The following is a 529,230-nucleotide window of genomic DNA, read 5'->3' as shown; positions in this document are numbered from 1 at the left end:
CCCGAGAAGTACTTCTTAAAGCACCTAACACACTCACTTTTATTTACATACGGCATCACTGGATATTTTTAGTCGCAAGCCATAATTATATAAATTTGGGGTTGCTGTTTGTTGGGGTTTTTTTTCAAATTTTTGCTATTGGTTTAGATTTGTGATCTCTCTGACATATTCACCAGCTGTATTGCCTTTTAATCATCGCTTATTTACAGATACACCCAAGACTTAAATAGAGGGGTCATCAGTAAGGGTCTAGTCACAGAGAACAGAATCTGTTCTGGCTAGTTGAAGCAAGAAGATATTTGTAACAGAGTATTGTACAACTTCCAGAATCACCAAAGTGGGGGCGGGGAGGGGAAGGTTGGGCAAGAAACCGACCCTAGGCTGAACTTCCAGGAGTAATCCCACAGCCACACCAGAGGACGGGCTAGAGGACATGAAGGCACACACCGCACCTGGCGCTGTGGCTGCACTGTGACACTGCCATCTCCGCCGTGACCAGGAAGCTGCCAGCTGCATCGAGATGCTGCTGCTGCATGTCACCTGTGCCACCACCCACAAGCCAGAGTGACTGGCTCGTTCTGAACGCAAGTGTTATGCAGGCAGATCCGAAAGTGCATCTGCGATGCTCCCTGGAAGAGTCTAGAAAGCGTCATTTTTAGCTTTCCAGCTTCTTCAGTTCAAGAAGACAGATAAGAGGGAAGTTAGGACAGACAATGAGCAAGCTAGTCCATTCCATCTGCTCCATTCTCCCAAGAATACTTATCGATTTTGTGTTATATTTAGTTGCTCCCCTCCTTTTTTTTTTTTTTTAACCAATTCAATCAGATGACCTTTTTCAGCAGCTAACGCTAGCACTGATCAAAACTGTTTCAGGAGCAAGTTCTCCCCGTACAGTACTTTAGTTGTCCAAACTTCAGTAATCAAGAAAATGGCTTGAAGGGAGAGATCTTGGAAGCCCTTGAATATAAGGAAACTCTGCCTTATATTATATATATCTTACCCATCTCCATCTTATATACCCATGAGGGTAATTTGGAACCAGAAAACCTTGCCTCATATGTGGGCATACACCATAGTTATTCTTTTTTGTTTTCTTTGTTTTTTAATGCTTATTCGTTTTTTGAGAGAGAGAGAGAGAGCGCGCGCACACACACATACGCGCCCGCGCACACACATGCCCAAGTGGGGGAGGGGCAGAGAGACAGGACAGAGGATCCAAAGCCAGCTCTGCACTGTCAGCACAGAGCCCAAAGCGGGGCTAAAACTCATGAACCAGGAGATCATGACCTGAGCTGAAATCAGACCACTTAACCGACTAAGCCATAGAGGCACCCCAAAAAGCTTTATTAGAAAAGAGTTTATGGGCAAATGAATTTGTTTCCTAGGGCTGCCATAGCAAATTCCCCCACACTGGGTGGATTAAAACAATAGAAATGTATTCCCTCAGTTCTGGAAGCCAGAAGTCTGAAATCCAAGTGTCAGCAAGGCTATTTTTCCACTAGAGGTTCTAGTGGAAAATGCTTCCTAGCCTTCCAGTTCCTGGTAGTGGCCAGCAATCCTTAGCTTCCTCAGCTTGTGGCCACATCACTCCAATCTCTGCTTTTTCTTCTCATCATCTCCGTTCTGCGTCTGTCTTCTCTTCTCTTTATCTCAAATTTCCCTCTACTTTTCTCTTATATAGACACTTGTCATTGGATTTGGGGCCCACTTGGAGAATTCAGGGTGATCACACCTCAAGATCCTTAGTTTAATTACACCTGCAAAGACTCTTTTTCCACATAAGGTAACATCCATAATTTCCAGGGATTTGATGTCGATGTATCTTTGTGGGAGTGGGGGAGGGGGGTGCCATGTAACCCACTACAGCAGGTAAATTTAGGAAATGCTGGACTAGGGGCGCCTGGGTGGCCCAGTCGGTTAAGCGTCTGACCTCAGCTCAGGTCATGCTCTCGCAGTTTGTGAGTTTGAGCTCCATGTCAGGCTCTGTGCTGACAGCTCAAAGCCCGGAGCCTGCTTCAAAATCTGTGTCTCCCTCTCTCTCTGCCCCTCCCCTGCTCATGCTCTCTCTCTTTCTCTCTCTCTCTCTCAAAAATAAATACACATTAAAAACAATTTTTTAAAGGAAATGCTGGACTAAACAAACTAAACCAGTTTCCTTGCTTCAGTATTTTGTAACAAGATGCACTATGCAATGATTCTCAAATTTACTTGGCCATGGAATCCTACTCGCAGAAGTGATGTTCCACAGAACACATGCTGGTACAGACTTATAATTTACCTGCTGGTTGGGTCCTCAGAAGGAATTTCAGTAAGTATCACAGAAGCCGAAAATAAATGACTAAACCTTGAAGGGTCCTTGAGGATTTGGCACGGGTAACCATTCTATTTTAAAAAAAAATTTTTTTTAACGTTTATTTATTTTTGAGACAGAGAGAGACAGAGCATGAACGGGGGAGGGTCAGAGAGAGAGGGAGACACAGAATCTGAAACAGGCTCCAGGTTCTGAGCAGTCAGCACAGAGCCCGACGCAGGGCTCGAACTCCCAGACCGCGAGATCGTGACCTGAGCCGAAGTTGGACTCTTAACCGACTGAGCCACCCAGGCGCCCCACGGGTAACCATTCTAAACCTTGACCATGCACCACCACTAAAGTTCGGCACAGCCATACAGCCATAAAATGAAACAAAATAAAGATTTATGCCCAATTATTAGACTGCCTCCCACCAGAATCTATCTTGGCTCGGGATAAAGTACAAATTCCCAATCCTTTGAAACGAAACCTCTGCCAGCCTTCTTGAACCTTCCTGTCCTATGATAATCATTGCTTCCACCAAACTGATCTACTCACTGAATTCCTCCTGCTACACCTTTGCTATGAAAAATGCCTTCCCCCCTACGCCTCACCTATCAATATGAGTTCAACCTAGGTTCATTTCAAGTAATACACTCTAATGAAAGTGTCCCTGGTCACCCCTCGCCAGGTCTCTCTCCCTCTGTACTTGGCCCATTACACTTGTCAAATGGCTTGGTTTAGAGTTCGTTGCATGTGGATATTATCTTTATCACTGGCCAGCACAACACTGATGAACAGGATCATGATTTAGATCTCTTCCTATTCTCTCAGTATTCTAGCACAGTACCTTCACAGAAAAGATGCTCAAAAGAAATTTCTTCATTGACTAAACAATCAAATTAATCTTCTCAGAAACTACGTTATGTAGAAGTAAAGTGCTGTCCAGACTCCCGCAGCCCATTCCATCTCCCAGACGAGAGCAAATAGGACCCAGAAGCTTGCCCAGATAAAAGGGTTAGAGATTTACCCAATTAGCAGTGATAGATGGTGGACCCAAATGCCGATGGCATTGAGGACCTGGGCTAGGCAGAGTTCTATGCTCTCTTCAAACAAAGCAACAGACCCAAAAGAACTGAAAGCAGGTACCCAAATACATGTACATATGTAAAGGCATGTCCATAGCAGCATGGGTCACAACAGTCAAAAAGTGGAAACAATTCAAATGCCCTCACTATCAATGAGTGAATGGATAAATGAATTGTGGTGTTACATATAATAGAACACTAAGCAGCCATAAAAAGGAATGAAATACTGATATATGCTACAAAGTAGATGAACTTCAAAAACATTACGCTAAGTGAAAGAAGCCAGACACAAAAGGTCACGTATTGTACGATTTCATTTATATGAAATGTCCAGATTAGGTAAATCCATAGAGACAGAATGCAGATTGGTGGTTGCTGGGGCAAGGGGCATATGGGAGTATGGGGTTTTCTTTTGGGGTAATGACAATGATTTGGAACTAGGCAGAGTTGATGGTTGCACAACATTTTGAAAGTACTCAATGCTACTGGATTGTTCACTTTGAAATGAGTAATTTTGCTATGTGAACTTAAAAATTTTTTTAACTTGTATAGCATATAAGCAAGCCTAGCATTGATGTATAAGTGATGCCAAGGAAAATTTTTGCTATAGAATAATATATATAATTATAATTATATATAATATATATTATACATATATAATTATATATATTATATATGATACATATAATATATATATATATGTTATACATATATGAATTATACATATATAATATAACTCACCACCACCATAACTCTTCTTATGATAAATGGTCATAAAAGCAAAGGACTGTGTGTGGGGTTAGTCTGTAGTTATTATTTTAAGCATTAACTATTAGAAACTTTCACCTAAAAAAATAAAGAAGTAAATGAAACCGAAAAAGCAGAGCAACGACACAGGTGAATGAGCCTTTGTGGTAAACTGTGCCCTTGTGCCCTCGATGTGGCAGTGCAAGCCTCAGCTCAGCCCAGGAGAGCATGGCCCTTGTCTGTCTTGTTCCCCATTGGTCTCCAGTGTCCCTCACAGTGTCAGGCTCATGTATTTGTTCACTGAGCTTCTTGAAGAAGTCTCTAAAATAAACCAGGAGGTAAGCAGACATCAAGATCACAGTCATACCCCTGGGTTCAGGACCTGGGTTCTGCTGAAAGAGACTTGGGGGAGGCCTGTGTCCTGCACATGCTGAGGCTTTTATGCCAGCACATCCCAGAGGCGCCACTCCACCAGCCTCCCTCAGGCCGATGCTAACGAGCCTGGCAGACGGGAAGTCCCACAGGAAGATACACAGGGTTAAACCTTCCCTTTATGTGCCCTGGACACACACCTTCCTTGGTGACAGTGCACCCCTGCGCACTCTCTTGTCATGCTCTAATGTACTGGCTACTTACCCATTCCTGGCTCCCAGCTCTGGTCCCCACAACCACCAGCAAATTTGGTGATCGGCCTTTGGACTGGCTCCTCAGGTCACATCCATGTCTAGTTAAGGCTGACCCTTTGGATTTGGTGACCTGAACACTGGCCTCACCCAGGCTCAAAGCTGGCCCCCCAAATTCCATCACTGGTGTTGCTCGTGGACTGCCACCTCTGTTAAGATGCACGTCAGCCCTGGGGTAGTCATGACAAAGATACACAATTCATATAGTCCCTACCTTGCCAAAGAGTAAAACGGGTTAACATCTGGCCTTGTCAATAAAGAAGCATAAGTCAAAAACGTGGTTGCAAGCAAAGAATCAAAATGGACTGTGTGGTCACACAATTCAAGTCCCATTAAATGAGCAGAAAACAATGATCTTTCTCTTCTGCAGTTGAGCATCACCCCCTGCCTTCTTCCTGTAAATCCCCCCATGTATCCCCTCTTTGGTGGTCCCTCAATCTCTTATATCCTGATGTCCAAAGAGCATTCTCTCTCTCCTTCTTTCAGCATGTTTCTCATTGTCTCCATCTCTCTTTCTTCCCTCTGTTTCTCTTTTATCCTTACCTAACCAATACATAAAACTGAGTAAAATAAATACTGTAGGTTTGTCTTATATATTAAATTTTTTCATTCAATTTGGAGTCCTAAGGAGAACACTTGTCAGAATTTACAAGGGTGATTTCCTATAAAATTTTCCTATAAAATTGATGTTTCCATACTCTAGCTAAACACCACCTTTATGTTTACCTCCTGGATTATGGTGTTTATTGCAGATTGGATTGGACACCCAAAAAAAGATATGTTGATGTCCTAACCCTTGATGCCCGTGAAAGTGACCTTACCTGGAAATAGGGTCTTTGCATGTGTAATCAAGCTTTAAGGTGAGGTCATTTGGAGTAGAGTGGATCCCCTAATCCAATATGACTGATGCCCTCATAAGAGAGAAGAGACACAAAGAGACACAAAGGAAGAAGACAGCCATGTGACAATGGAGGCAAAGATTGGAGTAGTGTGTTTAGAAGCCAAGGAGCATCAAGGATTGTCGGTAAACACCAGAAGCTAGAAGAGGCAAGGAAGGTTTCTCCACTACAAATTTCAGAGAGAGTGTGGCCCTGTAAACACCTTGATTGACACTTCTATCATCCAGACAACATGAGACAATAAATTTCTTTGAAGTCACTGAGTTTGTGGTACCTTGTTATAGCATCCACAGGAAACTAACACAGTGTCCCTCAAAGGCACTCAGTTGTTTTCTTTTATTTATTTTTGTCTTTTTAAAGTTTATCTATTTATTATGAGAGAGAGAGAGAGAGCAGGGGGAGGGGCAGAGAGAAGAAGAAAGAGGATCTCAAGTAGGCTCCACACTGTCAGCACGGTTGCAGGGTTCAAACTCACAAACCGTGAGATCATGACCTGAGCTAAATTCAGATGCTGAACCCACTGAGCCACCCAGGTGCCCCAGTTGTTTGGGTTTTTTTTAAATGCTTGGGGCTTCTTCAAGAATTCTTATTACTGACCCTGGTTATTCACTCCTGATTTGTGTAATTTTAGTATCAAGGAAGTGGATTATTTGCATATCTCAGAAAGAAATGTAACTAAAATTTGTTGTAAGTTGATTTAATTTTTATGTGAATGTGCCCCAGAAGCAAGGAGCATATCTAGTGTTTGGGTTGTGGCTTATAAATATTATTCCCCATAAAAATCCCAATTCCAAGTCTAGGATAGGGAAAATACAAGTGAGCCTGCAACATTTTGTTGCCCCAAGAAAGCAAGGAATTGCTCAAAGATGAACCAAGACATGTCTAAGGCTGTAGGGGGCACTCTGAAAGGGCTCCTGCCACCTAAATTTGGTACAACTTGAGCAGCAAATAGAATAATGGAGTAATGATGATCATGGATTATAACATAATGAAATGTTTTTGAAAAAGAATTCGTAGTCCACGATGAGTATCATTTTCCTTACAGAGCAATGTCGACTAATAAACATAGAAGGAGGGATACAGGATTGAACAATGACTGTTTTTGCAACCTGTGATGCAATCATCAGCCCAAGCAATGACTAAAACTACAGGGGGCAGTATATTCACAGGGACTCCCAAGTGTCACTGCACAGAGAACTCACTCATTCTAAAGGGGGAAAGAGAGGGATATGGAGAACATCTCACAAACTGGCAGATGACTGAGTGACCACGCATTATGTATCTCCCAGTATGATGATACAAAAAGAGACACACAATCTCACCCATGTAGTATTTTTGCCAAATCTGTTTCCCTAAAGATGATCGAGAGACACCAATCAGACCAATAGAGTATGATACATTCTACATGACAACTGGACCTGGTCTCTTCAAAAAATCCAGGGAAACATGGGTGGCTCAGTCAGTTAAGCATCTGACTTTGGCTTAGGTCATGATCTTACAGCTCATGAGTTTGAGCCCTGCTTCAGTGAGCTCCAGCTGCTTCGGGCTCCACACTAATGGTGCGGGGCCTGCGTGGGATTCTCTCTCTGCCTCCCTCTCTGTCTGCCTCTCACTCACTTGTGCCCTCTCAAAAAAAAAAAAAAAAAAATCCAGTGTCATGAAAAAGGGAGGTGGGCAATTATTCTATAAAGACCAAATATACATGGTAACTAAATATAATTCATGAATCTTGATTGATCCCAGACTAAAAAAAAAAAACAGTTATATAAAAAGACACTTAGAGGAGGAATTGAATACAAACTACACACCACAGTTATTGCTAATTGTCTTAGGTATGGTCATGGTATTGTGGTTACATAGGGGAAATGTCACTATTCTCAAGAGAGGCAAGCTAAAGTAAAGTGTTCACAGTATCTACAACTTTCAACTGTTAACAACTGATAAATCTAGGTGAAGGATGTGTAGCAGTTAATTGCATTATCCTTTCAACTTTCCTGTAGATTTGAAATGCTTCGACTAAAATGTAGGTGGTGGAGACTCAAATACGGGCTGAATGGTTTTTTTCATTCCCTTCATGATCCTGGAAGGTAAAGCATTCCCCATGTCTTTCCAAATTATCTTTGGTTTCAAATGCCTTCTACTCTGACCCTCCTGAAGCACTTGAAGTTGAACACACACCTGTTCCAAGCAAAGCATTGTTTCCACTGCCCAAAAGTGTGCAGGGTTTTTCCTCTTCACAGCTGCACCCCTGGGAGCACTTTTCTGCATCAGCACCTCACCTGTTTGTCATTTTCTCATGGATGTGTGCAGCCTTAGGAATCTGTCACTGTCTTTTTGTGACTTAAAGATGAATCATTCTCCCAGTCTCTAGAGAAAAAGATACCATCTGACTTCCTCATTGCTGTAGAGCAAGAGGGGGCCACTCCCAGAGCCCTCTGCTCAGATCGCTGGTAGATTCCAGGAGTGGCTTCTGAAGTTTCTAGCAGATGCCGAGGGTGTTGGGAACACCACTGACCTGAATACTGAGACTCCCCTTGGAAAGTCCTTCCACCTCTCAGGGCTTTAGTCTCGAGTTAAAGGGAATGATTGGTAAGAATGTTTTTAAAGCTCCCTTCACACGTTTATCATTCAAGTCTCTGCTTCCTGGAATGTGTCTATTGCACAGCCCAGGAGGCAAAGCCAAGGGTGAGTCCTCCTCCTTGAGAACAGTCCTCAAGTTCTTGGATGCTCCCACAGTAAAGTAGCGCACTCAGCTCTTCTCCCAGCAAACCGGAAACATTTTTTAAGACCTAGCCCACCACCACACCTGGCCTATGCTTACCTTCCTTCTGAAAACAAATGTGTCAGTTGGCAACTTGTGAAGCCTCAGAAGAATTAATTCCATATGTCCTTAGCATGCTATATAAAGAGAGCATCAAAGGAGGACACCCTGTGTGGAATATGGTTATCCACTTCCTTTATTCTCCAAAGCTGAACGTTGTCTGTTAGCTATAGGCCCCCTCGGAAAATTCTGACAGGGCCCAAGGAAAGAAGATGATGGAAGAGAGGGCAGGAATTGTAGAGGAAGTCCGAAAACTTTCATCCAGGGTGTGACCAGGGGGGATAAAGAAGATGAAAAGTTTAAGAGATGGGTAATAAACGGAGGAAAAAAACATGTTAGAAAACGATGTGCTGGAGACTGATTCATCCCCACATTCAGTTCAACACCCTTATGCTTCAATGGTATTTTCCATCCTGTTCACTTTTAAATAAACGATGATGCAAAAATACTTAAACTACAAGCCTCCTAGGTTGACCATTCAAGCCAAGCAGTGGTCCACAAAACTGTGACAGTTCAGAGTCAAGAAGAACCCGTTGTAGTCTTATGCCGAACGACAGAGTTTTTAGACTCGGCTAGCATGAAGCCCAGAAGTGGACCTGCCCCCCGCTCTAACGGACACAAGCCAAATCAAACCCTCCTGTCTTTTGCAGGACTTTTGCAAGAACGCATTTAAGCAAAGTAAAAAGACAAGAAAAACATTGCCTTTTAAAGAAAAGAATGTAATCTGTAGGGAATTCTGATTTCCATAACTGAAAGCCCAGGCGATTTACTGGTACCCTGTTTACATATTTTCTTAGTTAAACTAGATTGATCATTCATTGCTTATTTAACAGATTTGTTACAGTCAGTAAAGACATATGCAGTAAAGACTGAACAGGAGTCTGTCAGGGAGCTCGGCCACAGAAGTCAAAGGGAAAGGCCACTTCTCTTGAATATTTATTGTGAGCTGTATTTATACAAATAATTTGTCTTGTTTATTCTTTTTTCATCTATCTCTTCCACTCAAATGTAAATTGCATAAAGGTGGGGACCATGTCTGTGTTTTTCACCATTGAAATCCCAGCCCATAATGCAAATGTAATAAGTAGTTAATGAAGGAAGATATATATAACATTTGTAATTAGAAAAAAAAAAAAGCCCTGGGGCGCCTGGGTGGCGCAGTCGGTTAAGCGTCCGACTTCAGCCAGGTCACGATCTCACGGTCCGTGAGTTCGAGCCCCGCGTCAGGCTCTGGGCTGATGGCTCGGACCCTGGAGCCTGTTTCCGATTCTGTGTCTCCCTCTCTCTCTGCCCCTCCTCCGTTCATGCTCTGTCTCTCTCTGTCCCAAAAATAAATAAAAAATGTTGAAAAAAAAAAAAATTAAAAAAAAAAAGAAAAAAAAAAAGCCCAGTATGATTTCCCATTAATTCTTACCTTTTTCTTTTTATAAAATCTCTGCAGATTTTTTTTTTACATAGGAACTTCTCTTACATGGGACCCCTACGTAGATCCCACAGCACATTTCTCATTAAGGTCATTTCTGAGTATTTGCGAGTTTTGCTTCTAAAAGTGGAGTCTGTTTCTCCTCTTTCTCTCTCCCCCTCCTCCCTCCCTCATTATATCTTAGAGCCCATCACTGCTGGCATGTGGGAAAGCTTTTGATTTGAGTATATCTATCCTGCTAGTAGGATAACCCTCTTGCGAAATCCACTAAGCTTTCTTGTGAAATCCAAGAGTCGGGGTTCATTTTGTTTGATTCTCTTAGTAGGCTAGGTATAAAATCATATCATCTGCAAGTAATAAAATTTTGCCTTTTCCCTTCCAGTGATCTAAATCTTGTTTCTGTTTCATCTTTAATTGCACTAGCTACAAACTGGGAAAGACATCAAATGATAATGGTAGTGGTGGGTGTTCTATAATCCATTCATGGTTCTAATGAGAAGCCTCTGGTGTTTCCTCATTGCGATTTTCACAACTGGAGCCCAGCAACCTCTCATGTGCTCACTGCCTTTCACTTTACTCTTCTTACAGACCACTTAAAATAATCCTAATATGATAATGTAAGTCTAATAACACCAGGGTGGCTAACTCTCAAAGAAGTTTCCTTTCTGTCCCTAAGCCACAACGTCAGGACATTCTTGTGCCTCTGTTACACACAAACACATGCGCACACACAGCAAACGTAGCATGTCCGGTCATGCCCCCTCTGGGATTCCGGACTGTGGAGGATGGCGGGGTAATGCTGAGGCCTCAAGGGCTCCAGTACACCGGCAGCACTTGCAGCTAGGGCAGTTCCTGAAGCTCTGAGGACATCAGGTGCTAGCAGCCTTGGCAACCATGTCCCTTCTCGGGGTGAGTCCTGGCAGCGCTATGCAAATAAATGGATAGTAACTATGTGTTTGTCCTAATCAGCAGAAGAAGCAAACAGTGTATTGAAATGATACAAAAGGAATTACTTCTGCTCCAGACAATGACGCTGGTGAATTCTGGGTCTTTCCTTGGTCCACCCACCCATCAGTGATTGAGCAAATTCCTTTTCTGTGCCTTCTACTTGATTCAAAGCAGACTGAGACCGGAAGCCATGGTAGAGCTTGTGGAGAGACACTGCCCTTCTACGGTCTCAGACCTTCTCCACCTCCTGCAGACCTCTCCTCCTTTTCAGAGCCAAGCTATATTCCACTAGCTGCTTCCAGGTGATGAGGACTGTGGACACAAATACAGAGGAATACATCATCAGTGACCTCCAGTGTATGGACCTGATATGCCACTGGGGCAAGGAGGTCTTCCCTAGGGAAACACATCCCGTACAGGACTTCATCCAAACTTTGGTGCTATCAGAGCAGCCATAGGAAAAGATAGGTGTCATCTCCATTGCCCTGGGGATCCAAACTACCCCGAAGAGAGCCATTACGGGGAGGAGATCTGCCAGGCAGTTGACAACAGCAGTTATATTTCCCCTTCTACCAACCTTTGGCACCAGCTCTACTGCCAAACCACCCCCGATCCGTGTTTGAATAACTCAGACCCTTCCTTCCCCCTTCCTAGCTCCCTCCATGGCTGTAGGCACCCTGTTTAGCAAGGGAAGGCAAGAGTACACATGTGTCTGTATCAGTGCTCACAGATTGAGGACAGGAAGGAGGCTGCCTTTGTTCCCCCCACCCCACCTCTGCCATGCTCCTCTCACCCACCCCCCAGTGAAAATCTGCACCAAATGGCTGGATCAAGCTATATTCCAGAGCCAACCCTAACCCCAGCTATTGTAAAGTTTGTCCTCAATTCCAAGTTTCATTCCCTGTTTTAGCTCACTCCAGTCCCCAGCCCTGACCACTGCATACTCCTAATGCCCAGCTCAGCAATCCAAGCCTTGGCCTTATACTAATATTAGTAATCGTATCTAACACTTACAAGCTAACACACACACATACACATATATTTAACCTTGACAGCAATCCTCTGAAGTAGGTACTATTATTATCCCCTTTTACAGATGAGAAAACCGAGACTCCAGGAGATGAGATGACTTGCCCGAGACCACATAGTCTGTCAAAAGTAGAGCTGAGATTTGAGCCCAGGATCTGCATTTCTGACTTCTGAGCTTGTACCAACACTGAAAGCTCTAGCCCACCGTCCCCAATGCAGCCTCATCTCCACCCCCGGACTCTCCAGTTCTGATGGCAATCTGAGCTCCTTGATAGTGCAGCTGCGCCCCATGGCCTGCCACCCCAAGTTAGAAAGCAGGGTATGCCCGCCTCCTGCCCCATCATGGGCCCTCCTGATACACCCTTGCCCCTGCTATGGACAACAGAGCCCAAGTCAATGAGAGGTCAGTACCAAGTCAGGCCAAGGTGGTCAGCTCATGGAAGCCCAAGGGAGCCCAGGCATCAAAGCATCCCAGCTGCTAATTTAAATGAGCTCCAGACACCCAGGATGTGACCATGGCACCCCAGGCCCACCTTCCAGAACTGCAGAGGATGCTGTCCCATCAAAAGCATTCCTGTCTGGAATTGCCTGTGAAATCCAAGGAGTGGGCAGCGGAAGAAGGCAGCTGTGGGAGCACAGAAGGCCTGAGGGGGAGAAGGTCCACAGGAAAGAGGCCTGAGCAGAGGCCTTCCCTTCCTTGCAAGAGGCAGCAGTGGAAACCACACACCTCCATCATGGCGGAACCCTGGACATTGACTTCTCTGAGCTGTGTGCCAGCAACTCCGGCCACTGTTCTGCAGCCTTCTGGACCAGTTCTGCTGTCCTACTTCATATGGCTTTCCCAGAAAACAGGTCTAATTGTATGCTCACACTGACTTGACATCTCTCAGCCCCATCCTGTCCCTATCCCCTCCATCCCCATGCTTCTAGCTGCCTCCCTAAGCACTTCCTAAGGCATTCATCATTGTCAGTTATTATTAATCACCAGATGTATAATTTGTTCAGAATTTACAGCAACCAAGCTAGCTCATTTAGTTCTTATATTCATAAGCTCCTTTAGTTCTTTGAGGTAGCTATTATACCCATTTTACAGATGGGGAAACTAAATCCTAAATTCAGTTGTCTTGGGGCAAGCAACTGACATACCACTTTCAGAGGGTCAGTATAACCAAGATTAAGTGAACATCTATTATCGAGATCAATATTACTTTACTTTTGGAATTGCTGGGAAGACAAAACAAAACTCACCCACTGGTTCCTCTGGCCTTTGAGTCACCAGTTAAAGATCCTTGAGTTCAAAACTCAGATCAGCCTGCCTCTGGGGGTCCATGCCCTTAACACCTAGTTATTCTGCTTCTCCATTATTCCCTTTCTTCCTATCCAGCCCATCGGATCTAAATTGAGTTGTGTGGGGAAGGAGGCAAAGGATCAGTATAAAAGAATCCCCAGGATAACTTAGAGGAGAATCCCTACTAGCCTACTCCCCAGTATGAATAACTCAGGTACAAGACAGAATCTTGTACAGTAGTTTCCCCTTATTTGTAGGGGATGTGTTCCGAGACCCCCAGTGGACGTCTGAAACTGCAGATAATAAGAAACCCTATGTATATACACTATGTTTTTTCCTATACTACATGCCTATGATGAAGTTTAACTTATAAATTAGGCACCGTAAGAGATTAACAACAATCATAAAATAGAGCAATTATGACACTATACCATAATAAAAGTTACATGAATGTGGTCTCTCTCTCTCTCTCTCTCTCTCTCTCTCTCCTAATATCTTACTGTACTGTACTCACTCTTCTTGTGATGAGGGGAGATGACAAAATGCCTGTGTGGTGAGATGAAGTGAGGCTAAAGTGAGGCAGCCTTAGACGACTACTGACCTTCTAACAGTACATCAGGAAGATCATCTGCTTCCAGACCACAGTTGACTGCAGGTAACAAACCAGAGACAGTGAAACCACAGATAAGGGGACACTACTATAGTCCTGAACTTACGGATGGTGTGGGCTCCGAGCTGTCAGCACAGAGGATGATGCAGGGGTACGGGGCTCGAACTCGACGAACTGTGAGATCGTGACCTGAACTGAAGCTGGACGCTTAATGGACTGAGCCACACAGGCACCCTGAACCTAGCTAATTCTTTAAGTCCCAATATGGAACATTACCAAAGAGAGACAAAACTTACTTTAAAAATTAAAAAAGAAAAGCACAAAATGCCATCAGAGTCATTTTGTGTCTATTGCATTATCTCATTAAGATAATGCTTTCCAGCCACATTCAGTGGACAGTGCTGAGCTTCAGGGGGCCCGTGCACATCTTAGAAGCTCATTCAAAAGTTTGTGTATATGCACATTTTTCTGGAAACAAGGTTGAAAGAGCTATCATCAAGAGGCCCACTGCTCAGGAAACAACAACAACAACAACAACAACAACACTAAAAACACTAACTTATTGTAAGAATAAATATCTTCTGTAATCCATCAGTATTTTTTCAAACCCAAAACTGCCCCGCCCTCCTGAAAATCGTGACCTCTTCCCCACTGGTACCATGGAGGAGCTGGGGGCTCCAGGAACTCAGCAACACCAGACTTGGCGGCCCAGCTGGCAGTTCCTATCATTCCTGTGCCCGCCTAGTGATGCCAGGCCCCTCTGCAGTGGTAGGCCAGGTATGTTCCCACAGCACCCTAATTAAGCCAAACTGGGAACATTCAAAAGAGCTGAAAGGAATAGAGGACAGAAAATGAACATCCAGTCCCCAAGAGAACACTGCTCAAGTAACCTGCAGAAGTGCTCCAGGAATGCTGGAAAGGCTGAAAGGCTGGAATCACTCAGGGAAGCAGATGAGGCTTCTGGAGGTTAGGAAGGAAGAGCATATTACATGGGCTGGGCTTGCAGGTGTAACAAGCACAGATCAGAGGCAGGAACAGATAAAAGCTGCAGAGATGCAGGGAAGGAACAGATGGACTGGTCCAGGGCCAGGGAGGAAATGAAAGGCAAGATGAAGGCCATATCATCAAGCACCGCTAAGAGAGGAGGCTTGAACTTTTGTATGGAAGATGTCACAGATTGGGCAGATTTCCATGGGGAAAAAGACCATGTGACTAGGCTCTAAAGGAGGGTAAGACTGAGAAGTGGGGTTTAAATGATAGAAAATAGAAGAGATATGATTACTGAGAAGATAAATTGGCCAGCACATGGAGTGTCAGGTATTAATTTTGAAGGCACATGGTGGACGAATGGACTAGTCAGCAAGGGGCGTACAAGACCAGATGCAGATGTGGATAAATGGGGTGACTTGGGTCAAAGGAAATTGAGGTGCCCTCCCCATGCTTGGAGTCCACCTCTGCAGAGGTCTTCCCTCAGTTCTAGCAATTAATTTTTAATGTAGATTGATTGTGAGTACATGTGATGGTCCCAGCATCCATCTCTGCCAACACCTCATCTCATACTTCTTAAGAAAAGGTTAACTGAGTAGCCAGGATTAAAGAAAAATATAAATTACAGCACAAGAAAGTCAGAAAATGACTAATAGCCTCCTAGTCTATTCTGGAATAAGTTCTACACCCTGAACCTGGTGTGAATTCTATTCCTTGATTTGTTCGGTTGTAGGAAATTGTGAAATCTCCACGTCTTCATGACCATCAGTAAATGACTGGTTAAATAAATTTATGTTTTATCTCTACCCTGGAATATTATGCTGCTACTTAAAAGAATGAGCTTTATCCAGATGTGCTAACATGGGAAAATGTTCAAAATTCCATCTGGATAAAGAAAAACAATCTGGAGATCGCACATCTAATACAATCCCATGTGTTAAAAAGAATTATACAAATAAATGTGGTCTGTGTAGTTGTGCTTGATGTTCACCCATCCATCCATTCATTCATTCAAGAAATATTGATGAAGCATGTTCTGTGTATCAGGTACTACACAAAAATCCTTACCTACATGGAATTTATACTCCAGTGCAGGAGACAGATAATAAACAAGAGAAATAAACAAAAGTTATGTGTACCATGTAAAAAGTGCAAAGGATAGGATTGCCCAGATGGCTCAGTCGGTTAAGCCTCCGACTCTTGATTTCAGCTCATTTTATAATCTCACGGTTCCCTGGGTTTAGGCCCCGTGTCAGGCTCTGTGCTGACAGTGCAGAGCCTGCTTGGGATTCCCTCTCTCTCCCTCTCTCTCTGCGCCACCTCTCTTTCTGCCCCCCTCCCCCCGCTCCGCTCATGTGCTCTCTCTCTCTCTCTCTCTCAAAATAAATAAACTTAAATTGTTAAGTGCAAAGGATAAAAAGAAATCAGGGGAGGAGATAGAAGTGTAGGATAGGTATGATTGTCAGGTCCAGGTGACCTCTTGGAGGTATATTTAAGTAAAGAATGGAACGAAGTGAGGAGGGAAGTCAGGCTGCTCTCTGGAGGAAGAACCTGGGAAATACTAGAAGTCAAGGCTCTAAGACTGGATCTTGCCTAGAGGGCTCCAGCTGGGGAGCTCTTCATGGGAGGAGAGAGGGAGGGAACGGGCCAGGGTCAAAGTCCAGGGGTAATAGGACCTTACAGACCTTGTAAGAATACTGCTTTCACTCTAAGTGAGATGGATACACATGCAAAGAAAAGCTTCTAGAAAGACATTAATAGTGGTTAACTGAGAAATGGGATTAGAAATAGGAGTGAAAAATCTTTTTAATTTTCATGTTATAAAGGTTTTATAACATTTATACAGGTTTCAAATTTGTATCATGAGTATCTATGCCTTTTATCATTAATTTCTAAACCAGTTCAAAATGCAAGATTTCTTTTTTAATATTAAAAATAATCATTCCTGGGATGCTGGGTGGCTCAGTCAGTTGAGTATCCCACTTCAGCTCAGGTCATGATTTCACAGTTCGTGGGTTCGGGCCCCTCAGAGCCTGGAACCTGCTTCAGATTCTGTGTCTCCCTCTCTGTCTGCCCCTCCTCTGCTCATGCTCTCTCTCTCTCTCTCTCTCTCTCTCTCAAAAATTAAAAAGATAATAATAATAAAAAATAATCATTCCTTGGGGCACCTAGGTATCTCAGTTGAGCATCGGACTCTTGATGGTGGCTCAGAACATGATCCCAGGGCCATGGGATGGAGCCCCACATTGGGCTCCATGCTGAGCATGGAGTCTGCTTAAGATTCTCCTCTTTCCCCTCTGCCCCTTCCCTCCATGCTCATGCATGCATGCTCTTTCTCTCTAAAAAAAAATAAAACATAAAAATTATCATTCCAAAAGATACATACATTCAATTAATTTGCCACTTTGTAGTGTTATATGTTATCTTACATTCTGTATTTGCCTATTTAGCATCCATTTTCATCACAGGACTAGTTATATTTTATTTTCTGTATTCTTGATACTCTGGTATTTGAGAGCCTCACAGACTCAGAGAGACTGCCCCTTCCAGGGTTTACTAAGTCCTGAATAATAAGTTTGCCAAAGAGCATGCCTTTCATAAGCAAATCAACCAATCCCTGAGTCTATATCCCCAACTAGCTGCTAATCTAACTCTCACACAACCAGGCCAATGTTTCCACTGCTCTAAATCAAACACAGGACCAGATATTGGGCAATTTGGAATATCCCATATGCGTCAAGGCCCAGTAGAATTAGTCAAACTATCCAATCCTATCCAATCCAATCCTATCCAATCCTGTTTTCTCCACCCTAACTTGCCTTTCTCCAGAAACCCCAGTAAAGACTGTGGCCTAAAGATTTCCCCCTCCTGTCTTCTGCCTCCAGATCATTCTGGTTTGGGGGCAGCAGGGGAGAGGAATAGCCGTGCACTGTGGTGTAAAATCTTCCTTCAGTGGCAGAGACCTTTCAGTGTTATCACTCAATCACCCCTATATAAAGTAAATCCCGGGTATCATAACTTTAGAATGGCAGCTATGTATCTTTAAAAATTCCAGGGATTTCCATTGGGGCGCCTGGGTGGCGCAGTCGGTTAAGCGTCCGACTTCAGCCAGGTCACGATCTCGCGGTCCGTGGGTTCGAGCCCCGTGTCAGGCCTGGAGCCTGTTTCCGATTCTGTGTCTCCCTCTCTCTCTGCCCCTCCCCCGTTCATGCTCTGTCTCTCTCTGTCCCAAAAATAAATTTAAAAAAAAAAAAAAAAAAAAACGTTGAAAAAAAAAATTCCAGGGATTTCCAGAGAAATAGGGAGAAAGCCACCATTTTGTTTTGTTTTGTTTTTCACTTTAACTGTTGGATTAACTTATTCCCCAGCTAATTCAGACTTCAGCCTATGTCCTTGAAAAGTGGGAAGTGAAGACCACTGAAAACCAGAGAGTGACAAAACTGCAAATGTGAAGTTACTCTAGTGACTTTGCTGAGCAGACTATTCCCTGGCTTAAAAAACAATCACATCTTCTTCCTACCACTCTCAACAATTCCAATAGGTAGGAAGGCCTTGGAAATACAAAGCCGAAGGGTGCATGTGATTTTGAATTTGAGGAAGACTGCGGGAAAAGCCAGGATGGGGGTTTCAGATCTGAAGAGGGGTGGATCACAGAAAAGCACCTGCCAGAGCCCTCAAGATTTTACAGAAGAGGGATTGAAATGCCTAATTTAAGGTGTCAGAGAGGAGACCGAGTTTTTATATAAAGGAAAGATTTGGAGCAGAAATCATTAAAGACCTAAGAGAACCTGAAAGTTGAACCAAATGTAAATCAGAGAAGGTGTATGAATGGGTGATTTTTTTTTTTAAAGTGAATGCACTTTTCTTTTTTTATTTTTAAAAAAATTTTTTTTAACATTTATTTATTTTTGAGACAGAGAGAGACAGAGCATGAACGGGGGAGGGTCAGAGAGAGGGAGACACAGAATCTGAAACAGGCTCCAGGCTCTGAGCTATCAGCACAGAGCCCCACGTGGGGCTCGAACTCATGGACCGCGAGATCATGACCTGAGCCGAAGTCAGCCGCTTAACCGACTGAGCCACCCAGGCACCCCATGAATGGGTGATTTAAAAGTGTTTGTTGAGGGGCGCCTGGGTGGCTGAGTTGGTGAGTGTCTGACTTCAGCTCAGGTCATGATCTAGCAGTTTGTAGTTTGAGCCCCGCATGGGACTCTCTTCTATCAGTGCCGTGCTGGCTTCAGATCCTCTGTCTCCCTCTCTCCCTGTTCCTCCCCCACTCATACACTCGCTCTCTCTCTCTGTCTCTCTCAAAAATAAATAAAACGTTAAAAAAAAAAAAAAAAAAGAAGTGTTTGTTGACTGGAGTCAATCTTTGAAAAAAAACAGCCATGAAATTATATGCTTGTATTAGGGAGGGGTCTGCAAATTTCTGTAAAGGGCCAGATAGTAAATACTAGCAAGCAATACTGTGTCACATCAACCAACTCTGCCACGATTACACAAAAGTAGCCGCAGACATTACATAAATGAATGAGCCTGTCTGCGTTACAATAAGACTGTTCTCACGGGCACTGAAATTTGAATTTCACATAATTGTCATGTGTCACAAAATATTATTCGCGTTTCGACTTTTTTTCAACCATTTGAAAATGTGAAAACCATCCTTAGATCCTGAGCTGTAGTTTGCCAATCCCTGACTTAGGGAATGGAGTTTAGAAGGTTTATAAAGGTCTTAGAAGGAAAAACACATTGGGCTTTGGTTCTTGTTCTGAACCTGGTCAGTGTGGGAAATCTTGCAAACCCCCTTGATGAGGAGCTCCTCTATCTCAATACTTTTTAATGCTGAGTCTGCCACAGTGTATCCAGTCCTTGCTATCCCTCCGACTCATCAAAAAGCGTCCTAACCCTCTTTTCTCAGGTTACTATGGGTTTCTACCACGTGTTAGGCCATTATCACATCCTTGAGCTAAAGGAAACATCAAGGTAGAGCTTATTTATGAGCCATAAGAGCCTATTTTAGATCTGGGATGCAGAAAAGGCCTTAAAATAACCTAATCCAGTTCCTATATTTTAGGAACTAAATAGAGAGTCAGAACAGAGGGTAAACGGCTTGCCCACGCCATCTCATTGGAAGCAGACCTAAGACTAGAAGCCATGTTTCCAACGTTCCATCTTCCCTTGTTTCCCCTCACTACCTTCATCTGTATTCTTAGAAAAAAAAAAGTATGAAGCATGCTATGGAATCTGGGTGGTGGGGGGAAGGGGTGGGAGTGGAGATATCGTAAACGAATACTTTTTAAAAAGAACATAAAACAGAATGCCATTACCACAGCCACAGAGTATTGTTTTACTGCTGCTCCCAAATTTGGAAGGAGAGGGAAATCATAAAGCTCAGGAAGAGGGTGGGAGCTGAGAAGTATTTGCAGGGGGTCCTCCAATACACTCCTTCACTAACCCCTGTCTACACACTAATAATAATCGCACAGTAATAACAATAATAATAATATCTTCCGTACACAGATATTCTATAGTAGTGGTTCTCAAAGTGTGGTCCAGGAACCCATAAGTGTCCCAAAACCCTATGAGAGCCTCCACGAGATCAAAACTATTTTCATAATAAAACTGAGACACTGTTTGCCTTTTTCACTCCCAATCTCTCAAAAGTGGACAGCAAAGTTTTCCAGAGCCCACATGGCACGCAATATCGTAACAGAATGAATGCCAAAGTAGACATGAGAATCCAGCTGTCTTCCATCAAGTGAGACATGAAAGAGATTTGCAAAGATGTAAAACAATATCACTCTTCTCATTGTCTTTGTCTTCTCATTAATTGTTTTTTTGGAAAATATTGTTCTTTTTCTGACAAATACATTATTTGTATTAACATCTATTGGGTTTATTATTTTTTAATGAATTAACAAATATTTTTAAACTTTTTAGTTTCATTTTCTAGTACAATAAATATCAGTAAATAAACAAGTGGCTTTTATTTTATTGTGGCTCCTCAATTTTTTTTTAATATTATCTATTTTGAGAGAGACAGAGAGACTGTAAGTGGGGGAGGGACAGAGAAAGAGGGAAAATCTGAAGCAGGTTCCAGGCTGTCAACACAGAGCCGATACGGGGCTCACAGAGCTGTGAGATCATGACCTGAGCTGAAATGAAGAGTCAGACACTTAACCAATGAGCCACCCCGGTGCCCCAGCTCCTGACCAAGAAAGTTAGAGAACACACTGATCTATAATTTTTTAGCTGTTTGTTCACACATGCATACACACACACACACACACACACACACACACACACACAAATTAATTTGAAAGTGTTCCTGAATCTATAGTAGTTTTTTGGCTATCGTGTTTTATCTTCATTTTCTTTTCTTTTTCAAGTTTTTATTAAATTCCAGTTAGTTACTATACAGTGTAATATTAGTTTCAGGTGTAGAATTTAGTGATTCATCAACTTATATACAATACCTTATATTGTTTTTTTTAATCAAGGATGCTGAAAGTATTGTCACATGGCTTACAATTGCCTTTATCACCACAGAAATAAAATTTGTGTCACCACAGGAAAAAAACAAAACATCTAAGGTAGGACAAATGATCCAGTTGATTCAACAAATCAATGGCAAGGAAAGAAAGAAGGTGAGGAAAATAGAGAATAAGAGACTCGAAGATACAGAAAGCAAATGCAATGTGTCTCCCTCGTGAGACCTGATTCTAACAAGCCAACCATAACAAAGCACCTATGAAACAAGTGGGGACATGGAGAAGATATTTGATGGTATTAAAGAATTCCTAATTTTACTTAAGTATGACAGGGTATTGTGGTTGTGTTTTAAAAAAATAGTTACCTTTTAGGAATACATGCTGAAATGTTTATGGACGAGATCATTTGATGTCTGGGATTTCCTTCAAAATATTCCAATGGGAAGGGAAGTGAGAGCAGTGTAAACAAGATTGGCCATAAATTGATAGCTGTTAAAGCTCAGACATGGATCCATGGGATACCATTTTTTCTACTTTTGCCTATGTTTAGAAAAGCCCATAATAAAAAAAAAAAAAAATTTAGGGGTGTCTGAGTGACTCAGTTAAGTGGCCAACTCTTGATTTCAGCTTATGTCACGATCTCACAGTTCGTGAGATTGAGCCCTGTGTCAGGCTCCACAAAGGGATTCTCTCTCTCTCTCCTCAAAATAAATAAATAAGCTTAAAAAAAATTTTAATGGTTTGTCATGCTAAATAAGTGGGAAACCACTCCCCTGACTCATTCTTGATTTTGCCATTTACAAAACAACCAGCCATATAATTTGAGGGCAGGGAATTTAAATGAGGCCCTCGCTCATAACCAGAACGTCAGATGAGAAGAGTGAAACACTCAGAGCAAAATTCATACCCCAGGAGTGAGTATAGCTCCAAGGAAAGTCACCCTCAAAGGGGCCTCCTGCTTTGGGCAGAACATGGGAACTATGAAAAGAACACTTAGCTCCTGCCCTACCTTCTCCAAGACACCTACCAGGTATCTACCAGTGTCTTACCAGTTGACAAGTACACTTGTCTCCCTTGAAAAGCCACCAGAAGCACTTGAAGGGAGCAATACTAAAGGTGGACCACTTCATTTGAGCCTGAGGCCATCTACAACTATCTCTTAGAGTAGACCGTTCCTAAAGACGGAAATCAACAGATGCATGCTGAAGAATGATATATTTTACATATTTCTCTATATTGAACATTTTTTTTAATCTGTTGTACACGGGCACCTGGGTGGCTTAGTCAATTAAGCGACTGACTTCGTCTCAGATCATTATCTCACAGTTCATGGGTTCAAGCCCCTCCTCAGGCTCCGTGCTGACAATTCAGAGCCTGGAGCCTGTTTCAGATTCTGTGTCTCCCTCTTTCTCTGCTCCTCTGCTTACACTCTGTCTCTCTGTCTCTCTCTTTCAAAATAAATAAACATTTTAAAAAATTTTAATAAATAAATCTGTTACACAAATGCACACCACAACAACTTTGGAACACAGTTTAGAATTATTTACTAAAGTATAAGATACACATATCCTATAATCTAGCAATTCCATTTCTCAGTACATATCCAACAAAAAAAAAAAAAATAAAAATATATATATATATATATATATATATATGTGTGTGTGTGTGTGTGTGTGTGTGTGTGTGTGTGTGTGTGTGTGTGTATACCAGGACATATGCAGAAGAATATTCTTAACAGAAATGAAGATGAAAAGAAAAGAAGACAATCCAATGTCCCTCAATAATAGAATGGATACATTATAATATATTTACATATTGTAATATTATACAGCAGTGAACATGAGCAAATTACAGCTATATATACAACATGGATGAATCTTATAAAGTTGAGAAAAAAACATAAAATTCTGTACTGTTAAAATAATTTTTAAAAGACATATATTCTGTATTGTTAAAATAACAATTTAATATCTTAGTATTTTAAGACAAAAGATTGAGGGGCGCCTGGATGACTCAGTCAGTTAAGCCTCCCACTTCAGCTCAGGTCATGATTTCATGGTTTGTGGGTTCAAGCCCCTCATCGGGCTCTGTGCTAACAGCTTAGAACCTGGAGCCTTCTTTAGATTCTGTGTCTCCCTCTCTCTCTGCCCCTCCCCTGCTTCACTCTGTCTCTGTCTCTCAAAAAATAAATAAATGTAGAAAAAAAAAAAGAAGACAAAAGATTGAGTGCAGAATGAGAAAAAAAATTACTACCAAGCTGAGGAACCTAATCTAGCACAGAATCTAGGGTCCGGAGGATGACACTAGGGGGATAAGAAATGGAGTGAGTCACTTTAAAACCAAAAGACCAAGATCTGTTTCAGACTGATATTAGGAAAGCAAAACCTCCTACCATTGCTGATTGGCGGTGGACATGCAGGACCGTGAGCTAAGTAAAAGGCCTGGGCTGACTGGGAGAGGTCCCTGTATACGTGGGCTCACACCCCAACTTCAAGATTATGGTTTGGATGCCTCTGTTACATACATGATGTTCCCCAGTGGGGACTGTACTAGACTGGCCAGGTTTGCACTGGCATCAGCAAGCTAAGTAGCCAAGTCAGTGTTTGTTAGTATTTTTCTATTTGTGTATAGAGTTCAAAAACAGGCAAAACTTTAAAAAGCAAGGAAGTGATAATCATAAAAATCAGGATAATTGTTACCTAGGTGGAAGGGGGAGGGTGAAAAGGAGGTGATCGGGATGGGACACATGGAAGGGGTTCTGGGGGTAACAGCAAAGTCCTATTTACTGGGTAGCGTTTTCATGGCTTTTTTAATTGTATTTACTTTATAATTATTCATCATACTTTACTTTGTGTTTTATGCACTTTTCTCTGTGTTATCTTTCACAATTAATAAAGGGTAAAATAAATCAGCTTCATTTTATATAACTATAGGAGTTCCTTTTAAATTGTTAGACTTGTAATAAGTGTATTAATACAGCTTAATTTTTGCAAGAAGGTATCAATAGAAAATGGAAGCCATCTATTTCTGACTTGGCAAATTATCAGATGCTATTTTAAGATCGCATGCCTATTGATTTAAATACAAATGAGCTGTAGAATAAGTATGTTTAACATACTGTTTCAAAATGGTGACATTTGGGTTTGAAGGTATCCCAAGAACATTCTAAGAACAACTTCTAAAGGTACTGTATCATAACTAATGTTTAATCTGGATCCTCTCCATTTTGCTAAGCTTTACACCAATTGAGCTAAGGTTTCCAGGCCATAAAAAGCAATTAGAAAGAACTGCCACATTCTCAAAACAGTAGAAAACTAGTTCTCTAAAAGTTGGCTCAAGCAAATTCCAATATGCAAATATATGCTTTAAAATTAAGCTTCATTAAAATGCACTTACCAATTTAAGTGGAGGCTGATTCTGTAACCACATTTGGAATTTAGATTCTTACTACTTTAGAACAAATGCTATGTAAACATGAAAATTAAGTAATCAAATGATTCTTTGCCCTCCTCTACAACAATTTCACTTGAAACGATTGATATACTTCAAAAATATAAACTCTCAGAACATCCCAGTGAGGAATTGGAAGCCCTCGGCTTTGGTAATGCACTTTAACCAGGTCCAAAGCAGACTGCCTTGGTCTCATGAAGATTACTGGCACAGGAAAACCTCACAAAGGCCCTCTGCAGCTCATCCCAGCAGCCCTTCCCAGGCCCAAACAGGCCCTCTGCATTCTCCTGTCCTTGCCTGAAAACCGCAGGAGTTGGCCTGCATTCTCAGAGCTCACGCCTCCTAGCCCTTAAGGTCCTCTCATCCCAAGTTTGACTGCAAAAAGGCCTATCATCTCCCCAGAACCTCCTTCATTACAGCCCCAATTTGAGAAAAGGACAGAGCATGATAAAAGGACAGAACACAGATAGCAACAGCACTTGCCCGGCATGTAATGCAGTCCACACCCCTCAAAAACCTGACAGGGAAGGGCCATTAGACCCCCATTTTATAGAGAGGAAAATCAAAGTCCAGACAACTTGTAAAATCTGCCTGGGGTCACTCAGCTAACAGAGTGGAACCCAGCCAAGCCAGTGCTTGGTAATAAACTTCTCCCTCTCTGCAGACTCAGTGTCTTACACTGTTCCACTCAGTGGTTCAGAGCGAGGGCTTAGGGTCAGACAGCCCTCTCCAAGTCTCAGGCCCATCACTTCCAAGCTGTGTGACCTCAAATGGATCATTTGACCTCTCTGGTTTCAGTTCTCTAAGACAAAACTCAGTGAATCACAGCCACAATCATTTCTTTCTCAGATACTAATCTCTAGTGTAGGCTTCTGTTTCCCAAACTATCTTTGGCCTAAGGATCGCCAGATCCTTAAGAGATTTTTCCTCTGCCCTGGAGACTGCTGAGCCAGGTTCAAGAAGCACCATTTCAATTTTTTAATGAGAGTCCTAGAGATTCTGCGGCAGAAAGCCAACCTTTGGCAAATAACAGGCAAGCGCTTCTTCCTCCATACAGATCTGTACATACATTTGTTTCTCTCAGGCAAACTCTGGCTCTAAGAACTCGAGGTCTTTCTTCTGAAACAGATCCCACTCCACATCTGTCTTCCAGCTGATGTCTTTCAAAAATGTAGACCATAATCACAACAAGAAATATATGTTACATAGTCACTAAACACACACACACATACACACACACAAATTTTCCACAGAATAAGATCCCCACTATGCACATTGCATTTTCACTTTTTTTAAAATCTGTGAATGCAGAACTTCAATTTCATTTCACAACTCAGAAGCACCTAGGTGGCTCAGTCACTTAAGCGTCTGACTTCGGCTCAGGTCATGATCTCATGGTTTGTGGGTTTGAGCCCCACATCAGGCTCTGTGCTGATAGCTCTGAGCCCGGAGCCTGCTTCAGATTCTGTGTCTCCCTCTCTCTCTGCCCCTCCCCCACTCACGCTCTGTCTCTCTCTCAAAAATAAATAAACATTAAAATTTTTTTTTCATTTCACAACCCAATAATAAGTTGCAACAAATAAATGAGCTGCAATCAGTAAAGACATAAGACATAAGATCAACAAATAGAAAATCTAAGCAAAAAAACAAAACTATAAAAAGGTGGCATATAGAAATTGTAGCACTGAAAGAAATACATATATGAAATAAACACTGCACTTAATGGACACATTGAAAAGTCAGAATAGTCAGTAAACTAGAAATTATTCAGTTTGAAAAGCATAGATAAAAAATTGAAGAGTCTCAGAGACCTGTAAAACAATATCAAGCAATCTTACATACATATAACTAGAATCCCAGAGTGACCAAAAAGAGAGAAAGAAGCCAAAACGGTGTCAGAAATAATGGCTCCAAAGTTCCCTAATTTGGTGAAAGACATAAATTCAAGAAGATTCAGCAAAACCGAGGCAGAAGAAATAAAAAACTCCTAGGCGTATCAGTCAAATTGCTAAAAATCAAAGATAAAGAGAAGAATCTTTAAAGCAGCCAGAGAGGGGTGCCTGGCTGGCTCAGTCAGTGGAATGTGCTACTCTTGATTTTGGGGTTGTGGATTCAAGCCCCACATTGGGTGTATGGATTACTTAAAAATAAAATCTTAAAAATAAATAAATAAAAGCAGCCAGAGAAAAATGACTCATTACTACAATGATATCTTTAATAGTCAACTTCTCATCTGAAACAATGGAGGCCAGAAGATTGTAATGCAACATCCTTAAAATGTCTAAAGAACAAAAAGCTTCCAGCTTGGGGCACCTGTGTGGCTCAGTCAGTTGGACATCCAACTTCGGCTCAGGTCATGATCTCTCAGTTTGTGAGTTCCAGCCCCACACTGGGCTCTGTGCTGACAGCTCAGAGCCTGGAACCTGCTTCAGATTCTTTGTCTCCCTCTCTCTCTGCCCCTCGCTGGCTCCTGCCCTGTCTCTCTGTCTCTCTCTCTCTCTCAAAAATAAATATACATTAGAAACAATCCAACTTAAAATTCTATATCCAGTGAAAATATCTTTCAAGAGTGAAAGAAAGTAGAAATGTTTTCATGTAAATTACAATTAAAAGAATTCACCAACAAAACTATACCACAAGAAATGCTAAACGAAGAAAATTCAAGATGAAGGAAAACAATACCAGGTGGAAATTCAGATATTTGGGGAAAAATAAAATCCACCAGAAAGAATAAATATTTGGATAAATATAAAAGCCTTATTTTTGTTCTCTTGATTTATTTAAATACATCTGGCTATTTAAAGAAAAATTGTAACAAAGTATTGTGGTATTTATAGCATACTAATATTAATACAAATGACAACTATAGCATAAAGCAGGATTAACAAACTTTCTCTCTAAGGGGCCCAGATGGAAAATATTTTAATCTATAAACCATATGGTCTCTGTTGCAACTACTCAACTCTGCCATCATAACATGAAAGCAGCCATAGACAACACATAAATGAATGAGTGTAGTTATATTACAATTAAACAAAAGCAGGTACAGGACTAGATTTAGCCAAAAAGTCACAGTTTGTAAACCTCCAGCATAAAAGATTGAGGTCAATGAAACTGTATGGTTGCAAAATTTTTACATTTTATGTGAAGTGGTTCCATAACTCTAAGCAGACTTTAAAAACTTGACAATGTAAGGGTGCCTGTGTGGCTCAGTTGGTTAAGTGTCTGACTTCACCTCAGGTCATGATCTTGCGGTCTGTGAGTTCGAACCCCACGTCAGGCTCTGTGCTGATAGCTCAGAGCCTGGAGCCCATTTCGGATTCTGTCTCTCCCTCTTTTTCTCTCCTCCCCTGATCATGCTCTGTCTCTTTTCTCAAAAATAAAGAAACGTCAAAAAAAAATTTTTTTAACTTGAGGATGTATATTGTAATCCCTACAGCAACCATTTGAAACAAAAATGCAAAGAAAAATAACTAAAAAGGCAATATAAAAAATAAAATGGAATTTTAAAAAATATCTGGTTGACTTAAAAGAAAACAGTGAGGGGCACCTGGCTGGCTCAGTCAGTATAGCATGTAAATCTTGATCTCAGGATCATGAGTTCCAGCTCCACATTGGGCATAGAGCTTACTGAAAACAAAAACAAAAAGAGACAAACAAAACAGAGAAACAACAAAATTTTTAAAATTTTAAAAACTAATAGACCAATAGAATACAAATTGTAAAATGATAGACCTAAATCCAAATCTATCAATAATTTATATTAAATATAAATGAACCAAATACTCCAATTAAAAGGCAGAGATTATCAGACTCAAACAAAAAAGTAAGACCCAACTATATGCTTCCTACAAGAGACACACTTGTACCAATTATCAATATATTGCCTCTCAGCCCCAAATTCATATTTCATTGTAGGCTCTGTAAAAATGGATCTAGGCCCTTTAAATATTTTCTTTTTGCCATCTGGCCCAATAGTAACCTTTCTCAATGGTGAGCACTTCAGAAACAGTGGAGGAAAAGAGGATTTTCTTTCCTGGTTACAGAGTGCTCTCTTAGCAGATATCTAGCACTATCAACATCTCTAGTGCCCTGTTTTTGCAGTGCATTGTGGTCAGCAGCACGCAGTAACCAGCGGCTTTTCCAGCACCTCCTGGGCAGTTTCCTGGCAGAAAACTGGTGGTGAGAAAACCTCTGCATGAATAACTTTCCTCAACGCTCCAGAGAGCAAATCCCTGGCAATTTCCACAGAATGGATTTCCAGCAAGTTCTGTCAGTGCAGCACCACACTGATTTCTTTGCCATCTGCAAGACATGTCCCACCCTCTCCAACAAAGTCTAGCTCTCAGCTTTGGCAAGAGGGTGAGAAATATTAGGAGGAAGGAGAAGCCCTTCCTTGGTCATCCTATCTTAGCCTTAGGGATAGTGGCTGACACATAAATCTGACATTCTTACATTCTTTAGAATTTTGTTCACTTCTGGGGGGCCTGGGTGGCTCAGTTGGCTGAGTGTCCAACTTTGGCTCAGGTCATGATCTCACAGTTCATGGGTTTGAGCCCCACATCGGGTTCTCTGCTGATAGCTCAGAACCTGGAGCCTGCTTCATATTCTGTGTGTCCCTCTCTCTCTACCCCTCCCCCAGTTGTGCTACGTTTTTGTCTCTCAAAAATAAACATTTTTTTAAAAAAAAGAATTTTGTTCACTTCCTACTAGCTGATCCCTCATTATTCCAATTCTCAATTTTACTTAATAATTCTTTATATTAAACTTTTCTAGTTAATTACTATGTAGTTTGTCTCCTGGATAGATCCTCACTGATATGGCACTTTAAATATAAAGGCATGGGGCGCCTGGATGGCTCAGTCAGTTGGACGTCCAACTCTTGATTTCAGGTCAGGTCATAATCCCAGGGTCATGGGATTGAGCTCTACATTGGGCTTCATGCTGAGCATGGAGCCTGCTTGGGATTCTCTCTGTCTCTCCCTCTGCCCCTTTCCCCTGCTTGGGCACTCTCTCTCTCTCGCTAAAATAATATATATATATATATATATATAAATATAGGTTTTCAAAATGTAAAAAACAATACCCTACAAACAATAATCACAAAAAGAGTTAAACTGGCTATAGTATTATCATATAAGGTAGTCTTTAAGATAGAGTATTACCAAAGATACAGTGGGACATTTCATAATGATAAAAGATTTAATTAGGAAAACATAAGTCATAAATGTACATGTACCTAACAAAACTTCAAAATACATAGAAATATTGATAGAATTAAAAGGAAAAAACAATACAATCCGTATTGAGTATTTTCACACCTTTCTCTCAATAATTGGTATAATGAGACCCAAAAAAAGTAAAAACATAAAATTCTCAATAATACTATCAGCCATCATGACTTAATTGACATTTTAGAACATTGTACACAATATGCATGTTCTTTTCAAGCGCATATATTACACTCACAGAATAGACCATGTATGGGCCATAAAGCAAGTCTCAACAAACTTCAAAAGATTAGAATCCTACAGAGTATGTTCTGTGACCACAGTGGAATTGAACTAGAAATGCATGCTGAAAACATTTCAACTTTTTCTGAGTTACCAAGACCATTATTCTGAATAGTAACAATTTACCAGATCCATCAGGACCTAATCAAAGTGTGTCAAAACATCCCCCCTATGTTAATTAGCTGTGTTTGGGGGTATCTATCAGCTTTTGGTAGTTTTTCTACCCCATCCTTGACCATCAGTTTCCTGCTACTTTGCTTCCTTTTATCTTGAGAAACTTTGAACTCCTAAAAATATGTATATTTTCTAGTAATTTATGAGGATTAAGATTAAGTAATTTATTGCATTAGTATCTGCCATTCAATTGTTCAATAAATATTAGATCACAACACACACACACACACACACACACACACACACACACACACACAATTATATGCCAATTTATCTCCAGACCAGACCTCTCTTCTTCCGATCAAGGGGTGGACTCTACTTAGGATGACCAGCCATTCCGGTTTGCCGTGGACTGAGGAGTTTCCTGGGACACAGGACTTAAAGTGTTAAAACCAGAAAAGTCAAGAGCAAACCGGGATAAATTGGTCACGCTAATTCTACTTCCCCTTTTAAATCTGGGCTGGCCTTGTGACTTCTTTGGCCAATAGAATGTAATGGAAATAACAGTGTGCAAATTCCAAGCATAGATCTCAAGAGGCATAGTGCATTTTTCCTCTTTCTCAGAACCCTGCCACTGCTACGTGAACAAGCACAGGTCAGCCTGCTGGATGATGAGAGATGTGTGGCCCAGTCACCCCACTTGTCCCAGCTGCCAACCAGCCAACTGACAGCCATGAGAATGAGGCTATTCCAGACCAGCCAGCTTCCAACTGACCACTCAGCCCTCTACAGACACACGAGCAAGCTTATGCAGGATCAGCTGAACCTGGCCCCAGTCAGCTGACTCCTAGACTTAGGAACAGTAATAAATGCTTATTGTTTGAAGCTAACAACTTTCAGGGCAGTTTGTGACACAACAATAGCTAATTGATAGAGACACCTCATACTTAGCATGTTTAAAACTAAACTCAGAGTTGATAATTATGTAACATGATAGAGGTACTAACTATTGCTACAATGATAATCATATTACAATAAATAATGCATCAAACCAACATGTTATACACCTTAAATTTACACATTATGTCACATATACTTCAATAAAAGAGAATATGACTGTATTCCAATAATTTTTTATTACTGGAATATTTTTCTTTATTTAAAAGATTTATTTTATTTAAACAATTAAATTCATAGTGTTCTCCCCAACTTGTGCTTCCTCCAATATCCTCTGTCTTGATAAAAAGCACCACCATCCATCCAGTCCTTTATGCCAAAGACTTAGGAGTCAGTCTTGAAGCCTCCTTCTTCTTCATCCTCACCAAATTCTATTTTAATTCTACTGCCTAAATATTTCTGGATTTCACTCACTTCTCAACATTTTCCCTCTCCCCACCGAGATTAAGCCACCATCACATAGCACCTGTACGATAGGGAAAAAATGAGTTAACTGGTCTCCTCACATCTATTCTTGTCCCTTCTACAGTCTATTCCCCAGACAACAAAGTGTCCTTTATAATAAAACAGAAGAGAAACTCTGTGAAAGATCCTGTTAAGAGGATGAAAAGGCAAGCCACAGGGTGGGAGAAAAAATTTGCAAATAACGTATCCAACAAAGATTCTCAAAATTTAATAGCAAAAATGAAAACAATGCAGTTAGAATATGGGCAAAAGACATGAAGAGATATTTCACCCAAAAAGATGTCTTTGCAGCAAATAAGCACATGAAAAGATGTCCAACATCATTAGCTGTTAGGAAAATGTGAATAAAAACCACAAAGACATACAACTATACACCTATCAGAGTGGCTAAAATAAATAACAGTGGTAGGGGCACTTGGGTGACTCAGTCGGTTGAGCATCCAATTCTTGATTTCAGCTCAGGTCATGATCCCAGGGTTGTGGGATTGAGCTCCACATGGGGCTCCATGCTTAGCCCCATGCTTGGGATTCATTCTCTCTCTCTCTCTCTCTCTCTCTCTCTCTCTCTCCCACCCTCCCTCCCTCTGCCCCTCCTCCCCCATTCACTCCCTCTCTCTCTCTAAAATAATAATAATAATAGTGGCAACATGAAATGCTGGTGAGGATGCCAAGAAAGTGGATTCATACCTTGCTGATGAGAATATGAAATGGTACAGCCACTCTGGGAAATGGTTCAGCAGTGTGTTAGTTTGCTAGGACTGCCATCACAAAGCACCACAGACTGGATGTCTGAAACAATGGAAATTTATTTTCTTACAATTCCAGAGGCTAGGAGTCTGAGATCAAGGTGTCCATAAAGTTGGTTTCTTTTTTTTTTCCTCACAGCTTTATTGAGATATAATTGACATATAACACTGTGCAGATTTAAGGTGTACAATGTGTTGATTTGATGCACTTACTTATTACAAAATGACTACCCCCATAGGGTTAGCCAGCATCTGCATCACAGAGTGGTTTCTTCCAAGGCCTCTCTACTTGGTTTACAAATGGCCTTTTCCCTGTGTCTTCACATGGTCTTCCCTCTGTGTGTATGCCTGTGTCCTAACCTCCTCTTTTTATAAGGAGGATTTATATTGGATTAGGGCCCACCATGATGACCTCATTTTAACTTAATTACCACCTTAAATGCCTGATCTCCTAGTACATTCACATTTTGAGGTACCAGGGGGTTAGGACTTCACCATATGAATTTGGGTATTAAACACATAACAAACCTAAGACCCATCAGTTGCACTCCTGAGTATACATCCCAGAGAAACAAAGACTTGTGTTAACACAGAAGGATATACACAGATGCTCATAGCAGCTTCATTCATATAACCCAAATCTGACAACAACCTAGGTGTCCTTCAGCAGGTGAATAGTTAAACACATAGTGATACATACATGCCATAGAATACTCTTCAGCAGTAATTTTTTTTTTAAAAAAGGATAAACTATTGATACATACAACAATCTGGGTGAATCTCCAGAGAATTATGCTTAGTGAAAAAAGCCAATCCAAAAACATTTCTTATCATGGAATTCCATTTATGTAACATTATTAAAATGACAAAATTATAGGAACGGAGAACAGAGTAGTGGTTATTGTGTCAAGGAGAAGGTAGGGTGAGAGATAAGTGTATGTGGCTTTTAAAGGGCAACCATGAAGAATCTTTGTGGGGATAGAAATATTCAGAATCTTGACTATATCAATGTCAATCTTCTGGTTGTGATTTATACTATGACTTTGTAAGATATTTCCATTGGGGAAAACTGAGTAAAGAATATAAAAGATGTCTTTCATTATTTCTTACAACTGCATGTCAACCTATAATTATCTCAAAATAAGAAGTTTAAATTTTGTAATGTTTTAAACCTTTAGATTTTACCATTGTTCTTAGGCCAAAAACCTATTAGGTCCTATATGATCTAGTGCCTGCCTACCTTACAGCCCTATCTCGCAGGCTCTTCTCACTCACTTTGGGCCAATCCAACTGGCTTTCTTCCAGATCTTCAAATGTTCCTTTCAGATTCCAAACTTTGCACATGCTATTCCTTCTTCCCATGATGCTCTTCTCTATACTCTTTACCCGCCTAACTCTAATTGATCCTTCAAGTATCTTTTATGTCACTATTTTCATTCAGTCACTCACTACATGATGGGAATCCAGCATTCGGGATACATACAGTCCATACTGATAGAGACTTTATGGCATTTGGCTTTCTGGAATCAGGTTCCTTTTGATGTTTATTTTCCTTTTTGCTATCCCAATACTTTAGTAAAACCTTGTTTAAACATCTCAGAATTCCCCTAGTTCTTCTTTAGGTTATGATCCTGAGGTTATGAGTCAGAGTATCAAAAGTGTAATGAAAAAGAGCCTACTGAAATCCTCCACTGAGCTCCCCTGGGGCAAGAAAGAACATAGGGAGAAATGCTCAAGGTAACACTATTAAGACACAACAGTAGAGGGGCACCTGGGTGGCTCAGTTCATTGAGCGTCCAACTCTTGGTTTTGGCTCAGATCATATCCCAGTGTCATGGGATTGAGCCTGCTTGGGATTCTCTCTCTCTGTCTCTCTCTCTCTCTCTGTCTCTCTCTCACACTTTGCCCCTCCTGCCAGTTCGCTCTCTCTCTCTCTCTGTCTCTGCAAAAAAATTTTTTTAAATTTTTTTAATTAAAAATTTTTAAAAATACAATAGTAGAGGCTATGAAAGCTGTCACTTCCTTCACAGGATGTCTCCCTCTGTGGAGAATGTCAGGGTTTGGTTATTTGTGTTATAATGAAGTTCTGCTTTGTTTAATAAGCAAACAGCACTTTCCTTATAGTAATTTGTACAATGTGTTGGCTCTCTTCTGAATTGCGATGATGTAGATGAAGACTGGAAATGACCACTGGGTGTCATCGAAGTCTTATACAAGGCAACAGCCTTGCCATGGCTCCTTAGTGGTCTACCTTTTCTGGAAGGTGGAGATAAATTGTGCTCAGCTCTAAATGGGACCAAAGCACATTATCAATCTAGAACTTAGCTATGGGGCAACATGGGCCAGGGGAACACGGCTAAGGACTGGAAAATAAGCAAAACTAGCATCTTGAAGTCATCCAAAATGACATCTCCAAGACCTTTTATTTGTATTTGTACACTTTCTTCAAAGTCTTAGGACAGTTATTTGGGCCCAGTTAGTGGGAAGTCTCTTGTTTTGTTTTGTGTTTCTATTTTAAGTTATTTCATCATTAGTACTTCTAGCTTTTGTACTGACTTTACGTTGGCTCATCCATTAGTTTAGGTACTGTGGATCCAAAACAGATTATAGTAGAAAGTGGGCTTATCACCTAATAACAACCCCTAAGCATAATAAACATATGCCCCAAGGCAAGACTGACACTGACAAGGAGGGAGGGCCCCACGTGGCAGGATGACAGACTTCTGCAACTTGTCACCTTTGAAAAGGAAACACATATGATTTGAGCTTAGACCTACCTGCCAGAACCTCACTAATGACCATTTCAAGACTTACGTTCCTAATGATAACAATCAGCTGCACGAAACTACTTCTGTCCATGGACTGAATGCACCTAGGAATCAAATGGTTTGAGTTCTATGCTTGGCTCCCAATGCAATGTCTGGTTTTCACAGCCAAAAGATGTTCTGGACTTTTTTCTATACTTTGCTGACAAAGTCATCACCCCTGACTCCAAGGTCATATTAGTTATAGTAGCTAAGTTTATATACCTTCAGTGTGATGATGCAAAGCCATGAATTTGCTCGAGCCCAAAAGTTACGCAGGCTATTAGGCGACTCCAAAGAAAATGTTGTTTTTTTTAAATAGATCCCAAAATTCAGGAGCTTAAAACATCAGAAGTTTATTTCTTGGTCAGGTAACCTTCCAAGATAAGTGTTGGAGATGATTCCCCTAGGGCCAAGTCATCTGCATAGTTGAAGCTGGTTCCAGCCAGTGGATGGGGTGGGGGAGGAAGAGCAGGGAGGAGTCTCAAGGCGAGGGTGAAAGTTTCCATCCTAGAAGTGGCACACATGACCTCCACTCAAGTTCCCTTCATTATCTAGAACTGAGTCATGTATCATTACACCTGACTGCAAGGGAAGCTGGCAAATGGTGGTCTAGCTGAATTCTCCCAAAAGTCAAATTTGGGGAGATGGCACTTGGTCCACAATTATCCATTACTAGTCCAAACGATGAAGTTTTACTCTGATTAAACATTAAATTGCTGCACAGAGGAGTTTATTCTCCCAAGGTCATACAGCTAGCAAATGGCCAAGTTAGGATTTAAGCCTAGAGTTTCTACTTTTAACCACTCTGCTATATTTCTGACACTGTTTGATTCTCCAACAACCACTATGTATTACTTTGCAATTTTTAACAATAATAGTTTTTTTAACTTTTTAATGTTTATTTCTACTTGAGAGAGAGAGCAGGGGAGGGGCAGAGAGAGATGAAGACAGGATCTGAAGCAGGCTCCAGGCTTTGAGCTGTCAGCACAGAGCCCAATGTTGGGCTGGAACCTAGCAACTGTGAGATCATGACCTGAACCAAATCAGAGGCTTAATGGACTGAGCTACCCAGTGCCCCAATAATGTTGTTTTTGTTTGTTTGTTTGTTTGTTTGTTTAATTAAAAAAGGATGCAAAGAACCTGGGATAGCTACCTAGAGGGACAGTTTCCTATGAATATTTTACGGAGCTCTTCCCCACACCCACCCTCACCCCCTCTGCATTTTCAGAAAGGTGAGCAGAAGCAGCCTGGGTATGCCACACATAGAAACTACCTAAGGCTTGGTGTAGTGGTAGTCGGCCCAGCCCACTGCAATGCGCATGGGTTAGGAGCTAGCTTTAAGAACATTTCCTAAATTCAGCTCTGCAGGCAGCCACGGTCGGGTGCCTCACCCAGAGGGTGCTCTGCCTGACCTCTTCCAGAGCACCCGGACCATGCAATCCTGCCCCAGTCATGCACGCCCAGATCCCCCTGCCCGCTCTGGTCCACGGAAACCTGGAGACCACGTTTGCTCTCAGCACCTGGAGAAGACTTCCTCGCGCACTAAAAAAGAAAGTGGGCAAACACCCTTGCCTTGGCCTCTTAAAAACCTTCGGAAGTCAGGTCAGAGAATGCACCCGGCAGCAGTCAAGAAAACATGTAATGGTATGTTCCCAGGCAATAATCCCATGAGGAGGGTACTGTCATTATTAGCAGCATTCTACAGATGCAACAATGAGGCACAGAGAAATTAAGTCCTTTTGCAAAGGCCACACAGTGACCCAGCGGAGTGTGACTCTTACTCCACGCGTCAGCACACCCTCTTTGCAACCGTATGAGGTGGCACACGTCTTTAGTAAGTGAAGAAGATGTAGGGGCGGGGAAGGGAGCGGGGAGAAAGGAATCCTCCTACTCAGAAGGATACTTGGAGTTTCAAACAGTTCATTCCTCGTTCTGCCCGTTTGGTGGTGTGTGTGTGCACGCGCGCGCTTTTTAACTACTGAATAGACAAAGTAAAAGGGACCGGACTAGGATCTAAGACCTGGAAGGCAGAAGGCAAAATTGTGAAAGTTCCAGAAGCATGCCGTAACTGACAAGCCAGCGCTGTGAGCCCCAGGTGATGAGCAGGGTTTCATCTGCTGCTGTTCTGGGAGGAGGTGAGGTTTCAACCTGACAGCCCGGAGCCACCCGCGGAGGACAGGAGGTTCCGGAACGAAAGGCGGCGCTCCCCTCCCGGCCCTCTCGGAGGGCCCGGAGCGCCCTGCACCTCGGCCGGCAGGCGCCCGAATGTTCCCTGCGGCGTTGGCCAGAGGCCGAGGCCAAGGCCGGGAGCAGGGGCGGGGAATGTCGGGGGTTGTTTTCTTTCAGGTTTGAGCAAGGACCTCCCGTGAGCCATTTGCATACCTCTCCTTCGTTAAGCAATGTGAGACCTGCTCCTAGTGCAAGTGTGCGTCCCAGCGGTCTGAGTTTTTGTCCTGGGGTGGGGTAGAGGCTATAACATGTTCCATCGGCGTTCGTGGAGCTGAGGACCTGGACACCGAGACCTGGCAGCTTTTAGCAATCGAAGGAGTATGTGTTTCTCTCGCCCATTGCGGCTTGCCTGCCTGAGCTCTTAGTAACCCGTCCTGTGAACTGGGACTCAACGAAGAGGCCATCGGATTAGCGCCTCAGAGCCTCGAGCCAGGCTGGGTGCCAGGAACCATAGCTTGTGTCTCTTTTTAACCATTGGGCAGTCTATAACGCAAAATGGGCCTGAGTGAGGGGGTGGGAATGTCTGGAAGACCTAGAAGGCAGAAGGCGAAACTGGGTTTGAAAATTCTAGAAGCATGCTGAACTAACAATTCAGCGCTACGACTTCCCTCGGAAAGGTCTTGGCTGTGTATCCGCTTATTCCCATTCAAGTCCTTTTGGTTTGCTCACTAGCAGATAGCAAAAGGTAATCCCAAAGGCGGACACTGCAGGGTCTCCGGTTCGCGTGTGGGGCCAGGGGCCGCCTGCCTCCAGCCCTCGCTGTTGACCCCCGAATGTGTTCCGGGATCTTCCTAGGGTGGGTCTGGGGATGCCTCCCACTCAGTGCCCGCGCGCCTGCTAGTCTCCGGGAGAAATCTCTCCTTCCAGTCTGCTCTTGGGGCCGGAGGGGTGAGCTTGTGTTCAGAACTCGCGAAAGGTGGGGGTAGTTCGGACTTCTCCCATGCTCCCCAGGCCAAAACCAGCTCAAAGGAGCATTGGCCTTGCCTCTGTGGCTCAGACCTGAGTTCGAGTGATGATTCTGCTGTGTGTTTCCTAAGGGTTTTCTAGAGGTCCCCACACCAGCAATGGGTATGTTTCCATTATGCCCTCTTGCCAAGTTTACGCAAGAAAAAAAAAAAAAGTGGGGTCTAAGTTCGCAGATCCCAGATTCAGAGATCCATCTGCTTGAGGACCAAAGGGGCTGGGAGGAACTGACCGCACCGGGAATCCCTCGAAGCTCCGTTAGTGATGGGGGGGGGGGGGGTTGAGGGGGAAGCAAGTTGAGGACATTAGCAATGCGAAAGGATTGGGCAAGGCTTGTCCCCAAGAAGACTTAATGACCAATGGAGGCCGTAGGAGGAGAGCAGGAAGGTATGGTCCTGGAAAGGTGGGAATGGGAGGCTCCCATAGACTCCCAACTTCTCCAAACGTCTTTGAGTTCTAGAAGGAGCCTAAAAGATTCAAAAGCTCAGATTCCCAGAACTACTTCGGGGATGAAAAAGGAAAGAATGCCTCTAGGACCAATGAAGGAAGCCGTGTCCCCAGGAAAAGGGGCAGTCCAGCAACAGCGCGGGTGTGACCCTCCAGGAGAATAGGCGAGTGAGAATGAGCCCATCCCTCTGCACTCAAAAAAGCACCCAGACCCCCACCCCACGCTCCCTGCCGGCAGGGGACATCCTTCCGCCCCCACCCCGACCCGACCCCCTCCCGACCCCCGACCCCTCCCACTGCTTGGTGTAATTGAGGACACCCAGTGGTGGAGCAGAGGAGTACACAAGGTCAGGGGAAGCCCAGGCCAGGTAGATGCCCCAGACCTGTTCTCCAGCTGTTCAGCCAAGGCTTAGAGTACTACCCTGTGATTTGCACTATGGCAACAGAGAAAGGAGGGGTACCTGACTCAAAGTATGTCGCTTCTGCCCTCAAGCCTCAGTTTCCTCTGTACAGTGGGAATGATGATTCCATCCACCTCTGGCAAAGGTTTCTGGGAGAACACGGTGGGATTCTGTGATCAGACCAAGTGCTGCATCAAACAACCTGTTGGGTGTGGGATTCAAAGTGGAAATGTCTTAGTGGTGGGATTAGGACATACAAGGCCACCTCCCTACATCCCCCCCACCCCCATTCTTTTCCAGGTCCTTGCAGAGTGAAAGAATGCCTCTGTGGATCAAGAAAGGATCAAGAAAACTGGAAGCAGAAAAGTGTGATGGAGAGTGCCCTGAGGCAGAGGAGGAAGTTTGGCCACTCAGAGGTGTTCCCCTAAACTCAATCTGTGGAGAGGGGTATCACTCTGCTCTGAACTGTGGATGAGTGCGTCAGTTCTCTAGGTACTGTCTCCCGGACTTCAGACCAAAGTGAGGAAATCATTTGGATATTGCGCTACGGTGATCAGAGCATTTGGGCAAACCCAGTATCAGGAGTATCCGGAGTATCAGAATTAGTATTTCAAATGTTTACTTGATTCTCCAAATGCAGTGGTAAGTTCTTCCTCTCTGGCTCCCGCACTCTTGCTGACTCCTCTCCTTGCTCATTGCATCTGGTCTTTTCTCCTTCAGGCACGCGCGTGCACACACACACACACACACACACACACACACACACACACACACCAGTCCTTTGTTTTCCAGTTAAAAGGAAACTGGGGTCATATTTCCTTCCAGGAAGATGCCATTTTCCAGATCTCAGCTGACCTAGCCTTTAGGCTATTAATGGAGGTCCTCATAGGTAACAAAATACAACAAACTTGCCACCATGAAAAAGCCTGGAGGACATGCTTGGAGTGGGAACAAAGGAGCAGAGAGAAGGCAGAGCTACAGCAATTGGCTCTTTTATATTTCATTGGGGGGGGGGGGTGGATTTCTATATTAGGCCAAAGCAGCTACCACTACTTTGGTGGTGACAGGAAGACTTGGAATTTGGAGTCAAGACACCAAAAGGTAATACTGATTAAATGTCTAGAGGTTAGTTTTGTAACTGAGGCCCACAAAGCAGAAGGCTGAGCACAGCAGTGAAGCAATGCAGTCCCTTGGTGGTGAGCCCCACCTCCCAAAGCATTTCTAACTAGTTCACTAGCCTCCATCAAGGAGCCTTCCTTAACCAAAAGGAAGGCTAGGAACTAAATCCAGGCAGATTTGAGGGCAGATTACCTTCCTCGTTATTCTGCAGCCAGTGAGCTGTGTGGATGCTGGAGTTTTAATTACACACTTGCTTTTTCTGGGGAAGAAGACCAAGATCATATTTTTCAAAGTATCAACTTGTTTTCCATTAGGCAGTTGTTGAAACAAGTTCTTTCGGCGACATGTTAGGTCTTTAGGAAAGGGTGCTTCAGATGGCTCGCACTTGTACAATTTTGTGGCTTTTAATTACTATTTTGTTCTTTTGGGGGGTTTCAGAGGCTGGCGCCTCAGCATGATTAGACCGTCTACTGGGCCCGCTGCAACTACGCACACCTCCAGCAGGTGGCGCCACAAGGCAAGCACTGCCGCCGAAACTGCGACCTTGGGGAGTCCAGTAAAGGCGAGTGTCCCTCAACTCCGGGCCACTGTCCCCAACCACTAGGAAATACTGATATGGAGAGAGTCGCCAGTGCTGATTTAAACCAAGAAATTGCAATGACAGGGCGCAAAAACTAAAATAGGGTTAAGTGCATGAAATAAAACTTTTTCTACTTGTTTCTGTAAGTTTACCAAGACTTGTAGTATCGAGACGACTCTCTCACCTATTATCCCACTTCTGTTTTCGTAAAAATATAGTATTTAGAATTAGAACGAACTTTGAAAGCCATCTGGTCATTATGGTCTAGCATTCCAAACAAGAGAGGAAATCCCCGGGATCGCTTTTCGCCTGTCAGTTAGCCATCTAATGTACATAATTACTCAAAGTCTCGGCCTGTCAGGAAAGCACAAGGAAAAAAAAAAATGGTTTCAGATATATCATTAGAAATAATACTTTTGAATTTCTTCAGAAAAGTTATTCAAAAGTGCTTTTCTCTCGAGCAACAAGGAAAAATCGTTTAAACATTATCTAATTAATTGCCTAATATCGTTGTGGGCTGGTTAAGCAGGTACGTAGAAGTAGGTATTATAATACGTGGTTTATGGATCATTTAAATCAATTGACTTTATCAAGTGCCGAGTGACTGACAAGAGTAACTGCCAGACGCTTCGAGGAAAAGCGGAGCTAGACCTGGCCGGGCTCGCGGTACCGCTTTACTTTGATTCATGTTTGAAAGCTGACCTCGGACAGGAAGAGCCGAATCGCTGCAACTGGCTGGCACTTGTACACAGAATGGGATGGGAGACCCCATGTCTTCTTCCTTTGAGAAGTAATGCCAGCCTCCGCCTTCACGCCTTCTGTCCTCCTGCTGCTGGCCACCCTGACTCCCCACCGCGCCCCTTCCCCAGTCCCTCGCTTCGCTGCTCGCATTCAGCAGCCGCCTGTCTGCACCCGCAACCACAGCAGCCGCAGCGCCCGCCCTGTGACACCAGCCTCCCCCCTCGCCCCCCTCCGGGCATTCCAGAGCGCCAGGAACCCCGCGGCCCGGCGCTTCCGATTGGCTGTTGCTAGGTGACGTCGCCTGCGCTCACGTGACGAGTGTTAAATGCCCACGCTGCCGGAACCCGCCCCGCAGACAATCGTAAAGCCGCTCTGGGCTGCTCACCTGCTCCCGCCTCCCGGAGCCCCGGCCTGGCCCCGCCACCCCTGCCCCCTCCGCCGCCCGCCCCCCGCCCGAGCGGGCGCTGGGCAAGAAGCCGAGCGGGCAGAGAGGCGGAGAGAGGATGCGGCCGGCGGCAGCTGTCCCGAGCAGTGCACGGTGATCGCCTCCCGTAGAGGAGGAGTTGCCTAGACCGTTGCCACATTTCTTGTTTTCCTCCCCACCCTCCCTCACCCCCCCGTAATTACATTGGCTGCTGGAGGGGACAGGGAGAGACAGAGGAGGCGCCTCGCTTCCCCCCTCGCGCCCGCCACCCCTGCTCTTTCCCATCCCGGGCCAGGATGACTGGAGTCTTTGACAGTCTGGTGGCTGATATGCACTCGACCCAGATCACGGCCTCCAGCACGTACCACCAGCACCAGCAGCCCCCAAGCGGCGGCGGCGCTGGCCCCGGCGGCAGCAACGGCAGCAGCCTCCACAAGCCCCAGGAGTCGCCCACACTCCCGGTGTCCACAGCTACCGACAGCAGCTACTACACCAACCAGCAGCACCCGGCGGGCGGCGGCGGAAGTGGGGGCTCGCCCTACGCGCACATGGGTTCCTACCAGTACCACGCCGGCGGCCTCAACAACGTCCCTTATTCTGCTAAGAGCGGCTACGACCTGGGCTACACCACCGCCTACACCTCCTACGCACCCTACGGGACCAGTTCTTCCCCGGCCAACAACGAACCTGGTAAGCACAACGCTGGCGTCAAAGGTGCCAAGTCAGCCTAGTTACTGGGATGGGTGGGATAAAAATGTTTGGGACGGGGATCCATCCGGAACCCGGACGCTTACACTGCCTGCTCCCTGCCCTCCTTGAGCGTTTTTACCCTCCTCAACCACCAGTCTGCCGAGGGTCACCGCGTACGTCCCTCGGTGCTCAGCTGGTGAGACTCGGGGGCCGAAAGGGCGCCGGGTGCATGCCTCGCGGTAACCTCATTTCCTTACCACCTGCTCCTTCTTTCTCTCCGGTTTGCTCCTTCTTCCCCTTCCGGGAGGGTCCAGCTCCCGGGTGTCCGGCGGCCGGAGTCCGCACTTAGCGAAGTTGCGCCTGGGCGCCCCGCAGCGTCTCCAACAACTCGCCTCCGGGCGCAGGCCAAGTGCCACGGCCGGCCCTTAAGCCCAGCGGGAACTGTTTGGGTCCCCCCGCTGCACTGTTCTCACGATGGCGTTGCGTTGCAGAGAAAGAGGACCTCGAGCCTGAAATCCGGATCGTGAATGGGAAGCCAAAGAAAGTCCGGAAACCCCGTACCATCTACTCCAGTTTCCAGCTGGCGGCTCTTCAGAGACGTTTCCAAAAGACTCAATACCTCGCCCTCCCCGAGCGAGCGGAGCTGGCGGCGTCCCTGGGCCTCACCCAGACTCAGGTGAGGGCTCCCGGCCTGGCGGGGAACGAGGAGGGCGCTGGCCTGGGGTGGCTGGGAAGCAGGAGGGGTCCGGACAATGTTTTAAAAAGTACGTTTAAAGTAACTTTAAGGATTTCGAGGCCCGCGCCTTGGGCGGCCTAAACTTCTACGCCTGGAGCTGAAATCCCCCAAGGGGCCGCCGCGCTTGAGAAAAGGAAAGGCCTGGGGTGGGCAGAAATCCGCTTCCACATCTTCTTTCCGCGCGATACTGATTAAACGGGTAAAATAATTGGCCCTCCTGACCCCTTCCCGCTGTCACCATCCCCGCGGTACGCACGATCCAGCTGCCTCGGACTTTCGGAGATTACCTCCTAATGGAGCAGGAACCATCCCGAGTCTCCGAGGCCGCGGCACGTGACCCGGTTACCTGCCCGGCTGTGATTTCTACGCCTCCTCCCCCTCCCCTGCCCCAGACCCAGGTTCTTCCACTAACGCTCGGGTCCGTTTTCCACAAAGGTCAAAATCTGGTTCCAGAACCGCCGGTCCAAGTTCAAGAAGATGTGGAAAAGCGGTGAGATCCCCTCGGAGCAGCACCCTGGGGCCAGCAGCTCGCCACCTTGTGCGTCGCCGCCCGTGTCGGCGCCGGCCTCCTGGGACTTCAGCGCGCCACAGCGGATGGGGAGCGGCGGCGGCCCGAACAGCGGCGGCAGCGGCGCGGGCAGCTCGGGCTCCAGCCCGAGCAGCGCGGCCTCGGCTTTCCTGGGCAACTACCCGTGGTACCACCAGGCCTCGGGCCCCACCTCACACCTGCAGGCCGCCGCGCCGCTGCTGCACCCAACGCAGACCCCGCAGCCGCACCACCACCACCATCACCACCACCACCACCACGGCGGCGGGGGGGGCGCCCCGGTGAGCGCCGGGACGATTTTCTAACCCGAGGGAGACCGCGCCAGAGACTGAGAGAGCAGAGACCGGTGATCCTCCGTGCTCGCTCCAAGAGCCAGAGGGTCCCTCCGACTGGCCCGCGGATGCCTCCCACCCCTCCGGGAGGAGCGACCGAGATGGCCTGCCACGGGCCCTGCTCCCTCGCGCGGCCACAGAGCGGCCGGGACCTGGAAGGCTCTTCTCCGAGGCCCCCGGGCAGGGCAGCCCGCCGCGGCCTCCTTTCCGACCTGAGCCCCGCCTCAGACTTGCCTCCCCACCCTCCCCGCCCAGCCAGGCGGTCGGGCGCCTTCCTCGCCGCGGGCCACGAGCTGAGTCCGAGAGGGACGCCTCCCCCGCCCGCGAGGTTTCCAGGGTGCTCTGAGGCTCCTTTCTCCCTGCCCGCCCCCAGGCCCAGCCCCAGTCGGCCGGGCTGACTGACCTCCCGGGCCGGCGCGCCCTCCCCCACCCGCCCCCGTGACCCGGGCGGCCCGCCGCTTTTTTTCTGCCCTGCCGTCTCCAGCCCTCCGAGCCCCCCTCCGCCCCGCCATAGCTCTCCCCCAGGAACGCTTCCTTAGCCCTCTCCTCATCCATCACCAGTGGAGTTTTTTTATTTTTATTTTTTTAAAAGTTTAGGTGCCTTTGCGGATGACCTCATTTTGATGTTGGGGAAAAAAATGATTTTTTAATATGTGGACACTGCAAAAAAATGTGTTTAAATTATCTTTTTTAAAACCTATTCAGGATTATTAGGGTGGACTTCGACATAGAGTTTGTAAATAAAGGTGTCTGTGCAGATTTTCCCACTGATTTATTTGTATAAAAATACTCGTCTTTTCGGACTTTTTGTAAACGCCCACTTGTGAAAACTGCGGTTTAGCAGTAACCTCAGCAACCCCTCCATTTTATTTTTCCCTTTGAAAATTTTCTCAGTTGAACTAAGCTACTGATTTGGTTTTGTTTTATCTTATCCTAAAGTCTTTGTTCTTGAAATGAAAGGTATTTTGGGGTTATTTATTATGAAAACAACATGCTCTTAATGTTGATTTTACAATATGAAGAGATTATTTAAATAAATTATTGTTTTCATTGGATGTGTGCGCTTGTTCCTTGGCGTAGTGACCTGGAACCTCGAGCCGCTTCCCCGCGCGGGGAACCTGGCCAGCCACGAGTGACATTCACATCTCTCAGAGGCCGACAGAGCCGTGGGGCGCGGCGAGGCGGGAACAGGCGCGCTCCACGCCGGCCTCCCTGAAACGTTCACGCTCTGCCGGCACCCGAGTCTCGGCGCTGGGTTCGCCAGCTCTCGGCGCGGTGACTCACCCCGAGCCGGGGCGGCTGCAGCCTACGCCCGCCGGGCCCCTCCAGTGCCGGCGCCGCCGCCCCGAGCCTGGGCGGTCTCTGCCGCCCCCGCGCCAGTGGTGCTGGCCAGGCAGTGCATCGGAGCCGCCACGGGGGACCTGCAGTCGCCGCCGGAGCGCTGCCGAAACCGGGGTCAGACCCCTACCTTGGACCCTCCCCTCTGTCTGCCCTGAGGCCCTTCTGGGGCTGGCTGAGCCGAGAGCTCAGTGAGTCACCCCGGCCCTCGGGAAACTCGGTTGGCTGCTCTGGAATGCAGGGCGACCCCGGCACACAGGGCTGCGCTAGCACACATACAATCACGCACTGTGACTCTCACAGTCACATCTCTACTGACATACTCTCACTCTCGTACACACACTCCTACTTAGTCTCACACACACACATACACACTGACAAAAATTCATGCACGCACATTCACACACACTGATACAGAAACCTACATACCCACGCGTGCACACATGCACATTCACGCAGACACTGATGCAGGCGGCATCCTTCCACTTCACCTTCTCTGAGGGGAAACACCATTCAGCACTGCCTTCCACCTTGGATCCCACCCCAACTGGCTTCCAGTTTTGGAAGTGACCCTACTTTCTGACATTCTCTGCCAAGGCCAGGGGTTAGGGGGCTAATGCAGGCCTGAACTAAAAGCCCCTTTCCTTCAAAGCACTGGGGCCTACAATGGAAGCTTCTTAGTTTCCATCACTGACTTTGCCACTTTGGGCTACTCAGTGTAACCTCTCTGTGCCTCAGTGTGCAGATCTATATGATAGGAGAAATAATAACTATCTCAGAGTTTCTGTGAGTGTATAATGAGACGATGATGTAACACAGTGCCTGGCACATGGTAAGTACCCATTTTTGCTGTTGGTAGTATATTGTTTTATTCCAATGTCTCCCAAAACAGGGAGGCTTCACTTGTACCTGTGTTTTTGAGGCCCAGAGATACCCAGAGGCCTTTCCAACTTCACCCTGTGTGTTAGAGCAGCACTCTAGAGCTGGGGAAGCTCTGGCCCCTTCTTACATGAGAGCCTGAACCTCAGCCATCCCCTCTGAAGAGACCTGCCTCTACTGGAGAGGAGATTACAGACGGACCAGAGAGCTCTGCTTGCCAGATCCAGGCCTCCTCTTCTCTGGGATGGCTATTCAGGCCATCCTTGTGTGTCTTCAACTCCACTCTGCCAAAAAACACAGACATAAGACGGGGGTTACTTTCTAGACTCAGTGGCATCATCCTGAAAGGAATCTTGTCTTTTCTGGCCAGATTGTTTTGGGGCCTGCATGGAGTCTAGCTTACAACCGAATATGGACAGGGAGTGGGGGGCTCTGGGAAACACAGAGAGGCTACACAATCCAGTGTCCGTTTTCATTCCTGCATTGTTTTCTCAGGCTAGGAAGACCTGAGCTGAAAGCTCACTGACCCTGTGATTCTAGCTTCCCTAAGCAGCCGCTGCCTAGAAGACCCCCATGCCTGCTCTCTCTCCCCCCAGTTCCAAATTCCGTGGTTTTCTTTGAGTGCCAGTAGCCGGTGCCAGCCTTCCTCCTGCGGTTGTATGTGCCCTCCCCCCCTTTGCGCGCACTCCCCTCCCCCTCCTGAAACCAGCGAGGAGAGACGGGGCAGTAAATTGGCTGGTGTCGAGGATCTGCAGCAGACAAGATGATTAAGAGGCCTACGCCGGAGCGCCCGGGGCAGGGAATGTCAGCCCAAGTTGGAATCACGCAACAGGCCTTGGCATGAGCGAGCCTGGGAGCCAGGAGGGCGGGCGGCCCCAGCTCCGGGGTGGGCCGAGGCCCCACAGACTCGCTGGAGTCACCGAACCTGGCACCCGGCAGCGGCGGGGTCGCGCCAGGCCACGGCGCGTCTTTCCCCGGGAAGCCCGCTAAGCAGAGAGCAGGAGGGTGCAGGGGCCAGAGGAAGGGGGCGTTTCCGCAGACGAGGAGAAGGGCAAAGAGAAGGGAAAGCTAGGATGCGCCCAGGTCCCAGAAGTGAGGGGGGCGGGGAGGGGGAGGGGTAAGCGAGGGGACAAACAAAGCCCGGCTGGGGGAGGCAGGGGCCGGCTCCAGCCCCGCCGGGGGCAACGAGCTGGCAAGTCTTTCTCACAGTCTCACGGCCCGCCGGGAGACGCGGAGCCCTGTGATCAGCCCGCCGCCGCGCAGACACGCTCCCCCCGCGCGGGACTGCGCTACCCAAAGCGCGAATGAAAAATGGAAATGGGAAGCAGCGATCTCGGCTCCCTACACTGGGAAACCAGTCGCGCTCGGAACACACATAAATCTTCATTGTAATCCCCTTCCATTTGCTCGCGTGAAATATCAGGCCAGAGACAGGATATGACAAGCGCTGGGAAGCAGGGGGAGGGAAGCCGAAGAGTGAGGGGTGCCCGGCCCTCTCCGCCCCACCTCCTGGCAGGGTTGCTTGGAACTCTCTGGCAGAGCGCTGGTATTGAGTTCCAGTCCCCGAGGCAGGCAGCCCGGGCGCGCCAGCATCCCCTTCTCCTCTCATTCCTGGCTCCCCTCCCCCAGCGCGCGCGGGGCTGCGGGCCACCAGACCCGGGTGCTCCGCTAGGAGTAGACACACCCCCCTCCTGCGGCCCCGAATTCCCGCCGCCCGCCCTGTGGCTCCCGGGCTGGGGAGAGCAGAGAAGAAAGAGAACGGATGCCGGGCCTAATCAGTGCGGCTGCAATGTGGGACCGTTTAGGAGGCTTCCCCTCGGCCTTCTTTCAGGATTACTTGTGAAAATTGTGAATATCCGTCCTGTGTAAGAATTTCCGAGACTGGTGGGGCGAGTTTGGGGGAAGTATCAGGTTTGCTGGGGGCGGAGAGTGCGCTGGAAACCTGGAGCTTTGTTTACAAACAGTTCAGCGGTAGAAGGTGGGGGATGAGAGAAAGAGGGGGTGAAAGGAGAAGAGAAGTGGTGGAATGGTCCCCTCCAGTGTTACAAGCCCCCGGGAAGAAAGACGTCAGGGGTCAGAGAGCCTCCTTGCCTTTCAAAAAAGAAAAAAAGTTGTCCTCACTGGCGGTAAAACCCAGAAGCAACTCCGCACACCCACACAGCCCACCCCGCTGTCCCCGTCCCAAGCACTCGCTCAAAAGTCAAAAGCCGGCTCCTTTCCCGAAAGGGACCAGCGACCACCAGTGCCATAAACCTGTTTAGAGTCAGAGATCTCCTTGAGAATGAAGCTACAGATCCTCTCTTCCTCCTAAAATACAGGTCCCCTTGCATTTGATTTCTGGGGTCCCCAGAAGCCGGTGAGTGGGGCGCGATCATGCAGTCCCGGTTACGCGGGCCCCTGGCCCTGTCCCACCAGGCTTTCCCGAGACTAGAGGTCTCTGGCAGGGTCGTGACGCCCAAAACAGCCCCAGAGAAGCCTCTCCCGGCCGGGACCTCCCTCCCCACCTGGGATCTGCCCCTCACGCCTTTCCTGCTGCCCCGCCCCTTCCCCCCTTAAACCCAGGCCGGGGCGGATGCGGAGGCCCCACGTCGCTCCGAGGCCCCCCCGGCGGGAGTTCCCCTCGCAGGGACGGGTTTGGCAGTGATTGCCACATTACAAGATGTTACATTCCGCCCTGGGGCCTGGGGCCGGGCCCGGCGGGGCGGGGGAGACAATATGTTTCAGGAAAGAAAAGAGCAGGCAGGTCTTGGAAGAGCAACCACTCGGAGCCTCCACGTGAGAATACAGGCACAGTCTCTAGAGACCTTTCTTCCAGGGGCCGCCTCCGGCTCCGACTGCTCACTCGTCCTCAGGGTCGTGCCAGACCACAATCACTACTGAGTCTTAGCAGTTTGCGGGCTGTGTGGCAGCGCTCCCGCAAATGTCCGGAGGCCGTCTGGGGAGATCCTCAGGAGCCCTGGTGCCACCCGCCGCGTCCCGGGTCGCGTCCATCCAGCGCAAGGGGGCGTGGGGGCGGGTAACCGGGGAGGGCGAGGATCAGGTGTGGAGCCCGGGAAAGTGAAGAATGGCTGCGTGCGGCCAGCAGGGGCTGCGGGGCCGAGGATTAGAACTTCGGGGACGGAGAAGAGGCGAGAGGGAGGGAAGGACTGGACTTGGAGCGCGCTAGGGTAATCCCAGAGGGCAGACCTGGGCCCGCCGGGAGCAAACGCGGCCGGCTTCCCACACTCCCTTTCCTGCCCTCCTTTTCGTGGTGCAGGAGTCTCAGACACCCTAGAAATGTAATCGTCGCTCACAGAACAATGGGCACTTCTGGCCCTGGAACTCGACAGAGTCTGGGCTGCTCCGAACGGTGGCCGCACACCGGGAGGATTCTCCCGCCCGCGGCAGCAGCGGCGTCGACCCCTCCTCTGGGGCAACCCCCGCCCCGCCCCATCCCTCCACGGCCCTGGCCTCGGCTTCTTAAAGTCGCAGGGTGTCTCAGAGCTCCAGAGAAGCGCCGCCCAAGTGGGGAGTGAGTGTTTCTGGGGGGCGCTATCTCCCGACGGTGGGGACCAAACAAGGGCCTCGGTGGTCTCAGGGTGGGCCACAACGACCCTCAGCTTCTTCCCTCCTCGTCCCAAAGCCTCCAAACAGCAGACTCGTTTTCACACCAACTCCTCAGTCCGACAGCTATTCCCGCACTCCACTCCCCGCCTCCCCACCCCCCCACCCCCCACCCCCACCCCCCGGCCCGGCCTTCAAATTCCGGGGCCCCGACCGGCGGCAAGGTGGAGGCGACTCCGGGAAAGGGGCCGAAGGAAGGAGGGTAGAAGTGGACACAAGAAAGGAAGGAGTGTCGGGGTGGGGGTGCGGGAGGTCCGGCTCAGTCACTTGCTTGCCAGTTGCGACATTTAGGATGGGGGCACGGGGCTTCCGTGGCATCCAAGCCGGGAAAAGCAGGCACGCAGGGAAAGGGATTCTCTTCTCGACATGTTCACGGGGAGAACAGTGAAAATTTGCCTTAGGTGGCCAATTTTCTCATTTGCCCCTATTAAAAGAAAAAGCCCAAGAAATTCAATTAAAGCCACCCTGGCCAAGGCGCTATTTGAGGCATGAATGTCTCCCCTAAAGCTGCAGCAATCATGTGGCATTAGACACTTCCGGAATCCTATAGCCAACCTGAAAAATCCCAGACCCCCTTTTTCCCTAATTTTTGCTCTGATCTGTAATTTTATCCACATTTGCACTAGTTTGAGCATTCTGGCTCTCCCATCTGAAAGCCTGCAATTACTATATAATTCTTCGCAATTTCAGATGTCCTAATATGGACTGTAATTTTTGCGCAAGACAATTTCCTGCTATTTCAAGCATCAACATTGTCAAAGTTGTATGTACATAATAAATGGGAATATCAATGCATAGTTTTTAGCATAACATCTTGACTCCTCGATAATTATATCCGTTCGGAGCCTACGCAGAATTAGCCTGAATTGCATGGTAACTGCTGCTGCTTTAAAATTTTTAAAAATTACTCATAATTTTCCCAAAGATTACCAAGATCTCGAGTGCACAATGTCATCAGCGTAATGAAGAGTAAACATTTATGCTAATAATCTGCAATTTTTTTCATCAGCTATAAAGACAGAGGCTATATAGCCGAAAATTTCAGTCCTATTCTGCAAGCGCAGCGCTGCAAAAAGCCTGCGGCGCTCGGAGGCGCCTGGTCCTGGAGACCTCTTTCCACTCTTTACTCTCAGGATAGGAGGATGGGGCTGGGGGCTTCTTTTTGGTTTTCTGGTTTTGTTTTGATCTGGTTTGGTCGGTTTTGTATTTCCTATTTTTCCTTTTTATTTCCTTTTTTTTTTCTTTTTTGCCTTTTCTTTCCTGTCATTCTCCCAGACAAATGCCGCCTTCGACCCTTTTGATTTGATCTAGCAAAGATTGTGTCCAGATTATCTGAAATTGACACTGAAGAAGGTAAGGGTGGAAACTGGTTTCATTTTTCAGAGGGTTGGAAGGCTGCAATGCGCCCGCCGCGGTGGCTCCCGCTCCGGGAGTAGGAGGGTGGGGGAGTGATTATGTATGCACCAGCTAATTCTTCCATCAAAACTTCTTGTCAGCGATGTCAGGATTATTTTTTTTTCTTTTTATAAAAACACTTGATGTTTCAGGAAGTGTTAATCCCTGAAGGTTGGGGGATGAGGGCGGGGGTAGCAAAGGAGTGGGTGTGGGTGACATGTTTCTTGAGCCTGGGGAAGGCACCCTTTAGAGCCGTTTGCCTGTCTACACTGGAGTTGGGGGTCTGCTGTGGAGCTGGGGACTGAAGAAGGAGGGTTTCTTTGAGTCAGGGAGGGAGAGACCCTTACCCTCCGTACTGCATTTGATGGAGGTGCCTATGGCTTGTGCAGGATGAGGAGCAGAAAAGTTCGCTTTAACCTGTGATTTCAGGATGTTTAGCCCAGGCGGTGGCTTGACAAAACCCAGATAATTCTGAAATCGGTTGTTAAAAGATACAGAAAGAGATAACAGGATGAAAATGCACAGCTTAGGACCCGAGTTGCTTCTTTCCTCTCAATTTTTCTTGGGATCAACTATCTCAGGTTCTATATCCAGCGCCCAGACCTACCTTTCCATAGGTGACAGAAATGGGCAATTTCTTCAAGGGGACAGATTTAGTTAATTTTTTCACTAAATGATTCTAAGAATAAGTTCATATTTCTGTGCTCATAGATGGGAGAATTTTTAAACTTTTTTGTGGCTCTTAAAATTAGCGCAGAATAGGGAAGGCTGAAGAGCCATCTGACCCAGCCCAGGTTCAGATCCCAAGAAGAAAGAAAGAAAAATACAATGTAAAAATCAATGAAGGAAAGCTATGAACGATAAGTACGTTTCCCAATCTTATATTTTAAAAAATGTTGCCTAGAATGAGAAGCTGGGTCCTTCCACAATGAGACTACTACTTGAAGGATCACTCAGTCCCAGGCTTATGAAAGCCAAGGCCAGTGAGAAGGGGAATGGGGATTGTTGCTTGTGCCCCTCCGCCCCCCTCCACCCCTGCCCCTTTTAGAGCAAGTGTGTGTGAGAGAAGATATTAAAGAGGTATCTGTTGTTTGGCAATTTTGCTAAGTCTGTCTTCACTACTTCGACGCTGTGCATTTGCTAATTTGGAGGCCTGGCCATTGACAAGCTTGCTCCATACACCTGCAAGCAATTTGCCGGCTCCGGTACCAGAGAATTGCAGAGATGGCAGCTCGCACCTATTTGATTTTTTTTTTCCCTTTTCTCAATGCACAGCAAATTTGGCTTTCAGTGCGTTATCTCTTTTGTTAATGCAAAAAGATTCCCTGGGCGAAAAAATTGCTCATAATTACCAGAGAGATGGGGAAACTGCATTAGAATAAATAAACCTGAAATTACTGTAATTATGTTGTGTTTGATGGGCCCGGCTTGTAATCAAGAAGAGAATACAGTGAAATGATGCTGACCCTCTTGGGTTTGCAGCTGTACGCGCACTTTGGGGTCTTTTTTTGCAGAAAAGAGTCATTTTGATAATCATTAAGCTGTGTGTAACCTATTTCAGAAGTGTTTTAAAATGAGGTTCACATTTTTTGAACAAGGGGGAAAAAAATCCCAAAATTGCATTTTGCCATTACAGACTCATACATAAGGAAAGGTTGTGTTTTCTAAGTGACAATTGTTAAGACATAATATTCGAAATCAGTATTTAATCATTATAATGAGGTATTGTTTAAATATAACCACCTTTAGATTATTCATAGTTTAATTAATATACTCATTATGAAAATCTTTGAATCAGATATTTGATGAACTACTTGTCAGTAACAAGGCAGCATTAATTAGGCCTATATTGAGATTAACATTTTTTAAAAGTGCAACTGCTTATAATTATAATAGAGCCTAACTAAAGACCGCCTTCGTTGAGCTAAAACTAATAATTTCTCTATTTGAACTGTTAGCAAGAGATTATTAAATTAGTATAAGCTAATATCTCGAAATATTAAAATCCGCTTGACCAAACAGATTTTTGCCTGTGGCTTCAGGCGCTGGGCCCTGGCTGCCGCACCGGAGTCGGATGCGCGAGAGCAATCAGCCAAAACTCCCCTCTAGCAAAGTCACATCTCCAGGCAAAACCGAATCCGGGAAGGTCCCTACCCCGCGTTGGAACCCGGTCTGGGAAATCAGTTCTCTCCCAGCTTTGAGGCCCGTCTGCTCCCGGTCTCGGAGATCTTATCTCCCGCATTTGCGCTCCGGGTTATGGGGGCCCGCAGGGCAGGACAAGCTCCAATCCCAAGCCCTGAGGGGGCCTCGAGGTCCCCGGGCTCCATCCCCCACTCCTTCCCCAGCTCCCTCCATCACCGCCCCTCCACCACTTCCCCTCCCCTTCCCAAAGGGCGTCAGAAGAGCCTGGAGCATCTGCTCTTTCACCAGCACCAATTGAAAAATGGGTGCTTGTCACAACACAGATCACTGCCTTCCCTGCTTTGCTCCCCACCGCGCGCTGCAAAGGGCCCCCCAAAGCGGAGGGCCAGCCCGCAGGAAGCAGTGTGGGAAGGCGAGTGCGAGGGAAGCGGGAACCGCTCCAAGCAGCCCGTCCGGGCCCGCAGCTTCACCGAGCTTCCTGAGCTCAGCTGCAGGGTCTGGGATTGGGGTTGGGGCGAGACGCCGGGCCACCGGGTGGAGGGAGCCAGGCGGGTTCTAGTTGCTCGAGAGTCCACATTCTCCTGGAAAGAACTCATCAGAGAGTTCCACTGAAGGTGACCCCTTACTGGCCTGGCCTCGGGACTTTCGGGCTAGAGTGGGGGGGTGGGGGTGGGTGTCTTCGGCCAGCTCCTGGGTTCCAAGGAGTCAGCGGAGCCTTTCCGCCCCTCCCTTGGAATTTCCATCTGAGGCGCAGAGAGAAGCTGGGGATCATTAGGCGGGAAGAGGCCTCTTGTAGAGGATGGGCCCGATGGGTGGGAGTGGCTGTGGAGGGGCCCAGGTGGCGCCTTGGGACTGTCCCCCGGAGCTCAGTGATTGACTGGGTGTAGCCTGACAGACGTGTCCTTCCGGCCCCTTTCCGGTGTCTGGCCGCGTCTTTTCCGCGTCGGGATCGGGAGCCCTGCGGGCAAGCAAAAGCCGGAAGGCCAGATCGCCGCGAAGGCGAGGGGCCAAGCCCCCAGTGTCTCTGCTTTCAGTCGTCTAGGCTTCCGGTGAGGTGACTGGGTGTGGGGAGCACTCAAGTCTCCCTGGCCGGCTGCCTTTGAGCTCTGCTTTCATCTCCTCTCAACCAGCCTTCACAGTCCTTTTGGTTCCAGAACCCCCACCTCCCCCCCCTTCACACAGCACCTGTTCCTGATCCCCCCCTTCCAAGGCCCTGGCCAAGAGTCACTGCCCACCCTCTAACCCAGGTAGGGATCAGACCCCTTGGGGGTCAGAAGCAGGGCAAAATAAACGGTCCCAGCGGCTAGGGAGGGCCTTGCCGGTGATTCTGGTAGTCTGGAGCAGGAATCTACCCCTGCCGCTATGTGTCCCGAGAGGTGGAGGCCCTCTCTCCACCCAGCCCACAGAACCCCCTCACACAGCACACCAGACAGCAGTTCTTTCTCGAAACCATAATTTTACTGTCTCAGAGAAACTTTATAACTTATTTACAAAGTTCTTTTTTTTCAAGATACAAATCAATAAGTTAACATTCTCAATATAAAACTAAACTTTGACATAGAGAACACAAAACACGGTTGATTTCAACTGATCACATTTTCCAAATTTCACAAGTAAAATGTCAAGATTCTCATTTCACAAAGCATCGGGGTTTACAGCCACACACAACAGAACGGAAAAAAGCTAAGCTTGTGCAACATGTTTACGGAACAATAATAATAACAATAATAATTAACAACAATAATAATATGTACAGCGATTAGATCCTGCACTGGAGACTAGGCGTCCAGGGTGCTGCCTGGCATTATTCTGTGGTTGAGCCTCTGGGGATTAGTGCTGCTTTTGTCTTACTTTAAAGCTCACTGGCTCTAGGGCACTCCTTTCTGCCTGCCTGTTTTTTCCTCACTGCCCATCGGTCCTCTCCCTTGCTTCCCAAGGAGGGAATTAGGATTTTCCTTCTTGTCCAGGCAAAGCGACCAAAGTGTTTTTCCCGAGATGAGAAAACTGTGTTGCTTCATTTCTCTTTTTTTTTTCTTTTAAAAATAATACGGAACATGTAAAAATGCAAAGCATTAGGTTCCAACCTCTCCATACCAGCGAAGTACAAAAGTTACTGTAGAAGTTAAAAATCACCAGGTCCTCCTTATTCGTTTTTCCGGGTGCGTTTAAAGTAATCGGTGCTTTCGGACCGTGCGCTCCTTGCACCCCACAGAACTGCGAATTGGCCAACATTCACCCTCAAGCGAAGTCCATTTCTCAATAAATAAGAACCCCTCCCTCCAGTTTCCCCCCAGTTCCCGAACGAACTACACAGATGGTGAGGCAGGCCCAGGAGAAGGTCCGAAAGGGCAAAACGTCCCAGCATGCGGAGCTGGGGCCCGGCGGCCCGAGCCTCTTCCGACCTGGTGACTTTTTTCAGAGGCCGCAGATTGAGGACAGTGGACGGACGAGGACCTCGACTTCGTCAGCGCACAGATACACAGCGAAAGGAGACAAGAGACGGACAGAACAGAAAAGAGCTTTTGCTTTTTCTACATTGTTTTTGTTTTTCCTGATAGCCCCACACAGCTGAGGGTCGGCAGGTCGGGTCCAGCTGGCTCGTCTTGCTGCTCTGGCTGTCTCGGGCAGTTGTGCCCGCGCTCCGAGGCCGCTGTCTGCTGTCGCCGCGCGGCCCAGGCCGGGGCGAGGGCGAGCGCGCGGGCGCCGGGAAGTCGCCGGTCCAGACCTCGCGGGACTCCAAGGAGTTGCCGGGCGTCCTGCCTTCGCTGTTCCTTCTTCTTTCCCCCCGGGTCCTTCTCCGGGTCCAGGGCTTGCGGACAGGGTGGATGGACCGGGAGGCGGGAGGGGCCCGGGCCGGGGGAGACGGGAAGGAGGCGGGAGGGTGCGGGCGGGCAACCTCACATGAGTTGGGGTTGCTGCATAGCTTCTTGGTGCGCCGAGGGGTACCACGACGTGTAGCTGGGGATGTAGGAGCCCGCGCTGCCGCCCGAGCCCTTCCCGGATGAGGTGTTGGGGTTCCAGCCGGGCGGCACTGGCGGGGAGGCGGCAGACAGCGCCCGGCCGTTGGCCAGTGCGCTACCCTCCAGAGCCGCCCCGCCCTGCTTCATCAGTTTCTTGAACTTGGAACGCTTGTTCTGGAACCAGATCTTGACCTGCAAGAGCGGACAATAATGTGACTCGGCTAGGTCCATTGTGTCTACCGTGGTCGTCGGGGAGATAAGGGGGCTGTGCGTGGGACAGTCGAGTTAGGATCCCCCTCTCTGCCCTGTGCCACTGGGCAGCTCTCCGCTGGAGGAGCAGAGCCCCACCATCACCTATAAGAATCAAAGCCTGGCAGGCACGGCTGCCGGCCGCCGGTGGCCCGCAGGGGCAGCTCTCAGAGAGCCAAGGGGGCGTGGTGGTGAGGAGTGAAGGGGGGGGGGGGGTCCAGACCTTCGCTTGTCAGGAACTCAGCCCGACCCTGGCAATAGTCTGGGGAAGAAGCAGCGCCTGCACAACATGGAGTCTTCAAGTCCAATATGAACATCAATAAAAGAATCGTGTGGAGGAAAGGAGTGGAGGAAATTTATTTGCAATGCCACCTGCTTTCTCCTTGCTCCATTCTTTCTGCCCTTGAGTGAGTTGGGGGCTGACTGAGGAGGCCAAAGATTTCGTTAAACTTTTCATTTGGACTTAAATCAACCTTTAAGTGTCTTAGTGTCTGTTTCCGCTCCCCAGCTCTGCTCCAAATCCCGGCCCAGACGTTGGAAACCTGCGCCAGTCGTGATCAGAAAGCCCACGGGCTCCCCAAAGTCTTAAGCGCAATCCGGGAAGGAAGGTCCCGTTTCTCCTCCAGGGTCTGGGACTTGGGAGGTGAGAAGGCAGAGGAAACGATTTCCTCCTACCCCAACCGGGTGAGAAAGAGGAGGAGGAGGGAGACAGAGGCTCCGGCCCGGGCCCTGAGTCATTAGCCACACACTTTAAAGGCAAAGAAGGGATTAAGCCCAGCGTCTATTGTTCCAGTTGTTCGGGCACGTGTGACCCGAGAGTCCCCAAACAAACGTCTAGGGAAATCCTTCCTCGCCCTAATCAGATTGTCCAGGGGCCGAGGGCCGGGCGGCCGGTAGCGTGGAGTACAGAGTGCAGCGACAGAGCCAGAGCCAGGGCAGAGAGAACGAGGAAGGAAGGAGAGACGCAGGGAGAGCCAGGGGTGGGACACACACACACACACACACACACACACACACACACACACACACACACACACACACACACACACACCTCCGACCCTGAGACGCAAAGAGCAAGACGCGAAGCTCCGGGCGCAGGCCGGCCGCGGGAAGCCCGCTTGGCAGAAGGGGCAGCGGCAAGGTACCTGCGTCTGCGTGAGTCCCAAGGAGGCCGCGAGCTCCGCCCTCTCGGGCAGAGCTAGGTACTGAGTTTGCTGGAACCTCCGGTTCAAAGCCTGCAACTGCAAACTGGAATAAATCGTCCTGGGTTTGCGGATCTTTTTCCCCTTGCCATTGAAGCGCACTTCACCGCCTTCCACCACCGTGCTCTTCTCGGAGTCAGCCCCTGGAGGGACAGCAGAAGCGGAGGGCCGCTGTTAATGCAGGGACAGCCTTTAGTGTGGGGAGCCCAGGGCCAGTGGCAACCGAGGGGTGGCGGTGGCTGGGCTGAGAGAAAGAACGCTCAAGAAACTCCGAAAGCCAGGGAAGTGTCCCGTAAAGTCCGAGGGCCAGACCCGGGCCGCTGCAGGCGGACTGGGGCAGTTCCCAAGCGTGCAGTTCCTGCCTTTGCAGGGAAAGTTTGCTATTTTTGCAGGCGGCAGTTGAGGTTTAATTACCCTTAATTGCATACATTGTTTATAGCGCTACGCAATAAATAATTACTGAGACTAATACGTGCACATGTGGGTTTCTGTTTTCCAAAGGGGCATTGTGTGCTCGGCGCACAGAGCCACCCAGAGGCCCAGACAGTGCCAGGGGATTTATCTCAGATTTATCCTTTACTGGATAGTCGCGAGTTGGGTGGAATTTTGAAATATTTTTTTTTCTTTGCTATGACAAGGATCCATAGATTGATACCCGAAACCTCCATTGCTCCGGCGCCCTCCCCACCCCCACCTCTCTCTCCCCCTCTCCCTCCTCTCTCTCTCTCTCTCTTCCTCCCCCTTCTTCCTCCCTCCTTTCCTCCCTCCTTCTGTCCCTCTCTCCCTTCGTACCCTTTCCTCTCCCTCTCCTTCTCCCTGGCAGGCGCACGTACCTGGGTCCTCCAGGCGGCTCTGGGCGAGGCTGGCGCTGCCCGGGTAGGACTGCACCGAACTGATGTAGGGGCTGGACGCGTGGCTGCTGACCGAGTTGACGTAGGGGTAGCCCAGCGGTCGGGAGAAAGACGAGGCCGAGCTGTAAGCGCCGTCGGGCTGCGAATGGCCCGCCGAATGTAAACAGTGCATGGAGTAGTGCCCGTGGGACATGGGAGAAGGAGACATTTGCTGGTTGGGTGGCCCAAACTCCATAAACACCGCCTTGCCCGACACGGGGCTGTTGAGACTTTCTGGCATGGTGGTCATGGTCATCTCTTCTCGCGGGGTCTGGGTGTGGGTCTCTCTCTCTCCTCTGCTTCCCTTTTGGGGGTCTCTGTGTTTCTCAGGACAGGAAGGAACCCAATTTAAGCGGAACAGGGGTTTTCACTTTCCATTCATAAGAAAATGGAGTTTGTCTCTTTGAAAAGTCTAAGCATGATGCTGCCGAGCTCCCCAAACTCGCTTCAAAGCTTTGACTCAGCCAAGGTCATAAATATTCATGAGCTGACGGAGCTGATTGGTCCGCTGTCTTGCATAATCACCGGGGATTGGTCCGAGGCGCTCCGGCTCCGCTGGACTAGAGCGGGCGAGGCGGCCGGGCCTCGGGAGAAACGCGTCCACACTTCCCGGCCGGGGCTCCTCTGCAACAGAGCGCGCCGCGTGGGGCGCACAATGGGCTGCAGCACCCGCGCCGGGACCTCCGCGGCCCGCGGCTCTTCAGCCTCCCGCCTCCCCCGGCGCGCCGTACTTCCCAGAAACCAGCGGCTCGGCGCAGCCGCCCTCCCCCCACTACTGTCCCCACCCTCCGCCCGCCCCCAACGCCCAGAAAGGGGCATCGCTTCTCCCAGCCGCCGTCACCCGGTCCAGCGGTCAGCTAGGGCTCCGGAGCCCGGCCGCGGCCTCGGAGCGCGAAGTCGCGCACGGGGGTGGGGGTGGGGGTGGCGGTACCGGAGGCGGCCAACCGAGCGCTGTCCTCCCGAGAGCCGTGTGCCTAGCGCAGCGCTCCCCTCGGCGGCGCCTCCCTGGCTCGGGTCCGCTCTGCCACATCCCTGGGGGCAGGTTTGGGGCCCTCTGGGCGAACTCACTCACTCGGCCGCCGCGCCGCCGCCGCCGTTCCCTGGGGCCCGCTCGCATTGCTCCAGGCCCAGCTGGCCACTCCAGCTCGAGGCTGCACCGGTCTGATTAAAGCAGTGCGCGCGGAGAGCCAGGAACCCGCGCTTCTCCTCCCAGGAAAGGCGGCCGCACCGCCCCCTCCCCCCAACACACACCCCCTCTTTCCCTCCCAACCTTCCTCCGCCTCCCCTTCCTCTTCACTCCCTCTGCGCCGAAAGCCCCGGACGCACTCGCCCCAAGGGCGCGGCGCAGAGTGGAGCCCAGGAGCCGGCGGGCTCAGTTTGGCTTGAGCAACCAGTACCAGGTGGTCAGTTTCCGGCCTTCCGGGGTCTGGCGAGAGTACCCCGGGTTTAGGAGTCCTGGGGAACACCGAAACCCGTGGCAAAAACAGGCCAGTGGCAGGCTCGCATATCTTTGTACAATCATGTCTCTCATTGTCGCCCAGGATCCTCCTCATCTCCAGTGGTCAAAGCGGGCGCCACTGGGCCTGGGGGCAGGGCTAGCAAAAGCTGCCACGGCGCCTTCTATCTTCTGGGGCGCTAGGTACAGAAAAGCGCACAAAAGCCCCCCGCCGCCGCCACCACACAGCCACCCCCACGAGGCGTGGCGCACACCACGCTGCCTGCTAGGGACTGTTGGTTCCCCATCCCGCCAGCCCCACGGTGAATCCCAAATTACTTTGTTAGGTAATTAGAAAGTGTTGATAATTATTTCTTTCATAATTTAGCGGTGTGACGGGAACGGGGAAATGATCTTGTGAAAGTTCACACGTGCAGATGTATTAGTTACTGATTCATTTGATTAAATGGTAGTCTCAAGTGCTCCGATCCGCAGCTGAAGGCGCCCCATTAGCATAACACTGATGTTTAATTTTCATACGCATAATTAGCCATATATTTAACACTAATAGCAACATGCAGCCTTTCAGCGTTAAACAGCCCGGGATTTGATCTGGCCTGAGCTGAACCTTCGGCGATGCACCTTCCCCTGTCTGGAGTGCTCAATGATCACAGGACAAACCTCTGTAATCAAGCACATTTTGGCAGAGGGAACACCAATAAAAATGAACATTCAAAACAAATTACATCGTGCTGTCGTTACAGATATGAGTGGAAGGGGCTTCTCTCTTTTTTAACTTCTGTAGCCGCAGCTGCTGCCCGCGGAATCCCTCTCCTTTGGTTTAAGGGCATGATGTTGGGGATAGCAATATTTCAGGCAGCGTGGTTGGAGCAAAAAGAAAAACAAAAGCAAAAAAAAAAAAATCCTTCAAACCAATAACGGGTTTGCCAACGTTTAAAAAGATTTTTTTTCCCCCTTAATCACCGAACCACACGGTGATGCTTTGTAGCAACAACCAGCTAATGACTCCGCCACCAGACTGCTCTTGGAGCCGCTCGACTCCTCTTGATTTCCTTGTTGCACTTGTGGTTTTAATAGCTCCTTCCTAGCGCCTGTTTCGGGGTGTGGAGTGAGGTGCGGTACGCACGCACGACAGCACGGATGCCGCCCGGGCCCCCGGTCTTTCGCGCGCACCTATAGCGGGCCCTGCCCACGTAAGTGATTGCCTCGGCTGGCGCGGGGTCGGGGTTGGGACCGTGGGAAGTGGCTGTTGACTTCGGGCGATCAGGGCTTACGCGTGAGGAAACCCGACGGCTGGGTTTATTCCAGAGAACTGCAAGATGAGGGAAGGGGGGAGAGACGGCCACAGGTCGCGACTGTCTACAGGGCTCTCGGTCCACATCTGGAGGGGGAGAATCCAAGCCTTTCCAGCGCAGGGGACAGGGCTGGCTGCGTGGAACAAAGGACCCGCACGCGCCCCCTCAGGAAAAGGTTTCAGAGCCTTGTTTGTGTTAGAAATGAATTATATGTAGGCGAGGAAGTCTCTACATTCGGGAATTATTTCCTAGCCCCAGAGAAGCAGGTCTGGGGAGGGAAGGCTGAGCCGGGGCCCTCGGGAGCGGAGACGCCAGGCCTTGAGTAGCTTCTGAGTGAGCGATCTTATCTGCCCCCACTCTCGGAGCCCAGAGTGGATCCCTCCCCCGCAAGCCCCCCAAACCCCCGCTGTTAAGACACCTGTTCTGAAACGTTGGTTTGCTAAGATCTTTGCCTGCCCCAACTCTGTGAGGGAGCAAAACTCTCACATTTATTCTGAGAGTCCCGGATTCCGAGTAGAACCTGTTGGAGACACCGCAGGACCCGCGCCGGGTGGTGGTAGCCGTGGCCACGCGTGGGCGGAAATCCCCGCGGCCCCGCGGGAGGTTTGGGGCCAGTTCATCTGGGAGGTGGTAGCTGTGGTGCACGGGGTATTTTTAAATCTGCTTTCTAACTTCAACTTCAAAGCAGGTTAAATGGAGTTCGTTCTAATTCAAGTTTGTTTCCTACGGAGCGAGTATTGGCTGGTGCTGGTATATATACATATACGTGTGTATAATATTTAAATTAGGCTTAAACTAGTTACTTTAATATATAGGATTATAAACCTGTCCCCCAAATACTTCCACCTCAGAATAACTGCTGCCCAAGCAGCACGTTATCCCAGTGGATGGTAAAATCCTGTGGTCCTAATAAAATTATTCTTGAGGAACTTGGAGTAAACTGATCCGTAGATAAGATAAGTGGCTAACCATTGCAATCTGATTGTTCTAGGAGAGAAGTGCAATCATTATCTGGCAAACCTCCCCCAAGGCCATCTGGGCCTGGTTCCTTACTAGAGAATCGGATGGGTCCAGAGCAGCAGTCTCATCTTGAGGCTTTTGCTTGGCCAACTCTCAAGCATCCCCCAAGTTTTTCTATGGTCCTTTAAATCTTCAACCTTTTCCTCGTCTTTTCCAGCTCTCAGATCCACTTGAATTGGAACTACTTCGGTCCAAATTCTACATCTCTAGACACAGAGAAAGAGAGTTGGAGGGGTTGGAGGACACCTGAGAGAATCCAAGTTTAGGGAAAAGCTTGAACTAGCCACTTTTCCGAGTGCACTTATTGGCTTCAGTTTCCCATCTCTTCTCCACTCTGAGTGTCACAAAGTGAGCTGCCTCTTGGGTCCTGATCACAGAGGCCACCTGTCATGATAACTACAGGTGCTCACATTTCCTTGATGCTCTGCAGCTCAAGCTGTATTTAGAGGGTGGCAACTTTGCAAAACCCGTTTCAGTAGAAGCAAAAGTTAGCACAACCCCTGACTGCCCAGACACCTTCACTGAACTTGCTCTTTAAACCATGACCAGAGCAGGGATCGTTTCTATGTGGTCTGCTAGAGGCCCCAAACCTCTTCACCTGAGCCCAGGTGTGAACAGGTGCTGGGGGGGGGGGGCGGTGGGGAAGGGTGCCGAGGAAGGAAGGGTATTCTGATCAGAAATCGGCCTTTGGGAAATGCAGAACGTGGCCCTTGGATTTCCTGCTTCGGAAGCAGGTGGAGCTGTGGGCTTGCCAGCTCCAATCCCAGCTAACTTGGCTCTAGCCCTCAAAAGTTTCCGTATCTCCCCGTGCTGGGATCCTCTGGGTCTCCATCAGAAGAGCACAGTCCAAAAGGGGCCAAAATGGTCTGCTTAGGAGGTAGACCAGCTGGACACTGCTCACATCTGGACAGGTGGGGCCGATGTTCTAATTCCTAGTGCAACATACAGTCGTGTGTGTCTGTGTGTGTGTGTGTGTGTGTGTGATGGCAGTTCGGAGAGGGGCTCTCAAAAGTAACCTCAGGGATGGCCACTTAGGGTAGGATGAGGGACAAGTAGGAGGAGCCACAGGGGACTGGGAAAGTCATGTTTCTGGACTGATAAAGCCCTGTAGGGACCAGGCCCAGGGTTCCCAGGCAAAGAAATGTTTGTGACCAACCCTTCCATTTGCGGGCTAATCTTTTCATCTGCAAAAGCAGCTATGAAAGGCTGGGGGGTGGTTGGCCCCTGAGAGTGCCAACGTGGGATCCACAAGGCGGAAAAAAGAGACTTTAAAAAAATTCCCAGCTAACATCTAGGCTCATTTTTCCCTCCTTACATGCACATGTGAAAAGTTTAGAGATTCAAAAATTAACCACCCACTCTCTCCCCCTAGTAACTATCAGAGATGCAAGGAGCACAGACACAATGGTTAAGAAGGAAAAGCTTTTTACTTGGCCAGAGTCAAGACAAGGCAAAGAGAAAACCATGCATCTCTAGAAATCCTTCCTCTTCCAACTGAGGGCGTCCCCATTCCCCTCCAGAATCTTTTCCCTGCGTTGGGAAGTGGGGAGCGTTGGGAAGCCGAGCCGGCTCCAGGATCCATCCCTCTGAAGCTGCTCAGGCCAAGGCAAGGCTTGAGATCTGAGTTCCCAGTGCCCCCAAACCCCACCGGGTTTTTCCAAGAGTAAGTGCTAGGTTGGTTACTGCGTGAACTGCCGTTCGCCTGTGTCTTTTAAAAGTTCTCCAGCTAGATTTCAACAATTTAGGATAAAAACCTCCTGGCCTCTGTGACCTTCAGGCGGCTCCTCAGGCCTCGTGGGGCAGTTTGGTCAGGATCTCCACGCCCCCCGACGTGATGAGAACGGTGTGCTCGAACTGGGCGGACCTGAAACACACACAGCAGCCATGGGAAAGAGCAACACCCCTAGCTGTGGGTTCGGGGTACGGGGGAGAGGAGCAGCAGCCCATCAGGGCCAGGGCCGTTGATCGAAGCTTCCCTTCCCATAGAATTCAAAACCAATGGCACAGAAAGCAAACACCTTTGATTGTCCAGGGAGACCACAGTCCATGCATCCTCTAGGACTTTAAATTCGGGGGATCCCTCGGTGATGATTGGCTCTGTAAGAGGGAAAATATTTACTGCAGTGATCTAATCAGATTCTTGTCAAATATTGTTTCTGTTTCGGCTGATTATGAAAAAAGAGAATAAGATGGTTCTCCTCCCCTCCCCGCAAGCGCTTCCCCCACGGGTTCATGTTGTCATCTCGCAAGGGCTGATAATTGATGTTGCTTACATAGTATACTACAAACTAAACAGTAGGAAGAGGAAACACCACCGCATTAAAAAATGTATGAAGTTGCCTAGTTCGTAATTTTTTTTTTAGAAAAAAGGGCATTTTAATCAAGCCTTAATTAGGACCCTGTGGATAATAACCACCCAAACACCAGTCCCTCTTATAAATACCAGTCAGTTTTTAAAAATATTTGAATTTTTAAAACATGCTCAAAATGTTCATTAATCAGCAAATAACAATTTTCTTATTTCACTCTAATTGCTTCTCCATTAAGTACCACAGTCAGAAATATGATGCCTCTGAGGTCTGAGGTGATTGGAATTTGGTGGTGACACCAACCACATGATCAGCCAGGAATGGGCAGCCAGAAAGGACATGCCACTTGCTGACAGAGAGCAAGGGACATAATCACTTCTAGTCACTGGGTGTTAATGAAAACAAAACAAAACAAAACCCCAAAACCAAAACCAAAACCAAAAAAAAAAAAAAAAAAAAAAAACCCCAAACCAAAACCAAAACAAAACAAAAAACCAAACACCACATTATGCTGGTAACAAAATTAGAGGTTGGACGGCTGCCGTCTCCTAAATGTGTCGGTAAGTATCTGATTTAGGAAGATGGGACTCGAGGATATTATTTAATCAGATTTGCTATGCATCTGAATTATTTCATTACACTGATTGGCTTTATTATTCCTTCACGGGACTGCCTGGCCTAGGCCAGCGCTGCTGCCTCCACCCAGGAGCCACCGCTCTCTAAAGGGGAACTTGGGCACTGACCTATAGTGAACGCCATTCCCTCCTCCATGAGTAGATCGCTGTCATTCGCTGCAAAACAAAATATATGCAGTAGGGGGAGTGGGAAATGGAGAGAAAGAGAATAGAATTAGAAGGACAGGACTGCTCAAAAACCTTGGTCATTTTACTTATTTTGTTTTAGGGTAGAAGGAAGGATGGAGAGATCTAGAATCCTGGTAGTGGCTACTGCCAAGGGGTTAAACACAGGGGTTCTGGGCCTTAGCCTCTGCATTTTCTTTGCTGGGGGTCAAGACCCCTGGGAAGGGTGCACCAAGGCCTAGCAGAGGCAGCCTGGGTGTTCCAGACACCTGTTGCGTTCCCCCCTCCACTGTCCCCTGGCCACTTGCTTCAAGGTCTCCTGGTTTCACTGGGTCCTAGGCCCTGCCCTCCTATCCCAAAGAGGAAGATATCTTGGGGAACTGATACGAAGGGAAGGCAGCCACTTAGTGTGCAGATTGGAGCAGGAGGCTAGGACAGGGCGGGTAACCCTGCAATAACTCCAAGTGTTGGGGCAGGGTGGGGTACACGCCTGAGATGCTCTGTCTGCACTCCTGCCCGGACCTCCTCTGAGCTGCCTGGGGCGGGGGGAGGGGGGACTCTCTGGTGCAAAAGGAATTCTGACCTGCTGGGTCTACGGAGATCTTCCGGGTAATGGGTTCCAGGCGGTATTCCCTCCAGGGACTGCTCCCACCCCAAGCACACAGGTCAAGGCCCAACTTTCCTTTGGTCCTTGTCCAGGGGTGCAGCTCCCCTGGGGGCCACTCTATAGAACCGCCTCCTACCCACACCCAAATCCTCCCACTGCTCTGGCCCACCCTTGCGTTCTCACTGTAGGGTGCACACCCAGGCAGTGAAAAGAGGAGGCTCTGGGGAAGGAACACAAGGGTGGGTATAATCTAGAAATCACTAAAGAGTACATGCTGCTAAATAGATCAGCTGTCAACGCTGTGTAGGATGTAATGAAGTTTAACCACAACAGTCAGCGGTTAGAGAAGGGGTAGGAAAAGAAAAACAGAAAACAGTCGTATGTGCATGCTGCTGGGACATTGATGCAGTGGCATTTTGTTTTCAGTAACTTTCTAGGCAAATATCCCTTGTGCCTTCTAGCCATCACCTTTTGTGGGAAGACAAAAAGCAAAATAAACCTTTCTTTGAGACTGAAACTGCTGGGCTCTAATCCAATAACATTGTAATGTGCTGGTTACAATTAAGTAACCCCCCCCCCCCCACTACACATACACATGCATACACACCAAAGGATGATAATAGGCATTCAAAGTTAGAGGAGCCTCAGGAACAAAACTGCCTTTTCCAGATTCCATTCAATCACTTTCTTACCATGATGCCAAATTTCTGGATGTCCATGAAAGTAAGATCCTATCCCATGACCCACAAAATGTGGACAGACTTGCAAACCATTCTGATGAGTTATGTGGCTTTAAAAGTGACCAAACAAAATATTTAATTAAATTAGGTAAGTTTTTAATGCATACTTAAAGTCACTTTAAAATAGCCCCTGAAAGAGAAAAAATCAGTTATATTTAGAGTCAGATGATAATATTACTGTTTTCATTATTCCGGAATAATTAAAATTGTTGCCATTGCATGTAATGACTCCCTTTGGATAAATTAAGAAAAAAGGTATGTATCTAACATAGTAGTTTGTTTCATTTACCTTAGTACAGCATTCAAACAAGGCCACTTTTAGATAACAAATGAGTGTTACCTCATATACAGATCGATATACATAACCAAAATACATGTGTATAGAATGCAGGGAATAAAAACTTGCCTTGTTTGTATGAGGTTTCGCCAAAGACTGTGCAAGTTAATACTAATTTGAGAACCAAACAGAGAAACAAAAATGCAATCTAGAAATGTGACTTCCTACTTTTATAGTTCCCTTATTTTGGACTATTTCAAAACATTATACATCTTAGAAACAGAAACACTCATACAAAAGGTCAAATCTGCTTTGTCAATATTCTTAAAATACTCCAAAACTTTGTGATCATTGGGATTTCCATGCGAGACCTGTATCATTAACAAAATTCACACAGAATGTTTTTTAATCACTGTGATGCTTAAGAGAAGCTAGTATTGTGATTCCTAACTCTTAATGCTTTATTAGTTATTTCTACATGCAAATGTACTGAGTTCCATCTATTCCACATAAATGAAATGTGGCAAATAGAATCCAACCCTAAAATCTTCACCTATAAAGTTAAGAAGTTGTTTTTGAAATCAGGTGAACATATTCATTTCTAGGAGTACCACAAAGATAAGAACACATATACCATTAACAATTTATATTTCCACATGGATAAGGGGCACAGTGCCCTAACCCTAACCGTAACAATAAATCAGGATTTATAGGACTCCTATTTAAATTTTTACCAAAATCAAAGTTTTCAGATCTCAAACTAGAGTTTCCAACAGACCCTAGGTTCAATTTAACATGAACTCAAAGGCAGCATCTCTATGAGCATTCATGTCAATAGTTATCACTGAATACGTTTAAGTTGCATCTCCAGACCTGTAAGATATCTTCCCTTGGACCAGGATGTCACTACAAATAGCAGGTGGACAGCCTCTCATTCAGAATTAATTTCCATGTAACCAATAGTGCAGAAATAGGTAAGCTAAGCATGTGTTGATGACAGGAATAATAAGTCAACATTTTTATCTCTTAAAGTTGTACCTTATGGTTATAGTTATTTCTATGTGCTTTTGCTCTTTGGGCAGGAGATACAAAAACTTTTCCAAGGTGTTTCCATTTGTACCACACAATTTCTGAATAAAAACTGAGGAGTGGATAGAGGGTGGAAGAGAGACTGAGACAAAACAATAATGATCAAGACTTTTTTTTTTTTTTTACAAGAATGGGTTCTACTTAAACCTGTAAATTATGTGACTTCAATCCCAACAGACCTCAATGGTTCTAAGAACACTCAATGTAAACTGTTCTATTTTATTTTCTAAACAAAACAAAACAAAACCCTAAAAAAAAAACCCTGGGATCTAACTGATTGGTAGGCATCACGGCTACATCTTAAATGTGTGTTACAATGGCAATCTTCGTTTTAATTTCTGATGAAAGGAGAGGAAGAAAACCCACTCTGAAAAAACACTTGGGTTCCCTCTGCCATCATCCCTCTCATTCCTCTTCATAAAAAAAGCTGGGCAATTACAAGGTGGCTAAAGGTATTTGAGTGCATTCTCCTACAACAATTTGCTGCCTGGATCCTGCTGGAACTTATGGTCATAGGAGTATCATAGAATGTATGTGTCATGAATGCAAAGGTCAGGATTTCACAGCCGGATGGAAAGAAGAAAAGAACCGGACAAATTTCACTCAGCTCCTTGGCTAAGCACCCATCTCAATGCTTGATTCCCAGAAGCTAAGTATATACTTCTATCTGCTTTTTCAGGGTATTTTCCTTTTGGATTTGTAGTGAGCTTTTCAACACATACTTACTGGGACTAAATGCCATTAAATCTCCTTAATGTCCCTAATTACTACTTAAAATAATGCTCCTTCTACTACTTTGGAATATATGGGAAACACAAGATTATCTACCTGATTCTAGGGTCCAAATCTAATTTCATGGAGATAATCCAAGGGACCTGTAATAGCAGGTCCCGCTCTAACAGGAAAGCAAGTAGTGGTAACCCTGACTGCGGCATGGGAAGGTGGAGCATGTGTGCTTTTCTTAACTGGTGTGTTGAGGAAAATGGAAACAGCTGGACGGGCAGGGGTGCCCAAGAAATGCCTCCGTTGCGCCCCAACACCAGCCATTACAGGGCCTTGACCATTTCTGAGCACAAGGGTCTTCTTGTCCTGGACATTCCACTCATGAGATCTGCCTTCTTTCTGCTGAAATCTACTGAAAAGAATTCTCCTGGCATTAGCTGTTTTGTTCTGATTTTCCCTAACTAAAAATCCTCTCAGGCAGTACGTTTACCTATGAGCCTGAGCACGTTTATGACTTGAAGTCCTTCATAGGGACTATTTGGGGTGAGAGAAGAGGGGAAAGGAAGAAGGAAGTGTATAAACATAGTCTATGAACTTACTTTCAAATTATACTATTATCATAGTTCATGTTTCAGTTACAGTTTATAGTTGAAAGAGAAATCTCTCTTAAGGAATTTCATCTTGTGACTGTTTTCTTCAGTTTAATTCCCTTTCATGAGGTAGTTTTCCTCAATTGAAGTATTGTCTGGAGAAATTAAAACTCTTAATACATTTCAGCTACATTTTATGACTAAGGATACATTCGCCAAGAGGGCAGAGGAGTACTATATTTAAGTGCATTCTCTTCTAAAGAAGTAAAATGCACACGGAGATAGTTTTATCACCATTTCTACGTGAATCCTACAAACAGCACCAATTTCCAAACAGTCGTATCTCTGATTAAATGGCACCTGATCGTCCAAGTTACAGAATTTTACTTCAGTCTTTCCAGATTTTTATTTTAAGCAGTAAGCTTTGAATGGAGGAATGCACAAGTCCAAGGATTCCCTCTAATGACAAGTAATGTTTAAGTACAATTAGTAATATTTTTGAAAGCCAACAACCGTTTTCCAAAAGAGCGGTACACGTTTATGTCTCAAGCTGGATCACAAATTACTGTATTTTTCTTACAATAGTGCCGAACTTTTATTTGAGGTTTTCTGTTTCCGAAAAGCAGACATGATGGATTGAAATAAAAGATAATTTATTGCAGTGCTTACTTTCGTGTGCAGAGGGAAGCAGTGTAATTGTAATTTACAGTAGCTGTCAAGAAAAATCCATCACGGATGACATTAAAATGACTTATTTTGCCTGAGCCACTTATTGTTTAAATGTGCATAATCTAATAGAAAGAGATTATTTTTAAAAATCTGCTTTATATTCTTCTAAATTAATATCAAAACATATACTTATGAATTAAACATTAAAAACCATTTATTGATACTTTCATCATGACATTTACAACTGTAAGTTTAAATTATTTTTGATTGAACTGTCACATATTTGGGATGCGTGAATCTACACATTCACAGTATTCTCATACGCATGGATCATATCATCTAGAGATAATTACAAATACACGGATTTAGAAAAAATTTAAAGCAAATGGAGGTGCAGGGAGTATGGTAACACTGTAGCCCAAACATCACTAGCCATCCCTCATGAAGCACAAGGGCACAGAGAGAACTCTTTTCATTAAACTATTTTAGCCAGTGCTTCTCCAGAGATATCATCCCATCCTTACAGGCTTCAGAGAATTTCAAAATTTCCCATAAAGACCACTCGGTTTTTGGTGACGTACTACTCATAAAAGATGCTTGCATGTTCTTTTCATGGTGTATCAGGAGAAGGAATTTGTGCAAAAGATGGTAAATATCTTAAAATAAGTAAGGCTGGTTGAAAGATGCTTGTAAACCTTCGGTCTGTAATGATTCCAAGTACTTTTGGCTTAAAGGTGGAGATTGTTTATTTACTCCCTTGAGATCTTGCCTGAATAAGAAAAGGCGAAATAATAGAGGTCCAGAAACACTGCCTTAACACGCCAGAACAAACATTTGTTAGTCCCCAGTGGCAGACACAAACCATCTAAACAACGAAATGTATCAGGGTAAAAGTAAAAAGTTCATTGTCTATTATTTTTCACGTAGTTTTTGTAAGTGTAGTTGTTGAGACTGATCTGGTTTTCAAAGGAGCTTGTACATGCAAATTCATCCTCTGCGAAAACTGACCTTTGCGTCCAGATAGCTAAAATCCAATGTCACTTTCAATTCTACTCTTCCTCTTCTTCTTCTTCTTTTTATGTAGCTAGAATTAATGTAGTGAATATGTAATGAAATGCATTATCCTGCATGGAGATTTATCAGATTTTCCGACTGAATGCTACGCTTTGCGAGTACTAGCTGGAGTTCACCTGCATGTTGGTGTGGCGTGTGGCTCTTTTTTGTAAAGAGTTAAGTCGTACACAAAAAAAGGGAACAAAGGTCAGCACCCAGCCGCCACTTGAATGTGAGATTTTTCTTTTTATTCCCCTTGATGTATACTAGGCTCTGTGTTATTAGTCTTAATGATGGAAAATTGTAGTGTTGATACAAATCTTTTTTTCAAAGTAGTAGGCGGGAGCTCCATTTGTTAGTAAGTTTTTTTGTGACTAAAAGCCACGGACAGTACATTTATGTAGCAGTAAAAGGCCTAGATGCTCTTTCCATAGCAGAGCTAATTATTCCTACTGTGACCTTACTGATCTAGCCTGTTCCTAGCACATCTCATCTGCACGCCTGTTCCTCTGTGTAGATGGTGTCAGAGAATATGAAAAACCCTATAATGAAACCATTTTCATGATGGAGAAAGGCTACTGGAGTTGCACTTGCTACAAAGAGGCTCAATTATATGAGTAATTGTGATAATTTTCTACATTCATAGCCTTCAATGGGGAAAAAAGAATGAGAGCCACAAAGGAAAATTACTTTAACAAGAAAGTACAGAGAGTAAAAATGGAAGAAGAGACAAAAAGGGGAAAAAATAACCAGAAAAAAAGTTTAAAAAATAGATCTGGAGGGAGGAATAGCGAGACAGGGAGAACAACAGAAATGCTCAAAAGCCCATGTGCAGCTGTGTTGCACAATTAAATTGAATTTTTTTTCTGCAGTTGATGAATGTGACTACTGCAAATGTGCCTCTGTAGTTAGCTATCATTTGTTGTTCCGTGACAGGAAAAGGATAATTACCTCTCAGAGAGAATCAAAGGCTGACATGCCCTTTAGACACAGCCATGAATGCAGAGCTCGATAGAATGCTTGAATAAGAATCTAGTGTTCTCTGCCCCCTTCTACTGAAGAATAAATTTTGTTAAAATGCAAGAGCACCACCAGTAAATTTGTTGAACCCTAGGTGTTCAAAAATATGAGATACATCTATCGACTCATCCCATTTGCAAAAATAAAACTGCATTTTGAATTCATTTCTATTATATTCATGGACAGTAAGATAGTGAGATATGCATTAAATTTCTTTTCCCAGTAGGGGTCTGATTCAACATTTCCTATGAAAGAACAGAGAGACACTATCCTTTTTTCCCAGGCTAGTTAGCCTATAATTTAAAACTGTCAAAAACACAATTTTGCTCAAAGTCTTCAATAAAGGCTTCTCAGATATAACCCAAAGAGATTTTACTAAAGTTTGATTCAGACATTGTTACAATATTTTTAAAGCCATAAATACATTTAACTGATATTTTATTGCCTTTTTTCTTAAAGTATTTGAGGGCTTACGAAGAAAAAAGGCAGCATCTTTTCAAGGTGACTACGCCTTCCATCCTTTAGACAAACGGGAAGTGTTCAATGGTTCATATTAATGAGAACAGTGCTTTAAAAGGTACTGATGTGATCATCTTTAACAAAATGTATTACTTTTAGATGAAAACACATATTCCGTATGTCTACTTCAAAACAGTTATGGGGGAAAAAAGATCTAAACGTAGGTAACAGATTATAGGGAAAAGTCTTGAATTCAGAAAATACACATATACTCACAAAGCATGCATAGAATACCGTTTGGAAAATAAACAATGGTGTACAGGAAAACTGAACCGGACGAGAAAAGGACATTAGCTTACCCTTTTAGCCTGTTTGCTAATCCACTGATCTGAAAGGTAAGGCTTGCTCGAGCTAATGCTTTTTACCTTTGTATCACAAGAATATGTTTCACCTCATTCCTTTATAAAATTTACCTTTTCTCCTGTTTCGTTACCCAAGAGTTGGGATGTTTACCCCCTTAGGTACTTTTTTCCATATTTGGTATGATTTTGAGTAAAGGAACACTACAGACTAATATGTCGAGCTAAAACTAAAGCAGTCGTATAAATATTGCTTGCTGCTCTTATAAGTTTCCCGCTGACCTGAGTATAATTCACTGTTTTAAAATCTTTCTTTTTTTTTTTTTTTTAAACCCAGGGAACAACACTGCAGCTTGGCAGTCCACATACTGATATCAGACTGAAATGATGGTTCTGAATCATAAAACATGTCATCAACTTTATACCAAGCCACCAATAACCTTTGTACCATTTGCCAACCCTCCCTTTACTTGTCAGTGTAAGGCTTACCTGATTGTGTTTCCAATTACAGAGAAGGGAGCCCCCGCTCTGCAAGCTGCAATTGCTTCGTCTCTACACCTCCTGGCAACCTCCACTAACTTTTTACCACATTCGTCCACATTGCCCACCAAAAATGTTTCAGAGGTATCTCCATGGTAGCCATTGTAATAGACCTAAACACAGGCAAACATTTTAAAATATGTTCTCGTTTGTAAATGTACTCATTAAAGTATATATTGTGCTCATCTATGCATTTAGTAGATTCATATATTTCACCCTTCCAGAATTACTCTCAAGTTTCCCTACCAAAAAAAAAAAAAAAAAAAAGGGACATGCTAAAGCCTCACAGAAATTAAAAAAAAAGAAGCCATACAACAATATTACAAAATTTAAAAATAAATATGTAATGGTAGGGCTATTTCAATAGCATTATGATTAGCAATGCTATTAAAATGTTTTGATACCTCATTTTGTTTCTGAGAAGACAAAACTACATATGCATAATTTACTGACCAAAGACACTGACCCATAATTACTATAATAGGTCTAAAGAACCCAGAAGTATTTAACCTAGTGAGAAGTTTCTTCAGTGTCATGGAGATATATGATCTTTTATTTACCATTTCTATACTTGGAAGTGATAGATAAGAAGAAATAAAATAGACTTGTCAGTATTAGACATAGGAGAATTTAGTTCTAAGAATTGAAGTGGCTTGATATGAGAATGAAATATGCTATGGAAAAGTCCTATCTGGAAGTGAAACCTTAATCAAATGTTCCAGATAGCAGAATGTTAACAGAAAACACTATACATGGGTTTTAAAGGATTAAACCATAACAAAATAGACTTAAGGATAAAATTACAGAAAAACAATTTTATCAGTTGTCAATGATTCAGAAGGCCCCATAGGATCTTGAAAAATACCAGATTTGTTATAAAAATCAATAATAACAAACACTATAATAAACAGAGAAGGTAGAGGAGACTGGTTGAAAGCTGATCCTTAGACATAGCATGGCATTTGCTATTTTGCATAAATTTGACCTATGTAATTATTTTTCACATTTCTCTTTCTCATGAAGTAGAATGCAGAAACTTATAAAAAAGATGTTTATCTGAGCTTCCTGACTGTTTTAATACTGATTTAATGTCTTAAATCTGTATACTATTCTGCATTAAAAAATACTATCCTCTATAAGGGAAGCAGGAAAAGTCTTTACTATGTCTTCGGTTTCTAAGTTAGAAAACTGAGGCATACACAAGTAACTTGTCTCAGGTTAGTGGTGGAATAGAGAGGTAGATCCAGATTAATATGATGGGTTATTGGCTTCTAATCAAATGTTTTCTCTACTATGTCAAATGACCTTAACTCCTTGCAATAGAATTTTATACATTTATTCCCATTTGCAATCCAAGAAAGTACAAGTTTGATTTTATACACAAATATATAACAGTTGCCAATACAAGAGTAATAATCACTTCACAAAATGCATAGGGGCACCTGGGTGGCTCAGTCCGTCAAGCCTCTGACTTTGGCTCAGGTCATGATCTCGCGGTTTGTGAGTTCGAGCCCTGCATCAGCCTTCATCGGACTCTGTGCTGACAGCTCAGAGGCTGGAGCCTACCTCAGATTCTGTGCTCCCTCTCTCTCTGCCCCTCCCCTGCTTTCACTCTGTGTTTCTCTCTCTCAAAACTAAACATTAAAAAAAATTTTTAATGTATAACTCAGTGTTTTATAACTGTTATTTAAGTAAAAATATTTTTAAAAATCTTTATTTGCCTTTGTATAATTCTTTTGGCTAGCTTTCAAAATGACTACTTAGAAAACTCAATATATATGGAAATAACGATACTTTTGAAAGTCTGTGGCAGTTATCTATAATTAGGATTTGTGTTCACAAAGTATTCTTGTTTTGTACTTCATTTATTAAACACATATTTATTGAGCAACTACTCTGGATATCTCATTGTCTATTTTTTAACATTCAACTTTCAAGGGGGAAAGACGCCTGTTTTCCTGTGATGTATATACTACATGTAAACAATTATAAAACACATAATGAGTATTTTCTAATAAAGTATAAGGATCTAATAATGGAGTCTTTCACTTAATAAAAGATCTCATAAGAAATATAATTTGTGGGGAAGGGTAAAGAAAAAGAAATATAATTTGTTAAGATACCTACCTGTATGCTTCCTGACTCCTCCATATTTCTAGACACCTGAAATATTTCACTTTGCTTTATTAGTTTTGCAACTGTGAAATATTTGAATGTTAAAATTGGAATTGTTTATTAAAAGTCTTCAGGAAAACAGAAAAGGCATGGAATATTCTCTTTGGATGAACTGGAAGCAGCAGGAAAGAGTGTGCTGGTTTCATTCAAAGCAGCAATATTTTATTAGGGGGTGATTAGGTGAGATGATAAATGTAAAACCCCTAAATCAGTTACAATTCAAAAGAAAAGCATATCATGAAAAATACTTTATTTCAGGTATACTTCATAAAATATCTCCCTCTACATGATTCTGAGTTGGAAAGATAAACCAACTGAATCTATGTGGAGCAAATGTTCAAGTATTCTAAGTAGGACAAAATGATATATGAAAAAGTATCAGCAATAAAAGAATCCCTGACTATATTATCATACAAACTGATAGGAAGACAAGAGGGTGAGTTAATTTAAACAACTAAAAATTTGACCAAACCCAAGGGTTGGATGCCAATTTCTACCTCATTCCCACGCTTACCTGTCTTCATGGTCTGGATAGACAAATAACTATTATTAAAAATATTTCCTCATTAATAGAAGCTATACTCCTTGAATGTTGTCTGTCTCAACAAGTTCTCATCAGATGATTAAATTTTATTTATTCATTTAAAAATAATTTATTAATCATCAGATGTATAGAATTTATCTCCAATCTACATAATCCAAAGGAACCACTACAAAATTTTTTAGTAAAATGAACTGCCAAGGCACAAATCATCCAAGTCTGAGAATAGTGAGAGGCTGAGGGAATTAGTAAAGGTTAGAGCTTGTACAATTCTAAGTTTCCATGTGAAATCACTTTGGGTTGTTATTTAAAAGAAAGGCTGTTAACCATTTGGTAAAAACTTAGGTTCAGTGAGAAAACCACTCTGTTTGTATGTTCCAAGTTCAAGGCTCTCTACACCCTCTATACCAGAAATGGAACACGACGTTACCTTCAGGGATTTTAATAAATCTAAGGAACACTGCTAGCAAAAGAGTTGCTGTCCAAATAGACTGACACACACAGGCCAATGTAGCCCCTAATGACAGAGTAAGATAATGACAGGCCCCACTCAAAATCAGCAGGAAGAGGAAGATCAATCTTGGCAGAGTGAAGGAAAAATGCTGGCTTTCTTCGCGTTAGCTCATCTCATACATATCTAGCTTCAGCAGCTGCCCAGTGCTGTGGTGCTCTGCATTAACTACACAGTGGATCAATAACAATTACACCTTCTCAAAAACATGACACATAGCAGGATTGGGTTGACATTTCACTTAGGCCAACATTGATCTCAGTGCATCTGATTCCAGCCCTAAATTCAAGTCAGGCCTGGGTTTACTTGGAATAAACACAGAGTTAAAGACAAAAAAGGAAACCAGCTGCTTGCGTCTGGGTCTGGAAGTAAACAGCACTTCCCTTGGTGCAGTTCACATTTTCAATCCACAATTCTTCCTGTTGCTACCAGCAATTCTGAAGTTGATCAAAGACTATTTTTTTATATTATTTACTCACCGTGACATCAATGTTGATAATATCTCCATCCTGAAGAGGTCGACTGAAACATAAACAGAATAAAAATGGTGATAGACAGATCTCAATAAAAGGAATGTAAAAATAAATACCTAAGACTATCACACGCCCAGTGAGTCACAATGATAATTTGGAGTGGAAGAGGAATAAATGGAATAACTATATCTAATCTTTAAGTTACATTAGTCACATCAAATTTTACAAGACATACAAAATAGGAACATACTGCCATTGTTTAAAAATCTTTAAAACGGTCTTTAAAAAAATGTATTTATTAGTTTCCTTAATTTTGCAAAGACCCAAAACAACAGTTGATAATTTATATTTGCCTACATTTGGATTTTTACCATTTATATGGTTAAAACTTAAGAAGGTAAAAGAAATATTTCATGAACCATGACTTGTGTGGATTACACACTGCTTTAACAAACAGTTAAATTATGTCCCGTTGAGGCAAAATACTTCAAAATTTTTGTTTTACCATAATCAGCTTCAAAAGTTTACAGGTGGGTTTCAATTAAACTAGTATCTTTCAACATATGTTATAGATCTTAGTTTCATGTTTTAGTTTCTGAAGGAACAATATGTTATTAAGCAATGAATACCTGTCAGGAATACCATGACATAGCACGTTGTTTACAGAGGTACAAACAGATTTTGGAAAACCTCCGTAGCCTAGAGGTGAGGGATAAGCATCATGACTGATGATTTCCTGATGGACAAGAGCATCTATCTCTTCAGTTGTCATGTCAACCTAAAATATTAAATAAAGAAATTGTGCAGCAACCGTTGAAGTCATTTCCTGCACTCATTGACTATGTCTACAGCTACAGTACTTTCTGATGAGATTATATAAATTTACTGTGATAAACTTGTGATACAACAGTTTAATTAATGGTGATTAACATTAAATTTTTAATTGTGCCTTTTGGACAACTGTTTGGGCATAGGATGGTGTTATGGGCTATTAGGAAATGGAGACTTTAAACTCTAAGATCCTTTAAATTATCCGTGAGTCATTCAATGACATGACTCCTTTGGGCCTGAACACTTCACAAAGCTTCCTGGGCAATTCCTTCCTCTTCTTCAATGGTTAGTGCCTCAGGCTAGCTGAAGCATATAAATACATTCTCAAAAGTATCTTCAGTTTAGATGACAAAGCTTGAAAAGTAGGTCATCCCACACCTTCTTATCTAAGAGAAATCTTACATGGGCTTTGCAGCAATGGTGGGGAGATTATGGATGATTATTTTAAAAATTCAGTCTGATACCTATCGTAGAAATTTGGTTTTCACAAATCTTGATTTCTTTCATACCTGAATAAATCCATTGTTTTAAAAAAATACTTTGGAGAGTATTTTTTCTCAAACTCGAACTAAAAAAATCCTCTCTCAAACTAAAAAAGAACAAAAATAAAATTGAGTTTTATGAGTACATGAAGATATCTCCATAAACTCATAAGTCATAAAATTCTAAAACAAAATCTTTTATTAAAAATTAACTATTTCTGTAATATTTCTTTGTGTTATTTGATATTCACATTAAGCTTAGTTATGTTGCTGTAACAACTTTATTACACAAATGATACCCTAAGTGATTTCATTCCTGAGGACTCACTTCTTAAATTCTGCCCACCTTTTGGAAACTACAGGCCTATATATATATATATATATATATATATATATATATATATATATATATATATATTTAAGGATTCCTATAAAGCAGGGTGTTTCAGATTATTCTGGAAGAACTAAATCTTGTAGTAAGATAGTTGTCCATAGTTACATTTTTATATTACCTATAGCTTTGTGTTATCTGCTCTAATCTTTCTTTGCAGAGCTAATGCAAGAAAACAGGAAACAAAGGATGAGGCAGAACAACTCTCTTCAGGCACACAGAAATAATGTGGGGAATAAAAGCAGAAACTACAGGCAGGAATAAGGAGGCAGAAGTCAGAACTGTCTGCCCTGGATCAAGTTGGACAGGCTGGCTGGGCCCAAAGTATCTCTGGAATCCTGATACTTAAAACTGAATTTGGATTTTAAGTTACCTCTTAAAAAAACACATAAAATAATAAAATCCCTTTCCCCCATCCCAGGCTTTACTTGGTTTTTAACAAATTAGATGTATACAAAAGAAGAGTTAAATGGAAAGAAGGCAAAGAGGAAGGTTTGTTGCCCCTTCTGTAAGCCCTTCTGAGGCTTGGTGAGACGCCACCTTTAAACTCTTCCCAGCCAGGAGGAGGACATGACGGGCCAGCTGACAAGCCTGACGAAGCCCTTGAATCTGATCTTCATTCTTAACTTCTATGCTGTCTCCCCAGTCGGGTACAATGCCTGTCGTCACATAGTCTGGCTTCTTTATGTGCTTGAGGAAAAAGGATTGAAAATGAAGATCAGAACCCAGCACACGACAATGGGATCATTTTTTCGGACACAGCCTCCTGCTTCATGGAGCTCTGCCCTTCCTGCCGGAGCACCGACCTCCGAAGCCAGCACAACAGACCCTCCAGGCTGCCCCCAGTTCCTTCCCCTGCCCTTTTGAACTTAACGTTGCCTGTTAGTGCTGCTTCTGGATGGTCTGTTAACCTTACTGTGCTTTGAGTCAAACTGGTCTGAAGTAGACTTCTGGTCAAAACAAACAGTGGTTTTCTTTTCTTCCTCCTCCCAAGCCCGTAAGAAGCATTATTGCCATTGATGAAAAAAATAGCACCAAGCTTCCAAATTGCCCAATGGCTAATTAAGAGCACTTTCATCTTCGTAACACAAAGATAAAATTTATGCAAAGGATAGCTCACAACACCCTCTCCGAATGAACATATGTAAAAGGCTGACTGTCAAGTCTTCTGAAGCCTATTACGTAGACACTTTTCTTACACTTCGCAACTGTACCCAAACTAAGAAGGGACTAGAGAACAAAACCAAACAGCTTTCTTTTCTTTTTCTTTCTTTCTTTTTTTTTAAGTGCATAAAGAATACCTAGAACATTTCCATCACTTGTCAAAAACAAACAAAGAAACCCCCCCCAAAACTCAAAACATTCAACTCTGATCACCCTTGCAGAACATTCTCCACTGCTTACTTAAACCTGTGGGCAGCATTCAGAAAATAAATACAATTTTACACACAGAGCTTCTTTCAGTCCCAAGGTTTTGCTCAGCTCTTTACAATCTATTTATGGAAAGTGCCACATAAGCATTGTTGAACAGTACCCAGGAAGGGTACACGGCAGTTGGGAACAGGAAGCTGAGGGAGATAACGCTATTTCAATTGACATCACAGCAACTGTGGAAGGGCTGAGGTTAGGGGTCTGCTCTTCGTGAAGCGTATCACACAGGGCTTAGGACTGTCACTGATTCCTGTGTTCAGAGGGGCCTTCCTGACACAGGTAATGCCACTGCTCGAAGCACCACAGCTGAGCTCTGGATGAGCACCTGCTCCTACAGCTTTGCCACCAGGGCCCAAAGCTCGCCCGGTCTCCCCCGCAGACTGTGCTCTCGTCTCCACTCTGCTTTGTGATGTGGCCAGGTTACAATTACAGGCAGAAGGGCTACTGGGTTGTCACTGACACTTCTAAAACAATACATTCATCTCTCTGGACATTTCCTTTTCTTTCCCACTAAGGAAATACCAGGAATATACTTCTGGGCTCTGGTAGCCTGTCTCACTGGCCCCTTTCCACAAAAAAGGGCCACTCACTTTCAGGGAGTATAATATACTTAATGTGGGTTTACTGCTAAAAAAAAAATGCATAAAAGGGGGAAGGCAGGTGATTTTTGTGAGAAATCTATACTTCTTTCAGCTGTTCTCATTCTTCCTACATGACCCACACACCTCCTTTATACTGCATTTTGAAAATAGATTCTTTCCACAGAATTGTAATCTCTGAAAAAAAAATCAAGAATGCTCTGAGGCAAGAGGTTTTATTTAATTATTCTAAAAGAGGATTCAAAAACAGCAGCACTAATCCTATGGAAAGTATAAGAGCAGGCTTTAGGAAAAAACACCTAGTGTATGGGTTTCAAGTAATCTCTCTTGAATGATCCCAATTTGACAGCCAATTTTTTATTTCTCTAAAAAAGTTAAGAAACTATAGACACGTAATTTTACCTTCATGTTAGAAATTTAATATAGAAAATTTCATGGTAGAAACTAATTCTGAATAATCTAAGCAGCTGTAAGATGAGAGGTTTAGTTAAAAAAAATTAACGTGATAGAACTGCAGATGTTACAACTTCTCAAATCACAATTTTAAATCATAAACCAACTTTAAAAATTAGGATTCAAAAGGCTCAGAAATGAAAGGCGCAAACACATTTGATCGCTTCTGCAGTTAACCTTTATCTTGGCTGGAAAAAGCAGCAGATCATAGGCAATACAGTACCTCAGGCACTGGGTGGGCTGGAGAAGCTGCGGCCGGCAAAACTATACTGTGTGAAATATCTCTTTGTCTCCGGAAAAAGAAATTTCTTCTTTGTTGACTGCTTGACTGCTTGTGTAAGTAGATATGATTGAGTGGTGAAGACAGAATTCTATGATAACCTATGAGCAGAAATAGGCATATTTTAAGTTAAAAAACCTAACACAGTGCTACATGTTAAGATGCTGCTTTGTTGTCTATTAAATCATTATCCTAATCCTTCACTGGCTCAAAAAAGGAAAAGCCCCAAATAGAAAGGAAAGCAGTGGTATTCTGAGTTCTAGTACAATAATAGCACAGCATATTTATTAGCTAATACTATGTTTACATAAATGTTTGACAATGGAAAACTCCACTCTAACGGGAAACAAACATATAGAAGCATCTGCTAAGTACCAGGTCTGCAAAAAGAGCAATTTCTGTTGTGGTACCTTATGCAGCAAATGTGCGGATGACCCTAGATTCAGGGCACTGTTTGGGTGGCTTTATATTCTTTAAAGCTGTTTTTCTTTCAAGAATCATGGACAAATTGCCAGCTGCACTTTTTGCCCTTGATAGGATTACTACTCTGTGTTAAGTTCACGTGCAGGGAGGCATTATACCAAAATTCACTATGATGAATGCTCAAGTCAGATAAAGACTAAATAGCAGAAATGTAGGGTGTAACCCTGAAACAAAATGAACACAGGATCCGAAAGTACCCACAACAGGAATTTAGAAACATCTATCAAAATTTTAAATGCACATATCCTTTGACTCAGCAGTTCATCTCCTAGGACCTTACCTTGCAGGTATTATGCAATAATGGATATACGAAGATGGACCCTCACTTTGTAGTAGAAAAAAAGGGAAATAACACAAATTCCCCTCAATGGGGGACTGGGGAAATCTTTATGGTATATCTACGCAACAGAAAACTATGAAGCTATTGGAGAAGAAGCTAAATCATTTTTATGTGTTGATATGTAAAGAAGCCACCATCTATTGTCAGGAAAAAAACACATGCTGAACAATATGTATAAAAAGCCCATTGATGTAAAAATAATTTATACATTTATATAAGTTTGTATATGCCTATAAAATTTCTGAAAATTGATACTCATCAACAGTGGTTATTTGCGGGGCATGTGATCGGGGCTGGGGGTGGGGAGGAAGACTTCCTGATTCATTTTATCTTCTTCTATACTTCTCACCATCCACTTTTTAAACCATCCACTTGCATTACTTTTATAATTAAAACAATAGTTTGAAAATTCCCCAACATATCACAATTGCACATCAGGGATCAGCAAACGATAGCCCGAAGGCCAAATCTGGCCTGCTGCCTGTTTTTGTACAGCCCATAACCTAAAAATGATTTTTTTATGTTTCTAAATGGTTAAAAAGAGATAAGAAAAATAATATTTTTTAATATGTGAAATCATATGAAATTCAGATTTCAATGCCCATAAATAAAGGTTTATTGGAACACAGCTTATAATTATCTATGGCTGCTTTGAGCCACAGTGGCAGAGTTGAGTACTTGTGACAGAGACTGTATGACCCACAAAGCCCAAAATAATTACTATCTGGTCATTTACAGAAGTTCATCAACTTCTGGTCCAGAGCACTGCTTCTCAAAATGTGGTACCTAGACCAGCATATCAACGCCACATGGGAAAAAATGCAAAATATTGGACCCCTTCTCAATTTACTGACTCAAACTTTGGCATGAGGCCAGCAATCTGTGCCTTCATGAGCCCTCAGGGTGATTCTCCTGCCCATTAAAGTATGAGAATTACTGGCCTAGAGTAACATTTCAGCTGTGAAACATAATAGAAACGTGAACTGCTGGTGAGTACTGGCCTCCAAAGTCAAGATCTCCAAGTGAACTGGAAAAAGGCACGGACACAAACAAACCCCAGTGGTCAGTGATTCAGTGTCCTAAGTTTCACTCAATTACATTCTTCCATAAAGTTGAATGTAATTGTGTTGAATCAAACTTCTAGAATCGTTTTGGTGTTATTTTAAACAATTCCAAATACTAGACAAAATGCAGCAATACCACTTCTTTTAAATATCAAAAGTTCTTTTAGATAGAGGCAGGTACATATTCCCTGAAGCTTGTACATTTCCCAGAAGACACCACCACCAGCTCTAGGACTGTCAACTGGTATATGGGGGCAGGGCATTTTCCTAGGAAAAGCAGATGGTTGGAAAGCAGAAGCTGGACTTTCATTTAGGCTCTATCACTCGGTAGCTGTATGGCCCTGATCAAGTTTCTTCTTTTGAGTCTCAGGTGGGAATTAATTAGAATATGTGAAAAAGTATGTGAAAACACTTTGCATTCTAATAAATGGTATTTCCTCAAGAACGCTTAAAAAGTAAAATGAGAAAGAAAATATGTGTTCCATTATAGCTTCTAATACTGAGCACTTACTATGTGTCAATTACTGTGCTAGGCACTTTACATATGTTAGCTCCTGAATCTTAATGAGAACGCTATGCGTTGTGAACTGTTATTGCTCCATTTCACAGTTGAAGATACTGAGGCACCCAAAGGTAAGTAACTTCCCCACGGACATGTAGTAAGTCCCAAAGCTGTGAGAAAGCAGATCAAGTTGCCTCCCCAAAATATATTATTTTTCTCATACACATGAAAAACATCCAGAAAACGTAAAGGCATTACAAAACTATTAAAAGGTACTACCATTAGGTTATTTTTCCAAAAGTGGTTTTGGGTTGACCTAATCCATCCACTCTCTCAAGCCCTGCTCCCTTCGTTGACCAAACACAGGCTTCGGTGAGGTGGCTGACAGAAGTTGGCTGGCAGTCTAAGGATATGGAACAGAAAATCTGGATCCCAGCTAAAGCAAAGACTTAGGTGGAATCAACCGATGACTCCAGGCTCCCTAACTGCATCCCTAGATAGGATCACAGACAAGACACAAGGTTGTAAGTATTTCCCTTTGGAGGAAAGTATGCGTTATGATTGCTGTTCTGGTAACACTAACGGAATTAGTAACAATAATAATGTGGTTAACATTTAATGGCCACTTTCTTTAATGAAGTTCAGTGCTAGGTGTTCTACATACACGATCTTTTCCTTACCCATTCTGTCTGGTAGGCAGGCGGCTGTTGATGGCACCATTTTACAGATGAGGAACTAAGACTCACACCTCTAGTGGTCAATGGGGGGCCTAAGGCTCCACATCCCCTGCTACCAAACCAAGGACTGTGTCTGCCATTCCTAGATGCCTTTCTATAGTGTGCAGGGGCTCTAGTAGATAGCATGCTTTTCTTTTTTTCCTCAGGGATTAGATTTAAAGGAAAGTTTTTTTGAAAAATTATGAAAAAATAAACATGGGACCATCCAACATTTAGAATGAAGGTACTTTTCACGAAAATTCTTAGATCTGACCTAATTGGGAGGCATTGTAGTAGTGAAAATAGCATGAGCTTTGAAGTCAGACAGATCTGAGTTACCAGAACTTCTGCGCCCCACATTCTTCACCATTACATGGGAAGAACAGTGCTTTCCTCTACACTAGGCTGTTGTGAGCATGAGCTAACATATGTATGTAAATCATCTTAAAAAGCAGGTGTTCCATAAGCGTTAGTTTTTTTTTCCTTTCCCTTCTCAAATCTGCAACATGTTTACCTGCAGGCCTCTAAATTTATTTATTATTTTATTCAACAACTACTTACTGAGCTCCTCCTATATGCCATGCTCTGGATGCAGACTGAACCAGGTGACAAAGTCCCCACTCTCATGGAGCTTATATTCTGTGGCGGAACACAGACAACAAGTAAACCAACAAATACATTAGATTACATAAGATGGTGATATGCATGATGAAAAATGGGCCAGGGTGAGCAGCGGATGGCACCTTGGAACTATGGTTCTGCTCCTGGTCCCGCCAAAACCTAACTATGTGACCTCAAGTAGTAACAATAATAGTGAACATTGGTTGAGAACTTCCTGGTGCCAAGCTCTATGCGGAGCACTTCAGACGTTGCCCACTGATACAGAAAGGCTTAAGAAAATGAGGGAGTTGTACTTTATGATCTTTGAGGTCTCCTTTAGCTCTGACATTTGTGCCTTCATTCAGCAGCATCTGATTGTCACGCTACAACCCAGGCAATGGGATGATGTAGACACCGATCAATTTTAGGACGTATGAAGATTTTTTTCAATGCAGCTGATTACATGATAGAGAGATCATCTTTATCAGCATTATCAAGTTCAAGTACACAGTCATTACAGGGGGAATCTTTTTTATGTACTTAAACTTGAGGCACGAAGTCACCAGGCCTCTACTTGGATATCTGGCTGAGGCTTTTGAGACATTAACTTTTAGAATGAACAGTGTTGCCAATGTACCTGTCCTGCCAAATGATAGGCTCACTGCCGAAAAGATGCAGGCACACCCACACATGACTTAAACACTGGGAACACAGCCTGAACATATCCAATCTGTTGACAATTACGGTTCTGCACTCTACTCAGAAATTCCACTTTCATATGATACTTTTTTATTTGAAGCAAAATCTTTTCTTTCAATCTGATAAAAGACACCCTATAAATGCTGTCACAAGGTAACAGGATAATAAGGTACCATACCGTGTTTATTTCACTAACTATTCATTACAAACTAGAAAAAAAAATCTACTGTTTTCACAGGTGAAATGAAGAAATGGGCTTAAGAAATACATGCCTTTAGAAGATAATGGTCCTCCAATTAATGTGGCAAAAAAAGAGGTGGGGCAAAATCCTCTATTTTGTTTATCATATTATAACTAATAAATAGTAGTTAACAAATTTTCTAAATGCAGAGTGAGTAAAATTAAAATCTCCAGTACCAATTATATTCAGGGTCGAAGGATAACCAAACTATAGTTACTGCTACATACTATTCTAGAAAAGGTTTGCTGAGTTTCCTTTGTATTTCCCTTCTTTATAAAAGCACTGCTTTGGGGGCGCCTGGGTGGCTCAGTCGGTTGAGCGGCCGACTTCGGCTCAGGTCATGATCTCACGGTCCGCGAGTTCGAGCCCCGCGTCGGGCAACGTTTTATTTATTTTTGAGACAGAGAGAGACACAGCATGAACGGGGGAGGGGCAGAGAGACAGGGAGACACAGAATCGGAAGCAGGCTCCAGGCTCTGAGCCATCAGCCCAGAGCCCGACGCGGGGCTCGAACTCGCGGACCGCGAGATCGTGACCTGAGCCGAAGTCGGACGCTCAACCGACTGAGCCACCCAGGCGCCCCTAAAAAAATTTTTTTAAAAATAAAAGCACTGCTTTGTACACTGGAAATTAGTACAATACAAACATTATGTTAATTATATCTCAAGTAAACAAAGAAACAAATAAGAGCACTGCTGATACCTTATCACAACTGCATCTAACTTTCCAACTTGCTACCGTCAATGTTAGGGCTAATTTGATGCACAACATCCATCATCAGAGGCAGGGACACCAGCCAGGTTTCCATCAGTCACAGGACTGGCCTCTCTGCCTCTGGGGCACCACCATTTACCTAGGACGCATAGCACACCCCCTTTCGTTAAAGCTATTTTCAGGAAACAAGGTTCAGGTGTGTACTAATTATTGCAAGGGACAAGCTGACCAATCTGGGTTAAGGAGACACAAATTGAAAATCATCAGAAACCTCAGGAGAGGAGAGCCCCAGATCAGCAAGGAGCCGCTTTGGACTAATTTGATCTTAAAAGAATGATCATAGTGAGTGTTGTTACTGTTGATTATGTAACAGAAACTCTATATAGGGTTCCCTTAGGCAGTACATCTATACGTTATTTGTTATAAATACCAGAATATTTACTGTTATCAAAGGTAATAGTAAGAATTATTTTCAGTGTCACAAAAATTCTATCAGCGTCTAGTTTCAGCTGAATGTCGAAAATTACAGGCAACTGCTTCTGTCACTCCATGGAGGAGCACACTGTGCGGCCGGAGTGTCTTTTGAAATTGGTATATGTCCTCTGGGTAGTGCAGCACATTCTTCCTGTTTTAAATTTGTACTTGCAATGGAAATCTAAGTTATGGTTTTAAATATTTTCATATTTGGTAATAGCATCAATTTCTAAAAACTCCATTTTATTTCCCTTTACAGATGAAGTCTGAAAGGTGGGATTACAGAATTCGAGTATGATGGAGGCAGGAATTCATTTTAAATAACTAATGTTGCTGCATGCAACATGCCCTATATTTACTGGCCTCTTACTCAGGGTCCATTTTAATTGTTATCTGCTCATGCATTCTATACCACATAATGAAATGCTTCCATTTCACCCACTGAGCCCTGGGTTTTTCTGTGCACCTCTACTAATGACCCTTAATTAAGCCGATTTTATCCTTGAAAATGTGAGTTTTCTTCTGGCCAACAAGTATTTTTAGGGAAGAGGCCTGAATGAACTTTCAAAAAGACATTTAACATGCTTATTATTTTAAGCAGCTGTAAAACTGAACAAAGTATATTTATTTGTACTCAAGTGGGGGCTACCAACACCTATATTTTTCATTGTATGCTTCCAGGGAAGCACTTTCACCCTGCAGCCAGCCATCAATCCTCGGTCATGTTACATTTCAGAGGTATTAAGTATCTGGCTAGAAAACAACACAATAAAGTAGCCTGTACTACTTTACATTAGTTAACAATGTCAACCAGAGATAATATGTAATTTAAAAGACACTCTGTAAAATGTCTTACTGAATATATTTTTTCATAATGATCAAATGCCAAAGTCTAGTAACAAAACTATTATTTATAGCATATCAACATCTAATTGATTTTACAAATGGAGGCAATTATTTTGGATGAAGGGGGGAATGCCTGCCAGATTTAAATGATTTATGATTACTAAGAGAGAAAACAATGTTTTGCTAATTCATTTTCAAATATGGCTCTTACAATCATTGATAATTTTAATTTTTAACCAAATGATTTGCTGAAATAATACAATGACTTACAAAAAAAAAAAGTAACTTACATTGTGACAGCAAACTGAGATATTTTTAACTGTTTAGAAATATTGCTTCCTACAGTAGGCTCGAAAGGGACTGTACCACAGAAATACATTTTCGAGGTGCTGATTTAGAGTCACAGAAAGATCACACTTCATGAACTCCAACCAATTACCTAGAGTAGGAGCACAGGCTTTTATAGCACTGTGTGCTTTAAGTCCAAAAGGGAACACTGCAAATGCATCCATGCCTTATATTTCTTGACCTAAAGCACTGACTGTCTGCTTGATAGGTTTGATAACTTGCACAGATGTTGTGAAAGGAAAATTAAATAGTCTGCATCACTTGATATAACTCGCATTGATTTTCATAATCTAGTACTAAGATGTACATGTTTCAAAAGTAAATGAGAAAGATTGAAGGTTCCTTCCCATTTCAAGGAGACTATAAAGCAGACAAGAAGCTCACATTTCACAAGAAATAACCTGTGCATTTGTTGAAGAAAAAAAAAAATCAGCTAGGGGAATGCCCCAGGCTGAAGCAGATACTGATTGGGCAAAGCTAAAGGACAAGGGCCCTTGAAACTAAACAAAAGCAAATTCATTCTGTTGACAGATGTTGATTACATCAAAGCGACAGGAACTCCCCCAACTCCCAATTTTTTTTAAACAATTAATACCTCTCTACAGTTTACACAATAAGGACAAAGTAAGTTTCTAAACCAATCATAATAAACACTATTAAACTTGTTTTTTAAAAGTTTCAATTCAGTTGAAGACTGTTCTGCTGTGTTTTTTGCTATGGGCTTCCCCAAACAGTGGTTTATTCATTCCCATGGACACGTCTGGGGAGCCAAGCTGGCCATGCCATCAGCCCCTTCCTTCCAGGGGTTAACTGTTCTGGCTGCCAAATAAAATACAGAGTGAGCCATGTAATTATGGAGACAGTCAAAGGGCAGGCTCTATTTTGAAATCTATTTGCACAGACAAGGTCTTCCAATTGAGCTTACAGGAAACAAGCTGGTAAAGAGCCTCCTTTTCCCCAGATGCTTTCCACACTTTTTCTCCAATTCAGGAAATCATGGATATGGACACCATACACCACTGCTTCCTGGATTTCAAGCTAAGATGCCACTATAAGAAGTGTGGATCTGTTTTACAAAACTGTAAAAAAAAACAACAAAACCTTGTTTTTTCCTTTTCTTTTGCCTAATTAACGGCATTTGGCAATAGCCTCTGGATGATAAAGCAACAGTGTTTATTAAACAACATTTCTAAAGAGGATGCAGGCCCAATTATGCAGGTGTTGGAAAACAGATTATTTACTTTAATGTTCAAAATAAAGCACAAAGTCAAGTCTAAAATATACTGGCATAGATACTTGTCTGAAATAAAGATTCTACTTAACATCCAATAGTGTGTCCTTGAAGTATGTTATAGCTAAGACTACTAACGCAGTAACAGATTTCACATGAATTAAAAAGAAATGTGTAAACTATTTTAAGTGAAAAAAAAAATCACAAATCACTTTATGCTGACACATAAACATTTGTCCTGGTTGCTTTAAAGCTCTAAATTTGCGATTGTTAGGAGGCTGCATCATGTCAGATGAAAACAGAACTGGGCCACTACTACCAATAAAAGTAAGCAAAGGAAGGAGAAATAGTAGCCTTCACAGGTACTAGCCTATGGATGTCAGAACTCACCCTCAAGCCATAAGCCAAAGCCCAGGAGTCCTGATTCTAGAGAAGATGAGCTAGAAAGTCAGCCACAGTGAGAGAGCACTTCTGGGGAAAGGAAGGGCGGTGGCCTGAGGGCACCCTCCTCCAATAATAACAACATTCAAGAATGATGCCCAGGTCACGGCAAAACATGACCTTCCCCAAGGCTCCATCAGGAAGTTGGCTCCATGCTACCTCCCTCCTCCTTTTAAAAAATTCAGCAATAGCAAATGATAGAGTATAACGACAATGACAAGCTCAGAAATGGGTTTGGGAAAACACTGCATTTTCTTCTTTACAAAAGCCAACTGGATGATATGTGATTATTCATTAAGGTATATACCACCAACACCCAGGAATATGTGACTGAAACGAAAAGCATTCCCCTCTTCTTGGGAGACAAACACACCCCCAACCTAGTCTGTAAACACATTATCAATAAACAAAACCTAGTTAATAGAGTAGACTTATGTTTGTGGGCCTAGAAAATAATTCCTTTGGGCTGGCCCAACCACAGGTGGGGGAGGGGAGTCAAAGATTAGAGTAAGAACTCAAAATCTAAAACTGAAAGATCATTTGGTGGATAAGTGCAAGTTACGTGGAAATGACTAATGTATAGAAGGAAATAGGGCTGTTGTGTGAATTTTCTCCATTTACGGTAAAAAATGTTTACTTCAAAATTTAAATCTAAATTCATTTTTAGAATCATACAATATTGAGTCACACTGCAATAGTATATGCTTAGAAAATCCCATTGTCTCTCAGCTAAAGTTTAGAGAAAAGCAGCTTTTTAGCACTTCAACAATACATATACTCAGGCAACTTCTTGGACAAAGAAATATTGTGTCTTTCCAGGGGAAATAAAGGAGCTGTTTATTAGGGCTGTGGTTAAAATGTAATAATTCATTCTAGTTGAGCCCTGTGGAAAATGTCATCAAAATATCATTTTCTTTGCCAGATTTTCTGGATGCCGTGATATCGTTTAAATACAGAATAAAAGGCAAACTCTGATGAGAGTAGAAGTACAACACCAAAACGAACCAAAAGCAAATGTTCATTTCATCAAAGGAAGAGGAAAGAAATTCACACACTCCTGATACCCAGAGAATGTAACTCTTCTAGGTAGGTTAGTGCAGAACATCTGGCAAACTTCAACCTTCCAAAATTTCTCAAAAGAAGCATTCCTGTTACCACACAATTTGGTTACAGAAGAGGAACATAGAAAAAATCTATATTAAAGCACATAAATAAGAATCAGAAAGAGCAATTTCACAGAAATCACACATGGAATTCAACTTTAGAGAAAGTTCATATAAAAATATCATGAGTTTTAAAAAAATGATATAGTAAGAAAGTCCTTCTTTAATTAAAAAAATACTTTATAAATACTACTGTCATATAAAACACTACTCAAAATATTACTTATTTGGATAACAATACCCTTTAATAGAAGACGCTGGGACTTACAGTTTGTGATCAAAGGCACAACTTTACCATGAAAATTTTTCAATTGTATTAAAGCATTTGAAAAGAGTATAATTTTAGTCCTCATCTTACAATAGTGTCAACTGAATTCTATATGCAACATGCTCTAGTTATATTTTTGGGTGTATTTTTCTATCTTTTTATGAACCATTTAAAGTTATTTATGCAAACAACTGGTATAAAATAGCTCAGAGCTTTGACCAAAACTGCAGTATCAACACCAAAAAAAAAAAAAAAATTTTTTTTTTACATCATAATATTTTTCTGAGAATGTTTCACTGTACAATTCCAAGTGAAAGGCATGAAATAAAAAGAAAACATTTAAATATAAATTCTACCATGGTATTTTGACAATTTGGGGAGTTTTGTTTCTGCTCTGTAACCAGGCAACAGGAGTGATAGGTATGTAGGTAGGTCAATAATCACAACCCAAAATGAGGAAGCTAAAGGTCCAGGAAAACAATATATTTCTAACCTTCTGCAGTTGAGATTATATAGATTTAAGACAATAGAAGCCAAGATTACTCACCAAGGGGTTATTTTCACAAGAAAAATGAAGAGAAAATAAACAGTAACACCTTTACTAAAAGAAAAAGTTTGGACTGATGTAGTTATGCTGCCACAAATAGTTCTATATTCAATTAAACCGTACAGACTTAGTTAACCATGTGAATAATCACTCCACAGCTTTAGGCATGAATGCAAAAAGTGCAATGCATTAAAATGGTACAGGCTTAAAAGGAGTCCCACAGAAGCCTACTTACAAACTCTTCCTTGTCTTTTTTTTTTTTTTTTAACGAATGCTCAACTATAAGACCATTATTTTTGTACTGAAGATTAAGATTAAAAATTAAAACTATCACATCACCCCTAACAAAACATGTATTCTATCTGTATTAAGCAGGCTGCTTTTCAATCTGAAAACAGTATTACTTGAAAACCTTAGCTGACCAAGATTATTCACATTTGGTGGAATGACAAATTCATGATCTCATTTTTACTTATTTATTTCATCTCATTTTTATTTTTTTTTTAAGTTTATTTATTTTGAGAGAGAGAGAGGGCATGAGGGGGGAGGGTCAGAAAGAGAGAGGGAGAGAGGGAGAATCCTAAGAGGGCTCTGTTCTGACAGTGAGGAGCCTGACGCAGGGCTCAAACCCACAAATTCATGAGATCATGACCTGAGCCAAAATCAAGAGTTGGACATTCAACCGACTGAGCCACCCAGGTACCCCCATCATCTCAGTTTTAGACTAACGTCTTCAATATAACCACAATACCAAAACATCTGATGTATAAAATATTTGAAACATGTTTATTGTCTAATGTGAGGTGTATTGAACATTTAGTGGAATGTTACAAAAAGAAAAACAACCCTAACATGCCTAAATAAAACACAGCCAATTTGGAGGTAAAAAGAAGTAAATACTATGGAACTTAAACATTTGAGGGACACCTGGGTAGCTTAGTTGTTAAGCATCCAACTCGATTTTGGCTTAAATCATGATCTCACATTTTGTGAGTTCAAGCCCTGTGTTGGGCTCTGCCCTGACAGTGCGGAGCCTGTTTGGGATTCTCTCTTTCTGTCCTTCTCCTGCTCTCACTCTGTCTCTCTCTCCCAAAATAAATAAACTTAAAAAAATTTTTAGGGGTGTATGGTTGGCTCAGCTGGTTAAGCATCTGACTCTTGGTTTCGGCTCAAGTCATGATCTCACGGTTTCGTGAGTTCAAGCCCCATGTCAGGCTCCATGCTGACAGTGTGGAGCCTGCTTGGGATTCTAGCTCCCTCTTTCTCTGCCCCTCCCCCACTCATGCTGTCTTTGTCTCTCTCAAAATAAGTAAATAAACTTAAAAAAATTTTATATTTTGTTTGTGAATGCATGTGGCATTATATTTACTTGAGTTCTTGCTTAAATTGGTTTTCCTTCTTTGAGCAATAGTTGGTTCAGTTGGACAAGTTAGTGAAACACTCTGAGCCTTAGTTTCCTCATCCGGTAACAGGAACAGTAATACCTTCTTCACAGGGCTGCTTTGATAATTGTACGACATGAGGTATGGAAAGGGACACAAGGTAAGCACTTGATAAATTGCAATTGTGATCATAGGTTGTATGATGGAAGGAGGGCACTGTAAAATGGACTAATCAGTAGGTAGAAACCAGCCTGAATTTCAAAATGTGCTTTGGCCATTCACAAAGTATTCATAAGATCCTAGATTGGGTCTCAGAGCTGCTACTTAAAAAGCACGCTATCCAGAGCACAGGGCCTCTCCTGCCTTCATTATAGGACCATCCTGACCATCAATGGGGGCTGCAGATGTATTAATACTTTACAAACCGGATAGCATCTCATGACTGTAGTGTATTGAGAGAAGAGTCAGACTCGCTAGGATGAATTATGCACAGCCTAATTTTGACATTTTTCTGAGAATTCTTGGTGAGGCCTTCCTTTCTAGAATCCTGATGGCTAATGGTGAAGTCTAAGGAAAATCTCTTTTTCCATTCAGAGGCATAAAAGACCCCAGCTTTTCTCAAGAATCATATCATTCCAAACACATTAGTCAGAATAGTTTTGATATCTGTGCAAAAGGTGAGATAGGAGAAATCATGTTTTAGAAAGATTCTACTTGGCACTGAAGACATTCCCTATAAAGCTCACTATTACAAACAATTTTAAGAGTGACAGCAGATGCTATTTTTTATTCTGTTACTAAACAGTGTTCAGTCCATTCTGCGTTTATCCATAAATTGTTACATTGTCCTTGGTAAACTCAATCACTTAAAGTTTGTAAGATTTTCAATATATTTGTTTCAGTGTGCAACTATTTAATAGAAATATTCTAGAGCTCACCAAACCTTATTGTTTATTGTACCAAGAAGTCTTCTTTGCATAAAAATTCCTGTTTATTAAACAGTGATACAGGAAGAACTTATTTACATTTCAAGCACCACCAACATACATCATTTATGACAAAAAAGGCAAGCACTCCATAAGAAATGCTCAATCACTGTCAATCACAAACACCAAAATATACATAAACCAAAGCAAGCCATGTGAACTGTATTAAATTCAGCTACACACAGATACAAACAAAAAAACAAATAATTATCAGTGACTCACAGACCTATTTACACAGTACACAAAATAACTTGGAAAGGTGTAACCATGGAAACCTAATAGCCTAAATTCAGTGCCTTTAAAATTTGCATTTATTTAAACACTGTGCAAATGATGTCCTTACAAAGTTTAAATATTGTAAAAGCAGTCAAAGCTTATCTTTGTTATCTGATCATTGATCAAAATAGTTTCAACTATAAATTAGCTGCTTTTAAAATTATTCAGGGACCAATTTAATGAAACCATGATAAAAATGTCAAACAATTTTTTAATTTTTCAATAAACTGTTATTTTCACAACCACTGATTAACAATTGAAAAAACTCAACTATACACAACAAATCTCATAAGAGTCAAATAATATTAAAACGTGCTTTGACATAAAGACTTTTCTTAAACTCACACTGTTGCATGCAACCACCCTCACTTCCTCTAATTAACTATAAAAGCAGAAATGCTATTAGCTGTTTCAGTTTACAGGTGATTTTCGCTGACAGTTACCATTTGAATAGTTTAATATTTAATGCTATAGTTAGTCATAATGTCTTATATTTTATTTTATAAGCTACATGAGTAAAACATTATTTTGTAGTTCACTGGCTCCCACACTCAAGATGTAATGTTCAGTGTGTATTTCATTATGTAGATGAGCACTGGATGTTGTTTGACATGATTTAAATGGGTCAACAGTATTTTCCTAGTCACATTAATCATTCGGACAGCTAGAATAAGAAAAAGGGCCTTGAAAACTAAAACTAGAGAATCTATTCACACAAATGACACTTACCATTGGCGGGTTATCTAGGATGTGGTTAAGCAGAAGGAAGAGTTACAGACTTTGAACACATGTTTCATTATTTATTCAGAAACCACTTCAAGACCTAGCTCCATTTTCAGAATCCAAGTGAACACCCACAGGGACAGATTTCTGAGATATCAAACTGTAATTTTTTTTAAAAAAAAGCATTAGATAGAAATCTATGAAAACTTTTTCATTTGGGAAGAATAAAATTTGGGGAGCCCAGCCACAAATGAGACTGGGCTTAAGGATAGTGTCAGGTGTATGGTGTCTATAAAAATATACCACAACACAAATGAGGACACTGCCCCCACTATGGACAATAATCCTGTCTTTACCCGCTGATGGCGCCTAGGAAGTGGAGAGGAGAAAAAGAAAAAGCAGAACCAGTTTTTAGAAATAGCTGCAAATCATTTTGTTCCAGCCCTGAGTCAAAAGGACCTGGTAAGGAACATGGAAATAATAGGTGTGAGCTCACCAACAATAACTCCACAGCCCCTTTGCCTTTCATTGTCATGACTGACCTTTACACTGGGTCTGACAGAGGGATGATTTGGTCTATGTGGCTATTCAGTGTGCCAGAATACTATTCCGGACAATCATCCTACTTTGTTCCATATGACCAAGTGCTTTCTAATAACAAGTATGGACGTGACATACAATCTTCCCAATGGAAGCTCCTTAGTGGGTCTTTAGCAGCTGTGAAGAAGACAGGGTCCAGCATTAATTTTTTCATTCCGAACCCACTTCTCAAAGGTCATCCTCTTGAGTGGATGTGCTCTGTCCTCTCCTGAAACCACACAGAATGAGCCATAGTCCATGGAAAGCCCATGTTTTGTTTTTCTTGTTATTTTTTGTTTTGTTTTTCTTACTATGAAAATGGTACGTGTGTGGTATTAATTATTTTTATAATATTAAAACAGCATAAACAGTAAAAGTTACAAACAGTAAAAAGCTTCCTGAGATGACCGCTGCAAACACACTTTAGAACATTTCTCGAAGTATTCATTAATATATTGCTATTACATTTCATATTAATGTATCATATTTTATAAATATTCAGTTTGTACATGTAGTTTTGTTAAGCTGCTTTTTGAAAGCAATTAACGTCTCTCTACAATATATGGAAGATATCCATCTTTAACAACAAATACAGAGCTACACAATTCTTTTTAGGCCTCTTGGGTTGTTTTATTTGTTTCATAGTATTCCTTTATATCGATGGGTAACATGGCACTTTTTTAAACCAGTGATGAGCATTTAGGTAATTTCTTTTTGTTTGTTTTTTGTTTTTGTTTTTGTCTTGCATAATATGCTTTTTACAAATACAGTTGCACATGTGACCAATTATTCTTTTTAGCTTAAGTTCCTAGAAGCAGAATTCATAGGTTAAGAAATATGCAAAATTCTGCCATTTGCAAAACTGCTTTCCACATAATAGCAAGTTACATTCTCAGTGGTGCTTATCTCCCTACATCATCACCAATATTATTGTTAAAATCTTTGTCAATCTGATAAACAAAAAATGATATCTTGCTTTTACTTGTTTTTCCTCAGATACTATTAAGATCTCTTTATGTATCTATGTTCCTTTGTGAAATCTTATTTAGGCCTCTTGAGTTGTTTTTTACTTGACTGATTTTTAAGAGTGCTCTGTGAATAAGAAATATGAAACATTTGTGCACTCTATTGTTTCAAATTATTGTTTTCCATTTGCATTTCAACCTTGTTTAAAGTGTTTTTGGCCACATAATTGGACTTACATTGAATTTATGGATTAATCTAGGGAGAATCTGACTCTTTAAAATACTTAGTTGTCTTATTTAAGAGATGTCTGGGGGTGCCTGGGTGTCTCAGTTGGTTGAGCATCCAACTTCAGCTCAGGTCAGGATGTCCCGGTTCGTGGGTTCAAGCCCCGCATCGGGCTCTGTGCTGACAGCTCACAGCCTGGAGCCTGTTTCAGATTCTGTGTCTCCCTTTCTCTCCACCCCTCCTCCACTCACGGTGTCTCTGTCTCTTTTTCAAAAATAAACGTTAAAATGTTAAAAAAAAAAAAAAAAAAAAAGAGAGATGTCTTCATAGGTACTATAGGCTTTTTTCTTTAATGTTTATTATTTTTTGGAGAGAGAGACAGAGAGAGAGAGAGCAAGCAGGAAGGGGCAGAGAGAGGGAGACACAGAATCGGAAGCAAGTTCCAGCCGTAGTCGGCCACCCACCGACTGAGCCACCCAGGCGCCCCAAGTACCACAGACTTTTTAAACATCCCTCAGTAGATGTCTAATGGTTTTTTTTTCATACAAGTCCTGTATATTTGTTATTATTTGTTTATTCCTAGGCTATTATAAATGGATTATAAATGCTATTATAAATGGATTTTTTTCAAACTTTCTGCATAAATACAAGACAGCAATTTCTTTTTGTATAATAATTAAACTTATTTTTCTTTAAAAAGTTAAATTTAGGGAAACCTGGGTGGTTCAGTTGGTTAAGCAACCAACTTCAGCTTAGGTCATGATCTCGCAGTTCGTGAGTTCGAGCCCCATGTCAGGCTCTGTGCTGTCAGCTCAGAGTCTGGAGCCTGCTTCAGATTCTCTGTCTCCCTCTCTCTCTGCCCCTCTCCTGCTCACACTCTATCTCTGTCTCTGTCTCTGTCTCTGTCTCTCTCTCTCTCTCTCTCTCTCTCAGGAATAAATAAACATTTAAAAAAAGTTTAAAGAGTTAAGTTAAAACAACTGACATACTCCAGTGTCATATTTTTATGTTCTTTAACATTTAAAAAAGTCATACATACAGACTCATACACTCATTTCATTGGAAAGAAGTGAGTTAGGCTGATGGGTTAACTAGACTTTTATTTCCATTATTGCCCATTCACATTTCTTACTCTGTCTCTCCCCCCACAAATACCCTCCCTCTTCCCAAATATGAAGTGCTGGACTGGTAGGCTAACAAGTGATAAAAGTGCCAGTAAACTAAAAACATCAAAAAAAAAAAAAAAAAGGATAGACTTTTTTGGAAGGGTTTGATATTTAAAATATTTCCCCCGGGGCGCCTGGGTGGCTCAGTCGGTTAGGTGGCCGACTTCGGCTCAGGTCATGATCTTGCGGTCCATGAGTTCGAGCCCCGCGTTGGGCTCTGTGCTGACAGCTCAGAGCCTGGAGCCTGTTTCGGATTCTGTGTCTCCCTCTCTCTGACCCTCCCCGTTCATGCTCTGTCTCTCTCTGTCTCAAAAGTAAATAAACGTTAAAAAAAAAAATAAAAAAAAAAAATAAAATAAAATATTTCCCCCAAAAAGCAATGACCTAATCATGGCAGGGAGGGAAGGGGGGGGGAAGAGTTTTTTAAGATTTAAATAAATCTACATATCTATATTATTTATATATATATTGTCCATATTACTTATCTCATTTTATAGCTTAGTCTTGCTTTATTTTGAATTACATGTCTGGGTTATGCTGGAGTGACCATAAATCTTTTTAGTGCTGGGTTCTTATCTCGATTCAGCCCTTCCATAACTATAACTGTGCCCACAAGCATGCAAATACCTGAATGCATCAAGCAAGCAGCACAATTACAAACCTTCCCCTGGTCTTACAACAGTGAAAGAGGCCAGGAACTTTAAATAAAAATAAATTTAAAACTAATCTGCCAGGCACACCTGGGTGGCTCAGCTGGATAAGTGATTTCTTCTCTTGATTTCTTCTCAGGTCATGATCTCACAGTTCATGAATTCGAGGCCTGCGTTGGGCTCTGTGCTGACAGCACGGAGCCTGCTTGGGATTCTCTCTCTCCCTCCCCCGCTCATACTCTCTCTCTAAAAAAAATAAACATTAAAAAAAAAAGGCTAATCTGCCAGCCTTCTGAACAAGGATTCTGTTTAGCTCTAGTTACTAGGATCCTCTTGTATTTAGTTTGATGTCCCCCTGAGAAGAGCAATATGTCTTAGGGTTGTAGGAGAGGGACAAGAAGCGGGGAATCGTCTATTGCTTCCTTAAAGCAAATGTTCTCCTGATGCATTTTCCTTCATGAGTTTCAGAATACTACTTCCTACTCCACCTACAAGTTTGGAAAATCATTATGCTATACAGATGACAGAAAAAAATATGACTAGTTTTTTCCCATTAAAAATATCTGATCTACAGGTAAGAGCATGAAGTTTATTGTGTGCTTTTCCCTATATTTAAAATTTTCAATAAAAAGTTTAAAAAGTATCTCATCCAGCACTAAAAAAAATGTATCTTTCCTAAAGAACTCTAAGAAGTATGGGAAATGGAAGGGTTATTTTAAATCTAGATGCTGTGTATATGTGAAAAAACAAGCATTTACAATGAGCACTGACCTGCACTTGCTCCTGGGCTGTAAGCCAGGAACAGCTCTGGGACTAGTGCTTCTTGATGGTGGAACCGTCCAGTTATCCACACGTGTCTCATTTGCACTTCACAAACCACATGTGCTGCTGGGGAGTGATTCAAGGGTCCAGACCTTCAGCTGCTCACATACTATGCAAGTCAGACTCCTAAGAGTACACTTGAGCACAGAAGGAGAGCACAGGGCTGGACACTTCATTGTTTCTGAGCACAGTGTGATGTAACATGCTGGCTGGGATCAGAAAAGTGTTTGGGGCGTGGCCATCGTGATGATGTACAGAGAGGCAAGAAGTCCTCATGGAAGTTCAACATGGGAAATTTTAGAGAAATACTGCAGAGTGAGGGAAGTTTTGTTCCCACCTTTGCCTTATAAAACCTTAGGCAGCAAGTAGATTTTTGCCCAATGGTGTGGGGTCCCTCAGGTAGTTATTTTGGACATAATATACAAAATAAGAAAGCTATATATCCTGTAAAGGGGGGTAGCAGTGGACTGACATGGACAGAATTTATACTTATAACTAATGTTTCATCATTACCAAATCTACTCTCAACTCCACTGTCACGACTAGATGATGCTGACTTCACTGAGTAATCTGAAAGATTAACAATATTTGGTTTTGGTGACTGCTAACTTCAGACCTCATAAATATTATGTAACTCTAGTCTTTTTGCCTCTAGCCAACCAGCCTGACTGCAATTTTCAGCCACAAGTGGCAAACTGACACTGAGAATTTATGGGCTCTGCTGTATTAGTAATGCACATTTCCTTTTGAATTATTCTAGCCTGTAGCCTGAAGCAGATTATTAATAATCATTCCTTTTGCCACACAAGTCTGAAGATCTCCAAGTCATTCAGGAAGCTACATGAATACGTCTCAATGTTTTAAGTAGGCTGGTAAATAAAAGTCCATGTATGACAAATGAAAAGCAGATGAATTTTTTGCATCGCTATACTTTTTATTAAAGTTTATTTATTTTGAGAGAGAGAAAGCATGTGCGAGCACGGATGGGGGAGGGGCAGAAAGAGAGGAGGAGAGAGAGAGAGAGAGAGAGAGAGAGAGAGAGAGAATCCCAAGTAGGCTCTGCGCTACCAGCACGGAGCTTGACTCGGGGGTTGAACCCATGAACCGTGAGATCATGACCTGAATTGAAATCAAGAGTTGGATGCTCAACCAACTGAAACACCCAGGTGCCCCTGTATTGATAGAATTTTTTTAACTATCTTAGCTAATCAAAATTTGGTCCCAGTGACAGTGTGTCCATAGAAAATGATTCCCTATCTTATTAGACATGGTTTTCACTTTATTATAAAAAGTGCTTATTATACAGTTTTCTTGAAGCAGTTTTTCTATACCCAGATAAATATGTGGTCTTAGCTGTTTGGAAAGCTGTTTATTTTCCTACATAAATAATGTAGCTAAATTCTCAGGCTAGCCCATTTGCCTATAACTGAAGTCCTACACATTTGCAATGAAAACAAAAAACTAGAAACAATTCAGCTGCAAACACCTACTATTTTAGCTACATTATAGGTTTTCTGAGCCAGTCTGGGAAGGTTTCTGATGTTTACAATGTAGCTTTTCTAGAGAAGAATGTGTTGCACATTATTGGACAATTAGGGAAACTGAAAAAATTTCCTCTATGGCCTCCTACCTCCCATTCTCAACATCTTCCTCTCAAGCCCCAAGGGGAATGAAGGCTGAGTGCCCCCTGAAAACACTAGAGGAGAGAGGAGGAGGCCAAGTCTCATTCACTCCGATAAAACCGGTACCTGCCCCAGAACTCATATGGCTTCAGCTTCTTCCAACTTCTGGAGCAAGTGAAAGGAAATAAGTCTGTTCTGAAGTTCAAGCAACCCCTCTTACCTAACCCTTAGTACCAGAGTAAACATCTCAAGTCCCAATTCAGCCACCTGAGAGGAAATACGGTGGCTCCGGAGGATTACTGTCACTCTACCCAAAGTTCACCACTATGGGCAGGAGGTCTAATTAGTAACTGTTCACAAATTAGAGCCAGCGAAACTGGACTAACTGCAGTTCTGGCTCTAAGATTAACCAATTGTCAACTTTCAGCAAGTTACTTGACCACTCTGTGCCTCAGTTTCTTCATTTGTTAAAAAATGGGAAAAATTGTTATAAGGATTAAGTAAGTTCACATGTATTAAGTACTTATTAGCATGGTGCCTGGCACATAGCAATCAAGACGTTATCATTCAATATAGATTTGATATCACCACGAATGAAAAGTTACAAAAATGTTCTCTCCATTTTTTTGTTTTAAATAAGCTCTCAAGCCCAATGTGGGGCTTGAACTCATGACCCTTAGATCAAGATTCACATGCTCTACTGACTAAGCCAGCCAGGCATCTCTCTCTCCTTTTTTAAAGCGGTAGTATTTTTTTTCCTGGTCTTCAGAGTAGTAGTTAGGTTAGTAGGAAGACATAATTTAGCAAGTGGACATCAATAACCAGAAAGAGTTTATGCACCTCTGAAATACTTCTATTCACCCCTGCTTCACATATGCACACCTCAAATAAAATCCAGATGTTTAAATTACAAGACATATGGGTAATAAACAATAAATTTACTTTACCTATGTTGTTTTAATATTTAATAATATTTTATATTATTTATACATTTATAATAATGTTTAATAATACTTAAAAGAAAGCATTTTATTTATTTTTATATTTTTTAAACATTTTTATTCATTTTTGAGAGACAGAGAATGCTAGCAGAGGAGGGGCAGAGACAGAGAGAGAGACACAGAATCTGAAGCGGGCTCCAGACTCTGAGCTGTCAGCACAGAGCCTACTGTGGAGCTTGAACCCATGAACTGTGAGATCATGACCTGAGATGAAGTCAGATGTTTAGTCAACTGAGCCACGCTGGTACCTCTAAAAGAAAGCATTTTAAAAGTCAATGCAACTACCAATGAGGATGTAGAACAACAAAAACATTCATATTCTACTGCAGAGAGTGTTGATTGATATAACCGCTTTGGAAAATAGTCAATATGAAGTCACTGGCTCATGCCTAGGTATATACACAACAGAAATGCATACAGAGATACACCAAAAGACATACACAAGAATGTTTGCAACAGGAAAAAGTGGAAATAATTCAAATGTCCATCAACAATAGAATGGATAAATTATGATGAATTCATAAAATGAAAGATCATATAGCAACCAAAATTAATGAACTACAGTTATAGTAAGACAGTAGTATGGATGGAACTTTAAAATATAAAGTAAGCTGGGGTGCCTGGGTGGCTCAGTCAGTTAAGCATCCATCTCTGGATTTTGGCTCAGGTTATGATCTCACAGTAGTGAGTTGGGCTCCATGCTGAGTGTGGAGCCTGCTTGGGATTCTCTCTCTCTCCCTCTCTGCTCCTCCCCTCCTAGTGCACATGCTCTCTCTTTCTCCCTCTCTCTCAAAAAAAGTTAACACTATATATATATATATATATATATACACACATATATGTATATACATAATGTATATACATATATGTGTGTATATATATATATATATATATATATACACACATATATATATAATAAGTCAAAGAAGTCAGACACACAAAACAAGAATACCTACTTGTATGATTCTACTTATATAAAGTTCAAAAATAGGCAAAATTCAATCATACTGTTAAGGAATTACTCATGGGGGTAAAACTATAAACAACAGCAAGGAAGTGAATACTATTAAAGTCAAGGTTGTGATTACCTAAGAGCTGGAAGAGATTTGAGCTGGGAAAGGTATGCAGAGCTCTTCTGGGGTGCAGGCAATGTTCAAAAAAAAATTTTTTTTTAACTGGCACGGTGGTTATATAGGTGTTTGCTTTGTAACCATTTATTAAATTGTACATTTGTTTTACACATGTTTCTCCCTATGCATTATAATTCACAATATAATGCACAATAATTCATAATAAAGTGTTAGAAGGACAGGAGGGGAGAAGGCGGGAAAAGAAGGAGGGAAGGAAGGAAAGAAAGAAGGAAAAAGGAAGGAAGGAAGGAAGGAAGGAAGGAAAAAAGAACTAGAAAACAAACAAAACAAATAAAAGGAGAGAAAGCATTGTAACAATTAGGTTTCTATATATTATAACACAAGTAATTTGTAATATTTATTAATACATGAAATTCAAGCAATTTTTTCATCAAGGAAAATAAAGGGGCACCTGGGTGACTCAGTCGGTTAAGCGCTGGACTTCAGCTCAGGTCATGACCTCATGGTTCATGAGTTTGAGCCCTGTGTCTGACTCTGTGCTGACAGCTTGGAGCCTGGAGCCTGCCTCGGTTTTTGTGTCTCCCCCTCTCTGTACCCCTCCCCCCCTTTCTGTCTCTCTCTCTCTCTCTCTCTCTCTCAAAAATAAACATTAAAAAAATTTTTTTTAATCAAGGAAAATAAAAAATTAGAAACATTCTTACTACATAGTGAAAAAATTAATAGCATTGTTGTCTATATTGCATTTAATTGACTAGGCTTTGAGAAATTTATATTTGAAAATTTTTCAAATGAATTCTTGTAATTACTCTATTATTACAAACTGGTTAATAAACACCCTGATGACCACATAACTGCATTCCTATTCCAGAGTTTTCTAATTGATATAATGCACATGGGACAGCTATACTGCTTGCTGAAGCAGAAAAAGCTACCAAATTTTCTTAGTAGGAAAACTATCTTTTCACAAGCTGTATATAACAACAATAATAACACAGCTGACATGTTGTAGCAATTTATAAGTAACTTTATACATATTTAATTTGGTCCAACAACATATGTAAGGTAAACTGGGAAGATATTCTTATACTTATTTTATAGGCAAAAGACCCTGAGACTCAAGTTGCTTAAAGGATTTGCCCAAGATCGCAAATTTCAAACATACACAAAAGTAGACATTACTGTAACAAACTCCCATATACTCATTATCCAGCTTTAACAATTACCCACTCATGCTGACCTCACTTCATCTATAACCATCCTCCCTTCCTACTAAGTTATTTGGAAGCCAATCCCAGACATGGTATCATTTCATGTGTAAATATTTCAGTATGTGTATCTAAAGATGAAAACTCTCTTTAATGATTTAACAATATAATCTTATCACACCTAAAAAATTAACAGTAATTTCTTATCATCAAATATTTGCACAGTCTTCAGATAGTCTCCTTCTGGCCTATATATGACAATTTTACATATATATGTGTGCATAATTTTTATTTATTTATTTTTTTAATCTTTATTTATGTTTGAGAGAGAGAGAGAGAGACAGAGTGCGAGTGGGGGAGGAACAGAGAGAGGGAGACACAGAATCCGAAGCCAGCTCCAGGCTCTGCGCTGTCAGCACAGAGCCCGATGCGGGGCTCGAACTCACAAACTGTGAGATCATGACCTGAGCTGGAGTCGGACGCTCAACTGACTGAGCCCCCCAGGCACCCCATATTAGAGGTTCTTGTAAGGAATTTTGGGAAGAAATCTAGGGAGGCAAAATAAGATAACATTGTTCTGTGTAGGTTGGTGTTATTTGATTAAAAAAATTTTTTTTAATGTTTTTTATTGATTTTTGAGAGAGAGAGAGAGAGAGTGAGCGGGGGAAAGGCAGAGAGAGAGGGAGACACAGAATCTGGGCAGTCTCCAGGCTCCGAGCTGACAGCACAGAGCCTGACGCGGGGCTTGAACTCACAAACCGTGAGATCATGACCTGAGCTGAAGTCGGACGCTCAACCGACTGAGCCACCCAGGCGCCCTGTGTGTACAATTTTTAAAGATCTAACAAATGGCTTGTTAAAATAGGATCCAAATAAGGTCTACACTTTGCATTTGACTGACATGTCTTTTTTGTGTTTAATCAATTTTTCTCCTTTTTTTTCCTTCCATGTGATTTATTAAAGAAATGGATTTATTTGTCCGTAGCATCTCCCACATTCTGGAATTCACTAGTTATATCTCAGTGGTGTCATTTAACATGTTTCCCTGTCCCTTATATTTCCTATAGACTGATATGAAGCCTAGATACCCATTTTGATTCAAGCTCAGTTTTTTTGGCAAGAATATTTAACAGGCGGTGCTGTGCTCTGACCACTTCTCTCTCTTGTGATGTTAGCAGTCATTGACAGTCAGTGCCTTGATCCATTAATTCATCAGGGGTTGGCCAACTGGGGATATTTTATCAGTCCTTCTTCATTCCTTGGCTGGCATACCTCTCTATAAACCTTTCTTTCATTTGATCAACCTGAGGTTCAATTTATATATGAAATCAAGCTAAAGGCTGGATTCTTTCCCTCTACTTATCCAGTTTTCAGAATTAGCTAGTTAAAAACCTAGAGCTTTGAACAACCGATATCTTAATCAGAGATTAGATAAAATTTCCACCTAAAACATCCTGATCTAAAATATTCCCTATTTCAGTGTAAATGATTTGTATATGAGAAAGACTGAGTTAATGAAACTTCACTTTGAAGTCAGAGTCCAGTAAAACAAAAACATTTTACTTATTTTTTATCATGAAGTAAAAACATTAATCACCCAGACTTAATATCACATATCTTCTCCATCCTTCTCACACTTTCATTTTGGGGGTGGGTGGGGCTGGAAGATTAGTGTTAATAAGACAAGACTGCAATTTAAAGGGAGGTAAAACCCAACTCCAAATGGATTTTTCTTTAGGAAAGAAACCCAAAACCAAAAGAAAACAGGTAAAATTAGCTATTGGAAATTATGGCCATGTGAATCAACCCTTGCTCCCCACATCTGGCAGCACTTAGCTCCCTGAGGGCATGCTTGGTGCCCTAGGGCCCCGGTACACATGTGTGACCAGCCGGGCAACAACAAAGGACACAAAGGCTAGAAAAAGAGGCAGCAGGTAACCATCAGGCCGGCCAAATGGCTGAGGCACTTTGACAAAACACACAATGAAGCAACTGGTTATTCCCATGGCTGAAAAGTCAACGAGGGAGGGCTTTTACTTTAGGATTCAAATTCCACAACTCGCCTCTTTAAGTCACTGGGTTACTTCCTTGTTTTAATCGAGTCCACAAATCCTCTCTTTTCTTTCAGACACTCAGTGAAAAACATCGGAGACAAACTGTATAAAGCCACCTTGTGTTCTTGCCAAAAACCCATCTGAGAATTCAACTAGACTGTTTTCTGGACTCTACTTCCAGACTGTGGAGGCAGTGAAGGTGCCAAGTTATTCTGCACACACACTGGCATTATCCTCAACAAGAGACAGAAGTGTTCGTGAATGATGTAGTTTATCTTATCATATCCATTCTACAACCCAGACAATGAGTACAGTACTATCAGTTTTACATATGGCTTCTGCCTAAGCAGACATATCCTAATTATGAAGCAGGGGCTTTGCCTCTCCCACAGCCTAAAGTCCTCTTGGTAGGTAATGTCTCCCCTGCCTCCCACCAAGAATCCCCCCTCTCCCCTCTGCCTCCTCACCAAAACTATTAGAAACATTCCAACTTATTCCTTATAATCAAATCTTAGCAAAGCTCAGGAATGAGAACTCCTATTAAACTAAGGCTTTATGGGGAAAATTCCTTAACCCAGATTCTAATAGTTTGAAATTTTAGGTTCCAAACAGTGTGGAGGGGCCAGTGTGGAGGGAGATATTTTGGGGCCAGTGGACTCTTCCACTGATTTTAGTGACGCCTTTGTTAATAATCTTTCATATATATGAAGCTCTGGGGAAGGAGGAGATGACTATAAATATCTTAGTCTCCTCTTCCAGTGAACTATTTCTAGATTACAAACTTTTGAAAATGATAAGCCCTTAAGATAAAATTTTTTTTAATGTTTATTTATTTTTGAGAGACAGAAAAAGACAGAGTGTGAGTGGGGGAGGGGGAGAGAGAGAGGGAGACACAGAACCCGATGCAGGCTTCAGGCTCTGAGCTGTCAGCACAGAGCCTGATGCAGGGGCTCGAACTCATGAGCTGTAAGATCATGACCTGAGCTGAAGTCGGATGCTTAACCAACTGAGTCACCCAGAAGCCCCAAAATAAGGTATTTCTAAATTGTCATTCAGTATTTACTTCTCAAAAGAATTTCTTGAGGGGCGCCTGAGTGGCTCAGTCGGCTAAGCACCTAATTCTTGATTTCAGCTCAGGTCATGATCTCAAGGTTCAGTTCGTGAGATAGAGCCCGACATTGGGCTGTGTGCTGATGGCACTGAGCCTGCTTGGGATTCTCTCTCCTCTCTCTCTGCCCCTCCCTGGGTCATGCATGTGCTCTCGCTCTCTCGCTCTCTCTCAATCCCTCAAAATAATTAGAAAAAAAATAATTAGAAAAAAAAACTGACTTAAAACTAAGCAACAGGGAGATTTTTTGGTGTATATATACATACATATACTCATATAGGTGGGTATACAATTAATCATGGAATTAAGACATCTTTTAACAAATGGATCACATACAATTAAATATTTGTGGAAGCTAAATATATTTTTATTTCTATTTTTTTATTTTTATTTTTTCTAAGATTTTACTTTTTATTTATTTATTTTTTAAATGTTTTTTTTGAGATAGAGAGAGACAAAGCATGAGCAAGGGAGGGGCAGAGAGAGAGAGGGAGACACAGAATCCGAAGCAGGCTCCAGGCTCTGAGCTGTCAGCACAGAGCCCGATGTGGGGCTCAAACCCACAAACTGTGAGATCATGACCTGAGCTGAAGTCAGATGCCCAACTGACTGCACCACCCAGGCGCCCCTAAAGATTTTTTTTTTTTTTTTTAATTTTTTAACGTTTATTTATTTTTGAGACAGAGAGAGACAGAGCATGAATGGGGGAGGGTCAGAGAGAGGGAGACACAGAATTGAAACAGGCTCCGGGCTCTGAGCTGTCAGCACAGGGGCCCGATGCGGGGCTCGAACTCACAGACCGCGAGATCGTGACCTGAGCCGAAGTCGGCGCTCAACCGACTGAGCCACCCAGGCGCCCCATAAAGATTTTACTTTTTAAAAGTAATCTCTACACCCAGCATGGGGCTCGAACTCCCTACTCCGGGATCAAGAGTCGCATGCTCTGCTGAGCCAGCCAGGCGCCCCTATGTTTTCATTACCAAATACAGGAGAAAATTCAATGAAAGATTTTATTAAGAAACAGAATATTTCTTGCTAACTGATATTACTCCAGTGTCTCCAATTTAAGATAAAAGGCAGACAGGTTAATGAGTGCATTACTATTGCTCACAACTTTATTACAAAACCAGAAGCATATCAAGGATTTGAACTGGGAAAGATACTTCTCAATGCTGAAGGCTGGGGTCAGAGTTCACGGGTTAAGAATGCAGACAGGGTTTTTTTTCCGGGATATACTTCCTATAATGAGATAGCAATGTTTTGTTACACATCTCTGGATCCCCTCACTTCTTGCCTCCTTTAGCTCGTTTCCACCTCTGCGATATGTTGTTGTTGTTGTTGTTTTTTTAATGTGGACTTAAAAATAAACAAAGTTGGGGTTCATGAATTTGAGGAGGTTATTTTTGAGGGCTATAGTTTTCTCATTCACCTACTATTTTGGAAAATGTTTGCCATAAATGTCCATACTATGGCAGACTCTAAAACCAGAAAATATAATCCCCATCTTTGCTTTACTGTAATATAGACAGTTTCTCCTATTGAGGCTTGTCCTTAGATTTTACAAATGCGCAAGAACTAAACGATGTTGGAGTTTTTATAGTTCAAGTTACTAATTTCCCTGCTTAAAATCCTCAATGTGGGGCTGTTGGGGGGCTCAGTTGAGTGTCCGACTTCGGCTCAGGTCATGATCTCATGGTTCATGTGTTCGAGCCCCGCATCAGGGTCTGTGCTGACAGCTCAGAGCCTGGAGCCTGCTTCAATTCTGTGTCTCCCTCTCTCTCTGCCCCTCCCCTGCTTGCACACTGTCTCTTTCTCTCCCTCAAAAATAAATAAACATTAAAAAAATTATTTTAAAAAGTATAATGATGAATGGTATCTAATCTTTTACTTTTCTATTTCAATGTGATCAAAGTGAGAAAGCAGAGTACAAGAAGTAAACAGGGGTGCCTGGGTGGCTCAGTCGGTTGGGCACTCAACTTTGGCTTAGGTCGTGATCTCGAGGTTCATAAGTTTGAGCCCCGCATCAGGCTCTATGCTGACAGCTCAGAGCCTGCAGCCTGCTTCAGATTCTGTGTCTCCCTTTCTCTCTGCCCCTCCCCTGCTCGTGCTCGGTCTCTCTCTCTCTCTCTCTCTCTCTCTCTCTCTCTCTCTCTCTCTCTCAAAAATAAATAAACATAAAAAAAATCCTCAATGTTCATCAACTACTTTTAGAACATAATTCCAAGGACACCTGGCTGGCTCAGTCAGTGGAGCATAGGACTCTTGATCTCAGGGTTGTGAATTCAAGACCCACGTTGGGTGTAGAGATTACTTAAAAATGAAATCTTAAAAAAAAGAAAAAAAGAAAATAATTCCACCTTCTCAGAGTCTATGAGGCCCCACATGGTCTGGCCCCTACTTCTCTGGCCTCCTCACACTCCCTGTCACTCGCTGTGGGGACCCCCTTTCTGCTTCTCAGATGCACAAAGTCTCTTCTCATTTTTGCATTTGTTCTTTCACATCCTTCAGGCCTCAGCTCAAATGTCACTTCAGCAAAGAGGCCTTCTAGACCACTGTCTTTAAAGTGGTCTCCTCGGTTCCTCATTCCTTCTTAACTTTATTTCCCTCAAAGCACTTTCCCCATTTTGGAGTCACAGGGTTTGCCTAATTGTATCTGGTTGTCTCCCCTACCAGAACACCAACTCCATGAGGTCTATACTCCACCTCCTGCTGCAGCAGCTGTTGGGGTCTGTCCTTCTCTTTCTTTAGGTCTCCTCAGCCTGGTAAAATCTTTAGTACTTTGCGCTTGGAGTTTCTTCTTCTGAGTCTCATTTTTAGAAAATATTTATTTATTTATGAGAGTACAAGTGGGGGAGGGGCAGAGAGCGGGGGACAAAGGATCTGAAGTGGGCTCTGTGCTGACAGCAGGGAGCCTGAAGTGGGGCTCCAACTCACGAACCATGAGATCATGACCTGAGCTGAAGTCAGATGCTTAACTGACTGAGCCATCCAGGTGCCCCTCAGAGTCTCACTTTTATAATTTGGATTTCACTTTCTTGTCAAAGAAACTTGTCAAAAGAACTATCCACATAAGCAAACACCACAGTAGATATAAAACACAGCTAATTCATCTGCTACCCAAAAAGCTGGGGATGAGAAAACTTCATGCAAACTTCCCAGCAAATGACATTTGTAGATAAATTAAAAATGAAGAAACTGATTTTTTCAAAAGTACAGTGTAAGAAGGGAAAAATCAAATAACACACAAATATATATGTATCTGTATACAAAATTACATATATATAAAATCAAGTACACATATATTATATACACACACACACATACATTATCTGTAAGTACAAGATGACATCTGATGACTAACTCTAGACTTACAGATATGTGGTTTTATGTTTCAGGCTGGGAGTTCTCTAGTATTTATCATCTAGCCCAGTGCTGGCTGGGAGTTCTCTAGTATTTATCATCTAGCCTAGTGCTGGCTCAGTGCCAGGCATAGAGTCGGCAATCAGTATGCAATTGTTGAATGAAGGAATGAACCCTGGAATGATCTTGGCATATCTAACTTCATTCTTCTAGACATCTTCACACTGCTCTGAAGGAAAACTGGGCTGTAAGGAACTAATGTGGTTCTGCTATGAGTAAAACTGCCCCAATCCAGAAACCTCATGCTTGCTTTCAGGACAAAATAAATGCAAGTATTAAAAACTCATCTCCTCTGCCTCAGAATGGGATGGAGGTACAGAATCAGTGTCTCTGACTCACTTGTACTTATACCAGGTCACCCTGCCAGCAACTATGGTTTCACCAAAGGGCCCCAAGCCTTCTTCTGTTCAATTGTATGGCCATCCCTTCATTAAGATAATGAAATATCTTAATGAAATAAATGTTGGAGGCACCAGGACAAATTTTAAAGATTACTATATTGTGAAAATAAGACTAAGATGTGAATGCAAGAAAGCCTTTCTGCTTTGGGTGCCAACAGTGTTAGTAGGTAGCTATGGATTCACTGTGAATGCTTTAAAAGCCTAACTTAGAAAATGAAAACTCCGGGGCACCTGGGTGTCTCAGTCAGTTAGGCATCCAACTTCAGCTCAGGTCACGATCTTGTGGTTCATGGGCTCAAGTCCTGCATTGGGCTCTGTGCTCAGAGCTCAAAGCCTGGAGCCTACTTTGGATTCTGTGTCTCCTTCTCTCTCTGCCCCTCCCCTGCTCGCACTCTGTCTCTCTCTCACACAAAAATAAATAAACATTTTAAAAAAAGAAAAAAAAAAAAAAAAGAAAACTCCACGATGAGAGGGAGAAGGTTCTTCTATGAACTACTTACTAAGTTAAAATATGGGGCTATCCCTAGGAAATAAAGGATCTCAACAACAGTCACTAACATGACAAAAAAAGAAAAACCCAGGAGCACCTGGCTGGCTTAGTCGGAAGAGCATACAATTCTTGATCTTGGGGACATGAGTTCGAGCCCCATATTGGGTGTAGAGATACTTACATAAATAAATTTTAGAAGAGAGAGAGAGAGAGAGAACCAGACATGTGTCTCATGATGGAAGCATATGACACTACCTATGATGTATTCTTGCCCCCAAATTGAACTTTAATCTGGTCAAGCTTCAGGATGAAGTGATGGAGTTTACAGGAAATACAGGGGAAAGAAAAATGGTAAATGACATCATGGGGAGCCAATCAGAAAATCTAGACTGAGAAAATCTAAAGAACAAATGACCTGGTTTCTTCAACAAATAAATCACATGGGGGAAAAAAGAGGGAAGGGGAACCTATAGATTAAAAGATTAAAGAGACACATCAATCAAATGCAGTGTGTGGATTGTGTTTGCTTCTTGATTTCAACAAATCAATTGTGTAAAAAAAAAAAGAGAGAGAGACAGAGAGACAGAGACAATCAAGGAAACGTAGCCACTGACATATTTGATACTAAAGAATTACTCTCAAATTTTATAAGATTTAATAATGATATCTTTCTAGAGTACTTATATTTTAATATTTTAGAGTTGCCTACTAGAATATTTATTAATGTAATCATATATCTAAGATTTACTTCCGAAAATAATCTGTGGAGTAGGAGTAGATGAACATAGAAATGAAACAGAATTGTTGAAGTTGGGTGATGGGTCCATGGAAGTTCATTACACTGTTCTCTCTACTTTAGCGTATGTTTAAAATTTTCCCCAAGAGGGGTGCCTGGGTGGCTCAGCTGGTTAAGCATCTGACTTCAGCTCAGGTCATGATCTCATGGTTTGTGGGCTCAAGACCCACATCAGGCTCTGTGTAGACAACTTAGAGCCTGGAGCCTGCTTCAGATTTTGTGTCTCCCTCACTCTCTGCCCCTCCCTTGCTTGCACTCTGTCTCTGTCTCAAAAATAAATAAACATTAAAAAAATTCCCTAAGAAAAAGCTTAAAAAAAGTACACACACACACACACACACACATACACACACACACACACACACACACACGATTCTATCAGTTAACATAAGACCCATCAAAATGCATCTACACCAATTCTCATGTGGTCCAATAACCACGTTGATATCACACTGTGTGTTTACTAAAATGCAGATTTCTGAGCTCTGTCCCAGACATACTGATTGAGAAAACCCAGGTATGGAAGCTGGAATCTCATTTTTAAAAACTAAATGATTTTTACACACACTGAAACTTCCTACATAAATGATTCTTATAACCACTAGAATTTGAGAATCATTGACTGGGCATTTTGTGTCAGACTTCATTTTTCACTTTCCAAGTGAGAAAATCAAAGAATAGAGATAAATTAATTGGCCAGAATTCACTTTGAGACTCTGAAAGAATTGAGATCCTTGAGCCTTTCCTATCTTGACTTTCCAGTCTACCATTCAAACACCAACTGAGCAGCACGGCCTCATTTAAAAACATATTATCATTAGCTTTTAAAAGTTGAGTTCCAGTCCCACCAGAACCAACTTACCCTTTTGACCATTCAAGAATAAAGCACATACATACACAACATAAGTATTGCAGGAGGCCCATATAAGATCTTTTTAAAAAGAGGCTCTATCAGGATGTAAGAGATAGTCTGGCATTCTGATAAAAGTTGAGGTGTTCTTGGCCAAATACCTGGGATTTGGCTGAAACTGAAAGTCCATTTTCATCTGATAGGGCCTTAGTATAAGGTATATAGCACGGGAGTCACCTGCTTGCCATTGGTGAAGATTATGTGTCAGGAGGCCATGTCCTTTCCCGTGGTTATGGTTCTGGAGGCCAATTCTTATCTGCCCAGAGAGGTCAATGGTTGTGCTGCATGGTTTGGATTTCTAAGAGCTCTTCTTGTTTGTAAGGACACCCTTGGCTTCCATGCTTGGTAATGGCCTTTCAAAACGTAACTGGAGAAAGTATGAGGTGGGCACATTTTTCTATTAAATGGCTACATTCACACCCCTCCCTCCTTCTGGTATTAATCCAAGTGGTTTGATTGTGAATGGGGGTGGGGATTAGAATTAAAAATGGAGGTGCACAGGGGCACCTGGGTAGCTCAACCGGTTAAGCGTCTGACTCTTGATTTTGGTTCAGGTCATGATCTCATGGTTTATGAGTTCAAGCCCCCCAGTCAGACTCTGCACTGACAGTGAGGAGCCTGCTTGGGATTCTCTCTCTCTCCCTCTCTCTCTGGCCCTCCTCCTCTCTCTCTCTTTCTCTCTCTCTCTCAAAATAAATAAATAAACATTTTTTTTAATGGAGGTACACAGACCCTCCAATGAACAAAACCCAGGGCCTTCATTCCCCGTCCCCAACATTTTATGAAAATTTTCAAACATACAAAAATGTTCAAAGAATTTTATGGTAAACAATCGTACGACGTACATTCTACAATTAACATTTCACTATATTTGCTCTTTATCACACTTCTAAACATCCCATCATTCATTTTTTCTTTGGCAGGGAGAAGTGTATTTCCAAGTAAGTTTCAAAGATCAGTAACCCCTTCCCCCATACTTCAACATGCATGTTATTAACCAACCCTCAATATGTATTTAAAAGTCCTTTTGTTTTTGTATTCTGAGGTAAAATTTACATACTATGACATACACAAATCTTAAGCATATCATTTGATGAGTTCTGCATCAAATGCATACACCTGTGTAACCAAATATCTATCAAGATATAGACTACTAATAACACCCTAAGAAGTTCCTTCCCCTTCCTTCCCAGCAACCCCCGCCCCACCCCACCCCCCAATCTAGTACCTGTGGAAACATGTGATCTGATGCTTCTACATCATCTGGTTAGGCTAGGGACTAAAACTATTATAACACTTCCCAGATAGGATAACTTAGGCCAGAGAGAGATTAATTATTTTTCTTAGATCACATGAACATGACATGAGAACCAAAACCTCAGACCCTGAATGGTTTCATGCTTTTCCTACTTGACTGTATTCCAAAATTTCACTTCAAAACTTCTAAATTAAATGAAAATCAAATTTGTGACTTCTGACTGTTTCCAAGCAAACAGACAATTTTTCCGTAGCCTTTTATCAAGGCAAATCTACAGGAATAGTTAGTATAGCAAAAAGGATCATAAATGCATTTGAAAAAGAGACTAAAAATAATTCACATAGGAAATGCAATTAAGTTTAATTACATTGAATGCTAATACTACCCCTGCAATCATAAAAACAAATGTTTGAAATATGGTCTAATGAAAGGAAAAGCCCCTGGTATATGGCACAGCTAAAAATAATACATTTGCTTAATATTTGAATTTTTATTATTATTCTAAATCTAATACAACCCAGATTTCAAAAATTAATGATTCTGTTCATTCTACAATTTTCTACTTATGCAAGCAAAGGCAGTAATGTTGTAAGAATATTCTTAGGATATCTTAAATCTACCAGTAAACAGCATCTTTTTTCTTATTTGTTTAATAACTGCTGTCACTCTTTTTTGTAAGCAGCAATCATAAGATGTCAAACAAATTCTGCCTTGACTGTGGGTACTGATAGATGTCTCTGCTTGTTTTTATTAAAAACAAAAATCTTCCCTGCATTAATTACCAACACTGGAGAAGTGGGGCACTGCTGGGATGTTCACCAGCCTCTGGGCAGGGAGAGACGCAGCACAGAAAACCACAGAGCGAACTCAAATACCGGAATACCGGAACACATTTTTCTTTAGCTCCCTTGGGGACCCAGGGACTCAACGGCTTAGATTCCCTTAAAGGGAAAAGCAGGAGCGCTCATGGGGGAGGGCGGGATCATGTTTATCAGTCACAACAGTTCATCTGGGCCTGGATCCAGGTAGTCTGCGCGTCTAAATTTGATGAAATATAGGCGCCACCAGGTAACAGTAGTGGTCAGGGAGCTTGCCAGGAACCTGTAACTCAAAACTGAAAAATGAAATTAAAAGACTACTTTGGCCAGGCAATTTCTTTCTTCAGGAGGCAACAACTGCAAACTACAAAGCTGAAGAGAACAGACAATTCTTTGTATGTTTTAAAATTTCTCCTCCCCAATGTGACACAACATCTGGGCCAGAAAAATATACACAAATATTTCCACACTTGCATTTTAATACCAAACTGTAATGTTTCAGCAGAACTTCCCCTCCTCTTCCTCCTTTCTTCTTTCCCTTCTCTACATTCTGCACAAGGGGTTCGGCCTATGGCAGGGAGCCAAGGCCGGCCGAGGTCTTGGCTGTATCCGGAGGGCAGGTATGAGGGGCAATGGTGGCGGAGCAGAGGCCTGACCCTGCCCTGTCAATAAACCTTAACCCCGACCTGCCAGGCCCCTGCGCCAGCTATTCTGTCTAGCCTCTTTTCTAATTGCTCTAAAAATGACTCTTCATTTAAAAGTACCTTTGTGTAAACACCCCACAGGAACTGACAGTCATCAGAATTACCACACAGTTCTAGTATTTGGGGAGTGCAAGAAAAGTCTTCCATTGTGGTAGGACTCTGCAAATAGTTTGAACTGCTGTGCAAAACAATGCTCATCACTCTTTTAGCTAACTCTGCAGGTGACATTAATTTGACTTTTAAGACCGTTTGCAGTGAAACATTAGATCTTTTGATTAAGTTATTTGAAAGTAAAGATGGATAAGAGATTTTCCCCACAGAACCATCCTGTTTCTCTTACTTCTGAGCACTCCAGAGAGGTAAGTAAGTAAAGCTAAAGTCCTATGCTTCCTCATGTATGTGTTGAGGCTTTCCTATAATCCTGCAAGGACCAATACTATTTATCTAAATATGAAAACCCAGGGGCACCTGGGTGGCTCAGTCGGTTAAGCGTCCGACTTCAGCTCAGGTCATGATCTCACGGTCCGTGAGTTCGAGCCCCGCGTCGGGCTCTGGGCTGATGGCTCAGAGCCTGGAGCCTGCTTCTGATTCTGTGTCTCCCTCTCTCTCTGCCCCTCCCCCGTTCATGCTCTGTCTCTCTCTGTCTCAAAAATAAATAAATGTTAAAAAAAAATTTTTTTTAAATAAAGTATAGCTTAGTTAGGTCATGATCTCATGGTTTGTGAGTTCGAGCCCCACATGGGGCTCTGTGCTGACAGCACAGAGCCTGCTTAGGATTCTCTCTCCCTCTCTCTCTGTCCCTCCTCTGCTCATGCTCTCTCTCTCAAAATAAATAAACTTAAAAAAAAAAAAAGATAAAAAAAAAGAAATATCTGGAGAATGGACTAATTGGGGTGGGTTGGGGTTAGGGGCAGATTAGAGGCAAGGAAATAAATGAAAAGGCTCTTGCGGTACAGAAGGGGATAAGGGATGTGGCTCTGATTGGTAAGTCACTGTGAAATGAGTAAGATGGAGAAGTCTAGAAACTGCTTACCCCCTTTTCTCCTCCCCAATGCTGGTTTCTGGCCTAGAACCCTGGGTGAGTGCTGGAGTTATTAACCCAGAGAGGGAAAAGAGGAAGAGAAGCAGACTTTTGGGGCTAAGATGATGAGTCCACTTTTGACATGTTGACATTGCAGTGGTTCTCAAAGTGTGCTTCCTCAGACTAGCATTAGCATCACCTGGGAACTCATCAGAAGTACAAATTTGGGGAGTTGGGTAGAATTCAGCTACCTTTCAACAAGCCCTCCAGGGATTCTAATACACACTGAAGTTCAGAACCACTGGCATTGCCTGATCTCTAGCTCCAGAGGATAGTTAGCTTTGGGGAATGAATATATCATAGATGATAGATAGATAGATAGATAGATAGATAGATAGATAGATAAGCAGATTAGAAAGGAGTGGTAGCTAAAGCCACAGGCTGCCAACTAGGAGACAACTAAGGTCACATGATAAGTTACAACCAGAGCTAAAGTTACCACTCCTCATACAGTCTCCTGTTTGCTACCTCTGCACCACATGCAAGTGTCTCTCTCTTTTCTTTTTTTTTTTAATGTTTATTTTTGAGAAAGAGAGAGAGAAACAGAGTGTGAGCAGGGGAAGAGCAAAGGGAGAGGGAGACACAGAATCCGAAGCAGGCTCCAGGCTCTGAGCTGTCAGCACACAGCCCGATGCGGGGCTCAAACTCACAGAATGTGAGATCATGACCTGAGCTGAAGTCAGACGCTTAACCGACTGAGCCACCCAGACGCCCCACATACAAGTGTCTCTTAAGTAAGCTTTTTAGATAAAGGAAAAACTTTTAGTACAGTTTGTCTTATTTGTTGTATCTTAATATAGTAAGTTACCCTTCAAATTCTGACTGCAATTCATTGTTGGAATCCCTACTTTCTCATAAATGTGTCAATAGCCATGAAGTCAAGTTGATCACCTTGCCATCTATGGCATGAAAGGTCCTCTACTTCCCAGATGCATGTATTTTATAATAACATTTTTGCTTTTCTACTTTTGTATCTTAATCATCATAGTAGGTCATCTGCCTCTGTTCTTAATAAGCAGACACAAATTTACAGGTCTCAATTCTACCCACTATCCTGAATCTTCTCATTCCAAACACTGTGTTCAATGGCAACTGCATCTCCCCCAAAGGACACTTCCTCATATTCAATGACACGAGGACCATTTACAGGCTCTCTACAATGTTGGGAAGAAGGAGTTATTTATAGTGAGATTCTCTTTTATTTCCTTAAGTTTTTATTTAAATTCCATTTAACACAGTGTAATATTAGTTTCAGGTGTATAGTGTAGTGATTCAACATTTCATACATCATCTGGTGCTCATCACAACAAGAGTAGTGAAATTCTCAATTAAATTTCTATTTTTTACATAAAAAACCCAAATTTTCCCCTGGAGTTTTTTTATACTCCCTTCTAATTACTAACCTTATCTTCTCTTAGGTTAGTAGTAAAAAGTTCTTCCTTATATCCAAGTATTAATGCTACTCTTGGCAAGATAACCAAATTTCACTCATTTAGCAAATAGTTATTTAGTTTTTACCTTCTTATATATTTACTGGGGAGGGAGAGAGGCAGTTAGGAATTACTCATACACATTTCCTGCCCTAGCAGTCTTGATAATCCAGTAGCACGCCAAGGTTAGTGTGAAAACCATTACAAATATAACAGCTCATGCTTCACAGTAAGTGACTATAGAAGAAAAGATGGACTCAGCATCCATCCCAAACTTTTCCTAAGCTGTCTCCGGTACTGCAGAAACTAGATCGCTAAAAACGACATTTCCCAAACTCTTCTAGACAGAGGTTCTACATCTGGATATTGCTCTACCAATTAGATGCACTCATGGGATATCTGAAGGGGGGAGTGTGGTGAAGGCCTCATTCCTATTGCTTCTGCTATTCTTTTTTACACTTGATCTTAGCCAAAAGGCCGAGAAGCGATGTGCTATTCTTTTTTCAGCTGGTGAGCACAGCTGTGGAAGCATTAGGTTTTTCTGAGCAGCATTCTGGTGTCCCATACTTGGTTTGTGAGTATTGAGAAGCAGCTGGAAGTGGTGGCAGCTTAGCCACCCTGGTAGGCTAGTCCCACCTACTCCCTTTGTAGGCCAGTTCAGAGGAGCTGTTCCCTATGTTGTTCCTGCAGGCTCAACCTATAGGTTGTTTCTTTAACCCGCCAACAATTAGGAATACCCAGTTCCTACGCTAAAGGCATTTCTAGTTGAAATAGCTAGAATGACCTCAGTTTTCTGCAACTTAACTCCAACTGGTGGGGTTCCAATATTGGTAGGAAAAAAGGAGGGGAGGGAGGAAGGGAGGCAGACAGACAAGATCACAACTATCAGGGAAGATCAAGAGAGGCTCTATAAAGAAGGTGGTGCCTGACATCGTCCTTGATATATAGAGATTATTTTGACAAAAACAAAAAGGAAGGAACTAGCACCACTAGGCTGAAGGCAGAGTGTGAACAAAAGTACAGAGTTATGAAAGCTCAGGGTACATTAAGGGTTGAGTGGCCAGGTTTTTGCTGAAGTATTGAATACACTTATTTTGAAAAGTAAATAAGACCAGGGGTGTCTGGGTGGCTCAGTTGGTTGAGCGCCTCTTGATTTCTGCTCAGGTCATGATCCCAGTGTCATGGGATCAAGCCCTACATTGGGTCTGAGCTGAGCATGACACCTGCTTGGGATTCTCTCTTTCTTTCCCTCTGCTGCTCTCCTCCACTTGCTCTTTCTCTAAAAACAAACATACGCTTAAAAAAAAAAAAAAAAAGGCCATACTCTGAAAGGTTTAAAGTGCTTAGGGTAAAGGGTTTAGATTTAATTCAGCAACTTATTAAGGTTTTTGAGTAGGGGAACACCAATATGACTCCTTAGGGAAATTAAAAGGGTAACAAGGATTGGAATGGGGAATCAGGATATGGTACAATTAGTAGGCTCTTACAAGAGGATGGGTAAGAAGTAGTGAGGGATTAAACCTCTGTGGTAATTTAGGGAATGTAAGAAACGGGATGGATGTAAGAGACTGCAGAGGTATACTTCACATAACTTGACAACTAATTAATTATATATAGATCAGGAGAAAGGAGTCAAAAATGACTCTGAGGACAGTGGTTCCAAAAACAGAAAGAGGGAGCACAAGAGGATGAGTTGGTTCGGCTCTGGGGAAGACTGAGTTTGGCTTTGGATTTACTGAATGTGAAGAAGCAACAAGACCTTATGTGAGGGTGTCCAGAGAGCATCTGAAAAGGCAGGATTTTTTCTGAGAAGTCAACCATATTGAATCTGGAAACTCACCTCAATATCTGGTGATACTTTATCTAAAGTATTCACTAAAAAGAAATTAACTCTAAAGACTTCCTATTTCTCTAGCTACGCCTCATCCTCTTTTGCAGGCTTCCCTTCCCTGATCACACCTTACAGATCAGTTTTCCTCAGGGTTCCATTCTCATTTCTCTTCTTGCCAAACCAACACCTTCTCCTAGGGAGCTTATACTGTCACCACATGTTCATGACTTCCAAAGCTGTATGTCTAACCAAGATCCCTCCCTAGAACTCTCCTTATCTGTTCATCTCCTCTGCTTACTAGAATCTCTACTTGGCTGTCTCCAGGCACTTCACACTCAACATTACCCAAGTTGGACTGATCATATTCTCTTCCAAACCTAGTCCCTACTCCATTGTTCCAAATGAATGGCACCATAATCCACTCAACTGCCCAAACCTGAAGCTGGAAATCAGGGGGTCACCCAAAACTAATCCTTTCCCATCACCACCATCCCCCAATCCAATCGATAACCAATTTGTGAAGTCTACCACACAAATATCTACTAAAACTATTCACTTCTCTCCACCCCCACTACCCTGGTCCAGGCCACTGTCATCTTTTACCCAAAATAGTTGCAACTGCTTCCCTACTGTTCTCTCAGTTTTCAGAGTCATCATCCTGCAAATCATTCTCCTCCCTGAAGCCAGTGGGATCTTTATACCATACAAATTTGAACATGTCACTCCCTTATGATTTCTCACTTGACTTCCCAACTGCCCTTATTGATAAAATCTTAACATCTTATTTGAATTGGTTAGCTTTTGCTTTGTCAAAGTCACCCCAAAATTCAGTGAGTGTCTCAACACAACAAACTTTTTTTAAATTTCTCATGACTCTGGGTTGGCTGGGCAGTTCTTCTGGCCTGAGCAAGCTCAGCTGGTCTCTGTGGTAATCAGCTAGAGGCTATGCTGAGATGGAGATGGACTCATTCCCATGTCTGAAGGTTGGCTCAACATTAGCTGGGAAATGATGAGGACTCAACCTTGTGTCTCTCATCATCCAACAGGCCAGCTTGGGGTCATTCATATGTGGTGGCCAGATGGTTCCCAGGAGCAGCAGAAAGTAAGCTCCAATATACAAGTGCTTTTCGAGCCTCTGCTTACATCATCCTATTGGCCAAAGAAGTTACATGGCCAAGCCCAGATTCAAAGGATAGAGAAACAAGAGATGACCTCTTGATGAGAAGGTCTTCAAAGTCATGCTACAAACAATATACATACAGTAAGGGTCAGAATTTGTAGTCTTTTGCAGTCTATCACATTAATGTACTTTACAAACTTCTTATGATCTGGATCTGATTACCTCTTATGTCTCATCACTTAAAACCTGACCCTTGGGGCTCCTGGGTGGCTCGGTTGGTTAAGTGTCCAACTTCAGCTCAGGTCATGATCTTGTAGTTTGTGGGTTCGAGCCTTGCGTCAGGCTCTGTGCTGACAGCTCAGAGCCTGGAGCCTGCTTCAAATTCTGTGTCTCCCTCTCTCTCCCTGCCCCTTCTCCCACTCACGCTCTGTCTGTCTCTCTCCCAAAAATAAATAAACACTAAAAAAATTTTTTTAAATAAAAACCTGACCCTTGTACCAAGACTCTCATCTACTTCTTTCTTTTTTAATTTTTAAAAATGTTTATTGTATTTTTAAGAGAGAGAGAGAGAGACAGAGCATGAGAGGGGGAGCGGAGCAGAGAAAGAGAGAAAGGGAGACACAGAATCTGAAATAGGCTCCAGGCTCCAAGCTGTCAGCACAGAGCCTGATGCGGGGCTCAAACTCAAGAATCAGAAGTTCATAACCTGAGCCGAAGTCAGCGCTCAACTGACTGAGCCACCCAGGCACCCTGAATTTCATCTACTTCTAACATAATAGGCTGTTTCCCTTTTAGGACTTTGTACATACTGTTCCTCTACCTTGAATACTCTTTCACTTCACCATCATTTATCTTTCAGGTCTTCTCTTAAATATCATCTTCTCTAACAAGTCTGCTTTGATCCCCTAAGACTGGGATAGGAGCCTTGCCACTCTGCTTCACAGACACTGTGCTTACTCCTTCACAGCTCTTAACACATGTAATACCAATACTCTCATACCTGTCTATACCCTCCACTACATTGTAAGCTCCCTGAAAGCGAGGACTAGGTCTTCTTCATCAATGAAGCCCCATGCACAGTAAGTTCTTGATAGATTCCTGATCAATGAAATGACCAGATATGAAGTATTAGGGCAAAAGAAAGTAAAGAAAAAGAGAATTATGAATATGGATAAAATGTGATTCATGGGTAAATCAGTTTTACAGAAAAATAAAAAGATTTGAAGAAAAACTTGAGACCCCTTAGCTTTCATCATTCCAGAGGTTAGGTAAGACCCTGAGAACCATTCAACAAGTCTGAAACTTGTCACTGGGTAAAAGAAAAGGATGGAAAGCTAGATAAAGGTTAACGCTACAAAAGAGATTATGAACCTGAAGTAAAATTAAACAAAATGTGACAAATATTGGGGCAATATTTCTGGCCAACATGCACCAAAATTCATTAAAGAAGTCAATAAAGATGGTGAATTGAACACGCATCACCTACTTTTACTGCTTCTCTTGTAGATTAAGCATGAACCTATAAGACCAGAGAGAACAGGAGAGCAAACAATGGTGGGGGAAGAAGAATGGAAACTGAAACGCAGATGATAGGAGGTAGATGATGAAATGGAAGCAAGAAAACTGAATCCTGTTCAGGAGGTGGAGAGCCCTAAGAATTCCTAGGAGTCAACTGGTGGTAATAGGTTTCTCTAGATATAAGGGTGGAGCAGAGCTAAAATCAGGAAGGAAATATGGAAGCTGAAAAGCTTTTTAAATTTAGACACAGCTTAGTCCCCAGATCTCATATTCTACTCTACAAAGTGGAATGACCATCCCCTCCCCCCCCCCCCATTTTGGCATACGAATTATTCTCAGGAGAGAGTAAAATAGAAGCTCTCTGGCTGGAGAGCACCAGGAACAGTTGGGGGAGGGGGGTGCTATAATGAATATAGGGGATTAAATCAACAATGACATACTTGGGTGCTGACACCCACTCCTCACCATCCAGCCCTCCCACTTAGCTTCCAGAATGTTGGCAGCCAGGCCTTCACCTTTCAGGCAGGAGATGAGCAGAACTTGCTCTGGGGATTCTGAATACCCTAGGAAAAATTACCTAAGGATACTGACTCTTGATATTGATTCCCCAGGATAATGGCCAACCAGATCACTCCATAGCTCAAAGCTGACCCATAGCAACCTACCTCCCCAACCAATGCTCAGAGCTTCCACTCAGTTTGCCTTGTTTTTACTTTTTATTTTGAAGTAATTTTAGACTTACAGATAATAGTATAAAGGGAAACAAAAGTACAGAGAGTTCCTATACATCCTTCATCCAACTTACTTTAATATTCAGATTTTGAGTAACCATAGTTTTATCATCAAAACCAGGAAATTAACATTAGTACTTAAAATATGGATAGTTAGTAAATAGTTATTATATATATATAATATAATAAAAATAAATATAATATAATATAATATAATAAAAATCTATACTAAAGTATAGATCTTATTTGAATTTTACCAGTTTTTACACTAATGCCCTTTTTTCTCTTCCAGGATCCAATCCAGTATTCCACAGTATGATTAGTTATTAAGCCTTCTTAGTCTTCCACAGTCTTGTGACAGTTTCTCAGTCTTGTCTTTCATGAGCCCACTCAGTTCTTTAAATCCACCACTCATACAGAAGAAAACAACTACGGATTTCCAGATATATGAGAAGCCCTCTTATGTAGAAAATAAATACCACACAAACAAAACAAAAAAAAAAAAAAAAGAAAAAAGAAAACTCAGAGGAAACAGAATACACCTAGAAGAAAATTTCTAGGAAACTATTAATAATATGCTCAAGAAAAATACAACAACAAAACTATTAAAAAAATTTTTCAGGGAACAAGGCAGACTCTCTTAGAGATTAAAAATATTACAACAGAAATTGTAAAACCTCAATTGAAGGGAAAGAGAATAAACTTGAGGAACTCTCCCAAATGACAAAGTCCAGAAGGGAACTGGGCATTAAAAGAACAGCCACACACGGCACAAAAACAGACACATAGACCAATGGAATAGAACAGAAACCCCAGAACTAGACCCACAAAAGTATGGCCAACTAATCTTTGACAAAGCAGGAAAGAATATCCAATGGAAAAAAGACAGTCTCTTTAACAAATGGTGCCGGGAGAACTGGACAGCAACATGCAGAAGGTTGAAACTAGACCACTTTCTCACACCATTCACAAAAACAAACTCAAAATGGATAAAGGACCTGAACGTGAGACAGGAAACCATCAAAACCCTAGAGGACAAAGCAGGAAAAAACCTCTCTGACCTCAGCCGCAGCAATTTCTTACGTGACACATCCCCAAGGGCAAGGGAATTAAAAGCAAAAATGAACTATTGGGACCTCATGAAGATAAAAAGCTTCTGCACAGCAAAGGAAACAATCAACAAAACTAAAAGGCAACCAATGGAATGGGAAAAGATATTTGCAAATGACATATAGGACAAAGGGCTAGTATCCAAAATCTATAAAGAACTCACCAAACTCCACACCCGAAAAACAAATAATCCAGTGAAGAAATGGGCAGAAAACATGAATAGACACTTCTCTAAAGAAGACATCCGGATGGCCAACAGGCACATGAAAAGATGCTCAACGTCGCTCCTTATCAGGGAAATACAAATCAAAACCACACTCAGATATCACCTCACGCCAGTCAGGGTGGCCAAAATGAACAAATCAGGAGACTATAGATGCTGGAGAGGATGTGGAGAAATGGGAAGCCTTTTGCACTGTTGGTGGGAATGCAAACTGGTGCAGCCACTCTGGAAAACAGTGTGGAGGTTCCTCAAAAAATTAAAAATAGACCTACCCTATGACCCAGCAACAGCACTGCTAGGAATTTACCCAAGGGATACAGGAGTGCTGATGCATAGGGGCACTTGTACCCTAATGTTTATAGCAGCACTCCCAACAATAGCCAAATTATGGAAAGAGCCTAAATGCTCGTCAACTGACGAATGGATAAAGAAATTGTGGTTTATATACACAATGGAATACTACTTGACAATGAGAAAGAATGAAATCTGGCCTTTCGTAGCAACGTGGATGGAACTGGAGAGTGTGATGCTAAGTGAAGTAAGTCATACAGAGAAAGACAGATACGATATGTTTTCACTCTTATGTGGATCCTGAGAAACTTGACAGAAACCCATGGGGGAAGGGAAGGAAAAAAAAATGAGGTTAGAGTGGGAGAGAGCCAAAGCATAAGAGACTCTTAAAAACTGAGAACAGGGGCACCTGGGTGGCTCAGTCGGTTGGGCGTCCGACTTCGGCTCAGTCACGATCTCACGGTTCGTGGGTTCAGGCCCCGTGTCCGGCTCTGTGCTGACTGCTCAGAGCCTGGAGCCTGTTTCAGATTCTGTGTCTCCCTCTCTCTCTGAACCTCCCCCGTTCATGCTCTGTCTCTCTCTGTCTTAAAAATAAATAAACATTAAAAAAAAAATTAAAAAAAAAAACTGAGAACAAACTGAGGGTTGATGGGGGGTGGGAGGGAGGGGCGGGTGGGTGATGGGTACTGAGGAGGGCACCTTTTGGGATGAGCACTGGGTGTTGTATGGAAACCAATCTGACAATAAATTTCACATTAAAAAAAAAAAGAACAGCCACACAAAGGAATATATGCTTTTAAAATGTGATATGTGTTATGAAGAAGTGCAGACCACCACATAGACAGAATATACTAGAAGGTGGAGTGTGGGGGTAGCAGAGGAGGCCAAGCTAAGACTTCAAGGATGAGCAGGCATTAGCAGACAGAGTGAGGGAACAGTTCAGCATGGGGAACAGCATATGCAAAGATCCTAAGGAGGAAACAGTTTAGGGAATCAGAACACCTGAAAAGCAGGCCAGTGGACAGAGGAGGGGAAGGACTGGGGAGCCGGGATAGTAAGACCAGGCCAGTGGGCAATAGAGGTTAGGGTTTTCATGGTGAAATGGGAAGCCAAGAAGTTATGAGGGGGAATGAAATGATCCAGTATGCTTTTTATTTGTTTTGTTTTTTAAAAGGTTTTATTTTATTTTATTTTATTTTTTTTATTTATTTTATTTTATTTTATTTTATTTTATTTTATTTTATTTTATTTTATTTTATTTTATTTTATTTTATTTTATTTTATTTTATTTTATTTTATTTTATTTTATTTTATTTTATTTTATTTTATTTTATTTTATTTTATTTTATTTTATTTTATTTTATTTTATTTTATTTTATTTTATTTTATTTTATTTTATTTTATTTTATTTTATTTTATTTTATTTTATTTTATTTTATTTTATTTTATTTTATTTTATTTTATTTTATTTTATTTTATTTTATTTTATTTTATTTTATTTTATTTTATTTTATTTTATTTTATTTTATTTTATTTTATTTTATTTTATTTTATTTTATTTTATTTTATTTTATTTTATTTTATTTTATTTTATTTTATTTTATTTTATTTTATTTTATTTTATTTTATTTTATTTTATTTTATTTTATTTTATTTTATTTTATTTTATTTTATTTTATGTTAAGTAATCTCTACACCCACGTGGGGCTCGAATTTACAATCCCGGGATATAAATTGCACATTGCACCAAGTGAGCCACCCAGCCACCTCCCAGGGTGCTCTTATTTTTAAATTTGTTTTTTAATAGGGCATTTGTTCTTTTTTGTTTGTTTGTTTTGTGTGTGTGTGTGTGTGAGAGAGAGAGACAGAGACAGAGACAGAGACAGAGACAGAGAGAGAGAGAGAAAATGTGCTGGTAGGGGAGGGGAAGGGGCAGAGAGAAAATCCAAAGCAGGTTCTGCAACGTTAGTGCAGAGCCTGATGCAGGGCTCCAATTCACAAATCATGAGATCATGACTTGAGCTGAAACCAAGAGTCTGGACACTTAACCTACTGAGCCATCCAGGCACCTCCTCCAGTGTGTTTTTTAAAAGGCCACTTGACTGCAGTGTGGAAGTAGTTTAATGACTGTATCACAGTTCCTCTCATCTTATGGATCTATCATAATTTGCTTAATCATGCCTCTATTTTATTGCACATTTAGGGTGTTTTCAGTTCTTTGCTAATATAAGCAATACTATAATTGACATCCTTGAAACTAAATCTTTGCCAGCATCCCTGGTTATTTTCTGAATATAGATTTCTAGAAGTAGAGTTAAATACTTGAGTTAAAAGGTATGAAATTTTCTGGCTATTTTTTAAAGTTGTTTTTTGAAGATAAAGATTTTGATCATTAAATATGAAAAATAGGGGTGCCTGGGTGGCTCAGTCAGTTAAGCATTTGACTCTTGATTTCAGCTTAAGTCATGATCTCACAGATCGAGCCTGTATCGGGTTCTGTGCTGATGGCGGCATGGAGCCTTCTTGGGATTCTCAGTCTTTCCCTCTTTTTCTGCCCCTCCCCGACTCACACTTTTTTTTTTCCTCAAAAACAAAAAAAACCCATAAATAAATAAATAAGAAAAATATACTTTACAAACTGAGTATCTCCCCACCTATTCAGTTAAATGCAGAAGATAAAAAGATGAAAAACTTGTATTCTATGTAAAAAAATACCCTACTTATTTGTTTTTTTAAAAAAATGGTAAGCACCTACGTCATAAAAATCCATACTGTCCAACTTCTTGGTTAGAATGAGCCACATTTAAAAAAAAAAAACCAGTATGACGGCAAGCAGGCTATGTTTCTGAATCAAACGACTACACATTTGTGACATCCTAAAATAGTTTCAATGTATTGTAATCTTCCAAGGGGTATATCTAATTGTGGTTTAACTTTTTTTATAATGCTACATTTTTTCATTGTTGTTAAAAATAGACTCACAAATCTGAAGGAAATGCTTTGTCAGACCACATTTCCCAGTGATGTGCACGGTCCGCTGTTTTGCTCTCCCCATTTTCTCTTCTTATTCTCTCACATGTGGCCCCTTTCACACACAAATTTACCTCTTTTATCTCATCTCAGAGAGTGGCATCACCAAATACAAGCTCGTTTTACCTTTTTACCTCTTTCCCACTCATATTCTGTCTCTTTGTATACAAACCTCCTCACCTTCCAGTTCTCACTTCCCAGATGTGAGTGAGCCTTTCCCTCTTTTTCTCCCACATCCCTTCATCCTCACTTTCATCGTCCCTCAGATTTCTTGGCCCTCTCACCTCTCCTCTCACACTGGGAACAACTCCCGCCCAGAGTCCTAGTTCAAGGAAGGACTGTTGGTCAGGAAATGTGCCAAAGTGGCTGAGGAGATAACTGGGGCAACGGTGGGGGTGCAGATGCGTGGACGCTGGGCATGAGGGGACCAGGTGGCTAGCCAGGGTTTCCCAGGCCTCCATGGCAGGAGGGGGTAGGCCTGAACTAAAGGATGGGGCCACCAAAGCAGGAGACAGAGGCCGAGTCCTGCTGCTCGACAGCCGGAGTGCACACACAGAAGCCCCCTAGAAACGCTCTGTGGCCTGGATGGGGTCTGAGAGTTGCCAGTTGGCCATACTGACCTAGACAACCAATTAAGGCACGTTCAAGGTCTGCTGAACAGAATAGTCTTTAAAAACTAGGCTAAATCCCCTGTTAAAGGTTGCCGATTTTTCTCCCCACAAAATTTCCAGATTTATAGTCATAGTAAGAACCGGAGACAAATTTAGCTAGGGTACTGAAAAATGTGACACACAACGAACATTAGAGATAATCTGCTTGTGGAAACAAACCAGTTATTTGGTGAGCACTGAGGGCTCTAGTAGGTATGCCTGATGAGAATTTGTACTGGGAAGAAATTTAAGATCAAGGTCAGGAATGATTAATATGCATGCAGGAAGTCATCAACATTTAAGCATAAGCAATATGAATCTCATTAAATCTTCAATCACTTCCTATTGCCTGAAGGAATTGGTGGTAGTCTAATGATTAAAGCAATAACATTAAAGTAGAAGACAGTAACAGAAAATTAATCTGACCCTTATAAAAGAAGCTAGCACAAAGTACAGATCCACCTAAGCTGACTCTGTAAGACTCTCCTTGGCAGCTGTGATTTTTCTTTAATGTGCAGTCTCCTTGTCCCCTGAGCTAGCTTTGCTGAAAAGTGATTGCTGAGAGTCATTCCAGGGCTTTCTGCTTTCCTTTTTTTTTAATCTAGGTAATTGATAATCTTTCACACGCTTCCCAATGGGCCATCACAGTGCTGTTTGCCGTATCTCCCCCTTACTCATGGTATCAGCAGAGAACAGCATCTCTCTAAGCCCCAGCCCTCTCCTGCTGTGTCGCTCACTCACTTTTCTGATTGCTCAGCAATGCCCTGAACAGCTGCTATTCACAGAGCACAAAGTAGGGGAGAAATGACAGAAGACGACAGAGAGAAGCTGTCTTTTGAAATCTCAATTCCTAGAGGACTAGTTTTCAGCAGCATCAGCCAGTTGGCAGGGAGGTCGTAAGGGTGTTCTTTTCACCCCTGACCTAATTTTATTTGATCTTATAGGAAAATCATAGTCTTACTGATGGCAGAGATAGGGTATGATGCCTCAAATTCAGAATTATCACAATGCCTAACAGAAGGATAAACAAGAGTGAGCCACAAAGACTCCATATGTAAGAGGTAAAAGGATATCAAGGTTAATTTTCTTAAGTTAATATTTCAGTAATTAATAAACATTTTCTTTTATTTATTTAAAAAATTTTTTTAATGTTTGTTTATTTTTGAGAGACAGAGAGAGACAGATCATGAGCAGGGGAGGAGCAGAGAGAGAGGGAGACACAGAATCCAAAGCAGGCTCCAGGCTCTGAGCTGTCAGCACAGAGCCTGATGCAGGGCTCGAACCCACAAACTGTGAGATCATGACCTGAGCCGAAGTCAGATGCTTAAACGACTGAGCCACCCAGGTGCCCCATTAATAAGCTTTTTCTTGTGAATGTGGTGGAAATTTTTTTTTTTTTTTTTACATTATGGTTGTATTATTAGCAGCCCTTCTTAGAGGAAAAAAAAAATCACTTTAGAAATGCCTGCTTTTTGGGGGCGCCTGGCTGGCTCACTCAGTGGAGCATGTGGCTCTTGATCTTGGGTTGTGGGTTTGAGCCTCATGTTGGGTGTAGAGATTACTAAAAATAAATACACTTTCTAAAAATGTTAAAAAAAAAGAAAAAGAAAAAGAAATGCTTATTCTTTTTATGAAAATGACCAGACCATAAGTGACTATTACTTTCTTCTTTATGTATCTTCATAAATTTTTTTTAATGTTTATTTATTTTGAGGGAGAGTGTATGCACAAGGTGGAGGGGCAGAAAGAGAATCCCAAGCAGGCTCCATGCTGTCAGTGTAGAGCCCCACACAGGGCTCGATCTCATGAACTGTGAAATCATGACCTTGAGCCAGAATCAGGAGGCAACGCTCAACCGACTGAGCCACCTGAGTGCCCTCTTCATAACACCTTAATACTACCAATATGAATAGCAAGGGGTTATTATGTGTCATGCACTGTGTTAAGAGCCATTTGTAGATGGTCCCCAAAGACCCAGCCTCCTGGCATTCACACCCTGGTCTGCCACCCGGTGCTGTTTTATGTGACCAAGAGCATATGGCAGGAGTGATGGAAGTCACTTCTGAGATTAGGTTATAAAAGACTGTGGATTCTGTCATGGGCACTCTGATTCTCTCTCTCACAGATCACCAGTTCTAGAAGAAGCAGACAGCCATGTTGTAAACAGTCCTATGTGTAGAGACATAGGTGGCAAAAAAAGTGAAGTTTCCACAAATAACTGAAGCCAGTTATGAGCCGCGTGAATGAGCTTGGAAACAGGTTGTCCAGCCCTGCAACCTCATGAGAGGGCCTGCTAAGCCAGCTAAGCCACACCCAGATTCCTGGTCCTCAGAACCTGTGACATTATACACGCTTATTGTTTGGGGTAATTTGTTAACACAGCAATAGGTGACTAACACAGCTGCACGGGCATTATTCTTAAATCCTCATAACAGCCCAGTAAGATAGGCACTTGTCTCATCCTGATTTTAAAAATGAAGAAACTGAAGCTTAGATAGGCTCACTAACATGTCCAAAGTTCCACAAATAGCATGCAGCAGCATCAGGATTCAAAGTAAGCAGCCTGACTTGAGAACCATGGTCTTAGCCATTATTATACAGCTTTCCTCACATTACTTTTATAATCAGAAAATATATTTTAGGGGCTCCTAGGTGGCTCACTCAGTTAAGCGTCTGCCTTCAGTTCAGGTCAAGACCTCATGGTTTATCAGTTCAAACCTTTGGGCTTGCTGCATTGGGCTTGCTGCTGTCACTGAGGAGCCCCCTTCAGGTCCTCTGTTCTCCTCTTTCTCTGCCCCTCCCCTGTTTGTACTCTCTTTAAAAAAATAAACATAGGGACACCTGGGTGGCTCAGTCGGTAAAGCATCCAACTTCAGCTCAGGTTGTGATCTCACAGCTCGTGAGTTCAAGCCCCGCATCGGGCTCTGTGCTGACAGCTCAGAGCCTGGAGCCCACTTCAGATTCTGTGTCTCCCTCTCTCTCTGCCCCTGCCCTGCTCATGCTCTTTCCCTCTCTGTCTCTCAAAAATAAATAAACGCTAAAAAATTTTTAAATGAATAATGAATAAACATAAAAAAAGAAAATATATTTTTAAAGTATTTTCATTCCTATATAAAGAAATGCCCATTCTTCCTTCATTTCTGTCTCAGAGGTAGACACTTTCCTTACTTCTAAGGGGAATTTTCCCCTTCTCCTCTTTCTGTTCCTTTTCACCTCTTTCAGCCCGGCTCTCCGTCCAGGATGCCCCCTGAGTTCTCAGATTTCCAGCAGTCCTTACTCCTTCCCAGCAGCTTCCTTCCCTCCCTCTGCTTCTAAATCTAGCCAGGGCCTCTATTTCAAGAACAAAACATAATATGTGTTCACACACAATTTATACACAAATGTCCACAGCAGCATTATTCACAAGAGCCAGAAAGTGGAAACAACCCAAATATCCAACAATTGCTGAATAGAGAAACAAAACGTGACTTGTCCATACAGTGGAATAGTGTTTGGTAATAAAAAGGGATGAAGCACTGATACACGGTACGATACGGACAAAGCTTGGAAATATCACGCTGAATGAAAGAAGCCAGTCACAAAGGATCACATATTGTGTGATTCAATTTATCTGCAAGGTCCAGAATGGGAAAACTATAGGGACAGAAGGCAGATTAGTGGATGCCTGGGACTGGTAGGGGATGGAAGACATTGGGGAGTAGACTGCAAATGGGTAAGAGGTTTGGTTTTGGGGTGATGAAAATGTAAAATTGACTGTGGTGATGGCTGCATAACTCTGTGCACTTTAAACAGGTGAACTATACGGTCTGTGAGTTATATTTTGATAAAAGTTGTTATTTAAATAAAGAACTAAAAACCTCCATACGTCTCCACAGCCACCACCATTACTTTTCATCCGTTCCTTCCACTGCTAAAATTTTGGTCTAAATCACCATGACTTCCCTGTGGCCAAATTCACTGACCTTTACTGGGCCATCCAGAAGCTTCCCCCTGAGCCTCTTTTCCTCTTGGTTTGTGCCAACTCCTTCCTATTCTGCTTTGGCAGTTCCTCTCCTTCCTTAAGTCCCCTTCCAACCTCCAGAACCTGTGGATTTCTCCCCTGAATCATCCCTCCTGCATCCATCTCTCCCTTTCCTTCCTGTAGTCACTGCACTGGCTCAGGCCCCCATCACTCTGTTTCTGCTATAACCTCCCAACTGACTGCAATGGCTTTTCCTCTCCAACACCTCCAGAACAGCACCAGCAGTAGATGTGAAGAGACACCACTTCCTTTATTTGTCAAAAAACTCTGCTGCCTGTAAGGTAGACCCTAACCTTGCCCTCAGGGTTCTCCACGACCTGACCCTCACCTGTATTATTAATCTTCATCTCCTATAACTTCCCTACACAAATGCTCAGCTCTAGCCAAAGTCTCCATTCCAGAGCCCTCTAGCCATGTCTTAACTTTTCCTGTATCCACAAGGTTTTCCCATCACTGCCCTGCATCATCCCCTTAGTATTGCCCCCACTCTCAGGCTCCCTGCTGACCGCTGTACTCACCTGTCAAGGCCCAATTCAATGGTCATTTCTTCTGTGAAGTGAGCACCTCCCCTCCAAATTAGCATTCTTGCCTCTTATTCCCAGAGCCCCCTTATACTGTCTGCATTGTCATATGTATTAGGCTGCTTCCTCCAATTAAACTAAAAACTGTATGAGCGCATTCAGAAGTCACCTCCATCATGAAACTACTACCCCCAAACCTTCCAGTTCTCTCACCCTTCATTACCACTATACCTGTTCTCTGACCTTGCTTCTAATTCTCATCTTAGAACAACTCTTCCCCCTCCCCCCACAAACTATCAGCCTCTTCTCTTTTTACTTCTACATCCTAGATTATTCAGATAATAATGGACCCAGAAACAAACAAAATAGACAGGGTCCACGTCCTTAGGAAACTAGGTTAGACTCTAGAATTCATTAAATCAAGCCCCATCTTGCCAACCACTCACTTCTCTTACTCCCTGGTCTTTCCAGGGCATCCATCTGGAAAACCCCAGTCAATTCCACTATCTACCTTCAATCTTTTACACACACAAGATGATGCCCATTTGGAGAAAATCACACAGTGGCAATGAATGGGGCTAGTACAAATACACTGTCTCTAATTTCACTTGGATCTCAACACTGCTGAGCAATTCTTCTATTATCCCTTATCAGTCTCCTCTCCTATTTCCCAATCCCCTAATTCATTTCATCTCCAATCTCTGCAAAAATGTACGGAAAGAAATAGTCATTGGGGGAGGGGTACCTGGGTGGCTCAGTCAGTTAAGTGTTGGACTTCAGCTCAGGTCATGATCTCATAGTTCATGAGTTCAAGCCTCACATCAGGCTCTGCAGTGGCAGTACAGAGCCTGCTTGAGACTCTCTCTTGTCCTCTCTCTCTGCCCACCCCCTACTCATGCTCTCTGTCTCAAAATAAATAAATAAACTAAAAAAAAAAAAAAAAAAAAGAGATCATTGGGGGGAACGAGGAGCTTCTTCAATTCTCTGTTCCCTCTCCCATGTGAAGAATCATCTACATGCATACCTATCATTTCCCCCAGTCCTCAGGGAGAAGTCTGGTATCTTGACCCCTTCTCACACATGTGTCTCAGTTGTCCCATGTCTCAGGTGGACCCCAAATCCTGTATAGTGTATACTCTACTGCCAAAAGTAGCTTCCCTGTAGCTCCCCTCACCTCCCCTCACCTCCTCCCTCCTTGTCCATTTGCAGCCAGTCTCCTCTGGCTACCCCTGGTTCTCCGTCTTTGCCTGCTGTATTAAAGCAGCAAAGCTTCCAGAGGCTGCAGAGGCTCTCACCTCTCTCTCTGCCATTGGACAAGAGGCCTTCTCTGTCTCTAGGCTCCTTCATCCGATCGGGCTCTCCTTGCACAGCACAACTGAGCCCAGTCTTCTCTGTGAAGGTGAAGACTCCTCAGCCTCTACTGGATGACCCCAATGCACCATTTGTTTACCTCTATCTGTGCATCTATCTTACTCTGTGGCAGTAACTGACTTATATGTCTGATTCCTCTAAAGGACTATGAACTCACAGAGGACAAGAAATGTAGATTCCAAGTCCTTTACAGTGTTAGCATCACATTCCTCATTATCTAGGTTCCTTTTGTGTTTCCACAACATGTGGATCAAATTTCTTCTCTCTCCCCATTAACTTGTACATTACTGCTTTGTGATCAGAGAATGTGGTTCATACAATTTTTCTTTCTAGAAAGAAAAGGTTATTGAGGTTTTACATCAACTTTTATCCTGTATATCTGTAAAAACAATCTTTAATTCAAAGTATCAAATTTAATATTAAATCAAATTTACTAATTATAACATTCTGAACTTTAGTAACCTTATTATTATGTCTACTGAAATTGCCAAATTAGAGGCATGCTAAAGTTTCCCACTATGATTGTGGTTTTATCCTTTTGCTTTTAACAGCTCTTGCTTTACGTATTTTATCATGTTTTTTGATTCATAAAGATTCATTATTAATAACTTTATTGTATCAACATTAACTACCACTTTTCATTCACTCATTCAAAATATCTTTATGGAATGCTTATTATGTGTCAGGCATTGTTCTAGGTATTTGGGATACATTGGGAACAAAACAAAACTCCTTCTCCTTATGGAACTTGCATTCTGGTGGGTGAGATAGTTAACAGCCACAAAAATGACAAATAAGTAAATTGTACAGTGTGTTAGAGTGTTATTATATAGTATAATATAGAACATTATAAGGACTTTGGCTCTTACTCCAAGTAAAACAAGTTTTAAACAAAAGAGTGACACGATCTGGCTTTTTTAAAAGATCAGTCTGGCTGTTGCATTGAGAATCAAGTTGAGGAGGGCAAGGGTAGAAACAGGAAGAAGGCAGTGGATTATTACAGTAATCCAGGTAAGATATGGTAGTGTTTCAGCTCAAGATGGTGACAGTAGGGGGAAGACAAAAATGTTTGCATTCTGGGTAAATCTTAAAGGTAGATAAAACTGGATTTCTTTTTTTTTTTTTTTATTAAAAAAAATTTTTTTTAATGTTTATCTATTTCTGAGACAGAGAGAGACAGAGCATGAGTAGGGGAGGGGCAGAGAGAGAGAGGGAGACACAGAATCTGAAGCAGGCTCCAGGCTCCGAGCTGTCAGCACAGACCCCGACGCGGGGCTCAAACTCACAAGCCATGAGATCATGACCTGAACCGAAGTTGGTCGCTCAACCAACTGGGCCACCCAGGTGCCCTGTAAACTGGATTTCTTAAACAGATTAGATAGAGAGGGAGAGAAAGAAAGGTACTGGGGGGTCATCCAAAGGTTTATGGTCTGAGAAACTGATAGGACAAAATTACCATCAGCTAAGGTAGGGAAGTTTTTGGAATGGAACAAATTTTAGGGAAGAGATTATAAATCCAATTTTGGAATTCTGGACATGCTAATTTTGAGATGTCTATTAGACATCCAAGTGGAAATGTTCAGTAGGCAGTTGGATGTATGAGCTTAGAATTCAGGAGAAAGGTCTTGGCTGGAGGCATAACTATGGGAGTTGACAGCTTAATGGATCATGGGATTGATGAGATCATTAAGAGAATGGTGAATGTACAGAGAGAAAAGGTGCATGAACCTCTTTGTTCTGTTCGATGTTTTTTGCCCTAAATTCTATTCTGCCCAATAGTAATACTGCTACTTTGCTTTTTCTCAATGAATATTTCTCTATTGACAAATCTGACTTTGGTTAATTTTCTAGCTCAGGTCTCCTGGAAACCTGGTAAAGGTGGAATGTCACCCATCATACTAAGTATTATCACTTATGATAAAAATTTCTCCAGATTGATAAATTTCATTGAGGCTATGAATAAGTTATAAATACCTGGTGAGAACCTATACTCCAAGATTTGTGGAGATTTGTATGTACATATGCCTGCATGTACTCCCAAGTGGTTCTTTATTGGCTTTCTACTGAAAATTGAGTTACTGCTAGCTATTAAATATTATAACATGTTCCAGTTACTACTGCTGTGTAACGAGGTAATCAAAACTTAACAGTGTAAAAAAAATCTAATAATTTTATTGTGCTCATGGATTATTTGGGTCAGAAATTTAAAAAATGAATGTCTGAGGCTGCTTGATGTCAAGAAGACTTGAAGGCTGAGGATGACTCAATGGCTGAAGGCTGGAACCATCTGAAGGCACATTCAGTCACATGTGTGGTGCCTGTGATGGGATGACTCAACAACTAGGACTCCTGACAAGACCACCTTCAAGTAGCCTCCCCAAGTGGCTTGGCTTTCTCACAGCACGATTGCCCCAGGGTATTTGGGTTTCTTACAAGACAACTTAGGCTCTAAGCATGACTGTTCTAGTGAACAAGGTAGAGTCTGCATCCCTTTTTATCCCCTTTTATGACAGCCTTGAAAGTCACATAGCATCACCTCCCCCATTCTCTTTTGGTTGAAGCAGTCACAAGACAGTCTAGATTCAAGGGGAGGGGACATAGACCCCACTTTTCCATGGGATGAGTATCAAAGAATTTTGATAATCTAAGGGAAATGCTTCTTTTTTTCAAATCACATCATATTTTAAAAAATTAATGAAAGTCATGCATATTTTCTTTCAGAAAACTGCTCATATAGATAAAATTTTGTATATATTTGGGAAGTTCATTTTCTCCCTCCCCACTGCATTCCAGAAACAGCCCTAGATTGTCATTGACACTTACCCCATTAGGCAGGACTCCTGTGTCCACTCCCCTGATTCTGAGCTGCCTTGTGATTGCTTCATTGGAAAACAATTGCCAAAAAGGAAAGGGGCATTTCTTGTGCTAGGTGTCTTCACAAGTCCTCTCACTTAATTTTCATTTGATTTCAATAACTTTATACTCCCTCCTTTTTTTTAACAGATGAAAACAGTGAAATTCAGAAAGGTTAAGTTATTAAAAAAAAACCCTTTTTAATGTTTATTCATTTTTGAGAGACACAGAGAGAGACAGATCATGAGCAGGGGAGGGGCAGAGAGAGAGAGAGGGAGACACAAAATCTGAAGCAGGCTCCAGGCTCTGAGTTGTCAGCACAGAGCCCGACGTGGGGCTCGAACCCATAAACTGTGAGATCGTGACCTGAGCCGAAGTCGTACACTTAACCGACTGAGCCACCCAGGCGCCCGAGGTTCAGTTATTTTTTAAATAGACTTAATTTCTTGAGCAGTTTTAGGTTCACGGCAAAGCCGAGTGGAAAATTGTTACTTTTTTTATTCATGTGATAATAAGTTGTAGAGATAAAATTCAAAATCAGATCTTTACCCACTTGCCTTTTCATCCTCTATACAATCACCGTTTCAATATTAAGAAGCATATTTATTGTAAGCACAAGATCTGACATTTTGCTAGATACAAAACTGACCCTCTTGCTAGAACATGAAGGACTAATACTATGAGACTCGGCTTGCAACAAGCTCTGGGGGACATTCAGAGGTAAGCTTTCTTACCTTATAAGCTTCCATTTTAACATGAAATTATAGTAAGAATTCCCTGAATTCATTTTTTAAAATTCTACTTCTATCAATAGCTTTTGGTCTTCTACCTTCAATCTTGCAATCTTGCTTCAGGATTAGATTTCTTTTTTTCTTCTAATTTTTTTTTTAACGTTTATTTATTTTTGAGACAGAGAGAGACAGAGCATGAACAGGGGAGGGTCAGAGAGAGAGGGAGACACAGAATCCGAAACAGGCTCCAGGCTCTGAGCTGTCAGCACAGAGCCCGACACGGGGCTCGAACTCACGGACCATGAGATCATGACCTGAGCCGAAGTTGGACGCTTAACTGACTGAGCCACCCAGGCGCCCCCAGGATTATATTTCAACACTGCATGATCCTTTCATATACTTTCATAAAACTAAAGAAGTAGATACACAATTAAAAATAAACCCACATTACTCTGAACAACAATTCATTGGTCGCTTTTGGAGGAAAAATTTGCTATTTAAAAACTGGTAAATAAAGAGAACAAATCAAGCATTTAACTTTCCTTTCCAGGATGAGGTCTATCAGGGTAATTAATTACTTGATGAGAAAGTTTCTCTCTGTAGACATTTTCTATAATAAATCAGGCAAGAATGACTGAATTAAAATATTGCCATTTTACAAATACCAAATGAGTTAATGGAGCCAAGTAATGATCATCAGGGGCCACTAACATCACAAAAAGCAACACCCTATGGAGTATTTTTGCCCCTGTCTCCAAAAAAGTCTAACCTAAATGAGGTCAGGCCTGAGATCTTAACTCCCAGTTTATAGAGGAACATTTTCAATGACCCCAATGGATATACAATCAGCAAAATCCAGAATGTGGAAAGCTCCATATGGCAGACGTACTAACCAGTTGCTTAAACAAATAAATTTCAATATAAAAAAAAGACCAAAGAGTGGGAAAGTAAACCTACAGATTAAAAAAAAAAATCTGACTTTCTCTTCTGGCCATGTTGACATATATCTGGTACTACAATTCCCTCCTCTCTTAACAACTAAATTAACTAGACAAAATGTGAAGGAGCTATTTTTTTTTTTGGCACTTGATACTAAACTATGCAAGATGGTAAACCTTGAGGATAAACAAATACACAAAGTGAACCCACACTGTCCCCAGTGTTCTGCCTGAGGAAACCATTCCAACTGTGGCATTTGGAAGGGGAACCTGAGCCAACCACAGGACCTCACTGCTTAGTTAGGGAGGTAGGCAGCAGAGGTCTGGTGGCTGACACAGCTGGAATCTGTGTGTCACAGTACTGGAAAAGTGGTACACGGTCAAGCAGACAGTGGCTGCTGTAGGCTGAGAGTGAACAGGGATTCCAGAGGCTGCAGGGCTGAGAAAGTTGGAGTCCCAGGCCAAACAGAGTAGAAAGACCTCACCGAGCTAAAAAGGCTCAGACCTTTTCACTGAGACCTCAGAAAGACCATGCCTTAGGAATAAGAACCATGCATTAGCAGAGCAAGGGTGGACAGATTAAGACCTGGCTCGCTGTCTGTTTTTGTGAATAAAATTTTATTGGAATATAGTTATGCTCATTTGTTTCATACTGTCTGTGCTGCTTTTGCACTATATTGGCAGAATTGAATAGTTGCGATCGAGACCATAGAGGCCACAAAAGCGTAAGATATTTACTACTACCTGGCCCTCTACAGAAAAAGTTTGCTCATCTCTGCGCTAGAGTAAGGGCTGCGCTCTAGCTCTTAGGGCAAAACAAACAGATTCACTCTAACAAGGAATTAAACCAAGTCTGGCAGAATCAAAGAGACTTGCCAGTAATTTAACTCCTGTCAGAACAAAACTCAACATATTTTAAGAAAACAACATAATCTGCACAAGGTAATATTCATTATGTCACATATACAATTACATATTAGATAACATATAAAGAAGCAGACAAATGTAACCCACCATCAAGGAAGAAAAAGTAGACCTCACCTGTGCCCACCCCGAGCCAGCCGTTCTCCACTCACCCAGCATCCAGTGAGATGTGCCACGACCAATGACAATGCAGTGGACAAGGGCAAAGTGATGGCGGCCAAGCTCAGACTGGAGCGAATGCTCTAGCACTGCTCCTACCCAGACAGATTTATTCGAATCAAATAATTGTTGTATCACTTTCAAGTAATTCCTCCCAGAATATCTCAGTTGCTCCTAATCCAGCTAATGTCACCATCAAGGCAACCGTGGTGGTGCTCTGCAGTCAAAAGCTAGTCTCCTTATAATCTCATTCTCCTTTCTACGTCTATTCTGTTTAGAGACTCAAGTCAAGAGGCACCCATACTACCCCTCTTCTAAACGCAATTCAAATGGCATCTGGACATCCAGTGTGATGAGGAAAAAAACAGATTTTCATTGAATCTGCTAATTCCACACCTTATTTTATTGACACAGAAAGTGTTGAGGATCCCAAATTTTATTGGTGTGAAGAGCATGTAAAGGGTTTGAATAGATGATGACTATCAATATTATGTCCAGTGGGGTTTCACTACAAGATGAAGGGACAACATCCAAGATTAGTTAAGAAAGAGATGATTACTTCCATGTGGCTTAAAACATCTGGACACGACAAACTCTACTTTGAAAATGAGAATCAATTTTATCTTACCTAGAGATAAAGGATGGAATGTGGAACAGAGATTCATTTTTCTTTCTTTTTTTAAAAAAAATTTTTAATGTTTATTTATTTTAAGAGAGAGAGAGGGAGGGAGGGAGGGAGGGAGGGAGAAACAGCACGGGTGGGGGAGGGGTAGAGAGAGAGGGAGACACAGAATCCAAAGCAGGCTCCAGGCTTTCAGCTGTCAGCACAGAGCCCGACACAGGGCTCGAAGTCACCAACTGTGAGATCATGACCTGAGCCGAAGTCAGATGCTTAACCAACTGAGCCACCCAGGTGCCCCAGAGATTCATTTTTCATTTGGTTCATTAAATCTTTTAAGGCTATAAAACAGGCAATACAAAAAGCTCTCCAAGATCCTGTTTATTTGTACATTAGAAGAAACTTCTGGGTGTTACTGAAAATCCTCAATGCATTGTTTCAGCAGTACTAACTTAATGCTTATGTACTCTGGATAAAGTTTTCCACTGTTAAGCTATCACTGTTCTCTTTGAGAACTGAACTCTTCTCTCTGAGGCTTTGGGTTTGACATTGCATTTGACTTTTTATATAGAAATTAACATGTGCCAGGCCAGTGACGGATTGGAATCTACGCCAAATCAAAGCATAATGCATAAATTTTGCTTATGCTTGTCACCCATTCCTATTCAACAAGAGCATCAGACTTATTCAGCTAAACTGATTCCAAAGAATCAGTACATTGACCTCAACTAATTTCAAAATGCTTTTTATTTCTGCATATGCTGAATACTTTTTACAAGGTAAAAACTTACCTATTTTGAAGGTACAATTGCCAAACCTTGAAATAAAAAAGGCAAATATACGCAGGAGCCAAAACTGTAACTCTAGTTATTTGGGAAGTGAAAACTGTAAACCTCTTTAAATTCAGACAGACTTCTATACTCTTTCTGTAAATTTTTTAAAAACTCAATCAGAATACCCATATTTGGAACACTTTTCTGTTCTCAGTCAGTATATTTAGAAAGTTAGAACCTGATCCTAAACCTAAAGTGGGCTTGACTCTGGCAAGACAATCTTTTCACAACTGCCTCAAAGCACAGAAAACTTTTTAAAAGTAGACCTTCCCTAAGGTCTTTTGTGTGCATGGTCCCACACTGATGCTTCGATGTTCCAATATCTAATCTGGCCACAGTACTCTTGATAACCAAAGTAATTTCTTCTCCTCTTCAGGAAGCTACAATTCTATCCAACAGATCTCAAGCTACTATGTTCCCCTTTTGTTTCCTATCTCAATGCTCTACATCTTTCAGACTGTATATTGTGTTTGTGTATTTATGCTTTGATTCATAGTAACTTCTCGTGTTAGATTATTGATCTGCATTGAACACAAACTGCAAATAAAAAGAAATAGCTGAGAGTACAAAAAACCAAGCTGTCAGTAAAACGGAAACAGACCCTGAGATCACCTAGGTGACAAAATTAACAGATAAGGACTTTAAAATGGCTAGTAAAAATGTATTTTCAAATACTGACTGGAAAAGATGGGCATAATGAGTGAACCGCTGGGAAATCTCAACAGAGAAGTGGAAACTATAAGAAAAGAACCAATCAAAAATTCTAGACCTGGTAAGTACAATATATGAAGAAAATAAAAAGGGCTCCCTGTCTTTTAGAGATACATGATGAAAAATCTATGGATGAAATTATATATCTGGGATGTGTTTCAAAAAAATCCAGTTTTGGGGAGACAGTGGCCAGGGGTAAAGATAAAACAAGAGTGGCCATAAGTGGTGGTTATTATAACTAGGTGATGAATAGGTGGGAGTTTATTTTACAGCTTTCTCTACTTTTGTGTATGTTTGAAGTTCTCCATATTCAAGAGCTAAAAAAGAGACTCTCCACAAGAAAAAGCTGTTTTACCTGTAAAATAAGATGTTCAAGTGACGCTCTGCATACATATTATTCCCCTCCCTTGTTTGCCAAATTCCCTAAGGTATGTGGCATTCACTCTGCATTTTCAAAGATTTCCAACACTTGGGGAAAGTGGGCATTTTATAAAAACTGAATATTTAGAACATTTAGCTGTTCTCTCTCTGTATGTTATATAGTTAGACACACATGAAGATATTGGTGTTTTATTTTACAAAATGGGATTATATTACACTGTTCTATAACTTGCTTTTTCCAGACAACAGATGTTGGGGACATCATTCCATGTCAACAAATACAGGTCAACATCACTTTTCTTTTTTTTTAATCACTGCAAGTATTCTTCATTGAGGGTCTACGTGTCCTACACCGTGCATGAGATTTTAAAATTTCATTGGGAGTCAGGAACTATCTGTGTCATAGAAAGCTGTTTCAAGCGGAGGATAAACAGATGGGTCTATATGGCTTTAGGGATATGTCTGACTTTAGAGAATTTAGGGCCATGATTTGATTATTAAGTAGGCCTTAATCTATGAGTATATCACAAGCCATATTATAATAGGGTTGAAAGGTATTTATTAAAAAATATCATATAGCAAAAATCCATTTCATTCTCTGGTTATCAACCTGAATAGAGTTTAAGTCACAGGAAACTCCTTATTACATTAGCATTTTCCAAATTGCACAGACTGCATCCCAAAACTTAATTCTGACTTGGTTTGGCAAAATTGAAGATACATTTTCCTACAGAAGATATACAAGATAGTAAGAATCCCAGGTCAGTTGACAGAAGTTTAAAGTACTATACTTAATACATGGAGTGCCTGGGTGGCTCAGTCCATTAAGCATCTGATTTCTACTTAGGTCGTGATCTCATGGTTCATGAGTTTGGGCCCTGCATCAGGCTATGCACTGACAGTGCGGAGCCTGTCTGGGATTCTCTCTCCTTCTTTCGCTGCCCCTCCCCCACTTGCACTTGCTCTCTTTCTCAAAATAAATAAATAAACTTAAAAAAAAAAAAATCTTTGGGGCTCCTGGGTGGCTCAGTCGGTTAAGCATTCGACTTCAGCTAAGGTCATGATCTTGCAGTTCGTGAGTTTGATCCCCACGTCGGGCTTTGTGCTGACAGCTCAGAGCCTGGAGCCTGCTTCGGATTCTGTGTCTCCATCTCTCTCTGCCCCTACCACATTCATGCTCTGTCTCTCTTCCTCTCTGTCTCTGTCTCTCTCTCTCAAAAATAAATAAACAATAAAAAATTTTACTAAAAAAATCTTAAAAAAATACTTAATTTATGATGTACAACAGCCCCTCCCCTTCCTGGAGGTTAAATTTGTGAAAAACCACTATGGTAAGAGAATTCTCAGTGGAAAAATCGATGGCCTTCGAGTCACAAATGAACAGAGGCACTTGTAAATATTTTTCACATTTGTTAAGCTAAAACAAAACAATAATAAAATATTAGTAGCATTACATCTTAAATTATAGTAATGAATAATGATATAAATATTCTATTTGGATATACAGTATTTGGATAATAAAAATGCTCAACATATAAAATTCAAACACGAAAATCAGTCTAATCTCACCATCTAGAAATAACAATTATGAACATTTGGGTGAATGTTATTCTAGATATCACTTTGTGCATATCTACATGTAAGAAAGCAACGATACATGCTTTTACATAAGTGGGATACACTGTTCTACACCCTGCCTTCTTTTCCTCAACGTGTGTCAATGACGGGGCACCTGTGTGGCTCTGTCGGTTGAGTGTCCAACTTTGGCTCAGGTTGTGATCTCGTGGTTTGTGAGTTCGAGCCCCATATCCAGGTTGCTGTTGTCAGCCTATCAGTGCAGAGCCTGCTTCAGATCCTGTTCCCCCAACTCTCTGCCCCTCCCCTGCTCACGCTCTCGCTCTCAAAAAATAAAACATTTAAAAAAATGTGTCAATGACTATTTTATGTCTATAGTACATTGACATCATCTTTTTTAACGGCTGCTATACAGCCATTAAATGCAGCAGCATGCATGGATAAACCACAATTTATGTAGCCCTTCTCCTACCAAAGGACATTTCAGATCCTGTCCAATATTACCAACACACAATCTTGTTCAGACACCTTTTCATACTCAACCTATTGTTCTCTTAGGATAAATTCTTAAAAGCAGAATTGTTAGGTAAAAGGCGTGTATATCTTACATTTGACAGCCATCGCCACACAGCCCTCTGGAAAGGCCAAACTATTTCACACACCCTTCAGCTATGCCTTACTTAGAGTCTATGCCAGACTCGCCAACAGTCTGCCCGCTCTCCTCTCATAGCTTCAGCAACTTCCACGTGGCTTGTGGAAGGACAGCAGGATAGTGCTTAGCTGCAACGGTTTACCTCCATCACCATCCTTCACCTCTCCCATGGCTATACTGCTTAAGCTTCAAGCATTTGTCTTTTAGATTTCTTCCCTTCCCCCATTTCAGCTTCTTTTTTTTTCCTAATCATAAGTGTGATTCACAATTCAAATTACCTGGAATGGAAATTCTCAGAGTTGCCAAAAAAGATACGCAGAAGTAAAACTGCCTTAAATTATTCTTGGAGACAGATGAAATATAAAAAAGAATGCGAGGAAGGAAGGAAGGAAGGAAGGTAGGAAAAAGAAAAGAAGGAAGAAGGAAGGAAGAAAATAAATCACCACCTAGGCCTGTTAAGAAAACTGACATTTTGAGATAATTATTCTTCAGGCCTACTAGACAACTCCTGTGCACAAATATTTCTATAGGAGGTTGCATTCTGAAGGGTTTTCATTCAGTTAGGAAAGAGAGTACTTACTATGTGCAGACACTGTGCTCCAAACTTTGGGGAGATAGATGAAGAAGGTAAGATAGGCCTATAAGAAGCTCCCATTCTAGCAGGGAGATAGAGGTGTAAACTAATGTTTTTTAGAGATGAGGGCATACTTTGATGCTAGGTGACAAGTGTTATGGTAAAGTTATGCCCCAAGTGCTATATAAGCAGAGTGGGTTGGTCTAGCTGGGTAGAAGCAAACAAAGCTCAAAGGAGAGATGGCACTTAGGTGTGGCCTTGAAGGATGAATGGGTTCGTCAGGTGAAAAAGGACACTTCAGGAGCACAATTAAAAAGGCACACAGTGGTAAACCTTAGCAGAGATATGAGGATAGGGAACTGACAGGAAATGAGGCTGAAAAGATACAGTGAGGCCAGACTGTGATAAAGCTGGCTTTCCACGCTAAGGGATTCAGACTTTATCTCAGCAATGAAGAGTTCCCAAAAGTTTTTCAGCAGGGAAGCATCATAATCAGATCAGAATTTTAGAGCAATAACTGTGGCTGTGGGGAAGAGGATGGACTGAGGTAGAGATCAATTATAAAGGCCCTGCCTAGCCAAAGAATGGTAAAGACTTGTACTGAGACCATACAGAAAACTGGAGGGATCCTAGAAAAGGACTTACTGAGATTAAGAGTACACTTATAGTGATGAGCACTAAGTAATGCACAGAATTGTAGAATCATTATACTGTACACCTGAAACTAACATAACATTGTATGTTAATTATACTTGAATTAAAAATAAATAAGTAAAGAGGCACCTGGATGGCTCAGTCGGTTAAGGGTCTGACTCGATCTTGGCTCAGGTCATGATTTCACAGTTTGTGCGTTTGAGTCCCATGTCAGGCTCTGAACTCATGGCATGGAGCCTGCTTGAGATTCTCTTTCTGACCCTTCCCTGCTAGTGTTCAATCAATCAATCAATCAATCAAATGGGATTTACTAACTCACTGGACAGAGAAATGAAAAGAAACGGTGGGAACTAAGAGAACTCAAATGCTTTCACTTAGATACTGACTGGATGGTAATACCATTAATGGAGATAGAGGCTATAGGCACAGGAAGAAGATGTGGAGACAAATATTCATTTCCATATTGGACATGTTGAGTTTAAGAGGCCTATGAGACATCTAGGAAAAGATGCCCAACAGAGAGCTGGCATTGAGGCCTGGTGTCCAGTTCCAGCAGATACTCTGTTCATTTTTTAAAAAATCATCTAGATTTGGGGTGCCTGAGTGGCTCAGTTGGTTAAGTGTCCGACTTCGGCTCAGGTCATGATCTCGCGGTTCATGAGTTCAAGCCCTGCGTCGGGCTGTGTGCTAACAGCTCAGAGCCTGGAACCTGCTTCGGATTCTGTGTCTCCCTCTCTATCTGCCCCTCCTCTGCTCACACTCTGTCTCTCTCTCTCTCAAAAATAAATACACATTTTAAAAAATTTTTTTTAAATGTTTAAAAAAAATCATCTAGATTTGACACTCATTGAGGTAGATAAATTTGTTTGGTGACAATAGAGAGAGGAAACAGGGATAAGGGGTTAGGACAGAACCCTGGGGAACAATAATATTTAGAAACTTAACAATAGATAGAGACTAGTGAAAGTCTGGGAAAATCAGACTGATAGAAGACAAGCCAGGAGAGACTGGCTCATAAAAGTAATCAAAGTGTAAAGGAGAAAGTATGCCCCCACTTACTTGCCTTCCCCATTCCTTCCCACACAAAGGATCTTGTGGAGTACCTTCAGGAACTGAAACAAGAATTCTAGTAAGTGGGGACTGGGAGTGAAAGACTAAGCAAGGAAGAGTTCCTGGGGCCTGAGAGTAGGGATTATGTACTGTGATCTGGGACTTCCTGCCAGTGCTAATACCAGGGAATACTTTCATCTCTCAAAGACTCTTGTTACCTTACCTCTTGGTTCCAAGAGACTGATCTGTCCTTTCTCCTTTCCAATGTCACTACTCATAGTTTCTACCCATCCCTTAACCCATCATGGGAGAGAACAAGTCTTAATAGCCTCTCAATTCAGCAAGTTTAATGAGTATAACTCTGACCCAGTTACTTGTTTGTTAAAATAGACAGATATGACAATAGTTCCTGCTGAACAAGAATTAACAATCTAGTTAGGAGTGGGAATGCTGAGAGGAGGTTTACAGTGAGCTGGAGAGTCATCAGAAAAACCTCATGTCCTTCTTAAGAGGTTAAAAAATGTCTTCTTTCTATTTTCCAGGAGGGAGAGATGCTAATGATAAACCTGACACAGAAAGACTTGTAGTGAATTGATGTCCATCAATTTAAGTGTGTGAAAAGGAGGATGAGAGAGGAGAGGAGCCTTCATGAATTTACCTTTCGTTTTCCACCCTGGGGGGTGGGGAGCAAGTGGTTTGTCTTGTGACAACCTGCCTGTAATTTTAAACTAATTATGGATAGTCCATAAAGGGGACCTTTCCCAGTCACTAAATCTCTTCCTGATGATACATTTTCTCTCCCTCTTCTAATCAGAAGATCCCTCTTACAGTTGTTGCAGCACTATGGGATAGAATGGGATGGGTTATAGGAACCAATAACCTGACCCGGTTTCCCTATAGCAGCCTTTTCCAAGATTGAACCACCATCTGTCAAAATCATAAGTGACAAAAAAAGAGATTAATATGTTATTTCTGTAATCTGCATGGATTACATACATACACACCCACATATGTGTGTATATATATAATATATATGCGTGTGTGTGTTTTGGTTTCTCCTCCACCTTGACTATCTCCCCAGATCCTCTTCACCATTACCTGCAGCAAACAAAAAAGTCTAAACACCATTATTTCTTGTCAAAAGAGGAAACAGAAAAATAACTTGATTAGTAAACAGAGCTTGGCCTGGAGCCCAGATCTTAAGAGATGTAAATTGGGCCCCTTTTCACAAGGCTGCACTCTTACATTGATTTGCACTCTTCCATCCACCTAGTCCAAAATACTGCTTACATCACCTTCTGCTTACACCTCTCACTTCAAATCTTCCTGTGGCTCCTTGCTCATCTCCACTAACGCTGAAATACTGAGGTCTATCTGCCAACCAAGCTCCTTCCTCTCTAAAAACATCTTCCTCTTACTTTTCACACACTCATCATACTTTTCCTGTCTCATCTGAGTGTTGTATATTGATTTGTATGGAGAGACGATGCCATGCAGTGCAGAGAAATGAACTTAAAAAAAAAAAAATCGGTCATGTTCAAACACCATTTTGCCCCTCACAATCTGTGTGACCTTAGTCACTGCCTTACTTTTCTCATCTGCAAACAGGGAATAATGCCTAACCCACTGGGTTTGTTTTATTTTATTTTTTTTCCACAGTACAGTTTTCCTTTATTTATTTAAAACAAAATTATGTTAGGGGCACCTGGGTGGCTCAGTCAGTTAAGCCTCCGACTTCAGCTCTGGTCATGATCTCAGGTTTGTGAGTTGGGAGCCCCGTGTGGGGCTCTACGCTGACAGCTCAGAGCCTGGAGGCTTCGGATTCTGTGTCTCCCTCCCTCTCTGCTCCTCCCCTGCTCACACTCTGTTTCTCTCAATAAATAAATAAATATTAATTTTTTTATTTTAATTCCAAAAAATATGGAACATTTTAAGAATTTGCATATCATCCTTGTGCAGTGGCTATGCTAATCTTCCTGTATCATTCCACTTTTTTTTTTTTAATTTTTTTAACGTTTATTTATTTTTGAGACAGAAAGAGACAGAACGTGAACAGGGGAGGGGCAGAGAGAGAGGGAGACACAGAATCTGAAACAGGCTCCAGGCTCTGAGCAGTCAGCACAGAGCCCGACGCGGGGCTCGAACGCACGGACCACCGTGAGATCATGACCTGAGCAAAGTCGGACGCTTAACCGACCGAGCCACACAGGCGCCCCTCCACTTTTAGTATATGTGCTACCAAAGCGAGCACTAGCTCACTAGTTCATTAGGTTTTAAAAGGTATCTAGCAGTGGCGCCCTGGTGGCTCAGTCGGTTATGCGTGGGACTTCAGCTCAGGTCAAGAGCTCCCCTTCGTGGGAGGAGCCCGCTTCGGATCCTCTGTCTCCCTCTCTGCTCCTCCCCCTGCTTCTCTCTTAAAAATAAACATTGAAGAAAAAAATAAAAGTATCTAGCATGTGTAAGGTGCCGACACAGTATCATGTACTTAAAAAGCACTTAATATACGGTAGCTATTTACTGTGAAAATAACGTTCACTTCACAGGACCTGACACTTATGCAGTCCCTCCAAATATGTCGGCTCCCCTCTTTCCCAATCCTTGAAACAACTTCCTAGTTCTTTCTAACCAAGATTCAGAAACTAGTTCAAATCCAACAAGGATTTCCCTAATTTACCTGCAAAAGTATTTGCACGTTTACTAAAATCTCACCACGCACGCAAGGATAACACCTACTAACAGGTACCCAGACATAATTTCTCCTCTTCTTAACTTTAAGTCACTGTACGAGAATAATCACAATTTTCAAGTGTCCCAAAAGACGTGTTGCAGCATGCCAACAGATACAACAAACACCAACTGTTTTCTCTCTGGCAACTGGGTATCCAGGCACATTTAGAGTTCCCATAGGTTTATCGCGAATCAGACAACTGAGGTGGGGAAAGAAAACTTCAGACAATGTCTCATAAATCTCAAGGAGTGACGGCGAATAGATGCCAGGCAGTGACGGAGTCCAGGCAAGCGACGAGTGAACAAATATGTCTATCTGTTCCTGCGGCGTGTCAATGTGTCAGCCTGTGTGCCTGCGCGTATCGGTAGAACTGAAAGTACATTCATGTGCGCCGAGATGTCTGAGCGCGGGTGTGTAACCCTTTGAACTCGAGGGCTTAGCGAGTGAGCTACAGTGCAACCTCCCGCGGGTCTGTCCTCCAGGTGCTTACCTCTGCGGACGAGCAGGTGGACGCCGCTGGGCGCCGCCATGTTAGTGCCGGTCACGTGGTCGCGGAGCAACTCCTTAGCCGCCCCGCCCCGCCCGCCGGAGCTGTCCAGTCGCAGCCCAGCCGAAGACTGGAGGCGCCCGGGCCGCCCCAGGGGGAGCGCGCGTGCGCGCGGGGGGCTGACTGCGGGAGCGCCGGCAGCAAAGCGGCCCCCGCACTGGGGCCGGCAGGGGAACCCGCGGCCCGCCGAACCTGCTCCGGCCGCGAGAGGCGGGCTCCAGCCACGGTTCGCGCTCTCGCTCAGAGCCCCCGCGCCCAGGTGGGATGGAAGAAGCCTGTCAGGTAAGCGTGGCATCCAATATTTGTAGCATCAACATTTTGGTGCATGGAAACGTGAAGTTGGGAGGAAAAAAATACAACACAGTCTAGCGTTCAACATAGCACTTTGCATCGTCGGCCACTCTGTTGGCAATTTCCCTGGATTGAGTTGAAAGGTAAAATTCGGTTCAAAGTCACCAGCTGCCCCTTTGCTGTCCCAGAGTGTCCGTTACTCAGCAGAGACTTCAGACAAGACAGGAATCTGTGTGCAGCTGCAAAATCAATTCTGGATACCCCAGTGGGTATGTTCGGGGGACTTCTCTTTCCCCAAGGACGATTCCCGCTCAGCGGTATTAACTGGAGTCTTAATCCTAAATTTGACTTTTAAGAATGAGAGGATGACGTCTGCCCGTGGCTCTGCCAAAAGACGAAGCCTACAGAAGGCCAATTGTGAGACGAGTGAGGGTGCTGATGTATCCCTACTGTGACGGTGCCCATTTTTTTGACCAAATTCTCTTTTTCTCTTATCTGCATTTTGGGGCAGATTTCCATCCTGTCGTGGACCAGGCATTATTGATCTTGGTAGCCTGGTGCCCAGCAAAGAACCTGAAGCAATTGAACTCTTTATGGAACCAGTTAAACCAAGACTTTAACAGTTTCCCGGACTTTTAATGCAGCAAAGATTGGTGAATGTGTGTGATGATTCTTAATTAATTTTTTAAGAATTGAAGTACACACCTGGTGAACCATCCAGACAGTTCAGAAATATATAAAGGAAAAAGCCCAAGTCCGCTTCCTAACCCTCTCTGCACACCACAGTCCCACTCTCCAGCCAACCACTGAGTGCATCATTCCATGCCTTTTACGGGCAAATATGTGTAAAATATTTTAAATGGACTCACATACCTACTGTTAGGACTTGCTTTTTGCACTCATTGCAAACATCAAATCTCAAACACTTAGTTCAAACTGATTCTTTTTAATGACTACATAGTTTTGATATTTTTACTTTCAAAGAGAATGGATTTGGGCAGTTCATTGGAGGACACATGCTATACTTCTTGGAGACCCAGTTTCTGATGCTTTTGGGTCACCTTAAAAGATAAAGAGAAATAATGTTTTCCACTGAGGTACAAGTTAAGATGTACAAGGATGAGAATGAAAAGTACTCCCACAGGTTACTTCAAGCTCCACCTTTTTCAAAGTCAGATCAGTTCCAGGGAGAGGGTTTTTGAATATGGTAAATCTGTTCTGTTCCCCTGCAACTAGATGGAAAAGGAAAAGGAAAGGACTCAGGTGACACCACCATAGTGAAATCCAGTGAGGATATACTCAATAAGTTCAGCATAGAAGGTATGTATCTAGGATGCACTAGAAATGAGGCAGATATGAATTTGCACAGGTTATACAGCTCATCCACTGACCTCCTGCCAGTGGATTTGGCTTCTCCCATACCATATTGCACTGACATTAGAAGGATTAAAAATTGCCAGTATGTGTCCTCGAAAATCATCAATTTATGACATAAATGCATACTGACCAACAAGATAAAAGGCTAGACCACTGACATCCGAAATCCCTTGCAATTCCAACATTCTGTGATCCTGGCCATTCAGGGCATTAGAATGCTTTCATTTAGATGAGTAACCACTACTGACTCACTTCTCTATTCCAGTTCTGTCCATCTTCCCACCTGTGAAATGAAAGTTAATTACACTGTGGCATTTACTGATTTGAACTCCCACCAATATTCATATTTGTACTTGGGATTCTTGAATAAAAAGTTGAGTACTTAGTTTCTCAAAACCAGGGCTCAAGAAATAAAGGATAACTTCTGGGACACCTGGGTGGCTCAGTCAGTTGAGTGTCTGACTTTAGCTCAGGTCGTGATCTTGTGGTATGTGGGTTTGTGGCCCGGGTCGGACTCTGTGCTGACAGCTCAGAGCCTAGAGCCTTCTGATTCTGTGTCTCCCTCTCTCTGTGCCCCTCCCCCACTCATTTTCTGTCTCTCTCTCAAAAACAATAAACATGAAAAAAATAATAAAGGATAAGTTCTTAATACCTTCAGCTTCTGTGTCCAAAAATTCATTCTTCAACATTAAAATATTTTATTAATTGTGATTAATTACTGTTTTATAGGTCTTTTATCTTGGTTTTTACTGTTTCCTAAGTCCACGTCTTATTAGCATCTTTTAAAATCTTTTTATCTTCGGGGCGCCTGGGTGGCTCAGTCAGTTAAGTGTCTGACTTTGGCTCAGGCCATGATCTCACAGTCTGTGAGTTCAAGCCCCGCATCAGGCTCTGTGCTGACAGCTCAGAGCCTGGAGCCTGTTTCAGATTCTGTGTCTCCCTCTCTCTCTGACCCTCCCCCATACTCTGTCTCTCTCTGTCTCAAAAATAAATAAACGTTAAAAATTTTTTGAAAAAAAAATTAAAAAAAAATCTTTTTATCTTCTTTTATAAAAGAAATAATTCAGAAATAAATTGTCATATTCCTATTTTTGAAGTCAGTTTTTCCTTCTTTTACTTAATGATATTTTATTATAGACATACTATATCCCTTTTTCAAAAGTTGTATATAGTTTGTGATAAAAATTTAAATTATATTGGCTTCTGTAATGTATGTTTTGAATTTGTAATTCAAATTCACATTTTAAAAATGTTCTAGGAGATTACGCAACACGGATTAAATCTCTTTAAAAATAAATTTTGCTTGGGCACCTGGGTGGCTCAGTCCATTAAGCATCAACTTTGGCTTAGGTCATGATCTCATGGTTTGTAAGTTTGATTCTCGCTTCGGGCAAGCAGAAGCCCCGCTTGGGGTGAGCTTTGCTTCTCTCTCTCTGTCTCTCTTTCTGCCCCTCACTCACTGGTGCCCCCCAAATGAAAATAAAATGAAATAAAATAAATTCTGCTTTGTAAAACATCTTCCTGCAACTTGTTTTGCAAGTTTAGATTTTTTAAATGCTTGTTAGGATTACCTATAATGCAAGATACTTAAAAACATAGACTATAAAGTAAAGACTAAGATGTTTACATATCTATAGAAGAATATAGGAACATATTGTAAAACTAACTGAAATAATGCAGTATTTCCTACTGGGCACAAAGCAGATTCTATGGCCTGCTGAGGGAACCTGGTGCCCTGTGACCTGCACAGCTTCGGCAGGTCTGTCATTGAGCCTGAGATGCCTTCATTTGCCCTTCCTGACCTTGTTCTCAATTTGCCATCTGAATTAGAAACACTTGTCTTTTGATTTCAGGATCATTTCTTATTTAGCATTTTACTCCATGGCTTGAGAAGAATAATTCCAGTCTTGCCCTCTGATTTAGCTGATGTTAGTATGAGGAAATACTTCTGTTTATTTACATTTTTTAAGTCAAATGAACATTCTTTCCAGGAACTAGGAGTCCTGCATAAACATGTCTGCCCATACAACAGGGACCTGTCTCAGCAGTTCATTGGACCCCTGTAAAGTTAGGGTCCAGCTTCAAATGATCACATGTGCAGGCAGAACGTTTCTAAGACATTCTCTTAACCAACTTTCTGGTAGAATGTCATTTCCTATGGCAATCATTTGAGACAACAATGGATATGTTACTGAGTATTCTAGAGGTATCCTCAGAGAAAATGTGTAGATGCTCCATGTTTTTTTGAGGAAAACTAATGCTATATCTAAGGCAGTTGTGAAAAATCAAGGGATTTCTCCTTGCCGCTTGTGCCCTGTTTTGATCTATAGCAGTGCTAAGAAGGAGCCAGGGGGCAAGGGAGTGGGGCTTTACTTGTACGTGACTCTTCTGTCCCTCTCATTTTTGATTTGTCCAATGACATTTTCTCAGTCATATAAATCCTATGTAAGCGAAACTTGAAGTCCCACCCCCTTCTAACAACATTGTCCTACCTGAGCCCCTCCTACACTGAAATTCAGAAAATTTCAGGAATTTATACCCACATATAGGCCTGATCCAAGTGGACTCAGCAAATAGCTTGCTGCACCTTCCTGAACAGTCTGTCAAGGTAAGCAGAGTAAAATGGGATCAGACAGGGCTAACTTAGCTGTAGGGTAAGACCAAAACATTGTCCCAAGGGAGTTAGGGAGTTGTTGCTTTCAGGCCCAGTCTGGCCAGTATTAATTTTAACTTGGTTCAACCTCTTGGCTTGAAAGATAATATGGGAGATTGTAAGCAGAAATGATGCTTCAGCCTAATAGCCTATTCATTGCTGGAGCATGAAATGGTGGCAAGAGCCAAGGGAAGGAGGGCATAGGAAGACTATAGGGAAGAGGATGAGGGTGGTCTGAGACCTCACACACGCATCCAAGTTTTCTGATAATACTTGTTTTGGTTAGATTTGCCTTTGGAACTGTGCAGGTTTAAGAAAAAAGGCTTCCCTGATCTCATCTCTTGGAATTGGCTCTGAGGGAAGTTGGGTTAAAACAGAAGTGTGCATTTGCCCCTATGAAATCTAAATAAAGATGTGTACCATTAGCAACTACCATCTATATTAGTAATCTTTGAAAAAGCAGCAGCTGCTTAGACACTTCTGGAGAACGAAGAGTTCCAGTCAGAGTAAGGAAGAAAGGCAAAAGGTTGGCAAGAGAATTTAGCAATCAAACAGCCAATGAAGAACACTTAAATGCCTACTCTAGGCTCCAAAGAGATACGATACTATTTTTGTTCTTAAGAAACTAATTGGAGGGATGCCTGGCTGGGTCAGTTGGTGGAACATGCAATTCTTGATCTTGGAGTTGTGAGCTTCAGCCCCACATTGGGTGTAGAGATTAACTAAAAATAAACTCTTGAAAAAAAAAAAAAAAGAATTGGAAACCTGAGACTAACATGCTCACAAGATGGTCCGTAAAGAAAGACCAAATACCCTTGAGACTATAAGCCCCATAGGGACGACGACCGGGGTGAGCGGTCACAGATTCTGTAACGCTGGCTGTCAAGAACTGAGAAAAATTATCTAATTATGTAATATTGGAATCTGTTTAATATCCTTCACTTCCTACAAAGATGAAGGTGAGAGAAAGGGATATAACTCTTCCTTTATCACCTCTAATCCATGTTTATAAAAGTGAAAGGAAAATGTTCTAGATCTTGTTGGAATTTAAGAGTTTTTTTTAATTTTTTTTTTAACGTTTATTCATTTTTGAGAGACAGAGAGAGACTGAACATGAGCGGGGAAGGGGCAGAGAGAGGGAGACACAGAATGTGAAACAGGCTCCAGGCTCTGAGCTGTCAGCACAGAGCCCGACGTGGGGCTCAAACTCACAGACTGTGAGATCATGACCTGAGCTGAAGTCGGACGCTCAACCGACTGAGCCACCCAGGTGCCCCCCCCCCTTTTTTTTAGAGAGAGAAAGAGCACAATAGTGAGGGAGAGGGACAGACAGAGAGAGAATCTTAGGTAGGCCCCATACTCAGCATGGAGCCTGACACAGAGCTTGACCCCAGGTTCTGGGATCAACACCTGAGCCAAAATCAAGAGTCAGGCACTCAACCAACTGAGCCACCCAGCAGCCCTATACTTGTTGAAACTTTTTTAAAAAAGTCTATTTTGGGGGTGCCTGGGTGGCTCACTCAGTTAAACAGCTGACTCTTGATTGTCAGCTCAAGTCATGATCTCATGGTTCATGCGATCAAGCCCCAAGTAGGGGCTCTGCTCTGCCAGCACAGAGCCTGCTTGAGATTCTCTCTCTCCCTCTCTCCCTCTGCCCCTCCCCTGCACGTGTTCATGCACACGCACACACACACACTCCCTCTCTCTCTCTTCATCTCCCCTGCTCTTGCTTGTGTGGGTCTCTCTCTCTCTCTCTCAAAATAAATAAACTTAAAAAAAATTAAAAAGTATGTTTTGTTTTTTTCTGTTTACACAAGTATGTAATATGTGCTCTTTAAAAACATTTAAAAGTACCCAGATATATAATATAGAAAGTAGAAGTCCCCCAGAAAAGCTCTTTCCAGGTAGTCAGTGTTAAGTTGATGTATATTCATCCATTTTTTTTTTTTTTTTCTAAGCATGTACCATTGACTGGGCTTTCTAAGGGAAGGAACCTATTTTTACCACGACCAGTCACACATCTATATAGAGTAAAAGACAGCAGGCTCGGCAATCCATATGTAGAAGCCCAGGAATGCACACTATTACCTATGGCTTTACTGTGCTTTCTCTCTTCCTTTTGCACTCACCCTGCACTTGTTTCCCTTTCATTGTTTCCATTTTCTGTAAGATTACTTAGTGGTTTTTTCCTTTCCCTCCTGAAGTGATGGTACACTCCTGGTTCCCTTCCTGTATCTTTCCATCTTTGCATCTTCTTTTGCTGGATTTATGGTTCTGTTTGCTGTTTCATGTTTAGTGTGTTTGAGCAAAAATATATGGTCCTGTAGCATTGTGTGAAACCAGGTCTGACCATTAATATCACAAGGTTGAAAATATTTGGAATTTTGATATTTCCTACCAAAAGCAGGGAACAGTACTCCTTGGTCCGTTAACAGTTACGCAAAATACACCGCAGTAAGAATCTCTGAGGTGGAGATTATGAAATTACAAGGGATTTAATCATAGAAAAAGAAAACTAGCTGTATGTCCCTTTCTCCCCTCCCACTCTCCGCCTCCACTCCCCAAACTGGCTGACAAACCAAGCAGTATTGCATTTCTTAACTTCTGCTTGCCTCTCACTCAACCAATTCTACATTCAAGACCAAAACTGTCGAAACAAACAGGAGGGCAGATGCTGCCTCGACCTCTCTTCCCATTGAACTAGCTGCTCTGCACTCACCCCGTCCACTTTAGCCCAGAGAATAACCTGTGTGGAGAGCATTCTCCTCCTCTGAAGCACACACAAACATCGCCGCATTTTCTTTTGCTCGATAAAGGATAAAGGAAGAAAAGCAGCAGCTGCTCTAGGAACACACAGCAAACAAACCTCACTGTGGTGGCCCCACAGCCTTCACAAAGGGGGATTCAGAGAGCTAGGCAAACACGCTGTGCAGCCCAAGACTTCCGCACAGATTCACCTGCCAGAATTATTAATAAAATATCTGAAGAACTGTCCAGGTGAACTGGGAGTCTAACCAAAGCACATTTTCCAACTGGTCTTTTATTAAGTTCAAAGAGAATACAGTTGAAGAACTGGAAAGAGCTTCAAAGACCACCTAATCCAACTCTAACTCTTCCCCTTCCAACTCTACAGTGAGGCCCAGGAAGATCACAGGAGAGAAGGTGCAATCCTTTTCCATCCCGTGTACATTATAACACTGGAGCTATTAAAAAAAATTTTTTACAAGCTATTTATAAGGTACTTCTTGTATCATCTTACACTCTTCAGATATTCACAAGAGATAGCATTACACTTTTATTGCATTATATTTCTCCACAGGGTTCATGGAAAGCCCCAAAAATTATGACACGAAAAATTTCAAAGCTTTGGTTTTATACGTAGCATCTGCTTGTTGATTCACAGAGCCAGGGTGTCAAAGATAGGGGCAGTTTGCTTTTGGTGGCCAAACAAAGAACATGCTAAAGTATGATCCCTTTGAGAATCAGTTTCCAAAGAAAAGGATTGAGTATTGTGGTTTTTAGGGGCTTTTTGCTTCTTTGTTTGTTTTTTATTAAAGAAAGCTCTTCATTATTTTTTCTTTTGGCGAGTTCTGCTTTGTGGAAGTCAGGCTGAGCACAATTCCACTGTTTAAAGGTGACACTTGTCTGCTTCAAGTAAACTTACTTTTAAAATCTATACATTTTAGGGGCGCCTGGGTGGCTCAGTCGGTTAAGCATCCAACTTCGGCTCAGGTCATGATCTCATGGTCCGTGAGTTCAAGCCCTGCGTCAGGCTCTGTGCTGACAGCTCGGAGCCTGCTTCAGATTCTGTGTCTCCCTCTCTCTCTGCCCCTCCCCCTTCATGCTCTGTCTCTCTCTGTCTCAAAAATAAATAAACATTAAAAATTTTTTTTATTTAATAAAATAAAATAAAATCTATGCATATTATAGTTTTATTTGATAACTATATGGAGCTTCAGTTGATGAACAATATAGTTGTATTATTTCAATAAATATTTTTATCAAAGTAACACATAGTTGGTTTTTTTTTATTTTTTTTAACGTTTATTTAGTTTTTTGAGACAGAGAGAGACAGAGCATGAACGGGGGAGGGTCAGAGAGAGGGAGACACAGAATCTGAAACAGGCTTCAGGCTCCGAGCTGTCAGCACAGAGCCCGACGTGGGGCTCGAACTCATGGACCACGAGATCATGACCTGAGCCGAAGTCGGACGCTTAACTGACTGAGCCACCCAGGCGCCCCGAAGTAACACATAGTTTTTAAAAACATGCTGTTATAACAAGGGTTACAATGAAAAGGGATAGTCTGTCCTAAACTTTCCCAGTCTGACTGGACTCAACAAATTTGTTTCTAGTTGCTGCTCAGAGTCATGCCAACTGCAGTTTATTATGTTTGGACTCTGACTTTCTTATATATTTTTTTCCTTGAGTTCATAATTTCCTATTATAAAATGGACAGTTGCTTTCCTTGATATGTTATTCGGTTGCCATCCTTGGATTTCTTTTTATTGAAATCAGATTAGTTTTACTTTTTTTTTTTTTTGAGAGAGCATATGCACTTGCACTCATGCATGAGAGAGCAGAGGGAGAGAGAGGGGGAGGGGGAGAGAGAGAGGGAGAGAATCTTAAGCAGGCTCCATGCTCAGCACAGAGCCCAAAGTGGGGCTCAATCTCACAACCATGACATGATGACCTGAGCCAAGATCAAGAGTCAGACACTTAACTGACTGAGCCACCCAGGCAGCCCTAGTTTTACTCTTTCTTATACTCCACACCTAACATGCTCTTTGATTTCACCTTCATGCTGCTAAAATAGACCTATATAACTTCATCAGAAAGTGTGTGAAGTAAGTCTTCTAGTTTCATAGATTTCCAAAACCACCTTTATTTTACCTTCACATTTGGGTATAGGACTCTAAACTTTGAAGACATTATTCCATTGTCTTTTTGCATGAAGCATGCTTGATGAGAAGTCTAAAGGCTATTTAAAGGCCCCCTCCTCCCCCAGGTGACCTGTGTTTTGCCCTCTGAAAGTATTTAGGATCTTTCTTTTATGCTCGGAGTTTTGAAATTTAATAATTTAGCCTATATGCAGATCTCTTTAGGTAAGTGGTGTTGTGGTTAAGAACCCAGGCGAATTAGACGGCGCTCAAATCCTAGCTCTCCTACTTCCAGTGTGACCTTGGACCAAGTCACCTTCCCAGGCCTCACCTGAGGAGGATACCATGTGCCTCTGAAGGTCGTTGTGAGAATTGACAGGACTGATTCAAGTGCTTAGCAGATAGTAAGTGCTCAGTAAATGTTCGTGCTGATGGCTTAACCTTGTTGAACCTTCACTGAGCTTCTAACTTGAAGATTCATTTCTTCAACTTGGCAGACTTATTCTGCCTTTCTTTGATAATATTCTTCTGTTCTCTTTTCCTCTCTGAAATGAAAATAACCTATCAGATGTCCCACATGGATTTCTTTTCGCTCATACTTTCTCCTTTCGATGTTCTAGGAACCGTCTTCAACTTTATGCCCCACATTTCTACTGCTTGAATTACAATGTTTATTTTAAATTTCCAAGAGCTCTTTTTTATTCACCAATTGTTCCCTTCTCACAATATTGTTTTTGTTTCATGTATGCAATAACTTTTCTTTCCCAATTTTTATTTTGGAAACTTTTTAAGCTTATTTATTTATTTTCAGAGTGAGTGAGCACAAGCAGGGGAAGGGCAGAGAGGGAGAGAGAGAATCCCAAACTCAATCTAACGTGGGGCTCAATCCTACCACCAGGAGATTACAACCTGAGCCAATATCAAGAGTTGGACTCTTAACTGACTGAGCCACGCAGGCACACCTATCTTTAAAACTTAATACACAAAGGTTGAAGAATCATATAGTGAACACTTGTATGTATCTTCTCCCTAGATTGAATAATTTAAAATTATTTGGCACATTTACTTTCTTTTTCTGTTTATATAATTGTCTATATATGCCTATATATATGTAAGTATATATATCACACCTACACATACTTTTTTTCTGGACCATTTGCATGGAAGCTGTAGACACCATGACTCTGCTGCTAAATACTTCACTATGTGACTCCTAGGAATAAAGACCTTTTCCTACACAATCATAATATCATTATCACAACCACACAAAATCCCATATCATCTAATATAGAGTCCATATTCAAACTTCTTTATTGTCTCAAGTGTGTATAAAACCTACCAAAATGTAAAATGTCCATACACCTTTACTCAGTGATTCTATCACCATTGTGCACACAGACTCCCACATGTACAAAATGGGGTATACACAAGAATATTTAGTACAGCACTGCTTGTTAAGAGCAGTAGATGGGATCTTTGTATTGAATCTAAGTATACTTGTAGTGGTTTGGGAAAGCATTTCAGTATGCTTATTAATATGAACATGTGTGATTAAGCAACCAATTTTGCATATTTCTATAATTTTAAGGAGTGAGCCAGGGGTAGGGCGAAATGGCATTATTTAAATTCAGGGCTTTATCTGGAGAGAGGTGTTTCAAGAAGTTTAGCAGACGTAATAAAAAGGGGTTGGTCTAAAAAGATAAATTGCTGAAAAGAATGAACTGGCCTACTTACATCAAAAATAGTTAAGCAGGGCGCCTGGGTGGCTCAGTCGGTTAAGCGCCAACTTTGGCTCAGGTCATGATCTCACGGTTTGTGGGTTCAGGCCCCGCGTCGGGCTCTGTGCTGACAGCTTGGAGCCTGGAGCCTGCTTTGGATTCTGTGTCTCCCTCTCTCTCTCTGCCCCTCCCCCATTTGTGCTCTGTCTTTCAAAAATAAGTAAACATTAAAAAAATTTTTCTTAAAATAGTTAAGAAGCAAAAATAAAAGGTACAGTTAACAAGAGTTGGATAACCTAGAAGATAAAAGCAGAACTTACAATTTCCTAAAGTCAGTACAATACTGTTTATGAGAAGCTGGAAAGTAATGTACCTTGATTGTTTTAGTATGTGTTGCAATTTTAATTTATTTAAATTTATTTAAAACATGTCTTTAGCACTTCTGAAAATGGAAACTAGAAATGTTTATTGTAGGGTCTTTTGCAGAATTTCCATTTTATGAGATACTCGATAGTTTCATATCAGCCCAAAATTGTAAATTCTCTGTAGATTTTCACCCTATTCAAAGCAGTTGCCATTATTTTTTTTTACATAAACATTTGATGTTAGCTGTGATGTTAAATAAGAATTCGATTTTTTTTTAAATTTACATCCAAATTGGTTGGCATATAGTGCAACAATGATTTCAGGAGTAGATTCCATAATGCCCCTTTACCCATTTAGCCCATCCCCCTCCCACACCCCCTCCAGTAATCAGGTAACCCTCTGTTTGTTCTCCATATTTATGAGTCTCTTATGCTTTGTCCCCCTCCCTGTTTTTATATTATTTTTGTTTCCCTTCCCTTATGTTCATCTGTTTTGTCTCTTAAAGTTCTCATATGAGTGAAGTCATATGATTTTTGTCTTTCTCTAATTTCACTTAGCATAATACCCTCCAGTTCCATCCACATAGTTGCAAATGGCAAGATTTCATTCTTTTTGATTGCCGAGTAATACTGCATTGTATATATATGCCACATCTTCTTTATCCATTCATCCATCGATGGACATTTGGGCTCTTTCCATACTTTGGCTATTGTTGATAGTGCTGCTATAAACATGGGGGTGCATGTGTCCCTTTGAAACAGCACACCTATTTCCCTTGGATAAATACCTAGTAGTGCAATTGCTGGGTCGTAGGGTAGTTCTACGTTTAGTTTTTTGAGGACCCTCCATACTGTTTTCCAGAGTTGCTGCACCAGCTTGCATTCCCAGTAACAATGCAAAAGAGATCCTCTTTCTCCACATCCTCACCAACATCTGTTGTTGTCTGAGTTGTTAGTCATTCTGACAGTTATAAGGTTGTATCTCCTGGTGGTTTTGATTTGTATTTCCCTGATGATGAGTGATGTTGAACATGTCGGTTGGCCATCTGGATGTCTTCTTTGGAGAAGTGTCTATTCATGTCTTTTGCCCATTTCTGCACTGGATTATTTGGTTTTTGGGTGTTGAATTTGATAAGTTCTTAGATTTTGGATACTAACCCTTTATCTGATATGTCATTTGCAAATAAATATCTTCTCCCATTCTGCCAGTTGCCTTTTATTTTATTTTATTTTATTATTTTTTTATAATGTTTTTATTTTTGAAGGAGAGAGAGAGACAGAGCATGAGTGGGGGAGGAGCAGAGAGAGAGGGAGACATAGAATTTGAAGCAGGCACCAGGCTCTAAGCTGTCAGCACAGAGCCTGGTGTGGGGCTCGAACTCAAGAACCCTGAGATCATGACCTGAGCCGAAGTCAGACACTTAACCGACTGAGCCACCCAGGTGCCCCTGTCGGTTGCCTTTTAGTTTTGCTGATTGTTTCCTTCGCTGTGCAGAAGCTTTTTATTTTAATGAGGTCCCAGTAGTTCATTTTTGCTTTTGTTTCCCTTGCCTCTGGAGACGTGTTGAGTAAGAAGTTGCTGTGGCCATGATCAAAGAGGTTTTTGCCTGCTTTCTCCTCGAGGATTTTGATGGCTTCCTGTCTTACATTTAGGTTTTTCATCCATTTTGAGTTCATTTTTGTGTATGGTGTAAGAAAGTGGTCCAGGTTCATTCATCCGCATGTTGCTGTCCAGTTTTCCCAGCACCACTTGCTGAAGAGACTGTCTTTATTCCATTGGATATTCTTTCCTGCTTTGTCGAAGATTAGTTGGCCATACGTTTGTGGGTCCATTTCTGGGTTCTCTATTCTGTTCCATTGATCTGAGTGTCTGTTCTTGTGCCAGTAACCATACTGTCTTGATGATTACAGCTATGTAGTATAGCTTGAAGTCCGGGATTGTGATGCCTCCTGCTTTGGTTTTCTTTTTCAAGATTGCTTTGACTTTTTGGGGTCTTTTCTGGTTCCATACAAATTTTAGGATTATTTGTTCTAGCTCTGTGAAGAATGCTGGTGTTATTTTGATAGGGATTGCATTGAATATGTAGATTGCTTTGGGTAGTATTGGCATCTTAACAGTATTTGTTCTTCCTATCCAGGAGCGTGGACTCTTTTTCCATTTTTTTGTGTCTTCTTCAATTTCTTTCATAAGCTTTCTATAGTTTTAAGTGTATAGATTTTTCACCTCTTTGGTTAGATTTATTCCTAGATATTTTATGGGTTTTGATGCAACTGTAAATGGGATCGATTCCTTGGTTTCTCTTTCTGTCACTTCATTGTTGGTGTATAGGAATGCGACCGATTTCTTTGGGTTGATTTTATATCCTACAACTTTGCTGAATTCATCAATCAGTTCTAGCAGTTTTTTGGTGGAATCTTCAGGGTTTTCCATATAGAGTATCATGTCATCTGTGAAGAGTGAAAGTTTGATCTCCTGGCCGATTTGGATGCCTTTTATTTCTTTGTCTGATTGCAGAGGTTAAGACTTCCAATGCTATGTTGAATAACAGTGGTGAGAGTGGACATCCCTGTCTTGTTGCTGACCTTAGAGGGAAAGCTCTCAGTTTTTCCCCATTGAGGATGATATTAGCATTGGGTCGTTCATATATGGCTTTTATGATCTCGAGGTATGATCCTTCTATCCCTTTCTTGAGGGTTTTTATCAAGAAAGGATGCTGTATTTTGTCAAATGCTTTCTCTGCATCTATTGAGAGGATCATATGGTTCTTGTCCTTTCTTTTATTAATGTGATGAATCACGTTAATTGTTTTGCAGATATTGAACCAGCCCTGCATCCCAGGTATAAATCCCAGTTGGTCATGGTGAATAATTTTTTTAATGTATTGTTGGAACCAGTTGGCTAATATCTTGTTGAGGATTTTTGCATCCGTGTTCATCAGGGAAATTGGTCTATAGTTCTCCTTTTTAGTAGGGTCTCTGGTTTTGGAATCAAGGTAATGCTGGCTTTATAGAATGAGTTTGGAAGTTTTCCTTCCATTTCTATTTTTTGGAACAGCTTCAAGGGAATAGGTGTTAACTCTTCCTTAAATGTTTGGTGGAATTCCCCTGGAAAGCCATCTGGCCCTGGACTCTTGTTTTTTGAGAGATTTTGATTACTAATTTGATTTCCTTACTGGTTATGGTAAGAATTAGATTTCTTAAATTAAAGAAAAAAAGCAGAAGATGGGAAACAAACTAAATATCTGTTAATATAGGATTGGTTTAAACACACTGAAATCAGGGCACCTCGGTGGCTCAGTTGGTTATGTGTCTGACTTCAGCTCAGGTCATGATTTCACGCTTGGTGCATGGGTTCAAGCCCCACATCAGGCTCTGTGCTGACAGCTCACAGCCTGGAACCTGCTTCAGGTTCTGTGTCTCTCTTTCTCTCTCTGCCCCTCTCCCACTTGTACTCTGTCTCTGTCTTTCAAAAATAAACATTAAAAAATGTTTACACACACTGAAATCAAACTATGTAATATCAAACAGCTGTTCGGAATCAAGGTTTTAGAATTAAATTGTTCTAATATGTACTAATAAAAAATATGAGCTAAATTTAGTTGGAAAAGGCTGAGTACTGCATATGGTGTATCAGCATTTGTGTTAAAACAAAAAATTATGGATATTTGCAGACTGATAATTAACTCTGAGAGACACAAGAGGAACTGGAAATTGTAACTGCCTCTGAGAAGTGAATTGGGTGCTGAGGTAGAAAGGAGGGCAGCTTCTCATCAAATACTCTTATTTTGAATTTTGTACAATGTCTATGTTACATAATAAATAATAGTGCTTAACGTAGATGAATATTCATCCAGTGTAGCAGTGGTTCTTAACCAAGGGTGATTTTGTTCCCCAGAGGACATGTGGTAATGTCTAGACACATTTGGTTGTTAATGGGGGTAGTGCTAATGGCATCTAGTGGATGGAAGCCAGGGATGCTGTTAACTGGCTCACTGTGCATAGGTCAGCCCCACACAACCAAGAATGGTCTGGCCCCAACTGTCAGTAGTGCTGAGATTGAGAAACCCTGCTGTAGAGCAATTCTTCTGGATAAGGTTGGAGAAGAGCTAAGCAAGACTAGAGGAATAACAAGTCAGCTGTATATGCTTAATCATTCAAATCACTGTGACTTTAAAATAATTCCTATTTCTAGCCATGAATGAGGATAGTTGGAGAAGTCCAGTATGCTCCTGTCTGCATAGTTTATTCCATATTGGTACAATGTCAAGTTTCTGTAACCTTGTGTTATTTTGTGTTTATTTGTAAGTGTAGTATAGTCACTAGAAGAATGAGGTCACACTAAAGGACATGATTTCCAGGGCTTCAAGGTACAGGTATGCTTGCACATGTACACACACAGCACATATACAGGACTATGCATTACAGCACTGTTTGTAATGGAAAATATTGGAAACAACCTAAATAACGGGATTGGTAGAATAACTTATAGTATACCCATACAATGGAATACTATGCAGCCATTAAACAAGATAGCTTTAATGATCTCCAAGATATATCAAGTTTAAAAAACAAGTTAGAGGGAACACCTGAGTGGCTCAGTCGATTAAGCATCCAGCTTCGGCTCGGGGCATGATCTCACGGCTTGTGAATTCAAGCCCCGTGTCAGGCTCTGTGCTGACAGCTCAGACCGTGGAACTTACTTTGGGTTCTGTATCTCCCTCCCTCTCTGCCTCTCCCCTGCTTGCACTCTGTGTCTGTCTGAAAAATTTTTAAAAAGTTAAAAAAAAAGAATATGTAGGTTACCATATATATATATATATGATATATACATGTGCTCATCTATGCATATGCATACATCTGATTATATATATGCATATATATATGTATATGTGTGTGTATGTATATATATATATATGTATACATATTCTGGTATATATTCAGGAATTGTTTCTGGATGGATTTTTCACTGTATGCCCCTTTGCATTTTTGTGCTATGTGCATACTACTTGTTATATACATAATGACAGCTCAGCCCAAGTCAATGAGTAAATACACTGTATAACCCTACTATAACACATAATCCAAGGAGAATGAAGTATGTGTTATAAAAAGATATAAAAGAATATGGAAATACAGAAAAGGTGTAGATGTTGAAAATGTTAAGAAATGAGGAACTTCAAGCTATACCTCAAATGAAGCACCATTTAGTCATTATAATCAAACATCCTTTTCCTAATACATGCTTCTCTACGGTTATAAAAACAAGGGGGCAGTTGTGGTATTTGGTGCCTAGGGTGAATGTCACACAAGTGATGGTGTCACAAGATGGTGATGAAAAAAAGCCCCTCTTATAAAGAACTTAGTGAGCTGGCATGCTTAAGACTTGGTGGCCTACTTAATGGAAGATGAAATGAAGTCAGAAGCCTAGAGTATAGTCCTGGCTTTCCAACAAATTTGTAACGTGACCTTACACAAGTGAACCTCTGGATCTATTATCCATCTATAAAGTGAGAGTGTAGATCCCAAAAGACATAAACAAACAAACAGATAATTCTTATCAGGGAAAAAATTTCATAAAATAATGGAAGAATACTTAGCCTTGCCATTCACCAAAAGGAATATAAATTTGAGCTTTTATATCTATTGAAACAACAAAATCAACATCCCATGCCATTGAAATTCTGTTAAAACTAGTGCACACATTCATATGTTAGTAATTTACAAGCCATTATGGAAAACATGGCATGTTTATGTAGCTAAGCCATAGAGATATTCCTGCCCTTTGATTCAGTAACTGCATTTCCCGGGAATTTATATTAAGGAAATGATTTAACAGATACAAAAATATAAATACACAGACATTAGTTCATTTGAATGTTGTAATAAAAAAACCTAAATACCTTATTATGGGTACAGCAATATGAAATATTGTTCATCTGTTAGAAGACCCATTTTAAACACTGGAAATGTTAAAAATACTGCCATGTTCAATGTATACACAAAAATAACATACAAATGTAAATAATTTCATTTAGAAGGAAGAATTATGGGTACTTTATTATTTAATCAACTATTTAATACTGTTAAACTGACTTTTAAATTCTAATAAAAAGAGCTTAAGAATGAATTTAAAGAATTAAATCATTTGGCTTCTATGGTCTATGATTCTAATCATTCTCTGATACCTCTTATCTTATCTCTTATCACCACTCTGATAAGTGGGTGCTTTGCTGTCCACTTTCTTCTAGTAGGCAAGGATGACAGTGGATGAGATAAATTTTCAGAATAGATAAGGTTCTGCTGAGGTCCCAGCAATTTGGAGACAATCAGAGACATAGTTTCTCCTCTCACACATAAACTCACATACAAACGGTGAGTTTTGCGTGACTTACAAAAATGTTGTATTTTTTATAAACTACATCTACACTCACAATTGAGTATAAAAGCAGTAAGGGTGAGAAGAAAAGATATGAAAAGGATAAACATATATCTTAGAACAGGGCAGGAACCTAGAGATAATTCTAGTATAACCTCATTTTACAGATGAAAAAACTGATGGGTCAGAAAGGAAACATGTTCTTACATATACAGAAAATGCAATTTGGAGGACAGGGAAAAAATTAAGGGTGATGGAGATGGGGGGGTGTGGGGAAGATCAGTGAAAGAGATAAAGGCAACAAGTAAATACAGTAGATGTATGTATGGATGATAAAAGGGGTGAAGGCTACTATTGGAGGGTGGAAAGTGATCACTAGGGCCTATAGGGTAGCTGTGTTGGGTTCATACATAGTCCTACACACCCAGCCTGGTATTTAATTACACAAGGTACAGATCTATCAGATTTTCACTCTTCTAAATCCAAATGAAGGTACATCCTTTCAAGTCCCAAAGATTAATGCTAAACCAGATTTTTTATCCATAAATGGATCACAGAACATTGCTTAAAAAAAAAAAAAAAATTGGTATCCCACTGGATTTTTCTGGTTTCTACATAAAAAGTATGTTGAAGGGCACCGGGGTGGCTCAATCGGTTAAGCATCCGACTCTTGGTTTCAGTTCAGGTCATGATCTCACAGTTTTCATGAGTTCAAGCCCCACATTGGGCTCTGCACTGACATCATGGAGCCTGCTTGGGATTCTCTCTCTCTCTTTCTGCCCCTCCCCTGCTCACACTGTCTCGTTTCTCTCAAAAATAAACTAAAAAAAAAAAAAAAAAAAAGTATGTTGAAAGATAATTTGTTTAGATTTTACTGTCCCCCCCACCAACCACCCCTCAGAGCTCATCTTTAGGTATCAATTGTGAATTTTTTTCATTTTTTAAATTTATTTTTGAGAGAGAGAGAGAAAATGTGCACAAGTGAGGGAGGGACACAGAAAAGGAGAGAATCCCAAGCAGGCTCCATACTGCCAGCGTGGAGCCCGGCACAGCTCCATCCCAGGAACTGTGAGATCATGACCTGAGCCAAAGTCGAGAGTAGGACACTTAACCTACTGAGCCACCCAGGTGCCCCTTGATTGTGAATTTCTTTTAATTAAAAGAAATGTTTTTTAATATTTATTCATTTTTTTGAGAGAAAGAGAGCGCGCATGCGAGTGGGGGAGGGGCAGAGAGAAAGGGAGACAAAATCTGAAGCAGGCTCCAGGCTCTGAGCTGTCAGCACAGAGCCCGACGTGGGGCTCAAACTGAAGAACTGCGAGATCATGACCTGAACCAAAGTCAGGCGCTTAATTGACTGAGTCACCCTGGTGCCCCTCGATTCTGAATTTTTAATTAAAAAATTTTAAATTTGCAAATTTAGATGAAAAGCAAATTGCTTTCATATATTTTCAGGAAGGATTTTAACTGAACTAGTTCGTTCTATCTATAGCAAATTGTGTATATACTCTCAGAAATCAATCAGTTGTATCTATATACAGGCTTCTGAGATGAGACGAAAATTTTTGCAACACCCCGATTCTAAGGGGATGGGCTTAGTGCTGTTGGTATGCTGCTGGCCACAGCTATTTTGTGCCCAGAGGGTACTGGTTACTTTGCTTCTCTTACGTTTGACAGGCTTTCCTAATGGAAAGCTGATCTAAGGACAAGATAGTACTTGTCCAAGTTGGGATTTTGTCTTAAGCACTGAACAAATCAGATTTTAAAGGTAAAGTGCAATTTACATCCCATTTGTTATGTTATACAATATTTCACTTACTAGCACATGTTATAAACACCAAGCTTTTACTTTTAATGATTCTATATCAAGCAATTTACTTGTACTCTAATAAAAAAAATAAAGACTATAGTAATTTACTTTGGTTTTTTTTCCCCGTTGGACTTCAACATCTTCATAACCTTAAACAAATCACAACAGATACACACCTCATTTTCACAGAAGATATATTTCAATATATGGTGTGTAAACTGATTTCTATAAACTGATTTCTTATTATTTTACATTTTTATAAAGCATTTATGCTTTTAAAAAATTTTATTTATGTTTATGCTAACTTCTAAATTATCTTCAATTAGTATGTGATGCCAAGGTTTTAGGCTGTATCTAGTTTCTTTTCTGTCTTTTACCCAACCTACCCCCAGGAAGCAGTTAACAGAGGAGGAACAAAACAAATCTTACTAGGAATGTTTCCTATTTGGAGAAATCACCCAGGAAAAACAAGATTACTAGGCCTTCAATGTGTTTTAAAGGTGCCAGATGTAAAATCTTAGAAGCAAAATATGGGAGGAATGATAATAAAAGCCAAAAAGCGATCTGTGACAACATGAATAGACCTAGAGGATATCATATGATGTGAAAACCTCAAGTTTTTTAACAAGACTGAAAAAATTTACCCTAAGTAAGAATCATATCATCACACATTAGCATATTACAACTATGCATTTATTATACTGTTAAGAAGGGAAGCAATTGCAGTGGTATTTCAGAAGCTATATATTTTTTAAAATGTAATATTCGCTCATAGACTCTAAACAGTATTTTAAAATATACAATCTCTCCGAAAGAAAATATTCAACTAAAGATAAGATAGATAACTTTTAATGTAAGTAAATGTTACAAGATTTTCAGATTAAAGTCATCATCAGATTTTCCACAACACAATGTACAGAAATTTGCAAACTTCCTGTACACAGCAGAATAACCTTTACTCTTGAGCCAGGCGTTCAATTACACGTCGGTAATCTTCCACAAGTTCCTGAAAGCTTTCTTCCAGCTGTTCATGTTGCATGCTTATTTCTATTTGGTTCATCTGGTTTGTCAGTTCTTCTGGTCGGAGACATTTTCTCATTTTAGCAAGATCTCTCTGCTTTTTCTAAGCAACAAATACAATTATTGGTTAGACTAAGAAAGAAGATATAGTTCTTTATATTCTTAGAATTTTAAGTCTCTACTGTTAGAAATAATAGTACGAATATGCCAATTTGTCCCATATAGTTTTTGTTAAGAAAATCATAATGTTATAGTAAATATTAATCCTCTTTTACTATATTTAAAAATATATATAATGTTAGCCCTGAATTATGAACCTTCTAAATGGAGTTAACTAGAAGACTTGGAATTTGTGTCAACTGATGGTAAATATACATGTCACTAACAGCCCCCTCTCCAAAGCATAATAAAGAACTGGCCAGTATAGATGCTCAAATATTTCTTTAATAAATAAATACATTAACTGAAAAAAGACAACTGAGATTAAGTGCTATTATTCTTCATTTCACTATTCAATCATTAATTCATTACATTAATTTAAATTCCAAAGTGCCTTTTTCCTGTCACTAAATTAATTTCTAAGTTTCCTTACAATGTATTTATGGCCCAATATTATTTTAACCAAAACTGTTTGAGTTTCAGAAAGATAAACCAAAAACTGTCACATTTTAAGAAGACACTATTAACTACCACTTATTGAATCTCTACTATCCAGACATACATTATCTTATTAAACCCTCCCCATTTTACTGAGAAGAAACCCATCATGATGAGCCAGTCGGGAGCCAGTAACAACTTTTAAGCCAGATGCTGTGTCTGAACAGTACTGTGTTAATAATGTTGAGGATGGGACTGGAGGACTAAGTTAACAGCTACTGCAAAAATTTAAGTGAGATGATGAAATCCTCTCACTTGAGAGGCCAAGTCAATAGGAACAGAGATGGAGGGGAAAGGGCATATTTGGGAAGAAAATATTGGGTGATGTGGGGAATTAAGAATGACTCCAAGGGGCCCCTAGGTCACTCAGTCGGTTAAGTGTCCTACTCTTGATCTTGGCTCAGGTCATGATCTCAGGGCTCGCAAGATCAAGTGCTGCATTGGGCTCTGCGATGACAGCGCAGAGCCTGCTTGGGATTCTCTCCCTTCCTCTCTCTCTCTGCCTTGCCTGTCTGCTGCTTGCTCTCATGCTTTATCAAAATAAATAAATAAAAACTAAAAAAAATATGACTCCAAGACTCCTGGATAGGTGGCAACACTGCAATACATGAAACTTTCATACATTTTGGGTAAACTATTCTAGATTAATACATTAATCCCCTTTTACTAGAGTACATAATAAAGAGCTAACTTTATGTACATAAAGATCAGGGGTGCCTGGGTGGCTCAGTCAAACTTGATTTCGGCTCAGGTCATGATCTACAGTTGGTGGGTTTGAGCCCTGTGTTGGGCTCCATGCTGACAGTGTGGAGTCCGCTTGGGATTCTCTCTCCCTCTCTCTCTCTTTCTCTGCTCTTTCCTCACTCATGCTTTCTCTCTCTTGAAATAAACTTTTTTAAAAAATCAGAAATCAAATGTATTAACTCAAGTAATTCTAACAACTCTGTAAGATAATTTTCTACAATTCACAGATGAAGAAAAACAAGATACAGGAGTTGAATAACTTGACACAGAGGTAGTAGGAGAAACCAGAATGCAAACCCTAACAATCTGGTTGGACAATTAAAAAAAATAAAAATACAAACAGCCCTGGGGCTCCTGGGTGGCTCAGCTGGTTAAGCATTGGACTCTATTTTTTTTTAAACATTTATTTTGAGAGAGAGAGTGTGCACACATGCACATGTGCAAGCACGGGAGGAACAGAGAGAGAATCCCAAGCAGGCTCCCAGCTGCCAGTGCAGAGCCAGAGAATACTGGAGTCTTGATGCCAGCTCAGATCATGATCCCAGGATTGTGGGATCAAGCCCTGCAAAGGGCTCTGTGCTGAGCGTGGAGCCTGCTTAAGAGTCTCTCTCTCTGTCTCTCTCTCTCTCTCTCTCTCTCCTACCCTCCCTCTGCCCCTCTCCCCTGCTCAAGAGAACTCTCTAAAAAAATAATAAAAATTAAAAAATTTAAAAAACCTGAATACTAATAAATGTCCTTTAAAGAGAACCCTAATATTTTTGGAATACTAGGCAAATGTGTCATGATTACTACTTAAAAAGCTCAAACTACAGCTAAATTTATAACCACACATTTTATTTATTTATTTGTTTGTTTGTTTAAAGTAAGCTCTACACCCAGCATGGGGCTTCAACTTTCATGACCCTGAGATCAAAAGTCACATGCTCTACCAACTGAGCCAGCCAGGTGCCCCTATAAACACGTTTTTAATTAAAAAAAATTTTTTTAACATTTATTTTTGAGAGAGTGAGACAGGGCATGAGTGGGGTAGGGGCGGGGTGGGGGGGGGTGGGATACAGACTCAGAAGCAGGCTCCAGGCTCTGAGCTATCGGCACAGAGCCCGACATAGGGCTCCAACTCACATACCACAAGATCATGACCTGAGCCTAAGTCAGCTGCCCAACCGACTGAGCCACCCAGGCGCCCCTAAACACGTTTTTATTTTTATTTATTTTTTAATTTTTTTTTAACATTTATTCATTTTTGAAAGAGAGAGACAGAGTGTGAATGGGGAAAGGGCAGAGAGAGAGGGAGACACAGAATTCGAAGCAGGCTCTAGGCTCCAAGCTGTCAGCACAGAGCCTGATGCAGGGTTTTGAACTCACGGACCGCAAGATCATGACCCGAGTTGAAGTCGGCCGCTCGACCGACTGAGCCACCCAGGTGCCCCTAAACACATGTTTTTAAAGCAAGGTAACAACAATAAAGTTTGTAGATAAGCCTTTCTGACACTACAAAAACAGGTTGATACTGGGTCTAAATTGGTGGGGCTTTAGTAAATAAGGTTGTTGCTACTATAATCTGAAATAAAAAAAGTTAACTTCATTAGCGTAAGATGCCCCCTCTAAAGTAGTGCTTCTCAAACTTTAATGTGCACACAAACCACCTGGGGACCTTAACAAAAATGCAGGTTCTGACTCAGCAGATGTGGGATGGGGCAAGATTCTGCATTTCTAACAAGCTCCTAAGTGATGTCAATGTTACTGATCTACTGACCACACTCTGAATATTCTAGAGAACTGATGAAAATTCAAATTTATTGTTCCTAAGACCCATGAGGACAGTGTATTTTTTACTCCCTCAATCATGTTGGATGAGAAATGCTTTGTTTCTGCTGTAAAAGTTATTCACTATACTATATAAGAGTATTTAACTTAAGAAAGCAGTTCAGGAACTAAAGGGTAATTCACCAGCAAGTTAGTATGGTGTGTGATAGGAATAGAAGCTATTTTTTTTAAATTGCTAACCAATTATAATGTTTATTTATTTCATAATTGATGCCCACTGCTTGAAGATACCTCTAATCATATTAGATTCTTATATATAATAGAACCATCATATTAAATTCTTAAATATTTCTAGACTATCAAATTTTGTTCTAAGTAACCTATAAAATGAATCATGTGCCAGTAATTTAATTAATTAATTAATTTATCCATGCCCAGCAGAGCCTGACAGGGGCTAAATCCCAGGACCCTGAGATCATGACCTGCACCAAAATCAAGAGTTGGACACTCAAAGGACTGAGCCACCCAGGCACCCTAACATACTGTTTTAAATTATTATGCTGTTTTAAAATCTGAGAGCTTATATCTCCAATTTATCTCCCCCCTCCTCACCACATTCAATTTCTTGTCTATTTCTTTTAAATGGATGTCAGAATTAATCTCTATTGTAATTTTTATTGGCATGATGGAAATCTATGAATTTAAGAGCTCTAAAATACGTAGGAATAAAAAAAATGCCTATAAATAGCTTCATGGAAAAAAACTATATATGAACATGTAAGGTATGGCTCAATTTAAAAAATAACTACATTGAGGTATTTATTATCCTTTAATATTCCTTAAACTATATATTCCACTCTATGTGTATTATAAGTTAATCTTTCAAAGAATGGGTAAAAAAGGGGGGGCCTGGGTAGTTCGGTCAGTTAAGCGTCCGACTTTGGCTCAGGTCATGATCTTACGGTTTGTGAATTCTGAGCCCTGCATCGGGCTCTCTGCTGTAGTGTGGAGCCCGCTTTGGATCCTCTGTCCTCCCACCTCTCTGCTCCTCCCCCACTTGCATTCTCTCTCTCTCTCTCTCTCTCTCTCAAAAATAAATAAACATTCAAAGAATGGGTAAAGAAATAAAAATCCCAAATTAATTTACAGAACATGTCTATCCAGCAAAGTGACACACATTGGGAGAACAAATGAAACAATGAAAGGTAGAACTTAAGATTGGAATAGATGTTCTATAAGCTTCAGAATAATTTTTTCCCTCTAAAAACAAAAACTTAATTCCTTCATAGATTAGGGCAGTTCATAATTTATTATTTTTTTATTTAGTCATTTACTTTTTAAAAATTTTTTAAACATTTATTTTTTGAGAGACAGAGAGTGAGCAGGGGAGGGGCAGAGAGAGAGGGAGTCACAGATTCCAAAGCAGGCTCCAGACTCTGAGCTATCAGCACAGAGTCTGACACGGGGCTTGAATTTACAAACCGAAAGATCATGACCTGAGCTGAAGTCAGATGCTTAACCAACTGAGCCACCCAGCTGTTCCCCATTTATTTTTGAGGGAGAGTGTGTGAGTGAGCGAGGGGCAGAGGGAGTAGGAGAGAGAGAGAAGGAGAGAGAGTGTGGAGGCCAAGTGGGGCTCAAGCTCACCTGATGTTGGGCGCAAACTCATGAACAATGAGATCATGACCTGAGACGAAATCGGATACTTAACCAACTGAGCCACCCAGGTGCCCTGGCAGTTCATAACTTTTAATTAATCAAGATAAATTGAAGATGGCATTATTTTAAATTTATTTATGTTAACATTTGGCTTGAATATGAATTTATTTCCAGAAAATAATCCTTTCTTCTTGTCTAGTTTTCACAGGTTCCAAGAGGGGTTACAAGTATAATCTCAAAAATGCCACCACATCTAAGGGCTCCTTAATTTCCACTGGTTGAACTAGTCAGGCACTTATGTGAAGTACAGAGAGAAGGTTCTTTTGTAAGAATTTTATAATAATAATTGTGTAGAGGCACATTAATTCCAAAGACTTGCCAAAAGACATCTTTTAAAACATGCACCACTGTACTGCATTTCTTTCTGTTCAGTTCCTAACTATGGAGGTATTTCCATTTTATGGAAGGGAAGCCTAACATCCAAGTGTTAATAAGTTGTCAACAATCACACAATTTCTAAAAGATAGAACAAAACTTCAAAATTGAGTTTCTAGATTCTAAATGCAATGACATAACAATGATTCGAAATTTTATATTTGCAAACCAACTAAGAATTAAAATACTCCTATGAAACCATATAAAAAAGCTTTAATGCTAAAACCAAGCAGGTACACCAGTTTTTCTTTTGTTAGCCAAATTGTTCAAATGTATCTTTTCTTCAACACCTGAAAATTATTTCTGTACTAGAGATGGGAGTTTCTTTTTATGCTTAAAAAAAAAAAATGACTCTAGTTAATATAGGTTATTTCCCCTCTTTTGGCATTGATGTGAATGAATTATCAGTGTTTAAAACTTTTAAAGTAAGGCACAAATACTTCTAATAGCTATCCAAATAATTTCTTAGGGGGAGAGTGTGTTTAGACTGATAGGTAAACTTGAGGGGTGCCTGGGTGACTCAGTTGGTTAAGTATCTGACCAGCTCAGGTCATGATCTCACAGTTCGTGGGTTTGAGCCCTGGGTGGGACTCTATGCTAACAGCTCAGAGCCTGGAGCCTGCCAAAGATTCTGTGTCTCCCTCTCTCTGCCCCTCCCCCACTCATGCTCTGTCTCAAAAATAAATAAAACATTAAAAAAAAATTAGACTGATAGGTAAACTTGATTCCTCAAATAAAGGCAGCACAGAATTGGTGTACTTTGCTAACAATCAATAAATTACTTCATATCTCAGTAATAATTTAGTGACAATCAAAATTATAATCTTTTCATAAAACTTGAAAGTAAACATATAAATTTTACACTCCAAACTTTCCCCATTGGGCATATATTTAAAGATAAAAAAAAAAAAAAAAGAAAAACTCTAAACCATATTATTAAGCAACTTTACTTTATTCTTAAATATAATTTGACATTTAAGAATGCCGTAATAACAGCAAAGTACATAATATCACACTGCAATCACAAGCTGAAGAAAATCATCTACACACAATCAACAAAAAAATAACAGCACTTCTTCTATGCCTATAGGACATTTACTCATTTCTAGGCTTTCTTAAAGTTTGTGGTAGGTTTCTTATCCCAAACATTGGGACTATCAACCTAAAGGAGGGGAGGGGGACCCTCAAGCTTTCTTGGTTTTCTCAGTGGGACAGAATACTGGATAACTGAACTGATTAAAGTGTACATTACTATAAATATGGTTTAAGCAAGTATCTGAAGAATTTGTAATCTGTGTGAGCTTTAGTGCAAGGATGGTGGTACTCTCATCTCAGTGGTGTTGAGAACCTAAAGAGTTTTAATAACGCTTTCGGTTGTCTTTCAGATAGATGACTTGTTTGACAGATGAGGATACTTAATATAAAAAATCATTACCATTCTTTAAGGGTGAAAAACACTTGCTTTTATAAAGTACAGAAATTCCTATTTGGCATGAGTTGGTGACTATTTTTTTTTAATGTTTTTTTTTTAACATTTATTTATTTTTGAGACAGAGAGAGACAGAGCATGAATGGGGGAGGGTCAGAGAGAGAGGGAGACACAGAATCTGAAACAGGCTCCAGGCTCTGAGCAGTCAGCACAGAGCCCGACGTGGGGCTCGAACTCACATACTGCGAGATCGTGACCTGAGCCAAAGTCGGACGCTTAACCGACTGAGCCACCCAGGCGCCCCGAGTTGGTGACTATTTACACTTAGAATCCATCATCTCTCATGTGCTACATCTGCCTATGTAAAACATCAAATAATTATGAGACACATAATTCAATAAATTATTTTACTTTACTAAAATAGTTTTAATACAGACATACCTCATTTTGTGCTTCGCAGATAATTCTTTTTATAAAGTGAAGGTTTGTGGCAACCCTGCATCAAGCAAGTCTACTGGCACCATTTCTTTAACAGTATTTGTTCATTTCATGTCTCTGTGTCTTATTTTGGTAATTCTTATAATAGGTCAAACTTTTACATTATTATTGTATTTGTGGTGGTGATCTATATTCAGTGATCTTTGATGTTAGTATTGTTTTGGGGCTCCACAAACTGAGCCATATAAGATGGTAAACTTAACGTTGTATTTTTTTTTTTTTAATGTTTATTTATTTTGAGAGAGAGTGTGTGAAAGGGGGAAGGGCAGAGGAGAAGGGGAGACAGAGGATCCAAAGCGGGCTCTGTGCTAACAGCAAAGAGCCCGATGCAGGGTCTGAACCCATGTAACGTGAGATCATGACCTGAGCCAAAGTCAGATACCCAACTGACCAAGTCATCCAGGAGGCCCATGTTGTGTATGTTCTGAGTGTACCACTGACCAGGTATATCCCCTTGGGCCTTCCTATTCCTTGAGACACAACAATATTGAAATTAGGCCAATAGTGAAATGAACCCTACAGTGGTCTCCAAGTGTTCAAGTGAAAGGAAGAACTGCACATCTCTCACTTTAAACCAAAGCTAGAAATGATTAAGCTTAGTAAGAAGGCATACTGAAAGCTGAGATAAGCCAAAAAGTAAGTTTCTTGTGCCAAAGAGACAAAGTTGTGAACACAAAGTTCTCGAAGGAAACTGCAAGTGCCACTCCAGTGAACACACATATGATAAGAAACCAAAACAGCATTATTGCTAATATGGAGAAAGATATAGTGGTCTCAGTAGAAGATTAAACCAGCCACAACATTCCCTTAAGCCAAAACCTAATCCAAAACAAGGCCCTAATTTTCCTCAATTCTCTGAAGCCAGAGAGGTGAGGAAGCTGCTGAAGAAAAACTGGAGGGGCACCTGCGTGGCTCAGTCGGTTAAACATCCGGCTTCGGCTTAGGTCATGATCTCATGATTTGTGAGTTTGAGCCCCGTGTCGGGCTCTGTGCTGACAGCTCAGAGTCTGGAGCCTGCTTCAGATTCTGTGTCTCCCTCTCTCTCTGCCCCTCCCCAGCTCACGCTCTGTCTCTCTCTCAAAAATAAATAAACATTAAAACCAAAAAACCAAAAAACCAGAAGCTAGCCAAGGTTGGTTCATGAGGTTTAAGGAAAGAAGTCATCTCAATAATATAAAAGTGCAAGGTTGAAGCAGCAAGTGCTGATGTAGAGGCTATGCAAGTCACCCAGACGATCTAGCCAAGATAATTAATGAAAGTGGCTATACTAAACAACAGATTTTCAATGTAGACAAAATAGCCTTCTTTTTTTTTTTAAGTCTATATATTTATTTATTTACTTATTTAATCTCTACACCCAATATGAAGCTCGAACCCACAACCTAGAGGTCAAGTGTCACATTCCCTTCTGACCTAGCCAGCCAGGAGTCCCAAAACAGCCTTCTATTGGAAGAGGAGGAGATGCTTGGCTTCAAAGCTCCAAAGGATAGGTTATGTCCCCTGTTAGGGGCTAATGCAGCTGGTGACTAAGTTGAAATCAATGCTCAAGGATCATTCCAAATATCCTAGGGCCCTTAAGAATCATGCTAATTTTACTCTGCCTATGCTAGATCTACGGGAACAACAAAGCCTAGATGACAGCACACCAGTTTGCAACACAATTTACAGAGTATTTTAAGCCCACTGTTGAGACCTACTGCTCAGAAAAAAGGATTCCTTTTAAAATATCACTGCTCACTGACAATGCACCTGGTTACCCAAGAGCTCTGTGGAGATGTACAGCAAGATTAATGTTGTTTTCATGTCTGCTAACACAATATCCATTCTATAGCCCATGAACTCAGGAGTAATTTTGATCTTCAAGTCTTATTATTTAAGAAACACCTTTCATAGGCTATCGCTGCCATAGATAATGACTTCTCTGATAGATCTAGGCAAAGTAAACTGAAAACCTTTGGAAAGGATTCACCATTCTACGTGCTGTTAAGAACACTTGTGATTCATGGGAAAAGGCAAAATATCAACCTTAACAGGACTGTGGAAGAAGCTGATTCCACCCCACATGGATTAACTTTGAGGGATTTAAGACTTCAGTGAAGAAATAGCAAGAGAACCAGAATTAGAAATGAGTCTGAAAATGTGACTGAATTGCTGCAATTCTCATGATAAAACTAGAACAGACGAGGAGTTGCTTCTTATGGATGAGCAAAACAAGTAGTTTCTTGAGATGGAAACTACTCCTGATAAAGACGCTGTGAAGATTATTGAAATGACAACAAAGAATTTAGAATATTAGTTGATAAAGCAGTAGCAAAGTTTGAGAGTACTGACTCCCAATTTTGAAAAAATTTCTACTGTAGGTAATAAAATGGTATCAAATAGCATCACACGCTGTAGAGAAAGAATCAACTGATGTGACAAACTTCAGTTGTCTTACTTTAAGAAACTGCTACAGTCACCCCCAGCCTTCAGCAACCAGCACCCTGATCACAGACAGCAGCCATTAACATCAAGGTAAGACACTCTACCAGCAAAAAGATAATGACTCACTGAAAGCTCAGATAATGGTTAGCATTTTTAGCAATAAAAGGTTTTTAAATTAAGGTATATACAGTTAAAAAAAAACATAATGCTATTGTACACTTAGCAAAATACAGTATAATGTAAACATAACTTTTTTATGCACTGGAAAACCATAAAATTCACTTGAATTGCTTTATTGCAATATTCACTGTATTGCAGCTGTTTGGAACTGAACCTGCAGTATCTCTGAGGTGTCCCTATACTCTGATGTTGCTATGATCACATCTATTTATACTGTTCTATATGCCCAAATTTCCCATAAATTTTCTAGTGGCGCCTCAATTGGTTAAGCGTCCAACTTTGGCTCAGGTCATAATCTCACAGTTCTCAGGTTTGAGCCCTACATTGGGCTCTCTGCTGTCAGTGAGAAGCCTGCTTCAGATCCTCTGCCCACCTCCCCGCCCCTCTCCCACTTGCATGCCTACTCTCTTTCTCTCTCAAAATAAACACTTAAATTTTTTTTTTCTAGTTGACAAACTAATGTTACTTTAAAACTCAAAACCTTTGGAAAGCACCATCTTTACCAATTGTCTGATGTTTCTGAATTGATAAACATCAAAGAATAAAATGCAACTTTGAACAATTTTGGGGAAGAGAGAACAGTGCAATGTATTACAACCTATTTATAGGCAGACAGTAGTCCATAAGACAGAAAACTTTTGGATTTATCATTTATTACGTTCTCAGCTTCTGTATTGTACAGGCCTACAGGTATAATGTATACAACTGTAGCAACCACATGTCAGATATTATTTATAGAACAAATTAAGAAATATTCTCCCCAATCAGCTTACTGCACAGCTGCAGCTATCATAGCAAATCCCCATTCACAGAGGCTGGCATGGACAATATCTACCGTAATAATGGCCACATGATGATCAGGACAAACCTGATCTAGGAGGGGAAATTTCTGAGTTAGAGGAAAATATGGGATATGAAAAATATGGGGTGGGGGTAGGAAACAAGAAGAAAGAATATTAAAAAAAAAAGAAGTAAACAGTATTATGTTGCAGTTTCAGCTATGGTAAAGTATAGATGTTAAAAATGACAACCAAGGGCATATTTAGGAAGAAGGCAGCAAAGGCAAACATAATATATATGACAACTAGGAAACTAGAGACTCAGAAAAAACTAACAAAATAATTTATTAAGGAAAAGTTTGGGCATTCACATTTTTAAAAGAGGGCAAACAAATGAAATAAAAAGTAACCATGAATAAACTATTCTTAGAATTAGTTTTTAAGTGAATGAAAAGAGATTTATAGCTTACACTGGAAAATTATGACAGCAAGACTTCTTATAACCAATTGGAAGAATGTATTCACTTTTGTAAAAGTATAATTTAGGAAAATGATTTGAACTCTCCCATACAATGGCAATTGCTACACTTTCTTCTTTTATTTTATTACTTACTTATTTATTTTTAAGTAAACTCTACCTGCAACGTGGGGCTCAAACTCACAACCCTAAGATCAAGTTGCATGCTCTACCAAATGAGCCAGCCAGGTGCCTCTCTTCTCCACTTTTAAACAATGACAAGAATACAATCTTTAAGACTCTACAAAGTCCTACCTTATATGGGCTAATTAGTCTTCTTTTAATGTCCAGTCTATAGCTTCTGTACTGTTCAGCATCACTCATGTCAGTTACCAGTAGTCGAAGAATTTCATAAACTCGTCTAGCATGTTGCTTAATGAAACAAAAGAAAAACACGAACACTTTCAAATCACAAAATAGTGACACTTTTCCAAAAGAACACAGGATATACTGAATATCTCCTATGGGCCAGAAATTGTGCTAGGTACCAGACAAAAAACAATAAAAGATAGTTTCTGTCTTCAAGGAGGTAGCAGCCTAATGAATAACACAAATGATTGAAGAGTGGTTAATTTAATGATGGAAATATGCATAGGGTATTATGGTAGTGTAGCCTGGGAATGGGATAAACGCTAGAAACAAAACCTGGGGAAACAAAACCTGAGCTGAATCTTTTTTTTCTTTTTTTTAATGTTTATTTATTTTTGAGAGAGAGAGAGAGAGAGAGAGAGAGAGAGAGGGAATGAGTGGGGGAGGGGCAGAAAGGGGGGAGACACAAAATCTGAAGCAGGCTCTAGGCTCTGAGCTGTCAGCACAGCCAAAGTTGAATGCTTATCTGACTGAGCCACCCAGGAGCCCCAAAACCTGAGCTAAATCTTCAAGGGAAGGGACCATGCCATTCTAGAAAGAAGGGAGGGCACTGTGCGTATACAAGTGCAACATGCAACACACATGCAGGACTGAAGCAGCCTGACGTTGCTGGAGCACAAAATGAAAAGCAGTGAGTAGATGTAAAGTGAGGATACAGCAGAAGTGTGTTTACATAGAGGCTTACACACTGTGTTTTTATCACTAGGCTTTTACACACTGGCTTTTATCTAGCAGGTGACAGATTTTAAGTGGCATGAACAAAGTGCACAAATACGAGTTTTAAGAAAAGTATTCTCTCAGCTACATAGAAATGGTAGCAAAAAGGGTAGGAAGACCAATTAGGAAGCTGAGCTATTAAATCAGGCAAAAATGATGAAGGCATGAACTAAGACAGCACAAGTAAGAATACTACAGGAACAAAGATTCTAGAAGAAGAGGAAAGACTGGGTGTGGAGAAGCATGTGGGATGATAGAGTTTTCACAGCCTAGGAGAGAGTCAGGAGGCAGGAGAACATATAAACCTTAAGAAAATTCTAGTTTAAAAGAGTGAGGATTTAAGCAGTATCAGTACACAGGCAAGAGTTAAAACCGTGATTGGTTAGGAAAGCATAAACAGTGAAGAGGGAGATGTCAGAACCCTGTAGTACAGTGACAATTAAAGGGCAGGGAGAAGACAAAAACAAAGAAATATTAGGAAAATCAAGCTTTTGATACCAAAAGTAGTTTTGGTATCACTGAAGCCAAAAGAGTAGCCCATAGTTTTTCTGTTTGTGTTGTTTCACATATATTTATTGAAGACAGGGGAGGGGTGAAGTATAGGTAGATTGGGAAGATGATGTCTGAACATTCCGGAAGGGACACCTGAGCTGAGCCTGAAAAATGAGTAATACCTGGCAAGGCAAAGATGGAGGAACAAGAAAAGGGGGTATCAAGGGCAAAGGGAATAGTTAAACAGACTTCAAAAGAAGAAAGATGTAGCACAGTTGGGAAATAGCAAGAGGTTTAATAATGCCACAGCTTGCAGGAAAGTGGTAGGAAAATGAGTCTACCAAGGTTGGCAGGGTCCACATTATGACTGGCTCTATGTGCCATACTAAGTTTTAAATTCTTTTTCTTAAAGGAAAAAAGGTGTTTGTATTCCCTTTCTTTTAAAAGCTGAGCTATTGAATAAATTCTCTAAAGGTTTAATACAGTCTGGGCATACCAAATATTTCTAAAATATTTATTTATCTTAAAACTAGGAAGCCACTAAAGTGTTTTAAGGTAGGAGAAAATGGAAAGTTTCAGTTCAAATTAAGCTGTTGAAGATCAGTGATCAGGAACCTTTTTATATACAGTGTTGGAGTTCAGAAGGAAAATCTACATTGGAGAGTTAGATGAGATCTCCCAAGTCAACAATATCACATACTAGTCCTTATTGGAATACCCTTCATCTCACATACCTTCATAATCCAAATCCTACCCATTCTTCAAAGCTTAGATCAGATGCATCTCCCTCCCATGAAAAACTCTGACTCCCCTGCATATATAAATATAAGAAACTAAACTCCCTCCTCTGAACTCCCAGATTATTTCTTCTGTACCTATTTTAGGATATTTACTACTTTAAAATTCAAATATACAGATGTATATAAAGTAAAAGTTAAATGTTTTACTCCAGCCCTTCCCCCCACCAATACCATCTCCAGAAGTATTAACTATTTTATCATTTGAAACATTTTCTTAAAAAGCAAAAGTAAGATCATACTATCCATTCTTTTCTGCTTGTTACACTTAATAAGCCATAAAATCAACTATCTTCCCATTCTATTAATGAGGAAATTAAATTGCCCTAAGTCACAGAACAAGTGCTATACCCAGATCTGAACCAGGCAATCTGGCTTCAGAGCCTATACTCTCAACCACTGCTACTTCCCACACATGTATTCTTAATGCATTTGCAACGTTTACGTTGTACTTAAAAAAGAAAACTTCCAAACTGAAATGTTTTCCTTCCACAGAATAAAAATACCTTATTTATTTTGAACTTCTGTTGTGCCTCTATTGCCATCTCTTCATTGAATCCTTGCATCAACTTTTCCCGGGAAAAACAGGGCAAATCTTGACAGAGCTTCACAAGCACAAAGTCTCTTAATTTCACGTAACTTTTGGATGGATCTTCCGCTAAAGAAAAGGCAGAATAATATTTCTCTTATCCAACATAATTCCTTCATCATTTGAGATCTCAATATACATGTTAGGCTAGAAAAAGCAAATATTATTAAAAGAATTTTACAAGACAAAAGTTATAATGAGAAAGGATTATTCCTTATTAATCAAACAATGGCACTATTATCTTTGCCAAATAAAATTACATAGTATTTGTGAAATTAGAGCTACTCCTTTCAGATGTAGACTTTTTCATGGGTGCTATCCTATGCATCTTAGTTTTTTTATTAAAAAAAAATTTTTTTTAATGTTTATTAATTTTTGAGAGAGAGAGAGACAGACAGAGTGCGAACAGGTGAGGCGCAGAGAGAGAGGGAGACACAGAATCCCAAGCAGGCTCCAGGCTCTGAGCTGACAGCACAGAGCCCAATGCAGGGCTCGAACCCACGAACCAAGCGTTGAGATAATGATCTGAGTTGAAGTCAGACACTTAACTGACTGAGCCACCCAGGCGCCCCAATTTTATTTTCAATTAAAGTAGCTGTATAAACAAGAGATTCAAGTTTGGATAATCAATTCCAAAAGCAAGTATTCAGTGATGTCTAAAGCTTCTAAAGCTCAATTTATAACTCCCCTACCCTAAACCAATAACCTTTACAGTCTGCCATACTTCTTTCCCCTAATTTAAAAAAATTCTTGGTTCTACAAAAGCAAATATATATTTTAAGAATAAAATGACAATATGATTTTGATCCTTTCTTCACTGCATCTGAATAGCATAGATCTTCCTTTGTTTGTCTCTTATCTACATTAGACTAAGTAGTTGACAAGGAAAACAGCAAAACATGATGGGTAGAAAGAAGACTACACAGAGAAAATCAGTTTGAGTCCCAGTTCTGTCATTCATAGATACAGGACCATGGGCAAGTCACCTCACTTCTCTGAGCTCTTGCTTTCTGATCAGTAAATGGCTTGAAACAAAGAATACTAAATTCTGAGCTAGTTCATGGATCATAAGACTTAATACTGTTACAGTAACAATACTCTACAAATCATTCAAAGCAATCCCTATCAAAATCCCAGCTAGCCTTTTTAGTTGCAGAAATTAAGTTTATCCTAAAATTCATACAGTTATGGAAGGAACCCAGACTAGCCCAAACTATCATGAAAAAGAACAAATGTTAGAAGACTCACACTTCCTGATTTCAAAAATTACTACAAAGCTACAGTGATCAAGACAGTACGGTACTGGCATAAGAACAGATCAATGGAACTGGATTGAGAGTCAAAAATAAACCTCTACATTTATGATCAATTTTTTTTTTCTTTTTTTGGTCAACTGATTTTTGAGAAGTGTTCCCAAACCAATCAGTGAGGGAAAGAATGGTCTTTTAACAAATGGTACTTGGACAACGGGATCTCCACAAGCCAAAGAATGAAGATGGACCCCTTTCCTCACACCATACACAAAAATCAAAATCAACCATATACCTAAATGTAAGGGGCAAAACTAGGGGTGCCTGGGTGGCTCAGTTGGTTAAGCATCCGACTCTTGATACTGGCTCAGGTCTTGATCTCATAGTCATGAGATAGAGCCCCAAGACCCATGTCGGGCTCTGCACTAAGCATGGAGCCTGCTTGGGATTCTTTCTTCTCCTCTCTCTCTCTCTCTCTCACTCAAAATAAATAAACTTAAAAAAAAAAGAAGGGTTAAAGCTATAAAATTCTTAGAATAAAACATAGGAATAAATCTTCATGACTTTTGCTTAGGCAATGGTTTCTCAGAACCAAAAGCACAAATAACAACAAAACAGATAAATTGGGCTATATCAAAATTTAAAACTTTTGTGCTCATATGATACCATTAAGAAAATGAAAAGACAACCTACAGAATGGGAGCATATATTTCCAAGTTATATATATGGTAAGAGACTTGTACCCAGATTTTATATATAAAAATGTTTTACAATTCAATAAGAAAAAGAGAACTCAATTAAAAATCAGGCAAAAGTGCTTCAGATTCTGTGTCTCCCTCTCTCTCTACCCCTCCTCTGGCTCAAGCTCTGTCTCAAAAATAAACAAACATTAAAAAATTTCTTTAAAAATCAGGCAAAGGATCTAAACACACATTTCTCAAGAAGATCTATAAAGGGACAATAACCACATGAAAAGATGCTCAATCAAAATCATTAGCCACAAGAAAATGCACATCAAAACCACAATGAAATACCATTCCACGTCCACTAGAATGACTAGAATAAAAAAGACAATAAGAAATATTGATGAAGGTGTGGAGAAATTGAAACCTTCATTCTACTGGTGGAAATGTAAAATGGTACAGCCACTTTGGAAAATAATCTGGTGGTTCCTCAAGAGGTAAAACATAGTTACCAGATTTTTGACCATTTCTACACCTAGGTATGTACCCAAGAGATATGAAACATAGGTCCATCGAAAAACTTGTAAACAAATATTCACAGTAGCACTATTCATAAGAGGCAAAAAGTAGAAACAACCCAAATGTACATCAATTGATAAATGGATAAATAAAATTTGGTATATCCACACAATGGAATATTCTTTGGCAATAAAAAGAAATGAAGTACTAACCTATGCTATAATAAGGATGAACCTTGAAAACACATCAAGTGAAAGAAGCATCGTATTATTATATGACTTCAATGTCAAGAATAGGCAAATCTATAGACTAAAATAGATTAGTGGTTGCCTAGAGCTGGAGGGGTATAGGTGGTAGGGGGTGAATGAGGAAAGGAGTGACTGCTAATGAGTACTGGGCTTCTATTTTGGGAGAATGGAACACTCCAAAATTAGATTATGGTAATGGCTGCACTATAAATATCACTTAAAAATTGTACACTTTAAGTGAATTGCAGAATATGTTAACTATATCTCAATAAAGCTGTTTATAAAAAAAAAGTCTGAGCAAGGGGTAATGTTTTATGATTCTGAGTCATTATCCAATCCTCCATTCATTCAATCCATATGAACTAAACACCTTCTTAATGTTTCCATGTGACATTAACATCGTATCCATGTAATCATTAATTAAATATTATATGACAATGGCTTAAAAATGGTAAGTGAAATTCTGTCACTGTATCAGTTTGGTATGAAATTATGGTCTATTAGGAATGTACACAGATGATGAAATTAACAGTGAACAAAACAACTGAAGTACAGACTGTCAAAAGCCAGAGACAAAAAGAAAATCCTGAAAGCAGTAAGAGGAAAACAACTCAACAGAAACCATAGATGGCCAGAAGTCAGTGGGGTGATACATGCAAAGTACTGAAAGAAAAATAACTGTTAAAGAATTCTATATCCAGAAATATCCTTCAAAATGAAGGTGAAATAAAGATATTCTCAGAAAAGGAAAGAGAAAGTGTTGCTAACAGACCGTTCAAGAAATACTAAAAAAAAGTTCTTTAGATTAAAAGAACATGATACGTCAAATCTATATGAAGAAAAGAACCCTGATAATTATGAAATATAAAAGTTGGTATAATTTTTTTCTCTTTTCTCCTCTCAACTGGTTTAAAAAAAAATTACACGAAAAAATAATTATAAAACCAACGTCTGGTTTCTAATATACAAGGATGTAATATATATGTCAATGGGGTGCCTGGGTGGCTCAGTTGGTTAAGCATCTGACTCTTAAAATCTTGACTCAGGTCGTGATCTCACAGGTCTTGAGTTTGAGCCCCACACTGGGCTCTGTGCTGATGGTCAGGAACCTGCTTGGGATTCTCTCTCCTTCTCTCTGCCCCTCCCCCGCTTGTGGGCAGGCACTCTCACCTCTCTCTCAAAATAAACTTAAACAAAAAGGTAGCAAAAAAGAAACAAAAGAACAACAACAAAAAGCAACATTTAGAAAACAAGTAGCAAATGGAAGGCATAATTCTAACCACAGCAATAATTACATTAAATCTAGATACATTAAACATTCCAATAACGAAGCAGAGATTGTCAGACTGGATAAAAAAAGATCAACGATATGCTATCTACAACAGAAACATTTTGGAGAAAGCTGAAAGTCAAAGGATGAGTTTAAGCATTACTAAAATAAAAAACAATTGGGAAAAAACAGTTTAAGACAAAAAAAAAAACGAGAAAAAAGGGCACATTTTATAATGACAAATTAATTCATGAAGATGTTAACAATTATAAACACATAGACAACAACAGAGGCCCAAAATACATAAAATAAAAGCTGACAGAATTAAGGAAGAAATAGATAATTCAATAAAAATAGTTGGAAATTTCAATGCTACCCAATAACGGACAGAACAACTAGACAGAAAATCAGCAAATATAGAGAAGGCGTGAAGAACTCTATCAACTAACTTGACCTATCTGGTAGTTAGGTATCATTTCACCCAACAACAGCAGAATACGCATTCCTTTCAAGCACACATGGAACATTCTCCAGCAAGACCACATGTTGGGCAAAAAATTAGTAAACAATGGCCCATGGACCAAATCTCACCATGGTTACAGAGAACATACATGGCTTGCAAAACATAAGGTATTTATTGCTTCACATTTTAAAGAAAGAGTTTAGGGACCCTAAGGTAAAGTATAAATTAAAATTCAATAAATGAAAAAGAACTGAAGTTACAAAGTATGTTCTCTAACAACAATAGAATTAGATATCAACAACAGAAGTAAATTTGGGAAATCTAGGATATTTAGAAATTAAACAACATACTTCTGAATAACCCATGGACCAAAATGCTATTGGAAGAGATTTTGAACTGGGCGCCTGGCTGGCTCAGTAGGTAAACCATGCGACTCTTGATCTCACGGTTATGAGTTCAAGCCCCACACTGGGTATAGAGTTTACTTAAAAAAAAAAAAGAAAAAGATGGGGCGCCTGGGGGGCTCAGTTTGGCTGAGGTCATGATCTTGTGGTTCACAGTTTGAGCCCCACGTTGGGTTCTGTGCTGACAGCTCAGAGCCTGGAGCCTGCTTCAAGATTCTGGGTCTCCCTCTCTCTCTGCCCCTCCCGTCCTCATGCTGCCTCTCTCTCTCACAAATTAAAAAAAAAAAAAAAAAAAAATTAAAAAACAGGTATTTTGAACTGAATAAAAGCATAACTTATGAAAATACATGTTGTATATAAATATGAAAGTATTTATATATTTAAACTTCTGCATTAGAAAAGACATCAAACCAAATAAAAAACCTAAGTTTCAGTCTTCATTAGAATAAGAGCAAATTGAACCCAAATAAGAAGAAAATAATAAAAGTTAAAGTGGAAATCAAGTAAGTAGAAAACAGAAATAGAAATTTCTATGAACACACAAGGGATCCTATATAACCGAAACAATTTTGAAAAAGAACATGACTAGAGAAATTTCACTTTCTGATTTCAAAACTCAATATAAAGGCTGAGGTACTGCTGTTGCTGGAGCCATGATACTTAAGAGAGAAAGGGAGGCCACAAAGGCCTAGCCAGCAGTACATGAGCCCCAAGGAGAATGATGCACAGCTTTAGGCTGGAAAGCAAAAGGCCAGGGAAGAGGAGAAGCAAGATAAGAAGGTGATGAGGCTACAGGTGACTCCAAAAAGAAGAAGAAATCTCTAGCCTCAGAAGAGAGTAAGGATGATGAAGATGACCACCAGCAAAGGTGTGGAAGGGCTCATCAACATCAAGAACCACAACTGGGTGGCACAGATAATTAGTAAGGTCACACAAGTGTATCTGGACAAGCCCAAGGAGCTTTCAAGGAAAGAAAAAGAAGACAGGGAGAAAGCAAAAAAGCATCACATTAAAATGCATTTATTGGGAAGACAGACTAGGCCAAGGCTGACCTCACCTGGCCGGAGATCAATCAGAAAGAGCAGAAAGGAGTGCAGCAGGTCACCAGGAAGAAAGAAGAGGCAAGAAGAGCAAAAGAGGATGCAACTTTATCAGGAAAACAAATGCAATCCCTTACCTTAATAAGTAAGCAAGACCTGTTGGAGGAAATACCAGGCAACTGGGCCCTTTTGCCAGGATATCTGCTATGTCTTGCCCACTCTATGCCCTGGCACCACTGAAGCAGCCCCTCAGAACTAGGAGTCTCCCTGTGGCCTGGGTCCTCCTCTTCATCATCTTAACACATAAATAATTGGGGGAAAAGGCGAGCTGGGGGGCTGGCTGGAGAGGGAACAGCTGCTATCCTTGAGACAAAAAGATGATGACTGTGTTTCCTATGTAACCATTAGAGTGGTTCTGTTTTAAGAATTTAAACCTCTGTTGGGGGGTAGAAGGAGTGTATTGGAAACGGGTTAAGAAGTTTTCATTTGTCAGGTAGATTGCACCTTATGGGGCGGTTGTGCTGGGGTCAGCTACTAATAAACTTGCAACACCAGCCCCAGACTGTGTTGTCTGGGGGCTCACTCACAGAGGCTATACTCCAGGTCCTTAAAGGTCATGGTTGTCCCCAGCCAATCCCCTCTAATTGAGGCTTCCTCTCTCTGCCCTTCCCTACCCCATTCCTAGCTACCTGGGCAGGGCCAGTATCCATTTTTAACCCTACTCCTTGATCATTTCAAGAAACTTCTGCAGCATCCAGGAAAACCACACTCCACAAACTCAATGTACATATTTGGTGGATTAAATTTCACATAATAAAAAAAAAAAACAAAAACTCAACATAAAGCTATAGTAAACTAATCAAGATAGTATGATACTGGCATAAGGACAGATATACATTGAGCCTCAGAATCTAGAAATAACTTCCCATTTATGATCAACTGATTTTCAACATAGGTACCAAGGCAATTCAATGGAGGAAAAAAAAGTCTTTTTAACAAATGGCACTGCATCAACTGGATAGCCATATGTAAAAGGATGAATTTAGAAACTTATATAATATACAAAAATTAACTCAAAATGGATCACAGACCTCATTTAAGAGACTGGGAACAGGGACTGACTGCAAATGGACATGTGGGGTCTTTTAACTGTGATAGAAATATTCTAAAACAGGACTGTGGTGATGGCTGTAAAACTAGGCAGATACACTAAAACTCACTGAACTGTATGCCTAAAATGGGTGAATTTTATGGTATGCAAATCATACCTCAATAAAATTGCTTTAATTAAACCTCTACTAAATAACATACTCTCAAGCAAGCATCTCTTTAAAAAATTTCAGTACTAACAGATGAGGTTCAAACTTATTTAATGTCAATTTTTTCAAGTCTACCTCTTCTAATCTGTTTAGAAAAAAACTGTTTTTGCTAATATTAATTCAAAATAAAATTTAGGGGGCGCCTGGGTGGCTCAGTCGGTTGAGCGCCGACTTCGGCTCAGGTCACGATCTTGCGGTCCGTGAGTTTGAGCCCCGCATCGGGCCCCAGTGCTGACAGCTCAGAGCCCGGAGCCTGTTTCAGATTCTGTGTCTCCCTCTCTCTGACCCTCCCCCATTCATGCTCTGTCTCTCTCTGTCTCAAAAATAAATAAACGTTAAAAAAAAAAAATAAATAAATAAAATAAAATAAAATAAAATAAAATAAAATTTAGTATGAGTGAGATCTTAAGTAACCTCTATAACCTCAGAATATTAGGAAAAACATAGAAAATAGAATTACAGTTGAGAAAAATCTAAAAACTCATACTATATTCCTATCAGAAATTTTCTTGTAATTCAGAAAAACAGACAAAAAATTTCCATTTAGTTTTACATAAGCTGTGATAGACTGACAATATAAGGAGCCAAGTCACCATTTCAATCTGTAAGAACTTTAACCAAAAATGTCAGACTGAAAATGAACTTAAAATGGTGACACTCAGTAATCTGTGACATCTTTCAATTCCTTTGTTTCTCTGCTACAAAGAAAAGCAACACATTTAAAAGATGAAATTTGCTTGAGTTTAAATCTACAGTCACATTCAAAATCAAAAATTGAGTTTTTTCCAAATTAAATACATTATCTAACAACATAAGTGCTCTTCTATCATTTTTTAAAAATCTCTCCAGGGGTGCCTGGGTGGCTCAGTCGGTTAAGCTTCTGACTTGGGCTCAGGTCATGATTTCACTGTTCGTGAGTTTGAGCCGTGAGTTTGAGCCCTGCGTCAGGCTTTGTCCTGACAGCTCAGAGCCTGGAGCTTGCTTTGGATTCTGTGTCTCCCTCTCTCTCTCTCTGCCCCTCCTCCGCTCATGCTCTGTCTCTCCTTCCAAAATAAACATTAAAAAAAAAATTAAAAAGAAAAATTTTCCAGGGGCGCCTGGATGGCTCAGTCAGTTGAACATCCAAGGTCATGATCTCACAGTTTGTGGGTTTGGGCCCTGTGTTGGCAGCCCAGAGCTCTAAGCCTGCTTCGGATTCTCTGTCTCCCTCTTTCTGCCCCGTGTGTGTGTACTCGCTCTCAAAAATAAGCATTAAAAAAAAAATAATAAAAACCTCTCCATATTAATGTTATATTAGAGATAAAAAACCATATGAAATCAGATAACACAAATCACCTAAGTATAAAAATTTTACAGATAATATTCTAAAATATTCTATTCCAGTACTATAAAGGGACATTTAAAGGACAGTTATAATTAGCTCTTAATACACTACTGACAGATTAGTAATACTGATATATATTCCAGCCCAAGATCAATTTCTTTTTTTTTTTTTAATTTTTTTTTTAACGTTTACTTATTTTTGAGACAGAGAGAGAGCATGAACGGGGGAGGGGCAGAGAGAGAGGGAGACACAGAATCGGAAGCAGGCTCCAGGCTCCGAGCCATCAGCCCAGAGCCCGACGCGGGGCTCGAACTCACGGAACGCGAGATCGTGACCTGAGCTGAAGTTGGACGCTTAACCGACTGAGCCACCCAGGCGCCCCTGCAAGATCAATTTCTATTGCTAAATTCAATTCTCTTCAGAACTTTAGAAGAAATAAATCACTGATTATATTTATAAGGTCATACAACTGAGGTGTATTCAAATGCTTTATATCTTAAGATAATGACATCCTGAATAGGAAGGTACAGATGATATAAAGAACTATCTTCCAATATTTTGCTTTAAAATTAAGTGCTAAAAAAAAAAGAAAATGAGTGGCAATTACACCACAACCACCTGTCTATCCTGCAACATAGGCCCATCAATGTTAACTTAATTATTACCATATCAGGCTGTAAATCAAGTAAGCAAAAGGCCATCTCAATATAAAGAATATTCAGGGTTGCAAAGGAAGATCAAGAATCTACTAAAGATCAACAAAGGTAAAAATATATATACAAAATAATGGAGAAACAGGCAACGAAAATGACTAAAAAGTGGAAAATTATGTTTTCTTTTTTAAAAAAGACTGGGTATGGAAATCTAAAAGAAATGTCTTAACGAGAACAGCTGATAAGGCATTTTTAGTAATTTATAATGCTGAGAACTGTTAACGCTGAAAATAAAAGCTGATACCTAGTTTTCAAATTCAGAAGTCCTTTAGCACGTTTAGCCTTTTCTCTCTGGAGACTTCAGTTTGCAATGAATAAAGGCTACACTATTGATGACTCTTCACTGAGATTTAAGAAATAAAATTCTTTATCTGCTAATTGGTGCTAAGTATCAAGGACTTTATTGGTTGGAGTAGACAGAAGAAAATGGTTAAGAGGCTTCATAGAAACAACCCCTGCTGGCACATTACCCACTAGAGAAGACAAAGACTACTTATGTGAACTCTAAGTCTCCAGATTAAAATCACCAAAAAAGTCCCTTCGTTTAGCACCAAGTCTAAGCTCTATAGAGTAAACAGAAGCCAAATAATATTCAGCTTATTTAACAAGTGTCATCATTTTTATTGTCCCTGCAATTTTTCACTTAGCCAGTGAAGGTATCACTTAAACAATTTATAACTTTTGATACAAACTAACTTAAGCAGTTACTTCTTTATCTTCCAAATTTCCAAACCATTTCACAGTAGCACAAAAGTCAGATGAAAAGATTATTTAAATATGGAACTCCCTTTTAAAAGCAAATGCTTTCCCTCTAGTTTTTTATTAATCTACAGGATCAATTCAGAATCTGTTTTGCAGTAACTTTAATTTTGTTTACTCTGGACAAGTAAAACCCCTACATTACATGAAAAACTACTAATCTGCCTATTAGCCTCTGTGTGTGTGTGTGTGTGTGTGTGTGTGTGTGTGTGTGTATGTATGCGTGTGTGTGTGTATATATATATATATATATATTTTTTTTTTTTTTTTTCCAAAAGCCTACTTATATTTTTGTTGGTCCCACATCCAGTGCTTTTTTTTTTTTTTTTGGTATCTTTAAACAAATTGATAAAATTCCAAAACAGGGTTTTTTTACAAAAAACTAACATTTTAGTATGTGTTAGGTACTACAGCTTCAAAAACAAAAATGTACTCCAACTAGTATAGAATTAATAAAATGTAAGACCTAATTTGGATGTGAATATCTACTATAGTATTTTTCATGAAAAAAAAGGGGGGGGGGGTGACTTTCAGTTTAATCAGCAACTGTATGAGTAACAAATCTGAAACAGTGTTACTCAGGGAGAAGAAAATAACAATAACATAAATGTTCCAGCCACTCAGTTCTTTGGTAGTTCACATGTTACACACTATCATCTGTAACCCCATCTAATGATGACTCTGGCTAATTCATAATGAAAGATGTATCCAAAACAAATAAGCCTGCATTTCACCTTATAAACTACTGTTGTGAAGGTGTGCATTTTAGGAATATAAAACACATGTTTTAAGAAATGTGTATTCTCTGGGCTCCTGGGTGGCTCAGTCGGTTGGGCATCCAACTTCAGCTCAGGTCATGATCTTGTGGTTCATGGCTTCAAGCCCTGTGTTGGGCTCTGTGCTAACAGCTCGGAGCCTGGAGCTTGCTTCATGGATTCTGTGTCTCCCTCTCTCTCTCTGCCTCTCCCCCACTCTTACTCAGTCTCTAAAATAAATAAAACATTAAAAAACATTTTTTTTAAATGTGTATTCTAGGGGCACCTGGATGGCTCAGTTGGTTAACTATCTGACTTCGTTTGGCTCAGGCCATGATCTCATGGTTCATGAGTTTGAGCCCTGCATAGGGCTCGCTTCTGTTAATGCAGAGCCAGCTTCAGATCTTCTGTCCTCCCCCCAGCCCCTTCACTCTCATGCTCTCTCTCAAAAATAAATAAACATTTAAAAAAAAAGTGTATTCTATTCAGGAACGATTTGCCTAGGTTTTTCTTTCTTCGTGAGGCTCAGAATATTCTTCCTCTACATGAAAATTAGAGCAGGGCCTGTGAGCAATGCAATGGTTGGGCAAATGAAATGAACAACTAAAATCATACCACACTTACAAAGTACTTATGCCTGATCACAATTTCCCAATATATATCCAGTTCATTATCTTCAAGTTGTTCAATTCATAAAGCACTTTACTTAGATATATAATCCAATCCCACCAAAGGTGTATAATTTAAAATGTAACCATAAGCCATCTTCACACAGTTCCAGAAAGACCCCAAGAGAATGCTGCTATTTAAAACAGAATAGGTGGGGCGCCTGGGTGGCTCAGTCGGTTGGGTGTCCGACTTCGGCTCAGGTCACAATCTTGCGTTCCGTGAGTTCGAGCCCCGCATCGGGCTCTGTGCTGACAGCTCAGAGCCTGGAGCCTGTTTCGGATTCTGTGTCTCCCTTTCTCTCTGACCTTCCCCCATTCATGCTCTGTCTCAAAAATGAATAAACGTAAATAAATAAATAAATACGTAAATACATAAATAAATATATAAATAAAACAGAATAGTTATTTTTGTGATGCCTGGGTGGCTCAGCTGGTTGAGCATCAGACTTCAACTCAGGTCACGATCTTACGGTTTGTGGGCTCGAGCCCTATGTCAGGCTTTGCACTGACAGAATGGATCCTGCTTTGGATTCTCTGTCTCCCTCGACCCCCTCAAAAATAAATAAGCATTAAAAACAATTTTAAAAAACCAGAATAGTTATTTTTTGACAAAAATAAAATTAATCAGTAAAGAACAGATTCTTTAGAAAGGCTCTTTCAGTAACAAATCAAATTTCACATACCTGTAATATCAAGAACAGAAGGAGATGCAATGTAGTATCTATGAACTGTTTCAAGAAGTTGAGCACCATGGCCTTGACCTTGAAATGGAGTCAGTATCAGCATCTGACTACAGTAAAGAAATGATTTTAAAATTAAAATATCATAACATGATCCATTTAAGAATTGCAAATCACTATAGCATTAAGAACATTTTAAAGTTAGCGTGGTTTTTTTCAATCAACCTTCCAGAAATCCAAAAATTATCAAGATACGCAAAATTGGTTTAATCTTCCACACCGTTTCAATGGGAACAATGAAATAAATCAGTACATAGCCAATGAATAATGGTGATTTTTTTAAACAAATCAACACTATTATAACAAGTATTGGAAACTTCAGCAGTTCCTTCTTCTGAAATAAAAGACAAGGCACGTGTTATACCGCCAATTACCTTACACGTGGCCGGGTTTTGTCTGGGTACACATAGTAATTATAGACTGTCATGTAGCCTACGGTCGCAAAGAGCGTAGCTCCATCCTTATTATACTTCTCAAATCTGCAGATAAAACAGAAAGCCAAGCAGGTCAATTACAGTCGCGCTCCCATGCAGTGTCCATTTTCTTTTCCATTCTCCGACTGAATTTTCAGTGTCAGCAAGCTACTCTGTGAGGGCCCAATGGGTACACCTGCTATGTTCTGAATGTACAATTCGCTTAATTGGTGTGCAGCAACTTGGATAAATCAGACCTCTTTACATCACTTCAGTGCACTTGCCTATTATAAAGATGAATAGGTGGCAAGTAAAAGAAAACACAGGCAAAGCTCATTTTACTGTTTAAGCCTACATTCAGGGCCCTAACGGACAACAGCATTTAATTCAGCTCTATTCTCAAGGTCTCCGAAAGCATAATGAAGGAAAACTCAAGCCTCATAAACAATAGTTTTTCTTTCCTGGGAAAAATATCATTATACTGTCCCAATAATTGGGCCGCCACAATTAAAATGCTGGCTTTGTGGAGGTAATAAGGTCTACTGTTGCTTTAGAACTGTACTTACACTAGAAAGTAGTGCCATCTTTCATCATCCACGTCAATAAAGCTAGCAGTTTCAATAAACCACATCAAAAAGGTCTGAAGCCTTTCATGATATTCTCGAAAGCCTCTACATGTCATGTCAGCCTAGGGAAAAAGCCAGGAAAAGTCAGGTGAAACTCATCACAGAGGTAAGTGAAAGTCTGCAGAACACAAAACTATCCTGTGGGAAAATGTTTAGAAGTCTCAGATTAAGATGTGTACACAGACACACACACAAAATAGATCTTTGTTTTTAATGCTGACTGAAACTTGTTTCCTGAACTTAGAATGAGTCACTGAAAATAACACAACAAAACAGCACACCGGTTTCAGGCAAATGAAGTACTTTCACCCAAGAAATATTTAGATTTATCTTTACCTTGTATATCTGAAAGGTGAAGTTTTCCCCTCCTGTTGGACTGAGAACAGAGTATGTATGAAGTAAGGTTCCAAATGGCTTGAAATCGACTTCTTTTTCCAGCAAAGAGAGAAAGTCATTCGTGTTTGTACAAAATCCAGGTGGGATGATTTGTCTAATTTTGCCCTCAACATCGTCTGCCTAAGGAACAGAGGTTAAAGGACATAAGAAAACATTAATAACAAATTTGACTTTTAGTTGATTATACTTAATTTCTTTGAAATGGACAAAACCCACAAAAATCACAAAAATGAAGTTCCCAGTTAAACTAAAGAAGAAAACACATGGAGAAATGAGAAAGGATGAGTTTCATGTGCACAAGAGACTACTACCACACAAATCGGAGATGAACATAAGTATAATAAAGAAGTAAAAAAGAAGAGGCAGGTAGCCTGAAATCAGGTGCAAGAATGAGGGCAATGCTACTGAAATTCCTAACATTATATAGAAAATGCTGACCATATCCCTTCAGGACAATTGGAACTGGCCCAAACAAAAAACCGCTTATTATTTTATGTGTGTCAAGGAGACCATATTATCCAAGATCACAAGCAGTAGTAAGGGGAGGCTACAGTCTGACCAAACGAACAGCAAACTTACATTAACAAGTAGGTCGTAACTCCTTCATACACTAAACTCAATATTAAGACGACAATTTAAAAAATATGCCCACTTAGGACATACATAATTTATATGAATGGATAGATTATCCACTCATCCCTATAATGTGACACAAATTTTATAGACTTGGATTTGTGACAGTAGAAAGAGACAAGCCTGGACAACAAAATTAAACTCAGAGACTAAAATTACCCTTGTTAAACAACCTCAATGAATGTTAAAACTATCAGCTGAGCAGACTTCATAATCCCTTTCAAAACCCCAAAAGACCACTTGATTGAATACATTTACTACTTCTCTTTAACCATGAATATTTGATGAAGTCTTACAATAAAGTATTACTGCTTCTCACCAGGCAATAAAACTTAATGAATTGGTCTCAACTTAACAAAACCTTATCCCTCAATACAGTCCCTAAAAGCCTGACATTACATTCAACAAAATGAGCTTGCATTCTATTCAAACTTTTTCTTGAACAATGAGGCCAGGTTTTTACTTAATGGAGTTTGCCGTGAGTTCAGCTGTAATGTTTGTATTGTATCTATTTCCACAAGGACTGACACAAGAACACTTTGTGTTAACTTACTAAGCAGCTCTTTCATACCGTTTACATGCATGATGGGTATTAGTTCTAAACCAAGACCCTTGCTACTTAGCATTCAAAACAGGGAAATTAAGATGCTTAGGACAAAATACACTACAAAAGGCTAATACAACATGCTACTAATTCCTGTCCTTTCAACCATCTTTTAACTAAGTAGAAGCAATGCACCTGCAGATGAATAGCACTTTATTATCATTCAGTTACAATTTAGGATAGAGAACCAAGGATGGAGTTTATCACAAACAAGTTTTATTATTTTAATGCTCTGCTACCACCAACATTTATACATAACTTGTTTATAGCTATAAAAAAAGAAGAGCTATTATTTAAAACATAGCTCTTCAATACTATGCCCAACAGCTTATTTGTAATGCGTACATCAGTCCTTGCAGTTCATTCACCTTCAAGATCAAATAAACTGCATTTGATATTTTTTGTTTAAAGTGCCATCTAATGTGAAGAAACCATCTTAAACATATTTTATAGAATATGTACAACCTCAATAAGTACAAGAGGAAACTGTAATAATAAGGAATAGTTTTAAGCAGTCTGATGTATGGCAATTAAAATCCAAAGTAGTGACAGGTAAAGTAGTATAATTTTAGTCCAAGTTAAAAAAAGTCAAGAAATATTACTTTTAAATAAAAAGGTTTATAACCTATCAGTTTAAAAGAAAACACTTCAAAGCATTTATAGTATAATTATAAATTTTAAAAACATTCCCTATATCCTGTCTTCTTAACAAGGCATTGCAAAGTATGATCGAATAACTTCACATATCTTGCATCAAACGTAGAAACTAAGTTTCAAGTAGCAGTTCTGGTGGAAGACAGAGAAACCCAAAGGTTTGAGCTCAATAAAGCTGAAAGAGAGTTAATGTTTAACGTTCAGCCTTCAAGGGATACCTATTTACCATAATAAGTATCTTCAAATAAATACTTGGCTCTGGGCAAGTTCATAACATTTAAGAACTTTTACAGAAGAATAAAAGAGTAAGTTTAAAAACAAGGAATCTATTACATATAATAGGTTAGAAAAAACACGTATCGGATATATTACAAAAAATACATCGCATAAAACCAAATGGCTCTTATCTACTAAATATACTGTTTTAAGGAAAATGTCCCATAACCACCCTGTCTTAGAAATCTGTACTCTTTACTAATTTAGTTGAGTTAAATATTCATTTTTCATATTGGATTACTGGCCAGATAATAAAAATCGTCATTAAAGAAAAACCCATCCCATCATTTAAAATTTTTTTAAATATTTTTATTTGTTTGTTTATTTTAGTAGGCTCTACACCCAACATGAGGCTTGAAATCACAACCCCTGGATCAAGAGTTGCACGCTACAGTGACTGAGCTAGCCAGGCACCCCATCTCATCTTTTTTAAATTCCATGTAGAATCAAAGCTTAACTGAAACCTTTTAGTTCCAATGCTTGCCGCTAAAAGCTTAGATTCTATTTCTGAAGATCACTAAAAAATTCCCTACTTTCAAGAATATTATTTTAAACTGCAATTAAAATTAAAGAAAAAATGTACTTATAGATAAGAAATTAAGCATTCATGAATAGATCAAGAATCCAGAATACAACCTGATATATTAATTAATAAAGACATCCCTTACAAATGTTTTCCAAACATTTAGCAATATCTTTTTAAAAAGGAAAGTATAGGGGCGCCTGGGTGGCGCAGTCGGTTAAGCGTCCGACTTCAGCCAGGTCACGATCTCGCGGTCTGTGAGTTCGAGCCCCGCGTCAGGCTCTGGGCTGATGGCTCGGAGCCTGGAGCCTGTTTCCGATTCTGTGTCTCCCTCTCTCTCTGCCCCTCCCCCGTTCATGCTCTGTCTCTCTCTGTCCCAAAAATAAATAAAAAACGTTGAAAAAAAAATTAAAAAAAAAATAAAATAAAATAAAAAGGAAAGTATAGGGGGGTGCCTAGGTGGCTCAGTCAGTTGAGCGTCTGACTGTGGCTCAGGTCATGATCTCACAGTTCGTGGGTTTGAGCCCCATGTCAGGCTCTGTGCTGACACCTCAGAGCCTGGAGCCTGCTTTGGATTCTGTGTCTCCTTCTCTCTCTGCCCCTCCCCTGCTCATGCTCTGTCTCTCAAAAATAAATAAATATTTAAAAAAATTTTTTTAAATAAATAAGTATAAAGGAAGTATAAAGGTAACTATTATACTATTTAGTTTTTAGGTAAGTCATGATGAAATGTTTTAGATTGCATTATCTCACATTATGATTTCAACTTCCAATGTTCTATACCTTGATATATATGCGATTTTCCCAGAAAGCAATTTTTGCTTTTCCTCATCACTGCATAAAGCAATGTGCCTGAGAATAACTGGTAGTCTGCTATGATGTAAATATATTTACACCTTATTTGTATTTATACACATTTGAAAACCAAATGACGTTGTTAGTATCTTATCCTAAACAGCATTATTTGTGTAAATTTGTCTATGGTGAGTTATTTTTGAAATAATGATTTTAAAAAGGCCTGTTAAGTAGGTGCTCCTTTACTTGGCTAAAGTGGCAGACTTAATAACATTGACTAGAATTCTAAGATTACCTAAGATCTACTACAAACTACAAGCCAAAAAATTTCCGTATCTGCTTAATTTGCTCAATCTTACACTACCCGACAACATGTCTGGAAATCTGAGCGTTGTTAGAGAAGTTAACAGTGTGAACTTTTTCACTACTGGAAAAACAAAAGTGGTATCCTGTTGATTTATACTGCATTAGTATTTTGCTACCTAAGCTCATATATAAAATTCTAAGATAGAAATCTCAATATATAATTTGAAAGCTTTTTATATTTTATAAAAAGCATTACACACTAAGAACACTGTCAAAATTATCAAAAAGAGTATAGTGAAGTATTAGTCTACCAAAGATTATTTTTTCATTTCCTCAAGATTAAATTTTTAGAAGTGCACAAGGATTTTCTTTAAGATGCTAAAGAATCCAGAAAATTTTAAATATTTGCTCTCATCTACTCTCAAATTCAATCCATATTAGTGGAAGACAAGGATAAAATAGATGATTGAAATTCACAGATAATACAAACTGTACCCAAATATTTCAACTTCCTCTACTAAACCTTTTCCCAGAAATGCTAACAATTAGCAAGACTGAGCAATCTTAGTTACACTCCCTTGCACTAAAAAGCAATGAAATTACCTCAGAAAAAGCGGGAGACTCTGAAAAGTGTAAGACCTTGATGAAAGAAACTGAAGACAACACAAATAAATGGAAAGATATATTGTGTTCATGTTTGTACTACTCAAAGCAATCTATAATTAATGCACCCTCCATCAAAATACCAACCACATTTTTCACAGAACTAGAACAAAGAATCCTAAAATTTGTATGGACCCACAAAAGACCCTGCACAGCCAAAGCAATCCTGAGAAAGAACAACAAAGCTGGAGGTATCATGCTCCCTGATTTCACACTAGACTACAAAGCTATAGTAATTAAAACAGTATGGTATTGGCACAAAAACAGACAGATCAATGGAATAGAATAGAAAGCCTAACAATAAACCCATGCATATATGGTCAATTAATCAATGAGACAAGAATAAACAATGGGAAAAGACAGTCTCTCCAATAAATGGCATTGGGAAAACTGGACAGCTGCATGCAGAAAAATGAAACTGGACCCACTATCTTACACCATATACAAAAATAAATTCAAAATGGATTAAAGACTTGAATGTAAGACTTGATGCCATAAAACTCCTTTAAGAAAACATAGGCAATAAACTCTTTAACATTGTTCTTAGCAAGTTTTTCAGACTAGTCTCCTCAGGCAAGGGCAACAAAAGCTAAAGTAAACAAGTGGGATCACATCATACTAAAAAGTGGAGAAAAGGGAACCCTCATAACTGTTGGTGGAAATGTAACTGGTGCAGCCACGATGGAAAACGGTATGAAGGTTCCTCAAAAAATTAAAAACAGAACTACTATACAATCCAGAATTCCACTTCTGGATATTTATCGGAAGAAGATGAAAACACAAATTCAAAGAGACACATGCACCCCTGTATTCACTGCAGCGTTATTTACAATAGCCAAAATGTGAAGCACTGTAAGTATCCATTGATAGATGAGTAGATAAAGATAGGATATATACAAATACACATACAATGGAATATTACTCAGTCATAAAGAAATGAAATCTTGCCATTTGCAACGACATGGATGGACCTACAGAGTATTATGTTAAGGGAAATCTAAAAAACAAAGCATACGAACAAAACTCTTTGTTTACCGACTGTTCCTCCTAGCTACAATACAAGCTCCATGAGAGGAATGATTTTGTTTTGTTGCCACTATAGCATCAAGAATATAGAGGCATAGTGATATCTCAATACAAACTAAGAAGAGGAAAGCCCATCCCCCCAACATTCACTATCCATTCTTTTTTTATAAGGGGAAAAAAGTCTTTGCTTGAACATGTAATTTATACAAATCATCTTCGATCATGAAGCAAATAATCCTACAAAAAGACACCATAAAAGATTGATTCCTTACTCCTAACACAGCACTTCTAAATGGAAAAACCTGGTTTTCAAGAATGGAACAAGTAGAAGTCAATGCAAATACACAGCTATTTCACTGCAAATAGTATTTGAAAGATTTACCAATAACTAAGTCAATAGTTCCTTTGGAAGAAATCAATCCAGTATTATCAGCTGGAACTTTAAAAAAAAAAAAACACCACCACCAAAATCTTCAAATGACAGTATATTTTGTACTACAAAAGGAAACTACTACCTGCATTTTTAATAAGAGTATCTAGCTGGGCCTGAGAATTTAACAATCTAATAAGAAACATATGATCAGGGAAAAACTTCACTTTAATAAATAAGTCTATATTACACGCTAGTTTATACAGCATTGCGTGAATTTGGGCAAGTCCTTTACAATGAAACAAAATTTTAAAAATTAAACAATAAAAAGAACCAAATCAACCAGTCCCAAGTCATGGAGAGGTTTTAGCCAACAAAAGATGGGGCATGAGATTGGCAAAAGATTTAAGTCAGAAGTTTAAAGTCCATTTAAAACCTTGAAAAAGTTAGTTTTGGGGCCCCTGGGTGGCGCAGTCGGCTAAGCGTCCGACTTCAGTCAGGTCACGATCTCGCGGTCCATGAGTTCGAGCCCTGCGTCAGGCTCTGGGCTGATGGCTCGGAGCCTGGAGCCTGTTTCCGATTCTGTGTCTCCCTCTCTCTCTGCCCCTCCCCCGTTCATGCTCTGTCTCTCTCTGTCCCAAAAATAAATAAAAAACGTTGAAAAAAAAAATTTTTTTTTAAAAGAAAGAAAGAAAGAAAGAAAGAAAGAAAAAGTTGGTTTAATTGCTAATCTGCCCCTCGCCCAGTGGCACTCTGTCTCTCTCAAAAATAAATAAACATTAAAAAAACCTTTTTTTAAAAAATAAGAATGCAACTTGCAATTTTGTAAATGTGATTCAGCGACAAAAATGGCATTTCATTTAAAAAACTCAACTCTGTGAAATAATTCTTTAATTTTTTTTAATGTTTATTTTTGAGAGAGAGAGAGAGAGAGAGAGAGAGAGAGAGAGAGAGAGAGTGCAAGCAGGGGAGGAGCAGAGAGAGAGGGAGACACAGAATCCAAAGCAGGCTCCAGGCTCCGAGCTGTCAGCACAGAGCCCAACGAGGGGCTCAAACTCACGAACCGCAAGATCATGACCTGAGCGGAGGAAGTCGGACGCTTAACCCACTGAGCCACCCAGGCACAGGCACCCTTCTGTGAAGTAATTCTTAATGAAAAGTTTCAATGCCTTGAAGGAAGATAGTTGGGGGGGATGGGTTAAACAGGTGATGGGGATCAAGGAGTACACATGTAATGAGCCCTGGGTGACAACGTATGGAAGTGCTGAGTCACTATACTGTACACCTAAAACTAGTATTACACTGTATGGTAACTGGAATTTAAACAAAACTTTAAAGAAAAAAAAAAAAATTGCAGTGTGTTTAAATAGGAATGCGCAGAAACAGAACAACTCTAAAACACATAATTTTCTTTTTAAAGTTTATTTATTTATTTAAAGAGAGAGAGCCTGCACACAAGCCAGGAAGGGGCAGAGAAGAGAGACAGAATCCTAAGTAGGCTCCACCTCACCTGAGCAGAGATCAGGAATTTGACACTTAACTGACTGAGCCACCAAGATGTCTGAAAACATACAGCTTTCTTAAGGTCCCTCAGGGATTCATGTCCATCCTAAACATGCAAAATACACTCATCCCATCCCAACACTGCCAAAAGTTTCAACCATTCCATCATCAACTCAAGTCCAAAATGTCATATCTAATCAGGTATGAGTGAGACTCTGGATAGGATACTTCATGAGGCAAAATTCCTTTCCACCTGTGATACTGTGAAACTAGAAAGCAAGTTATTGCTTCTAAAATACAGTAGTGGGACAGGCACAGGATAAGTTAAGGAGTTTCCCATTCCAAAAGGAAGAAAATGGTAGAAAGAAAGGTGTCACTGGTACCAGGCAATTTCAAAATCCAGAAGGTCAAATTCCATTAGGTTTCAAGACTTGGGGATACTGTGGCCTGCAGTTCTACCCTCTGGGTCTTACTCCTTTTTCTCAAAGGGAAGTACACGTTTGCAGCTGAGTAGTGTTATCAGCTTGTTTCCTACCTATAGAATTTAGAAAATTCATTTGCCTTTCCTCATCCTGTTAGTCCACACTGGCAGTGTTTCTGCTGATATAACACTCTCAAAACCCTTCTAGGTCACCTGTGTATGCCATAAGGGTTCATGCCATTAGACAAGATGGTCCTACAAAGGACTTGATCTCTACTCAATCTCTATTCCTGGCTTTTGCTGAGATTACTGAGGAGATACAAGAGTCACATGCCTAATCTCTTCAGCAAGAGTAAAAAGTTATCTAGCCACGCTTTTAGCTTTCTCTCCACAGCACGCTTTCCTAACAATGAATCTCCTAATTTCCGTGTCTTCTGCAACCTGGATAGGCTAAGAGTCTCCCAAATCATCAAGTCGTGGATCTTTTATGCTTTACGGTTCTTCTCACAATCTCTCCCTTTCCTCCCACATTTATAATAAGCCGCAAGAAACCGGCCACAACTTGAACCCTTTGCTTGGAAATCTCCTCAGCTAAATATCCAAGTTCACTGCTTATAAATTCTTTCTATATAAATGTAGGACACAATTCAGCTAGGCTTTCTGGCACTATATAACAAATATCTATCTCCTTTCCTTCGTTTTCTAATAACATGTTCCTCCTTCCCTTCTGACTCCTCGACAGAGGCACCTTCAACATTCCTATTTCTACCAATATACTGTTTGTGATGGTACATTATTCTCTATGATGATATTGGCTTTCTCTCTCATGCTTCTAACTTTGTTCTGAGCCCTCACCAGCAATGCCTTTAATGTCCATATTTCTACCAACAGTCTTTTCAAGGGAGTCCATGCTTTTTCTATCACGTACCTCAAAATTCTTCCAGTTTCTACCCATTACCTATTTCCAAAGACATTTCTAGAGTTTTAGTTATTTGTTGCAGTAGCACCCCACTTCCTGGTATGAAAATCTGTATTAGTTTCCTGCGGCTGCCATAACAAACGACCACAAACTTGGAGGCTTAAAACAACAGAAACTTATTCTTTCACAGCCTTGAGGCAAAGTCTAAAAACCGTATCACTGAGCTAAACTCAGGTGTCAACAGGGCCACACTCCCTCCAGAGGCTCCAGCGGAGAATCTGTTCCTTGCTTCTTCCAATTCTAGTGGCCAGAATTGTATTTGGTAAACAAAATACAACTATGATCATAAGAGTGAACATTTTTATAGAGAAGGACCACTCAGGAAATAGATCAGGCTAAGGATCATCAAACGTTAACTGCCATGATAGGCAGGCAATCACATCCATAACTAAAGATTGAATATGTGGTTTCAAAGCTACTATATAACAGATTCTCTCCTCCCTGAAACCTTTAAATTTTAAAACCTGCTTTATACTCAAATGGAAAGCAGAGTTAAAGATAAATTCATTTTTGTTCTTACCTCTACACAGTCAAAGTTCTCATCAACTTTAGACGCATATTCAACACGGAACATTGTTGACAGGCTACCAGCAATATAGTATAACAGGATCTTCAGACCCTTGTAACCAAAAGCAGTTTCACTGAAAAGGAAAAAAATATCAGTAATCTGAGACCCCAGAAAGAATCTTGCAAAGTCATTACCAAGTATTAACCATCCATATAAACAAGTTTAACTTTATGGGTAGTTTCAAGATTTTAAACGACACCCGTTTTAAAAAGAAACAAGTATTTGTAATGAAACTGTGTCTCAGCTTTCCTCATTTATAAAATGAGAGGGGCACCTGGGTGGCTTAGTAGGCGAAGCATACAACTCTTGATCTCAGGGTTATAAGTTCGAGCCCACACTGGGTGCAGAGATTACATAAAAATAAAATCTTTAAAAAAAAAATAAGAGAAAATAACAGCACCTACCTTCGGGAAGTTGTTTGGGCTGAATGAGGAAGTTAATACCTGTAAACTGCTTATAATGTTGACTAACACATTATACAAGTAGTAATAAGTGTCAGATGTTACTGCTACTGTTGCAGCTGCTGCTATTATTACTAGTACCAGAGAGCATTTCAAATCAGACACAAGTGGTATTAAACTGGTACCTGGCTAGGCAAGCAGCTAACTTGTAGCTTTGGCCCAGTCTTGCCTCCAATTTACCACCTGCTTCTATCATCAAGCTACCAGAGCTGCTGAGAGTAGTGAAAGCACCTAATTACACCCCTGTATGAACTCAGAAAGCAGATCTGGGGCTGCTATTTTTCCAATCCTGCTCCCTGAAATCCATCTACGCCTTGATATTCTCTAAAAAGAGTCTTCCAAAATGTGAATCTAAAATATTCAGAATAGGTAAAGCTACAGAGACAGAAAGTAGATTAATGATTGCCTAGGGCTGAGGAGAGTAATGGGGAAAAAGCATGACTGCTAAGTGGTTATGGGAATTTGGGTAGGAATGACAAAAATATTCTAAAACTGATTGTGAAGATGACTACACAACACTCATTATGCTAAAAATCATTGAGCTGTATACTTTAAATACAGGGGCGCCTGGGTGGCTCAAGTTCAGTTAAGCGTCCGACTTCAGCTCAGGTTACGATCTGTTTGTGAGTTCGGGCCCCACGTCAGGCTCTAAGCTGACTGTTCGGAGCCTGGAGCCTGGAGCCTACTTCGGATTCTGTGTCTCCCTCTCTTTCTGTCCCTCCCTGGTTGTGCTTTCTCAAAATGAATAAACATTAAAAAATTTTTTAAAAAGTAGATCAACTATATAGTAAATTGTATCTCAATAAAGCTTTTCTTTTTTTAAGTGAATTCTGAAGAAGAGTACCTGGAAGAAGCAGTGCCATTTCCAGATTTCTGTCTAGACTACCAAAATAAAATATTAGCAGTGTCCATTCCAGGACTCTGAAAGTTATGTTTATAAAAAGGAATGGCAATGATAGTAGTATCAAGGTCATACCTGAACCATAAGACATGGTCATCATAATTATCTGTCATCTGTCTAACTTAGGAGTATGCAAGCATTTTTAATGACATGCAAAACAGAATGAATGTACAGAATACCATTAAGAAGCATCATCTGTAGACTAGATCCTATGCACCAAAGGAAGAGATTTTAAATAGCAGTAACAGGAAGAGAATAAATAGCTCCTTAAAAATAGAAATCCAAAAAGAAAACATTCCTCTTTTTATAATAAAATAAAACCTATTTGAAATACAAAAGACTCAAATTTTGGCATGAATCAATACATAATAAAATACAATTATTACTACTTAATAGCACATAAAATGCCTAATCTGATACATTAATAATTAAAACTTCTGAGAAAATTTGTCAATGAAGAGAAATCTGTCAATTTCAAAACACATGCGGGGCACCTGGGTGGCTCAGTTGGTTAAGCATCTGACTCAATTTCAGCACAGGTCATGATCTCACCATTCGTGAGTTTGAGCCCTGCATCAGGCTCTGCACTGGCAGTGCAGAACCTGTTTGGGATTCTCTCTCCCTCTCTCTCTGCTCCTCTTTTACTAGTGTGCTCTCTCTCTCTTAAGATAAGTATACTTTCAAAACAAAAACCACATTAAATAAATATGTGAACAATGCTGAAATAACACATAGGTAAAACAGCCATGAAGGGAAATATTTTAAATGTCAACTATATCAAAACACGCTTTCTTCCTACAACAAACCAGGGTTCCTTAGGAAAATGGCTGACTCCAGAAACACTGGAAAAAGTATACGATGAATCTGAAACATCTTACCATATCAGAAAGTAAAGTGTCCCCAAAATGATGATGATATATCAAAAGGATTCAAAAGCCCATTTGAAATGGGGTAATTTGAGTGTCACAATAACAGTAATGGATTATAACTCATTGGATTAAAAAAGAAGAATCCTTGAGTCTCTTCTGATATACACAAAGAAATACTTAAGGGGAAAAAAAGAGCTCTTCCTTACAGAATGCCAACTAATAAATGTAGAAGTTATGACAAAGTTAGAGAATCACTATTCTATAATCACAGTAAAATACCAATTCAGGCAAGAATCATCAATGGATTTAAAACTACTGGGTGAAAAAGACTGATAGGGAACAGTATATTTTCAGTCTCAGAGTATCTCCCCACAGATTACATAATAAAGGAAAAAACCTTACAGTGGAGAAAGCTGACAGGCACCTCTAAACTAAGTTAACAAGTTATGGAACATACTGACATCATGAGCTTTCTGATTGTGACAGACTAAGGACACACACAACTTCTGCTAAGGTACTACAAAAATGCACAATATCTGAATTTAATCATGAAGAAAAATCAAACTAATCCAAAATTAAAGTTTATAAAACTAGCCTAGGGGCGCCTGGGTGGCTCAGATGGTTAAGCGGCCGACCTCAGCTCAGGTCATGATCTCGCAGTCCGTGAGTTTGAGCCCCGCGTCGGGCTCTGTGCTGACAGCTCAGAGCCTGGAGCCTGTTTCAGATTCTGCGTCTCCCTCTCTCTAACCCTCCCCCGTTCATGCTCTGTCTCTCTGTCTCAAAAATAAATAAACGTTAAAAAAAATTAAGAAAAAAAAAAAAAAAAACTAGCCTATAACCCACAAAAATGTGATATCATGAAAAACAAAAAGACTGAGGAACTGTTTCAGACTAAAGGAGCCTAAACTAAATGCAATATATGACTCTGGATTGGATCCAGAATGAAGAAAATTGTTAAAAAGAATTACTGGAAACCAATTGGCAAAATTTGGAATGTGGATGATATATTAGAAAATAGTATTACAGCAATGTTAAATTTCCCGAGTTTTGATAATTCTATGGTTACCATCCTTGCTTTTAGGAAATACATTGTAAAGAATTTAGGAGTAAGGGATCAAGATACATCTGCAACCAACCCTCAAATGGTTCAACAACATACCAATAGATCTATATAGCAGTGAACGATTAAAGCAAATATAACTAAATGGTAACTGGGGAATCTAGATTTTAAAGGATATAAGAGTACTATTCTTATAATTTTCTGCAAATGTGAAGTTTTTTTCAAAATCAAAAGTTAAAAAAAAAATGGTAACTGGCTATTCTAATAATGTAATGAAGCTATAAGAAATTAAGGAATTGTGCTGAATATCCTAGGATATATCTTTAACATTGCTTTCAAAAATAAATTTCTCTGTAAATAAATAAACTGCTTACTCATCATCGAAGAACAACTTGAGCTTTCCAGCTTTAGGAGAGTATATTTTGTACTAAAAGCAATATAGCACAGCAAGAGGAAGAAAAAAGTAGTAGTTACAAATATGGGCTTCACAGTCAGACTGCCTGAATCTAAACTTTGGCCAGTCAGATGTCCTTAAGCAACTACCCAATTCCACCAATGTACAGTGTAATGACTAGTAATACCATCGCTAAAACAGCTGTGAGAATTAAATGAGAGAATGCCTCTAAAGTACTCTGTGATAAGTATTATATAGTAAACTGGTGTCTCAATGTCAAAAATGCCATTCTAATGTATATTTTAAATAAATTACATAAAAAACAACAAAGAAAATAAAGTCTGATTTCTAGATCTTAAACAAAAAAAGTGTTGGGTTTTTTTTGGCCATACTAATTTGGCAAACATCTTACTATGTTACTTACTCATCCCCAAAGAGTTGGTGGGTATATTCAGGAAAGAAAGTTCTAATGTCATTCTCAAGATCTTCAGGAAAACGAACTGTTTAAAAGAATAAAAAATATAGAGATATTAAAGATACTAAATTAAAGATATTAAAGGTGACAGGTATTTCCATTTCAAGAATTTCACTATAACTAGGGTACAGCCAACATTTTTCTTATGTAAAATGTAACTTCTCCATTATATGATTTACATCAGATTCTCATGAGACAAATGAACAATGAATAATATTGCTTTGAGTGCTTTAGCATCAAAACCCTACTGATTCTAAGAATTAGAAAACTAGGTATGAGAGGCATCTGATTTAGTTTTTATTTTTCTATATGTTTATATACAATGAAAAGAGTAAAAGAAAATAAAACCAAAAAGATACTTGCAGCTAAGAAAAGCTACAGCATCAATGAAAGAAAAACAAAAACAACAACAAAACCTATGGAAAACATTCTGAGGACAAGAATAATCTGAGTTTTGAAGAGGCCTTTATCATCACATCATTCTTTATCAGTGCAAGATGATATTTATGTTGTTACTAGGTTTTAGAGGGGTTTTTTGCTATTAAAAGTAATACTGCAATGACATCCTCATACACACACCTTGCTGTACAAGTACACACAGGATAAATTCCTGGCAGTAGAAGTGCTGAGTAAAAGTACTGAATTATTTTTGTAAATACTGCTTAACTGTTCTCTAAAAATACTTTAACAGCATGTATATGTATATATGTATATGTACATACATATGTATATATGTATACGTGTATGTATATGGATATATACATATATACACACATGCACACACACCCACCTACCAGCAGCTACTTAGATTCCTTTGCTTCCCACATTCTTGACAATATTCTGGACCCTCAACTTTAATTTCTACCGATTTAAGATGGAAAAGGGTACTCTGTTATTTTATTTGCATTTATTGTGACTTCTGATATTACTGGACATTTTCCCAATATAATTTATCTTATGTATAATTTATCTTACCCCACCATCTTTAAATTGAAGAATGAAAAGTTGTAGATGAAAAATTTCTAACATTGTCCTCCTACAACAGATCATTCACAGGATGCCAAAGTATCATCCAGCAGATTAATGATTTACAAAAGAAAAGATAGCTTTTCACATAGACATCTGGCAGTCACCACCTTTTCAAGACCAACATTGTATGTCTGCTGATTAAATGCAATATAAAATATACATTTTCCTACCAAAAGTGTTTATGCCAGATCTAATCCAGCTTTAAACCTTCCAGTTTACAAGAAATATGGAGGACAGAGTAACAGGTGAACTACTACTAAAAGAAAACAGACAAATCAAGAATGTAGATTTGTCTAATAATTCTATACAATGACTTTACTCTCCCAAATAAATCAATGGCAGAGGGGCAAAAAGTTCCATGTTGAGGGGAGGGATTGTTCTGGATTAAAAGAAATTAAAGAAACTTTACAGCCAACCATAATGCACGATCCTTGACTGAATTCTGGTTTAAATAATTAAAAAAAAAAAACAAAGCTATTGAAGACTTTCAAGGACAACCAAGGAAACCAGAAAATTACATATCAAAAAATTACCATTAATTTTTATAGGTGTAATAATGGAATTATGGTTATATATGTAAATATTCATATATTAGAACATGTGCTATGAGGGAACTGTCATGATATTTAGAAATCTATTTTCAAAGAAATCAGCAAATGTACATACTACAGCAAATACAACGGGGTGCCTGGGTTGCTCAGTAGGTTGAGTGTCCGACTCTTGATTTCAGCTCAGGTCATGACCCCAGAGATGTGGGATCAAGCCTTATGCTGGGCTCTGTGCTGTGTGGAGCCTGCTTAAAATTCTCTCTCTGCCCCCCCCCCCCCCAAATAAAATGAAATATAAAAAAATATTCTAAACCAAATATGACAAAATTTTAATTGCTGAATTCAGGTATTAGATATATAAGTAAGTTATGTTCTATTCTCTCAAGTTTTCTATGTGTTTACCAATTTTCATGATGAAAATTGAAATTAAAAAAAGCCTGGGCAAATACAGCAAAATGTTAAGATGTGGAAAAGCTGAGTGATGGGATCATGATATTCATTAGTTTGCTATGTATTTTTTGCATGTCTGTAATATTTCACAATAAAAAAATAAATAAATCCGGTATGTTTAGACTCATTAACCCCCCAAATTTCCCACCACTGCATCTCTAATATTTAAAAATGTTTAGAAGCCTCTAGAAATTATTAAAAATTAACTGCAAACTACTGCTTCTAATATATAGCACTTTGGTAGTGATGAAGAGACACAGACAAAAAGAAACATTATAAGTGTCAAAAACCTAGCTATGATAACTATTTCTATAGTTTGGATTGGCTTTCTTCAATGTTCCTGTCATCTAAACTACTAAGGTTTTACTATTTCGGCATGAAATGTAGTCCACAGGTAATAGGAACTAAAAGAAAGAGAAAGCAAAGTGATGAGTCTTTTAATTGAAGTAAAACTCAAATACTTTAAGGCAAATATATAATTAAATATTTATTGCTTGGATCTGATTAGATTTGGGTGAAATAATCCAAGAGAGATTCTTTAAAACTAATGCTATATATAAAGTATTCTTTTAATATCTAATAGATGAAGTTTTTTAAATAATTTTTTTAATCTTTAAATTTATTTGAGAGAGAGAGAAAGCATGAGTTGGGGGAGGGGGGAATCCCAAGCAATTTTACCACTACCTCTTTCTAGCTCACTCCTTGTGATACCTCAACTCTAACAATTCTTTAACCTCCAACCTCCACCAGTACTTACAATGTATTGATTAGAACACAATTTTCACTGTTCCTCCCCTTCTTTGTACCCTCACTTTCCAGTGTAGGATTCCATGGCCAATCAATATTATCACTCCCTCATAAACATCCTTAACTCCTTTGCTCCAATCTTTGTCATGCCAGTCTGCTAAATCCCCACTCTAGTTAAGTCTGACGGTATGCCCACTTTTTGCTACACCCTTGCATCTTCATGTAGTTGACCTTGACTTTACATTCATGAGTACAAAACTTGGAAGTGGACCCTTAGTGCTACCTGACAATCATACTATAGTTGTCAAGGCTACTCACTCTTGTTTGACAAGATGACTACTTCCTCAAAACTCCAACATCTTCTAGAAACACATTCTCATCTGATAACCTTGCTTCTTGTTTCACTTAGGAAACAGAAGCATTCACAAAAGAACATGCACAACTGCCACTTCTACACCTAATTTATTGTAGCCATTCCCACGTCTTCCTTTTGTTAAACTGGCAGAGAAATTCTCCATGCTCCCATCTAAGACTAACCTCTACAATGATATTCTCAAGAATATTCTCTCGTATTTTCAAGATCACTCCACAAATACTCCTCATTCTTTTCCTGTACCATTCTCCCCTTCTCTGACAGATCATAGGCATCAGCATATAAACATGCTGTTATTTCTCCCATGCTTAAGTAACTCTTGTTGCAATACTCATATCTGAAAAACCCGTCTTCAATATAAGACAAAATGAAGAGTTAAAGTGGGGACAGAGATAGAGACCCCTTTATTACCAGAGATAAAAAAGGAACTTTTTTTTTTTTTTTTTCTTTTTTTGAGACAGAGAGAGAATGTGTGTGAGCAGGGGAGGGGCAGTGGGAGAGGGAGAGAGAATCCCAAGCAGGCTCCATGCCCAGCACGGAGCCAGAAGCAGGACTCAATCCCACCACCATAAGATCATGACCTGAGCCAAAATCAAGAGCTGGATGCCTAAATGATGGAGCCACCCAAACACCCCAGGAAGGAACATTTTATAAATGCTTAAAGGGTTAATACATCAAGAAGGGTTAATGCATCATCTGTATGCACCTAATACCAAATCTTCAAAATATATGAAGCATTAACTATGCTTCAATTAAAAAAAAGAAGAAGAAAAATACATGAAGCAAAACTAGACAACTGAAGAAACAGACAAATCCACAATTATAGCTGGAATTTTCAATAGTCCTCTCTCAACTGTTCTGACAGAATAAGTAGATAAAAATCAGCAAAAATATACAAGACTTGAATAACACCATTACACCAAGTGACATTTATAGAACCTTGTATAAAACTGCAGAATATAAATTATTTACATTCTCTGGGACCCTCCCCAAACACCTGGAACATTCACCAAAACAGACAATATGTGCTAGACTATAAAACAAATCTCAAATTTAAAAGGACTGAAATAATCTGACCTTCCTGGAATTAACAGAAATCAGTATAATAAGGTAGCTAGAAAAGCCCCAAGTATTTGCAAATTAAGCAACATTTTTTCTGTGTAGCCCACAGATCAAAGAAGAAATAATAACAGAACAATAATAAAAAACACAACATAACAGAATTGGTGGGATGCAAGTAAATCAGTATTCAGAGGTAAATTTATAATTTTAATGCTAGTATTACAGATAGAAAGTTTAAAACCAGTTATTTAAGCATTTACCTCGAGAAGGGAGTTTGTTTGTTTGTTTGTTTGTTTGTTTAATTTATTTATTTTGAGAGAGAATGAGCAAGGGAGGGGCAGAGAGAGATAGAATCCCAAGTAGGCTCCGCACTGTAGGCCAAAGCCTGTTGTGGGGCTCAAAATAAAAAATGGTGAGATCATGATCTGAGCTGAAATCAAGAGTCAGATGCTTAATACACTGAGCCACCCAGGCACCCCAAGAAGAGAGATTTCTTAGGAGCAAATGAAAGAATAATTAAGATTATAAAGATTAAGAGAAATAAGAAATAAACAGAAAAGCAATTTTTGAAAAGATCAGTAAGACTGATAAACTGATAGGCAGACTCATTAAGAAAAAAGAGAGAAAACACCTATTACCAGTATCCCAGAAAAGGGATTACAGATTCTACAATCCTTAAAAGGGTAACGGGGATATTATGAACAACAATCTGACAGGAAATTTAGGTAAAATGGACAATTTCCTTAAAAGACAAAAATTACCAAAACTGACACAAGAAGAAACACCAAATCAGAATAGTACTAAATCTACTAATTAGATTTCTAGTGACAAACCTTCTGACAAAGAAAACTCAAGGCCCACAAAGCTTCACCGGCAAATTTTATTGAACATTTAAAGAAGAAATATCAGTCTTTTGCAAATTCTTTTTAGAAGATGGAGAACACTTGCCAACGCATTTTATAAGGCTGGCAAAACCCTCATACCAGAATCAAACTAAGACCTAGAAAAAAAGATTACATCTATAAATGAATGTGGGGAGAACTGCTGTCTTAATAATACTGAGGCCTTCAGGGTGCCTGGGTGGCTCAGTTGGTGAAGCATCTGACTCGGTTTTGGCTCAGGTCATGATCTCACAGTCTGTGAGGTCGAACCCCGCACTGGACTCTGAGAGGACAGCATGGAGCCTTCTTGGGATTCTCTCTTGCTCTCTCTCTCTCTCTTTCTCTCCTGCTCTTTCCCTGCTCATGTGTGCATGCTCTCTTTTTCTCAAAATAAACTTTAAAAAATAATAATACTGAGCCCTTCAATCTATGAATTTTAAAAACTTACACCACCAAACATTCATGAGGATATGGAATAACCAGAATTCTAATATATTATCAGAGAATGTGAAAGTACTTGGGAAGTCAGTCTGGCAAGTATCTCATAAAGCTAAACATACAACCATCCTATGACCGAGTAAATCTACTGCTAGGAGTTTACCCTAAATAAAATCATGGGTCCACAAAAAGACTTATTACAAGAACATTCTTAGCAGAGTTATTTATAACAACCAAAAACTAGAAAAACCGAAATGTCCATTAACTGATGAATAGCGATATATCCAACAACAGAATAGTATTCAGCCATAAATAGGAATGAACCTTTGTTATAGGCAACAATAAGATGTATCTCAAACACATGCTGATTGAACTAAGCCAGTCACAGAGTACACATGCATAACTACATTTATATAAAGTTCTAAAACAGGCAAAACTCTTTTTTTTTTTTTTAAACGAAAGGAATCAGAACAGTAATACTTTGCAGGAAGCAGGGACTGAAAGGGAAGGAACAAAGTTCTGTCCACTGAGAAGGCCACTCTCATTAATGTTAGACCAACACTAACAGCAATGAGTTTACCAGCTCACCTATTAGATCTTGGCTTCAAAATACCATTTTCCTCTTAAAAACAAAACAAAACAAAACAAAACAAAAAACCAGGGCTCCCTGGAGAAATGCCTGATTCCAGAGCTATGACAGACCTAACAGATGAGCCTGGAATATCTTGTTCTAAAAAATAATCAGAATGAAGTAATCAAATGAAGAGGACATGTAAAAAAGACATAGAAGCCAGCAGGAACTGGGCTCCCACTGGCCAAATCAGGGACAATATAGGCACCAAAATAAATGATAGTAACAGATTATAATCCACTAAATAAAAGAGGAACTAAATAAATGAAAGAACTGGAAGTTTAATGAAAAACTAACAAGTGCAATGAAATCTGCACATCACTTCTGTGATATTCCTACCAGAAAAATATAACCTTAAATAAACCTTGAGCAAATATCAGATAAACCCAAAGTGAGAGACATTCTACAACATAACTTATCTATAATCCTCAACTGGTCAAGGTCATGAAAGTCAAGAAAAGACTTACAACTGTTTCAGTCTGAAGGGGACAAAAGAAAACAAGGCAACCAAATGTAAGCCCTGGCCCTAATTAAACTGGATCCCTTTGCTATAAAGGGCATTTTAAGATAAGTGGAAAATTTAAGCAGAGTCTGAGAATTAGATGGTGATAATGTACTGATATTAATTTTCTAATTTTAATGACTATATTCTGGCCATGTATAATAATGTTCTTGTTTACAGTAAATATACATTAAAGAATATGTGGTGATGATGCATCAAGTCAGCAATTTATTCTCAAATAGTTCAGGGAGAAAAAGTCTTTGTACTTATACTTCCAACTTTTCTGTAAGTTTGCAATCGGTTCAAAACAAAATCAGTTCAATGGCTCAGCCGGTTGAACATCCAACTCGATTTTGGCTTAGGTCATGATCTCGCGGTTCATGAGAGCAGTCCCCCATCTGGCTCTGCACTGTTGGAGAGCCTGTTTGGGATTTTCTCTCTCTCTGTCCCTCCCCAGGTTATGCTCTCTCTCCGTCTCTTTTAAAATAAACTTTAAACAAAACAAAACAAAGGAATGTAGCCCACCAGACCTGCTGCATGTATCAACCCCCAAAACTGGGTTTTAAATTAAAACCCCCCAAAAGCAGCTATTTTGGGGGGAAACCTCAAACCTCACTGAATCATAACTTATCATGCATTTCATCGTGTATAAATTGTACAACACTTTTTAAAAAGCAAAAATAGGGGTGCCTGGGTGGCTCAGTCGGTCAAGTGTTTGACTTTGGCTCAGATCATGATCTCACCATTCATGAATTCCAGCCCCATGTTGGGCTCTGGACTGACAGCTTGAAGCCTGGAGCCCGCTTTGGATTGTGTGTCTCCCTCTCTCTCTGTCCCTCCCCTGCTTGCTCTCTGTCTCTGTCTCTCTCTTAAAAATAAACATTAAAAAAATTTTTTAATAAATAAAAAGCAAAAATAAAGTTCTCTAACTTTATCCTAGGTCTTTCTCTAGCTACCCATTTCTCAACTCTGCTGCTGAGAAAATCTCTTCGAATATGGAGTCTATACTCCACTTCTAATTTCTCTCCTTTTAATTTCTCTAAATTACTATAAAGTAGTAGATCCTATGACTTCTCTCATTAAAAAAAAAGTTATCAAATCACTAAATCCCAATAGTTCTTATGTTATGAGACTACCAGCAACATTTGACATAGTTGATTACCTCTTCCTCCTTCAAATACTTCAATCTTTTCGCTTCCAGATACTTCATTCTCCCAAGCTAGCCTTCTCAGTCACAATGGCTTCCTTAATATTCCTTGAACACATACAGCACATTCTGCACTTGCGATTCTGCTGTATGTTAACAATCTTCCTTGAGATATCTACATTGCTCACAAATTCATTCCTTTTATTATATACTCAAATGTCACCTTAGTAGTTGGACCTGATCACCCTGTATTTTCTCCATAACACAAATCACAATTTTCCATGTATTTATGTCTGTTTCTCATAACCAGAATGTAAGCTCCATGAAAAGAGAAACTATTTGTATACTGCTCTATCTCCAGTGCAGTTTTTTATCCCCAGATAAATTTCTGCCACATAAGTATAGCTAAATGAGTATTTCGCAAATGGAAGGCAGCTATGCTCACCACTATACGACCAACGCAGTATTTGACAAATGGTAAATGAACTTAAAATATAAACAATCTCAGGGGCGCCTGGGTGGCTCAGTCGGTTAAGCAGCCGACTTCAGCTCGGGTCATGATCTCACGGTTTGTGAGTTCGAGCCCCGCGTCGGGCTCTGTGCTGACAGCTCAGAGCCTGGAGCCTGTTTCAGATTCTGTGTCTCCCTCTCTCTCTGCCCCTCCCCCGTTCATGCTCTGTCTCTCTCTGTCTCAAAAATAAATAAATGTTAAAAAAAAATTTTTTAAAATATATAAACAATCTCAGTAGAACAATATATTGTATTTTAATAATAGGTTATATGGCTTTTTTGTAGAATTTAAAACAGAGCATACTGGAGAATGACGAGGTCAGGGAAAACAATATATATATTACATGAAAAAGTGCAAGGAAATAAGAGAAAAATAAGATAACAAAAGCACCAAACAATAAATATAAAGGAGATAAAATTATCAGGCAAAAAAAACTATGCAATCAAATTCAAGTATATACTCTATAAAAGACATACCTAAAAGGAATGACAAGTTAAAAATAAATGGAAGGGTCAGAAATGTATCATGCAAACTACAAAACCTGAAAATGCAATCTAACTTGTAAAAAAAAAAAAAATTGCATTCAATGGCATAAGAAGATCTCTTCATGATTAAGGTGAATTCTTTCAAGCCTTTACCTTTAGGTAAATCTAATGTTTTTAAAACTGGTGAGGGTGGGAGTGGTAAAATAGGAAGGCCAAGAAAAGTAGTCACAAAAAATACAAAAGCTGATCTTCACCTCCTCTAAAAAGAAAGCACAATGGACAAAAACAGAGACCAATCTCATCTGTAAGTGGTGGTAAGATAAAAATATTTAAATATAAAATAGTCTTCATCAATTCATTAAAAAAACCTCAAGATATTCATTTCAGAAATGCAAGGGTGGTTCAAAATACAAAGATATGATAATAAAATCTATTATATTAAATATTATGTAGTATTAACATTTGCATGTAACATAATATAATCAAATATTTCCATGGAAACCAAATGGCACTTGATAAATTCTAATATGGATGTTTAAATAAAAACTCTTTGCAAAACAAGACAAATTACTCTTCAAAGTAATAAGCAAGGATATTTAGTGAAGACACACTAGAACCATTCTCATTAAATTAAGGAACAGATGACTGTAATCATTTTTAAACACTGTTCTGAAAGTGCTTGCCAATGCAATCTGAAAAGAGAACAAAGAGGCATGTATATCAAAAACAAAGTGAATTTATGAAAATGACCAGATATGGTTATAAGCCTGAAAAACAATCAGCTGAAGCCACTCCCTAGAAAGTAAGAGAAGCCAGTAAAATTATCAGGTTTTAAAATATACTGAAAGGGGCACCTGGGTGTCTCAGTAGGTTAACTGTCCGACTTTGGTTCAGGTTATGATCTCACAGTCCGTGGGTTTAAGCCCCGCCTCAAACTCGGTGCCAAAAGCTCAGAACCTGGAGCCTGCTTTGGATTCTGTGTCTCCCTCTCTCTCTGCCCCTCTCCCCACTCACACTCTGTCTCTCTCAAAAATAAAACATAAAAAAAAAAATGTTTTAAATATATTGGGAAAAAACCGTAACAGGGGCACCTGGGTGGCTCAGTTGGTTAAGTGTCCAACTCCTGATTTCAGCTCAGGTCACGATCTCACGGTTTGTGAGTTCAAGCCCTGCGCCTGGCTCTGCAGTAACAGTATGGAGCCTGCTTGGGATTCTCTCTCTTCCCCTCTCTCTGCCCCTCCCTCATTCATGCTTTCCCTCTCAAAATAAATAAAACAGAATAGAAGAGAATAAAATAAAATAAAATAAAATAAAATAAAATAAAATAAAATAAAATAAAGAAAATATATCCAAAAAATCCAAAAAGACAACCCAATTAAAAAATAGGCAAAGGATTTGAATAGACACTTCTACAAAGAAGATATACAAATGGCAAATAAGCACATGAAAAGATACTCAACATCCTTAGTCATTAGAACAGTGCAAATCAAAATCACAGTAAGATATCATTTTACATCTATTAGGATGGCTATAATAATATAAGGAAAAAAAAGAAAATAACAAGCACTGACGATGTGGTGAAATTGGAACCCTTGTACATTGCTGGTAGGACTGTAAAATGGTTCAGCTACTATGTAAAATAACTAAGCAGTTCCTCAAAAAGTTCAACATAGAATTAACATATCTCAGTAATTCTATTCGTAGCTATAAACTCAAAAGAATTGAAAACAGGGAGTCAAACAGACACCCATAGGCTGACGTCCATAGTACCATTATTCACAATAGCCAAAAGGTAGAAAAGATCAAGATGGGGCAGCCTTCACGGCTCAGTCAGGTACATATCCGACTCTTGATTTTGACTCAGGTCACGATCTCATGCTTTATGAGTTCAACCCTCACATCGGGCTCCGCACCAACGAACGCTGCAGAGCCTGCTCAGAATTCTCCTATCTCTTGCTCTCAAAATAAATAAACAAACTTTGAAAAAAAAAAAAGACCCAAATGTCCATGAACAAATGAATAAACAAAATGTGGCATATATACACAATAGAATATTATTCAGCCATGAACAGGACTGGAGTCCTGATATATGCTACAACATGAAATATCTGCTAAGTGAAATAAATTGAAAACATTATGCTAAGTGAAATAAGCCACACACAAAAGGACAAATACTGCTGTGACACCACTTAAACAAAATATCTAGAAAAGATAAATTCATAGAAACAGAAAATAGATTAGAGGTTACCAAGGGCTGGAGGGGAAAAGTGAATGGGGATTTACTGTTTTTTTTTTTTAATTTTTTTTTAATGTTTATTTACTTTTGAGAGAGAGAGAGAGAGACAGACAGAGAGGAAGGGCCAGAGAGAGAGGGAGACACAGAATCTGAAACAGGCTCCAGGCTCTGGGCTGTCAGCACAGAGCCCGATGCGGGGCTTGAACTCACGAACCGCGAGATCATGACCTGAGCCGAAGTCAGACGCTTAACCGACTGAGCCTCCCAGACACCCTGCAGATTTACTGTTTAACAGCCACAAAGTTTCTGTTTGGGGTGATGAAAAAATTTTGGAAAAAGCACTAATGGTCACATAATATTATGAATACAATTAATGCTACTTAACTGTACACATAAAAATGGTTAAAAAGAAACATAGAAAAAAAAGATTCACTCTTTCTACAATAACCTATCCCAAAGCTCTAAACCTCTGTGGAAAAAAAAGTGTGCCTGTCAATCCCTCACACACCAAGTGAACAAGAGCTTCTTCTATGAGAGGAAGAATCTCAGGATAAACCTTAGTGGAATTATGGGTATGCAGTCAAGAGTTAAAGTTATCCCATGTGTCTAGCAGAATGCCTGTCACATAGATTTCAATAACCATTTGTCCAGACAAGGTGGAATGGGAGGGAACTGGGACAGGAGAGCTGAAAAAAAAGAGGGAGAAAGGAAGGTTGGCTTGAGGTTACAAGTTATTACTATAACTGTAAGGAATTAGAATGACCAAATAACCCAGTTTTAATTCTGTCATGTATGTGTAGAACTTGAGTTACCTAACTTGGATTTTGAAGTGGGGAAATAAATATATTATTAAAAATTGTTTTCCACAGTTTTCTCACACACTACTAATAAAGACAGAACATATAGTGGAAGAGAAAATCTCATTTGTAATAGCAATATGAATGAAATACCTAGGAATAAACCTAATAAGAGATGTTTACCATCTAAAATTTAAAACTCTTTAAAAAGATGGACATTTAAAAAAGACCCAAATAAGTAGAAAAATATTCCTTTTTTTTTTTTTTTTACATTTTTTTAATGTTTTTTTTTTTTTTTTAAAGTTTATTTTTGAGAGACAGAGAGAGACAGAACACAAGCAGGGGAGGGACAGAGAGAGAGGGAGACATAGGATCTGAAGTAGGCTCCAGGCTCTGAGCTTTCCGCATAGAACCCAACGTGGGGCTCAAACTCTCCGACCTCAAGATCATAACCTGAGCCGAAGTTGGACACTTAATTGACTGAGCCTCCCAGGTACCCTAGTGTTTATTTCTGGGGGAGAGACAAAGAGAAAGAGAGAGGGTGCATATGGGGGAGCGGCAAAGAAAGGGGGACTAAGGATCCCAAGCAGGCTCTGAAAGCAATGAGGCTTGAACTCACAAACTGTGAGATCATGACCTGAGCTGAAGTCAGATGCTTAACCAATTGAGTAACCCAGGCATCCAGAAAAATATTCTTGCTTACTATTAAAAAGAAAAGACTCAACAATGTAAGGATGTTGACTCTCCCTAAGTTAAACTTAATTTAACAGGATCTCAAGTAAAAAAAAACAACAAAAAACAATCAACAAAAATCTTTTTGGAACTTGATAAAATGTTCATCTAGAAGAACAAACAGAATTAGAGAAAACTTAGGAAAACTCTTAAAGAATAACAAGTGGGGGGCCTAGTCACATCATATATTAATCATAAAATTTTTAACAGCATTACACTAATGGAGCAAGGACAAAAGATACATGATTTTTATGATACTTTAATATGCTAAAAGCAATTTTAAATCATTAATGAAAAGACAGCTTAAACTGGCAGGTGGAAAATTGGCTACGTCATCTGAGAAAGCAAAGCTGGATTCCTATCTCATGCCTTATAGCAGGAAAGAGTCAAAAGTTTGCACTTAAGGGGCGCCTGGGTGGCTCAGTCGGTTAAGTGGCCGACTTTGGCTTGAGTCATGATCTTGCGGTCCGTGAGTTCGAGCCCCGCGTCGGGCTCTGTGCTGACAGCTCAGAGCCTGGAGCCTGTTTCAGATTCTGTGTCTCCCTCTCTCTGACCCTCCCCCGTTCATGCTCTGTCTCTCTCTGTCTCAAAAATAAATAAACGCTAAAAAAAATTAAAAAAAAAAAAAGTTTGCACTTAAAAAAGAAAAAATCCCAAAAATATTAAAAGAAACAATGGATAAACTTTAAAATCTTAGAGTAGGGAGGGCCTTTTTGTAAGATATGACAAAAACACATACTTGCAATATTTAAGGGCTGATTCACTTAGATACAAAGGATATACTTTTCTTAGAATCAAAAATGTGTTAATTATCAAATTAAAAAAATAGTTTAAAAATACAGTAAAAAATCCACAGAAAATAACAAGTGTTGGCAAGGATGTAGGGAAATTGGAACCTATGTGCACTGTTGGTAGGAATACAAAATGGAGTAACCAATATGGAAAACGAATACTTATATCTTTACAACAGGATCCTGATTTTAGAAAAATAAATCTATGTATGCAGAAGAAAAAAAAACCTAGGTAAGTATTATCTCTGTAGTGAAGAGTACCTTCTTTGTCACTTTCTTTATATTTTTGTTATGTTTGTACTGTTTTAAATAATGGAAGCTAATATTTATTATATTTATTGAGAATTTTTAAAAGTCAAGTTGTTAATGCACTTTACTTGTACTTAACCTCCTCATTTAATCTTTACAACCACTGTAAAAGTAAGTACTATTAACTTCACTATAAGACTATTCAGGGATGGAATGTGATGGAACCAGAATTCATGACCATAAAACTATTTTTTTAAATAGCTTTATTGAGGTATAATTTACATAACAATAACACTTGTTTTAAGCATATAATTCTATAATTTTTAGTAAATTTAGAATTGTGTGACCATTGTCACAATCTAATTTTAAAACATTGCCACTGTCCCCAAAAGAAATCTCATGCCTATTTGCAGTCATTCTCTCTCACACTCAGTCTGACAACTACCATTCTATCTTCTGTCTACAGATTTGCCTTTTCCAAACATACATATAAATACAATCATATTGTATGTGAGGTTTTTCTCTGTCTGATTTTTTTTTTTACTTGGAATGTTTTTGAGTTCTCTCATGTTTGTAGTATCTTTTACTCCTTTTTATTGTCAAGTGGTTATTCCATCATATAGATATACTACACTTTGTTTATTCACTTATCAGTTGACAGAGATCTCAGTTGTTTCCATTTTGGGGCTACTGTGAATAATGCTGCTATAAATATTTACATACTAGTTTTTGTATGGACATATGTTTTTAAATTTTTTTTAATGTTTATTTATTTTTGAGAGACAGAGCGTGAGCAGGGGAGGGGCAGAGAGAGAGAGAGAGAGAGAGAGAGAGAGAGAATCTGAAGCAGGCTCCAGGCTCCCAGCTGTCAGCACAGAGACCGATGAGAGGCTCGAACTCACAAACCATGAGATCATGAGCTGAGCCGAAGTCGGACACTTAACCGACTGAACCATCCAGGTGCCCCTGGACATATGTTTTCATTTCTCTTGAGTAGATAGATACCTAGGAGTAGAATTGCTGGGTCATATAGTACATCTAACTTTTTAAGAACTTGCCAAACTGTTTTCCAAAGTAGTTGCATCATTTTACATTCCCATCAGCAATACGAGTGTTTTTCCACATCCTCACCAACACGTACGGTCTACTATTTTTATAAGAAAAATGTAAAGGTAAATGTTTTTAAGAGTCTGAGAACACTGACACCTATCATTTTTTGCCACACTGTACTTCCTATATGTACACTCTGCCACTTCTTAAACATCTACCCACTCTATGACATAAATCGAGACTGAATAAAATCGGAATGTGTTCAATACATGCAGAAAACTAACCATGTACATGAACAACTCTTCTTATGTAAACTTCTACTTCGAATTAAAAAAAAAGATTATATATGAACACATAGTGCATATATAATACCACTTCAAAATAGCATACGTACCCAATTTTAGTTCAATTGCTGTGTTGGTGTTACATTTGTACTCTGCCAGCTTCTTCTCCACTGCACTCTTGTACTCAACCAAAAATTTCTCCATAGCACCAAATCCTAAGGGAAAGTTTTTAAAAGGCCTTGTTGGAACTGGTTTAAATAGTCAAATCTACAAATAGCGTTCTTATTAGCAGTAGAATAAAAGGTAAGATTTAAAACATGCTAACAGATCATAAAAGTAAAGGCCTCTAGACTCCTAAATAAATGTACTGCATATGACTTCCTCATTAGAAAACAAGAGAAATATCACTTGTGAGATAGAAGCTTATGAACTAGGCTTGCTTTACATGAATAAGTAAATCTGAAAATTAATGACTACTGACCTTTCCTTATATTTAATACTAATATTCCCTACCTGCTAGGATTTACACCTGAGCGGCTTTTTAAAATATAAAAAGGATGCCACTGCTCCACCAAGAAACAAAATGAGAATATCCTTTGATAATTACAATACCATTTCATCTCTAATACTGGAAAAATTCTACCCAGAGTACTTCATATCAACTATTAAAAAACCATCAACTGATAATGTATACATTATCTCAGGAAGGATACACAAGAAACTGGTAACCATGGTTATCTCTAGGATAAGAGAGAAGGAATGGGGATTAGGTTGGGAAAGAAAATTTTAACTGCATTGAAGTTTTTTTTAACCATATATGTATAAAGTCATAAACTATGGGCTACTGACAGCTAAATGCTTTTACTACAACATGGGCACCCATCAATACACGTAATAATTAAAAATGGAAGCAATCATTATCAAAGTAAACTGTCAACCAAAGATGACAATAAATCTCCTGACATAATGAACATAAAAATTAGTAAAAATTCAGGAAAAAAGAAGTCATTAGCAGAAACAAAAGAAAGGTACAATGACACGCCATAAACTTTAACAAGTGGTTGAGACATCATACACAGAAAATGGGGGGAACATTTGAGGCACTACAGATTAATAGTCTGGAGTCAGAATTCCTAGAATCAAATCCAGTCTTCACCACTTACTGGATCTGTGAACTAGAACTAGAGCACTTGACTCCTCAGACCCTAACCTATGAAACTGAGACAACAGAACCCACTTCAAGGGAATTATATACAACGCAAGCAACAAAATCTAACTTGTGAAATCATACTTTGGCTTAATCCCCACAATCTCTTAGACAAGTAAATACTCTATCAGTCCCATTTCATATTCAAAAGCTCAGGATTAGAAAGAAAGAGGTTTCATTGCTTAAAGGCGCCCAACTATTAAGTGGTGAAGCAGAGATTCAAATTTAGGTGTAATTCTTACTATATGCACACCATACATAATACATATGGTCCCCCTCTTTTATAGCACCAGTGTACCCCCAAAATCCCACAGTCACTATCTGGTAGAACAGTCCTTCCTTAAATATCTGTAGCGTTCACGTGATAGCCTGTCTATCCAGCACATCCATAAAAGTGTAGTAAGACAACTATGAAGACAGCGGGAAAAGATAAAAGTAGAAACTGTCCCTTCACTTCAAAAAATATGTAATTGGAAAACCACACCAAAATAGGCTCACTACATGTAAAAAATAGCAATTATTAGTCATTAAATGTTGTAAACTAAAGAGACTCAATAAAGAAAGCAGAATAGAATGAACACGAGAATTATAGTGTAGAAAGAATACTAAGAGAAGTTTAGATGAAGGAAGAAAGCGAGAAACTCTTTCTCAAAGGAAATCTAAATCGAGCCTAGGAATATTAAACGCGAGAGATTAAGAAAAACGATTACGAAGTCAAGATTCAAGTGAGAGCCCTAACGCAGGGCAAGGCAGAACTGCGCTAGCTCAGAAGTTGACTGTAGTGGAAGGAAGGTGGAGGGAGACCTGGAAGAGGAAGATCTGAGCATTAAAATCAGCTGGCGGGAACAGAACCAGACTACTGTGGCTGAGGCAGCAGTGGGGAAGAAGCAACGAGGAGATTAACAGGCCTCAAGACATCTAGCACCTTACAAGCCCAAATCGCGACGCCTTCCCCCGGCTTCCTCAGCCCTCCGCCGGGGCCGAGTTCTTCGCAGAAGCCGCAGAACCCCGAGTAGTTGGGGGTGGGGGCACGAACCTCGGCCGACAAGGAGCTGGGGTGAGAGTTCCGTGCTTCCAGGCTGAAGGAAGCCTTCTGGAACCCAGGCTGGTGCCCGAAAGTTCCAGGCGGGCACTGTCACCACGGTCTCGGCGTTCTTTCCCAAACCTGCCCGCCCCCTCCCCTTGGTAAACTTTTCCCGGGAACTTACCCGCCATTTCCGAGCTGCGAGCACCCGCGGCTGAGGAAGGACGAATCAACCCGCGCGCTCCCTGGCCGGAAGTGAGCTCGTTGTCTGACGCATTTCCCCCACCCACCTCTGGCATGTCGCTAGCCAATGAGAGGAGGAGATTCGAGGCGCAGGGAGGTGGATGCACCCCAAGAGGAGGGGCTGACACCGCGGGGAATGCTCCGACCGTTGCCTAGCCACCGCAAGCGCGGTCAGCAGCTTTGCAGGCCTGAGCCGGAGGTGGAGGCCGCATAAGGGACCTAACGTGTTAAGATGCTCGCTGGCCGGCGCGAGGACAGTTTCTTTTAGGTTGGATTGAATGATATAAATACCCCCCCCCCCCAGCGATGTTTCAGAGATGGGTAGAGAAACTTCCCCTTTGGCCTGCACCAACACCTAAGGCCTTAGGTTTATGTAGGTAAAATGTAGGGTTTGAGTTGCATTTGCGGGAGAAATATACAATTATTTGCTTCTATTTGAAAAAAATTTTTTTTCTAATGTTTATGTTTGAGAGACAGAGCGCGAGTTGGGGAGGGACAGAGAGAGAGAGAATCTGAAGCAGGCTCCAGGCTCTGAGATGTCAGCACAGATCCCGTTGGGGTCAGAACCCACAAGCTGTGAAATCATGACCCTGGCCAAAGTTGGAGGCCTAACCGACTGAGCCACCCAGGTGCCCCTATTTGTTTCTATTTTTGCCCTAAATTCTTGTTTAACTTCGTTTTTCTTTTCTCATGTGTTTAAACAGTATATATTGTAACGTTGAGGTACTCTGCCGCTGAAATTGTTACCTAATAATACCTCAAACTCTACTGGCCCGAACCCTCGCACAGGATGCTTCCTAATTTGGGCCATAGTACTTGCTAGTATTTCATAATTGCTGAAACCTTTCGTCCCAGAAGATAAGTCATTATTTAGGTATCCACAAATAGTCCCACAATGTTGTCTAAAACACTAGAATGTCTTGTCTGAACAAATGTTGTTTAATAGGTTTTACAATGATACTGCTAAAGCTAAAATGGACCCTTGGGATGATAGTCTAGAACTAATACATCCTCTCATTTTAGTGATAAAGACATTAAAGCCCAGAAAAGAGAAATTGCCCCAAGTTCACACTCAGTATACAGCCTACCTTAGAGTCAGGTTCTCCAGATACTCAGCCCAGTATTTGTTCAACTGCATGGAGATGGCCTTCTTGAAGATAAAGATCACAAAAGGTACCAAGAATGCTTGGATCCTTCTTTACATCTAAATGAAACACAAGAAATTTTGATCATGATGTTGAGAAGGAAACTGAAATCTGCCATTAATGACATTATGGATCAAAAAAGGAAAACAATCTTTTTTTATAATCATTTTTTCAAAATGACAAGGCTCATTCCTTTACAAAACCACCTTATTTGTAGATCAGCCAATAGCTGACCAGCAATTATCCTTATAATAAGAAAATAAAATCTGAAATGGATTAGTCCTGTGACTTTATGGTTGTAGAGAAAAAATACAGTGAAACCTATATATGATAAAAGTGAATAAGAAATAAGATGAATGTGAATTAGAAATACAATGAAACATATATTGTTTGACTAGCATTTAGTATGATCTACTTGCAAAATTGAGGTTACATTTTTAAATTGTCCTTGTCTTAGAATTGTTCACACATATTTATTACACTGCCACAGAACACAGTTTACCTAAAAGTAAAAAGAATGACTTCCTTCAGAAAGGTAGTAGTAACATTACCAAAAAGGAGAAAGGTATTTTCTTTTTTTGCAGGGTTTTTCCCCCCTCTTTTTTAAATTTATCTTTTACCTTGTTATAAAGGGAATTTATTGAGTGAATGTTACCACCATGGAGTAAAATTTCTGCAAAAGGAATATGCTGTCCTTATACATATATAAGAGGCAACAGAGGGGTGTGGACAGTTCAGTGCTCTACTAGTCTCAGTTCTACTGCTTCATGATTGTGGGACCTGTTTCATTTATTAAGTGGAGATAATACCTTCCCAGTTACCACACCTTGGTTGTGAAAATGAAATGGAACAATATTTATGAAAGAGGTTTGTAAACTCTAAAATTATATGTTAATATGAGATGATATTGGTATGTTAATATTTATTCTAGAATAGGAGGTTCGGAAAAGGCATTTTTCTCCAAAGAAAAAGGCCATGTTGCACTATTAGGAATGAACTAGCAACTGTATGTTTGATATAGATTCAAGTGCATATGGACTAGTAAATTTTGGCATCCTGTCTTGAAACCTCCAGAAGAGGGGTGCCTGGGTGGCTCAGTCAGTTAAGCGTCCAACTTCGTCTCAGGTCATGATCTCACGGTTCGTGGGTTCAAGCCCCGTCGGGCTCTGTGCTGACAGCTGAGAGCCTGGAGCCTGTTTCAAATTCTGTGTCTCCCTCTCTCTCTGCCGCTCCCCTGTTCACGTTCTGTCTCTGTCTGAAGAATAAATAAACATTAAAAAAATAATTAAAAAAAAAGAAAGAAAGAAACCTCCAGAAGAGATTTTTTTTTTTTAAAACATGGTATTAAAGTGATGGACATCAGAAAGTGGGTATAAGAAATATGAAATCTAAAAGAAAATGCAGATATTTAATATGTCTTTATTTCAAAATGTATACTTCTCTACAGGTAGTAACAACAGCTAGTCAACTCATTTGTTTGGTTCATAGTGCTTATTGGGAGGGGAGGGGGGCAATGAGTTTCAATTCCCAGAACAATTATTTAGAATGCCCTACCCGCCTACTTGACTTTCTTATGAGTTAAAATAAAAATAGACAAGCTCATATCGAAAAATACTATTAGAATAGTAACTTAAAGGCATACATTACCAACAATTTGCACACTCCGTTTTGTAACTCTCATACACTAGCCATAGATGTATGAACTAGTACTTTTTAAGAAGCAATTTTGCAATTTTAACAAATTTAACAAAAATTTTAATTTGTACATTTTTGTTAAATTTGTATATATTTTGAGGTAGAAGTTCCACTTACAAGCATTTGTCTACAAAATTGTTTGCATAAGAATGCAAAGATGTATGAACAAAGATGTTCAATACAGCATTAATTTTATTGAGAAATTGGAAATAGCCTAAACATTCATCAAAAGGGGCTGGTTAATATGTACTGACATGGGAGAATATCTAGTATATAATAGGCTAAAAACTAAGTTACATAACATTATAATGTTATGTTATTTATATAAAGAAGTGTATTTTGATATAAACATACCTAACAAGGTTAACTGTGACTGCCTGTAGAAGGGAAAGTTTGAAGAGAATTAATGAGGAATTTTTAAAAAATACTGTTTGCTTCTTTTAATGAGGTTATATTAGTTTCTTTCATAATTAGAAACTTACTAGCCTTTTTGGAGGTTTTTAGACATATGTGCTAACTCTTACCCTCTTCTTTACATTCTATGAATTGTGATACACAGAATCAAAGAGAAGCAGCTTAACTGAAACAAGGAACAGTTGAAAGTCACTATTTCTACTTTTGCATTCTGTCATTATTTACAAGCAAATATTGATCAGAATGAGGAAAGAGCACTATAATTTATTATACTTGTTTATGAAATGACCAACCAGCAACGCATGCTTCACTTTTTGAAACTATAATTTCTAAAAATGGCATTAATTATGTGTGTCTACTTAGGGTAATACAATAAGGCCTAAGATATTTCACATTCCATAGTTAGAATGCTGTTTCATACATTTTTTTTCAATTTTAGCTAACAAAAAAATGACCATTATTCCCCTGTCTTAAATTTTTTTGATCTTGTTTTGGGTTGTTTCTTAATGTGGAAAGCTTCAGGGTAGGGGGAAGGTGAAGGAAACACTATCAAAGCTACTTAGATATTAAACAAATAAAATGAAAACTTATGACTAGAATATTCATTTTAAAATAATATATTATTTCAGTCCTTGTCTTTTTTTTTTTTTTTTTTGACTGGTATAAAACACATAAAATTGAACATTTTAATGATTTTTAAACATGCATTTTAGTAGTGTTAAGTATATTTACTTAATTGTGAAAGCTGTCATTTTTTTTAATGTTTATTTGGTTTGAGAGAGCAAGAGGGAGAGATAGAGCACGTGCACAGGGTAGAGGGGGCAGTGAAAGAGGGAGAAAGAGAATCCCAAGCAGGGTCCATGCTGCCAGCACAGAGTCCTACACGGGGCTCAATCCCACAAACCCGAGATCATGACCCAAGCCGAAATCATGAGTTGTATGCTTAACCCACTGAGCCACTCAGGAGCCCCAAAGCTGACATTTTAATGGACTGGTTTTCACCTTTTGATCTATTTATCCATATTACTATGCACAGTAAGACTCTTAACTTGCTATCATCTGGGCACACAAAGTGAGTAGCTTTTATACCAGTTATATAATACTGTGAATTAAATGTTTAGTTCATAAATCTATCCGTTAAAAGAATTATAAAATAAAACATAATTATAAACTAAAATATATATATTGTTATCAACAATATATATTATTGATTCTTAATATTTTTAACTTGTTAATTAAAAGAATTATAAAATAAAATATAAATATAAACTAAAAAAAAAATATATATATATATATATATACAGTTATCAACAAACGAAACAAACTAGTGGCTGTGCAAATTAGTAAAATTAAAAGAATTCTGAAAATTTTCCTAGAGAGAATCCAGACTTTAAGTTTGTCATTAATCTCATCAACACAGGGCTCTCAGAGAATCCCTTTGCCAGTCTCTTGAATGAGCTAAGAGGACGAAAGGGTCATGCCAACTGGCATCATATAATACAGAGAGAACCTGCTTCATCAGGTAAGAAGGGTGTGTTGGTAGGGCTAGGATGCATTTAAATAATAAAATGTTTACTTTTTCATATCTTTGTAAGATTTAATTTTGTATATTGTATATGGGGAAGTTTATGTTATTATAGATATGGTGTGATTTTTAGATATGGTTTAAGAGAAACTAAAGTACTTTGAATAATGTAGAATCAGAGCTTTAGAGCAAAGTGATTTTAGAAATCAGATAATCTAGTCATTGCCATCTTTTTAATTTGGTATATATATGCATAAAAATTTGTGTATGTATCTCCATATAAATGTATATCTAATACATTTTTGTCACTCTTCATTCCTAGATTAAATATTACTATTGTTAACTTACTGTTTTTTAGACAAAAAAGAATATGAATACTAATTTTTAATATATTGCACCTAGGTAAGCCACCTGTGCACCCCTGAAAATCCCTGACTTCATCCCACACTCTTCTTTAAGTTTTCTCAGTGAGTTACTGATAGAGGTGATACTGTGGCCCAACTCTCAGTTTGATCCTATGTTTTTCTGGGTTTTCTTCTTCCCATTCTTGCTGTTGAAAGGGTTAATTTCTTTCATGAAATACTTTACTTTGGAAAGAAAGTCACCGTGTCTGGCTCATGATTGATACCCGTTAAGTGTTTATTTTAAATGATTTTGTGTAATACTATCAAGAACATCATTTCTCCACAAAACAACTATGCTTCCCCTTTTGTTCCAGCAATTCATGGTTCTTGACATTGGAAACTGCTAAGTTTCTTTGCTTTAAAACATCCTTCAGCATGTGATTAGAATCAAAGACTACAAACCACCTTATTCATGTTCAACTCATCCTGCCAACATGTGTATACTACAGGCCTTTCCTTATTAAATTGTTCTTTGGATGTCACCAGGGAGTAGCTCTGGCCTAAGGCGGGTAATCGACACAATTGCCAGGAGATGATCTTTTGCCAGAGTACGTTTATCCCTGGTACAGTGGCTCCAAAGACAAGATTCTCTGGGGCACATGTATTCTTGTAGACAAGCCCAGATCATCAGTAGCCCTGGTTTTCCCCAGAGAATTTTAACCCAGATTTGAGCTTTCTCACAGAGCTCTAAGAAGGCCTAGCTATTCCTCATGAGCAGCTTACCCTGCTCCTCTCTACTTCCATCTCTATCCTTCAATCAGTTGAGCACCCAGACATTCAGACACTAGATGTAGGCTGCCATCTCCCCAAACCCAGGTCCTATTAGGAATACACTTACAGAGTCAAAGAGAGGTATTGGGTAAGTGGACCAGTGGATATAACATCCTTCCTCCTTTTCCTCCCTGGGTTTCCCACAACAAACAGGAGTGAGCGCATGCTGTTCCCCGCAGCAGCCCCACATTTCACCCCAAGTGAGGCTTTTATACTCTTCTCTCACTTCTCTCCAGCTGGCTCCATTGAGGCCTGCTATATCTGGGGCCTGCTGTGTTCACTCACCAAGGTAGGCCTACTTATCACAGAAAGATTGCCTCACTTTCTGATCTGTCCTCCTAGGGGATAATTATGAATCATCACCTTCTCCTCTCTTAAGCTTATTTACCTCTTATTGATAACTCCTCCAGGGCTGGAAGAATATTATCTTCATCTCTGAGTTCTTACTTGAAGTGAGAACAAATTCTTTTACCATTTATGAAAGATTTTTATTCAGAGAAAGTCTTATATTGAATACATTAATATTTAAGCTTGCCCATATCCCCTCTTCTTTAGGCCCATGCTCAGGTTTATCTCCCTCCCCTCTCTGCCTGGCCTTTAAGGACAATTCCTATGTAAATAGAATTATCTATTTATTGTAATACTGGAATTATCTATATATTATAATTTATTGCATTTTCATTTTATGAATTCTTATCTAAAAATCCGAATATTGACTTTAAAAAATTATATGTAATATCCTTATTTAAGGACAAATACTTGGAGAAATGAAAAATTCTATTTAAAAAAAAAGTTGTAAGAACAATTGCAAGGGGTTCCTTCCTAAAATATTTTAAGATATTAACAAGTAGTTACAACATTTTGTTTTATGTAAGTTTTATTATGCAAGAATCACAAGACAGGCCGGGAAGACATTTTCTTTTCAAAAAATTGTGGCTGCACATCTACGTTGTCCTTGGATATGTAGAAGCCTTGCTGAGCTAAATTGTATGTTTCTTTCATTTAGTAAAGATTTTTGCTATTTTTCCTTTTCAAGTAGACTTTCAAGTTCTTTTATTCTCAGATTTTGAACTTTATATTGTTCTTTTCATCAAAATGCACAGAAGGACTGCAGCAGGGAGATGACAAATGTCCAATTCTTTCAAATAGCATCAATATAATTTAATTATCTTAGGTTTTGCTTTGCTTTGTGTTAAGCAAAAGAAATTAGACAATGTGTTTAAATGCCAAATGACATTTTATATACTATTAGGAGATTTTTTGGTATATGAGCCCATATCTAAGCACAAATTAAAATTGCATAGTTATGTATTTAGTGTATTACAACACCTTATCCATTTATTAAAGGTAGCTGAGTACTTATCTAAATCATAATTATGACAGATAAGAACATAAGCTGTAATTTGAAAGGTGATTCTTTGGTGAGCCTTACTTTACTTTTATGCTATCTAGTTCATATATATTTTCCATTGGGATCATATGGGGTTGATATTTTAAAAAGATAGCCATAAACTTTTTATCTCTTACCAGGATTGGGTTAAAAAGGGGTAAAGACATTCCTAGTATAGATCAATATGCTGTAAATAATTCCAGGATATTCTCACCCTGCTCCAGTGTCCTAAAATATTCCAATGTGAGAGGAAGACTTCATAAATTAGAGTCCTCATACAAATATTACCAATGATGCTGTAGAAATTGGAGTCAGAGATAGAATAGGTTAGGGTGGATGATTTCACATCAGGTGGGCCTAAAGGAATCTTCACTAGAAGACTCAAAGACATGTTCTCTGAAATACCTGTGCTATTAACAATTATATGTATGGACTCCCTGCAAACTAGAATGATTGCAGATAATGGAAAAACTCAAGCATAATACTCAAATTTTAATGGAAAAGGGAAGAACTGAGAGACCACACTTTGTTTAGTCTTCTTCTTTGAAATACTATGGTGTTAATCTTTGAAAAACAATAACAACCAAAAAACCAAAAAACAAAAACCAGAAAATCATAATTTACAAGTCCACAGAGGGTGGCCAAGTATCTATCATCCAACATGGATTTATGAAAAGCAATCTTACAAAATAAACTTATTTTACTTCTTAAAACAAATAGGTGGCAAAAAAAAAATGTAATAGTAGGTTTGGTTAGATATATGATCATTGCTGACCCTATGAAAAATTGTGATTTAGGGAAAACTCAATTATCTGCTCCAGGCATTGTTTAATATATTCAGATTACTCGTACAATTGTAGTTGCCACATACATACAATTTTAAGTTCTGATTCATCCACTTAACATTATATCATAAACTACATACTACTATTTCTTTTATGTGACCAAGTTACTAAGGAATCTGAAGTTGTTTGGGGTATGTACTAAAATGCTTTATTTTTCTCTAGTCATCGCTCTACTGTATTATGTTTTCCTAGAGTACATTTTCTGCTCTTTTAAGTTATTCAAAGTCTAGGGGCACCTGGGTGGCTCAGTTGGTTAAGCACCTGACTGTCGTTTGGCTTAGGTCATGAACTCAACGGTTCGGTTCGTGAGTCAGGCTCCACTGGCGTTGGGCTCTGCTGGCAGTGTGGAACCTGCTTGGGATTCTTTCTCTCCCTTTCTCTGCCCCTCCCCTGCTCGTTCTCTCCCTCTCTCTCTCAAAATAAATAATAACTAAACATTTACAAAATTTTTGAGTTATTCAAAGTCTAGCCTATCCTAGTTAAAACTTTGGTGTTTTATTTTTCTAATTATTTTTTTAATGTTTATTTATTTTTGAGAAAGAGACAGAGTGCGGGGGCGGGGGGGGGGGGGAAGGGGCAGAGAGAAATGGAGACACAGAATCTGAAACAGGCTCCAGACTCTGAGCTGTCAGCACAGAACCCGACATGGGGCTCAAACTTGTGAACTGTGAGATCATGACCTGAGCCGAAGTTGGACACTCAACTGAGCCACTCAGGTGCCCCAAAACTTCGATGTTTTGAAACCTCCTCCATTGCTATCTAGACTTATAGCCATGGGGACTTGAAATGAGGAAAGGAGTATAGTCAATTTTTCAGTCATTCTCCTTCTTTAAACCCCTAAAAATTAGGTTGGGGGATGCCTGGTTGGTTCTAGTATATTTTTTCCTCTTTCCTTCTCAACACGAACTCTTCTGGTGTTGGCTAGAAGTAGGAAGAGAGGAGAAATGAATCTTGCTACTTAACTACTCTGTTTTGGTCATCCCTGCTTCTTTAGTTGACAATGACTGCCATCAGTGCCCTGTCTCTCATATAGCATGCATTCTTAATTTATTCAGTGGGCTTCTGAAAGGGGCTTCTGTTTTATTTATTTATTTATTTTTTATTTTTATTTTTATTTTTTTAACATTTATTTATTTTTGAGACAGAGAGAGAGCATGAACAGGGGAGGGTCAGAGAAAGAGGGAGACACAGAATCTGAAACAGGCTCCAGGCTCTGAGCTGTCAGCACAGAGCCCAACGCGGGGCTCAAACCCACGGACCACGAGATCATCACCTGAGCCAAAGTCGGACGCTTAACCCACTGAGCCACCCAGGCGCCCCAAGGGGCCTCTGTTTTATACCAATTCCCTGAAAAGGAAACTCTGGCTCCTCGCTGCTTTTGTCTCCTTTGTTAGTAGGTCTCTCCTTTAGGTGGAATACTGCAAAAGCAATTCAAGCCCCAATATCTTCCTGTGTAATTTGTACTGTAAGAAATTCATGTATCATCCCTTGTATGACAATCATTGTTCCCAACACAATGGGCACACATAGACCTATCAGTCATCATATAATCACAGGATGATGGGGTTTAAAATGCTAGCCAATGCCAATGCTCTTCATATAATGTGGGGTAGAATGGGACGTAAGAATAATATAGTGTAGCTGCTATTGAACCCTCCTTCTGTAGGTGCCCATGAGGCCTAAACTACTAATAACTTCTTTCTCAGTCCTTCATTACATGCTCCCTTATCCCTCTGAGCACCTTAACTGGATCTAATTCTATATCTAGTGCAGTGCCTAACCCTTAATTCCCAAATGATCTGAGTCCAGTATAGACTTATCTTTGTTGGGTTGGCTATAGAGTTGCCTCAGCTGGGTTTTGGACATAGTCATCCTTGTCTCATCATTTAGTTTCCCTTTGATGATTGGAATTAATCACCACATGGCTATGGTGACCCCTTCCTGTCTTTAATTCTGCAGTTTGAGAAGCCCCAAATGGCCAGGGGGCAGTATTAATTTCTAATTCATCTGAACCTTGGTGGTATTTCCTGATGGAAGCATTCCTCCCTTGGATACAGGACCTCAAAATCCATGAGCCCAAAGCTGTGGGGAAGGGAGGCAGAAATTTCTCCTGTGGATTATTTGGTGTGATAGTGACAGGGGCCATTTTCACCTCTTCCTCTTGGCTCATGGAGCTGTATGTTCTGGCTACCCTTTTTACCTCTAATGTTCTGATATTTCAAAATGTGCCTTGGTATTGAAACTTTTTCATTCATCCTGGATACACAGAGGACAGTTTGAGACTCAAAACTCCATCTTTTAGATATGGAAAATTCTCTTTGTTTATCTGATTTTTCTCCTATCCTTTTAAAACTCAATTTTTTTGTGGAACACCTGATAATCAATTATTGGGCTCCTTGGATTAGTTCTCCATATTTAAATATCTTTCCTCCTTTTCTTTGTGTATTGCTCTGCTTTTTGAGAGATTTTTTGCAAGATTTTTATCACAATCTTTTTACTAACCTTTTTATTACACTTATTACCTGTTTAACTTTGGAGAAGTAACTACATGTCTCAGTCTCAGTTTCCTCATCTTTGAAACAGAGATAATAATATGAGATAATCCTACTTCACAGGGTTGTTTTGAGGATAGATTCGTATTTTGAGCTTAGGATATTGTCTGATACAAAGTAAGTACTCAGTAATAAATATTAGTTAAAATGAGCTATGCATCAGTATCTTTTTTTATGTTCATGTATTTTTGAGAGAGACAGAGACAGAGCATGACCAGGAGAGGGGCAGAGGGAGAGAAGGAGACACAAAATATGAAGCAGGTTCCAGGCTCTGAGATGCCAGTAGAGAGCCTGACACCCAGATGTGGGGCTCGAACTCACGGATCGTGAGATCATGACCCAAGCCCAAGTCAGACACTTAATTGACTGAGCCACCCAGGCACCCCTATGCATCAGTATCTTGTGAATTTGGTTAGATTAAGTGATCTTTGGGTCATTTACAAGATGATTTCTGACCTCTGGAACTGATGACCAGATATCCTGGACCTCAGTAACTTCACCATATTGGGCCTTTTTTGAAATATCTAACAGTTGGCCTTCAGCAATCATGCCTCTCTCAGTATACCCTTTAAACTCAACAATTGAAAACTTTTTTTGTTTATTTATTTATTTTGAGAGTGAGGGAGAGAGTAAGTGGGACAGGGGCGGGGCACCTGGGTGGCTCAGTCGGTTGAGTGTCCAACTTCCACTCAGGTCTTGATCCCACAGTTCATGGGTTCGTGGGTTCAAGCCCTACATCGGGCTCTGTGCTGACAGTTCAGAGCCTAGAGCCTTGTTTGGATTCTGTGTCTCCCTCTGTCTCTGTCCTCCCCTACTTGTGCTTGCTCTCTCTCTCTCTCTCTCAAAAATAAATAAACTTTTTTCTTTCTTTTTTTTTTTAAAGCGGGACAGGGGCAGAGAGAAATGGAGGGAGAGAATGCCAAGCAGGCTCCATGCTGTCAGCACAGAGCCAGATATGGAGCTCAGTCTCACGAACCGTGAGAGCATGAGTCAAAATGAAAAGTTGGACACTTAACCAACTAAGCCACCCAGGTGCCCCCAAACTCAACAGTTTTTAAATCCCTTCTCCAGTTTTTCCTGTCTCTGTATCTGTGCTTACAGGTCTATATTTTAATTTAATGTCTTGTAAGAAATTCTTATTCTTAAAAAAGGGAAGTGATTGGGGCACCTGGATGGCTCAGTTTGTTGAGCGTCCGACTTCATCTCAGATCATGATCTCACAGTTTGTGAGTTTGAGCCCCGTGTCGGGCTCTCTGCTGACAGCTCGGAACCTGGAGCCTGCTTCACATTCTGTGTCTCCCTGTCTCTCAGCTCCTCCCCTGGTCATGCTCTGTCTCTCTCTGTCTCTGAATAATAAATAAATGTTAATTTTTTTTAAATAAAAAAAAAGGGAAATGATGGGGCAAAAGATGATTTATGAAGATGGTCTGCCCCAGAAGTGTGTATTCATTCTTTTATTAAACATTTTTATAGACTAATGCTATATGCCGACCCCTGTGCTAATTGCTAGAGATACAGAGATTTTTGTTTTCTTTTTTTCTTAATTACTTATAATGAGCATCTATCATGCTCACGAATCTATGTGAGTTGACAGTCTGTTGCAGTATTTTTAAATTGGGCCATGAAACCAATTCAGTATGTTGAAACCAGAATTAGGAAAAAAAGGAAGGAGACTAACACAGAATAATAAATACCAGAGTATGTTGCATATAGTAAAGTTAGATATTGTTTCATGAAATTTTTATTTCAGTGTGTACTGGGTGGGGTTAGGATTAAAAATATGTATTTTTTACTATATATGTCTGGGTCAATGAAGTTTGAAAGCCACCAGTGGAAAAGACAATAAGCAAAGAAGTGATTATAACACACTGATAAATACTGTGCACAGAGGGAAGCCTACCCTAGTCAGGGAAAGGGGATGAAAGATTGTTTTCTGAAGAAGATTCTTGAGCTGTACCTTAAAGAATATGCAGTGTGGAGTAAATGTGGAGTAAAATATTCTCAAAGGATTAGCACAAAGGAAATAGCCCTAAAATCCTTGTGACTAAAGGAACAAGTATGGTAGCAGTAAGACAGAAGATTTAACTAAAAGGGAACAGTTTGGGAAGCTTCCATTCTTCACCATACTGAGGAGTTTGGATTTTGTGCTGAAGTCAGTAGAAAGCCACTGAAGGATGGGGAAGTGACAAAATTTAATTTCTGTTTTAGATTGAATACTTGACAGCACTGTGGAGAATGGATTTGAGGATAGTGATAGGAGTCAGAAAGTGGAGAACTAGAGGCTTGGAAGAACAATCAAGAGGCCTAATGAAGCCTATTATAATGATGATAAGAGATTTTAAAAAGCGCTGAAGGGGGTGGAAAACAAGGGACTGGGTACCTATTCAGATGTGAGGGGTAAGGAAGAGTCTGATACCCAGTTTTCTGGCCTGAGTAACTAAAGCAATATAGGAAATATGAAAGGACTAATGGCTTGTGGTGGAGAGATCAGCTAGGAATAATCAACAAACATTTAATTAGTACCTGGATAGCTAATGTCAGGCATTGAGATAAGTGTTAGGACTGAGGGTGTGGATGAAGAAGGAAGGATAAGGGGAATAAGACATATTCCACAAGGAACACAGAGAAATGGTAAAGTCAGGAACAAGTAGTAAATTACAGTTTCTATGAAACCTTCTGTATATTATCCAGCTTGAACCAATTTTTTCATTTTCTAAACCTATATTGCAGAAATTTACTACATAGCCAAGCATATGCATTATAACTTAATGGTTTTACCTATGTTTTGTTTTCCCAATACATTGTAAGATCTTTATGGAGAGGGATAATTATGTTCCCTTCCTATTTCCTACTCATAGGTATCAATAGTAGCAGACATGCTGCATCTAAAAGATGGATTAGAGGGGCACCTGGGTGGCTCAGTCAGTTAAGCATCTGACTCCAGCTCAGGTCATGATCTCGTGGTTCATGAGTTCAAACCCCACATCGGGCTTTGCAGACAGCTCAGAACCTGGAGCCTGCTTCAGATTCTGTGTCTCCCTCTCTCTCTGCCCCTCCCCCACCCACACTCTGTCTCTCTCTCTCTCTCTCTTTCAAAAATAAGTAAATATTTAAAAAATTTAAAAAATAAGAGATGGATTAGAACTTCATAGCCATATCGAATTCTGTATGACAAGATGCCCTACCACCCCTTTAAGGTTCCCGAGTATGTTTAAGGAAAGGGAGATTTGTTTCATCTGCTACTAAGCCTTTGCTTCTCATGTTTAAGGAAAGGGAGATTTGTCTCATCTGCTACTAAGCCTTTGCTTCTCATGCTCTGGTTTCTCTTCAAATCGCATAAATCTTTCGCCTTTTACTAAGCCTTTGCTTCTCTGTGATCCATGCCCCCGTTACCATTTGTCGTAACTTGAATTGCACTCACTTGGCTTCTGTTTTGCACCTAGAACTCTGAGCCTACTGTATTTGATGAAATGATATTGTTGCTTTTGCCACATGGATCTCTGTGAAGGGGTGATATGAGGAAGGCACTCTTCCCACTACTGCGCCTTAATATTATTCCCTACCATCAACACAAAACTTGTTTTATGTAAGGCTTTGTTGAAGGGTTGGGGATGCTAAAATTATATAATTGCTGACTACCTATTTTATTACCTATCTCTATCCTGAACCTTCCAGGTAAGCTATCCATCCGGGATGATAGAAGAACAGGGTGAGCAAACAATGACTGTTTCTGTGCTTCTTTCCAAGTAGTGATAGTTGATAATATAGGATAATATAGGAAAGACCATATAGAGATGTGTTACTCTGATTTCTTCCAATGCCGACTTGACCAGAATCAGGGAAGAAGCAGCAGGTCAGTATTACCTATAATCAGTATTACCCACAAACTTCTTCAGAAGTACAAGCTGTCATTAACTATTTTTATGTGTAAGTTTATTCTTTACTCTTTCTGACATTTTTCGCAGTACAGAGAGGTTATGGTCCTCTTATGGACTCAACTCTTAATTCCTGTTTATTTCATTTTCATGTAGTTTTTCCTTATAATATTGTCAGTACCTTAAAGTGGTATTCTATTGTCAGGGCTACTGGGAAAGGAATATGCAGAGTACAACTTTGAGACCTTCAACAATTCTTGGTCAATTTCCTTCTGTGTTCTCAGCTTCATCCTCTTCTGATTAAAAGAATGCCAACCATTCCACAATTCTGCCCAATTTTCCTCCTTGATCTGTCTCTTTCCAGAAAGGCTTCCTCTCCAAAGTCTAGCTGTTTCATACTGTTTCTCCAGACTTTCTAACTTAAACTTCCTGATTATTTGTCTGATCAGTACAATTTGATACTGGTCAATATTACACCATTTCTTTATAGTAATTCTTCAGAAGTTTTTCCTGTGCATACCCCAGTTCCTGGATTCCTTGTCTTGAGGGTTGTGGCCCTTTCTTCCTCAGTGAGTCCTTTCTGTAGGTCTGCTGCTACAAATCTTCTTTCCCCTTTTTGGAAACTCTCTAGGATTTCATCCTTCTCCCGACAGGGCAATCCAAGGACACAGTGACCCATTACTGAGTATTTCCTACCAAAGTCTTGAGTTTCTCAGTCTAGATTTACACTGTAGGTACACTTAAGCAGGACAGTTTCAGTATAGGCTGGTAATTTCCAAGATTTCTGTCAGTATGTTATACAAATAAACTTCCATATACTTCCTCCAGTTTTCCCGTGGGTAAGCATTAGACCAAAGAAACACATACACACAAACACAACTTCCATGTAATTACTGTCTGAATCCACATTAAGGAGAACATTTTTTTTCTCTCAATTCAACGTAGTTTTCAGATTCCCCTGTCCATAATAGAGATACATTATTTGTCAAGAAGTTTCAGTTTCTATTCCCTACTCTCCAACAAGGCACAGAGGCCTAACAATGTTTAAAAAACAAGTCCCATTACAATTTCTAGCCAAACGATAGAATCATGTACCTGAGTAGCCATCTTTAGTAACACAAAGACCCAGTACAGTTTCCCAGAAAGTTTTATTTTGAGAAATTTCAAATATATGGGAAAATTGAAAGTTTTACAATGAATTCCCATATGCCCCTCAGTGAGGTGTCACATCTCTCTTTCTCTCTCTCTCTCCTCTTCCTTCGCCATCCATTCATCCATCCATCTGTCCATCTGTTCACCTGTCTCTCTCTATCCAGTCTTCAATCTTATTTCTTTTATGCATTTCAAAGTAAATTTAAGATACTATTACTTTTCCCCCTAAATACTTCATTAGCTAGAATTCAATATTCACAGATAGTTTGCCTTTTGAGGAAATTTACACACAATGAAACCTTAAGTGTACATTCCCTAAGTTTTGGAAAATACATATACCTGTAATCTAAACTCTTAGCAAGACATAGACTATTACCATCATCCAGATAGTGCCTTCGATTCCTCTCCTCCAGAAAACATGGTTCTGTTTTCTTTTCCCCCATAGATTAGTTTTATTTGTTCTAGAACTTCACATAAATGTAATCATACAGTGTACACCTTTTAAAAATCTTTTTTTGAAAAGTTTATTTATTTTGAGAGAGAGAGAGAGAGAGAGAGAACATAAGTGGGCAAGGGGCAGAGAGAGAGAAAGAGGGAAAGGGAGAATCCCAAGCAGGCTCCATGCTGTTAGCACAGAGCCTGACATAGGGCTCAAACTCACGAACTGTGAGATCATGACCTGAGCCAAAATCAAGAGTCAGATGCTTAACCAATTGAGCCACCCAGTCATCCCCAGCATATGTTTTTTTGCACTAATTCTTTCACTTAGCATGATACTTTTAAGACTCATCCATGTTGTGTGTATCAATAATTTGCTCTTTTATTCCTGAATAGTATTACATTCTGTAGATCTACCATAGTTTATCCATTCTCCTATTGATAGATACCTGGACTATTTCCAGATTTTGGATTTTATGAATAAAGTAGCCATGAACAGTCTTGTACAAGTCTTTTTGTCCACATATATTTTCACTTCTCTTGGGTAAATACCAAAAGGTAGAATTGCTGGGTCATAGTGTAGGTGTATGTTTAGTTTTATAGAATCTGCTAGATCTTTTCCCAAAGTGATTATACCATTTTATACTCCCACTACAGTGCATGAGAGCTCTGGTTGCTCCACATCCTTGCCAGCATCTGTTTTCAGTCTTTTTAATTTTAGCCATTCTAGTGGGTGTGTAGTGCTATCTTTTTACTGTGATTTAATTTGCATTTCCCTGATGGCTAATCATGTGCAGTTTTTCATGTGCTTATTGGCCATTTGTACATTATCTTTTGTGAAGTATTTATTCAAGTCTTTTGTCTTTTGCCCGTTTTTAAACTAAGTTGTTTCTTCATCATTGAGTTTTAGGAGCTCTTTTTTTTTTTTTTTAAGTTTATTTATTTATTTTGAGAGAGAGACAGAGGAGAGAGAGGGAGAGAACACGAGTAGGGGAAGGGCAGAGAGAAAGACAAAGAGAGAATCCCAAGCAGGCTCTGCCCAGAGCAGCGCCTGACTCAGTGCTCAAATTCACGAACCATGAGATCATAACCTGGATGCTCAACCACCTGAGCCACCCAGGCACCCCAGGAATCTTTATATACTGGAATATCAGTCCTTTGTTGTGTATATGTTTTGCTGACTTTTCTCCCAGAGACTGTGGCTTGCCTATTCATTTTCTTAATGCTGTTGTTTGATGAGTACAAATTTAAAAAAATTGTTTTTTAATGTTTATTTTTGAGAGAGAGAGAGAGACAGAGTGTGAGTAGGGGAGAGGCAGACAAACACACACACACACACACACACACACACACACACACACACACACACACACACAGAATCCAAAGCAGGCTCCAGACTCTGAGCTCTCAGCACAGAGCCCGACACGGGGCTAGAACCCACAAACTGCGAGATCATGACCTGAGCCAAAGTCAGATGCTTAACCTACTGAGCCACCCCGGCACCCCTGATAAGTACAAATTTTTAAAAAAATGTTTATTTTTGAGAGAAAGAGAGAGAGAGGGAAGGAGGGGCAGAGAGAGGGGGACAGAGGATCTGAAACAGGCTCTGCACTGACAGCAGCCCGATGCAGAGCTCGAGCCCACGAACTGCAAGATCATGACCTGAGCAGAAGTCAGACACTTAACAGCTGAGCCACCCAGGTGCCCCTGATGAGTACAAATTTTAATTTTAGTGCAACATAATTTCTTAATTTATGGTTATTGCTTTTTAATGTCCTGAATAAACATCCTTTACCTACCTTTGAGTCACTAAGATATTCTTTTATGTTTTCTGCTTAAAGCTTTATGATTTTAGCTTTTGTATTTAGGTCTGTTATTTATCTCAAATCAGTCTTGGTGCATGTTTGAAGTAGAGGTTGAAGTTTATTTTCCCATATAAATTTCTGGTTATTCTAGAGTTACTTGTTGAAAAGACTCTTTGCCCCATTGAATTGTTTTAGTACCTTTGAAATCAGATGAGTTTAGGGGCGCCTTGGTGGCTCAGTTGGTTAAGTCTCTAACTTTGGCTCAGGTCATGATCTCCTGGTTCATGAGTTTAAGCCCTGTGTCGGGCTCTGTGCTAACAGCTCAGAGCCTGGACCCTGCTTTGGATTCCGTGTTTCCCTCTCTCCCTGCCCCTGCCCCTCCCCTGATTGCAGGCTCTCTCTCTCTTTCTCTCTCAAAAATAAATGAACATTGAAAGAAAAAGAAATCAGATGACTTTATAATTTTGGATCCATTTCTGGGCTCTCTAATTTGTTCTATTGATCTATTTATCAATCCTTATGTCAGCCAGTACCACACTGTACTGATTTCCTTAGCTTTACAGTAAATTGAAGTCAGGTAGTGTGAGTCCCCTAACTTTGTTGTTTTTTTTTTTCTTTTTTTTCTTTAAATGTTTATTTATTTTAAGAGAGAGAGAGAGCATGAGCAGGGAAGTGGCAGAGGGAGAGGAAGAGAGAGAATCCCACGCAGGCTCCATGCTCATCATGGAGCCTGGTGCAGTGCTCAAACTCACGACCCTGTAATCATGACCTGAGCTGAAATCAAGAGTGGAATGCTTAACTAACTGAGCCACCCAGGTTCCTCTGACTTTGTTATTTTTCAAGTTACTTTGGATATATGAAGCTTTTGCTTTTCTCCTGGCACAATTTTTATAATTTTTTTTTAACGTTGATTTATTTCTAAGAGACAGAGAGACAGAGCATGAACAGAGGAAGGGCAGAAAGAGAGGGGGACACAGAATCCAAAGGAGGCTCTAGCCTCTGAGCTATCAGCACTGAGCCTGATGTGGCCAGCCGTGAGATCATGACCTGAGCCACCCAGGCGCCCCACCTGGCACAATTTTTAAAGTGAAATTTTTTTCTTTACTTTGGACCAGATCCCTAGCATCCTTCCTTATTGACCTCTAAATAGAAGGGAGGTGGGGCGCCTGGGTGGCTCAGTCGGTTGAGCGTCCGACTTCAGCTCGGGTCACGATCTCGCGGTCTGTGAGACGATCTCGCGGTCTGTGAGTTCGAGCCCCGCGTAGGGCTCTGGGCTGATGGCTCAGAGCCTGGAGCCTGCTTCCGATTCTGTGTCTCCCTCTCTCTCTGCCCCTCCCCCGTTCATGCTGTGTCTCTCTCTGTCTCAAAAATAAAAATAAACGTTAAAAAAAAATTAAAAAAAAAATAAATAGAAGGGAGGCAAAAACGAGATCCAGGTAAATCTCCAGGGATAGGGTAGAGAGAGGTAAGTGGCTCACGAACCTGGCAAGATGTTTGTTGTCCCATTTACATACTTCTGATTGGAGTGGGAATATGTGGCAATACCCCATTATTACCTACAGCTGCCTTGGCCTTTGCCACATGCAGAAGGTTTTGGTATCATTCAGCTTTCTTCATCAAAAAAATGAATAATAGCAGTTGCCATGGTCAAATGGGGATCATGCTATTTATTTTTCTTATTTCCTATAGTTGCAACAGTGAATTTAGTGTAAACACAAGGCACTCAATAAGTTTTTATTAGCTAAAATTTGGCTCACTCTTAATCATGACATTAGAGTGTTAAAAAAACCAAACCATTAAAGTTCATCTAGTTCAATCCTCCATCTGATCATAAGGTTTTCCACTAAATATTAGCTTTCACATGACTAATATAGTGATAGGGCCCTCACAGACTTAAACCTCTACAGAAGGTCATTCTGTGAATTCCTTCCAAAATCCATTGAAAAGAAAACTGTCTGTTATTGTCTCCACAAGGGAATAAAGAAGACTGTGGTCCAAAAATAAGACTACTCATCCTCATTGCATAATTTATAGGACTCAGAGTCAGATTGTGAGGAAGAACAGTTTAGGAAGATGTAACTCCAGAAGTACAACTATTTCACCTGATTTTTGGTATCCCACTCTGCCCTCTCCACCAAAAAAAAAAATTTATTTAAACTAGAGAAAATGTGCATACAGAGAGTATATTTGTATAGTATGGAGGAATCCTAAAGTGTCTCATTTATCTAGAGTCTATGAGTGGTTCGGGTTGAACTAATAATTTCTGATTGATTGATTTTGAGTTCAGCCTACCATCTAGAACACAATTTTCTCAAACTTGGACACTCAACCCTTCATATGTCTCTCTAGTCTACCCCTTGCCATTTCCCCATATAGACTCTTAGCAAAGAAGGAGTTAAAAGCACATCTTATAAAACTGTAAGTTTTGAGGGTACGTGGCTGGCTCAGTCAGTGGAGCATGTGACTCTTGATCTTGGGGTTGTGAGTTCGAGCCCCATGTTGGGTGTAGAGATTACTTAAAAATAAAAATTTAAAAGGAAATAAATAAAATAAAATTGAAAGCTTTGTAATATTTCAGTAAAATAAAAGGAACCATTTTATATTCTAGTTCCAGATGTTCAAACATCCTTTGTGTATGTGTGCCAAAGTCAAATCATACTATTTATTTCAAATATTTTATTTTATTTTTTTAAGTTTACTTATTTATTTTGAGAGAGACAGAGAGCACAAGCAGGGGATGGGCAGAGAGAGAGGGAGAAAGAGAGAGAGTCCCAAGCAGGCTTCACACTGTCAGCACAGAGCCCCATGCAGGGCTGGAACTCAAGATCCATGAGCTCATGACCTGAGTGGAAACCAAGAGTCGGACACTTAACTAACTGAGCCACCCAGATGCCCCTATTTCAGATATTTTAAGTGAGTTTCATCTTGATGGCAGGCGTAAAATGCCGCTTATTCTTCATCATAATGATGCCGTATGTACTTTTAACCAGTGAAGAGCTTCACTCCTGGTTTAATTAGTCAGTGATATCCTAATGCTCTACTAAGTGTTCATATACCACCTGGATTTACTTCTTGCAAGATGTCACTCCTAGTAGCTATGTGGGATATGGAAACAAGAACAAAAATGTATTCATGTCAGTAAAATAATCAGAGGAGGCTAAAAGATAAACAGAAATAGTATGTTATTAAAGATGGAAGGAGGGCCAAGAGTTGTGGCAGAACAGGCTCATTGGAAATTGTCTCTTGTTTTAATTATTATATTTTAGCTTATTAGGGCACTAGACATTAGTATAATTCTAACTTTCACCCACAAAGTGATTGGCTGGTTTCAAATTAATATAATGTAAGCTGTTTGGGAGTTAGAAACATGTTTCTGCAGGTTTGTCTAGTAAACCCATATTTTGGTTTTACATCTGGGGTATATATTATTTTCATGGGCCACAACTTCACAAGCATATTTAAATTCCCAGCTCAGTCAAGCTACATACTGAATCTCTTGTGAAACCAATTCTAAAAAGTGACTATTAATGACAATATATAAACATAAATATATTTGCAACAGTTTCTTAGCCTTTAACTGCCAACTGTGCTTTCTAAATGTCATTCTCTATAGACTTTTAATGATCAAGTTTTCAACCTGTTCCATAGTTTTAAAATTATTTCATGTTTACAAATGTCATTTGCAATTTAAGGAAAGAGTTATAAATTACTATATTGGCAAATAATTTTAAAAACTGTGAAAAGTTTTGAACTATTTCTACTACCTTTTCCCAAATATATTGTGAATCTTATTTGACAGGTTTGTCTTTTGATACCCCATTGACTAAGTTTTCCCTAAATCCTTGTCATTTGCAATTGAAGCAAAAGTAAGTTTTAATTAAAAAAAAATTTTTTTTTAGTGTTTATTTATTTTTGAGACAGAGAGAGACAGAGCGTGAACAGGGAGGGGCAGAGAGAGAGGGAGACACAGAATTTGAAGCAAGCTCCAGGCTCTGAGCTGTCAGCACAGAGCCCAACGTGGGGCTCGAACTCACAGACTGTGAAATCATGACCTGAGCTGAAGTCGGATGCTTAACTGACTGAGCCAATCATTACAACAGAATGATAGGTTGGAAAGTTCTTCAGTGTAGGAACTCTAGCTCATGGGCTTTTGTATTCCTTTAAATATTTAATTTCCTTAAAGTAGATAGTTTTAATACCTTTGTCCATTTTATTGTTTATTATATGGATGGATAAAAAATTTAGCAAAATCCATATTTATTTAGGGTAGCTGAGCTTTTCTATTTTCTCTGTGTAGCACCCTAATTTAGTTTTAAATTATTACATCATTTCCATTGTAACTAGATTGGCACCAGTGAAGCTCTTGGACTTACTAAAAAATCAGCTATTTTTTAAGGCATATATATATATATGTGTGTGTATATATCTATATCTATATATATGCATATATATGTATATATATGCATATATATAGATATAGATATATATATATATGTATAATTTTTTTAAAAGGTTGGCTATTTTTATTTGAGAAAATTTTCGTTGTGGCTTGGTGCTTATATCTATGAATTGTTGTAGTGGGCTCTGTTTAAATGTGATGTCTTCCTCTGTAGGAGTGGCCAGTCTGACCCTAAATTTTCACTCCAACTATATAGATTTGGCCAACAATGTATTCCAATAGGAAATAATTCTTTTGTTTATTTATTTATTTTAAATGTGTATTTATTTATTTTGAGAGAGTGCACATGTCAGTGCAAGCTGGGGAGGGGTAGAGAGAGAGGGAGAGAGAGAATCCCAAGCAGGCTCCACACTCTCAGTGCAGAGTCCTCTAGGGTCTTGAACTCACAAACCATGAGATCATGACCTGAGCCAAAATCAAGAGTTGGTTGCTTAGCTGACTGAGCCACCCAGGTGCCCCAATACTTTTATTTTAAATAAATGTCTTCCTTTCCCTTAAGTACTTTTATTCAAACTAAGGAACTTTGGCCTACTAAACATTCTTCCCTTGTAAAGTAATATAAAAAAAAATCTTAAGAATCCTACTTAGAGAAATTTCATGAAACGAGAGAGCAAAGTATCAGGGGCATAAGGGTGTAGAAGAACAAAATATGAATCTGTAAATCCTTATGTCCAACAACATTCTTAAAAGAACTTTGAACAAGTTGAAGAAAGAATGGTGGTAAACAGTTATGTCAACTGCAGCAGAAAAGCTCATTATAGGAGTACTAGTAATGTAGCATTCCTTATCAACAATTTACATTCTCCATTCCTCTTTCCTCATTTCTATTAACTTGGATACTTAATACAAACATGATTAGTGAGACTGGAGAAAAGGGAAGGCTCCTGTTAGATTCAACATTGGAAATGTGAAAGAGGGTGGAGAGGGATGGGATCATAGAGCTAAGTGATATTAAAATAAATCTTATGTTAGAGACTGTTAAAAACTGAGAACAAACTGAGGGTTGATGGGGGGTGGGAGGGAGGGCAGGGTGGGTGATGGGTATTGAGGAGGGCACCTTTTGGGATGAGCACTGGGTGTTGTATGGAAACCAATTTGACAGTAAATTTCATATATTAAAAAATAAAAAAATAAAAATAAATAAAATAAATCTTATGTTGTTAGCTTTAAAAAAAAAACAGCAAGTATGCTTGTAGTCACAAATAAAATATACTTAAGGTTGGGGTTTGGGCAAGCATTAACCATCTGTAAGATCCTAGAAGTTAGGGACAAAATGCTATTTGTTTTTGTATTTTTTACAAGCAGGACTATGTCTGGCATGTAATAGATGCCCAGTAAATGTTGAGTGAATCATTATGTGGCCCAATACCTCAATATAGTCATAGTGGCGGAACTCAGTTTTAGAGACATTATTTTGGTTCCAGGTAGAGCTACTACTTAGGCAGGGCCGGCAATCTTTGTGTACCGGTGACTTGGGCCAGAATTCAGTACCAGTCCTGTCCATGGACAGATGGATTTAAAAAATTTTTTTTTTTTAACATTTATTTATTTTTGAGACAGAGAGAGACAGAGCATGAATGGGGGAGGGTCAGAGAGAGAGAGAGGGAGACACAGAATCCGAAACAGGCTCCAGGCTCTGAGCAGTCAGCACAGAGCCCGACTCGGGGCTCGAACCCACCGACAGTGAGATCGTGACCTGAGCCGAAGTCGGACGCTTAACCGACTGAGCCACCCAGGCGCCCCTGGATTGTTTTTCTGTATGCATTTGTGCCCCACCTCATTGCACAAAGGATTTGGATGATTAGGAGTGTGGAGTGAGTCTACTAATAAAGCTTTATAGTAGTACAAGAATTACAAATATATTAAGCATATTCATCCGATGCCAATTTAGGGGCAGATTTCTCAAGTTATATTTCCTTAGGTTTTGCCCAGAGTGCATGGTCCCCAATCCTTTTCATTGTCAATATTTGCCATTAGTTGTCATTAATTCATTTATTAGTATCGTTAATGGGGCATGTCATCTGATCTTTTCGAAATCTTACTCAGTCTGGGCCCCAAGCGTTCCTTTAAGTCTCAGGATTAAATGACTTTGGCTGAAGTCGGTGCCCAAAGCCACACCCATTAAGAGGCCTTAAGAAACCTGGGACTTTCCAGGCGGCGACTGAGCAGTAGGCAACCACGCGACGCATCGGAATCCCAGGGCTGGCACTCCAGTCTAGCCTATGGGAGGATTATTCCCCTCCCCAGCGAGACAGGTCGCCGGCCGGGACCAGCTCCCTTTCTGGCGGGGATTCAGGGCCCTTTTCCCGCCCCGCCCCGGGCTCATTTGCATAGGGACGCGCGCGGCGCCGGCGAGCGGGTGGGCGGGCGCGGCCGGGGAGGCGGCGCGCGCGCGCCCTGACAGCTCGGCCCTGCTCGCTCACTCGCTCGTCCCCGGCTTCCGAGCACAGCATGGCGGTCAAGGTGACTCCCGACTCTCTGCTGCTGCCTTTATTGCATAAGAGACATCCCGGGGACCTTGCCCCCAGCCCCTCACCTCTTACCATTTCCTTCGTTGCCTGGTTCTTAGATAGCGTATCCTGGGGCTCCAGCTTGCGGGTGGGAGAGCTGTGTGGGGGCTTGGACCGGAGGGAGAGGATGCCCGGCTGGGGGAGGGGAAGTAGGAGGGATTATGAGTTGGAGGGGCTTGTGAGGACCAGGTCGGTGAAGGAAGAGTAGTGCCCTACCTTAGGTGCGTGAAATTGTGAGCCCGGAGTTGGAGGCCATCAGAAAGGGAGTGGGAGGAAGTGGCATGTAAAGCCGGGGATAACCTAAGGCATCTGTGTATTGCAGTGGGGGAGGGGGTGAGGAATTGGAGTTATTTGGGGCTTCGGTGGGGCTGGGGGCAGTGGTTGGCATTTGTGCTGCTGGTGGCAAGATGTCGAAAGTATTTGGAAATGTAGCAGCTTTCGTATTTTAGGTTGGGTGGCGAAAGACAGGGGCGCAGAGATAATTATATTCTGGATTGCTTTCCGTGGGGGAGAAAAGCTGCTAGGCCAGGCGATTGATTTGGGTGTTTTAACTTTTCTGTTGCCCTGTTCTTCCTGGCCTTTTGATTTGGAGGTGGGTGGTTGCTATTGTGTTGCTAGTGGATGTGGAATAAAATAAGAGATTGATCCTCACTGCCTTCCATTTCCAGTCCAGAGGAAATCTGGTAGATTTGCTGTATATTAAGCTCTTCACACCTGTACTTCCACTCTGTAGCCATAGATCTCCAATTTGACAGGTGTTATCAGTGTTAATACTTTTGGTTTGTTTTAAACGAAATGCCCCTATAAAAGATAAGAGCATTGATTTGTTAGCATTTGTGAACTCTAATCTGAAGAGATGATATGGTCTCTAGTAAAGCATTAACTGGCTTTTTCTTTTTTCTTTTTTTCCTTACAGGTGCAAACAACCAAGCGAGGTGATCCTCATGAGTTAAGAAACATATTCCTCCAGGTAAATTGGCTTGTGTGGCACCTTTTTTTATTGAGGGAAAAAAAAAGTGTAAGCTTAATGGTTCTCAGGCCTTAACTTTCAGGAATGTTCTGTTTTCATTCTGTTTTTTTCCCCCGTTTATTCTTAAAAACATGGGTAGACAATGTAGTTTGTAATTCTCTTATTTTGTTAAGGTGTGAATACACATTTTCCTTTTTATTAAGGTTTGATAAAATATTTTCCTCAAAATTTTGTTTTTTAACATGACTTAAAAGTATGTGAAAGGAGACTAAAAACAATTTCCAGCTTCCCTTAAGCACTATGATCAAAATATAACTTCAAAACATATAGACACTCTTGTGTAATTACTATGTATGGTGATTAATATTCTTTCTTTCTTGAAAGTTGCAAGTTTATAGTTTTCCTGTTTATAAGCATTTATGTAATTTGTTAGCGAGATAAGAATATTGTTAATGTGTGTGTCTTTTCTCCCTCTGCTTATTTATATTCATAGATAGCCTTTTGGGGTTTTATTATAAAATATTACTGTCTGCAATTCTTGCAAAGATCTACCTTCTAAGTTTTTAAGATCAGTGACTTGGCCGTAGACTTAAAACAAGTTGGCTTAGTTTTTTGTTTTGCTTTCTTTTCTTAAATTTCAGAAGTTCCTCATGCAGGAAGTTGTACTTAAATAGATGAAAAGGGAGACAAGCTAAGGTGTTCGATTAAGTATTGTGTTTTTCTGTGAAATCTTCTTTTGAAAACTTTCTGTTCTGGACCTGGGTTCTTATATAGAAACTTTGACCTTGGGCAGGTCCCTGCTGGGTATTTGTTTCCTCTGTAAAATGAGAGGTGATCTCCAAGGTTCCTTCCAACTCCAAAAGTGTATGATTCTATATTAGGAACAGATTCTAACATATGCTGATCAGCCTGGACTAGATGACATTTTTATCTGAGACATGGATTGCTTAAGCTATTGTTGGGGAGGAGGCTGCATAGATGACCATACCGTGTGTAACTCATGAAAAAAAATTAGCGAAAATTGGAATCTTAGATTTTATAAAATCTGATAAAGGGAAGGATCATTTCCAGAACATAAGTAATTATAATAGAAATGGTCTGTTTCTGGCTTGAAACCTTTGTTCCTCACAAGTGTTCTTAAAAATAGTGTAAAATATGTCAGTGTTAACCACACTATGATTATACTTAGTTGTTTTGTGAGATGTTCATGTGATACAGTTAATTTTATTTTCTATATTAAGTAGGCATGGAAGAAATCAGTTGAAATGGTTCATGATGTAGTGCAAAGAGCACTGACCTAGGTGTCAGGAACACTGGGTTCAATTCCCGCTCCTGCCTCATTTTGATTATTGGATCTGTAGCTATCTATCTGGCCTTTCTGGGCTTCACCTTCTCATGTGGAACTCAGTGGGATGTTGGGAAATGGGAATTGAGGTCCTTTCAGCTTTAAAAATCCTATGGAAAAAAAATCTGTGCTTCTGCATGGGTTTGGTTTTTTGGGAGAGGAAGGATAAGAATACAAGGAAAGAACTGGGACTATTTATGCTTAGCTTTTTGACAATTTTAAAATCTTATCATTTTTTAAAAATATTTTATTTTTAAGTAATGTTTACACTCGACCTACAACCCCGAAATCAGGAGTTTCATGCTCTACCGACCGGGCCAGCCAGGTGCCCCCTATCATTATCTTTTTGCACATTATTTTGATGATGCCCTTGTTTTATTTTTATATTGAAAAATTGTGGAATTAATAACAGTGCATTTAGTACTAGTTATAAAGCACTGACCCAAGAATTAATTGATAGATAAGACATCACAGATACTTACCTTCACCAGCTGGAAAGATAGAATATAGTTAGTTGAATCTATTTGAGGACAGTTACTAAGTAACATATTAGAATTTTTTATTCCTGTTTTGAGTACTTCAAACTGTAGCTACTTGAAGCTATAGGACACTGTTTAGGAGCAGTTTTATTTTAGAAGCATACGGTTTATTAATATTTTAGAGAAAATAGGCAAAAAATATATACTAACTACAGTATTTCGTTAGCATTTAACATATCAGCCCAAGAAATATTTACTAAGGACTATTTGCTGTGTGCCATGTGTGCACTTGTATTTAGTTTAGCAGTAGGCATCAGTTGAATAATCGAAGGAGAGGACTAAGCCAAGATTTGGATGGTAATTGACATGTGACTAGCTCCTTTCTCAACCCATTCCACCTCTAACAGATTGCAGTTGAGGGAGTCAAGAATAATGAAGTCAAATACATAGCCTCTGGTAGAGCAATCGGCTTGCCTGGATAAAAGTGGCTGTAATAATAATGACAGTGGCTAACATTTATTGATCATTCGCCGGTGTCCTGGGCATTGGCCTAGTGCTTTAAGGGTATTACATTAATTTTCATAACAACCTTAGGAGGTAGGGTTGGAGTCCCTGTTAAATAGATGAAGTTAAATGACTTGGTTAATGTCATTTAGTTCTTAAGTGGTGGAGGCTGGAGTCCAATCAAACTGCAGAACCTGTATTCTTAACCCTTACACTAAATCACTTGGGGGGGGGGTCTCTAAATGGGGGGTGGGTAATTTTTTGAAAGCTAGAAGTACATGAGGTGCTAATGGCAGCTGTGTTTGTTAAGTTAAAGGAAAAAACAATCTGGTTACTTAGGTGATGAAAAAAAAAAGTGCCTTTGCACCGTAACTACCTAGAACATTTGGCCAATGAGTTTGGATTTGAAACAGTAGGGATGCACTATGGGTTTCTGAGTGGGCAAATTGAAGTGGTAAATTCTGACATCTCTTTGTGTATGTTGGATAAAGTGTGGAGAGGTTGGAAGTAGGTAGGGGGATCAGCTAAGAGGCTATTGAAATAATACATGTGGGAGATAATGACCTGGAGTGTCTGATGGCTGGGGAAATGGGAAGGAATAAGAATACCAGGGACTTTGTAAGGGATGAATCTATTGAGTTTGGTATTAAATATAGAAGTAAAGTAAGAAGTAGTGAATCTGGATGGATGTTAATTGATAAGGCATCTATTTTGGGAATTATTGGTGGGGGAGAGAAGTTTAAGTTTCATTGTTAAATAAGTATGTCCTAATATGTTAAATCTGACAGGAGTGGAGAAATACAAATTTGTACAGATGGTAGATAAATCCTTGTGGTTAGGAGTTTAAAATTTTTTTTTTTTAACGTTTTTATTTATTTTTGAGACAGAGAGAGACAGCATGAATGGGGGAGGGGCAGAGAGAGAGGGAGACACAGAATCCGAAGCAGGCTCCAGGCTCTGAGCCATCAGCCCAGAGCCTGACGCGGGGCTCGAACTCACAGACTGTGAGATCGTGACCTGAGCTGAAGTCGGACGCTTAACCGACTGAGCCACCCAGGCGCCCCGAGGAGTTTAAATATAAAAGAAACAGGACCAGGAATAAGGGACTGATTTATAAGTGATATCCATAATTAAAGTGGAAAGAAGGAGGAGGAGGAGAATGAGGGAGAATCGTCCCATGGGAGTTTAAAGTAGTTTCAAAAAAAAAGGATATGGTCAAAGATTAAAATTATTATGTTATTAGTATAATTTGATTTTGGTAGGATTTGGGGGTTACTTGAGTTCTGGATCAGTGAGATATTTAAAGACTACAGAGAGATTTAATTTTGAATTTTGGAATACAACTGAAAGCTGTTTTTTGTAAATTTAGATCTGTGGCATTAACTGTCTAAATTCACAAATACTCATTTGTTTTTGTAAACAGGAAAATACTTCTCTTTGAAAATGCTGATATATATATGTTTAAAAGTATGTGAAAAGGGCTTTAGAAAAGTGAAGCATTATTATTTTGAGTATAGGGACATAGGTTTATTTTTTCTGTGTTCATCGCTTCTCAAATTTTGATGACCTATATTTTCTATTAGTTAAAAAAAGGAGCAATAATATTCACTAGGATTCTGCTTTTTCCAGATTCCTACAAGTTCATAAAGTTGGAGCCCAACAAATGAATTCTTATGTGTTAGACTGTGCTGTGTGTTAGACAACCAGTTGTCAAGCTAAGATTTTACTATTACTACCCTTACAACTGTCATTTCTTGATTTCTCTCTTCTTTTACCTCTCACCCACACACTATCATTGACCCGATTTTGCTACATCAGAAATATACAGTAGCAAAAGGAGACAAGAGAAGCAATGAAGAGGGAGGTAAGGTGAGGATAACAGGACTGTCACAGGCTGATTGTTATAAATGTGAGGAACTTCAAAATGAGAAGTTAGTCTATGCTATGTGGCAAAGTAGGTTTATCAAAAACTGTTATAAGTGAATGATTTGTCAAGATCTCTTTTTTTTTTTTTTTTTGGTTGGTAGACTTTTTGTTGTTTGCTTATCAATGTATTGTATGGTAAAAGCAACACATGTTAAGACTGTATCATTATATATGTTAGACCAAAAATACACTGCAGTGTAGAACTCAAGTATTATTTTGAACCTGTTCTTTTTCTCATTATCACCCAATGTAACAATGATTATCATATCCCATGTAAAAATTATGAAAATGCATTTTCTGTGTTATTTTATTTTATTTTTTAAAGTTTATTTATTTTGAGAGAGAGAGAGAAACAGTGGGGGAAGGACAGAGAGGAGGGGAACAGAGGATCTGATGAGGGTTCTGTGCTAACAGCAGATGTAGGGCTTGAACCCACAAACCATGAGATCATGACCTGAGCCTAAGTTGGATGCTTAACTGACTGAGCCACCCAGGCACCCCTGTGTTGTTTATTTTATAGAATAAATGGAAGAAGGTGCTGCTAACGTAAAGCAAAGAGTGATTCTTCCTTAGTGTTTTTATGATAATGTATTCATTTTTAATTGAAAGAAATATCCTTTTTTATTAAAATAATTTTTAATGTTTATTTATTTTTGAGAGACAGAGACAGAGCATGAGTAGGGGAGGGAAGAGAGAGAGAGGGAGACACAAAATATGAAGCAGTCTCCAGGCTCTGAGCTGTCAGCACAGAGCCTGACACGGGACTCGAACCCAGGAACCGCGAGATCATGACCTGAGCCGAAAGTCAAATGCTTAACCTACTGAGCCACCCAGGCACCCCAAAAGAAATATTCTTTAACCAATAAATATTTGTTTACATATTACATATGTATGTATTTTTGGCAATAACCTGGGGCTCAGAAGGGAATCAATTAAGCGGGAGACCCTTCTACCTTGTTGGAATATGCATTAGGGCTATCTTTTCCTTTTTTTTCTTTTTAAGTTTATTTTGCAGAGGGAGAGAGAGTGTGTGTGTTCATAGGGAAGGGGCAGAGAGAGAGAGAGAATCCCGTGGGATTTGAACTCATGAGTGGGGCTTGAATTCATGAACTGAGATCATGACCTGAGCTGAAGTTGGACACTTAACTGAGCCACCCAGATGCCTCTTTTCTTTTTCTTTCTTTCTTTCTTTCTTTCTTTCTTTCTTTCTTTCTTTCTTTCTTTCTTTCTTTCTTTCTTTCTTTCTTAAGTTTATTTATTTATTTTGAGAGAGAAAGAGGGGAGGGGCAGAGAGAGGAGAGAGAATCCCCACCAGACTTCACACTGTCACTGAGGAGCCCAATGCGGGGCTTGAACTCAGGAACTAGGAGATCACGACCTGAGCCAAAATCAAGGGTCATACACTTAACTGACTGAGTTACCCATGTGCCCCAGGGCTATGTTTTCAAAAGGATGGAATGTGTATCACAAATGATAACATCGACTGAGGCCCAGTGTGGAGAAAAAAGGTGCTTTCATGGGGTATTTGTGGAAACAAAGACTCTTTGGAAAGCAATCTGGCAATAGTTTAAAACAAAGATACCGTTTGAATAAACAGTCCTACTTTGGGGATATTTAACCCAGAAAAATAAAAATACTCATAAAAATATACATGTACGAGGTTGTTAGTTGTAACACTCAATTGTTCCTTGAGGGAAGAAAAAGTAGGAAAAAGAAAAGAGAAATGTTATCAGAGAGGAGTGATAGAAAAACTATGGAAAAACCATTCCATGGAAAATTATGCAAAACTAAAAAGAATGAGTTAGGCCTATTTCAGCTGATTTAGAGATTTCCAATGTACTATTAAGTGGGATAAGATGTAAAGAAGTGTCTATAGCGTGACTCTAGTTTTCTATAAGCCACTTCATATATGTTGTATGTATATTTACACATATACATTTATAGAAGAATTAGAGGAAAGTAAAAATAAAGCCTTAATGTGTATGTATTAGATTTTGATCAAGTGAATAATTTAAAAAGTAAGAATAGGGGCGCCTGGGTGGCTCAGTTGGTTGAGCATCTGACTTCGGCTCAGGTCATGATCTCACAGCTCGTGGGTTTGAGGCCTGCATAGGACTCTGTGCTGACAGCTCAGAGCCTGGAGCCTGCTTCAGATTCTGTGTCTCCCTCTCTCTCTCTCTTTCTGCCCCTCCCCCACTGGTGCGTTCTCTCTTGCGCGTGCTCTCTCTCTCTCAAAAATAAACATTAAAAAAATTTAAAAAAAGTAAGAATTTAGAAATTTCAGAATCTGAAGTTAAAAGAGGACTTCCCAGAATAAATTGGGTTGAATAAAGCCAATGAGAGTCTTTGAGACACACAGAAGGGGATCTAAAGTTTTCTTATCTAAACTGTTAAGTGTTTTCACCAGTTTTTTAGAATTTAGGAATTGAAGATGATAGCCTTTATCTTTAATATATTAGTATTTGAAATAAACTGTATAAAGTTTTCATTAAAAAAAAAAAAAGTGACTGGCACCTGGCTGGCTCAGTTGGTTAAGCATTTACTTTGGCTCAGGTGATGATCTCATGGTTGGTGACTTCAAGCCCCACATCAGGCTCTGTGCTGACAGCTCAGAGCCTGAAGCCTGCTTCAGATTCTGTGTCTCCCTCTCTCTCTGCCCCTCCCCTGCTCACACTCTGTCTCTCTGTCTCAAAAATAAATAAACATTAAAAAAAAAGTGTTAGGCATTAATGGCATAGTAGCACCATAATGAGACTTTATCCTTGAGTCTGATACAAGGATTGAAAAGTAATTGAAAAGATGAGAAAATTAGTGTTATTAAATGTCATGTTATGTTCTCCTACCAAGCATATTTTTAATTGCCTACCATGTGCCAGGCTAGGCATTGTGCTAGGTTCTACCTTTATAGAGTTGAGATAGAGGAGTTCAGTGAAAGTAACTCATTCTGGGTGGGTCTGAGACAGTAGCAAAACCCACACATTTAAAAAAACAAAACAAAACAAACTTCAGAAGGTGACAAGTCTAATAAAACAAACAGAATGATGGAAAAGGCCATCACTTTTCAAGAAAGTGGTCAGTAAAGACCCCTGAGAAGGTGGGACTAGAGATGAGACTATAAAGTGGGTAGAGAATTCCAGAGGGCTCACATGTGTAAAGGCCTAGATGTGGATAAGGGCTTGGTATGTTTGACAAACAGAAAGGAGGCCAGTGTGTCCGAAGCATCAGTAAGTGAGGGAGTGAATGGCCAGTGAGAGATGAGACTGAAGGAGAGCCATATCAAGCAGGGCCTTGTTTGTAGGCCACAGGGAAGAGTTTGGATTTTTTCAAAGATTGTTGTGGAGACCACCAAAGGTGTTTCACCTTGGAAGTGGAATAATTGACATTAAAAAAATTTTTAATGTTTGTTTATTTTGGGGAGAGAGAGAAGGAGAGGGAGGAAGAAAGAAAATGAGCTGGGAAGAGGCAGAGAGAGTGAGAGACAGAGGATCCCAAGCAGGCTGTGTGCCAAAAGCAGAGAGCCTGATGTGGGACCTGAACTCACAAACCCAACTGTGAGATCATGACCTGAGCCACTCAGCTGCCTCTCAATTTACATTAAAAAAATTTTTTTTTAATGTTTATTCATTTTTGAGAGAGAGCGTGCGAGCGGGGGAGGAGGAGGAGAGAGAGGGAGACACAGAATCCAAAGCAGGCTCCAGGCTTCGAGCTGTCAGCACAGAGCCCGATGTAGGGTTCGAACCCATGAACTGTGAGATTATGACCTGAGCCAAAGTCGGACGCCCAACCGACTGAGCCATCTAGGCGCCCCTCAATTTACATTTTAAATAGATCATATTGAAATAGATCATATTGAAATGTAAACTTTCGGGGCACCTGAGTAGCTCAGCTGGTTAAACGTCTGATTCTTGATTTCAGCTCAGGTCATGATCTCACAGTCTTGAGTTCAAGCCCCATTCTCAGGCTCTGTGCTGTGCCGAACCTGCTTGAGATGGTCTCCTTTCTCTGTCTGTCTCCTTCTCCCCTGCTCACGCATGCACTCTCTCTCTCAAAATAAAAAAATAAACTTAAAAAAAAAAGTAAACTTCCTTACATGTTTCTATGCTTTCTTATGGATGACTGCTTTAATTAGACTGTGATTCTCCCAGTTTAATTTCTTTCTGTCCATAGGGTTCTTAGAACATCTTGAGTGGGGCCTCAGCTGACTCTTTTTCATCCAGGAGGCAGCAGAGTGTAGCTTGAGCCTGCAAGAGCTTTGTAGTCTGATCTGGATTTGAGTCCTTACTGGATGCCTTTTTGCTCTAGGACCTTAGGTATTTATACCAGTAAGTTTCCTTACCTAAGAAGGGATTATTACACCTAGCACATAAGGATGTTATAACAATTAAATGAGGTAATTTGTAAATGATGCCTGACACATGGAGCTTAGTTCCTTGGTCCCTTTTTTTCCTTCTAAGATGGGATGAGGACTTTTCTTTCGTGAATAAGATCTGAGTCCCTTATCTTTCCCAGGTAACCGTGCTGGACCTATAAAGTGACTAAAATATTAATATGTGTTTATGATTATGTACATATAATCAGCTAATTACTCATATTGTTGAGACATATACCTGAAGATATTTACAAATCTCCACATTCAGAAATAAGAATAAGAAGTAATTTCTTTCAAGTTTGTAGGTTCTGAGAAGGGGTATAGCCATGGTCGAAGATAGACTGTGGATGATATGTGGATAACAGTTTTCTTTGGAACCTTCAACTGCTCAGTCTGGATCAGAGAAGGACTAATAGTCCAACTGTAAGCTCTGAAATACCAAGACACAGATCTGAAAGAAAGACTTATAATTCATTTTTTATGTGTATAACTCAAAAAAAAAAAAATCATTTCCCCCTTCTGTCCAGCTCTCTTTTACTTAATAATACTGAAGTTTCTAAAGCATCATTCACCGAAATCAGTTCTGTGGCCACTATTGGGCTTTTAGAACTGTGCTCTTGCTTACTTACTGAGTCACTATTATGTCTCAGGCACTATTTTAAGGATTTTATATAAATCATTATAGTCAGTCCTCAAAACAACTCTAAAAGGTAGGAACCATTAACATTCTCACTTTACACTTGATCTTAGCCAAAAAGGCCGAGAAGCGATTAACATTCTCATTTTATAGGTGAAGAAACTGAGCCCTAGAAAGGTTAGATAACTTGCTCAAGGTTATACAGTAAATAGAAGAGACTTGCTTTATATGTTTGAATGCAACTTGCCTTTCTAAGTTAATTTTGTTTGGGAGATACAGGTATGTTAGTATATATAGAATCACCTCATTATTTTTCTGTATCCTTTTAAAAAACCTTTTTAATTATGGAAAAATTTAAGCCTATATAAAGTTAGAGAAGATAGTATAATGAATTACCATATATCCGTCACTCAGCTTCATCAGCTCTTTTGGCTAATCTTGCTTCCTCGATATTACAGCTGCACTGGATTATTTTGAAGCAATTCCCAGACATTGTATCACTGCATATATGAATACTTTAGTATCTTGAAAAGCTACTGAATGATGACTTGATACTTGACGACTCTGAAAACCATCAAATCATAATTTGATTATTTCATGTAAAAATATTCCTTAATAATGTGGATTTCCATTCAGTGTTGAAATTTCCCTGATGGTTTCATTTTTTTGAGTTGCTTTATTAAAATCATGATCCAAGACGTGTTCATACATTACATTTGGTTGCCCTTTCTCTTAAATCTTCTAATATTTTCCACTCCTTACCAGGAAAAAGGTCCTTCTTTCTCTGTGACAAAATTCTTGGTATTTAATTAAGGCTTACCAACCTTAAAGCATTTTGTCCCCCTAGGAGCTGCACCTTGATTGTCAAAGACATGATTTGCCCAGGCTTATAAATATATATGCTCCTTGTATGTTCCCATGGTTACTTAGACCAAGAGATTGAAGTATTTATTTTAAGAACAATGTGAATTAATTATTCAACTTAATCTGCCCTGAGAATCACTCTAGTTTCAGTTATTGAGTTCTCTGGGGTCATTATTTTATTTCCAAGGTTTTTGGAAACTTTGAGGGGAAAATTGTTTTGGTATACGTAGTTTATTATGGTAGCTTCAGTTGATTTCAGTGATTAATAAAGAGCTTATACCTCTCTGCTCTGTTAGGAATTACATTGTTTAGTCACTGACAATAGGATTTGATATAATGGAAGGTAAAAATACATATATTAAAGCAAAAAGAAAAGCACATAATATTTCATGGAGGCAAACTGAGTTAGAAAGGCAGACTTCTGAGAACCTTTTTTGCAAAATCCAATAGAAGGTTTTGTTTCTAGTGTATCCGAAATACGTGCCTGAGAGTGCTAGTTAAAATTAGATGTGTAAAATTGCCTTTTCCTAATGCGTGTGTAGTTGATTTTAGTAAATATCGGAAAAAATTTGCATCACTAATTAAAATCTTTAAAAAAGTGGCCATGTGTGTTAGAATTATTTTTTCTTATTAGAATATTAATTTATAATAGATAAATTCCACATTGTACTATTGTAACAGGGTTTGTTGTGGTCTGCTCATTATGCAGAGTGCTTGTGTAGTGAAAGGGCATACGTTCCTGGTTCCTGACTAAATTTGGTTTCTGTTAGGAGTAAGAGCCATGTAAGTGAAGGACAGCAAGAGGATTAGCTTCAGAAGCTCAGCTCTTCCATTGTTCCTGTAATTCACTTTTCTGTATGGGAAATGCTTTACATGATCTCTGTAGTTACTGAACTTTGTGGCATTGTCATGTGAGAGTTACTGAAATTGGAAGGATGTTAAGATCTGAAAATGTCAGTTCATCTCAGTTGGAACAAAGTCTTGGAGCAGCAGTCTGTTTTGACTCCTATTACAGCCACATGTTGGATGAGCAGAGATGAAGCTGGCTAGACCAGTTAGGACTGATTTGGTAAACCCAACAACAGTGGGAGCCAACCCCAAGGAAACCTTGGTTTGGAGAAAGATGAGGAGGTAGAACATTAACTCCTTCATGTTTGGGCAAAAGCAGAATAATTAAATAAGCAAGGAGGGAAATTTGGATCCTTTGCTTTTCTGTGTTTCTAAGCATTTTAGAGTAACTACAGTATTTCATTATGTGTTATTAGTTTTACAATTTCCAAGAACTTTGGTGTTCAGGATCTCATTTTTTCCTTATGTCAAGACCGTTAATGTTTCTGTATCTTCTTATTAGAGAAAAGACTCAGAGAAGACTCAAGAAATCGCAACTAGTTAATGGCACAGGGATTAGAATTTGTTTTTAGACCCTGGTTTCAGTGTCCAGCATGCCACCGTCTCTGAGTTATTTGGGGTAGGAACTATGTTTTTGTGATCTTGCATCCCTGGTATCAGGCATAATGTCCAGCACACGACTGGTACTTAATAAATGTTTTTAAGTGAAAGCAAAATTACCTGGAAGATTTGATAATAGCAGATTTTTGGCTTAAAAAGTAATGCTTCTAAATATATTACTTGGTTTTGGTGTGCATACTTAAAAAGAAAATCCTTGATCTTGATACACTGTGTACTTTTTAAAAAGTAACCAGCCTTCTAGTTACAGGAGATCAGAATTTTTCTTTATAACCTCTGGAAAATCTTCTGGACATATAAAATATCAAAAGATCTGTTTTTGAACTTAAATCATTTAAACAGGTAATTTGTATCATTTAGACTATTTGGTTTTTTTAATCATTAGTGTCATTAAATTTTAAGTTAACCTTCTTTTTCCCCCTTGTACTAGATAGAAATCTAGGGTTGTGTGAAAACTCTTTGTAAAGTCTGCTTTACAAGTAACCTGCTATATGGGTTAAAGTTTGGCAAATTGTAAAGGAATTACTACTCTCCAACTTACTCCAGTCAAGTGAGACCTTAATATGTTGATCTGTTGGCTGGATAGGCAAAACATTTGGAGATAACATGATCTCATTTGGAGCTAGAGGTAGTTCTGTGTAAGTGCAATAGTGTAATTATATATATCTGTATGTGAAACCCTGCCATCTTTTATCAGCAACCAATGTATAAAGATTCTGATCTTTCGTCGAGATCCATTTCATTTCTCAAGCTTCATAATGTCAAGACTTTTTCAAGCACATGTGAACTATACTCAATGTAAACTTAAATATTTCTGGAAATGTCAAAGCTATGTGTACTTTTACATTCAAATACTTGAGTTGGATTTGGAAAGTTTCGTCAAGAAAATAAATCACCTATTTTTGTTTGGATACGGTCAGCTACTTCTTGTCAATGTCTTTCATGTGTCCTTGACTTCCTGCCCGAGAGAGATTTACAACTGCTTAAGAGACATCTTTGAAATGGCAAATGATTAACTCTAAAGTTATTTGGAGTATGGATATAATATTTGGTTAATTTCATTTAAAGTCATTTTTGTTTCTCCTTTGAAATGACAGGAACAAAATGGAAATATTATGAAACTATTAAGTTGACATATTAGGTTTTTAGAATAATTTAGCATGGGAGACCCAAAACTTTGTTTTAATTTTCTTTTTATTCTTTTTAGTATAAACATGCAAGTCATTTTGGTTAGCAGAAGGAGAAGGTCTCAATATGGCCACCTAATCTTTTCTGATTTCTAGCCTTCTGTGTTACTGTAGGCCGTGTTTACTTCGTTTAAAACATTATTGTCCAGCAATTAAAATAAGCACTGAAAGTAATGAAACTATTTAAATGAGTCATTCTTATTTTAAAATATACTTTTTGTTTAAATAAATCACCTGTTTTTGAGGTATCTGCTTTGCTTTGTTAACATAATACCTACAATGTTTTAGCATCTTGACTGACTGTGGGTAGATTCTAGTTTCTGTTCTACACTCCCTCTTCTGTCTGTTCAGGCAACAGACTCACTGACATTGCCAAGTAATTGTCTGTAATTTAATGAGTTAATTAGTTAACTGTCTCCTGGAGAAGTCAAGTACTGACTCCTTATGGATGAGAAGACCTTTTTTTCCCCTCTGAGCTATATGCTTTATCTTTCAGTTAAAATCAAGTTAAAATAGAGTAGGAGAGTTGGGGAAAACATTAGCAAAATACCTCAGGGTAATTGATTCTTTGGCATCATTTATAACCCCAGATACTGGCAAAGCCTGTTCCAGTACTTGTCAACAAAAGCATTTGTTTTCCTTGTTGGCTGCTGTGCTAGTGGTTTGTGCTAAGGCTATTTCCTGATAGTTTTAAAGTCAAGATTGTTGTGAAATCCTGGTGATTCTGTAGGTACAGTTTACTCTGTGTGTGTGTGTGTGTGTGTGTGTGTGTGTGTGTGTGTGTGTGTGTGTTCTGTGTGTATAGTGGTGGTAGTCTTGGCAGTCAAATTCAGGTATTAGTATTAGATATTAGGCACCTATGTGGCAAAAATAAATGGAGAATTGCTGCATTTTGTTAATACTAACTGAAATGTTTTCATATTCTCTCTTTTGAGAATTGACATCTGATTACAGAAAGCAAGCAGCAAACAGTTGTGAAGAGAACAAAGATCTCCATAACCCATCTCTAGTGTTTTTTTTTAATTTTGCATTTTGTGTTTTGCTCTTCCTTCTTTTAAATTTCTCATAAGAGGCCAGGATTTTTTGACAAAAGAGGTGAGCATTCTTATAGTTCTTTATGTATGATATGCATATATGTGTGTGTGTGTGTGTGTGTGTGTGTGTATAGCTGAATTGCTTTTCAACAAGACTGAAATTGAAAAAGTAAGATCTACAGAACAATGTTAATTAATAATTATGTTATCATTTGTGTAAAAAAGAGAAATGGGTAAGAGTATTTATGCACATTTGTATGTGTATACATTAGCATGTATATGCATATATTTCATATATGTATAATCATTTATGCATAAAACATCTCTGGAAGGACAGACAAGAAATTGATTGCTTCTGGGGCGCTTGGGTGGCTCAGTTGGTTGAGAGTTTGACTTTGGCTCACGTCATGATCTCCTTGCTATCAGCACAGAGCCTGCTTCAGATCCTCTGTCCCCCTTACTCTGCCCCTCCCCAACTTGGGTACGCTTACGCTCTCTCTCAAAAATAAAAAAAAAAATCCAGAAATTGATTGCCTTTGGAGGGAGACAGAGAATCTTAAGTCAGGACCCTGACTAGGGCTCAATTCCACGACTCTGGGATCATGACCTGGGCCGAAACCAAGAGTCAGGCACTCCACGGACTGAACCACCCAAGTGCCCCTGAATTTTTAAAAAAATGTTTATCTATTTTGAAAGAGAGAGACAGCAGGGAAGGGGCAGAGAGGGAGAGATAGAGAATCCTAAGCAGGCTCCACACTGTCAGTGCAGAGCCCAGCACAGGGGCTGAACTCACAAACCATAAGATGATGACGTGAGCCGAAACGAAGAGTCAGATGCTTAACTGACTGAGCTACATACCTAGGTGCCCCAATGTACTTTTTGAATTTTGAATGGTATGACTGTAACACTATTAAAATCATCTTTAAAAAGTCATTAGCAAGGGGTGAAAGTACCCATTGTTTTTTCATTTGCACTCCCACCACCTTGGTTCAGGTCTCATCTTCTTTCACCTGGATCTTCAGTAGCTGACACTTGGTCTCCCTGCCCCCAGTCATTTTCTGTCTTCTCCAAATCATCTTTTACATTGCCACAAGAGAGAGCACAGGTCAGATCATGTCTCTGTCATCCTCTAAAACTTTTAGTGGCATCCCATTACCCACAGAATGGAGTTGAGACTGTTCAACTTAACATTCAAAGTCTTCCATCATTTGATCTCAAACTGCCTTTGTCTTTTCCATTTCAACTTCTACATCTTTGCTTTGTTGTTGTTGTTGTTTTTGTTTTTTAGTTTATTTATTTTTAGAGAGAGCATGAGCAGAAGGAGGGGCAGAGAGAGAGGGAGAGAGAGAATCCCAGGCAGGCTCTGTGTTGTCAGCAAGGAGCCCGATGCTGGGCTCAGTCTCATGAACCACGGGATTATGACCTGAGCGGAAATCGATTGGGATGCGTAACTGACTGAGCCACCCAGGCGCCCCTGCTTCATATCTTTGTATGCCCTCTCTTTATTAACATTTGTGTCTCCAACTAGTTCTCTCCCTCCAAAAAAGAGAGAATAATTTATTTTAACATCTCTGTATTCACATTTTTTAAAAACCTTGTAGACCCTTTCTGTCTGTTGCAGTTAAAATCAAATTTTACTTTCAAGGCCTATTCTGAACATACTCTCTCTTTCCTACAGCCCCATTCCACCTGTCCTTAGAACGAGCCACTCCTTTTTGGATCCTATAGTACATTTCTCATACCATTGTTTGGCACTCATAATCTAGTGAGTTTTTGACTTGTCAGTGGCTTTAAATTCTATTTTTAGACTTCCTTGTGTTGATTCCTCTTTCCAGTTGCAGTAGTCTTCCTGCCATTGTGCCTTTCCCCACTCCTGCCTGTTCTTAACTCTGTGGTTTTCTGATCTTGGTAAAACATGTAAGATTATGAAGGACATTGAGGAACACAGAATAGAAGCAGTAGTCGACAATAATTGGTAGAATCCATTCAGTATTAGTATTAATACCATACAGTTTATTTTTTCTTTATCCTATATTTGCATACTTATTGTTTTGAAATGTCAAAGATCATTTAGTCTTAATTTTATAGATGTGTGATATATGTAGAAGCCTGGGAGGAGAATGGAGTTGTTGAGCCAGGACTTAAACTTAGGACCATTTCAGCAATGACTTTTATAGAATGTAAAGTGAACATAACTTTATCTTGGGGTGATATTTGTTAGGTGCTTTTGGGTAGTACAAGTTAGTAAAAATATGTCTACCTGTGTGCAGGCTGATCAAGCATTTGCTATGATAGCCTCTGTGGGGTTTTCTAGAATATGACAGAGGAAACATTTTTTATTTAATTCTCCTCTTGTTGAAAGATTTGGTTGCTTGGTTTAGTCAGATTCACAAATGAGAACATTTGAAATGCTTAACCAAAAAGCAAACCAACAGTCCTTTTCTGTGATCCTTCCCATCCTTGTCTTATTTCCTAGAAGCAACCACTTCTTTTTTTTTTTTATGAATATAATTTATTGTCAAATTGGCTTACATACAACACCCAGTGCTCATCCCAACAAGTGCCCTCCTCAATGCCCATCATCTACTTTCACCTCTCCCCCACCCTCCCATCCACCCTCAGTTTGTTCTCTGTGTTTGTGTCTCTTGTGGTTCTCCTCCCTCCCTCTCTGTTTGTAACTATTTTTTCCCATTCCCTTCCCCCATGGTCTTCTGTTAAGTTTTTCAAGATCCACACGAGTGAAAACATATGATATCTGTCTTTCTCTGACTGACTGAATTTCACTCAGCATAATACCTTCCAGTTCTACCCACGTTGCTGCAAATAGTACGATTTCATTCTTTCTCATCGCCAAGTAGTAGTCTATTGTATATATAAACCACATCTTCTTTATCCATTCATCAGTTGACGGACAATTAGGCTCTTTCCATAATTTGGCTATTGTTGAAAGCGCTGCTATAAACATTGGGGTACACATGCCCCTATGCATTAGCACTCCTGTATCCCTTGGGTAAATTCCTAGTAGTGCTATTGCTGGGTCATAGGGTAGTTCTATTTTTAATTTTTTGAGGAACCTCTGCACTGTTTTCCAGAGCGGCTGTACCAGTTTGCATTCCCACCACCAGTGCAAGAGGATTCCCGTTTCTCCACATCCTTGCCAGCATCGGTAGTTTCCTGAGTTTTTCATTTTAGCCACTCTGACTGGTGTGAGGTGGTATCTCAGTGTGGTTTTGATTTGTATTTCTCTGATGATGAGTGACGTTGAGCATCTTTTCATGTGTTTGTTGGCCATCTGGATGTCTTCTTTGGAATAGTGTCTATTCATCTCTTCTGCCCATTTCTTCACTGGATTATTTGTCTTTTGGGTATTGAGTTTGATAAGTTCTTTATAGATTTTGGATACTAGCCCTTTATCTGATACAGAAGCAACCACTTCTAACTCTTAACTATTTATTTGGTATTTCCCTTCATATTTCTATACTGCTATTTCTAGATATTATTGACTTTCTATGAGAGTAGTTGAGGACTTCCTTACACTACTTCCTCCTCCATTCTTCTTCCTCCATTCCTCTCAGTATGTTTATCATTGTTATTAAATTAATATCTGGTATCTATATTATTATGACCGTGAATACTATTTATTTGAGCCAAGTCATGTATTTCCTGTTTTTATACAACAAAAATGCTTTTTCGTAATTTACTTTCTGATAGAGTTAAAAATTATCTAAATTTTCATTTACTTAGCAACTTGTGTACCTCATACAAATTCATTAATTTAACAAATATTTACTGAGTGCTGGGGTACCTGGGTGGCTCAGTCGGTTAAGCATCTGACTCTTGATTTCGGCTCAGGTCATGAGGTCAAGCCATGGCTTGGGCTCCGTGCTGTGTGGGGAGCCTGCTTGGGATTCTCTCTTTCCTCTCTCTGCCTCTCTCTCTCTGTCTCTCTTTTTCTCTCTCTCTCTCTCAAAAGAAAAAAAAAAAAGGTTTGCCAAGTGCCTACTGTGTGCCAAGCATTATTCTTGGTGTTTGGGATACATCAGTGAACAAACTAGACAAAGATTCCTTCCTTTGTTGGGAGATAGACAGTAAACATAATAAAGAAGTAAAATACATAGTGTGTTAGAAAGTGATAGCTGCCGAGGGGGGAAAAGGCAATGTAAGGGGGATTGGGAATATAGGTGCAGGCATGGGTTATAATACTAAATAGGGTGATAAGAATAGATCTCATTGAGAAGGTGACATTTGAACAAAGGTTCATACTCCTCCCCATGTTATTTTTCATTTAGCCAAATGCCTTGGATAACCTGACATTCCGTTTTTCCCAGTGGCTTTCCTTCCTGGAGCCCTTCGTTTGCTCCCTGCCAGGACTATGTACTCTAGAGGCCTGCAGCACAATTGTTGTCTTGGGATTTCTCTTGGCCACTTTTCTGGATTGGGTCATCTGATTTTTGTATCCCACTTGGTTCATGCCTTCATTTTGTTGGAGCAGATTCTCCTATAGCTTCCTGAGGAGGCACATGGCAGGAGAAAAAAGTATTGAGAACATGGATATCTCAAAGTACTTTTAACCTACCCTTATAATTGATTCAAAGTTTGGCTCAGTTTAGAATTCTAGGCTGCAAATCATTTATCTTAGAATTTTCAAGGCCTTACTGCATTGTCTTCAAGCTTCAGTGTTTCTGTTGAGGAAGCATTGGTGCCCGTGATTCATAATTCTCTATAAGTGATCTTTTTTTCTCTCTGAAAACTTGTAGGATTTTCTCTTTATACTGGTGTTCTGTAATTTTATGATGATGGGCCATGGCCTGGTGTAGGTTTTTGTTTGTTTTACTGTGTTGTGCTTGGCACTTAGCCCTTGTATTCTTCAATTCTGGGAAATTTTCTGATGTTACTACTTTGATAGTTGACTGAAGTAGCTAAATTGATCAGCTGCAACCCGAAGAGGAGAGCTTTGGTTGTGTTTGATCATGCCATAGTGCGTGAAACCCTTAAAATAGTGAGGCCTTTGACAGGCAGATTCTACTATTTTATTTTTAAAAATTAATGACCTAAAAGCAGAATACTTTTGTTTCTTTTCTCCAGCTACTGGAACGTAGAACAAATACCTGTGATGGAAGGTCTTGTGTGTCTGTCATGCTTTTCTCATTCGTTTTATTTTTAAGGTTTGGCAGCCTGTGTTCTCCTGCTGCTCCCCACTCTTGTAGGTGGGAAGCCTCTGGGAGTCTACACGTGTCACCTTCTCACTCTCAGGTCTTAGTCACCTTGGCTGCCCTTTCACCTTTCTTCATCTTTCTCGCATTTCGTCTCTTACGTATTATATGTTTAGTTGAAATAAAAGTCACATGAGACAAAATTCTCCATTTTAACCATTTAAGAGTACACTGCAGTGTTTTTTTTTTAGTATATTTACAGTGTGCCGCCATTGCCACCATCTAATTCCAGGACATGGTCGCTGCCCCCAAGAAAAACCCCATATACGTTAAAGCAGTTACTCTCATTTGCCCTCCTCCCAGTTCCTGGCACCTGTGCCTCTGCTGTTTGTCACTGTGGGTTTGCCTCTTGTGGACATTTCATGTAAATGCGGTCATAGGATCTGTGGCCTCTTGCCTTTGGCTTCTTTAACTTGTAATGTTTTCAAGGTTCATCCATGTTGTGGCATGTGTCAGTACTTTGCCAGTGTTCTTAAATCTGGCTCTGAGTGTTTGTTTTTCACTGTCCAGAGGGAAATGCACTATCCTGCATTTATTATCTTTATTTTGACTTTGATACTGTCCTTTATATACCTTTTCACAAAATTTTTTTGGCTACAATATGATGTTGAATAATTTTAATTTTAAGTATGCATTATTTATTTTTTAGTATGCCAGTACTGAGGTTGATGGAGAGCATTACATGACCCCAGAAGACTTTGTCCAGCGCTATCTTGGACTGTATAATGATCCCAATAGTAATCCGAAGGTCGTGCAGCTCTTGGCAGGAGTAGCCGATCAAACCAAGGATGGGTAAGAACCTTTATACATTTTTTGAAAATGAATGTTCTGCAATATCTTACTAAAAAATAGGAACACCCTAAGTTTACCTATGACCACCTGGAATTTTAATATTAATAAACCATTATCTTTTCTTAGAAGTTTATAAGAAGTATTACTTGCTGCCATTATCAAGGATTGGGCAAAACTAGCATTTATTTCTTGTTTTTTTTTTGGAAAGTAAACTATATATGGAGAACCATATTTTGTATTGAATAATCTGAACAGAATGGTTTTCTTTCATTCATTCAACAAACATTGAGTACCTACTATGTTTTCTAATGTTCTAAGGACTGGAATTACATCAGCGAGTAAAGTGATAAATGCAAAAGCAATACAAAAATTTAAAAGTAAATTATAGCATGTTAGGTTAGAAGTGCTATGAAGAAGAATGAATCAGGGAAGAACTTAGTAGTATTTATTAATTTATCTGTCTACTCATTTATTTGACAAACATTTATTGAACAACTACCATTAGCCAGGCACTGTTGGGCCTTAGTAATACAAACGTAAATAAAATGGGGTTCTATAAGGGAAGGGAAGCAAAAATAATATAAAAACAGGGAGGGGGACAAAACATAAGAGACTCTTAAATATGGAGAACAAACAGAGGGTTACTAGAGGGGTTGTGAGAGGGGGTATGGGCTAAATGGGTAAGGGGCATTAAGGAATCTGTCCCTGAAATCATTGTTATACTATATGCTAACTAACTTGGATACAAATTAAAAAAATAAATTAAAAAAAATGGGGTTCTTGGCCTTAAGAAGAAACTCATGGCCTAGTGAGAAAAAGGATGAGTGAACAAAGAAAAGAATACTTTGGGTATAAGATGCTATAATAGAAGTATATGAAAGATACAAAGGACACCCAAGAAGGCATAGTTAACTCTGTTTTGGGTGGTCAGGACAGCATCACAGAAGAGATACTTGAGTGAAATCTGGCAAGATGAACGGGAAGTTGCTGGTAGTTGGATAAGCTGGGAGAATTCCAGGAAAGGGAATAGCAGTGGTGTGTGTGTGTCTTGGGGAGTGACATTGAAGAGGTTGTGTTACATGTACCTTGGTGTGGCTGTGGTTTTGCTTTGATACTCTTGGAATTGTGGTTGAAGTGAAACTGGGGACCGTCTGTGCTAAGCTTTGACTGTATCCTGTAGGCTCGTGACTTAGTCTTGGAGGTATTTTTAGCCTGGCAGTGTATGGGTGTGTGCAGTCACAGAAATAGCAAGGTGCATCTTACTAGAGTGTCACTTTACTCAAGGGGAAAAAGCACACCGTTTTTAAGTTAAGATCAAATATGACTGTATTATAGAACGAATGGAGTATTCTTATGAATTATAAAGAAAATTTTTTCTTGCTTTGTGAGTTCCAAGCTACATCCTCAGGCCTTCAAAGGCCCAGGTTCTTTCTCCTACCTGTAGAGGTAGTTGTGTGAAAACTAGGCAATGAGGAGTTGTTAAGTTATTTTCCATAGCGTGCCTAGGTGGCTCAGTTGGTGATCCCAGGGTTGTGGGATCGAGCCCTACAACAGGCTCCATGCTGGGTGTGGAGCCTACTTGGGATTCTCTCTCCCTCTGCGCCTCTCCCTGACTCATGCTCCTTCTCTCTAAAAATTAAAAAAAAAAAAAAAAGATACTACTGCAGATATGATTAGATTTTTAAAAAATGGTAGGTTGAAATAGGGCAAGATTTGCATGCAATGAAATTCGTTTAGGAGACTATTATAAACTAGAGACTATATTGTAAACTAGGAGACTATAGTTAAACTAGAAATGTTAATATCTAAGTTCTTTGAACCTAGGGTTAGTATTCATATTTTCCCACAAAATCTAGTATAGTGCATGAAATTTGAATATTTTATATCTTAGATAAAGATTTTATGTAATTTATCAGTGGTAGATGTTGGGGAACTTGCATACATTTCGTGATTAGTCTTTTAAAAAGTCAAATCAGGGCTGCCCAGATGGCTCAGTCGGTTAAGCATCTGACTTTGGCTCAGGTCACCATCTCACGGTTTGCGAGTTGGAGCCCCATGTCAGGCTCTCTGCTGTCAGCGCAGAGCCTGCTTTGGATCCCCTGTCCCCTTCCCTTTCTGCCCCTTCCCCGATTGTGCGCGTGCACACTCTCTCAAAATAAATAAACTTAAAAAAAAAAAAGTCACAACTAGGTTCCCAACGGTTTGGTGGCAGCGTTGCAGACGCAGATCTTTGTGGAGACCCTGATGGGCAAGACCATCTCCCTCGAGGTTGAGCCCAGTGACACTAGTGAGGATGTCAAAGCCAAAGTCCAAGCCAAGGAGGGCATCTCGCCTGACCAGCAGCGTCTGATTTTTGCTGGCAAACAGCTGGAAGATGGCTGCACTTCATTAGACTACAATACCCAGAAAGAGTCCACCCGATACTTGGTGCTTTGCCTGCGGGTGGCGTCATTGAGCCTTCCCTCTGCCAGCTGGCCCAGAAATACAACTGCGACAGGATGATCTGCCACAAGTGTTGCACCCCTGTGCAGTTAACTGCCGCAAGAAGTGTGGCCACACCAACACCCCATGCCCCAAGAAGGTCAAATAAGACCTGTCTACCGGCTCTTCCTTTACTTGCAGGGATGCCTTCTGCCCAAGACCCAGGGCCCTGGGACTTCAATAAAGTGTCCCTTTCATTGAAAAAAAAAAAAGTGAAATCAGCTGATAAGCTATGGTAAACCACTTAGTCATTGGATTTCTTAACAGTGATTAGACAGTAATGCATATGAAGATTATTTTTAATCAGAATTCGTTCTTCAAAATTATTAAAGGTAACATATATATTTAGCTCTTTTAAAAACTAGGATAGTATTTATTGTCATTAATTTGGCCTGAGACCTGCTTTCAGAGTACCCATATCTTCTCAGATACTTCTTTTGTGATCATTTTTGCTCATCTATCTCAGTAAGTGTGTTTGTTTGTTTGTTTGTTTGTTTGTTTGTTTGTTTTGAAGCTTCATGTGGTTCTCCCAGACTCAGTTGCATTGTTGATGTGGTTGAATGGAATCAAGGGTTTAAGTTGCCAGAATAGAATAGATCAAAGATGGGTTTTGGCTAGGAAAGTATTTGATGTTAATAGTGTTCACTTAAAGACAAATCTATTTCTCTTTGTAAAAGAAATCTTTCCTATTTCAGATTTTAAAAACTTCTTAAGCTTCCTTTTTCCTCTCTTTGGAATTAGTCAGATTGGGTTCTGTAGGAAATCTGATTCAAAGAGCTAGATCACATAGGGTACCTGCATGGTTCAGTTGGTTAAACATCTGTCCACCCATCGGACTCTTTATTTCGTTTCAGGTCATGACCTCACAGTTTGATTCCTGAGATGGAGCCCCGAATTGGGCTCTGTGCTGACAGCGTGGGGCCTGCTTGGATTTCTCTCTCTCCTCTTTCTCTGCCCCTCCCCACAATTGCACGCTCGCTCTCTCTGAAAATAAATAAACATTAAAAAAAAAGATCATAAAAATTATCAGTGAGTTTATGAAACATATAGGTAATTTCTAAAAGCAGAGAAAGGTGGAATTTTCTAGAAACACAGCAATTCTTAACCTCTTATTCATGGATAGTCTTCAGGGGTTCCTGAAGTTGCTGAAATATCATGCAAAATGAGTGAATTTGTATCTGCGTTTTTCTCGGGAGAAATCCCAGGTTTTCAGAAGGACCTGTGACTTCAAAAAAGGTTAAGTATCATTGCTGAAGTTTCTTTAATACTTACAACTGAAGATGGAGTGCCTGGGTGCCTCGCTTGGTTAAGTGTCTGACTCTTGATATTGGCTCGGGTCATGATCTCACCATTGTGAGATCGAGCCCTGCACTGGGCTCTGTGCTGAGCGTGGAACCTGCTTAGGATTCTCTCTCTCCCTCTCTCTCTGCCCTCCCCTGCTCTCTGTCTCTCTCTCTCTCTCTCAAAAAAAATAAAAAAAACCTTAAAAAAAAAATACTTGTAATTCAAGAAAATGAAAGGTTTTTTTTTTTTTATTTTTATTTTTTTAATGTTTATTTTTGAGACAGAGAGAGACAGAGCATGAATGGGGGAGGGTCAGAGAGAGAGAGGGAGACACAGAATCTGAAGCAGGCTTCAGACTCCTAGCCGTCAGCACAGAGCCCGACGCGGGGCTCGAACCCACAGCCCATGAGATCATGACCTGAGCTGAAGTCGGACGCCCAACCGACTGAGCCACCCAGCCGCCCCAAGAAAATGAAAGGTTTTGATGATGTTTAACTTATTCCAAGTAGTCACTCTTGTTCATTTAACATTTAAGGAAAATGAGGCCTAGAGAGATTGATTGATTTGCCCAATAACACAAAATTCTCTTAATTTTTAGTCCATTTTCCTTCTTTAATCATTTTTTAAAAAAATGATGTTCTCTTTCTTCCCCACTTTCTGTTTCCCACTCCTTTACCAAGGACAGTGATCAAAGATTAGAATAGTGTATGTAGTTGGTGCATTTTTTTACAGCCCCAAGAGGTATTCCTTGGTTCTGTTGTAGTTTTTGTGTTTTTTTTTTTTGATGAGAGTCTTATAATTTGAAGTAGCATCACATAGGTTGTTTATAATTATCAAAACCAAATCTTAATAGCACTAGTATACAGAGGTCTAAGTGATTTAATTAAGTATGTGGGAAGAGCAGGTTTGAGAGAGGTCAATACCATACCTTTTTGTACCCTGGACTGCCTCACCTTCTGCTGCATGTTTTCTTAGCATGTAAACCACCCCCTTTCTCCTCTTCCACATTCCTTTTCCTCCAATAGATAGTAAAATAAGCAGGAGTGTTTTGATATAGGTGTTTGTTGTGCAGAACCATGTAGAAGCAACATCGTATGGTATAAATAGCATGATGGGTTGTCTAAAGTAAAAGTCATTAGTCAAATGGTATTTGTGAAATTGTGGCTTAAACTTTGAAATTGTGCTTTTATAATGAAAGGCAAAATGATTTTATGCATTAAGTGAAGATTTCAGGAACTATTCTTGTGTGATATAATCTAAAGTGTTTAGACAGTTGCTTGTTTGAAGCTGTAACTTCTAGAATTATAGTTTCTATGTTTAGCTCTGGCCAGAATTTCATCTGGAAGCTCTAGTCTATAATGTGTAAAACTATTACTTTTCTCTTTTAGTTTTTCATAACTGCTTTCCTTTACTCTTCTACATGCATATAGAAAAACCTTTTATGCAAAAATCTTGATGGTTTTAAAAATTGCAAAATTAACATATTAATATTTTGAAATTTTATTAGTTTCCATTCAGTAAATTTAAAAGGAACTTTGTAGAAAAATTTTAAAACATCCAATTCATAAAATCCATTATTTCAAAAAAAAATTTTTTAATGTTTATTTATTTTTGAGAGAGAGAGATAGAGACAGAATGTGAGCAGGGGAGGGGCAGAGAGATAGGGAGACACAGAATCCGAAGCAGGCTCCGGGCTCCAAGCTATCAGCACAGAGCCCGACGCGGGGCTTGAACCCACAAATGGCGAGATCCTGACTTGAGCTGAAGTTGGACGCCCAACCGACTGAGCCACCCAGGCTCCTGTAAAATCCGTTATTTCAGAGTATAAAATGAATACATGTTCTTTGTAAAAAGTCAAGCAGCAGGTATGGTAAAAAGTGAAGGTGCCACCCCATCCTTATTGAAAGAAAACAAACAATTTATTAAACTATGAACTAAGCAGTGGTTTCTTCACTCCAGTTAGTGTCTTGTGGTTTGCATTGGCGCTGCTTAAGTCTTGATCAAGGCCTTCTAACAATAGAGGCATTCATAGCAGGATAAAGGAAAAAGAGCCTTAAAAATTATTCCAGAACATGTTTGCTTTATGTTAGCAGATAAACAGGCCATTTCTTGCTTTATGAAAAGTATTGTTCCACTGTCATGTGGTATAAAAGGCCTATGGGCTAAAGATAGATAGGGAGCATATCAGAGAGACAAAATGGTCCATTACCCTCACCTCCTACTTCTTCCCAGTATTTTATTATGAAAATTCAAACATTCAGGAAGGTTGAAGGAATTTTACAGTGTATACTTAACATACCCATCATATTCTACCATTAACATTTTTCTGTGCTTCGTTTTTCATATATCTATCTTTACATCAATCCATCTTGTTTTTTCACACATTTCAAAGTAAATTGCGAACACTGATACTTTTCTTACACATTTCAGCATGCATATTATTAACTGGATTTCAGTATTTGTTTTGAGTGTTTTCTTTATATGTAAAATTTACCCACAGTGACAAATACAAAACTTAAAGGTGCATTTGCTGAGTTCTAATAAATGCCTATACTTGGGTAATCTCAGGTGACTTTTTACCATATTAAGATATATATAATAAAATTTATCATTTTAACCATTTTTAAGCATATATTTCAGTGGCATTAAGTATATTCATATTGTTGTACCACCATCACTATCCATTCTACCTTTTTTTTTTTTTTTTCATCTTCTCATACTGAAACTCTACCCATGAAACAGTGAGTTCCTGTTTTGTCCCGATACTCAGCTTCTAGTAATCACTATTGTACTTTCTGTTTCTAATGTGTTTGACTATGTTAGATACTTCATGTAAGTGGAATAGTGTATTATTTGTCCTTTCATGTTTGATTTCACTTAGCCTGTTGTTTTCAAGATTCACCCATGCTACAGCTTGTGTCAGAATTTCATTCCTTTTTAAGGCCGATTGATATGAAGCGACTTTATTTTTAAGTTGCTGATGCCTTTGTGTTTCTTAATTGATCTTTCTTCAAATAAATCACTCTGTAACAAAAGTAAGTGAGTATTGAGGATTGGTTGAGGATTCCCCCAATATCTTCTTTTTTAATTGTTTTTTTAATGTTTTATTTATTTTTGAGAGAAAGAGCATGAGCAGGGGCAGGGCAGAGAGAGAGAGAGGGACAGAGGATCCAAAGCAGGGTCTGTGCTGACAGCAGAGAGCCTGACATGGGGCTCGAGCTCACGGGGATGGTCCCCAGGGGCAGGTGTAGATAACTGATGGGCCCTGCTGTCCCTGAAGAGGTAGCTTCCACTTTGGCTCCAGGAGACTGGTGGAATGAAAAGTATTGGGACCAGAAACTGGTTGCCCTTGCTCACAGTTTAACAAGGGAAACCAGAAAGCTGGATATTTGTGTGAAATATTTATAATTTCCTATGTTGGCAACTAATGTAACTAAAAATATTATTCTTTGCATGGCCAAAGAAAACATGTGTGGGCCAAATTTACTCTGCCAGCCGACCATTTATGACCTTTGCTAGTTAAGGAAAAAGTCTTACCTTTTCTCATAAATACAGAAAAGTTTTACTACTGAGTATGAAATGTATTTTAAAGCTACATATTCTGTATTTTAGGGTAATTGTATTTTTGATGTCAGATTCCTGAGACTATTTTGGAAAAACCAAGATGTTACAGGTTTTATTTTTATTTTTAATTCATAATCAGCCTAATTTGTAGTTTTTTAATTACTCTTATAATCAAAAGAATAATGCTAATTCTTCATGATAAAAATTTCAAACATAGAATTACATAATGTAGAAAATGAAGGCCTTCCTGTTTCCGATTCTGTGTCTCCCTCTCTCTCTGCCCCTCCCCCGTTCATGCTCTGTCTCTCTCTGTCCCAAAAATAAATAAAAAACGTTGAAAAAAAAAATTAAAAAAAAAAAAAAAGAAAATGAAGGCCTTCTCTAAGTCATCCCTATATCATTACTGTATTTGTGTTATATGTTCTTTTTTTTTTTTTTTTTTTTTTTTTTTTTAAGTTTATTTATAATCTCTACACCCAACATGGAACTTGAACTCACAACCCTGAGATCAGGAGACACATGCTGTACCGACTGAGCCAGAGCCAGGCAACCCTTGTGTTATACATTCTTATTAAAACCGCATAGGACTCAGTGCTTTTTAGGAGTGTGTAGATGATGATATGTTATATGTTATATGTTATAACTTCATTTGTTTTTACTACCTGAAAATTTGTGTAATGATAACCACGCTTTTGTTATATGTTATAACTTCATTTGTTTTTACTACCTGAAAATTTGTGTAATGATAACCACGCTTTTGTGTTTTTAGTAGTATACCAATGCATAAAATGTATTATGAAAGGTGACCTGATAAACAGTTTATTGGGTTGTTCTTCCCAGGATTCATTAGGCACTTAAGCTCCTAATTCCACCAAAGATTCTTCAGCAGGGGCACAGTGAAGGCATAGTCTTTAGTGTCCTGAATAATACCACCACAAAGCCTTTCCCTCAATAAAGGGAAAAGGCATAGTATGCACCATTGCTTTGGATATAATGTAATTTGTGTAACTTAAACATAATTCAGAGTGTTACAAGTACTGGAAAAGGAAACTACAAATGTAAAATATGTCTTAGATGAATGGAGACATAAAATGAAATGTAAAATGTAGTCATTTTCCTAAATCTGTGTTGAGAAATATAGCTCTCTGTAAAGCTATATATTCTTGGGGCACCTGGGTGGTTCAGTCAGTTAAGCGTCTAACTTTGGCTCAGGTCATGATCTCACAGTTCATGGGTTTGAGCCCCACTTTGGGCTCTCCGCTGACAGTGCAGAGCCTACTTTGAATCCTCTCTCTCTGTCCCTCCCCGCTTACTCAGTCTCTCTCAAAAATAAACACTTAAAAAAATAAATAAAAGCTGTGTATTATAAATTGAGTTCATTCAAGAATATTTACAAGTTCTTACCTGAATCAAACTTGTGCTCTGTGACAAGCCTATCTTCTCGCAGGAAATCAGACTTTAAACAATGAATTACATAACTATTTTAATAAAAATTTTGCAAGGGGCACTAAAAAGGTACAGTGTGCTGCCGTAAGGCTGTAAAGGGTAAGTGAAATCATCTCGAGACTGTGAGATGGTTGGTTGTCTTGAGGAAATGATATTTGATCTGGACTATGTAAGGATGGGTACAAATTAAATGGGCAGAAGTTTGGAGATGGTGGGATCATTCCAAGGAAAGTGAAATGTTGTGTGATGGTCCTGGGTGGAAGGAGCAGGGATTGAAAAAGAGTGGGTTGGAGTGCAGAGAACAAAGGGGAGGCATACAGAGATCAGATCCTAAGGGGCAAGAAGCCATGTTAAGATTAGGTCTATTCCTTTTGATTGGGTGACTATAAATGTATTGTCCAAACCAGGCCATTTGAGAATAAAAGGCAGCACCATTACTAATATGAATAAGTAAATAAATAACTACATGTATTTATATATTTATAAAAAACCAGATTTTTATATTGCTGTTACTTGGATATTAGTCACTTACCAATAGCAGCAACATGGTGTGGGATGTTTGCAGCAAGCTTGCTATGGAAGATGACTCTAAACTATACGCTAGCATATGCCAACTGTATAAGATCATTGAAGGCAATTTTAGTATAATTTTGGCCACTGGCTAATTTCACAACCCTGAGTATTCTAGGACTCCATGTGCTTTAGTTTCCCTCCTCTTGTTTTGAATCTTCCTTTAAAAAATGTATTATTGACATTTCAAGCCTATAAAACACAGACGAGTGTAGCAAATTCAATATCCTCATCACCAAGTTTTGGTAATTATTAAAATAATTATTAAATTTGTTTTATTTATATTTTTAATCTCCTGGATTATTTTGAAGCAAATTCCAGATGACTTCCCTTTACCAATTGTGTGGTTACCCTGAGCTATAGTTCATACAGTAAAGACAGGTTAAATGCCTGATATTTCCCTTTCTTTACCAGACAATAACATGTTATATTTTGTTCCAGATTGATCTCCTATCAAGAATTCTTGGCATTTGAATCTGTTTTGTGTGCTCCAGATTCTATGTTCATAGTGGCTTTCCAGTTGTTTGACAAGAGTGGAAATGGAGAGGTGACATTTGGTAAGGAAAAAAAAAGATTATAAGGGATAAGTGAAGTTAGTGAAGCTGGTCCAGTCTTTAATTGCTAAATCTAGTAAATGCATATAAATTGCTGATTATCTAGGAGCTAGTTAATAAGTGAAGTATTGATTTCCTCAAAGAATTTACACAGATAAAATTAAAATGGTGTATTTTCTTTAAAGCATTAGACAATTGCAAAAAATTAAGGAATCTTTGCTCATTGAGTCATTTATTGACACTTATACATTCCAAAAATATGTGGTGTAAAATTTTCTTGCTCTGGGCTAGCCTGAGCAAAATTCTTTATGAAACAGACCAGGAACAACATGGAATAATCATATCATTCTTGAAGGGATTTTTGGGTAGAGAGTGCATAGCTCCTCAGTAGCAGTTTGGAAAAGTGCTACGATGTAACACCAAGAATGGAACTGAAGGAGGGAGTTAAGAATAGTTAGCATTCTCTGAATCACCATTGTAGATTTTTGATTTTAGGAAACAAGCCTAGAACATTGAAACTAACATTTGTGTTAAATATAGAAATTGATATAAATCCTTTGCTAGGCATATAATCTAGCACAAGATCAGTGTTTGACAAGCATATATAAACTAGAATTTCTGTTTGTAGCCGTGTATGTTTTAGTTTTTAAAGACGCTTATTTGCAGAAATTAGTTTACGTTTACCGTATCTGCTAATTTTTCCTGCAACAGGTTTTTCAATAAAAACAATGCAGTGTTTTCAAGGACCTTGAATCCTCTTCTTTTTAAAAAAATATTTATATATTTTTATTGTGATAAAAGAACACATAAAATCTTAACCATTTTTCAGTGTACAGTTCAGTAGCATTGAGTATATTCACATAGTTGTGAAACAGATTTCCAGAACATTTTTATCTTGTAAAGCTGAACTTGAGCCCCTTTTATAGGGTGAATTTGCATCAATATGTTGTAGAGAGACTCTTGAAAATCAGGCTTTCCCGGAGCTAAATATTTATTCACCACAGAGTTTGTCTTATAAAAAAAAATCCTTCAGTTACACCCAAAGGAGGAAGTATCACTGCCATGAAAAGAATGGTGAGAAAATACAGGTATTAGAAGGACCAGTGGTGCCCTTTAATGCTTTTAGTGGGCACATTTTCTAGCTTGGCATTGACTGTTTCCTTTTGTCCATTGACCCAGTTGTTGTCTGTGTAAGATTTCCCCAAATAATTACCTATGCAGAACTCCTTAGGTTTCTGTATCCATGTTGGCATACTCCTGCTTTGGAGCAAGCTCTGGCCATTCTGCCTCGTAAAGAAGGTTGATTTTTCCCAGAAGCACCCAAATTCTGTAGTTTAAAATATAAAACCTTATCATCTCATCACTCAGCATTAACCCCAGACCACTAATAATGCTGCATTTTCTGTTTTCAATAGGTACCACACATTCTCACATGTCTCACTTCCAAATGTGCAGCAATACTTGGGAAATACTTCGATACAAATATCTGTATTAGTGATGGTAGACCTGTGCTTCTATCATGTATCCATTGTTTTAAGAATTAGATTTCCCAAAACCAAATTGTGGGGACTTTTGTCCTTCCTGCCTTGGTATCATGGTTCTTTGTGTCATCTCCATTTGATGCTTTTCGCAATTTCTATTTTAAAAAACAAGTCACTCAAGTCAGTTCATCCAGTTGACTAACAATAGAGACCCATGCCAGTGTTGATTAGTAGATTAAAATGGGTATAAGAAGCAGTTGAGTGGTTTATGAACACATTTATTTCATGCAAATGAGAGCTTGTAGTTATTAGATCCCAACTTTAGCATTTTAAAGATCTTTTGTTTTTCTCCCAGACTATGATTCATGAGTTAGAATTTTCAGAAAATAGGATTAGAAGCAAAACAAATCAGTTTTAGTTGTTATAGCTCCTGATATGACCTGAAAAATAAACATATGAACCCTCCAAAATCCTGCTTTCATTCTTCTGCTTCATAATGTAAAGATAGGAAGATTCCTATGGAATGAGGTACTGCTGAATGCCCTTTCAACATTGTTCTTGGAGCCCCTGGCCAGTTGGGTGGTTGTCTTGATGATGGTCATCTGTTTCTTGGGGACCTTGACCATTTTCCCTTCCTGTCTTGCCTCCCTAGTTTTGAAGATTCATTTTAGACAAATTTTCTTAAATAAAAATCATAATGAAGGAGAGAAAGTTTAATTTTATATTATTAAGGAAAGAGGAGAAGCATTGAAACTGTTACAAATGCGATTTAACAAGATTTCTAAGGCCTACTCATTACAGGCTGTTTTCAAGACTACAGAATTTCAGCATAAGGAACTAATTAACTTGGAGTTTATTTTTATAGGATTTTGGATCTGTGTTAAGGTCAGTTTTCATGTTTGTATCCACTTAATAAAATGAATTGTGCTTATGTATTTATAGATATATGTTTAGGTAAAAGGAAATTATAGATCCATTCTAACTGTAAATCCTTTTCACCAAATGGCCTTATATTTTCTAGTTTAGAATTTATTTAAAGTACAGTTTTCTCTTGTGCACACCAGGAGAGAAAGGCGGGAGAGAATATTGGATGCCAGGTGTAATGGAGTGGGGGGGGGGGAACTGTTATGCCATTGGTATCTCATGGACTATGATGATGATGTTATTATCTGTGTATTTGTATATATTGTTCTCATCTATGCTTTTGTTTTTTTAGATATGCTTTTTAATACACATCAGATTAGATACTTAAGTTGTGTACATTTTTGCAAGTATTTATGTAAATAGGAATATCGAACAACATTTACTTGAGCGCTGGACAAGTTTTTTGTTTCTGTTTTTTAATTGTTAGAGATGCCTCTACTTTGGGGGAGAAGACTTACATTGAGACCTCGGTAATCCATTTCAGAATGTGCAAGCAAGCGCAGGAGAGGGTTCTGGAGTTTTTAAAAGAGTGAATAAAACCATAGTTGTTTCCTCTTTGATGTTCTTTTAATAAAATTTCTAATGCATGCTGTGGATAATTACTTAATGGCTTATATATCTGTTACTGCCACTGTTGAGCCTTGTGGAGGCCGTTGCATGATTGGTGTGTGCTAGATACAGTCTAAACTTGCCTTGGTCTCACTACTAGCCTCTAGTGTACTGGATATTCTGCTTGATAGAATTAGGTTGAGGTAACCTAGATAACCAGTTACACTACATTGTGTTGTCAGTAGCTGCCTTGCATTTGTCCCACATTTAAAAAATCAAAGCCCATTGCGTTAACAAAGATGTAATCCTTCTAAAAAAATGAAACCCCAACTCCTGTCTATTAACTAATAAATGAATATAAGATATGTTGTACAGTCTAAGTTTTTTATTAAAATCTCATCAGCATTGTGTTCCAAAGCGCTTGCCTAGGAATGGGACTTCTCCAAAGTGATTTTTTTCAAGGGCACATCTTTATCCCCTCACTGTAGAACCCTGAAAAAGCAGGGATTCCTTTTGATTTGGTACTGGTTTTGATTGTCATTAAATACAGCAAATAGAAATGGGTTCCATTTGTGCCTTTAAAATAGACTCTTTTTCTCTGAAGGGAAGAATAGATTGGGGTGGGTTAGGCATAACCACCGCTGTTTTTAAAAGGTTCGGGAGATGGAAGTCTAGATGTGAAAAATTACCCTCTCTCAGTGGGAACAAAGCTGTAGACATGGAATACTATGAAAATCTGATGGTAACCAATACCTAATTTGGTCTAGTAAGAATTAGAGCTTCACCTGGGTGTTCAAAATAAATCAGTAAGAATTTTGAGACCCCTTTCAGATATTGCAGAAAAAAATCCTGTTAATACTGAAGGCTACTAGAGTAGCTTAGAGTTTAAGGTTAAAAAAAAAAGGTCATAGCGTTATTAGTTTTTATGCATTTGGTGATAGACTGGTGAAGCATCTAGTTTCTATAGTAATAGATGCTCTTTAAATGTAAACTCATCCTTCCTGAGAAACGGACCTTCACATATATTTGGCAGCAGGACTACTCTGTTGACTAATTGTATGGTAGTCCCTTCTGGAGGTAGGTAAAGGATTAATAGAAATACTTTTGCTTAGAGAAACAGAGGAAGTCACCTAGGAAATTAATGACCCAACTGGAAGTAGAACCTAGTAGTCTGGGACTGAGTCTACATGCTATTTTGGTTGGGACTTCCTCTACCAAGTTCCTGTTGTTGAACATTCTGTTGTTGTTGTTTGTTTTCCTTTGTTTTCTTTTTTGGTCTCTTAGTTGTTCCTCTTCTTTCTCCCCAAGTTTTCCTTCACTGAAAAACTCTTTACTTCCACAAGTCTCGCCATTGTTTTTGTTCAGTTATACACAAGGAATTCACTGTTTTGGTGGGAGTCCTTCTAAAAGCCTCTCTGACTTCACTTTAAGAACTATGCAGATGAAACTGAGCTATTGAGGACTCCCCCGCCCCCACCCCCACTGACAATAAAAATGTTTGGTCTCAAGCCTCTTAAGTTGGAAGCAGTGGCTCCTGCTGGGCTGGAATCCTTGGAATCAGGATGTCGTTGGGCTGATGGTAGGTGGGCTGTGTCACAGGGCTGATGGCTTGTATACCTACAGGAGGAGTTCTCTGGCCACACCGTTGGTACAGCAGCTCCTTCCAGGCTCATTCATGGAACAGGCATGGCGGCAGTCTTGGAGAAGAGTGCCAGCCCCGGTCAGAGGTAATTTTGTACTGAAGAAAGGTGAACAAGACCAGTAGGAAGCTCCCATAAGGACCAGGGGAGGGATGAGGGTGGATGAGATGGGGAGACACATTGTGGGCTGTTGGGGAAATGAAAACCTCTGTTAAGACATATTTACATAATATATATGCTTCAATGTGTAATTCATCTAGTCCAATCATCATAAGTGACTGATACAGCTGAACTGACTAATGTTATACGTCTGTGAACATTTTTACTTAATCACAGTTGTCACCATTACCTGCCCTCCTGACAAATCATACTCCTTTGAGCAAAGAGAACATAATGACAGGCTACTTTTGTATCTGGCCCCAACTCCCTTTTCAAGAGGAATTATAAACCATCTCTTTCATAAGCCCATGCTCTGCAGGAAGTGAAAAAGTGGTCTATTGTTTTCTATATGTCAGAAAACGAATGGATTCCTATATTCCATAGCAATACCAACCTAGTATAAAACAGTAGATCATGATCTTGCTGCCAATAAGATGTGACTGTCATAGCCCTTTCATCCAGGCCAGAACTATGGCCACTGAAATAATACTCCAAGGAGTGCTATTTAGAGCTAAAGACCCTTGTTTGCCACTGGAAAGACGGGATTCTCTGTGGGGGCGGTGGGGGTGGGGGTGGGGATTTGCTATGCATTTGCGGTTAGATGTATTGGGAATATTTGAGATTATTGGGGTTCCCTTTTATGTCATGCAGAACCGGATAAAACTGGATAAGAAGAGCATCACATGTTTGAGCTGTTGCCTCACACAAGTAGAAGCTCTCCAGTTCTGGAGCTTTTGTATAACTTTTTTTTTTGGATAAGCACATCCTGGTAAAGTGGTAATTATGAATTGGATTTTAAAATAATAGTTGTACTAATTATTTTTATAAGCTTCCTGAATTAGCCTTAGGCAGTTGGTAGTAAAATAATAACAGAAGGGAAGTGGGACACATCAAGAGGTGCCAAAGTAGGTTTGAAATTTTGTTAGTCCTAGTAACTATAGTTGTAGCCTGTGACATAGTCAAAATAATTAAAAGTGTCTGGGGGGTGGTAAATAAAACAGCACATATTAATGCTCATAATAAAATCATGTCCAAAGCTATCAATGACCACTTTGGGAGAAGTAGGAAATGTTGAAACAAATAGTAATGGAAAATGACACTTCAATATTTGGGAAGATTACTATGAGTAATTTAAGCTATCATTTTAATTGTTTCAAAGATATTCCAAGATCTTAGCTAGAGGTTGCTAGGAAGTTTACAAAATAGGATTTTAGTTAAAGTTTTTATTATGGAACTTTTTCTGAATGTAAATTAGACATTATAACTTTGGTTTATCCTTTTTGTGATAGTAGAAAACAATTTTCATAAGTAAATTTTCATAGTTTGAAAGCTTTTGAATCTTTGATTGTATTTGATTAATTTCACAGTAATATTCTAATATTTTCTGATCATGTAAAGGGAATTCAGTTTTATTCCACCATTGTTTAAAACTTAATCTAGGTAGCAGTAGGTACATTTCTTGTCAAATAGTTGAGTTTTAGGATTTGTGACCTTTAAAATAAAGGTTATAAAAAATGTATTCCCTTTCATAATCTTAATATTAAAATTAAATATATGTAGTAGTTTAAGTTATTCTATTCTGCTTTCCCTTAATTTCTTTGTGTTTTATTAGTTTAACACTATTTGTTGGATCTTAAAAATAAGAAATCAAAGTAATTAATTTGGGAATAAAGCAGCTAATTATTTAAAAAAAGATCCTAAAAAAAATCTTTGCTGATCTCTCTTAATATATTTAGCTCTATTTTTGGTAACCCTTATTATTTTAATTATCTTATAAACTTTGACATATTTTACAACTGTTGATATTCCACATAGATTTGAGGGTAAACTTTTATATTGGTTAAAAGCCAAGATCTATCCCATGAATTGCTACTGAGTTTTTGTTTTTTTGTTTTTGTTTGTTTGTTTTTTTGCTTTTAGAAACAAAACCCCATATCTTTAATTTGTGTTTATGGAAGGTGAAAATATTTTAATGTGGTTTGAAAATTATGATATAGTATTGCTAATTAGGCAAGAAATAAATGCTATATTCCATTTGAAAGAAAAGATGAGAATCCCATCTCCCCAGTGACATCCAATGCCTTCTTCCAACTTACTGATAGCAGTGACCTATTCGGAGCTGTTATATTGAGTCCAGACTGGTAGGATTTCCAGTTCAGGATTCTTACACTCTCTTCCACCTCCCCCTCCCCACCCCAGTAATGCTTTTATCAAGAAAAAAATGGTATATAAAACTAAAGGGAATCCATTAAACCATTTACAATATGAGATCAGTATCTTATTCAAAGAATTTACAGAAATTAGAGAAAGTAGCATAGTTGGAGATTATAAAACATTAAACTTGTATTTGCTAATTAGTAAAATTGTAGCTATGGATGGTAAAACGCTTCCACTAATTGGCTTACATTTGAAAATAATTTTGTTCTTAAGACATCAATAAAACAGGCTTCCTGCTTTCTTAACTTTGTTAATGACTTTTTTTTTTTTTTTTTTTGGCATGAGCTTCTAAATTAGGCTATCCAGTCTATGCTTGTTAAAGTACCAGTCATTTGTGAATTGACTTTTATAGTAAGTGTAGAACTGTGTAAGAAAGTGACTGACATTGTTAGTGCATGAAGACCAGCTGTCAGAGGGTTTTGGTTGTATATTTACACAGTGTGACTGGTTCCTATCTTAAAGTTAGTGTACTGTGTTTAGTCCTTCTTTATTTAAAAGTGAATCACTAATTTCACTTATCTTAAAATATTTTAATAGTTGAGACTAATAATCATGCTTTTTATGGGGATTTTGTAGCTTTGTGTCAAGACCATATTTTTGACAATATCAGAAGCTTTTAATAAGGTGCTTGCTGCTGAGCTAATGATACGCTTTTGGTAGTATTTCTTATACCTATCTTCAATAGACAGATTCAGGCTAGTGTGAATGTAATAATCAAGCCTCAATCAAACCATACTTAGTATGACAAATATTGCATTATACTGTAATTTAGGTATTCATGCTTCTGATAAAGGGCTTAATTCGACTCCTTGAGGAACCGGGAAAACACTATTGATTTTATACAGGAATGCAAAGTAGCAGCCATTTATAGTGCAAGATATAAATCACTTCCTAATTAAAATTAAATCAAGAGAAATTAAGAATCTCATGGCCTTATATGTAATGGTACACAATCTTAAGTGTAAAATTATATTTTGTATCAATTGTGTTCCTGTGCATGGGTTTCTGGGCACGAAAAATTTTGCAGCTAATCTTAATAGAAGCAGATAATATTGACTTGAAATTTCTCTTAATTTCTTTCTGTAGGAACATTGCAGTGGACTAAACTACTTGTTCCAGATATAATTTGTTTATTTTTGTCTTCCCTTTTAAGAAAATGTCAAAGAAATTTTTGGACAGACTATTATTCATCACCATATCCCTTTTAACTGGGACTGTGAATTTATCCGACTGCATTTTGGGCATAATCGGAAGAAGCATCTTAACTACACAGAATTCACACAGTTTCTCCAGGTGAGCCTAGTTTTTATAACCGATGTAAATATATACCATTTCTTCTCCACTTCCCTTTTAGTTTTAAGTTTGTTACCAAAAATAGCAATTCCCTGTGGCATTTCTTATTTCCCACTGCAGGTTTAAGCTTGTTACCAAAAATAGCAATTCCCTGTGGCATTACACCCCCATTTCTTATTTCTCACTTCCAGAGGCAACTTTTAAGCACTCTTAAACTTGTTTCTTTTCAGCAGTCACTTTCATAGCTCACCACAAGTGTAGCTGCCATCTGTTACCGTCCAGTGCTATTACAGTACCATTCATTGTATTACCCACACTGTACCTCTCATCTCTGACTTACGCCGTAACTGGAAGCCCGTACACCCCACTCTCCTCCATTCATTTTGCCCATCCCCCCCCCACACTTCCCCTCTGGCAACCACCGGTTTTCTGTATTTATGGGTCTGTTTCAGCTTTGTTTTACTTTTTAGATTCCACATATAAGTGAAATCATATGGTATTTGTCTTCTTTGTCTTTGATTTACTTCATTTAGCATAATACCCTCTAGGTCTATCACTGTTGCTGCAAATGGTAAGATCTCATTCCCCCCCCCTTTTTTTTTATGGCTGAGTAATATTCCATTGTATGTATATACCCCATCTTCTTTATCTGTTCATCTATCGATGAATACCTGGGTTGCTTCCAGATGTCTTGGCTATTGTTAATAATGCTGCAATAGGGGCACCTGAGTAGCTCAGTTGGTTAAGTGTGTGACTCTTTATTTCTGCTCAGGTTGTGATCTCACGGTTCATGGGTTAGAGTCCCAAGCTGGGCTCCATGCTGACTGCGTGGAGCCTGCTTGGGATTCTCTCTCTCCCCGTCTCTCTGCCCCTCCCCGGCTTGTGTGAGCATTCTGTCTCTCAAATAAATAAAAACTTTTTTTAAAATGCTGCAATAAACATAAGGATGCTTATATCTTTTCAAATTATTGTTCATTTTCTTTGGGTAAATACCCAGTAGTGGAATTATTGGATTGGATGGTGTTTCTATATTTAATTACTTGGAGGAAACTCCATACTGTTTTCTGAGAGGTTGCACCAGTTTACATTCCCACCAACAGTGCATGAGGGTTCCGTTTTCTCCACATCCTCAACAACACTTGTTATTTCTTATGTTTTTAATACTAATCATTCTGACAGATGTGAGGTGATATTGTGGTTTTGATTTGCATTTCCTTGATTAGTGATGGTGAACATCTTGTCATGTGTCTGTTGGCTATCTGTATGTGTTCTTTGGAGAAATGTCTGTTCAGCTCCTCTGTTTTTTAATCATTGTTTTTTGGTGTTGTAGAAGTTTTTCATGTATTTTGGATATTAACTCTTTATTGGATGTGTGATTTGCAAATATCTTCTCCCATTCAGTACATTGTCTTTTCATTTTGTTGATGGTCTCCTTTACTGTGCAAAAGCTTTTTATTTTGGTGTAGTCCCTATAGTTTACTTTTGTTTTTGTTTCCTTTGCTTCAGGAGACCTATTGAGAAAAATGTTGCTAAGGCCAATATCAGAGAGATTATTGCCTGTGTTTTCTTCTAGGAGTTTTATGGTTTCAGATCTTACATTTAAGTCTTTAATCCATTTGGAGTTTATTTTTGTGTATGGTTAAGACAGTGGTCCAGTGTCATTCTTTTGCATAGTTTTGTCCAGTTTTCCCAGCACCGTTTGTAGAAGAGACTGTCTTTTTCTCATTGTGTACTCTTTCCTGCTTTGTTACAGATTAATTGACCATATGATTGTGGGTTTATTTCCGGGCTGTCTATTCCGGTCCATTGATCTATGTGTGTTTTTGTTCCAGTACCATACTGTTTTGATTACTACAGCTTTGTAATTTATCTTGAAATCTGGACCTCCAGCTATATTCTTCTTTCTCAAGATTGCCTTGACAGTATGGGGTCTTTTGTAGTTCTGTACTCTACTTTTAAATTCTTCACTTTTTGGTATTTTTCATTGAATTTCAACTGTGGAAGATCAGGAGCTGGTTCTTTCATCTCTCTCTCTCTCCCACAGACATTTTCTGTCTCCATCACCATATAATTCATATCTGAATTACTATAATTTTGTAAATACTATGGATGACTGGGGTGCCTGTGTGGCTCAGTCGGTTAAGTGTGTGACTTTTGATGTCATCTCAGGTCACGATTCCAGGGTTGTGGGATCAGGCTCTGCACTGAGCATGGAGCCTGCTTAAGATTGTCTCTCCCCCTCTGCCTCTTTCCTCCACTCGCTAATTTGCTCTTTCAAAAAATAAAAAATAAAAATAAAAATAGAGGCACCTGAGTGGCTCAGTTGGTTACACGTCCAACTTTTGGTTTCAGCTCAGTTCAGGATCTCATGGTTCATGAGATTAAGCCCTGCATTGGGCTCTGCACTGGCAGTGGGGAGCCTGCTTGGGCTTCTCTGTCTCCCCGTCTCTCTGCCCCTCCCCTGCTTGAGCGCGCTCGCGCGCTCTCTCTCTCTCTCTCTCTAAATAAACTTAAAAAAAAATACTGTGTTTGACTAAAATGATTACTTTTCTTAGCGTTTCTAGGTTTTCTTATTTGTTTAGTTTTCTATGTAGTAATGCTAATTCATTCTTAAATTTTGCCTCACTTATTAACATTTCATTTTAATGTGTTTACAAAATATTATGTACTCTATCAATTTCATCTTCTTGGAGCTAAGAGCTTTCTTTCTTAAGAAATGGAGATAAAATTCACTTAACATAAACTTAACCACATAAAAGTGCATAATTTAAGTGGCATTTAGTACAGTTCAGTGCTGGGCAACCACTATCTTTGTCTAATTCCAAAACATTTTTATTACTCCAAAAAAAAAAAAAATTGTTTACTCATTAAGCAGTCACTCCCCATTCCTGTTTCTCCTCAGCCCCTGGTGACCACCAAACAGCTCTGACTCTATGGATTTACCTATTCTGGATAGTTCATGTACAGTAGTCCCCCCATTATTTACAGTTTTGCTTTTTACAGTTTCAGTGGATCCATGGTCAACCGTGGTCCAGAAGTAGATAATCCTCCTTCTGACGTACCGTTAGAAGGTCAATGGTAGCCTACTACTATGTCACAATGCCTACATCATTTACCTCACTTCATCTTACCACTTAGACATTTTATTATCTCACATCATCACAGGAAGGAAGGTGAGTACAGCACAGTAGGATATTTTAAGAGGACAAGAGAGAAAGAGACCATGTTCACATAACTTTTATTGCAATATATTGTTATAATTTTTCTATTATTTTAGTGATAATCTCTTACTGTGTCCAATTTAGGAATTAAACTTTATCTTATGCATGTATAGGAAAAAAACATCATATATAGGGTTTGGTTCTATGTGCAGTATCAGGCATTCACTTGGGGTTCCGAGAACATACACCCCACAGGTAAGGGAGGACTACTATTAATGGAGTTATACAGCATGACTTTTTGTGTCTGGCTTTTTTTTTCTTCTTCTTTTTTTTTTTTTTTTACTTAGCATAATGTTTTCAAGGATTATCCAAGTTGTAGCATGTATTAGTACCTTATTCCTTTTTATGGCTGAGTAATATTCCATTGTATGGATATACTGTTTTTTGTCTATCCATTCATTAGTTAATGGAGCCTACTAATTGGGTGTTCTTACCTTTTGGTTATCACGAACGTTGGTGTACAAGTATTTGTTTGAATAGCTGTTTTCAAATCTTTTGAGTACATCTCTAGATATAAAATTGCTGAGTCATATGATAATTTTATGTTTAATTTTTTGAGGAATTGCCAGACTGTTTCTCATAGCCCCTGCACCATTTTCCTGGAACTTTCTGACCTGCTTCATGGTTGGAGGCTGGACTTTGTACTTTTTGCATAGCTGTTGGTCTGTAATCCCCCTCAGCTTCGTACTGGGGAATGCATTTGTTTATCTTTTGTGTTGAATCTTCTGCTTACTGGATTCCATCTCTTTATTATAGTGTAGTTCCTCTTTTTGGTGGAATAGTTCCTGTAGTGGCTTCTTGAGGAAAGTATAGTAATTTTTTGTGAGACTTTTCATACCTGAAAACCTCTGTTCTATTTATACTTAGTATGGCTAGGTTTAGAATTCTAGTAGAAATTAGTTCCCTCCTAATTTTGAAAACATTTCTTTTTTGTTTTCTTTCTTCTGGTATTGCCACTGAGAAGTCCAATGCCATTCTCATTCTTGGTTTTTTTTTTTTTTTTTTAAGTTTATTTTGAGAGAAAGGGAGAGAGGGAGAGAACTCACCTGCATCTCCACGCGAGCTAGGGAGGGACAGAGAGAGAATCCGAAGCAGGCTTGGTGTCGTCAGCATGGAGTTGGAAGTGGGCCAAAGCAGGGCCTAATGCGAGGCTCGAATTCGTGGAAATTGTGAGATCATGACCTGAGCCTATATCAAGAGTCAGACACTTAACTGAATGAGCCATGCAGGCGCCCCCATTCTCATTCTTGATTCTGTTTTGACTTTTTTTTTTTTCCCATTCTGGAGAGTCAGATTTTTTTTCCTTTTCTTCAGTGTTTTGAAATTTCATGATGATATTCCTTGGTGCTGGGCATTTAGTGGGCTCTCTGAATTTGAAAACTTTTGTCCCTCAATTCTTGAAAATATTCTCATTACTTTTTTTTTATTTACTTCTATTTTCTTTCTTTATGGAACTAGTAAATATATTAAATGTATGATTTAGTTTTCTCTCCCACTTTCCGCCTGAACTTTTAGTAAGTTTTTAATTTTTGTTACATTTAAAATTTTCAGTTCTTTTTCGTTTTCTGAATATTCATTTTTAAAAAATAACATATTGTTCTTTTTCTATAGGTGTACTATTTTCTCTCACTTCTCCAAATATATTAAAGATAGGTGATTTTTTTCTTCCTGTGAATTGTCTGTTTTCTTCAATTTTCTTTCTTTTTCTCTGTTTGGGTTTTTGTTTTTTTGTTAGTGGCTTTTCTTACAGTCATTGGTCCTCTGCTCATATTTAAGATTGAGGCTTATTGGGAACTTTGGGTTCATGGTATTACTTATTAATTCTAAACCTTATTATAAAGTTTGCTGGCTCGGCTGTCATATTGGGGACCCTTTAATGTCTGTATGTTCAGGTCTTTCTTTTGCACTGGGGACCCAGAGAAGAATCATCTAGAATATTAGATCTGGCTATTGACATTATGGTTGCTGAATAATTCAAGAGGGTTAGAGGTCTCAACTTAGAGTGTGGAGATGGGCTTTGATTTTATTACCTCTTTCCCACTGTACCTGGTCTCCCCTAGTCCAGATCCTCTATTAAATTCTCTAGGCAGTGAGTCTCTAGTCCTCTACCAGGGCTGGGAAAGGCCAGAATCCTGGCTACAGTGAAGTAGTGCAGGTGACTAAGTGAGTTTTAAACAGGCTTCCATCTGAGCTTCCTGTTTGTAGCTCCACCTTCACTGTCACTTGTAAGAGTGCTCGTGTAGCCAGTTCCGGAGTTTTTAAGGGGTCCTGTAATGTACGTTGCATAGCTTTTTGGCTTTTCCAATGTCTAGTTTTCTTTTATTTCTTTTTTTTTAAATGCTTTATTTTTTATTTTTGATTTTGAGAGAGAGTATGTACAAGCAGGGGACGGGCAGAGAGACAGGAGAGAGAGAATCCCACACAGGCCCCCACACTGTCAGTGCAGAGCTGGATATGGGGCTCAAACCCGCAAATTGTGAGATCATGACCTGAGCTGAAATCCAGAGTCAGATGCTCAACTCACTGAGCCACCCAGATGTCCCTCCGTGTTTAGTTTTCTTGACTCTGCTAAGTCAGTTGTCGCTTGCCTTTCTGCTCTACAATCTTAAAAAACGTAGTTGCTATCTTCTTTTCTGTTCTCTTTGTCCTTGAGTTTCTGTTTTGCTTTTAGTTCCTTTACTGTGATTTTTAGTGACGAGTGAAGTTTTGGAAGACTGCAGAATTACATGTACTAGTTCATTCTCATTCAAAGCCACAGTTTCTGAAGTGCGGCAGTTTTCATCTCTAGTTAGATGAAATGCATTTCCAGGTGTCTGAGATCTTTAGCTTTAGCGTAGCTTCCTTTTTTCATCCTTTCCCTCAGTTCCCCTATCCACACTTGAAATCTGGAAGCAGACTAATTTTTTTATTTATTACAGTATCTTTATCTTTTTAGATAAAGCATCTTTTTAGAGTATTTTTATGTATTTTATCTTTTATAACCCTGGGGTATTGTTTTACTTCATGAGCGTGATCACAGTTTGAAAACTGTATCCTTTAGGTGTGGTTATTTTAGTATACATGTTGCCGAAGCGAGTACTACGTGTGGTTATTTGTAGAACCCAGTGCTTGTTCTAACACTTGTACTGTTAGTGCCCACCTGACTGTCATTGGAAAATGCTCACACTTGAAAAGTTGAAAATATTGTATATTTGAGAGATGATTATTTAAAAAAGAAATGTTCTTTCGACTAGTATTTTTTAAGATTTCTCCAAAGATGGTTTGTTCTTCTCATTGGTTGTCTTGCATTGTCTGAATGTATTTTACAATATCTAATTCTACCCTGATATACTAACTGTACTACATAAACTGAGAGCTTTAGATATGGGCTTTTTTCCCCCTTTGTTTGCTTCTCATTTTGAAGTCATTGATTTTAATTTTTTAAACTTTTTATTTTTAAGGATTTCAATTATATTTAAAAATAGAATAGTGTAATGAACTTCCATGTACCCATCAACCAGCTTCAACAGTTACTAACTGTTGGCCCATCTTGTTTTGTCTGTACTCTCCACTGTGCTCCCTCCTGGATCATTTGGAAGCCAATCCCAAACACTGTATATAGTTTTATCTGCAACTTTATGTATCTTTTTTTTTTTTTTTTAACGTTTATTTATTTTTGAGACAGAGAGAGACAGAGCATGAACGGGGGAGGGGCAGAGAGAGAGGGAGACACAGAATCTGAAACAGGCTCCAGGCTCTGAGCTGTCAGCACAGAGCCCGACGCGGGGCTCGAACTCACGGACCATGAGATCATGACCTGAGCCGAAGTCGGACGCTTAACCAACCAAGCCACCCAGGCGCCCCTAACTATGTATCTTTAAAAGATACATAGGAGCCCTCTGATTGCTGACCTAATAGAAAATAGAAAATCTGTTCTTCCAGTATTACTCTTGCAGTGAGGATTCTGCTCTGTCTTATTAATATAAAAGTTCACATTTTCTTCAGTATTGAGTGTCATTAATGAGGCTTCGTCATGTCCATGGCTGCCACTGGATATTTCTGAAAAACGAAGACATACATGGGAGAAGACAAAGGTGTAACAAAGACATAGAGAAGGAGGGAAAAAGTAGTGAGTAAGGGAAAACATATAAGATAAGGAGAGGACCTATGTCTGTTTCTGATGCTGCTTAGGAACATCCTTTCTGTGGGGGAATACTTTCAATCATATTTTAAGGTTGAAATAAAGACCTAAAATTCCTGCTTCATTTGAAGGATGATAGGGTTGGAGCTGAGGTGATAGGAAGATGGAGTGAGTAAGGGAGAATGATGAAAGTAGAAGGAGACAGAATTCGCAAATATGTGGAGATTATATAACACGCTCCCGAATAATTAATGGATCATAGAATAAAAGGAACATTAAAAAAAAATATCTTGAGACAAACTGAAATGAAAACACAACATACCAAAATGTATGGGATACAGCAAAAGCAGTTCTGAGAGAGAAGTTTCTAATGATAAACACCTACATTAAAAAAAAAAAAAAAAAGATCTCAAACTATCTTTACACCTCAAGGAACTAGAAGAAGAATAAACTAAGGATAAAGTCAGCAGAAGGAAGAAAATAACAAAAGTTACAGCAGAAATAAATGAAATATAATGTCTAGGGAGATAACAGAAAATATTAATAAAACTAAGAGCTGGTTTTTTTTAAGATACACAAAATTGACAGATCTTTACCTAGACTGAGAAAAAACACATAGAAATGAAAGACACATTACAATTAATAAGAGAAATACTAAGGATCATAAGAAACTTCTGTGAACATTTATATACCAACAAATGAGGTAACCTAGAAGAAATGGATAAATTCCTAGAAACATACCCAATCTACCAATTCTGAATCATGAAGAAATAAAAAATTTAAACAGACCAATTACTAGTAAGGAGATTGAATCAGTAATTAAAATCTCCCAACAGAGAAAAGTATAGGACCAGATGGCTTCCCTGGTGAATACTACCAAACAACTAAAGAAGAGTTAATACCAATCTTTCTCAAATTTATCCAAAAAGTACAAGAGTAGGGTACATTTTTTCCAGATTCATTTTACAAGACCAGTATTAATCCTAATACCAAAGCCAGACAAGGACACTGCAAGAAAAGGAAATTATAGGTCAGTATTCCTGAGGAAGGTAGCTGCAAATAGCCTCAACGAAATATTAGTAAACTGAATTTAATAGTACATTACAAGGATCATGTACCATGATCAAATGGGATTTATTCCTGGAATGCAAGGATGGTTTAGCATATGCAAATCATTAAATGTGACACATCACATTAACAAAATGAAGAATAAAAATCATATCTCAGTAGATACAGATACAGAAAAAGCATTTGGAAAAATTCATTATCCTTTCATGATAAAAAATGCTTAGCGGGGCACTTGGGAGGCTCAGTTGGTTAAGCATCTGACTTTGGCTCAGGTCATGTTCTCGCAGTCTGTGGGTTCAAGCCCCGTGTCGAGCTCTGGGCTGATAGCTCAGAGCCTGGAGCCTGCTTCAGATTCTGTGTCTCCCTCTCTCTCTGCCTCTCCCTGCTTGTGTTCTGTCTCTCTGTCTCTCTTGCTGTCTCAAAAATAAATAAACATTAAACAAATTTTTAAATGTTTAGCAAGGGGTGGGGTGCCTGGGTGGCTCTGTTGGTTAAGTGTCCCAACTTCAGCTCAGGTCATGATCTCACAGTTTGTGAGTTTGAGTCCCATGTGGGGCTCTGTTCTGACAGCTCAGAGCCTGGAGCCTGCTTCGGATTCTGTCTCCCTGTCTCTCTGCCTCTCCCCACTTGAATGTGCTCGCTCTCTCTCGCTCTCTCTTGCTCTCTTTCTCTAAGATAAGTAAACATTAAAAAAAAATTTAAAAATAATGCTTAGCGAGGTGTGCCTGGGTTGCTCAGTCAGTTAAGGATCCAACTCTTGATCTTGGCTCAGGTCATGATACAGTTTGTGAGACTGAGCCCCATGTTGGACTGTGCACTGGCAGCACAGAACCTGCTTGGGATTCTCTGTCTCTGCCCCTACACTCCCCCCTCTCAAAATAAATAAGCATTAAAAAATATTTAAAAAGTGCCTAGCAAATTAGGTACAGATGGAACATACCTCAACAAAATAAAGGCCATATATGACAAGCCCATAGCTCACATCATGCTCAACAGTGAACAGCTGAAAGCTTTTACTCAAAGACCAGGAGCAAAACAAGGATGCATATTCTTACCACTTTTATTCAAAAAAGTACTAGAAGCTTTAGCCAGAGAAATTAGTCAAGAAAAAGAAGTAAAAGACATCCAAATTAGAAGGGAAAAAATAAAATTGTCCCTTTTTGCAGATGACATATTATATATAGGAAACCCTAAAAGACTACGCACACGCACATGCACACAAACCCATCAAAACTGTTAGAACTAATAAATGACTTAAAGTTTCAGGGTACACAATCAAAAACAGTTGCACTTCTATACATTAGCAATGAACTACTGAAAAGAGAAATTAAGAAAATCCCATTTATAGAATATCAAAAAGGATAAAATACTTGAGAATATATTTTACCAAGGAAGTGAAAAATCTGGTCACTAAAAACTGTAAGATGTTGATGAAAGAAGTTAAGACACAAATAAATGGGAAGATATTCCATGTTCATGGATTTGAAGAATTAATATTGTTAAATGTAATACCCAAAGTGATCTATAGATTCAATACAGTCACTATCAAAATTCCAGTGGGCCTTTTCACTGAGATAGGAAAAACAGTCCTAAAATTTGTATGGAACCACAAAAGAACCCAAATGGCCAAGGCAATTTTGAGAAGAACAAAGCTGGAGACACCACATTTTTAAAATTCAAATTATGAAGCTATAGTATTCAAAACAGTATGGTATTGTCAAAAACAGACACATAGATCAGTGGAACAGAAAGAGAATCCAGAAGTAAACCCATGCATATATGATCATTCATTTTTGACAAAGGAGTTAAGAATATACAATGCAGAAAAGGTAGTCTTTTCAATAAATGGTGTTGGGAAAACTGGATATCCATATGCAAACGAATGAAACTTGACTCCTATCTTATACCAGACAGAAAAAACAACTGAAAATAGATTAAAAACTTGAACATAAGACCTGAAACTTTAAACTCCTAGAAGAAAACATAGTGGGTAAGTTCCTTGACTTCAGTCTTGGCAATGATTTTTTGAATTAGACACTGAAAACAAAGGCAGCATAAGCAAACATAAACGAGTGGGACCACATCAAACCAAAAAGCTGCACAGCAAAGGACTCCATCAACAAAATGAAAAGGCAGCCAATGGAATGGCAGAAAATATTTGCAAACCACATATCTAATAAGGGACTAATATCCAAAATATGTAGGGAACTTTACAACACAGTAACATACACACACACACACATATATATATATATATATACACACATATATATATATACACACACATATATATATACACATATATATATACACACACGTATATATATGTATATATAGAGACACGTACATATATACACACGTATATGTACATGTATATATATACACAGACACATATGTATGTATCCCAGATACATACATATATACACATACACACACACACACATATATATATATATGTATGTATATACATATATATATATATATATATATATATATATATATATATATATATGATGTGAACAACACTTTCAACTCCGTAAGTTAATTAATTATAAAAACTAAAAATGGATAAGAGACCTGAATAGACATTTTCCCAAAGAAGACATATAAATGGCCAGAAAGTATATGAGAAGTTGCTCAATCTCACTAATCACCAAGGATATGCAAATCCAAACCATAGTGAGATGTTACTTCATATTTGTTAGGATCTCTATTATCAAAAAGACCAGAGACAACAAATGCTGGTAAGGATATGGAGAAAAGGGAACCCTGTACATTGTTGGAAAGTAAATTGGTGCAACCACTATGGAAAACAGTCTGGAGGTTCCTCAAGAAATTAAAAATAGAACCACCAGGTGATCCAGCAACCCCACTTCTGGGTATGTATGCAAAGGAAACAAAAATCACTATTTCAAAGAAATAGCTGTACTCCCATGTTTGTTGTACATAGAAACAACCTAAGTGTCCATTGAGAGGTGAATGAGTAAAGAAAAATGTGTGTGTATTCACATACAATAGAATATTGTTCACTCAAAAAAGGAAATCCTGCCATTTGCAATAACTCAGATGAACTTGGAGGGCATTATACTAAGTGAAATAAGCCAAAGAAAGACCTACTACAAGGGATTGCTTCTTTGTAGAACCTTAGAAAAAAGTTGAACACAGAAACAGAAAGAATAGTGGTTGACAGGGGCAGGGTGGGGGTGGGTGGGTAGGGGGGCAGAGGCTGGAAAAAGGATACAAACCTTCCATTATACCATGAATAAGGTCTGGGAATGCAATGTATATCATGGTTACTATGGGTAATAATACTGTGTTGTATAATTAAAATTTGCTAAGGAAGTAGAACTTGAGTGTTCCTCTAAAAAAAGGTAACTGAGGTGATGGATATGTTACTTAACTTGGTGGGACTCCTTTCCCAATGGATACATGTATCAAATCATGTTGCACACTTTTTATATATCACAATTTTGTCACTTTTATCTCAACAGAGTTGAAATTTTTAAAAAGTAGGAGTAAGGTAAAAAAAATAATAAAGAATAAAAAAGTAGGAGTAGGGAAGAGACAACTTTGTCATATCATGCCGGTTGTTTATTTTGTACTCTTTCATATTTACCAATTGAGTTTTAGTTTCTCCACTTCTGTTGTCTTTTCAAAAAAATCCAAACATTTAGATGTTGGGTGATAGATATTAAAATACCTTAGATGTTTCCCTCAGTATTCTCATTTAATTTTTTTAAGACTATTGGAAGATTTAATAGGTTTGATATACTTGTCTCTAGCCTGCCAACCTGCTAAGAAAAAATATTTTTAAAACTTATTAAATAGCATACAAATAAAATCTAGAAAGCCACATAAAACAAATGCATAGTTTAATGAATTATAAGGCAAACCTAAGATAATTTAAATGTCTTTGAATTACCAATGAACTATCACAAGCCCATAGGAAAATAAATTAGTAAAGTAATGAGACTTTTTCCAAAACTGTTAAAAAAATTTTTTTTAAATGTTTATTTACTTAGAGCATGAGCAGGGGAGGCGCAGAGAGAGAGGGAGACATAGAGTCTGAAGCAGGCTCCAGTATGCCAGCCGTCAGCCCAGAGCTCGACATGGGACTCAAACTCACGAACCATGAGATCATGATCTGAACCAAAGTCAGATGCTCCACCAACTGAGCCACCTAGGCACCCCGCTACCAAAACTTTTAAATATCAGAAAAAGCAACATTGACTTGTAGGCTTGTATAAATATGGTAATGAAAATTGCAGTATTGTATCTGTGAATAATATATATTTAGATATGAATATTATTTTTAAAGTTGCAAATAGTGTGAAAATGGCACCCAATAGCACCATTGTTATGTTGTGGTAACAGATTTATTTGGATTATGTCATAGGTCCTCAGTGCAGAAATGCTCCACTCTTCACTTTTGTATAGTATTCAGCATGTTACTGGCACGTTTTATTGTTTTTATTGATATCATTTATGACAAAATGTGACTGCTGAATAATTCAAAAGTTCAGCGATCTTCTGGATTATTTTACAGTTTATGAGTAACTGCTGCCCAAGCCAGACAGTGATAGCTGAACACTAGTTATCAGTTTGTTATTTATAACTTTCATGTTAGAATTACTAATTATTGCTCTTACCAGTCAGTAGACTTTCTCACTAAGTTCATGTTTTAAAAATTGTTTGAAAAATGGTGTCTTAATTCATTGAGAGAGAAAAAGAGACCCTTTAATTACAGTATTACATTGAAATACTGGAAATGAATCTAAACTTTTTTAAGTTTGCTCATTTGAGAGAGAGAGAGTGCAAGTGGGCAAGGGGCAGAGAGAGAGAGAGAATCCCAAGCAGGCTCTGCGCTGTTAGTGCAGAGACTGACACACGGCTCAGTCCCACAAACCGTGAGATCATGACCTGAGCCGAAAGCAAGAGTCTGACGTTTAACTGACTGAACCGCCCAGGTACCCCAAATCTAAACTTTTATTTCAAAACGTACCCTTGGGAGACACTGGCAGCACAGAGCCTGCCTGAGATTCTCTCTCTTCCTTTCTCTCTCTCTGTGCCTCCTGCTTGCCATCCCCCCGCCCCCCCCCCCAATAAACTTAAAAAAAAAAAGGTACCCTTGGATAAGAATGCCTTCAAGCAAGAAAGAATACATTTTAAAAGCTGAATTAAAACACTAAGAACGGTTCAGTGTTGAAAACTTTTCAAGTGCATTAAGGTTTTTTTCCTCCTCCTCTTTATTGTCATGCTATGATTCATTCTTCCCGAGGAGTACTGTGTAGTACATTTTCAGGAAAACGTGCTTTTTAAAAGAAATTAAAAGTTTTGTTGTAAATTCAGAGCTGTGCAGTGTTCATTTCTGTAGTAAGTGCATGCAAGGGAAGAATGTCCTCCTTTTTCAAAACATGCAGTTGGGATGTGCTTTAACCAATCTACTGTTCTATTTCTAACTTCCCTCTAGGAGCTGCAGCTGGAACATGCAAGACAAGCCTTTGCACTGAAAGACAAAAGCAAAAGTGGCATGATTTCTGGTCTGGATTTCAGTGACATCATGGTTACCATTCGGTCCCACATGCTCACTCCCTTTGTGGAGGAGAATTTAGTTTCAGTAAGTAGAAAGCAAGTACTTCAATTTTCTCTTTCCTTAACATTTTTGAACCATTGGGTCCTGGCTCGCCTCCTTGGACACACCCGACTGTCAACTATTCTAACTTAATGTTTGGTTGGTAGAAGGTAAACAGGTATGTGTAAGGGAGGTGGGAGTGCTGTGATGGTGAATAGTCTTTCCCGGATCAAGTTTTTTTCAGAGCCACCATCGTGCTCTCCTATATTTCTAAATTGTTTATTTCCATTTACAGAGTCCAGTGAAAGAAAACAAGGGAGTTTGTAGACAGGGGTGTGCAATTACTTTTCCCAGTGGGCAGGGCAGTACTTCGCCCAGACACTGCTGCCTTCACCTTGGCCTTTTTCCATCCCACCAGGCTCCCAAAGCCTTGCTATAAAGATGGCTCCTTCCTTTGTTGCCTGCAGGGTGCTGTTTGCTAGAGGAATCATCACTGGCCTCTACACTGTTTTAATAACCATGGCCGTGGCAGAAGGTATGGAGGAAATATGTGGGCATCAGCCAATGTGGCTCCCTCCTCTCTCTGCCCCTTCACCTGTGCATTCAGTCTGCATGGACCAGACGGTTTTTTTGTTCTGTCAAACTGCTAATCTCTATAAAGTAATCATCTGGACCAATAGCAAACTGATGTCATTCACTTCCTCACAAAGAGTGCTGAAACTTTCCTCACTTACCAGTTCTCTTGTTCGTGCATTGTACTTATGTATAAGTTTTTGATTGCTGCTTGTTTTATATGGAGGGAAGCCAGTGAGTGCTTTTGTTGTTTCAGCTGAAGATCATTATCCCTGATTTAGACCGGGGTAGAAAGATCAACTTCTGTTCTTTTTCTTCAGTGAATTTGAACATGGAGCATGTCACTTTGTCCTACACATTTCACCTCCTTGACACCCATCTCCCACTCCCTGAACCCTTACCTCATACCCTAGCCAAAAAATGAGAGAAGGACAGAAAGAAAGGGAGAGAAGGAGGAAAGGGTGAGGGGGGGGAGGGGAGAAAGGAAAGAAAATCCTACAGAGGGGGACTCTCATTGCCTTGGAATGAGGGGACCCATTTAATCTTTTCCAATTGGGTTACATAGACCTATTATAGCTTCAACTTACCAAATGCCATTTCAGTCCCTGAAGGAATGTATTAAATAATTTGAGTTCTCCTTTTGGGTCACTGGCATCCAAATTCAAGCTAATACAAATATCATCTATATTTGGGTTAAGGCATGTATGTGAGGGATGGGTACATTTGCCCATCATTACCTACACTATTCTTAGTAGACCTTTGTGATTAAGGTCACACTGGTATTTCCATAAGTATTTCTTTGAGTTTTTATTAGAGAATGTTTTTAATCATATGGGTTCCTCTGACTCCTGGCTTAGAAATTAGGCTTTTGCAAACTATGAAAAATGTTCTCTTTTGAGTTTATATCCAAGGGGTGGGCAGAGGGAGAACTTACCTCTTCACCCTGCAGAGGTAATGAAGGCCAGATTGCCCCCCACCCCCATCACTCCCCAGGCACAAGAGAGCCTCTTTTGCACTGTTCCACTAAAGATGTAATTTATAGTGAATAAATCCTCCCTAGATTTTCTCTACATTTTTTGGAGTTTTTGGTAGTTGTACCTTTCGTGATGCAGATTCAGACTGTTAAATATCTTAATTATAGTAGTGGTCTTAAAAAAAAGAAAACAATTAGGAAAACTGATATAGTGAAATAGTTTTAAAATAGAAAGTTACCACTGGTTTTTGTGTATGAAAAAAAAGCAAGTTTAAAAAATACTCTGTATTGTACATTGATGTTTGAATTATCCTAGACTAGCAAGAGTTCATAGTTGAGGATCTTGAAAATCCTGTTTAAATAACCATTATTTTTGATCTGTGATAATTGTATTTGTTGTTTCTGACCTTATAGGTAGATGAACCGTGAAGTCCAACTTCCAGATGTTGCTTTCTTCCTTAAAACCTAAATTACATAGACCTCCCTGAGGGCGTGAAATGCACTGAGTGTTTCAGTAGGATACTTTCTTTGTATTTATGGACTGGTTGTTAATCACTTTAATAATGAAGACTACTTGGGATCTTCTTTGAGAAAAGTGTAGTGTCCTTAAACGTGTTTTATTTGTTTTTGCTTACTGTTTAAACTTTTCCTGTTGTCATTTCCTAGGCAGCTGGAGGCAGCATCTCACACCAGGTTAGCTTCTCCTACTTCAATGCATTTAACTCCTTACTGAATAACATGGAGCTTGTTCGTAAGATATATAGCACTTTAGCTGGCACAAGGAAAGATGTCGAAGTCACAAAGGGTAAGATTTCAAAACTGTGTGTTGATTGGAATGTGCATTTTCACTTTTCTTTATCTAGGGCATGAAGCTGACCTAAGTTTACCACTCTGAAGCCAGATCTAGAGAGTGTGTTACGGTGTGCGTATGCTTCACTTGGGCGGTAGTGGTCTTCAAAAATCCAGGTGCATTTAATGGGGTGCTGGGGTCAGGAATAAAAAAGCAGCTCTGACAGTTTTGAAAAGAACCTTGGTCCAGTCTGTCAAACCGGCTAGTGGCAGTGTGGCCGAAACTTGTTTGTGCTAGGAGGGAGTTGTGGCAGAAAGATGGGCAAGCCTCCTCTTTTTGCTGTGTTGTAGTAGGGTGTTTTCGTTGATTGGAGAATAGCACGTCTTTTATCTTGTGACTCTGGAGACGAAAGCAAATAAGAGAGAGGATTCTAAAGAGATTGTTTTATCTTTGAAATAAATTTGTTTTTGCTGATTCCTTGTGTTAACATTTTTTTTGCCGGCTTTCAAACTTCCATAGTGGAACTTAGGTATTTAAATTCAGTTTTAGATTTTTAAAATAATTCTAAAATGCTTTTAGCTTTCAGAGGATAGTTGGTTAAACTAGAAGCATGTTAAGAATGTTTTAAGATTTTCAATTCTTTCTTTTTCTTCTAGAGGAGTTTGCCCAGAGTGCCATACGCTATGGACAAGTCACTCCACTAGAAATTGATATCCTCTACCAACTTGCAGACTTATATAATGCTACAGGGTAACTATTCCAATAATTCTTCATGATATTTATTATAGGACAGTTTCTGTAACATGTGAAGCAGGGGTATGCTTTCAGTTCATTTTACGGTAGTTAATTCAGTCTACAAATTCCAAGAAAGAGAGAGAGGCCAAATGAGAAACGGGAGGAGGGAGAGACAGACGAAGACAGACGTTTAGGTTGGGGGGATGAATGAAGGGAAAGGGAGAGAGAGCAGAGGGGAAAAGAGCAAGGAGGAGAAGAGAAAAGGAGGGAAGAGAGGGAGAGAGGGAGGTAAAAGAAGAGAGTAAGAGCTCATGGGACTTGTGAGAGGGAGATAGGGGACAGAAGACACACGAGAGTGAGGGGGAGTGAGAAGAGAGAAATGGGGAAAAGTTGATTTCATCTGGACTCAATTAAATGTAAGAGATTTGTGAAAATTTGCCTACATTTATAAAGTAAACTGCAGTACATGTCCAGGTGTTTTATAATCTTTTTGGTTCATTCACAAATGGTCATTTTTACAGAACAGTATGTATCATTTTGTGTTGGAAGGTATCATTTCTTGAAATACGTTCGTGACGTTGTCATTATGGTTATCATCATAGTCAAGCTCAGATATTTTATGCCTCCATTCTATTTTTTAAAAATTTTTTAATGTTTATTTTGAGAGAGAGAGAGCACGTGCATGTGAGTGGGGGAAGGGCAGAGAAGGAGAGAGAGAGAATCCTAAGCAAGCTCTGCACTGGTAGTGCACTATGAGTGCAGAGCCCAACTCAGGACTCCCATCTCATGAAACGTGAGATCATAACCTGAGATGAAATCAGTAGTCAGATGCTTATGTGACTGAGCCACCCAGGGACCCCTAATGCCTCCACTCTATAGACTAAAATAACCAAAGCACATTGAGAGTTTTTGATTTGTGAAGTTCTTTTGTAAATCCGAAAGAAAAACCTTCATCTCTGGGCAGGATTTGTGGGATGCGGGACTTACGCTCTTATATTAGGTTGCAAGATTTTTTTAAGTGTAGGAATATCTGAAAAATGGTTTTTGTTTTTGTTTTTAATATGAAATTTATTGTCAAATTGGTTTCCATACAACACCCAGTGCTTATCCCAAAAGGTGCCCTCCTCAATACCCATCACCCACCCTGCCCTCCCTCCCACCCCCCATCAACCCTCAGTTTATTCTCAGTTTTTAAGAGTCTCTTATGTTTTGGCTCCCTCCCTCTCTAACCTCTTTTTTTTTTTCCTCCTTCCCCTCCCCCATGGTCTTCTGTTAAGTTTCTCAGGATCCATATAAGAGTGAAAACATATGGTATCTGTCTTTCTCTGTATGACTTAATTTCACTTAGCATAACACTCTCCAGGTCCATCCACGTTGCTACAAAAGGCCATATTTATTCTTTCTCATTGCCACGTAATATTCCATTGTGTATATAAACAAAAAAATGGGTTTTAACCCTAGAGCTGAGGACTATTAGAATCTGGGTATATATGGGTGATTTATTGCCTTTATGCTACATAATGAATTATTGGTCTGGAGATGATACTAAAAATGCCATCCAGTCTTTGGTGATTGACATGAAACATCAGGCCATGTCTCCTTCATCTAGAATTCACATTTTTATTTATTTATTTATTTTTATTTATTTTTTAATTTTTTTTTTTAACGTTTATTTATTTTTGAGACAGAGAGAGACAGAGCATGAACAGGGGAGGGGCAGAGAGAGAGGGAGACACAGAATCGGAAGCAGGCTCCAGGCTCTGAGCCATTAGCCCAGAGCCCGACGCGGGGCTCGAACTCACGGACCGTGAGATCGTGACCTGAGCTGAAGTCGGATGCTTAACCGACTGAGCCACCCAGGCGCCCCAGAATTCACATTTTTAGCAGAGGTTCTGTGCCACCTTTATAAGATAATAAATGGTTTCAAAAAATGCTTTTCAAAACTAGATCTGAAGTGATCTACCTGGTTCATGGAATGTACTTATTTTTAAGTAAATTTTTTGGAAACAGTAGTGCAGGGTTCAAAACTCAGAGCTTAAAAGAGCATGCTGTAAAAAAGTATCTCTTCTATCCTTGTGCCTTTCCTTAAAGGCAACCAGTATTCATCAGTTTTGTATTTGTCCTTCTCAAGATACTTTGTACCTGTGCATTAAATATGTACCCTAAAGGAATACACTTAGTATGTATGAACTGTCAATGTCTATACTTTACTTCTAACAAGGATTAGTTCTTTACTTTTAGTATCTACCATTGGAGTATTATTAAATTTGTGTAGTACATATTATTTTTCTGAGATCTTTTGCTTTTTGTTGTGGGATCCTGGGTTTGGAGATTTTTTTCTCACTAAGATGATCTGAGTGAATAGAGAAATACTACTTTAGTTTACTATTATGTTTATTTTAGAGCATGAGCAGGGAAGAGGGGCAGAGGAAGAGAGAGAGAGAGGGAGAGAGGGAGGGAGGGAGGGAGAGAGAGAGGGAGGGAGAGAGAGAGAGAGGGAGAGAGAGAGAGAGAAAGAATCTTAAGCAGGTTCCATGCTCAGCACCAAGCCCGACACAGGGGCTCCATCCCACAACCCTGGGATCATGACCTGAGCTGAAATCAAGAGTCAGATGCTCAACTGACTGAGCCACCCAGGCGCCCCAAGAAATACTACTTTTAAAGCATTGTTCTTGGGGTGCCTGGTGGCTCAGTCAGCTAAGCATCCGACTTAAGTTCAGGTCATGATCTTGAGGTCCATGGGTTTGAGCCGTGAGTCAGGCTCTATGCTGACAGCTCAGAGCCTGGAGCCTGCTTTGGATTCTGTGTCTCCCTTTCTTTCTGCCCCCCCACCCCCCCACTCACACTCTGTCTTTCTCTCAAAAAATGAATAAACATTAAAAAAATTTTTTTTAAAGCATGCTTCTTGGGGCACCTGGGTGGCTCAGTCATTTAAGCCTCTGATTTTGGCTCAGGTCATGATCTTTTGGTTCATGGGTTCAAGCTCTGCACTGGGCACTGTGCTGTCAGCTGGGAGTCTGGAGCCTGCCTTGGATTCTGTGTCTCCCTCTCTCCCTCTGCCCCTCCCCTGCTCATGCTCTGTCTCTCTCTCTGTCTCTCAAAAATGAATAAAAAGGTTAAAAAAATAAAAAAGCCTAGTTCTTTTCCCGTCTTCTTTTTTTCTGAAGAAATATGATCTTGGTATGAGGAGTTTGTTGGTGTCTAACAGTTTTTTCTTTCCCATATTTTTGCCTGAAGGCGCTTGACTTTGGCAGATATTGAGAGAATAGCTCCGTTGGCTGAGGGAGCCTTACCTTACAACCTGGCAGAACTTCAGAGACAGGTAGGAGGAGTCTCATAAATAGCATCACCTTCAAAAATGCTGAAATAGTATGTACATGACAGCCTAAAGTTCCTGAATGCTATGAAAATTAAAAACTGTCCAGAAAAAGTCTCTACTTAGCTCAAAGATTACAACTGTTATTCCCACCCTCATGGACTATTTTTATGGGGACCTAAATTTATGTTTGTGGTTTTTTCTTTATTAAGATAAGGGAAATAAGAGTGCAGACATACACGGGCTTGACTCCTCCCTAGAACTAGCAGTCTTCCTTTCACTTGTGTGGTGACACTTAAAGATTAGTGTTAAGTTCACTTTGAAAAATTAGACTGATATTTATGGGGCTTTAAAAATACAAAACATTCTTCTAATGAAGTACATCTTTCACTGAGATCATGCTTTATAGATTACAATAATAACACAGGAAAACTATGTAAGTAATGAGCCAGAAAGACAACCTTGAATATTACTACATTTTTTAAATAAAATATTAGCATTTTTTCTTAAAGGATGATTTAAACAATAGCTTCTGAGTCCCGTAAAGTTAATACAGTCCCATTTCTGATTACAAAAATACTACCTCAGTGGGAAAATAAACCCCATGATATTACATGGAAGGGTACAATGGCACAGTTATTTTTCTTTTCTTTTCTTTTTAAGTCTTGTTTTAAATTGAAACTTTCACTTCTGTGGCACTTGGAGGAGGCCCCAGTTGTAGTTATGGTCACATGGCTTTGTGTGTGGGGTGAGGCTTAGGAGGGCTCCTCCCTGTCACCCGGTATTTCCCTGCTGTCATAGACAGTGCTTGTGTCCCACATGATTCCTGAGGAGACTTGTGCTGTATGAGACATTGAAAGGGTGTGGGGAGATAGGGAAGAAGACAGGAAAAAAAGGAGAGAGAGAAAACAGGAAATGGGCACGCCACAGAAAGAGCCCAAGTCTGTTTTTTCTTCATTGCTGCCACATAGGTGAATAGCCACATGTGCTAGTAAAAGATCAAGGCATGTTAAGTGTGGTTCACTTTGGGAAATTTTGGTAGGAAATTTTTCTTCTACTTGTGCTCCATGAAATGATGTTTCTGCTTCTAAAGCTAATTAGGATTTCTAGTTCTACTTTTCATAATAAATAGGAATGTTTGTAGTCAGGTAAGTAGATTGAAAATGGAAAATTTTGCTTTTATATCTACATTTTATGTTAATACTTTGTTTGGAGTATAACAAAGCTTTCTGCAGATTAAGATATATCTGTAACTCCTTACAATTTAGCTTCTTTAGTAGCAAAGAATTCTTACCTGCTACCATCAAAGTTTATTTCCACTGTACGTTCTCAGGTCCTTAAAAAATAGATGGATTTTGGGGCGCCTGGGTGGCTCAGTCAGTTAAACGTCCGACTTCAACTCAGGTCACGATCTCGCAGTCTGTGAGTCCGAGCCCCGCGTTGGGCCCTCAGAGCCTGGAGCCTGCTTCCGATTCTGTGTCTCCCTCTCTCTTTGCCCCTCCCCAGCTCATGCTCTGTCTCTCTCTGTCTCAAAAATAAATAAACGTTAAAAAATTAAAAAAAAAAAAGATGGATTTATTCCAATTCATTGATTTATAATAAATTTAATAAAATTGTTAAATGGTTGAGATATTGAAATATTTAAAGAGCTTAGTGAATTTAATTTTACATTTTATGGTATACATTTATGAAAATTTGCTCTAGAAATTTGAATAAGTTGCATTTCAAAAGATATTTTTCAGTATTATGTGTCTATAAATAGCTTATAACATTACTATATTTCCTATGCTGTACTTTTCATCTCTGTGACGGATTTAGTTTATAACTGGACGTTTATACCTCTTAATCCCCTTTATTTTGCATTCCCCCCCCCCCCCCCCCCCCCCCCGCCCTACACATTCCCTCTGGCAACCATTATTTACAACAGCCAAGATATGGAAGTAACCCAAGTGTCCACCAGTAGATGAATGGATGAGAAAGATGTGGTACACACACACACACACACACGAATATTACTCATCCATAAAAAAGAATGAGATCTTGCCAATTGTGACACCTTGGATGGACCTAGAGGGTATTAATGCTAAGTGAAATAGGTCCAAGAAAGACAAGTATCATCTGATTTTACTTACATGTGGTATCAAAAAAACAAAACGAACACAAAACCCACCAACTCTTAAATCTTGTTTTGTAAGGCCAAGAATATTGAATTCAAATTCAGGTGTGATTTACTGGCAAAAGAATTTTGTTAATTTATTTTCCCTAACCTTATTTTTCCAATCATACATCTCAGTAAGTATTAAAATCTAGCTCTTTTCTCCCCCACCTCGTATAGTCAGTATAAAAATCTTCAGCTTTTCCTTTTCTTCTCTCCATTAATAGTATGCTGTTTTGAAGAGGTAGCTCTCTTCATTGGATTGACATACTACCTGAAGTAGTGTGGTTTGGGCACGTAGCTTGACTTGTGGCATGATCTTGCTCTAGGTCATTCTCATTTATAGATTGAGGTATGTTCAACAACAAAAGCAGAAGAACTTTCTGCTACCCAAATGAGGTCTCAAGTCATTTCCTATCATACACATGTGCTTAGGGAACAGGTTAAAAATCAGTTAAGATTCTCAACTCTTATTTTGCTTTGAAAACCCCTTAATTAATCTTGTTAAATATCACCTTCATGATCATAATCATAACTTAAGGGAAAGTGCCTTTTCCTTTGGCCCATTTGCTCACGGTAGGCGATCTTCTTAGTGTTGAGTATTTTCTTTCAGTCTAAATGCTAAAAATTCAGTACACAGTCATTAACAGGCATGACAGCTACAGTAGCGTTCTACTTATGAATATTCATGAAGTGAAATCCATAGCATTAATTACATTAATTTACATACCTGAATACAAGTGAACCATAAGTTACAGTGATAGCTAAGCTTGAGAAAAACTTACTGACCATATTGTATTTAAAAAAATAAATAAATGCTATTGAATAAGGGCAGAGGCCAAAAGGCATTTGCATATTTGGGTGTTTATAGTTAGAGATGTTTTTAGCTAAGAATTCAAACACACTGTAATCCTTCAGTTTTCATAGGATTTTGTAGGGCTTATAAACATTAAAAAATTAGTTTTTAAGTGCTTATTTAATTTTGAGAGAGAGAGCAACAGAACACAAGCGAGGGAAGGGCAAAGAGAGAGGGAGACAGAATCCAAAGTAGGCTCCAGGCTCTGAGCTGTCAGCACAGAGCCTGACATGGGACTTGAACTCAAAAACCGTGAGATCATGACCTGAGCTGAAATTGGCTGCTTCACTGACTGATCCATAAACATTTTGTAAAGGAAGAGAGAGGGTAAAGAAAATATATGTGATGAACACAGGAGAGGCTTTTTATATTAATAAAAAATAGTGGTAATTTCATTCTTTTTTGGGATCATAGCCCTTATTTGAGTTTTAGTTCAACATATTTTTTTGAAAGGAGACATGATTGAAAATAATAAATCTATGAGAACGAGGCCTGTTTTCACCCAGTTTTGTAATTGAGAAATTCCATTTTGGGATAAAGTTTTATGTGCATGTTTTTAGAAGTTAAAAATATTTTTGCTGTCCAAGAAACAGACTCTTATCTTGACCTTGAAGACACACACTGTGTTTTCCACTGTGCTATCTTTGAAACAGAGTATTAGAAGTAACTGGTTAGCCTTGCTTTTGTTCAATCAACGTTTAAAAAACTAACTGAACATAGTCAATATAATACATTGAAGTGATATCAAAAAGATTTTTGGTTTAGTAAATGAAAATAAAATTTTTTGAAAATTATTTTATACCATCTCATTCTTTTCGTTTTTTAATGTTTATTTATTTTTGAGAGAGACAGAGCATGAGTGGGGGAGGGGCAGAGAGAGAGGGAGACACAGAACCTGAAGTAGGTTCCAGTCTCCAAGCTGTCAGCACAGAGTCCCACGCGGGGCTTGAACTCACAAACTGCAAGATCATGACCTGAGCTGGAGTTGGACACTTAACTGACTGAGCTACCCAGGCACCTCTGATCTCATTCTTTTATAATTTTTACTTTTGTAGATGTTTATAATGCAATCGCTTCTTGCCCTTTTGGCTAAGATCAAGTGTACAACGCATATTATGTGTAATTTAATAAAACCTATTAACTTAGATTTATATAGATATTAGTACGATGGATCATGTATATAATTTATAAATGAAATCATAATCTTTGGTTGGCAGGAGTATTCAGTCATAAACGGTTGTTGAAACTATTTACTTAATGTTGGAGAATGCAGTGGGGTGACTAGGGCCGCGGGTCTGCTTATTCCCCATCTCACTATGAGACCTTTATTGTCACTTGTCCTGTCCTTAGTATGGCCATCTTACCTTTAAATGCACAGTGGACTGACTGAGAAATTAGTACTTTGTGGTCTCACTGTGGGTTAGACCATCCTGATGGTCTCAAAGGGAGTTTATTTACAGAAGATTGAAAAACATTGGGCTCCCCCGATGGCTGCATTAGAGCACAGGTCTTGAGTGCTGCTTGGTAAAGTACTTTCACCCTTTGGGAGATAGTAAATCTCTAAACAGTCTAAAATTAGTGTTGTTATTGTAGTGATAAAGAGAATAAAAAGTAATTGTCTTTTTGGATGGCCCATTTTTTTGCTCTTCTATGAATGAATCAAAATTATGCTTATATTAAGGTTTTGTTAAAATATCCTACTCTTTCCCTTATTTGATTTCAAATATAAATATCAGTTTCTATTTATTGCTCACTTTTGTTACAGTACATAAATTAAACACAATGGATGGCAATGCAGTTGTCTGGGCTAACTTGGTAGGAAAAAATGTATTTCCTACAAGATCATGATAATGTACTACTCTGTAATTTTCCACCGTTTTCATGATGGTTTCTTCCACATGCTAAATTCAGTTTTGTACATAATAGGTATATACTTTCACGCAATGGATTATAATAAAGTTACTATATTGTGATAGTTGAGCTTTATAAAATATGTACTGATATTTGAAATAATGGTGTTTTACCAATTTTTTTTGCCAAGGGTTTTCTCTGGGTTTCATTTTGACTTTTCATCATACATTACTTATTTTCCTTTTTACTATAGAATTTGTTGAACCACAGCACTGGCAAGCATAATGAGCTCTTTTTTTTTTTTTTTTTTCTTTTTCTTTTTTAAGCATAATGAGCTTTTAAAAGATCTCTGCCTACAGAGATCACAATCATACATTAAATATTTAGGTATCACATGCTTTGGTTAAAAACTGAAAAGATGTGTACTGTGATTCAAGATTTACAAAACAACCAAATAAAACCTTTCTATAGGCTGCTTCTCAAATTATTTATAAATATCCAGGTTTGTCATATTTATCTTGATTAATTGAGCTTTGAAGAGATTGTACAGATGAAAGCAAGTCAGAGTAGACTAGCTTTTTTTCTTTCTTTTAGATTTTAGGCATGGATTCCCTCTCCATTAAATTATTCTAATGAGCGTATCTAAGCTTTTTATTATGCAGGTTTTTAAAAAAAGCTCATTCCAAGTTAATATTTTTCAAGTTTTCTTTATGATAAACCAAATATTTTATTCTTTCATTTCAAACTGTTTATGCAGCATAACTGCTGTTTTCATAAAGAAGATATTAAAGAACAAGACTGGCAGACTAGTATAGACAAATTATTTTAGATCCTTTGTGTTGTGGGTTACCTATGAAATAACATTCTGAGTCACAATAGGGTTTTTTCCTTTGCATTGTTATCATCATAAATCCTATGTTGTAACTATAAATGTGGGTAGCTAGGATAGTTTTCAGCCTAACTACATAGCAGAATGATTTAAAGCCTTTAAAAAATAGTAAGCTCCAGGCCCCAGAGACTTATTTTTTAAAGTCTTTCTTTGGATAGGTATAGCCGGAGAATACATAGGTCTAGGAAAGAAAATGCTCAGTAACATGGTTCAGAAATATGTGGTTAACTAGTGATAAACCTCAGTGGTGAGCTTATAAAGCCAGAAGTAAGGGGGCCAAGGCTCTGAACTCTTAAAACTGTAGTTATTAAAGTTTTTCACTTTAGTCCCAAAGAGAAGCATTTGACTTTGCTTCACCTACATATACATAACAATCCTAGTTGTGTGACTGCTCCAGCCTTAAGAAAAGAGAGAGGCGATAGGCGGCTAAACCAAATCCTACCAGGGGCTGTTGGTGAAAGAAGTAATGGCCGTGAGACATGGGAAGATAGCACCAACCGGTGCATTAGATCTTGATGCAGTAATTGATGGACCTAGGAATCTGATGACTTTCAGTCATTAGAGAAGGTGTTTTTTGTCATCAGTATTCTCTGATTTAGGAATCAAGATAGTTTTTGTACCTTTTAGAAATATATTTTTTTAATGTTTACTTTTGAGAGAGAGCCAGTGAGAGCAGGGAAGCGGCAGAGAGAGGGAGACAGAGGATACAAAGCAGGCTCCACGCTGACAGCAGCAAGCCCGATGCGAGGCTCAAACTCATGAACTGTGAGATCATGACCTTAGATGAAGTTGGATGCTTAACTGATTGAGCCACCCAGGTGCCCCCATTTTTGAAATATTTTAAAATTTTAAGTTAACTAAAGTAAATAAGGGGGAAAGATTTTATACTCAAGACACTTATTTACCCGAAAGATTCACTTCTCTGGAATGATAGTGTATTCTCCAAGATTAGAGAAATCAGGTATTAATAGACTTATTAAAAAACGGGGCGAGAAGAAGGCAACTGTGTCTCTTAGGCTAATCGAGGTATCTGTGTTAAAATCGTAAAGTAGCTGAATTGTAGCCTTTTTTATTTGCCATATACTTTTCCGAGTGTCTTTACCTATTTTTTCCTCCCTGCAGCAATTGCACGGTTTAGGCAGGCCGATCTGGCTCCAGATTGCCGAGTCTGCTTATAGATTCACTCTGGGCTCAGTTGCTGGAGGTGAGTGACATGTCTGTGTGCTGTTTCAAGCTTGTGTTAATGCAGTACTATCTCACTAGACCGAGACAGGTCAGCAAAGGCGCAGTTTCTAGTTCTGCGGGTCATAACTACAGAGCTTTCTGCAGTGTCCTTTATTTCTACCTGTGATGAGAGGATTGTCGCAGCACAGCTGTGGCCCCTCTGGCTCCAGTGTGTCTTGAGGACAAAAGTGAAAGTCTGCATGCGTGCTGCACTCGCCTTAATTATCCTGTTAAGACAGTATGAAGAAATGGAATAATGGTGTTGGGGGTGAGGCAGGTGTACAAATCCCAGAACCTTACAAAACAAAACAGCCTCCTAAAGTGATTGATTCACTGTAGGTTTTCTACTTGTATTTTTTTTTCCTCTCCCTCTTTACTGGCTAAAGAATTATCTAGACTTGTAGTTCATATTTGCTAAAATGAAGCCCTAGTCCCTGCTCCTAGGCAACATTTGAGAGACTTTTTTTTTTCTTACATCTTTCCATATAAAATGTGTAGAATCTGAAGTAGCTTTGTTGAGAAGATCCTAGGAGGTGTGATTAAAATGCTTATGATTTTTCAAAACAAGCCTGAACTGATGAAACTATTGTTTTTTCCTTTTCAGTTTTAGAAGTTGCAGAACATGTTTTGGTTTTCAACAGTTGAAAAATAACACTCCACTTCATTTTATAATTTTTCCAGTGTCAGAAATTCTAAAGCCTGGCATTAAAAAAAGCCAAAAAACACAAATTCTGTACAAAGGGATAGGGTCATGTTGAGATGTGGTTCCAATATTATGGTCATAACTAAGAGTAATTTACCAAAATGCTTTAATAAACTAAGTTTTAAAATTATAGCTACCTGTTTCTACACATATGGTTATTTTAAAGGGTAAATGGTATAATATTTAGGCATTGAATGGAAAGTATAAAGAAATATATAATAGTTTCATGTTGTGGAAATCAAGTCTTGATGACTTAACGTTGGTAATGACTTGAAAATGCACGCAGTTGTTCTCTGAAGCAGCTGTATTTATGGGTCCCAAATGCTAGCCTGTTATCCTTCAGCAGTGTATGGAAGAAGGAAGAATAACATACAGTCTCTTTTGTGAGAATAGATACTGTGTTTTGTTTTCTAGTCCTTTGAGATGAGATTTGTTGTCCTTAAAGAGCCTCCATTTAATTGCGCTCTCTTCTAAGGGTAAAACTTGTTTTCTTTGTAGCTGTGGGAGCCACTGCAGTATATCCTATAGATCTGGTGAAGACCCGCATGCAAAACCAGCGTGGCACTGGCTCTGTTGTTGGGGAGCTGATGTACAAAAACAGCTTTGACTGTTTTAAGAAAGTCTTGCGTTATGAGGGCTTCTTTGGACTCTACCGGGGTGAGTAACTGTATCTTAGCTGCTGAAGTTAGTGGTTTTATCTCAGCAGCAGCAGATTTTAACACCTTGATTATGAAAAAAGTGTGTTGTCCAGTCAGAGTAGAGATGTTTCTCTCTTTTAATTTTCTTGTTGCTTGTTTCCCTTTTTACATTCTTGCTGGTAACTAGCAGTATGTGTGTAGACAAGGCCTTTATTTCTTCCTGACGTGTGTATTTCATGGAATCCAAATTCTGTTGCCACTGTGCTCTGACAAACTCAGGCACATGTCTGCAAGTGGAGTACAGGATGACAGCTAAGAAACAGAGAGCTGCTTTTCTCAAAGAGTTGGAGAAAAGAGATATGCCTCTGCTCTGTGAAATAGAAGCCAGGCAGTTAGCTGAAAGTGAGTTTACCCTCTATGCACTTGTTTCAATTGAAAGAGATATCAAATGTGTTTGTCTCTTCCAAGGAGACCATTCACAAGTCTTTTTTTCCAGTGAGTCATCTGAAGTTAGAAAAAAAAAAAAATGAATAAAAGAAAACGCTTGGCTTCATGTCTCATTCTGTCTCCTTTCCTCCCCTTAGCTCAGAGGCACTGTGAGTAAAAGCAGAGAGATTTTCTTTTGCAGAGAATGTTACCACCAAGTCTAGGCTGAGCGCAGTGCTGTCAGCATCAGAGGCAACAACCCCCTTGTAGAATTCTCCCCACCCCCATCGGCTTTGTAGGAACTTGTTCTCTTTGGAGAGGGAATGACTTTCATGTACATGTTTTCACATTAGAATTTAGGGTTTCCTTTGGGAGGGAGATTAATTTTTTAATCCCTTTGGGCGCCACTTGGAATTCTTTGAAAATATTCTCCACATGCTCAAGTCCAGAGCATTTTTGTAATTTACTGTACTTATTTGTTTGCACACACGGTCTCATTAATCCCTAGCTCACTCTGAGTTCTGTTGAACTGTTTGGCCTAGAACCTCTTCCTTGGAAAGAAAGACTGGACCTGAACAAAGCTTATGCTCATGTACAGGAGGAAAAAACACCTCTGGTTAGCATTATTTGCAGATATTCAAGTGAAAAATGTATCTCTGATACAGTTAAAGGAGAGGGTCATGAGGATGTTCATTATTGGCATTTTATATAGAATAAGAAAAGAGAGTGGTTTTGAAATCAAAGTAGGCTTAAATACCCTGCTCCTAAGAATGAATGTAGTTAATTTTACTCAAATATTCAGAACTCTAACCTCCCTGAATTCCAGCTGTATCACATGTACTCCACGGGAGGAAGGTGTGTGTTGTCCAGAATGCAGATCTCTGCCTGGGAATGCTTATTTTAAGCTGTCCTAAACCCTGCATATCTAGATTATATTTAATGAGGAATTTAATGAGGGTTGAGTGGTGCTAAGGGTTTTGTTTTTTTTTTTTTCCTTTGTCATCTCCAATCTTTCTTTGTTGAAAAATGACCTTTCTTCCTCCTTGGTTTACTTTTTCTCTATCAGAAGTAACCTAGATATATACTGCACAGTTTAACCTTCTCAATGGATGGATGCTTACAGAAAATTTCATTTGGGAGAGATGTCATGTTAATGAAATGAGTCCAATATAGCAAGTTTAGGGGTGGGGGAGAGGTGGAGGGATTGTTAGCTTTATCCAGGATGTGAGCTGATAAAATCAGTTCTTTAAATGAGAGACTCTTGTATTAGGGAGAAGATTGTAGGAGTCCTGTATGTGAACACTATGATTATTGAGATTGTCATATATGGCTTAGAACTGGTCCATTATTCTGTCAGATGATTGACAAAATTGTTGACAGATTAGCCTAAATTTCTTTGCAGGCAACAGTGATAAAATGACATAAATCAGTACTTTATTAAAATTCCATGAGCCTTATTGAGGCAAGTTGTAAAACAAATACACATGCTGACATGGTTGTATGGAAGTTAGATTAAAAGTAATAGGGCCTCATAATCATGAAGGTTAGAAAGTTAAGACTGCCATCTGCTGATTTATTCTTTTAAATCAGTCTGCTACCCATTAAAGGTGTGTGCAGATTTGTGTTTGTCATTGATAATTCAGTTTGACTGACAGTAGCCTATATGTATGATTACTTGCTGGCTCTCAACTCTTAGAAAATCACTCAGCAGTATCCTCAAAGTAGGCTTAAGATCAGCAGTGAGTGTGCAAACACATACATAACTCCCCCTTGGCTGGGTGATTTAAAGGATATAGAATGTTTATTGTTAGCATCTTTAAAAAATGTATGCAAAAAATGTATGCCAACAATTTGAGTAATCTGTGTGCTTTACAAAGCTGAGCCTTATGAATATCTACAGATGTTGAATTGTTTATATATTTTTTTCTTTTGCAGTTTGCAGCCAGCCTGGGAAATTTAACTTTCTAAGAATAATGATTTCCTTTGTTTTAAGAAGATTCTTTTGAAATGTCTTAAGTTTGACATACATTAGTAAATAAGAATGTAGCAGGCATATGTTTTTGTTTGTAAAAGATATCCATTAAATGATACTTAAAACTGCATTTTTCTTTGCAGTTTTGGCTTCCTTTAAAATAAATGGTACTGAATTCTGGTTTTCTCTATAAAGAGAAAATTATGCAAGTTGGTGTTCTGTAATAACCAAACCCACTATATGCTATTATATAGGTAGTAGCATTTGTGGCAAAATCTGGGTCTTTTCAACACCAGGCTTTGCAGAGGTTTTCCAAGCATACAACATTGGCTTCTTTAAAGTGCCTGTCTATGTTTGTATATTGTTGGTTGTAAAGGGAGGGGATTTGGTTACATTGTTATTGGCAATGTTCAGGAGTAGAGAAGATCCATGGTCTCCATTCCTTGCTCACATACTTTTTGAGAGGTGTTAGATAATTAGGCTTTAAAGGAAGCATGCTTAAGAAAAGGATTTATAGCCTCAAGAAAGCATAACATTATATTTGACATCAGTATTGTATACATGTACAGAGTTTTTAGGATAGTCCGTTTTTCCATATTTCAATGAAAGCCCTAAAATGTTTGATGCATTAATAATATGTAAACCATTGCTTGTTGGGCTTGTATGTTCATGTTTAGTACATTCATATCGTTAATGCTTCTTTCTGTTTACATAGGTCTGATACCACAGCTTATAGGGGTTGCTCCAGAAAAGGCCATTAAACTGACTGTAAGTATCTTTCTCTTTGAATTTATGTCTTTTGTTCAGATTATCATTAAGCCAAAAATTAATGGTGCTGCTGCTGAGACTGGCACACTATCAAGACATTTGTAAAACTTTAAACTTTTATGTAGACATTTAATAATTTTTTAAAAGTTTATTTATTTACATTGAGAGAGAGAGAGAGAGAGAGAACCAGTAGGGGAGGGGCAGAGAGAGAGGGGGACAGAGGATCTGAAGTGGGCTGTGTGTAGACAGCAGAGAGCCTGATGCAGGGCTTGAACTTTCAAACCGAGATCATGACCAGAGCTGAAGCCAAACACTTAACCAGCTGAGCCACCCAGGCGCCCGATGTGATAATTTTTAATTTTATCATGAGACAAATATTTTGATGACTTGGAAAATGAATAACATGCCATTAGAGGAAATGGTTGAGAATTCTAGTTAACCGATGTTGTCTTTCTGATTAGGTTAATGATTTTGTCCGGGACAAATTTACCAGAAGAGATGGCTCCATTCCACTTTTAGCAGAAATTCTTGCTGGAGGTTGTGTAAGTATTAATACTGGGCATCTCTCATGACAAGTATGTTCCTTTAACCTTTTTTGCACATTAGATATAATATCTGAGTGACATTCCTTCCGAACTCAAGGGTTTCTAAGATTTTCTCAGTGATAATAAGGAATGCTTTTTAATTTCATTGCATGATCTAACTGATTTTAAGTGCAGAAAAGAGGTAGTATTTTTGTCAGCTCTAACTCTTAGAAGCTCCTGACATTATGTTCCATACTTTGTAAAGTTCTGATTCTGATTCTTAAATATTATAGAAAATAGAGTAGTGGATAGGGTTCCCATACATTTATATTGTCTGGAAGTTTAAGTGTGAGATGACTGATTAATTGAGCTCTTATATTTCAGGTGTAGGACTGAGTAAACCATTGTGGTATAATTATAATTTTCCTTCTTTAGGGACCAGAGGTTATAGCAAACAACTGTAATTATGTTAAGGCTATTACATTTCTGAATGCAGAGTTTCAGATTATATTTAATTAGAGCACAAAGGTTTCTATCTTTAAAATGTGAGTATAACATTGGATTTAGACCAATTCTGTAATCTAAGTTTGTAGCTCAACTAATTTTATTTGTGGTGTTCATTTCAAATTTGTTAATACACAATTTAAGACTTATTTAGTCCGTTTTGTCCCTGAAGCCCTTAATAATTTCCAGTTGAATTGGCTGACAATCCTGGCTAAACCCTCCTCAGTTGCTAGTGGAACTTGAGGTGATAAGGTCAGTGACCTTTGCAACTTTTAATTCAGAGAAGATGCCCTGAGGGTCAGAGAGAGGGGCTGCTCTGGATTCTTCTTGATGAGATTTGTCAGCCTGGTACATACCTGGGTCCTCACCTTTGGGCAATTGAAGTTCCTATTGAAGAGGTGACTTGGGCTCTTTGTGTGTGTGTGTGTGTGTGTGTGTGTGTGTGTGTGTGTGTGTGTGTACATATGTACATATGTATGTATGTCCATTTGTGTGTATGCTTGTACACATGCCCACCCAAGTACATTCTCAGGAAGAAAACTCACCTCTTTGGCTGACTTTCTTTTTTCATGAAGGACAAATAACAAACATAGAATAAGACCTTTGTTTAAGCAGATCACAAAAAATATAGTTTCTCTTCTTCCTTTACCCTAATTAGATGCTGTAATTATTTCTTTTCTCATGAGAGAATGTTTGCAAATCATAAATATTCTTTTTCTCAGTTGTTTTAGTTTTAGTTTGGTTAAGAAATTTCCTAACTTAGTGTTGCAACTGCTCATGCGTACACTTGCCAGAAATATCCTGAGTCATGCTCTTTCTGTCCCATGTAGCTAATTATTTGTTTCCATTTGTAATACCCAGAGGTTTTTGCCCATGAAACTGACCTGTTCCAATGTCTGACATGTGACCTAGGTGGTTAAACCGTAATCAGATATTTGGTTCCTTTGTTTTTCCTACCATGGACCCTGTTTCTAGGTTTGAACTTTGGGAATTTCTATTGAAGTCTGGGGTGCCTTGAGGGTTGTGCTGACACTCTAAATTTCTTCTTTCATCGTGACTTCTTTCTGAGAGCTTTGATGGATTGTCTAGTTGGAAATTGACAGCATGAAAAATAGACAGGTTGGGTTGTAGGCAGAACGATGAGGTTGTCCACAGTTCTTCATCTCAAACATTTTTTGCTGCCCTCTTTTTTCTAAATTTCTTCTTCATTCAAGGAGGACAGAAAATGTGTAATTACTGAGTTTGTATTGATGAATTCAATTACACTACAGCGTAAATGATTGTTAAAGCATAATCTGCCAGTTCTCCCAAAGGTCTATGTATTTCAACAGAGAATAAGGCCTTAAACGAAATGAGTGAGTCTCTGTGTAAAGAATATCAGCCACTGTGGAATACAGGAATTCTCTCTTTCCCGAACGAAACGTGATAGACAGCCACCAGATAAACACTGGGAAGAGTGGTTACCCGTGCGCCTGATCGTGAGAACCCTCACCATCCTGACTAGTGGTGGTGATCTAATGTGCAGTGTCCCTGTGGGTATTTGGCTGAATGCTGTCAGTGCCACCAGCTAAGAACAGTGCTCATGTTTTTCCAAAAATCACTCAGTTTTAAAGACCTACCTTGTGTTAACCTAATGCAAAACATGTTAGCCTAATGCAGATTATTTCAGAGGAAATGGTTCAAACTGAGCAGTCATTATTGGTTTTATAGGTTTTTTCCCCAGCAGAAGGATCATCTAGGACTTGGGCTTTGAGTTGCCTATATATAATGGAGAGAAATTCTGCTATGAAAATGACTGTTGCCCTCTAGGAAAAATGGTGTTCATTGACTAGATAATGAATTGACCAAGAAATAAAAATACCTGGTCCTTAGACCTTATTTTTTGTTGTTTGTTTTGTTTTATGACCTATTTTAAAAAAATATGGTATTTGATACATGCCAAAGAATACATACTATATAAATCTAAAGAGTAATAATAAAATGAGCATCTATAAGCCTGTCACCCAACTAAAATATTACTATAATTGACACTGGTTTTTGCTTCTAATGTAGCTCTAATATGCTAAGATTGCTAATGAGCAAGCAGTAGGGACTTTTCCTATCTGAACATTTTATAGGCGTTAACTATCTCATTATCATTCCCACCTGGAGGTGAAGAAAAGAAACCTAAGTGAGATCCAGTACTTAGTAAATGGTAAAGTTAGGATTCAAACCACTTTTTTTTCAAATCCATATTTATTCATATTTGGTATATTTCCATTTATTCATTCTTCCATTTATTCATTCTGATTCAAAACCAGCCATCAAGGCTGAGAAGGATTTAGCTTCTTTTTTCCTGTGAAGAAAACCAGACTTAGGATATGTTTACGTCTCATAGAAAAAGGGTAGTTGCTGATCATTCTCACCAGATAAAACTTAATCTTAAGTCTAATCATATTCTGTGGCAATTTGAAAGTAGAATATTGTGATTTGCTTCATTCCTACATATCACCAAAGAAAATACATGCTTATGATTATAATTCATCATAATAGCTGCCATTTCTTAAGTATCTTGTACTGGACTTGTACTTTATAGGCATCTTCTCATTATTATTCTTATCTTGAATTGAAGAAACTAAAAACTCAGTGAAATGTAGCAATATTTGGTGTTTGTTTCTGTTTATTCATTTTTTATTTATTCTCTCATTCATTGAATGCCTGCTGTGTTTCAAGAATATTTTTAAAGCAACAGCTTTATTAAGATATAATTCTCATACCCTACAATTCCCCCACTTTAATGTGTACCACTCAGCAGTTTTTAGTATATCCAAGGAGTTGTGTAGCTATCACCAAAGTCAATTGTAGAACATTTTTATCACCCCAAAAAGGAACGTGGTCCCCTCTAGCTGTCGCCCATCAGTCTTTCCTCTTTGCCTCTGCCAAGTCTTGGGCAGCTGTTAATAAGCTTTCCATCTCTACAGATTCACCAGTTCTGGACATTTCATGTAAATGGAATGAAAAACGTGTGGCTTTTTGTGTCTGGCTTTTTAAAATTCAGCATAATGTTTTCAAGGTTCATCCATGTTGTAGCATGGATCAATGCCTCAGGTCTTATTGCTGAATAGTGTTCTATTATGTAGATATGTCACATTTTGTTTATTGATTCATCAGTTGTTGATCATTTGGGTTGTTTCCACTTTGTGGCTATTATGAATAATGCTGCTCTGAACATTAATGTAAAAAGTTTTCTGCGGACATGCGTCATCACTTCTCTTGGGTATATACCCAGGAAGTGGAATTGGTGGGTCATATAGTAACTCTAATTTGTATTTTGAGGAATAGCCAGACTGTTTTCCAAAGTGGCTGCACAGTTATATGTTCCTACCAGCAGTGTAGGAGCTTTGAGATTTCTTGACATCCTTGTCATTGATTTATACCATCCTAGCGGGTATGAATGTTACCTTGTTGTGATCTAATGACTGACAGTGTTGAGCATCTTTTTAAGAATGTATTGGCATTTATATATCTTCTTTGGAGAAATGTCTCTTCAGAACCTTTGCCTGTTTTTAAATTGGATTGTTTTTTTATTATTAAGTGATAAGAGTTCTTCGTATATTTAGAATCCCTTACCAGACATGTGATTTCTAGTATTTTTCACTTTCTTGACTGTCCTTTGGAGAATTGGACTTTGATTCTAATGAAGTCCAATTTAATTATATTTTGTTGCTTGTGCTTTTGGTGTAATGTCTAAGAAATTATTGCCTAATCCAAGATCACATAGATTAATACCCATTTTCTGCTAAGAATTTTATAGTTTTAGCTTTTACATTTAGGTCTTTGATCTTTCACACAAATTGTTAACCTTAATTTTTTAGGGTCTTTTGCCCTGAGCATAGAGATTATTAAATGACAGTTTTATTTTTCATTGTTAACATTTTGGTATATATTTCCTTCTAGTGTTCTCATACACATGCTCACCTGCATGTGTGTACACACACACACACACACACACACACACACGCTTTTTAAAACCAAATGGAAGTTTTGTTGACTCTGAGTTCTTGATCGAAGATACAGGCTGCTCTTACTTTCTTTTATTTTCAAGTGTGCGTGGTGGGGAGGGACAGAGGGAGAGGGGGCAGAGGATCCAAAGTGAGCTCTGGGCTAACAGCAGAAAGTCTGATGTGGGGCTCGAACTCAGGAACCACGAGATCATGACCTGAGCCGAAGTCAGACGCTTAAGTGACTGAGCCACCCAGGTGCCCCAAGGCTGCTCTTAGTTTCTAAAGGCAGCAGAGAATCAACAGCAGAACATTTCACTTTGGAAGCAGAATATAACCTTTGGGAAAAGAAATAAAACAGGGTATGCATTTTTAAATTTTAAATCTTCGTTGCGAACTTTAACCAACTTTTTAAAATATACCAAAACCTCGAAAAAAGACTTCTAATTCAGAATTTATGATAATATAGATGTGCCCTCATAAGTCTTTTGTTGTTGTAGTATCTATATCATAGTTACCTTTTTTTTCTTTGTTTTAATATTTTTGTTTTTTAAAATTTACATCCAAGTTAGCATATAGTGCAATGATTTCAGGAGGAGAATCCAGTGATTCATCCCCTACATATAACACCCAGTGCTCGTCCCAACAAGTGTCCTCCTTAATGCCCTCGCCCATTTAGCCCATCCTCTCATCCAAAACCCCACCACCAGCCTTCAGCTCTCTGTATTTGAGTTTCTTATGTTTTGTCCTCCTTCCTGTTTTTATATTATTTTATATTATTTTTGCTTCTCTTCCCATAACTGTTTTGTATCTTTAATTCTACATATGAGTTAAATCGTGTATTTGTCTTTCTCTAATTTCCCTTAGCATATAATACACTCTAGTTCCATCCACGCTGTTGCAAATGGCAAGATTTTATTTTATTTTTTTGATTGCCAAGTAACATTCCATTGTGTATGTATATACATATATGTATATATACGTATGTATACGTATATGTATACACACACACATACATACATACCACATCTTCTTTATCCATTCATCAGTCCATGGACATTTGGGCTCTTTCCATACTTTGGCTATTGTCAGTGGTGCTGCTATACACATTGGGGTGCATGTGCCCGTTCGAAACAGCATACCTGTATCCTTTGGATAAATGCCTAGTAGTACAATTGCTGGGTCATAGGGTAGTTACATTTTTAATTTTTTATTTTATTTTTATTTATTTATTAAAAAAAAATTTTTTTTAACATTTATTTATTTTTGAGACAGAGAGAGACAGAGCATGAACGGGGGAGGGTCAGAGAGAGAGGGAGACACAGAATCTGAAACAGGCTCCGGGCTCCGAGCTGTCAGCACAGAGCCCGATGCGAGGCTCGAACTCACGGACCGCGAGATCGTAACCTGAGCCGAAGTCGGTCTGAGCCACCCAGGCGCCCCAATTTTTTGAGGAACCTCCATACTGTTTTCCAGAGTGGTTGCACTAGTTAGCATTCCCACCAGCAGTGCAAAAGGGTTCCTCTTTCTCTGCATTCTTGCCAATATCTGTTGTTGCCTGCAGTTGTTAATTTTAGCCATTCTGACAGGTGTGAGGTGGTATCTCATTGTGGTTTTGATGTGTATTTCCCTGATGATAATACAGTTACTCTTGAGTAAGTTTTACAGCTCTACAGAGAGGGAAAACAAGCATGTTTCTGCCTGGGATCAAACTGGGGACCTTTCGTGTGTGAGGTGAACATGATAACCACTACACTAAGCTGTTGTATAACCTATACATTGACCTTTAGGTTTAACAGTTGCTTGACCCTTCTTTAGGTGGGGTTGGGGCAGTATTTGTGTGTATGGTTACCCATAAATATATGTTACAGATGCTGTATGTGTAGCATATATAACAAATATTTTTGGTTTCAAATATTTTTTTCTCATTGCTCTTATAGGCAAGCCATTCCTATTAGGCCATATGTTTTTCTTTTTCTTTTTTTTTTTTTTTTTTAGAAGGTCTCTGTATATGTAGAAATCCATACATACATGTATACACACATATTACATGTCCATATCAGACATAATATAATTGAGTGCTTAATTATATCTGTTGTGAGCAAGAATAATATTTTAACGTCAACCTAGAATTTTCAAAGTACTTTAATATGCACATGGTCACTTCTTGTGAAATAGGTAAATGAGGAAAAGAAGCTTAGAAAGGTTAAGTCTCACCCCAAATCACACAGCTAATACATGCTGCAGGTTTCATGTGAGCACCAAATATTTTAAGAACAATTCCTTTTGTTTGATAATGCTCTCTTGGAGAATCAAATCCAGGCCCTCTTCATGTGTCAAAATAAATCTAGGTGAGCCTATTCAACTTTGTGATGACTTTTCTTTTTTTTTTAATTACATTGTTATCTATATGATAAAGATGTAGTATATATCTGAGTATATAAACACATATGTGACTATTTAGGTGTAATTAACATACCAAAAAATGAACAGATCTTAGATGTCAGCTCAGTGAGTTTTAACAATTGTATATACCCGTGAAATCACCACTCAAGACAAGATATAGAACATTTCACCTCAGAAAGCTGATTCATTCCTCTTTCTAATCAATCATTCCTCTGTTCCCCTAGGTAACCACTATTGTTTCTTCTTAGATTTCATATAAATGAAATCATACAAAATGCATCCTTTCATAGCTGGCCTCTTTTGCTAAACATGTTTTCAAGAGTCATCCTTATTATTGTGTGGGTATCAGTAGTTAGGTTTTGTTTTTAATTTTACTGAGTATTATTCCACTGTATGAATTGACCACAATTTGCTTATTTGTTCTTCTGTTGATGGACATTAAAAAAATTTTGTTAATGTTTGTTCATTTTTGAGAGAGAGAGAGAGAGACAGAATGAGAGCAGTGGAGGGGCAGAGAGACAGGGAGACACAGAATCTGAAGCAGGCTCCAGGCTCTGATCTGTCAGCACAGAACCCAACGCGGGGCTCGAACTCACAAACTGTGATTTCAGGACCTAAGCCGGTCAGTTGCTTAACTGACTGAGCCCTCCAGGCACCCCCTGTTGATGGACATTTGAGTTTTTTCCAGTTTGTATCTGTTATAAATAAGGTTGCTGTAAACATTCTTGTATAAATCTTTTTGTCAACATTTTTCACAGGTGAGTATTTAAGAGTAGAATAGGGTACAGGTTGTATTCAATTTAAAAGAAACTGGGTCGCCCAGTCAGTTTAGTGGCTGACTCTTGATTTTGGCTCAGGTCGTGATCTCACGGTTTGTGAGTTTGAGCCCTGCTTTGGGCTCTGTGCTGACAGCATGGAGCATATTTGAGATTCTCTTTCCCCCCTCTCTCTGCCCCTCCCTTGCTCTCTTTTTCTCTGTCTCAAAAATAAATAAATGTTTAAAAAGTTAAAAAAAAAAAAAAGAAACTGCTAATTGCTTCTTTGAAATGGATGGACCATTTTACAGTCTCAGCAGCAGTGTCAGATATTTGTAATTCCACATCCTCACCAACATTTGATATTGTTAGTCTTATTTTATTTTATTTTATTTCTTTAATATTTTTTAATATGTATTTATTTCTGAGAGACAGAGTGTGAGAGAGTGTATGAGCAGGGGAGGGGCAGAGAGAGAGGGGGACAGAGGATCTGAAATAGGCTCTGAGCCTATAGACAGAGAGCCTGACACAGGGTTTGAACTCACAAACCATGAGATGATGACCTGAGCTGAAATCAAGAGTTGGCCGCTTAACCTCCTGAGCCACCCAGGCACCCCAAAGATTTTATTTTTTAAGTAATCTCTACACTTAGTGTGGGGCTCCAACTTAACGTCCCTGAGATCAAGAGTTGTATGCTCCACTGACAGGCAGTCGGGCACCCCTAATTTTTTTATTTTAGTCATTCAAGTTGGAGTGAAAGGATGCCTTTTTGTGGTTTTAATTTTCATCTCCCTGGTGTATAAAGACATTGATCATCCTTTCATGTGTTTTTTAGCTATTTGTATATCTTTTTTGGTAGTATCTATTCAAAGTTTTCTGCTTATTTTTTATTAGGTTTTTATATTTTTTATCATTGACTTGTAGGAGTTCTTTATCCATCATGGATGTAGTCCTTTGTCAGATGTATGTATTGTGAGTATTTTTCCCAGTCTGTGACTCATCAATTATCTCAATGTGTCTGTGGGGTTTTTGTATTGAGGTATAATTGCCATATAACATATTAGTTTAAGGTGTACAACATGATTTGATGTTTGTACATACTGTGAAATGATTACCACAAGAGTGTAGTTTCCCTGTCACCATAAAGTTACATAATGTGCAGTATAGTATTGTGTATAGTCACCATGCTGTACATTACATCCCAATGACTTAATTATTTTATGCCTGGAGGTTTGTGTGTCTTGACCCCCATCTCCTATTTCACCCACCCTCCTAATCTCCCTACCTTCTGACAACCACCAGTCTGTTCTCGGCACCTATGAGTTTTGTTTTATTCATTTATTTTGTGTTTTAGATTCCACACATAGGTGAAATCATCCACTCATTGCCTTTCTCTCTATGCTTTATTTCACTTAACATAATATCCTTAAGGTCCATCCATGTTTCTACATGGCAAAATTTCATCTTTTTTTATGCCTGAGTAGTATCCCGTTGTAAACATACACCACATCTTCATTATCCATTCATCCATTGATGGACACCTTGGTTGTTTCTATATCTTGGCTATTGTGAATAATGCTGCAATTAACATAGGGGTGCAAATATCTTTCCTTTGGATAAATACCCCAAAGTAATATTGCTATATATATGGTAGTTCTATTTTTAAGTTTATGAGGAAATTCCATACTGTTTTCCATAGAGGCTGTGCCATTTACATTCCTACCAATAGTGCACAAGCATTCCCTTTTCTGTCTGTCTTCAACACTGATTATTTCTTATCTTTTTGATAATAGTCAATCTGACAGGTGTAAGATAATATCTTATTGTGGTTTTGATTTGCATTTCTCTGATGATTAATAATGTTGAGCATCTTTTAATATGCCTATTTTGCCACTTGTATGTCTTTTTTTGGAAAAAATGCTATTCAGATGCTCTATCCATTTTTTTAATTGGATTTTTTTGTTGAATTTATATGAGTTCTTTACATATTTTGGATGTTAACCCCTTATTGGATATATGGTTTGCAGATATCTTCTCCCATTGAAGTAGGCTGCCTTTTCCTTTTGCTGGTGGTTTCATTTGCTGTGCAAAAGCTTTTTAGTTTGATGTAGTCCTACTTGTTTATTTTCACTTTTCTTGCCTTTGCCTTTGGAGTCAGATCCAAAACAATATTGCCAAGAGCAGTATCAAGGAGTATACCACCTATGTCTTCTTCTAGGAGTTTGTTTTTTTTTTTAAATAGTTTCTGCTCTTATATTTAAGTTACTACATTTTGAGTTAGTTTTGGTATTTGGAGTAAGAGAGTGATGGCAGCTTCATTCTCTTGCATGCGGCTGTGCAGTTTTCCTAACACCATTTATTGAGGAGACTGTCCTTTCCCTATTGCATATTCTTGCTGCCTTTACTGTAAAGTAACTAACCATATATGCATGGGTTTATTTCTGGATTCTCTTTTTGTTCCATCGATCTATATGTTTTATGCCAATACTATACTACTTACTGTCACTGAAAAAAAATTTTTTTTAAACGTTTATTCATTTTTGAGAGACAGAGACAGAGAGAGACAGAGCATGAGTGGGGAAGGGGCAGAGAGAGAGGGAGACACAGAATCCGAAGCAGGCTCCAGGTTCTGAGCTGTCAGTACAGAGCCTGACACAGGGCTTGAACTCACGAACTGCGAGATCATGACCTGAGCTGAAGTCGGATGCTCAACCGACTGAGCCACCCAGGCACCCCTTGATTACTGTGATTTTTAAATATAGTTTGAAATCAGGGAGCTTGAGGTCTCCAGCTTTGCTCTTCGTTCTCAAGATTGCTTTGGCTACTCAAGATCTTTTGTGGTTCCATATAAATTTTAGGATTGTTTGCTCCATTTCTGTGAAAATGCCATGGGATTTTCATAGGGATTGAATTGATTGCTTTGGGTACTTTGGACATTTTAGCTGTATTAATTCTTCCAGTCCATGAGCACAGGATATCTTCCTATTTATTTGTGTCTTCTTCCATTTCTTTTATCAATGTAGTTTTTCTCATACAGGTCTTTCACTTCTTTGGTTAAATTTATTCCTAGGTATTTTATTCATCTTGATGCAATTGTAAATGGAATTGTTTTCTTGATTCCTCTTTCTGATAGTTCATTGTTAGTATGTAAAAACACAACAGGTTTTTGTATATTGACTTTGTATTCTGCAACTTTATTGTATTTGTTTAACAGTGTGTTGGTGGTCTGTGGGGTTTTTTAATATATGAAATCATCTCATTTGCAAATGATGATCTTTACTTTTTCCTTTCTAAACTGGATGCCTTTTGTTCCTTTTCCTTGCCTGATTTCTCTGGCTAAGATTGTCAATTCTATGTTAAATAAAAGTGGTGAGAGCAAGCATCCTTCTCTTGTTCCTGATCTTAGAGGAAATGGGAAATGCTTTCATTTTTTTCACCATTGAGTGTGATGTTAGTTGTGGGTTTGTCATAAATGGATGCTGAATTCTGCCAGATGCTTTTTCTGCATCTATTGAGATGATTGTGTGATCTTTAGCTTTCATTTGTTAATGTGGCGTATCACAATGACTGATTTGCAGATGTTAAACCATCCTTACATCCTGGAATAAATCCCGCGTGATCATGGTATATGATTTTCTTAATGTATTTTTGAATTTGGTTTGCTAATATTTTGTTGGGGATTTTTACATCTATGTTCATCAGGGATTTGGGCCTGTAATTTTCTTTTTTTGTGGTGTTCTTGTTTGGTGTTTGGTATCCGGATAATGCTGGTCTCATAAAATGAAATTTTGAAGCATTCCCTCCTCTTCAGTTTTTTGGAACTTAGAGAAAGGATAGGTATTAGATCTTCTTTAAATGTTTTGTAGAATTCACCAGTGGAACCATCTGTTTCTGGACTTCTGTTTGTTGGTAGGTTTTTGATTACCAAGTCAGTTTTCTTCTTAGTAATCAGTCTATTCACATTTTCTGTTTTTCTGTTATTCAGTCTTGGAAGACTGAATGTTGTATGTTTTTAGGAATTTACCCATTTTTTTTCACGGTTGTCCAATGTTGGCATATAATTGTTCATAGTAGTCTTTTATGATCCTTTGTATTTCTTTGTTATCACTTGTTACTTCCTGTCTTTAAAAAAAAATTTTTTTTATTTAAATCCAAGTTAGTTAACGTGTAGTGTAGTAATGATTTCAGGAATAGAATTTAGTGATTCATTGCTTACATATAACATCTAGTGCTCATCACAAGTGCCCTTCTTAATGCCCAACACTCATTGAGCCCATCCACCCCCCTCCAACACCTTGCCAGCAACCCTCAGTTCTCTGTATTTAAGAGTCCCCATTAAATTTGTTTTTAATGTTTATTTATTTTTGAGAGAGAGAGACAGAGCTCAAGAGGGGAAGGCCAGAGAGAGGGAGACACAGAATCCGTAGCAGGCTCCAGGCTCTGAACTGTCAGCACAGAGCCCGACGTGGGGCTCGACTCAGGGACTGCAAGATCATGACCTAAGCCAAAGTCAGATGCTTAACCGACTGAGCCACCCAGGCACCCCTCTCCCTCTCTGGTTTTATCTTATTTTTGCTTCCCTTCCCTTATGTTCATCTGTTTTGATTCTTAAATTCCACAAATGAGTGAAATCATATGATATTTATCTTTCTCTGACTAATTTCATTTAGTATAACGCACTTTAGTTCCATCCACGTTGTCATAAATGGCAAGATTTCATTCTTTTTGATCACCAAGTAATATTCCATTGCATATATATGCCACATCTTTTTTATCCATTCATCGTTCGATAGGCATTTGGGCTCTTTCCATACCTTGGTTATTATTGATAGTACTGCTATAAAGATCGGGTGCATGTACCTGTTCATGTAACTTCCTGTCTTTTATTTCTATTTTTATTTATTTGGGAAGCCTTTTTTTTTTTAATTAATGTAGCTAAAGGTTTATCAGTTTTGTTTATCTTTTCAAAGAACCAGCTCATAGTTTCATTGATCTTTTCTAGTTTCTTTTTAATCTTATTTATTTCTGCCTTAATATTTATTATTTCCTTTCTTCTTCTAACTTTGGGCTTCATTTGTTCCTAGTTCCTTTAGGTGTAATGTTAGATTGTTTATTTGAGATTATTCTTGTTTTTTGAGGCAGGTCTGTATCACTCTGAACTTCTTATATCTGCTTTTGCTACATTCCACAGATTTTGGTGTGTTATATTTTCATTTTCATTTGTATCAAGGGATTTTTAAAATTTTTACTTAGATTTCTTTGTTGACCCATTGGTTATTCAGTAGCAAGTTATTACTTCTTCACATCTTTGTGATTTTTCCTTTTTTATTTTTTTGTGATTGATTTCCAGTTTTGTATTGTTGTGGTCTGAAAAAATGCTTGATAGGATATCAGTCTTCTTAAATTTACTGAGACTTGTTTTGTGGCCTAACTTGTGATCTCTCCTAGGGAATGTACTGTGTGCACTTGAGAAGAATGTATGTTCTGCTGCTTCTTTGTGGAATGTTCTATGTATGTGTTTTTATATCTATATCTATATCTATAGTTTATATATATATATATATATAGTTTATATATATAGTTTATATATATATATATATATATATATATATATATATATATATATATATATATATATAGTTTATATATATGTATGTATGTATCTGGTCTAATGTATCCTTCAAGGCTGATTTTTCCATTTTTATTTTCTGTTGAGGTGATCTATCCATTAATGTAAGTGGGGTATTAGAGTCTCCTACTGTTATTGTATTGCTGTTGATTTTTCCCTTTGGGTCTGTTAATATTTCCTTTATATATTTAGGTGCTTCTATGTTGAGTGCATAAATATTTACAAATGTTATATATTCTTGCTGTATTGACTCTTTTATCATAATATAATGCCTATCTTTGCTTGATTAACAGTGTTTTAAAGTTTGTTTTGTCTGATAAGTATAGCCACTCTGGCTTTCTTTTGGTTTCCATTTGCATGAAACATCTTTTTCTGTCCTTTCATTTTCAGTCTGTGTGTGTCCTTACATTTGAGATGAATCTCTGGTAAGCAGCATATAGATGGGTCTTGTTTTTTTATCCATTCAGCTTCTTTATGTCTTTCAGTTGAAGAATTTAGTCCATTTATGTTTAAAGTAATTACAAGTAGGTGTGTGCTTATTGACATTTTGTTAATTGTTTTCTGGCAGTTTTGTAGTGACCTTCTGTTCTTCTTGTTCTCTCTTCTTGTGGTTTGGTGCCTTTAGTGTTATGTTTAGATTTCATTTTCATTATCTTTTGTGTATCTACTATAGGTTTTTGCTTTGTGATTACGAGGCTCACCTATATCAGCCTGTATGTATACTAGTCTATTTTTTAAAATTTTTTAATGTTTATTTATTTTTAAGAGAGAGAGAGAGAGAGAGACAGACAGACAGACAGACAGTGTGAGTGGGTGAAGGGCAGAGACAGAGGGAGACACAGAATCTGAAGCAGGCTCCGGGCTCTGAGCTGTCAGCACAGAGCCCAATGTGGGGCTCGAACTTGTGAACCATGAGATCATGACCTGAGCCGAAGTTGGACTTAACTGACTGAACCACCCAGGCACTCCTATACTAGTCTATTTTATGTTGATAACAAGTTATGTTTGAATGCATTCTAAAATTCTACATTTTTACTACGCTCACCTCCAATTTTATGTTTTTGATGTCACATTTTATATCTTCTTATTCTGTGAATTGTTGTAGTTATTTTTACTGCTTTTATCTTTTAACCTTCATGCTAGCTTTATAAGTCATTAGTCTACTACCTTTGCTGTACATTTACCTTTACTGGTACAGTATTTACTTTCATATGTTACTTTGTTACCCAACCAGTACCCTTTCTTTTCAGCTTAAAGAAGTCCCATTAACATTTATTTTTAGGCTAGTTTAGCAGTGATGAGCTCCTTTAGTTTTTGCTTGTCTGGAAAACTTTACCTCTCCTTCAATTCTGAATGATAATCTTGCTAGCTAGAGTATTCTTGGTTGGGAGATTTTGTTTTCAGCACTGAATATATCTTTGCCATTCCCTTATGGCCTGCAAAGTTTCTGTTGAAAAATCAGCTAATAGTCTCATGGAGTTCCCTTCTATATAACAGGTTCTTTTTCTGTTGCTGCTTTTAAGATTATCTCTTTAACTTCTGAGATTTTAATTATAATGTCTCTTGCTTTGAATCTCTTTGGCTTCATCTTATTTGGAACTTTCTGGGCTTCCTAGATCTGGGTGTCTGTTTCCCTCCCCTGGTTAGGAAGGTGGTCAGCCATTATTTCTTCAAATAAGTTATGTCTCTTTCTCTCTCTTTTCTCCTTCTAGGAGAATTTTGTTCTGCTTGATGTTGTGCTATGAGTCCCTTAAGCTATCTTCACTTTTTTCCTTTTGCTGCCCTGTTTGGTTGAGTTCTGCCCTGTCTTCCTGGTCACTTATCCTTTTTTTCTGCTTCATCTGGTCTGCTCTTGAATCCATCTAGTTTATTTTTCAGTTCAGTTATTGTGTTTTTCAGCTCTGTAACTTCTTTTTTGTACTTCTTTACATTATCAGTCTCTTTATTGAAGTTTCTTCATCTATTCTATCAAGATTCGTGAGCATATTTATGATCATTACTTTGAACATTTTATCAGGTAAGTGATTTCTCTCCATTTCATTGTTTCTTTCATTAGATATTTTTTTCCTGGAATTTTATCTTATTATTTCATTTAGGACATATTCCTGTATCCTCCATTTGTTTGACTCTGTTTGTTTCTCTATCATGAGCAAAACAGCCATCTCTCCCAGTCTTGAAGAAGTGCTCATAGGAAGACTGGGGATGTGTTTCTATCTGCTGTCTGTGTACCCTGGGGGTGGTAGTCTGTCAGGAACTGTCTCTCCAATTGTTTTAGTCCTGTGGACCCGAGAAATGCAGGCCTCCTGACCACTACAGCCAGATGCTTGTCAAGTGGCATCCCCTGTGCAGACTGCTTATACCCACTTGCTTTGGCAGGGCCACAGGAGAGGGCAGGGCCAGGGCAAGCTCACTTGCCAGGTTTAGCAGGACCAGGGCTACAGAAGAGGGCAGGCCTGGGGTAAGGCTGCCCACTGGGTTTAGGCAGGGCAAAGCTGCAGAATAGTGCAGGGTCAGGGCAAGTGATGCTAGCAAGGAGAGGAAGAATGCAAGACTGATGCCTACCAGTGCCAGCACTAGCAAGGCAGGAGAGTGCACAACCTGTCCCCAGAGAGGATTCCAACAGACCCTTGTCCTTCCAGCAGATACTTTATATCTAGCCTATGGATTTCTTTCATGTATGTCTAGGTGCCCTTTAAGCTGTTTCTTTTACACTGGGTCCCAGGGTGAGTGAGTATGTGCACAAGCCCTTCAAAAGGGGAGTCTCCGTTTCCTTCAGCCCTTGGGTCTCCTGGAAGTGAGCCTCACTGGTTTTTAAAGTCAGACATTTTGGGGGGCACTTGGGTGGCTCAGTTAGTTGGGCATCCGACTTCGGCTCAGGTCATGATCTCGTGGTTCGTGGGTTCGAGCTCCATGTCGGGCTCTGTGCTGACAGCTCAGAGCCTGGAGCCTGCTTCGGATTCTTTGTCTGTCTGTCTGTCTGTCTGTCTGTCTTCTCTCTCTCTCTCCCCCTCTCTCTTCCTCCCCTCCTCATGCTCTCTCTCTCTCTCTCAAAAATGAATAAACATTGAAAAAAAATTAAAAAAAAAATAAAGTCAGGCATTTTGGGAACTTGTCTGTCTAGTACAGGTCCCAAGGGTTGGGGTACCTGATATGGGCTCGAACCTGTTGCTTGTCAAGGATACACTCTGTATTTGTGATTTCACTCTAGAATGGGTGGGGTTTTTGGCAATACTGCATCTCTGCCTATTATACCTATCTCCATGTGGCCTTTTTATCTGTTGTGGAGGAGCTGTTGAGCTAGTTTTTAGGTCTTTTTTGGAGAGAATTGTTCCATATGTAGTTGTAGATTTGGTGTGTTCTGGGTTTTCTCATACTATCAGGTTGACCTGCCCACTCTATGGTTGTTTTTTCAAAGAAAAGGTTACGTAGAGTTTCTTAGACATATCTGTAAACTTAAATGGGAAAAAAATTAATGTCTTTCCAAGTCAAAAACGCAGAAGGTTTAACAGTCTAAATAGACTAACCTATATGTAGTTTTTAAACATCTCTCTGGTAAGTACCTGTTTTTATGTTTAAACTCTAACCAGAGCACTTACCTGCCTGATCACATTAACTCTTTCAGGGAGTGTATACTTCTGAATGGGTAGAAGTCATACAACTCAGGGTGTATTTATTGTTCAGCAGAAGGCTAGTGTAATCTTAATGTGTTGCAGATATTCTTAGCCCTGTGTGAACATACCTCCTGAACAACATGTCCCTTCCCTTGATATCTTGCTTTCAGTCTACAGTGCTCTCACATTAGTGCACAAGAGCTCTGTGAGGTATATTGGGCTGTTGTTGGGATCCCTATTGTCATATAGGAAACCAAGGAATGGGAAGGGTATGACCTATCCAGGGTTACAAAGTCAATGACACTATAGGTCAACAAACCTAGAATCTTTCCACTCTTCCATGCTTCCTCCCTTCAGTCTATGCATGCACACACTGTAGGTGCAGCAAGAGGTCCATTTGTTAGTTGGAGCATCTACTGACCCTAGGGCCAAGATTTGTAGCTAGCCAGCTCATTATACTGTGTCTTCCTCAACAAGCTGAGTTTGCACATCTCTAAAGAGTTGTTTGGGAGCAGTCTCTCCACCTCCCATCCCCCCAATCAGTGTGTTCCCAACTTGATGCTTGCGTATTTATGTGAACACATACATATGTGTACAAGTTCAAAGTCCATATATATTTATGTCAGAGGGGCTCACGATAGATACACAGATTCTGACTCTTCCTTTACTCTCGTTAGAGGTATGTGTAGTTTTATCTATTCATATCTTAACACCCTCACATATATTAGTGACTCAACAATGAGCAAATTGTACTTTAGTCCTTTTAAGTTATCATGGCCCTAGGCTATTTTAGAAAGAACCATTAATATTTCCCATTGCTTTATAAAATATGTAAGAATGTTTGGTTGATGGTATCTGAGACAGAGTCACTGTCTGTTCCTATACTTCTGGAGTCAGTCCTGGTGACAGTTAATTCTGTGACTTTTATTTGTTTGGCTATTTTAAATGCACATAGTTTGTACATCTGCTCAAGTTCCTGGTGTGGCCTTAAACTGAAATTAGATTTTCATCAATATCTGTAAGGAAAGACTTTATAATGAATTGTTCAGATTGTGGTTAGAGGGAAATATTTCCAAACTACAGGAGAAACAGATCAAAGAAGAAAGTAAACAGGAGACTTGGCACGAGCAGGGCCAGGTCCTCCTGCCTATTTGTGGACTCTGCCCCTGGGGCAGGATTGTGAGGGCAGGAGGTTGAGCAGGCCTGATCCTGCATGCAGCCCCTTGGCCTCGGGCACATCAGAGGCTTGGTGACATCTCAGTTTTCCATCCTTTTTTCCTGACTTTTGCTGTCCACTTTAGTTGGTTTATTTTCTCATTAAGAAAAAATTTATGTGACACAAGATTGAATGGAAGTGTTTACATTCTTTCTCTTTCTGTTATATATAGATAACCTTCATTCAAAATGGGAGTTGTTCTCTTTTGTGTCATTTGTAATTCAATTCTGGAACAAAGAAACAACTTAGTACTGAAAAGTGAAAGCTTCTAAAACAGTTTTAATATCAATGCTTGCTTCTCTCTATAAAAATAGGCAGCAAATTTGAAGAGGGAAATTTAGCAAGTAGAAGTTTAAAAGTTAATTTTGATGATTTGATGAGTGAAACAAGTTCCTCAAAGGTATTGTATGGAATGGTGTTATCTAATGTAAGCATCAGTACAAGGAGCAGCAGGATCTCAGATGAGACCGTGTCCACTTAAGACTGCATAGCTGTGTATCATCATAATTTAATTTGAAATTTTATATATCTTGGTGTCTGTTATTTCAGATCACTATCTATATTTGGTTACATTGTTTGCTGTTCATACCTAAATAGATGGATAAGCCTGTTTAAAGTTTTGGATCCACAGATAACTAGTGCTAACTAGTTTTTAAAATGCATTCAACGTATATAAATTACCAAATTTATTCTGGGGAAGAATGTGTGAGAGAGGACATAGTCTATAAAAGAAGTCATTGTTTCTAAGACCAGTTCTGTTTCTCATTATTTTTTTCTATTTTTTGTTTTTGAGCAGTTAATACATTTCATGATTCAGAATTTAAAAGGTACAATAGGATATGCTTTCAGATATACATTTCTCTTTCCAGGAGGCAACCAATATTTTCATCTCTAAGCCATTCTAATTTTGATGAACTTAGGTTAATTTTGACATATTGGTCATCAGTGGATACCTATATTTTATGTTTTGTTTACGTTGGCATGATTTTATTATGATCCTATTACCTGATCAAGAGCATATAATTGTTTCCACTTAACTCTTTCCTTACTTGGGCATTTACATTCTTTTGTTTAATTTATTGCTCTTTAAAGTAGCAAACATTTGCATATTTGTAAAAAGCAAAACATATGGGCATATTTGTAAAAATATACTTTTTATTCTATTGTAAAGTTATATTTTTATTTCACAATTTAACACTTCTGAAATTCAGCATATTCAATGATTATATTTATTATAACCAGGGTTTCTTCCTTGTGAAAAGCTGTTTTTAATGTAATAATATTACTTAAAATCAGTAGAGCCTTAAAATAGAAATGATATTTTCCTATATTTGTGTTTCAGAGTGGAAACAATTAAGAATGTGATAAAACCTGGGGCACCTGGGTGGCTCAGTCGATGAGTGTCCAGCTCTTGGTTTTGGCTCAGATCATGATTTCACAGTTTCATAGGTTCAAGCCCTACATCGGGCTCTGCTCTGGCAGGATGGAGCCTGCTTTGGATTCTTTCTCCCTCTCTGCCACTCCCCGATTCGCACTGTCTCTGTCTCTCTCTAAATAAACAAACTTCAAAAATTTTTTTAAAAATGTGGTAAAACATAATCTTTGTTCTGGGTCACTAGATTTCTTACTAGAGCAGTTGAATTAACTGCAGGTTTTATCCCCCCATCTCATGTTCCCAGTTTAGGTCAATCTCAGAGTTCGGAAAAGGACAGCACATATTTGCCATGTGTGTTTCCCTTTAATTGTTACGAAATATCCAAAGTTTTAGACAACTTAAATAGTCATTTTTATTATTTTTTAAATTATTCAATGTTTCTGGATAGTATTTGCCTACATATTCCTGGGTCTATCATAAAATGTAAGTAAATTTTAATAAATATCATAGAATATAAATAAATATAATAAAATACAAAAGTATAAGTTTTACCGCATATACAGACTTGTGCAATTGCTAGATGTTTTCCTCCTTCAAATATAGTAGAGTATGTAGGTGTGAATGAAACTCATAGATATGTGCCTTGCTATAGTGTCATTGCTTTGTTGTTTAATGCTCACTTGTCAGATGTATGTATAAATCCAAATCAGTTTAGTTTTGTCATTATGTCCAGTGCATTGTCAGGACTTAGTATGCATTCTGGGTAACAGATCTTCAAAGCACACAACAGTTAATGTGTTACACGTTACATGTACACTGAGAAAGAAATGTGAAGAGATGTTAAAGGAGTGCAAATCTCAGTAAACTGGCAGTTATTTCCAGAAGGGTGTGGCGAGCCGGGGAGGAGGACGTGTGGGCTGGGAGACTGCTGGTTGGAATACTCTTGCTCTGTGGGATGTTTTAATTTACTAATGATTAAAAACATGGAAGAACTTTGTATTTATTTAAACATGATGTCCATATTTAATGTGAGGATCACCCAAGGTTTGACATCATCTGGTGGTGACATCATCTGGTTTGGGGGTTATAATCAAAATTTGTGTTTCTGTTATTATTTGTTTAATTCTGCTTTACTTGAGAACGTAAGGTGCATTTTCCCAAAGATGGTCTTTGCAACCATTATTTAAACAAGAGATTTCAGGGAAGTAGTAAACTTTTTCAATTCGTTTGGTCTTTAATACTAGCTGCAGGAGCAATTACTTGGATTATCATTTTAACATAATTTTTTACCCAGAAATCCTTTTGAAAGTATTGTTTGCTTAGATTGAAACATTGAAGTGCTTCCTTCTGCCTGCAGTGCAACAGATTAAAAGAGAGGGAAACACAGGCAAATCAACATGTAAAATTGGGTCACGTATCATTTGGGGACTTGTGTGCCAGTGGTCTGGATTGTCGACTTGGGAGCTGCAGGAGACCCAGAGAGAGACAGCAAATTGCTCGCCCCCTGTGCTTGGTGGACAAAAAGGGGATTAGGGCCCTGGGGGATCCAGGACAGTAAGCTGCCCACGAAGTGGAAAGGAATCTCGCATCAGTGTTGGCAGTTGTGGATGTCATGGATGGGAGTGAGGGGTCAGGATTGGAGCAGGCGTAGTTGAGGGGTTTCCAGCTCCGGCCAGTTAGCAGAATGGCTGAGACTTGCTGCCCCATGAAAGTAGGACTGGAAGGACTGTGGGTTTTAGATAAATGAACAGGGATGGGGGTGAAGGTAGAGTGTTGGGTTTTATGGCTATTGTTTGCAATATTTCTATACCTGTGGAACTATAGTGCCCCAGTGAGGCCTTTACTGTTTCCTGATTCACATGTGACTTGCTGTTGCAGTGAAGTTATGATTATAGAATATAATTATGACTATATGAATATGGTTATGATCATGTAATATAAACAGCTACAGTTCAGATGAAGATGTGCAAATGAGATTTTTTCACTTCATGGAGATGTATATATTTATTTATGTTTTAACAAATGTATTTTTATGTATCCATACACATACACACACCCATATACGTTTTTTACTTTCTTACAAAAACTAAAAAAAAAAAAAAAAAAAAAAAGTTGGTAGCAGTTTTGTTAAACATTCTTCTTTTTTTTCTCCTCTACTAGTTAACAGATTTCAGATGCAAATACACCCTCATTATCCAAATTCAAATCCCTGTCACTCACCACCATTGTGGAGTGTGGCTTTGATTTGCCAGTTTTGTACTCGTGGTAACTAGAGGTTCCACTTCCTAGCAGAGTTTTTCTGGTTTTGTCTTAATACTGAAAGTGTCTTTCTACATTCTCTCCTTTTAGCTGTGTATCTGTCTCCAGAGTTTTGCTCAGGATAATATATTTTAGAATTTGAACCATGGGAGACCTTTTCCCCTCTGACTTAAGGCACGTCTGTGGGGGCGAAGTTGTGTTAATTGCTTTACAATCCAAGGCAGTGGAAATGGGTGGCTGAGCGAAAAAGAATGACTGCTAAGAAAAGAAAAAAAACAACCATAGATCAAAATTTTACCTCCAGCTTACAAAAGATACCAACCAGTCTTCTACCATCACTTTCCCTTTCATTGGGGAACTCCCCACTGCCTCATCTGGCTTCACTTTTGTTTTCCAAATGAGTTTATTAGTTTTGCCATTTTGGGTGCTGAGTTGACTCTGGAAAAACCGGTCTGAGAAATACTCCTGACATTTCAGATAGAAACAAACCCAGACATAGATTGACTTGAATTTGGGACCATCCCCGTGGGCCCCTCCATTATTGGCCGAAGCGTGGGACTCTCAGTCTCCTGTAAAGAGGGAAGAGTAAAGTGGTACCATGTAGAGGCTTTTCTGGGTTTTTCTTGGTTACACTGTTAGTCAGTCTCTGATTTGGAAATCTGCTTCTGTCTCTCCTCCCTTGCCTACAGGCTGGCGGCTCTCAAGTCATCTTTACTAATCCATTGGAGATAGTAAAGATTCGCCTACAGGTAGCTGGAGAAATCACCACAGGACCCAGGGTCAGTGCCCTGAATGTTCTCCGGGACCTGGGACTTTTTGGTCTGTATAAGGTGGGTAGATTCCCTTGGGTTATCTCAGTAGACAGCTTATAATGTACTCAATAGAACCGTGAAAGAATGTGGAAACCAGGCTTCTCCCTCCAAACTGGAAAAGTAATTTTGTCCAGCAGGGTAGTCCCTTGAGTACAAAATCAGACAAAAAGAAAAAATCAGGACACTTCTATTAGAGGCAGTGGGATATACAAACACACTCTCCTGTTGTCATCTTCAGGCTTTTATGAGGCTGCCAGCAGGGAGGCCAGCACTGCAGACCTGCTGGCTTTAGGCTCACAGCCTTTTATTTGACCACAGGTTTGGGAAAAGTTTCTTTGGTGTTCTCTTTGGGCTGGTTTAGGACTTCAAAATAGTCTTGTGTTTATTTTGAGTCTGAGTTATCTCTATTGTTATCTTCCCAGTAGGAGCTTCTGTTTGTCTTAATAATTTGACCACAGTGAAACAGTAGTAGAGTTTGGTAGAATTCAGGTCTTAAGAAGTTAAGTGGTAGGATTTGTCAATAATGAATTCCATTCAAAAAAAAACAAAAAAAAAAAACAGAGTGTACTGTACTTTAGCAGAATGCCAGTCAACAGATTCCTTCCCTGCAGGTATACTTACTCCCATCATTACAGATCAGATGTAATGGAGCAGAAGCTATTATTTTTCTTAAACAAGGAAGAGTATTTCTTTCCATTCTTTTGCCTGGTATAAGAGGAATACGTAAATTTAGCTGCTATTAGACAACTGTGTTTCCACAGCATCTGATTTATTTATAGATCTGTTGCTGTAGAAATGTGTAAATTGGCTTCTGGAGCTGCAAATTAGAAATCAGAATTTCTCTAGATTAGATTCACACAGGTACAGGGCTCTTGGGAGACCAGTAAACCAATGATGCTTGAATCTTGGGAGAGTTCTGTATACATTCCCTCCCCTCCACCTGCAATTTCCATCCTTTTTTTGGAATTACCTTTGAGAGCTAAATTTATTGATACTGTTTCTGTTTGTATCATTCTTCAGAGAGTTCTTGGAATTTTTTTTTTTTTTTTTTTTTTTTTTTTTTAATGTTTGAGTTTGTCTTTTGAAAACAGAACCATTAGGGAAACAAGTGCCAAAGACAGTGTATTTGCCTGGCTAGATAAAGCCCTGGGCAGTAGAATAGCATGGGCTACTAACCAAGCTGAGGGAGGCATTTATTGTGAGCTTTCTACTCCCGTGGAAACTTCCACTAAAATAATTTATCCTAGTTCCCCACCCCCGCCCCTCCTCTGCTGTTCAGGACATAGGGGCCGAGGAGGGAAGATTGGTGGTTTCTTTTTTCCCCTTTTGTAGAATAGTCACCTTTCTTTTCCACTGCCATTGTCTGTAGCTTCTTAACTGGTACTTCATGGGTTCTAAGCTGTGTAGATTGAATTGGTGAATTTCCAAGTCTGTTGCCACTCATGTCCTTCCCCATTGCATCCACCAAAGCCACACGGAACAAGCAGCCTGGAAGTTTGAGAATTAAATTTTTTTAACCTTAGAATCTGAATCTGGGGGTGCCTAGGTGGCTTGGTTGAGCGTCCAACTTTGGCTCAGGTCATGATCTCACGGCTCATGGGTTTGAGCCCTGCGTTGGGCTCTGTGCTGACGGCTCGGAGCCTGGAGCCTGCTTCAGATTCTGTGCCTCCCTCTGTCTCTTCCCCTCCCCTGCTTGTGCTTTCTTTCTCTCTCTCTCTCTCTCTCTCTCTCAAAAATAAATAAACATTAAAAAATCTGAATCTGTATTGGAAATGCCAGAAAATTCTTAGTTATCAGGATAACATCCTTACCCACTTAATGAACTCTAGGACTCGAGTCCACAAGCCTTTCTCAAACTTTGAGCCATGTATATTTGTCTATGCTCCTCTCGCCCCCCCCCCCGCCCCCCATTTCTATTCCACATCAGTCCCCATGCTGTTTGAGGGAATACCTAATACTTGTCACCCTGGATCCCTTATGGGCATTCATGGCCCTGTCTACATAACTGTTTTGCACTATTTCCTCACTTGTGACAGGGTGCCAAAGCGTGTTTCCTCCGAGACATTCCCTTCTCTGCAATTTATTTTCCTGTTTATGCTCATTGTAAACTACTTCTGGCTGATGAAAATGGACACGTGGGAGGTATAAATCTCCTTGCAGCTGGAGCCATGGCAGGTAACTAGAATTTTCTTTTTTAAACCAAAGAACCCTTCCCCCATTCTCTTTAAGAAGTACAGAATCTCTGTGTACCGTCTGCCTTTATTTCTGGAAGGGTTATTGTTTGTATCTGACTTAGTTTAAATATGATCACTTTTTTTCCTTTGTGGGATGTGCTCTAATTCTGATGAGAGTTAATTACATTTGCATACTGTGGATAAACAGCATAATGCAGCTTAGCAACTCAGAGCCAAATTAGATCTGCCCATCTAAATTGGGCTTTCATCATTAATGTGCGCCTCCCATGCCCCTGAAACCTTGGGTGTAGCCAAGCTAAGCATTAAGGTGGAAAAATTCTTCATCAAATCAGTTGCTTCATTGTATCTTATGTGATGCCCAGGTCTAGCCTGCCTCACTTGCTATTTCTGCATGTTGGAGTCCCCATGATTTGCCTTAGAACTTGAGCTTTCCTCACGATATTGTCGATGTTCCTTCTACCGTCATTCTAATGAGATCAAAGTAAAGCAGTACTTCCCCAGCAAACTACCCCATACTCAAATGGGCATCTCTTCTCTGTCCTTTAACACTTTCTTTAATAATACTTGTTTGCGTAAGTTTTATCTTCTGTACTAGGCTGGGAGCTTTTTGCAGGGAGGAGTTTTATTCTCTTTATCCTTACTATTCCTTCGTGGCCAGCATGGTAATAATAGGAGCTCAAAAAATGTCAGTGGGATAAATGAAAATCTTCATCTGGTCTAAGATCCCAAATTAGACACAAAAGAAATTCCATCTGAAAGAGGAGCCTAACACATGCAGGAAGGTACTAAGATGTTTTCTTTTGATCGCACAGGCCTAGCCTTCCTCTTGAAGGAGCTGACTGGGGATAGTAGGGGAGGACCACGTGTCCTTGGCTGCACCGGCACTCAGAAATGACAGAGGAAGGAAAAGGCATGTGTTTGCTCTCCATTACTGCTGGTCACAGATAGAAACATGAAGGGTGTACACAAACCCAAACGGAGTCCCCAGATGCTGGTGTAGGTCTAACTGCCTGGACTCATGGTGCTGTATAGCTCTCACTGGGTTCGTTCTCCTCTGGTGCCCTGGCTATACAGCAGAACAGCCTGAGCACTTCCTGAAGTGTGGGGTGCGTATGGTGGGGTTCTAAGGGTGTTGGGATGGACCATGTTCTTGTCCTCGCCCACGATGACAGGGAATGACTTGTGATGGTTAAAAAACTCTCCAGGGAGCTCTGAGTCCTTACTTGGGGTCTACCAAATCCCGTGTCCTCTGGCCTTTGCTATTTCAGTCAACTGCACATTTGAAAGCCAGAAAAACTATCTGCTCTGTCTTGGCACTGAGTGCTCATCCAGCCTCTTTTGGGTACTCACCAAAGGCTCCCAGTTTTAAATGGGGCCAGGAAATTTTCCCTCCAGACTTTGGCCTGTGCTTTCCAGTCAGCAGCAAAAAACCAGCCAAAGAACAGTCTAATCGTGGACAGGCATTTTGCCAACAGTTGATGGAACCAAGGAAACATTTCCATGGAACTGTCAGCACCAACTTTTTGCCCACAGATACTCGATGTCAAGTTTTCATAATGGAAGATGATTTTTCCTCATTTTTTTTCCAGTAAAGCCTTGCTGGCAGGGCCTGAGAACATTTAGAATTCAGAACATTCCAAAGACAGGCAATTTTCCTTGTTTCCTCTGAATACGGTGCAGGACCATGTGGAAGGGGGGGTATTCGCATCATCCTGTAACAGACTCCCACAAAGTCCACTAGCTCCACCTGCCTGGTGATGATTCCGTGATATTCAGGCCATTTGAATATCTTCCCCCTGAGGAAGGTTATCTTCCTCCTTTATTCCCTGCTTTGTTTTATGTGAAAGACGTGGTTGTGAAATCCATTTTGGGTGTCCCGCTGCTGATCAATCTCAGCATGACCCCAGGGAGCTCACGCACGGGGGATAGATAATAAGGCCTTTTGATGATCGGTTCTTATATTGTTCCTTAACTGGTTGCCTGGCTGCCTCTGCTCCAATTGTAATGACTTCTGTCATGTAAGCATGTCTGAAAGGAGTCCCAGTCAACTCTTGAGTTAGCCCCTCAGACAGGTGAGTGGATATGAGTACTGACAGTCACCTTGCACAGTAAGATGACAAGAATCAGCAAAAACCACTGGTTTGTTGTCAGGTACATTTAACATCTCATTAAATGGGACAGTGTCCTCATTTCTTACTATATACATAAATGCTTGTGTCTTATTTACCAAAAAAAGGAGGTAAAATAATTGAAACCTAAAGAGGAATACTTGGGAATCATCCTGGTAATATTGCTGCATTTTTTCCTGTCACAGTTCTTTGGGATCATGCAGTGTAGAGTGATTTTCCTAATTCATAAAGAAAAAAGAATTCTGTTCCACACTGAAGCAGCTAGTAGGCTTATGTGTCCTTTTTTTCCATAAGTGCCCAGGCATCTATTTAAGAAACTTTGAGTTAGAGCAGTTAAAGTTGCTAATTGTATTGTTAGATGTTAACAGTATGTCTGTTCTTTATAAGGTACTTTGGATGACTTAACATGTGCCTTTCTCCTAAAAGGTGTGCCTGCTGCTTCTCTGGTGACCCCCGCTGATGTCATCAAGACAAGATTGCAAGTGGCCGCCCGTGCTGGCCAGACGACATACAGTGGTGTCATTGACTGTTTCAGGAAGATACTCCGGGAAGAGGGGCCCTCAGCATTTTGGAAGGGGACTGCAGGTAGGGACTAGGGCCGTACAGAATGGCTGTCTGGTGTTAGGGACCTGCTCCCATTACTCACTGGTCGGCTTTGCCACAGCCATGTTAAGTATCCCCACTCCCATCTTTTTCAGCTCGAGTGTTTCGATCTTCTCCCCAGTTTGGTGTTACCTTGGTCACCTATGAACTTCTCCAGCGGTGGTTTTACATTGATTTTGGAGGCCTGTAAGTGCAGCTATTCAACTCCTTGTAAAAGAAAGCACCAAAATCAAAGTAGGCCTTTGGCCTACAAAGGCATTTTTGAAACTATTAGAAGCTAGGAGGACAGAGAATCCTACAGGACCAGTGCATTTAAAACAAACAGTGGGCTTGGGGTGCCTGGGTGGCTCAGTTGGCTAAGCATCCAACTCTTGATCTCAGCTCAGGTCTTGATCTCAGGGTTGTGAGTTCAACCCCTGCGTGGGACTGCACATTGGGCACGAAGCCTATGTAAAAAAATAAATAAATAAAACAAACAGTGGGCTTGAGAAGCTTCAGTATCAGGGGAGTGAGACCTTGGTAGGGGGACATCATACACAGTATTAAGCAGTTACTTGGGGAAAGTGAGGGCAAGCAGCAAATTAAAATGTAATGTGAATAAATTATCTTTTTTAGTATAAGCAAATACTGAACTTCATGGATCTAGGTCCTTATTATTTGAATTTATTATATGGTCTTTTAACCAGAAGTAATGTAAATTTGTGTTAGTAACACTTTAATGAACTTTGTTTCAAAGGCTCCATCAAGCCCTTTCATACCTCCAAGACTTCATTATTCACCATAATTAATGACTAGATAGGTATAGGTGTTCTTAGAGCTAACAAACAGGAAAAAAAGAGAGGTTATGCCCATGGACATAATCACTGGTGAGATCTAGGTCAGAAATTGGGCCACTTGAAGTCTGTTCTGAGAAGAAAAGGAACTACTTGTTGAATCTGCTGAGGGGGGAAGGTTGTACCCGAGCAAGTACTTATCAGCTTTTTAGCAGATGATCAAATCCCATATCTGGGTCTTAACCTCATAAACCTTTGACCCCCTTTCTTGCTCAAAGGCCAAATAGGAAATTAGCTGTTGAACCAAGAAGTAGAGGGACTTAAACAAAGGAAGTAAGAATAGTAGTCTCACAATTCCAGGCTCTTCTATGCTTTCAGATTGTGTAAAAGTAAGAATTCTATTTCTCTTTAAATTTAGTAATACTTCATGAGTTTACTATTTAAAAAGTTAGCTTTTTAAATTTTTTTTTTATTATTATTTTTTTGAGAGACACAGAGAAACAGAGTGTGGGCAGGGGAGGGGCATAGAGAGAGAGGGAGACACAGAATCTGAAGCAGGCTCCAGGCTCCTAGCTGACAGCACGGAGCCCGACGTGGGGCTTGAACTCACTGTGAGATCATGACCTGAGCCGAAGTCGAACGCTCAACCAATTGAGCCACCCAGGCGCCCCAAAAGTTAGCTTTTTAAACTATGTCAGAATAAAAGAAAAATACAAACTTTTTATGACTAATTTATGCTTAGTACAGAAAATTTGGAAAATGGAAAAGTGTAAAAGAGAAAGTCACTCATGGTCCTGTTTCCCAGAGAGTGTTAATATTTAAGTGTATTTGCTTCTGATCTTTTTTCTGTGGACCTATTTATAAATTGAGACCACCAAAAAAAAAATGTGAATGTGTTGCTTTCCAAGCAGCTATAAATCATAACAAACGTAGCGTAGATGACCAGGAACTATTCGGATGAGCACTCCTCTTTGTGGCACATGGGTGAGGCTGAAAGTGTTCTCCCATCCTCATGTGCCATCCTCATCAGTCTTGAGCGCACTAACCATTAGCTTTTCCTATCAACAGCAAGCCCTCTGGCTCAGAACCGACACCTAAGTCACGCATCGCAGACCTTCCTCCTGCCAATCCTGATCACATCGGTGGATACAGACTGGCCACAGCCACTTTTGCTGGCATTGAAAACAAGTTTGGCCTTTATCTCCCCAAATTTAAAGCTCCTAGTGTTGCTGCGGTTCAGTCAAAGGCAGTGGCGGCCGCCGCTCAGTGATGAGACAACCACTGAGTGTGGCAAAACGGTTGCCCTGGAGAGAGGGGCCTCGAAGAGCAGCCCTGTAATGTATCCAGTCAGCTGCATGGTGCTGACTGAGCTGAGGAGTCAAACTATTCTTTCTATATGACATATACATATATTTGTTTATAAAGTAATCATTTGCCCAGGAAAAAGCGACAACGCAGTTTCAAGCTTTAGTCTTAAGTGTTGAAATGTTTTCTAAGCCTTGGCATGAATTAGTGTTCTAGACTGCTTTGCACAGCTTGCACTTATAGTGACTGTACATATTGTACATCTTTGTACAGAGACATCTTGGCACCTCATCCCAACAAATCACGTTTATAGAATGTAATGCGGTTCTAAGTGGCTTGAAATGTACAGAATGTTTTGAAAGTGTTTTATTAAGAGTCACACACAAATAAATGTATTAAAATTAAATTCATTCTCTTATTGGTGACTTATAGAAATAAAGCATCAATATTGGATGTATTTAATTCCCAGCTCGTTTTCCATTCTGGAATAAAAAGGTATTTGCTGATAAGGAGGCATAATGAGGCCAAGTGCTTACACCATTGAATAAGAGATCCTTGGAAGATGCATGCTAGTAGATGCCAGAGGACCAGGCTGATGACTTGTGTGTGCTGATGTGTTTCCATTTGTATTTAATATGTGTATAGATTCTCCTCTGTTCATCAATCAAAAGGCATTTCCTAGACAGCTCCTCTCCTGTCAGTGGGCATACGGAAATAGGGATGTCTCCAGCATTACTGGCTTAGTTTTGCTTTCCTCTGACACAGCAAGGCAAGGGCCTAGCTTTTAAGATTAAAAGATACTTTGGCAATTTTCCTTCATATGGACATGTTTCCAATCAAAAATAAAATGCACACCAAAATGTATGCATGTAGTTGGATTTTCCTTCATAAATACTCTGATAGTGCTTTTTATTTTGATTCACTACCAGTTCCAAAGAACTCATGATCAGGAATCCCTCTCTCCCACTTCTATAAGAAAGTATTTGATTTGGAAAGGGCTCTGGGAGTGAGGGGAGGGAGGACGATAAAGAGAAGCTGTATCTTGGGATTTTTAGTGGGGTCTAGGTTCTTCCTTATGAATCCAAATACAAACTACTTATTTCAAAAGTCACTCACCTAGGATGTGATTACTAATTTAGATCTAAACATGCGTCTTGACAGCCACGTCTACACTTTGCTATGCTTGTGATTTGATGTGTACGTCAGAATTTACTTTAGCAAAGTGCTTTGGGAAAACATTATTGCTGTTGCCGACAAGCCGGGATAGGAGAATGTATGCAAATATTTTCAAGGGACAAACTTGGAGATAGACCAAGTCACTTAGTATCCTACACAACAGTCATTACTTGATGGCTGACAGGTCTGTAACACAACTATAGGCACTCTCAGGCCCTCCAGCAACAAAAGACTTAGCTTTGAAAGCAAGTTATTTCCAAATGTATTCAGTTCTCATTGGAATGGAATAAATAACAATACAGTTGTTCACTATTGCCACCTGTTAAAAATACGCAAGTAGCCCATGGATGTGTTCTTACAAAAGATTCATAGAATATCTGTGCATATAATTGACCTTTGAACAACTTGGGGGCTAGTGGTACCGGCCCCCTGTGCAGTGGGAAATGGGTGTATAACTTTTGGCTCCTGAAAACTTAACTACTAATAGCTTACTATTGACCAGAAAGAAGCCTTACTGATAACATGATCAATTAGCACATATTTTATATGTATTAAATACTGTATTCTTGTAATAAAATAAGCTAGAGCAAAGAAAATGTTAAGAAAATCATAACACAGTACTGCATTGACGAAATATAAGTAGACCACACAGTTCAAACCCAAGTTGTTTGTAGGTCAACTATATAGAGTAAGATGTGAAAGTGCCCTCTTTACCCCGCTTCTCCCTTTACCACTTGCTTCCTGAGAGGTAATCACTGCCAATAGGTTAGAGTCTAAATTTGTAGTCTGTTTTTCATACATCTATATAAAGATATATGTACATATTTATATTTTAAAAACAGGATTATGCTATGTATGTATTGTTCTGTGACTGTCATTCACTTAATATCTTTGAGATCTTTCCATGCCAATTCATAGAGATTTATCATAATTTTTAATAGCTGCATAGTATTCCATAGTATGGTTAGAGACACTTTTAGTAAATACTCCCTTACTGACATTCTTTTTTTTTTTACTATTGCAAGAAGTGCTGCAGTGAATGGTACACATCTTTGTACATATATTTTGAGTACATGTGCTAATATTTCATTAGCGTATTTGAAATTCGGACTGATAATTCACAAGATAATATGGGTTTTACATTGATGTCTGTATTGCCACATTGTTCTTCAAAAAGGCTTTATTGATTTACTTTCCTACTGACAGCATATAAGAATGCCTATTTCTTTGTAACCTCAGAAAAAATGGGTATTGTCAGTCTTACCTTTTAGGTAAATCATGATGGGTGATCACCGTGGTTTTAATTTTTGTTTTCCTAATTACTAATGAGGTTGAATGTCTTTTCATATTTACTGGCCATTTGTATATTTTCTTATTGTGGAATATACAGAAAGTACATGAGACATATGTGTATGTATGTATATACACACATCTTTTAAAATCATAAAGTGAACACTAGTGTAACTACCCTGTCAAGAAATAGAGTATTTCTAACACCTCTGAAGTTCCCACATGATTCTCCCCTTCACACTCCTTCTCTCTTCTTTAACACCAGTCCTACTCTTCATTTCTTTATAGTTTTACACCCATATATACATCCCTAAATACAATATTTAGTTCATTTTTGAAATTTATGAGTCAAATTATAGACTTTGAGACTTCTTTTGCTAAAAATGTTTATAAGATTCATCCATGTAATTGTATGTAGCTATGCTTTGCTTATTCCATTATATGAATATATTATAATTTTCCCATTTTAGTTTGGACATCTGGGTGGTTTCTAACTTGGGGATATTACAAATAGTGGATATTTTGTATGTGTATTCTAGAGTATGCACTTTATTTAAAAAAAAATTTTTTTTTAACGTTTATTTTTGAGACAGAGAGCATGAACGGGGGAGGGTCAGAGAGAGGGAGACACAGAATCTGAAACAGGCTCCAGGCTCTGAGCTGTCAGCACAGAGCCCAACGCGGGGCTTGAACTCACGGACCGTGAAATCATGACCTGAGCCGAAGTCGGCCGCTCAACCGACTGAGCCACCCAGGCGCCCCTAGAGTATGCACTTTAAAAAAACTTAATGTTTATTCATGAGAGAGAAGGAGAGAGTGTGTGTGAGCGGGGGAGGGGCAGAGAAAGAAAGGCAGATACAGAATCCAAAGCAGGCTCCAGGCTCAGAGCTGTCAGCACAGACCCCCACATGGGGCTTGAACTCAAGAACTGTGAGATCATGACCTGAGCTGAAGTCAGACACTTAATTGACTGAGCCACCCAGGCACCCCTAGAGTATGCACTTTTTTTTTTTTTTTAAGTTTATTAATTTCTACACCTATCATGGGGCTCAAACTCAATACCCTGAGATCAAGTCACATGGTCCCCTAATGAAGCCAGCCAGGCACCCCTAGAGTATGCACTTTTAAAAGGATATATACCTAAGAGTAGAACCAGAGAGGCACAGTTCGTTAGATTCTTGCCAGGTCATGCCAAACTATTTCCCAGAGATCCTTGTACTGATGTACATTCATCCAAGGGTGTATTGGCTTTTTAATTTTTACCAAGCTGCTTGATGTTATCTCATTTTGGTTTTAATTAGCATTTTCCTTATGTCAAGTGAGGCTGAACGAGCCTTTGATATGTTCATATATATTGCCACATTGTTCTTCAAAAAGACGTACTTTCCTGCTGACAGCATATGAGAATGTCAACATGTTTACTGGTTTGGTGAGTGCAGTATGTGCTAAAGTATTTTGTTAATTTTTTTCCCAATAATTTGCAGGGGATTCTTATATTTATATCCTGGATACTAGTCTTTCATGAGTTGTGCTTGCAAAATCTTTCTCTAATTTGTGGCTTGTCTTTTCAGTGTTTTTGATATATTAACATTTTAATACGTTCAAATATATTTTTACCTTACGGTTAGCATGTTTTATATTTCACTTTAAAATTATTCTTTCTCTAGGTCATGAATATGGTTGCTATTTTTTTCATAAAGGCTTTATAGTTTTGCCCCCCACATTGAGATTTTATCCTACTTGGAAATGTCTTTGGTGTGTGGTAGGAGGTAATTTTTTTGCTTCTTTATACGGGTTAGTCTGTTGTCCCAGCCCTGTTTATTGAAAAGACCTTCCTTTCCCTACTGCTTTGAAGTGCCTTCTCTGTTATCTATTGAGCGTTGGTATGTGCAGACATCTACTTCCGGACTGTTTGTTTTATTGGTCTTTCCCTGTGCTTATATACACTCTCTTCGTTACCCTAACTTTAAAAAAAAGTTTTTATATATAGTACTGCAAGTCCTTTCACCTTGTTGTTCTTCAAGAGCTTGTGGCTTTTCTTGTTTCTTTGCTCTTTCATATCCATTTCAGAAACAGCTTGTGAACTTCCTCCCAAAGACTAAACAAACCAAACACACTGAGATTTTAATTGGAGTTCCAATGATTCTATAGGCCACGTGGGGAGAATTTACATCATTATACCAGACCTTCTAATCCCATTTACATGATACCTCTTATTTAAGTCTTTTTAATGTCCTAATAAAATTTTATTATCACCAAAGAGGTCTTATACATGGTGTGTATATATATTCATTCCTAGGTATGTCAGATAATTTAGATACTGTTATAAATTATATCTTTTTTAAAAAGTCGTTCCTGGTATATAGGAATATGATTTTCTCCTCACTTTTTATTTTCAAAAATTACAAACCTGAAAAGTTTGTGAAGAGATAATATAAAACTCTTTGAATGTTCTAACTAGATTCACTTATTTACATTTTTCCATGCTTTATCTTTGCAAATACAGTTATTTTTGCTGAACCATTTGAAAGTATGTTGCAGACAACATGGTGCTTCATCCCTAAGTATTTTAGCAAACATTTCCTAAAAATGAGGACATTCTGCAACCAAACAACACCATTATCACACATTTTATTTTAAAAAATTTTTTAATGTTTTTTTTTTTTTGAGAGAGAGTGTGAGTGGGGGAGGGGCAGAGAGACAGGGAGACACCGAATCCCTCAGATCCACAGAATCTGAGCTGTCAGCGCAGAGCCTGATTGCGGGGCTCAAACTCACGAACCACGAGATCATGACCTGATAATGAAGTTGGATGCTCTTTAAAAATTCACAATAACTTCATAAACTGATATTCAGTCTAAATTCAAACTTTCCCAACTACTTCAGAAATGTCTTTTTCTGATGCAGAATCTAATCAGTATTGATGCATTATGGTTGGTTGTGGATCTTTAGTTTTTAATTCTGGAATAGTCCCATGCTTTTTCATTTGTCTGTTGGTCATTAACATTGTATGTAAGTCATTTGTCTTACAGAACGCCCTGCATTGATTATCTGATTGTGTCCTTGTGGTATTGTCTAACTTGTCCCAATACTATAAACTAGAAGTCTAGTGGTACAGTGATTTTTCTTTGTAACAGCTTTGCTGCTGAGGTACTTACAAAGTTATGTAACCTTCACCACAATCCAATTTTAGTACATTTTCTTTACCTCCCCAAATGTAAAATGTATCATTTTATATTCCCATCAATAACATATGAATGTTAGTTTTTTCACATTCTCACCAACACTTTATTGTCTTTTATTATAGTTACCCAGTGGGCATGAAATGATACACATTGTGATTTTAACATCCATTTGTTCATTGACTAATGATGTTGGGCATCTTCATGTGCTTATAGATATTGGTGTTTAAGCCTTTTACCTATTTGTAAGTTGGGGTTTGTCCTTTTATTATTAAGTTGTAAGAGTTCTTTATACATTCTGGATATGAGTCCTATATCAGATTTGCAATTGTTTTCTCCCAGTTTCGTTTCTTTTTCTTTTTTTTTTTTTTTTTTTTTTAATGTTTATTTTTGAGACAGAGACAGAGCATGAAAGGGGGAGGGTCAGAGAGAGAGGGAGACACAGAATCCGAAGCAGTCTCCAGGCTCTGAGCTGTCAGCACAGAGCCCGACGCGGGGCTTGAACTCAAAGACTGTGAGATCATGACCTGAGCCGAAATCGGACGCTTAACCGACTGAGCCACCCAGGCGCCCCACCCAGTTTATTTTCTTAATGGGGTCTTTGAAATGCAAGAGTTTCTTTTTTTAATGTTTATTTTTGAGAGAGCGTGAGCAGGGGAGGGTCAAAGAGAGAAGGAGACACGGAATCCAAAGCAGGCTCCAAGCTCTGAGTTGTCAGCATAGAGCCTGATGTGGGCCTCAAGCCCATGAACCGTGATCATGACCTGAGCTGAAGTGAGATGCTTAACCATTTGAGCCACCAGGCACCCCTGAAATGCAAGAGTTTTAAAGTCTAAGTCCAGTTTATCAATTTTTGAATTTTATGGATCATGCTTTGGTATGATCTAAGACTTCTGCCTAAACCAAGGTCGTCAAGATTTTCTACTGTGTTTTCTTTGAAAAATTATATATTTTAGCTTTCACATTTAGATCTTCGAACTATTTGGAGTTAATTTACACCAGTACTGCACTTTTTTTTTTTAAGTTTATTTTTGAGAGAGAGGTAGGGGGGAGGGGCAGAGAGAGAGGGAGAGAGAGAATTCTAAACAGGTTCCACATTGTCAGCATGCAGTCTGATGCAGGGCTTTAACCCAAGAACTGTGAGATTCTGACCTGAGCTGAAATCAAGAGTTGGATGTTTAACCGATTAAGTCACCCAGGCACTCCAGTACCACATACTATAGCTTCATGCTTTTTTTTTTTTTAAATTTCTTTAAATGTTTCTTTTTGAAAGAGAGAACGAGCAAGCATGTGCACAAGCAGGGAAAGGGCAGGGAGAAAGGGAGACACAGAATCTGAAGCAGGCTCCAGGCTCTGAGCTGTCAACACAGAGCCTGATGCAGGGCTTGAACCCACGAACCAGGAGATCATGACCTGAGCCGAAGTCAGACACTTAATCGACTGAGCCATCCAGGTGCCCCTTAATGTTAAGTTTTGAAATAGGAAAGTGTAAATTCTCCAGCTTAGCTTTTGTTTTGTTTTGTTTTGTTTTGTTTTTTTGAGAGAGAGAGAGAGTGAGAGTGAGGGAAGGGCAGAAAGGGAGGGAGAGAATCCCAAGCAGGCTTCATGATCAGCTCAGAGCCCAACATGCTTGATCCCAACTGGGAAATCATGACCTCAACCGATACCAAGAGTCAGATGCTTAACCAACTGAGCCACCCAGGCACCCCTCCAGCTTTGTTCTTTTTCAAAATTATTTTGGCTGGATCTTTTGTACTTCCATATAAATTTTAGATTAGCTTGAGAGTTTCTTCAAAAAAGCCAGCTGGTTTTTGTTTTGTTTTGTTTTTAGTGTTTTATTATTGAGAGAAAAAGCATGAGCCAAAGGGAGGGTCAGAGAGAGAGGCAGACAAAGGATTCAAAGCAGACTCTGTGCTGACCACAATAAGCCCATGTTGGGCTCGAACTCATGAACTGTGAGATCATGACCTGAGCTAAAGTCGGACACTCAACAGACTGAGCCACCCAGGTGCCTCCAGTTGGTATTTTGATATGAATTTTGTTGGATCTGTAAAGAAATTTGGGGTGAATTGTACCTTAACAGTCTTTACTCTTCCAATCCATGAACTTGGAATCTCTACCTATTTAGATACTTAAAAATTTCAGCTATGTTGCTTTCATTGCACAAGTCTGGTACTTCCTTGGTTAATTTATTCTTAAGTATTGTTTATGGTGCTTGTATGAATGGAATTGTTTTATTTTCAGATTGCTCACTGTTACTATATAGAAATACAACTGATTTTTCTATATTGATCTTGTATCCTATGATCTTGCTGAATTCACTTAGTTTTGGTAACTGGATTTTTTCTATATATCTCATTTCTTTCTTTTTGTTCCTGTCTTCTTTTGCTGCTTTCTTTTGTGTAAAATATATATTTACTAGATTATTAAATAGATATTTATATTTATATCTGTAGTATATCATTTAATTTCTTTGTTTTTACTATCTTAAAAAATATTTTCTTTCTTGAGTTTTAGATTCACAGCAAAATTAAGTGGTATTATAGAGATTTTCCATATATACCCCCTATATCTCCACACATGCAGAGCCTCCCTCATTATCAACATTTCCCCCATCAGAGTGGTACATTTGTTACACTCAGTGAACCTACATTGACACATTAGAATCATGCAAAGTCTATAGTTTACATTAGGGTTCACGCTTGGTGTATATTTTATGACTTTGAACAAATGCATAACAACATTTATCCATCATTATGGTGGCATACAGAGTATTTTCACTGCCCTGAAGATCCTCTGTGTCCCACTTACTCCTCCATCCCTTGCCCTTAACACCTGGCAATCACTGATGTTTTAATTTCCGTAGTTTTGCCTTTTCCCGAATGTCATGTATTTGGAATCATGGAGTATATAGCCTTTTTCAGATTGCTTCATTAACTTAGTAACATATAATTAAGATTCCTCCATTTCTGTTCATGGCTTGAGTACTCATTTTAGTGCTAAATATTTCACTGTCTGGATATACTAAGTGTTTATCCATTTACCTACGGAGGGACATCTTGGTTGCTTCCAAGTTTGGGCAGCAATGAATAATAAAGCTGCTGTAACCATCCAGGTGCAGGACACAAGTTTTCAGCTCCTTTGAGTAAGTACCAGGGAGCATGACTACTGGATCATATGGTAAGTGTTTATTTATTTACTGGATCAAATGGCAAGAGTATATTTATTTATTAAAAAAAATTATATCTAACTTGGCTAATGTATAGTGTAATAGTGATTTCAAGAGTAGAATTTAGACGCTTAACTGACTGAGCCACCCAGGTGCCCCAAGATTTTTTTTTTTTTTTTTAATTTGTGAATGTTCAGTTGTTTTAGCACCATTTGTTGAAAAGACTATCTTTGCTCCATTGTATTGCCTTTCCTCCTTTGTCAAAGATTGCTTGATTATGTGGGTTTAAATGTGGCCTCTCTCTTGTGTTCCATTGATTTTTTTTTTTTTTTTTGGGCAATATCATACCATCTTGACTATTATGACTGTATACTATGTTTGAAGTCAGGTGGTGTCAGTCCTCTTTGTTTTTCTTCAGTATTGTGTTGGCTATTTGTCTTTTGCCTCTATTAACTCTGGGATCTGTTTGATGTTACCTACAAAATAATTTACTGGGATTTCAATTGGGATTTAATTGAAATTGATCAGTCAAGGTGGGAAAAGCTGGCATTTTGACAATGTTGAGTTTTGCTATCAAACGTGGAATATCTGTTTAGTTCCTTGATTTTGTTCATCACTTTTATAGTTTTCTTCATGTAGATCTTTTTCTTATGTTGTTATATATAAATATTTAATTTTGGGCATGCTAATGTAAATGGTATGGTGTTTTTAACTTCAAATTCTACTTGTACATTGCTGGAATATGGGAAAGAAATGGACTTTTTGTACATTAATCCTGTATCCTTTAACTTTGCTATAATCACATACTAGGTCCAGGAAGGTTTTTGGTTTTGGTTTTGTTTTTTGGTTTGTTTTGTCACTTCCTTCAGATTTTCTACATAGGCAATCATGTTCATTTTCAAGCCAATAGTTTTATTCCTTCCTTCCCAAATTGTGTATCTCTTATTTCCTTTCCTTGTCTTAGTGCGTTAGCTAATACTTCCAATACGTTGAAAAGGAATCGTGAGGGGGCATCCTTGTCTGCTTTCTCATAATGTAAAAGCTCTTCTTCCATATTAGTGGGAAAGCTTCATGTTTCTCACCATTAAGCTGTAGGATTTTTGTAGATATTTTTTTATCAAGTTGAATAAGTTCCTTTCTAGTCCCAGTTTACAGAGTTTTATCAAGAATGAGTGTTCAAGATTTTGTCAATGCTTTTTCTGCATGTATTGATATGACCATGTGTTTTTTCTTTAGCCTGTTGTGATGGATTACAATGATTTTCAAATGTTGACCAGTCTTGCATGCCTGGGATAAATCCCAATTGGTTGTGGTGTGTAATTATTATTACACATTGTTGGATTCAATTTTCTAATATTTTATTGAGGATTTTTGCATCTATGAGAGATAGTTTATAGTTCTGTTTTCTTATAATGTCGTTGGCTGTGGTATTAGGATAATGCTGGCCTCATAGAATGAGTTAGAAAATACTCCCTCTTCTATCTTCTGAGATTGTAGAGAAGTAGTAGAATTTCTGCCTTAAATGTTTGGTAGGATTCACCAGTGAACCCTTCTGGGTCTGGTGCTTTCTGTTTTGGAGAGTTAATTATTGATTCAATTTCTTTGATATGAACCTATTCATATTATTTCTTCTTTTGGGAGTTTTGGCAAATTGTGTCTTTCAAGGAATTAGTCCATTTCATCTAGGTTATCAAATATGTGGGCATAAAGTTTTTTGTGGTATTCCTTTATTATACTTTTAATATTCTTGGGATCTGAAGTGATGTCCCCACTTTCATTTGTTATTAGCAATAATTTCCCTTTTTAGTTTGGCTGAGCCTTATCAATATTATTGAGCTTCTTAAAGAACCAGCTTTTTGGTTTCACTGATTTTTCTCTATTGATCACCTATTTTCAGTTGATTGATTTCTGCTCTAATGTTTATTTCTCTTCTAATGCTCCTTTTCTAGTTTCCTAAGGTGGAAACTTAAATTACTTTTAGATCTTTTTTCCTTTCTAATATATGTATTCAATGCTTATATTTTCTTCTAAGCCCTGCTTTTATTAACTCCCATGAGTTTTGATATGTTTTCATTTAATTCAAAATATTGTAAAATTTGAGATTTCTTTCTTGACCAATGTTATTTGAAGTATGTTGCTTAATCTCCACATATTTTGGGATTTCCAGTTGTTTTTCTGTTATTGACTTCTAGTTTAGTTACATTGTGGTCTGAGGGGATTGTGTGATTTCTGTTCTTTAAAAAATTTTTGTGTGTGTTTTATGACCCAGAATGTGGTCTATCTTGGTGAATGTTCCATGTGAGCTTGAGAATAATGTGTATTGTTTTTGGATAGTCTACAGATATGGATTATATCCAGTTGATTGATGGTGCTGTTGAGTTCAACAGCATCTTTACTGATTTTCTCCCTGTTGGATCTGTCCATTTCTGAGAGAGGGGTGTTGAAGTCTCCAACTATTATAGTGGTTTTATGTATTTTTTTCAGTTTTACTAGTTTTAATCTCAGGTGGGTGTTCTGTTAGGTGCATACACATCAAGGATTGTTGGGGGTTGTTTTGGAGAATTGACCCTTTTATCATTACATAAAATCCTTCTTGATTCCCAATAACTTGTCTTGTTTTTAAGTCTGCTCTTGTCTCAAATTAATATAGTTACTCCTGCTTTCTTTTGATTAGTGTTGGCATGGTGTATTTTTCTCCACCCATTTGCTTTTAATCTGTATGTGTCTTTATATTTAAAATGTGTTTATTATAAAGTTTAATTATTTTTGAAAGAGCGAGCAATAAACAGGGGAAGACAGGGAGAGAGAATCCCAAGATTTGAGAGAATCGCAGAGCTCAAACTCACAAACCATGAGATCATAACCCAAGCTGAAATCAACAGTTGGATGCTTAATTGACTGAGCCACCGAGGCACTTTGCTAAAATGTGTTTATTATAGACGACACATATTTGGGTCTTATTTTTTGACCAGCTATGATAGTCTACCTTTTAATTGATGAATTTTGGACCACTGATGCTCAAAGTGATTATTTATATACTTACATTAATACCTACCATATTTGTTACTGTTTTCTATTCCTTGCCCTTTTTCTTATTTTTATCTTCCATTCTTCTGCCTTTTTTGGCTTTAATTGGGCATTTCATATGATCCCATTTTATCTTTTTATAGCATACTTAAAAATTTTTTTTAATTTAATTTTTTTTAAATTTATTTTTTGAGAGAGCGAGCAGGGGAGTGGCAGAGACAGAGGGTGACACAGAATCTGAAGCAGGCTCCAGACTCTGAGCTGTCTGCACAGAGCCTTATGCGGAGCTCGAACTCACATACCAGATAATGATCTGAGCTGAAGTCAGATGTTTAACCACCTGAACCACCCAAGCACCCATAGCATACTTTTTAAAAACTTTAGCTGTTCCCCTAGAGTTTTCAATATAAACTTATAACCAATCCAAGTCCACTTTCAAGTAATATTCTACTTTATACATAGTGGGAATACCTTATAATAAAATAATCCTCATTCCTCCCTTCTGTCCCTTCATTGCTGTCATTCACTTCACTTGTACATTAGTGCGCACACACACACACACACACAAGTATATATAGTTGAATATGGTGTTGCTATTTAAAAAAAATTTTTTTTTAATGTTTATCATTTTTGAGAGACAGAGAGAGATAAAGCATGAGAGGGGAAGAGGCAGAGAGAGGGAGACACAGAATCCGAAGTAGGCTCCAGGCTCTGAACTGTCAGCACAGAGAATGATGCGGGGCTCGAACTCACGAACTCTGAGATCATGACCTGAGCCAAAGTCAGATGCTCACGACTGAGCCACCCAGGCACCCTTGTTGCTATTATTTTAAACAAATTTACCTGTTACATCAATTAAGGATAAGAAACATAGTTTTAATTTTACCTTCACTATTCCTTCTCTGATGCTCTTCCTTTTTCTATGTGGAACAGTTTTTCTGACCTGTATCATTCTTTTTCTCTCTAAAGAACTTCTTTTAACATTTTTTGCAAGGTAAGTCTCCTGGCAACAAATTCCCTCAGTTTTTGTTTTGAGAAAATCTTTGTCTTCACTTTTGAAGGATAATTTCACATGCTACAGAATTCTAGGTTGGTGGTTTTTTCCCTTTCAACACTTTTAAATATTTGTCTTCTTCCTTTCATGGTTTCTGAAAAGTTGGGTATTATTCTTAAATCTTTGTTCATCTATAGGTAGGTGTTTCTCTGGCTGCTTTTAAGATTTTTTCTTTATCTTTGATTTTCTGTGGTTTTAAAACTAAATCCTAGGTGTAGGTTGTTTTTTGGGTTTTTGTTTTTTGTTTGTTTTTGGCATTTCTTCTGCTTGATGTTCCCTAAGCTTACTGGTTCTGTGGTTTGGTATCTGACCTTAATTGGGGAAAAATTCTCATTGTTTCAAATTCTTGTTTTGTTCCTTCTATTTTTTCCTTCTGGTATTCCCATTATACACATTACAACTTCTGTAGTCATCCCAGTTTTTAGATACTTTCTTTTTTGTTTTAGAAGTTTCTAATGAGACATTTTTAAGCTCAGAGATTCTTAGCCACATCCAGTTCACTCATAAACTCATCAAAGGCATTCTTCATTTGTGTTTTGATCTCTAGCATTCCTTTTGGGTTCGTCCTTAGAATTTCCATCTCTTTTTTTATGTTGCCCATTGTTCTTGCATGTTGTCTCCATTAGAGCCCTTAACATATTAAATCCTAGTTTTAAATTCCTGGTCTCATAATTCCAACATTCCTGCCATATCATCTAATTTTGATGTCTACTCTCTTAAAAAGTAAGTTTTCTGACTCTTAGTGAATCTTGTAATTTTTTTCTTGATAGGTGGGACAGGATGGCTAGAGTGCACCAGAGATGGGTGCTTCTCTTCCCTCAGGTAGTTAGGCTCTGGTTAATTACTTTCTTCTGAGGGCAGACCTTAAAACAGAATGCTGTAGCATACTTCAAAAGTAGTTCCTTTTCTCCTCCTCCTGCTGAAAACACAAGGGGATTATTTTTAGGTATTCACTGAGACACTAGTAGGGACTCCCGTGGTAAAACAAAAGCTGTTCCTTCCCCTAGTCTACACTTCACATGACTGGGTTCCCCTGGAGTTTTAACTGATTTTTCCACACATTGAACCTCCAGCAATTTGTCAATTGCTGTTCAGTTTTCCCTACCCTGGCACTGGTTCCCATGGATGTAATTGCTCTAGTATGTTGTGGTTTTCTATATTTGCTTGTCGGTCTAATTTTGGGGGGACAGTGGTTTGCACTTTGACCTTACTTCCCTTATGGATCTAGGAAGAGTTGTTTGTTCAGCTTTTTACTTGCTTTTAGTACAGAGTGGCAACTTCTAAACTTCTTTTATGCAGGACTAGAAACTGGAAGTCTAGAATTCTTAGTTCAAAGTAATTTTCTTTGTCTTCATATATTCTTGTCAAAGAGACACTTGATGCCAGTAGTGTTAACTTGTATATAACTTTTTTTTTTTTTTTTTTGGCTTCTGACAGTTTTTAGGATTGGTCCTGTAGTGTTGGTACTTTAAAATTTTCTTTTTAAAAATTCATCTGGTTCTATGCTGAATGAGCATGAACCCTTTTTATTCCTAAAACTTTTCAGACCAAAGGAATCTGTTCCACTTTTTTGGTCTCTCTACATTTTCTCATTTATTTCCTTTCTGTTTAGGTAGATTTTGGGATTTTTGGAACTACCCCAGCATCTTTTAGTTTTCCTTGAGAGTTTCTCCATCAATACTTCTAGGTTGAGTAACGGGAGCTTCCTTGTGATCATTCTGCTGACAGCTTTGCTCTTCAGCTGTATCCCTTGACTGGCCTGTTTCTTGTTTTTTTAAATTTAGTGACTGATATCCTCTTCTATGCCTTTGGGATATATTAAATACAGTTTATTCTGTGGACTTTTAAAAAAATTTGTTTGGGCCTTTCATATTCTTGGCTTTCTTGAAATATTTTGGTGATTCATAGTTGTAATTTATTTAGTTGCTCACTTTTGTGTTTGAGATTTCTTTTTGTGGATGTTGTTCTGTTTATCAAAGTCCATAATGGGAGGGGTGGGCTATGCTGCCAGGTGCATATATGCCAATATTTTGATTCTGGGTATAGACTTCTCTTCTCTTGATAAGCAAGTACCTGGTGGTGGGGGGTGGCATTGCCCTATTTCTCCTGCTCCAGTGGTTTCCCTGTTATGTTATAGTTGGGTATGGACACCCCTTCTGCCCACCACTTGGCCCATGGTTGGGGAATGGGACTTGCTTAGCTATTGTGCATCAACTCCCTAATGAATCACCCTTACCAGCAGCCATGAGCACCTTCCTGCTCTTTGTGTCGGTTGATTCTGGATTTCAACCCATTCTTTTGTGTGTAGTAGTCTTTATCTCTTTTGTGTTGCAGTTTCCTCATTTTATTTGCCATAGCTTTGATCCCAGCTTCTTTTTATCTTTCTGGCATTTTTCAAAACTTCTACTCTCTTGCTAGCCCTTAGTTTTTCAGTGCTGTAGCAGATTTTATTTCTCTTCTGCTTTATCACCTTATATAGAATTTAGGGTTGAGAGAGATAGATCCTGTCCTGTCTACCATCTTGATCCAATCTTACTACTACCACTTTAAGAAAACAGAAAAAAAAAAAATTCTTGTAGCCTTTCTTTTATTCCAGTTAACTTCCTTGAAAAGAACTAGTGTTGCAGTGGCTCCCAGGATGGTCCTCTAGTTACAAAATGTGATGTACTACTATCTGTTCACAGAAAGTACTGTTTACAAGGAGCTATTGAAATTTTAGCTCTTTGCTTCCTAACACCCACAATTTTGTGATGCACCTCTCAATACTAAAAAGCAATTCGCAGCAGTGAATACTCTTAGGGGTCATGAAATAGTACTTAGTGATAATCGATTTTATTTGCATTGAAGTATTAGAGACAATAGAACTATCTAAAAAACTCAGGATCGTAGTGACTTTTGTCCCCCCTTTTAAACAATGAAGTAGACATCCATCCTTGAACAAAAGCACTGTGGGAATGAGCACCATCTGCCAAGGGACCTAGGAGGAGTCTTGCCCACCCCTGCATCCAGACCTTGTTATGGGCTGAAGAACCAGCAAAACTGCCTCAAACCCTCTTGCTGCAGTCAGAGAAGAACTTGGAAAGTACTGTCCTAGGTGGATATGCATGGATGAGAAAGAATTTGCAAAAATCCAGACTTCCCAAGAGGAGATTCCAGCACACCATGGGAACAAAAAACCCCCCAAAACAAAAAAACAAAAAATAAGTTTGTTTAGTGTGGACTGTAAGAGGAACTTTCACATAGCCATGATGGATAGGGCTGAACTATCCAGCAGTGGCAATCCCTTCCCTGGGGTCAAGGAAAGCAGTGAGTGTCTGGCTCACTGTGAGGGGACCAGTGGTGAGGGACCTTTATGACTGGGGCGAGGGTGGTCTGGGAAAGAGCCAGATAAGACTATCAAAGGGCATCGAAGAATGCATTTCCTGTTGGCAGTGCTCAGGAACTCAGCCCACAAGCCTCTGGGAGTGATTCACCCAGGGATCATCCCACTGGGTCCATAGGCACTCAATCACCCCAAGGGCTAAACCAGCATCTCCCCTGACCCTGCAGCCAGCTGCTTGTGCACACTGGAGTGCAAACGCAACAGTAAGTCAAGTAAACACCATCAGAGAGAAACCAGAAACCTGAGCTATAGTGCCACCTTCTGAAAAATGAGAGGATTCCAGTGGGCACTGGTGAGTGGTAAGGACCAGGGAAGATATAAAAGCTTAAGAATTCTGCCATAACAGAGAGCAAGAAGAATTTATGTAGTTGGGTGTATTTATACAAAGCCAGAGAAAACTCCGAATACAACAGCACTAACAAACAGTATACTCTATCTGAAAGCATCTAGTAAAGATCTAAAGAGATATCAGCTACTTCACATGCAAAAGGAGCAAGCCAAACTACAAGGAACATGAAAAATCAAGGAAACACATCACCAAAATAAAATAATTATCCAATAACCATGCTCTCAAAGGTACGGAGTTTTGTGATCTACCTGATAAAATAAGAAATGAACTACAAGAAAACTCAGACAAGTCAATGTAATCAGAGGGGAAAAAAAACAACAAAATGAAATATTTATCCAAGGGACAGAGATCATAAAGAACCAAAATAATTCTGAAGCTGAAAAACTGAATGACTGAAATGAAAAATGCAACAGAGAGCATCTGAAGCAGAGTAAAAGCAAATGGAAGACAGAATAAGTGATTTAGAGGACAGAAATGTTGAAATAACACAGATCAGGAAAAAGAAAAATGAATAAAAAAGAAAGCCTATGTAATCAATAGCATTCCATCAAAACAAATATTAGAATAGCTGGGGTTCAAGAAGGAGAACAGGAAAAGGGGGCAGAAAATTTATTTGAACAAATAATGGTTGAGAATCTACCAAACCTGGGGAGAGATAGGGACATCCAAGTTCATGAAGCTAAGAGGTCACCCTATTATCTCCATGCAAGAAGACTTTCTCTAAGACACATTATAATAAAACTGTTTTAAATCAAAGATAAAGGCAGAATCCTAAAAGCAGCCAGTGGGGGGGAAAAGCCTGTAACCTACAGAGGAATCCCTGTTAGGCTATGAGTAGAGACTCGGCAGAAACTATAGGTCAGGACAGAGTAGAATCAAAGTGTTGAAAGAAAAAAATTGCCAGCCAAGAATACTCTGTCTGGCAAAGTTATACCTCAGATATGAAGAACTATTTTCACAGACAAAAACTGAGGGAGTTCATTACCACTAGATTTGCAATAAATGCTGAAAGGAGTTTTTCAATCTCAAAAAAGGCTAATCAGCAACATGATGACACAGGAAAATATACAACACACTGGTAAAAGTGTTATATATGCAGTTTATGTATATACAATCAGAAAACTCTAATTCTGTAATAAGTTTGTTAACCACTTAACTGTAGTAGAAAGGTTAAAGGGGAAGAGTATTAAAAATAATTATAGCTACTTTGTTAATGAATAAACAATACAAAGAATAATGACATCAAAAATATGAAAGGAAAATGCAAAAGGATGAAGCTTTTTGTGCAACTGAAGTAGGACTTCAAAATGGACTATTTTAACTTTATTTTGAAAGAGCAAGACTGCCAGCAGGGGAGGGGCAGAAAGAGAGGAGAGAGAGAATCCCAAGTAGGCTCTGGCTGTTAGTGTGGCGCCCAATGTGGGCCTCAAACCCACAAACTGTGAGATCATGACTTGAGCTGAAATCAAGAGTCAGGCACTTAACCAAATGAGCCACTAGGCATCCCTAAAATGGACTTTTATCTATGAGATTTTGTTTTTTAAATATGTTTATTTTATTTTTGAGAGAGAGCACAAGCAGGGGAGGGGCACAGAGAGGGGGACAGAGGATCTGAAGCAGCCTTTGCACTGGCAGCATTGAGCTGGATGTAGGGCTTGAACTCAGGAACTACCTGAGCTGAAGTCCAACACTCAAGTGACTGAGCCAACCAGATGCTCCTATCTATGAGACATTTTATGTAAGCCTCATGGTAACCACAAATAAAAACCTAGAACAGATTCACAAAAGATTCAGAAAGGGGAAAAAGAACATATCACTGTGAAAAGTCACCAATAAAGGTAGGCAGAAACAGAGGGAAAAAAAATGGAAATACAAAACTGGAAACCAATTAATAAGATGGCATTAGTAAGTCCTTACGTATCAGTAATAACTGTAAATATAAATGGGTTGAATTCACTAACAAAAGGCACAGAGTAGCTGGAGGGATTAAAAAAAAAAACCCAACTATATGCTGCCTACTAGAGACTCACTTCAGTTTGAAGGACACACAAGCTCAAAGTTGCAGGATAAAAGTCAGCATACAGAATCAGCTGCATTTCTATACACTAACGGTGAAACATATAAATAAACAAATCCACTTACAATAGCATCAAAAACAACAAAATACTTAAGGAATAAATTTAACCAAGGAAGTGAAAGATCTGTACAATGAAAACTACAAGACCCTGATGAAAGAAAGTGAGTCAAACAAACAGAAATCCCATGCTCATAGATCAAAAGAATTAACATTGTTTAAATGTCCATACTCCCCAAAGCCATCTACAGCTTCAACACAATCTCTATCAAAATTCCAATGGCCTTTTTCAAGACCTAGAAAAACCAATCCTAAAATTTGAAACCCTGACTAGCCAAAGCAATCCAGAAAAGAAAGAAACCAGAGGAATCTCATTTCTTTATTTCAAATTATAATACAAAGCTATAGTTAAAATAGTAGGATACTGACATTAAAAAAAAAAAGGACACACAGGCCAATGGAACAGAATGAAGAGCCCAGACATAAATCCCTACCTGCAGAGTTAACTATTATTTGACAAGGGAGCTAAGAACACTCAATCAGAAAAGAACTTCAACAAATGGTGTTGGGAAAGGTGGATAATCACATGTAGAAAAATGAAATTGAACCCTTATAGCACTTACAAAAATTAACTCAAAATGGATTAAAGACTTAAACATAAGGTCTGATACTGTAAAACTCCTAGAAAAAAACAAAGGGAAGAAGCTCCTTCATATTGGTCTGTGCAATGATATTTTGGATATGACCCCAAAAGCACAAGCAACAGAAGCAAAAATCAACAAGTAGGACTGCATCAAACAAAAAGGCTTCTGCACAGCAAACAAAAGTTAAAAAAATGAAAAGGCAATCTATGGAATGGGAGACAACATTTGCAAATCATTTATCCAATAAGAAGTTAATATCCAAAATATATAAAGAACTCCTACAACTCAATGACAAAACCCCAAATGATCCAATTAAAAAACAGGCATAGGAAATAGACATTTTTCCAAAGAAGGCATATATATGGCCAACAGGTCATGAAAAGGTGTTCAACATCACTAATCATTAGGGAAAATCAAATCAAACCACAATGAGATACCACTTCATACCTATTAGAATGGCTATCATTGAGAAGACGAGATAAGTGTTGGTGAGGACGTGAGGATAAAGAAACCCTTGTATAACTGTTGGTAGGAATGTAAACTGGTGTAGCTACAATGGGAAAAAAAAGTAGGGAGGCTCCTCAAAAAAATTAAAAATAGAACTACCGTTTATGATCCAACAATTCCACTTCTGGATATATATCCAAAGGAAATGAAAAAAAGGATTTTGAAGAGATATATGCACTTCTATGTTTACTGCAGCACTGTTCCAATAGCCAAATATGGAAACAACCTTAATTGTCCTTCAACAGATGAATGGATGCAGAAGTTATGGTACACACACACACAGCAATATTATTCAGCCATGAGAAAGAAGAAAATCCTGCCATTTGTAACAACATGGATGGACACTTGAAGGCATTAATACTAAGTGAGGTGAGTCAGACACAAAGACGAATACTGTATGATATTCCTTATAGGCAGAATCTTTTAAAAAAGCCAAACTCAAAAGCAGACAGTAGATTGGTGGTTATCAGAGGCTGGGGGGTGCGATACTTGGGGACATACTACTTAAGGGTACAAACTTGGAGATGTAATGCACAGCACAGTGATTATAGGCAGTACCATATTATAAATTTCAAAGTTGCTAAGCGATTAGATCTTAATTGTTCCCACCACAAAAAAAAAAAAATGTAATTATGTGACATGAAAGAGGTATTAGCTAACACTTTTTCATGCTAAATGGCTGTTTATATAAGTATATAAAATAAACACATTGGACACCTTACACAATCTTACATCTTAATTATGCCTAAAAATTAAAAAAAAAAAACAACAAACTACTCAGTTGACTTTAAGAGAAAAGGCCCAGCACTGCCCTTAGGTGCCTCATTTTAGAGGATATCTTCAAAATCTATGCCTACACCCTCCTATAGCTGTGCCCCTGCAGGGCCAATAGGATATCCCCACCTCGAGCCCATCTTATTCCTTTATAAGATCATGTTCAAGGTACCTGGGCCTCAAATTTTCTCCCTGAACAGCTCAGCTTCCAGAGCCTGCATGAGCTTCTTCAACCAGGTCCATCTTCCCTAAAATGCACCTATAAATCTAAAGGGTAGTCAAGAAGTGCCTGTGGTTTTCCAGTGGTTCAAAATTTAGGCATGTGCGCTGAAGAATTCACAAGAGTTCCTTGGAGGCTCATCATTCACAGAACAGGTGGAAGAGAAGGAGAGGAATGGGCTGTGGGCTGGTTCTCCTCTGGCTGCTACATTTTGAGGTGGAATTCTGAAAATTCTAAAATCCAAGCTATATGTACATGCTATGAACATAATTTAATAGCTTGTTTTTATAACAGTGAAATCTTCTGACCTACTGCTTCAAGGCCTGTAAATGTTAGGGGGAGGGCCTACAGAGGAGAAAAGTAGTGACTGCTAAATGGGTTTTAGGTACAGTCCTTGCTAACAGAGATGCCATAAGGGATGTCACACGATGGCTCAGCTATCAAGTCACAGCTACTGCCATCATCCTCAGCCAGTGGAAACTTACTTTGTAGGTTCCTAGAAGCCAGAAAACTAATCTTAATTCCTCTCTCTTACAGAGTTGTTTTTTTGTTTTTTTTAAATATAGTCTTCTAAACATGTAGCTAGTACGTAGGCTTATCTGGATAAAAAACTGACTTGTTGATTGGCTAAGATCATAAAGGCAGTGTAGTGTGGTGCTTAAGAACACAGCTCTAAAATCAGACTGTTTAGGTTTAGTTCGTAGATTGTGAATCACTTAATGTCCCAAAGCCCAGTGATATTCTGGACCTGGCTTGTACCAGCTGAAGGAGAACCCATTATATGCGCATGTTCCCAATTCCATATTCAGTGATATCACATTGGTAGTTTGCTATTTATTGGCCGTGGTGGGGGCGTTTGTACCATTGGAAACTGGCTATAAATCAGGCCCACAGAAATTGGTTCAAATTAGTTTGTTTTTGTATATTAGTAATCATAATAGTTCCCACATTATAGGAAGCTAGGATAAATAAGAGTATGTGTCCTATATAATCATTTAGCAAATGCTCAATAAATGCTACCAGTTATTAATAAATACATGGTCAGAATGCACAAAGGCCAGTTCTTTGTAAAGCAGAGGAAACTTTGGAAACAAGAAATATACAGTTCCATTAAGTATGAAGAGTTAGTGGAAGATCTTTTGAGTGTTTCTTCCCCATTCTTTTTCTTTGAAACTTACTCCATTCTGGTTTTGCGGTCTCTTTCAGTAGAGGAAGCAAGGGGAGGGGAGAAGGATTAGAAGGGAATCCTAACGGGTCAATCCAGAAAGCCTTGTGTGGTAAAGCAGAGACCTCTGAACTTGTACAAGCTTGTCTTTAAGCTCTAACAGCCAAGAGATAAAGCGTATAAACTTGTAAGTGCTACTGAAGAGCAGTTATTGAACCTGTTAAAGGCTATTTACTCATCACGTACCATAATAGCAATGCCTCATATTTGTATCTTTTTTTTTTTTTTTTTTGTATAATTCTTCATTTTCACACAGATTCTGGTTTAATTCTATAACAGCCCTGTGAAGCAGCAGATGTAGAAATAAGCTTAGAGAGGTGAAACCATGTGCTCAGAGTTATGGTTAACTGAGTTTCAACACAAGCTGACTATAAGTCCAAGACTCTTTATACTAGAAATACAAATCTCAGAGCCACCATGTTTTGAATGAGTTTACCAACCAAACATTAGAATTTTGTGGTCAACTGTTTCCTCTCAGTGGATATAGTTCCAACTAAGGTACAACATCCTGATAATGTTATAGCCTTTTGGGGGGCTTTTGATCTCTGTGGATCTATTATTCCAGTTATTCTCTTGTTACACTATTATTACTATGGCATTCATTTTACAATATTTAGGACGAAGGTCTAGAGAGATGAGGAACAACAAACCCCAGGGGCAGTCTTCTATGAATCACACTGTTCTTCTTATCTAATTTTTTTTAATGTGTATTTTGTGTGAGAGAGTACACGAGAGTGCGAGGGGCAGAGAGAGAGAGAGAGAGAGAGAGAGAGAGAGAGAGAGAGAATCCCAAGCAGCCTCCACGCTGTCAGCACAGAGCCTGATGTGGGGCTCAATCTCATGAACTGAAATCACAACCTGAGCTGAAATGAAGAGTCGGACCTTTAACCAACTGAGCCACCCAGGCACCCTTCTTTGTCTGATTTTCAACACAAAATACAAAAGTCCTTTTTCCCAATTGATACCACCTCTATTCAAGTAACTCCTAAGTTTCAGGAGAGCTGATAGAAGAGGACAGGTCCTTCACAGCCATCTAACAACCCTCCATGTACTGACAGATCATGACTATCAAACATTATTGGGAATGAAGCCCATTAGGAAGGACCTAGTCATTTTACCAAGTTTCTTGCTCAATCAGTACTCATTAACATGTCAAGTTTTGACTAATTTCAAAATCACATTTTGGATACAATGAGATAGCAGAGATCTGCCAATCCAGATGTGAGTTAGATAAAAGCTATTAGTGCAGGACTCATCTTAGGGCTTCCTCTAAGCCTGACAGCCATACACAGGTCATCAAGGACTGAAGCTCCTCCTTCTAGTAATTATCTTCCTACAGCAAACACAAGTTATTTTCAAAGGGACTGACTGTAGGGAAGAAGGAATGGAACTGTGTAAGTTAAAAAAAATTTTTTTTAATGTTTATATTTATTTTTGAGACAGAGCATGAGCATGAGCAGGGGAGGGGCAGAGAGAGAGGGAGACAGAGAATCCGAAGCAGGCTCCAGGCTCTGAGCTGTCAGCACAGAGCCTGATGCGGGGCTCGAACCCACGAACCATGAGATCATGACCTGAGCTGAAGTCGGACGCTTAACCGACTGAGCCACCCAGGCGCCCGGAACTGTAAGTTTTAAAAGTTGAAGAACTTCTCCCCAGAATTTTGTGTAAGTGACTGATTCCAGTTCTGCTACCACGTAGTTGGGTAGTCATGAATTTTTTTCTCAATGATTTGTAAAAGAGGTTCCACCTCCTCTTTTTCGGTCTCCAGATATCACAACCCATGTTCTACGTAAGTAACATAAGAGCAACAGCTGAGTACAGGCTGGAAATTCAGAGTGGGTCATTGTTTTCCTATTTTCATAATTTATAAACCACAGAATTTAATAAAACATTCCTGGGAAAAGTATCACTGATTAAGGGTAATTAATATCCCTCAGTTCACTGCCATTCCTAAACATCTGAGAGTTAAATTATGATGTCTTAGAATAAAAAATTTTTTTCTTGGACACCAAACCACTTAACCCTCAGAAGATGCATGCTTATTACGCTGCACAGATGGCTACACAAATGGTCTCTTTACATTTTTGTATCCTTAAGAAAAAGAAAAGTTCCTTATTTGTGTGGGGCTTTATAATTTACAAGTTTTCACATACACAGTATCTCCTGTAATCTTCACAGAAAGTGAACATTTTCCTCATTTAACCCAGACGAATACTGACCCTTGTCCCAGGTTACATTACGGGTGGTATCAGGAATAGAATTTGGGTCTTCTGAGCCCAGTGTTCTTTTTCTCATACACCAGCCCCACTTAAGCAGAAGAGATTCTGTTCCAAACCATTTCCGTTACTTTGTTCAGAAAAAAATGTTTTTTAATCTAGTATGAAAATTCACGAAAGATAACATTCCTCGCCATCAAAGCCTTACCGGTGCTATACCTGATTTCTGAAGTCACCAGAGGCAGGTCTCTGCATGTTCGGCACCAGGTGGGTGTGTTCTACACCCCACACAATCACTGCCTCACAGCTTTCTGGCCAAATCAAGCACATTAAAAAACAGGCATGATAATACATTACCAGACACCTGAATAAATGACCTCACAAAGTGAAACAGACCTTTCTGAAAGCTTACCTGAGTGCAAGCTGTTCCATTCTCTGAATGGGAACTGGTAATGGAATATTAAGAAGCCAAAACCGAGATTCCTGCTATGAAACTAACAACACAAAATACTGTAATTTTAGAAAAGTCTGTAAAAGATAGCTGATTGGCTATGTTGAAACTATCAGTGGTTAGGAACTATATACTGAAAACTTAAATACCTGAAATCCATTTGAACTTTAAGAAGTTGTGAACATGGCAGGCAGAAAGAATCTGTACACCTAAAATCCAACTAAAGCTCCAAGAGCGTCAGCCTATTGAGAAAAGTACTGCAATGTGATGACTATTCAAAGTCTTCTGGTTGGCATTCTGAGTTAGGATTGTATCATCTTTTTCTAAAACAGGTTTGTTATATGTGAAAAGGATTTAAAAAATTTAACATACTAAGTTACCTTTTGGGGGCAGTAAGATTAAAGAGACTGGTTAATGTTCTTAACTGTAATCTTTGAATTCAAAAAAAATATTGAACTTGGGTGTTTTTTTTATTAAACACGGGTTGTCTCTGGGGCAACTTTCAAATTCTTTGGTAGCACTAGAAGCCCCCAGAATCTGTAAACCAGATCTTTAAGTAAATAACTGATGAGCACTAGAAGAGTCCCAGGTATTTCTCCCAAACCTGTAAGATCTTTCTTTAGTTGCTTAGCAATAGGAAGGTGATAGCAGGAAAGCAAGAATTCCTTTTTTGCTTCTTTGTAGCTTGGGGAAAAAAATCTGAATGGAAATCTCACCACTAAATCATCAAATGAGGCAAAGCCAATAGCTTTTTATCCTAGACTTATGCCCAAGATTCAGGCATGACACTACCACCTTGGATGCTACGTCATGTTTGGAACAACTCAGTTCCCACAACCATTGAGCAGCTGGAGCTGTAAGCAGTGATCCATCCTCTCCGATATACACCTAATTGTACAGCTTTTTCTATTTAGAAAATAACATAATACCAATGTTGAAATACCAGGAATGTGGAAAAGATTTAAAAATGCATTGCTCAAGGGCGCCTGGATGGCTCAGTTGGTTGAGTGTCCAACTTTGGCTCAGGTCAAGATTTCACGGTTCGTGAGTCTGAGCCCCACATCAGGCTCCCTGCCGCTGTCGGCACAAAGCCTGCTTCAGATCCTCTGTCCCTCTCTCTCTGCCCTTCCTCTGCCCATTCTCACTCTCTCTCAAAAATAAACAAACATAAAACAAAAAAGAATTTCTAAAATTGCACTGCCCAAGAGAATGGAAAGATGAAAAATCACATGCTTTACACCAGATTTTCTTTCATTCATTCAAGCCCTTCTTTTCCATATGGTTTAAGAGGTAGAGATTAGTCTATTCAGTACTAGTACAAAACAGAATGAGTCAACATTCTTACAATACTGAAAGAGTAGGATCACTCCTAATACTACTTTCCTTTAGTTTCTTCCCCTTAAATTTTAAGCCATCCACTCCTTCAAGATGCAGTATGTCAGCATTACTGCAACAATATTTTATATCTAGAGATTTTCTAAACTTTGTAGGGAATGGGATCTATAAACACGAAGACAGATTCTACCAATGAATTTTTGCGTTTCTTTTTTTGCTTAAATTATACCAAAAATTACTTCTGAGACTTATTCTAAGTTAATTATTGTCTGCAAAACTGATTATTCTTCCAACACAAACAGGGATAACCCTTTAACATAATCTTTAACATCTCATTCAAAAGATAATAACCATACAATAAACAAAATAAGAAACTAGCGAGAAAACTATGGCTTGTTTCCCACTCAGAAAAAAGTATAACTGATCACGAATAAGGTATAATTTCCATAACTGGATATTTTTGAAAATTTTAAGGTTTTCATTTGTAAAAGAGTAAAGAGCTGTGCTCTACTCTTCTAGTCAGCTTGATCTGTCAGAAGATTCTACACCAATATTGACAGTCTTAGTACTTACTTTTTTCCTGTCATACAATCAACCTTAAAAGGCAGTTCCTCCCATTAAATTCCTGTATTCCTAAAAATGTAGACTAAAGTTAAATGGGCAAAGGTCTCCATTGCATTTTTGCGGGGAGAGGGAGAGAAGTTATTCCTCAAAAGCACAATCTCTCGTGCTAAGTATTTTACTTACCAACTTTATTCTTTCGCAACTGAACACATCAACTGGAGCCCAAAGAGCATCTGATTTGCCACATCTTGTGACTCCCAACCCTAGTCATAATGATGTTTTCCCTTTTTCTAGTCCTTTTTACAAACTGATGGCAAAAAACATAATAACTATTACAGTGACTACATGAATTTCTCTATACAAAGACAGTGTTATCCTGTTGAAATTGAACTTCTGACTCAAAGACACTGCTACCATGAGCTAACATGAGATGTTTGCCTACTAATATAAAAAAAACAACAACTTATCTTTGGTATGCTATAGGCAATTTTAGGGTGTTAATTTGTGAAAACTGAATATATTAAAATGGAGAACTGCCTGAAGTAATTACAATTAATAATTTTAGAGCTGGAAGGAAATTTAAAAATCATCTAATCTAAGCTTTATTCCTAGATAAAAAGAATGAGATACAAACAGACGGAAAGACTTGGCTAAAATCACACTTCTCATGAGTGCCAGTGCTAGAACTAGAGTTATGTCTAGTATTCCTAGTTGATTATTTCTTACACTATATGACACTCATAGTTCAGAAATTTTATTACTGTATTTGGAAATTTATCTTCCAACAGATTTTAGTTAGAATTATAAAACCAAAACAAAAATGTTCAAATTCTGCTATCTACTCTCCCTTCCTAGTTCATGTTCTGATGAATAAACAACAGGTAAACTTTAGAAAGACAAGAGGTCAGGATTAAGGAAATGGACAATTTAAAGTGGATAAAATAAAGATCTGATCATAATGCTTTCCTCTAATCCTGAAATTGGTTGATTTCAACACTAATTCTTAGATATTTGTCACTTATCTTTCAGACTTATTCCACAAGGTTGTGTGGTAACAGATTTCAAGATGTGGAGTTGATACAATGACAACGTCATTTGAACACTTTTCCTTTACGGCTACTACTGCAACCATGAAATCAGTTTCTCTCAAAGGAGGTTTTAGTCTCAGAAAGCTCACATACATAGCAATCTCAATCAGTGAAAATAAGAGGCAGCTTTCTGTTTATTCTTTAGACTAAATAGATCTCAGATGGAAAGTAGGGGAGTAATGCAAAAGTTAACCTAGGAGAAATGTTTTAACTGACAGGTTATTTAAACATCAGTCCAATTCATTAAGAGATCTACAGTATAACGTATGGAATATTTAAGACACCAAACTGTGGGGCGCCTGGGTGGCTCAGTCAGTTAAGTGTCCAACTTCAGCTCAGGTCATGATCTCGCAGTCTGTGAGTTCAAGCCCCACGTCGGGCTCTGTGCTGACAGCTTAGAGCCTGCTTCAGATTCGGTCTCCTTCTCACTCTGCCTCTCCCCCTGCCCATGCTCTGTCTCTCTCTCAAAAAAAAAAAAAAAGTTAAGACATAAAACTACGAGATTTGAGGTGACTGCTTACAAGAGCTTAAAGAAAGATATGGGAAAAAAAGACACTTTATAAAAGAGATGGAAAGGTTAAAACTGCAAGGCTAAGTGAAAATAAAAATCTGAAAAGTTAAAGCATATTTGTTTTTATTTATAGATAGCTATCACATGAATTATAAAGAAGAAAAAGGACATCAGAATGGAACTTGGGCAGATGTATGCATGCTCTGGCTAAGAATAAACAACGTTCTTACATATTATGGTTAGTGAGAACATTATCAGTAGAACAGGGAATTGTGATTATTTAAAAATATGCAGAACTTATTTAATCTGTACTTTAGAAATAACCTGCATATAGTGTTATAAGTTGAAAAGAATTCAAAAGAATAACTAATACCAAATATACAACCTGTGTATAAGAATTCAGAAAAGGCTGCAATCTGTAAAGTCAATCGGCTGTATTAAAAATGACACAAATCCAAAACAAGATGCATGTTATATAAAAGGGACATTTTTGTAAGACTGTAAGATTTGCTTGCTGCATTAAATCCATGGTTTAATCCACGAAATCTCCTTTTAATTAACATTTAGATAGAAACATGCAAACAGCTTAGGTTCTACTTAGAGTCTTCCCCAAATCCACTAAGGCTACAATATCACCCTGTCAGGAGCTAAGCAGGTATTCGGGTAGCTGCTTCCTCCTCTGCATCAGCTCGGTTTGCATTAATTTCTGCAAGCGTTCGGCCAAACCGTGCCCATTCATCATTTCGGGGGACAGCAATCTGCTGTTAAAAGAAAAACAATGTTTTTTCAATGTACGCTGAAATAAAAGATCATCTTACCCAGTATTTCAGTTTGTTTTCAAATAATTTCTCCATTAAAAAGTAATAATTGACCTAAATGGTCTTTCCATAATTACAGGGACTATAACAACGCTTTACAATACATTTCAAAACAAACGATGATGTTTGTGAAGTGTGTTGTGACAGCCTCAGAAATGATTTTGCTGTTACCACCATCAGTGCAAGAGAAAATAACAATGACTCTCTGTAAATATAACTCCCATGCACTATCTCATGGATTTTGCTGGTGGGGAGGAATTCCTTAACAGTTTTTACTTCTTGCACTATTCCTAATAGGAAATAGTTTTTGAAGCATGCTTCAAAGGGGTTTCTTATAAGTATTTATTTTTGCTTGGAGCATAAGATAACCTTTTTAGATATCTTAATCCCTTCATCAGAAGGTATGTTATCTCTTAACACTTTAGTGATGTACAAACAGCAAAAGGGGAAAAAAATGCTTCCCTGAAGCATCCAAGGACCAAAACTTTTTGATAACTGTCATCATAATATTGGAGGAATTCAGATACTGCCATATGAGGACACAAACCACTCAGGGTGGCAAATGAATGTGCCTGTTTCTTAACCTACCATATTAGATTGGATAGTGATATCCAATATGGTGCTACCAGACACATGTGGCAATTAAATTAAATTACTTAAAATGAAATAACATTTAAAATTCAGTTCTTTAGTTGTACTAGTCACATTTTAAGTGTTCAATAGCCATATGTGGCTAGTAACTACCACATTGGTGCTGAAAGACAGGAATTCCATCTGTGTGGACAGTTCAATTGGTTATTCTAAATGCTTCAATCTACCTCCCCCCAGATCCAATTGCTAGAAACTGTAGGGTGTCCAGAGGGGTGGTGAATCATAAAGGCAGAGCAAAAGCAAGAGTGACTAAGGCACTAGTCAGGACTAACAAGAAGGAAATCACCCTGGACATTGTGCATGGCCAACCCAAGTACTAAAGATGAGAGAGATGCAACTCATCCTACTGGATTCAATGATAATGGCTTTGCAACAAGGTTCACATTTGTTGCATCAAATATCTCTCAAAAGAGTAATACTACTTTTTAAAAATATTTATCTTGAGACATCAAGTATCTCTCAAATATCTCTCAAAAGAGTAATACTACTTTTTAAAAATATTTATCTTGAGAGAGAGTGTGCACATGCACAAGCAGGGGAAGGGCAGAGAGAGGGGGAGAGAGAGAATCCCACGCAGGCTCTGTGCTGTTAGTGCAGAGCCCAATGCAGGGGCTCTATGTTACAACTGTGAGATCATGACCTGAGCCAAATTCAAGAGCTGGATGCTTAACTGACAGAGCCACCCAGGCACCCCTCAAAAGGTATTTTACTACCTGGCCCAAACAAATCTACAAATACAGAAAAATAAGAACTTAATTCTGGAAAGCCCCAACGTCTATAAACTCAGCTTTGACTCCAAATTTCTGCTTCTTCCTGAAGAATTTCTAATTTCTAGTGATTTATGCCTCAAGAAACAAGGTACTTCCAATGTATGATATTATCCTCAAAATCTGTTGCATGGGGACACAGAACGTCTAGTTTAGGAAAATTAATTCCAAGAGCTGCTTCTGTGGTGGAAAAAGTTTCATCTTTACAACCATATAGTTTATACAATTCATGAACCTTGAATACTAGTTTTAGCCACAAAGATACCATAACTACAATGCCCTGAAAGCTAAACAGATGTATCAAAATTACAGGCAGTGAGCTTCATACCTCTCCCACGTCATATATGACAATCTGTCCTTCAGAATCACCCACAGCAATCTCTCTTCCAGAATGAGTCCATCTTACACGATTAAGAGCAGGATTACCCTCCACAGAAATGCTGGCAGTTGGCACCTAAAGTCATTTAAAATATAGTGCAGTGTTAAAAGTTTCATCAAGATTTCTATAAACATGTAAAGCAGTAACTCTTCTTTCTTTCAATCTGACTACATTTTTTAAAACAAAGATGAAAATAGGTAAAGAATTTTCCCAACTTTCTTCCTGTGCGGTAATACTTTATGAATGACATTATAGTCAATCCTTGAAAATGGTTTGGGAAAATAACTGAAGTTCTTATATAAGAAATTCTCACGCGACTGGATACATTATTTTGAAAGATCTTTTGTTTATTAAAGGATTCTTTGTTGTTATTTTAACTTTTTTAAGAAATCAAGCTGTTTGAAAACAGACGGCCAAAACCCCATTTTAAAGAAATTTCAAAAGCGCTCATAAACAGATTACGGTTCAATTTTAGAGGACAGAAATTACTTTTGTAGGTTGCAACTCTGTCAGCTGAACCCCGTGATTTGATCCACAGTTCCTAGAAACAGCTTATACTGAAGGTGCAGTATGGGTCTTTCCAAAGCTCTTGTTCCCATGAACTGTCTGGAGCGAGTAGGAAGATAGCACCAACACAATGGTACCAGCCCCTTGGAATCTGACTATACCTCTCCTATGCTGAGGAAAGAGAGATTTATCTGCCACACACAGAACAAACATTTAATGTTTGGCTCAGACTGGAGACACAATAACATTTCTGAAATCTGATTAAAAATAATCCTTTTAATTGACACTAGTCATCCCCAGGTGATTAATTTAACTCCTAGAATGCCAAAACTGTTATAGAGAAAAATTATAATTTAGATATATTCTTTGAGGTAATGATTATAGGAAAGATCCAAATTTAAGCATTACCACAAATCTCAAACACCAAACCCAAAGTAAAAAAACACAATTACTTAGTATACCATTCTAGGTAACTACAAATGTAATAGCAAGCCCAACCATCTAGTCAGGGCTTAACACCTTTTCCTAGGAGTATCTGAATGTCCCTCCTCAAACTACTAGACCAGTAGTTAGGATAGTTAAGTATTCCTACATTTCCAATACATAACTTCATTGCCCTGTATAACCAACTATTGTACTTCAAGGAATTTGGACAGCTGCCACTAGACACATGAAGAAATGTGGAATGCGGGGGGAAGGCACCAGGAGACTTTCCCCTCAATAACTGCTTCTGACAGAACTGTAAAATATTACTTCTTACCACCAGGTAGCAATAGAGGACTCAAGGAACATCTCTAAGTTGGTAAAAATACACATAGCTAATATAAATAATAGCTACAGTTAAATTTCATTGACAGTAAATGATTTTAGCATAGTAATTAGGCAATTTGGTGATTTCTGTATTCGTTTTATAGTAACAGTAACAACCTGTTTTCAGTCCTTTATGGAACAAGTCATCAAAATACATTCTTTCATTCAAGTAAGTCAGGCTAAGACCAATGTTTACGAATGATATACAATTCTGTCAAGGCTAAGAGATAATTTAGAAATTCAGAATTAAGGTTAACATATTTCAACAGTCTGAAACTATCTGCTTTGTAGTCTATGAATGAAAAATATCCCAGTTGCCTTATGAATGAGACTTTGCCAGGACATTACAGACATGATAGTGCTTTTCAGAAGTAAAAGGAAATGCCCCAGTGCTCTTGGCAACATTATTTCTCCCTTCAATTCTGCACAGCATGCTGTTTATTATTTAGGGTACAAAGCTTATTTGGTTGCTTTGTGATGAAGCTACAATCACAGAGCCCTTTTACATTCCTTGGGATAAAAAGAATTTCACAAATTATTCAATAAATCTCCAATTTTCTATTTTTCAGTGCTATTTTTGTTATTATCCTGCTCACCTCAGTGTCATTATTGAGATTCCACAAATCCAGCCTCCCCATGCCATCCACACAAGCAAACAGGGCTGGGTGGGTGGGTGACCACATAACATCATAAACATAGTCTGAATTATCTTCAAATGAATACAAAGGCTTGTTATTCTGAAAGGGAAAAGTTGATTCTTAATATAGTCAAAATACAACATACATTAATAGGTATGAATAACATTTTATGATCTTTAACTCAGCCTAGAAGTTCCTCTTATTTGTTTTGCTACAAAATTACCTGGAGTTATAAACTAAGAATCAACTATGGGATTGCAGTTTCTTTTTAACTTGTAGATACCACACTGTTTAAAAAAAAAGGAACAGAATGTACTTCAAAAACACTTGATCATGAGAGGATTCTGGGAAGAGGATAGTAATGGCTGTGTACTTTTTGAACCTCCTCTAAATCTCCCCATAAACCCAGACACAGCAAAGAGGATAGCAAAACCAAAGATGTACAGACAATATGTACAACAAAATCAGGAGACAAAGCTCCAAATGTGAGTAGAAACAAACCTCTGCCAACTGCAAGACCTACAGGGTACCAGCATCCTTGCAAGAAGAAGTGTGGAAAGGCATGGGGCTTTTGACGACCAGAGAGCAGAAGAGAGGAGACTCACAGTTGACAGCGGATGCTCACTGCATAGTGCTGGGGAGCACATGGAGTCTGAGAACCGCAGCAGAAACTAGGAGGGAGTTTAACGCAATTCTATTTATAAATAAGTGCAAGCAGACTCCAATGTGATGTAAGTAAGGTCTAATGGTGCAGTCTGAGTTGTATAAACTCTCAAAATTAACAAACCAAAGTTCTCTTTCAAGACAAAATCTCACCAAAGAGAAACTGCTGGGAGAAGAATCAAAGTTGTGGCATATATAGCACAGTAGGACAAAGGAAAGACAAAGCTCAGATAAAAGTGGTAGAGAAAAACATAAAACACACATCTCAGAAAGTACAAGATAGACACATAGAGGTAAATATCCACTTTGCAGAAAGGGGCATCGGAGGAGCACAGACTCTTGATCTCGGGGTCGTGAGATCAAACCCCACAGTGGGTGTAAAGATTTCTTTAATAAATGAAACTTAAACACAGGAGAGGTTTTTTTTTTTTTAAATTTTTAAAATTTATTTTATTATTTTTTAATATGAAATTTATTGTCAAATTGGTTTCCATACAACACCCAGTGCTCATCCCAACAGAGTTTTAACCTAGACTATGAAACTAGAAAAGCTATCCTTGCCCATTACCTCCCTCCTAAGAGTAGAGAAAAAATCAGTTCACTAGTAGACAATAAGCAACAAAAAAGAATCTTAGTTGGGGTGTCTGGGTGCCTTGGTCAGTGAAGCACCCAACTCTTTTGATTTTGGCGTAGGTCATGACCTCACACAGTTCCTGGTTCAAGCCCTGCATCAGGCTCCGTGCTGACAGTGCAGAGCCTGCTTAGGATTCTCTCCACACCACGCCCCCCCCCCCACCACCCCCGCCTCTGTCTCTCTCTCATGCACGCTCTCTCTCTATATTAAACAAATAAATAAACAAATAAATACAATAGTAGGTTCTTAGCCAAATCCCAAAGTTATTGCAGCAGATCATCAATAATGGTGTCATGACAATTAAATGGGAAAAGAATGTTTTTTGGGGGGTACAAGATGAATATGCACATGCACAAGAATGAAGTTGGACCCCTCCTTTCTCATACCCTACACAAAAAGTAACTCAAAATATACTAGTAGCCACAGCAATCAGACAACAAAGAGAAATAACAGGCATCCAAATCAGTAAGGAAGAAGTAAAACTTTATTTGCGGAAGGCATGATACTATATACAGAAAATGGGGAAAATGCCACCCAAAAATTGCTAGAACTGATAAATGAATTCAGTAGTCAGAGGATACAAAATCAGTGTACAGAAATCTGTTGTATTTCTATACACCAATAATGAAGCAGCACAAAGAGAAATTAAGAACACAGCCCATTTACAATTACACCAAAAATAATTGACATAGCTAGGAATAAACTTAACCAAAGACATGAAAGACCCATACCCTGAAAACTACAGAACACTGATGAAAGAAACTTAAGATGACACAAAGAAATGGAAAGACATTCCATGCTCAAGAATTGGAAGAATATTGTTAAAATGTCTCTACTACCCAAAACAACCTATACATTCAATGCAATCTCTATCAAAATACAACAGCATTTTTCACAGAACTAGAACAAAAAATTCTAGAATTTATATGGAACCACAAAAGACACCTAATAGCTAAAGATATTTTGAAAAAGAAAAGCAAAGCTGGAGGTAATCACAATTCCAGACTTCAAGTTATATTACATAGCTGTAGTCATCAAAACAGCATGGTACTGCACCACAACAGACACAAGATCAAGGGAACAGATGAGAAAAAAAAACCCCAGAAATAAACCCACAATTATATGGTCAATTAATCTTCAAGAAAGCAGGAAAGAACACCCAATGAGAAAAAGTCTCTTAAACAAATGGTGCTGGGAAAACTGGTCAGCTACAGGCGAAAGAATGAAACTGGACCACTTTCTTACACCATACATAGACATAAAGTCACAGTGGATTAAAGACCTAAATGTGAGACCTGAAACCATAAAAATCCTAGAAGAGTATAGGCAGTAACTTCTCTGACTTCTCAGCTATAGCAACTTTTTTCTAGATAGGTCCCTTGAGGCAAGGGAAACCAAGGCAAAAATAAACTATTGGGACTACCTCAAAATAAAAAGCTTCTGCACAGCAGAGGAAACAACCAACAAAACTAAAAGGCAGCCTACGGAATGGGATGACATATCCAATAAAGGGTTAGTATCCAAAATATATAAAGAACTGATACAACTCAACACCCAAAACCCAAATAATCCAATTTAAAAATAGACAAGTCTTCGACATGAACAGACAAGTCTCTGAAGAAGATCTCCAAATGGCCAACAGACACATGAAAAGATGCTCATCATCACTTATCATCAGGGAAATGCAATCAAAACTACAGTGAGATATCACCTCACACCTATCAGAATGGCTAAAATCAACAATGTAAGAAACAACTGGTGTTGGTGGGGATATGGAGAAAAAGGAACCCTCTTGCACTGTTGGTAGGAAAGCAACTGGTGCAGCCACTATGGAAAATGGTATGAAGATTTCTCAAAAAGTTAAAAATAGAGGCAACCTTATGATCCAGCAATCACTCTACTGGTTATTTATCCAGAAAAGACAAAAACACTGATTCAGGGGCCCCTGGGTGGCTCAGTTGGTTAAGAGCTCAACTTCAGCCTAGGTCATGGTCTCGCAGTTTGTGAGTTCGAGCCCCGCGTCGGGCTCTGTGCTGATAGCTCAGAGCCTGGAGCCTGCTTGGGATTCTGTGTGTGTGTGTGTGTGTGTGTGTGTGTGTGTGTCTGCCCCTCCCCTGCTTGCACTCTGTCTCTCTCCCTCTCAAAAATAAATAAACATTAAAAAAAAAAAATGAAAAAAAACCCCCACTAATTCAAAGGGATACATGTACCCCTATGTTTATAGCAGCATTATTTATAATAGCCAAGATATGGAAACAGCCCAAGTGTCCACTGACTGATAAATGGATAAAGAAGGTATACACACACACACACACACACACACACACACACACACACACACACACAGAGGAATATTATTCAGTCATAAAAAAGAATGAAATCTTGCCATTTGCGATGACTTGGATGGAGCTAGAGAGTATAATGCTAAGCGAAATCAGTCAGAGAAAGACAAATATCATATGATTTCACTAATGTGGAATGTAAGGAACAAAGGGAAGATAAAAAGAGAGAGAGAGAAAGAGATATACCAAAAACAGACTCTTAGCTACAGAAGACAAACTGATGGTCACCAGAGGAGAGGTGTATGGGGGGAGGAGGATGGGTTAAACAGGTGATGGGGATTAAGGAGTACACTTGTTGTGATGATCACCAGGGGATGTATAGAATTGCTGAATCACTATATCATACATCTGAAACTAGTATAACACTGTATGTTAACTAATATAACACTACATGTTATCTAACTAGAATTAAAATTAAACCTTAAAAGAAGAAAAGAAAGTAACTCAAAATGTTATCACATATCCAAATAAAGAGGTAAGGCTATAACTCTTAGGAAAAAGCATAGGAGTTAAGTTGTTGTGACCTTGGAGTCGCCAAACCAAAAGTACAAAAAACAAAAGAAAAAGTCAATAAATTGGGCTATATCAAAATTAAATGCTCTTGTGCTTCAAACAATACCCTCAAGAAAGTGAAAAGACAACATATACAATGGAGAAAATATCTGGATATCATACATCTGATAGGTGACTTGTATCTAGAACTCTTTAAACTCATTAATAAAAAAGGAAAATAAGCCAATCAAAAACTGGGTAAAGGATCTGAACAAACATTTCTCTAAGGAAGATCTACAAACAACAAATAATCACTTGAAAAGATGCACAACATCATTATCCATCAGGGAAATGCAAATCGAAACCACAATAAGATATCATTTCATACACTAGGATGTCTTCTAATAAAAAGGACAGACAATAGTAAGTGTTAGTGAAGATGTGAGAAATCAGAACCCTCATACATTGCTGGTGGAAATATAAATTAGTGCTGCTGTTTTGAAAAACAGCTTGTTACTCAAAATGCTAATTAGAGTTAACATATGACCCAACAATTTCACTCCTAGTATATACCCAAGAGAAATGAAAACATAGTACACAACAAAAACTTGTACACAAGTGTCCACAGCAACATTATTCACAACAGCCCAAAAGTGGAAACAACCTAAATGCCCATTAACTAATGAATGGGTAAAACAAAAAGTGGTATATCCATAACATGGGATAGTTTTTGGCCGCAAAAAGAATGAAGTATTGATACATGCCACACATGGATGAATCTTGAAAATACTATGTGAAGTGAAAGAAGCCAGTCACATACTGCGTTTCCATGCAATGTCTGTAACAGGAAGTTCCACAGAAATAGAAAGTAGATTAGGTCACTTCCAGGAGCTGGAGAAGGGAAATGAGGAATGGACTGCTAAAGGATTTATATAAGGTTTCTTTCTGAAATTTGAAAATGTTCTAAAATTAGACAGTGATGACAGTGCACATCTCTGTGAATACACTAAGAATTGTACACTTTAAAAGGGTGAATTTTATGGTATTTGAATTGTATCTCAATAATGCTGTTAATTAAAAAAAGAAAAAAAAAGAGGGGCGCCTGGGTGGCTCAGTCGGTTGAGCGCCGACTTCGGCTCAGGTCACAATCTCGCGGTCCGTGAGTTCGAGCCCCGCATCGGGCCCCTGTGCTGACAGCTCAGAGCCTGGAGCCTGTTTCAGATTCTGTGTCTCCCTCTCTCTGACCCTCCCCCATTCATGCTCTGTCTCTCTCTGTCTCAAAAATAAATAAACGTTAAAAAAGAAAAAAAAGAGATAAAATGAATTTTTTCAAAAGTGACAAAAATTAACAAAAATATACCTATAAAAACAGCCACTGAAGAAGAAAACCAAAGCAATAATATAGTGCAAGTATGAAAAATAATTCAAGAGAACTCTCCTAAAATAAAAGACGGCTTGAAACTACATATTTAAGAGTACTCCTTTGTATCTAGGAAAATCAACCCTTTAAAGAAAAAGAAGAAAAAAAAAAAAAAAGGTTTTGTAAGACCAGGTCACAATTAAGGAAAAGGAAATCAGACTGTCATCAGACTTTTTGACAACAATGCTTTTTGCCAGAAGACAACTGAATAACATTTAAGGTAATCAAACAAAAAACTAAATCATGGATTTTACATATAGCCAAACTGACCTTTCTAACAAGACAGGCTATTATGAATTGGGAATAATGCAACTACAAGCACATCCACAAGCACTCTACTGCAGAATGAGCTTCAGATGACAAAAAAACCCCTGAGGAGACATCAGAGTAAGGACAGGGAGATACCAAGTGATTCATGAGGGTAAACTTCACTTTACGGAAGCGTGAACAATCTACAACTATAATACACTAAGAATGCAAAATCCAGACTGTGAGAAACTCTTAACAGGACAACCAACTTGGTTTCTTCTTCAACAACAGCAATAAAGCAAGAAGAGAGAGAAAGGAAGCCCTATCTTAAGAGAGGGGCTCAATAGACATATCAACTGCAAATATATGGACTTTATTTGGGTCCTGCTGCAAACAAATGGTAAAAAAATTTTTTTTTAACTGAACATTGATTGGCTATTTAATGAAACTAAGAAATCACTGTTTATTTTTGGGGGTGTGATATAGAGCATCATGGCTTTCTTTTTTAAAGACTTTCTTTTTTAGAGATACATACTGAATAATTATAGATGAAATAATATGTCTGGGCTTGCTTTAAAATCCAGGCGTACAGAGGGAGTGTTCATGGGAATGAATCAAACAAGACTGGTCATGTGTTGATAATTGTGGAAGCTAGGTAATGCATGGCTTCATTATACTCTTCTCTCTGCTTTTGTATCTATTTGGAATTTTCCATAATAGTTTAAAAATATTTAAAAATTTCAGATACCATAGTAAATGTCAACAGCATGACTATCTTAGTATCTAAAAATGTTTGCTTGTAATTAAGAAATTTTTCACAAAACTTAAAAGTTTTATAAGCTATAAACAGAAACTAGTAAGTTTTTTATCCTCTTAAGATCACTATTTTCCTATAAATCTCTTAGGCAACAATGATAAATGAAGTCTCACTCTCAGGTAGTGGTTTTCAACATAGGCCTGGCATCACCATCATCTGCAGAGCTTTTTAAAAATCCAGATGCAGCAACCCATCCTCCCCCCACCCCACCCCCTCACTCCATACACTTCATCAGTGTTTCTGGTGTTGCTGCACTAGTGATTCTGATGCATACCACGATTAAGAACCACCATGCTAAGGTATGTTACTCCTGAGGTGATAGTATACTTCCCCAAGGACATCCCATTTTCAAGCAATTTTGTGGTCCCATCAAAGATTTAAAACAGAAATTGTTCAAAACATGTTCACTTGCTCAGCTCTGTAAGAATACATATTGGTCTACATAATGTTCTAAAGAAGGGGATATCAATAGAAAAATGGGCAAAAGACTTGAACAGGCACTTCACGTAATGGTCAAAAACAACATGAAAGGTGCTTAATCTCATTAGTCTCAAGATAATGTATATTAAAACCACAATGCAATGCAACTACACCCATCAGAATGATTAAAATGGAAAAAGGCAGAAAATATTAAGTGTTGACAAGGATGCAGAACTGGGGGAACTTTCATGTGCTACCAGTGGATTACAAACTGGTAAAACTATTTTGGAAAATTACTTGGCAGTATCTACTAAGGCAGAATGTAGGCATATCCTATGGCCAAGTATTTCACTCCTACATATATGCCCAAGAGAAATGGTTGCTTATGTCCATCAAAAGACATCTACAACTATGCTCACAGCAACACTATTCATAACAGCCCCAAACTGGAATCAACCCAAAAACCATCAGCAGTAGAATGGACAAATTGTGGTACACCTACACAATGGAATAGTATACAACCAAGAGAAGAAAAACAATATGAATTAATCTCACAAACATACTGTTAAGCAAAAGCAGCCAGACACAAATAAGTAAATATTATATGATTCCATTTTTATAAAATATGAAAAAAGTTGAATGCAAACTAGATTAGAAGCTATTCATGTTTATAATGAAAAAGAAGACTGGTAAATATCTCAGGAAATGATTTAGATTAAATGTTTCATCTACTCAGTGCACTATGCTGCAGCCAGAAAAAAAAGCAGGAAGCAGTACAACTGGGTAAAAGATTGTATTAAAAATAAAAATACAATAAATGGCAACATGTTCCCAAATTTTTCAAATGTGATTATAGACCTCTTACAATTGTTTCAAGTTTAATTTTAAAAACAGTCATCCAAGGACTAGCAATTTTTTCCTTTCAAAAAGAAAACATGTACTTAACACCAAATACTGTTTTGTAATATAATAATTTTATATAACTGTCAATTAAAACCCCAAATGGATCACTTAAAGTACGTTTTAACGGTAACATTTTTTCTTAACTTGAAGACTTCTGCCTAAATGGCAGAGAGGCAGCAGGGAGGAATTGAAGAGGGGTACAAGACCCAGATCACTGTCTCAGGGCTACTAATAACTAGTTTTAAGACTTTAGAAAAGTCACTTCATCATTCTAGGGCCCTAATTCCTTATTTACAAGACAAAGGTTTTGTATCAGTGGTTCTGACCCTTGACTATACATTGTAATCCCCCTAACCCTGGAGAATTTTTAAAAATACGCTGTTGTTCGGATCTCCCCCTTAGATATTTTTTTATTAATTTTTTAAATGTTTATTATTTTTGAGAGAGAGACAAAGCACTAGTAGGGGAGGGGCAGAGAGAAAGAGAGGGAGACACAGAATCCAAAGCAGGTTCCAGGCTCTGAGCTGTCAGCACAGAGCCTGATGTGGGGCTTGAACTCACTAACCGAGAGATCACAACCTGAGCTGTAGTCAGATGCTTAACCAACTGAGCCACCCAGGTGCTCCTCCCCTTAGATATTTTGATTTAATTAGTTCAGCATGCCAAGTGAGCAGTAAAAGTGTTCTTTTTGCTTTTTTTTAAGAGAGAGACAGGGAGTGTGAACAGGGTAGAGGGAGACAGAGAATCTTAAGCAGGCTCCATCAGTGCAGAACCCAATGTGGGACTCAGTTCCTTGACCCTGTGGGATCATGACCTGAGCCGAAATCAAGAGTCAGATGCTCAACTGACTGAGCCACCCAAGCATCCCAAGGTTAGCACTAAAAGTTTTAAAAGTTGCCCAGGTTATTCTAATGTGACCCAAACTGAGACGCACTTAACTAAATAACGTCTAAAGGATCAGTGAAGCTGTAAAATTATTACAAATAAAAGGTCTGCAAACACATCTGCCAAAAGAATGAATCAAAACAAGCTTCTTTGAATGATAGGTAGCATCCGAATAAGCAAAAGTAGCTCATTATAGTACAGTGGTGTGAATAAACACTGTATGGTCAAGTGAGAAGCCATGTTTTTTTTTCTGAGTTCTTTACGATTATGTATTGGGTTGAATAGTTTCTCTCTCTCCCCCTACAAATTCATGTCCGCCTGGAACCTGTAAGTGTGATGATATTTGGAAACAGGTTCTTTGCAGATGTAATCAGGTTGAGCTGAGGCTATACTGCATTACAGTGGGCCCCAAATCTAGCGTAACTGCTGTCTTAAAAGAGAAACATTTGGACAGAGACACCGAGACAAACAGGGAGAATACCATGTAATGACAGAGGCAGAGACTGGAGTGATGCAGCTGCAAGCCAAGAAGCACCAGGATTGCTGGCAACCACCAGAAGCTAGGAAAGAGGCAAGCAGCACAGGAACAGATTCTCCCTCAGAAGCCTCTAAAAGTCACCAACCTTGCCAACATCTTGATCTTGGACTTCTAGTCTCCAGAACTGTGAAATAATACATTTCTGTTGTTTTAAGCCACCCAGTTTGTGGCAATTTGTTTCAGCAGCCTTAGGAAACTAATATAGTAATTCTATATTTTTCTATAGAGAGAGTTCTAGCTTAATAACCAAAAGTGTCCCTATAGTAAATCTATGAACATAACAGATAAGTGCTCTCCAGAGAACTAAGAATGCCCTCACTTGGATGAGAAGAGAAATAAACAAAATCTCTTTAAAAACAAATAATTCCAAGATCAGAAACATCTTCCTATATAGCCTTATTGAAGATACAAACTTTTTGAGAAGGAATGTCTATTAAAAGCAATGGAAATACAAAGTAGAGTCTTAAAAGAAAAATGAAGACAGTACCCAATTGTCCAGGAGAGAATCTCAGCCAATGGATTCTAAAAATTACCACCCATGGCAAGGCTATCTCTCTATGAAAATGAATGAATCACACTATCTTTGCTTGATGCCATTAAACATTCAAATTAGAAAACTTCTTTTGTTCCAATTCCTTGCTCACTAAGCAATCTTCTGATTATAATTTGGCTTCCCACGTGGGTTGTCTACAGGGAAACAATGAGCTGGTCAGGCCAGCATGAGCATCTCTGGGCCTTCTGGCAATCGTTTCTCATCGGTAAATTAATAAATTGATCCTCTCCATGTCAGCGTCTTAGAAGCTTGTTAGTTCCAGTCAGCACTCCCTGGCTAATCAACTCTAGCAGACTGACAAGACTAAGTTTCTGAATATGCAAAGGGCAGGCTGGACACTGGCTAGTAGCAAGTTACTATAGTAAATGCTAACATGGAGGACTGGTCCTAATGGTTGGACAGCCTTCCCCAAGAAACAATCCAAATTCAAAGCATTTTTTCATTTGAACTTGTTCAACATGTGCACAGTTGTTATTCCAAGCGTTAGGAAAATCTCTTTAACCCCATTTTTAGGCTGGTATTCTCTGAGAGTTAAATAATTAAGCTGTTAAAATAGAAAAGAGGATTTAACACATCAGAGACTGTGAAAATTCAAGGTGTAGATGGACTATCGAAGTCTGAAAACTACCTATTCTAAGAAATTACCCACATTAATAATTTTAACCATGACTGGTAAATACAATTCTGACAGGCATTTGTTCTGAGGTTAGAATATACTGTGCATACATGAAAACATTTTGGCCCCCAAATAAGTAATTCTTATATTTTAAGAGTGATTATGTAACAAGTATGGTTAGATGTGGTAGAATATTAAGCTAATTTACCAGGTCTACCCCTAAATTGAGCTCTTACGGAATCCTCTGGTTACCTTCAAGAAGTTTCATTCCTCACACATTCTTCCCACAATTTTTCAGGGCTGCCAAATACTTCTGTTGTAAACTTTCAAATTTGGCATTTTGAAAAGGTAATAGTGTCTTCCAAATATATTAGAAGCAATGTCTTGGTTGGTATAAACCTCACCAAAATGTGGAAAATCATCTCCCTCTGTTTATCTTCTTTACTAAAAATAACTGAATTAAAAAAAAAGTCATGAAAACAATTTGATGAACCAGAACTATTGTTGCCTTATAAATTCCTGACCAGGCAAAAATAAGAAGCTGACTACAGAAGTAGTTTATTTTTTTTTGAACTTTGAAAAAAATTTATTATTTATTTTGAGAGAGAGAGAAAGAGAGTATGTGTGCACAGGGGCAGGGCAGACAGGGGGAGAGAGAGAGAGAGAGAGAGAGAGAGAGAGAGAGAGAGAGAGAGAGAGAGAATCCCAAGCAGGCTTTGCGCTGAACACATGGAGCCCAACACGGGGCTTGAACCCACGAACCATGAGATCATGACCTAATAGTTGGACGCTTAACAGACTAAGCCACCCAGGTGCCCCAGAAGTAGCTTACTTTAAGCTAAATTTCACGCAGTGTCAAACTGAGATTTCTGGGATTTTTTTAACAGACTTACAAGAAAGGGAGAAAATGGAGGAATCTTGTTTTGTTTGCTATTTGGGCAGAGCCAGATCTTAAAGGACACAAAGGTATCTAATAATTCATTCCTTCCAGTTTATAGGGGCTCAATTCCTAGAGCCATGAAACCTTCATAAAAAAGTAGAGGCAGAGGAGAAAAACATTTAAATTTTGTTAAATTCATGGATGTGAAGATACTGGTTTAAAAGCTTAAAATGGAACTGGAACAATGTTTTTAAGGAGATTATTTAGAAACCTTGTCTATTATTTATAACTATTGTGTTGGAGAGCACAGAGGCTCTATCAGGTTTTTTGACAGGGCAGACAGTAAATACCAATAATACAATTAATCATGAAGTATAAATCCAAGATCAAAACAAGAATACTGGAAGCCATGATATGATCAAATAAAAAAATATTTATTCAGATTGTTGCTGTTCTATTCTTCATAGACTAGAATTAGTTGTGTGCAGAAAAGTTAGAATAAAAGATAACTTTTCTGTAAAGTTTTAGAGGGCCCCTGAGCATGTATAAAAACACCCTGTTCAATGTGGGCTAGTCTTTTGGGCACTAATACTGGAGAGGTATGCACATATGTATGTGGGTGGGGGGAGACATATGTATCACAGATGAATGAATAAATGAAGCTCACAGAAGGAAGCAATGCCTAGCTCAATTAGTAAAGAAACTGATATGCCTGCCTGTCATTCTTATTCAGAAGGCAGTTCTATGTTGAAATACAGCAAAATACTAGAACAAAAAATACCAACCACCAATCAACCAGCTGTGTAACACCACAAAAGCAAGCATCAATCAGTCTGCTATCACAGACATACGTTCTGTTCTTGTTTAGGCAATGAAGAGGAATTCTTCATTTTCCAGTCCTGCTGTTAAGTTTAAAAAATTCGTTTTAAGTTTATTTATTTTCTGAGAGACAAAGACAGCATGAGAGGGGGAGAGGAAGAGAGACAGAAAATCCCAAGCAGGCTCTGTGCTGCCAGCTCAGAGCCCGATGTGGGGCCTGAACTCATGAACTGAAATTGAGTCAGACACTTAACTGACTAAGCCACCCAGGCGCCCCCAGTCCTGCTGTTAAGTTTAAAGCTAAAAACCTGGCAACTGAAGCCCTGTGAAATATTTAAATCTACAAATTTATAAAAGATTCTTTTCAATTACTGAAAAAGGAAGCTGGGCAACAACCTAACAAAGATGTGATGTCTCCTGTGTCTACACAAAGGACTACTCAGGTGAAAACACATTAAGAAATCTAGCTTCTTATACAGCTGCCTGCAGCCTATACTGAAATAATTGGCCTCATCTCTCCAATTCTGAATCTTGCTTTGGTTTTACTAGCTAAACTATGTATTTCTTTGCTTGTGGTTGTAAGAGCCTTCTTCTTCCTCTACCTTTTTCCACTGAAAAATCTCATTAAAAAAAAAATTTTTTTTTTTTTTTTAAGAACAACCCAAGAAAGCAAACAAATGATTGACTAAAAGCATTCAGGCTCTGTCTGATCCTCATGAAGGGGAGAGAAACTAAACAGTGCTAGGTGCCTATTACATGCTAGACACTGTGTTATGTACCTTTCTATAAGTTTCCTTCATTAGCCTTAAGTGCTATTTTTATACTCGTTAATGCCAAACAAGAAAATGCTCAGATTTAAAAGGCAAGCTTTTAGAGGCAAAATTTTCTAACTCACTTCATATTTTACACTGAAAGAAAGCATCATGAAAGAACAAGAGTGAACAGTGAATCCTTCCCAGCTTTCTGAGGCCAGCATTTGACATATAAACATGAGTTCACTGTTAACAATAAAAAACATTTCTTAAGACCACTAGGTTTCCTCAAAGAAACTGAAGAACAAAGTAAGATCTCTAACCTCTGTCTCATAATAAACTATTCAAAGTGTCAACATTTAGAATAAGGCAAATAGAAACATGAGAAAAATACAGCTTAAAATTTAACTTGATTTAAATAGAATCTGATATTCTGATTGTGCAGCTTTGCCAACTACAATATAATATTGCAGAAAAGAAAGATAGCAAAGTCAAGACTTCTTAGTTTTAACATGGGGGCAAATGAGGGACGCCTGGGTGGCTCAGTAGGTTGAGTGTCCAACTTCAGCTCAGATCATGATCTCACGGTTTGTGGGTTTAAGCCCCATGTTGGGCTCTGTGCTGACAGCTCAGAGCCTGGAGCCTGCTTTGGATTCTGTGTCTCCCTCTCTCTGCCCCTCCCCCAATCACGCTCTATCTCTTTCTCAAAAATAAACATTAAATAATAAAAAAATTTTTTTTTAAATATGGGGTTAAAGGAAACTAGAAAGCCTATCACAAAAAGTAACATTCCTTACTTGGATTTGCCTTGAGACTTTCACTGAAGCAGGGCGATGTCACATTTATCTGGAATTGCTAGAGGATTAGGAAGCACTTAATAACACAGTGGGTTTTTTTAAAAAACTGAAGCTTATTAAAACCAAAACAATTTAAAGTGTTTACTGTAGAAAACAAAAATATATATTCATCCATGCCTTCTTCACACAATACTTCTTTAATGATTCAAGTTTGTTATGTATAGTCTTATTTTTTTTTTTAATTTTTTTTAATGTTTATTTATTTTTGAGACAGAGAGAGACAGAGCATGAATGGGGGAGGGTCAGAGAGAGAGGGAGACACAGAATCTGAAGCAGGCTCCAGGCTCTGAGCTGTCAGCACAGAGCCCGACGCGGGGCTCAAACTCACGGGACGTGAGATCATGACCTGAGCCGAAGTCGGATGCTTAACTGACTGAGCCACCCAGGCGCCCCTGTATAGTCTTATTTTATAGGATTTATTGTATGTCAGTTAGCTGTGTTTTCTCCGTTTTTCTAACAGTTCTGTGAGCTACTGCAGCCTCCAGAAAGCTCTCCCAAGAGTAAATAGATGGCTTTTGTGCCAGGCTATACACAGCTATGTAAGGTGCTATGAGAGATACTCAGGTGCTTCTTCCCCAACTCAGTTCAGGATAAACAGTTCTGTGCTTAAAAAGCCTTAAGTGGGAAAATTGGTCTTTGATTGTGTGTGGGTTAATGTATTTGCCAGTACACTTATGAAAACTAGAACATCTAGTAGCTCACTCATGTTCAGTATAACTTATCAGGTTTCATCTATCAGTGAATCATTCTAAGCTACTAGAAAGCTTTTCATCTTTCCCATGTAGAATTAGAGCACCACCTTGTGTCAGAAACCTGAGCAAATGAGCCTTGATACCTTAGTTTTTAGATACCTTAGTTGTCCAAAGTTTTACTGTCCAGTCAAATGATGAAGTGACAAAAAGATGTGAGAAGTCCACTGCTCCAACAGCTGCATGACAATGGATACCAGTGATTGGTCCTTGATGTCCCTCAAACATCTCACTGATTCCAGCTTTGCTATTTCATAAGAGTGAAAATTTTAGGGAAATCTCCTGTAAGTAGACCACTTACAAATACATCTTATTAAGCATTATACGTCAGACTCTAACATAATTTCAACAAACCTAATTCTGTTCATAACACATCAGAGTAACTTATGTTGAGTGTAACTATTCAGATTTGATAACACTACTAAAGCAGTAGGTACGTGTTGAACCATAAATATATGCTGTTGACAGCAGAACTCATAACTTCAATATCTAAGGTGGTGGAATAGAGACAAAGGGATGCTATATGTAAGACAGAAAATCCGGGGTACTTCTGTATCAAAAGCTTTGAAGTGAAGGTCATCTGTATTTGAGATGAAACCTAGACACCATTTTTTTTAAGGAAGCAACTGATAAGGTACAGCTAGACACTTTCAAAACAAACTGCACAGCAGAAGACATACCAATTTAAAATATGTACATGACATTACAATTATAATACAATTATCAGGAAGATGAACCAAAGCTCAAAGTACAAATAAATCAAATGGGAAAATGGCTGAAAATTTTATTTACAACTCTAAGGGTCAGTATGTGGCACGGGCATATTGTATTTCCAATTGCTGAAAGCTACTTCCTACCGCTAACTTCTGTGAACACATGCACACATACAAAAACACATCACAATCCTTAAGATCCAGAACACATCATGATCCCAAATAACCTTTTATTTAAAAAAGTATGTAAGTTTTAATATTATATATCTGAACTCAAATATAATTTGTCAAAAATAATGAGTGGCTCTCTGACAAATTTCTACTTAAACAGGGGGCAGCTTGTTTTAATGAGATTATTAAACGGAGACATTTAAACAATTACAAATTCCAGTTTAGATTTACCTGCCATGGCGGCATGCTGTGTACACGGAACCTTCTTCACTCCCAACAACAAAGTTGTTGACATCTCCAACAGGGAAGGACATAGATGTCACAGCTACTGCCTTTGACTGTTTATGAACCAATTCCATGCTATCCTACGTAGAAGAAAATTGAGGAAATGATAAACCTGCAATTTTTAATTTTCTAGTTTAATCGGTTTAAAAGCAATTCTTTTACTATAATACTTACAGAAATGTACTTTAAACGACGCAGGTTTGAAAATAAAGTATACATACAACTGTACTTAATACATGTTTAGTTTATAAACTTATAATACTATTATAAAACATTTATGAAAAACATAAGCTGGGATCAGTACAGACTTAAAAAATAACACTTGTCTCAAAATTTCAGTTTTCCAAGTTTAACCTACCTGTGGATGGGAAAGCATGTCCAGACTCCATGAACAAATTTTTCCATCAGTAGATATGCTAATCAGATTGTGAGCATTTTGTGTTCCAACAACATTTACACAATATACAGGATGCTAAAGAAAGATATTAAAAGAAGTTTTCTGGGATTATTTTACCAAAGAAATGAAACCGTTTTTACACTATAATCACAAGTATTCTGTTTCACATCAAAACAGTCTCCTATCTTGATGATATTTTTAATGTGAAGTTTGATGCTATTCTGTTGATAAACAAAATGTTGTCTCAGAAGATAGAAGAGTTTCTAATAAAACAGATTTCCAAAACAATACAAAAAAAAAAAAACAAACTGCCTTCATTCTTGGTGGCTAGATAAGGAACTCATACATCAAAGGAAACACATTCCGAGACTACTCTGATGGACACTACTAAGTATTTAATGGCGAAACAGCACAGGAGTCTAGTGGAAATAAGCTCTTTACTTACTGTGTGTGCAGCAGCTGACAGCGGAGTTCTCTGCACTGGAGTTCTTTTATTGCTACGGTTATCCCACAGCACAATTTGGCCTGAATATGTACCACCAACAACCAGATTTGGATGAAATTTTGCAAACGTAGCAGACATCACAGCTGACTATAAATAAGTAAGATTTTTATACTTAAGGTTCAAATGGAAGAAGCTTGTTATAAAAATAATTCTATATCCAAAACATCTTCCCTTTTATTATAAGGTATTAGAGATTATAAAAAGAAATTTATTTAAAATTTTCATTTTATTTTGGAATATAAAAATATACCTTTAGAACAGCTTTTGCCTTAAAGTCAAAAGTAATAATTATTTGCATAAATGTGTTCAATTTATAAAAAAAGCAAAAAAATTATTTCATGTGCTTACAGTATTAAATCAAAAGACAACTGGCTCTCCATTAGCCTCTAACAGTAATCTGACAACAGAGTATAAGTTAGTTGTGATTCAGTTAAGCGTTTTTTTCAGAATTATGATTATTATTAAAAGATTATAACTTATGCAACCAGAAAAGGCTTACAAATTCTAACCTTCCACTAAACCCACTTTAAAAATCTGCATCTGTTTCCTGCTTCAAACATATGTTTCTAGTTAAAACTATCTAGTTCCAATTCCTCAGGCCATGTATAAGTAATTCAGTGGGCCAACCATCTAATTGTATATTCAGCAAATAAGTTCCTGAGAAATTCCCTGTAGAAAAGACATTTTATAAAAGATTCCTTTTAAACAATCAATCACAATAACAGAAAATCACAACTGCAAAGGACTTTAGGTGTGATTAAACATAAGAGATGTCAGAAAAGCTACAAAAGGCATATCATGTTGAACTGAGAAGTCCTCAGTTTTCTGTTAACATCTGTTTGCAAATATGGGGTGGTTTAGTAAATGCCAATCCAATGAAATCATCATGTTGACAAGAAAAGAAAAAAGGCACTTGTCTAAATTCATTAATGAATTCTTAAACTTAGGGAAGACTGTTAAGAGACCATCTTACCTGGCAGTGAAACACATATTCGGGGGTAGTTTTTTTGTATTTCATATTCCATACAAGGGCCACACCATCCGGCTCGTGAGGAGCATCTTCATTGTTATTATAGGAAGCCACGAGTAGCTCTGGATACTGCTCACAAGAATCAAGTGGGAAAAAAAATGCTATGCGTGTAAGAATTGCCTCACATTCTTACTCAACTGTTTTTATCAATTGTTTTGCAAATACGAATACCTAACAGTTCCCCAAGAGAGATATCTCTAGAGTTAATGCTCAATGGGATGTTAACACAACTTTAAGTTACTACAAATTAGTTATTTAAAATGTTTTAACATTAAAACATTTAATAAAATGTTAAATGTTAATGTTAAAACATTTTATTAAAACATGCTGCAATTTTATCCAAAGGATTGAGTGAGCAACTGAAATCAGTAAACCTGGGTTGTGGCATAAATTCAATCTTGAGTTTTAAATATAAATAATGTTTCCAATCCCTTCTTCCAAAGTATATAAAATAAAATAAATATGATAACATTAGAACCATCATCCATTATTACCTTAAATGATATATATTGATTTAATTACATTTCCATAATTAAAAGTGTCTATTAATTTTAATTCAGAAATGAGTTAACAGTACCAATTCTGTTACAATTTACCTGAGATGACCAATCCAAACAACTAACAACACGATGTTTTGACCAACGTTCATCAAAAAATTGTCGATTTAATGATAGTTTAGCACCTGCTTGAATCTCTCTACAGAAAAAGACAAAACCCAAAAAAAGATGGTGTTATAACTTCTCACTCTTGATCTTAAAGTAATTTAAGTAATCTTAAAGTAATGTTGCTGAAGCCGTAATTTTAGCAATTAAATATTACCCTTCTTTGTCTTCTAAATCTCTTCCGCTGTAGTCAAAGAAGATGTTAATCTGCTCAGAAAGAGCTCTTTCTACAATTCTTGTGGAATGGTCAAAGAAACTTAAAAACTCCTCCGAGTGTAAGATTTGTTGCTTTTCTTCTTCAGTCAGCTCATGAGGGGGAGCTGGAAAACAAATGTTTTCCTGAAGTCTGATTTATGTCCATCAAATCACGTCAACTCACTATCAGTTTGGATCAGTGAATGCCACACATTTTTTTCCAACTAGGTTCGCCTCATCGATTTAGAGCATTTTATTCTACCTTAACACATAAATAATTTAAAAAATCTTAATTGGAATCAACAAAATTTTTTAAAGTTAAATTCTTTAAGATACCTTTACTATCATTTTCTTCATCTTTCTTTAAAGTTTTCTCTTCTTCTGGTTCAATAGGTGGTTTAGGAGTCACTACGTCATCTTCTTCCTCTTCATCTAAAAACACAGAGCAGTAACACAAAAATTATTTCTATGAAAATAACTGAACTTCTGAGCAATAGTTCAGAAGGTATCCAACTAACTTCAGATAAAAGCTAAAGATAAACCGCTGATAAGACAGAATGAGTAAAAATGATACAAACTTCATCAACACAATTTTAAAGAAAGAAATAAGTGGAACTTCTTGGTGTTTATACATACCTATGTGGCACCTCCAACAGTCATTCCAAATTTTGTAGCTACATAAACTGAAATAAGATATATATGCAACTAGGATAAATTCCTCATGGAAATCTCTAAAAGCTTGCAAGCATTTATCATTCCAGACAGAATAACATGTAACTCCTGCATAGTTTTATGTAGCATGCTGACACATTAATGCTGCAGAATGAAGAAAATCAAATGTCTAAAATAGCCTACAGAGCTGGCTGCTTACTTGTGATCTGAAACCATCAGTGTCTAATGGGTCTTCATATGGCATAAAGACGGCTTACATTAACTCTCAGGTTGCTATTTGAGAGGCAGATTTTAAAGATAATAGCTATGAGACCACATTTTCTATTCTGTCATTTTAAATGCAAGTCTCATTATGTACCGTTGCATGATGTGGCAATAAGCACTTAAAATAATGTTTTATTAACTTGAACAAAAATATATATTGAGATAATATACAATGCTTATAATAAGACTTTATTACTAAATCTCCTCTCCAAACCAAGAGATACCTTAAAATCACTTACTTTAGAATGTTTTAGAACATACAACTCTGCACTACACACTGGGATAGATTTTCTATGGAGAAAACGGTTATTTTCACTGCCTAAACAGATGTGTCATTTGTCTATAAGGGAATGGCAGCAGGCGTCTACAGCACAGTGCATCTGAAGTAATGAGGGCCTATTCAATAAGGGGACTTGTTAGTTATAGTCATTTCCCCAACCTATGTTCAAAATTATCTAAAGCACACATACATGCTACATACACAAAAGAACTGGTCAAGGATGGGAACCAGCTGCCAAGTCATGGTCCCAGCAGCCAGGCCAGCTGACAAGATAGCAACAACCAGATGGCACTGCCGGGGATTGTGTCTTTCTGCTGCAAGGTGGCAAAGGGATGGCACAACATTCTTCCGCTCGGCTGCTTCCAATCCTGTCTCTCCCCAATGGTGAGCCTGTGCAATTACCCACACTCCAGGAGGCCTACAGATAAGCCTTTACCCTGCAAACAAAATGCAGCTTGTAGGCCACACCAGCTGCCAAACCACACACATAGTGTTAGGTTTGGAGAGCTATGAAAATCTTTCTAAGTCTATAGTATAAGCAATAAAAATACAACCGTACCTGTAGGAGAGAAAGCTTTAAATGACACTGTATAATGCACACAATGATACAACCTCCAACTTAATCAAAATGATAATGACGTATGCCAATCCTACATTACTTGAAATTGAGCGATTTTTACGTTCTGACAAGTTTACAGAACTAGGATAAATGGCACGAATGATTTCAATATATGCTCATACTTTTGAACCAAATGGTGAAGGTTAAAATTTTTCCTTTCAAGGGCCTCAATCAGCCACAAAGGAAAACAGTAATCACTGTCTTTTCAGCCAGCCCAACCGCATTTGTCAGCCCTTTCTCCGTCAATGCAGCCAGAGCAATCAACCTGCCAAACATTCAGAATGGAAAAACAATCTGAAAATACAGGGTATAATGCACCTGCCAGTGAAAATGGCCATTTCAAGAAAAGCTAGTGATCTCAGTGACCCTGCTGAGGAGGCGGTGGTGCAAAGGGGAAAGAACACGTAAAAGAATTCTTAGTGATCGCCACTCTCTTGCACATTGACACTTCCTTACAAAGCATGCCAATTACAGCTTTTGTGCTACTTAAAAAAATGAAAGCTTTTTTTGGGCAAAATAATCACACAGAGAAACAGAAAGACAGTACTTCTTTTTAGATGAATTCTCATATACAACAGATTATTAATCTGAAAACAGTATAACTGGTAACAATTCTATACTGTACTGCTCAAACATTAGGATGAAATTCTACCATAAAATCACCTGCAGGTGTAATGTAATAAAATAGGTGAATTACATTTAACTCAGAAGCTGACTTTTAGAATGATATATTTACTTCAATTAAAAATGAAGTCTGAGAATATATATATATTCTATTTTCTGCTGTTAGCTATCCTAATCAATTTTGTTTACTAGCAGGGTTTACTGTATGTAAATCCTAAAATCAAAGAGAAGGATTTTGAGATACCCTGGACAGGTCATTCTTGAGCACTGTGAATTATAAATTACAGCCTCCTACCCACATTGTATTTTCCTCCCTCAACTTTGTTGCATTATACGGCTTCTAAGTACCATTTCCAATGACAGGTGTCAAATTCCTGTCATAATGCATATGGTCAGTACTTTAGTGCTAAGTGACCTCATAATCTACATATTTAACAGAAAAGATCTTGTTTATAGACACTCTTTTCCTTTTAAAATTTAAAATGTAAATGAAGTATGTTAGACAGTGATCTATATCTGCCTATTATACAGCATTTGCTATGCTATTTGCCCATATAGTTTACTTGTAGCTGAATGATGACTTACCATTTAGATACATGTTTTCAGGATTTTGTTTTAAAGTGAATGTACACAGCTCCCTTACTACATGGATTAAAAACTGATTTAAAAACTGTGATAGGTCAAAAGACTAAGCTAAATAAAATTTCAAGGAACATAAAACAAATGATCTGTTCTTAAAAACTACAAAAAATATTTCTATTATAAAGTTGGTCTTAGGCAATTATCTATATATACCAAATATCTGACGAAAACGCCCATCAGTAACATCAGATTAGAGAATGTTCCTCTGAACAAATACACTTCTCTTATTAAAAACTAATACAATAGCTACTAAATGACTATTAATTAACATGATCAAAAATATAGTATCATAATTCTGGAAATTTTCTAAGCTAGTCCTTATTACATGATAAACTATAATATATTAAAAACAGAAAAAGAATGCAACAGAGCAAGAAGACTGAAAAATGGAACTGCCATGTCACATCAATTTATTGATGAATATTCATTGCAATATGCTAAGTGGTTAACTCCATGCTTTCTCTGACAGGGAATCTAGGGTTATAAACTGAGCAGTAAAGAATGCATAAAGTAGCAGTTACTTTTAAAATGACAAATCTCTTGTCAATGAATGCTAAGACTAGGTTTAATGAACCATTGAATTTTTACTTTGAGTTAACATCAAAATTGTGATGTATTTTGGTGAGATGGAAAGAAAAGCTGTTCTGTAAATTAAGCTGCACCTAGAAATAACACCAAAGAATGAAATTCCAGTTGTCGGAATAATCTGTTACAATGGAGTAGGTTAATCAAAGTTAAATCATCTGTAAAATGGGTGGCTTTTGTTAAGCTGAGGAAAGGAGTCTACAGAGCAAGTTTTCTCATCTATATCTCACATTACATTTAAGAGACATCTGAGTTAAGAATAAGCGACAAAGTACACTTTGAATTATTTTAAAATATTATAACACATTTAACAGGTAATGTGTAACATTCTAGAGAATCCTCACTAAACACTGATACTTTTTAATCTATCACTTATCACAATTAATTCTCATTATGAAGTGAAAAACAAATCCCATCATTAGTGCATTAATGTTATTTAGGAAATACATTTGTTGTCTATAAATTTATTTTGTATTTTCATTATATTGGTGTGCCCTATTTTAAGATAATTTAATGTCCTATGGAGTATTCCTAAATTACACAGTAGGTTGATTATTCACGGTACAAAGGAAGTTGCCACCAAGTTCTAAAAATTAGAAAATTTGTTACATATAAAAACATAATTTTCAAAAATTCAACTTATGAATAACTTCACAAAATCTTTCATAAACTATTAGAGGGAAATGCTTTCATCATTAGTTTTAAAATATAAATTAGATATAAATAGTTTTCCTTTAAAAATTTCTAGATCAAAATCATTTGACCCACTTCATTTCAACCCATTTGTCCTTAATCTCATCTACTTACACCTTATTCTTTAAAATCAATATTAAGAGAACCTTATGTTGGGACAAAGCTTCATGAATGGATCAACAGAATCCACTCCTTTTATTATTTTTTTAAATAACATAGAGTGATATGCAAGGTCACTTGGATTTCCTTAATAATTTAGAGCTTCAACAAAGGAAGATATATAGCAGACTTTTTAATCAGGAAATATTTTGAATACAGATCTAATGCTAACTTGGGGGGAAAATAAGAAAGAAGTAAAATTTCAATTATACCATTTAACACAATTTGTCTCTCTACATGGTCTTTCTTATACAAAATTCAGATTTTATCTAGGCAGTAGTGGCATCATTTACATAGATCCTGAGATCTATGATGTCATAAATATTACATTTTTCTCAAGCCATAATTTCAGATATGCTGATTAATGGTCTTTAAGATTTAGAACAAACGCTTTAATTTTCAATTATATTTACATTCTCACAGATTCTCTAAGGGTTAAATGAATTTATTAAATACCTTATTTATTCCAGAATTTAAAAAAGAAAAATCAATTTTGGACAAGGGTAGTATCAACAAGAAGGCCCACAAATTTAGTCTACCTGGTAAGCGTGGATTACTGATAGATATTGAGATGATGCAATAAAAAAAACTTAGAGCTGTTTACATATAATACTTTTCTATACATTATAAATACTAATTGACGTTTCTGAGGAAAAATATCTGGTTACTAAACCAACACCAAAAGAAATTGTAAAACTCCACACAGATAAGAAATTGGAATAGCGTAAGAACTGCACTTCAGGGGAAATCAAAAGCCACGTTCTGGTTGTGGCCCTAGTATTCACCCACACTGTAAGGACAGGCTTGTCAATTAACTTCCTCAGGCCTCAGTTTCCTCTGATGTAAACAAACTGATTACATTAGGTGACAGGATTTCTTCCTCTTTGAAAATCTGTCTAAAAATAGCAACAAAAAAATTCATCCTGAAAAGGTAGGTAAGAAAAAATAATTCTATTTTCAAAAGAGTTAGACTTCTAAAAGGTAAGGGAAGAAAGTAACTTTTCCAGCAGTTTATCTGTGGGCACCATAAGAAGCTTTTTACCTGCCGAGAGAGAAATTGACTGAGGTCACATGTTCCTAGTCAATTTCATTCACAGTAGGTGCTTTAAGACAGCAAAGCACCTCAGTTCAGAAACAGTGCTACCAACTTACAGGGTAAACTTGAAACCAAGAAGATGGCTAGAATGGGGAAAAAGAAAAACAAAGCAAAAAACCAAACCAAAACAAAACACCCACTGCTTTTTAAAATAATAGATTCAGCCTTTAAAAAAAAAAAATGGTAGAGTTAAGCCTAACACCAATTTTTATCTTCAATTTAGTAACTCATATTACTTCTGCACTGATTACACTGCCTACCCAAGTTTAATTTACTGTCTGCTACACTCAAATTGTAATTTCAGCAATTCTGTCTCATGGTGAGTTTGGGAATTTGTTACATAATTCTTAAATGGAAACCAACCAGGCTAAGTTTGAGAACCACTGCATTAAAAAAATGGATGAGTACAAGTACAGTTCAGCACAAAGTGTTTTCATTAAAAAACCTTAATTTCAGCTTTTTTTCTTTCTTTCTAAAACTTTCCCAAATTGGGAAAAGAAACTTAATATAAGAGCCCTAGACATGAAAATAATTATAATAATACAGAAATGATTTCATTTTTATCAACAGCTCCAAAGGGCAAGGATGGCCCTATGGTAGCAGGATAAGTTTCTCATTCTCCTTCACTTACATAACTCAACTTGAAACAACAACAACAAAAATGACTTAGTGCCTTCATATACAGTGCATACTCCATAAAATTGTAGAATAGTGAATACTTGTTAGGTTGCAAATAGGACCTTTATTAATTGTAGTATCTAGGTCTAGTCTGCATAAGAACATTTAAAAGGTAGTACTGCTGATGCAGACATAATCAATAGAAACTAGGCTGAGTTCAAGTATCTTGTCACTTCAACTTCAATAAGAAAAATTACACATAGCACTATGAAAGATCAAAGCTGTTTATTCATTACTTAGACAATTACTATAAAATATTATCCGGATGCAGATATAAATTTAGCACATTATGGTCATTTTTCATTAAAAAAAAAAAAGAAATGTAACAAAAGGGGAGGTGCTATTTAATAAAACTTTTGTTTCAGTGATACATCTGTACCCACGTCTGTACTGTATTATACTATAAATTGAATTTTTATCATAGGTTACTATTATGAAAAGTAGCAAATGCTGCTTTAGTGGCAGCATGCGAGAGAAAGTACATCTTAGAATCAGACTTGGTTTAGAATCTTAGCTACTAGCTACATGACCCTTCATAAACTATCTCCTTCAGTTTTACCTTCTTCATGTGTAAAAAGAACCAATATTTGGTGAGAGGATTAGTGATAACGTGAAGTGCTTACACTATACCTGACATGTAGCACTCTTTGCTGTTGAAATTTTCAGCTATTAAACATAAAGTTTGAAGAACTGTTTACAAATAAATAGCTAAAATAATATATTTGAAAGATGCTAACATGTTTAATTTTGTTCAAAACATTCCGAGGGATACACAGGAACATAAAATAACACCACATTAGTATCTACGTAGTTTGTCACAATGGAATCCACAAAGGCTTTAAGGAGAATCTATAATGGTTTCATTTATAGATCTAAGAGCAAATAGAGATTAGAAAATTATATAGTCACATTAAACCAAGAACTGAGACTAATCATACTTTTTCACCAATTTCATCAATAATTATACTGTAGCATTAACACTTGAAAATAACCCATTTTCCAGTAGTTACTTCCAGAGTAAATGCATGAAAATTAATAACCCAAGTAAGCAAAATTATTCTCCACAGTAGATATAAACAATTAATTCCTTCACCAAATATTATGTTCTTACTACATGCCAGGCACTATTCCAGACCAGGTATTACAGCAGCTAAGAAGAAACAGTCCTTATTATGCTCATGGAAAATCTGACAAAGTTTGATGATGCTAAAAGCCTTGCTCCAAATAATTTAAAACTGAAAAGAATACAGTTTATTTTGTGCTTCTGGATCATCAGCCTATCTAACAAATCATGATCTTTCAAATTTTTAATTACTTGCAAAATAAAAATAGGAAAAAGAATTTTGTAAAAATGCCAGTCTTATACAGCTATACATTCAAATTAGTTCAAAGGCAGTAAGTTACATGTTCACACTTAAAAATTTACACACAGGGGCACCAGGGTGGCTTAGCCAGTTAAGCATCTGACTTCGGCTCAGGTCATGATCTCATGGTTCATGGGTTCAAGCCCCACGAAAAATTTAAAAAAATAAAAAATAAAAATTTATACACATCTCAAAAATTAGCAATTAAAATGCAAATTTCAAACAGGATATAAAACCATATGTGTATATATATTTGTGTGTGTGTGTACATATACACAGAATTTTTGAAAAAATAGATTACAGAAAACTGGAAATATTAACAGCGGCTATTACACAATGGAATCGTGTATCCTTTATACACATAATATCCTTTATACACATAATATTTTTTAATATATATCCTTTATACACATATTTTTTAATATATAATTTGTAAAATTGGTTTCCATACAACACCCAGTGCTCATCCTACACATAATTAAAAAAAATTTTTTTAACGTTTATTCATTTTTGAGAGACAAGCGTGAGCAGAGGAGGGGCAGAAAGAGAGGGAGACACAGAATCCAAAGCAGACTCCAGGCTCTGAAATGTCAGCAAAGAGCAGACACAGGGCTTGAACTCACAAACCATAAGGTCATGACCTGAGCCAAAGTCGGACACTTGACCGACTGAGCCAACCAGGCACCCTATATATATATTTTTAACTGAAGTGTAATTGTCACAAATATCCTATTAGTTTCAGGTATACATCATAGTGATCTAATATTTTTATACACTACAAAATGACCCCAACAATAAGTCTAGTTACCATCTGTCACTATGTGAAGTTATAATATTGAGTATATTCTCTATGCAGTAATTATATTCCCATGACTCATTTATTTTATAACTGGTAGTTTGTACCTCTTAATCCCCTTCACTTATTTCACCCACCCCCAACATGTGCCCCCTCTGGTAACCAACAGTTTGCTTCCTGTATCTATGAGTCTGTTCGGGTTCTGTTTCGGGTTTTTTATCGTGTTTTAGACTCCACATACAAGCGCAAACATACAGTAACTTTCTCTTATTTCACTTAGCATAATACCTTCTAGGTCCATCCACGTTGTCACAAAAGGCAAGAGCTCATTCTTTTTATGGCTGAGTAGCATTCCATTGTTTATATACACACTACATCTTCTTTACCCACTCATCTATAGATGTACACTTAGGTTGCTTCCATATTTTGGACTATTGTAAACAATGCTGCAATGAACATAAGGGTGCATATAATGTTCAAATTGGTGTTTTCATTTTCTTCTGATAAATACCCAGAGTGGAACTGCTGGATCACATGGTGACTCCATTTTTAAGTTTTTGACAAACCTCCACACTGTTTTCTAGAGTGGCTGCACCAAGTTACATTCCCACCAATAGTGTACAAAGGTTCCCTTTTCTCCACATGCTCACCCAACATCTGTTATTTTTTGTCTTTTTGATTCTACCCAATATGACAGGTGTGAGGTGATATCTCACTGTAGTTTTGATTTGCACTTCCCTGATGACTAGTGACGTTGAACATCTTTTCATGTGTCTATTGGCCATCTGTATGTCTTCTTTGGAAAGAGGTCTATTCAAGTCCTCTGCCCATTTTTTAATTGAGTTTATTTTTATATTGTCTAAGTTCTTTATATATTTTGGATATTAAACCCTATTCAGATGTATGATTTGTTAATTTCTTTTCCCATTCGATAGGTCACCTCTTTGGTTGATGGTTTCACAAAAACTTTTTAGTTTAACGTAATCCCATTTGCTTATTTTACTTTTTGCTGCCCTTGCCTGAGGAAACTGGTCTAAAAAAATATGGCTAAGACTGATGTCAAAGAACTTACTGCCTATGTTTTCTTCCAGTCCAGGAGTTTTATGGTTTCAGGTCTTATACTGAAATCTTTAATCCATTTTGAATTTATTTTTGTGTATGATGAAAGATAGTATCCTAGTTTCATTCTCTGTATTTTCTAAATTCTCTATGATATACTACTGTAATAATGAGAAAAAAAATTATTTTAAAAAAACAAAGAACTCTTCACTTAAACTCAATTTAAGTCTACTATGATGGCACTGACCAAAATTGCTTCAGAATGCTTTACATTTCAAACATTCCAAGATGCATTTCATAATTATGATGGAATAACTAAAAATAAATCTCCAAATTATTAGATGAAGAGGGGCGCCTGGGTGGCGCAGTCGGTTAAGCGTCCGACTTCAGCCAGGTCACGATCTCGCGGTCCGTGAGTTCGAGCCCCGCGTCAGGCTCTGGGCTGATGGCTCGGAGCCTGGAGCCTGTTTCCGATTCTGTGTCTCCCTCTCTCTCTGCCCCTCCCCCGTTCATGCTCTGTCTCTCTCTGTCCCAAAAATAAATAAAAAACGTTGAAAAAAAAAAAAATTATTAGATGAAGAAAGACAGCCTAATATACTTTTTAAATGAGTCATTGTGCCCTAATTTTGGTTATTTTGCTCACTTTTTGAGTTAACATATCTAATGATGTAGCTTCAGAGAGATATTAAAATACTTGAATATACTAATTAATAAAATATTATTTTCCAGAAATTACGGAATCCTGCAGTATTAGTATTCTCCATACTGATAGTTCAACACTTTATCTTTCCTTTTTTAAGTTGCTTATGTCTTTAGTTTACCATCAGTGGCTTTTTTTTCTAGTAAGATGAGGATTTTTCCACCTGTGAAAGCAATCTTACCAATCAATGGAGCAATAGAACTGAGAAAACGTATCCATAGAAATGAACATTTGCATGATCAAGTAAAAAAAAAACTACTTACGATAAAAATGTTACCCTGATTTCCTCAAATTTTTCCAAGCGTAATAGTATGGTTTTTTGGGGAACAAGAGGAAAGTCAACAAAAAAGTTTAAGGTATTTATTTCATTTCCATCCTTAGTGGGCAGGGAAAGGAGAGTTGTTAAAAAGTGCATGTGATAATCTACTATTAAATAAAAAAAAGACTTAAACAGGTATATCCTAATACCTTTTGAGGTATATATAAACATGAAAATTTAAAGATTTTCTTTGGTAATAGCCAGAGGTTTCAAGGATTTTTTTCTCCTTTTTGTTTACTTGTATTTTCTAGACTTTCTGAAGTGAATATTACTTTTGTTTCTCCTTCAGGGAGAAATACAGCAATGCAACTAAAATTTTAAAAATTTGATAAGTAACATTTTAATGTTTGATATTCCATTATTAAATAGGAATCTTCCTGGCCAAAGAGAAAAAAATGTTCCTTATGCACAGATTGCTAAATGGAAAATTTATTACAGGTCCAAAATCCAAAATATCAACAACTCTAAAATCCATAACTCATTTGGTGGTAAACCCTGACCACAGATAAAGCTATTTACAATTATTATTTATCTTACTTAGTTTGAACAGTCATATCTTCTGCTGCCAAAATATTAATGTCCAAGATGCTGCTGGAGTATTTACTTATGGTACATCTACTTTGCTAGTAACTTCCAAAATCTGACAAATTCTGAATTTGAATACATATATGGCTTCAAAGGTTTCAGATAAGAAACTGTGGATCTTATGTAAACCTCTTTTGTGTCATAAATTTATTAGCCTCACTGGAAAACATAAGAACTAGCATATTAACTTCATGCTTGAATCATTAACTATCTGATGAGATTTTAAAAATTAGTCCCTAATGTAAAAAAGGTAACTCCTTCTGGTTTAAGAATCAAAGGACTCCACATTCAATGTCTGTGTATACTTCTCTCCATTACGCACAGATTAAAGATTGCTTATAAACTCAATATAATTGAGCCCTTAGATCACAAAAGAAAAAGTTTAAGAATTAGGTCTAGATTTGTTCATTAATACGAATAACAATGATAGCGTATCAGAATATACATGCTCTACAGAAAATAATTTACATGGTTTCATTTACTATGCGATATACTACTTTAGAGGATTATGCTCAGTGACAGAGAAATAGATTGCTAACCTTTTCTGCTTCTAAAACAGCACATATCAATGACAAAATGAGGATTAAAAAACTCAAGTTTATGCCACTATAATTAAAAACCATAATCACAGCTTATAGTTTTATTAACTTCTAGAAGTTTTAAAACTCTAAGAAACAAATACATCAATACAGAAACCTTAGTGTATTAGTTTCATATTTCCCTAAGAAAATATGCCAAAAAAAAAAAAAAAAAAGGAAGAGAAAAAAAGAAAGAATCCATTTATTCAATATGGAAGCTTAATGCTCATCATATTAAGGATAGATATTCACCTTCTTTGGGCTGAGCCATAACTGGAGTCTGAGTTTCCTTTGTATATGTGACGATTTCTCGAGGAGGAAAGTCAACTTGTGTAATTTTAGCCATTCCAAGTTTAATAGGTCCTCGTCTAAATAAAGACAAATGTTTTTAAATACAACAAATGAAACATTTTGACTACATCAAATCATGTTATTTTGGAAAATTAAGAATTAAACATTATGTGTCCAACACTATAATTTAAAACCCTGTTTTATTCAAGAAATTTTAGATGAACAATGAATTGGCTTCATTTTAAGAAAAGAAATTTAGAAGGTAGCAAAAACAAAGATATTTCTGAATCATTCATTTATTTTTCACCTTAAAATGGAAAATAATTTAGTTTCTTAGAGCAAATGTGTGCATAATAGAGTAAGAGGATAGGAATTTCAGAGTGGACTGCTAAATATTGTTGGTTATAAGAAATGCTCTTAGCAGGAGGATAGGAATCTTGACTTTTCTGAAGAGTCAGGTATACAGACCTCACTCAGTCCACATTTCATTTCCTTCACCATTAGGAGACTTCAGCTTTAAAAATGGAAAATAAGTTTCTCTTGAAAGCCTTTTTTCTACTTTGCAGAAATTGAGAATCATAAAGTCAATTTAAATTAAAAATTTTAAATCTCTAATCTCTGCATGGTCAGTACTGTCCTTGATTCACACATGGACAAACTATAGTACAGACTGTCTATACTTGAACTAAAGTAACAGGTATTTTGAATACCATAAAACTACTAAAGTCACCTTCTGTTTTAAACAGAGGGAATACATTCTTTTTTGATAAACAAAAAAAGAGAACTGTAACTGAGGAAAATGGATCAAATAAAAAATATCTTTTTTTTTGGTTTATTAGAATATCTAAATTCTAAATCAAATAATGTGGTATGCTTACAAACTCCCAAAGAAATTCTCAATTATAAGACTGTCTTAAAAGAACATCTAATAAAAGCACTGCTGTAACTTCTAGAATATCAAGCAGGGTATGTATGCACACATACATACATACACACACAGGGTACGTATACACACATACATACATACACACCCATGAATACATATATATACATATATACGTAATATAGTAACTTTTCTTATAAAACATCATTTTCAAAATCTTATACAAAAAAATAAAATTAGTACATTAAATGGATTAATTTTCTCTAAGGTTCTAAATGTGGGCCATAATAAATTTTTAATGTGTTTTCCACTTTAGGAATTATCTTAGCTTCAAAGGGAAAAAAATGCATAATCAAAGAATTAAGTGGGAAAACTTACTCTGACTTTAGACATAATTCCAAAAGGTGTTGGTCATGTGTTTTAGAAGGTACAAATTATCAGTGTAAAACAACTATCTGAGTAAGGAACAATGGCATCTATAAACATTTATAATTTGACTGGAATAAATAAATGAGTGAATGAATGAATTAATGAATAAATCAATACAATCTGGGGCCACGGTATAGATGACCAACAGCTCTGTTCCTCTTGAAACCTTCTAAGGAAGGAATCATCAGGAAATATTAATATAGGAAAATAAATTAATATTCATATCTAGTAACCCAGAAAAGTTTCAATTGTATGTAGAACATATATCAGAAAAAATCTAGGAAGTTTGTAACACAGCTTAGAAAATTTTACATCAAAAACACAGAAATAAAAAAAAGGACTTTGGAACTTAAACAGGTAAACTTAGGGTACCTAAAAAATCATATACATAAAATATTTCTTTCACTAATGATAGAGGATAAATGAGGTGTCACAGTAAAATATTAACTCTTTCCCTAACTGTATAATGTACATTAGAAATTTAAGTAAAATTAGGACAGTTTCACAAAGAATCAAATTAACTATAAAAGAGGGAAGGTAAAAAATCTATTCAATACCCCAAATCGGAATCTGAGTGAAGCTGAAGAACTGATGGATCTGTATCCCAATGCAGCGTCCTAAACGGTTGTAGGACAACCATGAAGCGTTAGCAAAAAAGGCCATACATTAGTCAAGCAAATACATTCTATGAATAGGTAAGCTAAAATACTATTCACAATTAAAAACCACATGTTCTGGTTAGTATGAAAAAAAACACGAGGTATCACTCAATGCTTAGTGCATGCCATAAGCATAATGTGGTTAAAGATGCAAACACACAACCCAGAAGAGTTAAAGGCAGTATTTTGAGACTACAGGAAACTAGTATTGCATAATAATGGACAAGAACAGCCAAAGCATACAACACAAATAATATATTATTTTTGGATATCAAGTTAGGCTATAAAAATAGCCAAACTTTTAATTTTCTTAATTAAAAAAACATTAGTAAAAACATCTTAGTTAACATATTATAATCTTGCCCAAAGCATTAAATGTGTGCAGGAAATTGTCATATTGGTAAAGGAAATGAATCAACACATAAGCCTTTTGGTAAGAAAACCAAAGACTATTCCACTGGGATACAAAAAAGCTAAAGTTTCCAAAATGTGACCCCTATGTAATTTATGGGTTAAGCACTGCCTTGGGCTTACATGTCATCTGCTTTAGAAAGCAACTAAAGATTTCTGTCTCTAGGAAAAGATAAATTTTTCCAGGAAAAGTGTTTTATGTTCAAAGGACTTACCTAAATAAACTCCTAAAGAATATTAATTCTAAATAAATATTTGGTTGTGTTTTAGCCTTGCCTACTGGATAAATAACTTACATGGGACCTTTTCCACTTAAGCCAAATCTTATATGACTAAAACAAAAGGTACTTTATCACACTGGCATTCTTATAAGTTAACAGTATATAAGATAATTAGGTATAGTACTATATGATGCTCATAGTCCTTCATAAAAAAGTTAAGCACAATATATTCAGTACTACCATTTTTGTCAGATGTTTCTCATTTATATAGAGTTATAACATATAACTAAGATAGCTATAATATTTAAATACAACAAATCATTTCTATACTTTACTTCCTATATAATTTATCAATAAAAACTTTCAGATGAATTGAGCTAGGGAAATTCTTCATATTAGAAATATAAAGATTCTGGGATTTAAACAGGATTGTGTATAATGTATGTAAAGGTCACTCTGAAGATCTACTTTGTACTAAAAGCAATGAACAGCAACAAACTTAGGCTTTGTTGAATCAGAGGGGGGTTCTATGAGCTGCTCTCCAAGGAATGTTCTGTCCACAGCCTTTACATTATATGAGAGGGATAACTGTTATCAGTGACATACAGCTCCTTATTGAGGATGCCATTTAAGTCTAAAATTAAGAAAAACTTTGCCTCAAAATACAGCCATTACTGAAAATACATTGTATAACATACAGAATTATATTAAAGGCATCAATAGACATATAAAGTGAAATTCCAACATAATCTAAAAGCCTGAAAGAAAAACTCATCAAGAATGGAAAAAGGAACACAAAGTATGGATTACCCAACTGAGTAACTGTCAGCGAAATTTTAGACATAAGAGAAGTGCTAAGAGAACTAGAAACTTAATGAAATGCAACTCCAAATCTACAAAGTTAGAGAGAGAACACTTTTCATGGCCTTTTATATTTATTCGTAAATTATAACCAGGCCCAACAGAAATTTTTGGCATTTAGAAATAGTGATTCAGATATGTCTTAATACCATACTTGGTAATGTCTAATGTATCTTTTCCTACTTCTTGAGTGTACTAATCTTGGACGTCTTGCCAAGTAAGTGCAGAGGTTCATACATTTCACACATCTTCATGTATTTTTCCGTTGATACTTTTTATTCTCTTCATTTTTTCATTACCAACATGCCTGCTCAGTTCAAGTTCATTCTGTTTCATTCTCAGATCTTAGCATTCTTTTCAAACAGATTTTTTTTTAATGTTTTATTTATTCTTTTTTTTATTTTTATTTTTATTTAAAAAAAAATTTTTTTTTAACGTTTATTTATTTTTGAGACAGAGAGAGACAGAGCATGAACGGGGGAGGGTCAGAGAGAGAGGGAGACACAGAATCTGAAACAGGCTCCAGGCTCTGAGCGGTCAGCACAGAGCCCGACGCGGGGCTCGAACTCACAGACCGCGAGATCATGACCCGAGCCAAAGTCGGATGCTTAACCGACTGGGCCACCCAGGCGCCCCTGTTTTATTTATTCTTGAGAGAGAAAGAGAGAGAGAGGCAGATAGACAGACAGAAGATGAGTGAGGGAGGGGCAGAGCAAGAGAGGGACACAGAATCTGAAGCAGGCTCCAGGCTCTGAGCTGTCAACACAGAGCCTGTCGGGGCTCAAACTCACAAGCTGTAAGATCATGACCTGAGCCAAAGTCAGATGCTCAACCAGCTGAGCCACCCAGGCGCCCCTTAGCATTCTTTTTAAAAGCCATGTATTTAGAAATGCTATTATTTCACTGCCAATAGCACCAATTAATCAACAAGATTAACTATCTCTCTACTATGGAATCTGGAGATGATGCAGAACTCATAGTTTTTACTCTTGTATGTATACATATATACATAAAAAAGAACATACACAGCTCTCTTGAAAATTAATGATTAAAACTGAGTCTGTGCTCTCAAAGTGGACAATGTATGTAGTACGATTAAAAAGATAACAAGGTCATCTCACTCAAAAAGAGGAATTTTTTTCCTCCCGTTAAACTTCGAAGAAACTAAATTTTATATTCATTATCTAATAAGAACAAATGCCTCTGAAGATATTTAAGTACCTATTTTCTTGTTTTATTACTTACCATTAAAAACCTATACTTTAAACTTAAACACAAGTTAGCACACTATGCTTAGAACTTTACAGTACAGTGAATATCTTAAAATTAATTATGTAATCACTAGAATGTAAGTTCCATGAAGGCAAGGGCCATGAATATTTTATTTTCTGTGGTAACCTATACAGTATTTAACATTAAATTGGCAATTTGATAAATGTGTTCCATATACAAATAAATATTTTTCTTAACAGCGTTTACTTCCTATACCAATTCACAGTATTTCAATGGTCTCTAATAAACTCTAAGTTTCCCAGTGAGACTCAGAAGGATATGTTCTTCTTTTTTTTAATATATTTTTTGAGGTTTGTTTATTTATTTTGAGAAAGAGAGAAACGAGGGGAGGGGCAGAGAGGGGGCGGGAGGAGAGAATCTCAAGCAGGCTCTGCACTGTCAGCACAGAGCCCGATGTGGGGCTTGAACTCACGAACTGTGAGATCATGACCTGAGCCGAAATCCAGTGTCAGATGCTTAACCAACTGGGCTACCCAGGTGTCCCATCAGGAGGACATGCTCTAATTCAAATTTAAAAAACCAAGTAGATGTTATACAGTAGTTTTGAAAGCAAACTTGCTAATACTCCATTTAAAATTATCTTTCTACTCCTATTCAAAATCAAGAACAGGGAGTGCAAAATGAACAAAGTATAATATCTACATAAAAATAATGTATAATGAAATAAACAAATTTAATAAATATAATAATTCTTTGGGTAAATATTTGTATTACAAGAATGTTGTAGAAGAGGAAAAAAAGCCTTCTCTTGAAAATACCACTTGCTGGGGCGACTGGATGGCTCAATCAGCTAAGCATCCGACTCTTGATTTTGCTCAGGTCATGATCTCACAGTTGTGAGATCGCCACAAATTGGGCTCTGTGCTGGGCATGGAACCTGCTTAGGATTCTCTCTCTCCCTCTTGCTCTAGCCCTCCCCTGCTCGTGCAGAGGCTCCCGAAAGAGAGAGAGAGAGAGAGAGAGAGAGAGAGAGAAAGAAAGAAAGAAAGAAAATACCACTTGCTTATTACAAAAAGAATATTAATACATTTGTATAAAAGTACAGAAGTATGAAGTATGAAACAAATTTAGCCTTAAAATTGAATGTAGACTAAATAAATTTAGTCTTTATAATATATACTATTTTATAAGGTACTATTATTTCTGAAAAAAAGTTCTGATTTTTCTTAAATGATAATTATATCATTTACCTCAAATGACAGTATAGCTTAGATTTGTAATTTCAGTTCTATTTATAAAACAGTTTTGGAAAACATAGCTCAAATACAAACTGGTGAGACTTTTGTGTTTTCTAATTGTTAACGATAACTCGATTATTCAGGAATTAATTAAAATACTGAGTTTATTATCTAGTTCCTTGCTTCTTTTTTCTTGCCTGCTTTTTTGATACTCATTATTTATTTATAACCTTAATCAGAGGAACTCAGGCACAAAGAAGATAGAACTTCTCATGTTTATTTCTTATTAAACAGTGTGTTAAGAAATTGCTCGGAGGAGGACATTTAACTTCCTGCCCAAAATAAGGATTCTGAATAAAGATTTTAACTATGTTTAATCTCATTCCAGCTCTCACAAGGAGTCAAAAAGCGCGATGCTGTTTTTCCTTTTATTTTTTTTTAATGTTTATTTATTGAGGGGGCAGAGAGAGAGAGAGAGACAAGACAGACAGACAGAGAATCCCAAGCAGGCTCCATGCTCAGCACAGAGCCTGACACAGGGCTTGGTCTCATAACTGAGATCATGACCTGAGCTAAAATCAAGAGTCGGGCGCTTAACTGACTGAGCCACCCAGGCGCCTCAATCCTGTTTTTAAAAGACATGTTGTTAGCATGACAGAAAGGAATAATAATACTTTCCTTGATACAATCTTTGGAAAGAAGTGAAATCTTACTGAACTTTGGAAAAGCAAGTCTCAACATGTGTGCAGGATCCTAAAACAAACATGAAATACAGTTTACAAGGAAGACGTGAGTACAGAAAAACTTGGGGGTAAACGTTTATCAAGTGAGGTATAACTGACATATTACACTATATTAATTTCAGGTATGTAAAATAATGATTTGATATTTGTATATATTGTGAAATGATCGCCATAATTCTAGTTAACATCTATCATCATACATAGTATTTTTCTTATGATGAGAACTTTTAAGATCTACTCTCTCAGCAATCTTCAAATATGCAGTACAGTATTATTAACTGTAGTGATGATGCTGTACATTACATTCCCATGACTTATTTGATAACTGCAAGTTTGTACCCTTTGAGCCTCTTCACCCATTTCGACTGTCCCCTATCCACTACCTCTGGCAACCACCAATCTGTTCTCTTTAACTACGGCTTGGATTTTTTTTTGGGGGGGTGGGGAGGTCTTAGATTGCACACATAAGTGACATAATTCAATATTTGTCTTTCTCTCACTTATTTCATTTTGCATGAAATTTCATTTTGTATTTCATTTTGCCCTTGGGACACTAAACGCTCTTTTTTTTAATTTGTTTTTAATGTCTATTTATTTTTGAGAGAGAGAGAGAGAGAGAGAGAGACAGAGACAGAGTGAGGGGGGGGGAAGGGGCAGAAAGAGAGGGAGACACAGAATCCAAAGCAGGCTCCAGGCTCTGAGCTGTCAGCACAGAGTCCGACACAGGGCTCAAACTCATGGACTACAAGATCATGACCTGAGCTGAAGTCTGATGCTTAACTGACTGAGCCACCCAGGCGCCCCAGGACAGTAAACACTCTTAATGTTTCCTTAGCAGTTATCTCTATTTGATATTTTATGCACTATTATTTTCTATCCTAATTAGAACTAGTGACTCAATAGAACACAACTGAAATGTTTAAGTGAATTCTTTAGATTTTCAATTACTGAATGGAGAATTAAGCACAACAAAGAGGTTTTACACCATTTATAAACTATTTCACACTATATTTATACTATTATATTTATACTATTTTATATTATCATACACTATTTACACTATTTATACACTATTTACATTTTTCATATATATTATATATACAAAACCTTTACACAATAACTCATGCAGTAGGCTTAGACAAAAAAATTAAATGAATTAAAACTCTATTTTCAATATAAAATACCATAAAATCAGTCTGATTTAATCAATGGGGACAATTAAAATACTATTAAAAAAATTTCCCCCAATTTATAACAAATAACTTCTATGACAATTTAGATTTCAAAATGTTAGGTTCAACACAACTATTTAGAATCCCTCTAAAGCATCAATGGTATCTGGGCACTAAATGCATTCTATCATTAAAATATTTTTAAAAATTTACTGTACCTAGATCCCACTGCGCCATCTCCAGAGTCTTGGCTTCCAGCTTCACTTGGTGTGCTCACAGATTTGGAGGATGGAGACATAGGAGGAGGGACTAAATAGTGAAATAGACAGGTATCCGCTGTTACTACACGCAGAGGTTGCTCAGCTTATGACGTTTCAAAAGTAATTTAACATGAAGTAATTAACAAAAAAGAAAAAATGGCAAACCAAAAAACAAAAATACATGAATGAAAATGAACAGTAGAAAGAAGAGGAAAAAGACAAAGTTAACAATGCATGCTGACGATTCATGCAATTTCTCTGGCAAAATGCATTTGGGCTTTATATTAAAAAAAAAAAAAAGCAAGATTATGAAAGGATGCATCTTCATCCCAGCCAACACCAAATGTGGGCACTAATTTTCAAAGGAGAGCATTCCTTCTCCCCTAACTTCTCACTTTTAAGATCACCAGATTATAAATATTATTTATAATTGCTGTCAAAATCAAAACTCTGAAATATTCTTCAGAAGTCATTTGCTTTCTGATTTTCTGATATTTCAAAATGTTATTTTTTGTCTAACAACTTTTTATTTTAGGAATTAATGCCTTAAATGATCTCATTTCCCCCTCCCCCGCCCCAACAAGAAAAGGGGCCAATTTAGAGAAATGACTACAGCTAAAGGAATGGCTCCTTTAAAATGTCCATTAGTTTCCAGCAATTTGGGTGAAAAATGTAAACAGGCCATAAAATAGCATGCCTTCTAGACATGATGCATAACATAAAGTGATGCATGCAACTTAAACAAGGCAAGACTTATGATAACTTCCTTACCCCAGTATTCAGAAAAAACTGAAGTGTACAAACAAAGATACAGACACCCAAAATATTCTTAATCCCTTCTTATAGAAAAATATACATTTTTCATAGTATATAAAACAAACAGCAAATGCTTTCCCCTAAATCATCACTCTTAACATTATATACCAACAATTAAACGTGCACATTTCATGCTATTACGTTTGTAAAACATTTTGATTACCATTGCAGGAAGTATAGGAGGATCATCACTGCCATCTTCTGGTTAAATTTTACCATAAATGTCCCCCATCCCAAGTATCTTTTTAAAATAATTTTTCAGTATACAATATTAAGTGACTAACACATTTTATGTTGAGCTGCAAGCTGCTGTTTTAATAGTGTATTGAAAAGAAGGTGAGTTCCTAGTTATAAAGGAACTAATCTAAAGAAGTATATATTTAATTAAAAATCTGTTTTGGGGATAGTTGCATTCACTGAATCCTTGAAATTATGTTTAATTGTTTATACATGATACAATAAAAAAGGGGGTTTGCTAATCTAACAAAATGTACTAGTATGATGAATTACATTGTTTTTGTAACGTAAGCTCTACACCCAATGTGGGGCTTGAACTCATGACCCCAAGACCAAGAGTTGCATGCTCTACCAACTGAGCTAGCCGGCTGCCCCTACGATGAATTACATCTTAAACACAGGTACAAAACTAACCATCCCTATGTTTTCAATGGTAAATTCTATTGGTAACCAATAGTAAGATTAGAAGGGGAAAAAAATCATAGCTAGAAGGTTTCCCAAGACATAGTGGTTAATTCTCGCTTAAAATCAAATGTTTCTAACTTTGTGATTAAATCTCTCAGAAACAATGAAAAACCAGGACACCTTCATATAGTTTACAGGTGGATGGCACTGTGCTAGGTGCTGCGTGTACAACTCAAAGTAGCTAAACATGATCTGTATCATGATCTGTATCATGATATCATGATCTGTATCAATAAAGGAATATTAATGTCCCCTAACTTCACTTAGATCACATTTCCTCATCTTTTTGTATATCTCTCAATGTGAGGCTTCCCCTAGTCTAAATCCCAACAGGAATAAATACAGGAATAAATAGTATCTAACAGGGGCTTGCCAACTATGCTGTAAAGCACAAATATGTTTATTATAGTGAGACACCATGATTTTTTCATATTAAAGATTTTTAAAGAAGAAATTTTGTATCCTTTAAGTTACATACTTAACTTCATGCTTAGGAAAATAATTTGTCTAGGTATACATATTGCAAAGATTGGAGGAAAACAGTAATATTTCTATCAATCTATTTGTGGTGAACTATAAAATTCTTTTGCAGTTTAATATGGTTACCATATTTGTTACCCTTTCTGATGACTGTTAAGTATCAGTGACTCCACTCAATAAATTCAACAGTATCATACTGGTTAAGACTACACTATAAAAAAATGTTGCCTCAAGTTCTTTATGGAAACAAGTTAAAAAGTAATTATACACAAAATAAATACACTAACCTAGCCATTTAAAGTGTCAGAAGTAAAAGTTCCCCAAATAAAAAATAAATTACAGGGGTGATGCTACCAAATTACCATAGTTTATTAGACAGAAGCAAAATTAATTGCCACGACATCAAATTTGTAATTCAATAAAAATCTCCATCCTAGAACTATATTATTTCTCACAAAAGGTATTTTTCAAGCAACCTATGGAGAGGACTCATTAAAGACTCAAAATTATCATCTGGCTCACCAACTTCATCTTGCAATAATAAATAATGTATACTACAGAAGGGACAAGCCTAGAAAAAGAAAATTACCATTACTGAAAAAGGAGTAATATTAACAGAAAAAGGGGAATGATAATGTTATTTGGTCACTACCATATTTCAACCTAATTAGTCTAAAAAATCAAAGACTACAGCAATTGCACAACAAGGCAATGCCTCCATACTCCCAGATTCAACAACCTCCCAAGAACAAACAGCATGTATTCAAGGAGGTTAAAAAACCAAAAAAACAAAAAACACCTCTGAACTCAGTCCCTCAAATCTCAAGACTCAACTCTAGAATTCATTTGCAAAGATGGTTTAACAGTCCAATCAGCTTTGAAAATAACAAAAGCCATTACTAATTAGCTTTTGCCAAGTATCAGAGATATAATGTTTAGTAAGAACAGTGACTGAATCACATTACTAGATTTAACATTACCATATGTCAATGTTTAACAAGTTCAAGCTTCTTAGAAGTCTAGAGCAAAGATCCTATTTCCTTTTTTGAAAACCAGGGGAGATACATGGAGTAAACTGGTAAACAAATCTGCACCATGGCCTTCACTGATCACTTAAGTAGTATTGAAAGACTGTGACTTTTTAATTCTCTAGAACAAAAACCCAATCAAGAAGGCCTTTCCTGCCAGTTTAGATCTTGGCCTTCCAAGGATGTAAAATTAACACTGCTGCCTTTTGGCACACAAAGAAACAACTAGACTATTTTTATTTATTTTTTTATTTAAAAAAAAATTTTTTTTAACGTTTATTTATTTTTGAGACAGAGAGAGACAGAGCATGAACGGGGGAGGGGCAGAGAAAGAGGGAGACACAGAATCGGAAACAGGCTCCAGGCTCTGAGCCATCAGCCCAGAGCCCGACGCGGGGCTCGAACTCACGGACGGCGAGATCGTGACCTGAGCTGAAGTCGGACGCTTAACCGACTGCGCCACCCAGGCGCCCCTCACCTAGACTATTTTTAAATGAGAAGGGAACTAGGAATGCACCTAGATTTACAATTAGACTTAAGTTTGAGTTGACAACTCAGAACCACACAAGTCTCAAGAGATGAAGGATGATGCATAGCCCAATTATTTCTCATGTAGAAGAAAGCCTCTGGCAAGAAGGGGCTTTTGCCAGGAAGTAGAACCTAGAAAAAGTGGACAACCAAGGAAAGCGAATGTATGGAGTAAGAGCTAGTATAGACAGTAAAATGGAAGAAGTGAGCTTCTGAGATAACCCAAAGTTGTAAGACCTTGTCTAGGTAATCAATGATACTTAACATTCAAACACAGCACACACTACAATAATGCCCCCTTGTGGATACTCTTAGCCTGGAAAAATAACATTTAAATAACTTTTTCGTAACTTCCTCTTTTTGTCCTGAAAGGTGTTGCTTTAAACATGAATTCTCTTAAATATTAATTTCTCCCTTTCTATGGGGTGTCTATGGCTCAGCATCCCACTCCTGATTTCAGCTCAGGGCATCATCATCTCATGGTTTGTGAGATCAAGCCTGAGGTCGGGCTTCCCACTGTAAGCATGGGATTCTCTCTCTCCTCTCTCTCTGCCCCTCCCATCTCTCTAGAAATAAACAAACATCTAAAAATGTTTTCTCTCTTTCTATGGCCCCTTCTCCTGATAATGAAGTTTAAATATCTGCCACTAATTTCCCCTAAATGTTTCATTTCCTTTATTCTTTTCAACGTAGTTCAGAGCATCAGATAAGTTTTTAAAAAGAAATTAATATATAAAAATAAAATTCTGTAGCATTAATATACTTTAAGGAACCATTTGTTAAAATCAGTCTAACCTTGAAGAAATGACTTGGTACATGGGAAACATTCATTCTATCTAAAAATCAGATTTACCAGTTTTAAGATAAATAAATATTATTGATATAACCTACAACATGACCTACAGTTAATACTATTATATGGTACATAGGAAAGTTGTTAAAAGAGTAGATTCTAAGAGTTCTCACCATAAGAAGAATTTTTTTTTTTCTTTTCTTCTTAGTATATCTGTATGAGATGATGGATGTTAACTAAACCTATTGTGGTAATCATTTTACAATATACATAAATCATACCACTACAAATAAGTAAACTTATATAGTGACATGTCAATTACTTCTCAATAAAACTGGCAAAAAATGAGATTTAAGGTATTGAAAAGTTACAAAGTATGAGGGAAATAAATGAAGTACTTATTTTTGACTAGCAAAGTCCTTTTGTTTCTTCCTAATAAAAGAAAATACAGATAATAAACTATCATACTAATCAATGTACTGTGTCCTACTGATACGGACTCAGGCTACAGACTAATTGACAGTATCTGTTTTCATCTCTCTATAAGATGGTCAAAACAGTAATTACACATACAAAAGAGATTCACTTCACTTTTTTTCAATCATCGTTTAAGAGCTCCACACTGGATACAACATGTTTGAAGGTTGTATCTAAAATTAACTTTCTTTGGGGCGCCTGGGTGGCTCAGTTGGTTAAGTGTCCGACTTCGGCTCGGGTCATGATCTCGCAGTCCGTGGGTTCAAGCCCCGCGTCGGGCTCTGTGCTGACAGCTTGGAGCCCGGAGCCTGTTTCAGATTCTGTGTCTCCCTCTCTCTCTGACCCTCCCCCATTCAAGCTCTGTCTGTCTCTGTCTCAAAAATAAATAAACGTTAAAAAAATTTTTAAAAATAAAAAAAAATAAAAAAATAAAATAAATAAAATAAAATTAACTTTGACTGGCCACTTAAATTTAGTTAAAAACAAAACAAAACACACACAAAAAACAAGCCATGCTTCTTTTATGAAATATTAAAATTTCAATTTCCACTACGCTTTTTTCTGAAATTTAAACAATTACATTTTGTTATTACTTTTAAAGCAGATGGCTTTTATTTGGCCTTACAAGGTAGAGAAAGACATATGACCTAGTAATAATTGAACAAACATTTAAATGTCTAGCCTGTGCTGGACACCAGGGATAAAAATGCTACTGTCCCTGCTCTCGAGGATTCCTGACAAAAAGTAGTCAACTCACCAAGTAAGAATCTACCAACAAAGAGAAGCTAAAAGAGATTTTATTAGCTATATATATATTTTTTTAAATAATTTCTTTAAAGTTTATTTTTGAGAGAGAGACAGAGTGTGAGCAGGAGAGGGGCAGAAAGAGAGGGAGACACTGAATCAGAAACAGGCTCCAGGCTCTGAGCTGTCAGCACAGAGCCTGATTCAGGGCTCGAACTCACGAGCCATGAGATCATGACCTGAGCTGAAAGTCAGGCACTTAACCGAATGAGCCACTGAGGTGTCCCTAGCTGTAACTTTTTAAAAAAATCAAATCTTTTCAAAAAAATAAATAAAATTATAAAACAAATTCCTTTCAGAATTAAAAAAAAAAAAGAAAAAAGTCTGTTTTAGGAAAATCAGAGAGTGGTGTTTTTAATAAATCCTCTTGAATATTCTAGCAGTATTTTATACTTCTACAATTCAAAAATGTTTACTAAGTACATTCTGTAGTGAAAAGGAAAACAAGTATCCATCCTGGGTCATGACATAAAATATATTTTTTATTATGGATTACTGTCAAGAAAGTTCTACGGACACTGACTTCATCTGTATCCTGTATTCTTCAAGTCTAATTTTAAATAAATACTAGAAAGATCTTTAGGCATCTGTCAGAGAACAGAAGAAGATGGAAAACCACACAACCCATTTAAGGTGGCTATTATAACTATTATAATAGAGCCAGACAAGATATAATAAAAGGAAAAAAATTACAGGCATGATTCTCTAATGAGCATAAAGAACTCCTAAATAAAATATTAGCAAATGAATTCAGCAATGTATAAGAAAAAAATTATCTCATAACTAAGTGGGATTTGTTCCAGAATGTAAACATGCATTTACATTAGAAAAACTATCATTATAAATCATTGTATTAATACAGTAAAAGGAAAAAAAAACATATCATTTCAAAATATAAAGAGAACGATGAATTTGTTGCAGTTTTGGCAGTTTTAAAAAATATCCAAATTCTTTGTGAATTCCAGTTGACAGAATGTGGTGGAATTGATGCTCTATGATTTCCAAGAATAAGTCAAAAAGAATAGCTTCTTCCTGGTTCTCTCTATCTTTGGATTGCTCATTCTGGGAGAAACTGACATTCTGCAAGGATACTCAAGCAGTTCTGTGTGGAGAGGAACTCAGGACTCCCACTACCAATAGCCAATATCAACTGCCAGCCATGTAGGTGAGGCACCTTGAAAGCAAATCCTAGTAATAAGCATGCCTTCAGATGACTGTAGCTCTGACTGACATCTTGACTTCAATGCCATGAGAGACCAGGAACCAATGCCAGTCAGCTAAGTCACTACCAAATTCCTGACAGGCAGAAACTATGAGAGATAATAAATGTTTATTATTATTTTTAAAAAATCAACCGATACAAAAAGGAATAGAAAACCTGAATAGACTATAACTTTAAAAGAAGACTAGAAATGGTGAATAATCTCTGCTCCCAACTACTCCCTGGGAAAAAAAGTTGCAATCCCAGGCAGTTTTACAGTTGAATTCTACCAAGTTTTAAAGGGAAAAGTAACATCTACCTTTTACAAGCTGTTGTACAAAATATCAAAAGGGAAAGCTGTCTAATTTATTTTAAAATCATAACCAGGGGCGCCTGGGTGGCTCAGTCAGTTAAGCATCTGACTGTTGATTTTGGCTCAGGTCATGATCTCGTAGTTTTCAAGTTCCGGCCCCGCACTGGGCTTTGTGCTGACAATGCAGAGCCTGCTTGGGATTCATTTTCTTTCTCTCTCTCAATCTCTCCTCCTGCCTCCCCTGCTCTCTCTCAAAATAAATTAATTAATTAAAAAAAAAAGATAAAATCGTAACCATGATGGCCAATGAACTTGAACAGTATAAGAAAATTACATGCAAATTTACTTATGAATATATATACAAAGATTCTAAATACAGTACTGGCTAATCTTTTTAAAAAATACACACAAAATCTCTGGCAATCCCCGGAGGTGACTCTTAGTAATTAAAGTGAAAAAAATTAAGCATGTCTTCTGCTTTTCTAACAGGAAATTCATTTAGGGTAACCAAATAAATCTATTATGAGAGAAAGCTCCCCTTTACAGAAGAATTTCAGCCACTAAGTGCACTAGAAAAGATGGAATTATTAAAACAGTTCTGCAACTCCTAATTAAACAACTGATTTAGATAAGGATCACCAAGAAGTATTAAAACTATTTGGTGAAAAGTTGATGGAGAAATGAACATTCACATGGTGCCAAAGTACCATCTCCAGATATTACTGAATAGTCATAAGGAGAACAACAATAACAACAAAAAACTATGATGGAGAAACTTGCCTGTCATAATTGTAACTCAGTAATCAATCTTGGCATCACTAATAGCTCAACAACCAGGCATATGTACTACTGATATGATGTAATACGAAGTACACAGAATCTCTATGAGATATTCTTTCCAAAGATGTTCCAAACAAGTTTTTTAAACCAAATTTCCAGGGTAGAGGAAATACAAAAGATACAGGAACAAAAGCTAAATGTGAGAAAAACCATGATACAAACGCCGGAGGTGGGACATTCTAGAGACCAACTGGCCCACTCTCTTCAACAACTTGATGACATAGGGCAAAAAGTAGTGTGTGAAGAATCTTCTAGATCTAGAAAGACTACAAACATATCACTAAATGCAACATATGGTGCAGCAAGATTTTGGGGGGGAAACTTAAACTAGTTTTTTATAGAGAAGAAAAATTTGTTAAGCTAGAGCTATTTTGAAAAAGAGGAAAAAAGAGGGGTGATTATCAGAAATTAGGATATAATACAAAGCCACAGTAATTAAAACTGGGGGTTAATAGTATAGAATCAAACAAATTAGATCAACAGTGAAAATAGAAATGCCATGAATACATGGGAACTGATTGTACGACAAAGTTGGCATCAGATATCAGTGAGGGAAAAGATGGACTATTTAATAAATAGTATTGAGAAAATTAGCTAACTATATGGAGAAAAACTAGATTGGATCCCTACCTCATACTATATTCAAAAATATAACCCAAATATCTAAAGGTGAAAGCTAAAACTATAAAGCCTAACAGAAAAAAAATGTAGGAGAATATATATTGTGTCCTCAAAGATAGTATTTCTTTAAAAAAAAAAAAAAAAGACCAGGGGCGCCTGGGTGGCTCAGTTGGTTGAGCGACTGACTTTGGCTCAGGTCATGATCTCACCATTTGTGAGTTCGAGCCCCACGTCGGGCTCCGTGCTGACAGCTCGGAGCCTGGAGCCTGCTTTGGATTCTGTGTCTCCCTCTCTCTCTGCCCCACACCCACTCATGCTTTGTCTCTCTCTGTCTCAGAAATAAACATTAAAACAATTTTTTTAAAAAGGTACAAAAAAAGGGTTATAATTGGCAGATCTATTATCAAAATGAAGGATTTGGTTCAATGAAAGATACTATCAACAGAGTGAACAGGTAATAGACTGGGAGAGGTATTTTTGTTAAAAAACTAAAATAAAGAAGTCCTCCCCTAAAATATACAAGGAACTCCTACAACTCCAATGGTAAATGGGCAAAAGATATGAATATGCAATTCACAGAAGAGAAAATAACAGATATTTGAGAAATGGTCAACCTCACTATAAAGAGATAAATTTATATTAAAACATTTTGGTAAGGGCGTCTAGGTGGCTCAGTGTGTTAAGCATCCGACTTTGGCTCAGATCATGATCTCATGGTTCGTGAGTTCAAGCCCCACATTGGGCTCTTGGCTGTCAGCACAGAGCCCGCTTCAGATCCTCTGTCCCCTTCTCTCTCTCTGACTCTCCCCCATTCATTCTCTCTCTCCCCCTCTAAGTAAATAAATAAACTTAAAAAAATTTTTTGGTATACCATTTTATACCCATCAAGGTGGCAAAAATTGGAAAGCTGGAGAAGGTCAAGTGATGATGTGGATACGGTAATATTGTTACTTTCTTATTCAGTGGTACTGGGAGGGTCATTTTTGAAAGTGGTATGTAGAATCTAATAAATGTAAGTAAGCCCATACAAATAACATAGCAAATCAACTCTCGGGCTTACATCCCAGAGAAACTCTTCCACAGTTCTCAAAGAGAAAGTATATATTCTTTGCAGTGTTGCTTGTGAGAGCGAAGCAAAGAGGGAGAAGCAAGCCAAGTGCTTATTGCTGGGAAACAGGTAAAATATGGTACAGAATAGAATATTAGGTGTCAGTCAAAAATAAATACCTAGATCTGTATTTGGCAACATAGGTAGCTCTCAAATGCTGCTTGACAAAAAGGTATAAACAGAATGACACACAGCACAATGCCGTTTATGTGTGTAAGATATACATAAATATGAAACCTTGAAATACGTAAGCACATGTAGGACAGATCAAGAGGATATATGTTAAAAATGCAAGAATGGGAACTTAATGCAAGACTAGGAAGGAGAATGGAATTGGAGATGGGGAATGAGGGAGAAATGCACACCCACATACCCACACCCACACACTGAAAGACCATTCTTTCAAGGCACAAGGGTGGTTCAGTCGGTTAAGCGTCAGACTTCGATTCAGGTCATATCTCGGCTTATGGGTTCGAGTCCCAAGGCGGGCTCTGTGCTAACAGTTCAGAGCTTGGAGCCTGCTTCAGATACTATGTCTGTCTGTCCGTCTCTCTGTCTCTCTGTCTGCCCCCCCCCCCCCGCTGCCTCACGCTCTGTGTCTCTCTCTCAAAAATAATAAACATTAAAAAAAATTTAAAAATTTAAAAAAAGACTGTCCTTTCAAGAATTGATAACGAATATGAACTGAGAATTATGAGCAAGTGAATTCCATGAAAATGAAATCCTAAAAACAGAAAAGGGAAAAAATTCCTATAGGAGAAAAATGAAGCCAAAGACTCAGAAAAACTGATTATAGTCTATGCAACTAACAAGCAACTTGGTTTAGTTACTAGAGTATTTTTTTAACAATAGTGTTATGATTCATTTACTTTTAAAACTGCCATTATGCAACATTAGCTTATTAAATAAAGACAATTCAAAATAAATAAATAAATAAATAAATAAATAAATAAATAAATAAATACATACAATTCAAGTTACTATATTTCAATCTTCAAATTCTACCATAAAGAAAGGCAAATGAGCTGAAAGAAATAACAATGAAGCAGACTGAGAGTAACTAGTTTTTCATCTTGAAACCTTCTAGAAATATCAGCTCTAGAAATAGTTATATTGTAGTTTCACAAGAGGCAAACAGCAGTTACTATTTCTAAAATATATGTACCCTGAACTAGATGGAATTAACCCACAAACGAACCAGAAATGATAAAGGCCATATCAAACTAAAATACTATGTAACAGCACCCAGCTCATTTAAATATTTAATGCTTTCTGATATGTAACTAGATTGTCTTCAGTACCTCTACTACCTCAGCTTTTTGGTTTAGTACTGTTATCAAAATGAATAGCACAAAAGCAGAACAAGTCAAATCACTGCCAAAATAAGCTACCAATATTACTTCTCTTATTGGCAATGACAGCAGAGGTGTATCCTTTCCTTCCTCTACCTCTGAATACGAATAAGCTTTTAGAACTTTGACTCATTATACCTCTTTAACCTACAGAAAGAAATATAGAGTTAAGACCAGGAATCACAGTTATCTTTGAGTTAAATACAGTATACCACAGAAAACTTATTCAACAAATGTTGAAATAAATTACTGATTGAACAATAAAAGTCAATTGGTTGTTCACTGTATGTTAATAAGTATACCTAATCTTGCAGCTCTTTTAAACAAACAAAATAACCATGTATTGGCACATGTGAAAAAAGATAATTCTGAATAAATTGTAAGATTAGTCATTTTTAAGAGACACAAATAAAAATATGCAAAACATATTAAAGTCAATTCATTCATCTCAGATATGTCTAAGCTAAATAAAATCTATCTCTTATAAATGGATATATTCTTATCCTTACCAATGGGGGATTCTGGAGTTAGCCCCATGCTTTGAAGCAATGCTTCAGCTTCTCTTCTTTTTTTTTCAAGATCTGATTCTTCTTGCACAGGAGCAACTGTTTCCTTCTTCTGATCAGTCTAAATTTTTAAAGTTAAAAACTTAAGTTTACATAGGACATGAAATATTTGTTTGCAAAAAAATGTATTTTAAATAATGTACTAATACTGTATACTCTGGGAGAGTGGACTTAATTTTGAATACACGTTATAGTCATTAAATGAAAACCATTCTCAACAGAGTTCTAGTAAGTAATCTCCAAATGGTATGTAATGAAGGAGTTCCCACAAAAGTTTTTACCTAGTAAATTTAAAAACTACAGTTATTTCTATTTATCCACAGTATGAAACTGCTATTCATGGTTAGGAATTGTGGAAACCTTCCCTAGAGACACAAAAGCGTAGATATAAATATCACAACAGTATTGAAAAAAGAAAAAAAGATTATTTAACAGGTAACACATTTTAAGTAAATGGACAACGTATTCTGTTGAAAATCAAGTATGAGTATCTCAAACTTTTGTACAATGTACTTTTCATTGTATTTATGCAATTTTATGTAGAGGATGTTTGTCAAAAATTCATCTGGAGGAAAGATTTTATTTTAGTTTTTGAAACTATAGGTAGTATTTTCATAATAAAAAAAACACGGATGGATTTGGTAAAGCTAAAATTCACTTTTGCATAGCAAAATTATTGCCAGATTTTAGCCTTTTATAGTTTTAGCAAAATCCTTCAGTTAAACTAGATAAGCCTCAACAATCTGAAATCATCCAAAACATTTCAAGTGAAATTTAAGTTTTTTGAAGGAAAAGTGTTATATATTCACCTCAGATGCCTATTTTGGCTAACCACTATTACTCATACAATTATCTGCAGTGAATTTTGTCAATCATAACATTCTATGATACCATTTTAACTTAAAGAAGTCATCCATGAACTTCATCAAAATAGCCAAAGAGGTTATATTACCAAGTTGATAATTTACCTGTACATAGCAATATATTAGTAGACTCACTATTTAATGCTATTAACTTATCCCTCATAATGTTTTATAAATTTTAAATTAGCTATAAATCATGTAGTAGATATCCCTAAGAGGCAATTTATGCCACTTAAGGCCATTTCTGGAAAACAAAAATCAAATATGCTTTCAGCACTGAAGGGTTTAAGGCTGTAGATACTACTTTGGAATGGCTCTACCATTCTATCAGTTAACTTTTAATCAAACAGCTAACTTAAATCTCCAACTTTCCAAGGTTCAGAATAAATTAGAAAATTCTTCAATTACAGGCCTTTATAGCATCATAGCAATGCTGCACATAAATCATACTTTTAATTTTTCTGATTTTCTTTTCCCTTAAGAGATTTCTAGAAGTCTTGGCTATTAGCTGTCAAATAGAAAACCTTGGGGCGCCTGGGTGGCTCAGTCGGTTAAGCGTCCGACTTCAGCTCAGGTCATGATCTCACGGTTCGTGGGTTCGAGCCCCGCGTCGGGCTCTGTGCGGACAGCTCAAAGCCTGGAGCCTGCTTCTGATTCTGCGTCTCCCTCTCTCTCTGCCCCTCCCCCGTTCATGCTCTGTCTCTCTCTGTCTCAAAAATAAATAAACGTTAAAAAAAAAAATTAAAAAAAAAAAAAGAAAACCTTGCAACTAATGTCACACTTAGGACAAATTATTGTACACTGACCATTTAAAACATGTCTGTGGTAAAATTATACAAATCTGTCCAAATAGTTTCCACTGGGAAAAAATGTACATTTCAACACAGGAGTGAGCAAAATATCTCCAGCTCAGGATTAACGTGTAATTGCCATACATGATGAAATGGTGATGTGAAAAATCAGAAGAGACAGCTACCTGGTCTATCTTTAAGGCAGTATCAACTCACTGCTTGCCAAAAATATTTCAGAATTTCATGATGAAGGAAAAAAGAACAAATTCCCTATCAATTAAATAATCTATTATGTATTTCTCTTTGCCGTTATTTAGTCTTGCAAATTATTAGCAGAACAGACTGGCAAAACATTCAGAAAAGTAAGTTCAAAATCCAGACTAAGTTATGATATATATGCCATGTTTTTTAAGAGCTATTACAAGGCAGATGTCCCTTACTTTATATAATAAGCATATTCTTAGAAATATGTAAATTGAACTTTTATGCATCAATCCATATGAAATATTTTTATTCAGTAAAAAAAATCATTTTAACTTATCAACTTTGTCATTTTCACATTTTTTAAATCTGATTTCCTTAAAATTCACATACAGTGCTCTATTTGCAGTCACAACTGCTAGATTTTTATTCTGCAGGTATTACATAAAAGTGTATTTGATATTAAATCCAATTATTTTACACTGTTTATTAAAAAAAAAGAAAACATACTTCCTTTTTTTTCCTTTCTTCTTCTTTTCTCTTCTTTTCCTCTCTGATTTGGGCCAACCGCTGCTTTTTACGTTCCAATTCTGCCTTTAATTCACTTTTGTCCGACATGTTTGTGAGCTTAAAAAACATATAATCATTTATAATCATCATTACGTTGGAAAAAATATATAACCATTTACAATCATCATTACGTTGGTAAAAGCAGGGCTCTTTTAAAAAATCAGTCTTCAAAAAGAGAATTATCTCAAGAGGCCATGTAGTGCACTGCGATCAAAAGACAACATATAAACTCTACTTTTCAAATATGGAAGCATATATATATCACTAAGACTTGGGAAACATTATGAAGAAATGTATGTAAGTAAATATTTGGAGTTGAGCAAAGTAGCTAGCACACAGTAAGCTCTTCAACGTTCAAATGTCCAAATTTAACACAATGTCTCTGACTCTTAAAACAGAAGGCATGGATTGGCATTAAGGAGCTCTTCGACTATAGGACATAAACCAAATCTATCACCAGAGTTTTGTATTCATCCCTAGAAATTTGATGAAAACAATATGCAGACAAAAATTCCTGTAAATTCTAAAACTGACGTGTAATACTAACATTCAGGACAAGCAAAACACAAAAACTGCCATCATTAACTATCACATATATTTAAGTACGAATATTTTTAGACAGAGCCCAACAACAAAGTCTGACTGGCTTCACTACCTACAGCTGACCGGCTCTTCCTCCGAGGCCGGGAGCTCCACGAGTGACAAGTTCACTTTCTCAAAACTACAAGGAAGACAAAGTCTCGGTAATTTTGTGCTACAACCTCCATGTTCGGGTACTTTCCAACACGCGCGGGGAGGGAAGACGCTGTCATCGCCGGGTAGTAATTTATTTATAAAATGGAGCAAGGCGAAGAGTTGCTTTTCCCCTGAGGTCACCACCAAGAGGGCGCAGTCCAGGACTGGGGGTCTGGGAAAAGGGGGCGCTGGGGGCCGAGCAAGACTCGAGGCTCCGCCGGCCACCTCCGGTGGGTCAAGGAGGAAAGAAAGTGGTCTGGTCTCCACCCGCCTTCCCAACTCACCGCACCTGGCTCTCCCCGCCTCTCCTTCAGGAGTCGGGCCGGGCAGCGCAGTCAGCAGGAACTGCCAAACCGCCCTTTGAGCCCCGACGTGAGACACAGCAGACAGAAAGGCCTTGAGGGAAGCACAGTCAACCCACCTGTAAGCTGGCGGGAAAGAAAAGAGTCCGCCCGCCTGCAACGACCCGGTAACGTCCCTCTCCTCCACCCCCGACTCCAAGAATCGCCGCCACTAGCTCCGCGACTTGCCGAGGCACACACAAAGAGAGATGGGCGGCGGCCACTACGGCGAGAGCTTAGGGACAAATGGCTTCACCAGAACGAGGTCGCTTCCAGAAAGAAGGGGTGGGGCCCCGCTGCGTGGAATTGCAGCCCCTCCGTGACTTACCTGTGTAAAGTAGAAACCAAGAGGTAAGACAAAGACCTCAGTCAGCCCAGGGACCCGAAGTGTTTCCACTTTGCTAAAATCTGGAAGAATACGCCTGATATCCTCGGACTGGATAAGCAACCACCGCCCTTGCCTTACAGATTGACACGACCAGAGAGGGAGAACTACAAGCCCCAGCTGTAAGGGAAACCTGCGTGCGCCGAGCAAGGCATTCTGGGAGTTATGGTCAATGATAGTCGCAAAGTATGCTGGGACGTGTAGTGTTTTCCGAGGCTTACGGTTTCCCAAGTCGAGGCCTTCTATCTTCAGTATCCCAAAGAGAAGCTGCCAGCACTGGCCTTAAACCAGTATTCTGGTCCATTGGTCAGCGCTCACAGTGTTGTATAAGTTATATATTAAGATCTTTGACTCAACACTGGCCGGATTTTAAGAAGGGCTATTTTCCGGCTGTGAACCTATGTATTACACTGCACATGAACAACATTTTTTTAGGCTATATACACCAGTTTTAGTGAGAAAACCCCTTATTGAGGTGTCATGTGGCATCTTAGGCAATATCTAAAATATAAAACTAAAGTTTTACATTCTTTCAGAAATGTGACAATTTGTCTTTAAAAAATTTGTAAGTCTTTATTCAGTTTTTACTCAGCATCCTTGGACAGTTGTAAACTTGCTTAGCTGGAGTGTTACAGTTATGAAAATTAGCAATAAGAACTTCTAATTCCTGTATTTTCTCCTAAATTTCATCATGTACACATGGAATATTTATTTGAGCCCAGAAATAAAATGATTACTGTTGGAATAAATAGCTAGCTAAATAAATAAATAAATAAATAAATAAATAAATATTTATCAGCATTGCAAATAATTCTTCAGTTCTTTGTTGTAGTGTGGTAGGTAGCATTTTTATTTTCTCTTAAAGAATTTTTGAAAACATAACACTATTGAAATCAATCATGTTATCTATTAAAACCGGACAAGAATGGTTTCCACAGTTTTTGATTTTTTAATATACAAAAAAAGGGAAAGTTATTGGAATATGAATTTTCCGGAAATGTATGGGTCTATACACATTAAAAATTTTTGTGTTTAAATAATTTAAAAGACTATCTAGAAACAAAGCTAACACCAAAGAAATGTCTTTCTTCAATTCTAGAGGGACATTGCTCAAATCTAGGATTCATTTTTAGGATTCAAATTCTAAGTCCTTGGGACTGTGCCTAGTCTTTTCCTTATCTTACTTTGCCTATATGCAAGATAAATATCTCAGAAATAAATTTGAGAAAGAAAATTCTTTGAATTTCAAGATATCTTCCCATAACTTAAAATTTCAAACTGTATTTTTCATTTTCTTCCTTCTTTCCTAGTATTTAGTTTTTGTTTAATTTGGAAATTTGCTATTGATTGCCTACCATGTGCCTGGAATGGCGCTGGGTGCTGTATGTAATAGCTAAAATGCATATCTCCATCAGGACACCACGTCAACTAAATATTATGATGGGATTCTGTAGGGAAGTGATGGAAACACTCTGGAAAAGAAAATTTTCAGGAGAAAATGATTCCAGAGCTAAATCTTTGATTCTGGAAGGTTGAATAGAAGCTAACCAAGCAAAGAAGATGCAGAAAGTTGCCTTAGGAAGAGGAAGGAATGTGGCCAACGTACAGAGGTAGGAGAGCATGGACTACTGAAGAATCTGGAAATAATTCAGAATAGCTGTAGGCTAGGATAAGAGCTAGGGAATGAAGCTACAAGCAGGGGCACAGTCACATATCCCAGTTTAGATTTAGTCCTGAAGATGATGTGAATCCACTGACAGATTTTAAGTAGGAGGATGGTGTAAGGTTAGCATATTAGACATTTGACCTTTCAAAGTGGTGTGAAGAAAGCCTGATGTGGTGGTATTTTTGGCCCTCAGACTCACTTCTTTCCCTTCTTTGCCCATGTCTGTGCCTCTGGGGAGTGACCCCAGCCTCTTTGAAAACTTCATTATGGTTGAGTTTGACTAATGAGAGGCTTAAGCAAGGTTATCAGAAGGCGGATGGAAGGTGAAATTTGGCATCTCTTCCCCACTTCCCTCCTTTTATGTTATATCTCCAATAGTAGCTTAATTCCTTCATGGCTACAGCTCTTTCCAGGTGGCCCCTCCTCCATGGCTCTTTCACTGGGCTCTGGAAACTTTATTTTCTCCTTTTGTCTCTTTAGCATCTCCTCTGTAGCTAGTTTCCAAGTGCCTCATCAACTCTTACTTGCTCCCCTACCTCTGTCAGTCTTTCTGTAACTTATTTCATCAGAGTATCTTCATTTGAACTCTTTGGGTGAACTCTGTTTCCTGCTGAGACCTTAACTGATACAGCTTGGTTGGAGAGATGGGAGATGGAGAGAAGAGGCAGGATAGAGACAAGAAGCAGAGAATATAGTTTGAAGGCTTTTGGGTGGAGCCAGAAACTATATGTGTATGAGCCAATGCATTGGGAATGGAATTAAGTGGGAATTAAGAATTAATTCTTAATTCAGGAGAATTAAGAAAAATAGACTGGAGAAATGTTAAGAGTGTATAAGACATTTATAGCAATAAAGCAGGCTAGGTAACCACCTGAACTCCCCCCTGAAAATAACTGAAAATGCAGGATAAAACACCTTTTCTTTCTTGCCAAGAAAGTAAAGAATACTTCAGACAAAAGGGGGGAACTTAGATGGCATTTGCCTAACTTGATGAATTTTCATAGCTTGTAGGCAAGAGATCACAAGAGACAAAGCCCAAAGCCTATTCTAGACTGCAATTTCAAAAGGAAACCTCTCAATACATCCTTGATATAGGAAATCTACCCCAGGGGTGCCTGGGTGGCTCAGTCGGTTAAGCGTCCAACTATTGGTTTCAGCTCTGGTCAGGTTCTCATGGTTTGTGAGTTTGAGCCCCACACTGGGCTCTGAGCAGACAGTGCAGAGCCTGCTTGACATTCTCTCTCTCTGCCCCTCCCCCACTCTGTCTGTCTCTCAAAACTAAATAAACTTAAAAACATTTCTTTAATTAAAAAAAATCCACCCCAACTCTTGGAAAATTGTCCAGCAACTCTGGCACTCACTGGGATGGGAATGAGGAGGCAAATTTCTGAGAATGTGCAATCACAGGTGGGCCTTCACATGGCTTTTCAGCCTGAAATGTCAGTATCTGGATGGTTCATAAAAACATGGACCGAAAATTTGGTTTCAAGTTTTCCAGACTTGTCATGTACTCAGATGCCTGGGAGAAGCAAATGTGAATCTTTTTGTAGGAACTCCTTTTATTCCAAGCTTTGAAGAATTCCATCCTTGAGAATTCTATGCTTTGAAGAATTCCACATAAATTTCAAGAAATAGGAGCTCAAAAATCATATAAAACACACAAAGAAGGCACCAAAAGCAAGAGCCAACCAACCAAAATAACAGGTAGCAGAATAAGACCCAGAAAGACTTCAGATATTAGAATATCAGACACAGAATATAAAATAAATATGGTTCACTATTGTAAAACATAAAAGAAGTAGCTAAAAATATGACGAAAACAGTAGATTTTAAAAATGAAGCAACTAGGTCTTCTTAAAATTAACAATATACTAACTGAAATTAAAAAAGAAAAAACCCTCAAGAGATGAGTTGAACATAGCTAAAGAGAGCAGTACTACCCTTAGACCAGTCTTGGGCCTTGTACTTTGGAGTCTGCTCTGGCCTTCATCCAGCTACAAGGAATCTGCATGGCTAAGGATATGGCCAGTCATGAAATCTATATGCCCCCTTATAGATCATACTCCTGGCAGCAGAGACTCTGCAATTACCATCCCAAATAGTCCCAAAGCAGCTTCTGGTTCCTTATATACACCTCTTCCCTGGGTCTCTCCTCCTGAGAGTAGCCTGTACTCTCAGGGGGTGGCCAAGAAATTGCTCTCATGGAATGAGATGGGCTGTAATGGAATGTGGATTTGTAGGTTGGCTGCCTAAATGTGTACATTCAATGTCCATTGTAGTGTGGAATGGAGCTGAGGATAAAAAGGGGTTTGGGTTGGCAGATGGGAGTCAACAATCCCTGTGCCACCATAGTATAGGGCAGAGCTCTAGGTATCCAAGAATTTTAAATTCAAACCTGGCTTTTGTCAAGATAGGAGGAGGGAATATATTTTATTTAATTCTTTGTTAGCTTGATTTCTGACTTTTAAATATGTTTATATAGTATGTGGCCTTTCATTTGTACTCTTTTCCAGGGTCCTAGAAATACTGAGGGTAGATCAAGATGAGAAAATGTTTGTATTAGAAGGTAGTACTAAAGAAATGATCCAGAATGCAGCAGGAAGAGACAAAAAAGATAATATGGAAGAAAGAGTAGAAACGTGGTGGATAGTAGGAGAAGGTCTAACAAACATCTAATGAAGTTCTAGAAGAGAAGGGGAGAGAGAAGAGAACAGAGTCAACTTCTGAAAAGACCATTTTTTTACAACTGGCAAAAACCACGAATCCACAGATTCAAGAATTCCTATTAGTTGCAAATGGGGTAAATGTAGAACTTGACACCACAGAATGAAACTGTAAAAAAAAGAGGGGCACCTGGGTGGCTAGTTGGTTAAGCTTCCAGCTCTTGGTTTTGGCTCAGGTCATGATCTCCCGGTTCATGAGTTAAGCCCCGTGTTGTGCTCCGCGCTGACAGTGCAGAGCCTGGTTGGAATTCTCTCTCTCTGCCTTTCCCCTGCTCTCTCTCTCTCTCAAAATAAATAAATAAACCTAAATAAATAAATAACTTCCTTAAAAAAACCATAAAAAAGAAAGGAAAACAAAACAAAACAAAACAAAACAAAAAACCAACCCTGAAAATAACCCAAATGTCCATCAACTGGTGAATGGATAAAATTGTAATATATCCATACAATGGAAAACTGCTCAACTCAGAGAGGAATGAGCTACTCGTACATGTAACAGCATGAGTGAATCTTGAAAGCACCATTCTAAGTCAAAGAAGCCTCACAGAAATGACTACATACTGTATGATTGTATTTCTATCAAATCCTAGACAAGGCAGAACTATGGCAAAAACCAAATCAGTGGTTGCCCAGGGATGGAATAGAGAACGACTGACTGCCAAGGAGGCATTAGGGAACTTTGTAGAGTGATGGAAGTGTTTTGATTACTGTGGCTTTGTAGCAAGTTTTGCAGTCAGGAAGTGTGTGACCTCCAACTTTGTTCTTTTTCAGGATTACTTTGGCTATTGGAGTACCTTAAAATTCCATATGAATTTTAGGATGAATATTTCTATTTCTGCTAAAAAGGCCATTAGGATTTTGGTGGCTATCTATAGATCTGTTTGGGGAGGATTGCCATCTTACTCTCAAGTCTTCCCATCTATAATCACAGAATATCTTTCCATTTATTTAGCCCTTTAATTTCTTGCAGCAATACATGGCTTTATTTTGTCTTCAGTATACAAGTCTTGCCCTCCTTGATTAAATTTTACCTAAGCATTTAATTTTTTTATGCTATTGTAAATGTAATTGGTTTCTTAATTTCCTTTTGGGATTGTTCATTGTGGGGGCATAAAAATACAGCTGAGATTTGTGTGTTAATCTTGTATCCTGCAACTTTGCTGGATTTATTTGCTCTAAACAGATTCTTTATAGATTCTTTAGGATTTTCTACATATAAGATTATTTCACCTATGAACAGAAATATTTTTACTTCTTCCTTTCCAATTAGGATGACTTTACTTATTTTCCTTGCCTAATTCTCTGGCTAGAACTTCCAGTATTATGTTGAATAAAAGTGGTGAAAAAGAACAGCCTTGCCTTGTTCCTGATCTCAGGAGGAAAGCTTTCAGTCTTGAAACTACAACTTTTTTAAAAGGCTAGAATACCATTTCTTAGAAAAGCCAAGATTATTCTGTGGAGTCTGGTTTCTCTAACACCATGGGCTATTATTTGATCCTACTAACCTGGGGAACTACATCAGCTGAAGGCTCCTGTTTTTAGGCAGGGAGCTGAAAGTGGTGTGGGAAATAGCCAGATATTGTTTGGAATTTCCATCCACTTAGTTGGAAGTAAAGGATATCTAAAATCCTTTAGCTAATTTCTGTCTCTTAGTGTCCTGAAATTTCTGTCTCCTTGTGATTAAATAATCACTGGTCAAACAAGGATGCTTACCTGTTTTTCAAATCCTGAATTCTGATGAAGTAAATAAAAGTATAACCAGGGGCGCCTGGGTGGCTCAGTCGGTTAAGCGTCCGACTTCGGCTCAGGTCACGATCTCTCGGTATGTGAGTTCCAGCCCCGCGTCGAGCTCTGTGCTGACTGCTCAGAGCCTGGAGCCTGTTTCAGATTCTGTGTCTCCCTCTCTCTGTGACCCTCCCCCGTTCATGCTCTGTCTCTCTCTGTCTCAAAAATAAATAAAAGTTAAAAAAAAAAAAAGTATAACCATAGAATGTGGTACCATGAAGCCATTAAAACTAGCTTGGTGGTTCTCTATGTGCTGATGACAAATGACCTCCAATATAATTATAATTTATAGTTGAAAATAGTGAAGTTAAGGATAGTTTGCCTAGAATTATCCGATGTGTGCAAAAAGGAAGAAACATAACCATGTATGTACTGTTTTTACAAAGATACACAAGAAATGAGTTATAATGGTTGCTTCTAGAGAAGAGGGTTAGATGTCTTTGGATCTAGAGCAAAACAAAGACTTTCTTCAATGGCCCGTTTGAATTTTTTTTTTAATGTGTCAATGTGTAAACAACAACAACAACAACAACCAAAACCAAAACCCACACATGTTTTTGTTTTATTTCATTTTTAACACTTAAAAAAAACTTATTATCAACATTGATTAGAAAGACTGTAATGGCTAAGAAAAGTTACTACTCCATATTACTTAACTCAAACCACTATGTCATTGCTACTTAAGTTGGCAGGGCTGAGGAGGAGCATAGTAAGCATTAGTACTGAAGGGATTTTTTGTTTTAAGGGAATGGTTGGAGGGGCGCCTGGGTGGCTCAGTCAGTCGAGCGTCTGGCTTCAGCTCAGGTCATGATCTTGCGGTCTGTGAGTTCGGGCCCTGCATCGGGCTCTGTGCTGACAGCTCAGAGCCTGAAGCCTGGTTTGGATTCTGTGTCCCCCTCTCTCTCTGCCCCTCCCCCACTCATGCTCTGTCTCTCTCTGTCTCAGAAATAAATAAACATTAAAAAAAATTTAAATAAGGAATGGTTGGAGAGGTTGCACTTTAAAATTTCTCAGAATAGTTTGTAACAGAGGTTAGAAATAGAGGGAAAGTGCATTTATTGAACACATTCATATCCAGAGTTACACTTGAACTCAATATGTCCACTTATAGAACGTTTTATAAAAGTAACATTGAACATACTGCAGGGTTTAATTTATATGAAATTTTAAAGTAGGCAAAACTAATGCTATAAGTCAGATTAGTAGCTATTAAGGTATGGGGGTATTGACTGGAAAGGGACATGGGAGGTTTGTGGGGTGCTGGTAATGTTACACATCTTGATTTGGGTGTAGTTTACACAAATTTATATGACCTATAAAATATTGTACAATTGAACATTGTTAAAGTATAATTTTATGGATTTATATAATTTGTAAAAAAAAATTCTACCCTTATAAAGGGTCCTCTTTACTATAATATATATATATGTATATATATATACACACACACATATATGTATGTATATATATTATATTCAATTAAAAAAAGTAAAGAAAAAAGGAGCATATTGAACTGTGCCCCTTAAACCAACGAACATATAAACCATCAGAAAGATACAACACCCAGATCAGAAGAGGAAGGAATTTGCAAGGAATAGAAATGTGTTACATTTACTTAGTGATCCAGGCCTTTCAATATATTGTAGGGCCTTCAGTAAGTCTTTCCCAGGTAGCCAGCCATAACATTTAAAAATGTTTGTTGACAACCTTGTGATATGCATTTTCATCAAAGTTTATGATGAAATTATGTTGCAAAAAAGAAAATTGTAGCTGCATTAGCAATGCATGAAGCTTTCTGGTAATCACACTTTTAGTGTTCTTCTGTAAATGTCACTCGTTTGGTTATAACTTTGCTAAAATGAGATGAACTAAAATTTAAGACATACATTCCTACGACCTTTTTACCAGACGAAGAGCATACAGCATTTCTCAGGACCTTTTCATAAATATTGTGTCTCTCGTTTTTTTTCTACATGTGAATCCTCTAACATTTCACTTTGGTTGTCTAAGTTCCTGAGTTTTCCACCACCCTGCCTCTGTGACCTTGCATTGTTCATCTTTTGCATGTTAACATCTTCTTCCAAGTCATTGTGTTGCTAATATTTTCCAGATACTTCCTTCACCTTCAGGAAATGTATTGGACTTTGTCTTTCAGATATTGGAACAACTACCTATTTTCCTCCAACTTTGGGAACTCTCTTAACTTCCCCATTTCCTCTCATGCCTAAATGAAGTTCTTTAAGAAACTATCTTCACTCAGGGGAGGGTTCATGAGCTGGCCAGCAAATCTCTGCTCATAATTTAATAGCCTTACTTTTCTATTATCCTTATTATTGTTCTAGTCTGTATTTTTCCCTTTGGAGTGTTTGCTGCATTGTTAATACAGTTTTTTTTTTCATTATTTCCTCTACTTGTCTTGATGCACATATTTTCTCTCTTAGTGTCAAAATAAGGTGATGGTGAATTATGAGTCCCTTCTGAGCCGAGGATACTTTTGTAATCTGGTAACCTTTGGCAGGAAGCACATATCCTAGTGAATGATGGAGCACTTAAGAGTGATTCACCACTGAGCATTACAGAAAATAGGCTGAGGGCTCAAAAATTCAAGGCAAGTTCCTTCTCCTCAGCGTGGTGTATATACTGTGCTCTCACTTTTCTACCCCCTATTATGTGGTTAAGAGAGAGAAGATAATGATGGCTTCTTAAAGTTACCTATAATGCACTCAAAACTCTGTTAGGTGTAATGGTTTTAAAAGGTAGAATGAAAACACAGCTAGAAGATCAACACAAAAGGAATCATTTTCTGATGGAGACAGCAAGGTTTGCGCACCTCCTAGTACACACCTGCAACTCCCATTAACTGTGATGGGAATTATGAGTGCCCCATTAAAGGAGTATATGACCCTCCCCCCGCAAGTGTGGTAGGCAGATACTCTTCTGCCCCCAGAATCTCTTGTATTGATTTAGTTTCTTGTGGTAGAATCAGATCTTGTATTGTTGTTTTAAAGTTTCTCTTAGGTATTCAATATGTTGTCTTTTGAATGGAGGGGTGGAAAACAATCACTGATTGGCAGGCGAAACGTTGTTAAAAGAACACAAACCCTGCGTAAAGCTCAAATCAGACCCGGATTGATTAAGTTTCAGGTTAGAAGCCTTGATCTGTAATATTCCTCTTTGAATCACTATTTATTCAACATCTGACCTTACTGACTTTAGGCAAATTTCAGTGTGGTTAAGACTTTCTACGTTAACATGGAAACGAGCTTCTGATTATACAGAACTGTTGATTAACAAAATGTACAGATTTGCATAATGGGAAAAGAACTTTCCAAGATTCAGTGATCTTTCCAGAAATCTTGATCACTGACAGACGCTTAGCTTTTAAAATGTTGTCTGTGTGTATGTATGAATATAATATGTATGTGATATATAAATATACTTACACTTATATACTGAGAGATATTTATACAATGTAACACTATCCCCTAAGCTCTTGAGACATACATCCAACTCTCCACTGGATATCTTCTGGAGATCCTGCAGGCAAGCCTCAAATTCAACATGTCCAAAACTGACCTGTCATTTTTTCCAGCAAACCTGCTCCTTCCGTTTCCAGTCTCACAGAATGAAACTATCATTCCTTCAGTCATCCAAGCACAATCCTGCAAAATCATCCTTTTCGGGTTTCATATCTCCCTCATCTACCACTGTTGATTCCATTTCCTAAATGCTTTCTGGAGGCAACAGAAAGACATCTGTGATGCTAAGTGAGCAGGCTGCAGCAAGCATGACTAGTGAGCATCAGATCCAGGCAGATGGTCTTCATGAGAGAAATGCAGCAGCAGGAAATAAGAATCCAGCCACAGTGATAAAGTCCAACCAAGAGAGCCCTGGGCCCAAAGAACTAACAGAGTAAGGAGAAAATTAGGTAGTGATGAAGGAAGCCAGCAAGGGAGGGATATGTTCCTAGAATTGGGATGGCAGGCAGGGATTTGGTCACACATGGCCTTAAATAAGTAGCTAGAAGACATGGTGAGAAGTTGATTAACATTAAGGGTGGCTCTAGGCAGACAAAGAGGTATGAGTCCCATAGTCCTTATATCCCTGACCCTGGACCTAATTAATCTTAGAGACTGGAATAGAAATGAAGCAATAGGTGGAATTAGATGATCTCAACTGTCAGCTTCTAGGACTTTGGGGCCAGAGAGGTTATTACATCAGTTGTCACTGGGTGCCGGCTATAATGCTCTCACTAGTAGCCCCCTCATCATTTGACCTACTGCCTAAGAAGCTTTTCTCTGAATAATTGCACACTTTCAAAAGAACGGTATTTGTGCCATCCGACAGTAAACTGCAGGGGCCCTATCTCGCTTAGTGCCGTTATGTCCCTAGACCTAAGAACAATGTCTAGCCCATAATGGGTTCTCAAGAAATAGTCACTGGGGGGCGCTGGGGTGGCTCAATCCGTTGAGTGTCCCAGTTCAGCTCAGGTGATGGTCTCACGGTTTGTGAGTTCGAGCCCCGCATCAGGCTCACTGCTATCAGCATGGAGCCCACTTTGGATCCTCTGTCCCCCTCTCTCTCTGCCCTTCCCCTGCTCAACCTCTCTCTGTCTCAAAAATAAGTGAACATTAAAAAAAAAAAAAACAAACAGAAATAGTCATTGGCTTTTGGATGAATTACAATGTAATTATAGTGGTACTTATTACTTTGGACCTTACAGATTTACAATTCTGATAGTTCAGATGTCACAAACTAGAATCTCGCTTTTCTCAATGTAACAAAGTAAACGAGGAAAAATAGGAGTGATGCCTGATATATTGTTTTCCGGCAGCTGTGTAGCAAAACATTTAGATTAAAATCAATGAGTGTACTACTTATGAATTACTTTTGACGTTCAGAGAACTCATAGAAATCATAGAAAAATTACCAGTATACTAGGAAATAAATAGGCAAAGAAAAAGATAGTTTGCAATAGAGTAACTACAAATGGCTAATATGTGTAGAAATGTCCAGTTCCTACTAGTGTAGATATGCAAATTTAAACAAGGAAATATAACTTTGTAGCTATCAAGTTAGAAACTATGTAAAACTTCTAGGTCTCAATAAGTAGACAGATGTTCTTACCTGCTTACACTTTGTTGCAGCCTTTAGGAAAATAACTTTTAAAAAAATGTTTGCAGGGCACCTGGTGGTTCAGTTGGTTGAGGGTCCCACTCTTGATTTCAGCTCAGGTCATGATCCCAGGGTTGTGAGACCGAACCTTGTGTTGGGCTCTGGGCTGTGCATGGAGCCTGCTTAGGATTCTCTCTCTCTTCCCTCTACCCCTCTCTCCTGCTGGAGTTTTCTCTCTCTCTCCAAAATTAAAAAAAAAAAAAAAAAAAGGTTTGCATCATTAAACAGTTTGTTCAATGCCTGAAAGTCAATTTTACAAAAATAACTTTAAAAAGAGTATTTACATTGTCGTGAGTTTTAAAAATAATTGTGAACAATTAGAAGCAATCTGGATGTCCAACTAGAGAATAACTGAAGTCAATTGTGGTAGAAGCAATATGGTGGAAACATTTACCACTGCTAAAATTATGTTTCTGAAGAATTGATGATGTGAGAAAACCCTTTGTTATAATGTAAGTGAAAAATATAAGAATATAAGTTGATATATAAAGTATGATCTCAAGTACTTGTAAACAATTATGCAGAGAAAAAACTAGAGGGAAATTCACCAATATGTTAACAGTGAATGGCTCTGGGTAGTGAGACAACAGGACCCAGAAGAGGAGTTGGCAAAGAAGAGTTAGATGGTCCAGGAGAGAGAGTTGTTCACATGGGTGTGGATATAAAAACCCCTCAGAAAGATTCAAATATTCTCAGAGAGCATGATATCATCCACATAACAGACATAGGAAATGTGACATGAAAGAATATGGCATCTTTAGCAGTGTTTGAACAGTTAAGGCTGAGAAAGTCTTGCCTTGTGGGAAGAACTTAATGCTGAAGTGTTTTGTCAAACTGTGTTCCACAGAATCCCAGAATCCTGCACAAATATTTTAGAAAGTCCATAAGCCTCTGGTTCAAATTTCTTCAAAGTTTACATTGCTGTTAAGACTGCAATTAATCCCATCAACCCCATTTCAAATGTTTGTGTTTATCAAAAGTGTGCTGTTTTATTAACTTATATAATAAGTAAATGTTAAATATTATAAAGCTGAATGTGTAAAATAAATCCATGTTGATAAAACACTGGTGGTCTTACCTATCTTGCATACTGGGGTTAATAATGGTTTTGTTAGTTAAAAAAAAGAAAAAGATTCTGCTGTTTAAAGATTTTTTTAAATGTTTTTTTATATATGTTGAGAGTGAGAGAGTACGTGAGCAGGAGAGGGGCAGAGAGAGAGGGGGTGGGGAGAGAGAATCCCAAGCAGGCTCCACACTGTCATCACAAAGCCCGATGCCAGGCTCGATCTCACAAAATGTGAGATCATGAGCTGAGCTGAGATCAAGTGTTGGATGCGTAACTGGCTGAGCCATCCAGGTACCCCAAAGGTTCTGCTGTTTAAAAACAAAAATGAAAACTGCTGCCATCTGGGTCCCAAGGACCTTGGTCTAGAGTCTACCTCTTGGAGCTGTCCACTGTGCAAAACTGGTGGACTCAACAGTCAGGGTCCACCATATAAATGCCAATAAGTTTGGGTTTTATCTTAATTTTTTTTTTTAACGTTTATTTATTTTTGAGACAGAGAGAGACAGAGCATGAACGGGGGAGGGGCAGAGAGAGAGGGAGACACAGAATCGGAAGCAGGCTCTGGGCTCTGAGCTCTGAGCCATCAGCCCAGAGCCCAACGCGGGGCTCGAACTCATGGACCGTGAGATCGTGACCTGAGCTAAAGTTGGATGCTTAACCGACTGAGCCACCCAGGTGCCCCAATTTGGGTTTTATCTTAATGGCAACAGAGAACCACTGATGCATTAAAAAAATTTTTTTTATTTATATTGAGAAAGAGAGAGTACGAGTGGGGGGGGGGGCAGAGAGAGAGGAGAGAGAGAATCCCAAGCAGCTCTGCACTGTCAGCATAGAGCCAGATGTGGGGCTTGAACTCACGAACCATGAGATCATGACCTGAGCTGAAACCAAGAGTTGGATGCCCAACTGACTGAGCCACCCAGGCGCCCCTATGCATTTTTAACCAGAACTGTTACATGTTCTAATTTATATTTTAAAACAGAATTTTGGTAGCCGACTCACCTATTTCATAGGGTTTCAGGGTGAAATAAGGAAAAAAAAAGAAATACATGAAAAGTATTAAGAAAAGTGACTATCACATAGTAAGTGTCCAATGATGTTTATGTTTATTATTATTACTGTTACAACTATTATTACTTTTCCAGGGAATACAGGGATAGATGCATGTAGGGAGAATCGTTCTCTACCTATACTTCCAACAGATAATTTGAGATTTAGAAGCCATTGGAACAGTACTTCTTAAACTTTTCTAACTCATTAGCCAGGTGGGTGAAAAATGCAATCTCTCCTTGAAGAAATTCACCTACACACAAAATACTGCACACTTTTTTTAAATGTTTGTTTTTGAGAGAGAGAGACAGAGAGACAGAGAGACAGAGACAGAGCATGAGCAGGGGAGGGGCAGAGAGAGGGAGACACAGAATCCAAAGCAGGCTCCAGGATCTGAGCTGTCCGCACAGAGCCCGATGCAAGACTCGAACTCAGGAGCTGTGAGATCATGACCTGAGCCAAAGTCAGACGCTTAACCAATTGAACCACCCCGGTGCCCCTGCACACAATTTTGTAAGCAGGATAAGGATCCTTAAAAGCCCATGTAGTATAAGCTCTAGAGTTCCCGGGGTGGTGGGACAGGGAGGCAGCTGCAGTGACCATAGGCAATGCCTACAGAGCACTATACCAATTGTGGAGATAGAACACATGCACCTTTAAAAGAGATTTTAAAATAGCCACTAGCCTCATGCAGCCAACACTCACCAAGTAACAATGTGTGTCCAGACCTATGTTGAACATTTTGGAAAATGCAAAGATCTGTAAGACAAGCCCTAGAAGTCAAGGTCTCAGATTCTGTGGTGGAGACAGATTAAACCGTGCTCAGACTCCAGAGGCACAGGGCCAGGAGCCAGCTTGCTGGAAGTGGTGACTGAGTGGCTACGCTCATTACTGTAAAGCTAGTGGTGAATTAAAAACATATTTACTGAGATGCTATAGTTGGTAAAAGCACCAGGTAAGCACCATTAAGAGACCTAACAGTGTAACGGTGGGGAAGACATTCCTACAAAGGTATAATGACAGAAGTGGAAAGTCATTAGTCACTGTTGCCACTTCTGGATTTCAGTTATGAAGTTCTGTATAAGAAAACACTTGACATATAATAGCACACAAGATTATATCTGATTTGTTACAGAGAACACGATATGCGTTTTTTAAAAGTTTTTTTTTTTTTAATCTCTAGGTTTTCAGGTAAGAGAAGTGGCCAATTCTGAACAGAAATTGCTGAGTGAAAATCCATAACGTGATCACATGCCAGTTAGGTAAATATTACCACCAAATAAAAAAAATAACGGAAATGCAAAATTGTATACGGTATTGTGCTGATTAATTAGACTGTGGCTCTGGCTTATAGTTATCCAATTAATTCCCAGTATAATTTGTGGAAATTCCTTCTTCAATGTAAAGCTACATTTAATCTAAAGGCAGTTAAGCAGATAGAGTCTCTGCCTTCCAAGTATTAACACATTTACTCATTCATTCAACAACTATTTAGTGACAGTGCTCCGGGTGAGGCATGATCCTGGGTACTAGGAAACACTGTGAACGATACAGTCAAGGTCCCTATACTCACGAACCATATAGTCCAAATGAAGAGTGATCAACTGTGCTAAGTGCTGTGAAGGAACAAGCCTGGTGCAGATAATAACCGATGGAAGATCTTTTAAGATCAAGCTATTGATCTTAACTGGTCAAGTTATTACAACAAAGATCTGAATTCTAAAGTGGCCAGTCTGAAAAAGGCAAGCAGGGGAAGAAGGGATGGGATTTTCTGGCCACTTTGTATCCGAATTCCTTTCCTATGTTTGAGGCCTTTCCACTACGTGAGTCCTGGTAGGAGGCAGGATTCTCCAAAGCCCATTAACTCATTTTCCTAGCCTTCCTTGCATTGGGGTTTAGGCACATGACCCAGGCTTGGACAAGCAGAGTTACCTGCTCAAGGCAGGAGCCAGTGATACCAAGAAGCAGTGCCAAGAATTTGTTTTAGTGGCAGTGACTGTGGTAGCAGCATTCAGTTTCTAGAGCAATGACTCCAGGATTCCTTTGTCTAAGAGAGCTTTGCATTCAGGGGCAAAGGCAGCTTCTTCAGACTGGTTCTAGGTCTGATTTTGCTTGAAGTTCCATTTGTCTGGCTTTGTTTTTTTCCTGTTCTCCAAATCTGGGTATTCCACCCTTCCTGGATATTCTGTGAACCACCCAATATACTCCAATGCATTCCTCTTAAGTTTAAATCAGCCAGAGTCCATTTCTGGGGATTCCACCTAAAAACCCTGATGGATTAGGGGTGGGGAAGTCGAGGGGAGGTGTTGAAGTACACTGCAGTGCTGAAGCACAGTGGAAGTACAGGCACATGCAAAAGTCCCAACGTGGGAGGGAGGTGTAAGGGAGCTTGGAGCGTTTGAGGAACTGAGAGTAAATCAACGAGGCTGGTGTTAGAGAGAAAGGCGGCAAGCGGATATGACGGACGCAGCCGGTGAGCCAGGCAAGAGCGAGAGCAAGCAGGCAGGCATGGTGGAAGTCAGAAATGCCCTGGACCTAGACTTTTTTTCAGGAAGATGTGACTGGCTGATGTATCCTAATCAGATGTGTCTCCACTGGTCAGCAGGACTCCAAGGCGAGGCTGAAGGGTTTGGGTGGGATGGCTGCCCCTCTGTTGTGCAAAAACATTCCAAACCATGCTCTACTCAGGCCAAGCCTAGGCTTGGCACTTCCAACCCAATGACCTCTCTCTCTCTCTCTCTCTCTGACTCTCCTCTGAAGCACCAAGCACCATCTCTAAAGGTATTTATATTATTAGTTTGGTTATATGTTTTTGAGTGCTTGTCATTTCCACCACCAGACAGCTCCCTGGGGGCACAGAGTGGGGGTGGAATGATGACGTGTTCTGGACTAAGATCTGGATTTGTTGTTGTTGTTCCTGTCAATTTCAAACTATATGAGCTCAGACAAGTTCCTTCACTTCTCTGAACCACAGTTTTCTCATCTGAATAATGAGGATATTAGCACCTCACTGAGGTTTACATGTACTGTAAATGACCACACAGCACTGTGGGCATAGTAGGCGCTTTGTAAACCACGCAGTAGGCACTCTGTAAATGTTAGCTCTTTTATTCCTTGGTACTTCAGTGAATTGAATAGAATCTTCTGCAGCTAGGAAAACAAGATAAAATCTTTGCTTTTTATACTTACTTAAGTAGTATTACCCATCTAAAATAGATTATACGGGGGGGCCTGGGTGGCTCAGTTGGTTAGGCATCTGACTGTTGATTTTGGCTCAGGTCATGCTCTCATGGTTCATGGGGTGGAGCCCTGCGTCGGGCTCCATGCAGACAACACGGAGCCTGCTTGGGATTCTCTCTCCCTCTGTCTGCTCCTCCTGCTCATGCTGTATCTTTCTCTCAAAAGACATAAACAAACTTAAAAAAGACAAAATAGATGACACTGCTTTCTTAGTTCAGAATTTAATCATGAAACTGAAAATTTCCTTTTTCTGAAAACTTCTCCTAAAGAGTTATTGCCATTCACTCAGTTCACTTTCAACAGTTACTAAAAGAAAAAAAGGATCAACATTTTCCCCTTCAATATCCCTAGAGAAATAGTATAGAGTAGAATTAAGACATCGTATCCAAATCCAGAAGGTAGATTTTGTTATTTTGAGAAGCAGAGAAAGATATTATTCAAGTCTTAATTGTCTTAACCAAAATATTCCCTTAGATATTATTCACTCACCTTGAATCTTTATTTTAAGAACTTGAAATTGTATATGCTCTACTGATTTGACATTCATTGACCAAATATGTAACTCAGCTATTAAGTGGCTAAAAATGTAAAAACATTACAAAACAAAAACCCTAGAGCTTCCCAAGCCCATTGCTTACTGGCTTGCTTAAACAATCTAATCTAATGAATTGAGTCTTTTAGAATTCTTTTCTTTCCTCCTTGGCCCCTAATCCTTTAATACATTTACTGACCTCCAGCTTCCTCTGATTTTCTTTTCTTCTATTTCCTTGGATTTTGGTGTAGTTTCTCTTTTCAAGTCTGGGTTGTGTATAGAAAAAAGGTTTGAATTGTAAATGCATGATGTTTCTCTTCAAATGGCATATGCAACCAAGCGGCCAGGAAAGAAGATGCATTTTTCTTTCTCCTCTAACTGCTGTAAACCACAAGAACTTGCAACCAGGGAGAGGCCAGACAAGGAATGTCTTAATTTACATAAGAGAATTGTTTAAATACTTTTTTAATGTTTATTTATTTTTGAGAAAGAGAGAGAGCAAGCACGAGCAGAGGACAGGCAGAGAGAGAGGGAGACACAGAATCTGAAGCAAGCTCCAGGCTTCGAGCTGTCAGCACAGAGCCCAATGCGGGGCTCCAGTTCGGGAGCCATGGGATCATGACCTGAACTGAAGTTGGACTCTTAACCGAATGAGCCACCCAGGCACCCCCATAAGGGAGTTGTTTAATGTCATATTTGAGATCCCATACTCCTCTTTTTAAAACTCCCACATTCTTGGCACTGTAGTAGCACTCCCAGCACTGAGAATACCTACACAACCCTGGCAATTGGAGCCTCAAGTGAAAACATTATTGCAACTTCTCACGGAGGGAAAGGAAGAACCTTTTGTTGCTAACGACGAATGTGACAAATAATCAACAACTGAAGAGTGTTTATAGGATAATCAGGCCCTTGTAGTCATTTCTTGGCATATTTGCCTTAGAATTCTAATCACTAACAACAGTTCAGATTCTCAGAGAAAAGACTATATGTCTGTGAATACCCATAGGCGAGACAACTGGAACTGCTTATTGTAAAGAAAAGCAAAAATATAGCAAGGTATATCCGTAGTATGTGAAAGGGATGCATAGGTGAGCTTTTTTTTTCTTGCACTGCTTTTAAAGTAGAATTGTTTTAGGAGGATTTCATCAAGGTGACTTTAAGTCTTGCCTTATCCTCACGTGAAGGGTTAATCTTGTTCAGTAGGAAGGAGTCAATGCTAAGTTCTGCTCTTTGGTGTAAGTTTGTGCCCAAATAAGTAATCAATTTCTAGAGCTCCAAGATAAACTCTAGTTAGTAAGAGAAAATAAAACCGCTGACTCAACAGAATAATTTAGGGAACTAGAACAATTTTTCCGTCTTTGAACCTAGGTTTCAAGTGGCATGCGTCAATGGCTGAGAGAGTAGGTACCTTCATCAAGAGATTTGAACATATTTGTTCACATACTAAAAACTCAACCAGGTTAACGTACATCATGCGAGATACTCTCAGCCTACAGACTTCCCCCCAGCACTTCTGGAGGCTGGCTAGTTGAGTCAAGATGTATGTCTTTGTGTCTCTGTGTGTTTAATGGTTAAAAGGAATAGATGGAGTTGGGTCATTTACTTTCAACTCAAAAGGCTGAGGTCTATGCTCAGCCATACTTTAAAAAGTGATTGCTATTTTAAAAGTTTATTTTGAGAGAGAGAAAGAGTGGGGGAGGGACAGAGAGCTAGGGAGAGCAGGTTCTGTGCTGTCAACACAGAGCCCAATGTGGGGCTCAGTCTCATAAAATGTGAGATCATGACTTGAGCCAAAATCAAGAGTTGGGTGCTTAATCAACTGAGCCACCCCAGGCGCCCCATCCATGATTGCTATTCTAAATGGAACATTCTGCAAAACAATTAAAAAGAGCACAACAATCCAAATTCCATTTAAATTCACATCTGATGAGTATGTAAGCCTCTTACAAAGATGCAAATATCTTTCTCTACTTTTCATCTTTCCTTTACAACTATCAAATCACTGGAATTAACCCAATGAGATGTCAAATTTAAGGCATTTTACATAGTGTCTGGCATCTTTTACATGTTCAGTGAATGCTACTACATATTCACATCTCTGGATCTCCTTCAGCTTTTGATACAAGCTACACAATTTAAGCTTGTAATAATTACGTAATCCTACTTGATGAAACTGCTAATTGTGTGTGTATTTATCTTACCTCCTTGCGTTAGTTTCTTATTGCTGCTATGACAAATTGCCACAAACTTAGTGGCTTAGAACAACACAAATTTAATATTTTACTGTTCTGTAGTTCAGAGGTCTGAAATGGTTCTCACGAGGTGAAAACTATTGTCAGGGCTGTGTTCCTTTCTGGAGGTTGTAGGGGAGAATCTGTTTTACTGTCCTTTCTAGACTCTAGAGACTACCTGTATCTCTTCATTCATGGCCACCTTCCACCTTCAAAATGAACAATGGCCCGTCGAATTTTCCTCATGTTGCATCATTCTGACACTCTGACCTTCCGCCTCTCACTTCCACATCTAAGGACCCTTGTGATTTCATTGTACCTACTTGGTGCATTCATCACCAGCACCATCACCATCATCTCCTTCTTTTAAGGCCGGCTGATTAGCCTACTTGATTCCATCTGCATCTTAATTCTCTTTTGCCATGTAACGACATATTCACAAATTCTTTTTTTTTTTTTTCTCTGCGGCACAAAAACCCGGCCGCACATATTCGCAAATTCTGATAGGACGTGACCATCTTTGGAAGGCCATTATTGTGACTACCACACTTCTCAGTCAGAGTATAGACTCCTTGAGTGTCTTATATTTTTCTCTGTATTTCTCACAGCAACAAGAATAGGTCTAACTATGATTAGTGTTTTGGTTTATTACTGAACTAATACAGTAAAAGTCTCAAAGGGTAATCTAAGGAGCTTTGGTGGTCTTTGAGGTTCAGGTATTATTCAAGTTGCGTTAAAATTCAAGTCTGAGGGGCACCTGGGTGGCTCAGTCAGTTAAGCGTCTGACTTCAGCTCAGGTCATGATCTTGCGGTTTGTGAGTCCAGCCCCGCGTTAGGCTCTGTGCTGACAGCTCAGAGCCAGGACCCTGCTTCGGATTCTGTGTCTCCATCCCTCTCTGCCCCTTCCCCACTCACACTCTCGCTCTTCCTCTCTCCCAAAAATAAATAAACATTAAAAATACTTTAAAAAATTCAAGTCTGAAAAATATGTAGCTAAAAACAAAAAACAAAAACCGTGAACAAGTACTGTTTTCGTTACCAGTTGTTCTGGATAGAACTTGTTTGGGTGACTTGTCATGCATTTCTGCCCAGAACTGCACATACGCAATCACGGGGTCTTAGTTGGCTTATGCTCCGTATCTGGCCTCCGGATCAGAATTGGCCCTTCTATTCCTGACACCAAGAGGGATTGACTTGCCTCACTTCCTTGAGCCAGACCAGGCTGGCTCCCTCGAATGGATCAGGGAGGGAAGAGAAACATGCAGACCCAAGGCTCCTAATATTGTGAGAGATGACAAGAGAAACAGGAAAAAAGAAAACAGAAGAAGAAAGAAAGAAAAACCGATTATCTCACAACTGCACTTAGGCAAACTTAATACTAACCATGGATCACACATAGGTAGTGTATACATTGCCCTGGTGGGAATAGTTAGTTAGAAACCTCACCTGAGGGGCGCCTGGGTGGCGCAGTCGGTTAAGCGTCCGACTTCAACCAGGTCACGATCTCGCGGTCCGTGAGTTCGAGCCCCGCGTCAGGCTCTGGGCTGATGGCTCGGAGCCTGGAGCCTGTTTCCGATTCTGTGTCTCCCTCTCTCTCTGCCCCTCCCCCGTTCATGCTCTGTCTCTCTCTGTCCCAAAAATAAATAAAAAACGTTGAAAAAAAAATTAAAAAAAAAAAAAAAAAAAAAAAAAAGAAACCTCACCTGAGGGGAGGACACCGGGACCCTCAATCGGGACTCCAACCAGGCTATTCACTGTCGGGCTTCCCTAGCTGAAAGGTTGGGTGTTGTGAGTACCTGATTTGATGTAGTAACCTTTCTTTATTCTTCTCTATACTTCTTCTCTTTATGTTTCCTATAATTGTTTAATTCTGTATATTCCCTTTCCCTTATAATTAATAAACCTTTCCTCTGCAAAACAGGAAGTGCAGCTCTCATGAATTACTATTATTCAGAACACCTGTACAAGTGTATACACCTGTACAAGTTTATAATCTTTGAAAGAAAAGAAATTTGGTAACAGTGCTCTGCAAGAACGAGTAAGCCAAGAAAAAAGACAGAGGCTGGGAAACAAAGAAGGCAATATAGGACAGGGGAGAAAGGAATTTTCAGCATTTAACGGGCCTGGACCCAACCACGCCAGATAGGAGCTGGTAAAGGTGGGACTCCAGTCGGATATAAGTGAAACAATTAAAATGGAACTGCTAGATTACTTCATGTGTCTGAATATACTGGAAGGATGTTTATACTTCTTTCAGAGAGTTGGGGGATGAATCCCGAAAAACTACATAAATGAAAATCGGAGGCAATTATTGCCAGAGAAAACAAACATTGTACCAAAAGAAAGTGCATTTATGGTATGCTGTGCAGCCTGTGGTGAATAATGTTAACAACACGATAATAATGGAAACATTGAATACTGATTGAATGAAATTATGTTATAACTGCATGGGAAGATGAAAAGGAGATGAGGGAGAGAATGTGTTGGTAAGAAAAATATTCTCATTTTCCATAGTGGGAAGTCAAGTAAAATCTAAAACTGAAAAACATCAAGAAATAGCAGCCTAAGTATTTTATGTAGAAACAAAGATAAATAGGGAAAAGAGCAGATATTGTTGATGAAGTTTGTGGCACAGCCCTTTATTATTATCTGACTGTTTACACTACATACGTAGTGTAATTCATAATTAATTCATTCATAATTAATGAAAAAATTATATTAAGACAGAAATTTGTCCACAGTTTGAAAACCAATACAGATGTAGGCATAATTTACAGAGGCAAAATCCCTATACGTGTTACTCTCTCTCTCTGTCACCTATGGCAATCAGTAGTCCACAGGAATTTTTATTCTAACCAAAGTGGTATTTGTTTTATTCCTTGATTCTCAAAGTTGAAAGACTTCAGTATGATTTAGCCAGTTAACCAAGTAATGAGATAAGCCAGGTGAAGTTCCTGGGGGTATCCATACAGAGTGATCAGGAGGAACTGTACGGGCGTGGCAGGATATTTCAGGAAGAATTTTAACAGAGATGAAGATAGTGTTGGTCAGGAAAAAGTCTTGCTCATGTTTCTGGCAAACAGAACACTTCCCAGTTGGCTGAAGTGCCATGTTTTCTGTCCGGTTGGTTCTTCATGGACATTTATGAATCAACCATAGCTAGTCTCATCACTGCTGCTATTACCTTGCATATCAGAAGATGCTGAACCACCTAAGCTTGCATTATTAACCCTTTTACCTTATTTATGGGCTGTCCGTGCTTACTTGGTGGGGGTTTTAATAATTTCCAGAATGACATATTCAGAGGAGATGATTCAGTTCAATTAAGCTTTGGCAAAACCTCTTCCCTCTTTTCTGCTATCTTAGTTTTTTCCTTTCCCTGCCTTTTAGTCTAATGGTCATGAGCATTTGTTACCCAATGATTTAAGAGGCAGTGAAACAAGATTTGGGAAATTAGAACTGTCTTGGGAATCTAGCAAATATGCTTATCCCAGGTTCTCAATTGTGTGAATTTTTTTCTTAAGTACCAAGGTTGTTGGGCAAGATTATGGATTTACACGTTAGTTTTCTTCTATTTGTTTCCTCAGTTAAGAGGCCTTAATCTTCGTTACACATTTTCCCACTAAGTTGGGGGCTTTGATTAGTTGGTTCCAGGAAGAGGTGTCAGGAAGCAGGAGGAACTGGAACAACCAGCCCAAAGAAGCCAGTCCAGGAATGGCAGGATATTGAGGGAACCTGAGGCAGAAACCATGTCTCTCCCTGACCAAACAATGACAATGGCTCTGCTGTATTACAGTTCATTCATTCAGCCAATATTTACCGAGCATCTCAGTGCCTGGCACTATTCTAGATGCTGGGGATACATCTGTGGACGCAGTGTCATAATTCTGCCCGATTGTATATTTTTCAAATGCAGCCATGCAAACAAAGAAGAATGCACTTAAATCTTCCACCCCCTAATCAAAATTTGATCCAGAATTCTTACCTGGCTGCATTTGACCAAAAGTTTCATAGGAAAGAGACTTTCCCATGAAATTTGCAGTGTTCCCAGCTTCTCATTCTTCAGGGGAAACAAGCCTTATCTCTTTGGTAGTTTGTCTTCTTCAAAGTGTTCGCCCACCTCACCCCTCTTCTAAGGAACTAAATTCTATGAAAAGCCACAGCTACTCTTTGGTAGAAATCAGCCCCTAATGATATTACACTTGCACAAATTGAAATGGGGTTAAAAGCTCAGATTGTGGATTCTTAGATTTCTTGCTAAGCTGGAAGCTTTTATGGGCTCACTTTAAATTGAGAGGCAGAGTTTAGACCCTTTTGTTACTTAAGAGACTGAGCAAATTAGCAAGCCTGAGGCAATTCTTTTTTGATTACTGAACTATTACAAATGCCTCCTGGCCAAAGAATAACCTCTCTCCAGAGGGAAATGTTCAGTGGGACCTTTTGCTTAAATTCATAAAATCTGTTAAAGCAAATCTCTCACATTTCCATTAAGTCGGTAAATTACTTCTAGGGGAAGAGGATAAAATGCCGGCGATAAAATGGCCAGACTATATTAATGATGGGTGGTGGGGCTGCAAAGGTGGAAGAATTGATGCTACATTTACGGTGCAGAGAATTTCAGGCTTTTTCACGTGTTGGGCTAAATGTAAATGATGTCACCTTCTCCTCCCCTAGTGAGAGGCAAAGTTATCAGGCTGCAGAGGCTTCACCAAATGCGTTCTGTGGCTGACATTAAAATGACTACAAGGTTATTTCTTTCCATATCTATTCCCTTAGAAATTTTTTTCAAGATTTTATTGTAGATGGGAAAAATGCATAATGCTACTGGAAACAAAGCCCTAGATACATTCCTGATACTGGATTATTGCCATTCTATCTCAGTGCTGATTGAAATCCAAGACTTGGTATCAAAGCCTTAATGAGATGCTGGCAAATATCTTTCTGCCCCACTGGAAATGTAATCTTTCTATTGAACATTTTGTCCCAGTGAATTTCATCTGCAATAGCATTTTGCATTTGAATCAGAGAGGTCAGTGCTTGATAACAGGCCATGTGGTGCTGGCTCTGTTCACTTTGGGGTGAAATTGATCCCTGAAGGTGTTGAAAGTACAGCAGTGAGTCATTACGTATAATTAGCTCATTGTTTCATTCAGATGGTTAAAATCATAACCACTGCTCAATTTGTTGTTTCTAAAAATCAAATTTTCCTATAAAAATGACTTACCAATTCCCATGTCCACAATGCTTCCCAAGTATATACAATTAGTATTTTGTCTCTTAACGTGTCTAATATACTCAAATCACGTTTACTTAAGGAAATTCATGTATGTCATAACAGTTGTCGCCAAAGGGATCATATTTTTACACGGTTTTCTCAGTTTTATTTGAATGGAGTGGTCCATGCTGTGAACCTAGGCTAAAATTTAAAGTACAAATACTCTGTTTATTATCTAAACATTAGCATCTCCTGAGCACCAAGCAAAGTGCTAAATTGTATTCTTATTTGCTAAGGTTGAGATAGCAGAAAAGGGAGCATCTAGCTAGTGGTCTTTTATACAGATTAGAAGCAATAACAAAACACATTTGCAAATATTTTGCTTTGTAGTTAATTTATTCCACATCTGTAAGCAACAAAGCACACTTCTAGAATAAATGTTATATGTGTGTGTATGTATACACATATACAGATATATTGCATACATTATGTATATATACATATTTTTAAAGTAAGTATATGCTACCAAAATATAAAAACTTTTCATGCTGTGTTAATATCAAAAGATTGAGCCTTTAACTGCTATGTGGGCCTGGCTTTTACAAGTAAATTTGCAAATCAAAAAGGCCTAGCATATTCTACTTTAAATTCACTTAATTTAAATAGTAACAGCCACTGTTCTATGCAATATGATCAATTTAATCAAAAAATGAATAGAAGTACTAGAGAGATTTGCCTATATTAACAGACTGAAAGATTGGGCTACAAGCCCAGTTATTGGGATTCCGAGTGTAGAAGAAATTCAAGAAAATGATCAGTTAGTAAATAAAAGAATTTTAACTTCAGTAAAAATAAGACCTATTACAATTGGTTACGAATCTGTTAAGTATGGAGAAAGAAAATGAAAATTTGGGTATGATGATTTAATAGGCCAACAGAATTTTCTCCAAGTAGGAAATGCAACTCCTAAATATATTTAAATGTGCCTACTGAATTCTCGCAATCTATGTTTAAAAACAACATTGTACAAACACTTTGAACTTGCGATTCCACTTTTCAGAAATTATCCTCAGGAAATTAGGGATTTAATAACGAAGCGTAAAGGAATTTAGTTACAATTATCACAGTGCTGTTAATTATAACAACGAAAACACTGGAAAAGTCTAATAATCACACTAATGATTTGGTTATGCACATTATTTATAATATAAAACATATAGTAGATCCTATATAATGGGATGCTTTGTAGCTATTAAAATTACATTGTAGAAATATAATTGCAGAAATGTATTTATTGATATGGAAATATATTTGCAATGTTATGCTGCATTAAAAAAAAAGTCAGCTAATACAAGAGTATATAAGCATGGTCCCACATGTATGAATATATATATAGATGGGTATGTGTGTGTTTTCAGGAAAAGCAATCACCAAAATGTTAAAGTATGATTTCTAAGTGGTGGGGTATGTGTGATTTTATTTTCATTTTGTTTCTCTTTTTTTTTTTTTTTTGATTTGCACATTTTAAAAATTACTACAATAGGGATGAACTGCTCCATAGCCAGAAGTGTTGTTATATATTATTCTAGCTACAATTAAACCTGGCTTTGCCATTATTCTCTTAAAACTGAAGGAATCCAATCTCAGTAATTTTCTGGCCCCTTCCCTTTTCTTGAGATTGTAAAAGGACCCCCAGGACATGGGAGAAGCCTCTGCTATTGAGTTCATTGTGGTTGGCATTCCTGATTCTCCTCACCAATGTAGCATGCTCCTTTTTAAAAATATAAATTACCTTGTTATGTGTTTATTTTCAAAAATGTGCTTAATGCCTTTATTTTGAAGAGACTGACATTTAAACTTTATTAAAAATTTATAAGGACAACTAACTCTTGGTTAGTTTTGGTTATAAAACCAAAACCATGAACTTTCAGGCAATAAATGGTACCAATGAAGGTACAATCCTTGTCCCCAAGAAACATAATTAAATTAGCTATTTTTTACTGCTTCTTGGAGAAAGATGAAAAGCAGGTCTATAGATAAGAGAGATTTGTTTGGGGCAACCAGCTACATTTCTCCCTCAGCTCCTACCACTTCCCATATCCATCCTCCACAACCCTTGCTGCTAATGCAATACTGGGGGTTCTGAGAGTCAGCTGGTCCATACAACATTATACTGAAATCCTTCTCCCGCTGAATGGACGAGACTTAATGCTAGGAGAGCACTGGACTGGCTGGAGATGGCCTTGTGACTGATCATATGCAGCCCCTTTGAAAAAAAATGAAACAATACTGTGTTGTCTCTTGGTGGCTGGCTCCAAAGGATTTGTTTCTGCAAGGCCTGAGGGAGGAAGGAACTTTTATACCAAAGGTCGCTAGCATTGATAGCACCCACCAGGCAGGCTCAAAAGAGCTTATTTGCAGAGACAAGGAGGTTGAAGCCCAGAAGAGCTGACCCCTAAAGACCATCCTGGTAACTATTTGTTGGACACTTGGCAGCGACATTTGAGTCCTACCTTTGTCACATTACTGTGTCCTTTCAGTAAGAGCACGACTTAATTGGATATAGCTTGCTTAGTTTGTGGTTTTGGTTTTAGATATTCAGTTGAGATTAACAAATGAGACCCTTAATAATGACTGTCCAGCATGTAATGGATTGTTTTACAAGCAAGAAGTGGCCAATCGTCTTCCATCCTCACTAACGACAGGTTAAGAGCCTGAATTACAGCCTGAGAAAGTTCAATTGCCATTTCCAAGAGCCAGTCACTTAGATATTGATTACCTGTGTTTCTCCTCAGTGTTAAAATCTACTCTTTATTAAGCACTTACAATGCATCGGGTTCTGTGCTAAACATTTCGCCTGCTTTCTTTCTCCACTAAGTTTGTACAACAACTCTGTATTGTAGGTATTACATACTCTAATATACAGGTCATGTTTACATAGAACAAGTTCGATGATAGATCCAGATTTGTCTCACTTTGGAACTATATTCTTAACTGCTGCTTTGAAACCATTTAGGATGCTTTTGGCTGTAAGATACAGAAAAACCCCAATTCAAGTTGCCTTAAACAACAACAACAAAAATGTCATAACGAACGTAACCAGAGGTCAGAGGGAATGTAGCTCCAGGGGAGGAAGTCAGGGCTGCAGCACCTCTTCACGGGGATTCTCATAGCCCTGCCCACCCCCACCCCCTATGTTTTGGCTTCATTCTCAGGTTGATACTCAGATGGCTCATCAGTCCAGGCATCATATCCAGACATAACAACATCCAGAGGCAGAAAGGGACTGTAGATTTTTTTTTTTTAATTTTTAATGTTTATTTTTGAAAGAGAGAGTGAGCATGCAAGCAGGAAGGGGCAGAGAGAAAGGGAGACACAGAATGTGAAGCAGGCTCCAGGCTCTGAGCTGTCAGCAGAGTAAGACGCGGGGCTGGAACCCATGAACCATGAGATCATGTCCTGAGCTGACATCAGGCGCTTAACTGACTGAGCCACCCAAGCCCCAGAAGTGTGTATTTCTTTTTTTTAAAGTTTATTTATTTATTTGGGAGAGACAGAGTGCAAGCAGGGAAGGGACAGAGAGAGAGGGAGAGAGAACCCCAAGCAGGCTCTGTACTGGCAGTGTGGGGCTCAAACTCACCAAACTGTGAGATCATGACTTGAGCCTACACCAAGAGTCAGTCACTTAATCAACTGAGCCACCCAGGCACCCTGGGACTATACATTTCTTATCTCTCTTTTGAGAATAAGAATGAGGAGGTCTTTCCTGGAAAGCTCCTCCTTCCCTAGAAGAATTTCGCTCATGTCAGTTTTACCAAAAAGAGGTCACTTACATATTCTTAACCCACCTACTGAGAAGGGGAATAGGATTACTGTGATTGGCTTAGATTAATTATCTGGGCTGAAACAGATTCTGATGACTTGGGAACTTGGACCATTCTACTGCAACTGCTATTAATTAATGGGAATGCTCACAGCCAAATTTCAGGCCTACCACTAACAATGTCATGCACTTTGGATATCAGCATCACCCCAAGCTTTATCTTATTTTCTACCTCAGTTTTCTCACCTTCTTAGTTTTTTAATACATTGAAATATGTGTTTTATTGTAAATGACACAAATCCTTTTTATTTATTTATTTTTTAAAAGAATTTGTCAAAGTTTGTTTATTTATTTATTTAGGCGGGGAGAGGCAGAGAGAGCAGGAGACAGAGAATCCCAAGCAGGCTCCTCCTGTCAGCACAGAGCCTGACGTGGGGCTTGAACTCTCGAACTATGAGATCAGCTCAGACACTTAACTGACTGAGCCACCCAGGTGCCCCTTTTTTTTATTGTAAGTGACACAAACACTTAAATTTAAAAATGGTGCTATTTTATTCCTAAACTGTTTCATTATCTGTGAATTTCTTTTGATGGAACAGGGCTAGTACAAATTATATGCATACATATGACATTTTTGGCCTACTCTGCAAGGCTGGGTTATGTTTTTAGGAGGAACTCCTTGACCGTGATCATTGCTAAGTCTAGGATTCGAGTGAGAAGGGAAGTTATTGGATTTCCTCTAGAAGTCTCTGCATATACATAGAAGATTAAAACTTTACCCATTTGATTGAAGCAGTTTTGCTGGATGAAAAGGGCTCAATAAGTTAATTATTTATTCAAAACCTGTCTTTTATTTTTCTAAACACTGAGCAGCATGGGAAAGTATGAAGTTCAGATTCTGTCCAAAAGAAGTTTACAAGTGGATGGGGATACAATGGCTCCTACATAAAACAAAGTCACATATACTACATGATTCAGGCAACTGTGAGATGAGCTATCAGTTTTCCCATCTGCAGTGAAAGGGGGTTGCACTGCACATTTTTTTTTTTTTTTTTTTGGTTCTTATAGTGCCTTAACATTCTGTAATCCAGTGATGCTTCTAACACTGTGAATCTGTCATTATTTTCTCTTTCCATATCTCTATACTGAGATTTGAAAAGGTTAAGAGAAAGGGGGGCCTGAGTGTCTCAGTCCATTAAGCATCCGACTCTTGATTTTGGCTCAGGTCATGCTCTCATAGTTCGTGAGATAGAGCCCCAGGCCAGACTCTCTGCTGACAGTATAGAACCTGCTTGAGATTCTCTCTCCCTCTCTCTCTGCCCCTCCCCAATGCTCTCCCTCTCTCTCTCTCTCCCTCTCAAAAATAAATAAACTTAAAAAAAAGGGTAAGAGATGGACCTAAAACAGTATAGAAAGTCTACAATGGAGGCAAACTCTGCTAGATTACGACACTCAATTGATGGACTTTGTGGTGCCTTTATTAGGAGGAAACTTCTTTTGTACAGCAAAAGAAGCTAATGTCAGGTTGGGATTTATTCAAAACAGAAGAGATGTTCCAGGTCAAATTGTGCGGTCTTCTCCTAAGCCCTTAGTATCTGCAACTAACGAATGAGGCCCCAGGATGGTCAGCTTTACGTACTGAGAAATCCTGATTTACCAAAGAAAGATTCAAATATATTCACTGTGACATACTTATGAAAGAAAGCACCCGACACACAGTAGGTGACCAATAAATATTTGTTTATATGATTAAATAAATTGAATGAGTGAATCAATGAATGAGTGAATCAATGAATGAATTATTTTCATCAAAGTGTTTCAGGCTGGGTTCCCTGTTAAGCAGACTCAGGAGAAAGAGAGAAGTAGGAAGGGAAGGGGTAGAGGGAAGAGGAGGAGGAGGAGGAGAAGGAGATGGAGATGGAGGAGGAAGAGGAAGATGATCAGGCAGACAGGTTGAGCTTTAATACGGTCTAAAATGAAGACCTCACCTCACCACAGCAGGGCTCTAGAACTGGAGTGATTTATTATTATTATTATTATTATTATTATTATTATTATTTTAAGTACAAGTTAGTTGATATACAGTGTAATAATGATTTCAGGAATAGAATTTAGTAATTCATCACTTACATGTAACACCTAGTGCTTATCCCAACAAGTGCCTTCCTTAATGCATGTCACCCATTTAACCCATCCCCCCACACAAAACCCCACCAATTCTATTAAAAATAGAACTACCCTATGACTCAGCAATTGCGCTACTAGGTATTTATCCAAAGGATACAGGAGTGCTGATTTGAAGGGGCACATGCACCCCAATATTTATAGCAGCATTATTGACAATAGCCAAAGTGTGGAGAGAGCCCCATGTATGGGGCTTTCCATACCCAAAGTATGGAAAGAGCTGGTGGGAAACCCCACCAGTAACGCTCGGTTTGTTCTCTGTATGTAAGAATCTCTTATGGTTTGTCTCCCTCTCTGTTCTTATATTATTTTTTGCTTTCCTTCCCTTATGGTCATCTGTTTTCTATCTTAAATTCCACATATGAGTGAAATCATGTGATATTTGTCTTTCTCTGACTTATTTCACTTAGCATAATACACTCTAGTTCCATCCATATTGTTGCAAATGGTAAGATTTCATTCTTGTTGATCACCAAGTAATATTCCATTGTATATATATACACCGCATCTTCCTTATCCATTCATCAGTCGATGGACATGTGGTCTCTTTCCATACTTTGGCTATTGTTGATAGTGCTGCTATAAACTTTGGGGTGCATGTGCCCCTTCAAATCAGCACTCCTGTATCCTTTGGATAAATACCTAGTAGTGCAATTTTTGGGTCATAGGGTAGTTCTATTTTTAATTTTTTGAGGAAACTCCATACTGTTTTCTCGAGTGGCTGTACCAGTTTGCACTCCCACCAGCAATGCAGAAGGGTTCCTCTTTCTCTGCATCCTCGCCAACATCTGTTGTTGTCTGAGTTGTTAATGTTAGCCATAGAACTGGAGTGGTTTTGCAGGCTGCTCCACATTGGGCCAAGGAGGCCTGGCCTCTGTATCCCCTTTGATCACTTTTGTCCACTTTATATCCACTTTTCTATGGGCTTCCCATGGAAGGAAGCCTTAGACAAAGCATTCCCCCAAAGAGGCAATCCCCAAAGAGGACTGACAGCAGAGACTGCCTTCTGATAGCCCCACCCATAGTTGGAGAAATAAGTCTGCAGCAGATTGAATAGTGATCACCAGAAAGATAGATATGTCCACATCCTAACTCCAGAAACCTGTGATTGTGACCTCATTTGAAAAAAGAGTCTTTGCAGATGCAACTAAGTTGAAGATCTCAAGAAGAGATCATCCTGGATTACTTGAATGACCCCTAAGTCCATTACAAGTGTCCTTATAAGAGACAGAAGAGAAGACACAGAGACACAGGGAAGAAGGCCCGGTGAACACAGAGGCAGAGATTAGAGTTATGTAACCACAAGCCAAGGAACACCTGGAGCCATAAGATGCTAGACAAAACAAGAAAGGATTTTATCCTAGAGTCTTCGGAAGGAGTGAGGTTCTGCCTCACTTGGATTTCAGATTTCTGATCCCCATAACTGGGAGGCAATGAGTTTATGATGTTTTAAACCATCCAGCTTATGGCTATTTATTTATTTATTTATTTATTTTGCTCATTCCTGGAAAACTAATACGAAGTCCTTCTTCCTAAATGGGGATTTGGGTAACTCATCACAGTGTCTACTGGTTAAATCTATGAAAACTCAGAAATCTGCTTTTGAATATTCCTATTCAGTTAAGGTTTTGGGGGGAAGGACTGCTCACAAGAAGTGATACAAAATAGACACTGACAATCTTAACAATCATTATATGTGGCCATAGAACTTTCCCAGATTCTGAGGTTGGTGTCTGTTATCAGCATAAAATGACCTAATTAACTGGCAGGACCCCTGTAGAATTCCTAAAGAGGGAAGCTTAATTGGTATTCTTTCAGAGAGACCTACTTTACATTCTTACCCAGAAATGGTATTGTTGCTATAGTGTACCTTATTTCCAAAAAAGAAATACAATGTTTCTTTTTCTAATGTGGTAGCTGTGCATTTATAGCCTTTTTACAAAAAAATCCAAATTACACACATTATGTGACTATAATTGCTTATAAACTGCGTATGTTATAATTTAATTATATTTTGAATAAGAGATTTGCATTTTTGTAAGAGCATTTGGTACTTAGCCACAAAGTTACTAGAAAAAAAAAGAAATCAAATTGATATGGAGGGTTTTAAAATATTTACATTTCAACTAAAATAAAAGGAGAAAGGGTCCCAGATTTTTCTTACAGAGAATTAAAGTAATCGTTACCATTCAGAAATAATGATCCATCAAGAAAATTGCATTTGTGCTAACTGAAAGGAGAGGAGAAGATATGTCTATGAAATATAAAGCAGAGAACTAAATGTTCATAGAAAAACCTGGAAAATCATCATAGCTTATTTGTGAAAAGTCTCTTGCCCTCATGAAATTTTGATGTGTTCTTTACATAACTGAATTGTTTCCCTTCATTGTTGAGTGTCACAGGCAGAGAGGTCTAGAATTACCATGTTATGAATGTGACTGAATTGGCTTCAAAAATATTTCAAAATAAGTAGTTATGAACAGAGGATTGAAATTCTCATTTAACAATCAGTATTATTTTAAATGACTACAAGATTTTTTTTTTTTCACATCCAGGCAGTACTAATTGGTCACACTGAACACAAAGCAATGTTATATTTGGAAATGTTAAAAACATCAGTTAAAATATCTTAATACTTGGGCTTCAATCCAATTTCCTTGATGCTTGTAAGTCCAAGAAGCTCTTTAAGGAAAAAGAAAGTGGGTGGAGCAGGAGGGAACAAATAGAGAGAGAGAGGAGGAAGAGGGGTAGGAAAGGACAGGGAGGTAGAATGAAAGGAATCAAATTAAAAAGCACAGAAACAAATGGGACGAGCATTCAAAGAAGAGATTTCCAGTCTTAAACAAACTCTTCTAGAGAACAGAAAACCAGAGAACACTACCTAATTCATTTTGTGAATCAAATATAGCCTTGATACCAAAGGGCAGACACAGGCACTATAAGGATGAAAATTTACAGGACAATTTTTGTCAAGAACATGGATATATGGTGTAGGGGTAAATAGAGTGTAAAGCCCAGAGGCTAACCCATACATATGTGGAAACTTGCTCTAGCACAGAACTGGTATTGCATACCACTCAGAAAAGGAAAGTTAGTCCATTCATGGTAATGGAAAATTGGATACCCATATGGAAAAAAAAAAAAAAAAGAAAGAAAGAAAGAAGGAAATTGGACTCCATACCCTGCACCATACCCCATATTTCAATTTCAGTTTGCATTAAAGATTCAAATATAATATAAAAACAGGGAGGGGGGCAAAACATAAGAGACTCATAAAAATGGAGAACAAACTGAGGGTCACTGGAGGGCTTGTGGGAGGGGGGATGGGCTAAATGGGTAAGGGGCATTATTTCTGATGGCGATCTCAGCCTCCTCAAGGCCAACTAAGGGTCTTGTAAGATGTCCAAGAAACAGTGAGAGTGACTTTAATTGCTGACAAATTATTCAACACTTCTTAGATTTTCACAGTATCACTCAACCATTAATATCTTTAAAGGGAAACATGACTTATCTTTATATTTTATTTTATTCTATTTTATTCTTCTTCTAATGTTTATTTATTTTTGAGAGAGATCAGGGGAGGGGCAGAAAAAGAGGGAGACAGAGAATCCCAAGCAGGCTCCACGCCATTATCACAGAGCCCAATGTGGGGCTCGAATCCACACGCTGCCAGATCACGACCTGAGCGGAAGTCAGACATTCAACTGACTGAGAGCCACCTAGGCTCCCCTGAACTATATATATTTTAAATTGATTCCATAAAATTATGCCAATTGATATTTTTATTATATGCATTAGAGAACATTTTAATTCTTCATTTCCAGATATTTCTGTTTTTTCAAAACTGTAGGCATTTGCCAGAACTTTACATTTCACCCTCTTTAGCAAATGTCTCAGAAGTACTTGATTTTATATTGAATTCTCCTATCTAGGCAGATCATTTTGCTGAGCTCACAATCTTCAAACATCTGTCCTTTCAACCAAATGCACTCATCATTCCTTCCCAGATATTTGGAAAGTTCTACCCAGCAACCCCCTTGCCACACTGAGCAAAGATCTGGGCTCCACATCAGCCACCACTTGATCTGGGTGCAGAACCCTCGCTCTTGATTCCTCCACTTCTGGAGCCATTGTCAGAGTCAGAGATATTACAGCTCTACTTTATTCACAAACATAAAGAAGCAACTAATGCTGACTGAGGATTTAGAAGACATTGTACTAAGATGTCTATGAGTAATTTCTCATTTCATCTTCTCAACAATACTAGGAGATGGGAATTACCACTATCTCTACATCTGGAAATGGAGACTGAATTAGGAAACTTGGCCACGCTATAACACACATGTAGCTGAGATCGGAAGCCAGGTTTGATCACTTATCAGTCAAGTATTTTCACTGATAACTAAATTATCACTAAATATACTTTAAATGTATATAATTTTATATTTTAATGTATTTTATATATAATATCAATCATATATAAAAACATATATAAGACAGGTGTTCCAGCCTTTACGGAGCTATCCCTGGAGTCCTGAGCTAGCAACAGGTCATAGGTGGGTGACCGGAGCTGTTTCCAGGTGTTTTTGTCTGGTGTTTGATATGCAGAGAGGTGAAAGAGCAAGGATAGCCAATGGAAAAGGCAAGAGAAAAGGTGCTGGAGGAGATGAAGATTCTGCAGGACAAAGTTCTCAACTCATAACTGATTCTAGGATAAAAATCTCCAGTAGGTCAATTCCTCTCATTTGCTTTCTGCTGGCCACTGTGGTCCTTTAAAATGTACTTTTACATTTCAGCCATTTTGGAGATTAAAATTTCCAGAGAATAAAATAGAAATGTGGGGGCATCTGGGCGGCTCAGTAGGTTAAGCATCTGACTCTTGATATCAGCTCAGGTCATGATCTTGAGGTCATGGGACCTCTGCACTGGGTGTGGAGCCTGCTTGGGAATCTCCCTCTCCCTCCCCCATCCCTGAATCACACACACACACACACACACACACACACACACACAGGCACTTTCTCTCTCTCTCTCTCTCTCTCTCTCAATATAAATAAACATTAAAAAAAAAAAAAAAAGAAACCTGGGTGATGGGGTGCCTGGGTGGCTCAGCCGGCTAAGTGTCTGACTGTTGATTTCAGCTCAGGTCTCACAGTTTGTGAGTTTGAGCCCCACATTGGGCTTTGCACTGACAGCACGTGGAGTCTGCTTGGGATTCTCTGTCTCCTGTCTCTCTCTCTCTGCCCCTTCCCCTGCTCATACGTGTACCTTCCCTATCTCTCTCTCCCTCCCTAAACAAATAAACAAACAAACTTAAAAAATAAATGTGGATGATGTATATATTTTTAAGTGATAATTTTTCTTTTTAAAAATAAAATGTCCTTAGTGTAATGGCGGTGTTTGGAGCTTCTTGGTGCAAGATTTAGTGCTGGCACAGAGACTTCCTGAGCAAGGCACAGGCCACCACTCTCAGAGACCAAGAGCCTGGTACTAACAGCCGTTCCTGAGACTTTTGGAGATATGGTGCCCAGGTAGGAGGGTTTGGATGGGGGCTGCTCTTTCACCTTTGCATGGAAGCAGCCCCCTTGGTCCCTGAGCATTGCAGCCTTGGTGAGTACACTGGTTCCCCAAGCATCTATGGGATGGCACAGACTAGCAAACAGGGACTGGAAACAGAGGGGACACTATGGGCGACTAAAGCTTGCAGAGTGGTTTGGAAGCAACTGGAAAATATCCCTCTGGAAATTCTCAGAAACAGATGAGGCAGAAGGTCATTGTCAAGGGGTCAGGAGTCTCATGGGACTCCAGGCCATTGTTTCTTAATGTTCTTTTCTTTTCTTTTTGTTTTCTTCTTTTTTTTTTTTTTTTAAATTTTTTTTTTTTAACATTTATTTATTTTTGAGACAGAGAGAGACAGAGCACGAACGGGGGAGGGTCAGAGAGAGGGAGACACAGAATCTGAAACAGGCTTCAGGCTCTGAGCTGGCAGCACAGAGCCCGACGCGGGGCTCGAACTCACGGACCGCAAGATCATGACCTGAGCTGAAGTCGGCCGCTTAACCGACTGAGCCACCCAGGCACCCCTCTTTTTGTTTTCTTCTTAATGTTTATTTTATTTTTGAGAGAGAGAAGGAGAGAGAGAGCAAATGTGGGAGCAGCAGGTAGAGAAGGGGACAGAGGATCTGAAGCATGCTCCACACTGACATTAGAGAGACTGATGTAGGGCTCCAACTCGCGAACCTCGAGATCATGACTGATCTGAAGTGGGAGGCTTAACCAACTGAGCCACCCAGGTGTCCCCTGCCTCTAGCTTTCTTCTGCAACCTCTTCTCATCCTGTAAGAGAGTGGGGAGAGCCTGGCCTTGGCACTGATTGGTTGCAAATGAATCCTGGTCCTTCTCTTACTGTGTGGTTTTCCTAACACCTCTGAACTTCCATCTTCTGATGCACAAAGATAGGCTTCAGTAGTCCCTTCACTTTGGGAGGGGCAGTACAGAGGGCTGGCAGCCAGGGGACAATCCAGGGGGTACTGTGCGGTTATTCTCCACCCATTCTCCAGCTGGCATAGGGAGTGTTTTGAAAATGCGAATTCTAGGTCTAATCTCTAGAGATTCTAATTCAATGAGTATAAAAGGAAGGCCTAGGAATGTAGGAAATTTAAATCAGCACTGACCTGAAATATCTGCCCAGTGGAGTCTGTATTATTACTAGGTGAGTCACACAAAAGGGTATAGACAATTGTGTATGTGACTGGCTTACAACTAAAATCCAAATATTCTGTAAACCAATTCCTTTTGAACACCTTTAAACACTATATAATATGGGCCAATCTTACTTTTCTTCTTTTAAATTTTAATTCCATTGTAGTTATTAACACAGTGTTATATTATTTTCAAGTGTACAATATAGCGATTCAACATTAGTGCTCATCAAGATAAGTGACCCTTAATCCCCTTCACCTATTTTGCCCATCTCTCTCCTTCCTTCTGTTTGTTCTCTATATTTAAGAGTCTATTTGGGGGGCACCTGGGTGGCTCAGTTAAGCATCTGACTTCAACTCAGGTCATGATCTCACAGTTGGTGGGTTCAAGCCCTGCATGGGGCTTGCTGCTGTCAGCACAGAGCCTGCTTCTGATCCTCTGTCCCCCTCTATCTCTGCCCCTCCCCTGATTTCTCTCTCTCTCTCCCTGAAAAATAAATAAAAACATTTTTAAAAAAAAGAGTCTGTGTTTTGGTTTCTCTTTTTTTCCCTTCATTTGTTTTGTTTTTTAAAGTCCATATATGAGTGAAATTATATAGTATTTGTCTTTCTCTGATTGGCTTATTATACTTTCTAGATCCATCCATGTTGTTGCAAATGGTGAGATCTCATTCTTTTTTATGGCTGAATAATATTCCATTGTATATATATCCCATCTCCTTTACCCATTCATTTATCAATGGCCACGAGGGCTGCTTCTAATATGGGCTAATCTTAAAATGGTCGGGAATATTTTCCCTTTGAACTACTTTATTAAATTACCAGCAATTGACCCATTAACAAACTGATAATGGAGAAAATACCCTTATTTTATGCAGACAAAGCATAAAAATCTACTTGGATATAAAGGGAAAATTGACCTCTGGGTTTGCACTCGGCTGCCTTCAAAGTTAATTCACTCAGTCATATACTTTTAAAGACTGCAAGAAAAAAATTGTTTTTTCAATGAAAAATTTTTTTCTTTTTAAATTTTATAAAGCCATTTTTGGGTGCTCTTCCAGTTTTTCCAGAAACTCTGGTTCTCAGACTAGGTGAAAATAGTATCTGGAAATGTAGATGAATGATTAGTGAAAAAAATGTATCCAACTTTAATTGTAAAAAGATAATTGGAGCCTAAGACAAGACTCATTTTTTAAAATTTAGGTCCAATAAAATTGTGTAAAGCTTAAATGCATTTGGCAAGAACAAACATATACCTAAAACCCATGTAGAATTCTGTGACAAACTGCTGTTTTGGTAATGTCCCACCTCACCAACTCACCCTGAAGGCAGAAAATGTCTGTTCCATTAGCAAAAGCCTCAGCTACTTGTGAACAGTTCACAAATAATTGCTGTAGTTACCATAAAGTAAGGGTCGGTGACGTGGCCCTCAGTTGTGGTCGCCAACATTCATTTCCTATGGTTCTCAGCACACTGCAGTGTGGTCTCACCTCCTGGCACAAGAGCGGGAGGGAACAGAAGGGAACACTGTTCAGGCCCTGGACAAAGGGCACAGTTCAAATGTAGCAGCTGGGCCGCCTGGAGGCTCTCAGACACTACAGTCTACAATCCAGGTGAGTAGAACTACAATCTGTAGTCCATACGCTCAAACACTACAAACCAGGTGAGTGTAACATGAAAGCTCTGCAGATCCTGGTGCAAAAGACCACTACTGGGAAACACCGTCCAACAAACCCATAAACAAACACCGAGAACCAGAGACTACTTGGGCGAGTGCCCTACTTTCTGCTTCTGCCCTCAGCGGTTTTTCCAGCACCAATGCAGACGCTCACAGAACTGCAATTTTGGATGAGAGGAGAGGTTTCTTAGTGGGTTCCCTGGTTCCTTCCTGGTAAGTCTAATAGTGCCCACTTTTGATTCCAGGTCAGTGTTTTCTAAGTTAGCCAATACACTCGGTCTGGGATTTATACTGAGTTGCTGACCGTTCACAATCACTGCTGTTATCTGCTTTGTATTATAAATAATCACCATTTCTGCTTCTTTTCCAATTTTTGCTCTTAAGAGTGCAAATATCATCAAAGCAGTACTTTTTAAAATAATATATTAGGTTGGTATTAAAAAAAGAAGCTAATGCTAAGTGAAATAAGTCAGTCAGAGAAAGTCAAATACCATATGATTTCACTTATACGCAAAAACAAACGAACAGACAACAACAAAAGGAGAAACAGACTCATAAATACAGAAAACAAACTAGTGGTTGCCAGAGGGGAAGTGATTGATGGGCATGTGAACTATGTGAAAGAGATTAAAAGGTACAAACTTTTAGTTATAAAACAAATAAGTCATGGCGATAAAAAGTATATCATAGAGAATGTAGTGAATAATATTTAATAACTTTGTATGATGACACATGGTAGGTAGACATTGTGGTGAGCATTTCATAATGTATATAATTGTCAAATCACTATGTTGTGTGCCTGAAATTAATAAAATATTACACGCTAACTATAATAAATAAATACATAAATAACTGAAAAAGAAAAAAAAAAAACCCAGAAGCCATTATTTAACTGGGGGGAAAAAAGCTAATGCAAGTGTTGGCTGAGTTTAGAAGTCAGAATTTATCCATGTCATTGATAAAAGCCCACCCTGCCTCCCTGCTGCCCATCTCTTCCCACCACCCTCACTAAGGTTGTTATAAAAACACCTCTCAGACTGCTGGGGTTGATTACAGTGCCCTCATGTGTCTCTGTCTTGCAATGCCATTTTCAGCCGTTCAAAGAATGTATTATTTACATTCATAGTGTCATATAATTAGTAATGGCATTTTTAAGCAGTAGAAGCAAGTCCAAAATTTTCAAAATATACATACAAGATTAGACAAGCTTTGAAGAACCATAAGTGGCTCAGATTGGTCACCCCTGGGCTCATGTAGTTGAATTTTAAATTTTAATGACAGAAAATCAACAAAGATTTGACACCAAAGAAATAAATATATCTAAAGGGCAGATGATGAAAATACTAAATTCCCCTTAAAAATCAATGGAAAGCCACCTTAAACTATGAACTTTTATGCTTTTGAAACCAAGTTGCCTTTATCTTCTCTGTTCAGATTTTGAAGAACTGTAATTGTACATTTTGTGAGAAAACGCGTGTTTGACAGTAGCTAACTCTTCCATTCCCTAGCAAAAAGTCAGAACTATTTATTTCAGAAAGGTTAATTTCAAGTCAACTTCACTTTATGTTTTAAAATAGGCCTTAAGAGAGAATATTTAAGCAGAGCCTCAGTTTAATTGGTTTAGCACCCTGGAAACTCACGTTAAAAATAAGGACATTTATAACAAAGAGAAACTGTCATGGCAGAGAAATTATTATATTCTCTGCTCCCTTTGGATTTTTAATTCATTGTTTTACAAGCCTACCTCAACTTAATTACTTTTAATATTTTTTTCCTTTTCTCCCCCATAAGCTTATAGAGTAGTCTCAGCCCAGGAAACAGCTGTCATCTTCTAGAACTGGCAAATAGGTCATCCTAGTCAGTAACAGCAACCAAGAACACGTATCAAAAGATGCAATTTCTAAAACGTAGCTTTTAAAAGAACATACATAACATTTTTCTCCTTGCTGCAAGAGCCAGTAAGTGTTAGAAACAACATTTAAATTGAAATTCTCATTGGATATCATCCTGATTCCTCATCTCACAATTTTTGGAGAAGAGAGTTAAGTCCCAGGTCATTTGAACAAGATCAATCTTGGGGAAAAGAAAAACTTAGCTCAGACCTTAATGTTAAAGAGACAAATTCTTAAAGGTGTTACTGTCTTTCTAGAAAATCCCCCTTCCAACTCTTGGTTTCAGATTTTATTTCATTCCCTTTGTTACTCTCCATATGACATAGGGATGGATGAAGATCAGGGTCATACATGGGTAAGTCCTTGAGTCTTTCACAGTCTGGAGAAAGGTTTAACCTGTGATCTGAGGAACAGGAACAAGACATGGAGACAAAGAGAAGTTTCCTGAAGACACTCCAAAAGGTTAGCAAGAGGTAATGAAAGCCATAGTCCAATTAAAGGCTGAAGGAACCGAGTCTGATATCAAGCAACAAATGTTTCCAACTCTACTGGGAAGCTTACAAAAGTCTATTGAATGGCATTTGACCCGTGAGAACTCCAGAAACACTTGGCACAAATGACTCCGCCCAAACCCCAGCACCAAGAGTCCTAACCAAACTTGATCATAGATTCTAGTAGCCTAAGGCTTAAAGAGACATAAAGACAATTCAGATTCCAAAATCAGACAAACCCCAAACTAAAATAAACAAATGAACTCTACAGTGTTTAATTTAAATGTTACAGGAGCTAACAGAAAAAGCTTTCATTTTTGAAGGTCAGAGGAAAGCCTGGTAAATGTATAAATGAGGCATGAAGAAGAGGCATGAAGAAGAGGGTTGGGGACAACCACTGAAGTTCCTCATATATTACAGTTATTGACTATATTCAAATGGTCATGGTTTGACTGGAATGAAAAGCCTATTTGTTATCATTGGGTTAATAAAATTCACTTTTTTAAAAAGTTTATTTATCTTGAGAGAGAGAGTGTGTGCCTGTGAGTGCGGGAGGGACAGAGACAGTGAGAGAGTCCCAAGCAGGCTCTGCCTTCAGTGTGGAGCCCTACTCGGCTCGATGTGATGACCACAAGATCACAACCTGAGCCAAAATCAAGAGTTGGTTGCTTAACCAACTGAGACACCAAGTGCCCCAAGAAAATTCACTTTTAATAATATTGAGATTTAGGGTTTGGATACAAAACAAGACAAATGCATCTAAAAGATTTAAAAATTTTTGTCTAACACATTTTTCAGGTGTTAAATTTTACTAGGAAATTCACCTGAACACCCAAAACTAGTTGTTAATGTGAAGAGATTTAGAACTGCCTATTGATGGAATTGTCTGGAATTCAATCCAAAGCAATGAATTAATTTGATGTGGGGGTTGGTGGAGTAAGAATGTCATGTTTGAACACCACATGGTTTAGAAGACTGTGCTTAGGTGTATACGTGAGTCCATTCCCAATCCAGAAATAGATATTCTCATGAAACAGGATATAAACTATCGTGGAGCTTGGCTCTCAAATGTTCGGGAAACTTGGCTATAGAAGGTCTGCTGCTTGAACAAAGATTACAGACTCTACATTCATAAATGTGAGTACTTTGGAAAATTCAGAGAAAGGGAAAGGAAGGGCAAATGTCAACTCAGCCATTCAAATGGCTTTTCAGGCATGGGGTTCAATGTTTACATCTGAGTATGAATAAGCAAATATGCTGAAATCATCCCTCTGTATTGTTGAGGCTTTTGTCCTGGGAGAGAAATTTAATAAATTATAAGAAAGGGGATTTAGTCTTAGAAATATAGTATCCAGGAATTTATTAATGTTAAAATATGTTTTCTTTCTTTCTTTCTTTCTTTCTTTCTTTCTTTCTTTCTCTTTCTTTTTCATTTGAGAGAGAGCACGAACGAGGGAGAGGGGCAGAGAGAGAGAGAAAGAGAGGATCTTAAGCAGTCTCCATGCTCAGGGTGGAGCCTGATGCAGGGCTTGATCCCACAACCCTGAGATCATGACCTGACCCAAAATCAAGAGTTGGACTCCCAACTGACTGAGCCACCCAGGCACCCCCAAAATACCAGTTTTATTTCTAATAGTACTATGGATGTCTATATCTCAGTTCTTAATCTGAAAAATTGGGACTGGTTGGGGAAGACAAATGGAAGTAATTGGAAAATACAGAATTTTTTTTTTTTAATTTTCATGTTTATTTATTTTTTGAGAGAGACAGAGACAGAGCAGGAGCAGGGGAGGGGCATAGAGAGGGGGAGAATCCGAAACAGGCTCCAGGCTCTGAGCTGTCAGCACAGAGCCGGACGCGGGGCTCGAACTCACAAACCGTGAGATCATGACCTGAGCCGAAGTCGGACGTCCAACCGACTGAGCCAATACAGAATTCTTCAATCTGGCTACTTCCATGCTCAAGCTATCCCATGAAAGCAGTACAGATAATACAATTTAATACCTGGTTTCTTTATTTTATGTATTTCCTTATTTAAAAAAGAATAGATTTATTTATTTTCTTTGAGCTCAGGCAAAAAAAAAATTCAGACCTTCTTCAACAACTGCAACAACATGGGGGCACCTGGCTGGCTCAGTTGGTAGAGCATGTAACTCTCAGAATTAAAAGGGATAGAGATACTATTCAAACTAACTCAAGTGATAAAGAGAATTTATTGGCTCATTTTGCTGAAAAGTTCAAGAATTTAGGAAATTCTGGATCCTAGGTTATATCCCTGTATCCCTTAGCTCTGCCTTCCTTTGAAAGATTTAGATGATCTAGAATGGAACACATAGTTTAAAGACTTTAAGGTCATATATACAATCACTATTAAGGAAAATCTCTCTTGAGATGCATTTCTCTTTGTCTTTAAAATGAAATATGTGATCAAAACCACAATGAAATATCACCTCACACCTGTCTGGATGGCTTAAAAAAAAAAAAAAAGAAAGAAAGAACACATGTTGGTGAAGATGTGGAGAAAAGGGAAACTTCTTGCACTGTTGGTAGGAATGCAAACTGGTGCAGCCACCATGAAAAACAGTATGGAGGTTCCCCCAAAAGTTAAATAGTTTTACCATATGATCCAGTAATTTCACTACTGGGTATTTACCCAAAGAAAATAAAAACATTGAACAGGTCTATGCACCCCTATGTGTATTGTAGTGTTATTTATTTATTTATTTTTTTATTTTTGTAGTGTTATTTATAAGAGCCAAGATATGAAGGCAACCCATGTTTATCAATAGATGAATGGATAAAGAAGATGTGGTGTGTATGTGTACACACATATAATTCAATTATTAAATTGTTAAATTATGTATGTGTATACACGTGGGTGGCTCAGTTGGTTAAGCGTCCTACTCTTGATCTCTGCTCAGGTCATGATCTCACAGTTTGTGAGTTCAAGCCCTGCGTTGGGCTCTGCGCTGACGTGAGAAGCCTGCTTGGGATTCTCTCTCTCCCTCTCTGTCTGCCCCTCCCCTGCTCACACTGTCTCTCTCTCTCAAAGTAAATAAATAAACATTAAAAAAAATAATGATCTATGACAAGTGGTGGTGTTAGATAGTAAAGACATGGCCAAAGGGGCTCACCTCTGGGAGGCTACAGTTCTCAGAGATGGGGACCATTTGCTGAGCATATACCTGCCAAATGTGTCTACTACACTACAATAGACAAACAGGTCCTGATTACCTGTGCCATAGACAGCTAACTGTCCATCAAAAGTCATGATCCCACTTACTTGGTGTAGAATTTGCACTGGGAATCAGCTGCTCAGGACTACATCTCCCAACCCTCCTTGCATCTAAGTGGGACCATATTACTAATGCCTGCCAATGCAATGTGAGTAGAAATAATGTGTGCCACTCCAGGCCTGGCTGCCCTCTAACTAACTCCCCAGGCCCCACTTCACGGACACTTCATGCCTCCTCCCCTTCCGCCAGCTAGAGGCAGAGGACTCTGAAGGCCTAGTAAATATTTTAGGTTCTGTAAGCCATATGGTCTCTGTTGAAACTACTCTGATCATTTTGCAATACGTACAAATATTGAATCATCATGTTGTACACCTGAAATTAAAATAATGTTGTATGTCAATTATGCCTCAATTTATTTATTTATTTATTTTTTTAATTGCGGTTTCTTTTTTTTAATTTTTTTGTTTAATGTTTATTTATTTTTGAGACGGAGAGAGACACAGCATGAGCAGGGAAGGGGCAGAGAGAGAGGGAGACACAGAATGTGAAGCAGGCTCCAGGCTCTGAGCTGTCAGCACAGAGCCCGACGCGGGGCTCAAACCCATGAACCGTGAGATCATGACCTGAGCCGAAGCCGGACGCTCAACCGACTGAGCCACCCAGGCGCCCCAATTATACCTCAATTTAAAAATAAGTAAATAAAATTTGAAACAAACAAAACAAAAACAACATAAACAACTCTGACTGTGTAGCACAAATGCAGCCACAGGAAATAAAACAAATGGGTGTGGTTGTGTTGCAATAAAACTTCATTTCCACAAACAGGTAGTGGTGGGCTGGATATGGTCCTCTGGAGGTCTATATTTTTGTGCTGCCTTTGTCATGTGATCTTTGGCTACATCTTTTAAACTCTCCGAGCCTTAGTTTCTTCTTCTGTAAAATGAAGAATTTGAACTTTATCTCAATATCTCTGACAGCTCCATGACTCTACCATTCAGGTCTATCAACTATTATTTTCACTCAAGTTCTAGCCAGAATGTATTGTGTGTGTGTGTGTGTGTGTGTGTGTGTGTGCGTGTGTGTGTGTGCATGTGCATGTGTGTGCATGCACATGCACATGCGCATGCCATTTTAAGAGATACATGAAATGCTGATAACTTTCATAGCATCTTGTAAAAATTAGAGAAAATTAACTAAAAAGTATATAGCAATTAACCGTTTTTTCCAAGTTTGGGGGCAAGTGGAGAAGAAAATTGTCAAGACAAGAAGAAAAGCATCAGGTACTTCTGCAGTTAATATAACTTAACAGTTTAAGTACAACAATCAAGGTAGTGAGTGAGTTCCCAGTGTACATTCTCATTGAACAAGACCGCAGGGTGTTGGAGCTTGATCACAACCATCACACAAGAGGAAAATTGAAAGTCTTTCTTTGGGAAATGTACAGCATCATTTATTAAATAAGCACCCTGGGAGCTAAAGAATTGTTTAGTTCAACAGCAACGAGACACATCGAGAAGAGAGAAATGATGAGACGAGTCCTCCAACAATTGAGCAGTTTGTTCAGTGGAGGGAAGTTAATGTGTTAAAAAAAAGAAATATCAGCTATAATGATAGTAGTAATAACCAAGATTTATGTTTGTGTTTAGGGAGCAATCAACTTTCAAGGAGCTCTAAGCACATTAACCCTCTCAACTTCCACATCGGTGGAATACTAGAAAATACTATATGATTATTCTCATTAAACAGATGAAAAAGCTGTAAAGGCACTTATTCATGTCACACTTATGTGTTTAAGTTTCAGTATGCCTAGTATAACTTTAGGGGACATATTTTTGAATATTGTATATTTGTTGAATATTGTATAGAAGTTATCCACACCAAAAACAATAGTAGTAACTATTTTGGTATGACTAACACTATAAGAACAGTAAAACTCATTTTTCAGATATAAGGTTCCATGTTATTTTAATCCTCACAATCCAATGAAGTAGGCTGAATTCCTGGTGTGAATCCCATTAGATAGCTAAGGAAATTGAGTCTAAATGGCATGTTCACGCTCACCTAAGTAGCTACAAGCAGAATAAATGCCAGGATTCAGTCTCCTGACTTAGAAAGCAATTCCATGAGTTATTCATGGTTAATATGGAGAAGTTTCATCTTGGATAAGTGAAGTGACATAAGACCAGTAATGTCTTTTCAGGACTGGAATCATAAGTTGTATCGTCTGATGCCCATGCTTCCTTGTATTGACATCTGAAGAAGGGTTCACCTGTGGTAACTGTGGTAACTGTGGTACTACTCCTCATGGGAAGTGTGCTGTTATGGTCACAAAGCAAGCCTGGGAATGTTAATAGGAGCCAGAATGACTGAGAAGGTGAGAGGGTGCCATTACTCATGTTTTTCTCCAACTCTGCCAAAGAGGATGCCAACCAATCATTCGATCCAACTCTATAGTCACTAATCTCAACATAGACAAGAAGTATCCATCTTTAATACTCTTCCCACCACTCAGTTAAATCCAGCCCAGTCTTCAGCTTTCATTTCAAGCACCACTTCCTTAGGGAAGGAAGCTGTCACCAACCTCTCGTCCTTTAGAATGTGCTCTCCTTTCCTTCCACACACTTAAGTCACCTAGCAATTATATAGCTACCTTGGTAATTATGTGATTATGGTCACTCTCCCCAGATAGAGAGGTTGAAAGTCCCGTGAGAGCAGGAATCTTTTCTGGATTTTCTCATTGCTGTGTCCCTTGTACCTAGCAGAGTGTCTGGCCACAGAGCAGGTGACCAATTACTATCTCTTTTAACAAATCTATGGATGGATGGATGGGTGGATGGATGGATGGATGGATGGATGGGCAGACAAATGAATGAGTGAATGAATAAATGAAATTTAAGGTCTAGGATTAGGGTGACAAGGTAAAACACAGGATGCCCAGTTAAATTTGAATTTCAGATAAGCAATAAACACTTTTTAGTGTAAGTATGTCCCATAAAATATTTAGTACATACTCACACTGAAAAATTACTCATTATTTATCTGAAATTCATATTTACTGAATTTTTATTTGTAAGTCTAAGGAAACTTTGAAACGATTCAGATCTTTTAAAAAAATATATAATTTATTGTCAAATTGGCTAACGTAGAGTGTGTAAAGTGTGCTCTTGGTTTTTGGGGTAGGTTCTCATGGTTGATTGCTTACATACAACAAACACCCAGTGTTCATCCTAACAAGTACCCTCCTCAATGCCCATCACCCATTTTCCCCTCTCCCCCACCTCCCCATACGATTCAAATCTTTTTAAATTTAATATTGTTTTAATTTTTATTTCTTTTTAAAATTCCAGTATAAGTAACATACAGTGTTATATTAATTTCAGGTATACAATATAGTGATTTGACAATTCTGTACATTACTAGCACTCTTCATGCTAAGTGTACTCTTAATCTCCTTCACCTATTTCACCCCTTCTCCCACCTACCTCCCCTCTGGCAACCACCAGTTCTCTATATTTGAGAATCTGGTTTTTTGTTTGTTTCTTTTTTTCTTTGTTTAATTTAATTATTATTAAATTAAAGGATAACACTTGGCCTTAGAGATCTTTCCAGAAATTTTTATCACATACTAAGAGATGATAGTTTTTCTCAGTGTACTTTTTCAAAGTGTTCTTCATTTACTAAACTTTTTAACCATAATTATGTATACAGACTCTCACTAGAGGCCATGTTTTGTTTTAAATCAATTCCAAGTGTTACATATTGCTGGACATTTTAAAATAATACACATAGCTTATTAGGCTAGGCGAGAAGTATAGCATCATAAAGATAAAACTTACCTATAACTAGTAATACAGGGGGATGTCTGGGTGGCGCAGTCGTTTAAGCCTCCGACACTATCTCAGCTCAGGTCATAAGTTCATAGTTTGTGAGTTCGAGCCCCACATCAGGCTCTGCGCTGATGGCATGGAGTCTGCTTGGGATTCTGTCTCTCTTTCTCTCTGCCCCTCCCTTGCTTGTGTACTCTCTCTCAAAATAAATAAACTTAAAAAATTAATAATACAAATTTCACACTTTCTACTGAAAGGCAAAAGGTTACTATCTTTTAGTATTCTTCAACATAATGTAAAATTCAAGTGTAATAATAGTATAAGCATTTTAATTGGGAAAATATATGAACACAGTGGCTGTGGGGTAACCACATTTAGCCCCCACAGAAAAGCAGGGAAAGCCAAGCAACCACATTTAGCCCCCACAAAAAAGCAGAGAAACCCAAACTGCAGAATAAGTGAAGGATGAAACAGAAGCACAGAGAAGACTAGAGACAAGAGGGATGCCTTGTAGCTCAATTGGTTAAGTGTTGAACTCTATTTCATTTAGGTTGTGATCTCATGGCTCATGAGTTCAAGCAGTGCATTGGGCTCTGAGCTAACAACCCGGAGCCTGCTTAGGATTCTTTGTCTCCCTCTCTCTCTGCCCCTCCCTTGCTCATGCTCTATCTCTCTCTCCAAATAAATAAATAAACATTAAAAAAACAAAAAAGTAGAGACAAGAGACCATTTGGCTCCATGAAGAACATAGCTTCTTCAGTTCCTAATGGTTTTGGGGTTCCTGTTTCTCATTCTGCATGAGGCCCATCTGTACTTCCTAACTTTGAGACTTTTAAGATACCCATTATAGTGGACATATATGCTTTTGTCTATCCTGCATCCTGTCTTTTGTTTGGGGGAACAACGCTCCCCCATGCCATACCAGTTCCAACATGTAATCGTATGAGCTTGCTTTTTTATCCACAGTGATTGATCCTAGGGAGATGCACATGACCCAAGCCAGGACAATCAGAGTCTTTGTCTGGGATGTTTTTGAAATGGAAATGGAAGAAAGAAGCTCTTTTCTCCAAAGAAGGGGAATCAGCAAACTAGGTCCTGGCTAAATTCAGCCTATTGTCTATTTTGCTGTTGTTTTCTGAAATAATTATAAACTCACAGGAAATTACAAAAATAGTAGGAGATCCCAATACCCATCACCAAGCTGCACCCACTGACATCTTATGTAATTATCATACATTATTAATACCATGAAATTGACACTGGCAAAATACTATTGACTAGACTTTATTTTTTATTTATTTTTTTTTTTTTAATTTTTTTTTCAACGTTTTTTATTTATTTTTGGGACAGAGAGAGACAGAGCATGAACGGGGGAGGGGCAGAGAGAGAGGGAGACACAGAATCGGAAACAGGCTCCAGGCTCCGAGCCATCAGCCCAGAGCCTGACGCGGGGCTCGAACTCACGGACCGCGAGATCGTGACCTGGCTGAAGTCGGACGCTTAACCGACTGCGCCACCCAGGCGCCCCTATTGACTAGACTTTAGACCTTACTCAGATTTCACCAGCGGTTCACTTTCTTCTTATGTCTTTGTGAATAGTTCTATGGATTTTAGCAATGTACAGAATAATATAACCACCATCCCAATCAAGATGCAGAACTATTCGATCACCACAAAGGAACTCCTTCCTGCTACCCCTTTATAGTAACATACTCCCCACTTCCTTCTCCAAACCTGGCAACCACTAATCTCTTCTCAATTGATCTCTATAATTCGTCATTTCAAGAATGTTATATAAGTAGGATCAAGCAAGCAACACATAACCTTTTGAAACTGGGCCTTTTCACTCAGCCTAATACCCTTGAGAGCCATTCAATTTGTTGTGTGTATCAACAGTCTGTTCATTTTTATAGCTAAGTAGTATTCCATCATATGGATATACCACATATTGTTTAACCATTCACCTTTTGAAGGACATTCAGGTTGTTGTGGTTATTGCAAACAAACATTCACGTACAGTTCTTGTGTAAAAAGTTTTCATTTTCTAGGATAAATACTCAAGAGTGCAATTGCTAGATCATATGTCAAGTATACATTGAACTTTTTAAGAAATGGTCAGATTAATTTCCAGAGTGGCTGTACCATTTTACATTCTCATCAGAAACGCATGAAGTATCCAGCTTCTTTGCATACTTGCAAGTGATCAGTACTGTCAGTATTTCTATTTTAATCATTACAATAGGTTTGTAATTGTATCTTATTGTTTTAATTTGCATTTCTCCATGACTAGAAATTTTGAACATTTTTCATGTGCTTAGCTACCACCTATATATCTTCTCTGGGAAAGTGTCTATTCAAGTCTTTCACCAATTTTCTAATTGAATCACTTGTTTTCTTACTGTTGAGTTTAGAGATTTTTTTTTAAATTTTTTTGACGTTTTTTATTTATTTTTGAGACAGAGAGAGACAGAGCATGAACAGGGGAGGGGCAGAGAGAGAGGGAGACACAGAATCTGAAACAGGCTCCAGGCTCTGAGCAGTCAGCACAGAGCCCAACGCGGGGTTCTAACTCACGGACTGTGAGATCATGACCTGAGCCGAAGTCGGACGCTTAACCGACCGAGCCACCCAGGCGCCCTGAGAATTTTTTAAAATATATTCTGGATATGAGTTATTTATAAGATACATGCTTTGCAAATATTCCATTTCATCTGTTGCCTGTTTTTGTAAACAAAGTTTTATTGGAACTGTTTCATTTTTATAAACAAAGTTTTTATTGGAACAGAAACTTACTTGTTTATTTGTGTATTATCTATGGCCACTTCCATGCTACGGTGGCAGAACTGAGCAAGTTGCAACAGAGACCACATGAGAGACACCAGAGACCACTACTTGCAAAGTCTACAGTATTTACTATATGGTCCTTTATAGGAAGTTTGCTGACCCATGCTCTAAAGTGGGGGAGGTGGAAAGATGAAAGCCTAGAACTGCCAGAAGCCATGTTCCTCCAAAACACGGAGAAATGCAATCTAGAGTAGAAGAGAATAAGGCATATTTGCATGGAAATTAGAGACAAGACCAGGAAGTATGAGTCCAGGTTGCAGACCATTTTGTCAATGCTCCAGCACTTCTGTGGGAGTGAACAAATTTCCCCTTTTGCTTAAGCTGGCTCAAATTGTGTGGGGCAGAATGGAGACTTTCCATAGGGCACAGACAGTGTAAAGAAAAATCAGGATGTAGAACACTGACCAAGCTCAAATAGCCATTTTAGGATTTTATTTTTTAAAAAACAATTTTAATGTTTATTTAATTTTGAAAGAGAGAGACAGAGACAGAGTGCAAGTGGGGGAGGGGCAGAGAGAGAGAGGGAGGCACAGAATCCAAAGCAGGCTCCAGGCTCAGAGCAGTTAGCACAGAGCCTGACGCGGGCGTCAAACTCACAAACCATGAGATAATGATCTGAGATGAAGTTGGATGCTCAACTGACTAAGCCACCGAGGTGCTCCAGCAACTTTAGGATTTTAAAAAACCATCTGTCTTTAAAATTCAGCAGAACAGATGACAACTCTTGGTTTCTAGCATCTTCTAATTTAATACTAGATCTGTATTCTTTTTTTCATATATCACTTTACAATGAGTCTTTTTATAAGTAAGTGATAGTTGTGTTTCCTCTGTGTTGTGTACACACACACACACAGTTTGATTTTAAGAAATTGGCTCATGAGGAAAAAAAAAGGCTGAGTTAAGATGGTGGAGGAGCATGGAGACCCAGAGCGTGTCTTGTCCCTGAAACACAGCAAGATCAGCACTAAAAAATTTGAACACCTAGGAAACTGATCTGAGGATTAATGCAACAATCTGCATAACTTAAGCCACTGACCTCAGCAGGTACACAGTGCAGAAAGGTGATCTGGGAGAGAGAAAAGCCATGGAAGGTAGAGAGGCATTTTCATGGAGAGAGGACAGAGAGAAAAAAAGGAGAGGAGAGTGCAGCACATCAGGATCATGCAAGAAAAGCACTCCTTCCCCAAAATAGCTGGAGAGAGAGATAAAGAGTGAAAACACTTGCAGAGGACTGAACAAGACAGGGAGAAAGGAGAGGGTTTCAATACCACCAGGATTCTATAAACAGTAAGCACAGAGTCTGAAGTTTTGGAGCTCAGCGCCTGGCAGTGTTCTGGGGAGGAAGTAGGGCAAATCCTGAGGAGCAGAGAGCACGGTCTGAGGGGTCCATGTGCCACATGGGGAGAAGCATTTCCCCTGTTGGAGTGCATTTGGTAGGGGTCATATGGCCTCCCCACAGGCAAAGGTCCCAGTGGACCCCAGAGAGCACGCACAGTTTGCTAGTATTGGGACAAAGATGCCAGAGTGCGGCGAAACTTGGTGCCAGCTGTGTGTCGTGATTTGCCATAATCTCTGAACCTCTGTTATTGTGCAACTGCACAAACATTTCTGGGGCAAGCTGGCACCTGGGCATTGCTCAGTGAGACCGTCCACCACAGTCAGCACAGGTCCAAGCTGCGGGGGTCTTGAAGTGTGAGGTTTTGAAACACAACCCCATCTCAGATGAAACGCTGGAGGGAGGTGATGCCTGGCAGGCAGACATGGATAGGGTGGAGGAAGTGAGTGGACAAAGGCCTGCGACAAAGGAGGGGTGCTTGATTGCAAAGTTCCTGCACCAGAGACTAGGGAGCTGGGTGAAGCCATTTCCATCTCTCCCACCCATGCGCATATGCACACATACATTGATCCACCTCGGTAAGGTAAGCAGCGCCACCAAGTGGAGAACAGAGCCATAAAACACCAACCCCCGCCCAACTGTGCCCTCCTAGCACATCCCCCAGAAGACCAGCACAAGTCACTCCACCTGCTTAGTGTATGGACTATAGAGTGCTTCATAGTTTCAGTTCTAGGGGAAACTGGATGTAACTTCATCCGGGTTTCATTCTGTTTGCTGGTTCACGTATTTGTTTTCTTTTCTTCTGTTTTTGCTTATATTGTTTTCATTTTTATTTCTCTTTCTTGGATACAGAAAGAGAAATGATCTCTTTACCCTATTTTTTAAAATTTACTTTTATATTTCATTTTCTTTATTTTATTCTATTTTATTATATATTATTTTAGTTTTAATTTTTCTTACCTTTTTTTTTCCCTTTCCTTTCCTTTTTTTCTCTATTTTATTCTATTCCATCAAGCGTCTTTCAACAAGCAGACTGAGACACACCTAGGATCTAGCTTCTTTTATTTGATTTTTTGTCTTGTTTTTAATTTTTTAATTTTAATTTTTTTATTGTATTAACAAAAGGATTCACCCCAAAAAAAAAGAGCAGGAAGAAATGACAGCCAGGGACTTAGTCATCACAGATACAAGTAATATGATTGAACCAGAATATAGAACCACGAGAATAATAATATTAGCTGGGGTTGAAAAAAAGCATAGAAGACACCAGAGAATCCCTTTCTGCAGAGATAAAAGAAATAAAATATACTCAGGCCAAAATTAAAAATGCTATAATTGAGATGCAATCTTGAATGGCTGCCACGACGGCAAGCATAGACGAAGCAGAGCCACGAATCAGTGATACATAAGATAAAATTATGGAGAATAATGAAACGGGAAAAAAAGAGGAAAACAAAGGCAAAAGATCATGATACATGACTTAGAGAAGGCAGTGACTTATTAAAAAGGAATAACATCTGAATCATAGTAGTCCCAGAAAATGAGGAGAGAGAAAAAGGGGCAGAAAGTTTATGTGAGAATTATAGTGGAAAAGTTTCCTAATCTGGGGAAGGACACAGATATCAAAGTCCAAGAAGCACAGAGAATTCCCATTAGATTCAACAAAAACTGACCATCACTAAGGCATATCACAGTCAAATTCACAAAATACACAGACAAGGAAAGAATTATGAAAGCAGCAAGGAAAAAAGTCCTCAACCTATAAGGGAGGATGATCAGGCTCACAGACCAATCCACAGAAATTTGGCAGGCCAGAAATTAGTGGCAGGATATATTCAACGTGCTGAATCAGAAAAATATGCAGCCAAGAATTCTTTATCCAGCAAGGCTGTCATTCAAAATAGAAGGACAGATAAAGAGTTTCCCAGACAAACAAAAACTAAAGGAGTTTGTGACCACTAAACCAGCCTGCAACAAATTTTAAGGGGGACTCTCTGAGTGGAGAAAAGATGAAACAAAACAAAAAAGACCAAAGGCAACAAATACTAGACAGGACCAAAAAACATCACCATAACCACCAACTCTACAGGCAACACAATGGCACTAAATTCATATCTTTCAGTACATACTCTAAATGTAAATGGACTAAATGCTCTAATCAAAAGACATAGGATATCAGAATGGATAAGAAAATAAGACCCATCTATATTCTGCTTACAAGAGACTCATCTTAGACCTAAAAACAGCTGCAGATTGAAAGTAAAGGAATGGAGAACCATCTATCATGCCAATGGCCATCAAAAGAAAACTGGAGTAGCCATATTTCTATCAGACAAACTAGATTTTATTTTATTTTTTTCAATATATGAAGTTTATTGTCAAATTGGTTTCCATACAACACCTAGTGCTCATCCCAAAAGGTGCCCTCCTCAATACCCATCACCCACCCTCCCCCCCCCTCACCCCCCATCAACCCTCAGTTTGTTTTCAGTTTTTAAGAGTCTCTTATGATTTGGCTCTCTTCCACTCTAACCTCTTTTCAGACAAACTAGATTTTAAAATAAAGTCTGTAACAAAAGATCAAGAAGGGCATTATAACATAATTAAGGGGTCTGTCCACGGAGATCTAACAATTGTGAATATGTACGCCCCCAAAGTGAAAAACCCAAATCTATAAATCAGTTAATCACAAATATAAATAAACTCATTGATAATAATACCATAATAGTAGGAGGCTTCAACTCCCCACTTACAGCAATGGACAGATCATGTAGGCAGAAAATCAACAAGGAAACAACAGCTTTGAATGACACACTAGACTGGATGGACTTAACAGATACATTCAGAATATTTCATCTGAAAGCAGCAGAATACACTTTCTTCTCAAGTGCACGTGGAACATTCTCCAGAACAGATCACATACTGGGACACAAATCAGCCCTCAACAAGTATAAAAAGATTGAGATCATACCTTGCATATTTTTAGACCACAAGCTATGAAACTCAAAATCAACCACAAGAAAAAAATTAGAAAGACATGAATACTTAGAGATTAAAGAACATCCTACTAAAGGATGAATGAGCTAAACAAGAAATTAAAGAGGAGATTAAAAAATACATGGAAGCTAACGAAAATGAAAACCCGACAGTCCAAAACCTCTGGGATGCAGCAAAGGCAGTCATAAGAGGGAAGTATATAGCAATGTAGGCCTTCCTAAAGAAGGAACAAAGGTCTCAAATACACAACCTAACCTTACACCTAAAAGAGCTGTAAAAAGAACAGCACATAAAGCCCACATCCAGCAGAAGAAGGGAAATAAAGACTAGAACAAAAATCAATTATATATATTAAAAAAAAGTAGTGAAACAGGAGTTTGTCCTTTGAAAGAATTAACAAAAATTGATAAACCCCTAGCCAGATTGATCAAAAAGAAAAAGAAAAGGACCCAAATAAATAAAAACATGAATGAAAGAGAACAAACCAACACGACAGAAATAAAAACAGTATTAAGAGAATATTATGAGCAATTATATGCCAACAAATTGGGCAATCTGGAAGAAATGAACAAATTCCTAGAAACATATTAACTACCAAAACTGAAGCAGGAAGAAATAGAAAATTTGAACAGACCCATAACCAGTAAAAAAATTGAATCAGTAATCAAAAATGTCCAACAAACAAGAGTCCAGGGCCAGATGGCTTTCGAGGGGAATTCTACCAAACGTTTAAAGAACAGTTAACACCTATTCTTTTGAAACTGTTCCAAAAAATAGAAATGGATGGAAAACTTCCAAACTTATTCTATGAGGCCAGTGTTACCTTGATTCCAAAGCCAGACAAAAGACCCCACTAAAAAAGGAGAACTACAGACCAATTTCCCTGATGAACATGGATGTAAAAATTCTCAACAAGATACTAGCAAACCAGATTCAACAATACATTAAAATAATTATTTATCACAATCAAGTGGGATTTATTCCTGGGATGCAGGGCTGATTCAATAGCCACAAATCAATGTGATACATCACATTAATAAAAGAAAGGATAAGAATCACACAATCCTCTCAAAAGATGCTGAAAAAGCATTTGACAAAATACAGCATCCTTTCTTCATTAAAAAAAAACCCTCAAAAAAGTAGGGATAGAAGGATCATACCTCAAGATCATAAAGGCCATATACAAAATACCCACAACTAATATAGTCCTCAATGGGGAAAAACGGAGAGCTTTCCCCCTAAGGTCAGGAACACAACAGGGATGCCCACTCTCACCGCTGTTATTCAACATCGTGTTGGAAGTCCTGGCCTCAGCAATCAGACAACAACAAGAAATAAAAGGCAGCAAAATTGGCAAGGAAGAAGTCAAACTTTCATTCTTAGTAGAGGACATGATAATCTATGTTGAAAACCCAAAAGATTCTACCAAAAAACTGCTAGAACTGATACATGAATTCAGGAAAGTTGCAGGATATAAAATCGATGTACAGAAATCGATTGCACTTTTATACACCAATAATGAAGGAGCAGAAAGAGAAATCAAGGAATTTGTCCCATTTACAATTGCACCAAAACCCATAAAATACCTAGGAATAAAACTAACCAAAGAGGTAAAAAATCTATAGCACTGAAAAGCATAGAAAGTTTATGAAAGAAATTGAAGAAGACACCAAAAATTTTTCCATTTTTTGAACATTCCATGCTCATAGATTGGAAGAACAAATATTGTTACAATGTCGATACTACCCAAAGCAATCTACATATTCACTGCAATCGTGATGAAAATAACACCAGCATTTTTCACAGAGCTAGGACAAACAATCGTAAAATTTGTACAGAACCAGAAAAGCTAAAGAAATAGCCAAAGTAATGTTGGAAAATAAAACCAAAGCTGGAATCACAATTCCAGACTTCAAGCTGTATTACAAAGCTGTAATCATCAAGACAGTATGGTACTGGCACAAAAACAGACACATAGATCAATGGAACAGAATAGAGAACTCAGAAATGGACCCACAAACATATGGCCAACTAATCTTTGACAAAGGAAGAAAGAATATCCAATGGAATAAAGTCTCTTCAGCAAATGGTTTTGAAAAAACTGGACAGCAACATGCAGAAGAATGAACCTGGACCACTTTCTTTCACCATACACAAAAATAAACTCAAAATGGATGAAACACCTAAGTATAAGACAGGAAGACATCAAAATCCTAGGGAGTAAAACAGGCAAAAACCTCTTTGACCTCAGCCACAGAATTTCTTACTTGACATGTATCCAGAGGCAAGGGAAACAAAATAAAAAATGAACTGTTGAGGGGCGCCTGGGTGGCTCAGTCAGTTGAGCGTCTGACTTCAGCTCAGGTCATGATCTCGTGGTCCATGAGTTCAAGCCCTGTGTCAGGCTCTGTGCTAACAGCTCAGAGCCTGGAGCCTCCTTCAGATTTTGTGTCTCCTTCTGTCTCTGCTCTCATCCCCCCACTCTCTGTCTCTATCTCTGTCTCTCTCTCTCTCAAAAATAAATAAATACTTAAAAAAAATTTTTAATAAAAAAAATGAACTATGGGACCTCATCAAGATAAAAAGCTTCTGCACAGTGAAGAAAAACAATCAGCAAAACTAAAAGACAACCAATGGAATGGGAAAAAATATTTGCAACTGACATAACAGATAAAGGCTTAGATCCAAAATCTATAAAGAACTTAATCAAAATCAACACCCAAGAAACAATCCAGTGAAGAGATGGGCAAAAGACATGAATAGACACTTTTCAAAAGAATACATCCAGATGGCTAACAGACACATGAAAAGATGCTCAACATCACTCATCATCAGGGAAATACCAATCAAAATCACAATGAGATACCACCTCACACCATTCAGAATGGTTAAAATTAACAACTCAGGCAACAACAGATGTTGGCAAGGATGTGGAGAAAGGGGAACTCTTTTGCACTGCTGGTGGGAATGCAAACTGGTGCAGCCACTATGGAAAACAGTGTGGAGCTTCCTCAAAAAACTAAAAATAGAACTACACTATGACCCAGCAAATAATCTACTACTTATTTATACAAGAGATACAAGTGTGCTGTTTCTAAGGGACACATACACCCCAATGTTTATAGCAGCACTATGACAATAGCCAAAGTATGGAAAGAGCCCAAATGTCCATCAACTGATGAATGGATGAAGAAGATTGGTATATATACACAATGAAATATTACTTGGCAATCAAAAAGAATGAAATCTTACCATTTGCAACCATGTGGATAGAACTAGAGTGTATTATGCTACGTAAAATAAGTCAGAGAAAGACAAATATCCTATGATTCCACTTGTGTCGAATTTAAGAAACAAAGAGATGAACATAGAGAAAGGGAAGCAAAAATAACATAAAAACAGAGGGGGAAACAAACCATAAGAGACTCTTAAAGAGGGTTGCTGGTGGGGTGTTGGGTGGGGGGATGGGCTAAATGGGTGACAGGTGTTAAGAAAGGCACTTGTTGGGAGAAGCACTGGGTGTTATAGGTAAGTAATTAATCACTAAATTATATTCCTGGAAAAGAAAAGAAAAGAAAAGATAAGAAAAGAAAAAAGAAAAAGAAATTGGCTCATGAGACTTGCCAAAAAATTGGCAAGTCTGAAATCTAGAGTGGGTCAGTATGCTGGAAATTAGGCATGCGTTCATGATGCAGTGTTGAATCTGAAATGCATAGGGCAGACCAGCAGCCTGGAAACTCAGGCAAAATTTCTATGTTATAGTCTTGAGGCCGAATTCCCTTTTTAAGAAATCTCAGTTTTTGCCCTTAAGATCTAAAACTGATTGGATAAATGCCACCTACAATATCGAGGGTAGTCTCCTTTTCTTAAAGTCAACTGACTATAGATATTAATCATATCTGTAAAATACCTTCCCAGCAACCGGGTAACATAGCCTAGCTGAGTTGGCACACAAAATTTAATGATCACAGGAAGATACAACAAAATTTGTTGTATCTTAATTAATTTTTTCTTTTTTTAATGGTTATTTCTTTATTTTGAGAGAGAGAGTGTGTGTGAATAGAGGAGGGATGGAGAGAGAGAGAGAGAGAGAGAGAGAGAGAGAGAGAGAGAATATGAATGAATCATAAGCAGGCAACATGCTGTGAGCACAGAGCCCAAGTAGGGCTGGATTCCACAAACCATGAGATCATGACATGAGCTTAAATGAAGAGATGGTTGCTCAACCAACTGAGCCACCCAGGCACCCCTAGTTAATTTTTCATTGAAAGCCAATTGGGGCCACATTTATTTATTAAACATATATATTTAACATCAACGATGGACCCAGCTGCATTAAGATATTCATATAGACACCTCCATCCGAAGTGTTGCTTATAAGTAGGTCCCAGGGGTACAATACTCACAGAAACTACTATAACCCTAATTGCTCCCTCTCCCAGTCTCAAGGAAGCTAGCATTCCCCACTCTGGGGGACCCACCACACTCTAACAAATCAGCCACCTCACTAGGCTCTCAGGAATAAAGTTTAGCTTTGCTCCTTCAAGGGTTAACCTTTAAAACAAAACCCTAATTAGCCCCTAAAAGCCCCTAAAAAGATTTTAACTCTCTTCCCTGAAAGGGAGAGTGATGGGGTATATAAGTTTATGGGGTTGGAAAAAAAGAGGCTGGCCCCAAGAATCCAAAGGTTTGGCTCTCCTTGCAGAAAGCAGGAAGAGAAGAGAAGAGAATGATCTTTATTGTGTGTGAATCTTTTACAACTGTAGGAGACTTAAATATCTCAATCAATTGCCTTGGCCATGATTTGTATTCATTTCAGGAATAGAGCAGAGTCAAATGGTGGAGACAGAACTTGGGAGAGTTAGGCATCTGAGTTTGAATCCCAACTTTACTATTATTTATAAATATGTGTTGAATGAATAAGCAAATTGCCTCAGTGATGTGGGGTTTATCATTACCTCTTACTACCTCTTACTTCATTTGCAAAACAGCAATGAAAATTATGATATTTGCCCTACTTCTCTCAAAGAGTCATTGTGAAGATTTTTTAGGTTTTTTTTTTAAGTTTATTTATTTATTTTGAGGAGGAGAGTGCAGAGAGAGAGGGAGAGAGAGAATCCCAAGCAGGCTTTGTGCTGTCCACACAGAGCCCCATTGCAGGGATCAGTCTCACCAACGGTGAGATCATGACCTGAGACGAAATCAAGAATCTCACATTTAACTGACTGAGCCATCCAGGCAACCCTGTGAAGATTTTTAAAAGGAGGAAATGACAAAGAATATTGAATGAATCCAAAGATTGGATACTGTGGGAGGCGGAATACTGGCTTCCTAAAGCTATCCATGTCTTAATCCCCAGACCTGTGAATATGTTACATTGCATAGTCAAAGAGAAATTCAGATTGTAGATGGAATAAAGGTTACTAATTAGCTAACCTTAATATAGGGTTGTCCTGGATTATCTGGGTGGGCCCAACTTAATCACAAGGGTTTTTAAATGTGGGAGGGAGGCAGAAGAGTCAGCGTCAAAGTAATGTGATGTGAGAAAGATTCAGTCAGTCATTGCTGGCTTTAAAGATAGAAGAGGACCCAAGTCAAGGAATGCAGGTAGCCTCTAGCCAGAAAAGGCAAGGAAACAAATTCTCGCATATAGCCTCCAGAAGGAACACAGCCCTGCCACCACTTTGATTTTAGCCCAGTGAGACCCATTTTGGATTTCTGACTTCCAGAATGGTAAGCTAATAAATCTGTGTTGTTGTAAGCCACTAAACTTGTGATAATCTGTTACAGACCCGTAGAAAATTGATACAATTACTTTAAAATGTTTTAGATGGCACTGGTCCTTAATTCCTACAACAAAAATGGGTCTTTCTAGATTATTAACCATAGTCAGATGTTTGTCATGCAAACTAAGGTATCCATGGGTAAGGCTTCCAGTTTTATTTATTTATTTATGTATTTATGTATTTATTTATTTATTTATTTTTATTTTTTAATTTACACCCAAGTTAGTTAGCATTTAGTGCAACAATGATTTCGGGAGTAGATTCCTTAATGCCACTTACCCATTTAGCCCATCCCCCCTCCCAAAACCCCTCCAGTAACCCTCTGTTTGTTCTCCATATTTAAGAATCTCTTATCTTTTGTCCCCCTCCCTGTTTTTTATATTATTTTTGCTTCCCTTCCCTTATGTTCATCTGTTCTGTGTCTTAAAGTTCTCATATGAGTGAAGTCATATGATATTTGTCTTTCTTTGACTGACTAATTTCACTTAGCATAATACCCTCTAGTTCCATCCATGTAGTTGCAAATAGCAAGATTTCATTCTTTTTGACTGTAAGGTTTCCAGTTTTTAATTAATTTGAAATATAATAGTACCAAATATCAAGTACATTATATCAATATGCATTTTCCATGTTTGTATTTGCTATGGAAGGCAGTATTTCTTTATTTTTTATTTTATTTTATTTTATTATTTTATTATTTTATTTTGGGGAGAGAGCATGCACAAGCAGGGGAGAGGGGCAGAGGGAGAGAGAGACAGAGAATCTTAAGCAGGCCCCACACTCAGAGCAGACCCCGACATGGGGCTCGATCCCAACACCATGGCATCATGACCTGAGCCGAAATCAAAAGTCGGATACTCAACTGACCGAACCACCAGGTGCCCCAACAGTGTTTCTCAGAGTGAAGTGTGAGGGTGTATTAATCTCCTAGGGGTGCCATCACAAACTGGGGTGGCTTACAACAACAGAAACTTATTTTCTCACAGTTCTGGAGGCTAGAAGCTTAAAGAAAGGTGTCAACAGGGACAGACTCCCTCTGAAGACTCTGGGGAAGAAACTCTCCTTGCCTCCTCTAGCTTCTGGTGGTTGCTTGGTGTTCCTTAGTGTACGAGAGCATAACTCCAACTTCTGCCTCCATCTTCACATGGCCTTCTTCCCTGTGTGTCTCTGTCTTGTTTCTTTCTCCTTCTAAGGACACCAGTCTGGGATTTAGAGCCCACCCTAATCCAATATGACCTCATCCTAACTTGATTACATCTGCCAAGACCCTACTTCCAAATAAGGCCATGTTCACAGGTACCAGGGGTTAGGACTTCAACTTGCCTTTTAGGGGGACACAGTTGAACCCACAGCAGAAAGCTACTTTCTCAGAATCCCAATTGTGCTCGTTAAAGATGCAAACCTGGTGGCTCAGTTGGTTGAACATCTGACTTCTGCTCAGGTCATGATCTCATGGTTCATGGGTTCAAGCCCTGTACTGACAGCATGGAGCCTGCTTGAGATTCTCTTTCTCTCTGCCCCTTCCCTGCTCTCTCTCTCCCTCTTTTTTTTATTTTTTATTTTTTTAATGTTCATTTATTTTTGAGAGAGAGAGAAAGAGACAGAGTGTGAGTGGGGAAGGGGCAGAGAGAGAGACACACAGAATCTGAAGCAGGCTCCAGGCTCTGAGCTGTCAGGACAGAGCCCAATGCAGGGCTCGAACTCTTAAGTGGTGAGATCATGACTGGAGCTGAAGTCAGATGCTTAACCTACTGAACCACCCAGTCTCCCCTCTCTTTGAAAATAAATAAATAAACGCTTAAAAAAAGATGCGAATTCTAGGGTACACCCCAGACAACCTGACTGGGTTTCTGGGGTTTAGGCCTAAGAATATGCTTATTTGACAAGCTCCTCTCATGATTATTAGTCATTCTAAACTTTAAGAATCATTGATATATGTAGTGGTTTTATTTTTCGTAATTTAAAATAGTAAGGAAAGACAATTTAGCTTGGAGTCACTTTACTCTTCCAAACATTTGTTTTGTATACTTATAAAAGTGAAAAATGCAGGAAGCTCTCCTCCTGTGTATAATGGTATCCACAAGGCTCCCAAGAGCCTAGATACTAAAGGCTTCCAAGAAAAACATCAGGTGTTTAAATGTTTCCATAAACTCAAAACTGACCTGTTTTTACTTTCAAGCTTCCCTGAAATGACCTCCAAGTCAGAAATTTCTTGACCTAAGAACAGAAGAGGAACCCAACAACAAAAAAAAAAACTGATGTGGAGGAAAAAGAGAAGATGGCCTCTGTGCCCCTGAAACGCAACATGGTCCCAAGAGAAAGAAACAAGACCTAACATGTTTCCGGTGCTTATGAGAAGGTGACCCAAAGGGGAGGGGAACAAAGGAATGAGAGAAATTCTGAGGACTCTGGCAGAGGCAATTCAAGTTCCTGGGAGAGTTCCGTGTTGTGTTTGTCTCTCCTCTGAGAATGTTAGCTCTGAGCCAACACAAGTGTTGTGTATGTGTCCTAAATGAGTAGTGTTTCCTCACCTCCCTCACCTTTCTTCTTCTCTACGTAAGATTTATTTGAAGAATATTAAGATACACAGGTTGTATATAGAAATTCCAGGAAAGATGTTTGCGAAAACAGAAAAAGTGGCTAATCTCTACGTAAGATTTATTTGAAGAATATTAAGATACACAGGTTGTATATAGAAATTCCAGGAAAGATGTTTGCCAAAACAGAAACAGTGGCTATCTCTGGAGGGTAAGATTTTAGGTGGTTTTTACCTTTATAATTTGTTGTGGTTGTTGTTTTAGACCTTCATAACTTTCTATATTTGATTTTTGTTTCAGTGAGCACTTACTATTTACAAGATCAAAAAATACACCACTGTAACTGTAAGAGAGTAGTGCACACAAGCACTTTGTGAATGTGAGATGGTAGATAAACTAATACCCAAACAACTGAGTTAGTTTTGAACAGAAGTCCAATCCTTTAAGATTCTTTTGTTCTCTGTAGCAGACCTGTACCCTGAGATCTTTATTTACTCATCAGGTGTGGACCAGACAAATGGTATGGTAGTAAAAAACAAATTATTTGACTATTGGCCCTGTTTTAGAGTCCCATCTGCTCCACAGTGTCACTCTACTCTTTTTTTTTTTTTTTCTTTTTGCACAGAATCCTATACCTTATTGCAGGTCTTTACTTAACATGGAGTAAACGTAGTTTTTCTCTGCGTATGATCTCAGCTCTTAAATAATGCTGTCTAGAACACTTCTAGGTAACAGGGGGTTTACAGTGTTTAAAGTTTTAAAAGTTAAACCTACACTTTTATTTTCTATGTATTTGGCAGGTAAAAAAATAACTTTGTAATCTTCACCACACCTCAGGATATACCCATAACCCACACTTCCAACCACAACATGGTTTTTGCTGGGGTAGGATATGCTATGATGACTGGAGACTTTCTCTGAAACTCGTCCTTACCACCAAGACCCTTCGAAATTAGAGTGTCTGTGGAAGTGAAGAGAGTGGGGAGGTGTCAAGATGCTGCGTGTGAATAGAAAGGAGAAGACTTTAACGATTTTTTTAAAAAAGAAAGATGTAAGCTGGTTAAAACTAGGGGTAAGGGGCATAGCATTTGGAAAAGTAATAGGAGAAGCAAAAGAGCAACACAACGTTCTGGTGAGGTGAGGAGGAGGAAGAGAGGTTTTGCCAGTGCAGGTGGCCGGGTAGCTCTGAGCCTGGGACCTACTTTTGGAACACTGCTGAGAAAAGCTCATTCATCTAGTGTCCAGGAACCCAAGAGGGCAATGGCTGGGCCAGAACAGACCAAGGAAAGGGAGCCTGAGAGATAGGCAAGAGGAAAATTGGTACTTAACACTCTGCTCACTCCTATAAAGTGTGGGTGTGACTCATTAGACAGAAATTATTACTTTCCTTCAAACAACCAAGTGTGATGTTGCTACGGCCCCACTGAGAGGATATGGCAAGGAAACTAACATTTGGTGAGCTCCTACTATGTGCCAGCACTTTGCTAGATGCTTTTGACATTATTTTATTTAATCTTCCAAACAGTACGAGGAGATAGCACTGTTGTGCACATTTTGCAGAGAAGGAAACTAAAGCATAGGAAGGTTAAATAACTGTTCGAAATCATAAAATTAAACAAGTGGCAGAGCTTGTAGAATATATCTGGCTGGAATATCATTGCTCTTTGCACTGAGTAGAAACATCATAGCAAACTAGAGAGTTCAAATCTCTACTTTTGGGTTTGTCTCTGGTCACTGCTGACATCCATTAAAGAAGGACTTCGGCCTTGAACTTTTAAACCGATTCTTTAGTGTAGACATTGCCATTGCATGATATATTAGTCCAGGTCCTCTAAGAAGCAGACCCCAAGACAAGATTAGATGTGCTGAGATTTTATTAGGGAAAGTGATGATATGAGAGAATATGGGGGCAGGAATGGAAAAAGGCTGAGAACTGTCAGACTGCAAAGCAAGTCTGATCCCAGTGAAGAGGAAGGGGAGAGAAGATTGGATAGGAGGATCCTAAACCACCAAGCAGTCCCAGGAAGGTTTAGTAAAGCTTTTGGGAAATCCTTAGCCAAAATATGCTATGGAGGTGATGACTTTTGAGCCAGAGTCACCCTGAATCAAAGTTGAGAAATCCCATATTGCCTAGGAATGAGCCTGCCTTAGTATCCCTGCCCTACTCAGCCATTGGATGGGAATTGCTATGAGCATCATAGTCTCTGTGTAACTGCTATGATGGACAAAATGGTGATTGTCCTTATCAGATTTATATGATAACGGACTTGTATCCAAAAAATACAAAGAACATAATTCAATAATAAAAAGATAAATAAACCCAATTAAAAATGAGCAAAGGATCTGAATAGAAATCTCTCCAGTGAAAATATACAAATAGCCGATAAGTATGAAATGATGTTCAGCATCATAAGTCATTGGGAAAATGCAAATAAAAGCCACAGCAAGATATACTTCACACCCACTAGGATGGCTATGATTAAAAAAATGGACAACAGGGTTGCCTGGGTGGCACAGTCGGTTAAGCATCTGACTCTTGGTTTTGGCTCAGGTCATAATCTCATGGTTTGTGAGTTGGAGCCCTGTACCAGGCTCTGTACTAACAGTGCAGAGCCTGCTTGGTATTCTCTCTCTCTCCCTCTCTCTGCCCCTCCCCCACTGGCACAGTCTCTCAAAATAAATACATAAACTAAAAACAAAAAAAAAACAACAAAAAACCAAAAAACAAGAGCTGGCTGTAATGTAGAGAATTTGGAACCTTCACACATTGTGGGTGGGAATGTAAAATGGTGGAGCTGCTTTGGAAAACAGTTTGACAGTTCTTAAGTTAAACACAGACTCAGTGATTCTACTCCCAGGTATATATCAAGGAGAACTGAAAGCCTATTTCCACACAAAAACTTACACACAAATGTTCATAGCAGCATTATTCATATTAACCAAAGAGTGTTCATCAACTGATGAATGGATAAACAAAATGTAGTCTATCCATACAATGGAATATATTTGGTCATAAAAGGAAATAAATAACAGAATATGATTCAGCCTTAAAAAGGAAGGAGATTCTGTCATATGCTACAGTATGATGAACCTGGAAGACATTTTGCCAAGTGAAATAAGCCAGTTACAAAAAGACAAGTAAGGAGCGCCTGGGTGGCTCAGTCAGTGAAACGTCCAACTTCAGCTCAAGTCATGATCTCACGGTTCGTGGGTTTGAGCCCTGTGTTGGGCTCTATGTTGACAGCTCAAAGCCTGGAGCCTGCTTCAGATTCTGTGTTTCACTCTCTGCCTCTCCCTCACGCTCTCTCTCTCTCTCTCTCTCTGCCTCTCCCTCACTCTCTCTCTCTCAAAAATAAATAAACATTATAAAGTTAAAAAATAAAAAGATAAAAATAAAGACAAATAGTATATGATTCCACTTGTATGAGGACCACCTAGAGTAGTCAAACTCATAGAGACAGAAAGTAGAATGGTGGCCGCCAGGTGCCGCGGTGGGGAGGGGGTAGGGAGCTGCTGTTTTATGGGTATAGACTTTCAGGTTTACAAGATGAAAAGAGTTCTGGAGACGGGTTGCACAACAATGTGAATGTACTTTACTGAACTGAACTCGAAATGGTTAAAATGGTACCTTTTATGTTATGTGTATTTTACCACAATTTCAAAAAGGGCAAAACGAAACAGAAAAATAAGAAGGCATGAAGCACTGATACATACTGTATCATGGATGAACCCTGAAGCCACTGTGGCAAGCAAAAGAAGCCAGACATAAATGGCCGCATGTTGAATGGTCTCATTTACATGAAATGCTGAAGCTGGGCAAACCCATGGAGACAACAAGCAGGTTCGTGGTTGCCATAGCTGGAGGGAGTAGGGGCCGTGAAGCAACTGCTCAGGGCACAGACCTTCCTCCTGGAGTGATTAAAATGCTATGAAATTAGATAATGGGGATGGTTGCGTGACTTTGTGTCTGTAGTAAAAACTCTTGAATTACATACTTTAAAAGGTGAGTTTTATGGTATGTGCATTATATCTCAATAAAGATGCTACTTTTTTTAATGCCGCGGTGGATTTCAGAGCACACCAGCACGGGAACATCAGTCAATTACACTCCCCTGCGGTTGCAGATCTAGGAGGTGCCTTTTCATGGCTGCCACACATGAAGCTCTATTACAAGTATATTTTTGGTGTTGATCATAATAGTTACCTAAAATGCATTAAGTGCAGATCTGAGCAGAGTGATGGGCTAAATTATTTCCCCAAATGATTTCCTTTTCCAGGATTCAGTAAATGCAGGGTCCTGATGTTCTCACTGAGGGTACAAGAGTTTTGATGCTGCTATTTCACTGCTGCAACGATTCTGCTTCTGAGAGAGCAGAGGATATGTCAGCAGAGAATACGAAATGGTTTCAGATCTACTTTGTGACCCTAACAAACATAAAAGTAGTAGGAAACAACTTGGTATTTCCAACTGCTGACCAGAGCCACACTTATGCAAACTGTCATTGGAGTCATTGCTGCTATCATCCTCATTTTGGGCAAATCAAATGGAAAGAAGGAAGGATGGGATGAGCCCTGCTGAAATAAGATGGCAATCCTTGTGACTCAGGGTACCCGGTAATTTTTTAATGTTCCAGATTTATAGCTTAAGTGGAAGATAAGCCAACATCCAATCTAAAAAAAAAAAAAAAAAAAAAAAAAATCCCAGAGAGGTGGAAGGAGCAAAAGGAGGGAATAGTACCAGAAGCCAGACATTTCTAAAATTACCTTACTTAGAGATGTGACTTTGGAATCATGTGAATGTTTTGCATGATTAAAATAAAATGGAATAACTATGAAAATTAAAACATGAAGTCAGTAAACCTAATTGTGTATTGAGTAGGCAGCTTTATTGTACAGAGAAGAACTATTTCAAAGTGTTTTTTCTTTTCTTTTTGTGTTTTGAGAGAGAGAGGGCAGAGAGAGAGAGAGAGAGAGAGAATCCCAGGAGGGGCAGAAGAAGAGAGAGAGAAAGAGGGAGGGAGGGAGAGAGAGAGACAGACAGACAGACAGAATCCAGGCTCACCGGATGCGAGGCTCAGCCTCACCCCAAGTGGGGCATGAGTTCACCCAAAACGGGGCTCAAATCATGAACCATGAGATCATGACCTGAGCCGGAGTCAGATCCTTAATGACCAAGCCACCCAGGCATCCTCAAGATATTTTAAAACACAATTTGACTGGGATGTACTCTAAGACAAAAAGAACTGCAAAAATAAACAAACTTAAATTTTTTCCAGTAGTCATATTGTTAATAATATTGGCATAGTTTATTGTAAACTATTATGTATGTAATAGGATAAAGCAAATAAGTAATCATATTAATTCAAGAGGAGCCAAGATTGTCAACATTAAAAAAATGACAAATATAAAATCAGAGAATTTAAATAAAAACCATGTAATCCTAAATTTGAATTAGAAATATAAATGCATGATTCATTTTCTATTAAAAAATATTTCCTGGTTTCTATCTACTAGAAAAGCCTAAGATAATAATGAACCCAGGCTCACTGGTCTCTCCTAGCACCCAGACTGTAGTTTCTTCCTTCCTTCCTGCCTTCCTTCCTTCCTTCCTTCCTTCCATCCTTTCTTTTTTTAATGTTTATTTATTTATTATGAGAGAGAGAGAGTATGAGTTGGGGAGGGGCAGAGAGGAGACAGAGAATCCCAAGCAGGTTCCGCACTGACAGCGTGGAGCCCAAGGCAGGGCTCAAACTCATAAACCGGGAGATCACGACCTGAGCCGAAATTCAGAGTAGGATGCTTAACCAACTGAGCCATCCAGGCGACCTCAGACTGTAGTTTCTAAATACAATTTTCCACCAAAAGGAATCGGCCTTTTGGGTAAATGGCTAATTAACTGGGGCAGGAAATGATTATGATGAGCTTGGAATATTTTGTCATATTAGAAAGCAAGGAAGCTATGAAGAACTATGGGGTAATGACAAAAGGATTCAGAAACCAATTTGAAGAGGTTCCCATGAGCCAAAAATGGGACAATTTAAGCATCAAGATGAATAAATAATAACTGCAATGGAATGAAACATTAAAATCTGTGAATTTATAATGATGCTAAACAAACAAAAAAATTGATCGTCTTTGGTGAATGCTAGGAAACAAGCATTTATTCTGCCTTTCCTGTAAAAACTATACCTCGGGCCAATAAAACCGTTGACAAGAGGAAGTTTTCTTGATAGAGTTAAGCTAATAAGTGAAGAAGGAATGATAAAAATAGTATACGATCATTTTGCAACCTTCTAATGAATTAATGGATATAGACCATGATCATCAAAGGACTGTTAATATTGCAGAGACAACCAGACATGTTCGCCCCCTTGTGGAAATGCACCATTATGCAATATTCTTGATAAACCAGCAAACTTGAATTCAATACAGTAACCATTTGCAACATGTGTCTATTTCAACTTCAATTTCAATTAACCTGTATGTGCTGTCCAATATGGCAGGCACTAGCCATTTGGGGCTGTGTAAGTATAAGTTAATTAGAACAAAATTAATTAATTCAGTCCCTCAGTCGCACTAGTGCAATAGCCACATGTACAGATATGGAATACTTCCATCATCACAGAAAATTCTACGAGACAGGACTAAAATCTAACTACTAGTTTACAAGTAGTACAGGGAACTGAAGAACATGATTGACGCAGTATGAGGATTCAATCCCTAAATCCAGGATATGGGAAACTATAGGACAAATGACCCAGCTCCTTCAACAAATAAATTACAAGGGCAAAAAAAAGTCTTAAGTTAAAAGAGACTTAAGAAAAACATCAACCAAATTTAAGTATGAGCCTCTTTGAATCCTGATGGTAAAGCTCTGAAAAAAAAAAACATTAATGAGGCAAATTTAAACATTGATGATATTTGATGATACTAAGAAAGTAGTATTTTTTTAGGATAGTGATATTATTTTAGTGTCTAATGAAAGATCCCTTATCTTATAGAGCTGCATCCTAAATGTTTACACAAGAATGATTTGATGTCTAGATTTAGCTTTAAAGTAATCCAGTAGGGAGAGAAAGTGGATCAGGGCATAAACGGCATACGATTTTTGCTGTATGTTAATAACTCTTGATGTTTGACATTCCATTAAACTATTCTAGTTCTTATATATGTCTGAAGTTTTCTATAAGAAACATTTTAAAAGTGACTGGCTTATCTTTTAGATTCATAGAATAGGTCTGAAACCATTTGGCATTTTTTTTGCTGTCATTTTTTTATTCCCTGTGTCAGAATGTTTGAAGCATAGAAATGGCGGCATCACGTTGTGCTTCATTGTTCTCTGACTTGCTTCTCATGCTGTGACAAGTTACTTAAACTTGCTTTCCCATTACATTAACTGTAAGACCACTAAGGTAGGTGTCCAGTAATCATCTAATGTTCAACGTACACTCTGAAGTGATCATGGCACCCAAAGAAACATGGCAGATGTTGGAAGTACAGAGATGAATACAATACAGTTCTTAACTTCAGGGAGCTTATGTTCTTACGGAGAGGTAGTCATATGATACATAAATTACTATAATAAAGTAAGCACAAAGTTTAGAGTGGCCTGAAGAAGAGATTGGTGATTTATATCCTGGGGTGGTGTTAATGAAAGACTTCATTAAAGAAGGTGATTTGCACAACAGTTTGAAAGAATGAAAACGTGCTTTCCAGGTTAGCAGCAGAAGCAAAGACAGACAGGCATGGAAGAAGCTGGTATGTTTGAGAGACCGTGAACACAGTGACTCATAGCTTTGGAGGTGTTCGTTAGTCAAATTCCTGTGTATTTCAAGTAATTACTGTCTTATTAATGGGAAATTTAAATTTTTAAATGTTTATTTATTTTTGAGAGAGACAGAGAGAGAGCATGAGCAGGGGAGGGTCATAGAGAAAGGGAGACACAGAATCAGAAGCAGGATCCACGCTCTGAGCTGTCAGCACAGAGCCCAATGCGGGCCTCGAACCCACAGACAGCAAGATCATGACCTGAACCGAAGCCAGATGCTTAACCGACTGAGCCACCCAGACACCCCTATTAATGGGGAATTTAAATTCAATTCAATAACGTTTCAGTTCTATTAAGTGAACACCTAGCAGACTGAATGAGTAACTGAAAACATCCTATCAATGAAGCACTTTCTAGGCACTTAACACTTGCCCAGAGTCTGTGGAAAGCCCAAAAGGAAATAGGAAAAACTCCCAAAGATTTTCTGGTCTTGTTAGAGAGGTAGGATTTACATATATGTGGAGCACTTACAAAGAATGAGTAGCTTCTGGGCCAATGTAATTCCTTCTCTAGGCAAGCTGATCTGCAAACACAAAAGAAACAGAAAATAGTCAGGACGTGATAAAATGTTAGGGATTTTAGAATTCCAATCTATACTAGGATTACATACTAGGATATGTATGTATGTATATAAGATGAATGCATGCAAATTTGGGGCAGAGAAGAAGCCTAGAATGTAAACCAGCTGCCTTTTTAGTGAGGTGGGATTGTGATTTTTTTTTAACTCTAAAAATTTTCCTTAATGCTATTGTGTTAATAAGTAGAGGAAGCTTTCTAAAGTCTACGGTAATTTGGATCTACAACAAAAAGATCATTCCCAAAGACTGAGAGGAAATGGGAGACAGTAAAAGAATCAGGTGTAAACAACCTTTCAATTTTGGTAAATTCTAACCAAATCTCCTTGGCTGGGGAAAAAACGATAAGAAACCTGTAATATTTAGAAAACACATTAAAACAAAGCTGAAACATCTCTTGCATGCAGGCTTAGGGTAATTCATTTGATTAAATGGGTGTGCAGAAAGGAGACGGTTTCCCTTGAAGTGAACAATTTCAATGTCTAATTTGAGGTCAGATCCCTTTTTACAGAAGACTTTTTTTTTTTTTTTTTTTTTTTTTTTGGTCTGGCACATTCGGCAAATGGTAAGCCCCTCCTGCTTGTCCTCTGTCTGGATTGCTTACTCTGGGAAATGAAAGGATGGCATGGTCTGTGAACCGGCAGTTATTCTTCTTTGCCTGCATATCATGTTGGCTTTTCTGTAAGAAAAATCATAAGAACATATAAAAGTTTTTGATGAATAGAACCCTTTATTTTTAGCAGAAAATGGATGGAGCAGTTTGGGGCTTTGCAGCTGCCTGTTGCTCTTATGTGAGCACCTCCCACAGCCTTGACTTTTTATTCTGCTGCGTACTCCGTGCCAAGATTTACATGGTCGCTGTGGGGAACAACTGGATTTAGCATAAGTAAGAAAAACTGCTTTTCCCCTGGGGCGAGACAAAAAGGATAAGTGCACAAGGCGCAGAGACAATATTATCAGGAGTTATATTCCTGTTCAGCTCTTTTATTCACTCTGAATCCTGGATTCTATTGCAAATAATAAAAGCAAGAAGCCAGTTGGCTTGAAGCCAAGGTCTGGGATTAGCAGAAGAGACTATTTTGTTTGGGGCTAAAAATATGTTGGTCCGTGATGGTTCTATACATTACAAGTAGGGCCACTTGGATTACACATTGTTTTTTTTCCATAAGCTGAGATATTGCCAAGAAAGTACAAATCAATGACGATTTGAATGAGGGAAAGACGAGTTGCTGTCAGAGCACCCGAGAGCCCAGGCGGTGCTCTTGCACACCTGTTACTGCTTGGTACACCTCAGTTTGCTCCGTGTTCTCCGAGGCTGGGTGGGATTGCTATTATCCCCTTAACAACCTGCACCATTTTCCAAATGACGTCAATTTTTTTTCCTTTTCATTCTCCCCTCAAATATCCCCCCCCTGCTTCCTGCGCACCCCCCCTCCAAGCTAGATTAAAGTGGTTGCAAGAACTCATTTTGAATTCAGGCAAACCTGGATTGGAATTCTAGTTTCCCCACATGCCACCTATCTCTGATGATCCTAGGGAAATCACTTAAGTTTTCTTTACTTCAGTTTCATCATTGATAAAATGATGAATAATAATAGTACAGATCTCCTTGGGGTTCGTGGAGACTAACGGGGCAGTACATAAAGATCATGATGCACCGCATCTATGCAAAGAATATCGCATAGTAAGTAATGAAATTTTACCTTGATAATTATTGCAGGGTGAAGTGGTATTCAGAGGGAAATTTATAGCTCAAAAATATAAAAAAATAAGAAAGCTTTTAAAAATGAAACAAGCAAAAAATTAAAAAAAAAATGAAACAAGCATCCAACTGAAAAACTATGGAAAAGACAGAAGATGTTTATGTTATAAACTGGATAACTTCTATTTCTAGATATATGGAAGACTAGATGTCCAGAGAAAGTCTTCCAGTATGGAATTTAAAATTCTGGATGAAACACAAAAATAATGAAATCTTGCCATTTGCAATGATGTGGATGGAGCTAGAACGTATTATGCTAAGCAAAATAGGTCAATCAGAGAAAGACAAATACCATAGTATTTCACTCATTGGTGGAATTTAAGAGACAAAACAGATTAACATACGGGAAGGAGGAGAAAAAAGAGGAGAGAGGGAAACAAACCACAAGAGACTCTTAAGGACAGAAAACAAACTGAGGGTTGATGAAGGGAAGTGGGTGGGGGATGGGCTAGATGGATGATGGGTATTAAGGTGGGCACCTGTTGTGATGAGCACTGGGTGTTGTATGCAAGTGATGAATCACTGAATTCTCCTGAAACCAATATTGCACTGTATACTAACTAAAATTTAAATTAAAAAGATAATAAAAAATAAAATTCTGGACAAAGCATACTTTTAAAAATCTTCTAGGGGTGCCTGGGTGGCTCAGTCGGTTAAGCATCCGACTTTGGCTCAGGTCATGATCTCGCGGTCCGTGAGTTCGAGCCCCGCGTCAGGCTCTGGGCTGACAGCTCAGAGCCTGGAGCCTGTTTCAGATTCTGTGTCTCCCTCTCTCTCTGACCCTCCCCCATTCATGCTGTCTCTCCCTGTCTCAAAAATAAATAAACGTTAAAAAAATTTTTTTTAAATCTTCTAAAATATTTGGCTGGCCTACTGTGAAAATGAAGACTATCCTTGCTATCGGTAATAAAAGAGTAAGAATCTGGAGCACTTGGGTATCTCAGGCGGTCAAGCACCTGACTCTTGGTTTTGGCTCCAGTCATGATCTCAGTTCGTGAGTTCGAGCTCCGCGTCAACTCCACACTAAGTGTGGAGCCTGTTTGACATTCTCTCTCACTCAATAAATAAATAAACAAACATTTTTTTTTTAAAGTAAAAATCCACAGCGGTAGGCCCATCTGATGTACCAACATCAGTTTGCCACAGAGGTTTCTAACTTTGGTGACCATATACTGAAGAGGACAAACAAAAACACAAGGCCTGTAAACGCTGCGAGGATGGACTCGAAAACTTCCACATGAACCCAGAAAGATTATAGTAGGTACATTCAAGATGGCTGAGCTGGGGTGTGGGGGTGGTGAGGGTGGGGCACCCTACAGAAAGAGACAGTGAGGGGAACTTACCCGTTGTCTTTAGAAAAATGTAAAACGTCTTTCGTAAAAAGTATAAAAGAGGGGAAATACTTGGAGAATATCTAATCACAAATCTGTTACAACACGTGTTTGGGGCCACAATTTATACCACATGTGTTACCTACTCCCTAATAAATCTAAGAAAAATATTTGGTTAAAAGTGCTCCCAAATATTTGGTTAACAGGAACTGAATAACAGAATAAACCTAAAGAAAGTACAAGGATGGAAATAAAAGAAAAAAAATTACTGAAACAGAAAATACAGAAGCAGAAAAGCACATGTTTTGAAAAGACGAACAGTAGTGCCAACCGTTATGAGAGCTTGACCAAGGAGGAGAAAACACAAACAACACAGTCGTGAACAGAGAACATAACTTAAGATGCTGAAAGGATTTAGGAAAGTATTTGGGACACCTTTGCCAATAAATACGAAAACGGATGAAATGCACAAATCCTTTGAACAATGTTTCTCCAACTTTCACCTATATCGTTACCACCTGGGAACCTTTTAAAAACACAGATCGCTGCCCCCGCCCCACAAAATTACCTGACTTCATAGATCTGAGATGTGAGTCTGAAAGGTTGCATTTTTAGCAAGTTCTCAGGTGATCAAACACTGAAGACACTGTCCTGGAAAATATAAATTACCAAACACACTTGATAGGAAATAGAAATTATTTTATGGTCTAGTGCTTTCCTACTTTTTTCACACAATGGCACACATATGCAAAAACCCCATAGCACTATATGGCACACTGGGGTAAACAGATGAGGCTGTTGTTGGCTGGAGCTAACCTGCTCCTGAACTCTATTTGTCCCAGCTCTGCCTTGACCTACTTGCTCTTGGCAGCCCCAGTGATGGAAGGATTAACATCCTGGGCTCACCTGTACTCCATACTCCGCAAACCAATGTGCTTTTACTCATAGAAGTTACTTACCACTGCAGAAAAAATTACCCCCTGGCTTAACAGCTTAAAGCAACATACAGTAACCAGCTCACCGTTACTATGAGCCAGAAATCCAGACATGGCTCAGCTGTGGCCTCTGACTCTGGGCTCTAACAAGGCTGCTATCAAGATGTCAGCCGAAGCAGTCACCTTCTGGGGAAGAATCTGCCTCCAAGCTCACTTACTTGCGTTCTTGGCAAGAGTTAGTTCCTCCTGGACTGTTGGGCTCAAGGCCTCAGGTCCTCTCTGGTTGTTTGCCGGAACCTTCATCCCTTGCCATGTGGGTCTCTCCATAGGTACGGCTTGCTTCTCACAAGTGAGCAAGAGAAAGAATGAAAGGTGGGCAGAAGTCAGTTTTCTGAAGCTTCATCTCAGAGGTGGCATCCCGTCACCTTTGCTGTATTCTATTAGTTAGAAGCAAGTTACTACGTGCAGCCCACCTTAAGGGGAGGGAATTACACACTGGGCACGGAAACTGAGAGGTGGAGCTCATTAGGGGCCATCCTAAAAGTCTGCTTACCACACCAGAAGAGACCCTGCTTGGTGGGAGGGTTGATGTTCAGCTTTCCTTGTTAGTTCCAGATTACCATCTAACAGTTACCATTATTACAAATTCTCACCAACATTGTTATTGTCAGATTTTTTTTTTTTTCGCCAATCTGATGACTATAAAACGGGAACTCATTATAATTCCCTTGTAACTAATGAGGGTGAGCATATTTTCATATGTTTACCACCTGGATGTGTTCTGTTCAAAGCTGTTCATATTTGTTCATCTTTAGAGCGGATTTTTATCTTTTTCTTATCTGTTCAAAGGAGCTCTTATGAGTGGATACTAACCCTGAGTCCACTATATGTGTAGTGAGTCTCTTCCTCCAGTGTTTGGCTTCTGTTTTCACTCTCTTGATATTTTTTGAGGAACAGCAGTTTTATGATTTTAATGTAGTTGAATTTATGCTTCCAGTTTTGTGTTAAGAAATCCCTTGTTCCCTCAAAATTAGAAAGATAATATTTTATGCATCCTTCTAAAATTTTAAACTTTTGTCTTTAAGCCTTTTATCCATCTAGAATTGATTTTTGTGTATAGTGTGAGGTAGGAGTTCACTTGACTTTTCCCCTCTTCTGGCTAATCAATTAATACTTACTGAAGGGTCTGTCCCCCTCCTCCTAATCTGCAATACCACAGATAAGTTTTCCGTACATTCCTCTATTCATGGGTCTTACTCAGGACTCTGTTTTGGTCCACCGATTTATCTCTGAACTGATAACATGTTCCAAATTACTAATGACTTAATTAACAAATCTTAATAGCTGGTAGTAGGGTCATTGCTTCTGTTTGTCCAACTCCAGGATTGTTTTGGCCATTCTTAGCTCTTTGTTCACCTATATTTTAGAACCAGCTTGTCAAGTTCCAGGAATAGAATATCCTTAAATCTACAGGTCATTTTAGGGAAATATTGTTTACATCTTTAATGTCCTTTACTGAAGTTTTATGATTTTTTTCCATCAAGGACTTGCACATCTTTTGTTAGATCTATTCCAAGACGCCTTACACATTTTGTTGCCATTGTAATCAGCATCGTTCCTTTTTGTATATGAGTTGCTAAAGTGTAGATCTGCAATTATGTTTTATCTATTGACCTTGTATTGGCCTGAAAGGTTCTTTTCCAATTCTTGCCTGGTTTTAGTATCAAGGTTACTCTAGCCTCAGATAATGAGGTAGACACTATTCCCACTTTTTCTATTCTGCAAGATTTCAAGTATGATTGAAATTGTCCCTTAAATGTCTTTACTGCTCTTGCCATTAGAAATAGCTAGGCCTGGGGCGCCTGGGTGGCTCAGTCGGCTGAGCGTCCGGCTTCGGCTCAGGTCATGATCTCACGGTTTGTGAGTTCGAGCCCCGCGTCGGGCTCTGTGCTGACAGCTCGGAGCCTGGAGCTTGTTTCGGATTCTGTGTCTCTCTGCTCCTCCCCTGCTCATGCTCTGTGTCTCTCTCTCAAAATAAGTAAATAAACATAAAAAAAAAAAAAAGAAATAGCTAGGCCTGGTGTTTTCTTTGTTGGAAGATTTATAATTAAATTTCTTTAATGGTAATAGCAAAGTTTTCTATCTGGTGTGCCATGTAAACAAACTGATATGTTCTGAATGGACTTCGGAGATTTTTTTTTTTCCTTAATGTCATTCAAAAAACTTTTTAAAATTTACATCCAAGTTAGTTAGCATATAGTGTAACAACGATTTCAGGAGTAGAATCCAGTGATTCATCCCCTACATATAACACCAAGTGCTCATCCCAGCAAGTGTCTTCCTCAGTGCCCCTTGCCCATTTAGCCCACCCCCCACCCACAATCCCTCCAGCAGCCCTCAGTTTGTTCTCTGTATTTAAGAATCTTGTATGTTTAGGGGCGCCTGGGTGGCTCAGTGGGTTAAGCGGCCGACTTCAGCTCAGGTCATGATCTCGCAGTCCGTGGGTTCGAGCCCCGCATCGGGCTCTGTGCTGACAGCTCAGAGCCTGGAGCTTGTTTCAGATTCTGTGTCTCCCTCTCTCTGACCCTCCCCCGTTCATGCTCTGTCTCTCTCTGTCTCAAAAATAAATAAACGTTAAAAAAAAAAAATTAAAAGAAAAAAAAAAAGAATCTCGTATGTTTTGTCCCCCTCCCTTTTTATATTATTTTTGCTTCTTCCCCTATGTTCACCTGTTTTGTATCTTAAATTCCACATACAAGTGAGGTCATATGCTATTTGTCTTTCTCTGACTAATTTTGCTTAGCATTATACCCTCTAGATCCATCCACGTTGTTGCAATGGCAAGATTTCATTCTTTTTGATTGCTGAGTAATACTCTATTGTGTGTATGTGTGTGTGTGTGTGTGTGTGTGTGTGTGTGTGTGTGTGTACACACCACATCTTCTTCATCCATTCATTTGTCGATGAACATTTGGGCTCTTTCCATACTTTGGCTCTTGTCGATAGTGCTGCTATACACATTGGGGTGCATGTGTCCCTTCGAAACAGTATACCTGTATCCCTTGGATAAATGCCTAGTAGTGCAATTGCTGGGTCGTAGGGTAGTTCTATTTTTAGTTTTTTGAGGAACATCCATACTGTTTTCCAGAGTGGCTGCACCAGTTTGCATTCCCACCAGCAGTGCAAAAGAGATCCCCTTTCTCTGCATGCTTGTCAACATCTGCTGTTGCCTGAGTGTTTAATTTTAGCCATTCTGACTGGTGTGAGGTGGTATCTCATTGTGTTTTTGATTTGTATTTCTCTGATGATGAGTGATGTTGAGCATCTTTTCATGTGTCTGTTAGCCCTCTGGATGTCTTCTTTCGAAAAGTGTCTATGCATGTCTTTTGCCCTGAATGGGCTTCAGAGATTTAAAACCCTTAGCCCTGAAGAGGTCAAAGCCAACAGGTGAGAAATAGACATGGGACTGCAAGATCCCATGGCCAAGTTGCCTCTGGTCAAAAGCATCTTTGTCCCTTTAGCCCACTATGCCTTTGACATACACTATTACACTTTTTGATTTCTCCATAAAGATCTTGGATATGTTTTGTTGGATTTATCCCAAGATGCCTTGTAATTTGTCATCAACACTGGCATCTTTCTTTTAATTGTGCTTACTGAATATTTGTTGATAAAGTATAGATCTGCAATTGTAGTTATTGATCTTATTTATAGCAAGCTTACTAAACTCTCTTATTAATTCTAACAGTTTTTCTATATAATAGCTTTTGTGTGTGTGTGGCGTGTTATGAAGAAAGTTAGGAAGCACTGTCTTAGAGAAAGTCTAGCCTTAGTTTCTTCATCTGTGAGATGAGGTTGAAAAAGTATGTGCTTCCTAAGATTGTTATGAAGATTAAATGAGTTAATCCAAGTTAGGCAACAGAACAGTACCAGGCACACAGTGTTTAAGTACCACTGGCTGTTATCATTACTTTTTCATCTTTCCTCTTTCCATAAGACCTTGTCTTTCTCTCCTGCAGACTCAACCTGATATTTTAGGCCATCAACAGTGGGTTTTGACCTGTTATGGGTCTTATAGCCACATTTAGATCTTGAAGGAAGCTTTCCATCCTTACCCTAGGAAGATGCAAACACATAATTTTGCATAAAATTTGAGGATCCCCTTATCTATGCACATGGATCTTCCTCTGCCTCCAAAAGATCTATGGGACCAGGTTAAGAATCCTGCTAGAAAACAATCCTCCTAGTTTTCTAGAGGGGTTTGAGATGTTCTAGTTGGATCCCCTAGGGATTTTGTATGAATATACTTAGCTCCTAGTCTGGCCATGACATTGTGCCTCAGTCCTGATAAATGGGATTCAGTCTTGCCTCTCTCACCTCCAGTTTAGCTTTGGTATTGGGGCCAGGTCTTACTTTCCTGTTCTTGAGTGTGTACCTTAGCAGACTTCTCAGGACCCCTGTCATCCCTGAAATAGGGGTCATGCCCTATTAATATCAGTCTTTCTAGGGTAGGGTTTCTCAACATTGGCATTATTGATACTTTGTGCCGGACAATTTTTTTATTGTGTATGTCTGTGTATAGGGCTGCTCTATGCATTTAGAGGCCAGCATCCCTGGCCTCTATTCATTAGATGCCATTAGCATCCCCCAATTGTAACAACTAAAAATATCTCCAGACATGTTCCCTGGAGAGACAGAATCACCTCTCACAGTTGGGAATCACTACTCTAGGACCCGAAGTCCTGTCATTGAACTTTTGCCTGATGCCTAGAGTCCTGCTATCTGCTGACAGACCTCTGTAGTACCAACTAAACACCTAGCTCTTCAAATATAACTTGCTCCTAGATTTCTCAATGCCACGTTCTTCCTTCCAATAAAGAGGCCACCGTAATTCTTGCAGCATCTTTCTGGTGCCAACAGCTTGCCTGGACTACCAATTGTTCTGTTTCAAGGTACAATTTTCTCTGGCTTGGGTGAATGGCCCTCCATCCCCCACAGTTGCCAGCTTTCCTGCAGGGATGAGGTGGGGCTTATTTCAGTCTCTGGATCTGGTTGAGATCCAGTTACTTCTGCCAAGAGTGGCTGTGTCATGAGAGATGACAAAGAGATGACAGTGAGAATTTGTCTGTTTTCCTTGGGAAAGTAATCTTCCCAGTGCTTTTATGCGAGAGAGACTGTCCTTTTCCTATGTAGGTGCAGATAAAATTTTCTGAAGGTGATAAATGAATTACCCCATTCTACTGTGCAACAAGTCAGTCAGGAATGAGCAGCAGAACCACAGAATTGCAGCCTTAATAGATGCCAACAACACAAAGGTGGTGAACTTAATAACAGACCCTTAGAGAAAGTGAGAAAGACTGATTGACTGAAAGCTTAGAGCAGAGAACAGAATGAAAGAACATTGTGTAATGCTTTTCACAGAGAACATATCTATGAACCACAGGGGAAAGAGAGAGTAGAGAAAGTACAGAACAAACTGTACCTTGCAGTATCCTAAACTTGGCCTAGTTAATCATAGTGGGGTACGGGGTGCTGGGAGGGCCCAGAGCCTGAAAGGTACTGCCGGGACTGACACAAATATAGACATTGGGAGAAAATCCACTCAAGCAGGTAAGAATGGTACGCAATGGCTTTAAGAAGTTAGAAGGTTATTTCTTTCCCACGTGAAAGTTTGGTGGCTTTCCTTTGCAAAGTAGTCAAGGGCCCAGTTCTTCTTTCTCTCTTGTTATTCTATTATCTCTTGGATATTGCCCTCATTTTCTGACCATGATGGTCCATTCCCACACCCACATTTCTGCTAGTGGAAAGAAGGAGGGGAACCTGGGTGGCTCAGTCGGGTTAAGAGTCCAACTCTTGATTTCAGTTCAGGTCATGAGCTCATGAGCCCCATGTGGGGCTCTGTGCTGACAGCAGAGAGCCTGCTTAGGATTCTCTCTCTCCCTCTCTTTCCGCCCTTTCCCCACTTTCTCTCTCTCTCTCAAAATAAATAAACATAAAAAAAGGGAAAACCCAGGGAGGGGGACAAAACATAAGAGACTCTTAAATATAGAGAACAAACTGAGGGTTGTTGGAGGGTTTGTGGGGGGGGATGGGCTAAATGGGTAAGGGGCATTAAGGAGGATACTTGTTGGGATGAGCACTGGGTTCTAGGAATCACTGGATTCTACTCCTGAAATCATTGCTGCACTGCATGCTAACTAATTTGGATGTAAATTTTTTAAAAATTAATTAAAAATAAAATAAAAAAGAAAAAAAAAGAAAAAGAAAAAGAAAAAAAGAAAAGAAAAGAGGGAGAGATGGAAAGACACACCCCTTCTTCTTAAAGGCAGAACCCAGAAGTTACACATGTTATTTTGGTTCACATCCCACTGGCCAAAATTTAGTCATATGGCCACACCATATCATGCCTAGCTGCAAAGGAGATAGAGGTTCTGGAAGGTCACATGCCCACATAAAAATCAGGTTCTCTCTGAGAAATTTTTCTATCACCACTAGCCTGAGTGCTTTTCGTCCTCAGTCTTTCCTCCAAATTCAAGTTCCCAAATGCCCCAAGAACCTGTCTGGCAGATCCTTTGTTGGAAGACTGAAGTTGGAAAGGAAAAGAATAGGCAAGGATGGGTCCTTTTTAACAAAAAGGGGTTGCTGGACACTTAAATTTTGTTACTCCTAAGAGAAAGGTCACTTTTAGTATAATGTTATCAGGCAGGCAAACTGACCTGATCTTGTGAAACCACTCTACAGGAAGACTTTCCAGCCGGTTGTTGTGCAATTCCAGACAAGCCTGAGGCAATGTTGTGGGCTCTTCTTGGACAGCGAGGGGGCCCGTGCATGTTGAACTGGGCCAGTGCGCTGAGGCAGTCATCCCTAGCAATACTCATCTTCCAAAGGATGAGATGTAATTGATGGACACCAGCGTATTTCTGGGACTGGAAGAATTAGAAACGTAGACGGGAAATATGTCTTTGGCCACACTACAGAAGATGCTTCATTTTACCGAGAGACTCTGGATTCTACAGGACGTGTCTCTTGGCTGGAAGGTTTCAGCAGTCTAGTCTTGAATATCAAGAGAACCGGAGGTCTGTGGTTGTAGGACATCACAGGATTATAAAGCTGTGAACGCAGAAATGGAAATTAGGAAAGAGCTATTTACATAAAAGATATTTTGACACAATATGTGTAACTTTATAAGATTATCTTTTTACACATTTATATAAACTTTTTACACTTGATCTTAGCCAATAGGCCAAGAAGTGATAGATTTATATAAACTTTTTAAGAACGGTTTTAGGGGTGCCTGGGTGGCTCAGTCAGTTAAGTGTCTGACTCTTGGTTTCAGCTCAGGTCACAGTCTCACGGTTTCATGAGTTCGAACCCCACATTGGGTTCTGCCAATGATACACGAATGATACATATGTACCAAATATGTATCATATATCATACATACATATATCATATATATGTATCATACGTGTATCATATATGTATCATATATATGTATGAATATTTATTTATTTTGAGAGAGAGTGAATGAGTGTGTGCAGGAGGAGTAGAGAGAGAGGGAGTGAGAGAATCTCAAGCAGGCTCCACACTCTCAGCGCAGAGCCCTATGCAGGGCTCGAACTCATGACCTAAGCCAGAATCAAGAGTCAGATGCTTAACTAACTGAGCCACCCAGGCGCCCCCTGTATCTTATATTTTTATTTTATTTTCAGAGATAAAGGAATCTATCACAGCATAACAAAAAGGATAAAACATCTGCATTTTTGTATCTTATATTTTTAAATTAAGGCTTTTTTAATTCTGAACATTTTAATAGGGAAATTAAGAAGAAAATGAGTTGGTAGTAGAAAATTTTAAAAGGTATTATTTTCACTGTTCTGCTACTCCCTGAATGTGAGATTTCTGGTAAGTCACTTAACATCTTTGCACTTCAGCTTTGTCACTTATAAAACAGAGATAAAATTAATGTTTCACAGAGTTGCTATGGTGACAACACAATAAAGTACATATGAAATATCTGTATGTGGACCTATTGAAAAGTCTGAAACACTGATCAAATCGTGAGTCTAGTAATTATTCTGCAGTATCTTTGGTATTTTAACTGATTGAACACAGTATGTGAGCTGACATGCAGGGGTTAATTAATTTAATTAGCTTGTACTGTGGGGCTGCTGACTAAGGAAGGGATGCTAACCTGATGTCAAAAAAAAAACAAAACAAAACCCAGAAATCATTAAACAATTAAATTTCCACCTGTACAAACAAGTGGAATAATTTAACTATGAGAATAAATATTATAAAAATTTACGGGATTTAATAATAATTTTCTC

The 529,230-nt window shown here is 38.9% G+C and overlaps 6 protein-coding genes, 1 long non-coding RNA gene and 2 pseudogenes across 16 annotated transcripts; 3 read left to right on the top strand and 6 right to left on the bottom strand.

The window, feature by feature from the left end:
• The first annotated feature begins 42,539 nt into the window (after nucleotides 1-42,539).
• Nucleotides 42,540-44,929, top strand: DLX2 (distal-less homeobox 2). Its single transcript, XM_042952603.1, has 3 exons — nucleotides 42,540-42,950; nucleotides 43,442-43,626; nucleotides 44,122-44,929. Exons 1-3 carry the CDS (start codon nucleotides 42,557-42,559, stop codon nucleotides 44,536-44,538), a joined length of 996 nt encoding a protein of 331 aa, XP_042808537.1. The 5' UTR covers nucleotides 42,540-42,556; the 3' UTR covers nucleotides 44,539-44,929.
• Nucleotides 44,930-56,819: 11,890 nt separating this feature from the next.
• DLX1 (distal-less homeobox 1) lies at nucleotides 56,820-59,650 on the bottom strand. Of its 2 annotated transcripts, XM_042953145.1 has the most exons (3): nucleotides 59,167-59,650; nucleotides 58,277-58,476; nucleotides 56,820-57,074 (listed from the first exon to the last, which is right to left on the bottom strand). In XM_042953145.1, the coding sequence occupies exons 1-3, from the start codon at nucleotides 59,477-59,479 to the stop codon at nucleotides 56,820-56,822; spliced, it is 768 nt and encodes a 255-aa protein (XP_042809079.1). In that variant the 5' UTR covers nucleotides 59,480-59,650. The 2 variants fall into 2 exon arrangements, with proteins under 2 accessions (XP_042809079.1, XP_042809080.1); XM_042953146.1 differs by lacking the exon at nucleotides 58,277-58,476 and having other exon boundaries at nucleotides 56,998-57,074.
• Nucleotides 59,651-64,402: 4,752 nt separating this feature from the next.
• Nucleotides 64,403-153,154, bottom strand: METAP1D (methionyl aminopeptidase type 1D, mitochondrial). Its single transcript, XM_042949133.1, has 10 exons — nucleotides 152,527-153,154; nucleotides 82,340-82,497; nucleotides 80,174-80,323; nucleotides 78,559-78,707; nucleotides 77,936-77,978; nucleotides 74,179-74,342; nucleotides 67,403-67,500; nucleotides 66,047-66,094; nucleotides 65,013-65,091; nucleotides 64,403-64,858 (listed from the first exon to the last, which is right to left on the bottom strand). The coding sequence occupies exons 1-10, from the start codon at nucleotides 152,876-152,878 to the stop codon at nucleotides 64,780-64,782; spliced, it is 1,320 nt and encodes a 439-aa protein (XP_042805067.1). The 5' UTR covers nucleotides 152,879-153,154; the 3' UTR covers nucleotides 64,403-64,779.
• Nucleotides 151,223-151,312, bottom strand: LOC122228992 (annotated as a pseudogene).
• Nucleotides 153,155-172,723: 19,569 nt separating the features above from the next.
• HAT1 (histone acetyltransferase 1) lies at nucleotides 172,724-231,669 on the bottom strand. 3 transcript variants are annotated; one of them, XM_042949129.1, is made up of 11 exons: nucleotides 231,555-231,669; nucleotides 229,250-229,354; nucleotides 214,146-214,221; nucleotides 209,989-210,109; nucleotides 200,656-200,835; nucleotides 200,260-200,381; nucleotides 199,655-199,759; nucleotides 199,224-199,330; nucleotides 187,043-187,194; nucleotides 184,417-184,533; nucleotides 172,724-173,175 (listed from the first exon to the last, which is right to left on the bottom strand). In XM_042949129.1, exons 1-11 carry the CDS (start codon nucleotides 231,667-231,669, stop codon nucleotides 173,008-173,010), a joined length of 1,368 nt encoding a protein of 455 aa, XP_042805063.1. In that variant the 3' UTR covers nucleotides 172,724-173,007. The 3 variants fall into 3 exon arrangements, with proteins under 3 accessions (XP_042805063.1, XP_042805065.1, XP_042805066.1); XM_042949131.1 differs by lacking the exon at nucleotides 231,555-231,669 and adding an exon at nucleotides 231,272-231,367; XM_042949132.1 differs by lacking the exon at nucleotides 231,555-231,669 and adding an exon at nucleotides 231,277-231,353.
• On the top strand, nucleotides 189,942-193,242 carry LOC122227875 (annotated as a pseudogene).
• Nucleotides 231,670-231,754: 85 nt separating the features above from the next.
• Nucleotides 231,755-358,332, top strand: SLC25A12 (solute carrier family 25 member 12). 4 transcript variants are annotated; one of them, XM_042949126.1, is made up of 19 exons: nucleotides 231,755-231,881; nucleotides 236,288-236,389; nucleotides 257,510-257,563; nucleotides 277,238-277,380; nucleotides 287,167-287,282; nucleotides 295,403-295,542; nucleotides 309,422-309,568; nucleotides 311,736-311,874; nucleotides 312,516-312,609; nucleotides 315,832-315,916; nucleotides 322,784-322,865; nucleotides 324,087-324,245; nucleotides 327,340-327,392; nucleotides 327,854-327,934; nucleotides 350,341-350,481; nucleotides 352,500-352,638; nucleotides 355,214-355,372; nucleotides 355,486-355,576; nucleotides 357,232-358,332. In XM_042949126.1, exons 4-19 carry the CDS (start codon nucleotides 277,271-277,273, stop codon nucleotides 357,431-357,433), a joined length of 1,938 nt encoding a protein of 645 aa, XP_042805060.1. In that variant the 5' UTR covers nucleotides 231,755-231,881; nucleotides 236,288-236,389; nucleotides 257,510-257,563; nucleotides 277,238-277,270; the 3' UTR covers nucleotides 357,434-358,332. The 4 variants fall into 4 exon arrangements, with proteins under 4 accessions (XP_042805060.1, XP_042805059.1, XP_042805062.1 ...); XM_042949125.1 differs by lacking the exons at nucleotides 231,755-231,881; nucleotides 236,288-236,389 and adding an exon at nucleotides 256,488-256,546; XM_042949128.1 differs by lacking the exons at nucleotides 231,755-231,881; nucleotides 236,288-236,389; nucleotides 311,736-311,874 and adding an exon at nucleotides 256,488-256,546 and having other exon boundaries at nucleotides 312,518-312,609.
• Nucleotides 290,604-298,689, bottom strand: LOC122226241. The gene is made up of 2 exons (XR_006205526.1): nucleotides 298,486-298,689; nucleotides 290,604-292,060 (listed from the first exon to the last, which is right to left on the bottom strand). It is a non-coding gene; the product is annotated as an uncharacterized LOC122226241 (long non-coding RNA).
• A 27,480-nt stretch (nucleotides 358,333-385,812) lies between the features above and the next one.
• On the bottom strand, nucleotides 385,813-444,592 carry DYNC1I2 (dynein cytoplasmic 1 intermediate chain 2). 4 transcript variants are annotated; one of them, XM_042949120.1, is made up of 17 exons: nucleotides 444,396-444,592; nucleotides 442,932-443,048; nucleotides 440,510-440,627; nucleotides 428,896-428,986; nucleotides 422,697-422,756; nucleotides 420,789-420,904; nucleotides 409,160-409,255; nucleotides 408,786-408,948; nucleotides 408,563-408,662; nucleotides 407,910-408,035; nucleotides 406,877-407,023; nucleotides 406,393-406,506; nucleotides 405,981-406,114; nucleotides 404,968-405,112; nucleotides 390,235-390,375; nucleotides 388,271-388,396; nucleotides 385,813-386,467 (listed from the first exon to the last, which is right to left on the bottom strand). In XM_042949120.1, exons 2-17 carry the CDS (start codon nucleotides 443,037-443,039, stop codon nucleotides 386,354-386,356), a joined length of 1,899 nt encoding a protein of 632 aa, XP_042805054.1. In that variant the 5' UTR covers nucleotides 443,040-443,048; nucleotides 444,396-444,592; the 3' UTR covers nucleotides 385,813-386,353. The 4 variants fall into 4 exon arrangements, with proteins under 4 accessions (XP_042805054.1, XP_042805056.1, XP_042805057.1 ...); XM_042949122.1 differs by lacking the exon at nucleotides 444,396-444,592 and adding an exon at nucleotides 444,148-444,325; XM_042949123.1 differs by lacking the exon at nucleotides 444,396-444,592 and adding an exon at nucleotides 444,016-444,124.
• Nucleotides 444,593-529,230: the final 84,638 nt, after the last annotated feature.

Source organism: Panthera leo, chromosome C1 (genome assembly GCF_018350215.1).
Source record: "Panthera leo isolate Ple1 chromosome C1, P.leo_Ple1_pat1.1, whole genome shotgun sequence".
Classification (NCBI taxonomy): domain Eukaryota; kingdom Metazoa; phylum Chordata; class Mammalia; order Carnivora; family Felidae; genus Panthera; species Panthera leo.
Note: the sequence above shows the minus strand (reverse complement) of the source record. Positions and strands in the feature narration are given on the sequence as shown.

Excerpts from the sequence above, each read along its gene's own strand:
- DLX1 (XM_042953145.1), bottom strand. The coding sequence starts at position 59,479 with ATGACCATGACCACCATGCCAGAAAGTCTCAACAGCCCCGTGTCGGGC. Across the intron at positions 58,477-59,166 it reads GAGCCGCCTGGAGGACCCAG|GGGCTGACTCCGAGAAGAGC; the intron begins GTACGTGCGCCT and ends CTGTCCCTCCAG. Across the intron at positions 57,075-58,276 it reads TGGGACTCACGCAGACGCAG|GTCAAGATCTGGTTCCAGAA; the intron begins GTACCTTGCCGC and ends CCGCTCTTGCAG.
- HAT1 (XM_042949129.1), bottom strand. The coding sequence starts at position 231,669 with ATGCCAGAGGTGGGTGGGGGAAATGCGTCAGACAACGAGCTCACTTCC. Across the intron at positions 229,355-231,554 it reads TCGCAGCTCGGAAATGGCGG|GATTTGGTGCTATGGAGAAA; the intron begins GTAAGTTCCCGG and ends ACTTTCCCTTAG. Across the intron at positions 214,222-229,249 it reads AGCAATTGAACTAAAATTGG|TTCGTTTTCCTGAAGATCTT; the intron begins GTACGTATGCTA and ends TCTTTTAAACAG.
- METAP1D (XM_042949133.1), bottom strand. The coding sequence starts at position 152,878 with ATGCCACGCTTACCTGACAGGCTTCTTCCATCCCACCTGGGCGCGGGG. Across the intron at positions 66,095-67,402 it reads TCCAGAAATTTGGCATCATG|CGAATGACAGCGATCTACTC; the intron begins GTAAGAAAGTGA and ends TTTGTTTTGCAG. Across the intron at positions 65,092-66,046 it reads GGGAATGGCGTTCACTATAG|AGCCAATCATCACCGAGGGA; the intron begins GTCAGTGCCCAA and ends TCCCTCTTACAG.
- DYNC1I2 (XM_042949120.1), bottom strand. The coding sequence starts at position 443,039 with ATGTCGGACAAAAGTGAATTAAAGGCAGAATTGGAACGTAAAAAGCAG. Across the intron at positions 420,905-422,696 it reads CACTCAGATTCCGATTTGGG|ACGAGGACCTATTAAACTTG; the intron begins GTATTGAATAGA and ends GTCTTTATTTAG. Across the intron at positions 408,663-408,785 it reads GATTTAGAAGACAAAGAAGG|AGAGATTCAAGCAGGTGCTA; the intron begins GTAATATTTAAT and ends CTTTTTCTGTAG.
- DLX2 (XM_042952603.1), top strand. The coding sequence starts at position 42,557 with ATGACTGGAGTCTTTGACAGTCTGGTGGCTGATATGCACTCGACCCAG. Across the intron at positions 42,951-43,441 it reads CCCGGCCAACAACGAACCTG|AGAAAGAGGACCTCGAGCCT; the intron begins GTAAGCACAACG and ends GTTGCGTTGCAG. Across the intron at positions 43,627-44,121 it reads TGGGCCTCACCCAGACTCAG|GTCAAAATCTGGTTCCAGAA; the intron begins GTGAGGGCTCCC and ends TTTTCCACAAAG.
- SLC25A12 (XM_042949125.1), top strand. Across the intron at positions 295,543-309,421 it reads AATTCACACAGTTTCTCCAG|GAGCTGCAGCTGGAACATGC; the intron begins GTGAGCCTAGTT and ends ACTTCCCTCTAG. Across the intron at positions 311,875-312,515 it reads AGATGTCGAAGTCACAAAGG|AGGAGTTTGCCCAGAGTGCC; the intron begins GTAAGATTTCAA and ends TTTTTCTTCTAG.